We start from the raw sequence: 576716 nt of genomic DNA on the forward strand, positions 1-576716 counted from the left end.
TTAACTTCCAGTTCAACTTCTTTCTAACCAGCCTCCTCATTAGAGGAAATCCACCCTTTGTAAGTCAAAGGTTTTTGTGTCAGATTTGCTTGGTTCTCTTCCCCAGACATGCATGGTGAAACAGACCGCAGCATGGTCACTGTTCCCCAATGTTTAAGTAACATTTACATCTCTAACCAGGTCCTGAGTACCACACAATATTAAATCCAGAATCCTCTGGTGGGCTCCATGACTAGCTGCTCTAAGGCACAGTCATTTAGCATTTCAAGAAATCTGGTCTCTCTTTTGTGATCAGAACATGAAATGACCCAGTCAATATGAGGATAATTGAAGTCCCCCATGATTATAGCTCTGTCTCTCCTTGACACCTCCCTGATCTGTTTCCTCATTTCAAGGTCCCCTTCAGGTTTCTGGTCCAGAGGATGATAGCATGCCCCCACCTCCAACACATCAATCCCTGTCCCTCCTATAGAATTTATAGCCTGAGATTCCAGTATCCCACTGATTCTCCTCATTCCACCATGTTTCCATTGTGCCCACTATATCAATGTTTTCCCTGGTCACCAAATGTTCCAGTTCTTCCATCTTTGCTCAGATACTACAGGCATTTACATAAAAGCACTTCTACATGGAATCCCCCAGGATGGGCTACTATTAGCTCCTTTATCCCTGCAGCTTCTCATTGTGCCAAACCGTCTACCACATCCCATCATGCTTCCATTCCCAGTTCCTACTTTATTGTTCTCTAACCTCCCCATCCTCATTCCATAGGTATGAAATGTCCCAAACCGGATGCCCCTCAGCACCCTCCTTAGATGCCCTCACACATCTCATCCCACCTGTTGAACAGGGGCTGTTTGAAGGAGCCACCGTGACTCACAGTAGAGGTTTCCTGCTATTTGCCTGTTGTAAGTAATCAGGTGTGAGAGAATAGGATGGATGATGCTTCTCTTTCCAAAAGCACACAGTGGCAGCAAGGAATATCTGAATGGAAAGAGCATGGAGGTGGAGGGAAAGAACAAGACAAGCCTCTTAGTAATTCTAGGCTTTTTGCCTGCCCTTGTAAAGCCAGCAGGGATGAGGGAGAAGACTGTCATGCCCCAGTCTGCTAGCAGTGAGCACCCTGGCTGGCGGGGTATTCAAACACCTGTAGAGCTTGGTGGGTTCAGGGCAGGGTTGCCTTTATGGTTCCCTTCCTAGGGCTGGTCCAGCAGAGTATGGCCTCAGACTGCCGGGGGGGGGGGGGGTCACATCACCCTGTTGTTGTTCCTCAGTGGAGTAGAGCTTCCAGCTCTCAGGTGGTTTCCCCCTTTTGCCAGCACACCTCTCCTCCCTTGTCATTACAGGCCTTTTGAGGAAGCCTGGCTGCCCCACCCTGCCCCACCCCTTCCTCCCTGGCAGGCTCAAGAGGGGACAGGGCCTCCAGCCCATTCTCCCATTTCTTTGTAACTCTGTGCCTGCAGCCAGTCTCTCCCTGGGGCCCCAGTCCTGTCTGGGAGCTTGCCAAGTTCCCCTGGGCTAACCTGCTGCACCCCCTCCCCCCTTGGGCTCATCTGGAGCAGTAAGTCAGGGGTTGGGGACGGGTGGCTGGTCCCAACCCCGACAAGGATGAAACCCTTTTTATCAATTTGACTGCACTTTCCCCCAGGCAGGCTCTAACAATCTACCTCTTTTACCAGACTTTCTAGTAATGAAATGAAGTGTGTGGGTAGGAGAGCAGGTGATGATTATTCTTTGGACACACCAGGCAAGCAGTTGTGATTGATAGGGATGCTAATGAAACCCCTTCTGTTCTGAATTGGGAAGCCCGCTCTCTTCTGAGGAGGCATGTTGAGCTTGTTGAGGAGGCATCCCTGTGGGGTCAGGGATGTGGCTTCGTAGTTACCTTTGACTTTGGATTTTCTTGACAATCTTGACTGTGGTATCAGGAGAATGGCTGAAACTGGCCAAAATTTACTTGAGATCATCAATTCAGCAAGAACATTTGAACAGTTTGGAGATTATGTACATTGATTTTCATGCTAGCAGGAGTTTAAATGGACAAAATCCTGAAAGCTTTTGCAGAGAAAAAAGCAAGAAAGATAACCTTTTCATAATAAAAGGAAACAATAAGTTACATAATGTTATTTTAATTCAATGTCGGTTTTATTGACATTATAATTTGTTAAAACAATAAAGTTATTTGTGATTTTGTGACTATTAGTTTTATGAACATGGGACCCCCAGCAAAAAAGGTTTCCAATTGGGCCCCACAGCTCCTGATAACCCTGTTCCCACTGCCTGGGGCCACAAAGAACTGATGCCTATTGCAGGAGCAGTGTCTGACCAAGCCATACGAAGATAGCTTCATGTGTGTGGAGAAATTGATCTTGGAAGGTGACACGAATAGAGGGAAGCTAGGTAGGTGGATTTTGGTCCACAGAGGGAAATGACTTAGTATCAGAGGGAAGGGGGCAGATTGGAGACACCTGGCTCAGCAGCACTGACTGGTCCCTCTTTCTCTCACCAGGTAGATATAAGCCTCTGGCTTGCCAGAGACCCGAGCCTGTAGTGCGAGCCGAAGGGCAAGTGCCAAGGGCTTTAGCCCTGTGATTGTTGCTGGAAGGTTGCTGACATTGGCAGAAGTTTCAGGGAAGACCCAGAAACACCAGAAACTCATCAGAAAGACAGTTTGCTTTGAGGAGAGCCAAGATTGCTTCTATAAGCTCTTTGCTTTTAAGTTTGTATTTATTCCATTTTTACAGGACTTTGAGGAAACAAGGAACCTTTTGGCAAGCAGGATTGGAAGTTTTAAGTTTTGTTTTTTTTTAATTAATTGTAATTGTATGAATGAAGACAGTTTGAGAGGATAGTTTGAGAGTAAATATCTCTTTGAGATAATGGGGAAAACCAAGTGGCAGCAAGCTCCTTCTGGTTGGGGTTCTCCACTGAAAGCTTCCAAACAACTTCGTTTTGATGTTCTTATAGCATGGGCTGATGCTGCTAATGTGTTGGCTAAATCAGCTTCCCCAAATAGATTTAGTGCACTGGACTTGGAGCCATAGGACACACAGGAAGATGAAGTATTAAATTCTTCCCTGCCAAGTGGCTTAACGTCTGAAGTAAGTTGTTTGATTGACCCAGCCACCAGAACTTTGGCTGATAGGAATCCGACCCGAGATCTACCATTACCATCTTCTGCACTGTCGCCCCCCCCCCAAGTCTTGCGGTCGAAAGGGGGAGCTATGGAATATGTGAGATCCTCTGAGCTTGTTGGACTTGATGGGAGATCTCTGTGTTTCTACTGGGAGATCAGTCCTGGCAATCTTCTGCAGTTTATCTCATATCTGACCAACTCAACTCACTGCAGATATCGTTCCAGCAAGTGGATGCAGGCTTAGATAAAGGGGTAGACCTGAGGAAGCGTAGGAAGGTTGAGGAGGATTCATTTCACAAGGAGAATGGTGGGGCAAGTGCCAATGGTGGGGCAAGCAACCAACAGATGCTTTCAAGCAAACCAACAAGATTTTGGAAATTTCTCTTATCCCTGTGAACAGAAGGAATATTTGTAGCTCCCTCAGCAGTTTGTTGAGAATGGAAAGAAGACATGATTGAATTTGTAAAACTGCCAGGGTCTCCTTATGAAATTAGGCTTCTCCTAAAGTTTGAATTTGAAACTCCAATAATCCCACTGGCACTGTTGAGGATGGGAAGATTTCTATACTCTTTCAATATCACAGCCAATAGTGTTTTTAGCGATGTGTCATCTAAACTGCTGTTGCCTTTCCAACACTCTGCGGTCCTTACATTCCACCTCTCCTGTGAGTAGGCACAATTACCTTGGTCTAAGGCAGGGGTCGGCAACCTTAAACATTCAAAGAGCCATTTGGACCCGTTTTCCGGAGAAAAGAAAACCTCGGGAGCCACAAAACCCTTTTGACATCTAAAATGAAGATAACACTGCATATATAGTTTTTTTACCTTTATGATCTGCTGCAAGCTCCCCTTCCTGTGCTAACCAGACAATATACTTATTGTCATATCTTGACTGAGGGCCCAATCCTATCTAACTTTCCAGCACTGATGCAGCCCAGACATAAGGAAACAAATGTTCCCATACCTTGAGGAGGCCTCTGTGACTGACTCCCCACTACAAGATACAGTGAATGCCCCATTAGAATGGCTGCACCGACACTGGAAAACTGGATAGGATTGGGCCCTGAGATGGCACTCTGAGGCACACACAGGGTGACCAGATGTCATAACAATAAAAGAGGACAAGTCACCCCAAAATGTAGGATATTGAAGAAAAATGTAGGACCACAAAATAAAAGCTAAAAACACTCATCTATATTGATTATATATTGATCAATATATAGATTATATATTTATTATATATTGTATTATTGATCTCATGTGCCTAATTTAAAATTACTTATTGGTTGGCAACCTTCAGTCTCGAAAGACCATGGTATAAGCCTACAGCACCCGGTATTCCCAGGCGGTCTCCCATCCAAGTACTAACCAGGCCTAACTAACCCTGCTTAGCTTCTGAGATCAGATGAGATCAGGCATGTGCAGGGTAACAGTTATTATTCAATTTAAAACTGTATTACATATAATTTATTAATTACAAGAGGGGATGCGTTGCCTGCTCACAGGGAAAAGCAGGACATTTAAGTTCTTTTCCAGGACATGGGGCTAAAAAATAGGACATGTCCTGGAAAAAGAGGACCTCTGGTCACTCTGGGCACACACTGGGACGGTGCATGCTAAGACAGCACCCTTGAATTTAGCACTCTTCATTTTCCCCAGGTCAACCCCCATCTTTCTTGCTCCTGAAAGAGCACCCCTTTCTAAGGCTCCCACAGCCCCATCTCTGCCCTCCTGCTCCCCATGGCACCCCTGAAAAGCAAGGTAAAGATGGAGTTACGCAGGCAGCCCTTCCACAGCCTCCCTCTTCCCCACCCACCCACCCTTGCAAAGTCAACACTCCCCCCCTCTCCCACTGCTCTGCCTCACCTATTGCCCTACAAGACAAAAGTGAGGTCATCCCCATTGCCTCACTGTGCCAAGCCCCACCCCACAGCTGTGTGCACAGGAGATGCCCACAAGGGGACTGCAGGCGCCTTCTGCCCTCGCCTGGGAGCTGCCCCTGCCTCCCCCCACCCAGGCAGCCCTGCCTGGGCTCCCCCTCCTGCCTCTGACCCCCCACCGACCCCCCACTGGAAGCCCACCTGCCTGGCACCCCCACCCCTTGCCAGCTACACTCAGGGTGGCAGGAAGCCAGGAGGGGAGCCTGGCTGCTGTCAGCCACACTCACCATATACAGGACGTAGAAGGCGCACAGTGCATTACAGGAGCAGGCGAAGCCCCAGCACACCATCTTCCCAGGCAGGAGCGGCCAAGCCCCCCTTTCCCTCCCACACAGCACAAAACAATCTCCCGCTCCCCCCAAGGGGAAAGCAGCAGCAGCCTGTCCTGCACAAAACAATCTCCCCCTCTGCCCAAGGGGAAAGCAGCAGCCGCCCGTCCTGCCCCTTTAAATCCCAGCCTGCAGGAGCCAGAGCAGATGGCTGAAAGATGGCTCTAAAAACACAGGTTGCCGATCCCAGGGTCTAAGGGCATGGTGCACCTCATGCTACCAATGCCTTAAAGAGCCCTTCCTGCATTGAACAATCTAGCCTCCAAATTAACCCCTTACAAGATCCTTTGATAAGTGCTGAATTTACCATCTTGGGGGAAGAAAACAGCATCTTTGAAAAAGGCTTTAAAACAACTTAAGGTCGTTGTCCCCCTTCGGTAAGGAAGGTAAAGATGATCTTGGGGAATTCCATTTTAGAGAGGAGGGATCAGGAGGTAAATGCATAATATTGAGGCAGTGCAGGAGAATCCACAGTCAGAGCTGTCGGATATCAAGCAAACAGGCCTTGAAGCTGAGATGTCTGAGGACAGGGACTGTACCCAACCTCTAGATGAAAATGTAATTTTGACTGAACTCAGCATAGCAGATGATATGACCGAACACGATGTGGAAGAGGCATTCAAAATCTTGCCTCCAGAGGAACAACAGAAGGTTGCACAGAGTCTGGAGAATGTTAGATCTCAGCTACTCACCATCATGGGATCAGCACAAGTGGCCACAAATACAGATCCTATATGGAAATGTTACCTACCATGCAGTTCTCAATGAAAGCGCAAAAAGTAAACCAAGCAGAAATACAAGCAACTGCGCACAGTAACTGTGAAAATACCAACCAGTCCGAGGAGCCTCTGGGCTCCCCATCTACCCCAGCACCCTCTGGAATCAGCTGCTTCAGCAGTAGCCAAAACTTTGCAAGACAACATGGTGGAAGAAGTTTCTGGCCAGTTTGATGAATGACATTCGGCTTTGCCTCAGGACCCAAAGGCCAAAAATGATTTAGCTCAGACATCTGTGGAGCCTATTAATAGTGGTCACACTACAGCCCCTTACAACTCAGGCAGACCTCAGAGCTGTCCAGTCTCACCAACATCGACACTTATCAACAAGAGAACACAGGATAGAAGAGATTCCTCTGCTTCTATAAATATCCTTTCATGGAACATTGCAGGATGGTCTTCTAAATTGCGTATACCTGATTTTACTGATTTGCTTAAGACGTATGATATTATATGTTTACAAGAGACCTGGATGATTAATCCCATAATTTTTGAGGATTATAATATTGTCTCTGTTCCTGCTGTGAAAAGCCATTCTAGGGGACGTCCATCTGGTGGATTGTCAATAATGATTGCTCCACATATTAAATTTGAGTATGTACTGAAGTTTAATCATATTTACAAACTATTGGTAATTAAGATAATGTTGAAGGCTCAGGCAAATTTGTATATGCCTCCTGTTAGTACCAATTCTGTTAGAAATCAACAATGGGATTCCTTGTTATAGATCCTTGAGAACTTAGACAGTATGTGCCCTAGCTCTCCTATGCTTTTACTTGGGGATTTGAATGCCAGGATAGGCCAGGGGAATGAGGTTCATTCATTAGCATGGGGTCTAAGGGATGACTTGGATCTCCCTAATTTCTGCACCTGGGAAAGAAAATATCAGGATATGCAAATAAATATGGCTGGTTTACAACTTGCTCAATTGTCAACTCTTAGAGCCTCAATATGGTTAAACGGTCTAGCTGACATGGGAGATTCTGGGCAATTCATATATATCTCTAGGCATGGGAACAGTATTGTAATCCCCATTCAGTTTTTAAATTATATCTCAGAGTTTGGGGTTGGAGATCCATTAATCAGTTATCATCTCCCCTTTTATTGCAAACTGAACATTTCTAAGACCACAACCATCCCATATACTGAACCTTGTTTCCAGCAATATGGCAACAGGATCCAAAGAGTACTGTGGGATGAGGATACTCTTATTAAGTTCCTCACTCTGCTACAAACTGGTGACTTATCATGCCCAGAAGGAACCAACATCTCTCATATGAATGATTTCATCAGTAAATTTGAAGATTTTATATATTTCTTATGACTTTGGCCTGCCAGGGCACACCAAAGCTGACACAAAAGAGGGGCATTTGTGCTTGGGTAGACAGAGATACTATTGAAATCAAGTCTGAAATTAGGAGAACCTACAGGGAGTTTAGATCTTTAGGCAGAGGATCTACCTAAAGCACATTACTTTCTCCTGTGTCAACAGCTGAATAAAAAGATTCAACTTAGTCGATAGCATCAGGCATGCTGGGATTCATTATTGGAAGCTATCCGGTCTAAGGATACAAGGCGCTTTTGGAAAGTAATTGCTGGAATTAATCAGAGACATGATACTTCTGTGCCAAGGATTCACCCCCTTTCATGGGAAACGTATTTTAGGGGAATGTTTTATGATGACTGTTTGCCTGTGGGGACCTATGATTCCATTCTGCTGGATAATATACAGGAATGGCCTCCAGTAACAACAGATGAGATTAAAAATCTTATTGTAAAATTGAAAGCAGGCAAGGCAGCACCACCAGAATTAATTAAGGCAGAACTAGATTGGTGGGCACCTATCTTAGCAGAATTATTCACGAGTGTTGATCAAACTGGAATTATGCCAAAAGCTTGGCAGCAGTCAATTATCACACCAATATATAAAAAGGGTGATAGGAGTCAGCTTAGCAATTATCGTCCTATAAGTTTGTTATCAGTGATAGGAAAGATGTGTGCTAAACACAGCTTAAAGGCTGTTTATATGCTGCATTCCTGGACCTTAAAGCTGCCTTTGATTCTGTAAATAGAAAGATATTATGGAACATTCTGGCGGACATGGGACTTGAAAGCAGGCTCCTAGATCTGATAAAAAATCTTTATCAAGATAATAGCTGCCGTATTAGACTTGCTGCCTCTAACATCTTGTCAGACCCGGTGCCAATTAATGAAGGAGTGAAGCAGGGGTGCGCACTTCCCCCGCACTTAATTTTTATCTTAGTAATTTATCCCCTCTCTTAACTTCTATAGATGCTCATACCCCAAAGTTAGGTTTACTTCAGATTCCTATTCTGTTATATGCAGATGATATGATTTTGCTGTCATGTAAAAGTCACACTTAATTAATGCAACAATTATTTGACTAAACTCAAATTGGAATTAAATTATGAGAAGTCAAAAATTATGATATTTAGGAAAGTTAACAGGAGGCGCAGATGGTCATTTAGGGGAAACACAATCCAACAGATCTCTGAGTATTTGGGTATTATATTTGATAAAAGGCATCAGTGGGTCGCCCAAAGTAATATGGCCATCAAATCTGCAAAGCTAAACATCCCAGGCAGTTTAGCGATTTTTTGTAAACCAGGGAAACTCATCAGCCTTAAAGGTTTTTAATACTAAAATAATAGGTCAATTGTTATATGGTAGCCCAGTCTGAATGACAGGTTTTTCTAAACTCATGGAGCAAGTTCAAGAAGTATTTCTTTATAAAATTTTTGCTGTGGTGCATTGTGCACATTATGCAGCTTTATGTCTTGAGTCAGGACAGCATAAAATAGAGACGATAGCCTGGGCCAGGTATATTAAAACCTGGATGGATATCTGTTACAAGGCAGATGAAGATCCCCTGTTACAAAATGTCCTGAGGGATTCTTTTCTATCCCCAGGATTATCCCAATTTTATTAAAAAAAAAATACAACAACTAGGTCTTTCAGGTGATCTGATAGGCACCTTACCACTAATCTCTGCATACAAAATGGTAAGGATTAGATTGTGGGATATAGAACAACAAGAACTAACAACGGCAGCTAGAAAAACTTGCTCACCCCTCTTTTTTTATGTCTCCTAGGCGCAAGAATCAAGCTGCAATTATTTACACTGTTTGACCAATCCCCAGGAACCCCGAGCCTTCACCATAGCTAGGTTCAATATATTTCTATCAAATCTCCTATGGGGTAGATTCTCTGGGATGGAGATAAGCAGATCATGTCCTTGTGATAAATGTACTGTTGAGACTCTAGCACATATGATGTTTACTTGCTGCTTATATAATGATTTGCGATTACAATACTTAGATCAGATAATTACCCCATCAGGTTGGGAGGGGCAGGACATGGGTGCGTTTCTTGTTAGCAGGAAGAGATCAAGAATTAAGTTGTATGACTGCCAAGTATCTTTGTCTGATTTTTAGTAGGCGCAAACATCTCCATGATTTATATAATATATGAGCTATGATCATTGAGAAGCTGTGTAGGGGGAACTGTGTGTGTCTTGGGCAGCTCTATGTGAATTGGATAATGTGTGATTTTTTTAGGCTATTTTATTGGCTGTTTCTTTTCTGCTTGTTTTTATTTGTTGTCTGTGATGCCAATAAAGGTTTCTGATCTGATCTGAATCTGATCTGATCTGATCTGAATCTTAGTATCAAACATCAGTCCCCCCCAGGTGGCAGTAGCTGCTGTTCTCCCTCACTCGCTCTCTAACCACTTTGCTTTTTCAAAAAATTTAAGAAAGAACAATTGAGATATGACCTACTGGAAAACACGTAAATAAAACATTCTTGTTTAAAAGAGAAGAGACAGGCTCCAGAGAAGCTTTAAAGAGCTGTTTATTAAACTATGAATGTATTTCCCCCCCTCTCCCTCTCCTCTCCGGATTTGCATATAAATGATTGCAAAAGATGGTTTTGGCTGGAGAGAAAGAGAAAAAGAGAAGGAGATGAGATGGGCTGAGGGAGGGAGAAGGGAAAAAAAACCTTGTCTTTTTAAAAAATCCACCTGCATCTGAGCTAAGCTGCTATGCAAGCTTGGGGAAAATAAGTCTTGGTAGCAATTTAGGATAATCCCAGTTCCCCCAAGTCCATGCTGGCACTTCTTAGCATGCAATAGGAAATGTCTAATTAAAACCCAGCTGCTTAACCTAAGAGGGAAGGAGCAGCTTGGTTCAAGCAAAGCAAAGGACTTGCTTTGCCAGAACTTGAAGTGTTCCATAGATAGCAGCACAAAGTGGCAAGTGGAAGCAACCTTACTTCCTGCTTCAGTACTTCTTTACTTCTGGCACCAGGACCAGGGGCAACTGGGTGCTTGGATTTTTGCACTCCTGCAAATCCAAGCATGTGTCTGGGTTAGCTGTGCATGCCAAAGTCTGTTTTGACACAATATCTCTTAATGATATGAAGCAAAAAGGAATATATTCTGTGACTTTCTCGCAGAGTGGAAACAAGCTGCTTTCTAGCTAATGCTGAGAGAAACTTGGAATCACTTGGGTGGTACCTGAAAATTGGCAAAATGCTTTTGGGGTGTGTGGTTACAGTCCTCTGGTGTGGGATTCATCTGTTTTATAGCTGCTGCTTCTTTGCTGCTGCTCTGAGGTCCAGTCCACATGTCACATCTGTTCTGTACAAGTTATTTTGAATGATGTTTCATACGGCAAATGTAGATTGTTAGGTAGATTGTAGATTGTTCCTACTGAGTAGTGAGTTTTCATGCTACACGTTTTTGGTGGTGGCAGGGCCCAAGGATTTGGGCCTGGGGAAAGGTACAGTTTATTCAAGTCTGGGCTGGGGGGTGGGGTGGGGGGGTGGGCTGGCCCATGTTGCAAGCCTATTACTGTGTAGGGAAAAAAAGAGGCTAAATTGTAGATCCTGCTTGTTCAGTAGTTACTTGAAGAATCCAGCCCAGTTGGCAACCCTAATCTCAAGAACTACAAATCTCAGAGTTCCTTAGTTCGATGCTGATGAGGAATAGGTTTCAGTAGCAGGAAGGATGGATGAGTACCATAAGAAATATATTAGGCTAGTAGTTCCCAAACTCCTACAGGGAATTGTGTCAGCTCTAGGGCTCCATATGAAGATGGCCTCAAGCACCCAAAGGTTTTGGTGGCTGCCTAAGCTTGCTGAATGTCAGCATTGGCTCTCCTCCTCTCCGTAGAGAAACTCATGAGATTTCTTGATCTTTCTTCTGCCCTTCTGCTCTCCTCTGTAGCCCTCTAAAGCAGGGGTGTCCAAAGTTTTTGGCAGGAGGGCCACATCGTATCTCTGACACTGTGTCAGGGGCCGGAGGAAAAAAGAATTAATTTACATTTAAAATTTGAATAAGTTTACATAAGTTTACAAAAATGAATATATTAAAGATGAACTTATATGAATGAGGGTGCAATCCTAACCCCTTATGTCAGTGCTTTCCAGTACTGACATAAGGGCAATGCAGCTCTGAGGTAAGGGAACAAACATTCCCTTACTTTGAGGAGGCCCCCCATGAGTGACACCCAACTGCTTGCAGTTGCAAGCAACTGCTTGCAGTTGCAAGGACCTTGGTGCAGCACACGTCCCATTGGCACCGTTATGCCAGTGCTGGAAAGTACTGACATAAGGGGTTAGGATTGTGCCCTGAATGAAGGCCTTGCAATAGCTCAAGGACTATAAAAGGCCTTGCACAAAGCAAGGCTGGCCTTTCCTTTGCTGTCACTACTGAATCACAGACATGAAACAACAAGCAGTGGAGGGAGCTCTCATCCCACAGCTCACATGAGAGGTCAAACTGTCGCCCTCACGCTGAGAGCAGTTGCGTCGGGCCAGTGTGGGCTCCAACAAATCTCTGGAGGGCCAGAGGCTCATTGGAGATGGGGGGCTCCCTGAGGGCCGCATTGAGAGGCCTCAAGGGCCGCAAGTGGCCCCAGGGCCGGGGTTTGGGCACCCCTGCTCTAAAGTATGAGGGTTTTCCTTCTCAACTGGGCTTGGTTGGTGAAAATGAGCCATCTCAGCAGCAGTACTCACACAAAATCACTTCTCGGTCTTTTGGCTAAGAAGTTGTGTGTGTGTTGTCACAACTACATGCACTTGAATGCCTCATGCACAGAGGTGTTTGAAAACTGTGTTATTTATTTTATTCAGAATTAAGCCCATTGTGTTCAGTAAGACTTAGGCAGTAATCCTACTGGAAACATCCACTGAAAACAAACACCTCTACTCATGCATTTAAAATAGCTATTTTTGTATTTGAACAAAAAATGATTAATGTAGTCATTGAAGAGCTCAAACATCAAGTTAGAGCCATTGCCAAAAAGATTGAAAGATATGATGCACTGATACAGTGGTGTAGCTAATGAACATGTAGCCCGGTGCAGAGCTCAAAATGATGCCCTGGAAGTGATGTCACAACCAGAAGTGACATCACACCTGGGCTTTTTTAAAAGTACAAAATTGGGGAGAAACCTGCCTCCTCCCCCGAGCAGTTCACCACCCACTTGATCTGCCACCTCACCCCAGCCAGTGGCATAGCTAAGGCATCTATCTGCTACCTGGGATAAAAGAATATGCTGTAGCCCCCCATGACAAAATCAAATTTAATTAAGTAAATAAATAAAAAGTGTGCCCCTTATTGGTCAGAGACACTGTGCCGGGATGAAGAGGGATGGTTATTCTCCTCCTACTAAATATAAGAGGAGCACCACTTGTAAAAGTGCCTCTTTACCAGTTAGCAGGAGTAGCTGTATTATGATACATGGAAATGAAAGCTGACTCATATTAACACCTTATTGGTTCCATGCTGTATCACAACAACATCTCATTGGCTCTCAGAACCAATCTCAGAACCAGTCTCACAGGTCAGTTTTTAGTTAGGAAAATCTACTTTTTGTTCCATAAGGCAGTTGTGTTTTCATTTTCTGGTTAATTGGCCATAATGTTTGATAGAATACAGATAGTCCAATGGGGTTTGTTTCATTGCATTCTGCATTAAATTACCTTTCCAATGATATATAACATGATGGTATTTTTCGTACATACCAAATTTTTTCACAATTTTGGCCACTGGCATCAAGCTCAGCTTGTTCCTCCCTAAAGCTTGTTGCCCAGTGTGACTGCTACCACCTGCACCCCCTTAGCTACGCCACTGCATTTGATACAACAGTTCCAACAAAATACCCAGTTCCACAAGAATCAGCAATTGTTCTACAAATCACTCCAAAAAGGAAGTGTAATGCAGAAAAATGAGGGCCCAAATAATGAAGAGACTTTGGAATTTTGGAAAGACATCTGGGAGAACCCAGTTGAACATAACAAAGATGCTCCCTGAATTAAGGATGTTAACAAGAAGAATAGCAAGAAACGAATGGATAACATTATAACATAATGAATATAATGGATAACAGAGCAAATGGTACTTTGAGCAAAATTTACTTTGCTCAACGAATGGATAACATTCGAATGGATAACATTATAACATAATGGATATAACGAATGGATAACATTATAACATAATGAATATAATGGATAACAGAGCAAATGGTACTTTGAGCAAAATTTACTTTGAGTGTTAGCATTAAGGAAAATATATATAAGATGATCTATCGTTGGTATGTGACACCAAGTAAATTAGCTAAAATGTATGAAACTATGTCCAATAGTTGTTGGAAATGTAAGAAACAAGAGGGAACATTTTACCACATGTGGTGGACGTGTTCAAAAGTTTAAAAATATTCATGCACAGATACGGTTGATCTTAAAAACAAATATACAATTGAAGCCAGAAGTATTTTTTTAGGTATGACAGATGAGTATGTGGAAAGAAAAAATGAAGTTTTATTTTTGTATATGATAAGCGCTGCCAGAATACTTTATGCTCAAAATTGGAAGACTATGAATATACCTTCGGTGGAGGAATGGTGGATAAGACTTATGGATTATGCGGAGATGGATAAATTAACAATTTTGCTTAGGGAGAATTCAACAGAAACCTTTTTGAAGAATTGGAGTCCAGTTATTGATTTTTTGAATCAGAGAGAGGATGGGGATTTGAGGTATTTTGGATTTGAAGATTGATTTTGAAGTATTAGTGGTATAGATTAACATTTGTTAATGTTTGGACTGTATGTATTTGGATTATAAGTATGGGAATGTTTTGGCTTCGCTCTTGCTGCTTTATTGGAATTTTGTTTATGTATGTATTTGTTTTTCTATTTTAAGTTTATTATAGTTAAATAAATAAATAAATGACAAAAAAAAGATAACAGAGCAAATGGTAAAGCAACATTCAAAGACTGTTAAAAACGAGCTCACCTGGGCCAGATGAAGTACATGGGTTCTGGCTGAAATACTTGAGTCTCCATCACCAAACTGCAGTGCAATTCAATCACTTGCTCCAAAATACAACCACTGAAGATTGGATGACAAACATTTGGCAAACATTTTCGATCATGAATGATGTGGAAAATGGCAATGTGCCTAGCAACTATCGCCCTATTACATGCCTTCCAACTACCTTCAAGCTTCTCACAAAAATCACTGCAACTTCGGTATACAATCACCTGATGCATCTCTTTACCCAATAGAGCAAAAAGGCAACTTTAAGAAATCCAGAGGCACAAAAGACTAACTGTTGATAGATAAAATGATCTTGAAAATCTGTAAATGATAACAAACCTCAATATGGCCTGGACTGATGACAAGAAGGCCTTTGACTCCTTGCCTCACAGCTGAATCAACACCTACCTGGAAAAATATGGAATCAGTGAAAACATTCAAAAGTTCATAAAACAGAGTATGAAAAAGTGGACTACTACATTATTGGCTAATGGAGAAGAAATAGCCCAAGTCAACATCAAGAGAGGAATTTTTCAGGGCAATGCATTGCCACCCCTGTTGTGAAACATTGCTTGTATTCCTCTGACAAATATTTGGAACAAAACTGGAATGGGCTATAAGTGCAGGCAGGCAAAGTAAGTCACCTTCCGTACATGGACGACTTGAAATTATACACCCGAAGCCCTGTTAAACTCAGGTCCTTGTTGAATACGATGCAAATCTTCAGTACAGACATACAGATTAATTTTGGACTTGATAAATGTGCAATATTGTCATTGCAGCGTGGGAAAGTACAACAGCTGGAAGGCATCAAACTTGCCAATGGTGAAATAATAAAAGCGCTTGCCTGTGATGGCCAGTACAAAATATCTTGGCATACTTGAATGCAACAATATACTGCACGAGAGTAAAAAATGTGGCTCAGAGAATACTTAAGAGTACGAAAAGTGCTTAAATCGAAATTTATACAAAATATATCGAAATTTATACGAATAAATACGTGGGCCATTTCAGTGATAAAGTATCCAGCTGGCATTGTTGAATGGACTCAAAATGAACTTGAGACTCTTGACCGAAAAACCTGTAAACCGATGAACGTTCATCACTCACTGCATCGTAGAAGCGATGTTGACCGACTGTACCTAGTGAGGAAGATCGGAGGCCGGGGATTTTGGAATCACAACGAACAGTAAAAGAGGAAAAGCAGGGACTGAATAACTGTCACGAAAAGCTTGGAAAAGTTGATAAAAGCAGTTATGTCAGAAAACTTGAAAGTTACAGAAAGCAAAGAGGAATATAAAAAGCAAGAATATGAAAAACGGGTCAACAGCTGGAGAGAAAAGCCATTACATGGACAATCCGTTAAAGGTATAGAAGGCAACAGCAATAATAGCTTGAGCTGGGCATGGTTAAGAACAGGCACTATCAAGAAGGAGACTGAAGGACCGATTCTAGTTGCACAAGATCAGGCTCTGCAAACAAATATAATGAAGACAAGTACAAGACACCAGTGATGACAGTAAATGCTGTTTATGCAAAAACTGGAATGAAACAATCATCTCATTTGCAAATGTCCCAAAATAGCCAGCACCGATTACAAAGAAAGGCACAATATTATGGCCAAATCAGTCCACTGGGCCTTATGTTAAAGGTACAACATACCCACGTCAGAAAAGTCGTGGCAACACCAGGTGGAAATAGTAGTAGAAAATGAAGAGGTTAAAATTCTGTGGAACTTTTGGGTACAGACAGACATGTGACAGACAATACTCCGGATATTACAATCATAGAAGCCAGGCGGATGTTAATCGCCATTTCCAGCGACTCACAAATTTTGGAGAAAGAACAGGAGAAAGTATAGAAATACCGTGACCTGTGCATAGAATTGTTACGAATCTGAATGAAGCATGTAGTAATCAGTGCACTAGGAACAATATTGACACAATTAAACAACTACGTTGCACAACTGGATGCCCTGGCAATAACACCAGCCAAAATACAGAAGACTGCCATAATTGGCACAGCGACCATCCTTTGTCAGTACCTCATCTACACCTAGACGTCAGGCAGAAGGCCAAGGATTTACAGCTGATAAATGCTGTGGTTTTTGTGCGTACATACACGATCATTATCAGCTGTGTTGTCATCTTGATGTGAATTAATAATAATAATAATAATAATAATAATAATAATAATAATAATAATAATAATAATAATAATACACCTCTTTAATTCCCTTTTCAATGATTCTGAAGAAAACAAAAATGGGATACCATACCTCATATCAAGCTGGGAAAATAACAGCCCAATCCTATGCATTTCTACTCAGAAGTAAGTCCCATTAGAGTCAATGGGGCTTACTCCCAGGAAAGTGTGGATAGGATTGGGCTGTAAGTCAACTGCTATACATGGATGATTTAAAACTATATGCAAAAAGCCCACGGAAGTCGAATCACTGCTGAATACAGTGCAAATATTTAGTAGTGAAATTCAAAGTTTGGATTGGACAAATGTGCAATTTTATCAGCACAGCATGGAAAAATAGAGAATCTAGATAGAATAGAACTTGGAAATGGATGCATTTTGAAAACATTGTCAAGTAATGAAAATTATAAGTATTTCAGAATCTTAAAAGCAGGTAACATCTTGAATGGAAAAGTGAAAGATTTGATGCAGTGACAATACACCAAAAGCGTGAGAAATATCTTAAAATCTTTAAATGGTGGAAATATCATTAAAGCCATAAATATATGGGCCATCCCAGAAATTAGATACCCAGTTGGAATAATGGATTGGACTCAGTTAATTAGAAAAGTTAGATCGCAAAACACGAAAATTAATGAACATGCATTGTGCATTACATCTAAAAAGCAATGTAGACAGATTATATCGACCACATAAAATTGAGGGTCGTGTACTTCTACAACAGGTAGTGGAAGAAGAAAAAAGAGGTCTAAGTGATTATGAAAAAACTATTGAAGGTTTTAAAATGGAGAATATTTTAAAAACTGCAGAAACTAAGGCTGAATATAAAAGGCAGCAATTGTAAAGAGGTTGAATAGCTGGAAAAATAAACCATTGACAATACCTCAAAATATTGAAGGAAAAGGTGATAACAACTTGACGGGCATGGCTAAAACTGGGTACCATCAAGAAAGAAACTCAAGGTCTGATTTTTGCTGCACAACAACTGGCTCTGCCAACAAATGTCATGAAGATTAAAATCCAGAAAGTAGGTGAAAACTCTAAGTGCAGACTCTGCCAAGAAAAAGATGAAACTGTATCTCATATGATATGTAAATATAAGATTATAAAGTCAGACACAATAGAGTTGCAAAATTAATCCACTGCTCATTATGGAAAAAGTATAATTTGCCAACAACGAAAATGTTTGGGAACATCAGTTTGAGAAGGTGTTGGAGAACGAGCAAGTCCTGTGGGACTTTAAAATTCAAATGGACTGACACCTTGAACATAATACACCAGATATAACAATAACAGAAAATCAAAATGTGGCTAATTGATATCACAGTTCCTAGAGATGCCAGGGTCAATGAAAAAGAACTAAAAAAATAACAAAATACCGAGACCTGGCCATTGAAATCACATGGTCTCCATTGTCACTGGGGCAGTTGGAACAATCTCGAAAAGTTTCGCGAATTATTTTAAACAACTGTAGCTTACTGAAATAAAACCATCAGATCTGCAAAAAATGACACTTTGGGGAACATTGTACGTATTATGCCAAAACCTAGTTGATACTTAGGTCTCAGGCTGAGACTTGTATCAATTGCTCAAATACCAATTTACAACTGTGATTCATGTAATTTGGATAAAGAAGGAATAATAATAATAATAATAATAATAATAATAATAATAATAATAATAATAATAATAAAAAGTGGACAGAAAGAATGAACAAGACTCTCCTTGGGCAATTAGGCCCTTCCCCACATCCAAACTTACTGAGGAAGAGAAAGAACCTTTGGAGTTAAGTTTGGGGACAATTATCAACAGGAGGGTCGATTAAAAGAGTTGCCCCACCTCCACTAATGTATTGTTCTTTAGCAGCTAATGCATTAACAAGCTTTTCCATCAAACAATGAGGATTAGTAAATTGGTTTGCCCCCTCCCCCACTAAAGAGTTAGCTCTGTACAAGGCCTAATTCTGGCCTGCAGTGTGTGTTGCAGAATCCATTGTGTTCAGACTTGCAGAATACAGATTTATTGTGGTCAAGCTCCTTGCATTAAAATCTATAATAAATTAAGGGTACAATCAAATGTTGTCATTATTAACAAGAGTATGTGCAGAGTACCACAACCAGTCACTTGGAGGAGAACTTCTAGTTGGGAGAGTGTTGACTCTCCTCTAATGCTGAGCTCGAGAATCTCCTCTGTGATATCAAGCATTGATGAATTCCCATCTAGTTTTAACATGCATATTGATGGACACATACATACAGACGCAATCCCTGCATTTGAAAAACTAGCATAACTGGGAGAAGGATAGGTTAGAACTTCTTCATCCTCCATTTTCTATGTGCAGGGATTCAGAAAAGAGGGACATTTCAATCATTCAACCCTCACCTGCATCATGAAGTGTTGCAGCTCAGACACAGGTTTGCCATCTTTGTGTGATCTAAACCTGGGAAACACACCTGAAGCACACACTCCCTGTGCACTCCAACAGGAATGTTCTCCTACCGAAGCCTTGTTGACAGGGAGGGGAGCTGTGCACCATTGCAGTGGTGCTCATATGTAGTTTCTCTTCCTTTTCAGCGAGATTCACCTGAGAGAATATTCTGATGGAACAAGGATCAACCTTATGGTAGGCAGAAGACAGAATAGTTTTGAAAAGATAGTGGGAATGTTTGACTGAGATTTGCTTTCCATGATGTACACACCCATTTACCTTGTCCTGCTTTCTCTTGTCCTCTGCCATTGAGCTGCCACTGACCTTTGTTGCATGCCCAGGAATGGACCCAGGAATGGATTCCTGACAGCGCAGCAGCGATCATAGTGCTGCAAAGACCCAGGGACATTCCCACGTACCTGTGGATGTCCTGAAGCCCCCTGGAGGGTCCTGGGGGTTTGCAGCAGCCTCTGTGACCCTCCGTGCGGCTGCAGTGAGCTCTGATCTGTTATTGGAGCTCACTTCTGGTTTGTAGATTGGAGCTCATTGCAGCCACATGGGGATGTCCCTGGGTCCCTGAGATTGCTGCAGCACCATCGAGGGCACTCCCCACTCCCACCCTGCCCCCGCAATAACTTAGTACTGCTCTTGAAAGTGCATAATTTATCTTGTGCCTCTGTGTGTATAATTGCAATGACTAGTATGACTAGATGTAATTTAACTTCTATCCCCTGGGGGCTGGGGATAAGAATAGGCCCTCAGTTTGGCTGTACTTGCCGTAAGAGGCGACTAAACAGCCACTGGGTAGATGGGACTCATTAGCCTGGGAAGGCAGCTCATCTGAGAGAAGGAAAACTCTGACCCCAAACCTCCACTGCCTTGTGGCTACATCCAGTTATGGAAAAGGCTTCAGGAGTCAACCTCAAGGAAAAATCCAGAGCCAGAGTCCTTGAGGCAGTTCATGGCTGAACACAGTCACTTTCTGGCAACTCCTGCGACACCGCTGGAACCAACCATATTTGCCTCTGCCTTTCCATTGGACCATTTCAGCGACGTGGAGAGGGGGGATTTGCTGCATAGGAAACAGTCTATCCTCCATATCTACTTTACCCAGGCTTTGCGCACTGGAGAGGACACTAAATTCCAGAACCACCATTCAGAGCGCGACACCATAGTCTTCCGAGACTGAAGGACGCCAACAACAATTTAACTTCTATTGCCTTTAGCTGTATGCCCTGTCAAACCCCCCCCCCCGCCATATCATTCCACTTTTATTTGCTTCTCCCACTCTTCTTGGAAATAAATGTCTTTCTCGCCATCCTTTTTCAGACAATCTTCCTTTAATACAAAGTCAATATATAGTATCTACATACACAGTGGCATGGAAACCACTTAAACTGTTTCATTTTGAAATAACAGTGTGATAGCAACAGGGCTTTGCTTTCATACAAAGGAAGGGAGATAAATTAAGAAAGAAAAAAAAGTTCTGAAACCAAGCCACCCACCCTTTCCTCATCCTCTGCCCGGTAAAGATTCTTGTCTTCAATATACTTAAAATAAATGTTAGGCAAAAAAAAGTAAAAAGGGAAATAGCAAAGAATCCTTTAAATAAATTGTTGTTATCATCAAACCAAAAAATGTAAGGGTTGGGTAGGCCCCTCCCCCCAGTTGGGTTTAGTGCTATCCCTACCACCACCAGCATCCCAAAGTTGCAACTCTGTCAACCTCTCTGGTAAACTGAGGAATGGCATGCATCAAACCCAGGATTTGAATATAAGTACCTTTTTGGATCTCTTGGCTTGATCAGTACCTTTAAAAATATTGCTTATGGTCAGGTAAGTCAAAAATTCTGCTGCCTTAATCCACAGAACATAGTTTGCACATGAGGGAAAGGGTTTTATGAATAGGGTGGGAGGGCAAGAGACAGACTGCACTCAGCTGAGTAGCAGGGTAGCTACTGGGTAGCTGAGGGTAGCTGAGTAGTTAATGGGTAGCTACCCATTAACACTGCACTCAGCCATTATCCTTCCTTGGGGATAGCCTCACAACAACCCTGAGAGGTAGGTTAGGCTGAGAGAACGTGACTGATCCAAGACTACCCAGTCACCTTAAGGCTACACAGGGATTTGAACCAGGGGCTGCAGACACCCAAATCTTCTTACAGCATAGGCCTGAACTTCTTGATGGCCTGTCAGGGCCTGTCAACTACAGGGCAAGAGTCCCGTTTTTGCTGTTTGAGTGGGTAGTAAAAGCAGATGGATTTCTGAACCCATAGTGGACCTCTCACTGTAGCTAGTGGGGCTGCAGTTGTGCAGGTTGGCTCTTCCCTGGATGGCTGGTTCTCCCTTTATGGTACACTGCCTAACTACCCTGTACTGCTCCTGCCATTCTCTGGATTCATCCACCTATGCCTGTGGTTCAGAATTTCCCATAAGACACTACTGTTTAGTTTAATCTCCATTTCATAATTGGTCCCCAAAGGAGCAGGCCAATAAAGAACACATCAACCCACCCACCCACCCCCATCTGGCTGACTCCCCTAACCTCACACCCTTTGAAAAGACTTCCAAGATGCCTTTTTGAAGGGGAGAACAACAAAGTACTAATAATAAAAAGAAGCAAAATTTTGTTCATACATGAGCAGGTTAACCCCCCCTTTAAATGGTAAAAAAGCAATATGTAAAATTAGCAATAGTTGCACGGCGTTTCTCATATGTCACACAGCCATTACACAGAACGTTTCTACAGTGAAAAAATAGACTGTCTTTGAACATAATATGAACAAATAAGTAATTTTTTGTAAATTCATTGACTGATATTCTTTTGTAGTTTTTACATATTTTTTTAAAAAGGAAAAAAAAATACACTATTTAAAAAAAAAGACCCCTCCAAAAATTAATGTCACTTGCTAGTGTTATATCAATACTTTTAAAGAAAGCCACTTACTGGTACTGCCTGCCTCTCCTCCCAGCTTCTTTCTATGGCACTGCCTGTTTGGCTTGTGTGGCAGACAGAGACTAGCATCACCCTGAGACAGGGCTGCATCTGTAGCATGGCGCAAAGATGGCGCATGGCGCAAAGATGCTGTATGAGTAGTTCAATGACTACAGACCCTCATCTTTCTGGAACCCATTCTATAACACACAGGATCCTATCTAGAATTTGCCATTTTTCTCTTTGGCATTGGTACAGAGTGAGGAGGGGGAGGAGAACATCCACAAAAATTGTTTGTTGCAAAATAAAAAGATTGGCTTTGATGTACAAACAGAATCAGTAAAGTGGCTGGAGGATTTTTCTGTATTTTTTATTTTTATTTTTTTAAGTATTTCATAACTCTAACCACTTGTAATCTAAGAGCCAAAGTCTGTGGTCATGGTACTGGAATGTGTGTGTTTGTGGGGGAGGGGGGAATTGAAGGTGGAAAGAGGATATGAATTGGGGGAGGATGCCTTTTCCACTGGACACTTAGGACCTGGGAAACATTGGACGTTTCTGTTTTGTTTTTTGACATAAAAATTTTGGAACCAGAGTGAGGAATTTTGCTGGTGTTCTGAGATGAGCTATGGAAATGGGGGGGGGGGGGGAGAGGAGAGAAAAGAGGAAACATTCCCCATGCATGGCAGCAAGACACCCAAAAGATGGAGATGCCAAATGGAGAACTTTAAAGTTAGTATGAAATTAGTTGTTGTGTTTTGTGTGTCTGATTGATTTGATTTGCCCTCTTTCTCATTATCATCTGCAAACCTGCAAGTGACTTCCTTTAAAGATTGCCAACTAGATTAGTATGTAAACGAAACCCTAAAACAATATCCTCATGGTCAAATCCATTTCCAGCCATGCTCCGCCCACCAGCCTCTCTCAGCTCTTCTTCCCACAGGCCATTCTCCAAGGTGTGAATGGGGCTAACGTGTTTATTTCGTTTCATTTTTTAAAAGTTTCACTAAGCATATGGATCAGTTCCACGCTGTCCACACGCTGCCATTGCTTCCACACCGTGAACACCAAATGAGGTAAGAACAACAAGTTCGCCACTTAAAAGGAAATCCTCCTTCCGAGCCGCTGCTGGTGCTTTGCGGTCCAGGTTCTTTAAAAAAAAAACACGGGTGTCCCGGAGGCATGGGCTGTAGGGTCCTGTTTGCTGCTCAGCTAAGCCTCTCTTGCTTGCTGTTCTTTCCCCACTATAGTATCCAAAATGGAGGGGGGAGGGAGGAAGGTAACTTCTTTCTGATTCAGTTTGTAGTTTTAAAAAGGTCAAAGCTCACCTCTCTGGCTCGGAAGGGGCCTTCTGGGACTTTAAGTGGTACAGAGTCCGCAAGACGGATGGCTTTTTCTTTTAGTAGTTTGTTTTATGTTGCATAGTGATCAAAACTGCCCAGGTACTCCAGGGCTGCTTGGTAACAGAACTGGTACTCATCCTGTAGAAGAATCATGACAGAGAAAATGGAACTGTTACGATGCAGTCAGTCCTGAGGACAATGAGTGAAGAAGGAATATATTAAAACATGCAAATTAAAGCACAGATGTAAGCAAACAACAGAGGGGAGCATTCTCTTATGCCTCTGGGATATTACCAGGTTGAAATTAGAGCAGCCTTTAAAAAATCTGTGGTAGAAGTATAACCAGTGGAAAAATACAAGATTTTAATTTTTTAATTTTTCTGTGACTGAGCACCCACATATCCTGCCTCATTCCCCACTAAACAAAAAATTTCAACCACAAAAGGAGTCTATGCTCCTCCTAACTCCAATTTGGAGCCAAAAGGAGACAAGGGGAGATGTACAGGCCCAACTTGTGACCCACTTTGAGAAGCACAGGGTTATAGGAGGGTTGGGTAGGAGCAGGAAGACTCGGATTCAAATCCTGAACTCATCCACAAAGCTCACCCAATGACCTTGGGCAAGTCTACTTAGCCTAGTCTACTTCACAAAGCTGTAACAAGGGAAAGAAATTCTTGGACACTGTCCTGAGCTCTCTGGAAGAAGGACACAATATAAATGTAACTAATCAAGGTTGTCCTTCCTGTGGTTCCACTGACCACCACCTCTTGCCTCCACCCATCACTGCATTGTCTTTGATCCTGCCTTCCTCCTGCTCCTCTTGTTGACAGAGCAGGTGGTCCCCGCCTCATACCTCAGTCTGCACCATAGCAGGCCTTTGCGTCCGCAACATCTTCACCGTCTGGAAGATATCTACAACTCCTTCATAACGCATCCTCTCTAGGACGATGCTCAGCGTGATGAAAACTCCAGTTCTTCCCACTCCGGCACTGCAAAGAGGGGGTGGGAAAGGAGGATCAGGGAAATATGCAACATGAGCTACCTGCAATGTTGGTCTTTGCATTTATATGCAGAAATAGGCATACATGTAAGAACTTGAACTGAGAGGGACTCAAGTGAGGAGTGAGCTGAACACCTCTCTCTTCAAAAATAGTGCAGTAGTCACATTAAACCAGGGCTGTCCAAACTTTTTGGCAGGAGTGCCACATTATCCCTGTGACATTGTGCCGGGGGGGAAAAAAAAAAGAATTTACATTTCAAATTTGAATAAATTTACATAAATGAATATATTAGAGATGGAACTTATATGAATGAATGACGTTCTTGCAATAGCTATAAAAGGCACAAAGCAAGCCCAGCCTTTCCTTTGCTGCAGCTGCTGCATCACAGATATGAAACAGCAAGCAGTGGAGGGAGTCCTCGTCCCACAGCTCACATGAGAGGTTGAACAGTTGGCTGAGAGCTGAGAGCAGTTGCATCAGGCCAGCATGGACTCCAGCAAGTCTCCAGAGGGCCAGAAGCTCATTGGAGACTGGGGGCTCCCCGAGGGCTGAATTGGGAGTCCTAGAGGGCCACAAGTGGCCCCAGGGCTGGGGTTTGGGCACCCCTGCATTTCCTCATGTCATCCCCACATTATCCAAATCTTCTGTATTAATTCCTCACTTCTCATCCTTGTCCCACCAAGACATGAGGTCCTCTGATAAAGGCTCCAGAGATCGTTCCACAATAGTGGTGGCGGGGAATAAAACTCTCACCCTTTCAGAGTGAGGCTAGAAGGAATGCAAAGAGTAATGCCTCACAGCTTCTAGGCAACTCTCCCATTTCCCATGCAAATATGGTGTTTACATGCTGGGTGATATTGTCAAAAGGAGTATGTCAGGCTTATCATTGTGTTTGTAAAAGCAGCCTAGATCAGCTCAAGTGGAAAAAGCAAAAGTGACATGCTACCCCACAATCTAGGAAACAATGTCCTCCCCAACCAGCTCATTAGGTGCTCTAGAGCAGTGACTAGCTTCTCAATTTCATCCTCTTCATCTGTGTTCACTGGGAGGGTAGATGCTCAGGCAGAGAATGTATTCTGCCCAACAACCCAGCACTGCTGTGCCGGTTTGGATACGAGTAAGCAACAAGCTTAGGCTGGGAGCTTTAATCTCTCCAGTGGTGCGATTAATCAACTAAGACTATAATCACAGATTAACAACATGCAACTCCTCTGGGAGATTTGCCGCTCTTGATGGAGCTGCTGTTGTGTGGGGAAATGCAGAGGGGGCTGCTTCATGCCTTCCTTGGCCTTAATTTGATTTACAAGAGAGAAACTATTGCAGGATTGCCACCTTCTGTGAGTATAGTGCATGGAAGTGCTGTCTGATGCAAAAATGGCTGTGGATCCCATGAGGGCAGGTCCACTATGACACAACATTGTTCACAGTCCACGTGTGTATTAAAGATACATAAAGCCACCGTCTATAAAGCAGCACTTTCTATTTCTCTGTTTAGAGCAGTACTGTTCACTCTGACTGGCAACGGCTCTCCACAGCCTAGGCCAGGGTGGTCAACCTTTCAACTTGAGGGCTCCTGAACTTTTAACAATTGTGCAGAGGAGGAAATTTCAGCAGATGCATCTTGTCATCTGTTGCAGCCCTAAAGTTGAAAGGTTGGCCACCCCTAGTCTAGGCCCAGAGAGAGATCTCACCCAACCCTGCTACCTGAAATGCTTTTAGCTAAAGATGGCAAAGAACAAGTCTGAAACCTCTTGAATGCAAAGCCTGTGCTCGGTCTGACTGAACAGCTTAAACTTAGTTGTTTACCTTATCCTAAGTCAAACCACTGGCCTTTCAATGAAGGACTGTGGCCCAGTGGTACAGTACAAGCTACATATGTAGAAGGTCTTCAATATCTGGCAGCATCTCCAGGTAGAGGAAAAATTCCTGTCTGAAACCTTACTGCCTCTCTGTGTTGACAATACTGACTGTGAAGGATCAATGGTCTGATTCAGATTTGTAGCTTCCTATGATCCTTTTTTTTTAAAAAAAACAAAACTAACACAAATACCTGGAGTACTCACACTTTAACCTGGCACATTCCATATGTAAAGTAAGTACAGTAAAATTCCAATACCCTGGCACCTGATAGTCTGGCACAAAAAAAGCCACCTGTGCAGGCATAGTTGTGCCTGTCAAGCAACAGAAGTTGCTCAGAGACAAACCTGAGCAGCTTGAACATAAATACTGTAGCAACCTCACTGCTATAGAGATGGGGATGCTAGATCAGGGATCAGTGGGGATATCTTTGAATAGCTTGGCCTATTTGACAATCCAACACCACATAGGTCCCAATGGTGCCAATTATCAGAAGTTTATCATCCTTTGCCAAATGAATCTTGGAAAGCAGCTCTGGAATAACCCTGGAGAGCTGCTGCAGAAAATACTGGGCCAGACACACCAGTGGTCTGATTTAGTGAAATACAGAGCTTCATACCTTAACACATATTACCCAAAGCTCAGTGGGTGGTGTACCTGCTTTACATGGAGAAGGTCCAAAATGAAATTCCTGGAAGCTGCTACTAAAGAATTTCAGGTAGGTAACAGGGCAAGATCTTGGTGAGCTGCTATCCAGACAGAGTAGGACAGCTCATACTGACCTAGATGGACCAATGTTCTGACTCAGCAGAAGGCAGCTCTATATGTTAAGCTATGGACCCTTCCCTAGATCTCTCTCTTTCAGAACTGAGAATATATATTTTTTTCTTCTGATTCAAGCTTCTTACCACCTTCTGATTCAAACTTCTTGATTAAAATCTGACAGAGCTATCAGGAGTCATATATAAGTGTCTTACAGGGCAGAATTTGGTCTGTAGACAGCTGACTGGCCACCTCTGGTTACAGTGTTCTCTCACATAGGCTTCAGGGATTTTTTCATTTCAGGATCCCCAAAAGGACTCATTCCTCAAAGTTCTGCAAAATGCAGCTACTGTAAATTGAAATCTAATTGACTAATTATCTAGCTAGTTCCTTAAAAACAAAAATCCTTTCACAGACTTTACAAAGCTAGAACAACAAAATGATAAAAGGGCACTATCAGCAAAGGTGCAGATGGGCTAGAAATAAGAAGTGGAACACCTTAAAAATATAAATTGTAAGGGGAAAAATACAAGCACAAGAGCCTATGCGCAATTTTCAAATTTGGGAGCATCGAAACTTTCAGGGGTCAATGATCTACACATGCTAAGAACTAATACAGAGTCATAAGCATGTGTGGCTTATAAAAATTACTGCAATTGGAAGTTTGCTTTAAAGAACACCACCACCATACATGTTCAAACTGAGAATCCTCAAAGTTTGGAAGATGGTTCACAGCTTAGCCTTGTGCTAATGAAAGAATCTTGCCAGGGATTTGGGAGTGAGCTGAAGCTTCAGCTTCTTATCTGAACCAGCCAATCAGGAGGAAGCAATGGGCTTTCCATAATGGAGCCTTTAGCTTAGCATTAGGGCTAACTGAATGGCTTTTTTTGTTTTAATTTCAAGATTTGAATTAGCAGGAGAGTAACTTGCAAAAGAAGACAGAAGTAACTCTGAGCTGGCTTAATTTCCACTGCTGCAGCATAAAGAAAATCTAAAAGCAGGGTAAAAATTGAGTAAAATAAATAAATAAAAGGCTAGCTCCAGCCATCAGTATACCTGCAGTGGACAGAAATGGGCCCATCTTGTCCAAACTGCTCCTTGGTTTTGTGTACTTGTCCGATGAAATCGATAAACCCTTCTCCGGATTTTGGCACGCCTTGCTCTGGCCAATCGGTGAACTGGAACTGACGCACAGTTCGTGACTGGCCATCCTGCCATTTAGAAAAGCAAGAATGAATAGATGTTATGACAAGACTGAGATGAGGATAGCTAAATTAATGTTGTAGCAAGTGCAATAAGAACAAAAATGATGCCATGTTAAATCCAGCAACAGAGGACAGGTTGCTTACTTGTAACAGGAGTTTTGTTGAGCATTCTGCTCTGCAGCAGAAAAACCTTGTGTCTCAAGCACAGATCAAACACTCAATTCTGTAGTTTCTTTGAGGACTGCCTTCAATTTTCAAATGTCCTACTTAGAAGGAGCTCCAACAACTGCAGCCAGATCTATTAAGGGGATGGTTGGATGGGGATGCTTTTGCACAGATGAGCACTCAAAGCAGATGAGCACACACTTACTCTTTACAGGTAAGCACGCTGTCTTCCTGTGTGGTCTCTGTGCAGCCACATGTAATGGATACTAGCTAGTTTCTCTCTTACATGGAGGAAGGTGCAGATTGATTTGGAGAATGTGTTTTGCAGAACAGTGGGCTCAAATGTGGCAGAAGCTCAGTGAGGCAGAAGCCCAGGGAATTGAGCTTAACAAAGGTTGGTGATGTAGCCCATGTTGCTGACCTGCAGAGCTCTATGAGTGGAACACCTTTCAAGCTCATTGCAGAGGAGCTTTCTTGGCCAACTGGTGTGTCAGGGAGGTAGTCTAAAGGCCCAGTTCTATCCAACTTTCCAGCACTGATGCAACCGCAATGCAACACAAAGGTAACAAATATTCCCTTACCTTATTTCAGTGACTGCCCCTTCACTGCAGGATGCAGCACAAGCCCAGTTGGCACAGCTGCATCAGTGCTGGAAAGTTGGCTAGGATTGGGCCCTTAGTTACCCAGTGAACCTGATGCTAAGAAGAAACAATTCTTGCCCTTGGTAATGGATAAAAAGCTTCTGTTTGCCTGGAATGATGCAGTTTGGTTAATAAAGAAGGAAAAAAACTTGCTTAACATCCAATGTGTGCAGAGCTCTTTCCTCTCTGAAGTGGGCTTTGAAAAAGACAGGCAGTGCTAAGACTCAATATGAAATGTTGAGACCACCTTAGGCAAAATGGCAAAGTCCAATCTCAACACCACTTTGTCTGGGTGAAATCTGCTGAACTGGAGGGTCAGAATGTCAAGCACACACAGATGATCTGTGTTGAGGGTAACAGCACACCGTTTTGAAGGTGAGGAGGTGCAAGTTCATCATAACCACAGTTTCAAAAGGCTTATCCATACGTTGGGACAACGGCAATAATAAACTCCATGATGGAACCAGAAATGTGATCAAGAGAGCACAGGTGTGCCCTCATATCCATGGAGATTCCGCGGGAGTTTCCGATTATGCTCCCTTGCCTGCAGAGGGTCTTTTGAACCCCACAGAGGACATGTGCATCCGTCTGTGGCCTCTATGGGGCTCAAAACGATTATTTCAAGCTTAAAAAGTCACTTCCAGTTTTTTTGGCAAAAACCAGAAGTGACATTTTTATGCCTTTAAAAGGCATTATGAGGGCCATGGAAGCACGCAGCCTCTGCAGCACTCAGAAGACCCTCCGGAGGCAAGGGGAGCAGCCTGAATCAGCATATAAAGTGGCTATGCCATACCCTCAAAACTAGAGCCAATTGGGCAAAACCGTTGACATTTTTGGATTTAGCACCCTGAATATACCCAAATATCGGTCTAACTTTTAAGACAACAAAATGGGTGTAGACCTATATTAATAGGTTAGTTGCCCCTTCTATCATACAGCAAATAGGACCACAAGTGTTGCCACTGTGTGATGAAACTCTCCTACCACTAATGTCCAAAAATCACTAGTGACACCACTAGTGACCAAAATTGTGGAAAAGTTTTGGAAAACCTGCATCTATAAATAATACCATAAAGTTATACATCATTAGAAAAGTAATTTAATGCAGAATGTAGTGAAAAAAACTGTGTTGAATTATTTGTAGTTTTTCAAAGGTTATAACCAAAAAAAGAAAACACAACTGCTTTATGTAACAAAAAGTGGATTTTCTGAACTCAAAACTGACCAACAAGACAGATTGTGGAACCAATAAGGCAGTGGACTCTGGGAACCCTGTAAGTCTTTGCATGGGGAAGGGGGAAGGGCAGCAACATGACCACTATGATCATGCTGCTGCTGGGGAGGTAGGGGTTTTTTGCCTTACCAAGGGGTCACTATTGCTCTCCAGAATTTTTTTACTAACACCACTATGTATTACATAAAATCCATGTTACAACTGAGGTAAAGTCTGTGTTTCAGATGAAGGACAAAGGATGAAGGACAAAGGAAAGCACTACTATGATGCTGTTTCAGCAGCATTGAAAAGGAATGGAGGGATTGAGTGTTCTATTTTTGACTGAGATATTAAACGTGCACAGGGTTTTTCCACTTGAGCAGGGGGACAGAACGTTCAAAGCAGCTCTGGAAGCTTTTGAGGCTGGTTCTGTGCATGTGCACAGCTCTACTACACAGAACTGCAGAGAAATCATGAAGAACAGGAAAATTCCAAAAGCTGAACAGCCTCTGAGCAGCTGCAGAATTATCCCCCACACCTTACTTATCATCAGAATCATTTACAGGCGTGCATTGCTTAAGAACTTTCTGCTTAACAACTGACTGCATATATACAACAGTGGTCAAAGTACAACAGAGAGGCTCTTTAATGAGGCAGTAAAGTCTCCCATAGTCTGCAGCAGAGTGTCTGTTTACACAACAAAGAGGCTCTTAATGCACAGAAGAGGCAGTCTATCTACAGTAGCTGTGCAGCCAGCTACAGCCAAGGCACTAGATTGGGCTGAATGTTCGCTTAACAACCTAATCACACAACAATGGAGATCGAAGAATGAATCCTTGTCATTAAGTTGTGCACACCTGTATTTATAAAATGCCTGAAATGATCTTGGTGCTATACAAAAATTAAAATTTAAAGAACACATACATGTATGCCCTGGCAGGCTTCAAATGTGAGCAAATAGGGGAGGGGAAAATTCGAACAAGCCAGGACAGAATAAAAGTCAGTTAAAAAAAAAAAAAAAAGGAATTGTGAATAAGCTGCTGGTTCTGGAGTATATAAACTGTGTCACAACCACACCTTTGTCACCTGTGTCACATTCACAGTTTAACAGAGAGAAAAGAACTGAGAAGCTATATGGTGCTGCACTGGCTATTAGCCTCTCCAGATTCCACTTGTATTATCATTTTTACAACTATCAAAAGCATAGAAATATTATTAACAGGATTGATTATTGATTAACAATAATCAAATATTGTTGATTAATAAGATAAAGAAGCTAAAAGAAACAGGAAAACCACCACCATCACAGGCTTGAACATCAGTCATCACATTCTGCAACAAGTCACATACTTAGAACATTATAACAATATGATTTAGAGCACAATCCTGTGGTTGGAGGCATGACTCTGTGCCGCCGGCCACAATCACAAATGTACTATAACGCACGTTTGTGGGGCTCACTGCTGGTGCTAGAACAGTGCCGGTTGGTACTGGGCTAGCGCCGGGCGGTGGTTGAAGTTTTGCTGCTTGGCAGTCTCCCGGACCGCTGTGCTTTGGAACAGGAGGTGGGGTGTGGACGGGGCATGGGGGAAGCGTTCCGGGGAGGGGGGAGGCCAGCGGGGGCGGGCGGGAGGCATGCTGGGGGTCAGGCAGGAGGAGGATCCGCAGAGCCTAGCTCCGCAGGATCCAGGGAGCTTGTGGAGGGCTGCGCGCCCTACACGAGTGCCTTTACTGCTGACGGTAAAGTGAGTAGCCCCATTGCGGAGCTGCTTATCTTACTCGGGGGAAGGGGACAAACGTTCCCTTCTCCCGAGGAGCCTCCGGTGCCGCCAAGCCTGGGCGCTCCGGGCAACTCAGGATTGGGCTGCCCATGATTAGCAGCAAAGAGAACCAGGCAGCTCAAGTGCCAGGGAGGAAAAAGAAGGAGTGTCTGGAGATTGGAAAGAAAATCCCAAAGCCTGGGAGCAACTGCTCTGGAGATGAGCCTGGCCAGCCACCTTCACTCCCACCCTGGGGGTTGATTAGGAGGGGATAAGACAAAGTATCTGACAAAAGCTGGAAGATTGGCCTGGCTCATAATGGAGGAAACAGGCCTGTGTCCTGGGCCCGGCCTATTTGGGACTTTAGAGAGCAGCATTCAGAATTGGGATGGAGAACAAGCTGGCAGCCCAAAGGGATAGTAAAGTGGGGAAGTATGTGCAGTGTTCCATAGGACCTAGTAAAGATCCTGAATGCTGCATTTTAGACTGCTGAAAATTCTGGAATACTCTTTGGGGGAAACTCTGTAAGTGGTGCAGTAATTCAATCTGGACGTCATCAAGGCATGTGCAACAGTATATTATTAAGAATTATTATTAAGAATATCTGAGAAAGAATGATCTGAAGGCCTTAGGGATGGACCTCAACAAGTGGGAAACCCTGGCCTCTGAGCGGCCCGCTTGGAGGCAGGCTGTGCAGCATGGCCTTTCCCAGTTTGAAGAGACACTTTGCCAACAGTCTGAGGCTAAGAGGCAAAGAAGGAAGGCCCATAGCCAGGGAGACAGACCAGGGACCGACTGCACTTGCTCCCGGTGTGGAAGGGATTGTCACTCCCGGATTGGCCTTTTCAGCCACACTAGACGCTGTGCCAGAACCACCTTTCAGAGCGCGATACCATAGTCTTTCGAGACTGAAGGTTGCCAATATATATAATATAAGAATATTTAAGTACTGCTTTTCAACGGGAGTAGTTTATGTAATATAGAGTGCAATCCTATCCTGTGCTGGAACAGGCAAGCCAAGAGGCTTGCGCTGTATCAAGTGCAGGATAGGTGCCTAAAGCAGCTCAGTCAGAGGTAAGGGTAAACTTTTCCCCATACCTCTGGGTAAGCAACCCTTGCACCTATGGGTCTCCTCGGAGTCCGAGGACAGCGGAGCAGCTTGAAGTCGCTCCAAACTCCCTGGGGAATGGGGAAGCCAGTCCTGCCTCCTGTTCCCCATCTGCCCACTGCCCACCCTCCCCCGCCCCAGAACACCTCCCTCCCACCTCCTCCCTGCCTACCCCAGACTCTTGCGTCGACTGAGCTCGGCCGATGCAAGACTTGGAGCCATCACTGGCTCGGAGGCTTATTCCAGCCTCAACAGGCCGGCACACCGCCACACACCAGCATAGCCAATTCACGAGGAGGCACAAATGTGCCTTATGGTACATTTGTGACCCTCCTGGGCCTGTGCAAGTTGGCCCAAGTGCAGCTCAAGGTTGCGCTGATAGTTGCACAATTAGGAGCCACAGAACTGCAGAGTGGCAGAGATCCCTCATTTTTTTTCTTTGTATATTAATCAAAACAACTGGCTAGGATGGGAATGGATTGGGATAAAATCCCCACTTGGACATGGAGGGTCTGGCTAACCTTGGGTCAGTCAGTCTCTGTTTCAGCGTAACATACTTCCCAGAATGGTGGTTGTGAGAATAAAATTGGTGGGGGGGGGGAATTATGTATACCGCCCCTGAGCTCTTTGACAGGATAAAAAGTATAATAATAATAATTTTAAAAAAACAGTCACACAAGTGACAAGAAAGGTTGCTTGATCTCAGACAGGCAGTTTTCGTTCAATATGCAGTAGTGGCTTTTAAAACAGTTTGTGCACTTCCATGTATGTATGTATACATATATCTTAAATTCCCCTGGGGACTGGGGATAAGAATAGGCCCTCAGTTTGGCTGTACTTGTCGTAAGAGGCGACTAAACAGCCACTGGGTAGATGGGACTCGTTAGCCTGGGAAGGCAGCTCGTCTGAGAGAAGGAAAACTCTGATCCCAAACCTCCACTGCCTTGTGGCTACATCCAGTTATGGAAAAGGCTTCAGGAGTCAACCTCGAGGCAAAATCCGGAGCCGGAGTCCCTGAGGCAGTTCATGGCTGAATACAGTCACGTTCTGGCAACTCCTGTGATGCCGCTGGAACCAACTGTATTGGCCTCTGCCTTTCCATTGGACCATTTCAGCGACGTGGAGAGGGGGGATTTGCTGCATGGGTAACAGCCTATCCTCCATACCTACTTTACCCAGGCTTTGCGCACTGAAGAGGACACTCTGTTCCAGAACCACTATTCAGAGTGCGATACCATAGTCTTCTGAGACTGAAGGATGCCAACAACAATTTAACTTCTATTGCCTTTAGCTGTATGCCCTGAAGGACTGAAGGATGCCAACAAGAGAGATCTTAAAAAAATTCTTTCGCCACAGACATCTCTTTAGAACAGTGGTCCCCAAAGTGTGGGTTGCGACCCACCACAGGCAACCAAAACGCAAGTAATAGGTGCCCTGACGGCGCCGCAGCAATTGCGGGGCTGTGGGAACCAAGTGGCTTTTACCCTTACCTGGCGGGTCGCACTTCCCTCAGAGATGGTCTGGGAGGCCTGCAGGCCTGCAATTTTCCAATACTGGAAAATTGGAAGTGCGCTGCGATCGCTAAACACAGTGATATCTAGCATGGAGGCGGCCCATAGAGGGGGTTGCAGGCCTCCTGGACCATTCCTGAGGCCAGTGAAACCACCCAGGTAAGGGGAAAAGCCCCTGGGTTCCCGCAACACCCCAATTGCTGCAGTGCCGTCAGGGCCTTCCCCCCGCCCCCAACAAGACTTACAGCAGTCCCAACTCCCTTGTAGGAGTTTGTGAACCATTGTTCTAGAACATAATAATCTTTAGAAATGAGTTAAAAGAAACTACCTAGTGGGAGACAAACAGCTTCTAAGTGGAAAAGCAGGTATGACTTCAGCCTTGTTGCTGGAACTCACAGGACTAAATTTTTTTTTTTGGTGGGGGAGGACTTTGCTTAGTGGCTGTATTGAGGTGGAGTAAAACTGCAATAAGCTGAACAGAGGAAAGACCACCTGCCCACCCCCAAACAGAACCATGGAGAGAAAGAAGCTGGTATGAGTATTATTTTACTTTTGGAAACTGTTCACTTTCTGCAATGATGTGCTGAAACACTGGGAGAATTTTTATGGAAGGGGGGCTTAGTCATAAACATCTTTTTCCAATGACAAGAGCTTACTGGGGGAAAAGATAAAGTTATTTATTACACATTCTATCCTTCTTCCAAGGAGCTCCAGGTGGCTTACATGTTTCTCATCTTCCCATTTTATCCTCACAACCACCCTGAGAGATAGTCCAGGCTAACCCAAGGTCATCCAAGGAACTTCATGGCCAGAATGTAAACCCAGGAGAACAATGATCTCAAATTTCAAGCTGGCTGTGGGAAGGGACTGTAGGCTACATCTACATTGGTAGAGTACATCCAAGACTCCAGGTTCAATTTGCAGCACCTCCGGTTCAAAAGATCTCAGGAATCAGGACTAGGAAAGACCCCCTCCTTGGATAGCCACTACAAATCAGAGCAGATAATGCTAGATAGCACAATGGTTTGGCTCCATGCAAAAAGTTCTAGATTCAATCTTCAATATCTCAGGCAGAAAGATCCAGAGTCACCACTGTTCAGAAGAAAGAGTCCTAACCTAGATGGCCCAAGGGCCCATAAGCGCAGCTTCACATGTTTGTTGTTTAACTAAGCAGCAATCCCTTCTCCAAGCTCCACAGTGCTGGCACTGAACACAAGCTGAGCATTGACTCACCCTGGCGTCAGTGACCTTGAACTCCCGGAGGATGTACTGAGGCATGTTGTACTCTGCCATGGGATCTACCACAAAATACTGGTACCGTGCAGATCGCTCTGCTGGCCAATATTGATGGCACTTTTCCTGTTGGTCAACAAGAGGGAATCATTTGGCATTGGCAACAAGTCATTTCAAGAAAACATTTGTCTACACCAGCTGATTTTGTCCAATACAGTCTCCTCGTAGTTTGCATAATCCACAGCCAAAGCATTGTCCTAGCCTGATCTGCATTGCTTTTGGAAGTTCTTGAGGGCTAAAATTAGTACATTATGAAAACAAGTCACTACTACATTCCTTTATAGCCTGTAAGGTTTTTGCAATTCTCTTTTCATCAGCCCACCCTCTTCTTCAGCCTCACTTGGGTTTTACAACTTTCATTTATATAATTTTTAATAGTGTTTATTTTAAATTTAGAAATGTATTTGTGGATAAGCCAGATAGCACACATTCCCATCTATTCATCAGTCTTCACATTAGAACTCTTTCTGCATGCTGGCTATCTTTTTCCTTTTGATGTTACATAGTCACATCCAGAAAAGCTTTCCCACCCATTAAGGAGTACAAATCAGGCTGGGTATTAAATGCAGCTTGTACATTTACATTGTCAGATGCACAAGGACAACATGCACAAGTCACATATTAAGGCTCTGCATTGTCAATATGACAGATCTGTTAGGAAAAAGTGATATCCTTTAGCACTTTAGCTAAAGATACTTTAGCATCTCAATTTTTATTTTAAAACTTGGTGGTACTGATGCCCATCTATTCACCTGTCTTCAAAACATCTCTCTACAAGCTTGCTCTCTTTTTTGTCCTGACATTGCACAGACCTGCCTATTTTGCCCATAAGCACATTGTGCAAAGGTTTGCCCCGCTCCTCTCCCCATTGCCACGGGTTAAAGTCTGTTTTATGACAGTCTGTGTTTATCACTATACTGAACTGCTGGCTTTGCTCTTCCTCCTCCCTCTTCCCACTTACCCGACCCATCTCCCTCAGTTTGGTCAACATCACTACAATGGTTGAGTTGTTCTCCCAGAGCATGCGCCAGAAGTCTTCTGTGGTCTCTGCCAACGGTCCTTGGGTTGCAATGTACGCTTTCTGTTGCCTACCAGGGCAAAGGTGGAAATAGTTAAAAATAAGAGGAAGGGCCCATTGCTCTAAGAGCATTTGTGAAATTCAGAGAAAACAACTATACAAACTTTAGGAGGAAAAAAACATCATTAGGCCCTCCTTATCCATGGATTTGACTCAATATGGGTGCTAACCCAAGCTGTGGGTCCGCATGTCATGTCCAGTAGGTACTTTGAGGGTTTTCTGTGGATTTAATAATTAGGGGAAATTAGTATCCACTGGGGCTCCTGGAACAGACCATCACAGATACCAAAGGCCCACTGTATTTGTTTTATAAGAGTTGTGACCAAACTACATGTTGGACCGTGTTTCCTCGAAAATAAGACTACCCCGAAAATAAGACCTAGTGTGTTTTTTGAGAATTGCTGAAATATAAGACTTACCCTGAAAATAAGACCTAGTTGTGATCAGGGCCGGGGGTGGTGGGTAGTGGTGGAAAACATGACCAGGAATGCTCCACGCCTGCCACCTAGAAAGCGCCTGCTGTGCTGCCTTGAGCAGAGGACGCTGAGGAGGAGCTGAGGTGGGAAGCAGCAAGCAAGGCAACCCTGCCTACCGGGCTCTGAGGCTCTCCACACCTTCCAGGGTGTGGAGTTCCATTAACTATAAAGGGACTGACTTCTGAGTAGACAGGCAGGCAGGGATCCTCTGGGGCGCTTAGAGAACACCCTCTCCACACCTTCCAGGGAGTAAGTCCCATTAACTATAAAGGGACTGATTTCTGAGTAGACAGGCAGGCAGGGATCCTCCTGGGCACTTAGGGAACACCCTCTCCACACCTTCCAGGGAGTAAGTCCCATTAACTATAAAGGGACTGACTTCTGAGTAGACAGGCAGGCAGGCAGGCATCCTCCTGGGCGCTTGGTCACACATGGCTTCCCCAGTCCTCAGGAGGCATCCTGATGACTGAAAATGGGCACTTCTGGTTTTCAGTTGAAAAGCAGAAGTGCTGATTTTCTGCTTCCAGAGCCCTCAGAAGGCTTCCTGAGGGTCGGGGAGACCACGCCTGGTCTCCCTGGCCCTCAGAACACAACCAGAGCACAGCTCCAGTTGCATTCAGAGGGTTAGCGTGCCCTGACCCAAGGATCTAATTATCTGCAGGTTATAGCATCCACGGGGGGAGGGGGGTCTAGGAAAGAAACCCCCACAGATATTGAGGCATGACTGTATTTATTTTTAAACCACCTTTCCTCCAAGGAGCTCAGGGTGGTGAATGTGGTTCCTCCCCTCCAGTTCATCAACCCTGTGAAGTAGGTTAGGATGAGAGATAGTGACTGGCCTCAACCAGGAAGCTTTGGTGGTGATTTCACATAGGTGTGATAGTGCTAGGCTGGAATCAGCAGTTTTGGCCTACCTCAGTCTCAACTTACCTATAAACCTCCAGAACCTAACTGTATGTAGGGGACTTACTCCCCAATCCTATCCACACTTACCTTGGAGTAAGCCTCATTGACTATAATGTGACTTACTTCTGAGGAGATATGCATAGGATTGGGCTGTAAGACCCCAATCCTGGGTGCGGCGCGCACTGTCGTGCCATAGGGCACGTTTGCGGATCCTACTACCGGGCAAGCGCCGGTGGTAGCCCAGCTACTGCTGGGCAGGTGCCCGACTTCCGCTGCTGAGAAGTTAGCCCACTGGGTTCAATAACACAATCAAACAGTAATCACCAGAATCAAACACCTTCATGGATGAGGCAATATAAAACTTCCAGGGAGGCAGTTTCAGAGTCAGGGTGCAGCCACTGAGAAAGTCCTATCCCCTTAGTGCACCAGTGGAATATCTTCAGGTGCTGGCATGCAGAACCATCCCTGCAGGTATCCTGGCAGGTAAATTCATTAGGAGTAGGCAATTCTTCTTCCTTGCTAATACCTCAGACACTGGAGCATGGGGTGGGTAAGAGAACAGCAACCTATAGAAAAAATAATTCCCTCACCCATACCTATATCCATCAATGAAGCTGGCATTGATGTAGTCCGAACCCTCGACTCCACGGATAGGCTGCAGGCAAACCCGTGTAGTCTCATATGGCATAATGTTGACAAGGCGGTTTTTGAATTTGTTGCATGGAAGATTGGCACTGATGAACCTGGAAGTGTGAGCTTTGGAATTGGCAAGTCTCTGGTAGGGGAAAGAAGCAAGAAGTACATGTTAAAATAATAAAAAAAGACCCTCAATGTAGTATCATTTCCATCTGGCTTTCACATAGATGAGAACACCGAATCCTGAAAGTGATGTTTGCTTAGATGCAGGTCAGACTGCTTTTAGAACTGTCCAGAACTACCAGCTATAACCCAATTAAAAACATCCCAGATAATTAATTGTATGACTTTCAATTGATCAGATCATCATACATATGCCCAAAAGTTTTGAAGAAAAAGAAGAAAAACCTTTTTGTTTCTTTGTAATTACACACACGAGTGTTGCAGTATGTGCCATCTTAGAAGAGGGAAGCATAGCATACCTTTTCTAAGATGGTGTCTGCCACTTGCACTTTTCATAAGTAGAACCAATACTGCTCATAATTCTGCTTCCTTTAGAGCTCATTTGTTACAGAACTCTTTTGTTCTGGTGAAATTGTATTGTAACGTATGGAACACTGCATTCTGGATAGCATGGGGCCAATCCACATCAACGTCCTGCTTCATCTTTAACAGTATCCATAGAGCTGTTTTGCACAGCTCTCAATTTTTCGGTAATGTATGGGCAAATGGGCGATATTACTTGAAATAAAAAATATTTTAAAACAATGAAAATCTGTTACTTGATTAATCAGGGGCATCTTTTAAGTCAGCTGACATTTTTTAAGTCACTTGAAAGCTAACAGGGGCATATGGCCTCAGGTGTCACCCTAGGGGTGCGTGTGATACACTAGTGACCAAAACTGCAAAAATCATGGCTGACAGAAATAATACCATCATGCTATATATCATTCAATGCAAAATTTACAGCAGAATGCAATAAAACAAACCAGAGTGAAGTATCTTCATTCTATTCAAAGGTATGGCCAAAAAACAAAAAAACAAAAATACAACTGTCTTATGTAACAAAAAGTAGATTTCTTTAACTCAGAATGGAGCAATGAGACTGATTGTTCAAAGAGCCAATGAGTTGTTATTATGACATAGCATGGAACCAATAAGGTGTTAGTACGGTGGGACCCTGGGTGTGTGTGTGTGTGTGTGTGTGTGTGATACCACTAGTGACCAAAACTGCAAAAATCACGGTTGTTAGGAATAACAAAGGAATTACCATCAAGGGTATAACCATAACCATCATCATGTTATATATCATTTGATGTGTAATTTAATGCAGACTGTAATGAAATGAATTGCATTGAAATATCTGTGTTCTGTCAAAAGTTATAGCCAAATAACCAGAAAAAGAAAACACAACTTACTTAATGGGAAGCCCAATCCTAACTTGCACTAAAATGGGGAGGCTGGTTGGCCTGCCCCGTATCCAACATCGGGTTAGGGCTGAATGTAGTTCAGCCCGGGGCCAGGGGAAATCCTTCCCCTTACCTGGGTAATGTTGCAGCAGCCTCAATGGGGGTACTTGGATCTGCGCCACCTCAAGAGGTGGTGCAGATCCTAGCAGCCAGAGCTGCTACAGGCTGGCTGGGACTGGGGGATCAGTCACACGATCAGACACAAGTGTCAGATTCTGGCACCACCCCCGTTCACCTGCAGTCTCCTGTAAAATGACAACATTAGCAGCTCAATCATGTGCAGGCAGTAATGATAAGCACAGTGAAGCCCGGGTAGCACAACAGAAATCCAAAAACAGGAAATAAACTATTTATGACACTCTTCCTTATGCCTGCTTCCCAAACCAATTCCCATCCAAGTAAGCTTGTAAGGATGCAATGACTGATCAACAGAAAGAACAGGAATGTGGCATGTGAAGGACTGTAAGAATGCTGGGATTTTGCAGAAGTGGTTCTCAAACTCTAGGTCGCGACCCACTTACATTGCAACCACCAATGTTTGGTGGGTTGTGAAACAGATAAGCTGACGAGGAAAATGTATTGGATCGTATGGAGAGTGAAGCTGACCTGCATGTGTGTACTTGCAAGTAGTTGACTGAGAGGGCAGGCCAAGAGGAAAGGACCACACTAGAATAAACACAGGCCCCCAAAACACTGGAGATGCCCCCCCCAAAATGTATTGATCCCCATGGAATGTGAAACTGAGCCACAAGTGAGTGTTTATTCATGACTAGGCCAATGTGCCTTGGCTCTTCTGGAAGGTCAGATAAAGGTGGACGCAAAGCCATGAGAATGATACTGATCCTATGAACAGGAGCTCAACAAATGCTCCCGAATTGCCCACCACCACAGTAAAAAGGAGGCTGAGAAGCTGATAAAGCTAAACTTTTTAAAAAGTCTTGTAAAGCTAGGTGAATCCTGATAGAGCGTAAGTAGGCAACCAGTAGTTTGAATGCCTGTTTTGCGTAGGTCATGGCTGAAAAAGGGCTGTGACTGCCTCTTTTGCAGCTGATAGGCCAGCAGCTGCTCACTTGGGAGGGGAAGAGGATCTTGTGCTTCTTTTCCCTCTCCACATGACTTGCATGGTTGTGGTAGGCTTCTCTGGGTGAGTGCTTGTGGGCCCAATCCTATCCAATTTTCTAGTGCTGGTGCTGCTGTGCCAGTGGGGCATGCGCTGCATCCTGTGGTGGGGAGGCAATCACAGAGGCCTCCTCAAGGTAAGGGAACATTTGTTTCCTTACCTTGGGACTGAATTGCGGCTACACCGGTGCTGGAAAGTTGGATAGGATTGGACCCTTAGTTGGTTTGCTTTTTCGGTTTGGGCCCTGTGTCTGCTGAATCTAGAAACATTATCTCTCCCTCCCCTCTGTTGGCTCTGAGATCCCTATTACATGTTAATTTACTTCTGGTGCTTTGGTATGGATGCATATGTGCTACAATCCAGGAACAGGGATGAGTTGTTATGTGTTGTTCCTGGGCTAATTGTTATTCTGAGAAGATCCTGATGTGAAAAACAGAAAAGCGTTTTGCTATTACCACTGCTGTGTGGGCTACTTTGTCACTATTCTGGGTTCTGTTTTAGCATACAATTTAAACCAAGGTTTATTGGGGCTTATTTTGCGGGACTTTGTATACAAGTGTTTTTATGCTAATGCCCAAAGTCTCCAAGCAAAGAACATAAGAACAGCCCCACTGGATCAGGCCCACTGGATGGGGCCGCTGTGAGATACAGGAAGCTGGACTAGATGGGCCCATCTAGTCCAGCTTCCTGTATCTCACAGCGGCCCCATCAAATGCCCCAGGGAGCAAATCTGATAACAAGAGACCTGCATCCTGGTGCCCTCCCTTGCATCTGACATAGCCCATTTCTAAAATCTGGAGGTTGCATATACACATCATGGCTTGTAACCCGTAATGGATTTTTCCTCCAGAAACTTGTCCAATCCCCTTTTAAAGGCATCCAGGCCAGACATCTTGTGGCAAGGAGTTCCACAGACCAACCACACGCTGAGTAAAGAAATATTTTCTTTAGGAAAAGGAACAAAATGGCTAATATAATGCCATTGTACAAATCGATGGTAAGGCCACACCTGGAGTATTATGTCCAGTTCTGGTCGCCACATCTCAAAAAGGATATAGTGGAAATAGAAAAGGTGCAAAAGAGAGCAACTAAGATGATTGAGAAATACAAAATTATGCATGGGAAGGATAAAGTGGATAGAGAGATGCTCTTTACACTCTCACATAACACCAGAACCAGGGGACATCCACTAAAATTGAGTGTTGGGAGAGTTAGGACAGACAAAAGAAAATATTTCTTTACTCCATGTGTGGTTGGTCTGTGGAACTCCTTGCCACAGGATGTGGTGACGGCATCTGGCCTGGATGCCTTTAAAAGGGGACTGGACAAGTTTCTGAAGGAAAAATCCATTACGTGTTACAAGCCATGATGTGTATGTGCAACCTCCTGGTTTTAGAAATGGGCTATGTCAGATGCAAGGGAGGGCACCAGGATGCAGGTGTCTTGTTATCAGGTGTGCTCCCTGGGGCATTTGGTGGGGCCGCTGTGCGATACAGGAAGCTGGACTAGATGGGCCTATGGCCTGATACAGTGGGGCTGTTCTTATGTGCCTGCATGGCTAACCAGCCAAGTTAGAGAGGCTGTAAAGGGCAAGGAAGCTTCCTTCCGTAAATGGAAGTCTTGCCCTAATGAGGAGAGACTGTGGCAAAAGAAATGTAAGAAGGTGATACTGGAGGCCAAGAGAGACTATGAGGAACACATGGCCAGCAGCATTAAGGGGAATAATAAAAGCTTCTTCAAATATGTAAGAAGCAGGAAACCCGCCGGAGAAGCGGTTGGCCCTCTGGATGGTCAGGGAGGGAAAGGGGAAATAAAAGGAGACTTAGAGATGGCAGAGAAATTGAATGAGTTCTTTGCATCTGTCTTCATGGCAGAAGACCTCGGGCAGATACCGCTGCCCTAACGGCCCCTCCTGACTAAGGAATTAAGTCAGATAGAGGTTAAAAGAGAAGATGTTTCAGACCTCATTGATAAATTAAAGATCAGTAAGTCACCTGGCCCTGATGGCATCCACCCTAGAGGCATTAAGGAATTGAAGAATGAAGTTGCTGATAAGAGATCCAGAAGGATCTGTCCAAACTGGGAGGCTGAGCAGTAAAATGGCATAAGTGTTTCAATGTAAGTAAAGTCATGCACATTGGGGCAATGAATCAGAACTTTACATAAAGGCTAATGGGTTCTGAGCTGTCTATGACAGAACAGGAGAGAGATCTTAGGGTACTGGTGGACAGCTCGATGAAAGTGTTGACCCAATGTGCGGCGGCAGTGAAGAAGGTTAATTCCATGCTTGGGATCATTAGAATAGGTATTAAGAATAAGACAGCAAATATTATAATGTCATTGTATAAATTGATGGTAAGGCCACACCTGAAGTGTTGTGTCCAGTTCTGGTTGCCACATCTCAGAAAAGATATAGTGGAAATGGAAAAGGTGCAGAAAAGAGCAACCAAAATGACTACTGGCCTGGGGCAGTATGAGGAAAGGCTACAGCGTTTGGGGCTCTTCAGTCTAGAAGAGAGGTGTCTGAAGGGGAACATGGCTGACACATACAAAATTATGCAGGGGATGGATAGAGTGGATATAGAGACACTCTTTTCCCTCTCATACAACACCAGAACCAAGGGACATCTACTAAAATTGAGTGTTGGGAGAGTTAGGAATGACAAAAGAGAATATTTCTTTAGCCAGTGTGTAATTAGTCTGTAATTAGCCTGTAATTAGTTCCTTGCCACAGGAAGCAGTGACAGCATCTTGCCTACATGCCTTTAAGAGGGAATTGGACAAATTTCTGGAGGAAAAGTTCATCACAGGGTTATAAGTCATGGTAGGTATGTGCAAGCTCCTGGTTTTAGAGGTAGGCTACTTCAGATTGCCAGATGCAGGGGAGGGCACTAGGATGCAGGTTGTGTCTGGTGTGCTCCCTGGGGCATTTGGTGGGCCACTGTGAGATACAGGAAGCCAGACTAGATGGGCCTTTGGCCTAATCCAGCGGGGCTTTTCTTATGTTGTTATGACATGTTTTGGATGGCAGGCATGTGTGAAGCAATAATAAAATGGAGTTGCCTCCGAGTGTGTGCAAAGTACAGTACATTTCAGGCATCACTCTTTAATTGGGTATCTCCTTGGCCCCTATCGCTGAAATACCTGAGTATCTTAGAAGACAAACAGATAGTCTGCTTCAGCTCATTCACACACCCCAAGGAGTTGGTGGCTAGTTAGCAGGAATGGCAGAGGCTGTTAAGGCTGTTATGTTGGCATTACATAGCAGAGCTTTGCATCCATTTCTGACTCCTCCTGAGATATCACATCTCTACAGGAAGGCTTCCACAGGTAATGCTGTTCCTTGTGTACTTGCAACCTTTTGGTGGACCAAGTTATACATCCATCTCAATGCTAGATGGAGCCACCCCAACTTCCATATTCCTCCAGTATCCAAACTCTACATCTGCACAAACAACAAAGCAAGCTTCTCTTTGTTCTCTCCCAGTCTTTGGAGCACCCCGACTCCAAAAACTGTAATTTGGAGCTTCCACAAAGCTGAACTGAGGTTCAGTGTGTACACTCTGTCTCTCTTTCTCTCACACACACACTCACACAGCACCTCCAGTGAGTGCTAAACCCTTTTTGGTATTCATGACACAGTGTGGCACAGTGTCTGAGATAATACACACAAGACTAGACACTTTTAAGCACCAGGCCCCACTGTTCAAACATAATTAAGTATGCAAATAACAAAAAATCTGATATTTACTACTTCATACATCAGGTAGTTAGTCATTCAGGGTGCAATCCTAACCCCTTATGTCAGTGCTTTCCAGCACTGGCATAGTGGTGCCAATGGGACATGTGCTGCATCCTGCAGTTGGGTGTCACTCACAGAGGCCTCCTGAAAGTAAGGGAATGTTTGTTCTCTTATCTTGGGGCTGCATTGCCCTTATGTCAGTGCTGGAAAGCACTGACATAAGGGATTAGGATTGTACCCTCAGTTAAGTAGTTCTTGTATATCTGTTGGTTGCCTACCCCTGCAATAAAACATTGTATTAAAACATTGTATTAAAAAGTTGGACCAGGCGCTAAAACGTTTGCAAATCATTGGGCTACATAACTTCACTCTCATCTTTCCCTTTTTGAAAAAAGTAAATTCCTGGTCCTTATTGGTTGTGCAAGTATGCTTGGACTTCCATGGACCTGAATTAGAATAATGACTGGAGTCAGGTGGAGCTAGGGCAAGGTGTCAGTGCCCCGGTCCCTTCTTGCTGCAAGCAAAACCAGAATGCAAAATAAATTAAGCAGTTGTGCTTAATTTGCCTAATTTACATTGATAGCAGAATTTGTTTTTAGTCAGATCATGTCTCTAGATGAGACCTCAGATATCTATCTTAGCGCTGACAGTTTACCTTGAATTCCAGTTCCATTCCTGTCACGTGCTCCCCAACTTCAATCTGCGCCAACTTCTGGATGTAGGTATACAAATTCCGGGCAGGAACCTCCGTGTTTCCACAGGCAACAGCTTCCAGCAATGAGTCGTGGATGAAGCTGTACTGGTCTTCTGTTTGCACCATGTAGTTCCTCTGTGACCTCATGAGTGTGACATGCCCATAAATATCCACTGTCTTCTCATGCTTTATTCTCTCCAGCATGGCGTCAATCACAATGAAGCAGCCTGTTCTACCAACCCCAGCACTGCATGAAAAGGAGAGTGGGGGAAAGGAAGCAAGAGCCTGAGCTTTCAAATGTCTCCTTTTCTACTACATCATCCCCCCGCCACAGGGAGAGTGTGATGATTTGCTCTGGCTAACTGGGCAAAACAACACTTTAAAAAATGGTTTTTATGTTTAAAATGGTCTTATGTTTAGGAGGAGGAGAGTAACTATCTATGTTCATCCCAGCACTGTGTCCTTCCCAGTAGCTGTTTCCTTGTGTCTCCCTTGTGAGCCCTATTGAGGAAGGATGCCAGTTTTCCATTTCTTTTGCTATCTAAATTATTCTGAGAATGTTCTTGTTGAAAATATATAAATATTCTTTATAAAAATACATTCATTAAAAAAATACAGTACGTATGTATTTTCCAGCCTTTCTGGCATTAAAGACACTCTCTCAAAAAAGCAAACCAACTAAGGGCCCAATCCTATCCAACTTTCTAGCACCGGTGTAGCTGCAATGCAGTCCCAAGATAAGGAAACAAATGTTCCCTTACCTTGAGGAGGCCTCTGTGATTGCCTCCCCACCACAGGATGCAGCACACATCCCACTGGCACAACAACACTGACACTGGAAAATTGGATAGGATTGGGCCCTTAGTCAAATAAAACTGACTCCACTCAGTCTCCCATGCACAGAATCATCTCCCAGAATGTCTCCATGATGCCACCCCTCTCATTTCCTTAAAATTCCTCCTGGCTTTTTTTGTGAGATGCCTTCGGCCCATGTCTCTAGTCCCCAAATTCTGTTGTGACTAAGCCAAAATATGTGCAACTGAAATAATCACATTTTTTCCTGCCTACACTTTTTTTTCTCCTGTCTCCCTGGTGCCAATTTTGAATTGTGAACCAGTCGGGGTCATGGTCAGTCTTCTCATTTCTTTGAAAAGCACCATGCACTGAGATGGCATTCTATAAACCACAAGCAGCAGCATCATCAAGTTGGTACGTTTTCTATTGGAACTGTGCATGCTGCTCTGTGTGTGTGTGTGGTGGGGCAAAAAGCATCATTTGTAGGGTTCCATGCGGTTAGCATATAGATGGTGACATCTTCCCTCTGCTCCAAACAAGTCAAAATCTAAATTGTAAGCTCCTTGGGGGCAAAGTTCCTTCTGTTTCACTTACATTACTCTGCAAAGCACCACACAGATTGAACAAACAAGCAAGCCGCTACAGGGACTACGTTTCATAAAAAAAATTGGATTATGTGTCATCTGAGGGAATGGATAAGGGGAAAAAATACACACACACACCCCCAACCCCTATCAAAGCAAGATGTTTTGCAGCGTGTTGCCCACATATGTTTTGGAAAACAGTGCTTCAGAATGTGCTCCAGCCATAGACCTTATCTTTTTCTTGCATGCTACCATTTTCAATATCCCCATCAGACACATGCACAAGGGCACTATTCCCATCAGGCACACACATGCCTGTCAACAATGGAACATGGTGTTCATCGAGCTTCTTGGAAAGAAAAAGAAGGGGTGCATTTTAAAGTCATCTTGATTTTTTTCATTTGGCTACTGTATCTCTGCAGAAATGCATCTGGGCCACATCCAACCTTTTCTGTGTGTGGTGGGAGGAGTGTTTCATTTCATGGAACACACAAAGTTTACCTCTCTGCACTCTGATTTTGCAGCTAGACATACATAAGAGGGTTTCCAGCAACCTGGGGTCTCTCTCTTTTTCCTTTCTAAATCCTTCCCTTTGATATTCATTAAATAGACTTGAACACCTGAAGCAATAGGACTGCCTCTATTTTGCTGATGGGAGCAGAGGAAGAGTGATTGTGTATGTGTCAGAGAGAAATCTAAGTCAACTAAGGTGCCAACTAGTCAACTGCACTTTTTTAATTTTCATAATTGCCATTTGGAGGACAAGCAGTACATCCCTACTTGTAGAGGAAATTTCCAAACAGTATTTTCTCCAGTTGAAGGTAGATTGTGACCCCCCCGCTGCAAAACACCTGCAAAAAGCAGATATTGTGGCTGCTTCATTGTTTTCTTTCCCCTCCCCCCCCCTTTTTGACCCTGCAGGTCTTACTGTATAGGTATGAAGCACATTTATCTGACTTGAGCCTGTGAGAGCTACTTGTCGGATTATAAATTGAATTAAGGGATGCCACTTGCCCACAGGGAGCATGGGGATGACAACAACATTTGTGTTTGTCACTCACCCTGAGGCACTCTCAAAAAGGCCCTACCTCTCCACACTCTTCCAAGATTCTTTTAAATACTCTCTCTACTGACAGCCTCCACCAGATCAGCTTACTGTGCCATTCCACCCCCCCCCCGCTCGCAAGCAGGTTCCTAAATCCATTTTAATCTTCTCTCCCTCCCCTCCACCCAAGCAAAATAAAGGCCTATGAGTTCTCTAAATGCGACAGATTTTCAACAGCAAGGATTTCCAACACAGAATTGGAAATGACTCTGTGAAAATGACATATTGAGCCACTTTAGATCTCTTGTCTAGGATCTTGCTTTGCATTTATTAAGCACTTAGTTGCATTGCCCAGTGCCATTTTAATGTGCATAATAAACACCCACATCATAAGTATGCAAATACTTAAATAAGGGTAAGTTAGATTTAACATTTTGACCTACACACCTTGGAGTGGAAAATAGCAACCCCTCAAATTTAATTTTGGGTGGAGTAACGGCGATCACTATTTTATTATTAATTCACATATCTGTATCCTGCTTCTCAGCCCTTGTTAGGGTCCCCAAATAATTTCAGTAAGTCAAACAACAAATAAAACACAGCAAAATCAAATTACAGCTACAACTAAATGCCCAGAGAACTGCATGAAACACCAACTTGGGTTGGGTGGTGGTAGTGGTGAAATGAAACATCTGGCAAATCAAAAACAAGTTTTTGCTAGGTGATTTTTGAAAAAATCAGCAATTTTGAATAGGTGTCAGGTGGACCTCACAGGGTAGAGTTCCACAATCCAGGTGCCATAACTGAAAAGGTCTCACCTTTTATGGCCTCTTATGGCCATAGACAGAAGATAGAATTGGAGCACCTGTAAAAAACATGGAAGCTTTCTTCCCGTAACATATGCAAGAGAGGTATTTGAAAATAACCTGTCTGTCTGTCTGTCTGTCTGTCTGCAAATGGACATGTTCTAGAAATGAGCTGTTGTACCAATCATATGGCCCACCCAACACACCTGAAGAATAGGAATGTAATATTTGATTGTTGGATTATATTTACCACAGGGGAGAAAGACTCAGAGGAAGGAATCAAATACACAAGGTTAAACCAGGATTTCATAGCCCTGTGAGAAAATGGGGAGCAGAAGATTTGGGGCACAGCAAAATGGAACAAGCAATATTTTAGTCTTAATAGTAATATGGAAGTGTGTATTTTAAAACATTTATGACTACCAAGATCATTCCCCTCCTGTCCCATACATAGAGGACTTTGCTGATGGTTTAGGTGAAACCATCATGGTACAGAAAGTGAAACTGAGTGGAATTTTGGTACCTGCAGTGCACAACAATGGGACCTGCATCAGGTGGATTGCAGGTTTTCACCCTTCTCAGGAAGGCCAAGAATGGGGTCGGGTACTCAGGGACACCATGATCTGGCCAGGCTGTGAACTGAAACTGGCGAACCTCTCGTTTCTCACTGGATCCGTTCTAAAAGAAAATCAGACAATGAGTTGGAGGGTGCCAAAAAGGCTGCCACCTGGGCAATTCACTACAGGTCCATCTTATTACAGGAGGTGCCTGCAAGGAAAACAAAAACAGCTCCAGATAATTCATGTGAATGAACCAAGTCAGTGTTTAGAGAAGGCAACATAAATCTTCTCTGAGAAATCAGTTGCCCTGTACACGTTACACTGGCACCTTGGAAACTGCTTTCCTGTGATTTCAAGTTGTGGTGCTTCCGTAACTTTTTTAAAAGCCCAGGATGCAGCAACATAAGTGGGACTAGTTGCACAGGACTTTTCCATGGAATCAGTACCTGAGGGAAAAAAGCAGCTCCCACACTGCAGCTGTGACACATAAAGAGCACCTCGGCCAGACCCCGAAACTTTAGCAAACACTTTGTCAGGAATGGGGGAGGCAATGCAACCTTACTCTAAGTAACACCCAATTCCATGTTTTAAGACTATGATAAGCAACTTAAGGGGTCAGTTATGTCAGGCACTGACCAAGGGCAACACACTCAAATGGCCTATCTGGCCAGGCTGTCCCTTGAACACTTACTACCTCTAGTGGGAATGGTAGCCCTATCGGGCGCAGGTGAGGGATGTCATCAGGGGTCCAGAGTAGGACTTTGCCCCAGGGCATGTAGCAACCAACTGGATTCCACTGAAGTGTCTGGGCAGAGAGGAAACACAGAAAGCTGCCCACTACATTGCATTGTCTATGCTGACTGAACTTGAAACTTTCTGCATGCAAAGTAAGTTCTCTGAGTTACAGCCTCTCTCCTCATCAGTCTGTTCACTGATTTTATAGCCACGGGGCAAGACACTCCCCCCCCAGGGCCATCTTATTCATAAGGCTGACTAGGCTGAAGACTAGGGGCACCGCAGGAATTAGGGGCTCATCTTTTTTTCTTTTTGCTTATCTGTATCCTAGGGCTTCAATGGTTAAAGGCACTTTGCACTCTGTGCCATAGCAATATGTGTACATATATCCATATATATCCTATATACTGACATATATACTATCAGCTGTAGTGGGGTGAAAGATTGAAGTGCTGCAGGGGGTCCAAAATACCTGAAAGCCTAGAGGCCTGGCTGTGGGTTAATATGACTGTGCTCTCCCCATGCATTCTCCCATTCTAACTTTGCTCTCTTTACTGTTTCCATCACAGAATATTCATGTGTATAAGCGAAAGTGATTACATGTCTCTCCTCCACTTCTCCTGCAAAACTAACCAAGAATGGTTGCCTAATAACTGCAACTGCAATAACAGCAATATGGTCCTTGAATCATTTCCAGAGAACCTGGCAAGGTGCAGGCAGGGAGAGCATTGGCTCCTATCTGCCAACCACTGGTTTTATGATAAGCTCCACTCACCTTATGAAGGGAGAATGTCCTGACGCAAAATGTGGCCAACTCAATAGTATCCAGCAAGGTGACTTGGATCATTCCGTAAGTCTCTGTGCCCCGGCCTGGCCAGTACTGGTCACATTTTATCTAGGAGACCAACATACTGTATATTTAAACAATTCACAAGTCATCTTTCCCATTTCCCAAATGGAAAGATGCATCCCAAAAGGGTCTTGCATATCTATGCATTACAAAGCCAGAGAATGTGAATTGGCCCAGACACATGTCCAGGGTTATGGAAGCTCTGTACTAAAACCAATTAAAATTATGTGCTCTGAAAAGCTGAATTCTGTGATTAGTATACATTATGCAAACTGAGCAAATCTGCATAGTTTGTTCTGCCACTTTTGCTAGTTTGAATAATTTTTTCTGGTTTTGCTTGGCTGGAGGGTCAAGAACGCTGAAGTCCCACCTTCTGCACAATGAACATCTTATTCAGTCACATGCCTGGCTTCTGAGTTTTCAGTATTGCCTCTACACTTTTAAACATCTATTTTATGGCCATAAAGGCTAGAGATTTAATTTTTTAAAAACAAGAACCAAGATTATCAGAAAACCGATTGCTGCTACCCATGACTGCTGTGACTTTTTTCTAGACTCCTGTGGAATGAGAATTACACAGCTGCTTTGATCACAAAGAGAGGAAGACAGCTAATGCTATCATCAAATAAATGTTTATCAATCACATGAGTTTTAGCTGATTAGTTAAACATATACATAGATTTGCATATAAGAAAATAATTCTAATGCAAACAACATATTTTGTCTTTAGATGACTTGTCTGTGTGTCACAGCAGGCACCATGTGAAAAGAGGCATTAATCGCTCACACACAGGAGCAAATGCCTCTTCTAAACAGTGGTTGTCTTTTACAGTGTTTACTAGTATTAAAAAATAAAAATAAAATCTGCTGCCTGATTAATCAGATGTCATCTTTCTAGCAGATTTAAATGTTGCAGCTCCCCAAAACGGTCTCTCCCTGCTTGAGTGTATTTCCTCACCCGTGATTTCTCCTCCAGTTTGGTCATCATCACGACAGTGGCAGAGCGCTGTTCCCATACCATCCTCCAGAAGTCCCCAAAGGTCTCTGGAAGGGGCCCCTGGGTGGCAATGTAGGCATTTTGCTTCCGGTAACCATCAATGTAGTTGGCATTAATGTAATCACTTCCCACAATCCCTGCAAAACAGAGTAAAGTTCAGTCAATTGATTATGCATAATGAGCAGTATTATCTCATTTTCAGTTTGCCGCAGATGTTGGAGTGTGATGATTCTTCCAGCACTGTCATTCCTGGGGGGGGGGTTCAGGGGAGGAAATGCCCCAGGGCACCACCCACTGGGGGCAGTGGTGAAACCCTTCCCTCTGCTGCCATTTTTAAATTTTCTTTTTGATTTTTACCAGACCCATTTTTGAGGCCTTAGAACAGGGGTGTCACACATAAGGCCTGGGGGTTGGATGCAGCCCATGAAAGCTTTTTATTTGGCCCTCAGGCTCTCAGCTGCTGAGCAGTGCTGAGGTGTTACTGCTGAAAGGGCAGCACATATGAAAATTGGGCTCTCCCATATCTTGAAATGTGATCAAGATTCATGTATTTTCTCTTCTGTCATTGGCAGCTAATGAGTTCCTAAGTGAGAAAAAAGTTCTTATTTTTGGTTATGACCTATTAATGACATCACTTCCTGCCTAATGACATCACTTCCGGCCCTCAATAGGCATGATGCATGATTCAGCCCTCTGTATGAAACGAGTTTGAAACCCCTGCCTTAGAAGGTCTTTAAAGGGCCAAAGAGGCTGCCCACGGCTTCCCCAGCCCCGAGAAGTCCTTCTGAGGCCTTCAGAATGCCAAAAAATAAAAAATAAAAAATGACACTTCTGGTTTTTAGTGAAGTGACATTTTTAGTCATTCTGAGGGCTGGAGAGGCCGTGCATGGCCTCCCTGGCCCCCAGTAGGCCTTCTGAGGCCTTCAAAACCGACTTTTTTAGACCTTCCAAAGGCCTTCTAAAGGCCCTTTAAAGTTTAAAAAAAATGGCAGCAGTACTGTCTGCAGTCGGGAGCACCCGGGATATTTGCCCCCCTGACCCTCCAGGTATACCAGTGACAGGCATTTTTTGATGCATTTTTGATTTTGTGGGCAGGGGCAACAACAAAGGGAATTTTGAGGATCTTGCTTTGTGTGAAAGCTGTGCACATTCTTTAAACACATTACATTATTTTCCCTTCGGTGTAAAACTTCCAAGTAGCCTCAGAAAAGTAGCTCATGGGAATAAGATGCAAGAACCACCAGATTCATAGAGGTATAAGGCAAGGCTTGAGTATATAAGGCTATATAGCAATAAAGTGGTTATTGAGCTATGAATCAGGAAGATTTCCTAGTTGGAACTTTGCATCTCCTATGAACTCACTAGGTGATATTGGGCAAGCCACTTTCTCTCTCACCCTCAACCTCTCATATCTGTAATATGGGGATAATGCATGGGATCTCCCTTACAGGGTTGCTGAAAGGATTGCAACACTATAGTCTGTGCAAAGCAATTTGAACATCTGAAGCATGATAATAAATACTTTATAAATTATATAAATAAATTACTATAAATTATGCCTTTTATTGTCATCATTCTATTTTTACAATTATCTTAATTATCATTAAGAACATAAAAGCAGCCTTGTTGGATAATATCCATCTAGAACAGTATCCTGGTTCTAATAGTTGCCAGCCAGTGACTCTGGAATGTCCACAAGCAGAACATGAAGGCAACAGCCCTCCCTTACTATTGCTCCCCAGTAACTTATATTTAGAGGTTATACCTGCCTCTAAAACATGGAGGTTCCACATAGCCATCTTGACTACCCTTCTAGAACTATCTAAGCTAGCTGCTGTCACTATATACTTTGGCAGCGTATTCCATAAGTGTATGTGTTGTTGTTGTTGTTGTTGTTGTTAACAGTGTTGTATTAAGAAGTTATTTCTCCTGTCATTCTTAAACCATAGCAAGGATGTGTTAAAACAACATTAGGGACACATCAATCACATTCTCAGGCTGCTTTCTGGCACTGAAGAGGTCTTTTTGGACCTCTCTGACTTGACTGCTATTTATGGGAATCAGCAGAGAGGGAGAGGATCAGCACCAGCTCTCTACTCTCTCAGCCCCCTCTGAAATTCAATCAAAGTTTTGAGAGCTTCTCCTCATCTTTGCTGCCCCAGGTAAATGAAATTACCTTGCACTTCCTGAGAGCAGGGAAGCTATTGAAAGAGGATTAGCAGTGAGTGGCTGCCACTGACCCGGCACAGCCTTTTGGACAAGCAAGGAAAGAGGATTAAAATATTTCGTTTTGTCTAAGGGTCTTCTTCAACCTTGCCCTCGGATGCCTCAATTTGGACATTCCTGAATCGAGTTAAACTTCACAATTGTAAGGAGCCTCAAATCAAGCCAGCGGCTCCATTGCAAGTAGGGCCAAGGCAAATCCCTTAAACACCAAAGTTTTTTTTCCTGGTAATTTTTTTGAACTGTACACCTATAAATGTGACTCCCTGGAGCAGCAGCACCACCTGACATGTTATTAATGTCTCTCTCTCCTTCTGGCAAGGATCCCTGCCTTCTGTTAACTTGAGAAACCAACCAACCAACCAAGTGAGATGGTGTTGACCTGACATACTTTTAAATTAAAGAAATGCTTAAAGGAAAAAAAATACAACTAGAACTGTGCCGCATAATTAAAGAAAGACACAGTTGCTAATTTCAAAGTCACTTAATTCCCCCTTCTGTTCCTGTGCCCATCAGGAATTGCAGCAAAGTGGACTCGTTCTCTCTGCTCCACCTCTACCATCTACCATCTGTTTTTACAAAGGTTCCATCCTGAACTGGAACTAATAAGGGCTTTGACTCTGATCTGATTATTCTGATCTAAATGAACAGCTTTTCATCCCCCCCCCCCATCTCCCCAGAGATCAGTGTTCACAATCTAGATCACAATGTGTGATGAGGGGACAGCAGAAACATAACAGAATGTGAACATACAAAGTTGTCTTATGCTGAATCAGACCCTTGTTCAGACTTGACTAGCTATGCTGACTGGCCATAACTCTCCAGGAATGTAGACTCAGATGATCTTTTCCTAACCCAACTTGGAGATGCCAGGTATTAAATCTGTGACCTTTCGCATATAAAGCAGGTGCTCTACTGCTGAGCTCCAGCCCTTCTATGATGTCTGACACATGGGTTCAAACTGAAGTTTCTTCACAGTCATTGCTCAGAGATGGAGTCTTGCTTTCACCCCAGAGCATACTTCAGTAGCAACACAAATGCCAAGCATGAGGAAGGTCCTAGGTTCAATTCCAGCATCTCCAGCCAAAAACACACCTCAGGTAAGCAGACTAGGAAAGATCCTTAAGAGCTGCTTCTGCCAGCCAGAGTAAACAATATTGGTCCATGGAGATCAATCGTCTGACCAAGCTGAAGCTGATTTCATGTGTATGCACAGCAATTGCTTTTACACACACACAAGACAGTAAAAACGGAGGGACTACCCATATCTAAAACATAATACTTCCATAGTAAGCCATAGTAAGCTTTTCAGAAGTGAGACCAATGTGCTCTGTTTTCAGGAGCAGCAAAATAGGCCCGTACCTTCGATAGGCAGCAGGATGACACGGGAGTGGTCGTAGGCAATCACATTGGCATAGCGGTTTTTGGGCTTATTCACCTCAAGATTGGAATGTTCCCAAGTGAACTGCTGACCAGGATCAATAGACTAGAGGAAGAAAATACAATAAAATACAATTGCTTTCCACATTCTGTCCCTAAAGTCACATAGGAAATGCTACATTCTTTTTTTTTTTTCCCAAATATGTAAAAACAATTAATTGATGCAACCAATCTATTAAAGGTTTCCCTTGAAATTAAAAATGCATTTGATGGAATTTTGCTAGGCTTGTGGAATGAAATCTCTTGGTTGCAAGTCTCTCACATACACATAGTGTTTAAGTTATGGGTGTGCCCTTGGTGCAAGGAGCTCCACGATCTCAGGGAACTGGTTTGCCCACTTGAAGCCTAGGTTGAAGACATGGAGAAGCAGAGGCAGATAGAGGGATCACTGAAACTTCCAAGCATGTGAAGAGTCATTCCATTCTCAGACAGGCAACTGCCAGTAAAGAAAGTCTTAGAGCTGGAGGACATCATTCTAGAACAGTGTTTCTCAAACTTTGTCTTCCATTGTACCACTTCACATGGTCAACCTTTTTGAAGTACCACTGGAAGTAACTTGCAATGACATCATTTCCTGTAATTTCTGGGTTGGGAGGCCAAATGCAATATGACAAACACAAGTAAGAGGGTGGACAGCAGGGCTTTTTCGAGTGCAGAAAAGCATACTTTGGAGCCTCCTACTACTGTTTGCTGTGTCACATTCCTGGTCTTGCAAGGCTGGTGTCCAGGGGTCCTGCGAGACCACCAGACACCACCACTGGCGGTACCCATATCACTGGTTGAGAAACATTGTTCTAGAAAAGCAGGAAAGAATCCCCTGTGGGGACCCCTTCTTCAGGTGCTGGGCCCAAATCAAGTCACACTAAGGATACTCCGTGGGTGAAGGGAGTTCGGGGGCTTCTTGTAGTGGCTGATTCTCTAGTCAGGAACTTGGGGGGAGGGTCTGTGATGGGTGTGAGGACTGCATGGTGACTTGCCTGACTGTTGCGAAGGTTGCAGATATCACTACTCATCTAGATAGCCTGGTAGAGAGTCCTGGGGAGAAGGTAGTGGTTGTGGTGCATGTTGGCACCAACAACATGGGGAAATGTCGACAGTTGGTCCTGGAGACCAAATGTAGGCTGCTAGGTCAAAAGCTCAAAGCCAGGACCCCAAAGGTGGTGTTCTTGGAAGTGTTACCTGTTCTACCCATAGGGCTAGCTAGGCAGCCGGAGCTCAGAGGTCTCAATGTGTAGATGAGATGGAGGAGAGGTTTAGATTTGTTAGTCACCGGGGAATGGTTTGAGATGAGTTGGATGAGAGGCAGGCTTCACTTGAACCGAAATGAAGCAGACTGCTGGCATGTAACATTAAAAAGGTGGCAGAACTGCTTTTAAACTGACTCCTGGGGGAAAGCCAACAGGAGCAGACTGGCGTCCAATTCAGGACTCCTCATCCCTATGGAATAAGGGAGGAGAGGTTCAAGAACTGCAAGATAATGACAGAACAGGAATTAGGAGTGGAAGCATGATGGGACATGACAGCCAGTCTAGCAGAATGAAAGGCTGCCGGGATAAAGGCACAAACAAGCAGTCCTTCTCAGGGGACTCAGTGCTTTAATGAAAATGCCCAAAGATGAGAGGTGTATAAAGAAGCTTTAGTTGCCAGAATTGTCATCAAGAGAGAAAAGTATTTTTGGGTTCCCAGGCCACAATCCCCCCAAATTTGAAAATTTCCCAATATTTTGTACAAACTATATGCAGCTTTCTCAAGGGAAGATCTGATTACCCTATCCCACAAGGGATACTGTGAAACACAGTATCACCCTACTTGCCTCATAAGTCAAAAAACCGAGGTAAGTGTCCTAGCCCAAAGTTCAAAGAAAAGAGTCCTAAGCATAGGTAAGTGCTCCTGCCTTCAGCAAAGTTTAGTCCTATCTAAATGTAAGGAAAGAACGCAAGGTGACTAATAATGCACTGGTTCTCAGAAAGGGCAGTGTTCCCCAAGTAAAGGAACAAAGAGGTCATGGGATGAGGGTAATTTTATTCTATAATCAAGGGTTACCTGGCCACATCAGTAAAATTCTGGGACAAGCAGGCATTGAATTGGGTTTTAAATCAACTAGAAAGGTTCAGCAGTGTTTATGTTCTGTGAAAGATCCCAGACAATCATGGGATACATGGTGTCTATGGGATCTGTGCAAGTGTAGTAAAGTTTACATCGGCACCACCAAGAGGTCATCAATACTAGAATAAAGGAACATCAAAGACACTGTAGACAGGGACAGGCTGATAAGTCAGCAGTAGCCGAACACAGAGTACGGGGCAACGAATCAGTTTTGAGCAGACGTAAGTCTTGTTGAGGGAACATCAATACCAGGCACAAATATATATAGAGATGTCATTGAAATATACAAGCATCATAATAATATGAACAGAAAAGAGGAAATGTTTAGCCTCAGCCATGCCTGGACTCAGTAAAAACAAGATTTTAAGATTCAATAAGGGACAGATTGAAGGCATAGGGGCCTTTAAGAAAATTGGAAAGGAACAGTCAGGTGATGGAGGTGATGATGTAATTAGGGCTGGGAATGACCAGCAATTGGCTGATTGAAGATGCCTGACTATAAAAATCCTCAGTCTTTCCTTACATTTAGATAGCTTTGCAGGAGGCAGGCACACTGATAATGGGAGCATTAACGTGAAACATATTGTTACTTTTGGAAATCTAGCATGCAAATCAAATATCACCTTCCCTCCCTAGACACTCAATGCACTTTGCCTGTTTTGGCCCCTGCAATAATTTTGTTTCCTGGGGTCACTGCTGTTGTATTCATCATTGTGTGCTGGACTGTGATGGGTATGCTTAAAACCACAGCTGAAAAGTATTGGTTCACTGGCAAACAAGGTGTACTCCATTTTTATCACAGCACAAATAGATTAGCCACCTGTTCAGCTGGCTCTTGATGCCTCTGCAACTTGATTAGGCATTGCCCACACAATAATGGCTAGAAAATTGCTTTTAAAACTTGAATAAAAGTAAACATTCTCGGAGGGCTGAATTATATGCCTGATACCAAATTCTACATTTTTGTAGTGTGATCATAAAATGTACATACAGTCCTAGATGAATATACAAATCTATATTTTGAAAGGAAATCAAGAAGTGTCTATCTGGATGACAACTGTTCAGACTCTTGGCCTGGCATTTGGACACTGAAACAGAAATCAGCCAAGTGGCATCCACCTTTTAAATGGTTACTACAGTGCTATGGTGGTTGCATAGCATAACTATGGTGATTGCATTTGCTGTGACCTACATGGTGGGGGAGCCATGATGCATGGAAGCACCAGCCAGGGCATGACTGCTTTGAGGGTTGAATGCACACCAATGCATTTCTGTCCTGTTCAGCCTTTGGTCTTCCAAATGGATGGATTTCTCCTGAAGGGATATAGTTCCAGTGCAATTTGGCTAGGATTTGTTACAACCCAAATGGATCGAACAGAACTTGTGCCACAGAGATGTGTAGGTAGAGAAACCCCTTGACTTGAGACATGGTTCTGATACTGGAAGTTCATGACTGTGAGTCAGCCTACTTTTTTCTTGGCTCTATGGTTCACTCCTGTGACAAGTGAGGTAGGCAAGGTGGTGGCGACAATAGCTCCTCTTCTTATCACAAGAACTAAAATCATTCTCCCACCCAGTGGCTTCCAACAAGTAGTCTTGGTAAGCATCTGATGAGCCACAGAACTGAGCAGGGGCAGCACAACTGGCATGCTCTGCTCCCATCAAGGTACTAAAACCCTCATATTTTCATGCTGAGGTCCCCTTTGTAACTAATGGGTATTTGTACATCTTGCAAAGCACCTCTCTCCCTCTCCAAACTTGCACCTTACTCATTTCATAGGGGATGATTGCTTAGGAGGAGGCTGCCCTGGAACCTGGCCAAAAGCATTTTCAGATGCATTTTCAGCTATTAAGCAAATTAGCTGTTGAGAAAGGGGAGGAAGCAGGGGAGAGCACATTAGCTTGCTCCTTGCCTGTCTCCCTCATTCCAATGCTGAGATGAGTTAGAAAGATCCCAGCAGAGCTGAGAATCTCTTCCCATCATCTTCCTGTTGATTAGCAATTCATACAACATAAAACCTGTTCAAATCTTGTTGCTAGAGACTGCTGGTTATTTTTGAACCAACATGCTGAAATACAAGCACCTGCACTTGTCTTTGCCATAGCACATTGCATCTTGAGCCCATAACCTGAGGTGGTGTTTTCCCCGACCCCATTTCCCCACTATTTGTGTGTTCTTAGCCCCCAAACCCATTAACCTTTCAAGCTCTTTCTGTCATTAGCCATGGTTTTCTCTTCAAACCAAAGTTGCCATTAGCCATAGCCACTAGCCACATTAGCCACTTCATTAGCCATAGTGTGGTTTTCTCTTCAAACCAAAGTTGCTCTGCCTCTCCAATCTCTTCTAGCCACAGGTCAGCTTTTCCATCTCTCTCCATCTCTTCTCTCTGCAGCAGATTCTTTAATTCACAACACTCTATGACCAATGCTTTCTCCTTCCTGCAATAGTTGAATGTAATATAGGGCCTTCTCAGTGGTACCTCGCTTATGGAATTTCCTTACCCTGGAATTAAGAACGACTCCCTCTCTGGAGACCTTTCAGCAGGGCCTCAAGATCTTTTTATTCAGGAAGGCTTTTAACTGATACTGGGAGCGCTTTTGGATATATATTTTAATAGTTGTGATCCTGGGTGTTTGTTTTAATGTTTTAATTGTTTATATATATATTGGTTTGTATATATTGCATTGGTTTTATGTTTTTACATTGTTAGCTGCCTTGAGTCCCCTTTGGTGTGGGAGAAAGGAATAAAGATACTATAAATAATATTGTATGCTGTCACAGGATCAGGGGGTGGAGCCTGCAGATGGGTGGCAGCCAGTTTTGGACTTCTCATTGGTTTGGTTCCATTTTCAGAGCAACGCCTTCTGAATCAGGCAATCCATGTATGAGCAGAAAAGCAAATTCTATAGCTATTAGTACTGAAAACAGCTGGAGGGAAAGAGCTATGACAACTACAGAGCCCTTCCCACCAGACAGAGAAAAGAACAGTACAGGAAAATTACTGCTTAGGACTGCTCTCTTTGCTGCTGGCACAATGACAACTCAAAAGTTTGTTTGTTTGTTTGCCAGGAAGCAGATTTCTTATTAACAGGCAGAATCTACTTTTCTTCTCAGGGTGGAACTAACTACTATTAAAAAAATGCAGAGAACATCAGGTTCTACGTCTCTCCAAGATATCCAGTACAACTTACCTCATACCCTAACCTAACTAGTGCCACACTACATGTTCTCCAGTTCAGTTTTCACCTAGGAAGTAGTGATGAGACCCTTCATCCTGTAATTTCCATGATTGTGTTCAATCACTATTTCCCCCTTATGTTGCAGCTTCAGTGGCTGATTTTTCTTCCGTTTCACTTCTTCTCAAACAACCCCAGCTAATCAGTGATCACACACTGGACATGATGCCACAATATAGAGCTTTCTAAATTTATCCAACTGCTGATGTAATTAAGAGTATATGAAGTCCATCAGAATGAAGGCATTGCTTCTTCCTACATGAGTCATAAATTTGATCATAGCCTCCTAGAGGAGTCACTCTAGTCACCCAATGTCATTGCGTTACACATTTCCCACCCATGACAGGAGCACATAAGGACTCAACACTAGACATTATGGAGGGGAGAACGTGACACAGATCTTCAATATTCAAAAGCAGTTCCATGTTCTTGGTAAGTAATTCCCCCCTTCAAGCAGCCCTGGTCCATAATGCCTCAGCTTCCTCCCAACTGATCATTCCCTTTTGCTCCTCATACCTCATACTCCTGAGACAGTTTCAAATTGTCATTAGCCTTGAGGTGCTCCGTGTGGTCTGCCAGTTCAGAAATTGGGATCGGTGGGTGGTTGAGCATACCTACGAGTGAAGACAGGGAAAAGGAGGGGAGGCAAAAGATCTCCTCAGTTAAAATCATCAGTTTGTTTGTCAATGGCAAAATAGTTTACAATGAAAATAAAAAACAATTGCAATGAAAGGAGAATCAGAAAGGACGGGGGGAGGGAAAAATTGAGGGCTCGAAATTGTGTCCTTATGTATCAAAGGAAAATGGAAGAGTTCTCCCCTGTAATGGCCCCATATACAACATTCATTGGAAATTTTATCTGGAAAAAAGGAAACTTAAAAACAAAACAAACAAAAAAGAAGATTTTGACAGGAGACACTTGTTATCAATTCCAACAGTGAAAGGGAGGAGAAGAGAGAAGCAAGCAAACTCCAAAAGGAACATGTGGTGGCAGAATGTCATAGTGCTGAGTGATCATCTGTCAGTGCAGAGGGGGAACAGACACAAAGAAAGGAAGGAAAAGTTTAGCTGGTCCATGGAATGAGAAGATTGCAATGTTTGTGTGTGCGTATGCACACACACACATATGAGAGAGTGATGCGGAGGCTTTTCAAAAGTTGCTGTGAGATGTCCTGAGACAGGCAGGCAGGTGGCACCTTGGCCCTAACATGAAACAAGGTGAATTGGAGGTGACATATTTTTTGCCACTGTTAAGGATACCAGAGTAGGAGAGAGATAGATCCAACTCATGGGGTACAAGCCACCAGTTAGTTTTCTCACCCAAGCTGTACTGAAATACACCAGCATTAATCTGAATGAGAACTGCACAGGAGAACATCCAGATGAAGGGTGCTCCATGGTAATCAGTGGAAGGAGGCAGGGGGCCATTTTGATTGTCAACCTCAGGTGCCAAAGTATCTTGGAACAGTACCTACCTTTAGAATATTAGCTAAGGAGAGCCATAGCCTAGCACTTTTGCAAGCTCTTTAAATTCATCTTCCTTCAGGGTATTCCATTAAAGTGACAATTTCTGTACCAACAGGCAATTTCTATTTTTCCTGCAACATGCAGGGATAAACCAGTCTTATGAAAGGCCCTCCTATTTGCTAATATCAGAACTTATTGCACCCCCAAAAGAAAATTTTTTCAGGTATCAAGTACTTGCAATCTTATTACATGGAGGAGGGCTCTAGCACACAGAGACCAACCAAGTGGTAACATTTCCACTCCGAAAACAGTAGTAGATTATTGTAGGTTTGACAATAAAAGGGGACACTGTCACAAGTTCTGGAAATGCCTGTCCTCTCTTTTAGACTTTCAAGAATGAAAGTCTTGAGAGGAAGTTTTAAGGAGAATTTCTCACTGTAGACTTGTTCTTGGCCACTTGTGTTCTGAGAAGGAAAAGACACTGATGCTATACCCCTTGGAGCACAAAGAGAAGTGGAAAAGAAAGGCAAGTTCATCAGATAAAGTGATTGTCATCTCTGGAATTCTGCTGTATTTTCAGCAGTGATTTTGAACCATACAGAGCTGAAAGCAGGATCTGGCTTCCTTTCTCAAGGACTCTGCTTCTGTGTGTTTCCAATGGAGGGCTTAAAAACTAACTCAGAAAGGCAGAGCTTTGTCTGGGAGCAGAGTATGTTTCCCTCAGCCTAGGTAGCTGCAACTTACCTTCATAGGCCTAAGACTGCCTGACAGGGCATCCTGGCCAGAAGGTATGACTAATGGAGTGCTCCAAAATTCATTCACTCTGTTGAAATTAATCACGGCCCCAAATGTTCTTGGCTGCTCCAATTCTGGCAGCTAAAACAGTCTTTAGCGCCACAAGATTTTTCTTCTCATTTCTCAATAATAGTGAATGAATGAGAGAGTGAGATAATGTCCACCTAGGCAAATGAGATTCCAATATTAAGGAGGTTATATCACAATCATGCAAGACTGATTGATATCTAGAGGTGCAGGTTCAATTAAGGGAAGCCTGTAATGGCAAAGGGGAATGAAATAGTATTTCAGTATTTCATGTGGACAGGGAATTACTACTGTTGAGTGAAATAGTTTATCAAACTTAAACCAATATATTATGGTATATCACATATAAAACCTCACAATTAATAATTAACAGCTCAAATCTAGCATGCTTATTCAGAACCAAATTACACTTATTTCAATGAAACTTATTCTAAAAAAAAAGTTAGGGGATTTCTGTCTCAGAGTTATTACACAGAAGGATATGGTAGCATTCTGGATTGTACTACATCAGGCTACAGGTGGGAGGTGTCAAAATTTTGAATTCTCATGTGAAAAGCTCCTTTAATGTAGCAAAGAAGAGGGCTCCAATAAACTTAACTCCTTACTGTGCTGGTTTACTAAAAGCAGTCACATTTTTGTTGGGTTTTTTTAATGAGGGGAATTAATGAGGAGAAGCAGTTGAATATATGCCTCTGCCTCAATGAACCCTGGGAAATGTAGTTCTGCAAAAGAGCTAGGTCTCAGGACATTCTCAGCACCCTCACAAAATTTCTGAGTTCCTTGAAGGGAACCCATGAGAGTTATACCAGTTTAAAACCAATTTAAGTGTGTAGGATAGAAGTCACCCCAGCTGGTACTCTCCACCCAATACTTATTTATTTATTAATATTTATTAATCGCTTTTCAACAAAAAGTTCACAAAGCGGTTTACAGAGAAAGATCAAACAAACAACTAATGGCTTAAAAGATATCTAGGTGAAACAAAATGTTCTGGGGTGCCTGAGCCCCTAAGCACCATGCCCCAGCAGCTCGGCCCACTGTTCCAGTGGCAGGGGCTCCAGCAGCCATGGGGAAGCATACTCCTCCCTATTGTCTTCCAAGAAACCACCACAGATCCCTAGGAATGGGGGAGGGAGAGGTGGGGAGATGACAGGAAGTTGTGGAGAATTTCGAGCCCCAATGAGTGTTGCATGATTAAACATTGTAGCAAGCGACAGCAGCAGTGGCAGTGGCAGTGGCAGCACAAGAGTGAAACAACCTGAAAAACTTGACACAGAGATGGCCAAAGCAAGTGTGGCATTCACCAGTTTCACAGTGTGCTTTTGCAAAAGTTGGTTTTTCCCAATTGGGGATTACCCCACAAAATTCAGCAAGGAAACTCAACACACCAGAATGAGGAAGAGGACTGAGAAAGGGGTGTACCTATGCACATGTTTAGGCCCTGATTGATATTCCTGAAGTCCACCCTATGTAACTGGCAGAAAAAGTGTATACAGAAAATGACAGGAACTGGTGTAGGCTAACAGTATGTAGGTAGCATGGTGAGAGATTAAAACTGATTTTGGGTACTTGTCAAAAACTCCACATATTTTTCCCGAACACTCAGCCCTTTCTATTATTTTGAATGCCCTAATTGCAGGGCTACCTCCCTTCCCCGGGTAAGAGGATGAAAGTCCTTTTCCCCTGAGGAGCCGCTGGTTCCTGTTGTGCCTGTTATGCCTGTTGTGCATAGGATGCCGTAGCAGCCATTTTGGCACCCCAGCAGTCCTAGCAGAAAGGGCAGCTCAGGAATGGGTTGCCCTCTATTTAACTGCAGGGAGGGGTGGTTGTAGTTCACTGCACATTTCTCCTATCCCCAAATGTCAAACTGGCTTTCCCTCAGTGTGGTTGCTAATGAAGGACCTCTTTTCTAGCTTTGAAAGAGACATCTTAGAGGGAGAGTTCTCATTTAGCATTTCAAGTCCTTGAAATCTCCTTAATGTTGTTATTGCAAGAACTCAAGAGTGCACTCTCCCTCCTCCCCACCCTCTACATCATTCAACAGACCCAGTCACCCGAATGTCACATTCTGTTGCAGGCTAGAGGCCTCCTCTGTCAATGAAATAATGTTAACTGGTTCTTTGAACCAAAAATGTGAAAACTAAGTTATATTGGGCTGGAGAGTGGGATTTTTTTCCCCTCTAGCTCTGCACCTGAGTTAGACCAGGAGGTGGATAGAACTGGTGCTGGAGTGGCAGCTCAGGATTCCTATTCTAAATTGAGCCAAGTAGGCTCTGACACCATCTGATAATGGGAAGAATCAAGTAAGAAATTACTTACATTTCTGAGTAATCTGAGTCATTGCCCAGCCTGCCTTTTCCCTTCAATTCAAATTCTTCAGCTCCAATCTATTTTGCTCATCCTTATGATTGTGTTGCTCCTCTTTTCAGCTATGACTCCCTGCTTTCTTTCTTTCCATATTCTATCAGCTCTCAAACATCATCATTCTTGATCCCATACATATTTTTGCTCTATATTTTTACTCCATGTCATGCTCTCTTCATTCCCTTGACTTCTGGAAGTTTCATGTAATCTTTCCATCTCACACATGCAGTTCTTCCTCCTGTCACTGGATTATCTGCATGGCTCCTACCTTTGGTGCATTTAACAGGGTCCAACCCTGTTCAAATCAACAAAATTCAAAGCAAATTTCAGGAACTCCTTAGGTAAAATATGTGAGAGTCTCCAAGAGAAGCCAAACAAATTTCACTGGTGATATTTCTGGGGGAGGGGTTGATACATTCCTAATAAATGCCTGACAGAAACTCAACTCTTTATTCTTCGGCTCCAGGGAAGCTTTCTCTTTTGTGTGTCTTCTACTCCTTAACTCTCATGCATCTAGGAAGCCCTTAAACAGTAAACCTGAAGGCAGGGCTTCTATTTTCTCTATAGCATCTAGGTTTATATAAGTGCTGTAGAGATCATCGTAATCATATTAATTATCTCTCAGATAGTCTTGCAGCCAGCTGGCAAGATTTGTAATGGCCAGCCCCAAATTCTATCTTCTATGCCGACTGCTGATTAAAAAGTCAGAAAAAATAATGTAGCTATTTTCATTATTTCTGCTGTCAATACAGTTTGTTTTTCCTTTTAAAAAAATATAAATATTTTTTTCATGGTGTGAAGGATGCTGTGCATGTTCAAAGACACCTTGGATTTATGTCATTAAAAAAAAACCTGTTTTCCTTCAGGAGAGAAAGTTACTCTGAACATGCATGCCCAAGACAACTTTTAATGAAAAAAAAACTTTGTTTTACTCATAGGAAAAACACTCTGCACAAGTCCAGAATCAGTCAGCCTCAAGGTGCCAGAATTTTTGATAACAAAAAAGGTAGCAGCTCTATTTCCTGAGGAGCAAATGTGCCACACGTGTGATGTAACAACACACACTAAGAATGGCAGGACAGGGCAGGGAAGGGCAACCTGAAAAGAAGACCCAAAATTAACAGCTCTTCCACTATTTAAATTACATAGGGGCCAGGAGGGGAACAGTCATGTGGTGATGGTGCATTTTACTGTTTGCAGAAGGGGAGCTATGATTTGGCTAAAACAGAGGGGGTAGCCAGGGATTGAGGCTTGTGGATTTCAATAAAACCTTCCTTCCTTTACCTTATAATTCAAGCATCCCTCCCCCCAGCATGCTCAGTCACACATCAGGTGGGGGTGAAAGCTGCTCAGCGAATTTAGAAAGGTAACCAGCTTGGTTTTAAAATTGAATATACCTGTGGACCAGGATTACATATCTCTCGTTGGAGAGCATCATCCTCTCCTTAGCACAATCAAAACCTCTTGCTGATTTCTCTGCAAAAAATAAATTTATGTGCAATGTGCCGAAACCATGAGAGTTGACAAAGGCCTAGTTGTGATGGAGTTGGGTCAAAGGTAAGAGGATGTAGTAAGTGGTAGATAACCTACTTTGTGCATAGAAGGTCTCAGTTCAATTCTTGGCATCTCCAATTAGGGCTGGGAAAGACCCTGTTTGACATCTTGGAAAGTTGGTGTCAGTCAAAGTAAACAATATTGAGTTAGATGAACCAAGCAGAAGGCAACTTCATACGTTCAACCTGTCTCTGAAATGCACCATTTCAGAGCGTAGGTGGAGGGTTGCAATGATTGCATGCTACCCCAATTAAAAAGAAACACCAAACTCTCTGTGCTGACAACATTCAACCATGCAATGCCCCAAACTACAGTAGAAGTGGTACAGGAAGAGCTTTATTATCTCAATTCCTGTCTGTGAACTAACAATAAATGTCTAACAAGTGCTCCAAAAAAGTGCTCCAAAAAAAAACTTAGTGCAGAATTGAGTGGGTGGGTGGGTGGGGGGGCTTCTGTCTGGTCAGGCACACAAGGTGCCCCCCCCCATGCCTAGCAAAGGTGAAGCAGGGTGTGCAATGTGATAATTCTCTCTCACTGCCTATGATTATTTTAGGTGTTCAGTGAAAAATTAGAATGGCAGTGGTATTTGGGCAGGGGCAAGCCCTGAAGAACATGCAATCAAACCAACTTCTGCAGCTAGCCATTGAACACACACACACACACACACACACACACACACACACACACACACACACACACACACACACTCACTCACTCACTCAGCTGCAAATAATATTTTGCAAAAGATGTTTTGGTTTTAAGACTGTAAAACTGGGAGCACAGTTGGTATGAAACAAATGGTACAGAACAAGGAACAAGATGGCACAAGCCATAGAGATGCAGAGAGAGAGAGAGAGAGAGAGAGAGAGAGAGAGAGAGAGAGAGAGAGAGAGAGAGAGAGAGAATGAACACAAAAGGAAGAAGTGCAACAAAACGACAACCCAAATTTTTGGTGAATGATTGGAGAACAGGGAGAAAGCACTACCAATGAAACGGACAGGAACGAAAACACACAGGAACTAACTTTCAAGATCAAATTCAGGGTCACTGAGAGGGCTGCTCAGACCAGAATCTGCAGAAAAACAGTAAAACAAAAACAAAAAAACAGAAAAACAACAAAAATACACTTTTATAAAAAAAATGCTACTCAACCAAGAAAAACCAAATCAAAAAAAGCAACACAAAATTTAAGAGGAAATGAAAGGGGTTTTTTTGGGGGGGGGGGGAAGGGATAACTTTTTTGGCTACTGTTTCAAGTTCTGGACATTTGTGTGTGGATAGGGAGATAGGGGCAGAAAGGAGACAAAGAACAGGGCTACAATTTAACACAAAACAGTTTCATTTAACTATTTGCTCAGAATCTAGCCCCACTGGTCTCAAACCTCCACCGAATCCAAAGCCCAGTGTTGGGTGTCCTGGCCTGAAATGGAATTACTTTACTCTGTGCCAGCTGAACAGCCAGTGCAGAGTTGAGAAGCCCCATTGCACGGCTGCTTCCCTTACTCAGGGGAAGGGGAACAAGGAGGCGTTGGGAGCCACCCGTGGCTGCCTGGTGTCCAGAGAATGCAGCGGCAGCCATTTCAGTGCTGCTGCAGCCTTGGACACCAGGCAGCTCAGGATTGGGCTGTTAGACCTTACTCCACTGATGCCCCCAAGGGCATCCCTTTTCTTTTTCCCATGCATACAATCACATTGCTGTGAGGGCTAAGCTTACCTCTGTACATCTGACACCAGTGAGCTCAACTCTCACTGATCAGGAGGCTGCAGTTACTCTCTGTGCACAGATGATACAGAGACATAGTCTGCAAACTCTCCTGAGAAAGGGGACCTGCCTATCCTCATTAGAGGAATTTTGCTAGTAGAGGTGTGAAAAGCTAGAGTGACAGACCAAGGAAAGTCCACCTGTGGTAGGAGATATGTGTGGGGCAAGAAACAATGCTACACACTAGGCAGTGTAGTACACGCACTAGGCAGTGTAAAGAGATGGGGGTTCAAACAATACCTTCTCACTCTGTGCTGCAAACCTGCCCACTTATGGTATCTTTCACATGGCTGCTGAAAGCACAGGGCTTTTCTTTCTGCTGTTGTGGCTAGCCCAGAGTCCCTTGTTCTTAGGATGGGAGGAAGGAGGGAACACTGCCTTTGAAAAGGGAACCTTGTTTCTTCTTCCCAAACACACAAATACTAGGTATCCTTGGCCCAAGGAGCAAGCAAGATGGAACTGGAACAAATACTGTCACACGCACATTACAAACAAACAACAATTTTAAAAAATGTTGTAAACAGAGATTCCTTTAACTCTGTTTAACCCATCAATCTGTTTCTCCAGAGTTCCAAGGTGGTTGGGTCATTTCTTGTGGGAAGCTCATTCTCTTGATAGCCAGGTAGGGTCACATGGTTTGAAGATCTCCAAGAGAAGAGGCTCCCTTTGATCCCATATCAATCAGCCATGCATCGGGCATGACTGAGCCCTTGCTCAGCTCCTGACCAACTTCAACTGCTTTTCAGCAGAAGCAGCAGATTTCCACCCCCCCTTTTTCTTTCTTGTTCCCCCCTCTCCAATTTTAGATAGAGTTGTGGGGTGGGAGCTCCTTTGGGCTTTCTCCATAGTGGCCTATACCTGCAGTGTTTCACCAGTTCTTGGGAGAGACAGGCACCGGATTGGTGGGTCCTCAATATGGTGAGAAAGGGATAGTCTATGGAGCTTCTGGAGATCCCCAGGGATAGGTTTATAGAATTCAGGAGGATGAAAACCAAACATTGCCCTGTGAACTCAAACACTGCCTCATCCTGGATGCCATCAAACCTGTTCTCCGAGATCAACTTGCTTTGGGTTTTACACTCACTTCTTCATTGCTTCAAAGAAGACTTCTCAGACCAATGTTCTCATCCTAGCACAACCCCTGAGAATGTTAATTCTGAGCCAGGATACAATTCCGTGGACAGTGTTTCAGGCTTGGGACCCGCAATTCATGCTTCTTCTATTCCAGAAACTTATAGGCAAGAGTAAACATTGGTTGATAGAGTTATCTCAGCTGCTGTGGTGTGACCTGTAGTGGTGACTCTCAAATGATTGCCTGAACTCCAGGTTCCCCATCTAAGATGCCCTGTGAATCTGCATCTTTTTTGATGCTAGTCTCCATGTCTGAGAACCCATCTTCAGGACTCTGCAGGACAAGGCCTCTGAGGCACAGAGGGGCAACAATATTCTCAAGCTCTGGGCCATCTCCCTAGTGCTTCCAGACTGCTGGTTCTTCCAAGAACCAACACATCCTAATCTGCAAGGACATCACATCTGCAAGAGCCTATGTGAACAGGCAGGGAGGGACTAGTCCCTTTCTCTTCAAAAGGAGCCAAGCAAACACTCCGCTAGGTGGAAAAGGCATCTCAGCTCCACCAGGGCACAGCATGTTCCAGGGGAGACGAACATAATGGTGGACTGGCTAAGCACACAACTCCTCCACCACTCCAAGTGCCATGCAAACACTTGAACAAAAACAAAAACGAGCAGTTCCAAACAGATGCAGATGGACCTGTTTGCCTCAACCCATCAGATCAAGAGCTTCTTTTCAAAGGGCAGGGCAGCCTTTTCAATCCTGTAACAACAATAAGCTGCACCAATCACAGCCACTGGGGACCTTGCATGCCTCCCCCCCTTCTGTCTAATTCCCAGGGTCCTTCAGGTGGCCAGGAAGGAAAGAAAAGATCGTTCTTATGGCTTCCCATTGGCTCAGGTGCCCATGGTTTAAGATTTGACCAAGATGTTAATTGTTCCACCATGGTGACTTCCCCAATGGGAGAATCTCCTGACATAGGGACCCATTCTTTATCCTCAACCAAGCATGTTACAGATCATTGACTAGATGTTGAGTAGCAGAACTATCTGTCCTAGCACGTTGGCAGCTGTCTCATCTATCTTACTCTTGTTCAGAAAACATTCAACCGACTGAATTTATAACTTGACTTGATGCATCTTTATCATGTGATGCCAAGATGGATGTCACCTGAAAATCTGACCATTACACTAATCTTCTTCTGGCATTTCTTCAGCTCTGCTTGGACACAGGTCCAAGCACCAGCACACTGAAATGCTAGGTGTCAGCTTTTCTATCCTGGGTCAACCTCACAGGAGGACCCTATCCTCTCGCCCCATGTATACCCCATGTATACCAGTTCCTCAGGAGAGGAGCCCTAACCTCTCCTATTCATAGAGTTCTTGCCCAGGAAGTAAGCTTGGTCCTGAGAGCCCATAGCGGGCTTCCTTTGAACCCATGGCTACTTGTCTTTTCAAGAAGTTAGACAGCGTTTCTAGTGGACATTACTTTGGAGAGTTTTGAAGATAATGACCTGTCTGTAAACAGGGAACTATGTATTTTTCATAATAATAGAAAGGTGTTGGAAAGATCATTCCTGAAATTAACTCCAGGTTTCACAGGTTGGAAGATGCTGTTTTGCCTTCTTTCTGCCCCAAACTGGTCCATGCCTGGGAGTGAGAATGGCATACCTTAGATCAGTGGTATTCAAATTGGGCCATTGTGACGCCTCAGCCTGAGGGCCCTGGCCTCTGCCCCCTTAAGGGGCAGGGGCAAGGGGGAAGGTAGCAAGGTGATCCCCAGGATCCCGTCGCTCAGTGGGGCTGCAGGGACTGGGATGTACTCACCAGTCCCTGCAGCAGCTTTCCCGGGGTGTGGGGAGCCCTGCGCGAGCGTCTGCAGGGCTCCCCAGCATGCAGAAAGTGAAAGTGGAGCGATCGCAGACACTCGCGCAGGGATCCCTGCACCCCAGGAGGGCTGCTGCAGGGACTGGTGAGTACATCCCAGTCCCTGCAGCCCCCCTGAGCAATGTGATCCTGGAGATTGTGTTGCTGCCTTTCCCCCGCCGCCTCCCTCCCCTCCCCTCCCCTGCAAGGACTTACTCCTGGAGAGTTTGAAAACCACGGCCTTAGATGTTTGCTGAACTCTTAGTGTCCCCCCTCCTCAAACTAGGGACTGTAGGAAATCTGAGGTGATGGACTACTTGTATGAAATAAACAAACTGGGGGATTTCTGGATGGGAGGAATGTCAGGCTGGCAACCTTGCTGATAGCTCTGCACCGGCAGGGTACGTCTGCAGAAATAAACAGGATACCCCTGGATGGAAAGGGTTTACAATGAGATAAACCACAAATCTTCCAAAATGCTCCTTTTCTAGTCCCATAGAGTAGAGGCTCCAAGAATCTGGTGCAGTTTAGAGTGAGGGAGAAGAAAAACATCGAGCTCAAGAAGCATATGGAAAATAAGTCTGACCTCCTATGTGCAGTTTGCTTTTCAAGGGCATGTAGTGGAGAACGGACTTAGGAGATGAATAGAAAACATGTGGATTAAAAAAAAACAAAAGTGATACCAACAGCCGGAGTAATGAATAATTAAAATTAAAGAGCTAACAACTAACAGAAATCCCAGAATGAGACTACAGCAAAGGAGAGAGTTTTGCTCATGGAATTGATGACATGCAGTACAGTGTAATTGTTCAGCAATGATTTCACATTCTAAATACTGAGAATAAGATGAAAATAGACTTGTATGACGAATTCTTATGGACTGCTGTTGGGAATTTGTGATCAAAGGGAAAGACTGCTTTCACCGCTTGCTTTTCATTCTTTATCATTTTTGTGCTTCTTGTTGACATTCTTGGAATATTTCCCAGTTAATTGTGGACTGAAATGGTATTTTTTCAGCAAAGACATTCAGGATGTAGTAATGCTGACATCTAGCTGTGATTTAGGGGAAAATAAAAGAACTTGTCGAACTATTTACATTTTACTACTGAAAATAAAACATCTTGCTGAACTCTTTTAAATTGGAAACTAAGAGCCCAATCCTCGACTCAACATGCCAGCGTACCACTGGCATGCACTGTCACAAATGTACCGTAAGGCATGTTTGTGAGGCTTAATGTGGGGTCAGCCTGGCCTCCGCCGCTCAGCAGTTGCATAGACTGCTGAGCCGTGGAGAGGAGGCGGGGAGGAGGCGTAACGAGGCAGGAGGCAGGGAAAGGGCGGGGGAAGGCGTGTCGGGGGGAGGGAAGGAAGTATGACTGGTGGAGTTCTGCTCCATCAGATCCTGAGCTTTTGTGTGGGACTCGCCACCTGACATGAATGCTCTTCCCCGAGATGATCACTTCCCATTGTCGGGCTACTTCCCTTAACCAGGGGAAGGGGACAAAAGTTCCCTTCTCCTGAGGTGCTGCCTGCAGCTGCCCGAGGTACGCAGGATGTGGTGGTAGCCGTTTTAGGTGCCGCCACAGCCACGCGCCACGGGAACTCAGGATTGGGCTGTAAGTTGTTTCAAGATGTGCTGAGCTGCGCAACATTTCAACAGCTAAATTACAAATATGGAGACAATGACTACAAGAAGATTATTGAGTTTTACATAGGGACAATATAAATTGAAATCTGCAGAAGACTTAATAGAAGAAGGTATTAATTGTCAATCGATTTATTTCTACAAATATCAAAAAGATTTAAAACTGATAAGAATTATAAGTATTTGAAGAGGAAGAGTCAATATTGGAAAAGCAATTAGAATCAGAAGAGCAGATAATTCCTAAGACTTATAAGTTGTTGAAATTTGAAACAGAGGATGAACAGGTAAAAGAATGTATGAATCATTGGGCTAAAAATGTAGGTCATGAACTTTCAATGGAAAAGGGGGAGAAATTATGAACAAAGCATATGAAATTAACTCTAAGTGTTAACATCAAGGAAAATGTATATAAGATGATTTATAGATGTTATATGACGCCAAGTAAGCGAAGGTGTACGAAAATATATCAAATAAGTGCTGGAAATGTAAAAAACAGGAGGGATCTTTTTATTGTATGTGGTGGACATGTACTAAAGTACTGGATAGAGATTAATGCACATATACAGTTGATTTTAAAAACAAATGTGCAAATGAAACCTGAAGTTTTTTCACTGGGTATGATAGATGAATATGTGGAAAAAAGATTCAAAAATTTTATTTTTATATGTGATAAACATGGCTAGAATACTTTATGCACAATATTGGAAAACTACAGACATTCTGTTAATAGAAGTATGGTGGACAAAAGTCATGGACTTTGCAGAGATGGACAAACTTATGATTTTATTTGCAGAATAAACCTGCAGAAGCATGCGTGGCCTCTGGGAACCAAGTGCCTCGGGAACAAAGTGCCAGGTAAGGCACAGCGAGTTTAGCCTCTGTGCAAGGAGAAGCCATGTGGACCTCTGAGTTTTGGAGAAGAAGAGGGAGGACTCTCTGAGTTGCAAAGAGGAGAGGAGAAGGAGAAGGTAAGTGTACTCTTTCTAACTCTTTGTCTTTCTAACTCTTTGTCTTCTAACCTTAAATCAACATTGAAATTTAGCTTTACCTTTAGCTTAGCCTTACCTAAGCTTTATAACAACAACAACAACAACAACAACAACAACAGGTATTTATATACCGCATTTCTTGGTCTTTATTCAAGGCGGTTTACATAGGCAGGCTTTATTAAATCCCTTATTAAATAGGGATTTTTACAATTTCAAAGAAGGTTCTTTCTTTCAAGAACGACTACATTCAAGGTGTTTCATTCCGATCTGGCTTCACATTCTGGCCTCCATCCTCCCACGCTCAGAGCAGATGGAATTGCTCGTCAGCTTGTCAGCTGCTCCAAGGTCGCACGGTGCCGGTGGCCTCGAACTGGCGACCTTGTGGATGTTATCTTCAGGCAGATGGAGGCTCTACCCTCTAGACCAGACCTCCTGCCCTAAGCTTTACCTAAGTTAGCACCTAATCCAACCTGAGGGAGGGAGTGTAAGGTCCAGCAAGTTGGGGCACAGGAGCTAGGTGAGGGCAATAAAAATAAATAAGTGTGTTCATAGGTCTACTCTGAGCAGGAGCAGAGTCCTACTTGTGAGTATGGGCCCTAGGTATAGGCACTTGGAAAAGTAAATAAAACATAGGAGGATAAAGTGGAAAGCAAGTTTTTCTACTTTGTTTAAATTAACCCTTACTTAACCCAAATTAAACTTAGAACATAGTTAGAACATAATCTAAAGGTTCAGTAAATTGGGACACAGGCTCTAGATAAGAGCAATAAATAAATAATTTAAATAAAGGTGCACACTTAATAAAAGCAGGAGGTATAATTTAGACAGGGAGCTAGAGTCCAAACTAAACAAAGAAGAGGGTAATAGAGAAAGCACACTTGGTATCTCTATGTTATAAACAGGGCTAAACAGGATGTAACCTTAGTGTGTAAGTTCTGCCAAGCCCAAAAAACTCTTAAACCAGTGCAGTTGAAACTCAAATAAAAAGCAGCTTGAGGTTAAAAAACAGTCCAGCCTAAGAGAACTGAGTTAGGAGGGTAAGAACCTAGGAAGGGCCAGTTCCCAGCCAGGGCAATTTAGCATAATCATTGTCCTTTAGAGCATAGTCATTGACCTTCAGGAGTTGATAAGAGCCCCATTAGGCAAATCCAAGCACCCCATTCAGGAGCCTGCAGAGTAGATTAAGCACATCAGCAGCCTTTTGTCTTGCTGATCTTTTGTAATCTCACCTGGGAAGACCAGCCCCCTTTCAATCAGCAAGGAGGGAGGGAGGAGGAGCCAGCTAGGAGAATAAAGCTAGCACCTGCCACTGCATGAGCCTCTCCGCAGAAACACGCATGACCTCTGGGAACCTAGTGCCTCAGGAACAAAGTACCAGGTAAAGCACAACAAGTTTAGCCTCTGTGCAAGTTCAACAGCAGGGTGAGGAAGCCAGGGCCCCTGACACCACCCTTTCATCTTCCCTTGAGAAGAGGGCAGCAAACCAGTGAAGGGTTTTTAAGAATCCCTAAACAAACAAACAAACAAAACTATGCAGTTAGAGAGTCAGCAGCAGGGTGAGGGCTATCCAGTGTTTTGCATTGAGTGCCACATGTATGACTATATGCCTCTGGGGCATGTCATGGGTGTGTCCTCGGTGCAAGGAGCTCCAGGGACTCAGGGAATGCTCCCTTGAAGCCTTGGTGGCCAGCCTGGAAAAGCAGAGGCAGGCAGAGAAGGACCATGGGGAGACTTCCAGGGACGATCAGGCTTCGTCCCACCCTCAGGCGTGCAGCTCCTCAGCTGCCCGGGTGGGAAGTTTCAGGGCTGGAGGACGTCATCCTGGAGGAGAGGAAACAATCCCCTAGGGGGGACCCCTTCTCCAGGAGACGGGCCCATATCCGAAAGCACTCAGGATACTCCTCAGCGGGAGGAGGGTTGGGGGCTTCTTGTAGTGGGTGATTCGATTATTAGAAACATAGAGAGGGGGGTTTGCGACGGATGTGAGGACCACATGGCAACCTGCCTGCCTCGTGCGAAGGTTGCAGACATCACTTCTTGTCTAGACAGGCTGGTAGATAGTGCTGGGGAGGAGGTAGCAGTTGTGGTGCATGTCGGCACCAACGACGTGGGCAAGTGTAGTCGGGAGGTCCTGGAGGCCAAATTTAGGCTATTAGGTAGGAAGCTGAAAGCCAGGACCTCAAAGGTAGTGTTCTCAGAAGTGCTACCTGTTCAACGCACAGGGCCAGCTAGGCAGGCGGAGATCAGGGGTGTCAATGCGTGGCTGAGACGGTGGTGTAGGGAGAAGGGGTTTAGATTCGTTAGGCACTGGGGAACGTTTTGGGACAAGCGGGGCCTGTACAAGAGGGACGGGGTTCACTTGAACCAGAATGGAACCAGACTGCTGGCACATAACATTAAAAAGGTGGCAGAGCAGCTTTTAAACTGACCCCTGGGGGAAAGCCGACAGGAACCAAGGGGCAACCGGTTCAGGACTCCCCATCCCTACGGGACAAGGATGGGGAGGTTAGAGAACAACAAGGTAATGACAGAGTAGGAGAAGAAATTGGGAATGGTAGCATGATGGGATGTGATGGACAGTTTGGCACAATGAGAGGATGTAGGGATAAAGGAGCTAATAAGCAGCCCATCCTGGGGCATTCCACGTACAAATGCTTTTATGCAAATGCCCGAAGTCTTTGAGCAAAGATGGGAGAACTGGAATGTCTGGTGACTAGGGAAAACATTGACACAGTGGGCATAACGGAAACCTGGGGGAATGCTGAAAATCAGTGGAATACCGCAATCTCGGGCTATAAACTCTACAGGAGGGACAGGGAGGGGCGTGTTGGAGGTGTGGTGGCCATTTATGTTAAGGAAGGGATAGAATTCAGCAAAGTAGAGATTGAAGGCAGGTCTGATACCACCACAGAATCTCTGTGGGTTAAATTACTAGGCCTGAGGAGCAATGTAACACTGGGGGCGTACTATTGTCCTCCAGACCAGAAACCAGAAGGGGACCTTGAAATGAGGAAACAGATCAGGGAGGTGACAAGGAGGGACAGGGTTGTAATCATGGGGGACTTCAATTATTCTCATATAGACTGTGTCAATTTGTGTTCTGGTCACGAAAAGGAGACTGGATTCCATGACATGCTAAATGACTGTGCCTTAGAGCAGCCAGTCATGGAGCCCACCAGAGGACAGGTGATATTGTGCGGTACTCAGGACCTGGTTAGAGATGTCAGTGTTAATGAGCCATTAGGGAACAGTGATCATGCTGCGATTCGTTTTGACATGCATGTCGGGGGAAGAATACCAGGCAAATTTCTCACAAAAACCCTTGACTTCCGACGGGCAGACTTCCCTCAAATGGGGAGGTTGGTTAGAAGGAGATTGAAAGGGAAGGTAAAAAGAGTCCAATCTCTCCAGAGTGCATGGAGGTTGCTTAAAACAACAGTAATAGAGGCCCAGCGGAAGTGTATACCCAGCAAAGGAAGAAGGGCTTGACTAAGTCCAGGCGGGTGCCCGCATGGCTAACGGCAAAGTTAGAGAGGCCGTAAAGGGCAAGGAAGCTGCCTTCCGTAAATGGAAGTCTTGCCCTAATGAGGAGAATAAAAAAGGAACACAAACTGTGGCAAAAGAAATGTAAGAAGGTGATACTGGAGGCCAAGCGAGACTATGAGGAACACATGGCCAGCAGCATTAAGGGAATAATAAAAGCTTCTTCAAATATGTTAGAAGCAGGAAACCCGCCAGAGAAGCGGTTGGCCTTCTGGATGGTTAAGGAGGGAAAGGGGAGATAAAAGGAGACTTAGAGGTGGCAGAGAAATTAAATGAGTTCTTTGCATCTGTCTTCACAGCAGAAGACCTCAGGCAGATACCGCTGCCCAAACGGCCCCTCCTGACCAAGGAATTAAGTCAGATAGAGGTTAAAAGAGAAGATGTTTCAGAACTTATTGATAAAGATCAGTAAGTCACCGGGCCCTGACGGCATGCACCCGAGAGTTATTAAGGAATTGAAGAATGAAGTTGCTGATCTCTTGACTAAAATATGCAACTTGTCCCTCAAAACGGCCATGGTGCCAGAGGATTGGAGGATAGCAAATGTCACACTGATATTTGAAAAGGGAAGGAGGGGAGACCCGAGAAACCGAAGGCTGGTTAGCCTAACATCTATAAGATGGTGGAATGCCTCACCAAAGATAGAATCTCAAATCACATAGACGAACAAGCCTTGTTGAGCGAGAATCAGCATGCCTTCTGTAAGGGTAAGTCTTGCCTCATGAACCTTTTAGAATTCTTTGAAAAGGTCAATACAGGTTACAAGCCATGAGGTGTATGTGCAACCTCCTGATTCTAGAAATGGGCTATGTGAGATGCAAGGGATGGCACCAGGATGCAGGTCTCTTGTTGTCTGGTGTTCTCCCTGGAGCATTTGGTGGGCTGCTGTGAGATACAGGAAGTTGGACTAGATGGGCCTATGGCCTGATCCAGTGGGGCTGTTCTTATGTTCTTATATTTAAAGAGAAATCAACAGAAAATTTTATGAAGAACTGAAAAACAATTATTGACTTTCTGCATGAGAGAGAGAATCATGAATTAATGAACTGTGGATTTTAAGATTAGATTGAAAGGAACAGAGAACATTAATCTGAAATAATAATCTGAAAATGGAATACTTATAACGAGTAGATAAGAGGGGTGTTGGAGATATAACATACATATGGGTGTTAATTTAGATTACTAAGATACAAGGTTGTAAGTCAGGGCTTGAGTCCTGGCCTCTGCCCCCTTAAGGGGCGGGGCAGCCTCGAGGCAGGGAGGAGGCAGTGGCGCGATCCCCAGGATCGTGTCGCCCAGAGGGGCTACAGGGGCTTGGGAGCTGTGGGGAGCCCGGTGCGACCTGCATTAGGGCTCCCCGCAGCAGTGAAAGTAAATGCAGAGCTATCGCGCCCCGCCTCCGCTAAAGCGGAAGATCCTGGGGATCGCGCGGCTGCCTTCCCCCGCCCCCACTGCCTCCCCGCCTATGCAAGTACTTAGTGGCTCTCAAACTCTCCCAGAGAGTTTGAGAACCACTGCTGTAAGTAATTAGAACATTCAACTTAGTCTGTATTACACTATTAGAAGTATTTTTTGTATTTCTTAAAAAAACAAACAAATTGGGGTCAATGTCTATGTCCACCCTTTGTTGGTGAATTTGAGACTGTATACCAGCAGTGTACAAGGCTCAAGGATAGATTGATGGGAATAATAGCACATTTGCTGAGGGGGCCATGCCCTCTAGGAGCTGCCCTGTGCTTGAGGCTTTCTGCAAGGTGGTAATTTGGAAAACTGTGCAGACATTCACTAAGTACTACTGAAAGGATGGTTTCACCTCAGCCAATGCACCCTTTGGCAGGTGGATGCTACAGAAGGTTGTGTAGAGATCGGTAGAGTAGTGCCCATCCTGGGAGAGGCAGTGCTTGGGTATATCTCACAAGGAAAGACTAAGCCACACTGAAACCATTGGAGAATGGGGAAATTTGGTCCTAGCTCTGTATTCATCTTTGTGGTGATTCCAGGGTGGCTCGATCTACCCCCCTGACCGATTCATAGTTTGCATTTCTCAGGGGAACTGGAGTTAAGACAGCCCATTGCCTTGGCTGTTGGATTAGGCAGTAAGAGTCTGGTGGGTTTTCCCCTTCTGTATACCAGTTTAATACAGGTGGGGCCTCAGTATCTGTGATGGATCCCTTCTTGGACCCCTCGCTGATACTGAAAATAGCAAATATTCATATCCGCTTTTTTCTGCCCCTTTCTCCCTCTAAAGGGGACTATCCGCCCACTGCCTCTGCTGGCTTCAGAAAGCCCTTTGGAGGGCTCAGGTACAGCTGAGTCTGGCTCAATGCGGGTCTGAGGGACCTGTGCTGAGCCAGATCCATGGAAGAAAAATCTGCGGATAAACAGGCTCCACCTGTATACCATTTAAACCTTATGCTGCTTGTTTCTGTTGCTGCAAGAAGGTGCTCCAGGTTCTCATTCTGGTCTAGGGATGGACACCCCTCTCTTTGGTGTTCAAACCATGTGACCCTGTCTAGCTGACAAGACAGCCCATATGGGCATACAGGTTTCTATCCCAGAACCACTGAGAAGGGTAATTCATAGATAAGATCAAATTCCCCATTTTACAACACACCTTTCAGTTGGTGTGCTCTTGCTTGTCAAAAGAGGAGTCACAGGAAAATTCAACAGACCATTTTTGGATATATTCATGGTTGGGTTGCAAAAAGTCAACACACACACACACACACACACACCACTCAGCAATGTATTTTAAAGGACATCTGTTGTGAGTGTGCTTTTAAAAATATCTTGCAATAACTACAGAAATAGGATCAACACAGTCGTCATTCACTGATGTGATGGAGTTGCACTTTTTGGCAAGGATGTTTAGTAACACATGCTATTTTGTTTTATTTATTTATATGATTATTTATGTATAGATTTTTGCCCCATCATTTTGTCCATGGAGCCCAAAGCAGCCCACATGGTCATACAGTTAATTACTTGTCAAGTCAGACCACATTCTCAGTTGCTTGGCCTCAGTAACATGTCTGTAGAATGAGCTTTAGCACATGCCCTGGGACCTGAGGAAGTCTATAGCCAAACTCAAGGCTCTAAAAAGGTGGTCTCCCATCCAGGAACTGACCAGACCCATACCTGCTTATCTTCTTGTGCCTTCAGCCCACTTAACTGTTTATAATAATAGTTAATTAGGCACAGAAGTAGTGAGTTGGCCATAAATAAAGTGCTCCTGGTGAGAACACACACCTGTGGTGAGGATACATTTTCTTGGATCACTTTCCCTACTGCATGTGATGCAGTATGATGTCCTTACTGTACGGTTTTTTGTCTCTCTCTCTCAAAAAAAACTGATCCAGGCCACATACATGCAGCAGGCAATACTGGTCCATTGACCACAACAAATAAGCACCAATCTCTTGCTTCAGTTGTGACAAATTTAGATTACAAAAACATATAGCTATGGTTCTGCCAAGAAAGTCTGCACCAAAAACATCCTGCATAGTCACTTTGGAGAGGAAACAGTGGAACAACACTGCTGTGAATTCCTCTTGGGAAGGTAGAAATCGCTCAGTGGCACACTGCTTTCATACACAACGCATGCTCAAGTCTCCCAAGTTCAGTCCCTGGTACCTTCAGGCAAAGAATCTTAGGCAGTAGAGCCAGGAAAGAGCTTTCTACTTGAGACAGAGTGCAGCTGTTGGAGTAAATACCAGTCTAACTTAACTAGTAGCCTTTTTCCACAGAAGGCAGTTATGCTGATTTCAGGGGGGCTAAAGCATAGTGGTAAAGCACATGCTTTGCATGCAGAAGGTCCCAATTTCAATCTTCAGTGTTTCAATCCCAATTTCAATCACTGTTGTGAAGGATCTATGGTAGCAGGAAAGCCCCTACCCGAGTCTTTGGAGAGCCCAAGTCAGAGACGATAATACTGGGCAAGGCAGATCAATTATTTCACTCAGTAGAAGGAAGTTTCATACGCACATGTTCAGCCATAATTTAAACACCAAAACTACTGTTGGCTGCAGTTACCAACACGCTTTCAAAGACTTTGCATTGACCATAAGGACAAGAATCTTGCCTTAAAATAAATTTAATAAGGCAAGTTGAGATTTTGCATTCCTACTGTGCTTCTATGGTGGATTTCACATTGGTACAATGCATGCATGAAAACAACAGAGTTACATACAGTTGGTTGCTGAGTACCATTCCCACAGAGAGGGATATGTCAGCCAAGGCCTTCTGTAGCACTTGCTCACTTCATGGAGAAAAGAGCTAAGAGCTTTCATCAACATATCAGGAAGTAGCACTGCTCATACAACCGGAGAACAAATGGTTCTGGGAGCAAGATGGTCAGTTGCAAACTTGGTGCATATGTTTAGGTGTTAAATGCTGCATTTTCAGATGGCCAGTCCACAGTGGCAGCTGAGGAAGATGTGATCTATATGGTAAAGGCACTACAATGCAATACTGACACAGAGGCCTCCAGTCAGAGCTCTATATACTCTGAAATCTTCACCAATTAACCACATGAGTTTTTAATTGATTAAATAATCAATTAAATCTGTGTAATTTGCATGGGAAAAAATGATGAAGTAGCATTCCCCCTTCTTCACACATTGGAGATAATGGGTTGCATTCAAAGAAAGTCACCCAACTCCTACTGATATGAATGACTAAGGGCCCAGTCGTTTCCAAACACAAGGTAAGGGAACAAGTGTTCCCATACCTTAAGGAGGCCTCTGTGACTGCCTTTCCACCAGAGGAAGCAGTGCACATCCCATTGGCACAGCTGCACTGGCACGGAAAAATTGGAAAGGATTGCGCCCTAACTTGTCTCATTGTTTCAACAGCACTGAGTGATGTTTTTTTAGACAAAATCCAATTCCTCCTTCAAAATGAAGTAAAAAAAACTTCACATTCAGTATGTAGTAAAAAAAAAAGGGGGGGTGACTCTTCTAATGGCATCTACTATCTTTACAAGTACTTGCATTCAAAATAATTAAAACAATTTTGAAAATTTGCTGCCCAATTAAATTAAGGGCACTTTGTAAGTTGATCAACGTATTTTTAAACTGAATAATCTAACTCAGTGGTTCCCAAACTGATGGGTCACAACCCATCAGGGGAACCGGAAGCAGGGCATTCCTCCTTAAGGGGAGTGACCCTGCTCCAATGGCAGCGACAATGCTGCAGAGATCACAGCACTGCTGCTGTGATCTCTGCTGCCAAAGTGCTTATTTCTTATCTTACCTGGCTTCCAGAGTCCTGGAGGCTTGCAGCACCCTCCAATATCCCTCTGAGCCTTCTGTAAACAATCATTATCTGCAATCAGCAGCTCCTTCTGTTTTTGTGTGAAAACTGGAAGAAAACTGGTAAGAGATAAGCACCTTGGCAGTGGCAGCTGTGATCTCCGCAGCACTGACGCTGCCATCGGACCAGGGCTGCTGAGATCACTGCGGCGCCATTGCTGTCACCTTCCCGCCTCCCTCTCTGCCCACAACTTACCTGGTTGCCAACTCCCCTGTAGGAATTTGGGAACCACTGAACTAACTGATTAAACACTGCAAACCTATTCTTTCCTAATAAAAAAATTGCCAGGATCAACCAATTCTGCTAAGTAAAGCAGTGCAAAATTCTGTGACCTGTACAAATTATGAAATTGAGCAGATTCCTTCATTTTGCAAAATATTCTGATTTTGCTTGTCTTTGGGAAGAGATAAAGAGCTCTACTGGGCATCTACTGAAAATCATATCAAGCAATTCCTCTGGTTTCTTAGACTTCAGTGTACCCATAGGAATATAATTCAGCATATTTTGAAAACCACAGGGGCTAGAAACCAGCTTTAAAAAACACATCACCTTCACCCCACCAGAGATTTTCAGGAAGTTTACATTCAATGACCTGACTGCAATTATTCCTGGATATTTTTTTTTTCTTCAACAAGACATGATGTCATTAAATAAGGGAGGCCCTATTAAAATCTCCAAGATTTCAGGAATCACCTGGAGATCCATGCTGATTCCTGGAGACTCCAGGCCAATCTGGAAAGATGGGCAATGTTGCTTGTAGTACCTGAACTGTGTGAAGTGGGAACTCCCACTTCAGCAGCTGGGGGGGAGGGGAACCAGAAAGAATATTGCAGCCCTGTCCATACAAGCACTGCCTACTACGGGCAGTCAATCTTTACACCTTAGTGGGGGATGTGGGGAGGGGGAAGCAGGGTAGCATGGGAGTATACAGCCTGTTACCTGGAGTTTGGAAGTTAATGCGGCGCATCTCCACTGGATCTTTGGGGTGATGAGGGGCGATCTCAGCATTGTTCAGCATACATTTGATGCGTGGCTCAGAGTCTTTCCGTTTGCTAATAAGAAAGGGAAGCACAGACGAAAGCAAAATGTTGAGCTAAAAGCACCTGCATTATGCTCAGAGCTATGTCTACTATGCTAAAATGCATCCTATGCCACAGTCACCCAATTATTTGAGAATTTAAATGGCAGGCACTGCTTCACTCTCAGACACAAAAGGCTTTGCTTTTATTGCATATAAGTGAGAATTACTGCTCTTAGAAGAGCGTCCCCTGTGCAAGTTGCTGTTTTCCCAATTTGAAAGGACGCTTGCACTGAGGCACAGACGTATACTCTTTTGGGCACAGGTCACTGTGTTTCTGCACCAAGTGATTGCAGAGACACTGTAGGAAGCTCCCTCTTCTGTAGGTGGGTAGTCTGGGCTCACAGGTCCCTTAACAATATTTTGCTACACCAAGCACTTCTTTTGTGGTACATAGTTTAGGAATTGTTAACCCAAAGAGTGATCTCTACCTTGTGGCACTGAATTTAACAACTTGCTTACTATTTGCTTCTGTTATTTAAAAACACTTGAAGTGTATCCCATCTCTCTCTTCTGCGCTTAAGATGGCTCACAAAAAATAAAAATAAAAAATCCACAAAACTGGTCTTAAAGCCACGTGAAAAACAGTAGTACCAAGGGACAAACTAGACATTACTTTAAGCATATGACTGGAGTTGGCATGCTTTAAAAAAGAAAAAAAAAACCCTGCTTTCTGGCATGCTTTTTAAATAGCAGTTAGATGGAGCAGGACCCTTTTTCAGATCAGTACTGTGACAGGGAGGTTTAGCAATCTGCCCTCAACATCTGCTCCTTGCTCTACAAAAAGTTCTAACTGATACCAATGCAAACCATGGGCGTGTACATGTTTCAGAGATTTGGATCAGGACCATTGCAAGGGCAGAGGGTTAAACTTCCCCTGCTTTCACATTATAGTCCCAATATACAGAGGAACTGAACTGACTGCATTTTACTGACTAAGGGCCAAATCCTATCCAATTTTCCAGTGTCTGTGCAGCCATGACAATTGGACATGAGCTGCATCCTATTGTGTGTGTGTGTGTGGGGGGGGGGGGGGCAATCATGGAGTCCTCCTCCAAGTTAGGGAACATTTGTTCCCTTTCTTCAATACTGCATTTCAGCTGCATTGGCACTCGAAAGTTGGATAGCATTGGGCCCTATCAGACAAGCATACAATCCCAGGTGAATGAGCTATGCCTCATTCAACCCCAAGTTTCATAACTCAAAATCCATCAAAGTCAGCAGTTGTTTCAACAGTCCAGTAATTCATCCATTCATAGCAAACCCAACTCTTACAGTATAAAAGCTTCACAATATTTGTATCAGTGGGGTCGCTAGGCGGGTGCGGGCTGAACTGGGTGACGCGTAAGCGGGGGTTGACGCATACTGGGAGATAATGTGCTAAAATCGCGGTTTTAGGAGCCACCCTGTCAGGCCATACACCGTTGGATGCAGAATTTTGAGCGGAATGCAATGCAAAAAACCAGAGTGAAATAGCTCCTTTCCTTCAAAAGTTATGGCCGAAAAACCGGAAAGAAAAAATGCATGGAGCCCTATGGAAAGTGAAACTGAGCTATATCGCACATTTACTTGCGATTAGGCGTACTTGCCTTAGTCCGTTGGAAAGAGCAGGCTGAGAGGAATCCAAAGACACCAGAATGGTCCCTATCCAGGTAAAGCAGCCCCCAAAAAACACCCAAGAAGGAGGTCCCTCCCTCCTAGCTGTGAGTGTATTGAGCCCTATGGAAAGCCAAACAGCCTCATGGTCGTGTTTACTCACGAGCAGGCAGACGTGCCTTGGCTTTTGATCAGGCCAGGCAAAGGGGAATGTGAGGACACCAGAATGGTCCTGATCCAATGGAACTGAAGCTCAACAAATGCTCCAGAAGGCAGCCCACTAAAAAGGACCAAAAAAAAGAGGCTTCAAGTGGTAAGGGGAATGTTTTCTATTTTGCACTTGTAAAGCGAGGTGGGTCTTTATCTTGATATGTTTGAAATAGAAGAGCTTTAAACTGGGCACTGGGAAGGGCTGGAAATTTCACTGATCCTTTTGGGGAGGGGGGGTGTTATTGTAGGCAGACTACAGAGAAAATTCATTTGGTGGAACAGGGCTGACTCCCCTTATTTAATTATTTCTTTTATTTTAATTTAATTATTTATAATTATTCATTTTAATTTGCTTAGTGATGTCACTTCTGGCCATGACATCACTTCCAGTGGGTCCTGGACAGATTATTATTCTAAAAAGTGGGTCCCGGTGCTAAAAGTTTGAGAACTGCTGCAATAAGGTGTTAGTAAGTTGACAAAGATGTGTGTGTGACTACAAGCTTTCAAAATCACTAAAATCAGAGTTTGGAGGAATAATACCATCATGTTATATATCAATCAATGCATAAATTCATGCAGAATGCAATGAAACAAACCACATTGAAGTACCTGTATTCTATCAAAAGATACAGCCAAAAAGCCAGTGGGAGTGGGGCGATGGTACATCACCACGCCCACCACCTGGGGTGTTGCCCCACCCATTGCACGGGGTGATGTGTAGGCCTCCTGCACTGGGTGACGCGAATCCAAGTGATGTCACTGATTTGTATTTATTTATATTGGACTAGTTTTATATTTCATATATTGTATGGAAATCATCCCTTTTGTCTATCCTGAACTAACTGCAAATCAATTTTATTGAATAAATCCAAGTTTTAATATTATAAGAAAAGGATAAACAATTTTTCCAATTGCTTCTGTCTACACAGTTTGCCATTTTGCAAAGCAGAGGTGGGGTGGGACACCTACTGGTAAGATCTCACTTTCTCAAGGACCATTACAAATGGACCAAACCATTACAAATTTGGATTCGGTTTTAGTTTATCAGTTTAGTTTATTTTAGTTTATTTTTAACTCTCTAGTTCAGGGGTGTCCTAAATTTTTGGTAGGAGGGCCACATCATCTCTCTGACACCGGGGAAAAAAAAGAATTAATTTACATTTCAAATTTGAATAAATTTACATAAATGACTATATTAGAGATGAAACTTATATGAATTAAAGAAGGTCTTGCAATAGCTCAAGACCTAAAAAAGCCTTGCACAAAGCAAGGCCAGCCTTTCCTTTGCTGCCACTGTTGCATCACAGATGTGAAACAGCAAGCAGTGGAGGGAGCCCTTATCCCACAGCTCACGCAAGAGATCAAACAGTTGGCCGTCACACTGAGAGCAGTTGCAACAGGCCAGTGTGGGATCCAGCAAGTCTCTGGAGGACCAGAGGCTTATTAGAGACTAGGGGCTCCCTGAGGGCTGGATTGGGAGTCCTTGAGGGCCGCAAGTGGCCCCAGGGCTGGGGTTTGGGCACCCCTGCTTTAGTTCATTTCCTGCTCAGACACATTTAATGCTGAATAAAATAAAACACTTTCATCTGCAACACAACTCTATAAAAGATCTGAGAAAAAAATCAAAACTGCTTATTTGTCAAGTAAAAAAAAAAATTACAAGTTTTTATAAACAAAACACATAAAACAGGATATAACGCACACCACAGGAAAAGATGACCTTAATCACAAGCTGAGTGCCTGACCGATTGAAGCCATTTGTTCATAAAATGATCAAAAGTTGCAGATAAGCAGGGAAGTGGCCAAGTTTGTGGATGATATTAAACGTTTCCTGGTGGGGATTGTGAAGGGATTGTGAATAGAAGGGATTCTGAAGAGCTCCAAAAGGAAACTGGGGGAATGAGTGCCAAAATGACAGATGTGCTTCAATGTAAGTGTGTGACGTAGTACACATGTACACACAGTAGTATGTGTGTAAAGTAATGTGCAAGAAATCAAAATTTCAGGTATATGCTAATGGGTTTTGAGTTGTTAGTCAGGAGAGAGATCTTGGGGGGCTTGGGGACAGCTCAACAAAGGTGTCGACCCAGTGTCCAACAGCTGTGAAGAAGGCCAATTCCATGCTTGGGATAATTAAGAAAGAGATTGAGAACAAAGAAACCATTATTATTATTGATTGGGCATCCCTTATCTGGAATTCTGAAATATGGAGTATTCTGAAATACGGAACTTTTTTGAGTGTCAACATGATTTTTTTATTTTACATTTTTGCCTAATGAAATAAAATCACAAACTGTGTTTCATGCACACAATTATTTAAAAAATATTGTATAAAATTACCTTCAGTCTATGTGTATAAGGGTATATGAAACATAAATGAATTTTGTGTTTAGACTTGGGCCCCATCCCTGAGATCTCTCATTATGTAAATGCAGGTATTCTGAAATACGGAAAAATCTGATATCCAAAATGCTTTTGATTCTAAGCACTTTGGATAAGGGATGCTCAACCCGTATTCCATTCTGCAAATCAATGGTAAGGCCACATCTTATGTCCAGTTCTGGTCACCATATCTTAAAAAGGATATAGTGGAACTGGAAAAGGTGCAGAAGAGAGCGGCCAGAATGATTAGTGTGCTGGGACACTTTCCTTATGAAGAAAAGCTACAGTGTTTAGAGTTATTCTAGAAAGAAAGACTGACATTTTAACAGTTCAGCCCTACCAAATTTGGGGGATTTTAGTGCCATATTGATATTATTTGCTGCATTTCATGTTTTAGAGGTGCCCTCCTCTTATCTGTACCAGAATTCCAGAGCAGACCTCAAGCCTTCGTAATTCTTACCTGTCTGGCTTGCTGTCCAAGGAAGCAGGAAAAAAAAGAGAAAGGAAGAAAAGAAACGTGAGGGTTAGAAAGGGAGTGGCAGATAGGGGAACATTTCCCCAGTTCTCCCCAACTTCCTCCCCCGCCCTCCAAATCTGGTTTGCAGTAAACTTCCTTCCAAATATGGTGGTCTGATGGAGGAGACACCACAGCCCACCCCAGACATCCAGCACACAGATGACATATAATGTGAACTGGGCACTGAATTTGAAATCTGGGCATTTTCCATAGGGCATGCACTTTAAATTACATTGGAACTTTGGTATCCACTGGGGTTTCATTCTGGAACCACCAGTGAATATTGGGGTTCACCTTTAAATGCCATGTACAGTCAGTTATCTTTATAAGCAAATTCGCTCACTTGCAGCAGCAGAATTGCCACCTGCCTCTCATTATCTGCGACTCTGTTCTCATTAACCACAAGTCAAATACCGCATCAAACGGGCATTGGTACTGACCCGTGAAGAATCGTTGGACACATTTGTGTCTGCTTCCAGATTTGTCCACCATCTTGGGGGACTCCAGCTAAACTTTCACAACCCTGGCAATGATCAGACGCTGATGATAAGAGGCCTCTGGAAGGCAACCTGAAGACTGCTCTGGAGCTGAGGCAAGCCAAGAGAAGGAGCTAGGTGGAAAAGGAGGATGGGTGAAGCAACCCCCTCCCCAATGCTGAACTCTGAGGCCTCATTGTTGGGCTGGCAATCTTCAAGGGATAGCCAACACAGAGGAGGAAGCATCAGATGTTGGAGATGTTGATAAGCCCTTGCTAGCACATAGTCCCAACTACTTAACTTGAAGATAACTTTATGAAGTTCAGGTTCATAAAGTTCATAGAGTGTATGATGAAGAGGGTCCCCTGGAACCTAACCCCATTTTTCCCATAGGCTCAATGATTCAATATCTGCTAATTCGGTATTCACTAGGTTTTCCAGGTAACACTAGCGCGGCAATTTTCAACCTTTTTCATCTCATGGCACACTGAAGATGCTAAAATTGTCAAGGCACACCTTCAGTGTTTTGGGCCCCTTCCCAAAGGAGGAGGGGGGCAATGGGGACAGACAGAACAGCCAATCAGTATCCAGCAGGCTCCTGGTTTTTTCCTTTGGAATGGCTCAGGGCACTTCACTGGCTGATCCTCAGCCAATCATGAGCCGCCCTCCTCCTGTAGCCTCCCCCTCACCCATTCATTCTCTATTCCCATCATGCTGGCTGGCTGCCTGCTCCTGACTCTAGCCAGTTCTACTCAGAAGTAAGTCCTATTTTGCTCAATGGGGTTTACTCTCAGGAAAGTGCAAACAAGGGCAAGTAAAAAACCTTTTTAACTTACCCATGTTTGGCAGTGAAACTTGGAAGTGCAGTAATAATGGCAGCTCCAGGTCTCCAGTCAAGTTGCTACCCTCCTTAAGGGGGTAGCGTCCCTCTGAAAAACCATGCCTGCCTGCTTGGGGGGATGACCCCCAAGTTGGAAACCCTGCTCTAAGGAGTCTATGCACTGGTGTGGATTATTTATGCAGCTGCATGGCAGTGTCTCCAGACACTTGGCAATGATGTCACGTATCATTGCCAGACTTCCAGGAAAGCTGAGCTCTGAAGAACTTGGTTTCAAGATGTGCAGCCATGTAGCTTAGAGGGAACACTGCCTGTGCAGTGAGAGAGGAACACACACAGACTGGAGATACAAATATGCACGCATGCACACACTTACTTTTTATACAAAAGGATAGCGATGACAATGCAGATTATGAACACCACGGCTAAGACTGGTCCAATAACCCAGATCAGCCCCTCTTCTCCATCAATCTTTGGCTGTGGGTCAGGGTTGTCTAGTTGGATTGGGTCAGAGAATGGGCTTGCTGCATATATCTGAAAGAAAGAGCAAACACTGCAGGGCTAGAATGGGGGCTTGGTACTTGCAAAAAGAAGCTGTCATTTCATTAGTAGCTGAGAGTAGTACTATAATGTCATCTGACTAGATAATATTATTTGACTAGAGTACAGAAATGAGTTTGACGCAACACCAAGAATCCTATAGCACCTTAAAAGCAACAGATTTATTGTGGCAGAAACTTTTGCAGACTTCTGTGAGATAGGTGAATTTCCACTAAATCCTTTCAAGTCAACAAATTCCAGAGGGAATGCTGGTCCGTTTCATGACTCAATTCAAAAAACTTCTGCCATAATGCCAAATGACATGATTCTTTAAGTATGTTTGTTAATAGCATCATGATTCTGACCCACTTGGGTCACAACAACCAAGGTAGGGAGAAAGGCTTTAAAAAAACAAACAAACTTGAAACACTGCTCTGGCTCTGGATGGGTATCTGTCACCAGTACCAGCCAATTAACACTTTGCACAGCAAGCTTCTGCTGAAAACAGAAATAGGTTTTCTATTTCTACATTCACTTGTTGAAGGCCATAAGTGCTAGATACTCATGTGGTATGTGGTTTTTTGTTTTTAACGAAAGCTGAGGTTCTAAGAAAAGTGGATTGTACTTTCACTACTATAGTTCCTTCTTCTGCATGTTCATAAAGACAAAGCTAGCTTAGAACTGTGGGATGCTATAGCAGCACCCTCACTTCCATCTCAATGTACCTTTTTCTTTCTAGGGTTAAGCTTGAAAATGTTTCACAAGATTGTAGTAGAAATCTGGCGGAGCACAGGTGAGCACTGATGGGAAGCCTAGCTGTGCATGGGTCAGCATTGATTGGGAGGCATCTGCAATGTCACCTGGAGCAGTTTCCACTTATTCACAAAAAAAGGATAGGCTGATTAATTTCTTTTAATTTTTTAAATTTTTTTTAAGGCAAGCATGAACATTTAAGAAAAAAAAGGCAAGTAGGTCACTTGAGGCAACAGCTTGAGGGGAGACAATAATCTAAACTGGTGTTCAATTCACTGGAATGCAAGCTTGTAATCTCAGTCACAAAGATTGGTTTACTGCAGCTCAGAGACCTGCTGGCTGACTATCTATTTTGTATTCTATCTGTCTTTATCCTGGGTGAACCTGAATAAGAAGAGATGGCAAGAAGGCACTAGAGAAGTACCCCTCAGCTCAATTTGAAATTGGGTTAGCAATTACAAGTGGCAATGGAGAATGCCTGAAATAAAAGAAACTCGCCCCCTTCAAAAGTTCCATATTGACTTGCAATGTTCACTGCATCTGATTACGTTAGCTTCTGATTGTCAACTGCCACTTAAAATTTCATCTTTTTTTGTTCACGTTATGGATGCTAGACACTAGTCAAAGAAAGGGTTACCATATACAAACAGGAACTGAGTGCCTATGCCTTTAATCATTGTATAGAAAAGGGAATTTTGGCAGGTGCAGTTGAACATGGAAGAATTTAAAAAGCTGCACCTGCCAAAATTCCCTTTTCTATACAATCGATAAAGGTATAGGCACTCTGTCCCCATTTATATTTGGTAACCTTAATCAAAGACACAGGGCAGTTTCAGTGATCTGCTGCCTGAATTTGGGCAGGCCGACTGCCCTTGCCAGTTAGTCCCCTCCCTCACACACACACACACACACACAGATAGAAAGAGAGAGAACACACATATCACAAACTAATATGCCCCACCATTATCTTCTTATCTGCCTGACTGCTTAGGGAAGCAGCTGATTGGGGGAGAGAGAGTGGAGCAAATCCTCTCCACTCCTTCCTCTTACCATAAAGTCCATTGCCACCTCTTTCAGTTTGCTCTCTGTCTGATTCTGCTGAAACAGGATGAATAGAGCATGTTGGGAGCTCATCAGTTCTGACCCCTCATCAGTTTGCCACTCCCCTCCAGTAGATTACTTGAAGCAGTTGCTTCAGTGGGTCTCATGGCTGGGGCAGCCTGTCCATAACCTCCAAAAGGTTGCATGATCTTCATAACTATAACATCCAAATAAGTGTTTTTAAATAAAGGGGATATCAAAGGCCACTACACAAATGACAGGTCACTTAGGTTTCCATGTTCTTAGTCAGACAAGCTATTGGGGATTCCCTGGTATCACCCCTGGGAACACATGATGGGAATACATCTAGGACTTGGTCAAGAAGCACATTTCTCTACAAGTGCAGAATCCTGTTTTACATTCTGAGCTGGAAAATAAGAACTTTCCTGGGAAGTGATGTTCAATTCATAATGCATCCCAATCACTATGAGCTGAGCAAGTTCAGAGACAGGATGGAACTCACCGCTTCAATTGTTCGCAGCACTGCCAGGATGAAAATGACATATTTCTGTCCAGCTTCCAGGGGCTTGTTCTCAAAGCCATCATAGCGTTTCATGTCCCCAAGGATGAAAAAAGAGGGCAGAGAGTGAAAGCGGGCTGCAACATATGGTTTATGGAGATCAAGTTGGCGGGAATGGCGGAGACTGCGACGCTGGAGTCTGGAGATTTCCTGAATCAACTGGAGAAACAAGGAAAGAGAGAAGGGGAGACAAATGATAGCAACAACCTATTCAGCACACCATTTCTGAAGATGTTTCTTTGAAAGTTAAAATTGGAATAACCCTCAAGGTCATTGAAACAAACTCCTTGGTCACTGCAGGCAACTACTACAGCATCCCTGACAAGTGGCCATCCAGCCCCTGCTTGAAAAGTCTCCAACAAGTGAGAATAGGCTGCTGCATAAAGCAGATAAACATGAGGAAAAATTTATTCTCATAAATAGCCTGAATCGATTTCCCTGTAGCCTCAACCCTTGGTTCTTGTTTTCCTCAGAAGCCAAACAGAGCAAGTTTGCCCCTTCTATGTGACAGACTGTCACATAATTGAAGATAGCTAACATATCTCCCCTTAGTCTTATCTTCTCCAGGTTAAGCATAACCAAGCACTTTTAAATCATTCCTCAAGGGACTAAAGTTCCAGACCCCTCACCATCTGGAGACAGCGAGAGAGTGAGGCGCCCATGCCAGAGTGTCAGTGCGACATGAGTCGTGCTGACGCTCTAGGGTGCCCCTGCCCTCTCCTCCTATAAAGGAGGAGCTGCGGAGGGGGCAGCCCAGTCCAGCGCTGAGTCACTGCTGGAGAGGCAGCTTCTTGCTGCCTCTCCAGGAGCACTCCTGGGCTCCACTTCTCCGTCGGGAGGAGGCTTTCTTAAATGGACAGAAGCCAGCTGAGCTGCCCGCTTCTCTCCCTTTAAAGGAAAAAGTGGGTGGGCAGCGGGGGGAGGCTTGAGGCGGCACCCCGGAGGGTTGGCACTTGGGGCATTTGCTCTGTTTGCCCCCCCCCCAGGTACGCCAGTGCTCTGAACCCACTCCAACTTGTCACTGTCCTTCCTAAAATGTGATACTCAAAACTGGGCATACTATTTCAAAATGAGGTCTGATGACTGCAGAGCACAGTGGAACTGTTGTTACTTCTCATGATGGGGGCTCTATGCCTTTGTTAATACAGCCCAGTCTTGTGCTAGCTTTTTGTTGTTGCTGGCTCATATCCAGTTACTGGCCCACTAGGCCACTTAGATGATTTTCAAACATGCTCCTGCCAAGCCATGCAACACCCTTCCTGAAGTTGTGCCTTTACTTTTTTGTACCCACATGCAGGACTGTATTTGTCTCCATGGAAGTTCATTTTGCTGGTTTGTGCCCAACTGTTAAGGTCATTCTGAATTCTATTTCTGTCTTCCAGAGTGCTAGCCACTCCTCTAACTTTCAGTCATCTGCAGATTTGATAAGCAACCTTGCTACCACCCATCCAGGTAATTTATATAAAAGCTGAACAGCACAGGCCCAAAACAGAGGTCTGTCGCATTCTACACCTCCTGCTAAGCTGATGTGAAGTCACTTATTAGCACTCATTGGAGATGGTTGTTCAAGCAGCTTTGAACTCATCTAAGAATAGTATCATCTACGTCAAATTTTACCACTTAATTCACAAGGACATTGGAAAATTTATCAAATGCTTTGCTGAAATCTAGGTACAGTATTATCCACAGCATTCTCATGACAGTGTGCTTTTGACAAACCCACGCTGGCTACTAGAAATAATGCCATAATTTTGTAAGCACTCAGACATCAATAAGCTATTCCAGGATCTTTTCAGGTACTGATGTTACTAGTCTGTAGTTTCCCAGATTCTCCTTATTTCCCTTTAAAAAAATAGGAACATCTGCTTGTCTCCAGTCCGCTGGCACCTCACCCAATGTTCAAGAGTTCTCAAAGATTACAGACAGTGGCTCCAAGATCACACTCACACGCTCCTTTAATACCTTAGGGCAGGTGTTCTCAAACTTACAGGAGTTTGAGAACCAAGGTACATAAGAACAGCCCTGCTGGATCAGGCCAATCTAGTCCAGCTTCCTGTATTTCACAGTGGCCCACCAAATGCCTCAGGGAGCACACAAGACACAAGAGACCCACATCCCAGTGTCAAGGTAAGTCTTGGCAGAGGTGGGGGTGGGATGGCAACAATGAAATTGGAACGATCCAGCCACCAGTGGAGATGCAGGAGCTTTTTAAAAAACTTATCCTGTCTGCAGCAGTCTCTGGAGGGTGCACAGAGCTCCATGAAGCCATCTGCAGGACTCCCCGTGCCTCAAAACATTTTTAAAAAAGGGCAATCAATGATCCACTTCCAATTTCGTGATTGCAACTTGGAAGTGGATTGCGATTGTTTTTTTTTTTAAATGTTTTGAGTCACAGGGAGTCCTATAGAGGCAACCCCCACAACCCCCGGAAGCCACTGTGGACAGGGTTAAGTAAAAAAAATCCCTGTGTCCCCAGCAGCAACATGATTGTTCTGGTCACCTTCTCTTATAGGAGAAGACAGATGCAAAATAAGAACTGAGTGGCTGTTTTCTGTTTTCTCTCTGCTGTCTCTTACCACTCCATTACCTTCTGTAAACAAAAGACCTACCCCTTCTTTAACCTTACAAACTTAACCAAAAAGACCTTTTTTTGTTTTTGTTGACATCTCTTACTAGCTTCAGCTCATTCTGTGCTTTTGCCTTCCTGACACTATTCCTAGAAGTGCAGGCTACATTTATATATTGTTACTTTGTCCCTCCTTCCATTTCTTATACGTGTGCTTGTTTCTCAATTTCTCAGAAAGCTTTGTGCAGCCACACTGGTTTCCTTCAATGTCTTCCAATTTTCCTTCTCATGGGAACTGTTTGTGGTTGTGCCTTCAGTACCTCATTTTTCAATATATCCTGTTCCTCTTAGATTCTTCTCTTCTCTGGAAGTTCCAGCCATGCGATAATTTTCAACACATCAAAATCAGTTTTCCTGAAACCCAGGGAATACATCAGACTACCCTTAACTTTTTCTTCCTTTCATATTGATTATTCCAAGAAGACATGGTCAGTTTTGCCCAAAGTCCCTGCCATTTTGAGCTGCCTTGAGTACTCTTACCAGGTGAAAGGCGGGGTATAAATCAATTAAATAAATAAATGTTCACTTCATTTGCCAGTTCTGCCCTATTGGTGAGGATTAAGTACAGGATAGTCAGCTCCTAGTTTCTTCTTCCATCTTCGGAAGGATAAAGTTGTCAGTCAGTCAGTCAGTCAGTCAGTCAATTGGACCTCCTATTCTTAGCCAAAAGAGACTTTGAGCAGATGTTGGAATACTTGAAATCCCCTGTTAGCACTATGGCTTGTCTCTTGGAAAATTTAGCAATCTGTTATAGGAAAACATCATCCATAACTTCTGCTCGGTAAGGTGGTCTATGGGAGACTCCCATGATGCTATCAATTTTATTCCATTCTCCTTTTATTCTTAGCTAGACATTTTCTACTGAGGTTCCTTTCTCAGGTTCTGGATTTCTGTGCTGGTATATACCTTCTTTACATATGTATTTGCATAGGTACAAATTACCCCCTTTACCCACCTCCTCCTAGGCCCTGCCACTGCCTGTTAGCTTCCCTATAGTTTCTTATAAATCCCTGATTGCCCCCATAAGTCTGCTTCACCCTTTGCAGCTTTGTCTCTAGGGCCTCTCTTTATAATCGATTCTGGATTTTAGTCTCCACCCTCCCTTCCGTATTTCATTTACAGCTTCGCTGATGAGGTTTGCAAGCCTCCTGTCAAACAGTGTTTCGAAACACCTCCTAAATTCCTCCATGTGAAGAACAAGCCTCAGAAGGCTACTCTTTCAAACATTGGGTTCACTGTCGGGGGTATGGGTTTGTACCCCACCAATGTGTAATACCTGGGGCAAAGTACCCCCCTGTCCTCCCTTAGCTACACCCCTGTTACTAAAGCCAAACAGGCTGAGTTCTGGTCAGTGTCTGGCTCAGGGTCCACATGGGAGCACTATATACACTGCTTTGTTCCATGATGGAAGAAAGGAAAGATAATATGTTCAATCTGAATGGCTGAAGGGCTTCTGAGTGTTTTAAGCTTCTGAGTGGTTGGTTTAAAGAAGGAAGCCTGATTGATCAATTTGTCTCCCCTCTATGTTGTTAATCATGATGAGTGATAGATTATCCCCCACGCACGAGAAAAGATTTCTGTTGGTTAGCTTCATCCCTGGAAGGAGGATGGAAGAAAGAGTTGACGTTTTAGGGGCAGTGGAAACGCTCAGAAAGCAGAGCTTCATCCCTGGAACGATCAGCATCCTTAGGCAGATTCCAAGACCCCCAAAAGGACTCACTGCCACTCATCATAGTCAGTGTTCACCATCTTTTCAATCCATCCATTTAGGAAGGTGAGCAGCAATAAGGGATGATGTTCACTTATCTGCCCTTCATCCCCCAGAGCAGGGACTGGCAACTACTGCTGCTTCTCCTCCTTGTGTCTTAACAGCCAATGAGTGGTGCCAAGGAGGAAAAGCAGCCACCATGTGAAGAGGGTCCACTGAGAAAAAGGGAGGTGGCTGGGAGAGCCAATTGACAGCATTTTGTCCAATGTTGCCATTGAAGACATTGCTGTTTGCGACTGTCCTCACTGTGCTCAGGTCAGAGGTAACTTTTTCTTCTAGAGTTGGGAAGCATAGTTTTTTAGGATGGGGGGTAGAGAGCAACAATGTTCTTTTGGAGCTTGCAGCACGCAGTCCAAGAGATCTACCCATGATGCTGGGATATAATGGGATATAACCCTATTATTCCACCCTGAGCACAGGACTGTCCTGGACAGTGATGTAGCTAGGAAGGGGGGGGGGTGGTCTGCCCTGGGTACCACCCTTGGGGGGGTGACACCACAAATGACCCAACATCACTAACATATGCTAACATGCCATATACCGCTGGATGTGGAATTTCCAGCGGAATACAATGCAAAAAACCAGAGTGAAATATCTCCTTTCCATCAAACATTATGACCAAAGAACTGGAAACCCCAAAATGCATGGAGTCCTATGGAAAGTGAAACCGAGCCATATCACACGTTTACTCACGAGTAGGCAGACTTGCCTTACTCCATCGGAAAGGGCAGACTGAGAAGAATCCAAGGACACCAGAATGTTTCCTGTCCAATGAAATCAGCCCCCCAAAAACACCCAAGAAGGAAGCCCCTCCCTCCAAGCTGAGGGACTATTGAGCCATACGGAAAGTGAAAGGAAGTCACATGGTCGCATTTACTCACGAGTAGGCAAACGTGCCTTGGTTCCTGGTCAAGTTGGGCACAGGAGAGTGCAAGGCTCCAAGCCTGCATCCCCCCACAATCTCCCTTTCTCTCTCCCCCCCCCCCAAGCCTGGATCTCCCACAATCTTCCTAGTGACCAAAATGCTGGAAATTTTGGTTTTCGGAATAATACCGTCATGTTATATACCATTTTATGAAGAATTTCATAATTATTCTCTGATTATTATGATTATTCTCTAATAATGATTATTATTATCTCTGTCTCACCTACCTTACCTACCTTAATTGATTGATTATGTCATATGGGGTGACAAAATTTTATGGGCCCCGGGTGTCAAATGACCTAGGTACGCCTCTGGTCCTGGACCAGCATTGGGTATGTGTGGTGGTGATGGGGGCAGCAGTAGCTCAAAACTGAAACAGGCCTCAACACCCACCTCTTCCAAGTCCATTTCTTCAGGGCTGTTGTATGGGTTCTGGAATTGGCCGCTTCTGGATTTCTTCAGTGGGACTACCACTATATAATACGCCCTGGTAAAAAGAAAGAAAAGAAACCAGGTAGAGAATAGGTAAGGGAAAGAGAGAAATGAGAGAGATAAGCCAACAAGCTGAAAAATACAGGTCTATTGCCATAAGTCCCAGGTCAAGCCTATCTTTCTACCCTCCGCATCCTTCTAATGCAAATTAGAAATAGTTTTCATTTTATTTAAACATAAGGGCTGCATAAGTAGTTTTAAAGGCAACTCCTGATGTAACCATGCTGTGCCTTCTCCCACCTATCCCCCTCCTACAATCGTTTCCTTGCTGCTCACATGGGGCTCTGTCTTTTGTTCCTCTCCTCAAAGATGATCCAGATCACATGTCTTGGATGTGCATCCCTACTGCATCCCTACAAAGGACCACGTTGCAGAAGTAAGCAACGTGACTAACAGCAAAACCTCAAATTCAGAAGCTATTGCCTTGATGGCCAACTTATAAACTTCCCAGAAGTATTTGGTTGGCCACTGTTGGAAACAGGAACCTGGACTGGATGGACCTTTTGTCCAAATTAGCAGGATTCTTCTTTCATCCTTATAGAAAAAAAGTTTCTCAACAACAGCTTAATGGAACATCAATGTATAGAGGCAATATACCTCTAAGTAACATTCATTCCAAGGGGGGAAAAACTGGGAAGGGCTGTGGCCCTCATGTCCATTCTGTGGGCTTCACAGAGGCTTCTGGGTGACCACAGTGGGAAACAGGATGCTGCACCCTACCTGACTATTTAACAGCCAACCACCCCACCCCACTGAAGCTACTGAAGAGAGTGCACGTGCAGACACATGAAGGCGCCTTATACTGAGCCAGATCATTGGTTCATTAACTTAAAATCACCTAAACTGACTGGCAGCAGGGTTTCAGCCAGGGATCTTTCCCAGTTCTACTTTAAGATGCTGCTGGAAAGCATTGAGCTGTGGTCTCTCCTGATGCAGTAATATGTTAATATAAGAAGAATGTGTACTTTGTATTGTTAATGATATTAAGATATCACTTGACTTCCTAAGTCACTTTTAGAGGTTTTTTTGTTGTTGTAAATGTCACCAATGCATTTTTAAAACAAATTAAATTATAGGGGTATATTTCCCAATTCTTCATTTCAGACCTGGAAATTTTACAAGCACCAAACGTGGGGCCTGTTTAGGTTGCAGAGGGCGCAATCCTAACAATGATTTGGGCCGGCCCAGGAGGGTCGCAAATGTGCTGTAAAGCATGTTTGCGCCTCCGTGGGAGGAAGCCAGGCTGATGCTTTGAGAAGCGTTATTCTCGGCCCTGGAGAGCCGACGCAACGGAAAAGGTAGGCGTGGGGGGCCGGGAAGGAGGGAGGAAGGTATTCCTGGGCGGGGGGAGGGTGGGCAATAAGCAGCCCCGGGGGTGTGCGCACAGGGAGCCGGAGGCAGGGCTGGGACCCGGCAGTTATACTGGATCCCAACCCCCGTCCCCAGGGAAAACGGAATGGCTTCAAGCCGCTCCACTATCCTTGAACTTGCGCTACCTCCAGAGGTGGCGCAGGTCCAAGGAGACCTATTGGGGCCAGCAGCCCTTACCCACAGGTAAGGGGAAGAACATAAGAACATAAGAACATAAGAACAGCCCCACTGGATCAGGCCATAGGCCCATCTAGTCCAGCTTCCTGTATCTCACAGTGGCCCACCAAATGCCCCAGGGAGCACACCAGATAACAAGAGACCTCATCCTGGTGCTCTCCCCTACATCTGGCATTCTGACTTAACCCATTCCTAAAATCAGGAGGTTGCGCATACACATCATGGCTTGTATCCCATAATGGATTTTTCCTCCAGAAACTCGTCCAATCCCCTTTTAAAGGCGTCTAGGCTAGACGCCAGCACCACATCCTGTGGCAAGGAGTTCCACAGACCGACCATGCGCTGAGTAAAGAAATATTTTCTTTTGTCTGTCCTAACCCGCCCAACACTCAATTTTAGTGGATGTCCCCTGGTTCTGGTATTATGTGAGAGTGTAAAGAGCATCTCCCTATCCACTCTGTCCATCCCCTGCATAATTTTGTATGTCTCAATCATGTCCCCCCTCAAGCGTCTCTTTTCTAGGCTGAAGAGGCCCAAACGCCGTAGCCTTTCCTCATAAGGAAGGTGCCCCAGCCCCGTAATCATCTTAGTTGCTCTCTTTTGCACCTTTTCCATTTCCACTATGTCTTTTTTGAGATGCGGCGACCAGAACTGGACACAATACTCCAGGTGTGGCCTTACCATCGATTTGTACAACGGCATTATAATACTAACCGTTTTGTTCTCAACACCCTTCCTAATGATCCCAAGCATAGAATTGGCCTTCTTCACTGCCGCCGCACATTGGGTCGACACTTTCATCGACCTGTCCACCACCACCCCAAGATCTCTCTCCTGATCTGTCACAGACAGCTCAGAACCCATCAGCCTATATCTAAAGTTTTGATTTTTTGCCCCAATGTGCATGACTTTACACTTACTGACATTGAAGCGCATCTGCCATTTTGCTGCCCATTCTGCCAGTCTGGAGAGATCCTTCTGGAGCTCCTCACAATCACTTCTGGTCTTTACCACTCGGAAAAGTTTGGTGTCATCTGCAAACTTAGCCACTTCACTGCTCAACCCTGTCTCCAGGTCATTTATGAAGAGGTTGAAAAGCACCGGTCCCAGGACAGATCCTTGGGGCACACCGCTTTTCACCTCTCTCCACTGTGAAAATTGCCCATTGACACCCACTCTCTGCTTCCTGGCCTCCAACCAGTTCTCAATCCACGAGAGGACCTGTCCTCTAATTCCCTGACTGTGGAGTTTTTTCAGTAGCCTTTGGTGAGGGACCGTGTCAAACGCCTTCTGAAAGTCCAGATATATAATGTCCACGGGTTCTCCCGCATCCACATGCCTGTTGACCTTTTCAAAGAATTCTATAAGGTTTGTGAGGCAAGACTTACCCTTACAGAAGCCATGCTGACTCTCCCTCAGCAAGGCCTGTTCGTCTATGTGTTTTGAGATCCTATCTTTGATGAGGCATTCCACCATCTTACCCGGTATGGATGTTAGGCTGACCGGACTATAGTTTCCCGGGTCCCCCCTCTTTCCCTTTTTAAAAATAGGCGTGACATTTGCTATCCTCCAATCTTCTGGCACCGTGGCCGTTTTGAGGGACAAGTTGCATACCTTAGTCAAGAGATCTGCAACTTCATTCTTCAATTCCTTAATAACCCTTGGGTGTATGCCATCAGGGCCCGGTGACTTATTGATCTTTAATTTATCAATGAGGTCTGAAACATCTTCTCTTTTAACCTCTATCTGACTTAACTCCTCGGTTAGGAGGGGCCGTTCGGGCAGCGGTATCTGCCCGAGGTCTTCTGCCGTGAAGACAGATGCAAAGAACTCATTTAATTTCTCTGCCATCTCTAAGTCTCCTTTTATCTCCCCTTTCCCTCCCTCACCATCCAGAGGGCCAACCGCTTCTCTGGCGGGTTTCCTGCTTCTAACATATTTGAAGAAGCTTTTATTATTCCCCTTAATGTTGCTGGCCATGCGTTCCTCATAGTCTCGCTTGGCCTCCCCTATCACCTTCTTACATTTCTTTTGCCACAGTTTATGTTCCTTTTTATTCTCTTCATTAGGGCAAGACTTCCATTTACGGAAGGAAGCTTCCTTGCCCTTCACAGCCTCTCTAACTTGGCTGGTTAGCCATGCGGGCACTCTCCTAGATTTAGTGGAACCCTTCTTTCTTTGCGGTATACACCTCTGCTGGGCCTCTATTACTGTTGTTTTAAGCAGCCTCCATGCACTCTGGAGAGACTGGACTCTTTTTACCCTCCCTTTCAACCTCCTTCTAACCAGCCTCCTCATTTGAGGGAAGTCCGCCCGTCGGAAGTCAAGGGTTTTTGTTAGAGATTTGCCTGGTATTCTTCCCCCAACGTGCACGTCAAAACGGATCGCAGCATGATCACTGTTCCCCAATGGCTCAGTAACGTTTACATCTCTAACCAGGTCCTGCGTACAGCACAAAATTAAATCCAGAGTCACCTGTCCTCTGGTGGGCTCCGTGACTAGCTGATCTAAGCCACAGTCATTTAGCACGTCAAGAAATCCGGTTTCCTTATCGTGTCCAGAACACAAATTGACCCAGTCAATATGAGGATAATTGAAGTCCCCCATGATTACAACCCTGTCCTTCCTTGTCACCTCCCTGATCTGTTTCCTCATTTCAAGGTCCCCATCCGATTTCTGGTCTGGAGGACGATAGCACGCCCCCAGTATTACATTGCTGCACAAGCTTGGTAATTTAACCCACAGAGATTCTACGGTGGAGTCGGACCCACCTTCAATCTCTACTTTGCTGGATTCTATCCCTTCCTTAACATAAAGAGTTTCCCCTTGTCTCTGGCTGAGCCGCTGCTGACCACAAACCTGCCTTGGATGCAGTGCAAGCCTCCTGGCTTGCCTGTTCCAGCGCAGGTTTGGATTGCTCTCAGTGGTTTCTAGACAATTCCTGGTTTACATCCATAAAATTGTAGATAAAGACCAGGAATGCCAAGGTTCTGATTCTTGGACTTTAACATGCATATGTTCTACTACTGAACTCCACTTCCTCCTCACGTACTCTGCAGGAGGCGCCGAGCTTTTCACATCTGGCAAATTCACCATCACGCTACCATCCATATCATGCCGGAAGGACACCTCTGGCTTCTTGCTCAACATGTTGGCCGCTGTTGATACCTCTACCTTCTGCTGAAGACCTCCCATGCTATTACCCCGGTTAGTCAGGAGAAATCTGTAGGATGTCTGGGGCTTCAGGTTTGTTATGAGCTTCTTGGTTGTGCGTCCATCCACCTCAATCTCCTGGCCACCATTCTCAAATTGGATCTGGAGAAGGGGGTTGGGAGGGAAGGGGAGGGAGAGGAGGATGAATGACAATATTCCTTTTATAGTATACATTTGAAGCTCTTCTCTCCAGACAAGCACATGTCTCCTGAATAGAAATGTGTGTAGCTTTAACCTGTTAAGCACCTCTCTGTTGCCACTTTCTTCATCCATGAGCAGTCACTTATATCACTTAGTAACTGCTCCTATATAACATATAATGCAATTTCATTCACTATTTTATTCACCATGTTTTAATAATTTATTGCTTGTTGTTTATATTTTATATAATTACATTGTATATTGTGAATTTTATATAATGATGCTGCATTTTGCCAAACAATTAAATAAATCCATGAGCCAAAAGCCTATCTATTAAGAATACACCAAAGCCACTATTAAAGGTGGTTCTCTAACATCTGGAAGTTCTGATGTTCTTTTAAAATTGAAACTGGCCAATATGTGATATTTTGCATTCATGCAACTGGGACCCTAGGGTAAGATATCAATTATCATAATATATGCAGTCAAATAAAGGTTTCCACTATATATCTTTGGTGCTGTTTAAAATTAATTTTTTAACATTTGAGTAGAAACTATATGTGGCATCACCTTTAGAAAATCAGCTTAGTGTGGAAGTAGTTCAGAATTGGACAAGCAGTGGTAATTTTATCTTAAAAATTTAGCCATGGCTCCCAAATCTGACCTAGGAGTGTGGTGTATTGCAGAGGTTTCCTTGAAACACATTTTCCCTATACCATTTTTGTACCCCAAAATCTGTCCATGTGGTGGTTTGCTCACAAAGCAGTTGTCATTTGGGGACCAATTACTGCTTGGAGAGGGGTTCACCAGAAAAAAACGGCACAGGAAGAATTCTTAAACCCTGCCTTGCTGCATACCACACTCCTGGGTTGGATCAAAGTCCCACATATGGCTATGTTTTAGAAATAATCATTTCTCATCAATTTCTTCATCTTTTCTAAAGATGGGAGTAATGTCATGTATAGTTTGGCCCTTTGTTTGAGGCTGCCACCCAATTAAATAAATTTTAGTCTATTCATTATATGAGTTTTACAGAGAAAGTCTACTCATGTTTACTCAGAAGTAATTCCCACAGTGTTTTATGGGGTTTATTCATGGGAAAGTGTGCAAAGGATTGCAACCTCAGTCAATTAACTAACTGAGTAAATCTGCATACAAAAGCAATAACCATCTTCTGTGGTGACATAGCAGGTACCATCCTGGAGAAAGACATTTCTTCTTCTGTGAAAGAAAAGAGGGATACTTTCTTTTTGATGAAGATTATAGAAAATAATAAATTATAAATAATGCAAATTTGTAAGAGAGAAAACATATATAGGACGCAATCCTAAAGGCATCTTATTGGTCCCTTGGGCCGGCATAGGAGGGTTGCAAATGTGCCGTAAAGCATGTTTGCGCCTCCATCGGTGGGAGCCACGTCAGCGCATTTAGATGCACCGACGTGCGGAAGCATGCAGAAGCCTCCGCGGCAGCTCTCGCACCAACACAAGTGGCAAAGGTAGGTGTGGGGGGCGGAGAAGGGGCAGAAGGCGGCGTTTCTGGGTGGAGGGCAGGCAATGGGTGGCCCTAGGGGTGGGCGTGAAGGGAGCCAGGAGTGGGGCAGGGACCCGGCGGTTATGCCGGATCCCAACCTCCCTCCCTGGGGTGAACGAGTGGCTTTGAGGAGACCCATAGGGGCACGCAGCCCTTACCCAGGGGTAAGGGGAAGAGCCTCCCTTTGTCTCTGGCTGAGCTGCTGCACCCAACGAACCTGTGTTGGATGCAGCACAAGCCTCCTGGCTTGCATGCTCCAGCGCAGGTTTGGATTGCGTCCATAGATATACATTGTCTTGAAATCAGGGAGATTTTGTACTGACAGAGAATCCCGCTTCTCAGTGGTCTCCATGTCAGGGTCAGTTGTCCGGGGGTAGCTCCTCCCTTTCAGGTAGGTAGGCCAGACTGACGAAACTGAAGACTGGGGGGGGGGGGCTTCCTGAACTGCCCCAGGCTGTCCAAGTTTCAAAGACCCCTCCCCAACTACAATGATCCAGGAGAGATGTGCTGCAAAGATGCTGAAGGAGGAATGCTGGTCCTGGTGCTGGGTGTGTCCAGTTCTGAACATGAGGCACTGAGCAGCACTGGTCGTCTAGGAGACTGCTCATCTATCGTGATGGGGGTGTGCACTGTAGGGCTTACCCCTCCATCATGCTGTGTTCCCTCCTCCTCTGAACACTTATGACTACAGGGGCTCTTAAGGCTACTGAACGCTAGATAGACTACTAAGGCTTTCTCTCTCTCTTTTGCTTTGTGAGGGCAGGTGGACAGACCCTGACATGGAGACCACTGAGTCGGGGGATTCACAGTACGTACAAAATCTCCCCATTCTCCAGTGGGATCTCCATGTCAGAGTCAGTCTTCGGATGGGATGTGCCCAAGCCAAGCTCTTCAAGGGTGAGAGCTGCCAGAAGCTTGTGTAACCACACTTTGAAGGATGCACCTGGCGAAGGCTGCATCTCCTGAGGTTAAGGTTTCAATCTTATAATGCTTGATAAATGTGTTAGGCAAGCTCCAGGTGGTTGCCTTACACACTGCCTTCAAGGAGGGGTGGGCTCTGAATGCTGACAGAGTAGCAGCTCCCTTTAGTGGGTGAGCCATAATACCCTTAGGGGGCTCTCTGCTGGTGGCCTTGTAGGTCTCGGCTATGGCCTCACTGACCCACATGGTGGAAGGGTCACTGAGCCGGTAGGAGACAAATGTGGCCTTGGTTCAGTGGAAAGGACTGAACAAGTGGACGGAAGAGTGGACCAAACTTGCAGTCGATCCATGCGAAGGCCTGTGGGTACAGGGTCCATTCCGACTGGTCAAAGTCCTGCCAACTCAACAAGTTCGCCATGGTATTGTCCAGTCTGGGAGTGTGCTCTGCTCTGATGGAGCTGAGGTTTCTCTCTGCCCACAGGAGTAGTTTGCGTGCCTCTCTCTGCAGGGCTGACGAGTGGGTGCCCCCTGGCAGTTGACGTACACCTTGGCCGACATGTTGTCCGTGTAAACCAGGATGTCCTTGTTCCTGAGCTGCTGGAGAAGGACTTCAGGGCCAGGAGAATAGTCCTCAGCTCAAGGAAACTGATGGGCTCTCTCGCTTCGCTCAAGGACCTCAGGGAAACTGCTCCATTGGTGTGGGCCCCCCAGCCCTGGAGGCTTGCATCTGTGAACAGGGAGACCCTGTGGTGGATCTGGATTGGGGAACATTGATTCAGACTGTGTGGATGCATTCACCAGCGAAGGTTCTCAGTGGTGAGGGAATCCAGCTTGAAACGCCTGCTTCTGTGACTGGCAATGAATTCCTGGAATGGGAGCAGCAGGCGCTGGAGTGATCAAGTTCTGGCCCTTGCCCAGAGGATGATGTCCTTGCATCAGGTCAGCATGCCCAGGACGTGGGCAGGGTTAGAACGTCCAGTCTGGGGTACTGGAGAACGGAAGAGATAAGAGCAGGTGTCTTGGTTTGCTGGTCCTGGGATAGGAAGACCTTGAACTGGGTGATATAGAGATAGCTTCCAGGTGCTCTATAGTCAAGGAAGGCATCAGGTGATTCTTCTCCAGATTCACAAGGAACCCATGATGACTGAGGCAGTGGATGGTCTGGCACAGGTATAGTGCCCCGACCTCCAGCGACGACAATCTCAGGAGGATGTCATCCAGGTACGGGAAAGCAGCCACAACCCTTACACAGATATTTGTGATCAGAATGATGAGGATCTTTGTGAAGACGCTTGGTGCTGACAAGAGTTCAAAAGGAAGAGCAGGGTACTGGTAATGCTGGTTCTGATAACAGAATCTGAGAAAGCAGAGGTGCGCTGGCAGAATGGGAACGTGAAGGTACACTTACTGAAGGTCTAGCAAGGTCATGTATTCATGCCTCCTGATGGACATGAGGATGGAGCATAGGGTCTCCATCTTGAACTTCTGGTGGCGTAACCACCAGTTGAGCCATTTGAGGTCCAGTATGGCTTGGGTGCTGCCAGATCTCTTGGGCATGGTGAAGAGGTGTGAATATACTCCGGAACCCCATTGGGTCCCTGGAACTAGTTCTATGGCCCTGATGTGAATGAGATGCTGGATGGGTCTTGGCATGCTTCAGGGGGCACTTGGGTCTGGGCACTTGAAAAAAACCAGACATGGTGTGAAGCTCCAGGGAGAAGCCCAGGGGTACCGTGTCTCAGACCCATCTGCCGGTGGTCACATCTTCCCACCTGTCGGTAAAGAGCTGCAGTCTTCCTCCTATGGATAGTGATGAGGATGGCTGAGCATCATTAAGGCTTGTGCCCCTTGGGGATGAAACACTGGGGCTGCTGGCTGGGTGGTTTGAAGGTCAGCTTCCAAGGGTGCCAGACAGTCCTCTGCCCTCTGCAGGTGCTCGCCAGAGAGGAGGAGTTGGGAGAGTACTGCCTTAGCAGATGAAAGGGCCAGGGCTTGGACTTCTGGGAAGATCTTGGGGCCCTGTCCCTGGTGGGCAGTACTTTCTTCTTTCCCTTGGATTCGACCAGGAGAGGATCAAGGCCCTCCTCCAAAAGCTTGCCTCCCAAGTAGGGAAGGCTGACAACATGTGAGTGCAAGAATGTGTCCACATTCCAATTGCGCAGCTAAGTGCTTTGCCATGTGGAAACCCTGGCAGCCAAAGACCTGGCAGAAAACTGCAGGGAGTCTGTCATAGCGTTGGCTATGAAAGCAGCAGCAGAGGCCATGCTGATATTGGAGCAGGCCTTGGAGGGGAGTGGGTAGTTCTTGCTAAACTGCTGCAAGACCAGGGCTCTGTCACACAGGGATGAGGCCACTGAGGCTTGTAGGGCGTTAGCAGAGGCCTTGAAGCCCCTCCTGGCTGCTAGCTCGACCCTCTTATTTGTAGGGTCTTTGGGGAGGCCGTCACTATCTGCCGGCAGGATGGAGGGGGAGCCCAGGGCTGCTACTGGGGTGTTCACTGGGGGGACTTGAGGCGGGCTATGATCTTGGGTGGCAGGTTGTAAAATCTGGTGGATGGCCTGTTGGAGTCCTGACCCTTGGAAGGGTTAGCCTGCTCCCAATAGAACAGTTGTTGGAAGGAAGGGGGCTTTGGGAACCACTGGGGCGTCTCCTGCTAGTTTCAGAAGACTGCCGGGGCCGGCATTTAGGCTGGGAGCCCGATGCCTCAGCGGGAGCCTGGGTGCTCAGGGTGTGCTCTGAGACAATGCTCTGAGCGGTGGGGTCCCAATGCCTCTTGGGTGGACAGGCCAGGTCTGCCTCATCATCTTCTGGTGGGAGGACTGAGGCTCAGCAGGGGTGGGGGCCAGCTGGAGGAAGGGGAACCCCCCCCCCCACCAGTCTCTGGAAAGATTCCACTGCAGCAGAGATATTGGCCTGGACCATCTCCGATTGCACTGGTAAGCTTCCCCCCAGTCTAGGGTGCTGAGACCCGCGTGGGGGGTGGATGTCTCTGGGGCCTTGTTGGGGTTCACCATGGGGGAGGAGGAGATGTCCGCCAGGACTGGAAAGAGTGAGACTCACCAAGTCTCTGTAGTGAGAAAGGACTGGGTAGAGAAGCTGTGCCGTTGGGGGAAAGTGGCTCTGGAGGCTGAAGGTGTCCGGAGTGCTCATGGGTTAGTTTGCTGTGCCCCAGCCAAGTGGGAGGGGGGTGAGAGGCTTCTCAAGATGCAGCTGCCCTGCCTAAGAGAGGCAGGCAGCCTGTAGCCAGACAGTAGGGCGCATACCTGCAAGGAGAAAAAAGGAAGCGGGCAAAAAAAAGAGCGCCTCCTTTTTTTTCCTTGCAGGTATAATCTTGCTAAGAGGATAGGAAACTGCACAGGGGATAAAAAATGAATAGGTCCCCTGCGTTTTCTAGTGGGGGTTCAGCGGGAGCTGACCCAACTCTGTCCTGCTTGGCAGACAAGCTAGGTGAGACAGGGGTAGTCCAGGCAGCCCCTCCCTCTCAGGAAGTTTCTTCACTCTGGCCTGCCTACCTGAGAGGGAGGAACTACCCCCTGAGGAATGACCCTGATATGAAGATACCACTGGAGAATTAATATTCCAGTAAGTGACAAATAATATTAATTTTCTGCGTTGTTAATAATTTGAGGTTCCTTCACTTGTCAGTGAAAAGGTAAAATGGCTCTTGAGATGGTGCTTGTCATCAGTTTTAATAAGTACATTTATTAATAAAACCCTCTGCTTTTAAAAAAGGCATTTTGATTAGACTTTTAAGACACATCTTTTAAGTTAATTAAAAAGCTTTTTAATTGATCAGATTATTACACTTGCAGCCCTATTTTTTTCTGGATGCATATTATTCATTTGCTACATTACAAAAAAAAATTAATTTAATATAAATAATCCACACACAACAGTTCTAGGGCATGATTTGAGAGCACATAATGCAGCCAACTTCCTGGAATTAAACAGATGTAGATCTGGTCAGTGCATGAATGGAGGACAGTCAGGGAACTCCTGTGGATGTCACACTGAGTTCCAACATTAAGAACAGGCAATTTACATTAATAAATAAATCACATACAGACAAACCTTTACCTAGTTAAGCTTTATCCCTACTAATGAATCCATACCTTGTATGAAATAGGAGAATTGTAATTTTCAGGGAACTCCCAGCCTAGAAGAACTGAGGTCTTGGTCACCATCTTCACTTTGAAGTTTTTTGGAAGAACTGTTGGAAAGAAAAGCAATGAGAGAAGAGGAAGGAACAAGGAAAGATCTGTGGTTGGATTCCACCAATTAGAAGCATCCCCCCTCCCCCATACACAGGATTTGCTTGTTCCCTAAATTATCTCTGGTTATTTATCTACATTCCCATCATATTCACAGGTCTACCACCAACCATTTGTGCAGTAGAAGAAATACCACTTCCCTGTCAATTCCTTCATCCTCCCTCGCCCCCACACCACCAATGAAAGGTTACATGACTCCTGATTGGCTGCTGAGGAGAACGTCTTTCAGTGAAATCATATGGATTCCGAATTAGTAGTTTTGTTTTTTCTTGTTGTTCCCCCCCTTTTGTGGCTTGCAAAAAGAAAAAAACAGGAAAGAGAAAGAGAAAAAGCTGAAGAAAAGACTCCGCCCACCTGTGATAGCAACTGTCAATCAGGTTGCCCAGCTGTCAATCAAGAAGGGCTGTTTGGACTTGACTTTTGGAAGAAAAAGGAAAAGGAACTTACCTGCTGAAGGCAGAGAGAATTTTTATGTCATTTTTAAAAATGTACTCACATGCCTATCTTCAAGTTGGCAAGGAGCTAATTACTTTTTTTTTTTTTTTAAAGGCTTCTCTGCCTCCCAGGAGCAGCTCAGAGAACAGGGCGAGAGATGGAGGAGAAACCCACAAGTCCTACCTTGGTCCAGAAGGAAAGTCCAGTATTGGACACTTGGGCTGTATGGCCCAGGGCCCTTAATGGTGTGGGCTCGGATTTTAACATCATAGGCGGTGTTGGGCTTGAGGCCGTTGAGTGTATATGAATTCTCAGGAGATGGGGGGAGCTCTTTTTCCTGTGGGTTGCCAGAAAAACCGGCCTCCCTGTAGGCAACGGTGTACTTGACAATCACCCCATTCCTCTCAGCCAAGACGGGGGGCAACCAGTTGAACTGTATTGATTTGGAGGTGACGTTGCTTGCCTCAAGGATTTGGGGGTAACCCTTGGGCACATCTTCAGGAATGGTGAGCTCCTGTACTGCTTCCTCCCCAAAACCAGACCGACTTTTCACAGCCAGCTTGAAAACGTAGGTGGCCCCCTTGTGGATACTGGTGGCGGTGTACTTATCCTCCTGGGCTGTGAACTCCAATGTGGCCAAGGGATTGATGTCCTTCCGGCCAAACTGCAGGCGGTAACCCAACACCTGGCCTTCTGCATCTAAGGGAGGTTCCCATTTCACAAGGAGGGCATTTTCTTGTGATGGATGGATGGACAGGATTGGCTTTCCTGGGACTAGACAATAGAAAAGCAAAGCATAAGGACCTTTAGAAGAAAAGTTCATCTCACCACCCCAGCAGCAATTCAAAACCTTTCTGCAGATCTGTATGTAGTAGTATTCATTTATGAATGCATAATATTGAGCTTCTTCTACAAGAGATGCACAGATTGATTGTTGCATTAAAAAAAATTAGAAAATACCCTCTACAGGTCTGAAAAAAAATGTTTATTTGCAGGAACTAATTTCTAAGGAGAAAAAAGAATGGGTAGGGAAAGTTATTCTATACAAATTTAATCTGCAAATTTAAGAGAGCATTCCTGTTGTATCAAACCTAAGGTCCATCTTGTCCAGCATCTTGCTTCCAACAGTGGTGAACAGATGCTTCAGGAAGAGCCAGAGGTGTCACTAGGGTTGGTGTCACCCAGTGCAGTAACTCATGGACCCCCATGAACCACCTCATAAATGTAATAAATGTGATAATAACAATAAATAATATTAATGTATCACTTTTTTTAACCATAAACTTAAAACCTGAAAATTTGTTCTTGTATGTGTTCTGAGTGCAGCAAGTTGTCTGTGCAAAGTGCTCCAACATGGCACTTGTGAATAATGAGACTCAACCTGTATTTCAAACCGGAGGAAATTTTCAGGTAATAACTTGTATGTTGGAGAAAGAGGCCTTCAGTGTTGGGTGCATTCATGAATCCAGTAGAAGAAGAAGAAAAAGAGTAAATCTTCACAAAGGGAAGAGATGCGTTCTGGTGCAAAAAGCAGATCTCTTGCCACAGGACATCTTGTATAATGACCCAGCAGTCTAGTTCATGGAAACAGAGCCAAGTAGAAACATTTTAACTGGATGTACTACTTCAGGCTGTAGAGCAGCAGTTCTCAAACTCTTCGAGAAAGTGTGGGCTGCTGTAAGTTCTTGCAGGGGAGGGAAGGAGGTAGCATCTGCAATCGTGTCGGCATTGGGGACAATTTTGGACTTACCAAGGCCCATAGATGCCCTCCGGAGAGTGGGGGAAGCCTGCGGGATCCTCAGCAAGCCTCGCGCATCTTAGAATTGTTGAAAAATGTTTGTGAGACCCACTTCCGGTTTCATGACAAAAATCAGAAATGGGTTGTGCGAGCATTTTCCTACTATTTTAAGGTGTGGGGAGGCTTGCCGAGGGCTTCGCATGCTTCCCCCACCCTCCAGAGGGCATCAGCGGGCTTTGGTAAGTCTAGAATTAGCCCTGATGTTCCCAGCGCCTAAGCGATTGCATGAGCACCTATGCTGCTATTGAGGTTGCCCAATCCCTTAAGGGTGCACGTTTAGAGCTTCTCAGGCTGGGGCATTGTGATGCCCCAGTTTGAGAACCTCTGCTGTAGAGGATGGGTGTATGTTTGAATTCCTCCCACATCCATCTGGATCTTGAAAGCCAATTGCAATAGAAGGCCTCAAAAATTACAGTCTTCATTTACCTCTGCTATTCATTCTTTTCTCTGTAAATTTCATTTGGGAAGCAAACTGGCAAACATATATTATACCCACAAATCCAAATGTTTGGAGCTTTGATCTGATACCATTATTCTCTCTACAATGAGAGTGTCTTCAAAGATTATTTGATGCAAGTTTGTCTTTCCAAATAGATACATGAAGGACTGAAATATACAGTGACATTCCACTGTCTTAGAGCACTTTGCTTGGCCATCATTTTTTAACAGGAACTATACCTGTGGACAAGGGGCCCTATAACAAAAGGCACATGCATCAGTGATATCTACTAAACTCATTTTCACATTAGTTAAGACTCAGGCAAAGGTTCTTTAACCCCCTCTTCTTCATTAACAGCAAGGGGAGGGGGTTGGGAAGAGGACTTTCCTGAGGCTCTCTCAGCTGTTCACGACCATCTCTTTAGCTTGTATGCCAAAAATGAACAGCTGAGATTATGAAAGGAGTGCTCTGCCAGGTAAAGGGCTCTTAATTTTCTCCTATCCAATAATGTGAACATCAGTAGAGACTTTGGCAGTGCCCTTCCTATATTTCTTAACTACTTATTCCCCATTTGCATGTAGTTTTGGCTTGTCTATGGGAGTAAACAGTTGAATGTAAAAAGAGATCTGCCTCTCTCGCAATTCACATTGCCTTTAAGAGACCCTTGCCTGTGACTCAAGCTTGGGAAGAAGTGGCCAATGTTCATAACACAAGGATGGGAAAACCCAGCACAGCTTGACTCAAGTTGAGTCTAGAGTCACTGCCCCCGTGACTTGACTAAGAGTCATAATGGGAGCACTTTCCAAGTCTCCAAGTCATCCTTTTGCGACTCTAAAGGACCATTTAAAAAGGACCCCCCCCTTTAAAAAGCCTGCCATTGGAAAAAAGGGGCTGCTGCCAGGCTCTCTTTGAACATACCCCTGATGGCCCTGCCTATCTGTAAACAGGGCAGGAGGGGGTCGGAGGGACTGCAAAAGAGCCAGGAGAGAAGCGGCAAGAGGGAGGAGGGTCACGTGCAGCAGCTGTGATGACCCAATCCTTGGCAGCTCTACACAGAAGTAGTCCCACTGCAGTTGGTTATTCAGTGAGGCTTCCTCCGCCCAAGTAACAATGGAGCCATGAGGAGGAAAGTGTGATCACTATGAACTGCCTCCCCCCTTCCCTGCCTCCTCTCCCTCCCTAGGCTTCTGCAGCCAATCGTAAAGCAAGAACCCCCTTGGGTTCCTCCCTCTGCCCTCCCTCAGCCAAAGAAAATACCAGATCTCCCATCCTGTGTCCAATGATCATCTGCTCCTTTCTTCCTATCACAGAGCCTGCTCCTGCCTCCCCCCTCTTGCTTGGATGCAAATGCAAATATTAACCCTTCCTTGCCTCCTGGCTGGAACCTCCCTGCTGCTCACCTGGTCTGAATGATGGCCCCACAAAGTTTTCACACTGCGAAAACAGTAAGCAAAGTACACCTAGACACAGGCAGACACAAGTCTATATGCATGGGGGGGCCCTGACTCAAGTGTTTTTCCAAGTCTTCCACACATGCAACTCGAGTCAGCGAAAAATGTGCATTTTCACGACCTGCATTCGAGTCATCCAAGTTGAGTTCCCAACCCTATCATAGAAGCATATGGGTATGCTTGTGTTGTATTTTGGACAGGCGGCAGAGTATGCTTGGGAACAAATTGATTTGACTTCAGACTTTTAGCTAACTCTCCCTAAGTATTTCACTATAATCCTTTAATCAGACCTGCAGGCATTAGCACCCCCCAGACTACTCACCTGCCCCCTTGGTCACAACCAGCTTGGGTTTGCTACGGGCACCATCTCCTTTCATTGTATAGGCTGCTACTGTGATAGAATAGGCAGTCTCTGGCTGCAGCCCAGCAATGATCATTTCCTGTGGAAGGGAATCCAAACATAGATCTATCTGTTTCCCTTGTTTAAATGCAGAAATAAGATACATCTGAACTTGCAAAGAAAAATTCAGAAACATGCTGGGAATAAAACATAAAGCAATCCTTTAAGAGGGAGAAGGAAATAGAGAAGCAGGGGGGAGGAAAACTAGCTACAAAACATACACAACTTGCTATGAAGAAACCTCTTTTTATGCAAAGCATGCAGCCAGCAGAGGGGCCTTTGCTCCTCCATCTGCCTCCCAACATTTTCCTTCCTATCGCAACAGAAAACACATTCACCATCAAAATGCTTCCTGAGCTCTTCAAAGGATCTTTATTCCCTCTTAAGTCTCCAAGGAAAAAATGCCAGCCTCAAGCAGATTAAAGCATTCGCCCTCCTCTTCAAACCTTCTCTTCTCTTGAAAACGACTGGTGGAGGTTTTTTTTGAATACACCTCTCTGTACCATTAAGAGCAGCTTCTTTGAGACTAACATGCTCGATAGTGCATTTTGTCAGCCTCCACCAAAGGCTTCTGCGTTACATTCCACCAACTGAAGGGGTGCCACATCTGCAGTATGTATACTTAAACCGGTTTAACAATCATGCCTTCCCTCTGAGAATGATGCAGAAAGACTCAAGGCAACATAGGACTGGGAAAGAAGTGGGTGAGAGTAGTCAGAGGAGAAAAAAAAATTAACACTATCTCCAATGAAGGGGACAGGAGCAGAGCAAAGAGAGCCAACATGGGAACATTGTACTTACATATTCCGCAGTGTCATCAGTTTCCCACTGAGCAAGAGAGGTATGCAAGTGATAATGAAAAGAGGGAAGAGAAAGAAAAGTGTGAGACAGAGACAGCAGGGAAGAGTCACCTGGAAGGGAAATGCAGCTCCCAAAAGTCTAGACCAGTGTTTCTCAAACTGTGGGTTGGAACCAAGTAGGTGGGTTGCAAGCCAATTTCAGATGGGCCCCATTCATTTCAATATTTTATTTTTAATACATTATACTTGATGCTGCTATGGTATGTGACTGCATTTGGGGAAATGTGATAGACCTGTACTTTTAACTTTCCCCTGGGGGCTGGGGATAAGAATAGGCCCTCAGTTTGGCTGTACTTGTTGTAAGAGGCGACTAAACAGCCACCGGGTAGATGGGACTCGTCAGCCTGGAAAGGTAGCTCATCTGAGAGAAGGAAAACTCTGATCCCAAACCTCCACTGCCTTGTGGCTACATCCAGTTATGGAAAAGGCTTCAGGAGTCAACCTCGAGGCAAAATCCGGAGCCGGAGTCCCTGAGGCAGTTCATGGCTGAACACAGTCACGTTCTGGCAACTCCTGCGACGCTGCTGGAACCAAACATATTGGCCTCTGCCTTTCCATTGGACCATTTCAGCGACGTGGAGAGGGGGGATTTGCTGCATGGGTAACAGCCTATCCTCCATACCTGCTTTACCCAGGCTTCGCGCACTGGAGAGGACACTCTGTTCCAGAACCACCATTCAGAGCGTGACACCATAGTCTTCCAAGACTGAAGGATGCCAACATGTGTACTTTTAACAAGCTACTATGTACATTCTTTTACCAATGATAGTCAATGGGACTTAATCCTAAGTAAGTGTGGGTTGGATTGCAGCCTAGGGTTGCTAAAAAATTCCTGCTTAATGATGTCACTTCCAGTCATGAGATCACTTCCAGTGGATTCTGACAGATTCTCATTCTAAAAAGTGAATTCTACTGCTAAATGTGTGAGAACCACTGATCTAGCAAATCCCAGGGCAAACAAGAAGAAAATACAGGGGGAAGTGAGGTTAGTTGTAGAATGTATGGCCCTACAGGGAGGCCATGCTGAAGCCAAACCACTAGAACTACACCAAGTTGCTGCACTGCAATTTTGATCTCAAATGCTTTTATGATAGAAAAAAGTTTTAGGAGAACAAAAAGCACTCGGAAGAATTCCTACTACACAATAGCTCCACCAACTGCAATAGCTCCACCAACTGCTTTCTAAGTTTTCAGTGCCTCTTGGACAGCTTTCCTGTTGCTCAGCCCTTGACACTCTAACTCAGGGGTCTCCAAACCCCTGCCCGGGGGCCAGATGCGGCCCGCAGAGAGCCTCTATTCGGCCCGCGGCTAGCCTCTGATTCCCTGAGAGCCTCCGGACCAGTTGACCAAACAGAACAAGAGTTGCGCTTGTGTGTGCTTTATTTCCTTGGCTGTGTTGGTGCTTGGAGAAGTCCTGGGCATTTTAGCCCATTCATTCATTCATCTAAGTTCCATCCCTAACGTATTTATTTAAATTTTATATTTAATTTTTTTTTCCGGCCCTCAACACTGCCAGATATTTGATGCGGCCCTTCGGTCGAAAAGTTTAGAGACCCCTGCTCTAACTGACAATCTTGCTTTCACTGCTGAACTGCTCCCCCTACCTTGTTAAGACCAGGGATGGGACAATTAGTATGTTGGGATGTTGTCTGGTTTTTCTACTTCAGGAGAAAAATGTTTCATTGTTTGATAACAATGAACAATTGATAACAATTACTTTTAGGTGTGTCTAAAATATCCAAGGCGCTGCTAACTGGTTAAGAAGCAGTTTTTCAAGTCGGTGCTCCTCTTTTATTTAGCAGGGGGAGAGTAACTGGCCCACCTCACCCCAGCGGTGTCTTCTAGTGGCTGTCTGCTGGTGTTGCATCTTTTTAGATTGTGAGCCCTTTTGGGATAGGGTGGCATTAGTTATTTGATATTTTCTGTAAACTGCTTTGTGAACTTTTTGTTGAAAAGTGGTATATAAATTATGTTAATAATAACATGCATTTGGGGTGAAAAGACATCACCTTCATCACTTTATTATTGGATTCCCTGCCCCATGTTCCATTCTACCTGTCTTCCAATTTAATTAGGAGAATTTCTAAACTTAATTTTGGATCTGGTGCATGTGCAATTTTGCAGTAATTTTCAGTCATACATATTTCCCCTCATCCTAATTACCAATGCACAGTGCATTTGATTAAAAAATCACCACAAAAAAAGACTCTTGGTGCTATCCACCTGACTGTATCCAAATTCTTTTTGATGCAGTTTTTTTAACCAAAGAACATTGGCACATTGGTAAGAATAATGTGGGGGAAAGCTGATCTATTCATATACAGGAGTCTAAACAAAGTTGAGAAACCAAAACTGTATGTTGGCTGACTGTTAACACTCAGGTACCACTCCATTAAAAATTAGGGAATTCAAAATTCAAGAGAGACATCTGAACACAGGTATTTTAATGTATCTTTAAAATACCTAGGTCCCTGTCCTACCGGCTGACATGCGGTTGGTCATAAGGACTGATGTAATATTTTTCTCCACGTATGGGATCTGTTTTCTGACCTAGTGGCACAAGATCACTAGACCACAGTAGTGAATCAAGAATTGTGTCACCACAAACTGCAACAGAATCCACTGTACGCAGTACACAGACGGGAAGGAATCAAATATAGTCCCAGTGTGTTTCATCAAGGGACAAAAAATACAGGTACATAATTAAGAACTGCTTAATGTAAGTCATTTTTGAGGAAAGTTGTGACTCCTTTGGAGTTACTTGTGAGACACTATCAATGTGTAAGCAAGAATATTGTGACACCTGGTGAAGAGTACCTGCTCATTGGAACTGTAGTTTGATTTGTCCTAATTCTAACACAACAGCCCAGAACTGGATAATTTGTTGCAAAAAGAGATTCAGAAGTTAGGGCAGAAATAAGAGATGTGGTTGTAAATAGATTTTGTTTACTCAGCACCGGAATCTCAGAAAAATGGAAGCTGACTGAGGGCCCAATCCTGAACAGTGCACGCTTATTGCCGGCGTGCACTGTTTCAAAAATGCCGTAAGGCATGTTTGCAGGCCCTAGCGCTGGGCGAACACTGGTGGTAGCCCAGCGCTAGCCGGCATTGGGCTACTGCTGGGTGACCACCAAAGCTCTGCTACTCAGCAGTTGCACAGTAAGTGGTGGTGTGGGGGGAGGCGGGCAGAGGGTGGAGGAGGTGTTCCAGGGGGAGGGCAGGGCAGGAAGGAGGCTCACCGCCCTATACTGAGGCCCTTGATTCACCGTACTGACGTTTGGGTTGGCAGTGAATTGAGTAGCCCCATTGTGGGGCTACTCTCTTTACCAGGGGGAAGAGGAGGAAAGTCCCCTTTTCCTGAAGAGACGCCGGCAGCTGTCTGGAGTGTGCAGAATGAGGCAGTAGCCATTTTCAGCACTACTGCAGCCCCGCGGGCCAGGCAGCTCAGGATTGGGCTGTGAGTCAGACCACAGATCCAGCTAAGTTCAGTGTCTTATCTATACCTATTGGCAGCAACTCTCCAGCATTCCAGACAGGAATGTTCCCCCTAGTTACAGACCTGCCCCTTGTTGCGCTGTGAGGTGCAGGTCCACAATGCCGCCCCTCACATCATGCCATCTCCCCACCTGGATACCTACCCAGTGCAACAGAGCGTCACACAGCATTAAAGACGACTTGGAAAGCCTTCTGAGGCTTCCTGCATGGTCTTAAACAGTACTTCTGGGAAACCTCAAAAGTCTTTCCGAGTGGTCCACAATGCTGCACAGTGCTCAGGGCCTTTGCCCCCCTGCCCACCTCCAGGCCCACCACTTCCCCTTCCCTACCTGCCATGGATTGAACCTGGGACCTTCTGCATACAAAGTAGGTGCTCTGCTACTGAGCTACAGTTCCATACTCTAAATAATCTTAAAATGTCAGTCCATACCTCCAAGAGGGACTATCCCACTTGTCAAGAAATTAAACAATGGGGACTAGATCTGGACTTAATTAGTTCATTAAGTCAAGAGTAAGCCTTCCAGGTCCTTTAAATTGACATAGAATTCCAGGAGTTGCTAAGTGAAGCCAACAAAACTTGTTCCCCACTATTCTTACACATTGTGATTAGGACAGGACAAATGGCTGCCTTTTTTGCCTTCCTTAAAAAACCACAAGAGTGCAGGGCATCCTCCTTAACAAGGTGTAATGCCATGCCATCTGCCCTAAAGACTGGGAGACTTAAGGGGGTATGGACAGGGTGTGGAAACTATTGTGCATATGCTCCTGGACTGCTCACTTTACAAGGAGAAACTCCTAGGTTCAATCTGGGCAAACATGGGGGGTTGGTCAGATCAGAAAAGGGTTTGATTTGTTCTTTCCACAGAAGCAGCCAATGTAGTGGAGAGAACAGCAACCTTTTTGTGGGAGATCATTAAGGGTCGGTTAATGAGGAACAACAATGCTGTAATTGGAGTACCTGTGGATTATGTGGATTTTTGTAGTATTTACATCATTATGCCAATAATGGTTTCTTGTTCTTAAAACTTCAGGATAAAATTTTTCCATATACAGTGGTGCCTCGCAAGATGAAATTAATTCGTTCCGCAAGTCATTTCGTATTGCGAAAATTTCATCTTGCGAAGCGCGGTTTCCCATAGGAATGCATTGAAATTTAATTAATGCGTTCCTATGGGCAAAAAAAGTCAGAACAAAGTCAAATTTGGTTTACAAAGTGTTTATTAAGTGCTCTTTAAAGGCATACATACTGTACAGAGGATTTCAAAAATTTCAAGCACAAAACTTCAACTTTTTAATTTTAAAAATTTGTCTTGCGAAGCACGGCATAGAAAAATTCGTCTTGCGAGTCACCAGAAAAAATTGCAAAAACGCTTTCGTCTTGCAAGTTTTTCGGTGTGCGAGGCATTCGTCTTGCGAGGCACCACTGTATACTGTTTTGTTTTATATACATTCCTCTAGAACAGGGGTCTCCAAACCCCGGCCCGGGGGCCTCTATCCGGCCCGTGGCCAGCCTCTTGTACCCTGAAAACCTCTGGCCCACTTGGCCAAACATGACTGGAACTATGCTCTAGTTGCATCTGGAGGGTGTTCAAGGGCCAGAGAAGTTGAATGAGTGATCCCATTCATTCATTTATTCACTCATCTAAGTTCCGTCTCTAATTTATTTAAATAAATTTTATATTTAAATTTTTTTCTGGCCCTCAGCACCATACCAGATATTTGATGCGGCCCTTTGGCCAAAAGGTTTGGAGACCCCTGCCCTAGAACAGCGGTCTTCAATCATGCCCTGCTGCATAACAAGAAAGCTGTCCGGGCGCAGTACTTCCCTTCTGCACTACAGCCTTCTATCTTTCGAGCCGATCTTCACAGAAACACGAGCTGGGCAGCCACTTTCGCTGCCCGTCGCCTCAGCAGCCTCTGTGCCCCAATTTCTGGGCGGAAGTGGCTGCTAGGTGCGAGTTTCTGTGAAGATCGGCTCAAAAGATAGGAGGCTGTGGCATGGAATGGAAAGCGCTTTGCCATGCCCTGACAGCTTTTTCAATATGCCTGTTGGGCCACAGTGTGGAGGATTCTGCTCTAGATAATGATTTACCCTAGATATACATATTTATGTAGTTTTTTCCCATTTGAAATTATTGCTTCTTTAAAATAGAAATACTTTAAAAATAAAGAAGATAGGCTCACCTGAGCATCAGCCAGCATCACATCCTTGATTTGAGGCAAACCCTTGGCCTCTCCATTCTCCATGCATACGTAGTGGACTTGGTAGCCACGTATTTGCCCATGTTGACGGTTCTGGACTGGTGACCGCCAGAACACTTGGATAGCAGTTGAATTTAGAACTTCTACTTCCACTTTGCGAGGTGGGGCACTAGGCACTGAACGGTGGGTGGGGGGAGAAAGGAAAGGCAAGAAAGAGAAACAGAAAAAAATAAAGTGCACTCTGAGATAGGACATGGTTAAGATGGTTTCCCCTAAAATGTCATTTCAGCTGAAGCACCCATTTGTACACCATCTGCAGCCAATTGGTTTTATATAGGGTGGAGACAAGCAACACACAGCACACTGTATCTGCCTAATCCATTGTAGAAACCTGATTTGTTATGATTTGTTTTCACATGTGCAAAAATGATGCTATTTCCTCACCACAATTGTTTTACGGCAGTGTTTCTCAAACTGTGGGTCAGGACCCACTAGGTAGGTCATGAGCCAATTTCATGTGGGCTCCCCATTCATTTCAATATTTTATTTTTAATATATTAGACTTGATGCTACCAAGGTTGCACTTGGAGAAATGTTACAGACCTGTACTTTTAACAAGTTACTATGTATATTCTTTTAACAATGATAGTAAATGAAACTTACTCCTGGATTAAGTGTGGGTAGGATTGCAGCCTAGGATTGTTAAAAATTTTTCTGCTTGATGATGTCATTTCCGGTCATAACATCACTTCTAGTGAGCCCTGACAGATTCTCATTCTAAAAAGTGGGTACTGGTGCTAAATGTGTGAGAACCACTGTTTTATGGCACTGTAGAAAACCCAGTTTATCTGCAGAGGTGAGGTTACCATTGAATAATTATGGTTTGAGGGTCTGAAAGCATATGACCCAGGGGTTGAAAATGAGGAGTTGACACCACTCTGGCCATATAGAAAGGAATGCAGTGGACAGAACTGCATGTATTAGCTTGGGAAAAATATTTTAAATTGCTATGGGCTGGCTAAAATTTGAGGTGGGCCAGATGCAGCTCCTGGGTTGTAGTTTGGAGACTCTTTATATAAGGCCTTAAAGTGGTTGCTAATTAAAAAAAAAAAAAAAAAGGCTTAAGGAGAGTGTTTTACAAACAGTGTTCTGGGACATCATGGGAGATTCCTCTGAAGCTTATTAGGGTTCATCTACCTATGGCCATCTATGTTAAAGAAGGGGTAGAATCCAGTAGAGACTGAAGGTGGATCCAACTCCACCATAGAATTGCTGTTGGTTAAATTACTAGGCTCAAGGAGCAGTGTAATACCGGGGGCATGTTATTGTCCTCTGGACCAAAAACCTGAAGGGGACTTTGAAATGAGGAAACCAAGCAGGGAGGTGTTGAGAAGAGACAGGGTTGTAATCATGGAGGACTTCTATTATCCACATATTGACTGGGTTAATTCATGCTTTGGTCATGAAAGAGACCCGATTTTTTGACTTGCTAAATGACTGTGTCATACAGCAGCTAGTCAGGGAGCCCACCAGAGGACAGGTGACTCTGGATTTAACATTGTGTGGTACTGAGGATTAGGTTAGAGATGTAAATGTTACTGAGCTGTTGGGGAACAGTGACCATGCTGCAATCTGTTTTACCATGCATGCCATGCCAAGCAAATCTGACAAAAAAACCCTTGACTTCCCCTAAATGTGGACACTAGTTAGAAAAAAGTTGAGAGAAGGTAAAAAGCATCAAATCTCTCCAGAGTACATGGAGGCTGTTTAGAGCATGGTAATGGAGTACCAGTAGAAGTGCATACCAGAAAGAAAGAAGGGTCCAACTAAGTTCAGGATGGTGCCTGCATGGCTAACGAGCAAGGTTAGAGAGGCTGTACAGGGCAAGGAAGCTTCCTTCTGTAAACGGAAGTCTTGCCTGAATGAGGAGAATAAAAAGGAACATAAACTGTGGCAAAAGAAATGTAAGAATATACAGGGTGACCCAAAAAAAACAGAACCCACAAATCTTTGAATAAAACTGTTAATTTTAATTTTTCTTATTTTTTCTTTCAGGGTATACAAGTCGACTTTGTGCATGAAATATTGGAACAATAATCTTCCCCAATATGTCTTGGTCAACCAAGGAAAAGTTTCTTGAAATTTACTGGACCTCTGTAGGATTTAATAAAATTTTTATGGGTTCTGTTTTTTTTGGGTCACCCTGTACTACGGGAGGCCAAGAAAGACTTTGAGGAATGCATGGCCAGTAATATTAAGGGGAATAATAAAAGCTTCTTCAAATATGTTAGAAGCAGGAAACCTGAGGGAGGGAAAGGGGAGATAAAAGGTGACTTGGAGATGGCAGAGAAATTCAATGAGTTCCTTGCATCATGGCAGAAGATCTTGGGCAATACTGCTGCCTGAACGGACGTCCTGACTAAAGAACTGTGGGCCCAGTCCTATCCAACTTTCCAGCACCGGTGTTCCTGCTATGCAGCCCCATACCTTGAGGAGGCCTCTGTGACTGCCTCCCACCACAGGATACAGTGCATGTTCCATTGGCATGGCTGCATGGGCACTGGAAAACTAAAAAGGATTGGGTCCCAAGTCACACAGCGGTTCAAAGAGAACACGTTTCAGACCTAATTGACAAATTAAAAATCAATAAGTCACTGGGCCCAAATGGCATCCACCCAAGAGTTATTAAAGAACTGAAAAATGAAGTTGCTGATCTCTTGACTAAAATATGCAACTTGTCCTTAAAACAGCCACAATGCCAGAGGATTGGAGGATAGAAAATGTCACGTCGATGTTTAAAAAAGAAAGGAGAGGGGACCCAGGAAACTATAGGCCGGTCTGCCTAACATTTTATCTTTGATGAGGCATTCGATAGTGGAATGCCTTAAGAAAGATAAAATCTTAAAACGCATAGATGAGCAAGTGTTGCTGAGGGAGAACCAGCATGGTTTGTGTAAGGACAAGTTGTGCCTCACAAACCTTTTAGAAGTCTTTGAAAAGGTCAACAGGCATGTGGATGTGGGGGAACCTGTGGCTATTATATATCTTGATTTTCAGAAGGTGTTTGACACGGTCCCTCACCAAAAGCTGCTGAGAAAACTCTACAGTCAGAGGGCAGGTCCTCTTGTGGATTAGGAACTGGTTGAGGACCAGGAAACAGAGAGTGGGTGTCATTGGCCATTTTTCACAGTGGAGAGTGGTGAAAAGCGGTGTGCCTCAAGGATCTGTCCTGGGACCGGCAATTGTCAACCTATTCACAAATGACCTGGAGACAGCGTTATGCAGCGACGTAGCTAAGTTTGCAGAGGACATCAAATTTTTCTGAGTGGTAAAGACCAGAAGGGATTGTGAAGAGTTCCAGAAGACTCTCTCCAAACTGGGAGAATGGGCAGCAAAATGGCAGATGTGTTTCAATGTAAGTGTAGAGTGATGTACATTGGGGGGGAAATCAAAACTTCACATATAGGCTAAACAGTGATTCTCACACATTTAGCACCAGGACCCACTTTTTAGAATGAGAATCTGTCAGGACTCACTGGAAGTGATGTCATGACTGGAGGTGATATCATCAAGCAAGAAAATTTTAGGCTGCAATCTTACCCAGGATTAAGTTCCATTTACTATCACTGTTAAAAGAATATACATAGTAGCTTGTTAAAAGTACAGGTCTGTAATGCAAATTATCATGGTAGCATCAAGTCTAATATGTTAAAAATAAAATATTGAAACGAATGGGGACCCACCTGAAATTGGCTCGTGACTAACCTTGTGGGTCCTGACCCACAGTTTGAGAAACACTGGACTAATGGGTTCTGAGTTGTCTGTGACAGATCAGGAAAGAGATCTTGGGGTCCTGGTGGACAGTTCAATGAAAGTGTCTACCCAATGTGCGGCAGTGCTGAAGAAGGCTAATTCAACACTTGGGAGCATTAGAAAAGGTATTGAGAATAAAACGGCTAATATTATAATACCAATGTACAAATTAATGGTAAGGCCACACCTGGAGTTTTGCATTCAGTTCTGATTGCCACATCTCAAAAAGGATACAGAAGAAATGGAAAAGGTACAGAAGCGAGAGACCAAAATGATTACTGGGCTGGGGCACCTCCCTTACAAGGAAAGGCTACAGTATTTAGGGCTCTTCAATCTAGAAAAGAGGCACCTTGGGGGGATGTGAGAGGGGGGACATGACTGAGGCATACAAAATTATGCAGGGGATGGATAAAGTGGTTAGGGAGATGTTCTTTTCCCTCTCACACAACACCATAATCAGAGGACATCCACTAAAATTGAGTGGTGGGAGAGTTAGGACAGACAAAAGAAAATATTTATTTACCCAGTGTGTAGTTAGTTTGTGGAACCCTTTGCCAGAGAATGTGGTAATGGCATTTGGCCTGGATGCCTTTAAAAGGGAATTGGACAAATTTCTGGAGGAAAAGTCCATGATAGGTTACAAGCCAGGATGGGTATGTGCAACCTCCTGATTTTAGGCTACCTCAGAAAACCAGATGCAAGGGAGTGCACCAAGATGCAGGTCTAGATGGGCCTTTGGCTGGTCCAGTGGGGCTCTTTATATATTCCTTGAGAAATTTTAGAAACTAAGGGTGCAATCCTAACCCACTTTCCAGCACTGACATGTTCCAAAATTGACATGTTTTTTTAAAATGCTCCTTTTTCTCATTTTCATATAGCCTTTGTGGTGTATGTGCATTGTTTTAGAGCTTCGGTGGCAACTGGATAAATTCGTATAACTTCTTCCAGGTCAGAACATAAGAAGCTACCTTTTATGGGCAGCCCAATCTTATCCTGCACTGGAACAGGCAGGCTGACTGGCCTGTGATGTATCCATTACCAGGCTGGGACTGGCTGTGCTGTAGCACAACCCGGGGCAAGGGGAATCACTTTCCCTTATCCTGTGTTGCGTGGCAGTGGCTAGAATGGGACTATTCCCAACTGCGCCAGCTAAAGAGGTGACAGGCCGAGCCACCCGGTGGAGAGATTAAGATCAAAGTCAGATCCTGGCAGCACCCCCTTCTGGGTCTGCCCACCCCAGAACACCCCCATTCCACCCTCCCTCTGCCCTCCCCTGACCCCCATGCTGGCCTGACATGGCAAGCACAAGCGTCCATGAGCTGGCCTTCCATTTGCCATCTGGCAATTTTGTGACACCCAGAGGTTGGCACAAGAAATTTGCGCCTGTCTAGAGAACTTTTGAATTGCACGCTAAGTCAGCTTTTACCAGCCCATCTGGCACAGTATTATCTATAGCAGAGGTGTCCAAAGTTTATGACAGGAGGGCCACATCATCTCTCTGACACTGTGTCTGGGGCTGGGAGAAAAATAATTAATTTACATTTAAATTTGAATAAATTTACATAAGTTTACATAAATGAATATATTAAAGATGAACTTATATGAATGAATGAAGGTCTTGAAATAGCTCAAGGCCTATATAAGGTCTTACACAAAGCAAGGTTGGCCTTTCCTCTGCTGCTACTCCTGCATCAGAGATGTGAAACAGCAAGCAGTGTTGGAAGCCTTCATCCCACAGTTCACTTGAGAGGTCAAACAGTCACCCTCACAATGAGAGCAGTTGCATTGGGCCAGTGCAGGCTCCAACAAATCTCTAGAGGGTCAGAGGCTCATTGGAGACTGGGGGCTCCCTGAGGGCTGCATTGAGAGGCCTCGAGGGCTGCAAGTGGCCCCAGGGCCGGGTTTCGGGCACCCCTGATCTATAGTGACTGGGAGTAGCTCTCCAGGGTTTCAGACAAAGTCTCTCTCTGTCATATCTGGAGAGGACTTAAACTGAACCCTAGGAGCAGTTAGAAGTTGGGGACATCCATCCTGAGACTGAGCTCTGAAGGAAAAAAAATGCAACTTCAGAAGTGACATTTTTAATGCCTTATAAGGCATTTTATACCTTTGCACTTTTTTTTACCTTCAGGGCTCAGAAGCACATCTGGAGGAGAGGGGAGCGGCACTTTCCTCAGCTCTTGAGGGTGGTGGCCTCCCCAGGGACTGTGGGTACAGGCGTTCACCCATATCTGTGGTTTCAGCTATCTGCAAGGGAGTTCTGGAACAGAACCCCCGTGGATAAGGGAACACACCTGTGTACAACGTTCACCCAGTCATACCCTTGCTTCATCGAGCATTACTTACACCGGCAGTGCCTTTCCAGCTTTTAGACTTTTCCAGCCCTATCCACAGCAGGTCAGATTCCAAATTTGTACTGCTACTAAAGACTGGGACAGTAGCAGCAAGCAGCAGCAAACCTAGTATTTTGTAAACAAGGCAATTGCCCTGGGCGCTGAGACCACGTGCCTTAGGACTGCACGGGAAGCCTCATTGAGGCTACCAACACAGTTGGAAACTGTGCTTCTAGTTTGCCAAAAGCACAGTTTAAGACCATGGGGAAGCCTTAGGAGGCTTCTTGGATTGATCCTGGAACCGTGTGAGGCTCTGTTTTGCTCCAGGTGAGGAGGGGGTGTGGCATCATGGGGAAGTTGTACCTTTGCCCCAGGTGCAAGGCTGGGTGCATTCACGACTGGATAGTAGTGGCGGAGAGAAGGCCAGTAACCCTACCCCCATCACAGTAATGATATATCGCTTGCATGCACTATTTGGAATACAAAGCTGTCATTGGCCCCAACGGGAACACTTCATCACCTTGGAAAATATGCACATAATTTCCACTCCCAATCCAGCAGATTAAAGCCCCTTCTAAAATCTCAAACTGCTGCCCTTCAGCCATCTGGCAACTATTTAATATTAGAAAACAGAGTAAGGGCACAATCCTATCCTGTGCTGGAACAGGGAAACCAAGAGGCTTGCGCTGTATCCAGCTCAGAATAGGCGCCCAAAGTGGCTCAGCCCAAATAGGTGCCCAAAGTGGCTCAGAGGTAAGGAGAAAATTTTCCTTAGTAAGTAAGGAAACTTACTTACTAAGTTAAAAGTAAGACACCCTTGCACCTATGGGTCTCCTCGGACTTGCATCACCTCCTGAGGTGGCGCAAGTCCGAGGAGAGTGGAGCAGCTTGAAGCCGCTCCAAACTCCCCAGGAACGGGGGCTGGGATCTGGCATAACTGCAGGATCCCAGCTCCACCCGCCCACCCCCAGGGCCACCCACCACCTGCCCTGCCAAAACCCCGGAAAGCCTCCCTCCTGCCTCCTCCCCGCCCACCCCAGATTCTTGTGTCAGCCAGGTTTGGCCAACGCAAGACTCAGAGCCTCTGTTGGCACGGAGGCTTATTACAGCCTCCACATGCTGGCATGCCTCCGTGTTCCAGCCTAGCCGACGAGGAGGTGAAAACGTGCATTATGGTACATTTGCAACCCTCCTGGGCTGGCGCAAAGGACTTGCACCAGCCCAAGTGCAGCTCAGGATTGTGCTGTAAGTCAAGTAATGTGTAGTAGCATGTGCTATTAAATAAATATTGTTAGGATGTAGGAATGGAGTACAGGTCCAGCCTTGTTATACACGGATTTTTTATACAAGGACTTGACTCAACACGAATTACCCCTGCAAATGAGAAGGAATGTGCTGATCCCTGGAGAAGGGGAAAATGCACCCCTTTAAAATCAGTTAAAAAAACTGAACAGTCCTTTAACAATAGCCTCCTTAATGAGAGAGAGAAAGGGCAGCTGGCTGACAATCCATCAATCCTTCTCTCTCCTGCGGCCCCTCCCTTCCCCCTGAGCATGTGAAAGAAAGATACTTTGCATTGGTGGGAGGGGCTGAGTGAAGCCTTTCTAAGCACTTTGAGAGAGACTGATTATTGGATTGTCTTAATGACTCTATCTCAACATAAAAAAGGCCAGCAAGGCTGTTTTTAAATCACTTGAGCAAAGAAACTTTGTTTTTTAAATTGATTTGCTATAGTGCATTTTTTGCCATCCACATGAGTGCTAGGAATGGAACCCTCCCGAATAATTAGTCTCCACCTGTATGCCATTAGTGTCATAGGCTTAGGAACACTGCCCCAAAAAGTTCCTTGGCTTTCACCCACCCCACCTCCCTTTTCATCTCTGCATTGCATTAAGTCAAAAGAAAATTAAAAAACAACAGAGGAAATAAATTACCATCTTCATCAGTACGGACGATGATTGGTGAGCTCTCAGGGCCTGGTCCCACCTTCGTGTGTGCCACCACGGTAATGCGGTATTCTGTCCACTTCTCCAGCATTTCCAGAAGGATCTGATTGGTCGTTGGGGGAATGTTGTTCACCTCCCTCGGTTCTGTATCCTCTGAGTCCAGGGCTCGATAGCGAACGCTATATCCATCCAAGACACCATTTTGGCTCTCGGCCGGAGGAGGCCGCCAACTTACCAGAATAGCTGTGGATCTGGTGCTGAGGCATTTTACGTCTTGAGGGGGGGCAGACGGTTCTATGGGAGGGATTGGGTAGTGGCAGGGAAGTTTAGATTGTTGGGGAGAAGGGAAAGGGATGGGAAAGGGGAAGGAGAGGAGGAAGATGGGGAAAACAAATGATGGGAAAGATAAAAGAAAAAAAGAAAAATGATAACAAAAAATCTAAAATAAAACATACAAAAATCTGGTTTAGGAAGATAAAATTTAAAGAAAAAAGAAAATTTGCTCTTTTTAAAACTAAAACAAAACAGCAACAAAAACAAAGCAAGGGGGTATTGCAACACAAATCTTACAAAAAAGACACACTTAGGTAGGGACAGGGCTGGCTGAGGATTTTTCCTTGACGACTGCAGCCACAGAAGACACTTGCAACAGGACTACTGCCTGTTTTTGGAACTGTGACTGCATCAAAGTTATTATGTCAGAAGTGCTCATTTATATAGATTCTGAGGGAAGGGCAAGGAGAGAGGGAAGATTTCCAATTAAGGTTTGAAGGAGAAACAGTTTCCTCCAGGAAAATCTATGTAGTTGACCAACCCTGACATAATCACCCTTAAAGTTTTTTAGTTACATAGCGGTGCAGGTTACATAGCAAGCAGGACCAAGGGAAAAACCTACCACCCTCTCTATACAGATTGTGCACTTCCTGCAAGTCTGCATATACACTGTGCTTACCCTAAGAAGATCAGTAAGCAGGGAGGGATCCAGTTTTCTCCTATGACTGAAATCATTCCTAGCCAGGATGAACTGCAACAGAAATGCTCCAGAAATGCTAGAAAAGCCTTCAGGTCTGCAGGTCTATTCATGACTGAGATCCAAACATGTTCTGGCCATTATTAAGAGATGGGCTTAAAACAGAAAGTGTCTCCCCCCCCCCCAAAAAAAAACAAACCTGTAACTCTTTGCAAGCCTATAAAGGACTGAAACCTGCTTGCGCAAATGTTTGATCCTTGTGCAAACATTGTTGTAGAGGCACAGTTACAAAGCAACAGTGTTTTAAAAAACATGGTAAGTCAGTTCAGTAGAATAGAGGGAGAGGGGCTAGTCTTGAGGCCAAAAATGAAAGCAAAGCCATCCACTGACATGTTTCTATGCAGGATCTCTGATCTGAGGCTTGGGTTGTTAATTTCAATTAACCACTTATTTTTAAACCTGTTATGTCTCTAGAAAGAGTCTTTTTGTTCTATGCCTTTACTGTGAACTGTTGCTTCAAAAAGGATAATACCCATCCTATTGTTCTTCCTTCTATTCAACTAACATGAAAAAATTAAATTGTACCATCCCCGCCATTTTCCAGACAACAGGTAAAATAGAAACAAATACTTATAATGGCCAAGCAGTGGAAAGGGTAAAACCCCAACAGGAAAAAGGAACAAGAAAAAGAGTGCCTCCAAATGGTTTTACTTTTCTAAAATCTCATTTTGAAAAGTCAGTTATTTAAATGAATATTGAGAGCTAAGCATTTGATCTGGTTTATTAATAGACTAGGACTGCATTTTATGTAACTAACTTCTCAGTAAGTCCCACTGAACTTGGTGGGAATTACTGCAGAGTTAAACAGAGCCATGACTGACCTTAAGTTCTGGGACTGTTCTTATGTTCTACCTGCCTTCTCCCAATTATTACTAAGAATATTTATATATTGCTTTTCAACAAAAAAAAGTTCACAAAATGTTTTACACAGCAAAATAATAACTGAGTTTAAGAATCAGTAACTAGGTATACAATGGCCATCACAGAAAATTTGCCTCCCTACCACCGAGCCAACTCCAGAGGGGAAAAAGGCGGTTCTTTGTTGCAGTGGGATTTGACCTCAAAGCATCTTCTTCAAGGGAAAAAAAAATGTTATCTGGGGGTCCTTCTATCCCAACCTCTCCTTAAGCCTATGAAGTTGTTCAGACATTATGCCTTTTTATTAAAATGTGACTTTCTGGAGCATTAGCTTAAAACCAACTGGTTACAGCCCATCAGCTCTCCCAAGATTTATGTTCTTCAAATACTCGGCCAGCCCCTCAAAATAAAGAGTTGATCAAACCAAACTGACAAGCTTAAAGGCAAACAAAACTAAGAGCAAAACCAAGCCACTGCATTTAAAAACAAACTTGTATAAATGTGTGTGAATGCGTACGCACATGGATGTGCCTCACACACACACAAGGGGGAAATAATAAACAATCTGTCAAGTAGCACGTAAGCATAAAGCAAATTCTTCCAGAGTCTCGCAGTCTGTTTTACCTACCTTCCATAACCGTTAACATAAGACTTTCTTACGAGTGTGCTAGGGTTACTCAGCTCTGCAGAGGCCAGGCCAAGCTCATGGTGGGTTTCTAGGCATCTTTCCAATACACTGGCTGTTTTCATATGAGGGACCCCCCTTTTCTCTCTCCTATGCTTTAGTGGGTTTTCCCAGCCCTGCCTAGAAAGGCTGCCAAGGACTTAAATTGGGACACTGCACATGCAAGTCAGGTGTTCTACTTCTGAGCCAAGGCCCATCCCTCCATAATTAAAAAATAATTTAAATGGAATTTCTTCACATTGCAGCCTGCTCTGGAGACTCCAAAAAGCAGTGAATAACAAATCTGATAAATAAGGGCCAAAATAGATCCTGATGTATTATTATTAATAATATTTGCTGGAAAGGAATCACAGAATGTTGCTTGACTGAAGATACAGTAGACACAAAGGTCTGCTTAATTCTCCCACAGGTGAAATGAATCAAGGTACCTGCAAACCTGCCCTTGTATCTCTTCCCCTGTAGGTGTAAAAGCAGCTTGGATGGGTGGAACACAGTTTTTAAGCCCAACAAGAAGAGAGAGCGTTAAGCACAAACACCCCCACCACCATTCACAACTGCAGCTTTTAAGAGGCTCTTCAGTTAAAATCAATGTCAGGAAACTGTTCACACATATTCTGTGCAATATTTAGCAGAGCACATAGTACATCACTTTCTAATCAACTGGGGGGAAAAGAGGTGGGACTAATACAAGTTCCTGAGTTGCTAAATCAATCCAAATTGAACATCTAAAAAATTTTAATCTGGTTTCTTTGCCAAATGAATGGGCCTAAAGAAATAAAATCTGCAACCTTGTCTTTAAACTTCAAGTCTCCATCCCATTCTTTTTCCTTAGATTGTAAACTTCTGGGCAGGATCTTGTCATAGTTAACATTTGTACAGAGTCTCAGCTCAAAATACCTGGCTTAAACAACAAAATAATACAATACTGAGTCAGAGGCAATGTGGTAATGCTGGAGTCTCAAGCCGGATGCATGTGACTGACTAGGCCTCAGTTGCCTCATTTTGGTTCCTCGCAGCATCCGTTCTGACAGGATTGTTCTCTCCTCAGTCCAAGACTATCACAACACTTTTCATTTTCTCCTCAGCCTCCTCTTCTGGTCACTTCCCTGCGATGCCCTTCCTGAGGACACAAATTCAGCCAGGGAACATCACGGCTGCATCAATTCATTATTTTATATATTGGTGCACAGGTGTGTTATTATTAAAATGTACAGGTCACCAAAGTAGCTGACATACTTTAAAAGACAATTTTAAAGATAAAAGAATAAACTTGTCAAAATTTAAAAAAATGAAACCACCTAAAAACAGGCAGTGACATTAGCATTTATCTCAGCAACATATGGTTCATGGGTCTGATTTTTGTTTTGTTTTTTGTTTTAAATCTATCCATTCACCAATGAAATTATTTAGGCAAATTTAGATTTGATTTCACTATTTGTTATTTGAGTATGCTTGATTTACAGACAGTATTTGCCATTTTGACAGCAGTAAATTGGTCTCCAGGGTTAAGAGGATTGTCACCAAGCAAACATATTCTGAAATTATACTTTCTCACGCATACACCTTTAAAAACCAGTTCTGCCTTTCTCTCTGCTTTGTGGGCTTCCCAGATGCAGCTGGTGGGCCACTATGGGAATGAGGATGCTAGTCTAAGATAGGCCTGTGATCTGATCTAGCTGGCCTTTTTGAAAGTTCTTAGTTTCAATTTTAAAACAGATATTTCCATTTTTATGGCCACTTCTCTGACTTTTGTTTCAAATGTCATTTGAAGCCTTATTGCACATTAAGGTAGTCAACCTGTGTCTGGAGCGCACCACTTCACAGTGGAAGGATGTATGTGTGGTATGAATGAACACAGAAGGATTGAAAACTCCCTCTGTATTGAAAACCAGCATGTTAGGGGATGGATTCTTGAGCAGCTCTGTCCTCAAAATGCTTGCTTCCTATGTACAGGGATTTTTAATTGTATATGGAACATTTCAATTATGTGAACCCCCCCCCCCCAGTGGTACAGCCCAGGCCAATCACCATTTCAACCAGGGGCCTGGTATAAGCTGCTCTGTAAATTTTATATTTCGAAGTGGTGCAAAAATAAATCAAAGAAATCAAATACTGGAATGTATCCAAAGAAGGTAGTCATGGCTAGGTCTCATTGAAATTAAAACACTGAAGCTAGCCACAACATTTGGTTTTTTTTTGGGCCTAACCCAAAATATTGTAATCTAAGCAGAAAGAGGCCTAAAATCTCTTAGTAGCAATAGTGGGAAGGAGGAGCTGTCTAGTTTTTTTGTGTGGTAAGAGGACTCCAGTTGGGAAGCCGGAAAGAGACAGTTGCCTTTTCCTTTTCTAAATACCCAACGCATTCCCCTTCTTAATGGATGACGACATCTAAACTGACTTCTCTCCTCAGGTACCCAATTGAAGTCGGGGAACTTCAAGAAACCCACTGCAGAGACAGACCTGGCCTCATCTACCCTGAGCCTAAAAGCCACATCAGAAACTCAGTACTTTAAAAAAAAAAAAGGCAAGAAATAAAATGGAAAATATCAGCCCCAGTAAAAGAAAAGCAAAAACAAACAAAAAAACCAAACACACACAGCAGAGTGAAGAGCTCCATCAGGTAACTTGAGCTTCTGTGTTTTCCACTGCCATCTGCTAATGTTGCTTGGGAAGACTGTTTGCTCACTCACCCTTCTAAAACTCCAACCTGAGGGGCCTGTTGCTGTACCCCTTCTTTTCCCAGGAGGATGGGGTAAAAGAAAACATGGAGAGGGGAGGTGGGCAGGAGTGGGAGGACGGAAGAGTTCTGTTGCACTCTCTCTGGCTAAGCAAAGGGGGAAATCATAGGGGGAAAAAAAACACAGCTAATACTTTTCTGGACCATACCATCTGCAAGAGGATGGCAGCCCAATGAAGACCCTACAGACAAGAGACTCTTCGAGGGATTTCATGGGGTTTCCTTCACAATCCAGCCCAACCTGTGTGAATTCAGCTAGGAGTGCGTGCATGTGCACTTATGCATGTATAAGGGAGATAACAATTGATGTGTTGAGGATCATGAAGTTAAATCCCTTGAACAAGCTGGAAGCCTTTTTAATCTTACCCCTGGCCCTCACCTATGCTGGATTCACACATAGCATCTGACAATGTCCCTTTCCCATGGGGTTTTGGGAGCTGCTGGGAGAAGTGAAGTGTGCTGAAGAAGTGTGGGGCATGCGGACAAGGTGACAGGTTGGACTGTATTTGTGAATCTGCTTGAGACCAGTCAGTACTCACCTTTAGCAAGCTTTGAAAGTTGACTGTCCAAGCCTCAAGAATGGCCCCTTACTGAGCTTTTGCACCAATGCAATGTGCATGTTTTTAACCCTTTAGGTACCATAGACATTGGATGTGTCTAATTTGAGGTCACTGGCTATTAAACAAACAAATGAAACCAAACACAAAAGACACAATCCTACAACTCATGTAGCTAGGTAGTAAATTTTGTTGTTGCTTTAAAAATGGTACTTGACAGAGTTGGATGCTCAATTTAGAATGGGGTTATTTTTCATTCATTCATTCATTCATTCATTCATTCATTCATTGTTTTGGGCGAGTCTTCTTCACTCATTTCCAGGCAAATCTATTTAAGACACATTTGTCCCCACACTTGTGAAACTTTTCTGAATTTTGAAAAGAAAGCAATTTTTTAAACCTAGCAACAACAGATCTTCAAGTCTGTTGCTATACTGCTAGGTTATTAACGGCAAGTCATCCTCAAAAATATCTATTACCGCTCCCATTTTAATTTTATTATTTTTGTCCAGACATCCAATCTACTGTCTATGGTACTTGAAGAGTTAAAGTCAGACTACTTTCAAGTCAAAAAAGAATACTTTACCTTTAGTTTAATGGATTTTTTAATAAAAACAAAACTTGGGTTATGATGCTCAGGAGCGCCACCCTTGACAGAGTAGCAGAAAGTGCTGTGAAGGGTGCTGCATGCAGGGAGGAAAAAGAAGTGCTAGTTAACCATGCACATCTGCACGAGAAAGCTGAGACAAAAGGAAACATGGGGAATGTTGTATGCAGGTTGGGGAAAGAGTATAGAAGAGGGGTGGAAGCATGAAACCATAGAGAAAAAAAATGGTATATCTGCATAGAAGACTTTCCTTGCTTCTAAATCATGAGCGCCTAGGAGGGGTCTCCTCACAGTACGACAGGATACAAGACAGTTCTGTGCCAACAGGGAACTTTGGTCTAGTCAACTCAGCACTGTCATCTTTGTTCAGGTGGATGATTGACTATTCTGATATCATATTCTAGAAGTGAATACAGTGGGTTCCTCAACCACAGTGTGAATCCAGATATATGAGTCTGCCTTCTACTATGTCAGACCATTAGTCCATCCAGCATAGTACCATCTACAGTAGGGTTTCCCAAACTGTGGGTTGCAACCCAATTGTTGGTGGGTCATGAAACGGAAACTGATAAGCTGATAGCTGACAAGGAAAATGTAATGAGCCTTATGGAAAGTGAAACTAAACTGCATGTGTGCATTTACTTATGAGTAGGCAAACACATCTTGCCTCTCAATGAAGGCCAGGTGAAGGGGAATGCAAGGCCACCAGAATGGTCCTGATCTGATGTATGCAGAGCTTAACAAATGCTCATAAGGTGGTATGCTCAACATAGTAAAGAGGATAAAAACTTGAGCGGCTGGTAAAGTGAAACTTATTTTTTAGTCTTGTAAAGCTAGGTGGGTCTCAAAAGAGTTTCGTTTTTAAAACTGAATGCAGGTGCTAAAATGTTTGGGAACCACTGGTCTACACTGACCATCAGGAAAGTTTCAGATAGAGCTCTTTCCCAGCTCTACACTTGGATATACCATAAGAACAGCCCTGCTGGATCAGGCCATAGGCCCATCTAGTCCAGCTTCTTGTATTTCACAGTGGCCCACCAAAACTTGGACCTTCTGTGTGCAACACTAAGCTACAGTTTCTCCCCATCTCTCATCCTGTCTCATCCCAAAAGCTGGATCACTCTCTGGATTAGTGAGTCATCCTTTAGTGTTGCCTTTCTCCTTATGTGTCAGGTGGGCTAACCTTTTTTTTAAAAGCCATATGTGTGTTTATGTCTATATGCACCTATCCTTCACCTTATCAAAAACATTAAATAAACTAAAGGAAGAAACCTGCAGTGGGGATTGACAATGTTATAATAGCTAGCCAATAGGGTCCCATCACAGTAGTAATGGGATCCGCATCATAGGAATCTGCTTATCCTGAACTTAGCTGAAAAACTACAGAATCCACATTATTTCATGATTTTAAAAAAAGTGCATTTTGGGAGTAGCAAAAGTCCCTTCAAATTACTTCTGATTCTCTTAGAAGTGTAACTTCTATGTCCATCCTCACATGTTCCTTGAGTGTGCTGAAAAAGAGACTGATCTCTGAAGAACACCTGATGCAGATATGCAGAGAGAGGAGGGAGAGAGGGAGGGAGGAGAAAAATACTGCTATAGACTGAAAAAGGAGTGGTTTCCCTAGTCAAAGCGCTCATGCATTCCAACAGGCATGCTAGTAAATGGACACAGAGAAAGAAAGAAAACTCGCCATAGCGTAGGTGGGTGGGGGGAGCTGAATGGAGCAGGGGCTGCATAGGAAAAGAAAAAGAGAGACAAAAAGTCTGCCCGGAACTAGGAGGTCGGAGCACTGAAGAATGTCGCCAGGATCAGGGAAGAATTGAACTTGTTCCTCCAGCAGCCAGCCAGGAAAAAAATAAATAAGTTTTTTTCACCACATTACAAGACCGCTGTACAAAGTCCCTTCCCCAAGTTCTCCAATCAGGAAGCAAATCTCCCTGAACTGATTAACACGAGAGAGAGAGAGAGAGAGAGAGAGAGAGAGAGTTGGCAACCTTCCAACCCCCTCCAGAACCTAGATGTAAAAAAACAAAAAAACAAAAACAAAAACAGAAATGAGGAGAGGGGTGGAATTGCACTCCTTTACAGGGCACATGCAGACAAACTGGAACAGGCCCATACCAACCACAATCCTCTTCCCACCTCCCATACTTGAAATAACTTTTCAAAGAAGTTTCTTCCAGTGTTGGGAAGAACCCTCTCCTTTAAGAAGCTAAGACCAGAAAAAGAGAGAGAGAGAGAGAGAGAGAGAGAGAGAGAGAGGGTTTAGCATTTGTCCACCCCCTCTTCCACAGATGTGCCTTGAGTAATAAAAAAAAATAGGAAAAAACCCCCAAAACATAGACTAAGTTCTGGTCATCTCCAACACCCTACATTTCCCCTGTTATCAACAAGCTGAGCAATCAGCATATCCACAAAAGAATAGTTTTTTTCTGTTATTTAGAAATTTAAAAAAATACATTTAACAACAACGACAACCACCACCAGCTATACAATTGTTCAAAATCTCTAAATAAACCAGGGGAGTCTGGATGAGATATTTTGATTGAACATAGACCTCACAAAAGCCAATGTTGTTGGATGGCACTTATAACTATGGAGGATGCAAAATGGATCTTGAGAGTCAACAAAGTTTTGCAAGAAACAACACTCTTGAACTTAGACTCTCCAAGTGAGACATTTTCAACTTCTACAGCAGCCTATTAGGATGCGTGCCTACACTGAAAATCTGTATAAGATAGTTGCCAATTTTCCACCATGACCATGAAACATAACCCAGGAGGGGCCCAAGCAGGCAGAAGAAGAGGCCCAGGGGTAAGAAGTAGGTTTAGCTTCCACCCTAGCAGGTCACCCCTTTACTTTCTTCTATATATTTGGGTAATAATAGCCATTCAATGGTAGGAATTCACTCCTTATAAGGACCAGCAAATGTAACACTTGGAAACCATTAAAGGGCAACTGACCAATTAGCCAATTGACAGGAATCCATAGGGTCTTAAACTCTCAGATATCCAAGTATTGCCTTCTTCATATACCCCAACTCTCATTACAGTGGGCATTTTGCGAAGATGAGTCAAGGTAAAGATGAACAGACTAGACTTTTAGTGTCTTCCATTTGGTTGCAGGGGACAAATTCAGCAGCATACAACCTAGTTCTCAGTTGAAATGGTACGAAACCTACATTTTCCCCAGATGAAGAATCCTTGGGGCACACACAATGTTCAGCCAAAGTCCAAGGATACCCTTGAGTGCACTAATACTATTTGCCATTAAACAATTAAATAGCTACCTTTCGTGTATGATAATGGGGAAAGTGAAGCACTGTGCAATGTTATTGTCCTCACTGCAACTTTCCACCACTCCTGACACTGGGTATTCAAACCACTACTAACAAGACTTGCAGGAGATGCAGTGTGCTGTGGTACAGAGCACAGAGTAGTGCACTCCCCCCCTTCCAGGAGTTCCCCACAAAATCTTCTCCCTCCTCATATGCCATCCATTCAAATGATGTGCAGTTCCCAGGTTTTCAAAATTTTCTAACCCCAGGAAACCTTATCTGCATGAGCTTCCTGATGAAATATCTGTCTTAATATCTGTCAAAGACATACTGTGCTTTGCAGAGGATTATGTTGTAGGTTACTGCAGTCCTAGTGTACATTGGCCCTCTTGTGCATGCCATTGGGAAGGGGCATATGCAAGCACCCCAGGTTAAGTAATATTTGATATGACTGAAGTAATAATTAGTTTGGCCCCAAGTCTGTAGAGTAGCTATGCCGTCACGCAAGACACACTTAGGGCGCAAGCCAAACCTGAGCTGGAGTAGGCAAGTTTGTTCCAACACAGGTTCGTTGGCTGCAGCGGCTCAGCCAGAGGCAAGGGGAAGCTCTTCACTTTACCCCTGGGTAAGGGCTGCGCCCCAATGGGTCTCCTCAGACCTGCACTATCTCTGGAGGTGGCACAAGTCCGAGGAGAGCAGAGCGGCTTGAAGTCGCTCCGTTCTCCCCGGGGACAGGGGTTAGGATCCGGCATAACCGCCGGGTCCCAGCCCCACCCCCAGCTCCCCATGTGCCTACCCCCAGGGCCGCCCTCCGCCTGCCCAGAAATGCCTCCCTCCTGCCTCCTCCACACCTACCATCACCACTTGTGTCGGCGCAGGTATGCAGGCACAAGAGGCGGGGAGGAAGCCGCCGTGGAGGCTTCTGCTGGCCTCCGTATGTTGGTGCATCTAGATGCGCTGATGCAGCTTCCTCCCACAGAGGCACAAACGTGCTTTACAGCACGTTTGCCACCCTTCTGGGGCTCCTATGCCGGCATAAATGCCAGTAAGGATTGCTCCCTTAGGGTACAATCCTAACCAACTTTCCAGCACTGACCTAGCTGCAATGCAGCCCCAAGGTAAGGTAACAAATGTGTCCTTATCTTGAGGAGGCTTCCTTACTGCATCCCCTCCGCAGAATGCAGTGCACAGCTATTTCAGTGCTGGAAAGTTGGTTAGGATTAGTTTCACATCCTAACTGGACCAACTCCAGGTTTCAAGGGGCTCTTGGCAACTCCTCTCCATGGGCTCCTTTTTACATGTGTAAGCCCTAAGAGCCAGAGAGTCAGTTCACCACCACCACACAGACTTTGGAAACATAAGTGCTCTCAGGGATCAGTGGTGGGCCTTGGGCCCTCACAGCAGCTGCCCAGCAATGCCAATTCTGCCCCACTGCAACATAACTGAATTCTTTTTAAAAGCCAGAGAAATTTTGCATCTTCCAGAGATATAAATTGCACCAGAATAACACCACCGGATCTAGATTCACATTGCACAGAAGCCACTACACACAAAAAATGCAAAAAGGGAAGGAGGGAGAATAAACTGAAATAAATGGTCCTCCAGATCCAGAAAATAGGGCCAATAGGATAGAAATGATAAGAAGAGGCAGAACGAGGTGAAGCTACCTAGCTGTGAAGCAGACAACTGCTTCCACTTATTAAGGATTTCCTGGGAGATGGAAAGCACTGTTTTGTTTTCACACATCAGTCACCTTCCTCACCTCCCCCAAACTTCTTTGCTTTTGGCTACTCCAAACTGTGGCTGAGTTCTTTACAGTAAGGATGAGTGGAGACGGAAAAACACAAAGAACAGCCTGCCACAGCCAATCATGCGGTTGGAACAAAAAGAAAAAAAGAAAGAAAGGAGTGGGGGGACCAACAAAAAATCACCTCATTTTTTTTTTTTAAGAAAGCAAAGATTCGTGAAAAGCCCAGGTTGGAATATTGCCAGCCAGGGATTGGAGCCATCCCCAGGGCAACAGTAAAGGAAGACAATCCATTAAACTAAAACCAGCACCAGTTTACACCCTGGTGTTCTCCATGCCCTCAAGCCACTTGTATTTGGAGATCCTGCCTTTCTCTTATGGGGAACAAAACTTGTTTATGAACAATGAATTGCAGGGAAGGAAGGAGGTGATAGGAGCATGGGGAAGAATCTTCCTCAAAAGATGACCATGGTAATTTTTTTTCTAAAAGTTCTTGTCCCTCCAAGTATCACCATGCACAAAATCCACTTTCCCCCATCCCCTTTGCTCTCCGCTATGCCATGAGGTCCATTTGTGCTTCTAAAACAGGACCAAACAATAGGCAGTCTCTCCCACTATGCTCTGCACAGAAAGCTCAATCAGATGACAGTATGGCTTACTAGCACCCCATATCCAGGTAGGTGGGGGACAGCAATAGGAGATACCTCCTCCATTGCTCATAGAGATTGGCTGCCAGCTGAATATGGTCTGTGCTGGTATGGTAATTTAAGACTGGAGGACAAAGAGAATTTGGGATTATGATGATGACTTTCCATGTTTTCAGCATAAGCAATTCCTGAAAAAAAGAGATACTATTTCCCCCAGAAGCTGATGTCCCAGCGTATTGAAGACAAGACTTTGGTCTGTTCACTTAGCTGACAGGGAAGGTTGCTTGGAGACTGGAATGGACCATCTGGCTCCCCACCCAATTTGTCCATAAGAACGTGCAGACTGTGAGAACTGAACAGACTTCAGGAGCATATTTGATCCTCAAATCAAGTGTTAAGTGATAAGTTTCAAGTTAAGACATGCAGCTGCCAACCCTAACCTCCCATTAGCCCCTACAGCCACCACCCTATTACGATCCCATGCCTCAGCACCCAACCTCTGTCTCTGTTTCCTGATTGTGATCCCTTCAGATAATTCTGGGAAGGAGAGACACCTACTAGACTGTAGTGTTCGCTCCCTGACTTCTGGGGTGTGGGCCCCAAGGCCCAAAGTTGAGCGAGCTGCCAGCTGGAAGACATACTCTGTATTGGGTTTCAGGTCTTTCACAGTGAATGAGGTCACTGGGTCAAAGGTCCTTGAAAACTGCAGTTGGGGATGGGGATGGTTCAGAAAGAGAAAGAAAAAGAGCAGAAATGTGAACAGGCATCATTGCCACATTTGCCTACAAGGTGGTCCATACTTGGATCCCATCCACTAAGAACTGGAGATGCATCTTTCAGCTCAGGGCTCTGTATGGGGTGCTCACCTCCATTCCATTCTCATCTCTGTAGAGGAGTTCATATTTCACTATGATTTCCTGGCGGGGAGGACTCCAGGTCAGCAAAATAGTATTTTCGCTCTTGGCTTCTGCTCGGAAGTTCATTGGCTGCCCAGGAACTGATGATGGTGAGAGAAAAAACCCAGAAGATGTCGCAGGTAAGATTAGTGGGAGGGGAAGTGAATTCAACACTCATGTCCTGACAGTATTATACAGAGAGCTTTCCCTCACTTGCATCAGCCAGCAACATAGAATGGGGAAATACACAGCAATGATGTCAGGCTGTATAGCAATTTGTTATCAAACATAATGGAGGAACTTGACAAAGGGCACCTGCCTGCAGCCTCGTATTTCTTTTAATATGGAGGAGCAGCAATTCCTAAAGCAGAACCAGACATCAGAAATTTGTCTGAAATCACTGAAAAATCTCAGACACATTTCTGTTTATCCTTGTTTCCTCACTGGAGAGTGTCATCATGCTTCAGACTTATGACACCTCATCAGGAATGCTACTGGAATATCTTTGATGACAAAACCAAAAACAAACACTGCAACCCCAAGTATGGCTTGAGAAACTGATCTTCACTATAATGGATCAACATCGAATACATGTGAAGATGACAACAGGGGCTGACAACCTGAGTCTGAAGCATCACCTTTGTTTCCATCATGTGAAAGCAACACTACAGTTGTTATGGACAGAAATGTAACTGATATCTTTTTTTTCCTCCACATAAAGATTTTCCCTCCACATAATAGAGATTATGAAGCATAATCTCTCATTAGCTGCAAAGTGTCATATCTTACTATGTGCATGTAAAGTTATCAGCAAGGTGTAGGGGAGGAGCATGAGCACAAGAACTCTGGGCTGATGTCCAATATTTGGGCACCAGCACACATAAGAAAAAGCAGGCCTTGGCAGGAGGAATGGTTTGGAGGTTTTCATGGTATAATTCAAATTTGTGAAACCTGTAGTATTCCACCTTTCTACACACATACATTTTAGGTAGACAGGATAAAATGCTTATAATTTTGGAGCATTTAGCTCATCTCTCATGGAGTGTCATATAAACATTATATATATAAATAATCTCCTCAAAGGAACTCTGGTTCCTTAGTACACAAACATATTTACTACAGGTCTGAGTTCATTCTACCGCTTCTATATCCATTCTGTGTACAGTTAGGTGGAAAAGTCTGTTTCTCACTTTTCTCTTTCCTTTCTAAAGAAGCTTATATTAGAAATTATTCACAGGACCAGTAGACAGTAGGGACATTCCAGTAATTTATTCAGTCTTCTTTTAATATAAACATCACAATCTTGCACCTGGTGTTAACACATAGGAAGTTTAACTGACATCACTGCATTTTCTAAGTTTTATTTTCCACAGGATTTAACTTTCATTCTTGCGCCTGTGTCCTTTATTGTATGATAGCACAATATTGTTAGAATAGCAATTTTCTTAAGCTGCTTAAAGGGAGGTGATCCCCAGCAACATGCAAAGCATAATCCACTCTGATGGCAAGAAAAGGAGCAGATTTCACTCTGCATAATGCTGCCAATAAAATGAACTTTTCTCATTTGTTCGGTTTCCCATGAAAGTACCAAAATGGGGGACACCTCACCCCCCTTTTCCGGGGAAACTGCTTCATGACCTTCCCCCCATTTCAGCTAAGTTCTACAGGTATAAAAATCTCTCAAAAACCTGTTTAAACCAAAAACTGGTAACCTATTTTGTGTCCCCTTCAGCTTCCCAAAATTTGAGTCAAAAGTGTTCATAGTTCTCAGTGCCTACATATGACAATTATTTTGCAAACTGCACATAGGCTGCAACTTCCAACAACCTGAGAACTAAACTAGACATGATGTTAGTCATATAATTAGCTCTAACGTGTTTTCTTTTTCATGTGTAAAACATGGAGGAGAGATCTGGATTGGAACTGTAGAGATGGAGGTATGGGCCTCAAAATCTACCCCTTCCATGCAAGCTCTTAACAAAACAGAATATGCTTTTTTGAGCCAAAGGGAGTTGTAGCTTATGTACAATCCACGAAATAATAGTCTGGCATACATAGGCAGATGTGGAGGGGGACTGTCCAGGTTGCCTTCAGCCCTTCCCCTTCATCATAGTCCATGTCTGGGTCAGACCTTGAATATCCAGCACCAACCTTATTACAGCTGAAGCCAATACTGCAGTTCTTCAATTCAGGAGACCCAAAGAACCAATGGAGGCTTGGCTGCCTCTATACACCAGTTTCTCCACGCTTGAATCCTCAGTCTGAACAACTTGATAGCAATGCATTATACAAGACCATCACCCTGTATTCAACCTAACTCTTGTTCTTCTAGTCTAGTACCAGACCAGTTTTTATTCACTGTCTCTAAACTTTTCAGCCAAAGGGCTGCATCAAATATCTGGCACAGTGTCGAGGGCCGGGAAAAAAAATTAAATATAAAATTTAAATAAATACATTAGAGATGGAACTTAGATGAATGACTGAAATGAATGAGAGGGCTCAAATGTCCAGGATTTCTCCAAGCACCAACAAAGCCCCAAAAATAAAGCACACACACTTTAAATGTATCCCCATTTCCTCACCCCACAAGCACAACTCTGGTTGTGTTCGGTCAGCTGGGCCAGAGGCTCTCAGGGGATCAGAGGCTGGCTGTGGGCCGGATAGAGGCACTCTGTGAGCTGCATCTGGCCCCCGGGCTGGGGTTTGGAGACCCCAGACCTAGATCCTTGTTTGCCTGTGCTGAGACAGAATCCCAGTCCACACTGACCTTTTAGGCCCCAACACAGATGCATGAGATACACTTGCTCCATCATGCAGCAGTTTGCAGACCTCCAGAAATCAGATGTATTGCAAAGCTTGTGGACTATAAGTGCTTACAAAGACTCACCTCCTTGCTGTGTTTTCACCTGGATGGGATCTGAGAGTGGCCCATCTCCTACAGATGTAAAAGCCAGGACACGCACAGTATAGGTTTCATCCTCCAGAAGGCTGCTGACTGTGGTTAGGAGGCTGTCATCCACGTTGTGTTTCTGCCAGTTACTGACAGGCTGATCTGCTTCCATGGTGTAGTAGACCCTGTAGCCACGGATCTGCCCATTGGGCTCCACAGGTTCCTCCCACTGAATGATCATGGTTGTTGCGCTCAACATCCGACCCTGGACATTCCGGGGAGCACTGGCAGGTGCCTGCTCCCCAGTACGTGTCACCACAGATTCACTGGGGGGCCCCTGTCCAATGGTGTTCACAGCTGAGACCCAAATCTCATACTCAGAATTGGGACTGAGCCCTCCAATGCTGTAACGTGTGGTGGTGATATCCTCTTTGATTTGGTATGGCCCATCCTGACTCTTGGATTTATACTCGATGACGTAGTAAGACACAGGGTCAGGATTCCCCGAGTCCCAGGTAACTGTGATGCTGGTGGCAGTTGTCTCTGTTACTACAGGAGTCCCTGGAGCCTTGGGGAGTGCTGAGAAAAATGGGAAGAAATGACTTAAAAACAACAACATTCCACCTTATGTTAGCATTGCATTTAATTGGCTAGTTAGAACACTGAGAGCCAGCAGTATGGGTAGAGATTATGGCTCAACTGCTTGGGAAATAGTTGCTGAAATATTCCCAGCCTAGTTAGGTACACTTTATTATCCTCCTTAAATTGCTATCAAAAGCGTAAGCATTCAGCTCAGCATCTGGAATCATCAACGCGAACTTTCAGCTAGAAAGAAAATGCTTGCTTGAAAGCTTGCCTGGGGGTGATGGTGACTGGGTGAAGATACCACATAGCTTCAAAACCATCCAGTGAGGGTTGATTTCCATTCTCCTTGTTCAGCACTTCAGTGAAAGATGAGAAAGTGTGGGGAAGGCACAAGAAGAGGCCTTCCTGTGTGCTCCCTGAAGCATTTGGTGGGCCATTGTGACATACAGGAAGCTGAACTAGATGGGCCTTTGGCCTGATCCAGCAGGGCTCTTCTTATGTTCTTAGGCAAGAATCCTCCACAAAAAGCTCAAAGCACCTTTCTACTCCACAAACCATCTGGGTCCTGTCAATAGTGTGGACTGCCTGCGGCTAGAAGGTTCCAACCTCTTCCCATGTGGAAATGTATTAATACCTCTACACCTTATGCAAATGCATATGAATGTTTGTTTTTGTTCACACAATGCTGGTGTGGTGACCTTTGTTCCTCTAGCCCCTCCCTGGTTATCCAAAGGTGTCCATTTTCTTTAAAAGATTGCAATTTTTCCCCCATAGGCCTGAAATTCACTCCCACTGTTCCTTTAGATTTCTTCCCCAAACCCACCTTTCACAACAAAGTTTTTGGCTTCATCCCTTAGGTCTCATCCCCAACTGAAACCAAATTCATGCTCTTTCCCTGTTTATCTTTGCCCCCCCCCCCCACTGCAGCTTCTGTATCAAATTACAATTTGATATGTAATCGGCGAGAGTGGAAGCCTTGGTACCAAGCTGTGTATGTAACAGAACAAATTCTGAGTAGGTGCTCTACAGATGGGCTTTTAGAAGGTGGGCCTCACCAGTAAGAGATGTGTTTATTTCCATCTAGGAGTTCAGGGGACGGGAAAGATGCCACCATCAATAGAGTGACAGGCCATGGAAGATATGGTGGTGGAGGGAGTGCAGGCCATTCTAGGGGATGGAGGGTCCATCATAAACAGAATGTCCCTCTTTCCAGCCTTCCCTCCAGCTCTCTGACAACTGGAGGCCTTGGCAGTAGCCCCAGGGGTATGAAACTGCTGCTTCTAAATGCCAGATCAGTAAATAATAAAACCTGTCTTATCCAGGATTTAATCCTGGGTGAGGACGCTGATCTGACATGTATCACAGAGATCTGGTTGGATGAAGCAGGAGGAGTGAATCCTTCCCAGCTTTGTTCACTGGGTTTCCGGGTAGTGCAGCAGCCATGACTGCAAGGATTGGGGGGGGGGGTCACAATAATCTATCTGGATTCCATCTCCCTTGCCAGGAGCCCTGTCCGGCAATTCACTGGGTTTGAGTGTCTGTATGTCACATTGGAAGGGCGGGACAGGATTGGGATTCCGTTGGTGTATCGTCCACCTTGCAGCCCAACAGTCTCCTGGCTGAGCTGACTGGGTTGATCTTGGGCTTTGCATTGAAGGCCCCCTGCTTATTGGTGTTGGGGGACTTCAATGTGCATGCTGAGGCCCCAGCGGTTGGCGCAGCTCAGGATTTCATGGCTGTCATGGCAACCATGGGCCTGTCACAAAACATCTCTACTCCAACTCATGAGGTTGGACACATTAGATCTGGTGTTTGTGCCTGGGCAAAGGGATGGTGAACTGGTTGTGGAGATTAAGATCACTCTGTTGTTATGGATAGATCACCTCCTGGTAAGGTTTAGACTTGTTGCAGACTCCTGTCTCCACAGAGGTGGAGGACCTTATCGTATGGTCCGCCCCCAAAGACTACTGGATCCAAATGGTTTCCTGAGGGCTTTGGGGGATTTTCCTACTGCTAAGGCCACTGTCTTATCTGAGGCTCTAGATGATCTCTGGAACACAGAGATAGCCAGGGGTGTGGATGAGATTGATCCTGAGCAGTGTCTCCCAGCTAGCAGTCAAAGTAGTTCCTTGGTTTACCGAGGAGCAATGAATAATGAAGCGGCAGGGTAGACGTCTTGAGCAATGGTGGAGGAAGACTCGTGACAGATCTGACCGTACACAGGCTAGGGTCAATTACAGGGCGATAGTGGCAGTGAAGCGTTCCTTCTCTGCCACTATTGCGTCCGCACAAAGCTGGTCAGCAGAACTGCTCCGTGTGGTGCGGGATCTCCTCCATCAGACCCCACCAGGAGGAGCACACAGAGGTCTGCTGTAACATGTTTGCCAGGCATTTTGCGGATAAAATCGCTCAGATTTGCCACAACTTGGACTTCACATTGGTAATATCTGGTTATGTCCCCATCGCATCTGTCGGTCCTGGTGTGTGGAATTCTTATTAGCTTGTGGAACCTGAGGATGTGGGCAGGATCTTTTGCAGTGTGAGGCCGTCTGCCTGCCCGCTGGACCCACGCCCAGAATGGCTGATTAGATCTGCCTGGGAGGAACTGGCTGAGTGGACAGAGAGGGTAGTAAATTCATCTTTGAGGGAGGGGGTATTGCCATTGACTTTAAAGCAAGCAGTGCTTTGCCCCCTCCTGAAAAAGCCCTCTCTGAACCCTTCTGTACTAGATAATTATCGGCCATTATCAAACCTCCCATTCCTGGACAAAGTGGTTGAGCAAGTGGTGGCGTCTCAGCTCCAGAGGGCCTTGGATGAAGCGGATTATCTGGATCCCTTTCAGTCTGGCTTCAGGCCAGGCTTTGGGACAGAGAAAGCCTTGGTCGCCGTGGTGAGGGCTACGCCTCACGCCTTGGTCGCCTACGCTGAGGGCTGGGTGGTGGGAGTGCATCCATGCTGGTCCTTTTGGACCTTTCAGTGGCTCTTTGACTGGGACAGTGGGCTGAGTTGGGGATTGGGGGCACCATTTTGCGGTCGTTCCACTCCTTCTTGGCTGACAGGTCCCAGATGGTGGTACCGGGGGACTCCTGCTTGGCACCCTGGCCCTTAGTGTGGGGTGCCGCAGCGTTTTATACTGTCCTCCATGTTATTTAATATCTATATGAAATCGCTGGGAGAGGTCATCTGGGGATTTGGAGTTGGGTGCCATCAGTAGGCGGATGACACTCAGCTCTGGACTCCAGAGTGGCTGTCTCTGTCCTGGAGTGCTATCTGGAGGCAGTTGGGATCTGGATGAGGGCAAACAAGCTGAAATTAAATCTGGACAAGGCAGAGGTCCTCCTGGTGCAGAAATCCATGATGCAGCTGCTGGACTGCTCTGCCCTGCTCTGAATGGGGTTGCACTCCCTCTGAAAACAGCATACTTGCAGCTTGGGGGTTATCCTGGACTCACAGCTGCTCCTGGATGCCCAGGTGTCGGCTGTAGCCAGCTGTGTGCCCAGCTTTGGATGGTGCGCCAGCTGCAGCTGTACCTGCCTCAGTTGGAGCTGGCCATAGTGGAACCTGCCATGGTGACATCAAGATTAGACTATTGCAGTGTGCTCTACGTGGGGCTGCCCTTGAAGATGGTCTGGAAGTTGCAGCTAGTGCAGAATGTGATGACTCGTGTGGTTGCTGGAGGTTTGCAGTTTGGCTCTGTTATGGCACTGCTCCAGCAGCTGCACTGGCTGCTGCTTTGCTTCCAGGCCCAATTCAAGTGCTGGTTTTGACCTTAAAAGCCCTAAACGGCTTGGGACCAGAGTATCTGAGAGACCGTCTTCTTCCATAAAGTCCAGCCCATTCCCTTCAGTCATCAGAGAGGGCCCTGTTGGTTGTGCCATCATCAAGAGAGGTTAGGGGGATGGAGGACAGAAATAGGGCCTTCTCCATGGTGGCGCCTGTACTGTGGAATTCCCTCGCCTATGAGTTGTGAACAGCTCCTTCAATGTTAACCTTCTGGCAAGGCCTGAAGACTTTTTTATTTCAAGAAGCCTTTGATGCCTGATGGAGGACATGATGGCTGCTTTTAACAATGGTTTTATACTGCTGGTTTTATTGCTGCTGGTTGTTTTATTATCTATTTTATTGTTGTATTTTATAATTTTATGTATTTTATGACTTTTAAATTTTGTTATCTGCCTTGGGTGCCCTTCGGGGAGAAAGGTGGTTTACAAATTCAATTAATAATAATAATAATAATAATAATAATAATAATAATAATAATAATAATAATAATAATAATAATAATAATATGGGGCAGGAACTTTTTTTTTATTTCTCTAAGAAGCCATACATATTGCCAGTGCTACATAAATAACACACACACTGGCAGAAGGGAACAACAGAAGTGGGGTGGCAGATCAGCCATTTTTTCAGATGGTGAATCACCTTGGGCCTGCTCCTGTTCATGAGAGGGAGAACTTCACACCATGCATAACCTGAGAAACCTGCTGTCATGTCATCATCCCCCGTTGGCTTTTTTTTAAACCAAAAATCCCCAAACACTTTAAGTCTTGCATTGTAGGCACAGTTGAACCTGATTATCAAACTGGAGGTAGAGGTCAAAGGTACAAATGCTACAAAGGCCAAGAGGGACCAGGCGGAGGGCTCCAGCCTGCCAAAACTGCAAACTCACATTTCACAGTGATCTGTGCAACAGCTTCAATAACGCCCAGGCTAGACATGGCCACACAAGTGTAGTTGGCTGAATCCTTCACATCTGTCAGCTCAAGGACATTCCGGCCAACTGGCATGTCATCCTCTGGGGTCAAATCCTCTGGTCCCTGCATCCATTTAACATATGGCATGGGTGAGCCAACAGCGACGCAGGTGATGTTCACGTTTCCACCAGGCATGATCTCGTGACTAACGGGTAGGATGGAAAATCGGGGAGCCACCCGGCGCACTGCGGACAAAATGCACAGAGGTAACAAAAACAAAAGCAAAAAAAGAGGAGAGAAAGAGAGAGAGAAAGAGAGAGAGAGAGAGAGAGAGAGAGAGAGAGAGAAAGAAAGAAAGATAAGGGGAGAAAAGAGCAAAAGAGAATTTAAATATAGATGGGGCTTTAAATTGTTGTTGTTCCTTCATTTTTTTAATAAAAAGGCTGAAATTAAAAATTATCATATACCAAAAAAATCAATCGATAAAGGAAAAAACAGAACTTTAAAATAATTTACTTTCACAAACAATATATAGAATATAGACATAAAAGCGATATTTCATAGCAACAGGGTTCCATTGATCAATTTTAGACCCATCACAGCACAAATAAATACACAAAAATTTATTAGCAATTTCTCATCTTTAAAGTGAGAAAGCATTGCAGTTTTGAATTGGGCCCCCATCATATAGGGGTATCTTCTTCCCCTACCCCAACTCTCAGACAAGCCCTCCCCTTTTCAGACTGAGGCAAGAGGGTGACTCCTTCCCCACTCCACTCCACATTCCTTTTCAGGAAACTAAAACCAGATTTTGCAAAGGTCTTTGGTAAAAGTCTTCAGTAAGCCTCCTCCAGAGGAAAAAAAACAATAGTATGGCAGGCCAGGGAGGGAGGGAGATTTGGAGGGAGGGGAGGAAATGATTCATGTCCAGTCTTAGTATTGGGTACTCACACTTATCTGGCATCAAGGGAGCCAAGGAAGAGAGTTGAGGTGGAGAAGTCTTCTATCTATCCAGATGGCTTTTATTTGGGAAGTGGAGACGCAACAGTACTTTTTTTAGTCTGTACTAGGGATGAGCAAAAGGCAACTGAAAAATTCACTTCTAGAAACTTGACTGGTTTCTTTTGAAATTCACAGATGTTTCTCCTTGGGAAGCACCCTGAAATTTGCTTCAAATTTCACTTTGACATGGAGCCCACACAGGTGGTCATACTACTCTGGGGTGAGTGCGCTTACTCTGGGGTGGCTTGGTCATCTGTAACACAGTGCAATCCTATGCATGTCTACTCAGAAATAAGTCCTACTGAGTTCAATGGGACTTACTCCAATATAGGTGTGCACAGGATTGTAGCCTCAATCTGCTGATGCAGGCCATCCTACACATTAGATGCCAATGTGGTGTAGAACAGATATCTGCATGGGCTCAAAAACATTTTAGAGTCAGAAATTCCTAAGGAAGGCTGAAGTGGAAGTGACAGGAGGCTTCTCCAACCCTTCCACCACTGGCAAATTGTGGACAGGTAAAAGGTGGGGTGAACAGGAGGGCAGAGGAGCTTGTTCCCTGGAGGTGGCCAAAATTTAATCCAAATTCAGGGGAACATGTAAATATTTCCCCAGGGGAAGGAGGTTCTCACCCATTTCCCACACCCCTCTGTGATGTGGGTGAGAGAATTTCATAAAAGGTAAGAGGAAGAGCTGGTGGGAACAAAAGATGAGAAACTCTAATGAAATTTTTGTGGTTTTCGGGTATAGAAACCCTAACAAAGCCTCTTTTAAGTTCTGACATGATTCCATCAATAGATGCAGCTCTCAGGATCACAAACATCATGCAAAAGAGGTAAACAAGATAAGAAAGAAAGAAAAAGAGAGAAAGACAGGAGGGAGAAAGAGAGAAAGAGAGAGAGAGACGGGGGGGGGGAAGGAAATGTAGAGCATTGAAACTTGTATATGGGCTGCTAGCAAATGCCCACATGGATAAGGAAGGAGACAGAGAGAGCAAGAGAGAAGGAGGAGGAGGAGAGAGACAGAAAGGGTAAGGGAGGGGGAAACCCACTTTTTAAATGCTGCATACTCATTTTTTTAGCTGATGTGAACCAATGTGGTGGTTTACATTGGCACATCCCAGCCCTGGCAGAATAATAAGAATAAATATAATAAAATAGAATTAATAATAAGAATAACCATAAGGAGAAGAAAAACAAGGCCATGAATACGGTTAACGTTGAGAGAAAAAAGAAAAGATGGATGTTCTATGCATCTCTTTAGCAAAGAAATGGGATGCGGGTTCCAGACCTTATATGAAAAGAGAACATGAAGGCAAGGCAAAGCACCATTTCCCATGGCTCCATTTTTTTTAAAGTGAGAAAACCAATGAGTTTGGGTATCTTGATATTTTTGCCCTAAGAGTATGGAGTTACAAGAAGAAGCTGATGGAAATATTCAATCACAAATGAGCCCGTGTGTGAAGAAAGAGGTGTCCAAGTGACCTGGTTACAAAGAGCATTTCTGGCAAGTTGTAAACTACTGAGTAGTAGCTCCTGGGGACAAACAACAGGGGAAGCTGGATGGTGGGTCTTCTAGAAGTGTCCAGTTGGCCATTGTTATGAAGGATGGATGATGTAGACCAGTAAGGTTTTGTCTATGTCCTTGTGTTTTGTGGAGAAACAGTTATAGGGCTTTGGGGCTCTGTGGCTTTCCCTGTTCAGCATGAGCATTTTGCGAATCAGCAATCAAAATTTTGGCTGTGGACGCCTTGGTAAAAACTGAAAAGGCAGCTCTAGGACCAGATAGGAAGCAGAGCTTTACAGAAATAAATGGAATGTACAGGCTAGCCTATATGAGATTTTACATGTGCACTACAGATGTGGGATGATTATTAAAACATACACACACACGCTTCTTGTGTTCTATGTGAAAATGTGCTAACCTTACAAATGGTATTCTCTTCTAAAGAGTCCCTCTCAAATAGCTTCATGGTTCTAAAAGAAAAAATAAAACTGGGGCACAATCTACAGGTGCATTTAAAGAATTTCCATAGACTTGTTTGTTAATACAGCCCTGTCCTCATCCCTTCCACACATGCAAATGGAACGATTGGATGAGATCATAAGAGATGTGGACAGATTTCCCACATCTGTCAGAAGTCCATACCTCTTGGCTCTCAGGCAGACAGAAGGGGAGTAGAACTCTGCTGAGCCTCCACACACAAATGGTGAACCCACACAGACTGGACCATGGCTTTGGTGTTGTCACACCTACCCTATGATTAGTGGCAGTTCATCTTCTGTAGCAGATATCTCTACACTACAAACCTTATTCGCAGTTCTATACCAATTTAATGGTCATGGTTCCCCCCCCTCCCCCCAAAAAACCAAAAAACTCTGAGAACAGTTATTGGGGATGGGACCATAACTCAGTGGTAGAACACATGCTTTGCATGCAGAATGTCCGAGACACAATCCCTGGCAGCATGTCAGGCAGGGCTGGCAAAAACCCTGAAACCATGGAAAACTGCTGCCAATCAGTGTAGATAATCCTGAGACAGATGGATAGCTAAGTTCATAGAATGTGGCTGCAGATGTTCACCTGAACCTGGAAACTGGTTTCAATTTGCATTGTGAGGATGCTATGGCTGCAGTCCTATCCACACTAACATGGGAGTAAGCCCCATTGACTACAATGGGATTTATTGCTGAGTAGATGTGGATAGAATTGGGCTCTATGTTGGTTACAAATGAATAATAAGAAGAACTGTATACTAATTCAAGCAAGCCAAGGCAAGTAGGTTTCTGCCTCACTTGAATCTCCCAATATGGGGGGTCTAATTGATCCACCAGGAGACAGAGCATTATGAGCAAAGGAAATCTAGAGGAAGAACATCTCAGCAGCTTCTACAGATTTGTCTTTTCCAGTCTATCATCTTCTCCAGTATTAAGCCACTCAAATTCAAATGCTTGGCTAAGATGAGAGCAAGTCTTGGTGTTTCTTTCTTTCTTTCTTTCTTTTTTTTTAAATGGAGCCACAAGAAAATAATGCCAGTCACATTTGACAAGATGGAGAGACCTTAAAGAACAAAAGAAAAGAAACAGGAAATCAGTTGGAGGCATGCAGATAGGTCAGAAATTTGAAAAAGGGATGGAAGTACTTGTAATGACCAAAAAAGGGGGGGAGTGGATATGTAGTTTCTAGGTAGGAGTGGGAGCAAAAGAAAGGGGAGGAGGAGAACCAAGTGGAAATGAATTTGGGAGAAGGGGGATGGGAAATGTACAACTGAACAGACAAGATCTGACCAGAACAACGGCATTAAAACAGCAAACAAATGGCAGGAAGGAATGCAAACATCAAGTTGTCATGGAAACAGAACAAGATAGCAAATATGATCTGAGTCTAGCATTTCAGGGGGAAAAGGAAGAAAGGAAGGAAAAAAGGAAAAAACCTCAAATTAAATAAAAATGAATAAATAATCAGTCAAATGGGACAAGTGCTGTGAATCAAAGTCTGAAGGGAAGCCCAACTTGTTGGTCTCAGTTAGTGAGGAGAGGAAGCTACGTGGCACACAAATGCAAGAAAAGAGAAACTGCATGCAGTCAAAAATAGGTGCTTTTATTTCTACAGTGTGTGGCAATCCATAGTGATCCTATGATTGATCAAGAGGAGGGATGAGAGAGAAGATTTTGGGGAACATTTTAATGCAAAGCCAGGGAAGGGAGACTTGCAGCAACCACTGGGAGTGAAAGCAACATTTAAAGAAAACTAAATATTGAATTAGCCCTATTTCAATTATCTGTTTTGAGGCGAAGATACTATGGCTAAGCTACCTCTGACTGATGCCCATCCAGCCTTCTTGTGGAAAAGAAGGAGAATGGAGAACCTCTCTAAGTGGTTTGTTCCATTGTTGGGGAAAAAGAGCAGGAAATCTAATGGTTATGTAAGACAAATTTATTATGAAGAATTAAACATAGTCCAACTTTCAATCTGTGTTCTTTGGAAACAGAGGTGAATAGAGTTGTTTTTACAAAAGCCGCAGATGTGAGACATTGTGGCTTTTCTAGAACCACTTTTTATCAAAAAGTCTCACCATACACATCAATGTTTTCTATATTTTTCTATAAGCACACAACTTGAAACACAGAGCAATGTTACTTGATTCCTCTTAAGTTTCCCTGTTGCATTTTGTTGAACTGATACAATCAGTTGGGAAGCCTTTCTTAACATTCAATCTCTCTCTACATCCCTGCGACTTAAAACTTCCCCTTCCTTGAGGGTCAGGATGATATTGCCTCTTTCATTCTTTTGTGTGTGTTATTTTAAGTATCTGACTAAAATATATTTAATCTTCTTTCTTATACACGCTTGCACCCTTCCAGGCTTGCCTTGTATAACTGGTCTCCTAATCAGAAGTGGCCACTGACTTAGCAATGCAACATCCAAATTCTAGTTAGGAGGTTAGAAGAAAACAGTTTTGGGGTTTGGGCTGAAAGTCATGTGAATTAACTTTCAGACAGACCCCCACCAAGAATTTTCTTCCAGGCCCCAGAGTCAGGGATCACCTATCATGCAGTGTTGTTCTGGGCTGATTCGCAGATTGTGCTCCTGGTGAGTCTGACTGTTTTCAATCCAGGTTCAAAACAGTGTGCACCATGCACTAGTCTGTTTTGACACACTGGTCTGTTAAGGACACACAGCCATTTTGCACACTGCTAGTGCAAGTCCACATTGTGACTACGCTGATTTCTCAAGCTCATTTTGGATTGAAAAACAAGACAACTAATTATGAGAGCCCAAAGGTTGTGTGTGTGTTTTTAAAAAAGAGATTCATAAGCATAAGGCAAAGATCGGGATATGCACCACATGAATGCTTGGAGTGCCATCTCACCTCAAAAAATTTGGATCTAAATCAGTATTCATCAGGTTTCTTCTTTCAAGGCAGAATTAGATGTTACAAAGAAGGCATGCACTATCCCGAGTCTCATTCTCCCACTTTCTGTTAATGTTTGTTGCAGTACAATCCCTCAGATAACATCAGTGTTTCACAAATTTTCTGTTCCTACTTCCTGCAGCAGGGATACTTTCAGTTCACCAGGTCAAGCATGGGTGCCAAGAAGATAAGGAGAATGAGACACAGGATTATGGCAACTGCATCACTCCTGTAACATATGGTTTCATCCTTAGATCATATGCTTTACTTATTGACTTGCATTGGAAGACAGCCAGAAAGATTCAAGGGGGTGCAGGGAGGCAGAAGCATTTACAGACCTGGTAACAGAAGAAGGGAGAATCCAGGTCTGGTGGACAATGGAGACACCACAGTCTGCCCTTGCAATTCCAGAAAGTCGCTGGAGAAAAAAATCTGTGGACTGACGGATCTAAAACTCCCCACTGGTTTTGATTTATAATAATCTTGCCCAAATTTGCAAATTAAAGGGATAATGGGGGACGACGACAGGATGGGAATGTCTGCAAATCTCTAGATGAGACTTTTTCACTTCAAACCCTGATTCACGTAAAAAGCAAATCAAAACTAGTAAGAGGATTATGGATAGGCGGAAATTAAGATGAAATAAATCAAACATAACAAAGAGAAACCTTAATTTTGTTGTAAAATAAGGAAAGGGGGAAATAATCTTTTAAAAAATTAAGTCAAATGAAGTGACCAGGTGAAAGCACTAAAACAAAACCAAATGGAGTTAAACATTTTGACAATCAGCAAGCCGCTGCTCCGAATGAGGTGAGAAGGCGGACATTATTGGCATTTTGGCGAGACAGGAGTCCATTCCGTCTTACTCCAAAATGAGAAGGGGGGGAGGAAAAGGGGTCCAAAATAATGTGCAGCCTCTATATTTGTAGTGAAAATTAGATTACACCTGTCCTTCCCTCCCAAAACCAGTTGTATATGTGCATGCATGGGCATTCTGTGTCTCTGAAGTAGTTTTCCATCCCTTATCTAAATGCAAATTTTGGTTCTAGCACCCTTTGCTAACTGGGTGTATTTGGGATTATCCGTTATCGTCCCCACCTCTATCCTTTCAAAGGACAAAGGGTTTTTCTGCTCTTCCCCTTCCTTCAACTCAACATGTTCTTGAGTCCCTTCATTGTTAGTATCCAAATACAACAAATCAAAATTTTGTCTTATTTCCCACTCCAGCAACACTTTGGTTAAATACGATCACTAAGCTGGCTAGTTCTCTTTTTTTCAATGCATGTGTTCATTGGAAAATTTGTTTTCTGTGATGGACAAAATCATTTTAAAGCCCACTTGAATGATGGTGCTTGCACCAACCCTGTAATATTAGACACAGGGTGTGCACTGTTGTATTTAGGTTTTTTAAATAAATTAACACGACAAGGTGTAATCTAAAATTTTCCCCCCCAAAACAAAGAGAACAGCAATGCAAAAGGCGTATAAGACATAAGCAGGCAGAGGTTTTCAAAATCACTTGTAGCGCAGTGTTCCTGCAGGGCAACCTCTTTAATCATTTCATCATACCCAGTCATACATTCCTGAAGCTCTTGAGAAATCCTTCTGCAGAAACAGAGTGTTAATTTCATGTATTATTTGTCATCTTTCTTTAAAAAATGGAATTTCAGAGTAGAGGACAACCCAAAATAGGAGAGGGTATCCACTTACCCTTAAGCCAATTCTCTCTTTTGCACTCTCTCTCTCTCTTTCTCACAACACAATTGTTGTAGATGACTGAAAGTTAAGAAATGATACTGCCACAAACTTTCTCTGTGTCTCACTCCACAAGTACCAGTGCTGAGTGAGAAAAACAGGATACTGTATAGAGAGGAAATCTAGAATGGACTGTGTAGTGCTAGCTCCCTGTTTCCTGCCTGCTGGATTCTAAATAGTTCCCCTTGTGCTCCTCCATGTGAGAGACAGACACAATTTAGGAAAGTAGCCTTTTATCTCTGCAAGCATTGAGGGCAGTTATGAACATGAAAAATGTAATTGGGAATCCAACAAGGAATAGCAGAAGGGCCTCTACAAAATGGTAGCTAGTGCAACGTGACATTCACAAAAGTATTGACAACTCAGTGATATCTCATAGCACCATGGATCAGAAGTTAATTTTTCCAACATGTTTTATGTAAGTACTGTAGATACTTGCCTATAAGGTGAGAAATTTCTGCCAATAAATCAAGTGTAAATTATCTCCTTGCCTTATCTGTGAGGTCACTCAGGGGTCAGGCTGTTCAGGCATGTCTCCACAGCCAGGAGAAGCCCAGAGGGGAGTAAGAGGACAATGCAGAGAGAATTAGAACAGTTAGGGCCCAATCCTATCCAATTTTCCATGCTGATGCAGCCATACCAGTAGGGTGTGTGCTGCATCCTTTGGTGGGGAGACACTCACAGAGGCGTCCTCAAGGTAAGGTAACATTTGTTCCCTTTCTTCGGGGCTGCACTGGTGCTGGAAAGTTGGACAGAATTGGGCCCTTAATCTCCAGGGCAATCCCTCCAGGGCAAACTGTAGCTAAATTTAACCTTTTCTCTCCTACTGAGGAAAAAGTAAACCAGAGGTTTAACACTTCCATTTAAATTAAGGAAGGTTTGTTCTCTTTGGTAGGATCACATCTGACCCTTCTGCACCCTCATTCCATTTTGCAAATGTTTGGCAGAGGTCTTGTTTTTCACCAGGATGTAATCCTCATTTCCATTTGAAACAAAATCTGAGGCTATAATTCAGTGCACCACTACTTAAGAATAACACCCATGGAAAGAAATGGAGTCTACTTCTTTGTAAATCACGTTGCAACGAAGTGTAGCTGCATTTGCTCATTCTTTGTTGCTTGTCTCTCCACTGTGAACTGAATTGCAAACTCCCAGTTATGTGTTATATGTTGTACGTAATATGTAGAACCTTTGGCTTATCAAACCAGGCATCTTAAAGAATGAGTTAATTAATGGTTCTACTGGTATGTTGTTTACAGTACACTTACTCTGACAGTGATTACAAAAAGGTCGTGAAGACCAGAATTTAAAAAGCTAATGACTAAAAATGTATCTTATGATCTTTTACTATATTTTTAATAAATTAGAGCAGGGGTGTCAAACATAAGGACCGGGGGCTGGATGCGGCCTGCGGAAGCTTTCTATTCGTCCCTCAGGCTCTCAGCTGCTGCAGTGCTGAGGTGTTACTGCTAAAAGGGTGAAATTGGACTCTCCCATAACTTGAAATATAATCAAGGTTTACGTATTTTCTCGTCTGCCATTTGCAGCTAATGAGTTCCTAAGTGAGAAAAAGTGTTTATTTTTGGTTATGACCTGTTTAATGACATCACTTTCTGCCTAATGACATAATTTCGGCTCTCAACAGACATCATGAATGCTATTTGGCCCTCTATTTGAAATGAGTTTGACACCCCTGAATTAGAGACTGTACAGTTTTTATGCAACAATAACTGGTAGGCTATTTTTCAGGATTTGGTCTTGGGTGAAATTAGACAAACTATAGTCAGACCCCCCCCTTTAAAGCCCCCCCCCACAACTTATCTGAGGGTCATAGAAAATTCCATGATTTTTGGCTCAAAACCTGCCATGTCAACATGTCCATCATGGAACCCCCACACACTGGATGGGATACTGGGATGTACTAGAGCAGTGGTTCCCAAAGTCCTACTTTAATAGTCTTTGTGGGGGAGGCAGCAATGCAATCGGGACGATCGCGCTGCTTCTGGGTAGAGAGGAGGTTTTACATTAACCTGGGGGTTGCTACAGCTCTCTGGAGGGTCTGGGGACCCTGTGACCCCCTCTGCAGCCCTCCACAAGGCATGAAAATTTAGAAAAAAAGAAAAGAAAAAATGACTTCCTATTTTGGGACGAAAACCAGAAGAGAAAATATGCAAAGCTTGATCATATTTTCAAGATATGGGAAAGTCCAATTATCACAAGGACTTCCCTTTCAGCAGTGACACCTCAGCACAGCTCAGCTGCTGACAGCAACTGATGGGGATGCTGCGAATGCCTGAGGGTTGTATAATGAGCTTGCACAAGCTGCATCTGGCCCCCAGTTCTTAAGTTTGACACCCCTCTCTAGAACATGCCCAACACTCTCCTGCAACTGCATGTTGTAGGGAAAGTTCAATGGTGGTGAGCAAACTCTTTCAAGAGAAGGAGAATTCTCCATCAGAAATTTGAGGATTCCCTGGCAAACCTGGTTCCCTGGTTCCAAGGAACCTGAGTCCAAACACCACAATCTTCTAAAACAGGATCACCACCTAGTTGACTTTCCTATTAACACCCACATGTTTCAAATTCTGGCACAGAGCTAGAACAGACTCGTAGTGCAACAAGCAGACCTGCAGAACGAATAACTCCAGCAAAAGACCCACGTCTCCTGCTGTAAGGGGAATAATTCCTTCCCAGTGCCAAATAAGGTTTGTTGACACTTTTCAGCAAAGCCATATGGTATAGCCATAGCAGACTGCAAATGGGGGGTGTAACTTTTTTAAAAGCTTCCAATTTTTACAAAATACCTGCCTGCATGAAAAAGCTAGCTCAACAGGTAAAAAGGTTCTAACCTAGCTTTCTCTTTGTTGTGTAAATTTTTAACATGTGGGCAAATTTTGGTTTCTCTTCCTTTTAAATACAGGGGAAGATTGAAAAATGTGATGCTGAGCCCACTTTTCTAGTGTGATGCAGGAAACCTTCTCTTGCATTTGAGTTGAGTCTCTCTAAAAGAAGATTGGGAAGAAGGGTACAAATGTACCCCACATATCATTCCATCTTCAGCTGAGGCAAATGCAAACCATTTTAAAGATGGCATGGCAATTTTGCCAATTGATCTTTGGAGAAGAGAAGCAGAATGAGGGTTGTCTTGTTTTAGTTACTGTCCTCTCCAAAATTTAACAGGAGGTGCTTGGAATTGTGGGGAGATGGCCACAGGTCCAAAGGAGAGAGTGAGAGAGAGAGGGGGGTGGAGGGAGGGAGAAAGGGAGAGGAAAAGAGAAAGACAGAAAGAGAAGGAGACAGAAAATAATGAGACAGATAACTGTCAAAGCTGCACTGGATTTCTCAAAAATAACAATAACAATAACAATAATAATAAAATCACACAGCTTTAATACCTGCTTCTAGGAATGCCACCACTCTGCTTTATAATTGTATTCTGCTGCACTAATTAAGGAGGGAGAAAGGGCAGAATTCAAGACTGGGGAATGTCAGGAACTTGGAAAGACCCAGTAGCAAAACCCTCACAGTGCTAAACCCTTACACTTTCTGGAATGTGAAGTTGTAGGAACCTGCCTGAGGTAAGGAAGATATGATGTAGGACACATAGGGCCCAAACCTATCCAATTTTCCAATGCCGGTGCAGCTGTTGCAATGGGGCATGCACTGCATCTTGTGGTGGGGCAGTAGTCACAGAGGCCTCCTTAAAGTATGGAAACATTTGTTACCTTACCTTGGGGCTGCATTGCAGCTGCACCGTGCTGCAGTGCTGGAAAATTGGATAGGATTGGGTCCATAGCCATTTACCTCAAAGTGTTGGCAAGCAGAAGTGTTCATGTGATTTAGGGCCCAATCCTGAACTCTCTCAGTGCCAGAACTGAGCTCCAGTGCTGGTACTAGGTGTCGCAAACATGATATAAGGCACATCCATAGCACCAGGAGAGGAGGGACCACTGGGCCAGTGCCAGTTGGCACTGAGCTTCAGTGCTACATGGAGGGCCAGCCAGCGCTCCAGCAGTGCTGGCCAGCAGTGAGTAATTTTGGGGCGGGGGGAGGCAGGGAGTGGGCAGAATGAGTGGGCAGGGCGGGAGGGAAGTGGGACCAGCAGAGTTGTGCTCTGCCAGATCCTGAAATTCGTGTCAGGCCAGAAAGCCAAACATGGAGTCTCTCAAGACTGCACTGGAAAATAGCCAGTGCAGACTTGAGAAGCCCCATGATGGGGCTTGGGGCTTTCCCCTGTGGGGAGGGGGACAAAAATCCTCATGCCCCAAGGAGACTTTTGGTGGTATTGGCAACGCTGCTAGATACAGAGGTAGCTGTTTTGGCACCGCTGCACCTGGCGGAGCTGCTGACTTCAGGATTAGGCTGCTGCTCAACCTTATCAGATGAGGCCCAGAATCTCCCATTGTCTTGAAACCATTAGGGTGCTGGATTAAGACTGGAGAGACTGAGGGCCAAATCCTACCCAACTTTCCAGCACCGGTGCAGCTGCAATGCAGCCTTGAGGTAAGGGAACAAATGTTCCCATACCTTGAGGAGGCCTCTGCGACTGCCTTCCCACACCAGGATGCAGTGCATGCCCCATTGGCATGGCTACACCAGCAGTGGAAAATTGGATAGGATTGGGCCCTAAAGTTCAAGTTCCTGCTCAGCCATAAAGCACACTGGGTGACCCTGACCCAGGTGGTCACTCTCCCTCTGCTTTCATGCAATCATTAGAATTAAAGTGGGGGGGGGGGAAGAGAACTACATACACCATCTCGAACTATTTGAAAGGTGAGATATAAATACATCCACATAAAAGCCAATCAGATGTTGTTCCTTGAAAATAAGTAACTCTTCCAACTCTGGTAGCTTCTAGCAGCTGCTAATTTGGATGTAGGATAACTTCTGGGAGAAAAGACCAAAGCCTTTTCCACTGGGGACCTCTGTGATCACAACAGGCAACAAGATGTGTTGATAAGATAACCTCTGATAGTTGCCTGCCAGATAGATAACACATCTTGGGTCCAGATTACATTGTGTGTCAGGACCATGGGGATGAGAAGCACAGAAACTACTCCACCAGTCTCACAGATTAGACAAACTCTGACGAATTGAGTCTTGCCCCCTCCGTGGGGTGACAAAAAAACCCCATTTTTTTGGTCATATTTCAGGAAAAATCTTGGTGAGAAGCTGCACAAGGAATTGGAAGGAACAAAACAAAACAAATGTACACCATTGAGAACAAAACAGCTAATATTGAGAACAAAACAGCTAATATTATAAAGCCGTTTTACAAATCTATGGTAAGGCCACACCTGGAGTATTGTGTCCAGTTCTGGTCGCCACATCTCAAAAAGGACATAGTGGAAACGGAAAAGGTGCAAAAGAGGGCAACTAAGATGATTACTGGGCTGGGGCACCTTCCTTATGAGGAAAGGCTACGGCGTTTGGGCCTCTTCAGCCTAGAAAAGAGGCGCCTGAGGGGGGACATGATCGAGACATACAAAATTATGGATGGGAAGGATATAGAGAGACGCTCTTTGCACTCTCAAGTAACACCAGAACCAGGGGACATCCACTCAACTTGAGTGTTGGGAGAGTTAGGACAGACAAAAGAAAATATTTCTTTACTTGGCATGTGGTTGGTCTGTGGAACTCCTTGCCACAGGATGTGGTGATGGCATATGGCGTGGACGCCTTTAAAAGGGGATTGGACAAGTTTCTGGAGGAAAAATCCATTACGGGTTACAAGCCATGATGTGTATGTACAACCTCCTGATTTTAGAAATGGGCTATGTCAGAATGCCAGATGCAAGGGAGGGCACCAGGATGAGGTCTCTTGTTATCTGGTGTGCTCCCTGGAGCATTTGGTGGGCCGCTGTGAGATACAGGAAGCTGGACTAGATGGGCCTATGGCCTGATCCAGTGGGGCTGTTCTTATGTTCTTACCAACAGCCACCTAATGAAAAATCCATTTTCATGTTTCAAGGCCATGTTCTTCAAATCTAGATAGTAACCTGACGTTTCACCCTAAACTATGTACAGCATTATCAAGTGATTAAAAATACAACTAACCTGACACTTGGAAATTCTGAAACCCACTATGAGCAAGAACATCATGCTCTACTGCAAGAAAAACTTAAGGCAAATATCCCTGCCAAAAGTTCAAAGGACCCCTAAGCCTAGACCAACTGCAACCTTCCTACAGCAGAGCCTACTCCCATCTAAATACCAGGACAAGAACAAGAGTATTTATGGTCAGGCTTTGCTAATCAACTAGCAGCTGATCATACCTCACCCCCAATTACCTCATTACAGCTATTCCATCACCTTGTTGTTCAGTTCCTTTTTTTCTTAAAGGCACCTGTTCTTTCAAACTGTTCTTTATTGAATCTTAAAATGATGGTATTGCTAAGCACAGAAGTCCACACATGGCTAAGACTAAGAGCCCCCTCTTTTCTATTCACGTTCTGGGTGTGCTTATGAATTTCAGTGGCCTCTCTGTGCCTGATAGTGCTGTTCTCTTACTAGTACCTGTGTCTGATTGAAGTTGATCTGATGTCCAGTAATAATAGTGTGTTCAGTTACGGCTGACCTGTCAGTCTGTCCCAGTCTGCACTATCTTTGGTGTTTTTTTTATTCTGGTTAATCGACCTTTTGGTGGTATCAATGTAAACTTTGCCACATTCACATGGGTTTCTATAGAGACCTGGCTTATCCTATAGTTGTCTAGGATCTTTAACGGAGCACAAACACTGTTGACCCATTTCTTTGGCTTTAAGACTGATTCTATATCTGCTCATCCCCAAATTTTCCCAATGCGGTCGGCTGCTCCTTGAATATATGGTAAAAAGACCCTCATCCTTTGACACCTTTATTCTTCTACCTGGGGAACAGTTTCCTTTCTGGTAACCAGGGTCCTATTAATCAGCTCCTGGGGATGCTCATTTTGCTCTAATGCCTTCAGTTTGGCTCTTTTGGGGATATTGGGGCTCTGAAATTCTTTCCATCCTTCTCATTAATGTAATGATCAGACTTCTTTTTTGTTTAGGATGATGGTTTAAGGCGAAATGTTGGGTTACTATCTAGATTTGATGAACGTGGCCTTGAAACCTGAAAATGAATTTTTCACAGAAGCCTTAGTTCTTACATTGTACACCAGCAGGTTGGGAAGAAGGAATATAGTTGTTCACTTCAAGCTGTGCCTCATCCTTTTGCATATGGCTGGGAGCAGCAGACATGACTTGCTGTACATGGGTTCAAATACATGTCTGCAATATGCCTATATACATATGCTTGCAGACAGTTCTCCATGCAACAGAAACCCTGACCAGAGCACTGGTACGCATGTACATGCACAAGCATATGGCCTACATGCATCTGAATACATGTACAGCAGATAACGAAGCCTGTCACCTTTCACCATATGTGCGTTCACTGTACAACTAGCAAATGGGCTTTTATGGCATGATTATCCCTACGCCATTTGTGAATGTTTTATTTGGACAGCAGGAGGAGTTGCTGATCCAAGGGAATGTTACTGGCCTGGGTATAAGAGGATGTTAAAAAATGGCGTATAGTTAGTCATTTTGTTCTTTGCTTGCTTTTCACAAGATGGCATAAAAGTAATGTTACCCCTTCGCAGAGGAACAAGATGTAGGAGCTTATGTTAGTTTCTTAAAAGATGTTGCCAATCTGAAGGAAAATCTCATTACATAAGTTCAGAGGAACTCAAATTGAGTGGCTTTTGACAGCCCAACAAAAAAGGTGCAGCATTTTGTTCATTACCAGATTCATAGTGGGTCTCTGCCGCACATACTCCCTGATCTCTTCAAAAGTCATCTGTGATATGTTTATCACAAGTTTCCTCTGCTCCTCTTAATGCTATCAGCTGTAGCCATCTTCTTTGTGAGCTTTGCCTTGCTGACTAAGGACGAAATCCTATCCAATTTTCCAGCACTGGTGCAGCCGTGCCAACAGGCCATGTGCTGCATCCTGGAGTGGGGGGGGGGCAGTCATGGAGGCCTCCTCCAGGCTAGGGGATGTTTGTTCCCTTTCCTTGGGGCTGCATTGCAGCTGCACCAGCATTGGAAAGTTGAATAGGATTGGGCCTTAAGGCTGCAAACCTATCTATACCTGGGAGTAAGCTCCATTTACTGTAATGGGACTTACTTCTCAGTAGACATGCATAGGATTGGGCTCTAACTCTTATTGTGCCAACTCTTTGTCAGAAGTACTCTTGTTTGCATGTATGTTAACTGAAATGATACAGAAGTCTCTAATGAGGGCTAAAGCTAAATGGAAAGAGAGAACTGGAAAACCTGGGGAAATGATTTTCAAATCGTCACTATCCCTCAGGTTTGGATAGCAACCATTTTTCTCTATGTGGAACCCTCTCAAGTAGCTTGTGGCCATCTCAGTGTACAATATTTCTTCATAAAACACTAAAGAGTAGTTAGTCAAAGTTAAAAAATACTCTACCTTGACATATTTGTGAACACGATATTTAAATAATGCTTTAAGAAGAGTAGTTATGTATGGTGGCTAGGTATGAAGCCAAAAGCTTCATCTGTATTAGCAAACATTAGTACAGAACATGGGTATTCGAGGTGTTGTTGGCAGTTATTTTGAATTAACTACTGTACATTACAGAGGCACAATCTTTTGCACAGAATTTCAGAGTGCATTTATGGGAGTCCTAAAGCCAGTTGGACAATTGTAAGTAAAGAAGCACAGTATGGCAGTTACTTGTGGGCAATTAATTTGTATTAAAAGGGCATTCTGTAGTAATTAGGATCCAGGATCATCACAGTCAACTTGTGGTTAACAATTACAGTAGTTCTCTTTTTACTAACAGAACACTTTAGGGGATGACTCTAGATTTATTTTAACATAAATACCCAAGACTACCAAATGACCTTCTTTCTAAACCTCTCTCTCCCTCCCTTCCCCCCAAGAAAATGGTTCCTCCAACAGGCATTAGAACTGTGCGATTCCATGTATCTGGGTTTGAGGTAATTGTAATCAAAGGGGTGAGGTGAAGGTAGATTTGGAGGTGGGGAGAGGAAGCAGGAACACTGGCTGTTTTCACAATGCATTTGGAATAAAATTACAGCACAGCATAACCAATTAAAATTAAAAAAGAGAGAAAAACAAAAAGCAAATTAATTAATTAATTAATTAATTAAAAACCCTACAAAGAATAAATTAAAAAATAGTCACTGAAAATTTCAACAAAAAGTTGTTCTTTTAAAATTATATCGAGATATATATATACACACACGCGCGCGCGCACACACAATTTTAAAAAATGGAAAAAGAACTGGCATGCAAAGATCATCATTAACATTCTCCTATCATGCATCAGGCCCAAATGTCCATACGGCAAGGTAACCATGACGACAGAAAGGTGCACATAACGCAGCAACATTACCAACGGATGCAGAGAGAGGCCCACAATGCAACTCAACTCATCTCTGACGAGACCCGAGAACGAGCGGGTCTCGCTTGTTATAGTTTATATAGCGATTTCTTGCTTTCTTTCTCTCTCTCTTTTTTTTAAATATTTGTTAGTTTTCTAAAAAAATATATATATATTTTTCTCTCTTAAGAAATGTAAAAATGTGGGTAAAGAAAGTAAAAAAGAAAAAAACCACACCAACCTTCTCGTAGCTCTGAGGGATGTTAAGGGGGTTTGATGCAGAACACAATGACATGAGGAGAAGAGAGAAAATAGGGGAAACACAGAGAGAGTAAAAAAAGGCCTTCACAGCTGGCAGCTGCAAATTGATTGCTTTTTCTTTTTTTTTCCGTCTTTAAATTAAAAAAAAATAAAGCTTAAAAAGAAATGTCCCTTTCTTTCCCATACTTTCCATCAGGGCTGCCGAGAGGTGGTCATGAGCGACATTTTGGCAAGGGTCCAGCCATAGGGAGGGGGTGTGCCCCAAGCATCACTGGACTTTAGTGTTAGCGCTGTGGCCTGCCAGGCTAGCAGGAGGGGGAGGCCCCCTGATTGAGTCTTTGGGGCCTATTGACCTCCTTCAGCAGCCCTGCGGTCCACCCTTATCCACATCCAAAACCTCATGAGCCCCCTGTGGCTCAGGTAATCATCTTCAGAGCATATAGAACTGCACCCAAAACAAGGGGATTGTCTTTCCCCCTTAGCATCCTCACCGTTTGTTGGGCTCCTCTGCAGTTTTTGAAATTTTTTAAGTTGAGACAACACCAGGTGTAACAAAAAAACCCTGAGACCATTCAAGGCATGTCCTCACAGGAGATTTTTGGGAGATACGGATTCAGCACATTTTCTGCAATCCATGCAGCCACCATGTTGGCTCTCACTGCAAATCCACATTTTGCAATAGACCAGGTGAGACTGCCATCACTTGCACAGTCCCTGGCCACTCATCCCCCTATCCCCTGTACAAGGCTCACTCCAAATCTAACACAACATCCTAGAACATCCCTTTTTAAAAAGGTGTTTTCCATACATCTACATTTAGCACTAAATGATCAAAGGGCTTAGCTCCTGGGTGGACATGCCTTAATCATAGTTTTCAACTTCAGTCGTCCCCCTCCCCCCTCCAAGCTATCTCAAAACCGGAAAACAGAAACTTTCTCCTTACTGAAGAAGAAAAAACTAAAACAGGAAAAACAAACAGAATATTACATATCTCTACCCTACCCCAAAATTCATTATAGAGACACAAGGATGTTATGGGAGAAAGAGTTCAAAAAATCAGAAACTGCAGGTGTGGTCAAGACTCTGGAAACAACAGCAACAAAAGGAAAAACAAAAATAATGCACAGAATTACCCCCCCCCCCAAACACACAGCCCACTTTTCCCCTGAAGTATGGCATACTGAATGTGATTCAGTGGTATTAAGACAAAGAAAAACAGAGGTTATTAGAAACAGCATGAAAAACAGGCCAACCAGACTCCATGGCACTTGGACTCATCTAGATCAGAGGCCTCAGTTTTGAACTCAACAAAGAAATTTCCATAAACATATATACACATATTTGTTTCAAAACAGGATCTGAGATGTTGCACAAACATATTTTATGGTTATATATCCAAGGATGATCATTTGGGCTAGGAAGCAGACATCTGTAGTTTCAATTTTTAAATGCAATTCTTTGGATGGGGTTTATAGGCAACTCACACTGTCAGTTATAAATCTAATACCATGCAATGTTTGCACTGTGTCACTACATGCTGCTATTGCACAGCGCCTGGTGACACAACATAAGCACCAATCTGTAGAGAAGACCTCTATTTATACTATAAACCTCTAAGGAGAACCTTTCATTCCATTGTTCCTGATGGCTGACAAGGTTAAACCATTCCAGATGTGAGAGGAGAAGAAATCTAATTTATACAAGCAAGCAACCACACAGAACAAACTGGGAAGGAGAAGCTACATCAGGGTGACCAGATACAAAGTGGGACTGAGTGCCTCTAATCTTTAACCATTGTAGAGGAGGGAATTTTGGCAGGTGGAGCTCAACATGGAAAGGTTTCAAAAGCTGGACCTGCCCAAATTTCTTCTTTCATATAATGCAGGGCTTTTCAAACTGGGGTGTCGCAATGCTCCAGCCTGTGGGCCCTGACCTCTGCCCCTTAAGGGGCGGGGGCAGCCAGGAGGCAGGGAGGAGGCAGCGGTGTGATCCCCAGGATTGCGCCACTCAAAGGGCTGCAGGGGCTTGGGTGCACTTACCAGAGCCTCCTGTAGCCTCCCAGGGGTGCAGGGAGCCCTGTGTGACCGTCTGCAGGGCTCCCCAAAGCTTTAGAAGTGAAAGTGGAGTGATCGCGCTTCACTTCCGCTAAACTGGATTGCTGCTAAAGCGCAATCGCTCCACTTTCACTTTTGAAGCTTTGGGGAGCCCTGCAGATGGTTGCGCAAGGATCACCTCACCCCCGGAAGGCTGCAGGAGGCTCTGGTAAGTGCACCCAAGCCCCTGCAGCCTCCTGAGTGGCACAATCCTGGGGATTGCGCTGCTGCCTCCCCCCCCCGTCCCTGCAGCCTCCCTCCGTCCCCGCAAGGACTTACAGTGGTTTTCGAACTCCCTGAGAGTTTGAAAACAGCTGATATAATGGTTAGAGGTGAAGCTCTCAGTTCCACTTCGTATCTGGTCACCCTAGCAACATAAAAGGGCCCTCTTAGAAACAGTGGACAATTCCAAATGAAGGTAGGTTAACATCTCACCCATATAAGAACCATGTTCAATATGAAGAAGGGTAATGAACCCAGGTGTGTCTTGGATGATATGAACTGAGCCTAAGAGCCCAGAGAGAGAAGATATTGCTGACGGTTTCTGCATAACACTGGATGTTTCATTCCATGCAGTTGGCTGTCTACCCAGCAGTCTAGACAGACTTTCATAACAGAATATACATTAATTTTCTTTTTGCCATATGGCTGTAACACCACTGCAGCTTTTTAAAAAATTTAGTATGGAAAATATTAAAATATTTAAGAGCTCTCCCAGTGCACATGATCAAGTGAGCATATGAGAGAGAGAGAGAGAGTGAGTAGAGGGTTGATGAAAAGACGGCACTGTAGCTTAAACAGGCGAGTGCCCCATAGAGGCTTAAAACTGTCGCATTGGGTGGTTCATCTCTAGCAATCCTGCATAGCGTCCAACTCATCAAGTAATCAATGACGCCTTATTAGGATGTGTTAGGTGTGCAACTACTGGCCTCGTGTGCAGCCCCGGGTGGCAAAATCAGAAGGTTTACTGAATCCCTTGGGGACAGCTGAACATAACCAAGGTCTGTATGTGTGTTGCATTCTGCTTGGTAGGTCACAAAATGTACAGGCCTACTTTATAATGGGGTTTTGGGGGGAGGAGGAAAAGTGCTGACACATGCAGGCATCCCCCTTTTTTAATTAAAGGGAGGAACATTCAGGGACAGACACCAAAACAGTTAACCCAGTACTTTAGATATAGGAAAAAACTGAGGGTCAGATTGTTTTGTAATTAAGAACCAGTTTCCTAAGTCTTGCTCAGAAATTAGCCCTTACACAGCCCTGTATGAATGAATGTACACTCCTAGTACAGTGATTTTCAACCTTTTTCGTCTCATGACACACTGACAAGATACTAAAATTGTCAAGGCACACTATCAGTTTTTGGACAATTGACAAGGCACACCTTGCTGTTGGTGGGGGGCTCATATCCCCAATGGTCCTATTAATAAATGACCCTCCACCAAACTCCCGCGGCACACCTGTGTGCCATGGCGCAGTGGTTGAAAATGGCTGTCCTAGTAGGCCAGGTTTAGCCTCACACTTGCCAATGGTGTGCTAATGAAGCCCCAGTCCTCCTCAAGATGAACATGGGCAGCAACCAAAGCTGAAGTAACAGTAACAGATCCAAACCAAAGTAACAGATCCTGCCCATATTGACACTCTGGAACATTCCAGGTTGACTATCATGGGGAGGACTTCTCCCCACATATTGCACACACTGAACACAGGGAAGATGGGTCTTGATCAGTATGTCAGTGCAGGATAAGGTTAAAGTGGGCATGATATCAGAAAGTCCTCATTCATATAGGAACATGTGGGGGCTAATTTCTAAACAGGGCTATGTCAGTTCTCTTTATATGTATGTGAATTTCCTGTCTGCTAATTTGCTTATCTGCTAGGCACAGCATTGTTATCTACCTCTCACTATCTGTGACTCTGTTCTCATTATTCACTAATACTGCACTGGTGCCGCATCAAACAGGCACTGGTATTGGCCCATGGAGAATTGTCAGACACATTTGTGTCCGCTTCTAGACTTGCCTCACCATCTTCAGCACCATCTCAGGGACTCCATTTGAACCTTCACAACCCTACTGATGATGAGAAGCTGATGATGAGACATCTCTGGAAGGTTACATGAGGGTTGCTCTGGGGCTGCAGCAAACCAAGGGAAGGAGCTAAGAGACAGGTGGAGGAGGAGGACAACAACAGGTGAAGCAACCCTCTCCTCACTGCTGAACTCTGAGCCTCACTGTTAGGCCAGCAACCTTCAACGCATCGAGGGATAGCAAGCACAGAGAAATCACCACCACCAATGCCACAACCTTCAACACATCAAGGGATATCCAGCATGGAGGACGAAGCTTCAGATGTTGATGTAGGTGAACCCTCGCTATCACCCAACCCCACAGACTTCAAGTTAAGATTTAGGTTCATAAAGTTCATAGAATGTATGTTTAAGATGGTCCCCTGGAACATAAGCACATTTTCCCCATAGGCTCAATGATCCAGTATCCGTTCATTTGGTATCCACTAAGTTTTCCAGGAATCTAACTCTAGTGGATAACGAAAACTGTCTGCACATTCTAAGCAGATTTAGTGGATGCCCATGAACCTCTCTGAAGAGGATATATGACAGTCAAACTACACCTTGCATTAAAACATGCGCAGAGCCTTGACATGTCTGCTTTTTATTTCCTAAATAGCGGTCACAGGGAAAGGGGAGGGCAGTCTGGTTGGGACTGTGGCAGGGGCAAAAGGTTAAAAGCCCTTTGATATGGTCATCTCCATGCTATGGTCTGGATGTGGGTAGCTTCCCCACCCACACAGTTGGTATTTAGGGACATGCGTGCACATGCACACCAGAATTAAGTGTGTTCTTAATGTAGTGAGTAGTTTGATCTTGACCATGTTGCTACACTCACTATTAGGGTGGAAAAATCCAAAAACGTGTAACACTCCCCTTAAAAAAAAATAGCAAGTCAGTTTCATCCGTTTTCTCAGAATGAGGGTTTTGAAGGGAAAAAAATGGTAATTTGTAGATGCCTATGACACAGACACAACACGCATGTATTTTTGACTCAGGTTTAAAAAAAAATCCCACAAGAAGTAGGCCTCAGGTAGGACTTGCATTGGCCTCACTCAACAGCAGAGGCCAGGGATCTCAGGTAAGCTTTGGAATTTTCCAGTCCAACAATAAAGGAGGAGTTTTCTGTGGGCACTAAGGTAAGATGTCACTTCCTTGTTTTGTTTCCTGACAGCAGCTTTTCTTGCCACAGAGATGCAACAAGCTTCATTGGTTAAATTTCAGCAGGTGCTAAAGGCATAGGGAGTCCTGCCAGCAAAACACACAAGGGAGGGCACTTGAAGGGCAGGCAGTTAACTAGACTAAAGTCAGCTCTCCATAATCTAAATGATAAGTCATTTTTCCTTGGGTCTTTTTTCTGCCAAAATCAATACCTCATTCAGATGAGTATTTTCATGTCATGGAGACATGGACTGTGGGGTTGGGCAGAAGCAGCTGGGTCATTACTTCACCCTCACATTCCCCTACAATACATGCACCCCATACAACTTAGGAAGAATTTCAGTAGGACAGTAGAAGTATCACATAACTGGCCCTGGATTTATGTGATCCATACCACCTATCAGTGGAGTTCCGGGGGGTGGGGTGCAAAATGCAAGGCACCTCGACTCGCCTTGTAAGTTGCCCTCCTCCCACCGTCGAAGCCATTCCGGGAAACAAGAGCAGAGCGGAAGAGATGCCTCCATGTTGCTCTTGCTGCTTGGAATGGCTCCAATGGCAAGAGGGAAGGGCAGCTTACAGGATGCACTGAGGCGCCTTGCAAAACTTAGTGCTTTGCCCCCCTCTGGAAACACCACTGCCACCTGTTAGTCTGGTTTCAGCATTCGCCTGTTTGGCATTGCTATGTTGGTGGTGGTGGGGATGCATAAGATTGGGCTCACAGTTACACAACCCAGGATGCCATCTTGCGAACAGAATCCCCAATTGTACAAATCTCTGCTCTAGGGCTGTCAGTTCCTATTACATAGTTAAATATTCTTTACTGCACTGGGGGAAAATAAGTTTAGCTGTGTCTTCTGAAAAGAAAAGATGAAGTTATGAACTGATGCAGAACTAAGGACAAGATTACAGGGAGAGGTTGGGCATAAGGGAGATGGGTTCTGGGCCTAAGTTTGAGAGGAATCATAGAATCTAGATCTATAGGCATATCCATATTACAAAAAGAAATCTGTTTTAAACGTGGTTTAAACCATGGAGCTACTTCCTACTTTAAAAAGTATTTCTCTGTGATGAAAACTCTAAATCCTAATATTTTCAGAGTTCTCTGGGATAGGATCTAGGATGGTCCAATGAATTTAAAATTGGTAGCGTAGACATCCTTTCTGTTTATTATCACTCGTGTCTGTTATCAGCCCAGTAATAACACTCAAAATTAAGGCCTGGAGGTTTGGCCCCACCCTTTGGGTCTTTTATTCCAGAAGGACTAGAGCAGTGATTTTCAACCTTTTTCATCTCTCGGCACACTGGCAAGGCACTAAAATGGTCAAGGCACAACATCAGTTTTTTGACAATTGAAAAGGCACACTGTGCTGTTAATGGGGGCTCACATCCCCTAATGGTCCTATTGATAATGACCCTCTCCCAAATTCCCACAGCACACCTGGGAACCATTTGTGGCACACCAGTGTGCCACGGCACAGTGGTTGAAAATGGCTGGACTAGAGGTTCACTAAATCTGGCAAAAGGGGGGAATACTTTCCACCATGAAGATTCTCTTTCAAATAAAATGGTGACTTGACAGCCCATTTTGCACGCAATCTCAGAAAGGCATTTGAGTTACCCCAATGTTCAGCCATGCTTGGATCCCTTGTTCATTTCCTTCTAACACTTGAAAATTTTGAATCCATCCTCCCTGTTTTATAAAACATTAACACAGCAGGAAACAAGAGAAAGCCCACCAAGGATCGGGAAGAGCAAATGGGTCATATTGCCGCTGTTGTGAGCCACGGCGCTCCCTACCTCTCACGTATAGGTTAGCAGGTGATGAGTAGCGCACCCCAGCGCTGTTGCTAGCCACACATTCATACTTCCCCTGATCTGTCTCTTCACTGCTCTCAATCTGAAGGCCACCTAGAATGAGAAAAGAAAAGAGGAAGGAGGAGACACCAACAAATATATTAAACTGGGGACATGGAGAGAAAGGTGAACAAATATATTAAACTGGGGACATGGAGAGAAAGGAGAATTACTATTTCCTCAGGCATGGATGCTTCCCCCTCTTCCACACCCAGCTACCAAACAATGCAATTCTGGCATACAGTTGGTGTACAGCTGGTGTATACAGTTGGTAGATGCCTATAAGGCATCATGTATGTCTCAAATTGGGTCTCCCTGCAGCCACAAACTTTATCTCCTGTGCCACCCATGTCCTGGTCCCTTGGCAAAGCACTCTAGAGAAGAGGCACCCACTAGGGTCAATTCTGAGCTTGGTACAATCTGTTCCCCCCCACCTTAAAAAACCCACACCTCCAAGTCAGCTCAGCAGTCTACCCAACTCTGAGTAATGGCACTCCCAGCCTTGACTAATCTAGTTCAGCCTTGTTGCTGGGTAGCCTACCCAGTTCTTCACCCCAGGGATGACTTTTGTCTCTGACTCTCTGTTCTGTGAGAGTTCTCCCATGGCCTGTTCCAACCCTAGAGAAGGTGTACCCTATTTAGCTTAGTGCTGGGTACCAGTAATCATTTGTAGACACAAGATGCATGAATTTGTATAGAGTTCTCCAGCATCTAGGAAAATGCATACCATTGTTCTAATATATAGCAAGCACCCTTGGGAATATACAGTTGTCTTTCCTTGACTGCAAAAGACCTCAATTCACAAAAAAACATTACTTTAAAAGTGTTTGTTATAACTGGTTATACAGGTTTTGTACATGATTTGCCTGTACTCCATAGAAACTCCTCTTCGTACAACTTCAAACCTTTTCTCCGTCGTTACATCCTCTATGATGTTTCCCCCATGTACCTCCATCCCCACTAGAAGCAGGGCCTAGGTACCGAACTGCCCAATCCTGAACAGTGCGTGCCGGTTTACCTTTTGGCACATTTGTGGGTCCTACTGCTGGGTGAGCACCAGTGCTAGTCCAGCACTGGCTGGCTCTGGGCTAGTGCTGGCCGGCCGGCCGCCAGAGCTCCAATGCTCAGTGGTTGTGCGGACTGCCGAGCAGCAGAGAGGTAAGTGGGCCATGTGGGGAGGAGGTGTTCCGAGGAGGGGGGAGCCGAGAGGAGGGAAGGGAGAGGGCGGGGAGGAGGCATTCTGTTGGAAGAGAGGGAGGTGGGACCGGTGAAGCTCCACCAGATCCAGAGCCTCCGTGTTGGGCTCACCGCTGACCTCTGGGTCGGCGGAGAATTGAGTAGCCCCATTGCGGGGCTACTCGCTTTACCCAGGGGAAGGGGTTGAAAGTCTCCTTCTCCCAAGAAGCTGGCAGCAGCGGCCCAGAGCGTGTAGGATGTGATGGCAGCCATTTTCGGCTGCCCCAGGCAGCTCAGGATTGGGCTGTAACTCTCTGTACCATCGGGGGCAGCTCACAGGTGTACTTGCTACTCTACAGCACCCCCCAGACAATGGCTGGGAGGGGTTACTACAATTATTCAGTCCAACTGGCTCATGCAATCTGGGGAGCAAAACTGGCTTTATATAAAGCACTGCTTCAGATTTGGTTTCTCAGTCTGAGTGACATGTTGCCATACAGACTTCTGAGCCTTGCCTTTTTTCCCTTATACTTTCACCATTCGGCCATCTGCCTGACCTAAATTACATACCTGTCCCTGGCCTCTCTGATCTTTGTTCACGTTTCCAGACCTTCATTTTGGCCTGATTCCAACTACACACTCACCTCTTACTCTTCCAACTGAGCCCTTGCAGGCCTGTCCCTTAAGGGCCTGACATTGCTCTTTTGGCTTCTTGGTGTCTTCAACCCTTAGGCGAGATATGAAGCATGCTTCTTTTCTTTTCCCACAGGCCAACCATATCCCTTCCTTAGGTTAAGTTTTTTCCCCAGCCAAAACCAGCCAACCACTTTTTTCATACTGTGGTCTCAAGGACAATCTGAAAATGCATCAAAACCGCTGGTGGTTGCTGGACCACACGGAGAATCTTTGCCTTACTTACTTAGTTTACAGCAATGGTTCTCAAACTTTTTAGCACCAGCACCCACTTTTTAAAATAATACTCTGTTGAGGCCCTCCTAGCTATGAGACTTTATAAAGGTGAACTAGAAAAGAAATAATATTTTTATTTGCTTATTTACAAGTAATATTTTATTTATTTACAAAAAAACTCCTTTGCTCTATTTCTCATAATGAGGCAGCCCTAATGAATAGCCTCAAGGCTTGAGGGTCTTAGCTATGTAGACTAAGCCTACACCCACTAACTGTCATTGATGGGCTTGGGAAAAACACACCAGAAAAAAGACGTTCAAACATTTCTCTCCCTATAGTTACACAAGCTTGCAAACTGCAGGAGCTCAGCTGTTTTAAGGGCAATTAGCAGTTGTCAGATTTTTGAATAGCCTAAGGGAGAGTGGAGGCATCTGGGAGAAGAAGCCGGCAAGCAACACCTGCTGTGGCTGGGAGGACGTGACTCTTTCCCTCCCTCCTTCTTCCAGATACTTGGGCTTCTGGTATGCCAGAGGCATGAGCCAAAGGGCAAGAGCCATAGGGGATCATAATCCCTGTTCCCGGAGAGTTCAGAGCGTCTTCAAGCTGCTCCGCTCTCCTCTGACTTGTGCCACCTCAGCAGGTGGCGCAGGTCTGAGGAGACCCATAGGGGCCAGCTTGCCTAACATGGAGGTAAGGGGAAAAGTTTTCTCTTACCTCTAGCTGAGCTGCTTTGGGCCCCTATCCCGCACTGGATAGAGTGCAAGCCTCTTGGCCTGCCTATTCCAGTGCAGGGTAGGATGGTGCCCTAAATGTTTCTTTTACAGCTTCCACCATGCAGTGAAGAGGTAAGTCACCTTTTGAATTAAATCTTTGAAACAGAGATTGAAAAGCAGCTTTTCTTTTCTGCAAGCACCCTATAAACACAGGGTGAGGGGGTTCCACCTCTTTGCAGGCATAGTCATCTGTGAAAAAACTGACAGACAGCTGATAGAAAACTGATAGAAAAACTGATAGAAAAATTGATAGACAGCATGGTTCACCTTCTTACCCTTGATAAACACACTATAGCATGATAGACTAATTCAGAATTGGAGACCTGTGTGTGACTTCGGTGTCCCCTGTATAGCTGTTCTTACCCAGGTGCAAGTTATTCTAGGTTAGAACAGCTCTGATGGAACAGGGACCCTGTTCTGATTGGGGGTGGATCATGCCCTTTGTGTCAATACAAAGATTTCCAAAGTGGCCTGTGACTCCCCATAAACACCACTCCTGGTCTGGCTACACCCTGGCAAGCTGGCTGAGCCTCAACTGTATAGTGGACTAAGGCCCTCTTTTCAACTGATATCCCCACTCTGCCCCAAGTAGACCACAAAACACGAACTCCAGTGATGCTATTCATAATTCAGTTAGGTGAGACACCTCAGCCGGTTTCTCCACGGCACTAGACTTTTGTTTCAAATTTCTAGATACTCTGGATAAATGTCCCCAGTATGTATTAAGAGAACCAGTGGTTCTCACACATTTAGTACCAGGACCCACTTTTTAGAATGAGAATCTGTCAGGATCCACTGGAAGTGATGTAATGAGCAGAAGTGACATCATCAAGCAGGAAAATTTTTAACTATCCTAGGGCTGCAATACTACCCACAATTACCCAGGAGTAAGTCCCATTGACTCTCATTGTTAAAAGAATATACAAAGTAGCTTGTTAACAGTACAGGTCTGTCACATTTCCCCAAATGCAGTCACATACCATGGTGGCATCAAGTCTAATATACTAAAAATAAAATACTGTAATGAATGGGGACCCACCTGAAACTGGCTTGCGTCCCACCTAGTGGGACTAGTTTAAGAAATACTGTACTAGAACATTTTTTCTTCCTTTTCACCAGAAAATCAAACGCACAACTGAATCAATTTCCCACTCCTTGTGTTCAAAACCACAGTTTAAGTTCATATTAAACAGTTTCACCTTCGTGGATTGTGAAGAAACAAAGTTATTTTTCTACCAAACAGAAAACAAGAAATACAAGGCCTCGTTATCCACTGGGGTTTCATTTGGGATGAACCCAGTGGATAACAAAAATCAGTGGATACAAAATCAGTGAAAAATAGCTTTAAAGACCCACTTCCAGGTTTCTTGTTCCTCTATTGTTGCCTCAGAATGCATTGATATAGACACTATACTGAGTTCAACCACTAGATGGGGTGAATAATGGAATCTAATGGAATTAAATTAAACAAAATTGGATTTTGGTGCTTTTCCCCCCTTGTTACAAGGCATTTAAAGGTGGATCTCGGTATCAGCGGTAAGTCAAATCAGTAGATACCAAATCAGTGGATACTGAGGTCCCTCCTGTACAGTTCAACTCTCTGTAGGCTCAGAGAGTTTAATCTTTAAATCTACACCATAAATTGCAAGTACAGTATGAAAAGAACTTAGAAGTTTCCTTCCCCTGATCACAGTGGGAGAGTAAACAACCCATTAAGCAAAACAGAAAGGAGAACAAGAAAGGGGGTATAAATATATTGAAAATAAAGACAGAAGGGGGAAGAGGAAAATTAATATTTCAAGGAGGAAGAGAAGACAGGACAGGAGGAGGACAGGAAACCACAACAGTGACAGGTCACACAACTACACAGAACAAAGACTGGTTATAATCAAGAGGTGCATGTGGCATTTAAGGAATGGGGCAAGAGGGTGGGTATGTCTGTGTGTGAGTTGCATGTGCATGGAGTGCTCTTACCTCGGATTGGAGTACCTTCTGCAATGAAAACAAAAGAAGAAACAAGTGAAAAGTAGTGGAAAAAACTAGAGTTTCAGGACTTGCCAGTGAGAGAAAGGAACCCAAGCAACAGGAAGATCGTTCTTGGCTGCAGAACCTCCAATGCAGGCTTCTTTTGTCTGCATTTTGTGTGTATGTCTGTGGGGTACAACATCAGACGGCAGGGAACGAACATTTTTGGACACATGGAATCATTTATTATAGGTGAATTGTCAAATTCACTTTAGCTACTCAGGAGGCTGGCCTTGCAAACTTATCTGTGATTGATCAGCTGAGAAAATATAAATTCCCTAAACTCCTGGCTTTGAATTCCTACACTGAGTCCAACAAATTATAAGGGATTGCCTTTACTGTGTGCTGTGATCATTGTTTTTGGGAACTAATCTTGGGTTTCTATTTGAGGATTAATGTAGCTGCTAAAATGCTAGTCTGGGAAACCTTGAATTATACTTGACGGTGCTGTACTGCTTGACAATTGAGTACATTTCAGACTTCAGGAGGAGACAGGGCTCCTACTTGCAGGCCTTCTCCACAGAACTCAGGAGCTATAGGGCATCAAGCAGAATACTGCTTGGTCAAGGTTAGAAGATGGGTTAATAGGCTTCAGGGCACAGGGTACCCAGAGTAAGAGACAGAGAAAAGCTCTGTTGCTTTTGCACCCAGCAAAGCAGGACCCCTCTGTAATATTTTGGATATAATCTTAGACTGACATGCAAATGCATGTAACAATAGAAAAAGGGCTCATTCATTGCAGAGAAGATGAGGAAGGAGTGATCTGAAGAAGGAGCAGGAAGGAGGAAGCTCTTAATCCATCCACTAACCACATCTTGTCTGCCAAAAACAGCTCCCATACTTTCCCTCTCTCACACAGTGTTCAGAAATATGCCTCTGAAGGTAAACTTGCATCTAGTGGGGAGGTGGGAAGAGTGATGGGAGGGTGGCATTTTCAGTGGAAAAAGCAGGAGGATTAGGTGGTCCTCCAATTTATTTCAGATTGCTCCCTTTCCACTTTATTAGTCATTTTATGACATAAATAAACATGTTTAGCTAGGGCCAAAAGATGAGTTACATTAAGCCCAGCATCTAAAGTTGTGCTTAATGAAAACAGTAAACCAGAGCCCCTTTGTGTTCTTTAAAAAAAAAAAAAAAAGGCACCCAATTGGGGGGGGCGGCACACAGAGCTAACATTTCCCCTCCCCCACACAGGATGCCTTCCAAACTCTTCCCCTGAAGCTGCCACTGGTCTCCACAGTGTATTCAGTATTCTTTATTGTTACAACGTATACATCCATCAATACATACAAGTCATCATAAAAAGAACATAGGCTCTTGTCAAGTTGTAGAGACTAAAACCTAATAATAATAACCCCTATAAATTCCAATCTAAACATTAATATTTAAGGTGAGTAACCCAAACCATCAAAGTCTTAAATTATATCTTTACTCTAATAGGGAAATAAATGTAATCACTAAAAATCTAGTCTACTAAAAATACTTCTAAGAAAATAATCTAATCCAGGGGTGTCAAACTCATTTCATACAGCGGGCCGAAGTTATCATTCAGGGCTCCAGTTGAGGGCCGGAAGTGACGTCATTAAGCAGCTAATGGCCAGAAATCAGACCCTGTTCTCATATAGAAACTCATTAACTGCAAATGACCGAAGAGAAAGTACGCAAATCTTGATCATATTTCAAGATTTGGGAAAGCCCAATTTTAACGTGGGCTGCCATTTCAGCTGTAACACCTCAGCAGCCGAGAGCCTGAGGGTCAGATAAAAAGCATTTGGGGGCCGTATCCAGCCCCTGGATCTTATGTTTGACACCCCTGATCTAATTCATATAAAAATAAAACTAGAACCAGCATTACCATCCATAATATGGATATTGGGATTCTTCTGCTTTTAACCCAATGATCCACCATTCACCATCTTCTTCCTTATGATTATTGCAGTCACTAGAAATTTGGCAACTCTAAATGTGATATTGTAATTTGAGTCTAATAAGAGAGAAGTTCCATAGTCTCAACTCAAAAGCTAGCTAACCCTTCCAGCAATTGAGATGTAGACAATCCGAATATCACTATAATCACAGGCCAGCAGAACATGCTCAATTGTTTCTCCTTGATTTGCCCCACAAGGGCATAATCGCTCTGCAAATGGGACCCTCTGATACCAGCCTTCTACCACAGCTGAGGGCAGTCCACTACAGTGGTAGTATGAATGCCCATCCATAGTTAGCTATCTCCATTTAAAAGAGATAGGGTTTGGGGGCAACTAGTAGAACTCTCTCGTGTTACTGAGGTCTTCTTGCTGCCGCCTGATCCATCTCCATGCCAATCAAGAGTGGCACGGAAAATCCCAAAGAGGTCAGTTTTAACTCCTTTCTCTTAATCCAATGGTTCTCAAACTCTCAGGGAGAGTTTTGCGATCGAAAAACAGGAAGTGGTCGCGATCGCCTTCTGGAGGGCTCTTCGCTGTGCGGGGAGCCCTGCTGAGACTGGTGCCGGGCTCCCTCAACCCCCCCCCCGGAGGCTGCTGCAGGCAGGGGTGAGTAGCAGTGCGCCCCTGTGCCCAGATCAGAGGCACGATGCTGGGTATCGCGTCTCTGCCTTCCCCCCTCCCCACCCCTTAAGGGAAAAGAGCCCAGGGCTTTCAGGCTGGGGCGCTGCAATGCCCCAGTTTGAAAACCACTGCCCTAATCTGTCTCCACAGTGGCTATTAACAGCAGTTAGGTTGTTTTGGGCATGAATAGCAGCTGGGGGGGCTTTCATACAGTCTTCATAATATGTAGTTTCACCCTTAGAGCCAGATGGGAAGCTGCAGGTTAAAAATTTGCTCAACCAACAAGCTCTTTAGGTAACCTTGAACCAGGGCTGTCCTCTCAATACAACCTACTTATAGTCGAAGAAGAGAGGCTCTGCCATTGCAGGCTAAGCACTGACGGTTTGAAAAGAACGGCTCAGTCTAGACATTACCCAGTCAGTTATTACTAAACAGAGAGGCATGCCTTGGAACATCTAAAAGGAAGCAACATCCCCAAATCCTGAGTGAGTTTGTGAGTATATGCATATATGGCAAGGTTTTGCTCAGTGATGACAGGATGGCACATGTTCAGAGATATTCATTGCTTCTCTAGGTCTCTTGTATGGCACTGATTTGAGATTAAACCCACCTTGTACTCTACCATTTTTCCCCCTTCAAGACACTGATTCCCTGACATCGTCATCATGGGTTGATTAAAGTAGCCTGGAAGCCATCTTCCTTGTAAAAATGACAGAGCTGTGATCCTTTCCCCCACTGGCTTTCAAGATTTGCTACACATCTCAGTCAAAAAATGTATATTTATAGAGATCTATAAGGTTTTACCCCAATCCTGAAAACAAGGCAATGGACAGCAAACATTCTTTGCAAAATACCTGCAGTACTAAAAGCCTTCCCATTCTTTCCAAATTTCCAAATATTACTTTTATGTTTTCTTACACCAACTTGCCAAAGGTAATTGGAGGAAAACAGTGGCAAAGGCTAGTGGGCACCCAAAGGAGTTTGACTCCCAACTCTTTTATATTCACCACAAGACAATCTCTCTTCTCTTTATATGTATTTAACTCCTTCGATTCCTTCCCACACTATCCATGTAGCATTCATGCACCGTTTTCAAGACAGGGGGTAAAACAGATTATTATTCATGATTAGTTATCATAAGTTGGGTGGGAAGAGGGCATGTGTTATATGGCTAAAGCTGGTTAAGTTTCTAGTTAGATTCAGCTTCTAGTTAAAGAAAAGATAAAAAAACTAAAGAAAGATGTTAGCATCTAGTTAAAGATACTAGCTAGTTAAGGTTAATAAAAGCAAGGCTAGTTAGATAAAGCTAGTTAATAAAAGCAGGTCTAGAGGAGACAATTCAGAAAAAAGGAGGAAGCAGGAAAAAATAAGAAGGGAGGGAAAGCATTAACTTGGGCTAACCTCCATACAGGAGCAGCTGGGTGATTTTTGAAGACAGCAAAAGAGAAAAACCGAGAAAGAGGAGGGATAGCAGCAGAGGATCATGGATTTATTCAGTGGAAATAGAACAGCCTTGAACATGTCCTTCTGTCTCAGAAATCAGAGTGTGTGTGGGGGGGGAGGGGGGAAATCTGCCATCTGTGACATGAACCTGGAGCATTTTGGAAAAATATGAACAGGGTCAGGGCAGGGACAGAGGTCTGTTAGGGACTGGTTCTGTTGCAAAACATCTTACCATATCTTGTGCATTCCCCCCTCCCCATAAAAGTGAGGAGAGGGGATCACAGCCCAAAATTGCCTTTTCATTACAATCCTGCTGAAACTTGAGTTTTAAAATCAGGGAAGATTACAATCTGTAGAAGGTATACTACAGTCACACAATCAGGAGTGTTTTGTCTTCTTTAGTGCTTCCTACCCTTGCCTTTCTTGTGAAAGCCTTCCAAGCAGATGAAACTGATACAAGCATTAGTATTTGTTTGGCACCTGGGACTACCTCTCTGCCGTTAGCCTTTGCATGGTAGCAAAATAATTGGTGGAGAGTCTGTCATCACCTCCTATTTTCAGTGGAAACCCCCACCACAAACTTAAGGAAGAGTCACCACAAACCTTGCGTAATAGGGCGCATGGGGAGAAGCTCACCAAGGGTTCCCTGAAGCCTGGAGCTATCCCTGATCATCACTAGTAGAACTCTGTAGACTTATTATAGACTACTGTGGACGTGAAAGGACTGGACTGTGAAAGGGGACACGCTGCTGGCTGAACACACTCTACGTCAGAGCTAATGTGGGGCAGTGGTTAAAGAGTGTTTTGACTAAGAGCCAGACTAGGTGGAACTTATCATTTGCTTCTTGGTGTGGTTCTTCTGCAGTTCAATCGGCAAGGCTCCCAGAGTGGCTTACATAAAATCAAACAGTGAAATCACTGCAACAGAAAAGATGTTGAATCACACTTGGAATTGAACCACAACCACCTCTGGCTACCAGACCTGTCAGAAGTGGAGAAGGGGAGGGGCCAAAGATGACCAGTATTGAAGGGGGAAAATGTCACAGGTATTGCTGTGCACAACTGGAACACTTAGGATGAAAAGGCAGTGGCACAGTAAAGGATCCCATAGAACACAGATGGTAGATTTTTCTCTATGTTGGAGTTTCACATCTAAGAAGCTCACAAGCTCCATTTCTGGAAAGTGGGAAAAGAGAGGGGGGGGAAAATAGCATTTTAGTAAGAGGCTGATACATCCCCAAACTTCCTAGACACTTAGCTCTCAAGTGAAGTGCTCTTAATGACTCAAATCTGGGATGTGCAAATCTCTGTTCTCAGTGCCTCAACTATTTTTCCAGACAATTCCCCAGGCACTGAAATATTTTGCTACACAGTTCAACCCCTTATTTGTAGTGTCCAACATCCCATGAAGTTGGAATAATCTTAATGACCGTTGAGCACATGCCCTTGTATGTGGTTGAGTCTCCAGAGGCTCATTGGAGACTGGGGGCTCCCTGAGGGCTGGACTGAAAGTCCTTGAGGGCTGCAAGTGGCCCCAGGACCAGGGTTTGGGCATCCCTGGGTTAGAATGTCAGGCTGGGACTGAGGAGGACCAGGTTCAAATCCCTGCTTCACCTTGAAGCTTATTGGGTGACCTTGGGCCTGCTGCCATCTCTCAGACCTAAACTACTTCCCTGAGTTGTTGTGTGGATAAAATGGGGAGGCAGGAGGACTGTGTATGCCATCCTGAGTTCCTTAAAGGGACAGAAATTTAATACGTTTGAGAGGATGGCCATTGTTGGCCTAGGCCAGTGATTTTTAAAGCCTTACTGTGAGCACCTGCCCCAGGAGACATGAAATTTATCATCTCTTTTCTCTGACTTGACCAGTTATTAATACAATCCATTCTCTAAGCAATCTTGATGCTATGCAGATGTCAATGTACCCCAACCTTTAGTGAAAGTGTATCCTCAGAGAAATGTACATCTTCACAAAGATATACTTTTTCTCCAATTATTGCTTCCTAGAGTCAAACCAAATTTGGAGGTTGAGCATGGGCAATCAGACAAATCCCTGAATGTGGAAGGCCCCTCAGCAAAGGGAAAACACCACTCAAGAAATCCAGATAAGAGAACAAAGGAGAGAAGACCTCATCTCCATGGTAACCTACAGGAAGATGGTCCCTACCAACCATGGGAATTTGCTAACAGAATTCGCCTGGAAACAGAGAAAGGCGTAATTGTTTCCCTAACCCTCCAACCACGAAACCATTTCCCAGGGATATCTCCTGTGCAGTTGCTTGGCTGTGTCCCAGGGATGTGATAGGGCATTGCCCGAACACAAACCGCAAAAGCACATAGGGCGGGGCAGTGTGGGCTGGGAAACAGATATGTTTTCTCCAGACATCTGCTTGGGGGGTGTATGAAGGGGAATCTAGGGGTGCAAAACAAGATAGTACAATATGAATGAACTATCCTCAGCTCTGGGGCGTCTACTTCCCTCACCAACATCCCCACTGCAGGGTTCCTATTCTGGATATGGAATCTGTCGATATGGGGATCAGAATTTAAATAACTTTAAAAACCAAAAAAAGCACACCAAAATCAGGGTTCCTACCATTTCATGAGCAAATTGTGCTGTTTCCAAGCTTCTATAGCTATTTTTAGCACTGAAAGACCCACTTCTGGGTTGCCCAGTGGTTCCCTTCTCCTTTCAGCTTCACCCCAGAATACATCACACAAAGAGGATCATACCACCTGGCATGCATTAACCAAGCCTCCAGGGATAAGAGAGGCTGTAACACATAAGTTTTCCATGTAAAAAGGTACTAGATTCAATCCCTGGCTTCTTCAGTTGAAAGGATCTGAGGCCACAGGATTGGGAAAGACCCTTCTCTGCCTGTCAGGCCAAATGGACTCAGAAGTCTGATTTGGTATAAGGTAGTATCAGATACTTATCAAGAACATACATAGTTCAATGGTGAAGGATATGCTTTGTATGCAGACGTGTCTAGGCTCAATCCTTGGTAGCATATCCAGATATGCCTGGGAAAGAACCCTGCCTGAAATCATAGACAGCTGGCTGCTACCAGTCAGCATAGACAGTGCTGAACTCAATGATCTCAATCAGTATAGGGCAGCTTCATATGTTCCTCATATCTCAGGTAGCAGGGCTGGGAAAATCTGCTCTTTGACCAAAATCCGGGTGAACAGAGAGCACTGAGCCAGATGGAACAATGATCTGAATGCTTACCAGCGCCCAAATTGCAAGGGATAGAGGTGCCCAGGCCCCATACCTTTCATATTGGCCCACCTAGCTACGTTTATTAGTGTTATTTGGAAAAAATTTGGGGAGTCATGGATTTGTGGATTTCATTAAAGGCCCCCCTATCTTTCCCCCTTTCAAGCATCTATTTCAGCATCTATACCAGTATTATTATTATTATTATTATTATTATTATTATTATTATTATTATTATTAGGTACAAGGCAGCTTCACAAGTTCAGCAGCAAATGTGGTTACTGTGACCAAGTTTATTCCTGTCCTGCCAAATACTGGACCATTAGCTTTTATATACTTTTCTGCCCCAGTTGATTTAGGGAATTTACTTTGATATCTACTACAACACTTGAATAATCTCCTCCTTCCCTGCTCTCTGCAAGTCAAATTTTACTTTGAGGAAATGTCTAAAAGCCAGCTATTAGATGTGAAACTCCAAAACCCAGTTCAGTTTGTGGGGGGAAATGGAAAAGACACTGCAGATTTAGGGCATTTTATGATTGGGGGATTCCAGGACAAGTGTTTTCAAAGTTTTACAGCAGAATTTATCCAATGTCAGAAGTGCATTTGTCTGAGCTTCAGTTCCTTAAAATGGGTATATGATAGGATATGCTGAGAATTCTAAAATTGTGACTATGGTTAATGTTATTTTTGACTGCCTGCAATACCCCGTCATTAAGTCCATTAAAACAGGCGAAATATCCCTACTGAAGAAGGCGTTAGTAGAAGGATTGAGCGACATGCCCATCGGAAGAAGCTGTTAAGAAGGAATTAGTTTAAAGGGTGGGAGGAGGTGGGATGGCAACATTTGGGCATTAGCAGGTTGTGATGTAAATCTTTGTTGTTAAAAAAAGGATTTAGTTATTTAAGTGGAAACCACACTTACCAAACGTATCTGAATGTTATAAAATAAAATAAAATGAAAAAGAAAAAATAATAAAAGAGTGTTATAAGGCAGTTACTAAAAAAAAACCCAATAAAATAAAAAAGCAACACCACAGAAGACAAGACGCACAAGTACGTAATATAATAAAAAAGGCATTTGAACTTAGTTCAGATATTTATTCCCTGAACTTGATAAGAAAAATACTTTTTTTTACAGAATTAGAAATAGGGAAACATCCCAAAAGCAGAGAGTTGAACAAAACCCAAACACTGGGTCAGATACATTTTTCCTTCTTCAGTAAACTGGAATGGAACCCCTAAACGCAAAGAGTGGTAACCAGTTCAGAGTAATTTGTTTAGTAATCAGGTATCTTTAAATTGTAGGATTAATGTTTTATTTTACCGGTTTTTATCCTGTTAACATATTCCTTGTTCAAACATTATAAAATTAGCAAAAATAAAAAAGTTAAAAAACATATTTTCTTCCCTAAATTCAGTAGCAACTGTTGTATTGATTTATAGAGTTCCACTGCAAGCAAAAGAGTTTGATATTATTCTGTATTTATCCAAACAGATTCCAAGTATCTGAACTGGTTACCAACCCCTTTTTAAAGTAGGTGTGTGAATCAGAGTCTTAAAAAAATAAATGACAACACTTAACTGGCACTGAATCCTGAGTAAAAAGCTTACTTTTAAAGTGTGCATAAAATAAGAACTACCCTGCTCCCTGTGTTTCTTTGTGAGTCACTGATCCAGGGAGGCCAGATTGGAAGAAGGCAAGCCCAAAACAGAGAATGATACAAAGGTGTGGCAGGCAGACTCCTCCCATGCAAAGTTGCAGTAGTCCACTTCCTTGGAAATGAGTAGATTTTCATTACTGAAATTTAGTTCTCCCTATACATTAATGTTTGTCTCAAGGCAACATTTGGGAATTGCTGGGTCAAGATTATGACTACAGCTACACAACATCTTCTGGTATTCTTCCTCTAGGTTCCCTATGTGATGAGCTTAACACTGTAACACTGAGACATACTTCCCTTCCAAACAGACTTTTTATATTTTTCCTTTTTATTAACAGAATAACCACTCCTAATCATATTCTTTCAGGGGTCTCAGGGGTCAGCTCCTCAAAGCACATGTTTCTGCCACTCTTTGAAAAATGTCACTAAAGCAGGCATGATTTTACTTTATTCCCATTCATCCTTTAATAAAAATGTTTCTGAGGGTGGGAAGTGACAAGTTTATGAGCTCTTCTCCAGACTCTTCTCTAAAACAAGGGAAGAAACTTGCATACAGGACAGGCAGCCATAGCAATAGAATGATTTGGATGCCACTCAAACAGCAAATAGATGGGATCAAGCCCAATGGAGCTGAATTTTTTAAATTTAGCATCCCAACTGATGCTAAGTGTGGAAGTAGAGGCTGCTTAACCCTTCAGCTCTGCCATATCCCCCCCGCCCCCCAAAAAAGAAAATCCTCCCCTCAAGCTGTCATGGGACCTGAAAGGTATCATTTGCTGCAATGGCATTTTCAGGGGTCCACAGCACTTTTGGGTGCGAAAATGCTCAACAAGGAAATGGTGTGGAATTAAAGCATTGCCCTCTATTTTCACTTCATGATTCCAATCTTCATTGGCCTAAGGTGTAGCTGCTATTTTAAGATTTCAAAAACTTCCAGATTAGATGATGCATTTAGCATCGTGTCTAGTTTAGATCAAAGTGCAACCACAATGGAGAATCTTAGCAGGTGTAACTTCCACCACAGTGTCACAGCGGTGCCAGAAGTTGCATTTTCAACAGGGTTGCCTCCTTTGAGGCACAGAAACAACACAATTTTGCTCTTACAGGAAAGTTGGCACTGTACTCAGAGCCCAATCCTAAGCTCCCAGGGCATGCGGCTGCGGTGACATTCAAAACGGCTGCCGCCGCATCTTGCACACCCACAGCAGCCATGCGCAGTACCTCAAGAGAAGGGGACTTTCATCCCCTTCCCCTGGATAAAGGGAGTACTCCTGCAATGGGGCTACTCTATTCACTGCCGACCAAAAGGTCAGTGGTGAGGTAAGAGCCTTCATGCCAGGAGCCAAGCCTGACACAGAGGTTCAGATCCAGTGGAACGTTGCTCCACCAGTTCCACCTCCCTCCCTCCAGACATGCCTTCCCCCTGCCTTCCATCTCCCTGTCACGCCTCCTTCTTGCCCTCTCTCCACCCTCCGCCCACCTCCCCGGAACCCACCACCTCCTCCTCCGCCCACCTCCCCCCCTGCTTTCCTCTCCGCTGCTCGGTGGTCCATGCGACCGTTGAGCATTGGAGGCCGGGCACTTGCCCAGCACTAGCCCAGTACCAGCCAGTGCTAGACAAGCATGGGCGCTCGCCCAGTGTTAGGGCCTGCAAACATGCCTTGTGGCACATTTGCAACTGCGCGCCAGTGGTAAGCTGGTGCGCTGAGCTCAGGATTGGGCTCTCAGAACCCTATCAAATGCAAGAACCAGGACCAGTGTGATTGGCATGAAAAAGTGAAAACAGGAGCACAGCTAGAGGAAATCTCATATATATTTCAGAAATTAGACAACAAAGCCTGTGTCTATGCTTAAAACAAAAGTCTCAAGGTGGCTTCAAACAAGCAACTTTAGGAAAGGCATAGTCAAAGGCATAGTCATACTGAAAGAAAGCAAACATGGCAGCGTTATGAGGGCTCATCACTCAGCCGCAGAGCACTTGTTCGTGTGTGGAAAGTCCCAGATTTAGTCCCCGGGATCCCAGAGGTGGACTACACTTACCTCTGAGAGATGCATGGGCAGAAGATGGTCATAACTAGTCTAATCTGATTTGGCAGAAGACAGTTTTGCACATCATTTTATGAAATAACTCAATAGTAGAGCAACAACTTCATATGCAGAAGATTGTAGGCTCGATCCCTGGCAGCCCAACAGGGCCAGGAGAAAGGGTTTGAAACCACGGAGAGCTACTGCCAGTCACTACCAACATCACACAGGCTGCAATCCTAACCACTTTTCTGAGAGTAAGCCCCATTGAACAAAATAGGACTTACTTCTGAGTAGACCTGGTTAGGATTGTGCCCTAAGCTAGACTGACTAACAGTCTAACTCAGAATAAGGCAGCTCCAGGTATTCACAAGTACAGGAGGCCCATGTTATCCACAGGTTCAGCATCCACGGATCTCCAGTATCTGCGGGTGCTGAATGGCGCACCCCCCCCACCTCTGAGCCTGACCAGCTCCAGTTGGGCCTGGAGGCTCTCTGAGGCCCACAGCCGCTGCAGGCCTCAGAATGCCCCAAAACACAACAAAAAATGAAAAACACAATTTCCAGTTTTACAATAAAATGGGAAGCGACATTTTAAATGCCTTATAAGGCATTGGGAGGCCTGGGGAAGCACCCTGCCAGCAAATATAAGAGACGGCCAATTAGGAAGTTGTCAGGTTTCCAGAAATTCTAGCAGAATTGAATTTTTCAATGGTAGGAGAAGTTTACTGCCTTTCAATTCTGTTTCTAAAATAGCTTTTCAGAGTGAGGGGGGGGGGCCCTGTGGGGATACCATCTTGCGTTCCCATGCAAGGTGCTCTCTCTTCTTTGTAGCCCATGGAAAACTTCTTTACAAAAATGCTGTGCTCCCAAAAAGTCTGCAGACTTAACACTTGGGAGGCTGTGACAATTCCAACCAGGTCAGTTAACTTTGATATGGAAAGATGACAGTCACTAAGTGCTGAATCCACATGAAAGGCCATTGTCTGCCTCTGCCTCTACTGCTTCCTGATCAGAGCCAGGTTTGTGTTTATGCTACAGTTCTGTGGGAGCTTAGAAGAAGAAGCCACCAGAACATATGAGGCACAAAATCCATCTTCCTGAAACATACAGCTTTAGTTTTCTTTTAAAGAAAGTTATAGGCAAGATTATAGCCATTTTTTTGAATTGCATGAACTACACCTGCTGAAGATGTCAGAAGAGAGATGGGTGCCTACATAAAATTTCAAGATATTGAAGGTAGGCTTTCTCCTCGCCTACCATGACCAGAATAAAATGTGCAGAAGAAGAAACATGTGCAATAAATTAGGCAACATTTATGAGAAGAGGTAGCAGCATTTGGCTTTTGAAATTGATTCCCAGAACAGAAACACTCAACACATAGCACAGGTTGAGCCTCATTATTCACGTGGGGTCCATTCCAAGCACTCAGTGGACAGGCGGAACTACAGCAAATCAATTTAAAAAACAAAGTTTCTTTGCTCCAGTGATTTAAAAACAGCCTTGCTGACCTTTGTGATGTAAGATAAGAGTCATTAAGATGCCAATCCATCAATCGGTCTCCCTCAAAGTGCCTAGAAAGGCTTCACATGCCTCCCTTCACCAATGCAAAGTATCTTTCTTGCTCAGGAGAAGGGAGGGGTCGACTGGAGAGAGAAAGACTGATGGACTGTCAGCCAGCTGCCCTCTTTCTCTCTCATTAAGGAGGTTAGTGTTAAAGGACTGTTCAGTTTTTTAAACTGATTTTAAAGGGGTGCATTTTTCCCTTCTCCAGGGATTTGCACATTCCTTCTCATTTGCAGGGGCCATTCGTGTTGAGTCAAACCCGTGTATAAAAAATCTGTGTATAAATAGGCTGGAACTGTAATTGCACATATGTGGAACAATACATTTCAACCCACCAAATGTGACCTTTACCTGTGTGAGAAATACGTTTTATCTGAAGCAGCCCCTTATTGCCCTTGCAAATAGAGAACTTGTGTTTGAGTCATTAAGAAGGCACATAGATATCCCCCACCAGTAGAATAAAGATAAAGGTAACTTTCATGTTTTAGTAAGCAGTTACTAAAACTTTAACATACGTAGACACACCACTCACATGCACTGACACAGAACAGAAACGGGGGGGGGGGGGCAGGACAGCACAGTGATCACCAGAGAACAAACACTGAAAGAAAACACCTTGAAACACATCAGAAAATCAAAAGCACTAACTGAAGGGCAGATGACCAGACAGTTTTGACAGCAGCAGAGAATTATATCCACAACAGAGCAAAGAGTCATCGGTTAAGAGAGCACAGCTTGGTGGGCTGCTGGAGCCAAAACACTATAAAATCATGCTTCAGTGTGATCTATCAACCACAGTGGGTTTTGGTGCCAGATGTAGCCTAGGGATGACAGTGCATTTCAATCTACTAATGAAAACTCATTGTTGGGGTTTAATTTCCAAAAGGTAATGTTGGGAAGATTGAAAGGTGCCAACAGTCAGGCCACTTGGTCTTGGGAGGAATGGGCTGGAAACTGGTCAGATGAGGAGGCAAAGATACTCTGCATGTGCTCAGATGTAGCATTACCACTTCACATCTTCTAGCACTCAGTTCCGGTAATGCAAGAAGGTTTTGGGGCTGCGACTTTGTGAACCTCAAAACAGAGTAATCATGGCACTGCTGAAGCAAACGTGGTTCCAGAAATAAAGAGTCCTTTGGTCTATCTGCCATACAATCATCTATTGATTTGATACCACTACAGCTTCCCTCAAAGACTCCCAGGAATTGTAGTTTGATGAAAGTGCTGGGAATTCTATTAGAGATCTCTCCTACGCCCTGCTCCCCCCAACATACTAGCTTCCTAGGGTTCACTGGAGAAGAGGACAAACAACAGTTAACCGAGCTTAAATTTTTAGTGTTTAGGTGTCTCTGCTTAGGTGCCAATGCACTCTACTCATTTTATCCACGCACACATCTAATTTCTTGGCCCTTCTAACTGAGCACAAAATGATAAGAGAAAAATAATTTTTGAGGAGTGTGTTCTCCAGCTGTCTCAACACTGGCTGGATAACAGAAGCAGCTGAGGCCATGGCCACTGCTACTTCCGTTTCAAGACAGTGGAGCATCCAATTCTCAAGCCTTTTGAAAGAGAAGCCCTCTTCCAATCTCATATTTGGTACATTCACACAGGAGAATTACCTCACAGTTAAATAATCCCTGCAACCAATGTGAAATACCACCTTAGTCACCACGTTTCATTATATGGCAAAAGGCAGTACATATATACACACACGTTAGTTTGGTGGACTTGGGAGATTCGGGTTCAAATCTTCATTCAATCGTGACATTAATTGTTATTGATCCATGGTTGCACAATCTGTTGATTTAACCTACCTCACAGGTAGGATGGTAGGAAATCAAATCCATCGCCCTGAGTTCCTTGGACGATGGACAGCACATAAGTGTGAGAAATATTAACTTTGAGGAGCAGGGAGCATTCAAATGAACACATTCCTAGATTCCCATCAGATGCTACTCATTATTGTCCTGCCACAGGAGAAGATAATTAGAGCAGTAACAGTCCCAAAGCAGGGTGGAAGATCACCTCAAACCCGTGGGAGAAGGCAAAACCAGTGAGAAGGAGCCCAAGTCTTCTGAGTCCACAGCAAAACTGAACCTCACCCTCACTCCCCTATCAGTCTTCTTCACTAGGAAAAGACAGCATATGTCCAGTTTTCAAAACAGAAGCTTCGGATTTGCAGTTCTAGGTAACATTTTGGATACAGAAAGGTAGGAGCAGTTTGGAAATTCCCCCACCAGGTTCAGCAATATGTGTATTTAATGTTTTTTCTTTCAGGGTCAAGCTTCAAGAAACCCACAAGGTTCTGAGATTTTGCAGGGAAGAACAGTTGTGGAAGGCATCAATTGGCTAGTGTCTGCAACATCACCAAAATCTCTCCTCCACCCCCCAATAATTATGCAAGTGTTTGAATGTAGCCAAGAATTGTGTGGCACCTTAAAGATGAACAAATTCATTGTAGCATAAATTTTTGTAGAAAGCGTCATCCTGTGTTGGCAAGTGTAACTCCACACACACGTACTGAGGAAAAAAGTTGTAAGCAGTGAGGCCAAATGACCATGAAATGCAAGTGGTACAGTTGGTGACAAGTCTATGTAAAGCTTAAATGTGTGTAAGCAAAGCACAGGACCATTCAAAATGGCAATAATTGGTGATAACAAAATCAGTCTAAGATTGCTAAGTTAATTAACCCTGGAGCAAGGATAACACTTCATATGTGCATCTGATGAAGTGGAACATAGTCCCTCAAACCTCCTGCAACAATAAATTTATTGATCTTTAAGGAACCACAAATATCTTTGGTGCCTGAGGGTTTTTTCTTTGCAACACGGCTACTGCTCTGGAAATGCTTCTGAAGCATGACAATGCAAAATGTGGCACTTTAATAAAAAGAAAACCACCTGATTCATACAGGAAAGTGTCAGGTATCCAACATTCAGCTTAACAGAATCTGTGTTTGCCAGGGCAATGGCAGAGTGTGGCAAAATCTGGGTTCTCAGTCCCTGAAATGATACTGGTTTGCACCCTGATTTACAAACAGCTACAACATTCACCAATAGGTTTCATGCCTTATGTCAGTGAGAAGGAAGCATCTGGAGATAATTAGGATTTTGGCCAAGTTGTATGGATTACCAGTTGCAATGTATCCACATGCACAGACTCATAGTAATTCCTTCCAGAAGTGATCTGGTGAGCAGCAAATGTTAAATCAGAAGAGGCCTGACCTTAAGGTAGTTGCATCTGTTTTGCAAGGGTAGATTGGTGAGAGTTGTTTATCACGTTAGCCCTGTACATGCACACACACCTCTCCCTTGAACACTAAAGCAGACTCCCTGTTTAAGTTGCACCACAAAGTTGGCAGGGTTGTCTTACCTGATCTCAGTTGCTTTATCCGTCCATTGCTAGCACTGGGGTCAACGGGCAAGAAATCTTTAAACCATGTAATTTCAGGGTCTGGGTTCCCACTTGCTGCACACAGCATTGTAGCTGTCCGCGTACGTTCCACCACCTTCAGCTGAGGGCCCATGTCAATGTTTGGGAAGCCGGGAGGCAACTGGTCCTCTGTGAGCAACAAAGCAAAACAATTACATTACATAGAGCCCGGGGGGGGGGGGAGTTTGGAGAATACGTTCTGTTGTCACACTTCAATGATAATCACTGCTTTAAGATGACTTCAGGAGGCACAGGAAACTACACTTAATATGCACCCCATCAGGAATTGATGTTACTGAGCATCCAAGTCAAAGAAGGAAGTTTACAAGGCTTCTCCTGTCTCCAGTGAGCCCACCCTTAGCACCATCGAGGTAGCTTGACACATCTTCAAGAACAGAGAGCGCCTTGCATCTTCACTGCCACCAGATATGTTGAAAGAACAGTGGAGGTTGGGAGGGGAGATCTGGCATTAATGGCTGAAGGAAGCAGTTCTCATAGTTCTCCCCATGAAGTTACTGGGAGTGCAAAAAGACCAGAATTCCACAAGTAGGTTGGAAAAAGTCAAGTTATTTTCTGCAACAGATAATAGTTTGGTTTCTGAGCTGAACTGAGGAAGTTTGCCCAATGAACAGAGTTTTATGTTTCTACACATTGCACACACCAGCTCAGAGACCAAGAGATACAATAACTGCATAGTATCCAGGGAGCAAAACTGAACCTAAAAAGTGGTCCAGATGAGTTTTTCTTTAAGCTAGAACTCAACTCACAACTAAATCTCTTGGTTGCCTTGAAGCTCTAAACACAAAAAGTGGTCGCTTGCAAAGCTGGGGGGGGCGGCGGAAACAGTATAAGTACGGCAGACTTACTTACTGTAAGTAGTGCCATTCCAGGCAGTGACAGCAATGCACAGGAGATACTGACGAGTGCCTGCACGTTACCACTGCTGCCCAGAATGGCTCCGAAGGTGAATGGGAGGGGTTGCTTACATAGCATGTTGCAATGCCTGCAGTACTTACCATATTCCCTCCCTTTAGCTATGCTACTGGTTACCAGTTCAAAAATAATCATGGACTCTACTTCAATTGTGCATTTCATGCTTTATTTTCCTGTGAGTGTTTGTCTCCCTTCAAACCCTGGTGCAAAGAGTTTTTAAAAACCTTGAAAAAGTTGTAAAAACAGTCAATTTAAAATATATATTTTTCCTTTCAAGTTAAATAGTCATTTTATGGTTCCATTGCATAAGCTGCATCTAAAACAGTTCAAACTGTCTGAACTGCTTACTGAGGGCCCAATCCTATCCAACTTTTCAGCTCCGGTGTAGCCACAATGCAGCCCCATGGAAAGGCAACACATGTTCCCATACTTTAAGAAGTCCCAGTGACTGCCCCTCCATCACAGGATGCAGCGCACACCCCACTGGCACAACTGTACCAGCACTGGAAAATTAGATAGGATTGGACCCTGACAGGACAATCCTAACTGCACGTTAGGGACTTGCACCAACCTCGGAGGGTCACAAATGTGCCGTAAAGCACATTTGCACCTTCTCACGCGCAAGCCGTGCCAGTGCACGGAGGTGCGCTGGCACACGGAGGCTAAATCCAGCCTCTGTGGCTGCTTGCGGAGCGAGCAAGGGGTGGGTGGGGAGGAGGCGGGGAGGGGGGCGGGCAATGGTTGCAGAATACATATGACTACATATGTATCTATACATATCTATCTATATTTATATATCTATATATATATGTACAGCTACTCCCAATTTACATTCAATACATGTACAGCATTAATTATTATTATTATTATTATTATTATTATTATTATTATTATTATTATTATTATTATTATTATTATTATTAACAGTATTTATATTCCGCTTTTCAACAAAAAAGTTCACAAAACAGTTTAATATACACTTCATATTGTATACACAATATACACTTTGGAAGAAGCCAGCCCCTTTCTTAACACAGTAATTCAGAGGAAAATGGGTATGCACATTCAGATACCTGAATGTGCATACAGAACTGGACATGTATCCCTGTGAAGCTCTATCACAATATACATGTGACAGATGGGTCCACCTTTCCTGAATTCAACACCAATCCGTTTCATGCAAAGACTGAAAATTCTAGAGTACAGGAAGAACCTGCCGTGCACTGCATTCTTCATCAGAGGCTTTGATTCATGCCCTGAAGCTACAAAGGTTTGGCTGATGGGGACATGAAACAGAGCCTCCTTGGTGGCAGCATCCAAGTTGTGGAATTTCATCCTCCACGAAGTCCAACTTGCTCAGTCATGGGGGGAGGGCAGGATTTCAAGTAAGTGATGGCAACACCCTTGTGTTTTGGTTGGCTTTCTGCTACTCTGATTTTGATTGCTCATTGGTTATTGTTATATTGTTTTTTAGTGTCTTCTATTTAGTTGGCTTTTATTGTGGTTCTGTTGTTATATTTACATGTGCTTACATTTACATGTTAGCTGTCCTAATGGACAGGCTGCAAATATGGAGGGGGGGCCATATCTGTGGAATCACTTATCCTTGGATGTGGGAGAGCCCACCCACCCCCGAGCCCACCCCAACCAGGACCTCCCTATGCCTTATAAGGAATTAAAAACATCATTCCCGGTTTTGACAAAAAAAATTGCAAGTTGTGGTTTTTTTGCTTTAAACCAGGGGTGTCCAACTTTTTGGCAGGAGGGCCACATCACCAACACACTGTGTTGGAGGCCAGGAAAAAAAAGAATTAATTTACATTTTAATTAATTAATTTACATTTAAAATTTGAATAAATTTACATAAGTGAATGTATTAGAGGTGGAACTTATATGAATGAATGAACATCTCACAATAGCTCAAGGCCTATAAAAGGTCTTGCACAAAGTAAGTCTGACCTTTCCTTTGCTGCTGCTTCACAGACATGAAACAGCAAGCAGTGGAGAAAGCCTTCGGCCTGCAGCTTACGCGAGAGGTCAAATAGTTGCCCTCACACTGAAAGCAGTCACATCAGGCTAGCACAGGCTCCAGCAAGTCTCTGAAGGCCCAGAGGTTTATTGGAGACTGGGGGTCCCCACAGGCTGGACTGGGGGTCCCCAAGAGCTGCAAATGGTCCCCAGGCTGGGGTTTTGGCACCCCTGATTTAAACCATCATTCTGAGGATCGCAGAGGTTGTGGACATACGCACGTGGTCTCTGCAGGCTCAGAATAACCTCCAGAGGCCCTTAGCCTCTGGAGGTGAGGGGGAGGTGTCCCATGTATTCATGGATTCACATATCCTGGGGGTTCTAGAACCCCCGCACGTAAGGGGGCATGCCTGCATTTTAATAAATCATAATGCATGAGGGTCAAACTACCTGTTATGTTAATCCCATTATTAGAGCCAATTAGCAGGTTTCTTACTCAGGGAATGATCCTATCCAACTTTCCAGCACTGGTGCTGCCATGATGCAGCACCAAGGTAAGGGAACAAATGTTTCTTACCTTGAGGAGGCCTCTGTGACGGCCTCCCTGCCACAGGATGCAGTGCCCCATCACTGCAACTGCACCAACACTGGGAAATTGGATAGGATTCAGCCCTCAGTCAATGAGAGCTACAAGTGGTGGGAAGGGGGAAGGATAAAGATAAGGACTCTGGCATGAAAAGGAGGGTGCTTTAACCTCTTTGCCCCTCCATTATCTCAATCTAGATTTCCCTCCATAACTGCTGTATGACACTGGAGAAAGTTCTGGCCTTCCCCCCTGTTGCAGTACTGATCCAGATCTCCCCATCAACCAATACTTTCTGTTTACTGAGCAAAATAAGAAGTCCATCAGCCATATTAAAATGCGTGATGGAACATGCAGCTTGGGTGCAAGAAATTAGTTTCCTTCTTTCCAGATCATTCAAAATTTTCTATGCATTTGACCTTACACTCATATACACAGAGCAGACAACAGCTTGAGCCCAATTGGCTGACAGTGACATCATGCATTGAAGCTGCAGCCTGTCTGTTCCATAGCTGGCTGATGCTGCCCCTTCCTCGTCCAAGCCAGAGCTTGTTAATTTCATGAACTAATTAATCTGCCAAGAGATAGAACTGCCCCTCTTGACAGTCAGGGAGTATATTATATGTGGGTGTGAGAGAGAAAGCACACATGTGAGAGAGAGATGGGGAAGGCTTGCGACAACTATTATTACTGAGTGTTTCTAATTAAACAAAAATGTTAATCTTGTGACACATTGTGCAGAATTCCTCGGAGTTTAATTAAAACAAATGCGGGTGCAGGCATGATGAGATTCGAGATGAGATTGGCGGAGGATGCTGCTCCTGGAGGTTGACACATCTTGCCAACTCAGAGGCTGCAAGAAGGGTGTTTCTATCGCAACTGCAAAACAACATCGCACCCAGCTAACTCATGGATGTATAACCATTTGTGTGCTATGTTTCCATGAGAACAGAAGAGAGTTGCTGGATTGGACCAAGGCATCCCATTTTCAATAATGGCTCGCCAGATGTTTTTAGGAAGGGACAAACGTGATGGTTTATCTTCTGTTTTCCCCCAGTACCTGCCATTCAGAGATCGACTGCCTTTGAACATGGAGGTCCAGTTTAGTTTTCATGGCTAACAGCTAATGAGAAATCCATTCTCTCATTAACAAGAATATACCATAGATACCACCTATAGTATGTAAAATTTTTGCCAAGTAATCAAGCTCCAATTATCACTTCACCTTATCTCTGGGTCAATCAGAGAGGAGAGCCTTTCAACTCTGAAAAGTTCATTTCTTTCTCAAGCAGCAGGCAGGCACCACTCATTAGAAGCAATTTGTTTCTACAGCAACTTCACTGGCAAATTCCAGCCAAAATTAACCTTTTATTCTCTTCTGTTCCATTTTGCAAATGCTGTTTGCCTGATTCTGTTTTGCAAAGGTTTTAGGAGAGATCATTTAGCAGAGATCGGCTTTTTTCCACACCAGGATGGGATCCTCCTTTCCATTTGAAGCAAAGTCCCAGGCTACAATTCAATGCACCAGTACTTAAGAATAACACCCATAGAAAGCAGTGGGTCTACTTCTGAGTAAAAAGGGTTGCAAATATATGCAGCTGCATCTCTCTGCTGTGAACTGCACATTCTTTGTTATGTGTTCTGGGTTGTATGTTGTATGTAGTTTTTCTGGCTTAACACACCAGACACCTTAAAGGTTGATTTGATTCATGGATCTCCTGCAATGGTTCCCAAACTTTTTCACTTGCATATCCCTTGGCAGCCCATTTCCATAAATTGTATCCTTCATATTAGCAAAATGTTTGTAATTAATAATACAAGCCCTCATCTCCTCTATATGAAATCCCAGACTTCATGTATTTATCACAGTGTTTTCTCTTTTTATCTGTTTAAGGAACAGAAGACTCTGCACTGTTTTGCACCAGAAGTGTGCTGAGAAATTCTGGGTGATTGATCACTTTCTTTATTATGTTTCAGTTTTACTGTGCTGGTTTTCAATCACTGATTCATAGATGAATTGATGACCAAAAACTAGCTATTGGTGGGGCTTTCACAGCCAACTAGCTACCTTCCTTCCTGCCTTGCTGGCCCTGCAAAGCATTCTGGAGCATGACCTGCCTTTTTCTGCCATTATTCCATTCCTTTTCAAGTACCCCTAAAGGTCCTGTTGAGTGCCCCTGGGAGCACATGAATCCCAGGTTGGTAACCACTGTTCTACTGGTATGTTGTTTACAGTGCACGGAGAGTGTTTACAAAAAGGTGGTGAACATCAGAATTTAAAAAGAATAAAAATCTTTTACTATGTTTTTAATAAATCAGAATTACAGTTCTTGGGTAACAATTAATGGTAAGTTATTTTTCAGGATCTGGCCTCGGGTAAAATCAGTCAAAACTATAGTCAGACACCCCCCTAAGTTCAACCCCTGACTTATCCGAGGGTCACAGAAAATTCCATGATTTTCCCCCAAAACCTGCCCTCGACTTATCTGTGAGATCGACTTATGGGCGAGTGTCTGCGGCAAGTACAGCCCTTTTGGATCAGGCCAAGGGCATTCAACATTCTATTTTCAACAGAGACTGATTAGAATCCTCTGAGATACAAACACATGTAACTGCCCTGCAACTGGCATTCAATGGCATACTGCCTCTAAATGTGGAAGTTACATTTAGCTGTCACTAACAATTTCCAGATTCAGTGGCAGTATGCCTGAGTATCAGTTGCTGGGGAGGGGCGAAGAGATTCATACCCTGCTTACAAGGTTCCCAGAGGCTTTTGGATAGTCTCTGTTAGAAAAGAAGCGTCTCAGTATACGGACCTCTGGTCTGATCCAGCCATGCCAACTGTTATATTTTGGTGGTAAACTGCTTTGAAATAGGGAGGTTTACTTGACTTATTGTGGCTCATTTTGCCACACCACAGCATGCAGCCACAACAACAAAGCATACGCTGCATGCTATGCTGCATGCTATGGCAGGGGGATGGAAGGACCAGAAGGTTGTAAGTAACAACTAATAAATAATAATAATAAAACTTTATTTTTATCCCGCCCTTCTCCCTAACGGGACCCAGCTTACCTCTCAACAACTTACCTCTCAGAAGGCTGCTTGAACAACAATGGCTCTCTTCAGACCAATGCCAGCTACATACAGTAACTGGTATGAGAAGGGGATGTGTTGAACAGCAAAAGAGGGGACAGCATCCTGTACAAGTCACTGCTGCCAGGAACCACTCCCTTTTCACCCTGAACCTTCCTAAAACGCCCATGCCACCGACCTTCCTTTTCTGTTGCAGCATCTGGGCAATTCTGGCACATCATGGGGATACACTGGCCATTTCCACCAATGGTTCAATGTTTGCACCATCCCTGAGCCTTGTATGACAGCAGATCAGAAGATCCGCTGTTGTACTAGGCCCACAGGATTGAACTGTGACATACTGATGAAAGAAGAAAAAAAAGTCTTCTTCATTTAGTCCATACCTTTATAAGCTATTGTGCTGCCCCTTGGTCATTTATTTTTTCCAGAAAATTTACATTAAAACGAGTCCAACTAAATCAAGCCAAAGGCCCACCTAGCCCAGCAACCTGTTTCCCACAGTGGCATCCAGCTGCATCTGGGAAACCAACACCCAGGGGAAAGGGCATCTCTCCCATTATTGCTCCATGCAACTAGTATTCAAAGGCATACAGCTGCTGAACTTAAAGGCAGAGCATATCCATCATTAGAAGCGCCTGACCAATCAATTCTCTTTCAAAGCCATCCAAGTTAGGGGCCATCACCACATCTTGTGGCAACAAATTTCACAGACTAATTATGCACTGTATGGAGTACTATCTCCTGAAATGTCCCACTAGTCAGTTTTATTTTAGACCGAAATATCCCACTAGTCAGTTTTATGAGATGACCCACTCATTCCAGTATTGTGAGAGAGTGAGAAAAACCTCTCTCCCTCTTGCCTTGCATTTTATGTCTTTCATGTCCTCCCATAATCAATGTCCCCCCCAGCCAAATTAAGTTGACCCAAATATTGTTGCTTTACCTTGTAAAGAAGGTACTTTAGCTCTCTGATAATTTTGGCCACCCTCTTTTGCAACAACTAAGATTTTCCAGTTCCCTTACAGCAGTGGTTCTCAAACTCTCCAGGAGAATTTGAGCTGCAATAAGTGTGTACGGGGGTAAGGGGAAAGCCGCTATGCAATTTGCACCACTTTGGAGGGGCGCAGGGCTTGCTGCCACTTACCAGAGCCTGCAGCAGACTCCCGGGGGTGCAGGAGCCCCTGTGCCAGCTTCCACAGGACTCCCCAAGCTGTGGAGACCCTCAAAATCACGATTGCGACCACTTCCGGTTTCATGAATGCAAAACCGGAAGTGGTCGCAATCATGATTTTGAAGGTCTGCAGCGTGGGGAGCCCTGTGGACCCCTCCAGCAGATCGCATAGCTGCCTTCCCTTCTCCACTCCTCTTAAGGGGGAAGAGGCCAGGATTCTCTGGCTGGGGAGTTGCGATGCCCTAGTTTGAGAACCACTGCTTTACAGTTAAACTTAGGTGCTACTTCATGCAAATGATATGGGATAGCGTGCTTGGTTTTTATTCAGTCAATGACAGCCAGATCATACTGGTCTTGAACCAGATTCTCCACTCTGCCCTTCACCCGGTGGCTATTTGGCCTAGAAAGAGTTCCCACTGACCCCAATATTTATTACTGAATAAAACAAAAATACGCTGTACCATTCCCCCCCCCCCCCACTGCACTGAGTTGGACAATTATTCAACTGTAATCCTTGGAAAATAATGCAATGCTAACAGTTTGGCTAAATTGGCTTAGGCAAAAGACAAACATGGAAATCAGAGGATTGCAGCAGAGAAGCAGAGATCATGAGAACCTCAGGAAAAGTAGAAGGAGATAATTTGGGTAGAAAGGAGGGGAAAAAATGACAGTTGCTCAACTTGGAGAAGCCAAAGCTCCATGTCCTGCATATGCCATTAACAGTGCCTTGTCATGCCTGTCCTTATCCCTTGGGTGTTGTGAACTTAAGTAACTCCAGAGACTTGGCAAGATCCTCATCTGGCTTCCAGTGCACCACCTTCCTTTTAATTAATTGACTTTTCTTGCCTATCACTCATCCCCAAGGCTTTAAAGCGCAGTTCTAAAAAAGCATCCTACATACAACATGGTAATAAAAACAGAAGTCTTTGCTAGTCTCTCACACCTTTAAATGCTTAAGCCAAGGAGCTCCCTGCCACCCCAGTTGACTGGGGGCAGCCCCTATCTTTTGTAAAATGCTATCCTAATTTTGCCATGTGGGGGGAGGGGAGAGAAGTGCATGTGTACACATAAGGAGTGACCCAAGTCATGCCTGGCTGGAGGTTGTTGTAATGGGGGACTTTAACCATTCTGATATATGTTGGGAGATTAACTCGGTAAAGCACAGAGGCTCTCATAAATTCCTGTTGTGCCTGGAGGATAACTAGAGGATGCCTTTCAAGATAACTAGAAAGTGGAGTAAGAAATAAGGGAAGAGACATCCTTGACCTGATCTGAACCAATAATTTGTTGATGAAGTCAACATAGAAGGAACTTTAGGGGAGAGTGATCATGAACTGCTGGAATCCTCAATTTTATGGGAAACAAAGGCAGGGAAACCTGTACTTTGGATTTCAGGAAGGCTGATTTTAATAGAGAAACGATAGGTAGGATTCCAAGGGTTGATAGTACTAATGGGAAAAAGGGCCCAAAATGGTGGGAGCTCCTCAAGAAGCAGCTTCCACAGGCGCAGTTAGAAACAATTCCTATTTAAAAAAAAAAAAAGGTAAGACACCTCAAAAAGCCAGGTCGGCTGCACAAGTATCTTGGTGGCTAGTTGAAGATTAAAAAAGACATGTATAGGAAATAGAAGATAGGACTGATCATCAGGGAGCAGTACAGACAGGTAGCCTGGTCCTGTAGGGCAGGGTCAGGAATGCTAAAGATTAGTATGAGTTGAGGCTTGTCAGGGATGTCAAGAGAAAAAGGAATTCTTCACATGTGGGATAGCCCCTCCCACTGCACAAGGCACAGTAAGACTTTAGCAGGACTCCTCCCAGGGGAGGGTTTCCCTGGTCCCCAGTTTAGCTAAGGCGGAGCCAGGAGTCCTCCCTCACTTTGTGCAGCCACAGGCAGGGAAGGGACTAACTGCCTACTCACTCAATACCTGTCTGCCTACCAACCCATGTGTGCTGTTGTAAGTACTGCAAGTCCAATGTCAGCGTGGAGGGCTGAATGCCCCCTCCCTCTTCCCAGAACAGGAGATTCACAGGTAAGGAATTTCTTTTTCTCTGTAAGAGGGAGGGGGCATTCTTCACACGTGGGATGCATTTTCTGGGTAGACGGAATATGGCTTAGGAAGGCACTATCTTCTGTGGCACCTTCCTGCCCTGTAGATGTCCCAGAGGGAAACTGCGCCCTTGAACGCAGCCGAGGTGACCACCCACCTAATGTAAGGGGCTGTGAATCCCAGAGGGGGCTCTTTCCCAGGTGCTTGATAGGTGGCTTTGATGGTTGCTTTCAGTTATCTAGAGAGCCTGGCCCTGGATGCCCACTTCCCTACCACCCTACCTTAAAAGTTGATAAATGGAGCATCTGTGGTCTGCAGCAGCTTGGTGCGTTCTGATAGAAATGCAGGGCCCTGCATACATCCAGCATATGCCAAGCCTTCTCCTTGGCATGCAGTGGCTTTGGACAAAAGGAGGGAAGCACAATTTCTTGAGTTCTGTTGAACCAAGTATTGACTTTGGATATGAACACCAGGTTCGGCCAAAGTACTACCCTGTGCTTGTGAAAGATACACAAGTTAGTGTTAACTGAGAGTGCCCCAAGCTCTGACACCCTCTGAGCAGCCGTGACTGCAACCAATAGGACAGTTTTGAGTGTGAGTTCTTTGAAGGGAATTTTAGCCATTGGCTTGAAGGGCTCTCCCATGAGCACCATCAGCACTCTGTTCAGATTCCAAAGGGGGAACTGATGCACCATAGGGGGGTTAATGTGTGCCACCCTTCACAGGAATTTCAAATTCAAAAACCTTTATTGGCATTAGCAATAAAACCAGGATGTTCAACAGAAATTTATCCATGTACAACAGACTCACAGGAATTGTCTGATGTGTGGATGAGTTGCCACATTGCGACATAGGCCTGCTCGCTCTAAGGGTGCCATTGACAGCTGCCACCTGTCTGCTCAAGGTGCTTATGCTCAGACCCTTCTCTAAGCCTGAAGGAACTCTAGGACATATTGGGATCTAGCCTAGGTGGCGGGAATTCCCTTCCTGGTGCACAAGTCCCTAAATACTTTCTGGGTGGAACTGTAAATCCACCTGGTTGAAGTATTCCTGGATACCAGGAGAGTAGCCAAGAGTCTTTCTGAATACCCACATCTGACTAATGCCTCCCACTCAACCTCCAGGCTGTTATCTGGAACAGCCCTGATTGGGAGTGCAGCAGGGGTCCCTGAGTAGGTCAGCGCAAAGTGGTAGCTCCAGTGTCCCCCCCCCTCCAATCAGAGAATGTTGGGGAACCATGTCCGTCTTGGCCAAAAGGGAGCCACTAGTATGACCTCCACTCTAAAGTTCTGATCTTTAGAACCAGAGGGAGCAGCTGTACTGGAGGAAAGGTCTTCTTCTTGGTTCTGATCTTCTTTAGAACCAGAGGGAGCAGCTGTACTGGGGGAAAGGCATACAGCAGCCCCATAGGCCAGGGACGGTTGATGGTGTCTACCCCTTCTGCCCTTTCCTTGAATGTCCTGGTGAAGAAACTTGGCAGCTGTGCATTGGTTCACTGATGGTGCACCCAGCCTGCTCATGATCTCCCTGAACACCTGGAGGTGGAACTGTCACTTGGTTTCACTTACATGCTGCCTGCTTAACCAGTTGGTGGCTACGTTGGCCAACCCAGCTAGATGTTCTGCTCGTATGGACACCAGGTGGGCCTCCACCCACAGCAGAAGCCAGTTGGCTTCCTCCATGAGTTTTTTGGACAGTGCACCCCCCCCCACGTCAACTGACATAGGCTTTGGCTGTCATTTAGTCTGTGCATATTAGCACATGCCTCCCCTCTGGAGCTCCTTGGAAGCTCTGTAGCACGAGTCATATGGCGCTAATCTCCAGCCAATTTGTGTTGTGCCTTAACTCCTTGGTTGACCAGACTCCCTGCACAAATTTTTCCTTCATGTGTACCCCCCCATTCCAACAGTCTGGCGTTAGTGGTGATTACTATCCTTTGGGGGATCTCCAGGCTGAGCCCTTTGGCAAATCTGCCCAGGGTTGACACCACTCAAGGTTTTGCTTCAGGGATGCAGGGATCTTCACTTGGAGATTCGCCTTGCGCTCTATGCAGTGTGGCCTCAGTAAAGCTTGAAGGGGGCGTAGCCTGAATCAAGACCAGGGGATGATGTCCTGGCAGGACCCCATTAACCACTGCAATCTGGCCAGAGCCATGTGTCATGCCTCCCTCATCCTGCAGACAAGCTGGGACAACGACCTTTCCCTCTCTGCGGAAAGGGTGACTGAGAAGGTTCTTGTGTTGATCTGGAGAGCAAGGTGTTCTATCATCTGAGTGGTGGTCAATGAGCTCTTCCTCTTGTTGACCACAAATCTGTAGTCTTGGACGCTTTCCAATGTTGCCTTGATGTCCACCAAGGCCTAAGTCTGAGAGGGCAACTGGATTAAAATGTGCAAATGCAGGAACAACTACACTACCTGAAGTCGTAGATGTGCTACTAGCACCACCACAATCTAGGTCAGGGGTGCCCAAACGCTGGCCCTGGGGCCACTTGCGGCCCTCGTGGCCTCTCAATGCGGCCCCCAGGAAGCCCCCAGTATCCAATGAGCCTCTGGCCCTCCAGAGATTTGCTGGAGCCCACACTGGCCCGACGCAACTGCTCTCAGTGTGAGGGCAACTGTTTGACCTCTCACGTAAGCTGTGGGATGAGGGCTCCCTCCACTGCTTGCTTTTTCATGTCTGTGATGCAGTAGTGGCAGCAAAGGAAAGGCCAGCCTTGCTTTGTGCAAGGCCTTTTACAGGCCTTGAGCTATTGCAAGACCTTCATTCATTCATATAAGTTCATCTTTAATATATTCATTTATGTAAACTTATGTAAATTTATTCAAATGTAAATTAATTCTTTTTTTCCCTGGCCCCCCGACACAGTGTCTGTGAGATGATGTGGCCCTCCTGCGAAAAACTTTGGACACCCCTGATCTAGGTGAACATGCGTGGTGACACCATCAGGCTGAACGGCATTGCCCTGTACTAAAAATGCAAATTGCCATAACAAAATTGCAGGAATTGCAATGGCACTGAAGATTGGCACATGTAGGTACACTTCTGAAAGTTCTGTTTCTTGAGAGCTGCCACAATTGACTTTCAGTTTCCATTCTGAACTTCCTATTTTTCAAAACCTGGTTAGTAATTTGAGGTTCAGAATGGCCGTTTTTCTTGGGGCCTAGGAATAAGTCCATCTACTTCTACCCCGCTGTGGTGCATCTCTGGTTCTGGATTCAGTGCCAGAGGGCGAAAGGACTGCGCTTTGGACTTGTTGATTTCCTCTTTTCCTCAAAGGAAGCATTTTGCACTTGTCTTTGTTCTCAAACAAAAGTAGTTCCTCGAACAATTTGGTACCCTGGAAAGGTTCTTATGTTCTTATGAACACCAGCTAGTTTGGTAATAGAGGCTGAATCGCCATCCCACTGTCAGAGCCATATGTTGTGCCTGGCTGCCACACTGGAGGTCATAGTTCTAGCACTCAATTGCACAGAATCAAAAGATGACTCAGCCGTGAAGGCTGCTGCCACAGAAATATTTTTCAGGCAATTCTTGACTTTCTTGGAAAGCCTAGGCTCGGCGACTGGCCAGATACTTTGAAGATTCTTTTGGGGAAGGTGTCTACCCTTCAGCTACAGGTGTCCTTGGGTCCTCCCTTGGAGGGGAAAATAGCCGATGAGGAAATAGCCACTATGGGGGCTTCCACTGAAGGGACCTTGAGTTTCTGCAAAGTCTTGCATGGTTGCAACTGGATCTGGGGTTAACCGCCACTCTGGACCCATAGGAAGAAGCTGAGCTGTGGAGCTGTCTTCGCTCCTGCTCTGCCCTTGCACCACTTTTCTTTTTTTCACTACTTGGAGTGGCTGTGCAATTCTTTGTTGGGCCCTACAGGTCTCCTGCTTCCCAAGGAGGACTAGCGAGGCCTGTAGACCCCCTCCCTCTGTGAAGGGCCTGCTCCTGATACCAGAGGGGGATAGAGCACAAGGTTGGGGTACAGAGGGAGGAGAAGCAGAAAGAGCAGCAAGAGCTAGGCTGGACTTGATAAAATGCAGAGAAGAATGCTGAGCTAGAAGAGCAAAGCAGCTTGAGACCTTGCTCTGTGTGAGGTACAGCTGGACTGGGGACCAGGTAAGCCCTTACCTGGGAGGAGACCTGCTAAAATCCAGCCCTGCATCATGAAATGGGAGGGGCTATCCCACATGTGAAGAATGCCTCCTCCCTCTTACAGAGAAAACAAAAGAACTTTTAAAGGTATGCCCAAAGGAAGAGGAAGAAAAGTAAGAGTGGGATTGCTACTCAATAAGGATGGAGACAAAGACAAGGCAGAGCTGCTCAACTTCTACTTAGCATCCATCTTCTTTCGGAAGAAGGATTGTGCAAATGTGGATGCTGGATCCTTGGCCAATGGGAGAAAATACATACAACTCTGCAGAGGTAATGAAAACATGAATGGCACAGATCTGCAAAGTGACAGGGAACTAGTTAAGAAAAATCTCACTGGCCTAAATGAATTCAGGTCATTTGCACCAGATGAACTGCATCCTTGAGTAATAAAGGAACTTGTGGATGTGCTCATGAAGCATCTGTCAATTATATTTGAGAAATTCTGGAAGATGGGGGAGGTGCCACTAGACTGGAAGCAGGCTAATGTGGTCTCAATCTTTTAAAAGGGGGAAAAGGAAGAACCAGGAAATTACAGACCCATCTAACTTCAATACCAGGGAAGATATTAGAACAAATTATAAAATGTATAAAAAAATTATAAAAATGTACTTACTCTGGATAACAACTCAGTGATTAATACAAGCCAGCATGGATTTGTCAAAAATAAATCTTGACAGACAAATCTCATCTTGTTTTTTGATCAGATTACTAGCTTACTGGACAGTGGAAATGTTGTGGATTTAATTTATCTTGACTTCAGTAAAGTGTCTGACAAGGTTCCCCATTACATCAACCCATTTCTGTACAGCCCTCAGGTGTACACAGTTTATCCCTGTTTCGTACATGCAACGTTGAGCAGAAATTGTTTAATCAGCAAGTTGGTAAAATATGGACAAGAAGGTACAATCATCAGGTGAATTTCCAACTGGTTGGATGACTGTATACTATGGGTGCTTGTTGATGGCTTTGCATCACCCTGGAGGAGTTTCGAGTGGAGTGAACTTGAACTCTGTCTTGGGCCTGGTTCTCTTTAACATCTTCATCAATGACTTGGATGAAGGGATACAAGGGGGTTTCATCAAATTTTTGGATGACACCAAGCTGGGAGGAGTAGCAAACGCAATGGAAGACAATAGAAGCCTTCAGGAAGCCCTAAACAAAATTGAACTCTGGGCTGAAATGAATAAGATGACGTTCAACAGGGACAAAGGCAAGGTTCTGCACTTAGGCAAAAATAACCAAAGATGCAGGTATAGAATGGGAGATACCTGGCTTGGTAGCACAACATGTGAGAGGGATCTTGGCATTGCAGTGGATCACAAGATGAAAATGAGTCAGCAGTGTGAGGTGGCTGCAAAGAAGGCTAATGCAATTTTAGTCTACATTAGTAGAACTGTAGCTTCCAAGTCGCAAAAAGTTGTAGTTCTGCTTTATTCTGCATTGGTCAGACCTCACCTGGAGTGCTATGTCCTATTCTGGACATCTCACTTTTAAAAAGATGCAGTCAAACTGAAGAGGGTTCAGAGGAGAGCGATGAACATGATCAGAGGGCTGGAAGACAAGCCCTACAAGGAAAGGGAGAGGGAATGTGGTATGTTCAGCCTGGCTGAGAGAGGATATGATATTGCTCTTCAAACCCAATGGGTACAAACTGCAAGAGAAGAGATTCCGATTGGACATCAGGAAACAGTTCCTGACAGTCAGGGTGGTTTGGCAGTGGAACAGACTGCCGAGGGAGATGGTGGACTCTCCCTCACTGGAGATCTTCAAGCAGAGGCTCGACAAGCACCTGTTGGAGATGCTCTAGGAGGATTTCCTGCTACAGGCGGGGAGTTGGACTAGATGACCTTGTTGGTCCCTTCCAACTCAATGATTCTATGACATACCTGAAGGACTATCATACGGAAGAAGGGATAAATGTTTCTTCAACTACCTGAGAGTAGAATTAGATCCAATTGGTACAAACTGCAAGAGAGGAGATTCTGGATGAATATCAGGAAGAAATTCTTAATGGTCAGGGTTGTTCAGCAGTGGAACGGATTGCCGAGGGAAGTGGTGGATCTTTAAGCAGATGTGGAGCAGATGTGGATCTTTAAGCATCAGTGGAGATCTTTAAGCAGATGTGCAATAAGCACCTTTTGGAGATACTCTAGTGGGGTTTCCTACTGAAGGCAGGGGGTCAGATTAGATGAGCTTGTGGCATCACTTACAAACCTAACTGCAGATTGACAGAGACTGAACCTCGGACCTGATGGAAACAGGTGTTCTACCACGGAGCTGTGTTCTCTTGACACTGAGCGATAGCCCCTTTTCTAATGTGTACCCCACACTTCTTCAGGGCCCTATATGTCCAAGCCTGAGTCTGGAACTATAAGTTACAGGGCAAAATGTTCAATCTTAACTATTGGGTCTTCAGAGATAGACTGTTTCTGAATGATTAAATCAAAGCCCAGACAAGCACTTGCTGTTTGCAGCAAGTAACTGGATTCTGCAGTTGGCAAGTTCGGAAAAGACTTTGTGCTCTGGCCTGGTTAACAGCCCCAACCTGAGTTAGGGCGCAATTCAGAGGTGCTCTTGGGCCGGCGTAAGTCCCTTGCACTGGCACGTTTGCGCCTCCTCAAGAGTCGGCAAGGCCGGTGCGCAGGGGCATGCCGGCCTGCGGAGGCTGACTTCAGACTCCGCACCAACGGAGGCAGTGAGCCTTGCATTGACCCAGCTGTGCCAACGAAAGGCTCGGGGGCGGAGGGGAGGCAAGATGGAGGCGTTCCTGGGTGAGGGGAGGGTGGACGGGGCGACCCCGGGGGCAGGAGGGTGGGGAGCGGGGGCGGGGCTGAGATCCAGCACTTATGCTGGATCCCAACCCCTGTTACTGGGGAGTTCGGAGCGGCTTCAAGTCTCTTCGCTTTCCTTGAACTTGTGCCACCTCAGGAGGTGGAGCAAGTCCAAGGACACCCTTAGGGCCAAGGGCACCTTACCTGGAGGTAAGAGGAAGTTTCCCCTCACCTCTGGGTGAGCCGCTTTGGGCCACTATCCTGTGCTGGATACAGCGCGAGCCTCTTACCTTGCCTGTTCCAGTGCAGGGTAAGATTGCACCCTCAATGAGATGGATAATATTATGCACCAAATGTGTCCACTCTAGCCCTGAGAGGACAGAACGGAGAAGGTGGCCAGAGAGAGAGGGGGAACACAAAAACCAGGATGGCTGGATGCAGATGTTTCAGGACCATGGATAGGTCACTGGGGCTTCGAAATCTTTCAGGCAGTATCTGAGCCCAGGTGCTCCTCCTCACTCTGACTCCCTCTCCTGAGCAACAAATCTTAAGGGGGTGGTCTTCAGGCTGGGAATCAAGTCATCTCTACATTCCCTGCACGGAGTAGTTGGAATTGGGGAGCATAAGGCTCCTGGCATCACAGGGCCTGGTTCCCAGGGCAAATGGACAGAGGAGAAAAAACTTCTGAGAGCGAAATCCCAACTTGCGCTGGAACAGGCAGGCCAGGAGGCCTGCACTGTGTAAAGCGCAAGGTTGGGGCTGACTGCACTTCAATCAGAGGCAAGGGAAAAGTTTTCCCCTAACCCCTGGGAAAGGCGCAGCAGACCCAATGGGGCTACATGGATCTGTGCCACCTCAGGAGGTGGTGCAGATCTGAGCAGAATGGAGCAGCCTGGAGCTGCTCCACACTGCCTGGGGAATGGGGTTAGGAACTGCTGGATCTTGGCCACACCTCCTGCTTCCTACCTGCCCACCCCCGGAAATGCCTGCCGCCCACCTTCCCCTGCCCAGAATGCCTCCCTCCCCAGACCCCTGGGTCGGCTAAGTGCGGTCAACAAAGCATTGCCTCTGGCTGCCGCCACAGAGGCTGAATCTGGCCTCCGCAGGCCAACATACCTCTGTGCGCTGGCACAGCCACTTTATGGTGCAAACATGCTTTATGGCACATTTACAATCCTCCAGGGCCAGCACAAGGGACTTGCGCTGGCCCAGGGCACTGTTACGATTGTGCCCTAAGAGTCCTAGGCTGAGATCTCAAATTCCACGGGTTCTTCATAGTTAGGTTCAAAATTGGAGCCAGTGCCTCTGCAAGCAATACTGGCTCTTTGGGCCTGACTGGCTTCTCCCCACCCACATTCCCACTGCCACTTGAGGTCAAGATCACACCTGCTTATGGAAGGCACTGGGGGGGGTAAGGGTGGGATTTCAAATCAGTATTTGCACAGAGTCAGGTTTCACACACTCAGTCTAATGGCAAATTTCTCTTGAAGTCTTCAGTATAGTTACTTGATATTGCATTTGGGTTTACCATTCCCAGGAAACAACCTCTCCACAGGGGCAGTGCAAAGTGATCTGCTGCCAAAACCCACCCCTTGCCAGCATGCGCATACACTTCACCATCCTCCAAGGATTCATCTCCCTTTCTGCTAAATCTGCAGCTCAATCACCAACTTTTGTAAAGTGGCTCAGCCTGAAAAGTGCTATGAGAGGAAACTCTCTGCTCCCACCATTCCCTTTGTAAGACACTTTGCAAAAAGTGGTGGCACATCTGCAGGCTCAGCAGGAGGAGATAAGCCCTCCTGTCCCTGCAATAGATAAGGATGGGGCGGCCAACTGAAGCAACTAGATGATGGTACCACCCCTCCTAGCTTGCTACTTCCCCTAGTCCACCATCTGAGATGACAGCTCCAACCAGTTTCACAACCTGACCCCCCAACAAGGCCATAGCTCAGTGGAAGAGTACCTGCTCTGTATGCAAAAGGTCTCAAGTTCAATCCCTGGCATCTCCAATTAAAAAGGATTGCAGGTAGTAGCGCAAGGAAAGAACCCTCTCTGTGGCTACAATCCTATGCACCTTTTCCTGAGTGTAAGCCTCGCTGAAGACATCGGGGTTTACTTCTGAGGAGATAAGCATAGGACTGTGCTCTGAGACAATGGAAAGCTGCTGCCAGTCACAGCAGACAGTACTGTGTGAAGTGAACTTAGCAGTTTCCTATGTTCCGTGGGTGATCTAAAACATTCTTCATTTCGTTGAAAACCTCCGCTTCTTGGCCTCTCAATATAGGGGTGAACAACTGGGCGGGGAGGACAAAAAGGAAAAGGCTATGCATGAAATGAAGAGAAAGGGATGGTGAAGAAAAGGAGAGGGAGAGGAGGACCAGAACTCCAGTGTGTGTTCTCTCTTTGTAAATAGCAGAGGTTAATAGATTCATTCTTTGTCCTTTTAACTCTCCCAGCAATTACAAATGAGTCCAGCTCTCGGGAAAGAGAAGTTGCTCTTTACTGCCCAAAGCTGGAGAAAGGTCAAAAGGATAATTTGGTCTGAGAGGAGAAGGCAAGCAGCATGCGCGCACACACAGGTATGTATTTTATATATATGTATGGGCTTCCAAAGAGGAGGAGCAGCAGAGAATTCAGGATTAAAGCACCTCCTTCAGTTACTCATCACCCTTCCCACGTCAAGTGTTGCCAACCAACCAGAGGGGTAAAGGCATGGCTTAATTTGGAAGAGACAGTAGCCAGAATATCTTGTGTTCAAAAGGGTCAGATTTTATCTAGTTGCCAAAATGATGATTTTTAAAAATAAAAGTTGAATTTTAAGCTGCATTTTTCCACTAAGCATGCATGCTTGAACTGACAACCTGTGTGATGCAGTAGATCTGAGTGTTGGACTGGGGAGACCTGGGTTCAACTTCCCACTCAACCTTGATCCTTGCTAGATGAGTATGGATCTCAGGCTAGCCTACCTTGCAGGGTGTTTGGGGAGGTGATCGGGAGGAAGAACCATGAATGCTACCCATAGTTCCTTGGTGGAATGGTAGGAATGGAACTGAATAGGAGAGCAAGGGAACTCCAAGCATCTTGGCTGCCTACCATCCAAAGAACCAAACTTTGCCTCTCTCAGTTTGGAACGGGGCGGGTGGGGAGGGGGCAGAGATCTCCATCCTTTCCTCAGTTCCAAGTTGAAGAGAAAAGTAGGGCTTCCATCACGATCACCAGAAGAAACTTGAACACACCCCATGGTGAAGGTGGCAAGGAAATTGTGATCTTGCTCTAGAATCAGATGCCCTGTAGAATCTCATTTCTTGCCTCTCTCCCTGGGATAGCAGAAGTGCTCTCCTCACTGTGCTGATAGGGAGTGTGCTGAGTGAGTCTGTGGGGGAAAAGGGGAGCCAGCGACTCTGAACCAACTGACTTATCTGCACAAAAGTCAAGAGAAAACACAAACACAGTCTCATCCAAGGCACCTTGCAATATTGTACCAGAAACCTCCACAATCTTCTATTAAAATGGGATGGTTTGAGCCTACCTGTGAACTCCCTTTCTGGGTGATGCCATGGCAGGGTCAGTCCTTACAAGTGGGAAGCTCCTCATCTCAGGCAGGCAGGTCAGTTGAACAAGTCTTCCTGACAGGAGAAGCTCCCAGAATTTCCAGACTGTGGAAAAGCCTCAAAGGCCCCCTTCCTGGTGAAAGGGTAAAGTACAAAAGAACGAGTTGTCCCCTGGAAAGTTCATGCTGGCTCTGGAGACACCATCCATCCTCTAAAGATGCATATCACCTGTTGACACTAAAAGACAGTCTTGGTCTATAGTGAGCTGAGGTAAAGACATGTTCCACTGAGGGTTCTCCTACTCCCTCACCACTTAAGTAAGTCTTCCTTTTTTTCCCCTTTTTGCATCGACACTCAGGTGACAGAGGGAGGGTGGACTGAGCTTGCCATGCCACCACCAAGAAGGAGAGTTCACAGGTAGGCTCAAACCCTCCCTTTCTCCAGTGGTACCATGACAGGGACAGTTCCTGCAAGTGGGAACTGCCCAAGCTGTCCATCCTCAAGGGTGGGATGAACCCAAGTCACTAGCAACTGCACTTTGCAAGATGAGCCTGGCAAAGGTTATGTCTTGTGAAGCGTAGGAGTCAAATCTTATAATGCTTGATGAAAGTGTGAGGTGAGCTCCAAGTAGCTGCCCTGCACACTGATTCTACTGAAGGATAAGTATGGAACGGTGCAGAAGCTGTAGCAGAAGCTGTGCAGAATGGTGCAGAAGCTGATGCCTCTAAGGGAATGGGCATCAATTCCCTGTGGGGGGGAGACCTCTTGTGCCCTGCATGCTCCCACAATGGCCTCTCTGATTCACTTGGAGATGGCTGCGGGGGAGACCTTATGGTCTTGGCTGGGAGACCTATAGGAAATAAACAAGGGCTCAGAAGTACGTGACAGGTAAAAGCTTACTGCTCTGTACATGTCCAGGTTGTGCCTCTCTCTGACCCTGTGATGAGGGATTGGGACAAAACAACAGAAGAATCACCTCCTCTGAGCGATGGAACAGAGAGTTTATATTAGGGAGGAAGGTGGGATCTGTATGCAAGATCAGTCTATCATCCTGAATAGATCCCTTGCCATGGAGAAGGGAAACCCTTCTCTGAAACATCTCTGAAACTCTTCTAGCAGATGTAATCCCAAACTAAAAAGACAGTTTTCTGAGACAGTAGTCTCAGAGAACAGGTGGCTATTGGTTCAAAAGGGGGGGTCTAGCTAGGGTCTTCAAAACCAGACTGAGATTTCATGTAAGGCCCTAGAAACAGTAGGGGGATTTAGTAGGGAAACTCCCCTAAGAAATGTCCTAACATGAGGGTGGGAATAAAGGGACCTATGCCTTGGAAACCCCAGAGTTGAGGCAATGGCAAAAACCTGTCTCTTGAGAGTAGCAGTGCCAAGGCCCTGAATGCAAAAGTTCCAGAGGATATATAACTGTGGGTTTGGAGGGCTGCACACTGTGTTGCTCACTGAGAGAAAGCTTTCCAGGTGGTGGAATAGACTCTGTTGGTGGACGTTCGTCTATCAGTCAGGAGAATATTTAAAACAGCTTCAGAGGAGCTTAGATGTTGGTGGCTTCTCTGCCCAGCCTCCAGGCAGTCAATTGGAGTAGCTCTGGCTATGAGTGTAGGATGGGTCCCTGACCGAGCAGGTCTGCCTGATCGGAAGATAAAACGGGCAACAGACAGCTCCAGGAGGTCTGGGAACCACAGATGTCTCAGCCAGTGCAGAGCCACTTGCAGGACCTTGGCTTGTTCCTGGCATATCTTGAGGGTCACCTTCCGCAGGAGCATGATGGGAGGGAAGGAGTAGAGCGGACCTCTTGGCCAACAGAGGTTTAAGACATCTAGACCCAGTGCGTGGCAATATCTTTTCCTTGTGTAGAACCTGGGAAGCTGATGAGCTTCCTGGCTGGCAAAGAGGTCCAGTGTCATCCTCCCAAATTTTCTGGTGATAAGGCTGAATGTTTCAGGATGAAGCATCCACTCAAATTAGTCCAGGTCCTGCCTGCTGAACCAGTCCACTGCTACACTGGACACCCCTAGAACATGGAGCTTGAATCTTATTGGTGCCAGGTTCCTCTCAATCCACAGGAACATCTGCTGCGCTAGCTTCTGTAAGGATACTGATCTCTCTCTTCCTGCCGACTGATGTAGACTTGAGGGTTTCCATTTTGAACTTTTGATGTTTCATCCACTTGTTTAGTCACTTCAGGTCAAGGATGGTCCTGCTGTCTCCCATCTTCTTTGGGACCATGAAGAGATGGGAGTACACCCTGTACTGATCTAATCCTCTGGAACAGGCTCTATAACTCCAATCTGCAGGAGTGGTGGATTGCCTGCAAGGTCTTCAAATGCTTGAGGTTGCAGTGGGGTCTGTGCACCTGCACAAATCTGTCCCAAGGAATAGGTCGTTGCTTGAGAGATTTCCCCAGTTGGACGGTCTCCCGAACCCATCTATCTGTTTTTGACAGGCCCCATTTGTTTGCAAAGAATTGCAGTCTGCCCCCCACTGGAAGACCTGTGGCGTCATTGGGGCTTGGAGTTCTTGGAAGCTGCGTGGTGCTGCTGCTGGACTTGTGGGTCTGCCAGGCAGATCTGCTGCCACTGGCCTGGGAGAAGGAAGAAAAGCTGCTGTGCTGGGGACGAAAGTTCAATTACCTTGCTTGGATCCCTGGAGGTGGTGTTGGAAAGCCTCCTTCTTGTCCTTTGTCTCAGAAGTGGTCCAACACCTCACCAAAGAGCTTGCCCCCCTTAAAGGGTAACCCCGTGAACTTGGAGTGAGATGTGGAGTCTACACCCCAGTTCCTAAGCCATGCACTCCTCCGGACAGCAACTTCAGCAGCCATGGCTCGTGCAGAGTCTTGCAGAGCATCAGCCGTGGAATCAGTGATGAAGGCTGTAGCTGAAGAGAGCTTGTGGAGATCACTTCTTGCTTGAGGAGGAACGTTGTAGTGGTCAAGCATGTCCTTGATGCACATGCTCGGACAAACAGGGAAGCAGCCACTGAGGCTCATGGGCTACTGCAGATGCTTTAAGGCCTTCCTTGCAGCCATCTCAATTCTCTTATTCACAAGACCCTTTGGAAGACTCAGGGTCCAAACCTATCCAATTTTCCACTCCCGGTGCAGCTGTGCCAATGGGGTTAGCACTGCATCCTGTGGTGGGGACACAGTCTCTGAGGCCTTCTCAAGGTATGTGAACATCTGTTCCCTTACTGTAGGGCTGATTTGTGGTTGCACCGGTGCTGAAAAGTTGGATAGGATTGGACCCTGTGTGTCTGATGGCGGAACTGAGGGAGAGACTAACGCAGCCACAGAAGCATTGACCACAAGGACCTTAAAAGGTTGCCTGTCCTCCTGTGTTAGGTTGTAAATTTTGTGGAGGGCTTACATCCCTACTTGTTCTTAGCGGTGTGCTCCCACTCCTTGTTAATTATCAGCTTAAAGGGTTGAGGAAGAGGAAAATCCTTAAGGGAACGCTATTGGAGTGGAAAGGCTGCAGAGGTCTCCCAGGAGATATCTGAGGTGGAAGCCTCCTTAGATTCCTAACCCTTGTTAAGCTCTAGGATTCTGACAACTTTAGAAAACATTTTTTGGAAGAGTTCAAGGGAGCGGCAGAAAGGGGAGCAAGCTGAGGGGGAGCAGGGAGGTTAGGAGTCTCAACCACCCTAGAAATTGTGGCAGCAGGTCAGTCTCTCAATTCTGGGCTCAATGTCTTCCCAGCTAAGTGCGGGAATGGGCTTGGGGCAAGGACCAGAGGTTCCTGCTGAACACTGGTGGGGTCCATCCCAGAAGAAAAGAGGCTATGTGGACTCAACAGTCAGATGTCTTCACTGCATTGGGATGCAGAAAAAAGCCTTTGCGGGCCTGCACATGCTAGCCACGTTGGGGGAAGGGTGACAATGCTGGGCTGCTCAGCTCAGGGGTGACCACAGAACTGCATTTTTTCTCCCTTGGAGCATGCACTGGAGGATCAGAAGCAGCTGTCTCCTGGTGGGCGCAGCGTCAGGACTTCAGAGAACAGGCAAGAGAGGAAGTTCAGTGCTGTAGGATCAGACCGATCCTGAGAAGAAGACCCCTTGCACCAGACAAAATGGCGGCCAGGTACCTTAGCAACCCAGATATAGGCTGTGATGCTGCCGTGTGCCCTCTACAGCAGCCCAGGTGCTTTGCGCCAATTCAAAATGGTGGGCGGGGCGCTCTGGTGGAGATGCGAAGCTGTCCCATGCCTCTCTCAACTGCCCAAGCACTTTGCGCCTAAATAAAATGGTGGGCGGGTGTGCAACAGGGAAAGAATCAGCCCTCAATTGCCTCTTAAAGTGATGCCATGCCACTGACAAGGCAGCTTGGGGTCCTGCAGCCTCCTGGTTTCTAAAAGAGACCCAGCACGATTCTGGCTATCTTCGGACACAAGGCCCTTTGAAAAAAATTTGGCTCAAGGAGCCACAGGAAGACTCCAACCTGTGCATTTGAGGCAAGGCCAGTCTGGGGATTCTGGGAGCTCCTCCTATCAGGAAGGTTTGTTCAACTGTTCTGCTTGCCTGCTTGAGAGAAGGAGCTTCATGCTTGCAAGAATTGGCTCTGCCATGGCACTCCCAGAGAAAGAAAAATTTTTAAACTCAGCATACTTCCACCACACCCATATGCTGCCCTGACACAGTTCAAATAAAGCAGCCATCATCCCCATGTGATGCCTTACTGCATGCATGCATGCACAAGCACATGCACAGAGCTAAACATGGGCTTGCTCAGATTTGTTCTCCCCGGTTTTGCATCCTCCACTTATAGCAGCTGGCCAAGGCAACAACATTCTGACCAAATCAGTAAGAGTCTGGTTGGGTGGCAGCCCTATCTGCTAGCTGGAGAGCCACAGCAATTAAAACACAGCCTAATGATGCTTTAAGAGTCTAGTATGGGCGCTGGGGGGGGGGGAACAGGCTGTAATGGTGCGTTACTGGCACATAAAAAGGATGGCAGCTGGTGGGGGCAACCTTTCATTGTTTGCTGGTCCCTCCTTGGCTGACACTCACCTGTTTACCATCACCCACAGAAGGAAATACAACAAGGCATGCAACAGAAGCCTCAGACCCCCTGTGGACAAGTACCATATGTGGAACTCAAGATGTTTCCTAATATTTTCACTAGGGCTTGTCCAATCCAGAGGATTTATAGTACTTGCCAATCACAGAGATTGGTACTGTAGGTATTGCAAACAGTGAGGATCTTGCCAAGAGTCTTGGAGTTCAGGTGGCAGCTTCCCAAGTCCTCCATTAAGTGCTCCTGTGGAAGGACACTGGGTAACATAAGAAGGTATTGGAAGTTTTTCCACATGTAAGTTCTTTTGTGAATGCAGGCATTTGCAGTAATATTAAGCATTTTTACAGTGCCTTTGGAGCCTGCAAAGCACTTCATGAGTACTACTGTAATACTATCCTCACATCACCTTGTAAGGTATGCACAAATTATTGTCCCCACACTGCAGCTGAGATGGAATGGCTTGCCGAAGGCCACCTGGGGAGTTCAGATCCAACCAGTCTCTTAGGCCAGTGGTTCTCACACATTTAGCACCAGGACCACCTTTTAGAATGAGAATCTGTCAGGACCCACCAGAAGTGATGTCATGACTGGAAGCGACATCATCAAGCAGGACATTTTTTAACTATCCTAGCCTGCAATCCTGCCCACGCCCACGAGTAAGTACCATTTATTATCCTTGTTAAAAGAATATACATAATAGCATGTTAAAATACAGATCTGTAACATTTCCCCAAATGCAGTCTAATATTAAAAATAAAACATTGAAATGAATACCTGAAATTGGCTCATGACCCACCTAGTGGGTCCCAACCCACAGTTTGAGAAACACTGTCTTAGGCACTATGCTAACCAGTTCTCTGTAAACGCACACATTTTTGAGCCAATGTCTTTAGATGGGTTTGTTTTGAAAACCAATATGGGACTGGGTCACTAGAAAATACAGAGCACAGATTGTGTGTATGACCATAAATGCATTGAATGAAACATGAGAACAACTGTACGTGTTTATGGATAAACAATATGTGTCTTCTTTTCATGAAATATTCCCTGTATTCAATAAATGTGGAGAGCAGGACTGTACCTGATGGGCCCACCCACTGACCACATCCCTGGATGCCATACATTCAGTGCACATTTGAACAAGGGAGTCTACCTACATACACCACAACAGTGGAAATCCTAGGGGTGTGCCTGGCAGGCATTTTGGTATCAGTAGAATGGGGCTAGAGCAGTGGTTCTAAAACTTTTCAGCACCAAGACCCACTTTTTAGAATGATAACACAGGCCAACACACATTTTGCTTCCTTAAACGTTACACCAATTCCTGGGTATATTTGGGGTGTTGATTCCAAAAATGGCATCTGTTTTGCCCTATCACATCTAGTTTTGGAGATATAGTATAGCCTCATTAGTGAATGGTTCAAATAGCTTCCTCATGAGGCAGCTGCTTGAACCATTCACTAATGAGGCTATACTATATCTCCAAAACTAGACGTGATAGGGCAAAATGGATGCCATTTTTGAAATCAGCACCTCAAATTCAGATCAAACCACCATAAAGTTTGGGAAAAACTTTTCTGACCCTCAATTTTGTAGGCCTGTGCAATCTGTCAAGATCCACTGGAAGTGATGTCATTAACCTTTAAGTGATATCATGGCTAGAAGTGAAATAATCAAGTAGGAAAATGTTCAACACCCCCATGTGATCAAATCAAAACTTTTAATATAAGTAAGTTAAAAGTTTACAATAAGTATAAATTTAAAAATTTATTTGAAGTAAATCAGAATCCTCCTAAACCTCCTCAGCAGTTGTTGATCTGTTTAAAAAAAATCCCCAAACATCCCAAAGGCTGCAATCCTATCCACACTTACCTGAGAGTAAGCCCATTAACTATCACTGTTAAAAGCATATGGGGAGAGTAGCCTGTTAAAAGTATAGTTCTGTAACATTTCCCCAAACGCAGTTACATACCATGCCAGCAAGTCTAATATATTAAAAAATAAAATACACATTGAAATGTATGGGAAACCTACCTGAAATTGGCTTGCCATCCACCTACTAGGTCCTGACCCACAGTTTGAGAAACATTGGGCTAGAGCAGTGGTATCCAAACTGGGGCGTCGCGACGCCCTAGCCTGTGGGTCCTGGCCTCTGCTCCCTTAAGGGGTGGGGGCAGCCAGGAGATGGGGAAGGCAGTGGCGTGATCCACAGGATTGTGCAGCTCAGGGGGGCTGCAGGGGCTTGGGTGCACTTGCCCAAGCCTCCTGCAGCCTCCCGGGGGTGCAGGGCGCCCTGCGCAACCTTTGGCAGGGCTCCCCAGGTCAGGAAAAGTGAAAGTGGAGCGATTGCGCCCCGCTCCGCAAAACCGGAAGCGGGGCACGATCACTCCGCTTTCCCTTCTGACGGGGCTGCAGGGACTGGGGTGTACCCTCCAGTCCCTGCAGCAGCTGTCCCTGTGTGCGGGGAGCCCTACGCGAGCACCTGCAGGGCACCCCAAGTCAGGGAAAGGGAGAGTGAGGCGATCGCGCTCCGCTTCCACTTTTGCAGAGGCAGAGCAGATTGCCCCACTCTCCCTTTCCCTGACCTGGGCGCCCTGCAGGTGCTCGCACAGGGCTCCCGCACATAGGGACAGCTGCTGCAGGGACTGGTGAGTGCATCCCAGTCCCTGCAGCCCCCTGAGTGACATGATCCTGGGGATTGCATCACTGCCTTCCTCCTGCCCCGCTGCCTCCCCCGCCCCCCGCCCCCACAAAGACTTATTGCTGGTTTCAAACTCCCGGAGAGTTTGAATACCGCAGGGCTAGAGGATGCAGTCCCACTCCCTCTCCTTGCATTCAGTGAATCCAGGGAGAAGAAACATAAAGAAGAGGGCTCACATGTTCGCTGCGTACAGACAGAATGCAACAGGTAACAAGAGCTGTTGAATACCGTAATAAGGAGTGCATCCTGGTCTCACCCTCAGTATGGTACAAGATGTGGATGAAGGGGACTGAAATGGAACTAATGTAAAAAAGAGACAGTAGGGCAATGGATTGAAAAAGAAAGCTTTTACAAGGAAAATAAAAGCAGGCTACAAGTGTGAGAAATATAGTTATATCAAGCACCTATACACTGGTGTCACCAACATCTTCTTCAGTAGATCTCTTTAGAGTCCCTAGAGCAGCCATTTTCAACTGGTGTGCTGCGATGTGTGCCACAAGAATTTGGGGGAGGGTCATTTTTAGTAGGGCCACTGAGGGATGTGAGCCCCTGCTGTCAGTGGGTGCACCTTGTCAATTGTCAAAAAACTGATGGAGCGCCTTCACAATTTTAGCATCTTGTCTGTGTGCTGTGAGATGAAAAAGGTTGAAAATCGCTGCTAGAGGCTGCTGTCTGATTTATAAATGCCAAGGGGTGTGGCTGTAATGGTGATTGGGCAGCAGTGCTCCCCCAGTAGCGGCCTGTTTAACCCTTGATGCACATAGCCGAATCTGCCTATCAGTTTCACAAACCACCAAAAACTGGGTCATAACCCACTGGTGGGTCCTGGACCCACAGTTTGAGAACTACTATTCTAGATTAAAACTCAGAGATTTCCCCCATCATTTGTAAATCCCAAGGAAGCAGAAGGGCTGTGGACTCAAAGGTAACACACCTGCTCTGCATAAAGAGATGCCAGGTTGAATCCCAGAAATTCAAGGTAGGGCTGGAAAAGACCTAGAGAGAGTGGAAACAATACTGACCTAATATGGGCCCAGGGTCTGACTCAGTAGAAGGCAAGCTGATATGTTTCGGACAATAAGAATGTCTAAGTATCATCACCCTCAACATGAGCTACTAGTATTTCCATGAAAACACAATTCTGGGCACACCAGATGTCAGGCAATGTTCCAGAATGATTGAATGCTCCAACATCATCCATCCAATATAGCAGAATGAACTACTCTCAGCTGAGGCTGATTGGAAGGTGGCAATCCTAGGCAACTGATCAGGCAGAGATGAAACAGGCCGCCTCCCCTTTTGAAGGCAGGCAATTCAGTGATATGAATTGGATGATGCAGAGATATAGCAGAAATACCTACCCCCCTCCCAGAGTGGATTACTGGAACAAAGCAAAAGCACTAGACCAGGCGGAGACACAGTGTGTAACCTCTTCTGGGGTGGGGCACTTTGGGTTGACTACGTAATCTTAGTTAATGCAAGTTCAAGGCCCTTTAGCATGCCCTGGCACACAAGTGGGTGCCTGTACTAAGACAGATCCCCCCTCCCCAAACATCATAAATAAATGGAAATGTACCAAGTTCAGTCAATACACATGGTCCCACCTTGCCTCCTGGGGCACACCGAGATAAGCCATGCCCTGCCTCAGATGATGGATGATGGCCTGCTTATACTCCCAGCTGCAAAAATCCTCAAGAAAGTGACATTTGCTGCTCACTTTGTGATACAAGGCAAAGTACAAAACAATGACAAGTGTCAAGTACCTCAGAAATGCTGCACCCAGAGCAAATGAATGTTCAGCACCAACCAATGCAGAAACATGGGGGATCATGTCAAGCTGCATGAACTGTTTGGCTGTTTGTCCAAATGAAATTCTGTCTTCAATAGAGTGTGTGTTGGGGGGGGGGGGGCAACAGAAGAAGCTACACATTTTCTTCCTAGTAGTAGATTCTCCTTACCTGACTCAGACCCTTGGTACATTTAGCTCTGTACTGTATACATTGACTGACAGCAGGATCTTCCCAAGCCCTCCTGGGAGATGCCAGGGAGTTATGAGTCTTTACATGCTGTGTTCCACAGAAGCCTGTCTCTTCTCAACAAGACATATAGCTACCTCGATGCAGCTCACAAGAAAGCTGAAATCCAGCCCCAAAGTGACAATTCATTGGGAAAAAAACACAAAGCTGCAGAGAATTACACACAGCTGGCATATGGAAAACTTTGCTGCTGTCAGCGTCAGAGTATTCAACATTTCAAAATCTTACAAAGTGCAAATGCTGTGTGTTAATCTGTATTTTGTTAATATTCAGAGGAAGCTTCCAACGGTCAAAGGGGGTGAAATAAAATTGAAATAAATGTCCATCTTCTGCCAGAATTGTTTTCCCTACTAAATGGAAATGGTTTCGCTTTAAAAAAAGAGAGAGATTTAAAAAATATTTCAAATGTGGATAAGCTAATCTACCCCAGCCTCCAGACAAAAAAACCCCACCAATTACAATTTTTGATACAAGCATCCCCCATATACAAGTCCCATGTCCACAATTCTCAAGTACTCCCCCCCCCCATCACGCACATAACTCACCTCTCTTTGTCTGCAAACAATTTGCAAAAGGAAGATGTTTTTTCCTTCTTTTTGCTTTGGAACAGGAAGCAGATAGCGAGAACCTAGACTCATAGTTGCTAGAGAAATGCTACAGAAGGCAATAGTGAGAATGCTAACAGGAAATCCTCTGCTGTTTCCTGTTAGTGTTCTCATTGTTGCCTCCTGTGCCATTTCTCTAGCAGCTATGAATCTAGGTTCTCACTGTCTGCTTCCAGTTCCAAAGTGAAAGGAAGAAAAAAAGAAAAAGAGAGGCGAGTCATGAGCACAGTCGGGGGGGGGGGGGGTTCTGCTATCCACAGTTTTAGTTATCTGTGTAGCGGCTGGAGCAGTATCCCCCAAAGATATGGGGGGGGGGGGAAAATAACCTTGATTCTCACTCACATGATTACTCTAATGTAAGCACATTGCAAATTGAAGTCTTAATCTCAGGGAGAAAACATCAAAGTGTATAGATCTGCCTAATCAAAGAATTTACCTCTCAGGACAGTGAGTTTGGCATTGACAGTAATCTCTGCTACAGAATTCTGGGCAACGCATTCATAAACATTCTCATCCCTTGGGGTGCGAAGGGGCTGAATCCTCAGGACGGCACCAGCGCCTTCATCAAATTCAATTGTCTAAGAAAGGAAAAGGCAGGAGAAAAAACAAGTGAGAGTCAACCCACATTGCATGGTATCTGGTCTGTTTCTGTGCAAATTCTAATCTTCTCTGAATTGCAGGTGAGGTCTTGCAAAGATATTGTTCACCTTTTTTCAGTACTAGGTCTTGAGCCCACTAGGTTCTTGAACTGGGAGCTGGAGGAACGTCAGGCAGGAACTTTGCCTGAGCATCTGACCAAAGAAGCAATCTAAAGGGAAATAGCCATACTAGCCAAGGAAAAGTTCCTGCACCAGTAAACCAGAAAGGACCAATAGTTTCTCCTTAACCCCTATGAAAACTTCTAGGATAGGTTTATTCACTAGCCTGAACAGAAAGATCAACTGATGCTATCTACAAACCAGCCTCCATTGCCCAGGATCAGCTTTGCCCTGATAGGCAGCAGCAGGGATGTTATAGTGTTTGCAAACAGGCCTACTTTGAGGTAAGCAGCTCAGCTCTAAGCAAAGCTTCTCTGAACATTTAAGAGCCAACAGCATGAGTTTGGAAGTCTCAGAAAAGCTCTAAATGCAATGTAGTAGCTGATATTATGTATCAGGAAAGACACAAGGCATGAGGAAAGAAAAACATTAAGTGTTGTACGTGTTTTCAAAGAACCAGAGGGACACAGCTTTGGAAATCAGGTATGCTTTGCTGTAAGCAACTGAGCTCTTGCAGTTTCTCTTGATTCTCTTAAAAATGTAGTTCTGAAAAAAATCTAAAAATGATACAGCAGCTGAGAGGATATGTAACATGAGGCAAGGAAAGTATCGAGTGCTCTACATGTTTTCAAAGCAGCAGACTAGCAGCAGCTGGGAAACAAAGTTGGTAGAAGATGGCTAGAAACTTCCCTTCTTCCCTTCTTCCCCCTTCTTCCCCTAAAAAAGACAAATCTGGCAACAGTTTATTGATTCAGATGTCTGACTCCACATTGCATGGCTGGCATTTGTGAATGTATGAAACACCTTCTCTTTGAGAACTTGAGCAAACATATCAACCTTGGGGAAAAACAAATACTGGAAATGTTGAGGATGATAAAAAAATCACCTCACTTCCATTCAATGCAGAATTAAAGTTCACAGTGGTTCCCAAACTGTGTGCCATGGTGCCTTCAGGCACTGGGGTGCACTCACAGGAGCGCCACGGGATGTCCCCAGTGGCCCCTCCTACCAGTTCTCCTGGATGCCACCATCTTGGATCACGTGAAATCTTGCAAGATTTGGGCACCACCATCTTGGATCACATTTTGTGTGATCCAAAATGATGGCACAAGGCTGGGCCTGGAAGATGAGGCTCTGGGGGCATGTGACCCTGTTAAGCTTGGGGACCACTGGTCCAACAGATCAAAGCGAGCGAGCTAGTGCATGTACGTTATTACATTTATATTCTACTAGCCTCCCCAACAGCCTCACCTCTCCAAGTTTATCATCACAACAACCTTGTAAAATAGATTGAGGTCACTGACCTAGGTCAGTGGTTCCTAAACGTTTTAGCACCAGGACCAGAAAAGACCCTCAAACATTTATCTCCCTATATTTATGCATGCTTGCAAACCTCAGGAGCTCAGCTCCTTGCAGGGCAGTTAGCAGCTACAGTATCTGATTTCTGAATAGCCTCACAGTTTGAGGTAATTAGTTGTCTGATCTTTCCATCACCCTTTGGTGACCCACCAAAAATCAGGCCATGACCCACCAGAGGGTCCTGACCCACAGTTTGGGAAGCACTGGCCTAGACAACTGCGTGTCAGCCAAATTTGAATTCAGGTTCTCTTGAATGAATCCAGCATTCTGTCCACTGCCCCACCCTGGTTCTACCTCTTAACCCACAGATCACTTAATTTTTAAGGTAACTTTACCAATTGCCCTTGGTATCTTTCCTAACTCTTCTCAACACAGAGATTGAAATGACTTACCTCAAACCTTTGTGAGTTGACTTTCTTCCCCTTCTTGTTCCAGGTGACCCTTGGTTTTGGGTCTCCCGTTGCTTGGCATACAAAGGACGCCACCCCTCCTGAGACCCCAATCTGGTCTACGGGATTCTTGATAAATTCAGGGGGACCTTTGCAACAGAAGAGGGGGAGAAAGAAAATGCCAGTAAAAAGGTTTGTTAGCAATAATTGATCTTACAACCTGCACATTTCAAATTCACTGGGCCAGCCTCATGTCTCTTCTGTGCTATATGCAGAAAACCAGATGCTGTCTGTTTTGCTGCTTTCCTTAGTCCTTCAGACAGCCTGTCAACCTTATTTTTAGCTTTAAAAGCACTGCACGATCCTTTATCTATTCCGTCTTCACCTTATTGATTAAAAAGAAATACAACCTTGCTTTGCTTGCTTGCTTGAGGGGAAGGATAGGGGAGGGGCAGGGATGGAACTCGCTTAGCGATGTCACTGGCACCAACCCATCAGTGTTGTGCACTTCTAGTCATAGTCCCCCTAAATTCAACCCTTGAAAAAAGGAAGTACAGGCATGCCCTTGCCTCCGGAGGCTCTTCTGAAACCCGCAGAGGCTGCAGACATCCATCTGTGGCCACTGCCATTGAGGGCAAAAAAAGTGATTTCCGTTTTTGTTTTTTGTAAAACTGGAAGTGACATATTGAAAAGGCATTATGAGGGCCGGGGAAGCCACTGGGAGCCTCATAATGCCTTTTAAAAGGTATAAAAAAGTCATTTCCGGTTTTATAGAAAAACTGGAAGTTGTGGTGTTTTTTTTTGTTTTTTTTTTGCCTAGATGGCTATGCTGAGACCCATGAGTGGACATGGGTCCTCAAGAGAGTCACTGGGAGGGAGGGGCCTCACATCCACAGATAAGCAAAACCGCAGATATAGGATCCACGGATACAGGGGCCCTGTATATTTCAGTCACACGCAGTAGTTCTTTAAATTGAGTGCATTGTTGCACAATCATTATACTTGTATTATCTTCTGCCTCTGGGGCTGCCTCCTTGGGTAAGTTGGGGGCCCAGGCACAGGGGGAGGCCCTGATAGGGACAAAAAAAAGCAAACAAGCAAACAAAAAAACAAATCCTGTAATTATAAGGGACTCAATATTCTCCTGTTATTTGTTTATTAGTTTTACTTGAGAGACAGAGAGAGAGAGAGAGAGTTCTTCGAAGTTCACTCTGGTTTTTCCTTCCTCCTTGAGAAATATTGCTCCTGAATTTTATTTATTTATTTAATTTAAAAGATTTTTATGCTGCTTTTCTAAAAACCCCAAACGGTGTACAACAACACAAATACAGGTTGTCCCTAGTTATCCAAAGGGGTTCCACTCCAGAACCCCTAGTGGATAAAAAAAACTATGGATTAAAAAACAGTGGAAACATAGATTTAAAGACCCACTTCCAGGATTTTTGCCCCTCCATTGCTCCTAATGGAATAAGGTTGTGCATCAACATCTGCAGGGGTTTGATTCTGAAACTCCCTGCTGATACCATAAAATGTGTTAAATAAAAGCAGTTAAAAAAATAAAAAGTGCATCCCTTTACAATTGTGGATTAAAAACAGCTTTTCTTACTATTGTAAAGAGGCAGTCAACAATTAGAAATGCAAAGGACCCCCTGCCTTCGTCTGGCTCAGCTGAAGAATGGAATGATTGCCTGCATTACTCTACAATTGCCTGCATGTCTCTCTACAACAGTAAGAAAAGCTGTTTTTTAAACCGTGATTTTAAAGGGATGCATTTTTCCCCTTCTCCAGGGATCAGCACATTCCTTCTCATTTGCGGTGGCCATTCACGTTGAGTCAAATCTGTGTATAAAAAATCCCTGTATAACAAGGTTCTGGATCTGTACATCATTAAAACAGTGGAATACAATATTAAAATAAAACCATTAAAACTATCAAAACAATTTTTTAAATAACAATAAAAGAGCAGATAGCAGATAAAAATGTATAGCAGCATAAAAGTTAAAGGGTTCCTAGGGATTACCCTCCTCCCCAAAGGCCAGGTGAAACAGATGGGTCTTCAAACCTAGCCAGAAACCACAGACCAAAGAAGCTGCCCTCAGATCTTCTGGCAGCTGGTTCCAGAGGTGTGGTGCCACAACCAAAAAGGCCCTGTAACTTGCTGCCACCCCCCTGGGGACACACATGAATATATGGGCGTCCCTGGGGTATCCTAGTCCTATCCCGTATAGGTCTTTAAGGGCGCAATCCTAAAATGCCTTTGGGCTGGCACAAGTCCCTTGCACCAGCCCAGGAGGGTCGCAAACGTGCTGTAAACATTTGCACCTTCTCATGAGCAAGCCATGCCAGTGCACAGAGGTGCGCTGGAGCACAGAGGCTGCATCCAGCCTCTGTGGTGGTTTGCCCCAGGTAGGTTGCATTGGCCAAGTTCAGCCAACGCAAGGGTCTAGGGAGGGCGGGGAGGAGGCAAATAAGAGGCGGGAGGCAGACATTTCAGGGAGGGGGAGGGCAGGCAGAGGGCGGTCCCAGGGGCAGGCGGGGAGCGGGAGGTGGGGCTGGGACCCGGCTGTTATGTCAGATCCCAATTCCATTCCTCAGCAGCGTAGAGCAGCTACAAGCTACTCTGCTTTCCTTGAATTTGGACCTCTGGAGGTGACACAAGTCCAAGGGGACCCATTGAGGCTGCAGTGGCTTACCCGGGGGAGGGGTAAGGGGTGAGTTTCCTGTTGCCTCCAGCTGAGCCACTTTTGGCCCCTATCTTGCTCTGGATACAGCGCAGGCCAGGATTGCGCTGTTAAGGTCATCACCAACATCTTGAATTGGGTTTGGAAAGGAATGGGCAGCCAGGGCAGCCACTGGAGCAATGGCATAACAGATTTGGCATGCAGACCCTCAGTGACCAACCGAGCCACCGCATTCTGCACTAACTGCATCTTCCGAACCGTTTTCAAGGGTAGTCCCAAGTAGAATATATTACAGTAGTCTAACTGAGATGTCACTAGGGCATGGACCACCATCGCCAGATCCAACTGACACAGGTATGGCTGCAGCTGGCACACCAGCCGAAGCTAGGACGCTCTTGCCACAGATGCCACCTGAGCATCCAGGGACAGATGTGGGTCCAGGAGGTCTCCCTGGCTGCAAACCTGCTCCTTCAGAGGGAGTGCTACCCATCCAGAGTAAATTATAGGTATAATACCTGCATAACCGCCTTCCAGATCAGACCTCTTTCTTATCTGGATTTAATATTAGCCCTCATCTAGGTCTCAACTGCTTCCAGTCAGTACCCCAGAACTTCAACAACCCCCTTGGAAAGTTGTGGAAAAGAAAGATAGAGCTGGGTGTCATCCGCATATTGGTGACACCCAAGACCCCAGATGACCTCTCCCAGCAGCTTCACGTTAAACCAACATGGGGGACATTTCACAAGTCAACGGCCAGGGAGCCAAACAGGTGTCCCCCAGACTCACCATCTGGGTCCGCCCTGTCAAGAAGGAGTGGAACCACTGCAAGACAGTGCCTCCAAGCCCCAACTCAATCAGCCAGTCCAGAAGGACACTATGGTCGATAGTGTCAAAGGCCACTGAGAAGTCCAGCAGGACCAACGGGGATGCATTCCCCCTGTCTAGTCCCCAGCACAGGTCATCTAACAAGGCAACCAAGGCTGTCTGGGAAAAGAATCCCAAATAACTGGACAGATACTTGCCTGAGGGACATCTATTGACTCTGTCAAAATGGCGTCCAATTTGAGCTGAATCTGAGCGACTTATTCACAAAATTCTTTGCAAAAGCATCACAGTGGGTCTGAGGAGAATCTCCCTGAGATTCTCAAACAACAAGCCCTGAACAATGCGGGGCAGCTCCACTGGACAACATTCTGCCTTGGCAATGGCGGCAGAGAAGAAATCCTTCTTAGCTGCCATCACTGCTGCAAAGGCACTGAGTTGTGATTTTCCCTGGGTTTGGTCAGATTTGTCCCAAGTCTTCCTCCAGCACTGCTCTAGACATCTGTTGAGCCATTTCATCGTCCTAAGCTCCTCAGTAAACCAAGAAGCTGACCAAGCTCCATGACCCAGCCGAGGTCACATAGGAGCCATTTCTATGTACATGAAGTTCTATTTAATTCTTATGTAACCACCACACTTCTGTGAGCCCATGGCAGCCTTTTGAAATATTTAGACTTCTAGAGGTGTCAGCTTTTAGGGCTAGAGTAATGTCAACTGTTGCTGTATACTAACTACAGGTTATTCCCCATATCCGTGGGGGATAGATTCAAGCTGCCACTGTGGACCCTACAAAAACTGGCTCACAAAATTCTCCCTGTCATAGAAATGACTTATCTGTCTCTGATTGCAGCCGTCCCGTAGATGTCTCCTGCGTCTTCCAGGAAGCTGGAAGCACTAACAGGAAGCAAGTTGGAGGGCTGAAAACAACACATGGTGTTGTTTTCAGTCCTCCAATATGCTTCCTGTTAGCGCCTCCTGCTTCCTGTTAGCATTTGCAGACAGCAAAGAGAGGGCGAGACACAGGAGGTATCAACAGGAGGGCTGCAATCTGAGACAGATAAGTCATTTGCATGATGGGGGTAATCTGTGAACAACAGATAAAGGGGGACACCTGTATTTGTTCTCTTGGATCCTGTTGCAGAACACAGAAGTTGGTTGGCTGGAGACGGTGGTTGAGAGTTCCTGGCATTTATCCTCTTCACCCAAGCTTCACATTTCCCTCAACAGCAGGAACTGATGCAGTAGGAAGAAGGAAGAAGAGGGGTTGCAAATTGGACAAATATATAGATCTAAGAACAGCTATTGTTCAGGAATATCCAGGAACAGCTTTTGGTCACTGGAGTTAAGCAGAGCCTCCAAGTAAAAAAAAACAACAAAGCATATCCAAGAGTACACACATGATATGTACAATGGTTCCTTGATATCAGTGGGGATTTGTTCCTGGACCCCCTACAGATACCAGATTCCATGGATAATTAAATCTGCAAGGGGACCCACACTAGCAACCGGAAGTGCCTCTCCAAAGCATTTGGGGGGAGGGTCTTCTGAGGCACAGCAAGGCCATATGTAACCTCTCCATGCTTCAGATCACCTCCTGGATACAACCAGAAGGTACTTCTGGCCATGTCCAGGAGGTCTTTGAGGCTCTCCAGACGCAGGCACAGCACCCACGATGTATCAAATCTATGAGTGTTGAACCTGTAGATAAGGAGAACCCACCATACAGAATACCAAAAAGAAAAAAGTAGAATTAAAAGTAAACCCAACTAAAATGCCAGGAAGCAAAAAAGGGGTTTGCCTGGCACAGAGAAACAGCAGGCTAGGCACCACGCCAAGGGCCCTTCAAAGACTGGAAATCCAAGAAGAAGTTTCAGGTTTTGGTTGCCTCTCACCTTGCCTTACTCATTCATTCATTCCACCTTTATTGGCATAAACAATCCATCAAGAAAACAAAATTAAAACATTCAAGGTAGCCACCAGTCATTGATCAGGCATAGAAATACAGAGGAATTTACGCCTCAACAGTACCTTAAATAAATATTTTGCAACATTTGATGAGTGACACTCATTTCTCCCGTCCAACAAGTACCGGACCAAGTCTGTATCTGAACCATGAAAGTTTTCCAGGAATGGATATAGAAATCGATGGCGTAAATCAATATAGTGGGTACAATACAATAGTACATGGGTCAAGGACTCTTTTGAGGTCAGGTCGCAAGAACATGACTGGGGACTCTCCAATGGTCTATTAAATCTTGCTCTTAGCATGTTTGTAGGTAAGATATTAAACCTACCCAGCGTAAAGGCTCTACAAATCTGAGGTGAACACATGAACAATAGATAGCTTGAACCCAAATCAGAGGGCCATGAAAGACCAAAATATAGAGGTGAACAAGACTTACGGGCTGCAGCTTGCAAATCCTGTTTCTCTAGGTTAGGCACCAAGCCAAGGGCCCTTCAAAGACTGGCAGTCCATGAAGAAGTTTCAGGCTCTGGTTGCCTCTCACCTTGCCTTACCAACACCAGGGGAACACAGAGATGATATGTTTACTAATGAGTTCATGGAGAATAAATATATCAATGGGTTTTAATCATGACAGCAACATGCCAGCTCCAAGGTTGAAAGCAGTTTGAATTCCATTTGGGGAGGAGCAACAAGGTGGGAGGGTAAGACTTGCCACCTTCATGTCCTGCTCATGGGATTCTCAGATCTGGATGCTGCACCTGTCGTCTGATCCAGCAGGGTCCTTCTTATGAAAAGGGACACCAAGGCAGACTCTTAAGCATCAGACAGGTTTGTATGGGAGAAGGATGTGCTTAATGGATTTAAGTCCAAAGGCTGCTCAGGCCTTCAGTCCAAAGGGTGCTCAGAAAAGACCCAATAGCAAGTGCCACTTTTAAAACTGGCAATAAAATGCTCCATTCCAGATACTAGGAAAATCAGGGGTGACATCTTCTCATTAGCTAATTGAGACTCATACAACAGCACTACTGTATACAGGACAAGATAGACCTTTCACCATAGTTATTTGCAACATTCATCAGGTGAATAGTAGCAACATTTAAGCCAAGTTTTTGGCTTGAGGATCTGAAAAGATTCTGGAGCTAGAGAGACAAAGCCAAAGGGGTCATAGAGCTGCTGGCCTCCTTTCCTTGTGCATTGATGCTCATTTTCTCTCTCTCTCTCTCTCCAGCAGCTAATTATCTATGTTTCTCCCACTTCCGGTCTCTAGGGAACATTAGTTGCAAAGGATTCACCAAGGCAATTCTAACGTGTTTCTTCCCCAGTTTTGAACTACAGTACATGACACAGCCACTACAGTGCTGGGCTGGAATATGGCTCAACAAATGCTTACAAACATTCCATGTCAAAAGCAAAAGAACAACCCAGTAGTTCAAGGAGAGAATAAATAAGTGACAGATGGAAATTGCAAAGTAGATGCCACCAAAAGTTTGGACAAATAATATTTAATTGGCACAGAAAAAGGGAGTAGTGTAGGTATCTAAGAGCGCAATCCTAACCAACTTTCAAGCACTGACATAGCTTTGCCAGTGTGGTGTGCATTGCATCCTGCAGTGGGGAGGCAGTCAAGGAGGCCTCCTCAAGGTAAGGGCATGTTTGTTACCTTACCTTGGGGCTGCATTGTGGCTAGGTCAGTGCTGGAAAGTTGGTTAGCCCTAAATAATATGCTGCATTCCTAAATCTCGGTGTCAACACACACAAAAATCGCTATTCGTGGAGCAGGGTCTCAGCAGAAAATCTTCACAGGCTGATATGGAAGTATATGGATCTTCTCTCTCTCTCTCTCTCATCAATGTTGAGCAATATTTATCCAATGCAGCAAAGTCACTTCCTGTGCAGAAGTACAGTGCTTAATCACGTCACTCTAACCCAGATCTATCACTGATTGGCTATGTGTGGGAGGGACAGATTCCATTCTGTAAAGTCTATGGTGTGGGAAGGACAACATATTCGTATATACAGGTCCAGCCTTGTTATACACGGATTTTTTTATACACAGATTTGGCTCAACATGAATGGCCACTGCAAATAAGAAGAAATGTGCTGATCCCTGGAGAAGGGGAAAAATGCATCCCTATAAAATCAGTTTAAAAAACTGAACAATCCTTTAACAATAGCCTCCTTAATGAGAGAGAGAGAGAGAGAGAGAGAGAGAGAGAGAGAGAGAGAGAGAGGGCAGCTGGCTGGCAATCCAACAATCTTTCTCTCTCCAGGCGATCCCTCCCTTTCCCCTGGACATGTGAAAGAAAGGCGATCACTTTGCATTGGTGAAGGGAGGGGCTGAGTGAAGACCCTTTCTAAACACCTTGAGGGAGACTGATTGTTTGATTGTAGTCTTAATGACACTATATTAACATCACAAAGGTCAACAAGGCTGTTTTAATTCACTGGAGCAAAGAAAGTTTGTTTTTTAAATTGATTTGCTATCTTTGTTTTTTGCTATGAAGCAAATACTGAGGCTCAACCTGTGAGGCTCAACACACAGAGGCATTCAACCTGATGTCAGGAGGCCTGGTGTTGAAACCCTGCAGGTACAAATCAGTATTAGGGATGAAATTAATTTTGTCACCCCTTTCTCAAGCAGCAAAAAAATGTGGGGGGAGTTTTTCCTTCAGGGTGAGTGATAATATTGAGAGGAAGAACCTGCCCCAAGGGACAACAGCATTAGCATATCTCCCAGGAACCATCCCCATCTCCCTTGGAAGGGTACTAAGCAATGACTACAACAGGAAAACTATGCTACAGAATACAGAAGTTATGTTGAAAAATGGCGAGATGAACAGCCAGCCCCCCACCCCTGATTTTGGGAGCTAAATACCAAACTACATTAGAGAGCTAATCATAAATACCAAACATTAGAGAGCTAAATACCAAACTACATGTAACTTGTGAGGGCTGATGGGCTTGCTCTTCACCAAATTAAAAGCCACCAGATTGGGGTCCCCATGGATCAGAGTTCGGAATTCTCTAGTGCAGAGATGTCAAATATAAGGCCTGTGGACCAGATACGCCCCACAGAAGCTCTTTATCCGGCCCCTGTTATAAATGGAGGCTCCCAGAATTCCCTTTCAGCAGCACTGCTTCTCACAAAGCATCACTTTGCAGAGCACCTCTCAGCTGCTGAGCTCCAAAATGAAGTTATGGCAGAAGTGGTGCTGCTGAAAGGGTGGCCCACATGATAATTGGGCTCCCCCATATCTTGAAAATATGATCAAGATTTGAACATTTTCTCTTCCATCATCTGCAGCTAATGAGTTCCTAGGTGAGAACGAAGTGCTTATTTCTGATCATCATCTGTTTAATGGCATCACTTCCTGCACAATGATGTCACTTGTGGCACTGAGCAGGCACCATGAATGCTATTCAGTCACTATATGAATTGAGTTTGATACCCCTGCTCTAGTGTATCTTGTGCAAGAATAGCCAGGAAAGTCATTTCAGAGAGCCTTGCTGTTCCCTTCAGTGTCTGTGTATGGTATGGGAGGGGTCTGCTCCAGCTGGTGCAACTCCTTCCACTCTGCCTAGAAAAAAATGCTTTAATACCCTGCTTTCATCACACTTGCGATCTGTACACATAAAGACGAATTTCACAGCTGCACTGTAGCCACTATTTTTCCAAGAACAACAGAAGGTGGCTTTACGATCTGAGTGGCGCTTCCCCCCTTAAAAAAGAAAAGTGGGGGGAAATGAAGCACAGCTGTGGCTTTTCGATTTAGATATTTCAGTATATTTTAAACTAACAAGACAGGAGGAGACTGTGAGGAGCGCGAGGGCTGGTAGAAAGGCAGCTAGAGCAGCAGAATACACACACATAAACCTGTGGTGTCTCCTCCCTTCCCCACAAAAGATTCAGAATGACACAACTTAAGACATCCACTCAAGTTGAATGCAGTCCACCAGCAATTTGCCTTGTATCCTTGATGCAGATTTACTGCCTGATTTACTAACCAAAAGCTGCCCGATTTCCTAACCAGGATTAAGAGACTGGCAGTCCCCCTCATCCCATGCATTCATCCCCTCAGCCTTTCACTTGCAGATATTCAGTGTTCCACTTGCACCAACCATATTTCCTAACCATAGTTATCCCAAATCGCAAGGGCAAAATGGGACAGGTGTTGCAAGGTAGCATCAAAGGTACCCCAAATGCTAGCATGTACACAAAACAGGGAACACTTAACTTGTGCAGACAACATGCAGGGGAGTGGGGGCATGCCCTTCTAGACAGCAAGCTTACCCCATTTGCCTGCCCTCATTGCAGAATCATTAACTGGATATTATAATAAGCCTGCAATCCTAAACATGATTACATAATTGTTAACTTGATCAAAATCAATGAGACATACTTCAGAGAAGATGTGTTGTGGATGGGGAAAACTAATCTGAAATATAATGTTATTTCTCTTTCCAAAATCGAATAAAGAATCCTGCACGTCCTCTACAATCATCAATGGAGCCCTGCTTAGGATACTGCCGCCACTGGAAGTCAGGAGGACAGCAGCTAGGTAGAAGAGCACCATGTCTTTAGAATCAGCTTCCAGTTGATCTGAGAACAACTTCTCTATATGGTTTCAGACAGGGTTTAAAAACATTTTTATTCCACTTGGTCTTTGAGGAGGGAGGAGCTTCCTGGGGACTCTTTAAACTTAATCTTGTTGCTGTTTTATATAGTCAAACCTCAATTATTCCTGAACCCTCCAACAGATACCGAAACCCATGGATAAACCAATCTGTGGGTCTGGTCCATAGAAACTCCAGACACAACCAGAGACGTTCTCCGGTCACCATCCAGAGATGTTCTGAGGCCCACAGAGGCCTCTGCAGGCCTCAGAAAGGTTCCCGGATGCAACCTGAGAATATCTTCAGTCACATCCAGGAGCTCAGGTCTGGCCTCCATTGTGGGTTTGGAATCTAGGGTTAGTTAAAACTACGGGTCACAAATCCACGTATATGGAGGCAGGACTTGTACTATTTTAATTATATGCTATTGCTCTTTTAAGCTACAACTTTTAAGCTATTGTATCATTTTAATCATATTAATTTATTATATTTAATGTAGTTTTTTGTTTTAAATGATCTTATTTAATGGTTTTTACTATGTGGCATAGTGTTGTATACAACTTTTGAGTGTTGAAAAATGTGGTACAGAAATCTTTTAAATAAATAAAACATATATGGGACAAAGCTTCCACCCCCACAAATCACTTTGCCTCTTTGTGCCCTACTAATATTTTTTTCTTCTGTCGCTGCCGCCGCTACCACAGCTAATCTCCCAAACCATGATTAGGTTGTCTCTGAACAGCGCTACATTCACAACAGGCCTATCAATTCATGCAGGACAATTACTGTAATCAAAATGAAGGACCCAGCCTCAGCAATTCATCATCCATGAGAGATTTACTGCTGTCTGTTAAAGATTTCATATGAAATAGTTTTGTATTCCATTCTACAAGTCTGCATCCAAGATCTTCAAGTTGGGCAACTCATATAACACATTTTGGTTTACGTACTGCTTTGGGTTCACACACACACACACACACACAGACACACACATACAGACACACACACACACACACACACACACACACACTCTAAAGCATTAAACACCACAAATAAACAAAAACTTAACACAGGAATGGCACGGTATCTGCAGGGGTTCTATTCTGGACCCCCTCCATGGATACTGGAAACCGAAGATATCGTGGACACCTGTCTCTCCTCCCCCCCCCCATGCTTAGTGATTCTTGCTTACACTAGGTTGCTATGAGTTTAGGACCTGGGAGGCAGCCTGGTCACTTCTATATGACTAGACAGAGGATAACAGGAAGTGGAACTTAACCGCTTCCTATTAACATCCATCTAGTTTTTTTTTTTTTAATAAAAACGTCCTTCTCCTTTAAGGAACTTTTTCACTGTGGAGCCCCCACGTCGTGCCCCCCCAAGAGCCCATTAGCTTGCTTAAGAACTTACCCCAACCAGAAAGTTTTCCTTAAAGCAGAAGATCGCTAGGATCTTCTGCTTTAAGGAAAACTTTTTAGCTGGAGTAAATCATTAAACAAGCTAATGCAGTGGTTCTCAACCGGTGGGTCACAATGCACTTCCATTTTGCAGGAGGTGCTTTGCGCTCTCTTTTAATGACAATTCCAAGCCTCAGAGAATGCTGCAGAGGGTTGTGCAGGACTCCCTGCACCTTCTGCAGCCTGCTGCAGCCCTACCTACATAAAGTAAGTAGAAAGTACCCCCCTCGCCCCCCTTAGCAACATGATCCTGGAGGTTGTGTTGCTGCCCTAGTCCCTCCCCCACAAAGACTAACTGAAGGAGTAAAGCTCCCTCAAAGTTTGAGAAACACTGAGCTGAAGGGGCTGGGGGGGGGATGCAGAGCTCCAGCCAAAAAGTTTACTTAAAGCAGAAGATCACTAGGATTTTAGCTGGGCAAAGTAATTAAGGGCGAAATCCTAACCAACTTTCCAGCACTGACATAGCTGTGTGAATGTGGCGTGCACTGCATCCTGCAGTGGGGAGAAAGTCAAGGAGGCCTCCTCAAGGTAAGGTAACAAACATGCCTTGCATTGCGGCTAGGTCAGTCCTGGAAAGTTGGTTAGGACAGCCCCCTGAACAAACTAATGGGCCGGGGGGGGTGTATGGCGCCCCCCACCCCATAAGTCCATTAGCTTGTTTAATGACTTGCTCCAGCCAAAATGTTTCCCTTAAAGCGGAAAGAAAACCTTTTGGCTGGGGTAAGTTCATATGCAAGCTAATGGGCTCAAGGGGGGGGGGGCTTCACACTCCACTTCACACAAGCCCATTAACTTGCTTAAGAACTTACTGCAGCAAAAAACTTATGGCAGCCTGGACGCTTTAAAAAAAAAATCCTAGGCAGATGTTAACAGGAAGCAGTTAAGTTCTGCTTCCTGTTAACTTCTATCCAGTTACTTAGAAGCGACCAGGGTGCCAGGAGTCAGCCTGAAGGTCACTATGAAGTTCTAAATTCGTAAAACAATGTACATTAAAAGACCATTCTTTTAACAATGATAGTAAATAGGTCTTACTCCTGGGTAAGTGTGGGTAGGATTGCAGACTAGGATTGTTAAAAATTTCCCTGTTTGATTATGTCACTTCCAGTCATGACATCACTTCCGGTGGGTCCTGACAAATTCTCATTCTAAAAAGTGGGTCCTGCTGCTAAATGTGTGAGAACCACTGCTCTAGGGTATTCTGCCCCTCCTTGACCTGCACTGCTCTTTCTTTCTAAACCAAAACACTCTCAGATTGTCCTAAGCATTTTCCTGTACAAAAAGGACATTTCCCCTTCCTAGCTGCAAAAACTCCCATTGGGCACCTATAATTCTGCCACCTCTCCCTCCTCTGTTTAAACAGAAAGCTGTCAAGCAGAAGCTGCCAGCTGCTTACCCAACCTTGGGAGGTTGGGTAAGCAGCTGGCAGCTTCTGGGTTTTCCCAAAGAAAACCCAGGAGCTGAGAACCACACGGAATCTTTCGCCATAAAACACTTTTGCATTTAAAAAAGGAAAAGCTGGCTTCTTCTGGGTGTAATTACAAGCCAGCTTGACTGATTCCACACCTTTTCTCCAGAACCTTGACCTGCTGGTGCACCCCTGAGCATGTTCTGTACCTGTCACAAGATTCAACATGGCTGCCATGTCGAGATGAGCATGAGCTCCTGACAAGGGAGGTGAGCTTCATCTTTTGATCTGTACCATTGGCATTATCCACTCAGATTTATTGGCTCTACTGTGGAGCTTTTGGAAGAGCTCTTTTGTCGGACTCACTTCCCCTCAATTCAAGACAGGGGGAGAATGGTCGCAAATTTGAAGGATTGTTTCTGACCTTTCAAGTCTCTGGGTAGAAAAACCCAAAGCTGTCTGAACCACTTTTGCAAAGTTTTACCAGGCATTGCCCTGCTCTTGGCTCCTGAATGGAGCATCTTCCCTGCAAAGAAAGGGGGGATAGGCTCACAGTTTAAAAATGATGCCTAGAATGATGAACACTGGAAGCTGCAGTCCACTGAATCAGACTAGCTCAGGATTGTCTTCTTCTCTGACTTGCAGGTGGCTCTACAAAGTTTCAGGCAGGGTTTGGGAAATGGGGTCACAGTGGTAGAGTCCCTGGACTACATACAAAAGGTCAGTTTCAAGTCCCTGACATCTCCAGATAGGGTTGAGAAGGATGCCTTGTCTGAAACCCTGGAGACACTTGCCTGCCAGTCAGTAGACTGAGCAAGATGCACCAATGCTCCGACTTAGTAAAAGGCAGCTTCCTATTTCCCTATCTCTTTCCCCCCTGACCCAGCTGCGGACCTCCGCAGCCCCGCGCCTGGGGCAAAGCTCTGCGATGGCACCCCCCGCAGGCTGTTGCCACCCCCCTCGGGCAGAAATTCACCCCCCCCCCTACTTACAAGAGGTTCACAGAGCCTTGCGCAACCTCCTCCCATTCCAGGGAAACCTCTGTGAGGTTCCCCGGCACTATAAACTGTGCTTCCGGCAAACCGGAAGCACAGTTTCCGCCCCCGTCGGGAGCCTCAGAGAGGCTTCCGTGGGGCCCTAGAGGCTGGTGCTTGGGACATTTGCCCCAGGTCAGCCTATGGCAGGCATGCAACTGCCCTGACCTACCTGAAAAAGGACAAAAATTGAACTTGGGACCCTCTGCATGCAAAGCAGATGCAGTACTGCTGACCCTTCACTTAAACCCTTACTAGACATCGAGATCAGTATTGTCTTCTCTGACAGGCAGTGACTCTCCAGGACCTCAGTAGGACCACGTATTTCCCAGTCCTGCTATCAGAGATCCTTTTAACTGGTGGTGCTGCATATTCTACCTAGCGCCATTCAAAAGCAAAGTAGGTATTCTACCACCAAATTATAGCCCCTCCCCTAATATTAAATGTATCTGCTTATTAGCAAAAAATCAGTTGTAGATGTGGCTTGAGAACAAGAAAGGGAGAGGTGGGTGGATGCAGAAAAAAAAAATCAGTCACATTTTGCAGGTTATGCTAAAAAGACAAGAAATGAAAAAGGTTGAAGATGACTATGTGAATGGGACTTGCAATCTAGTAAAGTGTGTTCACTGGTGAACACACTTTACTAGACTGCAAGTCCCATTTCTTTGTCTATAGCCAGTGGTGTCACTAGGGTTCACGTCACCTGGTGCGGGATGCCAGCACATCACTCCTCACACAGTGGACAGGGCAACACCCCAGGTGGTGGGTGTGGTGATGAACCATCACTCCGCGCCCACTGGTTTTTGGGCTGTACCTTTGGATAGAACAAAGACAGAGCACATTCTGCATGAAATTACGCATTGATTGATAAATGGTATTATTCTTCCAAATTATGATTTTAGTGATTTTGGTCACTAGTGGTGTCACACACACACACACATACACACACCTCCGGGTGTCAACTTACTAACACCTTATTGCAGCAGTTCTCAAACGTTTAGCACTGGGACCCACTTTTTAGAATGACAATCTGTCCAAAACCCACCAGAAGTGATGCCATGGTGGAAGTGACTTCATCAGGCAAATTAAAATAAATAAGTATAAATAATTAAAGTAAAACAAATAATTAAAAAAGCAGACTCCAGCCCTGTTCCACCAAGTGAATTTCCTCCGTAGCCTGCCTGCAATAACACCCCCCTCCAAAATCAGTAAGGTTTTCAGTCCTACCCAGTGCCCATTTCAATTTAACCAGATCAATGTCAGGATCCACCTGGCTTTGCAAGTCTCAAAAAGTTTCACCTTATCAGCTGAAGCCTCTGTTTTGATCCTTTTTAGTGGGGGGGGGGGGGAGGCTGCCTTCTGGAGCACTTGTTTAGCTCCAGGTGCATAGGATCAGGACCGTTCTAGTAGCATTGCACTCTCCTTCACCTGATCTTCCACATCGGCCAAGGCACGTTTGCTTACCTGTGAGTAAATGTGACCATGAGGCTTAGTTTCGCTTTCCATAGAGCTCAATACATTCGTCTTCTTGGAGGGAGGGACTTCCTTCTCAGGTGTTTTTGGGGGCTGCATCTATTGGATCAGGACCATTCTGGTGTCATTGGATTCCTCTCAGCCTGCCGGTTCCGAAGGACTAAGGCATGTTCGCCTACTCACGAATAAACGCGCGATACGGCTCACTTTCACTTTCCATAGGGATTCATGCAATTTTTGTTCTCCGGTTTTTTGGCCATAACTTTTGATAGTAAGGAGATATTTCACTCAGGATTTTTGCATTGCATTCCGCTCGAAATTCCACATCCAACGGTATATAATACGACAGGGTTACTCCTAACCACCGCGGTTTTAGCATGTCACCCCCCCGGTGCGCGTCACCTGGTGTGGTCCGCACCCCCCTAGCGACGCCACTGTCTATACCTCTGCTTTAGGCCTGGCACACCCCAGGACAATTCTAGACTAGCCTGGGATTAAGAATTTGCATTGTCTCTGTACACCAAGATTGCTTTCTCCTGCCCCCAGAAAATACCAGTCAGGGTAAACAATTTATCCTTTCATCCAGGAGCAAGGAGGCTGAAAAGGCCTTCTCGCCCACGGCAGCTCAGATGATAAAAATTCACAGACACAAGAGAAAGCCTGATATGCTGTGAATAGTACACATGACAAAAAAAATTCTCTTTTATTTCCCTCCATTCGCCTCCCTGGAGTCTGCAATCAGTGCTGTGACAGACAATCCACAATCTAAATTACAGGGACCCGAGAAACATGTGAGATGGAAACACATGAATTCCATGCCTATGCAAATCAAGGCTGGCAAATATAAGGCTAGACTGAAAAACAAACAAACCATCAGATGCTGCAGGCCTTGTGCCCAGAAACCAAACCAGGTCAGGAATCTCTTGCTTCCTGGCCTATAGAGGAAACAGGTTCAAGCTGACACACCTTCATCAGTGCATTCTGGAATCGTCTCTGTCTTAGGAATCAGGTGACATCAGCAGCCTGTGCCATTGCTGGTGATAAGGTTCATAGGACTAGGCAGCCAAGCACCTGACAAAAACTAGGACTACAACTTGTTATAGTTTTAAACCAGTCATATAGGTTTTAGTAATATCTACTGATATATTTTGCATAAATATGCATATGAGTAAAAACAGGATTTCTGAAGCATATTTTCTTTTGTTTCTCGAATGATGAATACAGGTGTTGCAGCAGACATGGTCTCAGAAGAGGCACACCCCCGCCTCTGACACAAACAGAATGGTGTTTTTTTCCATCTACAGTGTCTGTAAGGGTATATACATGCATGCATAATGCCCAACCAATGAAGGACACATTCTTAGGGTGCAATCCTATCCTGCGCTGGAACAGGCAAACCAAGAGGATCCAGTGCAGGATAGTGGCCGTAAGCGGCTCAACCAGAGGCAAGGGGAAACATTTCCCCTTACCTCCAGGTAAGGGCTGCTGGCTCCTGTGGGTCTCCTTGGACTTGCGCCACCTTTTGAGGTGCCGGAACCTCGCCCTGCCGAATCCCATAAGGAACGCCTCCTCCCCACCTCCCCTCCACCTACCTTTGCTGCTTGTGTCGGCCCAGCTGGGTGTCCCAGCTGGGCTGACACAAGCCGCAGCAAGGAAGCCACCACAGAGGCTGGATTCAGCCTCTGTGTGTCAGTGCATCTCCGCGCGCCAATGCAGCTTCCTACTGAGGAGGTGCAAACATGCCTTATGGCACGTTTGCAACCCTCCTGGGCCGGCGCAAGTCTCTTGCGCTGGCCCAACTCATTTCCAGGATTGCGCCCTACATGGATTAAGCATGTCTAAAATACACACACATACAAACATGCTCCCCGATCAATTGAGGATACCCTTTCAGTTGTTTAATGGTTTGAAGGACTGCTTAACGTAACCCAGTATTTCCCAATCTGTGGGTTGGGAACCACCAATGGGTAGTGAGTTGATTTTTGTTGGGTTGCAAAAAGTTTCTGAAATTTTTTTTAAACTTTGCAAGCACCCTTGCCCAGTTTGCAGAAGAAAATTGGCAATCCAGATGGAGAGACTGCTTTCGTGGCTGGAATGCTAACCTGTGGTGTTAGGTCATCTTCATACCAACAAATTAAAATGTCACATTTTCCTATTCTCTATTGTAATTGGCATGCCATGGATCAAGTGTGAACCCAGTTTCAGCCTTTTGTCTAGCCTGGAAGTCCCTTACTGCACATCTTGTTCTCCAATTCAGCCTTCAGGGTACCCTGAAATGACTGTAAAGTTTTAGGGGAACAGCAAGGATGGCAACATGAGTCAGGTGACTTGAATCCAAGTCACAAAAATCAGTGTTTTTCACTGACTCATGGCGACTTGAGTCATCTGTGCCAATGACTCAGAGCCCAATCCTATCCAATTTTCCAGTGCCTGAGTAGCCAATGGGACATGCATTACAACTTGTGATGGGAAGATAGTCAAAGAAGCCTCCTCAAGATATGGGAACATTTGTTCCCCTACCTCGGAGCTGCATTGCGGCTACACTGGTGCTGGAAAGTTGGATAGGATTGGGCCCTCAGGCATTTACTCGAGTCTGAGGCACTGACATGGCACTCGGTCCTCACACATGCAGACTTGAGTCTGTTTGTATCTGGGTGTGCTTGCTTACTGTTTTGTGGCATGAAAAACATTGTGAAGTCATCATTCAGACCAGGCAAGCAACAGGGAAGATCCAGCCAGGAGGCAGGGAAGGGTTAATATTTTGCTTTTGCATTGGGAGGGAGGGCAGGAGCAGGCTGTCTTGCCTGTATCTGAAGGAACTGGTGGTCATTGGATGAAGGGTTGGCAGTCTGATTTGTTTCTTTGAATGAGATAGGGCAGAAGGAGGAGTCCAAGGGGGTTCTTGCCTTAGAATTTGCTGGAGAAGCCCAGGGAAAGGGAGAAGGCAGGAAAGTTTAATTTGTTTGTTTGGTTTGTAGCTATCATGCTTCATGGCTCCATTGTTACTTGGGAGGAGGAAGCCTCATTGAACAACTGGTGAAAATGGGACTACTTCTGAGTGGAGCTGCAAAGGATTGGGTCATTCTGGTAAGCCTTGCAGTTGCTGTATGCCACCCTCCCCCCTCTTGCCGCTTATGTCCCCACTCTCATGCAGTCCCTCCCACACCTTCCTGCCTTATTTACAGATGGGATGGGACAGCAGGGGAGTGTTTAAAGAGAACTCCTACTAGGGGTGAATCCAAGGGGGGGGGGACATGAGTGCATGGCCCCCAAAACCATCTGCCAGCTCAGAAGGGAAGGGCACCTGCTGATCTAGGGAGCAAAATTGGGCACCAGGAGAATGCCCATTGAACAGGGTACCAGTGAGACTGGCTGGATGGGAGGGAGCCCAGGTCTACTCAGCTAGCAGATCTGGGCTCCTACCTGAACTTGGAGCCCAGATCTACTGGTTGGGTCAACCTGGTCTCCCATTCCAGACAATGGCTCAGTTCAGGCGGAAGCTCAGGCATACCCAGCTGGCAGATCTGGGCTCCAAGTCCATGCAGGAGACCAGGTCTACCCATCTGGTAGATCTGCATTCCCATCTGGATTTGGAGCCCAGATCTACCAGTTGGGTAGACCTTGGCTCCCATTTCAGCCAACAGCTTAAAGTTCAAACAGGAGACCAGGTCTTCCCAGCTAGTAGACCTGGGCTGCCCCCTGAATTTGGAGCCCAGATCTACTGGCAGGTTAGAGCTAGGCTCCCATTCCAGCCAACGGCTCAGTTCAGGCAGAAGCTCAGGCCTACGCAGCTGGCAGATGTGGGCTCCAAGTCCATGCAGGAGCCCAGGTCTAACCACCTAGCAAACCTTGGCCAAAGAGGTCATAAATTAAATCGGGAGCCCAGGTCTACCCGCCTGATTGATCTGGGCTCTGGAGTTGGTAATGATCATGCCCCCGACAACACAAACACTGGATCCACCCCTAACGCCGACACATACAAACATCCTGGCAGCAGCCTTGTTTTTAGCTATGGCAGCCTTTTGAAAGGGAACAACTCAAGACTTGAATCTTTTTGAGTTGCGAAAATGCTCTGGGAAACTTGGAAAGTGCCTCTATTATGACTCATTTTTGAGTCAAGTCGTGGGGGGCAGAGACGCATGACTCAACTCAAGTCAAGCCACACCTGACTTGCCTATCTCTGGGGAACAGTCTTTTAACTCAATTTCTAGGGAGAGTCTAGCAAATAACTACACACACATACTATATGTTAAGATCTCTAGCAGCCTTGGGAGCACAGGACCCTGATTACTATTAATAATGTATTAATTATTAATAAATAAAAATATTATTCCTTTCAAGATCACTTTTTTGTCTACTAAAGTTATCTATAGGGGACTCGATAGATTGTCATTTTAAAAAGCAGGTCCTGATGCTAAAAAGTTTGGGAAGCACTGATGGGCTACTGCTGTCCTACTCTCAACCCCACTGTTGATGCAGCTTTGGAGGCCCCAACAGAACTAAGGCTAGGCACCCCCAAACCTGCTTTTTCCATAAACCCAATTCATATGTTTCAGTACTGTGCATGTTCAAGTCCAGCAGTGGCTACTACTTATGATGTCTACACACTGTCACCATATTCAGAGACAGTAAGCTTCCTTTACCATTGTTACTGCATATTAGAACAAGACTTAAAACTTTAAGATTATTAACTATTAATGCATGTACAGTCACTCACATGAATACATGAGCACACATACAACACAATGCATGAATAACTATGGAGCCAGGATCCAGTCCTACAAGAAAGACATTCCAAAACATAAAAATGAGCATTCTGAATATAAGCATAAGCCCTTCTGGTACTAATTAAGCCTGAACATAAGGACATAAGAAGAACAGCCCCACTGGATCAGGCCATAGGCCCATCTAGTCCAGCTTCCTATATCTCACAGCGGCCTACCAAATGCCCCAGGGAGCACACCAGATAACAAGAGACCTGCATCCTGGTGCCCTCCCTTGCAACTGGCATTCCGACATAGCCCATTTCTAAAATCAGGAGGTTGTACATGCACATCATGGCTTGCAACCTGTAATGGATTTTTCCTCCAGAAACTTGTCCAATCCCCTTTTAAAGGCATCCAGGCCAGATGCCATCACCATATCCTGTGGCATGGAGTTCCACAGACCAACCACGCGCCGAGTAAAGAAATATTTTCTTTTGTCTGTCCTAACTCTCCCAACACTCAATTTGAGTGGATGTCCCCTGGTTCTGGTGTTATGTGAGAGTGTAAAGAGCATCTCTCTATCCACTTTATCCTTCCCATGCATAATTTTGTATGTCTCAATCATGTGCCCCCTCAGGCGTCTCCTTTCTAGACTGAAGAGGCCCAAACGCTGTAGCCTTTCCTCATAAGGAAGGTGCCCCAGCCCAGTAATCATCTTAGTCGCTCTCTTTTGCACCTTTTCCATTTCCACTATATCCTTTTTGAGAGGTGGCAACCAGAACTGGACACAATACTCCAGGTGTGGCCTTACCATCGATTTGTACAACAGCATTATAACATTAGCCATTTTGTTCTCAATACCTTTTCTAATGATCCCAAGCATAGAATTGGCCTTCTTCACTGCCGCCGCACATTGGGTCGACACTTTCATCGACCTGTCCACCAGCACCCCAAGATCTCTCTCCTGATCTTGGACAGACAGCTCAGAACCCATCCGCCTATATGTGGTTTTGATTTTTTGCCTCAATGTGCATGACTTTACACTTACTTACATTGAAACACATCTGCCATTTTGCTGTCCATTCTGCCAATTTAGAGAGATCCTTCGGGAGCTTCTCACGATCACTTCTGGTCTTCACCACTCGGAAAAGTTTGGTGTCGTCTGCAAACTTTGCCATCTCACTGCTCACCCCTGTCTCCACATCATTTATGAACAGGTTGAAAAGCACTGGTCCCATGACAGATCCTTGGGGCACACCGCTTTTCACCTCTCTCCATTGTGAAAATTGCCCATTGACACCCACTCTCTGTTTCCTGGTCTTCAACCAGGTCTCAGTCCAGGAGAGGACCTGTCCTCTAATTCCCTGACTGGAGTTTTTTCAGTAGCCTTCGGTGAGGGACCGTGTCAAACGCCTTCTGAAAGTCCAGATATATAATGTCCACAGGTTCTCCCGCATCCACATGCCTGTTGACCTTTTCAAATAATTCTAAAAGTTTCGTGATGCAAGACTTACCCTTACAGAAGCCATGCTGATTCTCTCTCAGCAAGTCTTGTTCGTCTGTGTGTTTTGAGATTCTATTTTGATGAAGCATTCCACCATCTTACCCGGTATAGATGTTAGGCTGACCGGCCTATAGTTTTCCGGGTCCCCCCTCTTTCCCTTTTTAAAGATCGGTGTGACATTTGCTATCCTCCAGTCTTCTGCCACCATGGCCATTTTGAGGGACAAGTTGCATATTTTAGTCAAGAGATCAGCAACTTCATTCTTCAATTCCTTAATAACTCTTGGGTGCATGCCATCAGGGCCCAGTGACATATTGATCTTTAATTTATCAATGAGGTCTGAAACATCTTCTCTTTTAACCTCTATCTACGAGCTTAATTCCTCGGTCAGGAAGGGCCATCCGGGCAGCGGTATCTGCCCAACATCTTCTGCCATGAAGACAGATGCAAAGAACTCAATTTCACTGCCAACTCGAAGTCTCCTTTTATCTCCCCTTTTCCTCCCTCACCATCCAGAGGGCCAACCGCTTCTCTGGCAGGTTTCCGGCTTCTAACATACTTGAAGAAGCTTTTATTATTCCCCTTAATGTTGCTGGTCATGCGTTCCTCATAGTCTCTCTTGGCCTCCTGTATCACCTTCTTACATTTCTTTTGCCACTGTTTATGTTCCTTTTTATTCTCTTCATTAGGGCAAGACTTCCATGAAGCTTCCTTGCCCTTTACGGCCTCTCTAACTTGGCTGGTTAGCCATGTGGGCACCTGCCTGGATTTAGTGGAGCCCTTCTTTCTTTGCAGTATACACTTCCGCTGGGCCTCCACTACTGTTGTTTTAAGCAGCCTCCATGCACTCTGGAGAGATTGGACTCTTTTTACCTTTGCTTTCAACCTCCTTCTAACCAGCCTCCTCATTTGAGGGAAGTCTGCTCATCGGAAGTCAAGGTTTTTTGTGAGAGATTTGCCCGGTATTCTTCCCCCAACGTGCATGTCGAAACAGATCGCAGCATGATCACTGTTCCCCAGTGATCAGCCTGGCAACTGATTGAGAAAGTATAGCCCATTAATCACCTGCCTTTTACCAGGCTACGCAACTAACTAGGTGGTTGAATAAATCTGCATACAGTATAACCAAAGTCTCACAGTAAGGATACTGAAAGAAATAATATTTTTATTCTACCCTTTCTCTGAGGTGTTCAGGGTAGTATACATGGTGCTTCGCGCCTCCAACAACTTAGCCACAACAACTTTGGAAAGGTGGGCTAGGCTGTGACACAAGAAAAGACATTTCTCACTGACATCTTGGAACACATGGAATTCCAAGATCGTCAACGAGGAAAGCAACATTCTGCTAGGCAACCAATACTGGGATCTGAACACCAATTAACTCCAAATTCTATCAGGTTCCTTCCTTGCTACCGTCTAGATTATGCCAGTTTCACCTGTCTCACTTCTAAGATTCCTCCCAATTCTGGTCTAGGCAAGATTTTAATTTAAAAACTCTCTCAGGGAGATCCTCAGAACTCATTGTTTTTGTTCAAAACGTCACATTTTCTTGGAAACTGCAGACACAACCGTATTTTTTTTTTTAAACTACACGCACACACACCTTTAACACACACCTTTAACAGAGTTAACAGTGTCAGGTCAGAGTTAACCAAACAGAGACACCTATTGTCTACAGGATGCAGAAACATTATAAAATATTCATTCATAACTGACTGGGAATCAAAGTGCTTTTAGCCTAAAACACAGCCTAGCCCTACGCAAACTTGCCTGGAAGTAAATCAAACCGATTTACTACTGTGGCATAGGGACTAGAAAGCCATTTTAAAATACTATCATGCTGGAACCTGGAATTTTTGGACATCTTAATGTTATCAACTGGAAACTGAATGCTTTCCACATGCGCTGCCTCCAATGCATCCTCGGCATCACCTGGCAGGACAAAGTTCCGAACAACACAGTCCTGGAATGAGCTGGAATCCCTAGCAGGTATGCACTGCTGAAACAGAGACGCCTGCGTTGGCTCGGTCATGTCGTGAGAATGGATGATGGCAGGATCCCAAAGGATCTCCTCTATGGAGAACACGTGCAAGGAAAGCGCCCTACAGGTAGACCACAGCTGCGATACAAGGACATCTGCAAGAGGGATCTGAAGGCCTTAGGAGTGCACCTCAACAGGTGGGAAACCCTGGCCTCTGAGCGGCCCGCTTGGAGGCAGGCTGTGCAGCATGGCCTTTCCCAGTTTGAAGAGACACTTGGCCAACAGACTGAGGCAAAAAGGCAAAGAAGAAAGGCCCATAGCCAGGGAGACAGACCAGGGACAGACTGTACTTGCTCCCAGTGTGGAAGGGATTGTCACTCCCGAACTGGCGTTTTCAGCCACACTAGATGCTGTTCCAGAACCACCATTCAGAGCACGATACCATAGTCTTTTGAGACTGAAGGTTGCCAACAACAATGTTCTCCAAAACTGGAAGCCTCCTAGGGGCACCAAGGCCCACATTCAGCCAGGATTTTTGAAATCAAAACACCCCAAATGCATACATAGGCTGCAATCCTGAACATATTTACTTGGGAGTAGATGCCGCAGAACACAGCAAGACTTATTTCCAAGAAACCACTTCCAAGAAACCATGCAGAATATACAAAATGAAATCCATACAAGCAGATATGAGCTAAAAATGCACTCAGGATGATCTTTTTTCTTCTTCTTCTTCTTTAAATACTACCCCAAATACATTTTAGTTCCGGTGCATGCAACTCTCCTTTCATGAGTCCGAGCACAAGCAAGCCTGTCAGTGTAGACAATACTGAGCTAGATGGACCAGTTGCAGGGTTTGGTAGAAAGGTGGGTTCATCTTTTCAACAAGAAGTATAAAACACACACACCCCTTTAGAGACACTACTGTGATGCACATTGGATTAAGGTCTATCCCAGGGGTGTCAAACATAAGGCCCGGGGCCCGATTGCGGCCCCCGGAAGCTTTTTATTTGGCCCTCAGGCTCTCAGCTGCTGAGCAGTGCTGAGGTGTTACTGCTGAAAGGGCAGCCCACATGAAAATTGGGCTCTCCTATATATTGAAATATGATCAAGATTTGCTTATTTTCTCTTCTGTCATTTGCAGTTAATGAGAACAATGTACTGATTTCTGGCCATTAGCTGCTTAATAATGTCACTTTCTAGTTAATGATGTCACTTTCAGCCCTCAGCAGGCATCCTGAATGCTAACTTCGGCCCTCTGAATGAAACGAGTTTGACACCCCTGGTCTAAAGCTTTCCTGGCAGATTTTAATCTTTTTGGATCTTTCCTCTCCTCATCCCAACCCCATTTCTGCCTCAAAGGAAAAATAAAATAAATAAAATTAAAAGGCAGAAGGTGGGTGCCTCTTTTTTTTTGGGGGGGGGGGGTTTAGAGGAAAAGAGCTCAAACAGTAAATTATATTCATTTTGCTGTCGGATTTAATCTGCACTCTCAGAGTCGCCTTGTCATCATGAGAAGTCCATTAGGAGCGGGGAAGGGGCAATGGTTACATGGAAACAGCAAGCCAGCCTGATCACCCACAGACTTTTTCTCTGCCAAAAGAGACAAGATAATTATAGGCTGCCAAGGAAGAGAGACAGTTCCTTTGACGGACAGTGGCCCTCCGTTCCCTTCAAGTAAAAACAGAAAGCAGGCAAGGGAGGAAACTGGAGCAAAATTAAAAGGCAGTCTTGGGACTAGTTCTCAACAGGAGGCAGTTTAACTTGTATCTGGGCTGCAACATATCAGATATGATGGAATGGACCTCCACACAAAAATATCTCTGCACATAGAGAATTAGCATGTCAGGCAGAATGCTAGCTTAGAACTTGTGTATCTGATGTGCTACTTTCCACAGTTGAAAGGAAGGTTTTTGGAAAAAAAGAAGGTTCTGCCGTCTAAGCCCTAACCTACAGTCAGATGTTGTTCAGCCCTGATTCAGGTCACTTACCTGCATGAGAAGCAGACTTTTTTTACAGATGAGTAGTCTCCACCTTATTGATTTCAAGGATGAAATTCCAGGCAGGGATAGGGCAAATCCTTGTGTGTGTGTGTGTGGGGGGGGGGGAGATAATGTGGCAAGGGCAGAACTAACAGCAAGTTTTCCATTTGAAGCTAAGCAGAAAAAAAAAATCTCTTCTGGAGAACCTTTAACTTGAATTTGGGATGTTAAAAATAAGGAGCTATGAGTTTTAAAACTTTTTTTATAACTACCCCACTGCCCCCTGGTTACCATTTTTCATGGCAGAACCCCAAAAGGGAGCCTAGAAGGTCTTACTGCTTCCAAACCCTTTCTGGCAAGGATGGGACTTTCTCTGTTCCCTTTCAGGGCAAAGAAGGCAGTGGAGAGGATTCCATCTTTGCAAGAAAGGATGTAGGAGGGTCTTCAATATCCAGAGGCATGATGAAAAATACATTCCCCATTAAGTCCAAGCACCTTATGCCTGATGCATAAGCACTGAGACCTCCCAGCATTAGAATGGATGAGTGCCTTTCCCAGAGTACATGCCTCAGGAAATTTTATCAGGGAGTAGAAAGTTTCTTTTGGATCCCCTCTGGCATACAAAGTTTGCTTTGAGCCTCTTCCCTTCTCCATTGGATCATAATTTCTACAAATTATACAACTATGTAGGTTTACACAAAATGTGACTGCTAGTCTTCACACAATAGATGTAAACATTTTCTGAGATCCCAGGAATTTTCCTCCTTCCCTCCTTTGGCTCCCAGGTCCCCTTTTTGACCCCAGGCCCAGTACGATGTACCCGCTGCACCCCCCTCTCATGGGCCTGGAGTGCAAGAAACCTCCTTGGTCACTCTCTGCTTCTAGTGGTGACAAGCAAGCAATGGGTGTGGAAGGAAGAACCTCAACCTTGTCAGAAGGGGGCATAAGAGAACCTAAGTGATACTCAGATGACCACACATGAGCATGGGAGCAATGTTGAAGTAGTGTTCTCTGCACTGGGGAGGGGCTGTAGCTCAGTGGTCAAGCACTTGCTTTGAATGCAAAAGGTCCCAGGTTCAATCCTTGGAAACACCACCAAGTAGTACTGAGAAAAACTCCCACCTGAAAATATGGAGCATCGCTGCCAGTCAATGTAGGTAGTTCTGAGCTAGATGAACCAATGGTCCAACTCGGGAGAAGACAGGTTCTTAAGTACTATCTGTATACAGTCTACACTGCCATCAGGTTTCCTGTCTGTAGGAAAAGGTGTGAGGCACTGGCCTCCTGGGTTGCAGCGTTACCTGCTCAACTTTTGGTGGGAATGGCTCCCTTCTTGCCACAATGCAAAACTGATCACCAGAACCATCACTGAAATCACCACGGAAGGCATGCAACTCTACCACGAGCCCTCCTGCGGAGACTCTAGTGACCATCAAGTGGCCTTCAGAATACACACAAGTCATTATTATAAACATTTGTATAGCAATTTCAGAGTGTGTGTGTGTGTGTGTGCGCGCGTGTGTACAGCAAAGTACTTCATCTGTATTGTCTTAATGTACAATTTGTGTAGCATTTATATAGTAATTTGTATTGCATTTGCATAGCAATTTCTGTGTGTGTGTGTGTGTGCGTGTGTGAGTGTGAGTGTGAGTGTTTGTGTGTAGCAATGTACTTCATTTGTATTGTCTTAATGTACCGCTTACAAACCTGTAATAGAAATATTATCACCTTATTGCAACTGAAGCTGAGAGGGAGTGAGCTGTCTAAGGCAACCCAATAAGTCCATGGCAGAGGTGAGATTCGAACTATCGAAGTAATCAGGCCAAAGGCCCATCTATTCCAGCTACCAGTATCACACCAGATGCCTCAGGGAACCCACCAGATGCCTTAGGGAACCCATCAGAGGCCTCAGGAAGCACACAAGACAACAAGATATCTGAATCCTGTTGTCTCCTCCCTTGAAACAGGTGGCCTGTGCTGTACGCAGCACAAGATTGGGTCTGGCTGAGGCTCAGTATGAGGCAAGGGGAAACTTTTCCCCATACCCGAGGGAGAGCCACAGTGGCCCCAATGGGTCTACACAGATCTGCGCCACCCGACGAAGTGGTGCAGATCCAGGCAGAACAGAGCAGCCAGGAGCTGCTCCGCGCTGCCTGGGAACAGGGGCTAGGATCTGGCATAACTGTCGCATCCTGGTCCTGCCTCCCGCTCCCTGCCCACAAGCCCACCCACCGCTCACCCTCCAACTGTCCCAAAACACCTCCTCTCTGCCTCCTCCCTGCACTCCGCCCCCTCCCCCCAACCCCCACACAGGCCAAGCTTGGCCAGTGCGGACCTACCTTCTGCCACTGCAGAGGCTGGATTTGGCCACCATGGGCTGGTGCACCTCTGTGCACCAGTGCAGCTTACTTCCACAGAGGCTCAAACATGCTTTATGGCACACTTGTGAACCTCCCAGGCTGGCGCAAGAGACTTGTGCCGGCTCCGGGTGCAGTTAAGATTGCACCATTAGTCATTACAAAACACCAGCTCTCTTTTAGGGTGGGAGTCTGTGGGCCTGTTGTAGGATGGGTGATCTGCATACACAAGCCCACAGCAGCAGAAACTAAAAACAGTTTTCTTCAAACTAATGTATAAGTTGCCTTGAAATCCTAAATGGTAGGAAGCAGAAAACAGTAGACAACTACTGTTAATAATAATAATAATAATAATAATAATAATAATAACTGTACAACTTGATACTGTAAACAGTACAGTGATTGCACACAAGAGGGAGCTTACTGTTATGATCCTTATTCCTCACCCTACAGGGTGTTCACTGTAGCATGATCATTTGAATAGTGTTCTTAAGACCTTGCCATTTCAAAATGGATCTGTTTCAAAACAGGTCCACTTTGGACACTGGGCAGTTACCCTCCAACTAATCCATGTCTTGATCCATTCTGAACAGGATGTGCAGCTCATATCCAGTGATATGCAGAGTGGGTGGGTGGAGACATACTCTGCCCATCAGTAATTATCTTCATCAGTTAAGATCATTCCTCCTGCAAGATCCCTTCCTTCCTCTTCTCTCTCCAAGAGTAGTAAGAGAGGAAGATTAAAAAAAGAGGCACACAGAGTGCAGGTTTCATTAATTGTACAGAAAACACAAAAAAAAGAAAGAAAAAAAAGAAAAAAGAAAACCCCTATCATCCACTGGATGAGTTTAAAAGGAGAAGAAAACCCTTTTAGAATCAGGAGAAATTACTCCCCAAGGCAGCTGAAATTTCTCTTGCAACTTCAAAGGACAATAAATTATTCAAATCACTCCCGCCATTTCAGTCTCTCCCTGCTCTCCCCTCTTCTTCTTGATGTTGTGCTCTTGAGTCAATTAAAGGTTTTTTTGGGGGGGAGGGGGAACTATGGAAAGAAGAGGGGAGGGAAAAAAACTCTCTCAAATCTTAAAGTAGGGTACTCTACTTCCCCCTTACAATGCATACACATGCTTTGCACTCGTGCATACATGCAACTGAATGCTTTTTTTTCTTTTTTCTCCTCCTTGTCCCCAAATTAATCCACAAGAAACCATTTTTGCAAGACATCTAGTTAAAAAAAACACCTCTACAATAGTTTTAATCATGTTTTAATCATTAAAAAAATGATGGTTACCTTAATTTTTTATTTAAAAAACAACAACAAAAAAACAAAACTAGGCTAGCTGCAACAGCCCAAGCATCAATCCAGCCCCATGGACTGTTTCCAACAGTGACCAGTCAGTCGCCTTTGGGAGCACAAGCAGGGCATGAACACAGCAGTTTTCCCGTGTTGCATGCCTTCAGCATTTGATATTCAGACTGCATCTGAACCCAGAGGTTCTCTTGTAAATGGAAATGTAGCATTATGTACAAGCAGTAAGATGATGCAAATCTGTCCAATGTGCATGTTTCATAGAAGTCACAGAATTCAAGTGATTCTGGCATGGCATTTCATCCATTTGTTTAACGTATCACCTTAGTTAAGTATAAGTACTCCCCACTCCTTGCTAACTCCAGGGAGCATCTCTTGAACTTATGAACCAATAAAAGAGGATTTTCCAAGCAGAGTCCTACCCCTCAACTACTGAGTTGCTACTCAGATTAAAACTCAGTGTTTTAATGTTATGCTTATTGATTTTTGTATTCTAAGCCAACTTGAGTTTTCCTTTTAGGTCAGGAAAGGCAGGATGCATTTTTTTAAATAAATCAATAAAATAAAAATAAAATAATAAATACCATTCCTATGAGATTAAGGGAAGGAGCTTTCAGGCAGGCTGAGCAATTTCTTCTTCCCCTGTGTTAGAAGTTAGCTGGGTGCAAATTACAGGTCATGGCCCTAAATTCCATAGTTTGATTCTGGCTGAGAAATTTCAAGGGTTACCCTTCACTTTGTCCTCTCATCCCCACCCCATCTGACTCCTTTAAATGGCAGAAACAGAGAGGTGGTGGCAGGGCTGAATGACATCACTGCAGCTTGAGTTAATTTGATCAAGCACTTAAAGGAAGGTGACACACTATAAGCTTAATTCCATGTCCTTGGAAGCAGAGGGAGAGAGGAAGAGGAAAGTAGGAGAGGTCAGCCCAAACACCTCCACAATGACAGCTTGAAATGCAGCAGGGCAGTGATGGAGCCACAGAGGGGAGGTGGAAAATTCTGGGAGCCATGTCTTCCCCACCAACCCAAAACAGCAGTGATATGCAGAGACAAAGTTAGATGAATCTATAATTTATAGACTATAAAGGATATGTGGGAAATTAAAAAAAGAAAAAAAACCAACCCTACCCCAGTTTACAAAGCCTGAAAGGTGATTCTTATTGCCCACAGTGCAATGTCTACAACCCAGTCAGCTTTTGGAAGTTTCAGGTTAGGACAAACTCCCCCTCTCCCCTCCTCACTGCTTTGCATTTTGCATGCCAGGGCAAGCAAACTTTCAGGTAAAGGCTTGTTAACCACTTTAAGTTTCTCATCAGAATTTGAGTGGAAAAAGCAGAAAGGTGACCTGATGTCAGCGCCTGCCACAAGGCAGCAGGCACTTCCAAACACACGCACACATTTCCTCTTAACCTCCAGAGAGTGTGCTCTAATTTTGAAATGGCAGAGAAGAATCACTGCACAAGCAGCTAGAAGAACTCCAGCAAGCGATCCAAGCTACGTAATTGGAAAGGAAGGTGACTTTGGAGACAGTAGCCAATACAGCCTGGATATTGTTTCATTTTGAAGCCTCAGGGCAAAACTTATGAGCACTGCAGCCCTGATCTAAACTGCTCCCTCAATGACAGTTTGTAAGGAAACACACAAACACTGAGTATTCTAATCATGGAACTCTCAGATTACATGCAATTTGGCCCTAAAAACACATACACTGAAATACATATGGAAAGATCATCCACCAAAACATCAGTAAGCACATCTTTCAATTTGCAGGAAGTCTTCCACAGCACAAACACACTCCGCATTGCCCTGCTCTTCACCAGACTGGGTGCCATCAGGCAACACATGACCAAGCTTCTGTTCCTCTGCCATGGGAAGGTACAAGAACTAACCTTGGAAAAGCCCATTGCCACATTCCAAGCCTGTGTGGAAGTCAGCACCAGCCCAACAGAACATGAGGAATTGTCTTACTCTAGGTGACAATAGCTGTCTAGCCCAATGCTGTCTACTTCAGGGGCATTAAAAACCGTGGGGATCTATGCAGCAGCGTCACTAGAACAAGAACACCCAGAGTGGAGATGATGTAGAGACACTGTCATCTGAGTTTGGGTTCTCCTAGAGGAGGAGGCAGTGGAGGAGGTTGATTTCCCCCCCCCCCCAGGTTTCTCCTCCTTAGGATGCTCTCCCAGGAGAACCTGGGCCGCCACCACTATCCCCACCCTGTGCTTGCTATGCCACTGTATCTATGCTAAATCATTGGATGCTATGAATATAATTTCTAACTTCAAGACAAGAAACCTTTTTGGGCATATTTAAAACACAAACAGTGTAAAATAAAAGACTGGATGGAGGGATGCGTGAATCAGGCAGTTCACCTCCAGCTGTAACCAACCAGATCTTATTAACAGGCTCAACCATGTGTGACCATAATAGAGATACGTCTCTTGATTATCATATTTATATATTTAGCTACCACCCCAGAAAGCTCTTCCTTTGCCCCACTGAGTATGTAGGCAATATTATTCTAGTCACTCCAACCCAAGAAAGCAGCCAATATTGGCGACAAGTAACTTATGCGAAGATCCTGATATATTGGACAGTGTAATAATATGTGAGGGAGTGTTTCTATATTCCCATGCCTGCATGGACAAACTCTATCTGCAACTGGGATACCTCTATACCTGCCAAATAACTGCTCAGATGGAATGATGTTACATCTCGCAAGGGTAAATGCCCTTCATTCTTGGGGGCATTCCAGAAAGTAAAAATACTTAGGCCTCCTTACAGGTAAAATGGAAAGACAGAGATGTACTGGAGAGCAGATTTTGTAAGCATTACTATAGAGATCCTGTTGCTCGATGTCAAGGAGCCTTTGTTTCATGGCTCTATAGGCCTGTCCTGAGGATAACGCACCTAACAAATCTGAGGAGAGCCCCATAGAGCAGACTGTCTAACTTACATTTGTTTAACAATAGCAAAGATTGAAGGAAGTCATTGATTGATTTTTATGTGGCAGGACAGAGAGTTCAATTTTGGTACTGAAAGCAAATTATAGAGCTCAACATATGCTTAAACGTCTTCCTTCATTCCAACAGGTACATAGTTCCCTGCCCATCTGCCCCCCCCCCGTAGCTACTTTTTACCTGGCTCCAGTTTGTGGACTTTAGGGTTCTAGTAAAAATCATAGAATTACAGAGTTGGAAGGGACCTATAAGGTCATCAAGTCCAACCCCCTGCCTATAGTAGGAAATGCACTGCCTTGGGTGCCCTTTGAGAAAAAAGGCAGATTACAAGTCAAACAAACAAACAAACAAACCCTCCTGGAGCATCTCCAGCAGTTGTCTGACAAGCCTCTGCTTCAAGATCTCCAGTGAGATCTTGTTAGTCCATGTTAGTCTTCTTTGCGGCTGCATCACACTGCTGACTCAGGCTCATCCTGTAATTCATCACAACTCCAGGATCCCTTTCAAAAGCAAGAGTAAATCCTGTAAACCTGAAGCCCCATCATTACCAGTCTACCCCATTATCCCCAAATGATGTGTCAGGGTAAACTGGCATACACTGTTATATCACAGTGTATCACTAGAAATGCATTATAGACACAGCACTAGAAAATTGGATAGGATTGGGCCTGAATCAGTAAAAAAAGTCTAGCAATTCAGAAGCCTAATTTAAGCACCCTAACAGCATCACATTCAATGGGAGCAGGGGGAAGAACAGAATGGAATGTACAAAATTATACTTACTTTCAGTTGCACAACCAATCAGCAGCAAGGAGATGAGGTTGACAAGAGGGACAAGTAAAGACATTCCAGGGGTGGGATTCATGCTGACAGCAGGTGGAGACCTTCAACCACAGCTGGGTTGGCCCCCAGTTCAGCAAAACTCACAACACCTTTGGAATGGCATCAAAACCTGCAGAGAGACAGAAAAGACAATTTGGGTGATTAACTCAGTTCAGCTTGGAAACAGAAGAGAGAAGTAGGGAAACCTGTGCACAGTAGTAAATTACTGTAGAAAATTACACGCAGAAGGTTCCAAGTTCAATCCCTGGCACCATCTCTAGGTAGAGCAGGGAATGATCCCATCTGAAGAGAGCTGTCACCAACCTCGGTGTGCCACCTTGAGGAACTGGAGCAAAACAAAGGTATCCTAAACCAGGGGTCGGTAACCTGTGGCTCCAGAGCCGCAAGCAGCTCTTACAGCTGTCTGCTGCGGCTCCCCTCCTACCAGCCGCCTGAAGTCAGGCCCCCCCCACCAGCCACCTGAAGTGGAACAGCCTAGAACTCCATTGCCTCCCACTGCCTGAGGTGGGAATGGCAGCGGCGCCACCCATCCCATACTGGGGGGGGGCTTCCTCCCGTCCACCTGGCGCAGTCTCAGCCAACTGGCAGCTCCTGCCAGGCAGGCGTTGCTCAGCCATGTGCCAGGCGGGTTGCGCTGAGGCTGAGAGACTCGGCCGCAGTGCCGTCACCGCTGTTCCCGGAGTGTGGCCATTTTGTGGAGGCAGAGAGCCTGGAAGAGGCAAGGCTGGTCGGCAGCGCTGCTGAAGTGTTGGGCAGGAAGGAGCGAGGTGAGCAGCCGTGGCCTCTGCGCAGCCTTTCCCTGAGCAGCTCCAACTCAGCACCAGGAGAGGCTTTTCCTCCACAGCAGAGGAGACATCATGTGTGTCTACTCAGAAGTAAGCCCCATTACAGTGGATGAGGCTTACTCCCAGGAAAGGGTGCCTGGGATTGGAGTCTGCTCCTCTGCGTGTCTACTCAGAAGTAAGCCCCATTAGAGTCGATGAGGCTTACTCCCAGGAAAGAGTGGCTGGGATTGCAGCCTTGGAGCCCACTCCTGTGCATATCTACTCAGAAGTAAGCCCCATTAGAGTCAATGAGGCTTACTCCCAGGAAAGAGTGGCTGAGATTGCAGCCTTAGAGCCCACTTCTGTAGGTGGGGCTTTTTAAAAAAATATATTTTCTTGTTTGAGAAAATGAGCAGTGGCAAAGTCTTGCAGCCACCCCCTCACTGACAACAGTTCTTTACCCAGCATGTAATTAGTCTGTGGAACTCTTTGCCACAGGAAGCAGTGATGACAACTTGCCTAGATGCCTTTAAGAAGGGATTGGACAAATTTCTAGAGGAAAAGTTCATTAAGGGTTATAAGTAATAGTGGGTAAAAGATGTTAATGTATGAGTTGTTTTTTTTAAACTAAAACCTCAATATTCAGGTTAAATTGCCGTGTTGGCACTTTGGGATAAATAAGTTGGTTTTGGGTTGCAGTTTGGGCACTCGGTCGCTAAAAGGTTAGCCATCACTGCACTATAGTTTTTTTATACCTAGCATAAAGGTAAAAAAAACTATATATGCAGTGTTATCTTCATTTTAGATGTCAAAAGGGTTTTGTGGCTTCCGAGGTTTTCTTTTCTCCGGAAAACGGGTCCAAATGGCTCTTTGAGTGGTTAAGGTTGCCGACCCCTGTCCTAAACTAACTTGCTGAGGACACCCACCTATTCCAACTTGCTCTTTCCAAGGGTGAAGTTAGTCAAATAGGGCACTGGTCACGGGTCCATGTCAACAGTAGGGCCCAACTGCCCAGGTCAACCTCTGAGTTCTCCAATGTGCCATGGAAGGCAAGCAGGAAATGCCATGGGGGCTCCTGGGAGGAGCTTTGCCTCAACGCCCCTAGTAACATGGTAGTAGCACTGCTGCCTATTCACAAGGAGGGTATGGAAATGGTAGCCATTCCCTAACTTTATGAAGGGTATCTCAATAGTTCTTATATCAGGCCAGGCCAACTGAGAGGCTTCATACTGACTGCCAATCAAATAGGGCTGATGTTGCACACTTTCCTTTTCTGCCTCAAGAGTGCTTATGACCTTGTCATTGAGCAGAGTAAGAGCTGCTAGGGACTTCACAGCAAGAAGCAGGAACTGCTTTGGCTGAGATTGAGCCCAGTGAGACCATGGCAATGGAGTGTGCTGTTCAGGTTACTGTGCCTCTTTCAGACAGGAAAAGGAACAGTAACATGCAACACTGGCTCCTCCAGCACAGTATGAAGGCTCTGGATTGATCGCTCCTGACAGAAGTAGGAGATTGGTCTTCTGCTTTTGGTGGTGAACAAAGTGAAATCTCCTGCCTGCTGCAATTCAGCCTCTGCTACAAGCCACCAATACCATTAACAAGGGTTCTTGTTCAGAAGCAAACCTCAGCCCCCCACAGCATTCACATACTAAAATGCAGGCCCAGACTCTGAGGTGTGTTTATATGCACAGAGACACTAAATGTCAGGGTGCCCTCCTCCCCGCCAGACCCAGACTTACCTTGCAAGGGGGCCAAGGAGACACAAGGGGAAGGCAGCTTGGCCAGGCAAGAGGGAGAGCCGCCTGGCTCAGGCAAGTCTGCCCAACAGCCTCCCACATCCCCAGCTTGTGGGGAGAGACCTGCTGACAGGGCACCTCTCCCTGACTGGAGCACCTGATGTTGGGGAGAAGGTGGGAGGCCTGAAGGGCCTGACCCAATAAGAGGTCAGGGAGAGACAAGGGAGGTAACACCAGGAAGAGAGGCCCTGGGCAGGGTCCCTTTTATGCCCTTCCCCTATAGAACTGACAGGAGGCCCATGATCAGGGCAGAAAGCCAGGACTGGAGAGGCAGAAGGGCCTCTCTCAAGGGCCATGACAGGGAGGAGAACCAGGGTGACTTAACCCCCTCCCCCGAGCCAACCTGAGGCTTCCTGAAAGGCCCCGAACCGGGACCATCCCCAAGCAGAAGCTGCCTTCTCCCCCAGCCTGCCTGACACCCCGACACTAAACAAGAGATTCTAAATTTGGCACCAATTTATGACACAACAGTGGAGAGCTCCACTGACTTTCAGGGAATCAAACTGAACCTGAACCAAAATTCAGCTCAGCAAGGGTCTCTTAGTAAATCAGAACTGAACCCTTAATGAAATGGTAACCAATTCATAGTACATGGTACAAGAATCAGGAAATCAGTTTTCATTCATAGGACTAGAGTTTAGTTTTCCTTTTTTAAAAACAAATCCCATTGCTTCTGTGCTTCTGTATAATGTAAATGAAGGCAAAAAGATGCAACCCAAAAATCACAGTATGGTTACTGACGAAAATGGCCCAGTGCAATTCTTTCCTAGTTCTAGACACTATTGGGGGAGGGGGCAAACAGATCAGCAACATTCACAATAATGTGGCAAATGACTGCTTTCATTTTTAGAAAGTTGCCCAAAGAGTTTCGGTCCATACGTGTAAAAACTGAACAATTAACATTAACATTATTAACATTAACAGTATTTATATACCGCTTTTCAACTAAAAGTTCACAAAGCGGTTTACAGAGAAAAATCAAATAACTAAATGGCTCCCTGTCCCAAAAGGGCTCACAATCTAAAAAGATGCAAAAGAATACCAGCAGACAGCCACAAGAACAGACACTGCTGGGGTGAGATGAGCCAGTTACACGCATCATCATATCTTCAAGGCAAAAGTATGCAAGACCAACATATCCATGTTATGCAAATAGACTTTATAAAGATATCTTACTTGGAAAAAAGCAGTACTAGTCTCTTTAAAATTAAGTGGTTTGTTTTTGGTGATTCTCCATTAAACCTTCTCACCACCTGTTTTGGTAGAACCACCAAGATATATAATTCACAGTACATATGAGCCTTCTCCCCACCCCCAGTCTTATTCAATTTAAATCATATTTCCCTAGTTTAAAAGTATCTCCATGCATAATTACTCTGCCTTAATGTGTGCATATTTTTATATCTTACTACTCCTGAAAAAGAATAGCAAGCTCAAAATGTGCTGGTCAATTTTCTAAATATAAACCAGCCTTCTGCAGCACTTTGAGATGTTTTCCTCCTGAGGACTGGTGTAGCTCTCTTTTTTCTGGATTCAAATATCAGTAGTAAACTCTGCCACCAAGATGCACATCTGGATATAATCAGCAATCTCAGCCTGAGCCACTGCCCTGTGCAGTTGCCACGTTCCAAGTTTTGACCTGAAGCTTCAGGGTTGTTAAATAGCTAGCCAGCCAGCCTTCTTTTAAAGGTCTAAAGCAGGGGCCCCCAAACCTCGGCCCTGGGGCCACTTGCGGCCCTCAAGGCCTCTCAATGCAGCCCTCAGGGAGCCCCCAATCTCCAATGAGCCTCTGACCCTCCAGAGATTTGTTGGAGCCTGCACTGGCCCTACGCAACTGCTCTTCACGCGAGGGTGACTTTTTGACCTCTCGTGTGAGCTGTGGGATAAGGGCTCACTCCACTGCTTGTTGTTTCACGTCTGTGATGCAGTAGCAGCAGCAAAAGAAAGGCCAGCTTTGCTTTGTGCAAGGCCTTTTATAGGCCTTGAGCTATTGCAAGACCATCATTCATTCATATAAATTCATCTTCAATATATTCATTTATGTAAACTTATGTAAATTTATTCAAATATAAATTAATTCTTTTTTTCCCCAGACGCCAACACAGTGTCAGAGAGATGATGTGGCCCTCCTGCCAAAAACTTTGGACACCCCTGGTCTAAAGGAATGGAGAAAATTTCAGGGTAAAAAGCCACAATCAAGGGGGAAAACTACATTGTGTATGGATTGAAAAATCCCTGGTACTGCCCCCCGCCCACCTTGAGGCCCCAAGACTAATTAATCAGACTCCATCCTTGAGGCTCCAAGCACAGACTGGCTCTTCCCCTGCAGAAAACAACACTCTGCCCCTCAGTTTTCCAGATACGCTCCCCTGCTACCAGACTCTGAGCCCAAACCTGAGCTCGGCGCTCCGACTTTATGCTAGAGCGCAATGTTGCAAACGTGCCGTAAGGCACGTCTGTGAGGTTTACTGCTGAGCGGGCACCTGTGCTAGCCCATGCCTCCCCCCTCCCCAGAACGCCTCCTCCCTGCCACTGCTTACTGTGCCGTGGCTCGGTGGTCAGTGAGACTGTTGAGCAGCGGAGGACAGCCGCCTGCCCGGCGCTAACTGTCCTCCGTTGCTTGGCGGTCTCACAGACCGCCAAGCCGCCGTACGGTAAGCAGGGGCAGGGAGGAGGTGTTCCGGGGAGGGGGGAGGCATGGGGAGGGGGGAGAGAGGGTGGGAGGGAGGCGTGCCGGGGGAGGGAACAGGGAGGCAGGAGGCGGGTCCAGTGGAGTTCAGCTCCACTGGATCCTGCCTGCTCATGTAGGCTCGGCGCCCTACACGAACACCTTTACCTTACCAGTAAAGTGAGTAGCCCCATCGCAGGGCTGCTTCCCTTACCTGGGAGAAGGGGATGAAAGTTCCCTTCTCCTGAGGCGCTGCCCACGGCAGACTGAGGTGTGCAGGATGCGGCGGCAGCCATTCTCTGCACCGCTACAGCCACGCACCCCGGGCAGCTCAGGATTGGGCTGCCCACCTCTTAAGATCAGATGCACACAATGGAGTCTGGAGCCAAAATACAGTGTGTGGAAATCAGAAGGTGGATTCTAGTGGGAAAAGGGGTGGAGCTTAGACCGGTCAACCAGGGCTTCAGAGAGGGAAGTGCAGACAGTACATTATACCTGGGCCCAGGGTCAAAAAGGGAGCACAGAAGCCAAAGGGAGCCAAAAAGGGGACCCAAGAGCCAAATTTACATTTGAAGGGAGGAGGAAGGGGCCCCAAAGAAACTTTGTACCCTGGATAAATTTCTCCCAGTGGTTCTGTGTGCAGCTTTAAGAAGTTCAAGATTTAGCTGGTCAGAGCCGTAAACATTCTGCTCTATTGGGTAAACAGCCTTAGAAAGGATAATAAAGTTTATGTTGAGCTCTATCACAAACCCTCCCAGATTATTTCCCCACCATGCCCGCAACCACATCAGCTTGACTCCTTCACTAGTTCCATCCTGGCTTTGTCCCTGCACCTGCACAATTATCAAGGACCCTCCCTTTCCTAATCCACTAGAGAATGTCTGAAATTCAGCTGCCACTATAGATCAGTCAGATAACCAATCCCCTGGCAGCTTTTAAAATATACAGCAACCTTGATTTTTAAAAAAATAAAATTTAAAAATTTCCCCTGGGATTTGACAATGTAGGTCAATTTGTCACCTCCTTTCCAGTCTAAAGAAGGCTTTAAAAAAGTTAATTCATTTCCAATGCAACCAAATCATCCCAAAGACAAATGCTTGTCAATTCCTTGCTTCTTCCCCATCCCACCACCTTCCAAAATAAGACAGTATGTTTTACTAAAAGAAAAAACATCAAAGCAGGCAGGATCTCAGTAAAGCATGCCATGAATCACAGACGTAATTCTGTGTACGGGCAAACCCTATGACTGAATGCTATTCCATTAAATACATACATACCCCTGAACAGAGAAAACTAGTATGCACTCAGATACAACCTCAAGAAAAAGAAAAAGCTTTTTACAAGAAAAAAAAGAAAAAAAGCTTTTCTTTTTACAAGAAAAAGCTGCATTATACTGCATCAGACCCTTGGTCCAGCTAGCTTTTTAGATGCCAGGAACACAGGACTTTTTGCAAAGAAATGTGAAAAGCTACTATTGAGCTATAGTCCCTTCTGTCCTCCGTACTTTTACCTCACTATTATTAGATCTGCATTTGAAGCGTTACATCCTATTGTTGAAAATGTTTTATTGCTCATATCAGAGTTTCTGTGTAATTACCACTCTCTTTTTTTTAGCATAACTATAACAAATTATTATTATTACAATTCTTAATTTCAGCATTAGACTTCAGAAGAAATAACAAAAAGAAAAAACCCTAAAGCTGACAAAGATAACTCAAATCAACTGAAGATTGATGAAATGAAAACACTGGACTAGAAGACCTTGATTGGCCAGTCATTGTCATTTATTTCAAATTGGCAGAGCTAGCCAATTGATTAAATTAATCATAGAAGCATAAAATTATAGAAACAGAGTTGGAAGTGACCTAAAAGAGCAGGAAATCCTCTTAGAGCATCTCCAACAGGTGCTGTTTGAGCCTCTGCTTGAAGATCTCCAGTGAGGGAAACATGTCAATCTGTTCGACCGCCAAACAGCCCTTACTGTCAGAAATTTTTTTCCTGATATCCAATTGGAATCTCTTCTCTTGCAGTTCGTGCCCGTTGGATTTGAAGAGACCTAACATATCTCTCTTCTCCAGGCTAAACATACCAAGTTCCCTCAACCTTTCTTTATAGGGCTTCTTCTCCAGCTCTTTGATCATCCTCATTGCTCTCCTCTGAACTCACTCCAGTTTGGTTGCATCTTTCTTAAGGTGAAAGGTTGACACAAAGTCATTGAAGAACACCCTTTGTGTATGTCCATCCAACCAGTTGCAAATCCACCTAACAATTGTATCATCTAGCCCCATATTTTACCAATTGCTGATTAAGATGTCATGGGGAATCTTATCAAATGCTTTACTGAAATCAGGATAAATTACATCCACAGCATTCCCACCATCCAATAAGCTAGTAACCCAACAGAAAAAGGAGGTTTGTCTGACAAAATGTATTTTTGACAAATTCATGCTGGGTTCTACTGATCATTGAGTTGTTGTCTAAATGTGTGCAGATTGTGGGTTGTATATCTTGTTCTAATAGCTTCTGGGTACTGAAGACAGACTGATGGGTCTGTAATTTCCCCCCTTTTAAAGGATTGGGACCATTAACCCACTTCCAGTCTAGCAGCCCTCTCCATACTCCAGAATTTTTCAAATTGACAGAGGCTTTGCAAGTACATCTGCAAGTTCCTTTAGTACACTAGGGTAAAGTTCATCCAGTCCAAATGGCTTCAATTCATTGAGCCAGTAGTTTCTAACTAGCTCCTTGTCAATCCTAATCAGCAGACCTGTACTGCCCAGGTTTTCATTATCTCTGTGGGGGAAGAAAGCATATCTGCCACCCATCAGTCAAGGATCCAGCATCCACATTTGCACAATCCTCCTTCTGAGAGAAGACAGAAGGAAAATATGAGTTAAGCAGCTCTGCCTTCTCTTTGTCTTCAGACACCAATTGGCCATGCTTATCCAGGAGCAATCCCATCCCCTTATATCTCTTCCTCTTTCTTTGGGCATATCTTAAAAAAACCCTTTTAGTTTTCTTAACATTCCTGGCCAGCCTCAGCTCATACTGAGCTTTAAGCAATCCTGACCCTCGCCCTACAAGACTGGGCTATCTGCCTATACTCCTCCCTGGTGATCAGTCCCACCTTCTATTTCCTAAATGTCTTTTTTAAACTTAACATGCCACTAAGATGCTTGTGCAGCCATCCAGGCTTTTTGAGGTGTCTTCTTTTTCAAAGAAATTGTTTCTGACTGCACCTGTAGAAACTGCTTCTTAAGGAGCTCCCACCCATCTTGGGCTGCTTTTCCCAATAGTTCATCAACCTGTGGGATCCCACCTATCATTGAGCTTATTAAAATCAGTCTTCCTGAAATCCAAAGTACAGATTTCATTGTGTATTCCTTTTGTTTCCCATAAGGTTGAGCGTTCCAGCAGTTAACATAAGAACATAAGAACAGCCCCACTGGATCAGGCCATAGGCCCATCTAGTCCAGCTTCCTGTATCTCACAGCGGCCAACCAAATGCCCCAGGGAGCACACCAGATAACAAGAGACCTCATCCTGGTGCCCTCCCTTGCATGTGGCAATCTGACATAATCCATTTCTAAAATCAGGAGGTTGTGCATACACATCATGGCTTGTACCCCGTGATGGATTTTTCCTCCAGAAACTCGTCCAATCCCCTTTTAAAGGCGTCTAGGCTAGACGCCAGCACCACATCCTGTGGCAAGGAGTTCCACAGACAAACCACACGCTGAGTAAAGAAATATTTTCTTTTGTCTGTCCTAATCCGCCCAACACTCAATTTTAGTGGATGTCCCCTGGTTCTGGTATTATGTGAGAGTGTGAAGAGCATCTCCCTATCCACTCTGTCCATCCCCTGCATAATTTTGTATGTCTCAATCATGTCCCCCCTCAGGCGTCTCTTTTCTAGGCTGAAGAGGCCCAAATGCCGTAGCCTTTCCTCATAAGGAAGGTGCCCCAGCCCCATAATCATCTTAGTCGCTCTCTTTTGCACCTTTTCCATTTCCACTATGTCTTTTTTTTTTTCCCCTGGAGGCTGGGGATAAGAATAGGCCCTCAGTTTGGCTGTACTTGTCGTAAGAGGTGACTAAACAGCCACCAAGTAGCTCGTCAGCCTGGGAAGGCAGCTCATCTGAGAGAAGAAAAACTCTGATCCCAAACCTCCACTGCCTTGTGGCTACATCCAGTTATGGAAAAGGCTTCAGGAGTCAACCTCGAGGCAAAATCCGGAGCTGGAGTCCCTGAGGCAGTTCATGGCTGAACACAGTCACGTTCTGGCAACTCCTGTGACGCCGCTGGAACCAACTGTATTGGCCTCTGCCTTTCCATTGGACCATTTCAGCAACGTGGAGAGGGGGGATTTGCTGCATGGGTAACAGCCTATCCTCCATACCTACTTTACCTAGGCTTCGCGCACTGGAGAGGACACTCTGTTCCAGAACCACCATTCAGAGCGTGACACCATAGTCTTCCGAGACTGAAGGATGCCAACTCATGTATGTCTTTTTTGAGATGCGGCTACCAGAACTGGACACAATACTCCAGGTGTGGCCTTACCATAGATTTGTACAACGGCAGTTTATGATCACTTTCTCCTAAGGTTCCTACTGCTTTAACCTCATCAATCAATTTCTCCTTATTGGTAAGATCAGGTCAAGGATGGCCCCTTCTGGAAGATGTAGCTAGCCTCCAGGCACAACACGAATTTATTGGAACTCCCATGTTGGCTGAGTTACAGCCCAATCCTGGGCTGCCTGGTGCGCGGGTTTGCTGCGGCACCAAACATGGCTGCCATGGCATCCTAATAATGCTGGACAGCCTGCGGAGGCTCCTCGGGGGAAGGGGACAAAAGCCCCCTTCCCCTGGGTAAGGGAAGTAGCCCTGTAATGGGGCTACTTGATTCTGCGGCTCTTGAGCTCCGCTGATCCTGTGGGGCTCTGACAGTCTTAAGCTCCATTGAGCTCTGATGGTCCTGCCCCGCTCCCTCCCTGTCCTATAACACCTCCTCCCCGCCCTCCCCTGCCCTAGAATGCCTCCCCCCTGCCCCCCACTCAGTTCTTTGCCTGAACTAGCTCCAATAAGGCTTGCAAACGTGCCTTATGGCATGTTTGCGACAGTGAGTGCTGCGGCAAGCTGGTGCCCCAGGCTCTGGATTGGACCCTTAGCTTCCCAACAGATATCCGGATAGTTAAAGTCCCCCATTACAATGACCTCATGTTTCCTTGCAATGTCTGCCAGCTGTTTCAGAAAATCATCATCCACCTCCTCCCCTTCACCTGGCGGTCTAGAGTAGATTCCCACCACAATGTTGTGTTTGTTGCTTTTCCCCCCAACATTCTCTCAGATGCTTTCCACAGAGCTACCTGGGCCATTTTGTTGGATTTCTGAGCAGGAGTACAAACAATGCCTCCCCCTCCCCTTTTTGTTCTTCTCCCCATCTGTTCTTCTTGAAAAACGTTCGTGCATTCCAATCATGAAAATCATCTCACCAGGTTTCAGTTATTCCTCTCAAGTCAAATTGGCCACACAAGCAATTACACAAGCCCTTGATTGTCATGTCTGGAGTGTTGTACTTCACCAACTGCACTGCGGGTGCAACCAAGCCATTTCCCAACTGACAAATGGCACGACTATGACATTCCTTTGCCATTGGTGTCATTCCAGTTCCCAAAAGAGGCACCAAATTCCAGATGCTAATTGGACAAAGGTTCCAAAGAGAGCAACATTTAAGGTTCCAGCCTTTGAATAAGTTTCACCAAAGAGGTTTTATGGAACAAATGTCACACTGAAAGAATCTGCAATTTTTGGACCTCCAAGATCTAAAATACAAAGGGGATGCAAGAGAAGAAAATGCCATTCATGTTTAGAGAAGAAAATATTATTCATGTTTAATATTGCTGGTCCATCACTCCCGAAACCTGACCTAAAAATTCAACAGGCTGTCCTGCAACATCTTCCCAAGATGTGCACATTCCAATGCTTTTGAGTGCCACACCACGAAACCCGCAAGTCAACCACAGTCATTCTGGTGAGGGAACTGAATGCAATGCTGCTTATATGGTGTTAAGGCCATAGTTGTGCACAACTATAGGAAAGCTAATAGCTAACAAATTTTCAGTTAGCCCACCTACACCTAGGATAATCATAAAAAACTAAAAGGAAAAACAAACTGAATTCAACCTCTGTGAAGTTTCCCTGCCTGACAACACAGGGAAGATTTCTATCACTCCATGTAACTTGACAACTTGGAGTATTGTATCCAGTTCTAGTCGAAGATATAGTGGCAATGGAAATGGGTATTTGGTGGGCCCCTGTGAGAAACAGGAAGCTGGACTAATTGGGCCTTTGGCCTGATCCAGCAGGCTCTTCTTATGTTCTTATATGCTTATAAGCTTGGTTAAGACTACAAGACCCAGGATGCAGGTTGACTGCAAGACACTCACATGGAAAGATCAAATTAAGCCATTTTTGCCCAGTCCACAGGTGTACACATTTGATTCCCTGTTGTATATGCAATGTTGGGCAGAAATGGTTTAAAGCAAGCAAATGTGAATTCTCTAAACAGAATTTTAGCAGCAGTATAAACAAAAGCCTAAGGAAGTCCTTCATTCAGTGCTTGACCACAGCGGTCAGGGTTTAATGCAAGGTGGGTTCCCATTAAAGAATGAAGCCACAGAATAGTACAAAAGTGAACGGCTAAATCACATATGCTCAAAAGCCAGACACTTCTGGGTGTGGCCAAGCCTGCACTTCCACATTAAACCTCCACCAACTGTGGAAGAGCCAAACATCTGCAAGTTTGGGGAGTGAATTCCAAGATAACACACAATACGCCATCTGAGGCATCTACGCTAGTCATACTGGAACCAGAAATCAGAGGTGGAGGGCAAGCCAGGAGTTGCAAAAAGCTGGGAATACAGTCATTGCCCATGCAAAGTCCTAGTCCAAACAAGAAGTCCTTGGGGTTACTTCTGTTTAGGGGGCCTAATGGCTAGACAGGGTGGGCAGAGCCTGTCCAGAGATTAGAAATTGTTACTGCTCAAAATGATGTTACAGACTGCTCATCACACAGGGCACAAAGTCAAAAGTTCTCTGACAAAACAATCACAGCATATTATTTAAGGTTTGGATTTATGGTACTCCATTTCAGCACCAGCTTCCAGTCCTCTTTCACAGCAGCAATCAAATACATGGGCAGGAGGTCTAGTCTAGAGCAGGGGTCTCCAAACCCCGGCCCGGGGGCCAGATGCGGCCCTCAGAGTGCCTCTATCCGGCCCACGGCCAGCCTCTGAACCCCTGAGAGCCTCTGGCCCAGTTGACCAAACACAACCAGAATTGTGCTTGTGGGGTGGGGAAATGGGGGTCCATTTAAGTGTGTGTGCTTTATTTTTGGGGCTATGTTGGTGCTTGGAGAAATCCTGGACTTTTGAGCCCATTCATTCATTCATTTCAGTCATTCATCTAAGTTCCATCTCTAATGTATTTATTTATATTGTATATTTAATTTTTTTCCCAGCCCTTGACACCATGCCAGATATTCAATGTGGCCCTTCGGCCAAAAGGTTTAGAGAACCCTGGTCTAGAGGGTAGAGCCTCCGTTAGCCTGAAGATAACATCAGAAGGTCACCAGTTCGAGGACACCGGCAGCTCCCTGAACGGCTGAGAATGGTGAGACCTTGAAGCAGCTGACAAGCTGAGCCGAGTGATTCTACCTGCTCTTGCTGTGAGCAAGAAGCTCTTGGCTGCCTGCGAGATGTGAGAGATGGAGCTGCTTGTCAGCCTGCATGGGAGAACTGGAGGCCAGAAGTGAGACCAAACCAGGAAGATCCATTCTGAAATGTTGTTCGTTCTTGAAAGAGAGAACCTCTATGATTGTAAAAATCCCCTTGAGCGATTTAGAAACGCCTGCCTATATAAACCGAATTGAATAAAGTCAGAGGAGTAATCCGATGACCAGAAAGGCGGTATATAAATACCTAGTTATTATTATATAGAATCTCAGCTGTCAACTACTAGATGTCAAATCAAGAGTATTCAATTCTTGGGTACCAAATATTGGGTGCCATTCTCACATTTCCAATACCTGGGATCAGAATGCACAGCAATGGATACTAGAGAGCGTTCAGGCTGGGGATGGAGGAATATTTACCCTGTACTGGAAAATGGCTTTAGCAGCAAGCAAGACAGGCTTGTGCAGTATTTAAAAATTAAAATTTCCACTACAACAGCTTTCCCTCCACACTGTGACAGTATTGACAAGCTGCCATGTAACATGTGCCAGATCAAGGACATGTTTAGCACCTGTGACCAAACAGACCTGAGCGAATTAGTGATACTGCCACTGCTCAGGTTTTCCTCCACCACTGCAATACTGAGACAACCAGTAACTTTGGTTATTTATAAACCAAATTGTGCAAACTGGCTTCAGTGGTGCAGATCTCATGCCACACTGGGGTTGGTTCTATACAAGAATTTGAGGGCAAGAGAGATCATGAACATAATGTCTTCACCAAACCGAAGCAGGCTGAGATAGTGCCAAATTCTCCTCACTGCAAAACAGAACATGGGCCAAACCTCTCCTGTATACCAGCAGATCACATTTTCTAAGATACAAACAGGTCTTTGAATTCTATGTATTCTGCAAGTTTGGATAAAAATACATACTTAAAATGCTTTGCAATATATTATTGCACTAGCTGTTTGGATAGAAAACATGTGAAAACACTTGCACAAATATGGGGGGGGGGGCCATATCAACAGATCCCATATCCATAGATTTAGCTATCCCCGGATCAGGTTCAAGACCCCCCCAGTGTGTGTCCCCTCCAGAGATGGGGGAGGGACTTATGAGCTCAACAGAGGCCGAGGATATCCGTCCCCAGCCTCAGACTCACACCAATAGAAATAACAGAACTCCCAGTTCCATGGAGAAACTGTGATGTTTTTAATGCCTTATAAGGCATTGGGAGATCTGGGCAAGCTTCCCTGGGTCTCCCAATGCCTTATCAGGCATTAAAAATGTCCCTACTGGTTTCTCCATGAAACACGAAGTTGTGTTATTTCTATTGCTGAGCTCAGTCTGATCCTGGCAGAGGATGGGAAAGGAGGTCTTCAGCCTCTGCTGAGGTCAGAAGCTCCTCCAGAGGGGGGGAAACCCCTGGACCACGGGGACAGATATTCCCCCATATCCGCAGTTTCAGTTATCTGCAGGAGGGGGTGGGTGGGTTCCAGAACAGAACCCCCACAGATAAGGGGGCATGCCTGTATATATTTAAACGCACATTTTTTGGTAACAAAAAACCCCTCAGGAAGTTTTAGCAGGAAAGTATGAAAATATGGATGGAACAAAAACATAAGTTAATCCATCTATAGTGCATTTTGGTAGTAATGGCAGGGAGAATTTCAGAGGGGTCAATATCAAGAAGCCCGGTTAGCAGCCCATGCACACAACTGTGTGCACAACTGGGCTTTTCTCCATAAGAAGCTTTAGTAACTCTCCATTTCCCAAGCACTGTCCACAAGAATCATAGAGTTGGAAGGGGCCTAATAGGTTATCTAGTCCAACCCGTTGCCTGTAGCAGGAAATCCTCTTAAAGCATCTCCAACAGGTGCTTGCCGAACCTCTGCTTGAATATCTCTAGAGAGTGAAAGTCCACCACCACTCTTGGCAATCTGTTCCACTGCCGAACTACCATGACTGTCAGGAATTTTTTCCAGATGTCTAATCGAAATCTCCACTCTTGCAGTTTGTACCCTTTGGTTCTAGTTCTGCTTTCAGAGACAACTGAGAATAAATTATTCCCTTCTTCAATATGACACCCCTTCAGGTATTTGAAGAGAGCTGTCGTATCCCCTCTGTCTTCTCTTCTCCAGGTTGAACATGCCACGTTTCCTCAACCTTTCCTCATAGGGCTTGTCCTCCAGCCCCCTGATCATCCTCACTGCTCTCCTCTGAACCTGCTCCAGTTTGGCTACATCTTTCTTAAAGTGGGGTGCCCAGAATTGGACACAGTACTCCAGGTGCGATCTAATCAGTGCAGAGTAAAGCGGAACCTCCCCCCAGCAGTGTCTTTTCTAGTGGCTACCTGCTGGTCTTCTTTTGCATCTTTTTAGATTGTGAGCCCTATTGGGACAGGGAGCCATTAGTTATTTGATTTTTCTCTGTAAACCGCTTTGTGAACTTTTTGTTGAAAAGCGGTATATAAATACTCATAATAAATAATAACAACAACTACTACTACAACTACAACTGACTTGGAAGCTACGGTTCTGTTAATACAGGCTAAAATTGCATTTGCCTTCTTTGCAGCCGCACTACACTGCTGACTCATGTTCATCCTGTGATCCACTGCAACTCCAAGATCCCGCGCACATGTAGGGCTGCCAAGCCATGTATTTCCCATTTGATACCTGCATCTTTGGTTGTTTTTGCCCAAGTGCAGAACTTTGCATTTATCCGTGTTGAATTTCAACTTATTCATTTCAGCCCAGTATTCCATTTTGTCTAGGTCTTCCTGAAGGCCTCTACTGTCTTCTGTTGTGTTTGCTACTCCTCCCTGTTTGGTGTCATCTGCAAATTTGATGAGTCTCCCTTGTATCCCCTCATCCTAGTCATTGATGAAGATATTAAAGAGAACTGGGCCCAAGACTGAGCCTCTACTGAGGGCTCGAAACTGCCTTCCAGGTTGACACAAAGCCACTGACAAACAACCTCTGTGTACGGCTGTCCAGCCAGTTGCAAATCCATCTAACAATTGTATCATCGAACCCATATTTTACCAACTTGCTGATTAGGATGTCATGTGGGACCTTGTCAATGCTTTACTGAAGTCAAGATATATTACATCTACCGCATTCCCACAGTCCAGTAAGCTAACCCGATCAAGTCCAGTAAGTAACCCGATCAAAAAAGGAGATGAGATTTCTCAGGCAAGATTTATATTTGACAAATCCATGTTGCATTGATCACTATTGATCACTGAGTTGTTGTCTAGATGTGTGCAAACTGTGTGTTTTGTGATTTATTCTAATATCTTCCCTGCTATTGAAGTCTGACTGACAGGTCTGTAATTTCCTGGGTCCTCTTTTTCTCTTTTTAAAGACTGGGACTACATTAGCCCACTTCCAGTCTAGTGGCACCTCCCCCCACCCCAACCTCCAGGATTTTTCAAAGATAATTGACATTCACAAGTTCCTTTAGTACTCTAGGATGCAGTTCATCTGGTCCAAATGACAAATACATTTAGGCCACGTAAGTGGTTTTTAACTAGTTCCCTGTCAATCCTAAGCTGCAGGCAGTAGCGTCGCTATATAAGTGCAGGGGGTAGCAAATGCACCAGGCTACAGCTGCTGAGAGGAGCAACATCAGGGGCTGGGAGGCAATATAGGGGCAACTCTGCCCGCATGTGAGTTGCCTTGGGATGCTGCAGCCCTGCCAGGTGCCCTCGCTCTGTGTTTGGGCAAGAAGGAGGCGAGGAGACGCACCATGTGTCTGTTGCTGGTGAAGCCTGGATAGGGGTCGAGGCTGCGGCAGCAGGCACTGAGTGGAGAAAATTTGCAGCTCTGCTCCGCTGTGCCTGAGACCTTGGCGGGGCTTTGGAAGGCTTTTGTGGGGTGCTTCAATGCAGGAAGAGGAGGTGCAGGAGGAGGAGGTGGCAGCGGCGGCCTCCTTCTCCTCCCTCCCTCTGCTAAGAGCCAACAGCTGCAGGCGCTGAAGGCTTCGTTTGCCCCATCCCACCAGAGCCAGCAGCAGGAGGATGAGGCGTGTCACCCCTGCTGCCGACCCCGCCTCCTCCACCACCACCTCCTGCACAGCCTCAGAGCACAATCCTTTGCATGACTACCTAGTAGTAAGTCCCATTGTGTCCAATGGGACTTACTCCCAGGAAAGTGTGGACAGGACTGGAGCCTCAGTCAGACAGGCACAACCTCCTCCTGCCTGCCCCAAGACCCAGGTCCTCCTCCCCCCAGCCACAGCAGGAAAGCCTTTCTTTCACTCACCCACTCAGAGCCAATCCTTGGCACATCTACTCATAGATAAGTCCCAGTGTAGCCAATGGGGCTTACTCCCAGGAAGGTGTGGAGAGGATTGCAACTCAGAGCCCAAGCCTGTGCTGATCTACTCAGAAGTAAGTCCCATTATAGCCAATGGGACTTACCCCCAGGAAAGTGGGGCTGGGACAGGAGCCTGAGAGCCCGGCCCAGGCAGGTCTACTCAGAAGTAAGACCCATTATACCCAATGGGACTTACTGCAAGGTAAGCGCAGATAGGATTGGAGCCTCAGTCAGTCAGGTGCAACTTCCTGCCCCCCCCACAATCAATGTGAACTGCAGCTTCTCCACAGCCTCCTCTCCCCACCCCCGCAGTGGCTGGACCCAAGCTGTGCCACCAAACAAAACAGCGGCGGGGGGCATGCCCCACCTCCCCTCACGCGCACAGGGCTCTCCTCAATGTAGCCCATTGCCGCCTGTGGCCCAATGTGCCTGGCTGGTGGGGCGCGTGCCAGTGGTGGCAACTGCTTTTCCCCCCCATGAGCCTGACAGGGCTGCAGGAGCAGCCCAGCGTAAGACCTCAGAGGGAATGCAGATGAAGTAGGAGGCAGCTGGTGCTGGGGGGAGGCAGCTTGGGGGATATGGCAGATTTTTTATTTTTCACTTTTTAAAAAAGTGGGTGTGAAATCAAAACCTGGAAGTGATGTCACTTCCGGATGTGACATCACTTCCGGGGCAACATCTTGAGCTCTGCACCGGGCAGCAGGATCGTTAGCTACGCCACTGGCTGCAGTCCTGTGCTGTCCAAGTTTTCATTACCTCTTCAGGGATGTAAGGATATCTCCCCATCAGCCAAGGACCCAGCACCCACATTTGCACAATCCTCCTTTTGAGAGAAGACAGAAGCTGCAGCAACAGTGTATATCTGCATAGAAGGGGCACAGATTCATTACAGTATTCAGTTTCTTGAAAGAGCTCGATCCTTTACATTTCTACTTCTGATGACAGTGTGCTTGAATGCACATTGGCAATAAATGGTGAAATCTCTGATGGACAGGATGCTGAGGCAAATGTCATTTCCCCCACGAATTCTTCTCCAGTTCAGAATGTAAAATGAGATTGAGTATACAACAGTCAGCAGAGGAACACCTACAGCCAGCTCCCTTGCACATTCACATGCAAAACTTCTTTTGTTGAAAGCCCTTCCAGCAGTGGACCTTGTGCTTTGTGAAGGGGAAAATGCCCCAGTCGCTGAGTCCATGTGCCTTTAGGAACCTGTTGGAACCTCATTGAGGCTCCCAACACGGTTGGAAACTGTGCTTTCAGTTTGCAGGAAGCACAGTTTAAGACCACAGGGAAACCTTAGGAGGCTTTTCCGGTTGTTCCTGGAGCCGCACATGGCTCTGTTTTGCTCCAGGTGATTGGGGGGTAGCTTCGCATGGGGGGGAGGGGTTTGGCTTTGCAGACCTTTGCTCTGGGCACGGGGCTGGGTGGGTTTGCCACTGAGCAAACCCTCTACACTTTGTTCTTGCTTGAATTCATGTTGTTTTCATTTCATTATTATTCTAACTTTTCCTTTTCCATTTGCTTATTTATTTAAAAATATTAAGTGTGTTATACTGCTTACAGCAAATGCTCCTCTGAAGAACTGCCTCCTTGTGGCAGCCATTTCAAGAATCTGTGCATTTCAGAATGCGTCATCACAGGGAAATGCAGTTAAATATTGGCTACTTCTGTGAAAAGATACTGCCCTGCAATGACACTGCATTTCAGGTCGGATGGGTAATTAAAACAGCTATAGTGAGGAGGCTGCTGCACAGTGGCTCCCACTATGAAACACTGTTACTGGTCACAGATTTCATTTTTCAAAAGAAAACAAAATGGCAACAAACAAAATTTTGAAAAGTGAACTCCAACTTGTGCCCATTTGCTTGTATGTGCATTCATTTCGCAACAAATGGAACCTGAGGGTCCATTTGCCTCCAGTTCCATTTGTTCAAAACATAAATGTACACTCAGTACAACTCTCACTGACTGGTATAAACTACAATCAGGCCATCTTACCACTTACCATTTGCTAAGTAACTACTCTGAGTTAATTCTTTGGACCATTTCTTGCAAATCTTTCAGGTCTTCATGCCTTCACTTTAAAACCCTTGGTTTTGAGAGGGTTGGCAGCTACAAGCAACTATCCACCATGGCTGGTGCTGAAAGGCTATTATTCCCAGGGGGCAACATGTCAAGGTGCAAGTGCACCATGACAAGCCAAGAGAGAATTCTCAAAAAAACAAACCTTTTTCAACCTTGTAAATGCTGCACCAGTTCTGAATTGAGCTCAGGAGACTTCACCCATTGTTAATTTCTAGATGTCAATGCTGAGTATACAGCTTGGAAAAAAGACACACAAGAAACATTTGGAAAGGCTCCAAAGGAAGAGAGAATGGAATGGTTCAGCGTGATACACTCCAAATGATTCAGGTGTATAATAAAAATTTATTTCTAGTTTAGAAACTGGCAACTGCAGGCAAAGAGTTCCAAGTGTTCTTCTGATCAATTCCGATCAAAGTTGGCTCCGTGCCAAGGCTGGAAAACAGCATCAAGAAGGAACAGAATCCAAAAATATAAAATTGCATGAAGGTTTCATTTTAAAGTACTCAGAGGAGGTGTGCAATTATCCATTTCCACCTTTGTTTTGCCTCTATCAGAAGGAGAGGCAGGTGTGAGGAAAGAATAAGAGACAAACACTTCCTCCTTTCTGATAATACTTCACCCAACAAAGCTGACTGGTAGTAGCACCAGATTAATGATACATTGTGTACAGAAAGAAATATTTCATCATACCCATTGTTATTAGTCTCTGGAATTCACTGCTACAAGATGTGAGTCAAAAAAGGGGGGATGTGGTCCACACAAACACACACCTTGTGAAACAAACTAAATAAGCTACTTGTTTCAGCAATAGTTTGGGTAAGCTGTTAAATTGTCCCATTCAGAATGAGAGGAGGAAGCACTACTCACTCTAATAGATTTTACAATGTTCTCATGTAACCAGATTTGATTGGCTACACGATGCCATAACATGCCACTCTGGCTACAGGATTCCTAATTGGCTGAATTGCATAGCCAGAAAGAACCAACAACATTTTTGAAATTTTGTTTTATTAAAACAGCTGAGGAAAAAAACAAAACAAAATTGAGAGAAGAGTTTTCATGTGTCAAAACAGCTTTAACTGGATGACAAACATCCCCCCCCACAAACGCACATACTGGGCCGTAGGCTCCATGCTGACCCCCAGTATCACCCCTGTGCCCCACAGCTTTCATGTGGTGGCAGCTGACTCTCTTGGCTCCCACCCAAACCAGAGGGTCCCTAAATCTGGAGTCAGCCAGCCAGAATTCAAACCACTGTGTCATACTTACAGGTAACAATCCAATTTATCACAGTGGGCTTGATTAAGAAAATAAAAACCTAAGAGCTGCCCTGCTGAATCAAGCCAAAGTTCATCTAGTCGAGCATCGTGTTTCTTACAGTGACCAACCAGGAATCCCACAAATGGGAAGTGAAGATAATTTGTGATGCAGATTTCCAGTGCAGTGCTGGTGGGAAGCTGGTTCAATTACCGGTTCTGTTCCAGGAGCATGGCAGAATTAACTCTAGTGATCTCATTATGCAGTAGTGAAGTCCATTCAAACAGCTTCCACAAGTTAATGATGCACTGCGCAAAGATGTACTTTCTTTTTGTCTGTACCAAGTCTCCTGCCTATCAGTGTCACTAGGACCCCAAGTTTAGTGTTATAGGGTGGGGGGTGGGGTGGAACTCTCTTTATCCACTTTTTGCTATCCCTTTATAAACCTCAGTCATGTCTGTCTGTCTGTCACACACACACACACACACACCACTTTTGTCATTCAGTTCCCCAGCCTCAAATTCACAAATGTGAATGATAATTTTAAAAACATAAAAGCAGAATATGATAACAAACCTAGCTATTTGCAAAGCAAAGTAAAGTTGGGAGCATCTCCTTACTCCCTGTTTTCCTGGCACTGCCATCCTCTACATTAACTTCACATCATCTCTATCAATCATGCCTCTAGATTTCTTTAGATGTAGCACCATATGCCTGGTGCTTTCTTGGGAACCTCCTTTTGATGTAACAGAAGCAACTATGAGCCCAATCTTTTGCATTCCCAATGCAGAGATGACAAACTGGCAAATGCTGCATCCATAGTGGGGGAGGAGTGGGCAGACCAGGAGGCTTCAACATGAAAAGGGGATAGTAAAATCCCCTTACCCCCGCATAATCCTTCCAACCTGCAGTGAGTCTCCTTGGACCTGCACTGGCAAGTTTGCCAACATAAGTCCAAGGAGAGAAACAGAATGGGGAAGCGGTTGCCAGAAGGGATAAGATCCATCACAGGCTGCCTACGATGGATCCTTCCCCTCCCATGGTCTCCCCATCCCTGTTACACCTCCCTCCCTGCCTTGTTCCTCCCCATCCCCGCTTCTGTTCTGCCTTCCTGCCTCCCCCGTCATCTTACCTCCTCCAGCGAGTGGCAATTCCCTCACTGGTGGGCGCAGGAAGTCCTTCCCGCTGGTGCTCATGACTGCTGACTCACATGCTGTTGGAGCGCTTTGTGCAACAGGTGCTGGCTGCTTTATGGCAGTCAGCACCGTTGGAGGAGCCTTGCCACCATTGACCGGTGGAAGAAGGATTGGGCTGTATGTTTCTGAGGGACAGCTGAGCCATGAAGGACTAATCCCTTGCGATGGGTGCCCAGACACCCACCAAAAGAATCTGTTCCTTTGATATTGTATAATTTCATTAAGGTTCAGCATGAGGCTTACTGGAGAGGCTGGGGAACTGAAACGTGGTAAGGTAGCTGGTGGGCACATAGCAACAGTTCTGGTTATAAGTCTTCCCTAGAACAAACTATGAAGAACCTCATAGATCTGCTAGTGCTGGTGGACAGCTCGGTGGTGCTAGTGGACTGCTTGAGTGTCAACCCACTGTGTGGCGGTGGTGAAGAACGCTAATTTCATGTCGAGTTCATTAGGAAAGGTATTGAGAACAAAACAGCTAATATAATTAATATAATTATAAAGCCATAGTATAAATTGATGGTAAGGCCACACCTGGAGTATTGTGTCCAATTCTGGTTGCCACGTCTCAAAAAGGGTATAGTGGAAATGGAAAAAGTGCAGAAGAGAGCAACCAAAATGATTACTGGGCTGGGGCACCTCCCTTATGAGGAAAGGCTACAGCGTTTGGGGATCTTCAGTTTAGAAAAGATGCGTCTGAGTGGGGAACATTATTGAGACATACAAAATTATGCAGGTAATGGATAAAGTGGCTAGGGGGATGTTCTTTCCTCTCTCACACAACATCAGAACCAGGGGACATCCACTAAAATTGAGTGTTTTTAGTGAGACAGCTGCCAAAGGCCTGTTCTACCTTTGGGTTGTAGCACATCAGGATGACCACTGTCTCAGTTTTCCTCCAAAATGATGATTTGCAAAAACAGAAAAATGGCACAAGTAGAAGTTTTAAACCCACCTCCCTGCATGCTGTCGCCCCACCGCACCTGGTTTATTTTTTTTATACATAAATGGGACACTTCTGATCCATTTCTAAGCTTGTCAATTAATAACAAGCTTAAAGATGCAAATAGTTGGGCCCTTAACAGGACATAGAATAACGTCAGGTTCTAATGTCTTTCAGGTTGTATACTTTAATTTGTACTTGTATTCATTTTGTATTTTAATGTTTTTATTGTTAACTGCCTTTGATCAGGGCAAAAGCCCATCTAGTCCAGTCTCCTGTATCTCACAGTTGCCTACCAGATGCCTCAGAGAGCACACCAGATAATAAGAGACCTCATCCTGGTGCCCTCCCTTGCATCTGGCATTCTGACATAGCCCATTTCTAATATCAGGAGATTGTACATGCACAACATGGCTTGTAACCCATAATGGATTTTTCCTCCAGAAACTTGTCCAATCCCCTTTTAAAGGCATCCAGGCCAGATGCCAGCAACACATCCTGTGGCAAGGAGTTCCACAGACTAATTACATGCTGGGTAAAGAAATATTTTCTTTTGTCTGTTCTAACTCTCCCAACACTCAATTTTAGTGGATGTCCCCTGGTTCTGGTGTTATGTGAGAGTGTAAAGAGCATCTCTCTATCCACTTTATCCTTCCCATGCATAATTTTGTATGTCTCAATCATGTGCCCCCTCAGGCGTCTCCTTTCTAGACTGAAGAGGCCCAGACGCCGTAGCCTTTCCTCATAAGGAAGGTGCCCCAGCCCCATAATCATCTTAGTCACTCTCTTTTGAACCTTTTCCATTTCCACTGTGTCTTTTTTGAGATGTGGCGACCGGAACTGAACACAATACTCCAGGTGTGGCCTTACCATCGATTTGTACAACGGCATTATAATATTAGCCATTTTGTTCTCAATATCTTTTCTAATGATCCCAAGCATAGAATTGGCCTTCTTTACTGCCGCCGCACATGGAGTTGATACTTTCATCGACCTGTCCACCACCACCCCAAGATCTCTCTCCTGATCTGTCACAGACAGCTCAGAACCCATCAGCCTATATGTAAAGTTCTGATTTTTTGCCCCAATGTGCATGACTTTACACTTACTGACATTGAAGCACATCTGCCATTTTGCTGCCCATTCTGCCAGTCTGGAGAGATCCTTCTGGAACTCCTCACAATCACTTCTGGTCTTCACCACTCGGAAAAGTTTGGTGTCGTCTGCAAACTTAGCCACCTCACTGCTCACCCCTGTCCCCACGTCATTTATGAAGAGGTTGAAAAGCACAGGTCCCAGGACAGATCCTTGGGGCACACCGCTTTTCACCTCTCTCCATTGTGAAAATTGCCCATTGACACCTACTCTCTGTTTCCTGGCCTTCAACCAGGTCTCAATCCATGAGAGGACCTGTCCTCTAATTCCCTGACTGTGGAGTTTTGTCAGTAGCCTTTGGTGAGGGACCGTGTCGAATGCCTTCTGAAAGTCCAGATATATAATGTCTACAGGTTTTCCCGCATCCACATGCCTGTTGACCTTTTCAAAGAATTCTATAAGGTTCGTGAGGCAAGACTTACCCTTACAGAAGCCTTGCTGATTCTCCCTCAGCAAGGCCTGTTCGTCTATGTGTTTTGAGATCCTATCTTTGATGAGGCATTGCACCTTCTTACCCAGTATAGATGTTAGGCTGACTGGCCTATAGTTTCCCGGGTCCCCCCTCTTTCCCTTTTTAAAGATAGGCTATCCTCCAATCCATTTGCTATCCTCCAATCTTCTGGCACCATGGCCATTTGAGGGACAAATTGCATATCTTAGTCAAGAGATCAGCAACTTCATTTTTCAATTCCTTAATAACTCTTGGGTGGATGTCATCAGGACCCGGTGACTTATCGATCTTTAATTTATCAATGAGGTCTGAAACATCTTCTCTTTTAACCTCTATCTGACTTAATTCCTCGGTCAGGAGGGGCCGTTGGGGCAGTGGTATCTGCCCGAGGTCTTCTGCCGTGAAGACAGATGCAAAGAACTCATTTAATTTCTCTGCCATCTCTAAGTCTCCTTTTATCTCCCCTTTCCCTCCCTCACCATCCAGAGGGCCAACCGCTTCTCTGGCGGGTTTCCTGCTTCTAACATACTTGAAGAAGCTTTTATTATTCCCCTTAATGTTGCTGGCCGTGCGTTCCTCATAGTCTCGCTTGGCCTCCCATATCACCTTCTTACATTCCTTTTGCCACAGTTTATGTTCCTTTTTATTCTCCTCATTAGGGCAAGACTTCCATTTACGGAAGGAAGCTTCCTTGCCCTTTACAGCCTCTCTAACTTGGCTCATTAGCCATGCGGGCACCCTCCTGGATTTAGTGGAACCCTTCTTTCTTTGTGGTATACACCTCTGCTGGGCCTCTATTACTGTTGTTTTAAGCAGCCTCCATGCACTCTGGACTCTTTTTACCTTTGCTTTCAACCTCCTTCTAACCAGCCTCCTCATTTGAGGGAAGTCCGCCCGACGGAAGTCAAGGGTTTTTGTGAGAGATTTGCCCGGTATTCTTCCCCCAACGTGCACGTCGAAACGGATCGCAGCATGATCACTGTTCCCCAACGACTCCGTAACATTGACATCTCTAATCAGGTCCTGTGTACTGCACAATATTAAATCCAGAGCCACCTGTCTTCTGGTGGGCTCCATGACTAGCTGCTCTAAGGCACAGTCATTTAGCACGTCAAGGAATCTGGTCTCCTTTTCGTGACCAGAACACAAATTGACCCAGTCAATATGAGGATAATTGAAGTCCCCCATGATTACAACCCTAAGCCATCTAGGAAAAAATGGCCAAGCAGAAAAGTCTCTCTCTGGGACAAGCTGCCATCTTGGAAACAGAGGCAGTTATTCTCCCTGAGACCACATGGAGACCAAGGACACCTCAACTTATGCAACATGAAGAACAGCTTCCGTCACACAAATGTGCATTCCTTTCAAAAACCAAAAAGCCACAACACCTGTCGCTATCATTCGGCATTATTATTTATTTGATTTGCATTCTGCCTTTCTCCCTGAAGGGCACCCAAAAGGCGGTTAACAATAAAAACATTAAAATACAAAATGAATACAAGTACAAATTAAAGTATACAACCTGAAAGACATTAGAACCTGACGTTATTCTATGTCCTGTTAAGGGCCCAACTATTTGCATCTTTAAGCTTGTTATTAATTGACAAGCTTAGAAATGGATCAGAAGTGTCCCATTTAAGTATAAAAAAAATAAACCAGGTGCGGTGGGGCGACAGCATGCAGGGAGGTGGGTTTAAAACTTCTACTTGTGCCATTTTTCTGTTTTTGCAAATCATCATTTTGGAGGAAAACTGAGACAGTGGTCATCCCGATGTACTACAACCCAAAGGTAGAACAGGCCACCATGGCTTTTAAAACGTATACATACACCACTCACCACAAAAATATGATACTTCTGGAGAGGGCATGTGTCTGCATACCTGCCATATGAATATGGATCCACAAATATTGATTTGGCTTGCTATCCAGCTGTTAATTTGTGGTTACCACCAAGCCTGCCCTCTTCTCACAGCCTTCTGAGGTTAGAGGTGGAGACTTCTCTCATTTGGACTGGAATATGAAGACAGTTAAACAGCAAGTGTCCCTCCAAATGCTCAGAAGGAACTCTTGCAGATTATCCTCTCATAAATAGCACTGGCAGTCGGAAATCTGGGAAGGGAATCTGTGTGATGCTGACTCTCCAAGAGGTTCCAGTTGCTCACTTAAGTGAGCTCGCAAGCAGATTTGTGGATGCCTGCATTTGAAACTGCCTTATACTAAGCAAGATCACTGGTCCTTCTGGCTCAGTACAGCCTGCACTGACTGGGGCAGTTTTTCAGGGTTTTAGACAGGAGGCTATTTCCCAGTATTACTTGGAGATGCCAGGGATCTGCATGCAAACCACGTGCTCCACCAAAGAGCCACTCTCTTTCCATTTTAGATGCAGAAGAGCAAATCCACAACTGCACACCTTGGAGGCAAAACAGCTTGTGAGGGAGGGCTGTAAATGGCACACACAGTTGGGCAGGGAAAGAGTTAAGAACCTCTTGCCATCTCCAAAAATTGTAACATATGAGAGTGGGCAGGGAGGGGAAAGTACCATTCATGGAACATGGAACAATTTCTTTGCTAGTTGATTAATTAATCTGTGGGCCGGCATACATGGGAAAATGGGGCTTGAGAAAAAGGCAGCCTGCAGGTTTCTTTGTCTTATAATTACTCCAAGGATTTTTTATCAGAGCTCAGCTCTGGCATTTGGGGGGTGAAGAGGGAAGAGGCTGGGGGGCTGTGGTGACTGACAATTCAAGGCAAGAGGTGGAAGGACTGTTTTGCTCTTCCCCTTTGATTCCCTGAGAGCCTGGCCTCTGTTGTGTTTGTCCAATTGTTCTCCTAATGAAGACCTGCAATTCCTTTTAAATGTTAATTATCAGAGAAGGCAGCAGAAACACAAGGCTGCTTGTTCCCCTCACTCTTGCAGACTCCATTTAGCAGGTTTTTCAGAGAGCAGAGAGAAAGCCACCTCAAGTTCCACTCCTCATGGTAGCAAATTGAATGCGTGCAGGCTCAGACCCTTGTAGGCTACAGGCAAGGGTTGAATGTAATTTTCAGTGCTTCTCCTCCTTACATTACAGAGAAGAAAACCCTACCTGCCTGAGGAAAGGTACTACACATAAAGAAGGGAGCTAAGCCAACCCCCCCAAAAAGATCTGTAGTCCAGTCCTTACTATGCTTGTGTGGAAATTAAGTCCACATGAGTGTGTGTTTGCTGGTTGTAAACTTAAGGCAGATCTGCAAGCACTTTACTTTAAAACACATTTTGTGAATGGGCAACCCAAAAAGCATGTACAAGGAAGGCAGGCATGAAGACATCTGGCAAGCCACTGCTGGAAACAGGATGCTAGATTGGAGGGAGTCTGAACCACAGTCTGAACCAGCAAACCTCTTCTAACGTTTGTATTTATTAAAAATTAAAAAAAAAACACCTAGACAAATTCCTGGAGGTCAAAAATGGTTACCAGCCATGACAACTAAACAGAATCTCTATGCTCAGAGGCAGTTCACCTTAATACATCGCATAATGAGAACGTGCAAAAGGGAAATGCCACCTTGTTCATGTTTTGCCTGTGGGCTTCTCATAAACCAATGTAAAGGAGAGAGGAGTCTCAGGTACAAATCATTCATGAAGCTTCTTGAGTGATGCTGGGTCAGCCACCACCTTTCAGCCTAACCTCACAGGATTGTTGGGAGGATAAAAGGGGGTGGGAGCAAGGAGAAAAGAACCATATATGAGCTCCATGGAAGAAGGATGGAATAAGAGTAACACAGCATTAATACTGTAATACAGTACAGTAATACTGTATTAAGACACCTGGCTGGCCAATATTAAACAGGTGATCTGTTTAATACTGGTTATCTCTGCCTGAATCAACAGGGCAATTCATAGATTCTTTTATAAAGAGAACTGAACAATTCATATGCTGGTGAACTTTTCCCAAAGGCATCTGTCCAGCTACTCTTGGAAACAGAATGCTAAACTGGATAGACCTTTTGGGCTGATTCGGCAAGGCTTGTGTATGTTTGTAGAACCTTTTTTGGCATAAAACAAACATTTAACAAACAGATATATATATATACAGCAACAAACAGTAAACATACAAACAGAAAACAAATTAGATAACAATAGATTAATTAAGACTGATGTTTCTTGGTTTCTAGATAACTACTACAGGAACAATATGCCCTTACAGTTTGGGGAAAGGGTAAATAGTATTTGGCATTGATGAATAACTAGCAAAAGATAAATGGCAATCTGTCTAACAAAATCCTGACATTCTGAGGCTAATAATAAACAAATATTAATATCATCCAAATTCCATAAATGCAGTGGTGAGGATACAGGTTGCTCTGCCAGAGGTCTTCATATAAAGGACAGTACAGAAGAATGTGAGGTAGGTTCTCAATAGCTCCCTTATTACATTTACACAAACAGTCTTTACTGCCATCTACAGAGCCATTAAAACAGGTTTTTAAAACATGGTAAGACCTTATACCTTGCAATAGTAAAAGCCCGACAAGCTTGGGGGTTCTCAATGAAATACAGGTACCTCAGCTTGCAGGAGTAAGTCAGCAGTAATTGAAGATAGCAAGACTCGCTTTTATGCTCAGAGACCAATAGGAAGCACCTGGTAGATGTGGTTCAGAAGCTGCCCATATGGAACACAGATCTTACACTGACCATGCCAGTGACATAGGGCCCAATCCAACTTTCCAGCTCTGGTGCAGGCACAATGCAACCCCATGGTAAGGGAGAACATGTTTCCATACCTTAAGAAGGCCCCAGTGATTGCCCCTCCATCACAGGATGCAGCTCACACGCCACTGGCACAACTGCACCAGCACTGGAAAATTGGATAGGATTGGGTCCATAGTTAGCCATCCTGGAGCCCAGGGGCAAAGTTCAAATGATGCCTCCCTCACATCACACTCAGAAACAATGTCATACCAAGCATTATTTTAAAAAAGCCGCTGCCGAGCTGCTTTAAATAAGCCGAGCCACCAATCACCTTCTTGGCCCTCTTTGACACGTGGGACATAATGCAAATACTAGCTTCAAAGCATGGGGAGTGCGCTCTGCCACTGGGTTAGGCTCACAACCCCTCCTCTCTCACCTCCTCTCAACCAGGTAGCATGGGTTCGAAAATGGGAAAAATACAAAAGGACCCATCACAGAGCTCAGAATCAGCAACATGCATTCCACAGGCTCTCCCCCTCCAGCTTTGCTGCCCTACAAGAAACCCCTTGTATGCACTGAGATGGTCCATCCCTTCTGCTGCTCACCAAGGTCGTTGGAGGAAGCACCTTTGCTCACCAGGTCATGGCCAGCTGATGTTCTGGGCACTCCTCCACTGACAGCTTTCAGGGAATCAGGACCCTGCACTCATGAAATGCCAGCAACAATCAGGCAGCAAGTGTCCAGAGACTATTTGCCACTGCAACCTCTGGAGTGGAGAAAAACAGATTTCTGCAAGAGGCAGCAGAGCAGCAAACACAGTCTCTGGCTGCTCACTGTCTCTGCCTCCCACAGGACTAGCCCCCTCCTGCTCGTCCCGTTCCAACTTGGCACCAACCCCCCAAGCCCCTGCTGTCACTGCCACCACTTTCTGCAAGCTACAGTCTTCGATGTATGCTGGCTGCTGCCATCTTGGATGTGGCGGTGTGACGCTTCCCCAAGTGGGAGCCTAAGGCAATTGACCCACCGGCCCCCCCTTAGTGATGCCTCTGGACCTGCTACACTCCCACAGAGCGAACAAGAACATAGAAGACCAAGGGAGAAATATCTGTTTGAAGGTGCCTGCTAGCAAGCACTAAATCCAGCAGGAAAATTTCAACTAGCATCACCTCATGCTACTGAGGGAAAGACACGTGCACAAGAACCCAAAAGAGAAGAAAACAACAAAAACAGGACAGCCCCCAAATGTGCATGCTGGATGACAATCATGAAACAAAGTAGGACTGTGGATAAATACAAATTTTGACCCAAACCAGAATGAATGCCAGGAGGATTAATGATGCAGGTTTGGAGCATTTTCATCCTCTCCCAGAATGACCCAGGAGCTGGAACTCTGTGGGGAGAGAAAGATTCAGCAGGGGATTTTGAATAAGAAACACACACACACAAACCAGGGCAGTTAAGGACTGTTTGACAACTTTAGAAGGCTGATGGACATCTACCACCCCAGCTGGTTTTATAAGACATGCAATATAGCAATTTTGACCAAACAGACATGTCCATCAACCAAAGAAACATATTTACTAGATTGTGGCTACATATGAACGTATATTCTTATTTTGTTTTTGAATGTTAGGTTCTGGGATTATGTGAGACCTTTCCCCTCCATTTACACGAGTGTGAAAAAAATAATGTATCGTTTGTACAGAGCTTCACAATTACAAAGTGAGTCACATCCCAAACCAAACTCAGGTGGATCGCAGCAGTGCCACAACTGCAATTTTGTTCCAAGCTTAAGTCTGCAGAATCTGAGGAGTAGCCAGAACTACAGGTCCAAGGTGATTGTCAAGCCCCAATCTTCACAGTAGATTGCTTCAGTCTCCTTCCAACTGCTTGCTCTCTCCTGCCATGCCCATTCCCTCTGCTCCCTGCCTTGTCTCATCTCACCTCTCCTTGCTCTCCCTCTCAAAACACGCTGTACAAAACAGGTTGTAATGCCATGCCACTCTCTCTCCTTCCTCTCCTTCCAGCTGTTTGGAAGGAAAATGTTCTGGATGGGAAAAGAAATGGACCCTGTGGTTGAGGTGGCTCTCAAATCTGACAAGTTGAGGTCTAATGCTGTAAGACTCGCAGCAACCCTTAAGAGAGTATTATCCCCATATTACAGGTTTGGAAGACTGAGAGGGAGTGGTTTGCCTAGACACTCCATGGTGTAGGTGATATTCAAACTGGGAACTTCCTAATTCACAGCTCAGGGCCCAATCCTATCCAATTTTCCAGTGCCGGGGCTGCTGTGCCAATGGAATATGCACTGCTTCTTGTGTTGAGGAGGCAGTCACCAAGGTCTCCTCAAGGTATGGGAACATTTGGCTGCACTGATGCTGGAAAGTTGGATAGCATTGGGACCTCAGTCTTTTAGACACAACTCTATCCAACAGTCTAGTATATTTTGTACAGAAGGGATATTATGCTAATATTTTTCCAAAAAAAATATTGAATTGTGCACATGTACAGACATACCTTGCACTTTCATCTGGTTAGGGACCATAGCATGGATGAAAGTCAAAAATGGATGAATGTCAAAGCATAGCCTGATTTAGCCTACAAATTTATTTTAGCCAGAGAAAAATGTGAATAACTAAACATAAAACATATGTAAATATTTTACGTTTTGTTATTCACATTTTTCTCTGGCTAAAATAAATTTGTAAGCTAAATGTGAAATGTAAATAAACAGAAATATAAGAAAAATAAACTTTAAAAAATTGATGAATGACATGAAAGTTGGATGAAATTGGATGAAGGAGGAAAGGATGTGGATGAAAATTTGAAATGAAGTTATAATTGAAAATGGTTGAAAGAGCAAAGCAATGAAAGTCAAAGTATGTCTGTATAGGGATTTCAGTCTATTTTTCAGTTTCCAGACCAATTTTTGTACATCAAATAATTAAACATGCAATGCACACAATCAAGACAAATTTAAGAAGTGGAAACCGACAAACACTGCGAGTGCAATGCATACTTGCAGGTTACTCTCAAAAGAACTAGGACTGGTTACACAGAGCCCAATCCTGAGCTCAGCGTACCAGCTTACTGCCGGCGCACACTGTTGCAAACGTGCTGTAATGCACGTTTGCAAGCTCTAACGCCATGTGAGCACTCATGCTAGCCCAGTGCTGGCTGGCACTGGGCTAGTGCTGGGCAGTCACCCGGCCTCTGCCGCTCAGTGGTTGCACGGACCACTACACAGCAGAGAGGAAAGGGTGGGGGGCGGTGCCGAGGAGGCATTCCAGAGAGGGGGGAGGGGGGCAGAGGGATGGGGGAGGCATGCCAGGGGGAGGGAGCAGGGAGGGAGGGAGGCGGGACCGGTGGAGCGATGCTCCACAGGATCCAGAGCCTTCACATCAGGCTCAGCGTCTGACGCAAAGGCTCTTACTTCACCACCCACCTTTTGGAAGTCCATTGTGGGGTTACTCCCTTTACCTGGGGGAAGGGGACAAAAGTCCCCTTCTCCCGAGGTGACACCCGTGGCTGCCGTGGGAGCGCAGGATGCAGTGGCAGCTGTTTTCAGTGCCGCTGCAGCCGCATGCCATGGAAGCTCAGGATTGGGCTCACAGTGCCCTTTCAGTAAGGAAAGTGGATTTCAATCCCATTACCCGTTTAAGCCTCTGGACCCGCAATGGCTCTCCTCACACCTGTGCCAGCAATTTTGCTGGTGCAAGTTCAAGGAGGGAAAGGGGGCACAGAGGGGGACAGGATCCAGCACACTCCATTGCTGTTATCTATTCCCCACCCCCCATGGGGATATTTTTTCTTTTTTTTAAATGGACCATTACATTACGTAGGTTCAATATATACTCAGGCAGAGACATAGCTAGGTCATTTGACACCCAGGGCCCATAAATTTTTGTCACCCCATATGACTTAATTAATTAATAATTATATTGCTTAATTAATTAATTCACTTTCTATACCATCCTTCCTCTAAGCAGCTCAGGGTGGTGTGCATGGTTCCTCCCCTTATTTTGTCCTCACAACAACCCTGTGAGGTAGGTGAGACAGAGACAGTAATAGTCATGACATGGAATGAATAATAATAATGGCCAGAAAAATAAATGCAGTGAATATTTCCCCACAAGCAATGGATGAAATTCTGCATCAAATGTTATATAACATGATGGTATTATTCCTAAAAGCCATGATTTCCAGAATTTTGGTCACTAGGGTGTCACCCCCCCCCCGGATGTCTCATTGACCTGTTTTGAGTTAAGGCAGTGGTTCTCACACTTTTAACACTGGGACCCACTTTTTAGAATGACAATTTGTCTAGGAACCACCAAAGTGATGTCATGGCTGGAAGTGACATCATCAAGCAAAATAAAATTATAAATAATTAAATTAAAGAAAAACAGATAAATAAGGGGAAGCCAACGCTGTTTCACCAAGTGAATTTTCTCAGTAGTCTGCCTGCAATAACACCCCCCCCCACACACACACACAGATAAAGCAGTGAGATTTTCAGCCCTCCCCAGTGCCCACCTTACCAGCTCAAGCCTCTGGTTTATTCTTGGAGGGGGGGGGGTCTGCCTTCTGGAGCATTTGTTGAGCTCCACTTTCATCAGATTGGGACCATGCAGCTAGCCTTGTATTCCTCTTTGCCTGACTTGACCAGGAGCCAAGGCACATTTGCTTACTCGTGAGTAAGTGCGACCGTGTGGCTTACTTTTGCTTTCCATAGGGCTCAATACATATGTCTGCTCGGAGGGAGGGACTTCCTTCTTGGGTGTTTTTTGGGGGCTGCTTTCATTGGATAGGAACCATTCTGGTGTCATTGGATTTCTCTCAGCCTGCCCTTTTCAACGAACTATGGCAAGTTCACCTACTCGCGAGTAAATGCGCGATATGGCTCAGTTTCATTTTCCATAGGGTTCAATGCATTTTTTGGTTTCTGGTTTTTTGGCCATAACTTTTGATGGATTGGAGATATTTCATTGGCATTGCAATGTTTTTGGCATTACATTCAGCTGGAAATTCTGCAGCCAACGGTATATAGCATGATGGAGTAACTTCTAACCTTCGCGATGTTAGGGCATTTGTGGTGTCACATCCCCGAAGGGTGGTACCTGGGGCGGACCGCCCTCGTCCCCTGCTAGCTATGCCACTGTACACAGGTTTACCACTTCAGTGAAAAGTAAGACTGGAATAGGGGAAGTGGTGGGAAAAATTCAGGAAAATGGATCTGGATATTCCACACTGGCAAACGAAGAGACCTTCCCAACATCTCACCAAGATCTAAGACAGCCTGTGAGCGGGAGTAGCGTTCCCAGCATTTTGTGGGCTTGCTGTTTTAAAAATGTAACACCTTGTTACCCACCCAAAATTGCCATGCTCTCTCTCTCTCTCTCATGCATGCACTCACCCACCCCATAATATTCAGGTCTTTTTTTTTTTTTTAAAGAGTTGAATTAAGTGCTCTTTAAAAACAACCTGATTGTATGTAACCTGAAGAGTTACATAGTGGTTAGAGTAAGACTAAAGAGACCTGCCATGAAGCTAATCTTGGGCCAGTAATGCTGTCTTAGCCCCACCTACTTCTCACATTGTTGCTGCAAAGACAACAGGGGCATTGGGGAGATAATTTTTATTATGTACCTAGCACTTTGAAGACAAAAATGGTTCTCAAACTAGTTTATACAGCAAATGAAGAAGAAGACAATTCCCTGTCCCAAAAGGACTCACAATCCTAAAGATAAACAGACATACCTGCAGAGAGCCAACTGAAAAGTTTCTTTCCAGGGACAGTCACTCTCCCTCTTCTAAATATAAGAGGTAATACTTGATCCCTCTTTGCCCAGCAGCTAACTAGGAACCCTGTGTTTGCAACATTGAGATCCCTGGCAGAAGGGCAGGATAAAATTATAACAAACAAAATCCCAACAGGTTCTCTCAGTAACAGGCAGAAAATGCAAAGAAAGCTATGAACCAAAGAAATAAACAATTCACAATTTAATTAAGCAATTAAAAAAATGTGAAAAGTAAAACTGGCCAAGTTGAGAGAGCGAAAGAGAGAGCGAGAGAGTGTGCGCAAACACCTCAAGTGTCAAATTTTTCTTTTACTAGCCCATAAAAAATAATAATAATCTCATGCCAAAGGCACAGAGAGAGCTTGGCTAGGATAAAGCACCAGAGAGGTTTTCTGGCAGCTTATCGGAACAAAAAGCCTTTGGAGGCTGAATTCATCACTAGAAGATGAAGGAGCAGGAAAAAATGAAAAGCCAAAGAAGACACAGAGGAGATATTTCCTCCGGACCAGAGAGTAAGCCCTGCTTCTGCTCACAAGCATCTTGGGCCAGAAATTTGCAAGCCCCTGGGACTGCAGCTGTACAGGGAGATATGGAGATCCATTTGAAAAGAGGCTACAGCAAGCCCTAGTGGGCCTGCAGCGACATCCTACAGGAAAGCAAAGCCTTTGAGGCTGCTTGTGATGGGGCTGCCCAAGTCTGTTCCAGGGCACTGGAGTGCAGAAGCGCACACAGGTCTTATTGGAGCATCCAGCTGGGGGAAATCTGGACCTCCCCTGCCAAGAGAAATATGTCTGTTCTTTTGAAAAAAGCAGTCCTTTGCTTGATCCCTCTCCTCCACTTCTACACTTCAGCAGAGTACAGAGTTCTTCCTCCCTGATCAACAGGAAAAGCTGGCAGTGTCTCAGATCACAGCTTTCCTGCTCATTTTTCAATGAGCGAATTAGCAGGTGAGCAACCGACTTGAACATCCCCTTATCTCGGCACAGGGCTCGCTGCAAAGGATTTGCATAATTTTAATCTTTCCCACCAATGAGCATGAAAAAAATTAGTTTTCCACTATTTTATCTTCTATTTGTGTTCAACAAAAATGGCTCTGGTGGCTTTGTGCCTTTTATTTATATGGTGGGAAAGAGAAGAAAGGGGAAAGACTAGAAGAATACCAGTTTGGGAGGTGGCACGCAAAAGCAGCCCCCTCTCTATCAGTTGTGGGACTTGCTTTTTGGAGCAAGAAGTCTAGCTGTCCATGAACTCCTACCTAAATCACCCACTCAGAACAGATTTGTTCAGAGTTGGGCTTAGTAAAGACACACACGAATGTACTCCCATCCCATACCAAACTGCTAAAAGTCACATGGTAGGGGACAAGAACATGGAAGGGAAAATTTGGATTACTAGCTGGCCAGTATATAAGTGAGAAGACAGATGTAGCAATTTAAGGTTTAGAGAGGTGTTCTGAACACACGTTCATTCCCTTCAAATAAATTCCTCCACATACCTAATAAGCACTGAAACAATTTCCATCAGTCAAGGAATATTGCACATCCTCACCCTTCCCGATACAGCCAGAGAAACCACATTCTGCCAGGTAATCAGAGAAATGAGCACAGTCTAGATCAGAGGTTCTCAAACTCATGACCCACCAGCCCACGTAACACTGCCCCCTTCCCTTTAAGGGGGGGCAGGGGAAAGCAGCGACACAATTCCCAGGATCATGCTGCTGAGGGGGAAGGGAGTGCTCTGCAGGACTCCCCATAGCTGGTAAAAAGTAAAAGTTGTGATTGTGATGAAACTGGAAGTGGGTCGTGGTTTCAACTTTCACTTTTTACAAGCTGTGGGGAACCCTGTAGAGTGCTCCATGGGGCTCCCCACACACACACACCCCGATCCAGGCAGCATGTAAGTTATGTTTAAAAATAGTCCCCCTTTCCCAGGAGCAGCGTGATTCTGGGGATCACATCACTACTTTCCCCTCTGCCCCACAAAGACTTATCTCCCAAGTAACATACAACATACAACAAACCTTCATTAGGCATATAGTTTTACAACTAATATCTCCAGACAGAGTTGCTCAAATATATCTCCCAAGTAGTTTGAGTACCAGTGATCTAGATCCTAGCTAGGCTCTACCCACAACACGTTCAGTGGTTCTGTTGATGATTCCTTCCTGACTGAAAGATGCAACTGTTTTCATAACTATGGACTCTGGCAAAGTAGACCCAGATGAGTTACCCTCAGCATCACTGTGTTAGCTTGTCAGAGATAGGAATGGCCCCAGGCAGATTCTGCTGCACTGCAAAGCCAACCCTGAAGTTGGCCAAAAGGTGGTACACCAATTCAACAAGTGTCAGGTGACACATGGGGGGGGGGGCAACAGGGTTCCAACCAGCCTTACAAAGCTGACAAACCTGGCCCAGGTTATCTGACTTTCCCAGTGATTTCCCAAGTTTTGAGCATCAAGACCAAGACAACACTCTATCCAGGACCCACCAAAGTTTACAAGACTAATGGAGATCTAGAAAAAAATAATTTTTTAAACTACTGTAATATAATATGTTTATTTAGGGAGCTGAGCTCTTTGCAGGACAATTAGCAGCTATCTTACTTTTGAATAGTCTTAGGGCTAGCGGCAATCAGCAACTGTTACCCTGCACATGCCCGATCTCGTCTGATCTTGGAAGCTAAGCAGGGTCAGGCTTGGTTAGTACCTGGATGGGAGACCGCCTGGGAATACCAGATGCTGTAGGCTTATACCATAGTCTTTCGAGACTGAAGGTTGCCAACCAGGTTGAGCCTACTTATGCACGGATTTTTTATCAGCAAATCTGACTCAAAACAGGTCACCTGGACCCACGTTGAGCCAGACTTGGCCCAACCTGAACCCTCTGAAGGTAAATGGAGCTGTGTGCCAGTCACTCCAGAAGACTTTCCGAAGCCCGCAGAGGCCACGCACATCCACCAGCAGCCTCTGGGGTTCAGAATGCCTCCTTTGGAGGGCTTAAGGGGCCAAAATCAGCAGATTTGCTGATCCACAGTTTTTCAGTATTTGTGGGAGGGTTGGTGGGGGGGGTCCAAGAACAAATCCCCTGTGGATACCAAGGCCCCACCTGTAGTTATCTGATCTTGTCATCACCCGTGCTTTCATTGGAGGCTCTGCTTAGCACCATTCAACCCACCAAAAATGGGGTTACGACCCACAGTTTGGGGATGGTTGGGCTACCCCTATTTCAGTGACCTGCGGTGAAGTTAGTGGCTAGGGAGGCACTCTCTCTCTCCTTCATACACACTCTAGCTGAAGAGAGTGGATCAGCTGAACAAGTCAAGCAAAACTCTACTCTCTTTCAATAGTCAAGCAAAGTTTCACTCATCAGCACACTCTCAATGATCTTACCTTCCACCAGCCAGTCTCTCTCAGTGTTGCCAACAAGAGAGCCACGTTCCAAAAGCTCTCTCAGAAGAAATAATTTCAAATCATCACTTGCTTCTTTCCACTAATCAGAGCTAGGGAGAGTGAAGATGACATGTCTTCCTCCTCCCTGAGGCAGCTCCATGGATGGGATTTTAAACTGGAGCCAGGGGTCTTGTCTTGTGAGGGCTCCCTGTACTTTATTTTGGCCTACACAAAGCAGGGATGTGAGGCAGCTCTGCCTGCTGCCTCCCCAGAGCTTGCTGATGCAGGTGCTCTGCTTTTTTTTATCGAAATCCAGCCGCCCTGCCTTTTTCATTGGAAGGTAGTCATGATTGCAGCTTAAAAAACTGAGGGTGCAATCCTAACCCACTTTCCAGCACTGACATAATGGCAATGCAGCTCCTAGGTAAGGAAACAAACATTCCCTTACTTTGAGGAGGCCTCCATGAGTGCCTCCCAACTGCAGGATGTAGCAGATGTCCCATTGGCACAGCTATGCCAGTGCCGGAAAGTGTGTTAGGATTTGGGCCTGGGGCAGTTTTGCTAGCTGCCTCAGAGAACTGTAATTTGTATGTGTACTGCTGAATTCACTGACTGCACTGAAAGAGAAAGAAGTGGTGCAGAAAAGCAAGGTACCTTTTTTTTTTTTTTTAATTGTTGGGTATTACTGCATGTCTCTGGCCCTATTTGCCTTTCCAGCTCATTGCACTGCTTTGCCATTTCCAGACAGCCACACTGGGCTCTGAATTGCACAGGATAAAGTCCAGAGTGGGGTCTGGCAGTTGACGAAATCCTGCCCCTTTTGGCTGAAACGTGCATGCCACTGACTCCGCAAACTTCTTCAGGGCAGCCAGGAACCCAGGAGAGGGACAATAAAGAGTTTGAGAAGGCATTCATCCCAATACATGTGGGAAGGCAAACTGCCCCTGTCAGCAGTCAAACAGAGCTGGTCTTATTTTAGCTTTGCAGAGGTTTTCGGTTCCCTTGCTCCCACTCTCTTTTGGTCTCCTCCAGCCCTTCCCAAATTCCATGCAGCTTCTGAAGCTCCCCCCACTGGCCCCATTACCAGCTAATCTACACCCTGAGGTACAATTACCTTCCCAAACATTCTCTATTTACGCTCCAGAAACCATATAATTTTCCTAGGCCAGAAACATAATTAAAAAGCAAGAGCCCAGGCTTCCTGGAATGGAGCGCCTCTCTTTCCTTCTCCCCTACCCACCTCAGCCCTGCAATCTCCATCTTTGCTAAAAATACCCTCAGTTGGCAGAATAGATGGGTCAAGTGTTCTTGTGCCAAGAATGAATGAAAAGACAGAGTAAGCAGCAAGAAAAATGGGTTTCTATCAAAGGCTGAGAAATAGGATTCAATGGGAATATGGTTGCCCTACACAGATGTTCAAGGACTTGTGCACTGCAGGAGATTAGAACCACCAGCCTGGCCTTCTCATACCTATCCCACATAGATCTGCACCTCAGTTGAAACCCAGGAGGATGAGAGCAGAGGTGCTTGGCAGAATGACCATATCACTAAGCGTTCACACCCAAGCAGTTAACTACTTGGTCACTTTTTCTTTGCCTGGACTCTCCCCAGTGTGTCTCTTAAACGTCAGAGCTTCTGCTACCCAACCCTCATCTACCTTGAAGGGTTGCCATGAGTATAAAACACCTGCTCTGAACATGTTCAACAAAGAACCTATTAAAGACTAAATCCTTACAAAAGAATAATACTCTGCATTTATATAGCACTTTATATAGCAACAACCTGAATGCAACAATCCTTACACCCATACTGTAAGATAAGCTTTACTATACCCATATTACAGATGGGGGAAGGGGACAAACCAGGCTGAAAGGGAATGGCTTACCTAAGCCAGTCTGATGTGTTCAAGGCAGATCCAAGATTCAAACTGGGGAAGTCCCTATTCATAGGTCAGTCTCTTAGCCATCATGTTATTCCAGCTCTCAAAATTATTTAATTTTGAAAGGCACAATTCCACCCAGGATTTAACCATCCACCCAGGATTTAACCATGTGCACATGCTGAAACCTTTGAGAGCCTTGAAATACCCTTGGCATGGAGCTGAAAGAGAGAGAAAAATCTTTAAAAATAAAGGATAGAAATTTTCTTGACTGAAGGAGATCACACAATTAAAATAATCAAAGCGACCGTGTAGCTTTGGAAGATGCGAAGAAGGGAAGCGGCAAGCATCACCACTGCCATCCTGTGTGATCCCCCGCCTTGTTCTCTGCTGAGCCTGTTTATCACTGTTTCCCTCTGTTGCTGCCTGGTGCGGATTTGCACAGACATGCAGAGAAGAAAAGCTGGGCAGAGATTCTCTGGATGGAGCAGCTGCGTTGGGTACTCTCCAGTCAATTCTCTAATCTGGCGCTGGCTATGGTTGGCGGGAGGCCCTGTTCTCTTCAGCTGCCGTTGTTCCTTTCCAGAACATAGCGAGACTCTGCCCAAGCTGTTACCCAAAAGCCTTTCATGCTGCCTGCAGGCTGGACCTTCAAATTAAACCTCGGACTGCTCCCATCTGGGCATTTTGTGGGGGCAGGGAGCACGTGCAAGTGAGACACGCTATGGAAAAAAAACCAGGAAACCTGTCAACCTTCAAACCCCCCCCCCCTTGTGGGCCCTGTTTAGGAATAGTGCCTATTTTCTTGTAGCTCTCCCTGTAAACCTGTGACGTGGGTGATCTTTAAAAAAAAATTGCGTTAGTGCACGTACAGGTATACTAGAGGTAATTCCTTCCCTAGTCTTAAGAAATTAAATAGGGGAAGGGGACATCTTAGCCCTTGTGCACATGCACACACAACATAACAAGCACACCAGTGCCCTCCCATCACTAACCCCATCACAGTTCCATCCAGATTGTTATTATTACTGAAACATGTCCAAGTTGCAGTTTAATAAAATCACAGCCAAAACCATGGCAAACTTATGTCTGGACCAAGCAGGGTTTGAGCCAAATAGTGTGGTCAGACAGGTCAACGGTCAGAGGCAGAGGATGTGATCAAACGTTGGCTGGTGGTCAGGTTCTGGAGTGGGGAAAGAGGGGACCAAAGACGAGCCATAAAGCAGGGGTTCCCAAACTGGGGCATCACACTGCCCCAACCAGGGAAGCCTTTTCTCTGCTTCCTGAAGGGGTAGGGCGATGGTGAAGGCAGCAACGCGATCACCATGAATGTACTGCTGCCGAGGACAAAAATTTGTTTTTGTTTTTTTTAAATTATCAGTGCAGGCCTCTGGAGGGTGCGGAGAGATTGCGGACCCCTCTGCAAGGCTCCGCAAGCCTAGGAACAGCCAAGAAACGCAACCACAACCCACTTCTGTTTCACGATCACAAACCTGAAGTGGGTTGCAAGTGCTTTTTTAAGCTGTTCTGAGGACCCCTGCAGAGGGGTCCATGGGCTCCATGAACCCTCCGGAGTGCTGGTACTGCTGAGGGTAAGTTAAAGAAAATCTTTTGTCCCCGGCAACAGGTGCGATTGTGGCAATTGCATCACTGTCTTTGCCCCTCCCCCGCAACCACTTACTGTGGCCCAAACTTTCCCAGACAGTATGGGAATGCTGCCATAAGGTATAGTCGAAGATGGATTCCAGAGCAGTCTGACAAGACAGCATGAACACGTGGAGACAAGAGGCTCAGACTAAGGAACCAAGTATAGAAGGGTTTTTAGATAAGGCCAGCAGGGGCCCTATTGACACCATATCAAAAGGTTCTTCCTGAGCAGACCAGCTATTTCCCTTTCTAAAACTGTCACAGTGGAGGCACAGTGGAGAAGCAAGTTCAGACAGCTTTTTCAATGAGCTTCCTTGGTGGTGTAGAGAGTAAAATGCTAGGCCCTGCTAATGGGATCGTGGCACCTTATACATTTGATGCAACATTAATTAATTTTCAAAAGGAAAGTGTTATGTTCGATTTTTCAAACTCACCAGCTTCAGAAGCAAGTACCAGAAAGTCTGTAGCTGTATAAATAACACAAGCAGGGAAGCGACTTTAGTTGTAATGACAGGGCTCAAAACCAATTCGTGGTGCAAGAATAAGAGTGCAGGTACTTGAGCACCCATATAGGTCACAGATAGCTCAAGTCAGGAACAAGGTCAGAACTGTCAACAGTGACTGGGGGTGGACATTAAGGTTTTCAGACTGGCATCTTTCCCAGTTCTACCCACAGAGGTTGCCAGGGATTGAAACCATGGAAATCATGTGCTCCATTATTTACAGATGTTTCTCATGAGCACATGAACCTGCCTTATACTATGGTCAGATCATTGGACCACCTAGAACAGTCCTTTTAATGCTAGCTGACTGTTCAGCATCTCAACTACTTGAGACTTTTGAACAGGAGCTGCTGAGGATTAAACCTAGGAACAGGTGCTTGACAACTGAGTTATGGCCCTATCCCCTGCTTTGCATCCAAGATTTGGGGAAGGAATTATGCGCAAGATTTTAAAGTGGATCTCACTCACTCTGCTATCTCATCTCCAATTTTTTCTTTGAACAGAATCATCTTCGCTGAAGGATTTCTAAATCAAACCTTATCAGTAGGTTACGACATGCAATGACTCTACAGGAGCACAAAAAAGCAAGAGAATGTGGCACTGAATAAAGAATTCTGCTCTCTTTCATAAGAGCTAGAAGCTTTTCTTAATACACATAGGTACTTTTATGAGCTTGTGGGCAATGCCAAGCGAACTTGAAGGAGTCTGAGGAATTTTTTTTTTCTGCACTTGTGTGGAATCTTGTTAAATGCACAGCCCTGGTTGCACAGCATGCTCCAATCCCTTCTCTGTGGATATTTATGCTCAACATCACATTACATTTTTCCTCTGTCTAGTGGTGCCAGGTCATGCAAAGAAAGATAATACAAGACTCTCCTCCCCCACCCCCAAATTAAATGAATAGAAATGACCGAAAAAAACCTAGAAATGAACCTGGGACTCGCCTGAACTTGCAGTAATTTAAACCGGCCTGCTTCTAAACACACACAAAAACCCCACTCTCTTAACTCTGCCTTCTCAGAAGACAGTCTTGTGTGGGTGGAAGGTTTTAGCAACATTACTTTGGAGAGAAAAAACTTACCCTGGAGGTTTGAAAACAACTTGAGCTTCAAGTAACAAGTTGAAACAAGCCGAATGTTCTCCATAGCTCCCGGGGAGCAGAGACTGGAGAATCAGGATAGCTTCACTGTGGTTTGGCCTTCTCTGTGCCTCTTCCAAAAGAAGTTAAAGTCTTCTCAAAACACGTTTACACAGGATTTCTCTGTGCACCACCACAGGAGTGCAAAAGCAGATTTGGGGGAGAGTAGGAGAGGAGAACTCCAAGGAATATCAGAGAGTTTGTCACCTGCCAGTGTCACTGCTTATCCCTCCTCAACATATTATAACCAAATGTTGTTTGTTAGTATTTTTTTTTAGACTGTGAGCCCTTTGGGGACAGGAAACTATTTATTTATTTATTTACTATGCAAACTACTTTGTGAACTAATATTGTTGAAAAGTTGGATATAACTATTCTTAATTAATGATAATGACTTTTTGAAATTGCAATAAAGAAGTGTACAATTACATGCATTTCTTAAATCAAAATTATTTGTTACTTATAGTGCAATCATCGGCATGTCTACTCAGAAGTAAGACCCACTGACTTCAATGGGACTAGGTAAGTGTGTATGGGATTGTGTTCTGAGTCTGCAATCCAATGCACACTTACACAGGAGGAAGCCTCATACAATGCAGCAGAGTGTACTTTTGAACAAATATGCATTGCATCACACTATACCTTTGCAAAGCAGATCCAACTGGCATCCTGCCCTTACTTCAGTTGCAGGGTGGTGTGCCTGGGGATCATTCCCTCCCCATCACAATTTTCCATGGTAGGCTGAAAAAGAGTTGCCTAAAGCCACATTGCGAAGGTTTTGGACTCAGTAAGAATTTGAGCCTCGGATCATCCCATTCCCAAACCAAAGCTCCAACATGCCCATTACAATAACATCCATTTGCTGAATGAGCACAAGAAAGACCTGGACAATCACACTGCATGCATACAGCCTTACATTCAGGTCCATACATACAATGCACTTAAAAAACAACAACAACAAAAACAGAGTTCCAAATTCTGTACCAAAAAAGCCTCACAACTCCTTGAGAATTATAACAGCAGTGGTTCCCAAACTGATGGGTCTTGACCACCAGCCAGGGAAGCACCTGTCCCCTGCTGGGGGGGGAGGGGCTTTTTTACACTTACTTGGGGAAGTGCCGGCCTCCAGGGGGGGAAGGGGAGCCCTGCAGGTGCCTCTGTAGGACTCCCCAAGTCTCTGTAACAATAAAAAACACAACTGGAAACAATTTCGGTTTCCAATTGGAAACAGTAAGTGGTTTTTACAGAGGCTTGGGGAGTCCACACCGCGACCTGCAGGCCGGCACTCCCCCAGGTAAATGTAAAAAAACCCCTGTCCTCGGCAGCAGCGTAACTCTGGAGATTGCGTTGCTGCCATAGTGCCCCCCCCCCACTTAACAGTGCTCCCAACTCCCTCATAGGAGTTTGGGAAGCACTGAATTAGATGTTTCATAGTGGCAAAGAGACTGAGGCAGAACTGACAACTTAAAGGTTTGCATGCTTGTACCTTGCTCAACTTACCCCACATCCACAATGTGTGTTTTTGCGCCCCCAACAGTGGCAGACAAAGAGGTGGAGCAGGAGTGGAGGAACACGCATTGGCATTACATCAGGTAGCATCCGTCAGCTGAACCAGAACTTAGAACCAGGTGCAACATAGGGGGTTCACTTTCAGTAGAAATCTTATGTTCTCTGCAACATGTTCTTTGCAATATGTATAGGCGTGTGCCACTTAACAATGTAAAAATGCAATTACATACTCTGATCCCTGTTGTTATGCAATTAGGTCATTAAGCAAACCCTCAGCCCAATCTAGTCCTTTTGTTGTGTAAACAGACACTCCCTGCCACTAGCTGGCTGCACAGGCTACTGTAGATTGCTTCTTCTTTGCATTAACAGCCTCTTTGTTGTGTAGACAGACACTCTGTTAAGTATTATGGGAGTCTTGACTGCCTCATTAAGAAACTCTTTGTTGTGCTTTGACCACTGTCATATATGCATCCATCATTAAGTGGAAGGTTGTTAAGCTGAGCACACCTGTATTTTCAATTTTTAGCTGGGGTTGTCAGATCTCAGAATCAGGGGTTCAGCCTCCTCCTCTGGGTGTGCAAGGAAAAAACCTTGGGGGTGGAGACAGAAACATGGACTAGATGGCAGAAACATGCTGATTTTCACTTGGCTGGAGAGTGCCATTAGCTCCACCCCATCTCTATCAAGCTCCACTCTTAAGCCAAACACACCCTTTGACCCACCTCTACTCCCTCAAATAGCTGTTCTCAGTTCCCAGGCTCCACACCCTCAAACTCTAGCATCACAAAACATGTAACAGTTTCCTGATTTGCAATCAGCTGCCTTCCAATTGTTTAAGATGCCACTGCACTCCACTTTCTTCCTCAACTGGCCTGCCCAAAAACAAGCCATCTCTGACCTGGCTGATGGAGCAAGAGGTACCAATGGCTCCTCTTCTGGATCCTGGTTCTCAGGGTCAAGTCCCCCTACATCATGAACCCAACAGCATCACTGCCGCATTGCACAGCAAACCACATAATGAAGTAAACTGTGGCAGTTGCCTCAGGTTGCAACTTACCCAGGAGTGGAACAGAGGGTGGCTACCACTGCAACCTCCATTTGGCAACTGTGAGTGCCTCCAGTGAGTGCACTTCTCCTCAGTGTACCACACTACATCTGAGAACAGGAGGGGGAAGGAAGCGTCTCGAGCATCTTTTGCCTCTGGCATGTGAAAGTCTTGGGCCAGATTTAGGGTCATGCATGTAGCACAGAAGAATGGAAACATTCCCAAACTAGAAAGGAGCTTCTTAAAAGGTGTGTTTTCCCAGTCTCTTTAATTCCACACCCCATGCACATTTATTTCCATGTGCAGGGGGGGGGGGGTTCCTGAAACAAATACATTTAACATTCTGATGTGCAGGAGAAAAACAGAAGAACAGAACTGATGGTGTCTCTTTGAACAAAGTTTCAAAGCAAAGCTTCAATAACAATTTTTTCTTCTCAGATTGTGAAGTTTGGGTCTGAAGGACTGCGCACTGTACTTTTCATCAAAGCATTTTAAAAAGAGAGAGAACCTTCCACTTCCCCCCTTTTTCTGGAAGGGGGCAGAGGTATATGAAAGGCTTGGAGAGAAGACAATCATACCCTCAGGATTGTGTCATTGGATAGCACCATGACAAGAATTTCTGATGACCGATACTGGGCAAGCCTACAAATCTCCAATGAAGGACACAAGTTCTGTTCCAGGCTCCTCCAATGACCTTTGCTTCAACATTGAGCAACCAAACCTGTCCTCCTACAGTATGTCTGCCTTGTCTACTTGGATTATAAACTCATCTCACCTTGGAACAACTACACGCCTAGCCTTGACTTTCATTGGGGGTCATCCAACACACACACACACACACACACACACACACACACACACAAATGCCCTCATATCATTTCCAAGTATATCAGGCAATCTGGTCTTCCTTTATAGCTGCAATCCAATCAATATTTTACCAGTCCAATTCGCAGAACTATTCTCTTCAGTAACTACTTGGTCTAAAAACCCATACAGTCCAGATTCCGTCAAGCTTCAAGGCAGACCTCTGGACTGAGCCCCACATCCTGAATCTTTTGTGACTACTTCATCTCCTATCCTAGCATGTGATGTCATAGCCCAGGTTCCAGGCTCTTCCTTCCAGAGGCATGGGGGGGGGGGGGGAGAGAGAGAGAGAGAAGGAAATGCAGATAGACTTGGGCCAATGAGGAAACTGTTAACTTACAGCAGAAGCCCCTCTGTCCATCGATGAGACTTATGTGGGAGACGATCATGATGGACTGGGCTCCATACAGGCAATTGAAAGCCTTTCTGCCTTTCATTGCCTTCCTAATTCTGTCTCAGAGGTTGGATATCTTGGGCCAGGCTGGCTTCCCACTTCCCCCTGCCCTCTTTGGAGTCCAGAATCCCCTTTCAGTCAGAATAGTCTATATCTGGTACTAATGCTTTTTAAAGAAAAATGACAACCAAAACTAGCAGTCATTTCAATCCTTATGGCATTTAGCCAGTCTGCTCCATAAGAACAGAGAAGTTACACAAAACTAGGGAACTACTGTGCTTATTCAGGGTTCTTCAGTTAGAACAGCATTTCTCAAACTCTGAGGGAGCTTTACTCCCTCAGTAAGTTCTTGCAGGGGAGGGGCTGGGGCAGCGACGCACTACCCAGGATCAAGTCGCTAAGGGAGGTGAGGGAGGTGCTTTGCACTTCAAGAAGGCAGGGCTGCAGCAGGCTGCAGGAGGTGCGGGGAGCTCTGCGCAGCCCTGCACAGCACTCCCCGAGGCTTGGAACTGTCACTGAAAGTGATAGCATTCCATTTTGCAGGAGGTGCTTTGTGCCCACTTTCAGTGACAGTTCCAAGCCTCGGGGAGCACTGTGCAGGGCTGTGCAGAGCTCCCCGCACCTCCTGCAGCCTGCTGCAGCCCTGACTTCTTGAAGTAAGTGCAAAGCAACCCTCCGCGCCCCCCTTAGCGACGCAATCCTGGGGGTCGTGTCACTGGCTCCCTCCCCTTTCCCCACCCCTTAAAGGGACAGGGGAAGCGCTACACAAACTGGTGGCCACGACCCACCAGTTTGAGAACCTCTGAGTTAGAAGATTAGTAATGACAGATATGTTTGCCCAAAAAACAGCTTTGCCAACCCATCCTCCATTGCAACGTGCAACTAAATTTGAAAGGATTCTAGTGTACACTCTCAGCTTATTCAGGATGACAGTAAGACCAAAAAGGAACAACCAGGGCCTCACATGAACTGAATGCATTTCCCAGAATGTAGCATTCCCTAAAAGGTTGAAAGTCTGAAAAATCACAACTTAAGTCACTTTTCCAAAACCTGTCATTTGAGACTTGTTCTCAAAACAATCACTTGGATTCCTTCACTCCCACTGTTTTATCTTTGATTGCTCTCACAGCAAACACTTTTTTTTAAAGTGGCTCTCAAAACTGCTGTTTTTCTTTTCTTTTTAAAAAAAAAAAAAAGGAGTAGAGATTACAATGTTCAAGTATGTTCAGACAGCCAGTTTCAGCCTACAGGCCCTCTTATGTCATATGGGAAAGGCAAAAGTTAGTATGAAGACAATACAAAAGGATATAAAGGATAAAGTTATAAGGATGGCACTCTCACAGGAAGGACAGTCTTCCCATAGCATCCTTCCATAGCATACATTACCTATAGCTGCTTTTTGAGTGTCTCCTTTCCTGAACACCTCAAACCATTTGAAAATTCAATGTTTTGAACCTAATTTTAAATAATAGCTTCACATCTCACCAGGAGTCAAACTGAAAATGAATCTCCACAGCTCAGAGAGGCATGTTTTGTTCTTTTCAGGGAACCAATACAGTCCCCAAAGTTAAAATCACATTGTTGCCTTCAACCTAGACAGGATTTGCATTTTATTTTCCTGTTTTTTATCCTGCTCTATGAACTGGGTTTACAAAAACCTTTCCCTATATTCAACAACTAATTAAAAACTAATTTTTTGTCAAGTTTTAGCAGATTCAACTCAATCTATTTTTATGGTGTTACAATGCAAGTAAACAACTTGGATATTACGGGGCATAAAATGTATTTGAACCAGTCACCAAACCATTTTTTAAAGTGAATATCTCAACTGGAAAATACTGAAGAATTACAAAAAAAAACGTGATGAGCCTGAACCAGAAATGAAATCACATTGTTGGGAGAGTTAGAACAGACAAAAGAAAATATTTCTTTACTCAGCGTGTGGTTGGTCTGTGGAACTCCTTGCCACAGGATGTGGTGATGGCGTCTGTCCTGGACGCCTTTAAAAGGGGATTGGACAAGTTTCTGGAGGAAAAATCCATTATGGGTTACAAGCCATGATGTGCATGTACAACCTCCTGATTTTAGAAATGGGCTATTTCAGAATGCCAGATGCAAGGGAGGGCACCAGAATGAGGTCTCTTGTTATCTGGTGTGCTCCCTGGGGCATTTGGTGGGCCGCTGTGTGATACAGGAAGCTGGACTAGATGGGCCTATGGCCTGATCCAGTGGGGCTGTTCTTATGTTCACATTTCAACAGCCTGGTTACCAGAAGCTTTACCAGGTCTAGAGACTTTACAGTGGCCTGAAAAACATAAACGTTAACTGGCCCAGTTTGGGTTATAAAAGCAGACATTGCAACCCGATATCCTGGAACTTGGCCCCAATTCTAACATAATGCATTGTTGTTGGCAACCTTCAGTCTCGAAAGACTATGGTATCACGCTCTGAATGGTGGTTCTGGAACAGTGTCTACTGTGGCTGAAAAGGCCGATTCGGGAGTGACAATCCCTTCCACACTGGGAGCAAGTATAGTGTTGTCCCTAGTCTGTCTCCGTGGCTATGGGCCTTCCTTCTTTGCCTCTCTGCCTCAGTCTGTTGGCCAAGTGTCTCATCAAACTGGGAAAGGTCATGTTGCACAGTCTGCCTCCAAGCAGAACGCTCAGAGGCCAAGGTTCCCCATCTGTTGAGGTTCATTCCTAAGGCTTTCAGATCACTCTTGCAGATGTCCTTGTATCACAGCTGTGGTCTACCCATAGGGCGCTTTCCCTGCACAAGTTCTCCATAGAGGAGATCCTTTGGGATCTGGCCATCGCCCATTCTCACAACCTGACCAAGCCAACACAGGCATCTCTGTTTCAGCACTGTATACACACTGGGAATTCCAGCTCGTTCCAGGACTGTGTTGTTTGGAACTTTGTCCTGCCAGGTGATACCAAGTATGTGTCGGAGGCAGCGCATGTGGAAAGCGTTCAGCTCCTGTTGTGAGCGAAGAGTCCATGACTCGCTGCAGTACAGAAGTGTATTCAAGATGCTTATTATTATTATTACTTAATAATAATACTCAGGACGCAAGCTCTGTAGACCTGGATCTTGGTATGTTCCGTCAGCTTCTTGTTGGGCCACTCTCTTTGTGAGTCTGGAAAATGTGGTAGCTGCTTTACCGATGCATTTGTTTAGCTCGGCATTGAGAGAAAGAGTGTCGGAGATCATTGAGCCAAGGCACACAAAGTCATGGACAACCTCCAGCTCATGAGCAGAGATTGTAATGCAGGGAGGTGAGTCCACATCCTGAACCATGACCTGTGTTTTCTTCAGGCTGATTGTCAGTCCAAAATCTTGGCAGGCCTTGCTAAAACGATCCATGAGCTGCTGGAGATCTTTGGCAGAGTGGATAGTGACAGCTGCATCGTCGGCAAAGAGGAAGTCACGCAGACATTTCAGCTGGACTTTGGATTTTGCTCTCAGTCTGGAGAGGTTGAAGAGCTTTCCGTCTGATCTGGTCCGGAGATAGATGCCTTCTGTTGCAGTTCCAAAGGCCTGCTTCAGCAGGACAGCGAAGAAAATCCCAAACAAGGTTGGTGCAAGAACACAGCCCTGCTTCACTCCGCTTCGGATGTCAAAAGGGTCTGATGTGGAGCCATCGAAGACAACAGTGCCCTTCATGTCCTCGTGGAAGGACCTGATGATGCTGAGGAACCTGGGTGGACATCCGATCTTAGGAAGAATCTTAAAAGAGGCCGTCCCTGCTGACCAGATCAAAAGCCTTCATGAGATCTATGAAGGCTATAAAGAGTGGCTGTCATTCCCTGCATTTCTCCTGCAGTTGTCTAAGGGAGAAAACCATATCGGTGGTGGACCTGTTGGCTCAGAATCCGCACTGCGATCCTGGATAGACGCTCTTTGCAAGTACCTGGAGCCTCTTCAGTGCAACTCAGGCAAACAGCTTTCCTACAACGCTAAGATGCCGCAGTAGTTATTGCAGTCACCCGTCGCCTTTGTTCTTGTACAGCATGACAATGTTTGCATCCCTCATGTCCTGTGGTACTCCACCTTCCCTCCAGCAGAGACAGAGGATTTCATGCAGCTCAGTGGCGATGATCTCTTTACAGCACTTTAGGACTTCAGCAGGGATGCTGTCTTTCCCAGGTGCCTTGCCAAAGGCAAGGAAGTCCAGGGCCACGTGAAGTTCTGCTAGGGTTGGTTCACTGTCAAGCTCCTCCAACACAGGCAGGCACTCAATGTTGTTCAGTGCTTCCTCAGTTACTGCATTTTCTTGGGAATATAGCTCAGAGTAGTGCTGCACCCAGCGTCCCATCTGCTGCGCCCGGTCCTGCATGACCTCGCCTGTGGCAGACTTCAGAGGGGCAGTTTTCTTCTGTGTTGGACCTAGGATCAGCTTGATACCGTCATACATCCCCTTGATGTTGCCTGCGTCAGCTGCTATCTGTATCTGGGAACAGAGTTGCAGCCAGTAGTCATTAGCACATCTCCTGGCAGTCTGCTGGACTTTGCTGCGAGCAGCTCAGAGGATCTGCAGGTTGCACTCACTGGGAAAGACTTTGTATGCTGCTAGAGCTCTCCTCTTTTCCTCAATGACTGGTGTCAACTCCTCAGAGTGGGCTTCAAACCAGTCTGCTGTCTTGTTGGTCTTCTTGCCAAATATGGACAAGGAAGTGCTGTAAATGGCATTTCTGAAATGTTCCCATCTGTTGGATGCATCTGCATCAGCCGGGCCTAGAAGAGATTCCTCAAGCGCTCGTGCAAATTCTTCCACTTTACCCTGCTCCCGGGTCTTGCTGGTGTCAATGCGAGGTCTTCCTTCCTTTTTCGTGTGATACAGTCGCTTAGTTAGCAGTTTCACTCTGCTGCACACCAGGGAGCGGTCAGTGTCGCAGGCAGCACCCTGATAACTGCGTGTGATCTTGATGCTGGGAAGGCTGAAGCGTCTGGTGAGAATCAGGTCGAGCTGGTGCCAGTGCTTTGATCTTGGGTGTCTCCAAGAGACTCTGTGTTGGGGCTTCGTGTTGAAGAAGGTGTTGCTGGTACAGAGACCACATAATGCATACCACAATAATAAAAGTGAATAAAGGCCTTTTCTTTGCCCCTAAATACCAAAAGCTTGCACAGAACCTTGGGAAGGACCAACGCTTAGGGCAGGGCTTCTCAAACTGGGGTGTTGCGACACCCCAGCCTGTGGGCCCTGGTCTCTGCCCCCTTAAGGGGTGGGGGAAGAAAGAAACGCGATCCCTAGGATTGTGTCGCTAAGGGGGGCACAGTGACTGGCATGCACTTACCAGTCCCAGCAGCAGCCTCCCAGGGGTGTAGGGAGCCCTGCACAACCATCCGCAGGGCTCTCCATGTCTTAGAAAGTGAAAGTGGAGCGACTGCGCTCCACTTTCGGTTTGCGATTGCAAACTGAAGGCAGAGTACAATCCCCTACTCCCCCGCAAGGACTTTCTGCAGTCCTCAAATTCCCTATGAGTTTGAGAACCACTGACTTAGAGTATTTGGAAAGTTCTGTATATATACCATGACATCTCCAGGTGAGGTTAGAAAGCATCCAGATCTTTCTTTATTTGAAACCCTGAAGAGCTGCTGCCAGTCTGTGCAAACAATACTGGATCAGAGGTCTGATACTTATGTATTCATAACCTCCTCAAATGACATGTCAAGGCTAACCGGAGCTTTAAGCACTTGAAAAAAAATTAAACACTGACTAGTCATAACATTGAACAAGTTGGGCACACACATCAGCACAGCCCAACAAGAACCTGGCATCTGAATCAGATCATGATGGCCATCTGGGCGATTCTTCCTTATGAAAAGGATGAGGGACTGAGATAACATGCTGGAGCACATGGCAGAGTTGTTACCCCAAAAGGGGGTTCCAATTAGAGCCATATGAATGTGCCCTGTGACACCACTGACAGCTGTTTAGTGATTCCTCACTCCAAGGAAAACATAAATTATCAATCAAGGAAGGATAAACACTTGCAGGCCTTCAACAGAGTCAGGCTCTTCTACCTTCCTGCCAAGGCCTCCAAGGCCTGCCCCCCTCCTACAAACAGCTTACAAAAGCAGCACTAGATGCCCAGTAGAAAAGGAAAAACACCAACATTGCAACACGGAGGATAGGGACCCCTCTTCCAAGACTAACTTTAAACAGTGAAGGACAAAGGAGTCCTTTGTCCAGTGAAGGACAAAGGAGTGAAGGACAAAGATGCCAACATTTTACTGAGGTGAGCATAGTTCTGTCAGGGACTAAGCAACCTCATGAGGTGGGGGACATAAAAGGTGCAGATCACCAGAGGAAACGCAAGTTCTCTCCCCAGTTGACTCAGCTGAAGGTTAAGTGCAGCTGAGACACAGAGAGACATCAAGTCTGCCTGAGTAAAATCAATGCTGTATCATATTTTACTCATCTCTCTGCAAGAAAAAAAAAATCAAACATGCCAGAAGAAATTTTGATAGGCAGTCATCTCATGGGAAATTCAAGCCACAGCAACAATAGCTCAGAGGTAAAGTGGATTCTTTGCATACAGAAAGGTCCCAGGTTCAGTCTTCAGCTCAAAAAGATCTCAGGTAGAAGGATAGAGAAAAAGACTGCATATTGGGTTGGACAGACTGGTGGAACCACAAGACAGTCTGGATTGAGACTAGTTGAAAGTAGAGATGTGAAGGCCTGGAAAAAACAAACAAACAGAAAAATTCGGGGGAAAACGAGTTTTTTCCGGTTCTTTCCTGAAGACTTTTTTGCTTTTTTCTGAAAAATTAGAAAAATTGAAAAAAGAAAAAAAAAGAAAAACATTGATTATGGAATGTTTTATTTTAACATGATGAATAAAAAATTTAAGACAAACTGTTCAAATATTTTCCAAATCATTTCTAAAAAATATGTACAGTATCAGATTATTCTAATTTCTGTGCACTGAGGACAAGCAAGTCCGAGGTTACAAACCGAACTCTACAATACAAGAGCAAGATGCATTTCTTCCTTTATGCATCTGCCATTGCAGATGTGCTGCCATTGTCACAATAAAAGAAAAAGGTTTCAGTTTTGTTTTCTGCGTGTGGGTGGATATGTTTGGTTCTGTTCTGTCCTCTTCACAAGGCCTCAAAAGCATTGGAAGAAAATACAGAGCAACAAAAAGGACCTGAAAGTATATACTTAATTTAAAAAGGTAAGAATTTATATTTATCCGATTCCAGAAAACGGAATCATTTAGCTACATTAGTTTATCTTTATAACCTTTGTGTAAATAATGTTTTAATTACTCCTAATCTGGTTCTTTACTTCCCCCACCCACAACCATAGATTAATGTCTTCTTGCAAACTAGCCATTAAATTATTTTTCTTTCCTACTCCTTTCAGGAAAATGGTGAGACCAACATCTAGCATATGGAGGCATTTTCACATTACAAGTTCTTCTTGTAATTACACATTACAAGTTTCTTCTACAAGAAAAATGCGATTTGCAAATATTGTCAGATGAAATATGCATTTCCAAATGCTACCAGAATGACAAAACACATTCTTGTATGTAACAAGTGCCCTGTAGATATTAAAAAATCCTTCATGGATCTAAGTCAGGGGTGCCCAAACCCCGGCCCTGGGGCCACTTGCGGCCCTCGAGGCCTCTCAGTGCGGCCCTCAGGGAGCCCCCAGTATCCAATGAGCCTTCGACCCTCTGGAGATTTGTTGGAGCCCACACTGGCCCGACACAACTGCTCTCAGCGTGAGGGCGACTGTTTGACCTCTTGTGTGAGCTGTGGGTTGAGGGCTCCCTCCACTGCTTGTTGTTTCATGTCCGTGATGCAGTAGCGGCAGCAAAGGAAAGGCCAGCCTTGCTTTGTGCAAGGCCTTTTATAGGCCTTGAGCTATTGCAAGACCTTCATTCAATCATATAAATTCATCTTTAATATATTAAAGCAGGAAGGCTTTGGTCATGCAAAAAAAGAGTTGGTCTTTACAAACTTCCTGGAGGATCTACTTACTAGAGGAGACTAGCCAAGTGACTGTTTGTATTGGCAACCTTCAGTCTTGAAAGACTATGGTATTGCGCTCTGAAAGGTGGTTCTGGCACAGCGTCTAGTGTGGCTGAAAAGGCCAATCCGGGAGTGACAATCCCTTCCACACCGGGAGCAAGTGCAGTCTGTCCCTGGTCTGTCTCCCTGGCTATGGGCCTTCCTTCTTTGCCTCTTAGCCTCAGACTGTTGGCAAAGTGTCTCTTCAAACTGGGAAAGGCCATGCTGCACAGCCTGCCTCCAAGCGGGCCGCTCAGAGGCCAGGGTTTCCCACTTGTTGAGGTCCATCCCTAAGGCCTTCAGATCCCTCTTGCAGATGTCCTTGTATCACAGCTGTGGTCTACCTGTAGGGCGCTTTCCTTGCACGAGTTCTCCATAGAGGAGATCCTTTGGGATCCGGCCATCATCCATTCTCATGACATGACCAAGCCAACGCAGGCGTCTCTGTTTCAGCAGTGAATACATGCTAGGGATTCCAGCACGTTCCAGGACTGTGTTGTTTGGAACTTTGTCCTGCCAGGTGATGCCGAGGATGCGTCGGAAGCAGCGCATGTGGAAAGCGCTCAGTTTCCTCTCCTGTTGTGAGCTAAGAGTCCATGACTCGCTGCAGTACAGAAGTGTACTCAGGACGCAAGCTCTGTAGACCTGGATCTTGGTATGTTCCGTAAGCTTCTTGTTGGACCAGACTCTCTTTGTGAGTCTGGAAAACGTGGTAGCTGCTTTACCGATGCGCTTGTTTAGCTCGGTATCGAGAGAAAGAGTGTCGGAGATCGTTGAGCCAAGGTACACAAAGTCATGGACAACCTCCAGTTCATGCTCAGAGATTGTAATGCAGGGAGGTGAGTCCACATCCTGAACCATGACCTGTGTTTTCTTCAGGCTGATTGTCAGTCCAAAATCTTGGCAGGCCTTGCTAAAACGATCCATGAGCTGCTGGAGATCTTTGGCAGAGTGGGTAGTGACAGCTGCATCGTCGGCAAAGAGGAAGTCACGCAGACATTTCAGCTGGACTTTGGATTTTGCTCTCAGTCTGGAGAGGTTGAAGAGCTTTCCGTCTGATCTGGTCCGGAGATAGATGCCTTCTGTTGCAGTTCCAAAGGCCTGCTTCAGCAGGACAGCGAAGAAAATCCCAAACAAGGTTGGTGCAAGAACACAGCCCTGCTTCACTCCGCTTCGGATGTCAAAAGGGTCTGATGTGGAGCCATCGAAGACAACAGTGCCCTTCATGTCCTTGTGGAAAGATCTGATGATGCTGAGGAGCCTGGGTGGACATCCAATCTTGGGGAGAATCTTGAAGAGGCCATCTCTGCTGACCAGGTCGAAAGCCTTCATGAGATCTATGAAGGCTATAAAGAGTGGCTGTCGTTGTTCCCTGCATTTCTCCTGCAGTTGTCTAAGGGAGAATACCATATCAGTGGTGGACCTGTTGGCTCGGAATCCACACTGCGATTCTGGATAGACGCTCTCTGCAAGTACCTGGAGCCTCTTTAGTACAACTCGGGCAAACAGCTTTCCTACAACGCTAAGGAGAGAGATGCCGCGGTAGTTGTTGCAGTCACCCCTGTCACCTTTGTTCTTGTACAGCGTGATGATGTTTGCATCCCTCATGTCTTGAGGTACTCCACCTTCTCTCCAGCAGAGACAGAGGATTTCATGCAGCTCAGTGACGATGATCTCTTTGCAGCATTTTAGGACTTCAGCAGGGATGCTGTCTTTTCCAGGTGCCTTGCCAAAGGCAAGGGAGTCCAGGGCCACGTGAAGTTCTTCTAGGGTTGGTTCACTGTCAAGCTCTTCCAGCACAGGCAGGCACTCAATGTTGTTCAGTGCTTCTTCGGTGACTACATTTTCTCTGGAATATAGCTCAGAGTAGTGCTGCACCCAGCGTTCCATCTGCTGCGCCCGATCCTGGATGACCTCGCCTGTGGCAGACTTCAGAGGGGCAATTTTCTTCTGTGTTGGACCTAGGGCCTGCTTGATACCATCATACATCCCCTTGATGTTGCCCGTGTCAGCTGCTATCTGTATCTCGGAACAGAGCTGGATCCAGTAGTCGTTAGCACATCTCCTGGCAGTCTGTTGGACTTTGCTGCGAGCAGTTCGGAGGACCTGCAGGTTGCGCTCACTGGGACAGGCCTTGTATGCTGCTTGAGCGCTCCTCTTTTCCTCAATGACTGGTGTCAACTCCTCAGAGTGGGCTTCAAACCAGTCTGCCGCCTTGTTGGTCTTCTTGCCGAATATGGACAAGGCGGTGTTGTAAACGGTATTCTTGAAATGTTCCCATCTGTTGGATGCGTTTGCATCGGCCGGGCCTGGAAGAGATTCCTCAAGCGCTTGTGCAAATTCCTCCACTTTTCTCTGATCCCGGGTCTTGCTGCTATCAATGCGAGGTCTTCCTTCCTTTTTCGTGTGATACAGTCGCTTTGTTTGCAGTTTCACTCTGCTGCACACCAGGGAGTGGTCAGTGTCTCAGGCAGCACCATGATAACTGCGTGTGATCTTGATGCTGGGAAGGCTGGAGCGTCTGGTGAGGATCAGGTCGAGCTGGTGCCAGTGCTTTGATCTTGGATGTCTCCAAGAGACTCTATGTTGGGGCTTTGTGTTGAAGAACATGTTGCTGTCACAGAGACCGTGATGACAGCAAAACTCTAGCAGGCGTTGGCCATTTTCGTTCATCCTCCCAGTGCCAAACCGACCTAAGCAAGTGGGCCATGAACTGTTATCAGCACCAACTCTAGCATTGAAATCGCCGAGGATGAACAATGGCTCTTTTACAGGGATTTTCTTGACAGTGGTGGCCAGGTCATCATAGAATTTGTCTTTGGCTTCTGCTGGAGACGACAGAGTCGGTGCATAAGCACTGATGAGAGTGACAGGTCCTGCTGATGACTGGAGCTGCAGGGACAAAATTCTTTCACTTCCCACAGTAGGTGGGATGATGGATTTCAGCAGGGTATTTCTGACCGCAAAGCCAACGCCATGTTCCCTGGTTTCATTTGGTGGTTTTCCCTGCCAGAAAAATGAGAAATTTCTCTCCTTGACAGATCCGGAATCTGGCAGCCTAGTCTCTTGAAGGGCGACGATGTCCATCTGCAGTCTGCTCAGCTCCATGTCGATGACAGCTGTTTTGCGTGCGTCGTCTATTTCTTGCAGGTCATCAGAGAAGCCAGGTGTCATTGTCCTAACGTTCCAGGTGCCCAGCTTTAGGGCAGTAGTTTTCTGTTTTCTGTTGCATGGTGCAGAGCTGTTGATCCGCTTGTCGGTTTTCACCCTAAACCCCACGCACCCCATGAGGTTGACGGACCGTGGTAAGGCAACACCTTACTGGCTGGGGACTGCCCAGCTTAAGGCGGGCGGTAGCTGCCCAATGAGATGCAATGATCTCTCCCACCGTCGGAAGCAGCCCCTGGCGTCATGCTCTACGCCAATCGAGCAAAGACTTATAACCGGTAAACTGCTGCTTCCCGTGTTGTGCCGACGCCGTATTGCGAAGTTGGAGTGTCCTCTCCAGTGCGCGAAGCCTGGGTAAAGAAGGTATGGAGGATAGGCTGTTACCCATGCAGCAAATCCCCCCTCTCCACGTCGCTGGAATGGTCCAATGGAAAGGCAGAAGCCAATACGGTTGGTTCCAGCGGCGTCGCAGGAGTTGCCAGAACGTGACTGTGTTCAGCCATGAACTGCCTAAGGGACTCCGGCTCCTGATTTTGCCTCGAGGTTGACTCCTGAAGCCTTTTCCACAACTGGATGTAGCCACAAGGCAGTGGAGGTTTGAGGTCAGAGTTTCCTTCTCTTAGATGAGCTGCCTTCCTAGGCTGACGAGTCCCATCTACCGGAAGTGACTGTTTACTGGGCTGTATTAAGCCATTTCTGCCCAGTGTTGCATATATGCAACAGGGACCAAATATGTACACCTGCGTGCTGGGCAAAAATGGGTTAATGGAATAAAAGATAAATATCCAGGCATATTCCTGATTCTGTGTTTTATATTTAATTATCAGGGTGGAGGGTGGGTTTAATGGGATGCCCCCCTCTGCCTAATGACAGACGGCTACCCCAGTTCTTTCCCCTGGAGAGCTCATGCTTCCTGCACTTTAAGGCGATCGCAGCTGTTGAGCAAATGTTAGGATAATAGCAGTTTATTATGGAGTAATTATATAGCAAGTTATTGAATTAACAGCACTGGAGACAACCGGTAATCCTAAATGCAGAATGCGGGTGGGGGGAAGGAAGGAAAGCAAAGAAATACAGTAGAATACCTGGAAGGCAGAAGGATTCTAGGTAAAGACCTGACATCTTTTTTTTGTCTTCCCCCTTGTTAAATCTCCCTATCTCTTGGCATATTCCCCCGACTCCCTGCCCACCTTGTCTGATGGGCCTGGGCTGGAGACTGAATGAGAAGCAATCAAATAAATAAATCATTTCTCAGAATTTGGACACATAATTGGAAACAGTGGCCCATTGATTTGTACCCATACTGGGGGGTGCAGTCTGTTTGGGGCTGCACTACAGCGATAAAAGTGCTAAGCTGATGCGGCAATGCTATTGGTGCAATGAGGGCAGTGGGGGGAAGGGAGTGTGAATGGACATGTAAGTAGAAAGTAGAACTAGAACCAATGGGTAAAACTGCAAGAGAGGAGATTTTGATTAGATATCAGGAAAAAAATCCTGACCATCAGGGCGGTTCGGCAGTGGGACAGATTGCTGAGAGAGGTGGTGAACTCTCCCTCAGTAGAGATATTCAAGCAGAGGCTCGACAACCACCTGTTGGAGATACTCTAAGAGGATTTCCTGCCTAAGGTAGGGGGTTGGACTAGATGACCTATTACACTCTTCCAACTCTATGATTCTATGTGTGGTGGTAAAAACAAAGCAAAAAACCCACACAAATACATTTTGTTTGACAGCAAATACCAGTCTATTCATCATTAGAACCATAGTTTTCAAACTGTGGGCTTAAACTAGCACTGCAAAGTTTAATGGAAGAATCCGTAAACTAATAGCACAATTCTGTGCATGTTACCTGGGAAGAGGCCCGGTTTAACTTAGGGTGCAAATCTTAACCCATTTTCCAGCACCAACATACGGGCAATGCAGCTCTGAGGTAAGGGAACAAACATTCCCTTACTTTGAGGAGACCTCCATGAGTGCCAACCAACTGCAGGATGCAGCACATGTCCTATTGGCACAGTTATGCCTGTGCTGGAAAGTTGGTTAGGATTTGGGCCTTAATGAGACTTGCTTCTCAGTAAAGTGTGTATAGGATTGTGGCCTAAAGGGCATCACCCCATAGTCCTATGCACAAGTGTAACCAAATTTACATATGTGCAACATGCACACCCTTCCCTTGCTTATCCCTGCCTTTATTTCCTTCCTCTTCTTCTGATATCTCGATTGCTTGAGACTGTAAGCTGATTGCTTGAGACTGTAAGCTGCTCAGGGCGGAGACCTGCCCTCTTGTAGTTCATTAAGCATTGTGAATGTACATGGAACTATAAAAATGAATGAAGAATACTGATTTTGTTGATTAACAGTGGGGAAAGGCATCTTGATAAGCTAGACCAGGGGTGACCAACCTGCAGTAGGTGTGCCACTAGTGGCATGCAGAAACTTCCTAAGTGGCACATGCAAAGTTGCCTGTCACAGCTAGACTGAGCATTAAAGGCATAACTGTATCTATTCATTAAGGTTGTCTATTGAAATGAGAAAGTGGAAAATCTCAGGAAACTGCAGTCCCAGTTTCTGCTTTGCATGCAGAAGGTCTTAGGTTCAGTCCCATGTAGAGCAAGGAATGAATTGATCTTGAAACTAGGAAGAAGCCAGTCACAGTAGGTTGTTCTGGACTAGGTGGGCCAATTTTCTCATTCAGTAGAAGGCAGCTTTTTACATACACAAGGTTGGTTGTGAGCACACATTTTGACATGTACCCATCTCAGTCGGAACCTGATGCCCCCCAAGTGCTTTGCCAAAGATATGTCACTGACTCTCTACCCCAGGTAGTTTATGATCAATATGATCAGTGCCACATCCTGCATTTTCTGAGGTCCTCTAGAATTGCAGCAACACCCTGTTGGAGTTTATGCTTGGATTGGTGGTGTGATTTTTTTTCCCCTTTACCTTTGAGCTATCAATGTGATTTTGTGCAAATTTTATCATTTATCTAATTTGTAAGCTACCTAAAGGCTTAACCCCTAAGAGGCAGGAGTGAAAGCCTAATGAAATTCTTGTCAGTTCAGAAGCATACCAAAACCTAGAAATGTCCATGCATGTGTTAATTGACTCAAGGAGGATGCATGTTTACATACATATTAGATAAGCCTGGTCCCTTCCAACTAGAGATGTAAAATTTCCAGAAATTTTGAAACTTGGGAAAAAAACCCAGTTTTTTTCCTGGTTTTTTGTTTTTGTTTTTTTAAACGGAAATTTTTGGAAAAATTAAAAAAAATGCTCAGCACTTTTTTTTCTTTTCCAGATTGAAAGTCATTTTAGGAACACAAAATATGACTATGGACAATTTGACTTGGCATAAAATTATCACAACTAGCATATTAAAAATATAGTGTATCCAAACAATTATTACAAACAGAATTTACTTTTTAAATAATATTTATTTGTGATTGTAACAAATGGAGCAACAATCTCCTGAACCATTTACTAGTTTATGTGGAACAGACACGAAAACCTCCTCAAAACAATTTTTAAAAATCCAAAAGTAACAATTAGTCATATTTCCTCTCCACTGTATTAAATAAAAATAAAAAACCCATTCTCATAAAAAGAATTGAAGAGGGGGGAAGCGTATAGAAGGGAGTGGGACTAAGTTTCAATGAATGGGCATGAAATTTAATCAGAATCATTTTCTGAGCTGTAATTATCAGTTTCAGTCTCTGCTTCTGCGGCTCCTCTGTTGTGTCTGTCATTATCACAGTTATTATGGACTTCTAAAAACTGAAGCTTTGCCCAGATTGAAACAAGCTTCTCTACCCTTTCACGTGTCAGTTTATTTCTTGATTTAGCATGAGTGTTTCCAAACATAGACCAGATTCTTTCACATGCTGCAGAAGATGGAGGAATCTGAAGAAGGCAAGAAGCAAGAGGAGTCAGAGGCTGTGTTGTGTAAAGGCCTTCCAGGAAGCGCTGGTCCTCTTCTCCCTTTTCAGGTGTCAGTGTGTCACAAATGATCAGATATGAGTGGGCAGACAGGCTAGCAAAAATGTCTTGTGAATTAGCAAATGATTTGCATGGCTAAAATGTACAAAGTTCTTTACAAATTCTCAGACCACAGTGTGGAGTCTCACAACAGCAACCCAGCGAGGTGGCTACTGTTCCACACATGCTCACCTACAAGACAATCTCACAGATAAGGCGAGGGCAGGTTTTCAGCCAAAACTCATGTAATGTTCCATGATCCTCGGATAAGTTGGGGGGAGGGTAAAACTTAGGGGAAAGTGCTTGTGAGTTGCGGCTTGCCCTAGAGCCTGTCTGAAAAGAGGGAAAGACTCTGAACCGTGCCACTGTTGTTGAAAACTTTAATGAGGTGCTTATGCAGTACTGTGTGCTGCTCCCCCTTCTGTGTAATGGAATATCCCATGGGAGGGAGGAAGTGAGGGGAATTTTTCCAATATGTAGTTGTAATGACTTTATAGATGGCAAGCTTTAAGCCTGTCTGCTGAGTCACATGCTGGCAAAGCATCTCCTTGTAAGAGGGAGCTATTGGAAGAGGCAAAACATGGCCAGCTGCAGCTGAGCTCATGCCTGCCGCTCCTCTGGGCTTCTCCTGGCTGCCATAACACCCCTGAACTGCCCTGACCCCGAGAGATGAGGACAAGGAGAAGGTCTATGTTGGATTTTTGAGTAAATTTTTTCACCTTATAGGCAAGTAACTATGGCAGTGGTTTTCAAACTCTCAGAGAGTTTGAAAACCACTGTAAGTCCTTGTGGGGGCGGGGGGAGGCAGTGGGGGCGGGGGGAGGCAGCGACGCGATCCCTAGGATCACGCCACTCAAAGGGCTGCAGGGGCTTGGGTGCACTTACCAGAGCCTCCTGCAGCCTCCAGGGTGGGCAGGGAGCCCTGCGCGACTGTCTGCAGAGTTCCCTGAAGCTGCAAAAGTGAAAGTGCGATTGTTCCACTTTCACTTCTAAAGCATCAGGGAACCCTGCAGACACTCGCATCCAAGCCCCTGTAGGCCCAAGCCACGTGATCCTGGGGATCGTGCTGCTGTCTCCTCCCTTCCTCCTGGCTGTCCCTGCCCCTTAAGGAGGCAGAGGCCTGAACTACAGTATTCCCATTTTGCAGAGGAGGAAAACTGAGGCAAAGAGAAAGTCACAAGACTAAATAATGCAGTATGTTACTCTTGCCATTTCTTCTTTGCAACCAGTGCTGTCTGATCTAGCTCTGTCATCCACTTTTCTTCCTTTCTTTCTCTGTCCTGACACATGTTACTTGATCACTGAAGTTATATACTAACTCATTTTTGCCCAGCCCACACGTGTACACATTTGATCCCTGTTGCATATATTCAACACTGGGCAGAAATGGCTTATGTGGTTGAGAGCTAACCAATCATAATGGCTATAAGACTGAATTGTGAACCCAAAAGTTTCTGGTTCAAGTCTAACACATGAATTCACAAGGTAGCCTTTGGCAAGCAATTCTCTCTCAGTCCCCCAATTTCTGCAATATGGGGAAAAAAACAAAAAACTACCCTATCTAAGAGGGGCTGTTGTAAAGATAACCCACACCCATTCCACACATGCAGGTGAACACTATGGTGAAGCCCTAGGGTGGACTGCAATTTCATGCCGTAAGTTCAGGGGAGGTTCATAAGCTATGGCAAAGTCAAGTGAACCCAAATTAAAAAAAAATAAAAAAATTTCTCCTCCACCTTTTTAGCTATTAAACTCTAAAATCACTAGGAAAGGCACTTGACAAAGTATTTGCCAGCTGGATAGACAGACACACACCAGACTCCTCAGCAATTAAGGAGTAATAATTAGCAGAAGACGCCATTGACTACAAGTAATTTGAGCAGCCAACAAACCTAGGAACATGCTGCCTGATTATAAGATGCTTAAACTCCAACCTTGATTAGTGAGGGGAAAAAGAAATTTAGAAGACTTAATGCACACCTAAAGTTAAGACCATCACATGATGGCTTTGCTCACAGCCAAGAACCCAGGGTGGAAAGTACCAGACAACATGTAGATGGTTCTTTTCAGCAGTTGGGGCTGCCTCACTATACAGCCTCACCCACCTGAATTTGCCTAGGAGCCCACCTAAGAAACTGGCAACCTAAAGGTTCAGTCCCACTCCCAGCATAGTAGTCCCCAGCTGAAAAAATAGCCACAATCTTCATTCAGGCTGTGTCCCAAGTAAGCAGAGGTGAAGATAACTTAGGGCACAATCCTAACTTGCACAGGAGCAGGCAGGCCAGTGGGCCTGCACTGTATCCAGCACAATTTTGGGGCCAGAAGCAGTGCAACCCAAGGTAAGAGGAAAACCCTCCCCTTAGCCCGTGTCGTGCTGCACTACCCCAGATGGGTCTACTCAAATCTGCACCACCTCAGGAAGTGGCGCAGAGCCAAGTAGAATGGAGCAGCCACAAGCTGCTCTGCACCACCTGGGAACAGGGTCAGGATCCGGCATAACCGCAGTGTCAAAAATTCTGAATGCTCCCTCAGTTTCAATCAACTGTATCTAGTAAATCACCACATCAGAGACAACATTTAGCAAAGTTCACTCCATGAGGTGCTAATTTACTGCACATAGGGAGCTGATACTATTGGGGAGAACTCAAAAACAGTAACAACTTCCACTCTGCAGTCTGATGTGATACAGTCCAGACTTCTCTCACCTGTGTAATGAATGAAACAGCACCCAAGCAAACAGGAGTGAAAAGCCAAGAGAAGAATGCTGCCAAGGTCTCCTATACACTTCATACTAGGAAGGAGAAGGTTAAAGAGCCCTTTGCCTATACCGCAGATTGCATAGGAGTGAGTCAGCAGGGAGAAACAAAGTTCCTGGGCCCTCAGCCCCTGCCCTGAATAAAATCTGTGCCCTACCTGTTGTACATACCAAACATTAGGGCATCAAGAGCCCTTGCACAAGTGAGCACAGCTGCATGCTACATTCCTAATCCGCAAATTGTTCTTTTTTTCTGGAGGGTCAGTGAGCAAGGAGGCAGTAACCAGAACTCAACCCTCCCAACCTACTAACCCAGTGGTTCTCAAACTGGGGCATCACAATGCCCCAGCCTGAGAACCCTGACATCTGCCCCCTTAAGTGGCAGGGGAAGGGGAAAGGCAGTGATGCAATCCCCAGAATCGCACCACAACCAGGACAGGGGGGCTTTTAAAAAACACATCTCACCTTCTGCTAGGATCCTGGGGGTGCTGGGAGCCCCGCAGAGCACTCTGCAGGGCTCCCTGCAGCTTGTAAAAAGTGAAAATAGCTATCACAACCCACTTCCAGTTTTGCAATCACAACCCAGACATGGGTCGCGATAGCTTATTTTCACTTTTGACCCGCTGTAGGGAGCCCTGAAGAGCACTCCACAGGGCTCCTCGCTTCACCAGACCCCGGCTGAAGGTGAGATGTGTTTTTTAAAAGCCCCTGTCCCTGCAGCAACGCAATGCTGGGGATTGGGTTGCTGCCTTTTCCCCCACCCCTGCAAAGACTTATCTTGGGAAGTTTATCCCTGAAAAGTTTGAGAACCCCTGTACTAACAGGTTCTGTTGCCACAGAGTGCAGCTTCTCAACTTCTAGATTGGCAGCTGGGCAGGGGTCACCCAAGGGCCTCCAGTTGCGGACTCCTATGTTAAAAGGAAGACCCTCAAAAACCAAGATCACCTCACAATTCCAAACTAGGCAGTCTCATCCGCTGCAAAAACTGTACCCACAAAAAGCTTTCTCTTGCAGAAATCTCTTGCAGAACTGATTTAAAACACACCCAACACGTGGTTTCTAATGAAACACAGGGAGGCACCTGAACCACACAAGAAGCAGAGCCACAGAAATAAATGTATCTTCTTTTCGTGCAATATGCTGCTCTATTGTGCTTGGGTACAAACAAGCATCAAGCCAGATTCACCTCCACATTGGAACACTTGCCTCCTTCACACCACCAACTATGCACCAAATCTTCCTTTAATGAGGAATCCATTACCTGGCACTAACACAGCTTTTGGTGGTTTTCATTTAAATGCTACTAGATGCTCCACAGGATATTTTCATTAGCGATCAAACAAAGGATTTTGTAAGGGGAGGGAAATAATACAAGGCAATAAGATCCACCTGACATAAGACTCCTCTCCGTGAACTTTTATCACAAACTCACAATCCAACGACATGAAAAGAAGTGTATGATTCTGTACACTACACTAAACATACACTGGACTCTTGGGAGACAGAATAACATACAGGTGCTAGCTAGGGCAGGTTCTCACATTCACAACCATCCTGTCAGGTAGGTAGGCAGTGCTTGCTCTACCACATGGTAGGCTGGTGCTTATTATTCCCTACCCTTGTCCCTAAAAAAAAGTTTACATGCCTGGGGAAAAAAATCAGTTCCAGTTTAAGACATTAAAATGTCTTAACTGAATACTTTTCTAGCAACCCTCAGCATAAAACAGCTACGTGTGTTCATAGACTTACAATTTAGATTCGTAACATATGAAAGCTGTGATTATATAAAAAGACTAGCTGGATACCCATGCTTCGCAATGTTTAACGATGTAAAATCCATTTTGACTCCAATAAACTTTCCTTTGATTACAATCAACAATTTAAATGTAAAACTACCCCATGTCAGGCAACACCCTGTAATTATTTGAAATCTTGGTTCCATTGAATGACATTACCAACACCACATTCATGTTCAGGTTGAAATTCCCTTTAATTTGAAACCTCACATTATAGTTTTTAGACTTCAGGAAGACAAATCTTAAGCTTAAGTAAAAATAAAGTGAAAAAGACCTATAACCTTTATTGTCTACTTAAGGACCTCTTTGTAGACCACATTGATGGTTCTCTCCTCAGGTGTTAGGATCACCAGGCTGCTGGGTGAGCTTAGAAAAAGGAGTTCCTTACCTGTGAATCTCCTGTTCTGGGAAGAGGGAAGGGGTGGGGCATTCATCACTGATGGGGTAGTCCCTCCCACTGCAAGAGGCAGGGCTGAAATGGATTTGGTCCCCTCCCAGAGGGAGGGCTTCCCAGTCCCCAGTCCGCATACCTGAGCCGGAAAACCAGGAATCCTTCTTTGCTTCCTATAGTACTGCACTAAACCTGCGGTCAAATGCTCAAAGAAAAAAATTGTTTAGAGAAAGCAGGCAATCAACAAAGACTAGGGATAGCAGGAGAAAGGCCTAGCTGCCTACCCCATTACTGGCCGTCCAGTCTGCATGTGCTGATGGTGCTGTGATAGGTCGACAACAGAGTGGTGGGCTGAATGCCCCGCTTCCCTCTTCCCAGAACAAGAGATTCACAGGTAAGAGATTTCTTTTTATCTGTAAGAGGGAAGGGGGGCATTCATCACTGATGGGATGTGAAAGAGCAGTAAGTTAAAGGGGGGCAGAGTCGGACTGCACCTCACAACAGCACCACCTTCTACAGGACCTTTCTGCTGAAGGACGCTGTGGCCAAAGCAGCAGCATTGACTCTGTAGTGCCTTGTAGAAGAACTTGGGGAGGACCAGGTGAGAGCCCTGCAAATGTCCCCCAGGGAGCCTACTCCTCGAATGCTGTTGAGGTAGCTGCCCCTCAAACAGAGTGAGCCATAATGCCAGGGGTTCCCTTCTTGAAATCCAATGGGAAGCCTCAATGGCTGTCTTCAGCCACCTGGAAAGCGTTGCCTTGAAACGCAACCTGGAAAGTGCCTACCCCACTGCTTTCCCCTGAAATTGATAAAAAAAGGGCATCCATTGTACATAATGTCTTAATGTGCACCATGCAGAAACCGAGCACTCTATGGACGTCCATCATGCGCCATACCCTCTCTTTGGCATATGTCAGGTTGGGGCAGAAAAAAGGAAGTACTGCTTCCCGAGTCCTGTGGAACCAGGTATTTACCTTTGGATTAAAGGCCAGGTCCGGCCAGAGTACAACCCAGTCCTTGTGGAAAGGTGCATAGGCTGACGTTCACCGAGGGCAATCTCAGAGACCCTTCATGCCAAGGTAACTGATACCAGCAGAAACGTCTTGAGATAAATCTTGGCCTTGGGTTCAAAAGGCAAAACCATCATGGCCGTAAGGATCCTATGGAAATCCCAGCTAGGGAATTGACGTAGCATCGAAGGATTGAGAAGTGCCACCCCATTCAGGAAACGCTTAGTCTAACTTTGGTGGCAGAAACATCCCTCTGCATACACCAACTCCTAAACTTCTTCCAGGTTGATCCATAAATCCTCCTGGTCAATGCCTTCCTTGAGGCCAAGAGGGTGGCCAAAACTCCCTCAGGGTACCTGCACCTGGTTAGAGCCTCCCATTCAACTTCCAGGCTGTCAGTTGGAAAAAGCCCAGGTTGAAGGTGCTATAGAGGGCACTGTGTGAACAGGTCTGACCTCAAAAGTAGCCTCCTGTGCTCTCCCTTCTTCTGGAGAAGGTCCAAAAACCATGGGCATCTGGGCCAGAGCAGGGCGATGAGGATCACCTCTGCCTGTTCTTCCGATATTTTTCAGACCCAGTCTGCAAACTATTTTCCTGAAGACCTGGAGATGCAATGGCCACTGTGTTTCGCTCACGTGCTGCCAGCTCAGCCATTTGGTGGCTATGTCTGTCACCCCTGAGAGATGCTTGGCCCTTATAGATGCCAAGTGTTTCTCTGCTCATAGCAGGAGCCAGCTCGTCAACTCCATGATCTTTCTGGAGCAAGGGCCACCCTGGTGGCTGACAAAGGCCTTGGCAGTCATCGAGTCTGTCCTGATTAACCCATGCCTCCCTGTTATCACTGCTTGGAACCTCTGAGTCATGCAGATGTCCCTCAGTTCCAGCCAGTTGATACTGCTCCTGTTCTCATTGCCAGTCCAGGTTCCCTGTGCCACATTTTGATCCATACATTCACCCCAACCTATGACTCGTGTCTGTGGTGACAATAATACAAGGTGGGATCCCCAGGCTGGCCCCCTGGGCAAGTCTTCCCAAGGTCAGCCACCAAGCTAAGTTCAGCCTCAGGTACTCTGGGATCTTAACCTGGATCTGGGCTCTATCTGATGGAGGTTAGGACGGAGGCGATCCTAAAGATATTGTAATCTGAATTGGGACCATGAGATGATGGCCTATCAGGACACCATGAGCCCCTGTAGCCTGGCCAGAGACATGAGGTCCATCTTGTTTGCCTCCCTTGTCCTGCTGACCAACTGGGACCAGTAATTGTTGGCATTCTAGAGACAGAGAAGCCAAGAAACGTCCTCATGTTGATCAGGATAGGTGCTCTACCACTTGGGTGGGGACAACCGAGCTCTGCTTGACCACAAGGCCATGGTCCCAGAGACAGTCTAGGGTGATCCCGACATGCTCTATGGCCTGAGATTCTGTGGAGACCTGATCCAGAGAACATCCAGGAAAGGGAACAGTGAAACGCCATGAAAGTGCAGATGAGCCACCAGGATCTTGGAGAAGACCTCAGGTGCTGCAGTTAAACCAAGTGGCATCAATCTGTATTGGTAGTGCCACTTGCTATAGCCAAAGCACAGGAACTTGTGATGGCAGCGTGGGATTGGGACATGGAGGTACATTTCTGTCGGGCTGGATGCCAGAACATGCTGTTCCTCGAGGGCCGCCACTACAGGCCTCCAGGACTCCATTCTGAACTTCCTTTTCTTCAAAAACTTGTTCAGCCATTTTAGGTCCAGGATGGCCTTCAAGTCATTGTTCTGATGGGAACCAAAAACAGAACTGAATATACCCCCTTGACCCTCTGCTTGGGTGGCACTATGTCAGTGTTTGCGAACCTATGGCACGCGTGCCAGACGGGGCACGCAGCATCGTCTCTGTGGGCACGCAGCGCTGAGCCAGGCAGCCTGGGGAGAGGTGCTGAAGCTGCGTGTCACTTTAAAGAAAATGGAGGCTTTTTCTGGGCCCCGTGTGTTGGGAGGGCAGGCTGCTTCCCTCCACCCCCCTGAGCTCACTGCCCTCCTCTCCCTTCACCCCCACCTGCCCCGCATTGGTTTCCCTTTTCAATTTTGCCTGCTCTGCAGGCTTAAGCTCCCTGTTTTTCCCTTCCTCAACTTTCCAGCAGGCTCAGCCAATCAGCATCCAGCAGGCTCCTGGCTTTTTCTGTTAAAATGGCTCAGGGCCCTTCACTGGCTGAACACCAGCCAATCCTGAGCTGCCCTCCTCCTCAGCCATTGCCAGCCCTTGCAGCCCACCTTTCCCTGAGCAGCTCCTCACTCAGTGCCAAGAGAGGCTTTTCCTCCATAGCAGAGGTGACATCCTGTGTGTCTACTCAGTAGTAAGCCCCATTACAGTGGATGAGGCTTACTCCCAGGAAAGGGTGCCTGGGATTGCAGCCTTGGAGCCTGCTCCTGTGTGTGTCTACTCAGAAGTAAGCCCCATTAGAGTCAATGAGGCTTACTCCTAGGAAAGAGTGGCTGGGATAGCAGCCTTAGAGCCCACTTCTGTGGGTGGAGCTTTTTAAAAAAATATATTTTCTTGTTTGAGAAAATGAGCAGCGGCATGGTCTTGCAGCCACCCCCTCCCTGACAATAGTTCTTTACCCAGCATGTAATTGGTATGTGGAACTCTTTGCCACAGGAAACAGTGATGACAACTTGCCTAGATGCCTTTAAGAAGGTATTGGACAAATTTCTAGAGGGAAAGTTAATTAAGAGTTACAAGTAATAGTGGATAAAAGATGTTAATGTATGAGTTGTTTTTTTTCTAAACTAAAACCTCAGTATTCAGGTTAAATTGCCATGTTGGCACTTTGTGATAAATAAGTGGGTTTTGGGTTGCAGTTTGGGCACTCGGTCTCTAAAAGGTTCACCATCACTGCACTATGTCGATAGTTCTAATGTCAAGGTGATGGCTATCAACTTCTGATGGTGTTTCATCACATCCCTTGATACTGGGACTGGTCAAAAACACTCTCAGGCAATCCTGATAAACTCCAAGGCAAAGCCCAGTGACACCATCTGATGGACCCATGCATCAGAGGTGGACCCTAGCAGGCAGTCTGCGAAAGCCAGAACACGGCCACCGATGGGAATTGACTCATCTCCAGGCCTGGCGTCATGCATATCTCTTGTCTTTACCAGATCTGGGGGTTTGTGAGCTGGAGGTGCCAGTGCCCCTGCCTCTAGGAACACCCATGGTCCTGTTCCACCTGTTCCTTCCCCTCTGTGAGGACTCTCCAGCACAGGGACCTGAGGAGAAGGGCCGAAAGGAATGAGCCTTGATTTTGGTGGGTTCCTTCTTCCCAGGGGGTAAATCTTGTGCTTGTCTTTAGTTTCAATTAAGAATGGATCAAGCACTTCCCCAAAAAGCTTGGAGCCTTTGGAAAGGGACTCCTACCAACCTGGTAATGGAAGTTGAGTCCCTCTCGCACTGTCTGAGCCAAATATTGTGTCTGGCCATCAGGTTGGCGGCCATAGCCCTAGCACTCAGCTGCATGGAGTCAGAGGACGAGACTGTAGAAAGCAGCTGCCAGTGAAAAAACTCCTTCAGGCAATTCTTTACCTTTTTGGGAAGCTTGTGCTTGGAAGCAGCTGGTTCTTCCGCCCCTACAAAGGTAGCACATGCCATGATGGAATTAGCTGCTGCTGCCCTGAGGGCCTGTGCAGACGCCTCAAAGTTTCTTTTAAGGGAGGTGGGTGACCACCCTCCAATTGCAGGAGTCCTTAGGTTCCCCTCCCCCTCAGATGACAGGACCACGGCAGAAGAGATGATTATGATGGGCACATTGACTGAGGGGACCCTGAGACGCTGCACAGTCTTATCAGGCAGGTTGTATAACCTGTCAAAGATACTGGAGGTGTGCTTGGGGTGTATGAGATGGACCAACTGATTATCCAAGCCATGCTGGAAGGCTTCAGGGAAGGGTGCTATCTCTGGCTTGGCTGGCCCCTGAGGAAAAAACAAAAACAAATTATGCCCAGTATGCAGCTCCACAAGGGGGTTGCTGAGCTGAGCCTGCTTGGAGGGCTTAAGATCAAGGGCCTGGGGGGCTCTGACCACACCCTGGGAAAGATCTCTATGGGGAACAGTTTGGTCAACTATGAGACTCAGATTTCTCTTCAGCTGCCCCTTCCCCAGGCAACTCCCCTTCCTCCAGTCGGAGGGTGAAGGAGTGGAGCTGAGGTCCAGAGGCCATTCCTTCTTTTTGGACTTTGTATGCAAAGCCTTGGGGCTAAGGCTTGGCTTTCCCCATCCACCCCCTGGGGAGTTTAGGGGGGGAGTGGATGAATCTGCTTCATCCCACAGGCCTCCTGCTTCGGTTGGGAAGCTGTTGAGGCCTGTAAGCTTTATTGAGGCCAGTAGGCCTGAACTGAGGCCAGTAGGCCTAAACTGAGGCCTATAGGCCCCAAACCCTCTGTGCCAAGCCTGTTCCTGGCTAAGGAGGGAGAGGAATGGCCAAGGCTAGAGGGAAGGCTAGAGAAAATGCCTTGCGGTGGGGGGCAGGCGCTGCTTGGCATACTTTAGTGATGTCCTGTGAGCGCAATTCTAAAGCCCCCTCCACTGCCTCTTTGACCAATTTTGCCAGCTAAGGAGGCTTCTCCTTACTACTTCTGGGTCAGCCCAGGTGGGGGGGTTAGATCCCGCCCCGCTCCCTCTGCTGCTGACCTGCTTCGTACCTGCATTCGTTGTGGCTGGAAGACACTGCGAAGGTACTGTGTTGGGCAGGAACTCTTCCGCAGTGCTGCGCCAGAATGGTGGGCCGCTCCACTGCCACAGGAGGCGCGGTTGCGACCATGTCCAGGGCTGACCACCACTCCGGACTCTCAGGAGGCTCTGAGCAGTGGCGGCGTACCCTTGGGTGCTTGTCCGCACTCTCCCAGTAGGGTCTCACTCTGCTGAGAACTGCTGCCGGTTCGTGGAACTGTACTGGAGCGTCTGCAGGGTCCCAAAGGCCTCCTGCTTCAGTTGAGAAGCTATTGAGGCCTGTAGGCTTTATTGAGGCCTGTAGGCCTAAACCGAGGCCTGTAGGCCCCAAGCCCTCCGTGCCGAACCTGTTCCTGGCTAAGGAGGGAGAGAAGCAGGCGAGGCAAGAGGGAAGGCGAAAATGCTGAAGAATTCCGGAGGAGACTGCTGAGCTGGACAGAGCTCAGCTTCCACATGACCTGCTCTGTGCAAGGCAGAGCCGAAACTGGGGACTGGGAAGTCCTTCCCCTGGGAGAAGACTAAATCCATTTCGGCCCTGCCTCTTGCAGTGGGAGGGACTACCCATCAGTGATGAATGCCCCCCTTCCCTCTTACAGAGAACTGCCCATGTGAGAAGCAGTCCTCCCTCAGGTTCATGTGGCAGGTATGCATCGAAATAGCCCCTAGAAAGATCCTGTGTAAAGTGTAACCTCCTCACAGGGTGACCTTGATCACGGAGACTCTCACAGAGGTCACCATTGTGGGAAACCTTGAAGATGAACTCAAACAGCCACAACCAGCTCGCATAAACCAGCATAAGTAAAGAGTTGGGACAAGTGAGCGAGGTACTCATCACAGCTTTTATAGTTGTCCCCCTTGCTGTTGTGGGACATGTTGGAAAACTCCTTCCAGTTGTCTACCATGTGCCTCATGATAAGCTCACATACCTCCCTAACCGTTAACCGAATGTCAAGATAGCAGAGAGACAGGCAGGGGCTATCTTCTGTACTGGGATCCATGGTGTGAGGCAACATCTGTCCACTCAAATGCCATAACAAGTTAAATTGAGAGACCCTCAAGTGCTATTTACAGGAACTACAGTCAAGAGAAAATGCCTCCTGTGAGGGAAGCTAAATATGCCACAAAACACTAAGCAGAGCAAGGGCTGGCGATCGCAAACAGTAAAATGACTTATCTTTCTGTTACTGTAGTGTTACAACCCTTTGCCATATCGCCTTAAAAAGGGTTACAGTGAAAGGGCAGGCCTGGCCTCAGTTGTCATGGAGATCACAGGCATAGCACAGGGGAAAAAGTCAGCGAAGCCTAAGTAATAGGAAAGCACATTTGACCCCTTTTGACCCCCTTAGAGACAGAATATCTAAAAGTTCCTCCTTAGTGGGTGCTTACATCATGGAAGGAATACACTCAATAAATTTCATGTTTCCAGGTCCAGGGGTTTGGGCTGGACGTTGATGAGTGACTAAAGGCGCAATCCTAACTGGTAAGGCACATTTGCGCCTCCTCGGGAGGAAGCCAGGCCAGCGCTCTAAAAAGCACCAGCCTGTGGAAGCTGAAGGAAGCCTCCGTACTAGCTTCCTCCCAGCGCCTTGTGTCGGCTCTGATGAGCCAACGCAAGGATGAAAGTTAGGCATGGGGGATGCGGGGAGGAGGAGGGAGGAAGGCATTCCTGGGTGGGGGGAGAGCAGGTGGTGGGCGGCCCCGGGGGCAGGCGGGCAGGGAGAGGGAGGTGGGTTAGGGTTAGAGAATGGGGAATTCTCCGGGTTCTCCAGGAGTTCTTATTCTCCGGGGAGAACGGAGTGGCTTCAAGCCAGAGGTAGCGCAAGTTCGAGGAGACCCATTGGGGCCAGCAGCCCTTATCGAGAGGTAAAGGGAAATGTTTCCCATTACTCTGGCTGAATTGCTTATGACCACTATCCTGCACTGGACACAGAGCAAGCCTCCTGGCTTGCCTGTTCCAGCACAGGATAGGACTGCGCCCTATGTCAGGACATCTCTTTATATATATAGGTTGAGTCTCATTATTCGCGAGGGTTCTGTTCCCAAAACTCATGTGGATGGCAAAAATCGCACTAAAGCAAATCAATTAAAAAAACAAAATCCCTTTGCTCAGGTAATTTAAAAACAGCCTTGCTGACCTTTATGATGCTAAGATAGAGTCATTAAGACAACACACAATCCAACAATCAGTTTTTCTCCAGGCAGTTAGAAAGAATTATCTTTCTTTCAGATGTTCAGGGGGAAGGGAGGGTGTTGCTTGAAAAGAGAACGAATGATGGATTATCCACTGGCTGCCCTCTCTCTAACTATTGTAAAGGACTCTTGATTAAGAGATTCCAGCCCAAATCCTAACCAACGTACCGGCATTGACATAGCTGTGCCAGTGGGGCATGTGCTGCAGCCCAGGGATGTGTAGGTCCAGTGTGGCTTGAGTCGAGTCCCAAGACACCACCCCCCTGCAACTCGACTTGAAAACTAGTCATAACGGGGGCACTATCCAAGTCAACCTTCAGCAACTCAACAGGACTCAAGTCAAGTTGCCTCACTACCTTTAAAAAGCCTGCTGTGGCTCCATGGAAGAAGGCAGGGCTGCTGCTGGGCTGTGTGCGCTTTGGGGTTCCCATTAAACTCTCCCCTGCCATCCCCGCTCTCCCCAATGTTAGCCCCGTTCACCAGCAGCAGTGCAGAACACGCCAACCCCTTCCCTTTCCCCATGCAATCTCACCCCGGCAGCAACAAAGAAATCCCCCCCTTCACTTCACGAACATGGCAGGGAGCAAGGGTGCATCCCAGCTTGGCCAGGTGGGAGGGCAGCACAAGCCAAGTGAGCGAGGAAAAGCCCGCCATGGCTCCGCAGAGGGCAATGGGGCTGCGCTGGACAGTATGCATGTCACAGCATTCCCTTTAAACATTCCCCCTGATGTCCCCCCCTCCATCCCACCTGTCAGATAACAGTGCAGAACGCCCCATCCCTTCTCTTCCCTTCCCCTGTGCTGTGACTCCAGCCCAGCCGCAACAAAACCCACCCACCCTCAGCCTGCTGCCTGCCTGCCTGGATGGCCATTTGTCCCTACGGGGGAAAAAAAACGGCTGCTCTTGTCCCCCTTTCCCCCTCCCTCTCTTGGAGATGCATCCTTCCGTTAATGGATGCAGTGGAGGACCAGTGGATCAACAAAAGAAGTTAATCCTTCCACTCCACCCCCAGGCCATCTCTGAACATAGCGTACCTGCTAGCAGCTGATGCTGAAGCTTGCGTGCACAAAAAACGTTTTCCTGGATGAACGCAGGAGGTTTTTCATGCTAGAGGGGGGCAGAGCAACCCATGTCCATTGGCACGTGACTTGAGTTGTTGGGAGTGGAATGTGAGTTATAAGTCAGAGGGCCCTTGACTCAAATATTTTTCTGAGTCTTCTAAGTGCACAACTCATGAATCCATGAGTCAAACAAAAATGCATTTTCACAACTCAGCTCTGAGTCACCTGACTTGAGTTCCCACTCCTGCTGCAGCCCGGAGTTGGGTGGTAGTCATGGAGGCCTCCTCAAGGTCCTGCTTGAGGTCCAAGGTCCAAGGGAGCTGCACTGCCCTTACCTTGATGCTTGAACATTGGTTAGGATTGCACCCTCAGAAGATAAGTTTAAATTTGTTTCTGCTGTGCAATGTCTATTTCAATTTATCATTTTCGTTTAACTTTAGATGTTTAATAATGTTTTTACATTTGAGTTGTTAATTTTAATGAGAGGGTGAGAGTGTTATAGGGATTAAAAAAGGAGGAGGTACGCTACTCTGTGCCTGTTGAAGGAAGAACCAAAAAAACCAAACATGTATGAAAAACCGTTTACAACCATTTGATCTTTGAGGCTAGAGGAGCAGGAAGAACAGGAGCAGTCAGTACATGGCAACTGAATGCCCGAGAGAGAAAGCACGGTACAAATTTGTAAGTAAGCAAGCACTGCAGACACTCATCTATAAGTCAATCTTACAGATAAGTCAAGGGCAGTTTTTGAGGCAAAAGCATGGACTTTTCTATGACCCTCGGATAAGCTGGGGGCAGAACTGAGGGGTGTGCGAAATTCTTTGAAAACAACTTGCCAGGAATTGTTCTGAGGCAGCAGCAAGAAGCCAAAAGGGAAAAAAGGAACTCTTTTACCTTCGTTTCCAAGCAGGAACAGAGATGAAATGTTTATGGAAGTTGTAGGTTTTGTGAGGAGTACAGTGCTGCACTTCCACAGCAGCACCCTCATACAGACTACAACTCCCATAAACGCCTTCACTTCTCTTCCTATTTGCAGAAACTAAAATTGCTACTATTTTTGTTGCTGCCTCTGAATAATTACTGATAAGTAAAATTACTCCTTTTCTGCATCCCCCTTGTGTCCTGTTTCTCAGCCCAGTCCCATCCCCACCTCACCAAGCAGCTGCTCTCACAAGCTCTCACCAGCTATATTGACCCGTATATAAGTCAATTCTTGGTCTCATGGTTATTTTGAGCACATGAGTATATGTGGTGAGTGAGTGAGCTGCCATTTTCCAGTTTGCCTGGTAGTGCTGGAGGGAAGGCATAGGTGAGCAAAAAGGAGCATCCAATTTCAAGTCGTGTGCCTCCAAAGTTCTGTGGCCAACACATATGCCTCCCACAGAAAACGTAACCAAGTACCTGCACTGCTAATCGAGTTACAAAATTTCCCTGTCCTGCTGGTATGAATTAGCACTATTTATTTAAATTACACCCAATTAAAAGCGCTACTTACGACTGCATCAGGGACCAAAGACAAGGCATGGCTGTTTTTGACTTGGTTTGGTTTCTAATACTTATGTTATTGAGCAAGTTCCACATGCTTTGTCAACGATCACTGTAAAAAAGTTTGTTAAACACTCCATAAATTTTAGTGCATTACAGAAATATATTGAACAGAAAATTTTTACTCCATCATGAATGGTAGCTGGACCTCATCACAGTCATGGTGGAGGGACAGAGAAGACAGGCAATTTTGTGCAGGTCACTGGAAAACTAAACTCTCTACAGTTTTGAACTTACGAATACGTGGGGCAATAAACAGCAGCTCCCTGGTTCAGTCATACTCTGGCATGACCAAGAATGCATAGCAAGATTATGAAGATGAAAGGGAGGAGATATGCAGATAGATTCTCATTGAGTTATGCGAGTCAAAGGGTTCTGTAAGTTCTGTGAGCCAAAGCTGTGGTGGGATATTGATCAGAGGGATGGGGAAATTACTGCTAACTACAGAGGCTTAAATCATTACACAGCCCCCCTTCCTGCCAAAAGTTTTGAGGTTAGACCTATTCCTAGTTATATTTGGGGCACGGATTCCAAAAATGGCATCAGTTTTTCCCTATCAGCTCTAGTTTCGGAGTTATGGCATAGCCTCATGAGTGAATGGTTCAAACACCTTCCTTGTGAGGAAGCCTACACCATGGCTTATGTCAGCCTCTGCCGGCCTGGCTTCCCCTTGAGGAGGCGTAAATGAGCCCTGCTTCCTCAAGGCTATCCACTGTGGTCTGCATGTCTCTCAGCGTTCACTACCTAGAGGAGGCATGCAAGAGCAGGTCGTCCAGGTAGGGGTACAGGAACACCCACTGGAGGTGCAGGTGGGCCATGAGAACCTTCCTGAACACCTGTGGTGCAGTCGTCAACCTGAAAGGAAGCACGCAGAATTGAAAATGATGAGAGCCATAGCAGAAGCACAGGAAACATGATGATCTGTGTGCACCGGAATGTGCATATAAGCCTTGGAGAGGTCCACAGACCCCAGCAGGTTCCCCTTCTTCAGGGTCACCACTATTGACTTCCAGGTCTCCATCCTGAACTGGTGCTTCTGTAGGAACTGGTTCAGCCACTTGAGGTAAAGGATTACTCTTGTATTGCAGTTCTTCTTTGGCACCAGGAAGAAGATGGAGTAAACCCCTTGCCACTTTGCGAGGGGGGAACCAGCTCGATAGCTCTGATGTCCAGGAAGTGCTGGATTGCCGCTTGCATGCGCAGGTGCTTCTGCAGCATCTTGGACCTTCCAGAAAATGCTTCTGGGTCTGGTCCTGAACACCAGGGTATACCCCCTGGTCACCGTCTTCAGCACTCAGGCGTCCGTGGTGATCTTGTTCTAATGTGCGGAGAAGTGCTGGAGATGGCCCACAATTGGCAGCTCCACCCTCCGGGGTCCGCTGTCACGCAGGACGGTTGGACTTGGAGGCCCTGTTTGGAAGAAGAAGAGTCTCCTCTCATGGGGGGGATTTGGGGAAGTATCTTGGCCCATTTTGATCTGTGGGTAGAGGAGCCCCTGGGTCTGAAGGCTGGGCAGTGGGACTGAAAGGACTGGCCAAATCTACCCAGCTTGCTGCTCTCCTTGTGGGCTGTAGGGAGCACCTTGCGCTTGTCCCTACTTTCCACCAGCAGAGGGTCCAGGGCTTGACTGAAAAGCTTGAACCCCGTGAAGGGGACGATGACTAGGCATGCTTTAGAGCCCTGGTGTACGTCCAAGTGGCGGAGCCAGATGTTCCTCCTTGCTACCACATTTGCTGCAATAGCCCTGGTGCTGAACTGCATACCTTTCAGGGAAGAGTCAGCCATGAAGGCCATGGCCAGAAAGAACTTCTTAAGCGTATTGTGCATGGGCCTGGATAGGTTCTTGTCCAAGGCCACCAGATCCTCCACCCAGGCCATGAGTGCCCATGCCATAATGGAGTTGGCAGCTGAGGCCCATAGGGCAAGGAAGGAGGTCTCAAAGTCTCTCTTAAGGGCGCTCTCCACCCACTAGTCACAAGGGTTCCTGGGGCCCCCTCCCCCTCTGAGGGAAGGATGGTCAAAGACGACAAGGCCGCCACTGGTGGATCCACCCCCAGGAACTTCAACTGCTACAGCACCTGAGGTGACAGTGCATAAAGCTTGCCCACTGAGCGTGGCGTGCACCTGGACCTAGTGGGGCTGCCCATTCCACCTGCAAAACTTTCCTGAATGGCTTGAGGAAGGGGACCACTGTCTTTCTGGAGGCTGCCTAGGGAAAGAAGAACTTTTAGCCAGGCCTGCGGGGCCTCTGCTGGCTCAGCTTCTTTCTCGGTCGCCAGATCCAGAATATGGACTGTCTCGCCCAACAGGTGGGAGTACAGGTTAACGAGGAAGAGCTTGCCCCTGCCTTCCTCCTACTCGCCCATGAGCTCCCTCTCCTCCCTAGAGTCCTTAGACGGCTTGGGGGTGACTGACTCCCAGGGCTCTGAGAAGATTTGAGTCCCTGCTCCCACACCTGGGGTACTCAGAGAGGAGAGCCCAGGAGGGCTTGGTCTTAGAATGCTTGGGTTTTGCCTGCTTGCGTGGGTCGGTGATCTCTCAGGGCTGCTGGAATCAGAGCTGGATGAGTGGGAGGGGTCCTCTTACATCAGGGTTCCCGGGGCCTCTGGTCTCTGCCATGATCTGCCGCACGATAGCCTCTATTCGGGTTTGGAACTGAGCGGAAAACTCCACCTGGGTGTTCCCTCCCAGACTAACTGGGTCACTGGATGGGGCAGAGGATGATTCCCCCCCTTCACCTTGGGGCTGCATACCTTGATTCTGAGGGCTCCTGGCTTCCATGGTGCTATCTACGTGGGGCAGTGAGAAGGCCACCGCTATGTGCCCTTTGAGCGTAGGCCGCCATGGTAGTGGGGGATGCGGGCTGCACAGCACCTTGGTCTCTGGCACTCCTCCTGGGCCTCTGCTGGGGGAACAGCGCTTTCTGAAGCTGCCTTGCCCTCACAGGTCCTGGCTGGTTGAGCACGATGGGGGGGCGTTGGTTGCCTGGGCCGTCCTCTGGGGCTGCTGAGGCTCCCATCACTCGCCCTTGGCCACTGCAGGAGGAGCAGCGCTTGCTGGGGCTGCTCCCCTGGCTTTGAGGGGCTGGCTGGAGGGGCACAGTGGATGGGGGGGCCACCGCCTGCTCAGGATGGCTTCCAGCAGCCACTGCTGCTCCGCCTCCTCTCCTCGCACTGGGGAACGCTCTCTCTGGGCACCCAGCTCCCCTGTGGCACTGCATGGAGGTGCACTCTGCCTGGGCCCAGCTGCAATGGAGAGGTGCTTCTCCTACCTCCTTCTCCTACTGCCCTCCTTCAGAGATTTCTTTCCCTTTTTTGTGTGTCGAGCGTTAAGCTTGACAGAGGATTCCCTATCTCCTGAAAGGCAGGACCGGGACTGGGGGACAGAAGGGTCGCCCCACCAAGGGAGGAGCATTCCTTTGAGGTTCTGATCCTGCTTCCAGGGAAGAGGAGCATCCCAGCAATAGGTACGCCAGCCCTTCCTTCCCAGAGAATGGTAATATAAGTAAATGTATTACTATTCCCAAGCAATTAATTACTTTTCACTCTATAGGTGCATGTCTGACATTCATTGTGAGGGAAAGAAAAGCAGTTACTAGATTTATATGCAGCTTCATACAAAATACAATTTACCTTTATTTTAATGTCAATAACAAGACACGGATTGAACACAATCCAAAATCATCGCCTCCAGCAGGAAATGAAATCCAAGAATGATTGTGGACTGCCACAAGAGGTGGAGCCTTTGCCACCAACTTTTGAGGGGGAGGGAACTCCAGAGTATGGAGCAGTGAACAAAGCATGGAGGCCAAATTGGCCTCTAAATACAATGCAACTCAAAGTCCCACTTGCCCTTGAAGAATTTAGCAACACAAGTGGAGGGAAGGGATGCTGAGCAGCCTGGAATTCACCAATGGGGGTCTCGCTGAACTGCCAGCAACAGTCCCAACATCACACAGGGAAACAATACACATGCAAATATCCTTGCAACAGTGGTCATATTACAAATTAGCAGTAAAGAGGTGTTCAAACTCAGAAGGGTGTTTCTTCACCCTTTCAAAAAAGAAAACTAAAAGTTCCTTTTAAAAAGTCTTGGAGCCTCTGCATAAGGCTAGAGCCCAGCAGGTTATATATAAGGTAGGTTTTATTTGCAAGTTTTATTCTGAGCTGGAGTGGGAAGTGGGGTTGATATCATCTAAAAAAACCCCAATTGACAATCTATTGGCATCAGAGCAGAGGCAGCACTTTTCCATGTAACGCAGAATGAAAACCTGTGGAACTCATTGCCACTGGTGGCTCCAGAGACCCTCTGTAGGTGTGCCCTTTCCCTGAAATATGCAAGGGGCATACACTGAAAATTCTCTCATGCCTCCTCTGGAGAAAAAGTGTGGATGGATCAGCCTTCAGAGTCAGCATTAGTAAACATTAGTAAAAAGGGGCTGCCAAAACAGCCACTTTGTTAGGGCAACTACACAAAGGGTGCAAACCTAACCTGCGCTGGAACAGGCAAGCCAGGAGGCTTGTGCTGTATCCAGCGCAGGATTGTGGCCAGAAGCGGCTCAGCCAGAGGTAAGGGGAAACTTCTCCCCTTACCCCTGGGTAAGGGCTGCTGGCCACAGTGGGTCTCCATGGATTTGCGCTACCTCTGGAGGTGACACAAATCTGAGGACAGCGGAGCGGCTTGAAGCCGCCAGATCCCAGCCCCGCCTCCCACTCCCTGTCCACGCTCCACCCGCCCAGGAACGCCTCCCTCCCTCCTCTTCTCCGCCCCCCCCCCACAAGCCTACCTTTTCCACTTGTTTTGGCACAGGCGAGCCGACACAAGTGGCTGAGGGGGAGCTGGCACAGAGGCTTATGTCAACCTCCGCCGGCCTGGCTTCCCCTCAAGGAGGCGCAAACATGCTTTACTGCACATTTGCGACCCTCCTAGGCTGGCCCAAGGGACTTGGGCCAGCATAGGGCGCAGTTTGGATTGCGCCTAAATACTCACACTTGGGAACATGGCTAGAGAATTGGATAACCTCTGATAGACAGGAGATGGGCCCCTCCTGCCAGAACAAGGTTTAAAAAACTAGCCAACCAACATATGGAAAAGTTTATATCGCCAGTTTCATATTATCAAATATTCTGCGCTGAGCTCTCCCAGCGAGCTTAGATCTGGCCTTTAATTGTTTTTTTGCTACAAAAAGTAAAATAACAATGCTTAAAGCACTGCAAACACAAATGCCACCATGTAATTCCACATGTTGAATTCTTAAACTCCTGGAAATCAGCTTCCAGGGTCACATTTCATTTCCAGGGTCCAGTCATCCCATTTCAGGGGGTTTCAGAGTACATTCTGGAGAAGACTTTGAAATCTAAATTGGGGGCTCCTCAAAGAAAATATTTCCTGGGTTATTTTCCTGAAAGATAGCAAATTTCTACTGATTGGCCCCTGAGACACACAGGCTGTAAAGCAGCTGGGTGTTGTAGAAAGTAATCTGGGACTTAAAAGTAGATTGCTGGATGATCTGTAGTAGATCAGCAAGGGTTCCTGATCTCCAGTTTTTTTTGGTTTTTTTAAATAATAGCAATGGCAACAAAAACTCTCATCTCCACTAAATTAAGATAACAGAATCCCTGTAATATCACCAATGTATATTTGTATTTGCATATACAGATCATGGGATGCAGGGTGCAACTGGCTTCAGACCAGCTACAATTTTGCATTTGGCTCTGCTTCATGGACCCTCAGGGTTCCAGTAGAAGAGGACACCCTGCAAGAGATCATGCTGATGCACTTCAATGTCAGTAAGTGTAAGGTCATGCACATTGGGGCAAAAAATCAAAACTTTAGATATAGGCTGATGGGTTCTGAGCTGTCTGTGACAGATCAGGAGAGAGATCTTGGGGTGGTGGTGGACAGGTCGATGAAAGTGTCGACCCAATGTGCGGCAGCAGTGAAGAAGGCCAATTCTATGCTTGGGATCATTAGGAAAGGTATTGAGAACAAAACGGCTAATAATATAATGCCGTTGTACAAATCTATGGTAAGGCCACACCTGGAGTATTGTGTCCAGTTCTGGTTGCCGCATCTCAAAAAAGACACAGTGGAAATGGAAAAGGTGCAAAAAGAGAGCAACTAAGATGATTATGGAGCTGGGGCACCTTCCTTATGAGGAAAGGCTACAGCATTTGGGCCTCTTCAGCCTAGAAAAGAGGCGCCTCAGGGGGGGACATGATTGAGACATACAAAATTATGCAGGGGATGAACAGAGTGGATAGGGAGATGCTCTTTACACTCTCACATAACACCAGAACCAGGGGACATCCACTAAAATTGAGTGTTGGGAGAGTTAGAACAGACAAGAGAAAATATTTCTTTACTCAGCGTGTGGTTGGTCTGTGGAACTCCTTGCCACAGGATGTGGTGATGGCGTCTGGCCTGGACACCTTTAAAAGGGGATTGGACAAGTTTCTGGAGGAAAAATCCATTACGGGGTACAAGCCATGATGTGTATGCGCAACCTCCTGATTTTAGAAATGGGCTATGTCAGAAGGCCAGATGCAAGGGAGGGCACCAGGATGAGGTCTCTTGTTATCTGGTGTGCTCCCTGGGGCATTTGGTGGGCCGCTGTGAGATACAGGAAGCTGGACTAGATGGGCCTTATGGCCTGATCCAGTGGGGCTGTTCTTATGTTCTTATCGGGACTATGAACAAGAGGCATTTACAAAGCAAATAAGCTCCAGGCGACTTAAGAAAATCAGCGAACCCATAAAGTGTAGGGGAAAAGCAAAGGACAATGTCAATAGCCAATGAGATGTACACAGGGAGTGGTATTTCCTTCTCCAGTCCCTCAAAAGATGCCTCTCTGTTATCAACTAGTTTTTTAAACAGCAACAACAAAAAAGACTCATCTCACCTAATTTTTTAACAATTTATTTATAAACCAACTTGTTTCTGATAATCTACATGGCTATCTTCAGAGCTTATCTTGTGGCATAAGAAGGGTTCACAGTGTTCAAAACCCATCTGCCCTGTGTCCACATCAGGAAAAACACTCTGTGCTCAGAAGCACACAGGTCTCTGTTAAGTGTTTGTTGAGCACTTATCCATTATGGGGTACAAGCCATGATGTGTATGCGCAACCTCCTGATTTTAGAAATGGGTTAAGTCAGAATGCCAGATGTAGGGGAGGGCACCAGGATGAGGTCTCTTGTTATCTGGTGTGCTCCCTGGGGCATTTGGTGGGCCGCTGTGAGATACAGGAAGCTGGACTAGATGGGCCTATGGCCTGATCCAGTGGGGCTGTTCTTATGTTCTTATGTTCACTGATTGTTGAAAATGAGTCAGACCTAAACCAGGAGACACCCTCTCATCCAGCCTGCTTGTCAGGCAAAAATGACATTCATGTTTTTATGGAAGAGGAAATCAAGGGAAGGAAGGATGACTTGACGCAAGGGGTAGAGCTTTGACATGAACTTCCCGTGGTAGTGGTGCATATGCTACCCACTAGCACATCATGGTTCAGAAAGTTAGACTTCCTCCTCTGTATATCTGGCAGACATGCGCACTCTTTCAAAATTAAGGACTGAATCCAAATACATTTTTCCAAATTCCACACTGATTTTGTATTTCATCCTCAATTTCCACACAATTAGCAGAATAAAGACATTACTAAATTGGTGGAGGTGGATTCTAAAAAAATTATATTAAATAAATCAGGGAGTGAGGTGGGAAGAGAAAGCCTTTATTCACCAAAGAATCATATTAATTATTGTGGGTGGCTCTTTTCAGATGAGACATTTTTTTGTTTCTCCCTCTGTGGTTCCCAGTCCCACCCCCCCCAACCATTCTGACAGCCTCCCCCATGTGGGAGTTAACTAACAGCAATCAGTAAACCAACATTTTTACTGGCAACCCCACAGTAGATCAGAGCACAGGGTATTGGATTCAAAATTACAATGATCCTAAAACCCAATGATACCCATTGGGAGACCTTGGACCAATTTCTCTCATTCTCTCTGCTCCGACTACTTTACAATGCAAAGATAAAAAAACAGAACCAGATAACTTACTCCACTTGAGCTCCTTGAGGGCCAGGATATAAATTTAACTGAAAAAAAAAAATAGATACAGTGGGGATTTTGACTTAGGTTGCCAAATTTTCAACTAGCCACAGCAGCTGTGCCTTAAACTATCAGCTCAGCATGCCAAAATGAACAAATACTAATCTTCATCACAGCATCATAAAAAAGCTTCACCTGATGATTTCCGTACACTAAGTTCCCGAAGGCTTAGTGTATTAACAAGCTATCTATTATTCTGGTTAGCCAACAATCTCAGTTGTGACTACAATGGTCATTGCTTACAAATACGGAATGTGAAAATTGGGGGAGGGGACTAAACATGCTTTTGAACAAACATAAACATATGCTTTGAACACATCCCAGCAGCTCCAAAGAAAAACAACAGATAGAACATAAGAACAGCCCCACTGGATCAGGCCATAGGCCCATCTAGTCCAGCTTCCTGTATCTCACAGCGGCCCACCAAATGCCCCAGGGAGCACACCAGATAACAAGAGACCTTATCCTGGTGCCCTCCCTTGCATCTGGCCTTCTGACATAGCCCATTTCTAAAATCAGGAGGTTGCGCATACACATCATGGCTTGTACCCCGTAATGGATTTTTCCTCCAGAAACTTGTCCAATCCCCTTTTAAAGGTGTCACATCCCACATCCACATGCCTGTTGACCTTTTCAAAGAATTCTATAAGGTTCGTGAGGCAAGACTTACCCTTACAGAAGCCATGCTGATTCTCCCTCAGCAAGGCCTGTTCATCTATGTGTTTTGAGATCCTATCTTTGATGAGGCATTCCACCATCTTACCCAGTATAGATGTTAGGCTGACCGGCCTATAGTTTCCCGGTTCCCCCCTCTTTCCCTTTTTAAAGATAGGCGTGACAATTGCTGTCCTCCAATCTTCTGCCACCATGGCCATTTTGAGGGACAAGTTGCATATCTTAGTCAAGAGATCAGCAACTTCATTATTCAATTCCTTAGTAACTCTTGGGTGGATGCCATCAGGGCCCGGTGACTTATCGATCTTTAATTTATCAATGAGGTCTGAAACATCTTCTCTTTTAACCTCTATCTGACTTAACTCCTCGGTCAGGAGGGGCCATTCGGGCAGCGGTATCTGCCCGAGGTCTTCTGCCGTGAAGACAGATGCAAAGAACTCATTTAATTTCTCTGCCATCTCTAAGTCTCCTTTTATCTCCCCTTTCCCTCCCTCACCATCCAGAGGGCCAACCGCTTCTCTGGTGGGTTTCCTGCTTCTAACATACTTGAAGAAGCTTTTATTATTCCCCTTAATGTTGCTGGCCATGTGTTCCTCATAGTCTCGCTTGGCCTCCCATATCACCTTCTTACATTTCTTTTGCCACAGTTTATGTTCCTTTTTATTCTCCTCATTAGGGCAAGACTTCCATTTACGGAAGCAAGCTTCCTTGCCCTTCACAGCCTCTCTGACCTGGCTCGTTAGCCATGTGGGCACCTGCCTGGATTTAGTGGAACCCTTCTTTCTTTGTGGTATACACATCTGCTGGGCCTCTATTACTGTTGTTTTAAGCAGCCTCCATGCACTCTGGAGAGATTGGACTCTTTTTACCCTCCCTTTCAACCTCCTTCTAACCAGCCTCCTATTGATACTACAGCATAGTAAAACTTCATTTATTTAGGGCCCTGGGGGGGCAGAAGGAGTGTTACAAAATGGGGTGATCCACTGAGTTCCAACCATCAGAAGCTCATTTTCAACAGAAGCATTATTATGTAGTCAGAGAGGACAAGACAGGTGGCAACACAAGTTACTACAGAGATTCCCACTACAGTGCAAAATTCAACCTGGTGTCAATCCATACTTCTCCCCTTTCCAGTATGCCAAATCCAAAATAGCAACCTCCAAGATATGGTCTCTTCAGCTCCATTAGTATGCTGAAAGGCATGCTTTAAAGAGATATCAGAAGGAAATTAGTCTTTAGGTCTCCCTTGCATACAAAACATTTTGGGTACCTTTGGCAAAAGGAGTAGCGGACTGAATTTCCATCTAGTCGCTCCAGAGTGGCTCAGCTTGCCATCCTGCATACTCTCTATGCCAATGGTTCTCACACATTTAGTACTGGGAACCACCAGGACAGAATGAGAATCTATTGGGACCCACCGGAAGTGATGTCATGACCGAAAGTGACATAATCAAGCAGGAAAATTTTGAACTATCCTAGGCTGCAATCCTACCCACCCAGGAGTAAGTTTCCTTTACTATCATTGTTAAAAGAATATACATAGTAGTTTGTTAAAAGTACAGCTCTTTAACATTTCCCCAAATGCAGTCACATGCCATGGTAGCATCAAGTCTAATATATTAAAAATAAAATATTGAAATGAATGGGAACCCATCTGAAATTGTCTTGCGACCCACAGTTTGAGAAACACTGCTCTATGCTGCTAGCAACGGTTAACGGGTGCACAGCCCACTCAGAAGAGAGTCTAACAGGAATAAGAGCTGCAGCTTTCTATACAGCAACGGGAGAGAGGACTATACAGTTGGATGTGATTTTGGCACTTCCATCCAAAGCATGATATTTGGATTAATGGGAGGGTGGGAGGAGAAAGGAGATGGGGCTATAATAAAGGCCTGGAAGAGATTTAAAAAGGCTTAAAAAGAGGTGCTCACCCAATATTCACACAGGAACAGAGACATATTGAGAGCTCTGGAGAGGCAGCATCTTTTGCCTCCTGTGGCCGCTCTAGCTAATTTCTCCCCTGCTTAGAAATCAAACAAGTTCCATCTCGTGTCCAACTGGGAGGGAGACAGAGGAAGGAGAAGTGGATGGATCAGCCCATAATCATAAGAGGAGGATTTGAGGTTGGGGAATAGAGAACAGATGAGAGGGAGGGGGGAAGTTCCTTCTCATTTGATTTTTTTTAAATTTAAAACTGATTTTAAATTTAAAATTGATTCTGTTGAAGGAGAGCAGGAAGGAGAAAATTAATGATGTCTCAAAAGTAGGAATGAGAAAGGGGTTGAGCAAAATGGTGCATGCATGTGTGAGTGAATGTGGACGCAATAAGAAGCGGAAGGGGAGATCTCCAGGGATTACAAAAAGGACTGCTTTGGGCTTGGGCTGAGGTTAGTAAGGGGGAGGAATCAGAAATTGATATGCTTTTAAGTAGTCTCCATCACAGCCTGCACACAAAACAATATTTTTTAAAATAAGAACAATAAATTTGATGGGGAAGGAAGAGAGAACTTTTCCATCCTTAAAAACTGCACCCTATCCCACCATCTCTGCCTTTCTTCTCAGTGGGATGAGAAGAAAAACCCAGAGAAGTAACTAAGAAACAGTGACAAAAGATAATATTGGCTCAGTCACCCTTGAATATACAGGTGGACCCTCGTTATCTGTGAGGGTTCTGTTCCTGGACCCCTCATGGATACCAAATACCGCATGATATCAAATCACATGGATTTCAGGGTCAACTAAGCTCCAAACATGACCGGAGTCTTGCTCCAGTCACGTCCAGAGCTGTTCTGAGGCTCACAGAGACTGTGTGCAGCCTCCATGGCCCTCAGAATGGCCTCCAGAGGTCCTAGAAGGGCACTTCGGGTTTTTCGTCGAAACCCAGAAGTGCCCTTCTTGGACCTCCGGAGGACTTTCTGAGGGCTATAGAGGCTGTGACTGGCCTCCATGGGCCTCAGAAAGGCTCCCCCCCCCCAAAGCGTCAGAAGGCGAAACTGGAAGTCACTTTCCAATGATTTTGGGGGTCTCAGAAAGGCTTCTGGAGGTTCTAGAAGGGCACTTCTGGTCTCCGGCCGAAAACCAGAAGTGCCCTTCTAGGACTTCTGGAAGCTATTCTGAGGCCCGTGGAGGCTGCCTCAGAAGAGCCTCTGAAGGCTTCAGGGTGGGCTGAATGTGACTCAACAGGGGTCCAGAGGACCCGCATTGAGCCAAATCCGCAGATCAAAAGTCTGTGGATAAGTAGGCTTAACCTGTATTTCCAGTATGAAAGCTTAGCCTTGGAATGTCAAAAAGATGAGGGCCTCTGAACATGTGCAGAATGTTTTCCATAAAGTAATCAAACTTTAGAGACAGGCGCTTCCCAGGGCAAAGTCCTCTGTACATAAGGGAAAGTCTGCTCTGTGACTTTTGGAATGGCACAACGGACCTCTAAACCCATCTTTTTTTTTAGGACTGCACATGTCCACTCTGCATTCCTGTGGGTTAAAATAAAAAAAGAAACATAATGATGCACTGCCAGGGTAGTTTAAAATTTCTCTTTGGGCCTCAGTGAGGACTACGCACACACTTAAATAAAAGATAACAAAAAGAAAGCTGAGCTTGTGATTTTAAAAAAATTAGGAGGGAACTTTGCCAAGGTGTTTCAGGGGACTTCGCACAACATACATTACTCACAGTTAAAATGAACCACAAAGTTTTTCTGCAAGGTACATAGATTTGAAGATTGTCACAGTCCATAAAAAGAAGCAGGAGGGCTTTCTCTCTCATGCACACGTGGACAATATGACCAGATAAGAAATCCAATTGTCTCTCTTTGGCTGAACACAGTTTGGCCCCAGAATCTTTCAATAGCTTATAGCCAGGATGGAACACAGTAGAGGAAAACCATCTGGCTTAAATCAAGAGAGCCAAGTCCATTGTGACCAGCTTTCCATTCCAGAAAATAGCTTCATTTGTCAGAAAACAAGTGAGGGGAAAACACAACACCATTTTCTGAATTGCAACACACACACAAACTTTCCCAAAAGATATTCAGGTCATCTCTGTGTCAATCAACAAAAACAAAGAGAGTCATTTTTCTTTGGATCACCTCCAAAATGTGGATAAACAACAAAGAGCGACACAGAATTATAAACTCTGGTTTCACAGATCCCTCTCGGAACCCCACTGCTGAAACTTTCAGATAGTCAGTAATGGCAGTTCACAAATCATCATAGTTGACACTTGATATTTAAGAAGTTCACCTTTGACCATGTGCAGAGTACCTCCCCACCACAAGCACTGAACAAGTCAAAGAAGTCTTAACTAACTGATCACATGAAATAAGCAATTAAATTTGCAGAGATGGCATGAGTAAAACCAAAATGGGTCACATCATGGCTGCAATGAACAAGTTGCCTGCCTACCAGTTTGTTTTGGGCTCAGGGTGCTGTTTCTGACATTTGAAATTGTCAATTCTCATTAGCACTACGACCCACTTTTTAGAATGAAAATCTGTCAGGACCCACTGAAAGTGATGTCATTAACCTGGAAATGATGTCATGGCCAGAAGTGACATAGTTTAGAGTTCAAGCCTAAGCTGCGATAACCAAAGGTCCCATGACACAGTGCACTCGTGCTGTTATTTTGCATAGTTCAGAATTCAAACATTCCAGATTGGAAATCAAAATAGAACATAGAACTGGATCCTTCTCCAACCACATAGCCCTCCCCCCTTTCCAGCATCCTATCTTTCCACCTATTCAAGGCGAAGCACCATGCCTCTCTCCAATTGGGAGCCTGCCCTACCCAGCAGCTTTGTACCCTGTATTTTCAACTCTGTATTTTCAATAGCAGCTGAACCAGGTGTTACATGATCCACTCGAAACTGACTCACGACTGCCCTGGTGAGTCCCAACCCACAGTTTGAAAAATGCTGCTGTAGAGCATCAAGGCACCCTTTTCTGCATTTTGAATTCCCCATATCAGTACTTCCTCCAAATGTAAGGGGGGGGGGAGAGAAATAAACAAATGCATCAACACACCCAGGTCATCCAAGGTGAAAGAACCATCCTTATCAGAGGAAATTGTTAGGAGCTGAGAATCACATGCAGGGAGAGGCACTTGGACTCAATTTGATCATTTTTTTAAGTTACCATGAACAAGGCCGAGGCATCGATTCCATCTAAAAAGGCAGTTGCAAGGAATGGGTTTGGACTAAGCCAACTGCAGCTGAACAAAATGGGCAAAAACAAAACCAAAAAAAGAACTGCCTCAGAAAAGAAGATGAAATTCAACTGAAAGCTACAATTTCACACTTTTTTCCCATCTCAGCATCCTATATTTTGTGTGACTTCAAGCCAAATTCTTCGGGGGGGGGAGAGATCCGATCCCTTTGTTACACTCCTATGTTGTTGCTCACATTAGTGTCTTACTCTTTCAGTCATCAGTACAAGAGAACAAGTCTGCCCTCATGCACACTTTCAAATACTCAGTTCTCCCTTCAGTTCACACATGCTCCCTCACGCTCTCCCTCTCTCACACACACATACAAGAGAGAATAGCAGCTTTGGCAAGAGGACCCACACACGCCTTATCTTGCACGTAGAAAGGCGCTGAGTCACACTTTGCCAGGGAGAAAGAAAAGAGTAGCACAAAGACCATACAATACTGTGGTGCAGTGAGTGTTAGTCCCAGAGTTCTCCAGATATGTGGTAGGTTCCACTACAACTGTGCCTCTTTCCAGGCGACAGCATCAATGTCCAACTTGGCTTGAGGGGTGTCCTACACCACTGCCTGGCACAAATAAATCAGATTGATAATGATGCATGTGTGTCACATTTCCAAGAGTACATCTTTAAATATGCACACCTAAAGCATGCAGTGCACAAAGTAGTCCCTAAGGGATATGTTCAATTCAATTCTTCTCTTCAAACCTCTTCACCAGCTCAGAACTACAATGAAGGAGACTAAACATGAAAGGGAGCACTAGAACAGAGCCAGAGGGCCAGATTGCACTGGGAGGATCCAGGTTCAGTTCCAAGTGCCTCGAGCTAAAAGAACCTCTGGGAGCAGGGCTGGGGAAGATCCTAAAGAGCCAGTAGCAATCAGAGGAGACAACACTGGATTACACTGAATAATAGTCTGACTTGGTATAAGGTCACTTCATTCGGGGGAAAGGGCCCCAAACGGCTCAGTGGTAGACCATTTGCTTTGCATGCTGCAGGTTAAAGATTCAGTCCCTGGCAGCGCCTCCAGACAAGACTGCGAACAAAAACTGCAATCTGTCTGAGAACTTGGTTACTAGCCACACTTACATGGGAGTAAACCCCACTGACTATAATGTAACTTACTTCTGAACAGACATGCTTAGATTGGGCTGTTGGAGAGCCACTAGCACCAGTCAGAGTAGACAGTGCTGGGTTAGTTTAATTGAATACATATCCCACCTTTCTGCACTAAAGTGTTCTCAAGGCAGTTTCTATTCAAAGAAAGTGGAGACAGTAAAGTCAACTGACAATGTGAACACAGAGAGAGAGAGAGAGAGAGAGAGAGAGAGAGAGAGAGAGAGAGCGCAGAATAAAATTCCAACTCTCTCTCTCTCTCTGCTGCCTTACACTGAATCTGACCTTTGGTCCAAGGAGTCATCTTCCTGTCCTAGTCTGATATGCTAATACCTGCCTCTAGCTTGGTTCCCGACTAACAAGTAGTTCAGAAAGCTGTGGACATAGACACATAAAAAGGCTCTGTAGGATAGACCAAAGGTGCAGCGTAATACAGGTGTGCCCCAGTATCCATGAGCATTCCATTCCAGAACCCTCTGAAGTTAAATGAAACTGTGCATACCAGGGAATGCAGAGCTCCCCACACCTCCAGAGGGGGCAAGTGGGGGGCACACTCAGGGGAACCCCGTGGACCTGATCTGAGGATAATTATATCTGCAGATATGGGATCTGCAGATAAGGGGGGGGCCCTGTATTTCCATCAGCATCTGAGCAGATGCTTCTGGGAAGCCCACAAACTCTAACCTTATCCCCTTCCAATCCGCCTTGCTTGAAGTGGTAATTCTGCCTATCCTATCAAATGTAATTTGATCCTCAATGCAGAGACATAGCAAATCTGTCTCTTGAACCTCCACTCCAAGGTTACTATATTGTACTAAAAATTTTGCCAAGTAATCAAGCTCCAATTATCACTTTTCCTTATCTCCAGGTCAACCAGAGGGCAGAGCCTTTCAACTCTGAAAAGCTTCTTTCTTGCTCAAGCAGCAGGCAGGCAGGGCTCATTAGAAGCAATGCAGAGATTTGTTTCTATAGTAACTTGCCTGGGAAATTCCAGCCAAAGTTAACCTTTTATTCTTTTGCTGCTGCAACATGGTTCCTTTTGGAAATGCATGCATTTGGCAGAAGTCTTTTTTTTCAACACCAGGATGGGATCCTCCTTTCCATTAGAAATAAAGTCCCAGGCTACAATTCAGTGCACCATTATTTAAGAATAACTCCCATGGAAAGCAGCGGGTCTACTTCTGAGTAAAAAGGGTTGCAAATATATGCAGCTGCATCTCTCTGCTGTGAATTGCACACTCTCAGTTATGTGTTATGGGTTGTATGTTGTATGTAGAGCTTCTGGCTTAACATACCAGACAGCTTAAAGGTGGATTTGATTCATGGTTCTCCTGCAGTGGTTCCCAAACTTTTACACTTGCACATCCTTTGGCAGCCCATTTCCATAAATTGTACCCTTCATATTAGCAAAATGTTTGTAATTAATAATACAAGCCCTCATCTCCTCTATATGAAAGCCCAAGCTTCATGTATTTATTACAGTGTTTTCTCTTTTTATCTGTTTAAAGAACAGAAGACTCTGCACTGTTTTGCACCAGAAGTGTGCTGAGAAATTCTGGGTGATTGATCACTTTCCATATTATGTTTCAGTTTTTTACTGTGCTGGTTTTCAATCACTGATTCATAGATGAATTGATGACCAAAAACTAGCTATTGGTGGGGCTTTCACAACCAACTAGCTACCTTCCTTCCTGCCTTGCTGGCCCTGCAAAGCATTCTGGAGCACGACCTGCCTTTTTTTGCCATTATGCCATTCTTTTTCAAGTACCCCTAAAGGTCCTGTTGAGTGCCCCTGGGAGTACATGAATCCCAGGTTGGGAACCACTGTTCTACTGGAATGTTGTTTACAGTGCACAGATAGTGTTTACAAAAAGGTGGTGAAGACCCGCATTTAAAAAGAATAAAAATGTATCTTATGATCTTTTACTGGCAGAATGGGCAGCAAAATGGCAGATGCGCTTCAATGTCAGTAAGTGTAAAGTCATGCACATTGGGGCAAAAAATCAAAACTTTAGATATAGGCTGATGGGTTCTGAGCTATCTGTGACAGATCAGGAGAGAGATCTTGGGGTGGTGGTGGACAGGTCGATGAAAGTGTCGACCCAATGTGCGACAGCAGTGAAGAAGGCCAATTCTATGCTTGGGATCATTAGGAAGGGTATTGAGAACAAAACGGCTAATATTATAATGTCGTTATACAAATCTATGGTAAGGCCACACCTGGAGTATTGTGTCCAGTTCTGGTCGCCGCATCTCAAAAAAGACATAGTGGAAATGGAAAAGGTGCAAAAGAGAGCGACTAAGATGATTACGGGGCTGGGGCGCCTTCCTTATGAGGAAAGGCTACGGCGTTTGGGCCTCTTCAGCCTAGAAAAGAGACGCTTGAGGGGGGACATGATTCAGACATACAAAATTATGCAGGGGATGGACAGAGTGGATAGGGAGATGCTCTTTACACTCTCACATAATACCAGAACCAGGGGACATCCACTAAAATTGAGTGTTGGGCGGGTTAGGACAGACAAAAGAAAATATTTCTTTACTCAGCGCGTGGTCGGTCTGTGGAACTCCTTGCCACAGGATGTGGTGATGGCGTCTAGCCTAGACGCCTTTAAAAGGGGATTGGACGAGTTTCTGGAGGAAAAATCCATTATGGGGTACAAGCCATGATATGTATGTGCAACCTCCTGATTTTAGGAATGGGTTAAGTCAGAATGCCAGATGCAAGGGAGGGCACCAGGATGAGGTCTCTTGTTATCTGGTGTGCTCCCTGGGGCATTTGGTGGGCCGCTGTGAGATACAGGAAGCTGGACTAGATGGGCCTATGGCCTGATCCAGTGGGGCTGTTCTTATGTACTATGTTTTTAATAAATTAGAGACTCAGTTCTTAGGTAACAATTACTGGTAGGTTATTTTTCAGAATCTGGTCTCGGGTAAAATCAGTCAAAACTATAGTCAGACACCCCCCTAAGTTTAACCCCCGACTTATCCGAGGGTTAAAGAAAATTCCGTGATTTTTTTTGGCTCAAAACCTGCCCTTGGCTTATCGATGGATCGACTTATAGGCAAGTGTCTGTGGTGCTTCCTTTCAAAATAATAACTAAGGCATAAATGCAAGGGTCAGCCTCTGAGGTGTGCTCTCCAGCAACTGGTACTCTGAAGATGTCTGCTCCTAAAGTTTCACATTCCAATCTCCTTCAGGGCTCTAGTAATCAAGTTAGGCAAGCATCTGTGAGCAAAGAGGGCATGCACTAGAACAGGAGTGGGTTTACGGACCCTGTTTTTTACTAGAACCCTTGAACTCCACCAGCCAGAGCCAGATGCAAGATGGTGACTCAGAAGGCATGGCCAGTTACCTACTTCATCATATCAGCCAAACAATTGGGATGACATCTAGGTTAAAGATTCAGCGTGCAAAACTTCCAGCCTGGTCAGCAGAACTATAACAAGACGTGGTCAAAGACAACCAATGAATGTTCCATTTTACAGGTGAGGAACCCTGAGGTTAAAAGAGAAGTCATCAATGACTTAGATGAGGGGATACAAGGGAGCCTCATCAAATTTGCAAATGACACCAAAATGGAAGGAGTAGCAAACACAATAGAAGACAGTAGAAGCCTTCAGGAAGACCTAGACAAAATGGAATACTGGGCTGAAATGAATAAGATGAAGTTCAACAAATGCAAAGTTCTGCACTTGGGCGAAAACAACCAAAGATGCAGGTATCAAATGGAAGATACATGGCTTGGCAGCACTACATGTGAGTGAGATCTTGTAGAGTTGCAGTGGATCACAGGATGAACATGAGTCAGCAGTGTGATGCAGCTGCAAAGAAGGCAAATGCAATTTTAGCCTGCATTGACAGAACCATAGCTTCCAAGTCACGAGAAGTTGTGGTTCCGCTATACTCTGCACTGGTTAGGCCTCACCTGGAATATTGTGTCCAATTCTGGGCACCCCACTTTAAGAAAGATGCAGCAAACTGGAGCAGGTTCAAAGGAGAGCAACGAGGATGATCAGGGGGCTGGAGGACAAGCCCTAAGAGGAAAGGTTGAGGGAACTTGGCATGTTCAGCTTGGAGAAGAGAAGGCTGAGACGGGATATGATAGCTGTCTTCAAATACCTAAATGGCTGCCATATGGAAGAAAGGAATAATTTATTCTCAGTTGTCTCTGAAAGTAGAACTAGAACCAATGGCACAAACTGGAAGAGAGGAGATTTTGATTAGATATCAGGAAAAAATTCCTGACTGTCAGGGTGGTTCGGCAGTGGAACAAATTGCCAAGAGAGGTGGTGGACTCTCCCTCACTGGAGATATTCAAGCAGAGGCTTGACAAGCACCTGTTGGAGATGCTCTGAGAAGATTTCCTGCCTAAGGCAGGGGGTTGGACTAGATGACCTATTAGGCCAATTCTGTGATTCTATGAGAAGCCAATTAACATAAGGCCCATGATGGTGGAGGAGTTTTAACATGCAACATGTTGCTACAGTTCAACAACTGGAAGTCAGAGACCTGTACTAATCTACTGCAGATCAGCCAGAGATCTACGTTCAGTCAGCCAGAGATCTACGTTCAGTCCTTTACTGCTCTAGCATATAGGACAGTCCATCAAAAGAAGGGGAATAGACTAAGTAACTTGTAATCTTGAAAAAAAAAAGTTAATACAGTACAGTACATTCAGTGTACACTGAACTTCATGTAAACAAAAGACAGGACCCTGCACGGGGGGGGGGGGGGAAGCTTACAATCTAGAAACTGACACAAGGGAGGCAACAGAGGAAGCATATGCCATTGTTTCACTTCTTCATATCTATGCAGAGGCAGGGCAGATGTCTAGAGTGACGGTGGCAGAAAACTTGGGATGAATCCGATCGGACACAGAGTAGAGCTCATTACAGAGCCTACTCCGTGGCGGTGGTAAAAGCGAAGAAATCGTTCTTCTCTGCTACCACTGCGTCTGCCGACAACCGTCCGGCAGAGCTATTCCGTGTGGTGCGGGGCCTCCTCCATCAGGCCCCTCCAGTAGACCAGGAGGAACACAAGGTCAGCCGCTGTGACGTGTTTGCACAACATTTTGCAGATAAAATTGATCCTTCCGTCACAACTTGGATGCCACATTGACAATGTCTGACGATGTCCCCCCTTGTCTGGTGTTGTGGGATTCTTTTCAGCTTGTTCAGCCTGAGGATGTGGACAGACTCCTTTGGAGTGTGAGGTCATCTGCCTGCCTGCTTGACCCTTGCCCAGCTTGGCTGATAAGAGCTGCCCGGGGTGGACTGGCTGAGTGGACAGGGAGGGTGGTCAACTCTTCCTTGATGGAGGGGATGTTGCCATGTGCTTTGAAACAGCCGGTGGTTTGCCCCCTCCTGAAGAAGCCCTCCCTGGATTCCACTGTGTTAGACAACTACCTGCCAGTCTCCAACATCCCGTTTCTGGGCAAGGTAATTGAGCGGGTGGTGGCGTCTCAACTCCAGAGGGTCTTGGATGAAGCGGATTATCTGGATCCTTTTCAATCTGGTTTCAGGCCGGGCTTTGGGACGGAAACTGCCTTGGTCGCCTTGGTGGATGACCTACGCTGGGGACTGGACAGGGGGAGTGCATCCCTGTTGGTCCTGCTGGACCTCTCAGCGGCTTTTGATACCAATGACCATGGTATCCTTCTGGGCCGATTGGCCGAGTTGGGAGTTGGAGGCACTGTTTTATGGCGGTTCTGCTCCTACTTGGAGGGTCGGTCCCAGATGGTGGTGCTGGAGGATGCCTGTTCGACACCCTGGCCCTTGAGGTGCGGGGTGCCACAGGGTTCAATTCTGTCCCCCATGCTATTTAACATCTACATGAAACCACTGGGAGAGATCATCCGGGGGTTTGGAGTGGGGTGCCATCAATACGCCGATGACACCCAGCTCTATCTCTCCTTTCCTCCAGACTCCAGGATGGCGGCTGAGGGCCTGGAGCGCTGTCTGGAGGCAGTGAGGATCTGGATGGGGGCTAACAAGCTGAAATTAAATCAGGATAAGACAGAGGCTCTCCTGGTTCGGAAATCCTCGATGCGGGTGCTCGACTATCGGCTTGCACTCAAAGGGGTTGCACTCCCCCTGAAGGAGCAGGTCCGCAACTTGGGGGTCCACCTGGACTCACAGCTGCTCCTGGATTCCCAGGTGGCGGCTGTGGCTAGGGGGGCCTTCGCTCAGCTTTGGCTGGTGCGCCAGCTGCAGCCGTACTTGGATCGTGCAGACCTGGCCACGGTGACATCGAGGTTAGATTATTGTAACATGCTCTATGTGGGGCTGCCCTTGAAGACGATTCGGAAACTGCAACTAGTGCAGAATGCGGCGGCCCGTGTAGTTGACTCTGTCAGTCCGCTTCTCCAGCGGCTGCATTGGCTGCCCATTCGTTTCTGGGCCCAATTCAAGGTGCTGGTTTTGACCTTTAAAGCCCTATACTGCTCTGGGCCAGGGTATCTTAGAGATCGCCTATTTCTATCCGACTCGTACTCTTAGGTCATCAGAAAAGGCCTTTTTACAAGTGCCGCCACCTAAGGAGGTACATGGGGCGGCGGCAAGAAATAGGGCCTTCTCAGTAGTGGTACCAACGCTATGGAATTCCCTTCCCCTTGACAAGAATGGCTCCCTCTCTTGAGACTTTTCGGCAAGGCCTAAAGACCCTTCTGTTTAAATAAGCTTTCTGAGTTCTCGGCCTTTTTAACATCTTTTCAACATCTTTTAATATTTTTTAAATACTTGGTTACAGGCCTGGTTCTTTTATGATTTGCTGCTCTATGCCCTTTTTACCTGACTACTTTTTATCTGACTACTGTTTTTATGGTATGTGTTAATATGCTTTTATCTGTTACTAAATTATGTTTTTAATCTGTTTTAACCTGTTGTAAGCTGCCTTGAGTCCCTTCGGGGAGAAAGGCGGGGTAAAAATAAAGTTGTTATTGTTGTTATTGTTATTATTATTATTATTATTTGTTGGCATCCTTCAGTCTCGGAAGACTATGGTGTCACGCTCTGAATGGTGGTTCTGGAACAGAGTGTCCTCTCCAGTGCACGAAGCCTGGGTAAAGTAGGTATGGAGGATAGGCTGTTACCCATGCAGCAAATCCCCCCTCTCCACGTCGCTGAAATGGTCCAATGGAAAGGCAGAGGCCAATACAGTTGGTTCCAGCGGCGTCGCAGGAGTTGCCAGAACGTGACTGTGTTCAGCCATGAACTGCCTCAGGGACTCCGGCTCCTGATTTTGCCTCAAGGTTGACTCCTGAAGCCTTTTCCATAACTGGATGTAGCCAAAAGGCAGTGGAGGTTTGGGATCAGAGTTTTCCTTCACTCAGATGAGCTGCCTTCCCAGGCTGACGAGTCCCATCTACCACCGGGTGGCTGTTAGTCGCCTTTTACGACAAGTACAAGTACTATACAAGTAATATACAAGTACAAGTACAAGTAATATAATATTGTATATTATATACAATAATATAATATTATTATTATATCTAGCTTATTTACAATAGGAAATAAGAACTAGGGAACCAAGTCAAATGCTCTGTGGAGAAGGAGGGTTTTCAGAAGGGATTTGAAGGTGATGAGCAGGACAGCATCCCACAAGTGTTTTAAGAGAGAGCTCCAGACATGAGGGGCTGTAAGGGAGAAAGGGCAGAATCGTTCAAGAGAGCAGCAGACCTTTGAACAGTCAAGCTGGAAGAAAGCCAGTGAAGGGATTTAAGGAAGGGTGTGATGTGATCAGTACAACCATAAATGATTTTTGGGAGGAATTTTGGGAGGGACAGATGTTTTCCCACAGTTAGCATTGGAGAAGGGGTGGGTAAAAAATCTGCAAGGCCTGGCACAGACCTACATTCCCTCATTTTCAAATTTTTCACATCCCTCAGGAAAGATTTTGTTTTTCAAAGCACACCATGACATTTATAAAAATGGTGGGGAGGAAGAAAGCAGCAACAAAACCCCACAATAATCAAACTCTTTTTGCTGATGCCAAAGAAATGGATAAGCTCCAAAGAAATGGATGGCTTTGGCTAGGACAAGAGGTCCTTCTACAGTGGCTGAACCAATCGTGGACTGGGGGAGGAAAGGTGGGTGGTGGGAAGATCAGGAATGCATGAACTGACATGAAAAGCCCAGCAATTTCCGAAATGCTTGCTGTGACAGAACCGCTCGGGGACCATGAGAAATAAACCAACTGAAAGGCCCATAATCCCCTCCAGATGTACCCATCCATAGGAGAGGCTTCTCCATGGGCAAATCATTCCAAGTTTTTATATCTGCTTATCATACTGACATTTAAAGTTCACAGAGAATTGTCACAAGTTATTGACCAAGGTAGACATTACATCTGCCATTAACTCCAGTGTGCGAAGGAGACACACAAGAACTAGTCACACCTGCAGAAGCCAGGGCCAAAGAATACCCAAAATGCATGGGCAGGGAGTGTCTTATCTAAGCCCCATTCAATCCAGCCTCCAAACAATGAGTACAGGCACTGGGCTTATTCTATCATGGGTCCATCTACCTCGGAATTGCCTCCACAGACTGGTTGTGGCTCTCCAGGGTTCCAAACAAGTGTCTTTTTCACTCCTCCCCAGAGATGCTGAGCCCAGAACTTCCACATGCTGCACAGATGTTCTGCAACTGAGCTACAGCTCCAACAAGGCTTTGAACAGATGCCCAATTCAGCTCTTGCATAATTTATTGACCCTACCAAAAAGACCATCCAGCAGTGACGTAGCTAGGTCATTTGGCACCCAGGGCCCATAAATTTGTGTCACCCCCAAAAGACATAATTAATTAATAATTAATTATATTTTAATTTATTTAATTAATTACATTTTTGCACATTTTTATATGCACATTTTTATACCACCCTTCCTCTAAGGAGCTCAGGGTGGTGTGTGTGGTTCCCCCCTTATTTTGTCCTCACAACAACCCTGTGAGGTACGTGAAACTGAGAGATAGTAATAGTCATGACATTAAATGAATCATAATAATGGCCAGAAAATTAAATAAGGAGAAGCCAGCCCTGTTCCACCAAGTGAATTTTCACTGTAACCTGCCTGCAATAACACCCCCTCTCCACAAAAAAATAGTTGGCAACCTTCAGTCTCGAAAGACTATGGTATAAGCCTACAGCACCCAGTATTCCCAGGCGGTCTCCATCCAAGTACTAACCAGGCCTGACCCTGCTTAGCTTCCAAGATGAGACAAGATCAGGCATCTGCAGGGTAACAGTTGCTGCTCCACAAAAAAATCAGTGAGACTTTCAGCCCACCCCAGTGCCCAGTTCGATATAAGTTCTTATATTTAAACCACATCACTGTCAGGACCCACCTGGCTTTACAAGCCTAAAAGAGAGAAAAAAAATAGACCTTACCAGCTCAAGCGTCTGTTTTATTCTTTCCATTGGGGGGGGGCCTGCCTTCTGGAGCATTTGTTTACCTCCACTTTGATCAGATTGGGACCATGCTGCTTGCCTTGCATTCCCCTTTGCCTGATTTAACCATGAGCCAAGGCACATTTACTTACTGACGAGTAAATGCAACCATGTGGCTTAGTTTTGCTTTCTATAGGGCTCGATAAATTCATAGCTTGGAAGGAGACTTCCTTCCTGGGTGTTTTTGGGGCGCTGAGTTCATCAGATCAAGACAATTCTGATGTCATTAGATTCCTCTCAGCCTGTCCTTTCTGACGGACTAAGGCAAGTTTGTCTACTCACAAGGAAACTTGCGATATGGTCCAGTTTCACTTTCCATAGGGCTCCATGCATTTTTGTTTTTCTGGTTTTCTGGCTGTAACATTTGATAGAAAGGAGATACTTAACTCCACATTTTCCCATTGCATTCTACTGTAAATTTACCATCCAACGGTATATAGTATGATGGGGTGTTGTTGTTGTTGTTGTTGTTGTTTCCTAACCTCCGCGATTTCAGCGATTTTGGTCATTTGTGATGTCACCCTCCCAAGGCTGGTACCTGGGGTGGACCGCTCCCCCGTTCCTCGCTAGCTATGCCACTGCCATCCAGTCCTCTATCTAAATCTTGAGCCTCTTTTAATCATCTAGTGCAGGGTTGCCCAAACTTTTAGGCAGGGGGGCCGCATCGTCTCTCTGACACTGTGTGGGGGGTTGGAAAAAAAGGAATTAATTTACATTTCAAATTTGAATAAATTTACATACATTTACACAAATGAATATATTAGAGATGGAACTTATATGAATGACTGAAGGTCTGATAGCTCAAGGCCTATAAAAGACCTTGTACAAAGCAAGGCTGGCCTTTCCTTCACTGCCACTACTGCATTACAGATGTGAAACAGCCAGCAGTGGAGGGAGCCATCATCCCACAGCTCAAGGGAGAGGTCGAACAGTCACCCTCAGAGTAGTTGTGTCGGGCCAGCACGGGCGCCATCAAGTCTCCACAGGGCCAGAGGTTCATTGGAGACTGGGGGCTCCCTGCGGGCCGGATTTGGGGTCCCCAAGGGCCGCAAGTGGCCCCCAGGCCGGGTTTTGGTCACCCCTGATCTAGTGGAAAAGGTCCATGCCTAAATTATACCAGTCATGGTGGTGGGGGGCGAACAGGCATGATTTCTTCTTGCCCTCAAAGTCCAGTTTCAAACAGCAGAAGTTCTCTCACCCATTTCTCATCATCTTGGTGAAAATGTGCTACTTTCCTCCACAATGCATTCAATGGGCATGGGAGGGAACCCTTCCCCATCCTCTTGAGCAATACATTTACTGTCCTCCACCCCCTAATTCTTCATGGCTGGGGTTGGCAAGCTTCAGGATTTACTTTGCTTTTTTACTGGAACCCCATGGTCCACCAACTGAGTTATGTGCAAAACAACAGCTCAGGGAGGGCTAGCGAGGAAGTGGATGTACTCTCAGAATGAAGGAACAGGAAATGGTTTTCTGTTCCAAAATTAAGTTCACTGTCCTTCCAGAGAAAAAATCCACTCCTGGTTTTTCTCTAAGCTTTCTTTATTTTATCAGCCTCATGGGGTCTCCTTGCTATTACAGAGTCCAAAGTGCCTTGCAGATCTCCCAAGGACTGACAGGTAATTCCTCTCTAACCTGTGCCCTTCCATTCCAGAACCTACTTTAAGAAGATTCCACAGAAACACAATAATGCCTTGATAAAATATAAGTTCAAGAAGTGATGGGCACGCAAGTGGCATCCACTTACACAGTAACAGTCCTGGTGCCTGCTTCACACAGTCATACTTCATTACTCATTTACTGTATCCCCTGATGACTGAAGTTGAATACAGTAACAAATTCCACTGAAGAGCTTGGTTGTGGAGATCCAAGAAGTTGTTTGTTAGACTTTCAATGGTCCAACAACATGTGCCAGTTATCAACGGATGTACCTGCATTGTGAAGCCATCCAACCTCCCACAGATGGAGAAAATACTTTTCATGCATTCATCCCCAAGTCACCCCATGATGGAGTTCTGGGTGACATTTGTACGCAAGTGAATCAGCCATAGAAAGAATGAGTGAGGAAAGCACCTCTCACTTCCTCCTCTTACTTCTATATTGGCAAGTGTGTATCCAACCCAGTCAACAGGCTGCCAGCCATCAACCATCCTCTCCTACCCTTGGTTATATTGAGCAGCACTGAAAAAAAGAAAAAAAGAATTTAGCTGGGTTCTTCTTCTCTCACCTTCAAAGTCCTACATGGATGTTCAATCACAATGACCAAGCCTGCTCCCCTTTGTGTTTATGATGCCCACACACTGGATGACAGACTTGTACAAGATCTACTCATATAGATCTCAATATATGGCATCTCCAATCATGCCAACTGTACACTGCAAGATGGCACAACTCGGATGTAGGGCTGGGTGCAACTGCTAACATCCAACACATGGAGGGGTGGGGGCAGCTGACAAAATCACAAACCCTTCACCAGCACAGACACCCACACACCAGAAAGGATTCTCAAATAATGGAGTTCTCCCCTCTGGTTCTCTTATTCTTTCCAAATATATAATCCAATAAAGCAGAAATGCAGGAACCAGACATTGTTTCAACAAACACTACAGATTCTCCCCCACCCCACCTTGCTTCCGCTCTGTGCTAAAAAATTAGAATTTGGTGTTCAGACAATCCAGATTCAGCACCCAAAAAATCCAGAATTTTGCATTCTGTATAAAAGATACAACTTGCATAAATCTCTTCACAATGATCTGTATCCCTTTTTCTGCCCCTGCTACCCCCACATAGAAGGGCAAGGAGCAGAGTAAAGCACTGAAAAGTACTTGTCTGCCCACTTTTCCAAGCATTCATTCATCATTAGACACACACACACCACACCCCAAACCCCCAGGTATGAAGAAATACTGGAGCATGTACAACCCTGAAATATTGAATAGGAGCATGAAATATTGTATCTCTCCCCACTAAGAGACTGCATTCTGTCCTCCCTTTTGCAGAACAAAACAGGACTTCCTTTCAAGACATATGGTTGTCTGCCCCAGCACCTCCAGATATTAAGCACCGCCCGTATACAAATTATTGGCCATCATTTGCATTATATATAGCTAGAGGTGTTTGTTTTTGGTGAGTAACGTAGGATTACAGCCTCTTACTGAACACAATGGGCTTACTTATGAGTAAAATAGACAACACCATTTTCAAACACCTCTATATATAGCTTATGCAGGTGAGAACTGCATCTGTTCATCTTCATCACTCCTCCTACATGTGCAGAATGTGCATTTCGGGACACATCCAGAGTATAATTCCCTCCACAAATGTAAGACTTGCTGGGCAAAGGATCAGCAGCAGAAGTTGGGGACAGCTAGGCTAGATAGAGGTGGATTATATGGCTACTACAATGTTGAGGTGAATCTGATTTTGATCCCTTTCCACAGCTGCAGCACATTCTCCCCATGCCAAATGGTGCCATGGGAAAGAAATGACAAGAGTTCCCTTGAGTCCAGAGGTCCCACTGACAGGAAGTTGCCTGCTGCATCTCTGGATGAGTTGCGATTTGGTCCTTGCCCCCTTCCAGACAGGCAATTCTACTATCTCTCTGCACTCTGTCACATTCAAGATAGCTATATGTTGAATTAACCCACAAAGGAAGAGGGTGCCTGCATGCCTCACTACTCTGGGCTTGCCTTTTTCCAGACAGGAGACACATCGATTCAAGCAGTGGGTCCTGGGGCAAACTGAGTCCTGGGGCCAAACTACACTAAACATTACGTTAAACTCAGTGTTTGGGGTAAAGAAGCCGGATGTGATCAGGATATAAGAGAAGGGCTAGTAGTCATTCTACTCATGCCACAGTCCTGACAAAAGCACCAGTTGCAAAGTCTGCTACTTGTCATGGAAAGGAAAGGAACAAGTCTGCTACTTGTCATGGAAAGGAACCCATGGGCACCAATGGAAGCTTCTCTTCCAAGGTTCATTTTCATCAGGATTGCAGCATGGGAGGAAATGGTACTCCTTCTTTGCATGACAGGGTTTTAATCTTGATTCTGACCCCCTCTGGCATTTCAAGAGAACACCACATGTAGGTTTGAAGTAAGCTTTTAAAGTAAACTGCCTTTGGTAGCTACGCATCCAGGAGCAAAAACTTTCCAGGGTGCAAAAAGTCAAAGGTGTTTTCATAACAAACAAACAAAAAAGAATACACTGCAATTACCAGAAATTTTGCAAACTCAACCCTATATAGTAAGGGGGGGGGAGAGAAGGGAGGGAGAAGAGTATATTATCAGTTTGTATAGCCCAAACTATTGCTGTAAGATTGGAGAGAGCAGTGCTATCTCTCACCTCCTCCCCCGAGTCAGACGCCTGTCTATCTAAAAATTTTCCATAGCGAGTGAGAAATCGACTATTTTTAAAATGAATAGATTGAAGGTACATTGCCACAAAAACGAAGATGAGAGGCAACACGCAAATCACACTGACACATTTTGAACAAACTAAATTAACTCTTATGTAAAGATTCCTTTTTCTTCCTCCTCCTCTCCCACCCTCTTCCCCCTCCGTTTTTTCCACAGCAGCCAAACAGTGTCGGATTTATAAATATCAAGACGCTGCAAAAAAAGTTCCACGTCTGATGAACACTCTTTTCACAGACTGTCAACCGATTGTCTGTAGGTGGACTTAAAAAAAAATTAAAAAGAGTGTACTTGATGAAACATTCAGGCGCTTAAAAAAAAAAAGAGAGATTCAAGATTACCCAATAGCCAGTGGTGGGTTATTTAGTGGGGGAAAGCACAAAGTGACATTATTCAGAATTTTATTCAGCATGTCTCACACTCTGGTCTCTGCTGCTGAATTCTTCTCTCTCTTTATGTGCCTGCTGCTAAATGACATTTTCAAAATGAGCAAAAGCATCTCAACACTGGAAAAATGGTAGGCTAGAGAGTTCAGGGTTTTTTTGTTTTGTTTTTAAAAGAACAGAATCAAACAGAACTTGATGATTCAAACAGCTTTCCGAATATACAGTACATACAAAACCGCCCAGACTGCTGCCCAATTTAAAGGAATCGTGCAGCACAAGCACTGCATCCAAGGTAGGACTGGGGCTGAAAGTGGCTCAGAATCACTTCCCCTTAACCTGGGTAAAGCCACAGCAGCCCCAATGGGGCTGCTTGGATCTGCAACACCTCAAGAGGTGGCACAAGCAGCCCAGGACTGCCCTGGGCTGCCCAGGAATGGGATTAGGATTCAGCATAACTGCCAGATCTTGGGCCCGCCTCCGACTCCCTGCCCGCCCACTACCATCTGCCACCCCCCCACCCCAAAATGCCTCCCTCCCACCTCCTCCCCAGACCCCCCCCCCCCCGCATCAACTGAGCTTGGACGATGCAACTCATTTTTTCCCTGGGGCCCATGTTGGTGTGAGCAGGCTGACATAAGTCCGTGCCCTGGCCTAACCCACTTATGTTGGTATGAAATTGCTTTACGGAGTTTTGTGATGACAATGGGCCCTTGCGATAGCCTATCTGCAGGTCAGGATTGTGCCCTTAATTAATCAAATTTGCAAATGGGTTTAAAAAATTGCAAATAGGAAAGCAAATACGATAAACTTCTCCTTGTTTTCAGATGCTGCACAAACATCATTCACCTTAGAAGAGGCATCCCCTCCTATCTGAGAAATGGGAATCCCTCTCTGTAACATGGTGACATTTTCTCCTGTGTGTGTGGGGGGGGGGGGAATCTCTCAGCTAAGATGACACCTTCTGCAACTCTGCATCACAGCCTAGGGAGGGGGAAGCAAAAATCATCTGGATTTTTATTAGCTTATTCTTCTTTAAATTGCAGTTCTTGCTCAACATCCCAAAGTAGCTTTATTATTAATTATTATTAACAGTATTTATATACTACTTTTCAACGGAAAGTTCACAAAGCGGTTTACAGAGAAAATCAAATAAACAACTAATGGCTCCCTGTCCCAAAAGGGCTCACAGTCTAAAATGATGCAAAAGAACACCAGCAGACAACCACTAGAAAAGACAGTGCTGGGGTGAGGAGGGCCAGTTACTCTCCCCCCCCCACTAAATAAAAGAAGAGTACCCACTTAAAAAGTGCCTCTTACCCAGTTAGCAGAGGTTAAACTTTAGAAATTCAAAAAGTGGTCTTCCAGGCAGCATGAGGGATACTGCTCTGCACGAGCCCAGAGACTCCTTGGGTGTTTAGAATCAGTTGCGCAGTTCAGATTCTGTCAATCTCTTTGTGTAACAAAATTTGTGTGTGCACACCTGGAAGTTGCATATTCTTACCCCACTTGCCCCTGCCTTCATCTCCTCCTTTCCCCCTTTCTTCTGTTGTTTTTCTTGCATCAATAGCTAGATCAGTATTTCCCAAACTGTGGGTTAGGACCCACCAGTGGGTCAAAATCTGATAGTTGGTGTGTCATGAAACTGACAAACTGATAACCAACTAGGAAAATGTATTGAGCCCTATGGAAACTAAAAGAGCAGCATGTGCACGTTTACTTGTAAGTAGGCAAGTGTGCCTCTGTCCACTTCGAAGAGCAGGCCGAGAGGAACCCTACACCACCAGAATGGTCCCAATTTGATGAGCACAGGCCCCAAAAGGCACTCAAGAAGGAAGTCCCTCCCTTCTAGCTGACAAGAAAAATATACTGAGCCTTATGGAAACTGAAATGGAGCAGCATGTCCGCATTTACTCACAAGTAGGCAAATGTGCCCCAGCTCCTATTAAAGGCCAGGTTGAGAGGAACGAAAGGTCACCAGAACAGTCCCAATCCGATGAACATAGAGCTCAACAAACACTCCAGAAGGTGCCCCTCCCATAGTAAAAAGGATAAAAACAGAGGGTTGAGCAGCTGGTAAGGTGAAACTTTTTTTTTAAGTCTCATAAAGCCATGCGGATCCAGATAGAGTGTCATTTTAAAAAGTGGGTCCCAAGGCTAAAAAGTTTGGAAATCACTGAACTAGTCTGCATGCCCCTCAAACAAGAACCTGATCCTGTACCACATAAACAGACTGTGCAGTACAAAATAGCCTTTTGTTTATTTTTTTAAGTGTGTGTACATGTACGTACACACAATCCATGAGTGTACGCGCACAGCTTTCTTCACCTTGAGTACATTCCCCAACTCCCACAATATCTTCTTTGGATGATGAACAGCACAGGTTAGGAAATGCTACACGTTCATCATTAGGCATAAACCTATTTAAGCATCCATGCACACAATGCAACTTATGAGGACAACCATCACATGTTGTGTTCAGGGTCTATCAGAGAACCAGGATTGGTTATGCCTCTCTACAGAGTGTACAATGGGGCACTCAGGTCTGGTGCCTGAAGAATGTGCAAAACAGGGTCTCCAACCCAACTGAAAATAGGCTGTGTTCTGGTACTGATTTCATCAGATACCAAAAGCTATGGTTCTGGAAACTATGAAAAAAGTGTTCCTTGAAGGAGTTTGCCTCTGCACTGGGAGGAAGATCCAAGGGAAGCTGGAGACATATCTGGAGAGGGGGAAGTAAAACACAGAGTAGATTGGGAAGAGAGAGAAAGATGGCTACCCGCTTGGCACAACTTTTTAACAAAGCTGATCTGTTGCCCCTAGATGTTCCCCCTTCTCTGACACATAAGCCCCCCTTCCACAGCCAGATATACATGTCAAATACGTTTTCATAGCATCTGCATTTCCCTATGCTCAAATATTTTCAATGGGGATGGGGAAGAGAATATAAATCAAATTTGTAATAAGATGAGAACTATGTAAACACACAAACAGGCATGCTTTGTTTGCTCCTAACAATGGAGATCTAAAAAATAATGTTGTAAAACACACAGACACAATATTCAAACTAAAACATTCAAAGAAGTCCCAAAGCACTGGCCCTGTATTTCACTTCCCCTTCACCACAGTGGTTCCCCTTTGTTCATTAATGATCTGGCAATAATGAGGTTCTTTTCTGAAAGGGGTAGATTCCAGGGGAAGGGAGGAGAGAATTTTTTTAGTGGATTTTTGAGAAGTTGTGTCCTTATCCCCAGTCAAAAACCATCAGTGAAGGGTCAATAATTTAAGGGCACTATCAGCCAAAAGTAAGCTCCAATGTTTACCCTGGCATGTTTGTGGTCTTGTTTTGTAACTAAACACTTCAGTCAACAACATACTGGATACATATTGAAAAGAGGGAGAAGAAGATTCAGGGGGTAGGAAAATACAATCAGAGTTTAACTTTCCACAGATTTCAGAAATAAAGCTCAACTAGAGATTGTTGGATTTCGTTAATCCCAGATTGAAGTAGCTGTTCAAACAATTATGAATGAGACAAAGGGAGAGGGAAGAAGAAGGGAGAAGTGGAGTGATTTATATCTATGGTCTTATGAAACCATGAGATGCTTTCTCAAAGTCTCCATCTACAGCCATACAGAAAACCCATTTTCACACATGATTTTATTTTTTAAACTCTAATGCTTGTGTCTTGGCTTCTGATACCAAATGCAAGCTGCTGCTCATGCCAAGCAAGTAGTGTCAATCCCCCCCATTCTCTCCCACCACTCTCCCAATATAAACACACAAATAGCCTACCAAGCTTCTTACAGAAACCACAAATTGTTTAGTTAAAAGAATACACAGAAACAGAATAATATACAGAAACAGAATAGTCTGAGAATAAAAAGACAAGTGGGGTGAGTGGCATATGGGCTTCCATATTTTTCGTGTTGTGTGGAGAAGACCTTATAAAGGCTTAGTTGCCGCAAAATAGAGGAAGGCAGATTTGTTTCAAATGAAAAACGCAGAAGCAAGAGAAAGAAAGCATGCATACAAGCATGTGCACATGTACAAAACAAGGTGTGAGTATACATACACTCACACTCATACCCTAAGGGGTGTAGAACAAGAGGAAGAGAGGAACTGAAGTTCTCCATATACTTTATATCTCAAAAATTCTAGACCAAAAGGAGGCCTGTACAAAGGGGAGGGTTAAAGAAATGCAAAATGTTCTTTGTAGGCTGTTCTGTGGGCCTGCATGTTGGGGGGGGGGGATTAGCACCCAAGAAAAATACCAACTCTGTTTCCTCCTCCACAAAATAGGGAAGATCTGGCTCTACCTCCTGATCTCTTCCTTTCACTGCAGCCCCCAAAGCATCTTAATGGTGTGAGAAATGTGCAGTTGAAAACTAACAAAAAATTGAGGGAAAGATGATAGAAAGGCAGGAGCACATTATGAACTGAACGTTTCTTTCTTTCTTTTCTTTCTTTCACTTGTAAACTGAATTTCACAGTTTCTGGTCTGTGTTTTGGAATTGTTACCTACCCACCCTGAGCCCTGAAGTTGGGACAAAGAGATGAGAAAACACAGAATCGTTTAGAAGATTAAATTGATAGGACTCACCATGCTCGCTGGAACCCTTTCCATCAAGGCAGCCCTTCTGCAGCCCTTCCTTTCCCCCCCCCCCAAAAAAAAATGATGCACCAGAGCAAGAGGGGGCTTAAAACAATGCAGAGCCCTGGAGAGATCTCCCTGGTAATCCAACTTTTTTGGAAGGAGGGGAGAAGGCAAGAGTGAACTCCAGCCAGACTCTGGGAGTGGGAGGAGCTGAAAGGGGCCCTCATGGAGAAGAGAATGGGGAGGAGCTGGAAGAAGTGAAAAACGAGGAATTGGAAAGGGGGAAGGGAGAGAGACAGCAAGAGTGATCAGATTCTCAGAGTGTATTGCTTTTCATGCAAAAATTCCCAGTTAAAGCCATTCTAACTCCCCCCCCCCCATGTTTCTACAGGATCTACCAAGTCTAAATGAAGCTCTGCACTGTTCAGAATCTGCATCCTCAGGTCCAAGATACGTGCATTGATTACTTTGAACATTGGCAGATGTGCTGTTGAAGGCATGCATTTTTACATGCCCTGAAGGCACCAACTTGCTTCCTAGATCAAGCTCTGGGCTAGGTGAAAGTTGGTGCCATTCCAGGAGAAGTTCTGTTCAGAGTCCTGTGGTGCCTTAAACAGGGGACTGCAGTAGCTCAGTGGCCCAGCCTTTGCATTGCAAGCCAGGAGTCTCAGGTTCAATCCCTGGCAGCATCACTGGGGCTGGGAAAGACCCATGTTTAAAATGCCTGGAGAGAGGCTGCCAGTCAGTGCAGACAATACTACACTATACAATAAATGGACCAATGGCCAGACTCAGCAGACAGCAGTTTCATATAATGTCAAAAATTGTTCAAAATTTGACTGAAACTCAAAAATTGTTCTGAAGTTCAAAATGTTCAAAAATTGACTGAAGGGGGAAGGCAATGTGAGAGCAACTAGAAGCTCCTCTAACTTCAATCAGAGTTACCATACCAGTAACACTCCTTGAAACAGCATCAGGTCCCAGATCCAAAATTCATGGAGGAGAGGTCCACCAAATCACACTTTTGGGCATGATGTGCTTTATTCTTTAAAATGTATGCATACACCCTGCCTTACACCCGACCTAAAGAGAGGTGCTTCATGCCAAGACAGAGCTCAACAAGGATAACAACTTACTTAATAATCCATTTGCTTGCCTCTATCATAGGGACTAGAAGTTTAAAACCGCTTCTGGTCCAAAAAGCATTTGATCTTCACTGAAGCATACCAGGGGAGAGTGGGATGCATACAAAACCCAATGTTTTATCTACAGCCCCTGACACCCTTAGCTTTGGAAAAAGGGGGCCTGATAGGAGAGATTGTTATTTTTTTAAACAATCTTAGCCATTTCAGAAGTCCACAGTCTAGAAAAACTTAACATTCCTTCTCTGCTTCATAAGCTCTCTGAAGATTTTGTGCGTCTGTCTGGAAGAATATAATCTATACTTGTGTGTTCCAATTTCTGGTAGTTTTCCTTGCCCCCTAAGTTGGAGGCACAGTTGACTCTTACATCCTAAGTTGGTTTACATTTTGAGGGCACAATTCAGCATAAGTACTTTTAACCCCACAGGTATAAGACCCTGCTCTTAACTCTGTTTCATAGAAGCCAATAGGACTTCAAACTAGCTTAACCATGCTTAGATAGGGCCCACTGTATAGAATAGGGGTGTCAAACTCATTTCAAATAGAGGGCCAAATAGCATTCATGATGGCTGCTGAGGGCCAGAAGTTATGTCATTAGGTAGGAAGTGATGTCATTAAACAGGTCATAACCAAAAATAAACACTTTTTCTCACTTAGGAACCCATTAGCTGCAAATGACAGAAGAGAAAATACGCAAACCTTAATTATATTTCAAGTTATGGGAGAGTCCAATTTCACGTGGGCTGCCCTTTTAGCAGGAACACCTCAGTGCTATTCAGCAGCTGAGAGCCTGAGGGCCGGATAAAAAGCTTCCACAAGCCGCATCTAGCCCCCAGGCTTTATGTTTGACAGCCCTGGTATCAAAGATGAACGGCCCAATCCTACAAGCCTGTGGTGGATCGCACTTTCCAGCTGTCATGAAAGGTACTCTGGAAGTGTGCAGAGTCGCATGCTCCTGGACTACTACCAGAGAAGCTGTAGAGGCATTGCATGAAGAAGCAGGAGAAGCAAGGCCTGCTGAAGGAAGTCAGTTAGCATAGTGGGCAGAACATGGCAGGGGAGTGGGCAGAATGGGGCAGAGACCAAAGAGTGGAGGAGGCATGTTGGGGCTGGAGGGGGTGTGTCCTGATGCATACAACCTGTGCCACTATGCTATCCTCTTCCTCACCACCCAACACACTCCCTTTCTCTCTTTGGACTTGCACCAGCTAAGGAGGCAGAGACCAAAGAGTGGAGGAGGCATGTTGGGGCTGGAGGGGGTGTGTCCTGATGCATACAACCTGTGCCACTATGCTATCCTCTTCCTCACCACCCAACACACTTCCTTTCTCTCTTTGGACTTGCACCAGCTAAGGAGCTGGCACAGGTCCCAGAAGACCCATTGGTAACACAGGCAAACACACATTTTGCTTCCTTAAACATTACACCAATTCCTGGGTATATTTGGGGTGCTGATCCCAAAAATGGCATCTGTTTTGCCCTATCACGTCTAGTTTTGGAGACACGGCATAGCATCTTTAGTGAATGGTTCAAGCAGCTTCCTCATGAGGAAGCTGCTTTGAACCATTCACTAATGAGGCTATACTATACCTCCAAAACTAGACGTGATACGGCTAAACGGATGCCATTTTTGGAATCGGCACCCCAAATTCATATCAAACCACCATAAAGTTTAGGAAAAACCTTTCTGACCCTGAATTTTGTAGACCTGTGTAATCAGGAGGTTTACAGGACATAGGGAAAAATATTTTCCCTTAACACTCCCAAGCACTTTATCTGATCCCCCCCAGTCCCCCGCAGCCCATTTTGGTGTGGCTGCGTGCTATGTTGGGGAAAACCGTAAGAACTACTTCAGTTGTAAGAATTACTCCGCCTCAATGAGGTCATCTCCCATTTTTCTGGGTTCTGAGTGTGCACCTCCCTCCAAAGCTGGACCCCAGGCATATCTCTCCTGCTTTACACAGATGATGCAGCATTGATTTCTCTGTTTCGAGTAGGTCTGAGTAGACTTCTTAACAGATGCCTAGCCTTTATGACCACCAACAATCTGTCCCTGAGCTCAGGGTTGGAGATTGAGGGTTTAGACTAGAGGGTAAAAGAAGAGTGTATAGAACAGGTCAAATCTTGCAGGTATCTAGGGGTCAACCTTCATGATCACCACTTATGGGGAGTGTCATTGTTATGTTTTGTTATACTGTGCAATTCATGCTGAAACTCAAGCTATTTATTTAGATCCTGTTTTACGCAAAATATCTAGTCTTCAGGATGCAGAGAAACTGATTTTTTTCCCTTAAGGATGGTCCTTCAGATGTTATTTCAGCTGCGAAATTTCTTTTGATGGTAGAACAAAAGCTAGTCAAGACCAAAGGCTAGTAAACTGTTGCTAGTAAATATGACTAATGCTCCCTTGACAGGGGCAGTTTTGTATGCCAATAAGGCTGATTTGATTTGAGTGTGCACCTTCTGATTGGAAGAACATAAAGACCAGAGCACTCACTCATACAGACAGCTATAACAGACTGACAGCCCAATCCTATGCATGTCTACTCAGATGTAAATCCCATTAGAGTCAATGGGGCCTACTCCCAGGAAAGTGTGGATAGGATTGGGCTGTCAGGCTGCAATCCTAACCACACTTTCCTAAGAGTAAGCCCCACTGAACAAAATAGGACTTACGTCTGAGTAGACCTGCCCATAGTGTAAGAATCCTCCCAGATCTGACTAATGATCTGCCAGCTTTAGCCTTCCCAATATCATCCCTGCAGTTTTGGGCTATACTTGTGTACCCTCCCCTTGCTAAACGGTCCCTCCTTCCACCTTTTGGACTCCTCTTGCTTCTCAACTTTTCAGAAAGGTCTTCTGTGCTGATACTCTGGTTTTCTGAGACATCTTTCAACTTTTCTTGTTATGGGAACTGTTTGCAACTGTGCCTCTAGTATCTTCTGTCAAGTTTTTTTAAAATCCCGTTCCTCTTGAGCTGTTTTTCTCCTTTAATAATTCATCATGGAATGAGACTTAATTATCCTCTGAGCCCATTAGAACTGCTTTCTAAAGATGTAGCCACCCTGTTCCTCTTGGTAAGACTTTATCCAGTATTTGAACCCAGGGCCTCTCTCATTACACCCGTAATGAGAATCCCAGTGGTTCCCAAATTGTACACCAACTGTTCCCAAACTGGTAAACTCACAGGGATGCCACAGGATGCCCCCAGCAGTGCCCATGTTCCTGGCTCTTGCAGGCCACCATCTTGAATTGCATGATTGAAGATGGTGGCAGCCAGGAGAGCCTGCTGTGAAAGAAGGGTGGCATGACTTTGGTAAATATGGAAACTGCTGCCCTAGCCCACCAAGCCAAAGTGTGGCTTAATGAACAGAATTGATTGCATCATTCTCAGCCTCCCAATTGTTTTAGCCTTACATAAGCCCCCTTGGACATGTGATGCTGCTTTGCTAACTGGTTTTACACTGAGTCAGACCCTTCATCTTCTAGTTTAGTAGTGTCTATGCTGATTGTCAGTGTCTCTCCAAGGTTCCACAGAGGGGACTTTCCCAGCCCTGGAAATTCCTAGCAGGAATTGAAACTGGAACTTTTTACATGCCCAACAGGTGCCTTATGAGCCCTTCGAAGCAGAAGGCTAGGACAGAGATGGAGTACATATTAGACTGAGTGTTGGATGGAATCATATTCTGGACTGGTGGCACTTCCATTTTGACAGGACCATGTGGACAGTATTATCTTGTTCTTGGTGTGTGCTGCATTTTGGAGTTCCCCCTTTTTTCATTTTGCCAAAGCACACTGCTGGGTGTTACAGGCAGTGGAAGAGTGACTTGGTTTTCTCTGTGGCTTGGCTTTCTTGCACGAGAGATCTGGAGCCAGAATATTTTTTTTTTTCTACTGCCTCTGCTCTCAGATTTCTGGTTTCTCAAACTTGGTGGATTTGACAAAAGTTAACTGGTAGCACATGCAGACACTGTCAATAAGTGTGAATTGCCATTCTAGGGGTTCCCATTACTTTCATCCACCACCTTGCTTGGTAGTGGCACTGTGCACAACTGCAAAGTACCATAGCAGACATTTATTTTGGGCAGCAGTGAATTCAGGTGCCTAAGACTTGTGTTTGAACTTTCAATAGCAAAATTGGACTGTCTGGAGGTATTTTTGTACATGGAGTTTCCAATACTTGCCTGTGACCTTTAGGTTTCCTTTCCTCAAAACTGTAATGGGGAGACCTGAGGGCAGTGGATCTTCCACTCAAAATATTTTCTCTTCTTCAGTCTGAGCTGGCTGCCAAAATCCTCTAAAAAGGGAAGTTGGGGGGGGGAGGGTCTCCCCTCCTACTATGTGGAATCAGATGTCAAGTTTGTTCACATCTGTTTCCAATCTGGATCCAAACAGAACAGTTTTCTGACCTGGCCTCTTCCCCCACCCCCTCACTCACATACCTGCATGCTCTCCCTACCCTCATAACTTTGTGAGTGTACACATTCAATCCTCCCACCAAAATCTTGCATGATAAATATCAGAACTTGCAACCCTGTACAGATGAAAAAAGGGTATAAAAACTCTATTATCACAAAGGGATAGCACCTGCAGCAGAGGGTCTATCACTGGTTGTTACCACAACTGAACTTCCATGTTCAATAGCAGTATATCTGCAGGCTAAAGATACTGGAGAGAAATGGGAAGGACTGTCATCTCCACACCCTTCTTATGGACTTCCCAGAGGCATCTGGTTGGCTGCTGCGCCAAAATGAAATGTTACATGTTGTGGACATGTAAAAGCCATGTTATTTTTAAAAATGGGATTAGCCAAATTCATGGAGGAACAGAAGTCTATGAACAATTAGCCATGGATTTTTTTTAATGCTTAATTGTTAGTTTAAGGTCAGTGCTGTGCCTGCTTTCTTCAAATCATGAAAGATGGCGTAAATTAGTTTTAATAAATGTAAATAAAAATGGGCCTCCATGTTCAGAAGCAGTGTACCTCTGAATACCACACAAACAATCAGGGAGGACTGCTGCTTACATGTCCTTGCATGCTGACTTCCTGGAGTCATCTGGTTGGCCAATATAGGAAACTGGATGTTGGATTAGGGCAGGGGTCTACAAACTTTTCGGCACAAGGGCAGCATCATACATCTAACACGGTGTCAAGGGCCAGAAAATAAATTGAAATAATAAATACATTAGAGATAGAAAAGAGGGAAATGGATTTTGAAAAAGGATTGGTGGAGTGAAGGTAGAATTGATTTGCATAGGAAGAGAAGGGAATGGATTTAGAAAAGGAAAATTAATTTTGGGAAAATGGCTTAGCCCTCTGTGCCTCAAGGTTGGTCCACCTGGGGCAGTGGATTTCAAACTCTCCAGGAGTTTGGAAACCACTCTAAGTTATTGCGGGGGGAGGCAGCAGGGGCAGAGGGAGGCAGCGATCCTGGGGATCGTGCCACTCAGGGGCTGCAGGGGCTTGGCTGCACTTGCCAGAGCCTCCTGCAGCCTCCCGGGAGTGCAGAGAGCCCTGTGCAACTGTCTTCAGAGCAAAGCCCCAAAGCTCCAAAAGCAAAAGTGGAGTGATCATGCTCCACTTCCGGTTTATAGAAGGTGGGGCACAATCGCTCTGCTTTTGCATTGAAAGCTTTCGGGAGCCCTGCAGAAGGTCACGCAGGGCGTCCCGCACCCTGGGAGGCTGCAGGAGGTTCTGGTAAGTGCAGCCAAGCCCCTGTAACCCCCTGAGTGGCGCGATCCTGGGGATCACGCCACTGCCTCCTCCCTGTCCCCACCCCTTAAGGGGGCAGAGGCTAGGGCCCACAGGCTGGGGAGTCATGACACCCCAGTTTGAAAAGCCCTGACTTGGGGGGATTCCTGCTGGGGACAGTGGTAGGCCAAGACTAAGCTCCCATTTGCTCCCTCCTGTTCCTGGTGGAGACCCGGTTCCCTTCTGGGGAGGACATGTTTGCTTGAGGTCAGGGATGCTATCCCAGGGACCTGGACTTGTCTCTTTGCTCTGGGGCAGCCTTCTCTCCTCCTGGGCTGGCGCTGTACATTCCTGCTGGGTGGCCCTGGTTGCGGCATCTACTCTTGCCCAGTCAAGGAAGTCCACCAGGAAGCCTCCCCTCCAGCCAGCCGCCCAGCCCTGTTTGAGGCTCACAATGGCTGCCAAAGCCCCACTGTTTTGGAAACATGGAAGATACTGCAAGGAGATAGGTTGTGGTGCCTGCAGGGGCCCTTTGCTCTGATAAATCTGGGAAACATAGGGTTAAAGCCTAGGCTTTAGCAGTGGCTGTGCTGCACAGCTACAGCCACTAGAGGCAAAGAGGTTTTCAGGGATATAAGTAGTACCTGGAGCAGAAAGAGTTTGTGGGTAGTAGAAGGATCGATTTGTTAACTGACATACTGACTGACCTGGCTAATGGACTAACCAATGGACCTGCTGACTATTTAACGGACTTGCTAACTGTTTAACAGACCTGCTGACTGACAGACTGATTTGACTGGCTGTCTGGCTGACCAACTGATGGTCTGGTAAACGGGCAACTATGGACTGCAGGTTGGTGGAGAACTGGGGGAGCCAATTAGCTTAAAAGTGGACAACTTCTCTAAGTGAAGCTTGGACTGGGAATTCAGCAAAACAAATTGGTACCAGGAAGTTACCCAGGGCTGCAGAAAATTATTCCCCCTTCCAGCATCAGTTGGTAGCGTGCCCTAGCACACCAAGCACTGGGCCCTGGTAGAAACAGAACAGCTTATGGGAAGTGACCAAGTGGTGATGCAGCCCAGCATAACTATCCTGCAGTGGATTATGAGTGACCTGTATATAAAGGTTTGACCATATGGTTGAAGATGGAAGAAGGATAATTTTACTTTGTACCATTGCCCATTGTGGGGACAGAAATTATGGTTAAAAATCTATCAATGCCTACAACACCTAGCTGTGTATGCACAGCCTGTAGACAGGCACTCTACAGAGACAAAAGAGGCAAGTTATAATCAGGTAGTAGATCAACTGGCCTGCATTAGAATCTCCACACCAGCCCAAAACCCAGATGTTCAATGGGACAATGAAAAGTCCGAAAACCTAGGGACAAAGGGCACCAGGGAATGGGAGCTTTAGCGAGGCATCCCTCCTTGCTCAACCAATGCCGCCCACAGAGCAGCAGACTGTGAGGTCTGCTCAAGAGTAAAAGCCATCCCCCTTTCCAAGACACTCTTGGGCCACCTGCACAGAGGAGAAAGACCTGGGCAAGTCTGGCAGGTGGACTTTGTAAGCCCCCTACCACAGGCAGGGGAGATGGCAGTATCTCCTTACAATGGCAGATGCCTATTCTGGATATTTACTGGTGTAACCCAGGGCTAGGGCTCACCAGCAGACCACAATTAAGGGTATGGAGGCACTCATACAGAGGAACAGGTACAAAGCGATAATGGGAGCCATTTTTCGGGTGCTGCTGTGCAGAACTGGGCCAATGAATGGGGGATCCAGTGGGTATTCCACATCACTCACCATCCTCAGGCAGGCCTAATAGAAAGGATGAACAGGCTGCTGAAGCAGAAAATCAGACAGCTAATGCTTGATCACACACTAAGAAAGTGGAATGCAGTGCTCGAATAGGCAGAGTGAGCTAAATAATAGGTCCATTGGAGGGAGACAAACCCCCGTGCAACGCATGGTAGGGTTAATGGTCCCCAAACCGATCCCATACTTAAAGGTTTGGAAAACTCATGTTCACAGGGTCCTATCCATACACGCCCAACAGACTGAGGCAAAGAGGCAGAGAAGGAAGGCCCGTAGCCAGGGAGACACACCAGGGACAGACTACATTTGCTCCCAGTGTGGAAGGAATTGTCACTCCCGAATTGGCCTTTTCAGCCACACTAGACGCTGTTCCAGAACCATTTTTCAGAGCGCGATACCCTAGTCTTCCGAGACTGAAAGATGCCAATGATGAATGATGATCCATACACGCCACCCCTGATAGCACCAGGGTGGACTTGGTGACACCGGATGAAATAACTATGCCTGCAGGAGAGCAGATCACTGTTCCCTTAGGGACTGGGATCACCGTACCTGCAGGGACACAGGGAAGGACTAGACCCCGGTCGAGCCTGTCACTTAAGGGGATACAAGTGTTAGGAAGGGTGGTAGACCCTGACTACCAGGGGGAGTTAAAAGTTATCCTCCATAAAGGGGGTAAGCATGACCTCAGGCAGGACAACAGATTGCACAGTTAATTTGTAAGAAATGCAGCATGCCGGCCATCTGGAGGGTGGATGGCCCAGGGAAGCCCACAGGGGGACACACAGAGGATTTGGCTCCACAGATCAAGAACTGTGTAGTGGGCAAAAGTTCTGGGTTATATAAGCTCACCAACCAAACAGGGCCAGGGAAATAATCAGTTGGTGCCCCGGGGCCTCATATTGGGTACTAATAGCAAGAACAGACTCCCCAGTTTGTCTGGACAAAGGCAAACTAAAGTGTCAGGAATAAGGGTTCCCACACTCTCGGCAGAAAGAAAATAGTAGATGTCCAAGCAAGGAGACCACTGGCACACCAAGGGGTGGAGTGTATTGGAAATGCGGAAGATATTGCGAGGAGACAGGATGTGATGTCTGCAGTGGCCCTTTGCTCTGGTAAATCTGGGAAACATAGGGTTAAAGCCCAGACTTTAGCAGTGGGTGTGCTGCACAGCTGCAGCCACTAGAGGCAATGAGATTTTCAGGACCCAGAGCAGGGAGAGTTTGTGGGTAGCAGAAGGAGCAGAAGGTTGGAGGAAGGATTGATTTGCTAACTGACATACTGACTGACCAGGCTTACCAATAGACCTACTGATGGACAGACTGAATTGACTGGCTGACCGACTGACAGGCTGGCAAATGGGCATCTGTGGACTGCTGGAATGTTGATGGCTGGAGACTGCTGGTTGGTGGAGAACTGGGGGAGCCAATTAGCTTAGTGGACTTAACTTCTCTAGGCAAAGCTTGGACTGGGAATTTGGCAAAACATTCACCCCTCCAGCAGCCATCTCACTCCTGGCTTCCACAAGAGTGAGGGCCAATGTTAGCCCAAAGACCTGCTCTCAGCTGAGCACAGCTTGCCAGCAGCTGCCATTTCGGAGCCACCACTGTAAACAGCAGGAGCCACCTCCTGCCACAGCCAGCAACCGCCCCCCAAAGCATGCACCACAGACACTCAAGCATAAGTTGACCTCACATATAAGTTGAGGGCACGTTCTGAGCCATAAACCATGGAATTTTCTATGACCCTCGGATAAGTCGGGGGTTAAACTTGGGGGGGTGTCTGACTCAGTGGCATGTGAAGGTCATTTGGTACCCAGGGCCCATAAATTTTTGGCACATCTCATACAATGAAATAAAAATTAATATATTCTACAATTAATTCAAATATATTATTAAGAAGCATTAATACACTGTCAATCTCTTGCTATGAAATTCAGCATGCTCTGACCTCACAATTTATCTCCACTTTTGACTACTGAAAGAGGGTGAGGTGAAGGAAGACCACTGGAAATAAGGCAAGAATTAGCAGCCATCAAAGCACCTAAAGGAATTATTCTCTCTCCTGACCCTTTCAAAATTTAATGTATTACTAGTAAGGATCAAGAAAATACTCAGAGATAATTTCTCAAGCATAAGACTATTCACCACCACCACCACCCCGGTGGTTAATGTAGCATCAAAACACATATAGGAACACATATACAAGAATTTAATTTAAAATATCCATATTATAATAAACAACAGACAACTAGCAAGACTGCAAGAACACAACTAGTAAAAAGCCAAAGTGTGAAGTACAATAGAGCAAGCCAATAAGATTATTCACACACAACCCAAGTGGGGGGTGAGGACCTCAGAGATGGCAATTAATCCCTTACGTCTCCCCCAGGAGGGTTTCAGTGACTGCTGACTGGGCACAGAACATTGCAATGGGATCTCAGGCCGCTAAACTTTGCTGCATAAATGCCTGATTGCCTGGGGATATTGCAGAAGCAAGCATGCTCTCCTCATAAGAAGCAGTTGCAAGTGCTTCAGAGCTCCTGCCAGCATACAGCTAAGATCTCTGGCTAAAATACCTGTTGCTGCAGAATAATTCTACTCTCTGCTTTTCCTGTGTTTTTCATCTTTGCAAGGTCTCAAGGACTCTTCCAGTGAAAAGAACACACACATAGGGAGATTGCTTCTCTCTCTCTCTCTCTCTCTCTCTCTCACAGATGCTCCCCCCCCCATACACAAATGCAGGGACTTTCCCCCTCCAGTCCAACTTCATTTGTGAGGACAGGGGGAAATGAAGTTAGCAAGGAGGTTTGCAAAAAGCTCTGCAAGGGCTTGAAGTGTGACTGTATGCAGTTTGGGGGGGGGAGGTGGAGAGGAAAACAAGAGGGAATAGACTGGAAGCCCAATCCTAGGCATGCCTACTCAGAAGCAAGTCCCTTAATAGTCAATGGGGCTTACTCCTATGAAAGCGAGGATTGTAGCCTTAACTGTTTTAAGCGCTCTCTCTCTCTCTCTCTCTCTCTCTCTCTCTCTCTCACACACACACACACACACACACACACTTTTCCTTTTATAAAAGTTAACACTTCCTCTCCCCCCCTACAACTTCATCAGTGGTAAATGATTATGGGGAGAGGGTTAGCAAGCCTCAGCTTTGCAACAGAGAGTAAGGGGGGAGGGGGCAAAAACAAGAAGAGATGGTCTTAATCAGTGCTTTTTTTTGTAAAAAGAAAGGTGCAGGAACTCACAACTTGTTAATCTTTTATTTATTTATTTATAAACCATTTTTTATTGGCGAAATAAAATATTTTTTATGTGCTTCCCCCCTAAAGATTAACTTACTTCTGAGTAGACATGCATAGGATTGGGCTGTCAATCTCCACACCCCCTTCCCCCTAGCTACTTTTCCTACACATGGGGAAAAATACTGTACAGGTGCACTTGTAGCATGTAGTATGTAGTGTGGCACCACTTCCAGGAGAGGAAGCAGTGAATGGCTTCCGAAAAATGGCTTACATGAATTCCATGTAGTAAAATTACTCTAAGCAACTGTGGGAGTAAGAACAAAAAAAGAATTCTTACACAAGAGGGGTCCTTAGGTGCACAAAGAAACAGCTATGTTTGCAAACAAGCTATTAAATATGGTTTAATTCAGGTATCAGAATACTCTGTGTCTTTGGGAAGGCACTTGGCATGCAACTGTATGTCCTCTGCTGCCCTGAGCAGCTGCTGTGCATTGCTGGAGAGGAGCTGCAAACGCTGGCTGGTGGAGGGCATGCTTGTGGGGGAAGGATGAGGAGGATCTCTGGCAAGGCTGGACAGCATGTTGTACACACATAGAATCCCTTTTCACCTGCCCTTAGCAGGTGAAAACGGGTGCATATATATATATATCTCTGCCAGGATTAAGAGCCCAATCCTAGGTATGTCTACTCTGAAGTAAGTCTCGTTCTAGTCAATGGAGCTTACTCCCAGGAAAGTGCCTAGGATTGCAGCCTAAGAGCCCAATCCTGTGCATGTCTACTCAGAAGTCCACTTTAGTGAATGGGGCTTACTGTGGATAGGATGGCGGCCTCAGGGCCCAATCCTGTGCCTGTCTCCTCAGAAGTCAGTCCCATTAGAGTCAATGGGGCTTCCTCCCAGGAAAGTGTGGAGAGGACTGCAGCCTCAGAGCCAAAGCCTATGGCTGTCTCCTCAGAAGTCAGTCCCACTAGAGGCAGTGGGGCTTCCTCCCAGGAAAGTGTGGAGAGGACTGCAGCCTCAAAGCCAAAGCCTATGGCTGTCTCCTCAGAAGTCAGTCCCAGTAGAAGCAGTGGGGCTTCTTCCCAGCAAGCAGTGGGGCTTGCTTGAAGTTTATATACAGTAGGAAGGGGGGAAGGGGGAACAAGAAGGAAAGAGGAGATGGACTCAGCCGTTTCAAAGGACTGCTTCTCCCTTGCTCAGACCGCTCATTGTCTCCTGCACTCCTGCTCTGTCTTGGGAGCTGCTCCAGCAATGCCTCCGTGGGCGCTGGTGCTGAGCGAGGAGGGGCTGCTGATGGCTGCAGGTTTTCAAACAGAAAGGGGTCCGTCTCAGCCTTAACAGAGTGAAGAAACGAGAGCAGTGGACCTAGGAGATGGCAGATGCCCCTGCTCTGTCCTGCCCAGCCCATTGAGCTCCTGCAACAGCCTGAAGGAGCACACCACAGGCAGCTGCAAATGCTCATCAGCAGCCCCAGCCTGCACAACACCTACTCTCTTTCTTTCTCCCACACTCGCTCCCTCCCTCCCCCCTCCTCCCTCCCACAATAGTGATTGGCTGGTTGGCTCACTCGCCTCCCCCCACCCTCTCTGCCTGCATGTCCCGAGATAAGGCGGGGCAATGATTCAGGCTGCATTTCTGGGAAGAAAATTTTTGCCTTATAGGTATCTATGGTAAGTTGGAATGGGGGGGGGGGGGTCATGGCCAGGTAGGGAACAGGCATTTCAAGAGAGGGAGTGGAGTCAGGTGGATCTGACCACAATGAGGCACATCAAATCTTATCCACTCTTTCAAAAATCAACCTGTCCCTTTTCTCTCCTCAAGCATATGACCTCAAAATAGGTTGTGTATGTCCAAGGTTATCCATAGGCTGCCCCGTGTTTTATGTGGAGGTTAAGTTCAAAATATTTTTACTTATCTTTTGTTTACCTTCAGGCTCCCCCCCCCCCCCCCGATGCAGCACACAGTTTTTTGGTGCAGGTGCATCAGTGCTGGTGGCAGGGGACAGAACTGGGGTCAAAGTCTCCTATGATATAGCTGTGAGTAAGTAGTGGGCTAAAAGCTGGATGAACATTCATTACCAATGAGGTATTAAATGGCCCCAAATCAGTCTGGAGGGAGGTATGGAATGGAGTGCTAAAGGCCTCTGTTTTGGGCCCCATGCTGTTCAATATTGGAATAAAGAACCTGGGTGAGGGGGTAGCAGGGATGCAACTATGCAGATGACACGAAGCTCAGGGCAAGGGAGGGCACTAACACCCTGGAAGACAGAAGCAGGATTCCAAATGACCTTGACAGGCTTGATCATTGGGCCCATTCCAACAGAATGAAGTTCAACAGAGGCAAACATAGACAAACACATACGAACAAGACTCAGAGGCACAAGTATAAGATGGGGGAAACTTGGCTAGGCTGCAGCAGGTACAAAAAGAATCTAGCCCAGTGGTTCTCACACATTTAGCACCAGGACCCACTTTTTAGAATGAAAATCTGCCAGGACCCACCAAAAGTGATGTCATGACTGGAAGTGAAATAATCAAGCAGGAAAATTTTTAACAATCCTAGGCTGCGTGCACACACACAAAGATGCGTAAAAGCTGAATTGTGTCCAGTTCCAACACATTCATTTTCAGTATTTTAATGACACATAATTCCTGGCTCTTGCAGTCCTTTGGATCAGCCCTTACACTTCTTCTCTTCACCCCTCCCCATTTCCTCCCCTCCAATCACTGCAGAAGAGAGAGCATGGAAAAGAGGTTAGCAAAAGGTCAAACATTTATTCGGAATCTAAGGTATTTTTCCTTTCTGCAGACAGGGGTCCTGCAGTGGGGGGGGGGAGGGGGCAAGAGAAATGGAGACAAAAGAGGCTGACTAGAGAAAAAAGAAGGCTACAAACCATCACTTAAATGCACATAACCTCTTTCTCATATCTCCTTTCAGTATACTAGGGAGAGGGGAGGGAAACAGGACTTTATGTAGGAACCCTATATATTCAGGAAACCTGACATGGAATACACCTTAGATCAGTGGTGGCGAACCTATGGCACACATGCCAGAGGGGGCACACAGCACCTTCTCTGTGGACACGCAGTACTGAGCCAGGCAGCCTGGAGGGGACACTGAAGCTGCATGTCACTTTAAAGAAAACGGAGGCTTTTTCCGAGCCCCGTGTGTTGGGAGGGTGGGCTGCTTCCCTCCGCCCCCTGAGCTCACTGCCCTCCTCTCCCTTCACCCCCACCTGCCCCACATTTGTTTCCCTTTTCAATTTTGCCCGCTCTGCAGGCTTCAGGTCCCTAGCCAATCAGCATCCAGCAGGCTCCTGGCTTTTTCTGTTGGAATGGCTCAGGGCCCTTCACTGGCTGACCACCAGCCAATGCTGAGCTGCCCTCCTTCTCAGCCACTGCGAGACCTTGCAGCCCGCCTTTCCCTGAGCAGCTCCCTACTCAGCGCCAGGAGAGGCTTTTCCTCCATCGCAGAGGAGACATCCTGCGTGTCTACTCAGAAGTAAGCCCCATTACAGTGGACGACGCTTACTCCCAGGAAAGGGTGCCTGGAATTGCAGCCTTGGAGCCTGCTCCTGTGCGGGTCTACTCAGAAGTAAGCCCCATTACAGCGGATGAGGCTTATTCCCAGGAAAGGGAGCCTGGGATTGCAGCCTTAGAGCCCACTTCTGTGGGTGGAACTTTTTTTAAAAAAATCTTTTCTTGTTTGAGAAAATGAGCAGTGGCAAGGTCTTGCAGCCACCCCTTCCCTGCCAATATTTCTTTACCCAGCATGCAATTAGTCTGTGGAACTCTTTGCCACAGGAAGCAGTGATGACAATTTGCCTAGATGCCTTTAAGAAGGGATTGGACAAATTTCTAGAGGAAAAGTTCATTAAGGGTTACAAGTAATAGTAGGTAAAAGATGTTAATGTATGAGTTGTTTTTTTCTAAACTAAAACCTCAGTATTCAGGTTAAATTGCCGTGCTGGCACTTTGCGATAAATAAGTGGGTTTTGGGTTGCAGTTTGGGCACTCGGTCTCTAAAAGGTTTGCCATAACTGCCCTAGATACACAGATCTTCAAAAGCATGCTGAGAATTTGGAGGGGAGTATGCCCAATCCCACTTTGCTACTCTGTATGTGGAATGAACCTTAGACTAAAATGGATACGAACTGGTGAAACTCACAAAGATCAGGAGAGAGATCTTGGGGTGGTGGTGGACAGATCGATGAAAGTGTCGACCCAATGTGCGGCGGCAGTGAAGAAGGCCAATTCTATGCTTGGGATCATTAGAAAAGGTATTGAGAACAAAACAGCTAATATTATAATGCTGTTGTACAAATCGATGGTAAGGCCACACCTGGTGTATTGCGTCAAATTCTGATCGCCACATCTCAAAAGAATATAGTGGAAATGGAAAAGGTGCAAAAGAGAGCGACTAAGATGATTACTGGGCTGGGGCACCTTCCTTATGAGGAAAGGCTACGGCATTTGGGCCTCTTCATTCTAGAAAGGAGACGCCTGAGAGGGGACACGATTGAGACATACAAAATTATGCATGGGAGGATAAAGTGGATAGAGAGATGCTCTTTACACTCTCACGTAGCACCAGAACCAGGGGAAATCCACTAAAATTGAGTGTTGGGAGAGTTAGGACAGACAAAAGAAAATATTTCTTTACTCAGCGTGTGGTTGGTCTATGGAACTCCTTGCCGCAGGATGTGTTAATAGCATCTGGCCTGGATGCCTTTAAAAGGGGATTGGACAACTTTCTGGAGGAAAAATCCATTACAGGTTACAAGCCATGATGTGTATGTGCAACCTCCTGATTTTACAAATGGGCTATGTCAGAATGCCGGATGCAAGGGAGGGCACCAGGATGCAGGTCTCTTGTTATCTGGTGTGCTCCCTGGGGCATTTGGTGGGCCACTGTGAGATACAGGAAGCTGGACTAGATGGGCCTATGGCCTGATCCAGTGGGGCTATTGTTATGTTCTAACTTTTCAAACCTTGTCAGTTTCACTGAAATCCCTGAGAAGCAAGAGGTTTGTAGTGGGAAAAAATAAGTAAGGGGAAAATGGGGAAAACTCAGGTATTTATTAATAGTGACCAAAAAAACATTAAAATGTGGTGCTGGGGGAATTACAAATACACAGCACTGTACCCATTCTCATCTGTTATAGTTCTGTATTGCCCAGCATCTCATCTATACCCACAGCAATATGCAATCAGAAATGGCCTTAATGGGAAGCAACAATTCCTATCAATGGCAGGTTCTGGAGAGGCTACTATAATCACCTTATGAGTCGGTTGGTTGGTTGGTTGGTCGATCGATCACTCTCTCTGTCTTTAGCACTGTGACTATATTCTTGACATCAGATGTGAAAATTTTCAAGTGAACATGGTTATGAAAGAATTTGTGAGAGAGCATAAGCTGCCTTGTGTCTATAAACACACATTTGAATTTAATGCGTTTTTACTAGGGGGTTGGTGGGTGGGTGTTACATATCAAAAGGCATGGAGGAAAAGGATTCAATTTTCTGCACCCTTAGTTTGGGAAAGACGTTGCTTCTCATACACATTTTATTTATTTACTGCCCTTGCCTCTGATTAGACATGCTTTTATATAGTCTCAAAGACGCTGATTGACCACACTGAGATGAGTGTACACATCCAAGCTGCACACCCGCTATATTGATTATACGTTCTACCCTACATTTCCTTTGTCAATGGCACAAAACTGGGAGTGATTGCCAACACCTCAGAAGGCAGGGCTAAATTCAAAATGACCTTACTAGGTTGGAAAACAAGACTGAAACCAAATGAAACCAAACAAGACTTGGAAAACAAGACTGGAAAGACTTGGAAAACAAGACTGGAAAGACTTGGAAAACAAAACTTGGAAAACAAGACTGAAACCAAATGAAACCAAATGAAATTCAGTAGAGACAAATGCAGAGTTCTTCATTTAGGGGAAAAATCCATTGGGATAAGATGGGGGAAAGACCTGACTAGGCAGCAGCACGTGTGAAAAAGGGTCTTGAGAGTGCAGCTGATCACAAGTTGAACATTAGCCAGCAATGTAATGTAAATGCAAACAAGGCAAATGTGATTTTTGACTGTATTAACAGGACTCTGGTTTCCAAGGTGAAGAAAGCAATAGTTCCACTTTATTCCACACTAAGCAGATCACATCTGGAGTACTGTGTGTGCCCAGCTCTGGCCACTACTCTTTAAGGGTGCAAAGAACCTTAAATAAGTTCAGAGGAGGTCAGTGAAGATGGTCAGAGGACTGGCTTATTGAAAATACAGGTGCAACCTATTTATCCACGGATTTTTCATTTGTCTCAAGTGGAATCCGGTGGGGGGAGTTCAAAGTCAAACACACCTTTGCCTCCTTTGCCCTGTGCTGGCTTCTGGATCAAGGCAGCCCAAAACACTGCAAAAAGGCTCCGCCTCAAACAGGCAGGAAAATAGCCCTGGAGCCATGGAAGAGGTTCCCATTTTGAAGGAACAGTAAGACTCCTGGAGCCCCTGAGACAGCAAAGAGGCCAAAGAGGGGAAGGGGGGGGCCAAAAACCTCTGTAACCAGAACTCACACACACAAACACACAGGGGCAGGTGCGGTAGTATCAGAGGGGATTGCTTTAAAAAACCCAGGGAGTGTTTGCCCAATCCTCCCCTTCAGACTGAGATGGTGCAGCCTGCTCCAGTCTACACAAACAAAACAGCCCAGCAAGCAAGTATTCCCAGCAAGCAAAGCATAAGATTTAGGCTACAATCCAATCCACACATTCCTGGGAGTAAGCCCCATTGACTAGAATGAGACTTCTAAGTAGGCAGGCATAGGACTGGGCTCTGTGGCTGCAATCCTGGCCACACTTTCCCAGGAGTAAGCCTTGTTGACTAGAATGGGGCTTGCTTCTGAGTAGAAATGCACAGGACTGGACTCTTAAAAGCTCAACATCCCACCTGTGAAAGAAGTGGGGACAGCTGGCAATGGGGAGGGCTGAGTACAGAGCAGAGGAGGGGGAGGCAATTGAGAACCTCTACCTTAGTTTCCTTCCATCCCCAAGTGTCAGGCTGCAGCGTATTTGCTTTATGCCAGGGTTCTCCAAACCCGGGCCCTGGGGCCAGATGCAGCCCATGGCAAGCTTCTATCCGGCCCGCGGCCAACCTCTTGTCCCCTGAAAGGCCCTGGCCCTCTCAACTGAACATGACCGGAACTGTGCTCTGATTGTGTCTGGAGGGTGTTCTGAGGGCCAGAGACGTTGAATGAATGAACCCATTCATTTACTTATTCACTCATCTAAGTTCCATCTCAAATTTATTTATTTAAATTTTATATTTAAATTATTTTTCCAGTCCTCAACACCACACCAGATATTTGATGCGGCCCTCTGGCCAAAATGTTTATGCAGTTTAGCACAACGCGTTTTTTCTTAATCAAGGCGGGCGACGGAACAGAACTCACGCGCATAAATAGGCTCCATCTGTAATCCCACTGGAAAAAAAATTGATGCATGACCAGCCCCAAAGCTGCCCCCCTCACCTCATTATGTTCCATTCATAGCTCCTGCCACTCTCCAATATTCTAGCTCAGCACCCTCATCCCCACCACATTTCCTTTTCCTCTATGTCCCCCTTTTCCTTTAACCATTCAGGCAGTGGAAGGAGACGGAGCAGCAATGGGGGCAAATAGACAAACAGAAATGGGCACCCTTCACTAATCTGCTGCCTTAGGACTGCTTCACTTGGCCTCATGGATGGTTGTGATTCAGGCACTGATCTGACCGAGACCTGCATAAGCTTCAGCACAGTGCCCCATCAGGTGCTGTCAAGATCATGCTCTGGACAAGGAAGCACCATCACTCCCCTTTCCCACCAACTACACCTTTGACAAAGAGAAATGGCACTTTAAAGTGCACTCTTATTAATGACCACATGGGAAAAACTTCCTCTGTGTGTGTGTGTGTGTGTGTGTGTACACCTGCATGTCATTTGTGAACAGATGCTTTCTATCCAAAGTGCATTCTTAGCCATTCTCCCACCACTTGTTCCCACAGAGTAGTGCACATTTGGAAATGGCTTTTCCTCACACTACAGAACACTGTATCAGCCTCCCCCACTATCATAATTACTCATGGCTAGAGGCTCTTCTCCATCTGCCATATTCATTTATTTGGCAACAGCCCCTCTTGAACTGAGATGCGAAAAAAGGATGCTTGAGTAGTTGGGGTTCAAGATTTATTTTAAAAATTGCCTTTTTCTTCTACTACATTACATGTTTGATGTGAACCTCATGTAGTGCAATGTTCAGCCTGTACATGAGGATAGCACCTAAGGGTCCATGTGCATGCATTACTACTCATATATGCTGTAGCTAGATGCACCTAGCCTGTCAAAGATTTGATTTCTGGAAACAAAAAACACACACAGTAATAAAAGGTATTAAACATTTCAAAAAAGCACTTCCAAACAGTAAAATGGGGAAGAGTGATTTACCTGAGTCAGGAACTAGAAAAAGACTGGGAATGCTCCAAGTCAAGGGAGAGAGAGATGTGGGGCATAAGCGCACTCTCTCTCTCTCTCTCTCTCTCTATCTCTCTCTCTCACGCACGCACACACACACACACACACACACACACACACACACAATATCAAAATGATATTTATTACATTTGCTCCCTTAAGTCTCTCCATCTGCTTCTGTAATACAATGAATTGAGAAGGATGGTTTGGCCGATTCCCGCCTCACTGAGACCAGATTAAAGCAGATGATCTGGGCTTTGCAGCTCTCTCATTCCAGGGAAGAGTCAAAGGTTGGGCAAGAAAAAAGGTGGCAAAAGATTCTCAGTAACATCTCTGTTTCTGTCCTCTTGTGCCCTTCTCCTCAGTCCCATTTCTCATTCTTTTTCCAACCCTCCAGAGTGCCTCAAGATGCCTACCTATATAAGCATGCTGCATTCTGTTTCTCCAGTTGCTCAGGCCATGTAAAGCACAATTCTGCAATAAGAAGGGCATTGCTGGACTGGAACAAGATCCACCTAATTCAGCAACCCATTTTCTACTAGTAGCCAGCCACATACATACAAGTAGTTACAATAATGAATATGCATTGAACAACCTGAGTGCATCACTCTGTGTTCCCACCTTAAGGGAGGAATTACAGATGGCGTAATAAGGTCTCCCCATAATTTTCACTATCTTAGGGCGCAACCCTAACCCCTTATGTCAGTGCTTTCCAGCACTGGCCTAGCAGTGCCAATGGGACATGTGCTGCATCCTGCAGTTGGGTAGCACTCAGGGAGGCCTTCTCAAAGTAAGGGAAGGTTTGTTCCCTTACCTCAGAGCTGCATTGCACTTATGTCAGTGCTGGAAACGAAGGATTGCGCCCTTCGTTGCATTCACAGGGCAAGGTTGGGATGTTTGTGAGTTTCCAAAGCAGAATGCACAACAGCGCAAAAAGGAAGCAGCTTACTTTTTGCAACAGTGGCCCTTCAGGTAGCTGCTGGTTGCCATTTATGTTGCACAGAATGCTTCTGGGAAGCAGAAATGGTAATTTCCAGAAGGTGACCAAAATGACCATGGTGGTTAAAAAGGGGAGGGCAGAGAATCCAATCAAAACTGATTCTTTCCCCAACCTCTAAAAAAAATCACAATCCAACACACATGTGGTGCCTTAAATGTTAGACTTATTCTTGAATGGATTTGGGGAGCCGATTCAAAAAATAACATCAGTATTGGCCTATCAGCTCTAGTTTTTAAGATATGGCAAAGCCATCTTATATGCCAATTCAACCAGTCATCTGCATATCAGCATCTGAGATGGGTATGCCATATCTCCAAAATTAAAGCTGATAAGGCAAAATCTATGCCATTTTGGATGTTTCCCAATTATATCCAAGAATAGATTTAACAAGGCGGGTGGGGGGTGGTGGTTAGGTGGTTAGGCAGTATATTCAGCCAAAATTTCAAAGGACTGTATTTCAGTCAACATTGTTTAATACTACTGTCCACCTACCTAGCAGAGTTGGATTGTTGGTACAGTGATGCACTTGTATGTGATGCACTCTGAATACCAAGAAATGCTCTGTGAATTCTGATTATTTTTCTGGAGCCCTCAAGAGTAACAAATGTGAGGGAGGGGAACATAAGAATTTTGGCCATCCCTGAAGAGCCTGGACTGATGGAAATTGCAACACAGTGATTTTCAACCCTTTTCATCTCATGGCACACTGACAAGGTGCTAAAATGGTCAAGGTACACCTTCAGTTTTACAAGGCACACCATGCTGCTGGTAGGGAGATCAAAACTTTCAATTGCCCTACTAATAAATGACCCTCCTCAAACTCCCACGGCACACCTGTGGGCCATTCGCGGCATACCAGTATGCCATGGCACAATGGTTGAAAAACATTAAGCAGCTTCAAGTCCATTCCATTGTGCTTTCAGCTTCCTGCTGTTCAGCTTATCTCCCTGCCACAAGTATATCAACCGTTTTTTAAAAATTAAGCTAAGCGGCATTATTAGAGTTATATTAGCTGCATAAAGGTTCATCAGATCTGTTATCTCTGCTTTTCAGCTTAAGTTATGAAATTCATTAATATATTTTTTAAAGGTCCAGTACTTTAATTCCCCAGAAGGAGAGCTTTGCAAAACTTTTCTTTAAAAATTATTAACATGTGCATTTTTTCCTATTCGACCCTTTATTTTTGTGTGAGATTTGGGTGGGAAATGGGTGGGAAATGGGTGGGAAAGGATGCCACAAATTAGCAAGGAGGGGACCTCGTCAGGTGACTCAAGTCCGAATCATGAAAAATGTGTGGGTTTTTTGCTGACTCATGTACTTGAGTCACACATATGGAACACTTGGCAAAACACTTAGTCAAGGGTCCTTTGACATGGCACTCATTTCCACACACGCAAACTCCAGTCTGTGTGTCTGGGTGTGCTTGCTTACAGTTTTTGCAGCATGAAAGACCTCACGGGGCCATCATTCAGACCAGGCAAGTAATAGGGAGGTTCCAGCCAGGAGGCAAGTAATGGGGAGGCTCCAGTCAAGAGGCAATGTTTTGTTTTTGCAACAAATAGGAGGTGGGAGGCAGGAGCAGGTTTTCTTGCCCATCTCTGAAAGAACTGATGATCATTGGACAAAGGATAGGCAGTCTGATATTTTCTTTGGCTGAGACAGGGCAGAAAGAAGAGCCCAATCTTGCCTTGGGATTGGCTGGAGAAGCCCAGGGAGAGGGAGGAAGCAGTTCATAGTGATCTGGTTATGCATTCCTCCTCATGGCTCAGTTGTTACTTGAGAGGAGGTAGCCCCTTTGAATGACCAGCTGTAGTAGAACTACTTCTGAGTACAGTTGCAAAGAATTGGGTCATCCTGGTAAGCCTGGACGTGACCCTCGTCCCTCTTGCCACTTCTGTCCCAGCTCTCTTGAAGTTCCTCTCATCCTGTGTACAGATGGGATGGAGCAGCAGGAGAATGTTATAAGAGAACTCTGACACACACACACACACCCCAGTAGCAGCCCCTTTTTTCCATAGCTGGCTTTTTCAAGGGAATGACTCAAGACATGAGTCTTTTCAAGTCGCAAAAAGGTGACTCAGCAAGTGCCCGTTTTCAAGTCAAGTTTTCAAGTCAAGTTTTCAAGTCAAGTCACAGGGGACAGAGACTTGTGACTTGACTTGAGTCAAGCCATGCCTGATTTGCCCATCCCTGAAAATTAGGCCCAGCCCTTACCACCAGTGCTCATACAGAGAACATGACATGCGGAATATGTCCATAATTAGTAGGCAGCCTAACCTAATGGGCTGGACCAATACCTCCCAACTCCCAAGGTATGATGTCAAGGACTGACTGCCCTCTCCATTACCTGGTGATGTGCCAGTCTCTGCTCCTCCTAGTCCTTGGACTCTCCCCCTCCCCTCTGTAGTTCCGTTGCTTATTATGTGGCAAAAGACTATAGGGGCTTTGTTACACAGGGCTGTGCGCTCTACTCTTGATTTTCCTCTCTGTCCTGGCTTCATCTGCAGTCATGCAGGCAGGCCTGGACCCTGCATTCTCCCCCCCCCCCAACCTAAAGCAAATGGCCTAAGCAGAGGTCAGAAAGAGTGGAGAAGTGGAGGTGGTTGGAGAGTGTGCTAGCTGCAGAAACAGAACCAGATGTTTCATAACATCTTGAGGCTTGAGGGAGGAACTGACCCATCCACTAGTTTGGGCTTGCAACGTCTGATTTGGCTACATGTGTCTCTGCCATGCAGGTGAAAAGAGCAGTACAAAGTCTGAGTAACTCAAGCATGATACAGAGGTTGGGGGCTATGAAGTGTTCCCCTTCTGCAGCCCAACTTGCTTCCCCCCAAGTGGGTCTGATCTATGCTTTCCACAATGCTGCTGGCTCTGTGCTCCTGGAAGAAGGGGTAGAGGACTGCCAGTGCTACTGCTGCTGCTGCTTTGGAGAGCTGTGAAGTTTTATCAGGTGCAGAAGTTGCAGCAGCAGAGTGCAAGCTTCCAGCTGCAGCAAGCAAACAAACTACAGCAGCATGGTGAGAACTGCAGCTGGCTAATCAATTGTCTGGTTCAGGGGTGTCCAAAGTTTTTGGCAGGAGGGCCACATCATCTCTCTGACACTGTGTTGGGGGCCGGGAAAAAAAGAATTTACATTTAAAATTTGAATAAATTTACATAGATTTACATAAATGAATATATTAAAGATGAACTTATATGAATGAATGAAGGTCTTGCAATAGCTCAAGGCCTATAAAAGGCCTTGCACAAAGCAAGGCTGGCCTTTGCTGCCGCTACTGCATCACAGACATGAAACAACAAGCAGTGGAGGGAGCCCTCAACCCACAGCTCGCAGGAGAGGTCAAACAGTCGCCCTCACGCTGAGAGCAGTTGTGTCCGGCCAGTGTGGGCTCCAACAAATCTCCAGAGGGCCAGAGGCTCATTGGAGACTGGGGGCTCCCTGAGGGCTGCATTGAGAGGCCTCGAGGGCCACAACTGGCCCCAGGACTGGGGTTTGGGCACCCCTGGTCTGGTTGATGAACGAGTCAGGAGTGGGCAAAAAAGAAAGGTTAACAAAGGAGGAGACAGTGGTCTCTGCAAGAGGAGTTAGGAGTGCATAGACAGAAGACCAGGTACAGCTCCCCAAGAAGCCAGGTGGCAATCTGGCTTGGAGACTGGAGATGTCTGGGGCACTTTGCACTTCTCTCTTTCAGCCACTTAGGAAGATCTGCATTTCCAGCAAATTCACTTGGAGGATCTTGTGAGCTTCCTTCACACTCTTTTTATTTTTATTATTGCATTTGGAGAGCAAGAGGACAGAAAGAGGAGGAGGAGGCAAAAACACATGCTCAACCTTAAGCCCTCACTTGCCAATAACAGCAAGGTGGTGGGGGGTGGGGCAAACAAGTCAACAAACTAAAGGCCCTTCCTCTGATTTGCTTAAGAGAAAAATCAAGAGCAGAATGCATGCCCCATTTGTAGGTATGCTGGAGATAGGTACGTGGACACAAAAGACCCGGCACTGCCTTCTGCACTAGGTTAGGAAAGAAAGAATAAGGGGAAACTACACATGACACTGCAGCTCTGTGTAACAAAGCCCCTATAGTCCCTTGCTAGCTAGTTGCATTGGAGATGCCATGGGACATAAAGAAATGCTAAATCCTTCACTTAGAAGTTGTTTTCCTTCTGAAACACTCCTGAGAGCCCAATCCTATGCTTGTCTACTCAGAAGTAAGTCCCATTGCAGTCAGTGGGGCTTACTCTCAGGTAAGTGTGGATAGGACTGTGGTCTCAGTTACATTACTTGTCACAAAAGAATGATTCCAGATATGCACCCGTGAAATACCGCCGACACTCGCCTATAAGTCGATCCCACAGATAAGTCAAGGGCAGGCTTTGATTTAAAAAAATTATGGGATTTTATATGACCCTTGGATAAGTCGGGGGTTAAACTTAGGGGAGGTGTCTTGAGTCATAATTTTGATTGTGACAGACTAATTTTGTCTGATTTTACCCGAGCCAGATCCTGAAAAATAACCTACCAGTATTTGTTACCTAAGAACTGTACAGTCACTAATTTATTAAAAACATAGTATTAAAAACACAGTATACATACATAGTATGTATACATCTATACATAGTATGTATACATACATACACATAGACTATTAAAAATAGTCTCTAATTTATTAAAAACTATGATCTATCTCATAGATCATAAGATACATTTTTATTCACTAATTTTTAAAATTGTACTCTCAACAACCATTTGTAAAGACTATCAGAGTAAGGCCACAATCCATTCCACACTTTCCAGGGAGTAAGCCTCACTGACTTTAATGGGACTTACTTCTGAGTAGACAAGCCTAGTACTTGGGCTCTAAGTACACTGGAAACAGCATCCCAGTAGAACTATTAATGAAATCCTCCTTTAAAGTGCCTGGTGCCTTAAGCCAAAGGCTCTGTGTAGAACACACAACTGAGAGTGTGCAATGCAGTTCGCAGCAGAGAGACAAGCAACAAGGAATGACTGAGCAAGTGTAGCTGCACATAGTTGGACCTGATGTACTTGGAAGTAGACCCTCTGTGGAGGAAGGGCAGTGGGGCCTCATGGGGAGTTCCTGGCAGCTACACCTCCTGCCAGCCCGCACCCAGCCGCTCCCCTCAGCGTTCCTGGAGCCGGGGGAGCCAGGGCATGCGGGGCAGTCACCCAAGCAGGCGGAGGGGCCCATTTGCACCTGGGGGGGCTTAGGAGGAGGATGGGCAGCTGTGCCTCCCCCAGCCTGCACCCGGCCGGTTGTGCCTGGAGCCTCGGAGGAGCCCGAGGGGGCAGGGCACGCGAGGGCAGCCTACCAGCAATGCTCCCTCGCCTCTCACAGCCCTCCGTCTGCACTCCCTGCCACAGTCCCGCTGCCTGCGGGGGAAGGGAGCGGACGCATCCTGGCTACTGCCGCTGCTCGCCGGACCAACCGAGAGCAGGGAGCACTCGGGGAATGACCTGCACTGCCCCATGGCTGCGGCCAGTAGGGAGGGAGGCACCATTGGGTGGGTGCTCTGAGAGGGTGTGGGGGAGCACCAGTGGGCAGGCTGACCCCCCGTGCCCTGCCTCCTCACAGGTTCCAGGCACAACAGGCAGGGTGCAGGCTGGGGGAGGCACAGCTGCCCATCCTCCTATCAAGCCCTCCCATGCAAATGGCCCCCCACCCCCTCCACCCACTGAGTGACTGTGGAGATAAGACGAGGAGGTGATTCTCCCGTGAGTTTGGGGCACAAATTTATCGCCATATAGGCGAGTATCTACAGTACTTCCCAGTCCATCTGGGTAAGACTGAAAAAACTTGCTCATTCAGAGCAGCTTCTGTCCTTCTCCCTTCAAACTCCTCTGATTATAAGGCAATGGCTTGGCTCTCATTTCTTAGATAACTTCTGACTTTCAATAGTATTTCTTTCTTGATTATGAAACCACAAATTCACAACCATTCTGAAGAATTAAGTATTTTTCTTGATTTTCAACCAGTTTTAAGAGCACAATCCTGTGCATGTCTACTTAGAAGTCCCATTATGTTCAATGGGACTTACTTACAAGAAAATGTGTTTAGGATTGTAGCCTAAGCTTCAGTCATGGCATTTTCTTTTTCAGGCATCTGTGCATTGTATTAATGAGCAGTGGTGTACACAGCAGCATCATATCAAACACCAAAGTTGGATCTCCCCAAAGCAGAGAGAAAATGTGACTAATGTGCTGCTGGGGTGGGGATTGGTCAGGGCGGCTCCCCAGAGTGGTTCCTGGCTTGTCAGTGAGGGGACACAGTTTGCCTCGGTCATGATGAATTGCTCCTAAGAACAAATGTGCCAGAAGGCCAATGAAGCTCTTCAAACTTGGCATGCACACCTCAGCCCAAACCCTGCCGCCTTTACCTAAGCCAGCTACATGATCTCTGCTTGATGACATCACTTCTGGCCCTGATGTCATGTCATGTCCTAATGACATCACTTCTGGTCATAGGTCTTAGGTAGATTCTGACATTTTATCATTCTAAAAACTGGGTCCCGGTGCTAAAAAGTTTGGGAACCACCAACTTAGATTGCAATCCTAAGCACTTACGCTAGAGTAAGTCACTATCACAGACTTCTAGTATGAATGTGTGTGTGCACATGCAAATAAAAACAGATTGTAATATAGGTGCTTTATTTGCACATGCAAATCAAAACAGATTGTAATATCTGTTCATCATTTGATAAACCTTTGGTGACTTATTGTACCCGCTGAAGTTCCTTTCCATCATTTGCTATTCTGAGTGTAATCAGTTCTCAAAAGGGGAACACATCTACTTCAGAATGGTCAGCTTTTGCATTTGGTTTTCAAATTAATTATGCTTGGCAAACTAGCATCTGAAAAGGGAGGGCAAACATTAAATTATTCACTAGTATCTATTCACTTCTTTAAATTTAATAAAAGCTGCTACTAGGGTTGCAATACAAAAATGGTTAAGTGTTCATGCATGTTTATTTAATGTAATACTTTCCATGCCAGAGAAGGCCTGGTGCCATTGGCAGCTCCTTGCACACAATGTCCCAAAGTTTATCTGTCCCCAGATGGAAAATGTGCAGCCAGAAGGCTGCGAAACAGCAGAGGTATGCGTATGTGCAAGCATGCAAGCCAGAATCCAAGACCCAACTTGGGTCCCTTCAGGTCAAGTCCTTAGTAACACACACCCCCAGTCAGTAGTGATACTTTAGAAGTGCTACAAAAGGATGCCACCTGGGGGAAAACTTCTCATTGGCTCCCATCCAAGCCTTCCAATTGGCTAGGAGCCTTACATAAACAGCCAGGTCAGCCACAGTACTGGACATTTTGTCCACGGCTTGCTGCCAATAAACCCCGCCACCGGGTCTCACTCAAACCTACCATATTTCCAGAGCTCCCATACAACAAGATATAGCCAAATTATTTCCTAAGAGCCTTCTGGACGTGACTGTTTACACAATCAATAACCCAAAATGTCATTATTCCACACCTACTGCATCCTGCAAGAACAAAGCAACGAACTGCAGGGCATAGATACAATTATGGAACTGTCTTTTTCCCAAGGCAGGCAACTGTACTGTTCTGCCCCTTCTCTCCTTCTAGGCCAAATGGAAATTGAGAAGGTGCAGAGAGTGGCATGGCATTCACATATGCCCCATTTTGAAAGAGGAAGCACGATGAGGCCAGACAGACAGCAAGTGGATGGGCAAGAGACTAATAGGGTCCAGTGAAGGCTTGGGGGGTGACCAAAGCAACCTCTCCAAAGCCAAAGTCCTTGACACAGCTTACCTCATCTAGGACACCTAGCCATACCTGCTGTTCAAACTGCACAGGCCTGAAACAAAATAGCACTGACAGAAGCTGCACTAACAACCTATCTAAAGCTATGACCCACTTCTGGGTCCTGACAACCCCCCTCCCCCCAAAGCTGAAGACCTCTGGTCTACACTGACTAGCCACAGCTCTCTAAGGCAGAGATTTTCAACCACTGTGCTGTGAAACATTCGTGTGCTGCAAAGGGTCCACAGGTGTGCCACAGGAGTTTACAATGGTTGACAACCTTCAGTCTCAAAAGATTATGGTATAAGCCTACAACACCCGGTATTTCCAAGCGGTCTCCCATCCAAATACTAACCAGGCCTGACCCTGCTTAGCTTCCGAGATCAGACAAGATCACGCATGTGCAGGGTAACAGTTGCTGCCATAGGAGTTTGGGGGAAGAATCATTTGCTAGTAGAGCCATTGGGGGATGTGAGCACACACCCAGCAATGCAGTATGCTTTGTCAATTGTAAAAAACCTGACAGTGTGCCTTGAAAATTTTAGCTCCTTTCAGTGTGCTATGAGATGAGAAAGGCTGAAAATCACTGCTGCAGGGTTTGAAACAGAAGAGTCTTTTCCAGTCCTACATAGAGATGCCAGGAAACCATCTACCTGCACAGCAGGGTGCTGAACCACAAAGCCACAATGCTCCCAATGAGCAACTAAATGCACAATAAGTGCAGCTGCCACAGTACTGTTGTGCCATTCTGCCTCTGCATAAGTGCTGTCTGGTCACCCCAAACCATGCCATCCTTTCAACTGGAGGTGCCAGGAAGTAAACCCAGAATGTTCTGCATGAAAAGCAGGTGCTCTACTGCTAAGCTACAGCCCTTCCCCACCAAACTTTTGACCAATGTCACACTTAAAAACCACCCAAGGCCAGAATACAGGGAAAAATGGTTCCAGCAGCTAGTAAGGTTGCAGAGGAGACAAGCCTAGAAGACTATAGCCCAGGGTCAGGGGCACCATTTCTACACCTGCAGGGACTGGCTGAGCACAACAGCAGCAGGCAATCCAGAAAGTGAAAAAGCTGTTGCAGAAGGCAAAACCGACAGGAAGAAATATTGCCTTAATTAGGAGAACAGAAATGCATGTTTTTTTTCTCCAAGCAGTCAAGAATGTTTGCCTCAGATTTTCTCCCGCACCCAGACTCAGTCCAACCCTGTGTGCACATCTTACATGCTCTTCCCCCACTACTGAGTTACAGTTCCCAAATTTGCTGCTGCCTCCAGAGACTTCAGAAAGAAGGAGAAACAGACACTACACATTGTGTCTCATCTTTGTGCTCTTCCAGAAGGACTCTCTTCTAAATAGTGAAAAATCCCCCAAGGAGAAGTGGCCAATAGCTTTTTGTCTCCTTGGGGCTTGCCCCAGGGTGGGGTTCCCATTTTCCCCTGGAGCAGCTGAAATAGGAAACTGAGTGCCTGGAGAATCGCCTGCACACCTGATGCAACAGTCAATTCCCCCCACGCACCCCACGAGCAAACAACAGGATTAATTAGTTCTCAAAAGTGGCGGCAAACAGGACCTCATTATGGTCTCTGGTTCAGCTCTTTCAGATAGCATCTCTCTGTTCTGGGCAAGGAAGACAGTTCCCACCACCCCAAGAGGCAAATGCTATTTCAGGTAACATTCAAAGCTGTAGAAGGTACCAGACACATCTAACATCAGAGCATGCAGTATAGAAACATTTTCTCTTTCAGAATTAATTTGCTTTTGGCACTCATAATTTATAACCCATTTGGGGGTCCCCAATTTGTTTCAGAGCCCCTATTTGCTTTTGATTTCATTTTTAGAGAAAAATTTGTTTAACTTTGTTGTTTTAAACACTTCCTTTACTAGTGGTAAGAGCTGCCATTTTTACATGGCAGCAGCCTTCATTTCAATCCATGCTGCCCTCAGGATGGCATTGAGTCCTAGGATCGGATGGATGTTCAAGATGGCATCTGCCAAGATGAGACTAGGCAGGAACAAATAATGCTGACACAGATGGCAGGCAAAGTAAAGGAATGGCTTTTTGTAATTTTAAAACAAGAAGAGGCAATAACGGGCTCCAAAAGGAAATTCCCGTTCATAAGTGTCCCCATTTGTAAGCCTCCTCATTAGTTTCAGACATCATGAAAAATGAACAGGCCCCACTGATTCTAAAAATACACACCTGTCGTTTATTGTTCAAGCCCCAGAATCCTTGACTGGCCTGCATATGTTAGGATTTTTTTTTGAAGAATCAGCAACAAGGGCAGACCATATAAGGAACCTAAGAAGATTCCTAATTAAAGAGGCTCCGAGTTCATGTAGTCCAGCACTCTGTTTCCAATAGCTGTCAGTTATACCCTTCTAGGAAGCTGACAAGGACAGCATGGCAGCAACAAACCACTGCTCACATCTGACATACCAATTATCTCCTCATATGAAGGTCCCAATAACAGCTGCTAATATAGCCCACTGTCAGTGAATTTGCCCAGCCTATTCTTAAATCCATCATTATCTTGTGGCAGGGAGTTCCACAACCTAGTCATATGAAGAAGTTGTTCCTCTCATCAGTCCAGAACCTATTGCCAATTCCCTTCCCCTACCATGTAGTTGCATCTTTGCCAGTCACTGCTTATATTTGAAAGGTAAATTCACTCTGTGTATGAACAACCCTTCCTACTTGATGAAGATGGTCTGCTTTTCAAATGCATACTTTCTCATGAGAAAGACAACCTTCACCAGAGCTAAAATGTTCCCAAATATTTACAACTTTCTCCTTAAGGAAGAAAAATAGCAACCAGAGAGGGGAAACACACATAATAAAGGTTTCTAAATGTAGGTGTTGAAAACATTGAAACAGACATTTTTGCCTCCCTGTAACTCTAAAACTTTGAATCATGCAAGGAAACTTAGTTGGTAGGAGATTTAGGACAAGCCCTGGGCAGAATTCATCTGCAAAACTCATTGCCACAAGAGGTGGTGGCAGCCAGCGGCTTATCAGAATTAAAGAGGATATTAGACATCTTCATGGAAGAAGGGAAGCCTATGGATGGCTATCAGCCATGATAATTAGATGGAGTATTTCATGCTCTGAGGCAGTAATCCTCTGAATACCAGCTGCTGGGAAGTAACAGCAGGAAAGACACATTTGCCTGCATAGCCAATTTGTCTATCTGGGTGGCTGCTTGGAAACAGAATGCTGGACTAGATGGACTTTTGGTCAGATCCCACAAGGCATTCTTTATGTTCAGATGCTTCACCTCCCATTCTACACTCGTACCTTCTCCAGATCTACTATGTACCTTGTTTCATCCAGGGCAGAGCTGGTTGGGTGGGAAGAGTGCAAGCAATTGTGCCTGTCTTGGCCTCCTGACATAGATTGGATACCGAAAAATGATGTTAACCAGGAGGCCTCCATGTCGCATCTGGATTGTATATAAGAACAATCTGAGGAGGCCTTTGCAACTTCCCTCCCTCCCTCCCTGCTGCATTCCTAGAGGCCTCAACCCTCTCCTCCCCAACCCCCTCATCCCAGTACTCCATGCTGCTTTTGGACGGATGGGGAGTTCCACCTAAGCAGGTATCATTCTGCTACCAAGTCCTTAAGAAACTGGGCCATACACATCCCAGAAGAATTCAGGCATTGCAGAAGCTTCCATTTCCAGCAGCCTTTCTTGTCTTTGCTTCTTTCTTTGTGTCTGCATCTCTCTTCTTTTTTTTAAGCCACCCTTTTTATTATATAAAAATGGGACTGGTGCTTTTAAGTAATATTTTATTGCACTCTCTCCAGAGGGATGTAGGCACCACTCTCTTCATCTGATGGGCAGAAAGATTTAAGTGTTTAAAAAGACAAGTGGACAAAAAAAACCTTTACAGGAAACAAAGACTGAAAGCACTCTGGCTCAGCCTCCCCCACCATCCCCATTACACATCAACTCTCCTCCTCCTTGCTTTCTCCCTGCCTCCCTGGAGGTTTGGTATCTTGCACCTGAATCTGTCTCTTTTGCACACACTGTATATAAATAGTGTGATGGGTAGCTCTCTCTCTCTCTCTTCTTCTTTTTTTTTTTTACAAAGAGAAGAGTCCAAGATTACATCTCCCCAGAATAGCTGCCTTCCTCAAAGCAGCGTAGGAAGCTACAAACACAGAAGCACAGGGTTTATTTCGCTTTGCTGCTGCCACAGCTGTGCCTTCTCTCCCTCCCCTCCCCCCACACTCCTCAGCTGTAAAGGAAGATCTCTGCTCAACCCTGAAGCAATGCATTTTGGAGATTGGCTCCTACCAGTTAGTTCAACTGGGGGGGAGGAGGGAGCCAGCCAAGCTCCAGTGAATCAGAGCAGGATGCTGTGAGGCTTTTCAACCTGTGCAGGATGCTTCCTGCATGCAAATGCCTTCTGGTCCATGTGCACATGGCATTGTTGGGTTCAGTTTTAAGGCTCCCAAGAACTTCGGCTTGTTTCTAGCCCTATTTATGGCAAACAGGAGATGCAACAGTTAAATCAGAAACAGAACCAGTCACTTGTGAGCAGGTGCAGTCTACAGGATTTTTATTACACCCATTTTTAAGCCATTACTGCCCAACTTTGAATATTGTATTGTATTGGCAACCTTCAGTCTCGAAAGACTATGGTATCGCGCTCTGAAAGGTGGTTCTGGCACAGCGTCTAGTGTGCCATACTTTGAATATACACAACAGGGATCAAATGTGTACACCTGTGGGGCTGGGCAGAAATGGATTTTAACATGGTTAGCAGTTCCATAAGAACAACATAAGAACAGCCCCACTGGATCAGGCCATAGGCCCATCTAGTCCAGCTTCCTGTATCTCACAGCGGCCCACCAAATGCCCCAGGGAGCACACCTGATAACAAGAGACCTGCATCCTGGTGCCCTCCCTTGCATCCGGCATAGCCCAATTCTAAAATCAAGAGGTTGCACATACACATCATGGCTTGTAACCCGTAATGGATTTTTCCTCCAGAAAGTTGTCCAATCCCCTTTTAAAGGTATCCAGGCCAGATGCCGTCAACACATCCTGCGACAAGGAGTTCCACAGACCAACCACAAGCTGAGTAAAGAAATATTTTCTTTTGTCTGTCCTAACTCTCCCAATTTTAGTGGATTTCCCCTGGTTCTGGTGTTATGTGAGAGTGTAAAGAGCATCTCTCTATCCACTTTATCCTTCCCGTGCATAATTTTGTATTTTGTTCCAGAGCAGCTGCCATGTGGCATTTTAAAAGACAGGCACATTTTTTGTATCAGAAGTTTTCACAGGCCAGAGCTGAAGCTGACTATTACAGAACTTATTTTACAAGCAGAATGCTGCATATTCAATCCCTGCTACCTCCAAGAAGGTCTGGGAAAGACTCCCTGTCTGAAACTCCTGGAGAGCTGCTACCAATCAGTGTTGACAATACTGAACTAAAGGAACCAGTGGTGTGATTCAGCAGAAGGCAACATCATGTTTGAGGACAGCAGAACACCTGCTTTTCAAAGGTTAATAGAACAATGGCAGCAAATGAGTCAATTTAACCTCCCATGGCAATGAGTTCCACATGCTGGGTGCTGCCATCAACTAGACCCTCTTGCATATTGTCACCAAATACAGGCCTCTAAAGGCAGTGGGATATGAAAGAGAGCTTCACCAGATAACCTTAGGGGATAGGCAACTTCAAATGGAGGGAGGTAATCATTTAAGTACCTAGTTCCTAGGCCAGTGGTGGCGAACCTATGGCACGCGTGCCAGACAGGGCATGCAGCACTGTCTCTGTCGGCATGCAGCGCTGAGCCAGGCAGCCTGGGGAGAGGCGCTGAAGCTGCGTGTCCCTTTAAAGGAAACAGAGGCTTTTTCCAAGCCCAGTGTGTTGGGAGGGCGGGCTGCTTTCCTCCGCCCCCTGCGCTCACTGCCCTCCTCTCGCTTCACCCCCACCTGCCCCGCATTTGTTTCCGTTTTCAATTTTGCGCATTCTGCAAGCTTGGATTGGAGTCTGCTCCTGTGCGTGTCTACTCAGAAGTAAGCCCCATTAGAGTCAATGAGGCTTACTCCCAGGAAAGAGTGCCTGAGATTGCAGCCTTGGAGCTACTGCTGTGTGTGTCTACTCAAAAGTAAGCCTCATAACAGGGGATGAGGCTTACTCCCAGGAAAGAGTGCCTGGGATTGCAGCCTTGGAGCTACTGCTGTGCATGTCTACTCAGTAGTAAACCCCATTACAGTGGATGAGGCTTATTCCCAGGAAAGGGTACCTGGGATTGGAGCCCACTCCTGTGCATGTCTACTCAGAAGTAAGCCCCATTAGAGTCAATGAGGCTTACTCCTAGGAAAGAGTGGCTGGGATTGCAGCCTTAGAGCCCACTTCTGTGGATGGAGCTTTTTTAAAAAATATATTTTCTTGTTTGAGAAAATGAGCAGCGGCATGGTCTTGCAGCCACCCCCTCCCTGACAGTAGTTCTTTACCCAGCGTGTAATTAGTCTGAGGAACTCTTTGCCACAGGAAGCAGTGATGACAACTTGCCTAGATGCCTTTAAGAAGGGATTGGACAAATTTCTAGAGGGAAAGTTAATTAAGGGTTACAAGTAATACTGGGTAAAAGATGTTAATGTATGAGTTGTTTTTTCTAAACTAAAACCTCAATATTCAGCTTAAATTGCCGTGTTGGCACTTTGTGATAAAAAAAGTGGGTTTTGGGTTGCAGTTTGGGCACTCGGTCTCTAAAAGGTTAGCCATCACTGTCCTAGGCAATCTGGGTTTTAAAGGTAATTTCTAGCATCTTGAATGGAGTATGAACATGGAACATAAACCTGTGGAGCCAATACAACAGCTGAATTCTTAGAGTCCCCCTTCCCATTCATAAATACATATACTATTGCATCCTCTACATTCACTGTTTTTATATTATCCTTCAAGAGGCCTGTGCTTATTCTGCGATAAGCATATACATATTACATATAAAAACCTGTCTATTAATTGAGCAAGGCAGCACCTTTTAAAGTGGTCTCTTATATTTAGTGAAAGCTGCCCTCTTTACCCCAGCATGGCATCTTTTTCCAGTGGTGGTTGCTTTCCATTCTGCACCTTTTTTAAAAACTGCAAGCCCCTGTTTCTGCACCTTTTTTAAAAACTGCAAGCCCCAACAGGAAACCATATATAGTCAACTCATTATCCACTAGAGTTTGGTTCCTAGAAAACCTGAATCATTGAGCGTATGAGAAAATTGAGTTAGGTTCCAGGTGACCCTCTTCACCATACACTCTATGAACTGTATGAACCTGAATCTTAACTTGGAAGCAAATTAGGCAGGGTGATAGCCAGAGCTTATCAACATCTTCAGCAAAAGATGCTTCCTCCTCCATGCCAGATATCCCTTGAGGTGTTGATGGTTGTGGGGATGACTATTTCTCCATGCTGGCTATTCCTTTGTTCAAGGTTGCTGGCCCAACAATGAGGTCTCAGCTTCAGCAATAGGGAGGGGATTGCTTAACCCATCCTCCTCCACCACCTATCTCTTGGCTCCTTCCCTGGGCTTTCCCCAGTTCCCAGAGCAGCCCTCAAGTAGCTTTCATAACCCTGGTGATGATGAGAGGTCTTTGGATCATCACCAGGGTTATGAAAGTTCAGCTGGAGACCCTGAGATGGTGCCCAAGATGGTGGGGCAAGTCTGGAAGTAGATACATTTTCCATGGGCCAATACCAATGCCCACCTGATATGGAAAATTGACCCAATCCAGACAACTTTCTAAAAAATTAGGCGTATAATTGGCTGGACAGTATTATCACAACCCCCTCTTCCTCTCTCTGCTGCATAGTGCCAGTGCTGCCTTCTGCTTGTGAAGAGGCCACTGTTTCTCCTGCAACTTCTCTCACCCCCACCCACCCGCCTATAGCTATGCCAAACCTCCCCTTACCCTCAGTGCACACCATTCCAGGATAATGAGAACAGAGTTGCAGATAAGGAGAGGTAGATGGCAATTCTGCCCCTTGAAGATAAGTGAGTCTGTGGGTAGCTAATTTGCATATTAACAGAACCAACTGTATTGTTTTATTTTGCAATATAACCAACTTTGAATTATTTTTGTTGAAAAGTGGTATATACATATTCTTAATATGAAAATGCATATACCTGTGGTTAATCAAACATAAAAAAATTCCAAAACCCAGTTGTTTCCCCCCCCCCCAAATTTCTAATGTTTGTGGGTGTGAAAATAGCTTCAAACTAAGTATATGGGTCATGCTAAGTAAGATCCTGGAAATGGGGAAAACATCAGTACACATATAACATGTGATGTGGTATTAACACATTCTTTCTAGCAAGGGTGGAACAGGATAACTGAATCAGGTCCCACACCAACAAGTGGGGTGGGGAGTACCAATAAAATTTCCAGCACCAAGTAAAAAAATACCTGGAGCCACCTTCACAACATCCCATTGCACTGGCCCACAGAAGTAGTTCTGTATTATTTTTAAACCTGGCAGTGCGGGAACACATGAGAGCTGACCCACTTCCAAATCCCACAAACGTCTCCCCCCCCCCCCGACCCCGAAGGCTTTCCATTCTCTCAGCATGCCCAAGAATAGAAATAAAGCAACAGAGAGAAAATGAAAGAGGGAGCCTGGATGCCAGATGAGGTCTGCCAAGCTGCATCAGCATCTTGGTTGAAGCAGTTAAGCAAGGGGGGGGGGGAATAAAATGAAAGGGAACTTCTCTCCCTCTTTAAATTCACTGCACAGTAGAATGACAAATTCCGCAGCACGCACAGAATACTTCTGCAAGCTCACTGCAAGAGCAAATCCTTTCAATATCAAAAAGAATCTGAATTCCTCTATTTCAAATGGTAGAGGCTCAAATGGGAAAATGTGCCATTTTCAGGAGCAGTGACCATTCTGTGATTAGTTTTGCCATGCATGTCGGGAGAAGAGTTCCAAACAAATCTGACACAAAAACCCTTGACTTCCAAAGGGCAGACTTCCCTCAAATGAGGAGACTAATTAGGAAGAAGTTTAAAGGGAAGATAAAAAGGGTCCAATCTCTTCAGAGAGTGTGGAAGCTGTTTAAAACAATGGCAATAGAGGCCCAACAGAAGTACCTCAAAGGAGGCAGAGTTCAGTTAAGTCTAGGAGAATGCCAGCAAGGTTAACTAGCCAAGTTAGAGAGGCTGTACAGAGCAAAGAAGCTTCCTTCCATAAATGGAAGTCTTGCCTGAATGAGAATAAAAAGGTACATAAACTGGCAAAAGCAATGTAAGAAGGTGCTACGGGAGACCAAGAAAGACTTTGAGGAACACGTGGCCAGCAATATTAAGGGGAACAATAAAAGCTTCTTCAAGTATGTTAGAAGGAGGAAACCTGCCAGAGAAGCAGTTGGACCGCTGTAGACTTGGAGATGGCAGAAAAATTAAATGAATTCTTTTCATCTGTCTTCATGGCAGAAGAACTCAGGCAGATACTGCTGCCTGAACAGCCCCTCTTGATTAAGGAATTAAGTCAGATAGAGGTTAAAAGAGAAGACATTTCAGACCTAACTGACAAATTAAAAATCAATAAGTCACTGGGCCCAGATGGCATCTACCCAACAGTTATTACGGAACTGAGGAATCAAGTAACCAGTCTCTTGACTAAAATATGCAATTTGTCCCTTAAAATGGCCATGGTACCAGAGGATTGGACGATAGTAAATGTCACAGATTTACTACCTGTCTGTGATAATATCTGTGATAATGTCACATCCTCCAGATAAGATGGTGGAGTGCCTCATCAAAGATAAAAATCTTAAAACACAAACAGGAACAAGCCTTGCTGAGGGAGAATCAGCAGAGCTTTTGTAAGGGTAAGTCTTGCTTCACAAAACTTTTAGAATTCTTTGAAAAGGTCAACAGGCAGGTGGATGCAGGAGAACCTGTGGATATTATATATCTGGACTTTCAGAAGGCATTTGATACAGTCCCTTACCAAAGGCTGCAGAGAAAACTCCACAGCCAGGGAATAAAACATCAGGTCCTCTCATGGATTAGGAACTGGCTGAGGACCAGGAAACAGAGTGGATGTCAATGGGCAATTTTCACAATGGGGAGAGGTGAAAAGCACTGTGCCCCAAGAATCTGTCCTGGGACCAGTGCTTTTCAACCTGTTCATAAATGACCTGGAAAGAGGGTTAAGCAGCGAGATGGCCAAGTTTGCAGAGGACATCAAACTTTTCCAAGTGGTGAAGACTAGAAGGATCTCTCCAAACTGGAGACTGGGCAGCAAAATGGCAGATGCATTTCAATGTACGAGTAAGTAAGTGTAAAGTCATGCACATTGGGGTGAAGAATCAAAACTTTACATATAGGCTAATGGGTTCTGAACTGCCTGTGACAGATCAGGAGAGAGATCTTGGGGTACTGGTGGACAGCTCAATGAAAGTATCAACCCAATGTGCCGCGGTGGTAGATAGCTAATTCCATGCTTGGGATCATCAGAGAAGGTATTGAGAATAAGACGGCTGATATTATAATGCTGTTGTACAAATTGATAATAAGACCATACCTGGAGTATCGCATCCAGTTCTGGTTGCCACGTCTCAAAAATGATATAATGGAAATTGAAAAGGTGCAGGAGAGAGCAACCAAAATGATTACTGGGCTGGGGCACCTCCCTTACGAGGAAACGCTACAGCATTTAGGGCTCTTTGGACTAGAAAAGAGGCGCCTGAGGGGGGGACATGATTGAGACATACAAAATTATGCAGGGGATGGACAGAGTGCGCTCTTTTTCCTCTCACACAACACCAGAACCAGGGGACATTACTAATTGTGAGTGTTGGGAGGTTAGGACAGACAGAAGAAAAATTTCTTTACCCAGCATGTAATTATTCTGTGGAACTCCTTGCCACAGAATGTGGTGATGGCATCTCACCTAGATGCCTATAAGAGGGGATTAGACAAATTTCTGGAGGAAAAGTCCATCATGGGTTACAAGTCATGGTAGGTATGTACAAGCTGTGATTCTAGAAGTAGGCTACCTCAGAATGCCAGGTGCAGGGGAGGGCACCAGGATGCAAGCCTCTTGTTGTGTTGTGTGCTCCCTGAAGCACTTGCTGGGCCACTGTAAGATACAGGAAGCTGGACTAGATGGGCCTTTGGTCTGATCCAGCTCTTCTTATGTACTTATGTTTTACAGCTTGCATTGCATTTCTGCATGAATCATTCTTCTGAGCAAGCCTCCTGACTGGAGGAGCACAGAGGCACAACAAGCAGCATCCTCAGCAGATAGATTCACTCTGCTGCAACTGGGCATGGGCAGTAGTTGAATGCTTGGCTTGCATCCTATAGGAATTGAAAGTAAGACCAGAGCAGAAAGTCATGGAGAAAAACAGCAGTAAATCTCCTCTAAGGAAGTGTATTTAACAAGAAATTGAACCATTAAAAATGGAGTTAGTTCAGGTTCATCAGTATTTTGGGGTTCCCCCATTTGACAACCAGTTCAGACATTTTGAATCAGTTTAGATACACTCCATTCAGAATATCACACTTTTTTGCTTGCAACAGGACTTTATAAAATGAAAAAATGAGAAAAATGTTTCTAAACCGTTTGATTTTTTTAAAGTTTCTTACAGTTAAAATACAAACACAGAACCACTAAAAAAAAACATGAAGTATACACTTGAAAGCCAAGTGATTTCTTGATTCTTGAACCACTTATTTTGAACTGGATACCACTTTTTTCTTAGAGAATTCAGTCCTGTTCACTGAAAAACACTATTCGAACCAGGTTTGGGTTCAAGTTTGGCTTGACTTCTTGCTTATAGCTGCTGCAAGCCCACAGTTACTACACTACCTAAAGGTGATCTCAGCACAGCCTTGCAAACATGTTCACAGCCATTATAGGTCTACCTGCCCACAGGTACTTGTGACCTGAAAACAGAAAATGACCCTGCCTGCTCACCTAGTACTATTCACCACAGATGAATTTAAAAGGCTTCCTTAAGAGGTCATTCAGCTAGCATGGCACCCTCAAGTCTACTTCATAAGGCTGATATAGAAGTGCAATATTTTGTAGAGTGGTACACATTTTTTTCTCTCTCCCCCCCCCCTTCCAATCTAACAGTGGGCTCCAGACAAACCTGTTTACAGTTTTTGGAGGGAGAATGAGGCTGAAGCAAGAAAAAGAAAATTCCTCCCCCCAAGAGGCAATTCAATTGTCATACATTTCACAGCAGGTTCCTATTGCCTAGAGCAGGGGTCTCCAAACCCCGGCCCGTGGGCCAGATGTGGCCCGTGGTGAGCCTCTATCTGGCCCATGGCCAGCCTCTGATCCCCTGAGAGCCTCTGGCCCAGCTGACTAAACACAACCAGAGTTGTGCTTGTGGGTGGGGGAATGGGGGTCCATTTAAGTGTGTGCTTTATCTTTTGGACTGTGTCGGTGCTTGGAGAAATCCTGGACATTTGAGCCCATTCATTCATCTAAATTCCATCTCTAATGTATTTATATAAATTTTACATTTAATTTTTTCCCCGGCCCTTGACACTATGCCAGATATTTGATGCGGCCCTTTGGCCAAAAAGTTTAGAGACCCCTGGCCTAGAGGGTGGGAAACAGTGCCCACCAGTGGGGCTGCTCCAAAAAGCATTTGGAAACTTCAACAAGCGTAAAATGCTATCGCCACATTGCCAACTGGAGCTATTAAGAACATTTCCAGATCAATCTTCAGCAAAAATTATCAAAAACGTTGCAAAAAAATTGAGAAGATGGTTTCCTGTCCCAAAGGGACTCACTGCCTTAAAAATAAAGGTAGAACCCAGCAGCAGCCACTGAGAAAGACACTATGCTGGGATGAATAGGGACAGCTATTTCCCCTTGCTAAAAGATAAGAGAACTCCTACTTCAAAAAGGTGCCTCTTTACATAATTAACTGACAGGCTTGGTCCATCTGCACATATTACTCTTGAATGGGGTGCATAACCATAAAACCCACATCTTTGTTCTCTCCTCCAAAGGACTCATTTGTCTTGTTTGGCTTCAGGTCATAAATTCCCAAAGACAAGGAAATGTGGGTACCTTCAAAATGAAGCTGCCTTCAAAAGGAGTCCAGCCACACTATCCCAGTATTGTTACTTCTTAATGGAAGCAGAATCTCAACACTTTGGCAGGGGCAACTCCTGTTAACAAGGACTGAAACTGGGACCTCCTGAGCTGCTCCATCACTGAGCAACAGCCCCCTCAGAATGAGGAAAAGGGGAAGGCACACTCAGAGGCAGAGATGCAATGGGGACAACAATTATGCATAAGCAGACCAAGTTTCCACCCCCTCCATTTTTCCCACCTCCTGCCTTTTTGGACGTTCTGTTCCAGACTAATGTCGTGCATTCATTCCAACACCTACGGCTCATCCAAATCAGTTTTCCCCTATGCGGACGTTGCCATCTGCTACCAACCCTCTCAGTTTTTCATTCTCATCCATTCAATAAGGCTTGCTGCTGTTCTGTGCTTCTCCCCCCACCAGCACGCGCACACACACACCCATTGCAATGCCTGGAGCTTCCCATTAACAAATGCTAAGCAGTAAGAAAGTCGTGATTTCGCAAGGAATGTTGGGATTGATCTTTCTCTGTTGCCCAAGCCAGACCTTCACCATTTTTAAGGGTCTTCAAATGAAGAAGAGGGACAGAAGAAAAACTGTCCTACCACGGGACAAATCTCCACCGATGAATTTACAGAAATTAAGGGAGTACAATGCAAGCAGGACCAAACAAGCTGTGCTTCAACCTGTGCCTGTGGATTATTCATCCTTAGCTCAAAGTGAGCCAAGTCACACCATGCAAGAGAAATCTTCTTATGAGAAGCAAGGGAGGAAATAAGGAAAGGCATCTACTCAAACAAGAACCTTTAAGTTTAAGAAACACTGGAGATTCTTACAAGCTGGTTAAGGATTTCTCCATGAGAAGAAATCCATAATGGTGGACAAGCCACCCTGTAAGACACCTTGTCTGATAATCTTCCCCCTCACTGCACACAATGGATTTTCTGATGCATTTGAAGATTCAATCCCAGTTTGTGAAGGGCAAGAGAAGCATTATGATTCTGTCTTCTACAGCAGTGGTCTCCAAACTGGAGACCAATGTGCAGCTGAAAATCCTCCCCGTCCTGGCCAGTGCTTACGGTTCTAACGCGCTGCTGCTGTTCCTGGCACCCAATCTTGACACAAGGAGGCTCTAGGCAGTCAGGTCTATTGCCCATAACCCCAGCAGATTTTGCAACAGGATGTCTGGGCAGACACAACTGGAGAGATCAGATGCATACGGGAGTTCATCCCCAGCATTGCTACCTGCAGATGCCAGGAACTGAATGTGGAACCTTCTGCAAACCAGGCATGTGCTCTACCAGCTGAGCTGTAACCCTTAACAATGCTAGTTTGTTTGGAAGAATGAACCATTGCTACCAAACACTGCAAGGGCCGAGGAAGAAAAAGTTAACCAGTCTTTCCACCCCTCATATCAAGACAAAACAGCAATGACCGAGTATGCCATCAGAGAAAGTGTTTCCTTACAGAGTTTGAAAGCAGCCTTTGGAGATGTGTGGGTGGGGAGAACAGAGCAAAGAGTCTGTGACACCAAGGAAGATCAGAAGATTTAAGGATTTCCACAGTATGATGCAAATGCATTCCTTTCTTAGAGTACTAGGCATTTGGGCTAATGCTCCCAGCAGTGTTTGGTTTCTCACAAAGCTCACACTGCCACAGTGTAGTGGTAAAGCCTTCTGAGATGAGAGGTCAGAAGAGGCCAGGGTCATATCTGTAAGGGGAGGGATATAAACTGTTCGATAAAGCAACTTGATGATGTGGGGGAAGGGCCCTCAACCTTAAGCTCTGATGTTATGAGAAACTTTCCACTCATGCCTCAGAGGGTGGCCGTGTCGTCTCCCCTCACCACCTGACAAGAGCTTGATGCTTAGCTCTTGTAAAACTCCTCAGAAGGGAAAAAACCATGACAGACAAATAAACCCAATTAAGAGCAGAGTGAAGCAACACAGGTGAAGCAAAGTATGAGAGCCATAAATGAACATGCTGCTTCCTCCTGAAGAATGCCAGAGGCATTTTTAATGCAAAAGCAAGGAAGCAAAGCTGACGCTTCAGAAAATTTTGTTCCCTGTGACTCCTCCTATAGCAGGGTAAGGAAGTCCACTGGTTATGGAAGGAGCTCCTGAAAGGACCATCAAGTTGCTCAGAAGCTGGAAGGTAGGCTGTTCTTTTTGTATAGCACCTAGCATGTGTAAAGCATTGCTTTATAAAAATATTAGACGTCTGTGGTGCCCACAAGGATGTTCCAAACGTAAGGGCCAGCATGGATGAAGAGGTGGAGTCATTTCAGCAACCAGTACTTTGTGGGGTAGAATTAGGAGGAAAAGAGGGAGTAGGGAGGCAGCCACCACTCATCTCCAGGTTCCAAGCAACCCTGCAGTAACAAGAAACTGCTGACCATGGATGCCTATCCAACCCTTCCTTGAATGCTAAATAGGGACTGGACAGGACAGTTTTGCAGCCTTCTCCCACCCACCTTCTTCCAGGCTTTAATTTCTGCAGAAATAAGAACTTAACATATTGAACCCTCAGTTTGCCTCTGGCTTAAAATCCTTGCTTCTTAAAGGCACTGAAGCAAGAGAAAACCAAGGCATGCAATTGCAGCAAGTGTCATGTTATTTATTGAGCAAACTATTCTCTTTCTCATCACAGGGAGAGGGAGAGAGATCCATCTCTTCCCTGCTTCCTTCTTCCAACTCCGGAAAAGAGAGATGTATTAATTATCTTCAAACAGCTTCTGGCAGTGTGGAGAGATCGCTCCCCGATTAGGAACTGCGTCTCAGGAAGCAGGTGGGATAGTGACACCACTGATTAATATTTTATTTCAGGAAAATTTAAATGAAACTATCCATCATCATTCCAAACAGGAGGCACAGCAATGCCTTTTGCCCATCACTGGCAAGGTTTACAAAAAAACAAAATAAACTTGCCAGGTTAAGAGGTGGAGGCTGGAAATAGCCAGTCACCTTGGCCCATCCCCCATCGCAAGAGACACCCACATGGGGAGAGATAAGAGCTTCTATTAAGCAGATCTTGCACCCCTGCCTAACACAATATTGGTTTAGTAAGCAGTTTTGTGCACACACTTGACAGAGATTAAGTGGTCCAAAAGAAAAATGAAATTCAATTTACAGGGTGACAAGAATTGCCAGTCCCAGGTCACCAGTAAGATTGCCAACCAGCCACCTAGCATTTTATGACTCTGAGAGGTTAAAAAAAGGTGACTAACCTTAGTCTTAAAAGTCAGTAAAAATATGAGATTTCAACCCTCTTATCCAATATTCTGACCCTGGCCTTGATTTTGAAAGTTTAGCAAACTAATCACTCAAACACCTAAAAGGATTATTATACCTATGAAAGCAAATGAAGGAATCTGCCTTATACCTAGCCAGAGTTTTGATCCCATCTATTCCAAGCAGACTACAGGTGCTCATCTACTCTGGTTTTTATTAGAATCCCTTCCCACACCAGTCACCAACCAAAGTCAGGTGCAAGACAGTGGATGAGATGAGGAGCCAGATGTAAAATGGTGGCTCAGGAGGTGGAAGCAATTAATGCACCCAAAGAGCCACAAGCTGGGACCATTCTCTTGCTACCTGTGTGAGGGCTGTGAGGAAGATGCTGTGTGCACTGTCCTCAGCTTGGTGGACATAAGGGTGACCACATTGTGGTGGTGGTTTTTATGCCCCTCTTTCAGCAGTGCTGCTTCATGTTTCTGTGGCACACTTTTTTATGTGTTTTGGGCAAAATGTGGCAATATGTAGATCCCACACCAAATGCCAGTCAATAAGCATACCGTAATCAGGCATAGGGAAGGCATATGAATATGGGGTGTGAACCAGCCCTTAGAGAACGCACAGGAGAAACAGACAAATTAAACACAACTCTGCATCTCGACACAAAAGCACCATGACTAATGGCTGGTGGAAGCCACCATCCATGATGGTGGATCCGGATGGTGGCATCCAACTCATAGTCTCCACTCTGCAGCTTCTATGTTAATTTACAGCATGTTACCCAAAATGCCTTGCAAGCAGCAAGATATTCTTGGCAGGCATTCTAATAGAATTCTTTATGCACTTGCATACAATCAATGCATACAGCGTTTCAGAAGAAGGAGGTTGGAGAAGAAAAGACAGATGATTTCTCCATCTAATGGGGAAGTGGGGGGAAAGGGAGAATGAAGCCACATCTCAGCCTATTTTAGAGCCCAGAACTGCCAAATGACAAAGTGCATATCAAAATATGCAGTGTGTCCCCTTTCAACACTACAGCTGAAAGTCAGAAGTATCCAAGTTTAACTTATCATGCAACAATATACTAACATCCAATTTTCTTTAACACACCATTTCACTTAATGTGAAGGATGCATGCATGAAGTTAAGCAAATGCCACCTTAAAATGTCCTGAAGTCAGAGCCTGACTCTTTCCTAGATGTTGCTCCCAGTGACCTCCATAAAGGAATGCCACAACCCTAGTTCACACAACTACAGAGGTGGTTTCCACAGCCCCTCAAAGCCTTCTCATCTTAATGCTTGGTAGGAGGTGTGAACAACACACTTCTTTTGTGTTTGCTCAATTTACATAGAACTACACACATTACAGCAGAACTTTAGTTTTTCACAGTGTAGAATTTGAATTACCTGGGTACTTGCATTAAAAAAAAAATTTAGTACATCAGAAACTGTGGTGTACTTAGATGCTAAAGTAGCACTTAGAATTCAGCACCCAGCAATCTAAATATGGTGCCTTGAATTAGTTGTGCAAATTTGTTCATTTGCACAATCCCTATAATATTCTTCAAGGTTTACTATTTTAGATGAATTGTGCTGGTTTTCCCAATAGTGACTGGGCAAGAAACTATACAGAAGTGCACTATCCTCTGGTAACGGGAAACCACCTACAGGCTTTTAAGATTTCAGCTTCTATATTTCTCTCACCACAAGGACTAGAAGCTTATTTTCACCCTGAAAGCTGAAAACGGCATCCAGCGCCACATTCTGCACTGCCTATTCTCCAATGGCGTATGTAGGCATTCCCTGCAATCACACCCAATGATAAAATGAGCTGCCCTAAAAAAAAACAAGAAACAAACTCTCTGCTCTGATTGCTAGGTAGGGGAAATATCACTCTCAAGGTTCTGCCAGAGGTGAGGAGACTGGGAGGACTCCACTGAGGAGGCCCAGCTGGGGAACAAGCAAGCCTGCTGGTGTGGAGCCTGTTGCCTGGGGGATTGATTGCTCTTTGCTCTAATTGCCAGGTAGGGGGAATATCACTCCTAAGGTTCTGCCAGGCAGAGCCTTAGATGTCTGTGAACACCTAAGAGCAACTGGAGGTGGAGCAGCTTATCTGCATACTCCTCCCAGCAGGCTTTGCAGAGGAAAATGGAGAGGGGAGCTCACCGCAAACTGTGAAGACCCTGACAGCAAGTAAGCAAGCCCTCAGTTCTTCAGAAAATGGAAGGTGAGACTATAAGTAGTAGTCAGGTGTAGACGCTGTGGACTTCCCATGCAGCAAGCACAAACTGGTTGCGCCGTTGGAAGAGAAGTTGTGAGGGCTAGAGGAAGAAGTATCCACCCTTCACCAAATCAAGGCATCTGAGTTGTTCCTGGACACTAAACACACAGAACGGATCCAAAAGGTATGAATTGGAGGATACTACTAGGAACAGTGAAAACAAGATCTGACTGGGAAAGACTCTCCATGGAAGCGAGTCACTGTCAGAAGGCATGCTGAACTGCTGGACCTACACAACCGATTCCAGTGTCTCTCAGATGCTAGCACTTCTGAAGACCCCGCGCCCTTGCAGACACCAACAGCTGGCAGAACCAGACAGCATGCGTTGGTTTCTCTTCTCAACCCGAGAAGAAAATGTGGAGGAAGGTGGTGGTCGCTGGGGATTCCCTGCTAAGGGGTGTTGAAGCTGCTGTGTGATAACCTGACTTGCTTGTTCATGAGGTGTACTGTCTCCCTGGTGTCAGGATCCAGGATGTGTCAGAGAATTTGCCAAGGTTGGTCATCCTCGTAGGAGCGAATGATACTGCTGGGTGCAGCTATGAACAGATAATTTCAGACTATGAGGCTCTGGGCAGGAGAGTGAAAAACCTGGGGGCCCAGTGGTATTCTCATCTGTTCTCCAGGTAACAAGTAGAGGACTTCAGAGGAAGAGAAGAATACTCCAGGTGAAAGACTTACCCTGTATCATTGGGAGGGACTTGGCTGCTGGGATCACAAACTGAAGATTAAAAGAAAGACTTATATCGGAAATGGAAGATGGGACAGATCACCAGGTACAAACAGATAGTCTGGTCTTATAGAGCAAAGACTTGTAGAGCTGGCCAGAGATGTCAAGAACAAAAAAAGGTTTTTTTAGATATGCATAAAGAAAGAGGAAGAGAAATGAGGGGATGGCACTGCTCCTGGAAAGCTCCTGGAAAGCCAATTAGTGTCTGGGAACAAAGAGAAGGCAGAGCTGCTCAACTCCTACTTTGCATCTGTCTCCTCTCAGAAGGAGGATTGTTCAAATGTGGGTGATGGATCCTTGGCTGATGGGGGATATGCTTACAACCCCAAAGAAGTAAGGAAAACCTGGACAGCACAGGGCTGCAGATTAGGATTGACAGGGAACTTATTAGAAACCATTTAACTGGACTCAATGAATTGAAGTCATTTGGACCGGATGAACTGCACCCAGAATACTAAAGGAACTTGCAGATGTACTTGCAGAGCCTCTGACAATTATCTTTGAGGAATCCTGGAGGACAGGGAAGGTGCCGCTAGACTGGAAGTGGGCTAATGTGGTCCCCAATCTTTAAAAGGGGGGGGGGAAACCCAGGATATTACAGACCTGTCAATCTAACTTCAACAGTGGGAAAGATATTAAAACAAATCATAAAACACACAGTATGCACACATCTAGACAACACCTCAGTGATCAATAGAAGCCAGCATGGATATAACAAAAATATATCTTGCCAGACAAATCTCATCTCCTTTTTTGATTGAGTTACTAGCTTACTGGACCGTGGGAATGCTGTGGATGTAATTTATCTTGACTTCAGTAAATCACTTGACAAAGTCCCATATGACATCCTATAATCAGCAAGTTGGTAAAATATGGGTTAGAGCAGCCATTTTCAACCACTGTGCCATGCAACACTGGTGTGCCGCAAATGGTCCCCAGGTGTGCCATGGGAGTTTGGTGGAGGGTCATGAGTGTTTATCAATGGCTTTGTGTCAACCTAGAGGACAGTGGGGTGCCCCAGGGCTGTCTTGGGCCCAGTACTCTTTAATATCTTCATCAATGACTTGGATGAAGGGATACAATAGGGCCTCATCAAATCTGCAGATGACACCAAACTGGGAGGAGTAGCAAACACAACAGAAGACAGTAGAAACCTTCAGGAAGCCCTAGACCAGAGGTTCTCAAACTGTGGGTTGCGACCTGTTTTTGGGTGGGCCGCAAAAAGGTGGGCGGCACCATCTTGAATTCTAGCAAAATGAGCTGGGCAGCGCCATCTTGGATTCTGGCAAAATGTGAGTGGACTGAGCATGTGGCTGATTTGGGGGGCTAGGAGAGATGGGGCAGGGTGAATGGACTGAGCATGTGGCCGATCTGGGGGGGCGAGATGGGGTGGGGTGAATGGACTGAGCATGTGGCTGATCTGGGGGGCAAGGAGAGATCAGGTAGGGTGAATGGACTGAGCATGTGGCTGATCTGGGGGGGCGAGATGGGGTGGGGTGAATGGACTGAGCATGTGGCTGATCTGGGGGGCAAGGAGAGATCAGGTAGGGTGAATGGACTGAGCATGTGGCTGATCTGGGGGCTAGGAGAGATGGGGTGGGGGAACTGGGGGGGAATGAGCATGTGGCTGATCTGTACGGCTAGGTGAGATGGAAGACTTCCGTCTTATAGGTGTGCAGAGAAGTCTGGTTTTGCTGGATCTGTAGGAGGCTTCAGGTTAGTTCGCTTGCAAGGTGCCATGAACACTTATGGCCATAATCAAAATATATCAATGCCATGCTCAACACTAGCCAGTAGCAAGCACACCCTTCACACACACCTCATTACAAGAAGCATATTGAATTTTACAGGTGGGATGCTTGGTAGCAATGGTAGCATGGGACAGAGAATTGGGAAAAGCTTCTGTGCTGGAATTTTTCTCTTGTCATTTGAAGTTTATGAGTTCCTAGGTGAGAACCTGGAAGTAATGTCACTTCCTGCTTAATGACATCACTTCCGGCATTGGCATCACAGTGATGTCACTTCCTGTTTGATGATGTCACTTCCGGGCATGACATCACTTCTGGTGGGTCCTGGACAGATTGTCATCATGACAAGTGGGTCCCAGTCTAAAACGCCCGAGAACTGCACTAGACAAAATGGAGTACTGGGCTGAAATGATTAAGATGAAGTTCAAATGCAAAGTTCTGCACTTCGGCAAAAATAACCAAAGACACAGGTATAAAATGGGAGATACCTGGCTTGGCAGCAGAACACATGAGCTGGATCTTGGAGTTGCAGTGAATCACAAGATGAACATGTATCAACAGTATGATGTGGCTGCAAAGAAGGCAAATGCAATTTTAACCTGCCTTAGTCAAACCGTAGCTTCCAAGTCACGAGAAGTCATGGTTCTGCTTTACTCTGCACTGGTTAGACCTCACCTGGAGTACTGTGTCCAATTCAGGGCACCTCACTTTAAGACGGAGCCAAACTGGATCAGGTTCAGAGGAGAGTGACAGGGATGGTCAGAGGGCTGGAGGACAAACCCTACGAGGAAAGGTTGAGGGAACTTGGTATGTTCAGCCTGGAGAAGGTTGAAAGGGGATATGATAGTACTCTTCAAATACCTGAAGGGCTGTCATATGGATGAAGGGACAAATTTGTTCTCAGCAGCCTCTGAAAGTAGAGTTAGAACCAATGGGTACAAACTGTAAGAGAAAAGATTCTGATTGGAATATCAGGGCGGTTTGGCAGTGGTACAGATTGCTGAGGAAGGTGGTAGAATCTCCCTCACTGGAGATCTTCAAGCAGAGGCTCGACAAGCACCTGTTGGAGATGTTTTAGTAGGATTTCCTGCTAGAGGCAAGGGGTTAGACTAGATGACCTAATAGGCCCTTTTCTATGATTCTATAAAACAAACATAGAGCACACTTCTTATAGTTAGATCCTATTGGTTTGGAATTTGGGACAAGAAGCTGTAAGCAAAATAGTAGCGTGAACCTCTTTTTCTTCTGAAATTAAGCATTCGGGCAGAGATGCTGCTTTATTGAACCTACAAAATTCCAGTACCTCCAACATAAAAGTACTTTGATTTAAAACCATGATCACAAATCTCTCTGAGTAACCCTCCATGAAGAGAGTTCCTTAAAGTTTGCAGAATTAATTCTGCTCTCAAGCACATACATCAAGAATTAAAGTTTGTGCCGAAATTTTTGAAAAGTGAAATTCAAACCAAATCCCATCTTGAGTTTCCTCCCATCTTCAAATTTTCAACAGCAGTCAAATAAGTTTCTAGAAGACAAGTGTGATTCTTACCACGGGGGAGGGGATGGTATTCCTGATGATGGCTGTAGTTTAATGCAAAGGTACACAACACTTAGTGAATTCTTCAACAATTCCTGGCAGCATCTCAAGGTATGGCTGGAAATACCCTTGCCTGAAATCCTGAAGAGCTTCTGCCCGTCAGTGGAAACATTGCTTTGCTATACCAAGTTAGACTGCTGGTCTGTATAAGTCACATTTCTACACACATCCTTAACAACTCAGAACAACACAGAATTCAAGCATTTTAGGGACACATTAAGCATTTAGGGACACATTTTAGGGACACATGTTTCTGGTTTTATTCATTATGTCTCTAACAGCAGAGGCAGCTGTCTTCCTTAAAGTCACATTGACCTTTATGCCCAGAAATGCAAGACTAGCATGTGCTTGTTCCAAAGAAAATGCCTGATACCTACATGGATTTAGGCCTAAGAATGATCCGCCCTCAAGCGCCACTGGATCACTGCATTTCTGTTTTGAATTGTGTTTGGATGAGCTTCTTAATGGGGAAAAAGGCAAAAACCCAGAGTGGCAACTCATACAGAGGTGCAAGTGGTAGTCTCTTCTGAGAACAAACTTGGCTTAGTGCATTAGAAATTGAGATACAGCAAACATCCTCACCAGAGGCTAACTGGAAGGAGACAGAGCCAGGTATTTTCAGTAACTCCTGTGGAGACAAAGCAGTCATACTCTTCTTCATTTCAGTTCTAGTGGGGAAATTGCATACCACTATGTGTAGGTAGGGTTGACTTTCATGGAGGCTTTAATGTAACTTAGGGTACAATCCTAACCAGGTCTTCTCAGAAGTCCTATTTTGTTCAATGGGGCTTACTCTCAGGAAAGTGTGGTTAGGACTGCAACCTTAATTTTTTTCTTACAGGACACTAGTGTGCCCCAGGCATACAGTTAGGAAATTACAGTTATTGCATAGTCTATTTTTCATAATGTCCAAACAAACATGCAAATAACAAATGCATATAAAAACATATGTCTCACACTCTTGCAGCCAGAAGAATTAAGGATAGGTATAAGTTGCCTGATAAGCATCAAGTACATTGTTTGAACATCACTTAGGTTACAGTGATGAAAAAGCTATATGTGCCTCCACAAACCCAATCCATCTGGGCCCAGAACATCTCACAGATCTTAGAGGGGACAGTTCAGAAAGCAAATAACCGGTTCCTTCTCATCACATTATTTTAAATATTGGAGGGTAGAGAAAAAGACTACACTGACTGAAAATACTTCCTCAAACTAACCTAAATGAATGCCATAACTCTTCCACATTTCATGTTTTTGAACATGTGGTGGATTGTTGTAACTAAGCATTGCTTTATGCTCTTGCTGCATAAGAAATAAGACACACATAAAAATCAGATCACATGACAATGACAATCAACACAGGAAGGCGAAGCTCTCTGTGGAACAGGATTGCAAGTGTTCCACCCATCTGGAACACTGCATACAAATCTGTCTCTGCCTCAGATCTCAGCATCCTGAAAATCTCAGCCTTCACTTTAAAAAGTCACCAGTGTTCTAGATCTCTTGGCTGTGGAGAATCACACACAAAACATAAAATCAAGCCTTTTTAATCAAAAGCAATCACTACTGATTAAATCTGTGACATCGCTGATGATTAATCAATTTAATTCAAGTTAAATCAAACTCTCAAGATAGGTGCATTTTAAAGATAGAAAACTGCATGGTAAATGACAAATATGACAGAACCTGACTCATATTTGATTCTCATTCCTTGTTTCGGTAAGAGCAAAATCAAAGCCTAAAAAACTCAGGTTAATCAAGGAAATTCACCTACCTTACAGGGGTGTTGAAAGATTGAGATCATGTATGTGTAGCATGTTGAACACAGCAAAACTCTGTATAAATGCCAAAGGTCTGCTTTCACTGATAAGTCTTACCAGGGGTCATTAAAATTTGCAGATTACTATATTTTAATCCAAATTATAAACAGAGATGTAGAGAGATGCTCAGGGAGCATTCATTAACTGAGGATCACAACTGTTGGAGCACTTTTCCATAACCTCACATTTATTACACACAGGGTACCTTGAACATTTTGTTTGGAGGAGAGAAATCAGAGAATATTTGAACATTTCTTCCACACACCCTAACCTGGTCAGGGTTGAAGTAGCTACTACCTTTTTACAGTGTAGTTTGAACTCTGTCACCTGACAGCTCCAGGGAGCCATAAATTAGACATTCAATCCTTCCAGAAGCCTCTGTTTGAATCCCAAGACATTTCATTACCAGGAAGGCATGTGATCAGCCCAGATCTGGAATCAGGTGCATTTCTGCATTGCCCAGAAGCTTGAAGGCATTTCAAACTGGAATCAGGTGCATTTCTGCATTGCCCAGAAGTTTGAAGAAGTTTGAAGTTTGAAGGCACACAAGGATAGTGAAATATTTTACTTAAAAGCTCTTGATTTTACTCTCTCTCTCTTTCCCCCTCCTCTATACTTCTGTGCCACCTGATACCTGCTTCAGAATATATGGCTGGACTAGAACTCCGGGCAAGTTGGGGGTGGCCCAGAAGCCAGGTGGTCAGATCCGTCTTGGATATTTTAAATTAACTTGACGTTTGGAACTTGCAAGCCAATCACAAGATCTACTCAATACTTTTATCAAGTACTGTGCTGGTGTAGCACAGTGGCCAGGAGGCTGAGATGCAGATTGAGACTTCCTTGGTTTGAATCTTGCCTCCACAATGAATTTCCACTTGATGGCCCTAAGCAAGCCATTCCTTCTCAGCCTTAGCTGTAACATGGAACCAACACTACTTACCTATCTTGGCAACAACACTGGAAGGTAACATCAAGATAATAGAAGTAACACACTTTACACACTAAGAAAATACTACTCAATTGCTAATTATTAAGCCAAGCAGCAAAGCATGCCTAAGTCACCCTGTCAGCAAAGGGCATTAATTGCCACATTCCTGCCTTCAATATCATGGTCACTGTCAGTGAGAACAAACAAATGAGCTACTCAGTGCTTCCCAAATTTTTAACACCAGGCTCTGCTGGTCCTAGTGCCCAGGTTCATCCCGTGGAGTTCCCGGTGAGGAGCTGGTGTGCTTGGTCACAGATGCAGGTGCCTTCCATCCGTCCGCCCATACCCTGCTACTCTTCTCCACTCCCTCATTTTTGCAAAAGTCTCTCACCTGTGCGCTTTCATACCCAACCTCCCTCAGGCAGAGCTTCCCACACTTCCTTGAATTCAGCTGGAAACTTCCCCCCCCTTCATTTGGGCTTTTTCTCTTCCTCCCCCCCCCTTTGCCAGTGTCCACTGTGCCTTTACTGCCTGCCAAAGACAAAAACGGTGAGGGAGGGGGTGGTGCTAGCCCTACACTAGTGCCCAAATGATCTCCAAAAATGAATGCATCTGGTACAGTTCCAGGCAGGGAGAAAGAAAATTCAGTGCTTTCCACTCTTGGTGCCAAATGTGTGTTTGAACTGTGCCTGGTGAAAGTGATGCCCTGCCACTGCCGCTAAGCATAGTTCCTAGGAGAGGGGGTAAAGGGGGTAATTTGTACCCGGGCCCAGGGTCAAAGTGGGGGCCCAGGAGCCAAAGGAGGGGGCTCAGAAATTTCCTGGGATCTGACATTTTCCGATCTATTCAGACTTGTTGCCTGTACAGGATGCTGGGGACATTACCATGACCAGGGGTGTTGGGGACAATACTGATGCCACATGGGTGGGTAGACCTGGGCTCCTAAAACTTTTCCAGCTGTTCCTACTCTCCCTTCACCCTGCTTCTTCCCTCCCTGCCCCTATTCTGCTTACCCATCACCACCCTCCCCTGCTTTGTTTCACACACACACACCTCTTTGCAAAGGGGCCCAAAAGAAATTTTGTACCCCCTGATAAAATTTCTCTCTGAGGCCCTGAAGACGGGCATGGGGGGAGAAAGCACGTTGTCTTTGCTTCCACTTTATCTCCCAACTCTCGAAATGCAGGCTTGTCACAAGTAGAGGACTGGGGTACAGGCAGACCAGGTGGTAGCAGGTTACTAAAGAGAGAGAGCTCAAGTCTCATTTCTCAAGAGAAAGAGAAAACCACAGCCAGACTGGATGAGCTACCTCACACGGTTGTTGTGAAGAAGACAACAAGAGGTACAGGGGGAAAGAACCATGCAAGCCTGATCCCCCTGGAGGCAGTTCCAAGGCAACATTCCTTTCAGCAAGGAAAGGTACCACTTGTCAGGAGAAGTTGGGGTCTGCGCCCTGACCTGTGGGAGCTGCTGTGAATGGGGGGGGGGGAACGACACCCCAGGTTAGAATCTTCTTTCTTAAAGCTCACTGGCTGACCTGTTGGGTCAGTCACGGTGTCTCAGGCTGCTAGATCAAAAGGCTGTTGTGAAGACAAGAAGTAGGTAGCAAAACCACGTATGTATAAAAATAGGAATTTTAATAATATACATCAGTGTTTTCATATGTAATGGTAAGATTGTTTTAAATTTAACACTAAGTAATATATTGGTTATTCCTTGTTGCTTGTCTGTCCACCTTGCATACTCCCAGTCGTGTGCTATATGTTGTATGTTATATGTAGAGCCTCTGGCACATCAGGCACCTTAAAGGAGGATTTGATTAACGGTTCTACTGGTATGTTGTTTACAGTGCACTTACTCTGATAGTGTTTACAAAAAGATTGTGAAGACCAAAATTTTAAAAGTTAATGAATAAAATGTATCCTATGATCTTTTACTATATTTTTAATAAACTAGACACTTTGCAGTTCATAGGTAACAATTACTGGAAGGTTATTTTTCAGGATCTGGTCTTGGGTAAAATCAGACAATATGTAGTAAGACACCATAGTTAACCCCCCTGACTTATCCAAGGGTCACAGAAAATTCCACGATTTTGGTTCAAAACCTGCCCTTGACTTATCTGTGAGACTGACTTATACTCGAGTGCCTGGGGTAATTAATTAATAATTAATAATCAAGATCCTGTGCTCCCAAGGCTGGTAGATACCTTATGTGTATTAGGTGACTGTAGACATTTGCTAGACTCTCCCTAGAAATGCCCTAAGGACCAATCCCCCAAACCTTAACAGTCATTCCAGGGTACCAAGAAGGCTAAACTGGAGAGCAAGGTGAGCAGTTAGGAATTTCCAGGCCAGACAAAAGGCTGAACCTGGGTTCGCACATGATCTATAGCCCACCAGTTACTAGAGAAAATAAAAAAATGTGACTTTTAATTTGGGGGGAAGAAGATGACTTCATACCACAGATTGGCATTCCAGCTAACAATTTTCTTTTGCAAGTACTCTTGACTGGTTCGAAAAGTGCCGTTTTTCAGTCACCGAAGACACTCACCTATAAGTCAATCCCACAGAAAAGTCGAGGGCAGGTTTTGAGCCAAAAATCATGGAATTTTCTAAGACCCTCAGATAAGTCAGGGGTTAAACTTAGGGGGGTGTCTGACTATAGTTTTGACTGATTTTACCCGAGACCAGATTCTGAAAAATAACCTACCAGTAATTGTTACCTAAGAACTGAGTCTCTAATTTATTAAAAACATAGTAAAAGATCATAAGATACATTTTTATTCTTTTTAAAAACAATTCTGGTCTTCACCACCTTTTTGTAAACACTATCAGAGTAAGTGCACTGTAAACAACATACCAGTAAAACAGTGGTTCCCAACCTGGTATTTGTGTACTCCCAGGGACACTCAACAGGACCTTTAGGGGTACTTGAAAAAGAATGGAATAATGGCAGAAAACATCAGGTCATGCTCCAGAATGTTTTGCAAGGCAGGAATGCCTTGCGGGGGGGGGGGGGGGCAGAGGCAACTGAATGGCTGAGTTTTTCTGAGCTCTTGAACGCTCTTGGGAAAGCATGCTATTTCCTCCCCAAAAGACATGGGTCTGAGGAGATCCAAGGATCTGTGATCAGGAGAGATTCGATCCTACAGATAGTGTACAGTTTCAGAGAAGAAGGGTCCAGCCAGGGGCTGTTTTTCTCCAAGGGAACCCAGCCATCAATGTCAGTGTTGGTGAGGATTCATCTTGAAACTAAGCTGAAGGCCCCAGGCAGGGAAATAACTAAGTTCTTGGAAGAACTAAGTGAGTGTTAGTCTGTTGTGTGTGTGTGTGTGTGTGTGTGTGTGTGTGTGTGGCATTGACTGATTAATTGACTGCCCAATTAAGCTTTTGCCCTATGGAACAAAGAAGGAGGGGCAGATTTTCTCCCTCTGGGAAGAGGAAAGAGGGGGGAGGCTTTCTCTGCTTGTGTGAGAAGAAGCTTTGGAGGAGACCTGCCAAGCTTGTTATGGAAATATGAGAGTATAACTAACTTTACAAATCTAAAACTCGTTGGATTACAAATTAATTGTTTTGGAATATAAACTCTGCTTTGGAATGCTCAGTTTCATTTTCCTGTGGAGATCTTTGAGTGCCTGTGGAGAAGGCTGGAGATCTGCATTTCTTTGTTTTGCAAATGTGGTTTATTGTTTTGAATTCCTCTCACTATCTCTTGGAATGGAATGTGGTTGATATGGCAACAAACGCAAGCAATAGAATCAAAACAACAGAATAAGAAGAATAGAACATTGGGGACATCTAGTGGATTTAAAAAGACATTGCAAGGACAAGAACAGGATTTGACAAGTGACATAAGGAGGACAATACGCTGAGGACATCCAGTGGCGTTAAAAATATTGCAAGGCAAAGGTTTATTTGACTTAAAATTTCCTTGTGTTGGTTTTTATAGGTGAACAGTTGATTTCTTGATGATGTGATGTGATATGATATAAGGGTAACTGATGGCGATATATGTGATAACAGATATTTGAGTTTTACAGGAAAGAAGACATAAGGAAGAAAAAGGATGACAGGAAAAGGAGCGAAAGTTAGGGGCTCTCCCGCCCTGGAGTCAAGCCTGGGAAAACTAACACAAGAGGAACCAAAAGGGAAAGATTGGTAGCAGACAATACAAGACAATATAGAAAAAATTAGTGGCGATAGGACAGCAGCACACGAATCAATTTCTGCAGGTTCAAGCTAGTCTGGATGTTTTAACTACACAACTAAATGATCTCAGTGTGCAACGAAAGCTGTTAAAGGCCAAGCAGATGAGAACACACAAAAGATTAGAAAATTAGAAGACAACAAAAGATCAATTTAGAATACTGGAGATAGAACAGAACCAATATGATGGAGAGACAACTTTAATGGAAATTCAGATGGAGAGTGTAGCTTGAGTGGTGAGAATACAAAATGTACCAGAACAGAAAGGGGAAGATACATGACGTCTGATTGGTGATTTAATATCAGAGTGGATTGACACGCCAACAAAGGAGATACTCATGGATCTGAATTCAGTGAAAAGAGTGAGCACTTTCTATCTAAGAAAACATGAACTACCAAGAGAAATCCATGTGAAATTCATCAAAACTTTTTACAAAGATAAAATATTGATGATCTCACAGGAAAAGGAATGGATGGTGGAGGGTAGCAAAGTGAAAATTCTGAGACATGTCCCATGGAGAGTGAAAAAGAAGAGAAAAGAAAATGAAAAGCTAGCAAAATTCTTAAGAGGAAAGCAAATACCATATAGATGGCTTCTCCCGGAAGGTATGTTTTTTCAATTCCAGTCACAGAGATATAATATAAATTCAACAATGAAAGCAGAAAATTTTTTGAGTACAGTGATGAAAGATGAGATAAGAAATGAAGAAACTGAGGAAGAGGAACTGAGAAGAACTAGAAATTGTAGGAATGGAGCTGGAAGAAAAGAAATCAGATGATTCAGAGATAACTGAGGAATCAGAAAAGGAAGAAACTAGAGGGGCAAGGAGGTATTCACCAATAGACAGAAGAAGAAGACAAAGAAGAAGAAGACAAAAAGAAGGTGAATAGTAAAAAGAAACATGATGGTTAAGGGAGGATGGAGTATTTACTCTGTCAACATAAATGGCTTAAATTCACCTCAAAAAATTGAAGTCTTCCTTCAATTGTAAAAGTTAAATATGGATAGGTCATAATATTACATTAGAACAATGGGAATAGATTTGGAAATATAATATAAAATTTATTAGAGCAACAAATTTTAAAGAAAATGTATATCAAATGTTTTATAGATGGTACATGACACCAGTAAAACTGGTAAAAATGAATCAGAACATATCAAAAATTGTTGGAAGTGTAAATGTGTAGAAGGGATGTTTTATCATATGCAGTACAAGAGAACGTTGGATTTACGATATCGCTGAAACCAGTTAATTTTGCTTAATATTACCTTAGATATTATAGATAAAGAAAATGATGTGTATTTAGTTACTATGATATTAACTGCTGCAAGGATTTTATATGTTAGATACTGGAAAAATATTAAAATTCCAATGAAAGATGAATTAATAGAGAAAATAATAAATGTGGTGGAAATGGATAGGCTTACAGAGATTTTGGATCAATAGCGCAAACTGACACAGATAGAGCAGTGGAGACCATTTTATGCTTGGTTGAAAATGAAGTTGTAGATGTATAAGATCATTTAGATGAATATATTGTATACATGATATGTATATATGATACAGGATATATATCATACAGGATATGATATGATAGATAAAGGATATTAAGAGGCTAAACTAGAAGAGGAAAAAAGTTAGAAGATATGTATTGATTGATTAGATATATTGATATATGATTGCTTGCACCCTCCAACGGTGTGTTTCTGTGTTGTGTATTGAGTTTGTGTTTGTTATGTGTTTGTTTATATTTGTTGTTTGTTTTTATTTTGGAAAATAATTAAAAAAAATTTTTTTTTTAAAAAAGGAATGCCTTGCAAGGACCAGCAAGGCAGGGAGATAGCTAGTTGGCTGTGAAAGCCCCACCAATAGCTAGTTTTTGGTCATCAATTCATCTATGAACCAGTGATTGAAAACCAGCACAGTAAAAAAGCTGAAACATAATATGGAAAGTGATCAATAACCCAGAATTTCTCAGTACACTTCTGGTGCAAAACAGTGCAAAGGCAGAGTCTGCTGTTCTTCAAACAGATGAAAAGAGAAAACACTGTGATAAATACATGAAGTCTGGGCTTTCATATAGAGGGGAAGCCAGCTCAGTTCCACCAAATTAATTTCTCTGCAGCCTGCCTAGACGCCTTTAAAAGGGGATTGGACAAGTTTCTGGAGGAAAAATCCATTACGGGGTACAAGCCATGATGTGTATGCGCAACCTCCTGATTTTAGAAATGAGTTATGTCAGAGTGCCAGATGCAAGGGAAGGCACCAGGATGAGGTCTCTTGTTATCTGTTGTATTCCCTGGGGCATTTGGTGGGTCGCTGTGAGATACAGGAAGCTGGACTAGATGGGCCTATGGCCTGATCCAGTGGGGCTGTTCTTATGTTCTTATGCCTGCAATACTTCCCCTCCCCCCCAAAAAAAATCAGTAAGATTTTCAGCCCTACCCAGTGCCCAGTTCAATTTAAGTTCTGATGTTTAAAATATATCACTGTCAAGATCCACTGGGCTTTGCAAGTCTAAAAAAGAAAAAAATCCACCTCGCCAGCTAAAGCCTCTGTTTTTATCCTTTTTGGTGGGGGGTGGGCTGCCTTCTGGAGCGTTTGTTGAGTGTTTGTTCATCAGATTGGGAACATTCTGGTGGACCTGCATTCCTCATTGCCTGATCAAGGCACATTTGCTTACTCATGAGTAAACAACTGTGTGGCTGTTTCACTTTACATAGGGCTCAATAAATTTGTCAGCTTAGAGAGAGAGAGAGAGAGACTGACTTTTTTGGGGCTGAGTTCATCAGATCAGAACCATTCTGGTGTCGTTGGATTCCTCTCAGCCTGCTCTTTCCGACAGACTAAGGAAAGTTCATCTACCCATGAGTAATCAGGCGATATGGCTCAGTTTCAGTTTCCATAGGGCTCCATGCATTTTTTCCCCAGTTTTTTTTTACCATGACTTTGGATAGAATTGAGATATTTCACTCCACATTTTTTCATTGCATTCAGCTGTAAATTCCACATCAATTGTGTTGCAAGGTAATCCAAATGTTGCAGGGTAAGCCCAGATGTTGCAAGAGATCCCAAGATTCCAAAGCAAACTCAGAAGGCAGTGGTGATCAAATCCAAGCATTTATTGTAAATCCAAAGGTTTCAAAGGTTGAGAGTCTGAAGTGAGAGTGAAATCACCACTAAGCGCTCTCTCCAGCTCGCTTTTATTACAATCTGGGGTTCCCTCCTTGAAACGCATCATTGGTGGGTTACAAATCACCAGTTGTTTCAGATTACGAAATTCCATACATAACATCATACAGATTTGAGCAGGCAGTAGGTGGTACTGCAACCCCTTTGTTCAAAAGCTGACTTCATCTCATCATGATGTTCTTTTGGCCTTCAAAATGTAACTTACTTACCATGGGGTTTTGCAGGCTCTGCTAAAAACACAAAAACTGCTACCTCAGGCTTTTCTCTGGGAACTTGACCTTTGCAATGTTAACCGCAAATAGCCTTGATGTGAACTGGAACTGGCTGTGTTGTCTTCTTAAACCCTTCTAATGTAGTTAGACCACTAAAACTTACTCAAAATAGTGTTAGTTACACTTGTGTATGCACCAAAACTGGTTTTAAAATGAAGAATAAGAAATATAAGAGAACCAAGCTTAAAACAATGATCCTCTATAATATATCTGGGGGATCTGGTGTTTAATACTGTTCTAGCGTGTGTGTGTGTGCAGCCTGTTGCTCCAAAAGTCTTCAAACTGAATTTTCAAAACGCAACCCATTTTTTTTCTCTTCTTCGAAAACAAAGAACTGTTAATTCTTGCTTGCACAGTCTTATCAGAATGTTCTGTGTGCTAAGAACATTTGGCAAGCCGCCAAGTCCCAGCCAATCGTTTGAGTTTTAAAAAAACGAAACCATAAACCATTTTTTTTACTCTAGTCTAACTTAACATTCAGAGAGAGAGAGAGAGAGAGAGAGAGAGAGAGAGAGAGAGAGACCGACCGACCATGCTTATGTTTCAGGTAAGCATAGTATAGCATAACTACCAGGCTTACCGTGTATCATTCTCCCCTTTATCAGACTGATTGCGAAGATATGAGAAATCTTGTCTGATACATATCTCTGTTCCTTCTAATCAATGCATACATTAGCCCCAATGCTGTGGGGCTAAGGCTCGAGCAGGCACATAAGCGTGTACAATAAGGCAAACATTGCATACAGCATAAGATATTTATGACTATGGAGCAAAAGATTATAATGAAAACTTGTTTTAACCATGTTATTTGGGAGTCATGATGTCATCCAATCCCAAAATCCCATAGTCTTTGTTGTTCCTTGTTAGTTCAGTTCCTTGTAATGTACAAAAATGTGGCTTCTCTGTGGAGCAGCCTTAGTCCTGTAAAAAGAGTCACAAAGTTTTGAAAACAATGGTGGGGTGACCAATGTTGTTGGTAAGGTCCTTCTAAAGATGTCACATGTAGCCCGTGTGTCAGTCAGCGTCCAGGTGTGTGACTGAGGGTGTGGTCTCCAGATGATCCTCAAAGCTTCTACCGTGCGTAAACTGACCTGCTTCCAGTGAGGTCAGGGCAAGGTACTGATGTCTCTGCTTCTGGTGTCTTTTCAGCATCAGGTGGAACGGAGGGCTTGTCAGCAGCTGTGAGTGTGCCAGAGTCTGGTGTTCTTTAATGTCTTTTCAGCATCAGGCGGAGGGGGTTGTCTTTGTCCTGACTGACAGTCCTGGTGCCTGCAGCAGCAGCAGCAGCAGCTGCTGATTTTGTTCCAGAACATGACAAAAAAAGTTGGAGAGGTTAATAAAACAGTGTAGGGTCCAGTCCAGCTGGGTTTTAGGGCTTCCTCCAATCTTTGATCCAAACCTGATCTCCTGGCTGGAAGCTGTGCACGGGCTCTATGAGGGGAATGGGGTCTATTCTACCTATATATCTGTGGGTGGTATTAAGGAGTTTCCCTATTGCTATAGTTCCCTGGGCTATTTCTGTTTGACTTTTTACCAGGATCTTGTGTTCACCCATCCTTTTCTATATGGGAGGTGGTCTCCCATACATCATTTCAAACGGAGTCAGTTTAGTACTATGTGTGGGGTAGCCAACAGAGTGATCCAGGATAATCCAATTTCCTGCTACATCTTACGAAGACTGGCTTTCAGTGTTTGGTTCACCCTTTCCCCTTTTGCAGAACTCTGTGGATGAAATGCGAATTTATTTCGCTTGGGAGGCCATAGCGTGGTATGATTTCTCTCAGGAGCATCTTGGCGATTTCTGTAGCCTTTTCAGTTCTGGTAGGCAAGGCTTCGGGCCATCCTGTTAAGGTGTCCACACAAACAAGCATGTACTTATAACCTTGTGCTTGGGGTAGTTCTGTAAAGTCCACTTGCAGGATGTCCACTGGATGAAAGCCTACTTTCAATTTCCTAGGGGTTCCTGCCTTTACACATCTTGGGTTTGTTCTTGCACAAGTTATACATTTCTCTGTTTTTTCTTTAGCTAGAGGAGTCAAGTTCTTGACGTATAGGTGTCTTCTGACTAGGGTTTCCAATGCTGCTCCTCCCATGTGAGTTCCTTCGTGTATTTTCTGCAATAGGAATTGTGCCATTCGTTGGGGAATCAGGAGCCTTCTGTCATGCAAGGTGTACCAGTTACCTTGTAACTCTGCTCCTATCATTTCTGCAAATCTTTCGTCTTCCACGGTATAGCTGGGCTTCCAATTTTCCATATCCAGGGCTGGGATAGCGGTCCAACTAGAGGGGTTTGGGCTGCTTTCTTGGCTTCTTGATCTGCTCTTCAGTTACCTTTGTGTACTATGGAGTCCCTAACTTCATGCTCTGTTACCACTGCGTATCCAGCTCTTCTCACTCCTGCCTCTATAGTAGAACTTCCATCTGTAAAAAGGATGAGATCAGCATTCCGGAGGGGTTCATCCTTCAGGTCTGGTCTGGATGCGTAGACTTCTTCCATCACTTGCAGACAATCATGCTCATTGGAATCTGTGGATGCTGGCAATAGGGTGGCTAGGTTTAAGGCAGTTGTGGTGCCAATTTCCACCTCAGGGTTGTCACACAAAAGGGTTTGGTACCTTCCCAACCTGGCATACCTCATCCATTGATGGCCTTTAGCGTTCAGGAGAGGAACAATACAGTGGGGTCTATTGATGATGATGTGGTGCCTGAGAGCCAATTTCTGAGCCTCTTCCAGAATCATAGCTGTGGCTACCACTGCTCTCAAGCATGGGGGCCATCCCCTTGATGGTTTATCCAACTGCTTCGACAGACAGGCTACTGGTCTCTTCCATGCACCTATTTCTTGGGTTAGGACTCCAGCTGCAGTGCCATCTCTCTCATCCACATACAACTGAAAGGGTTTTATAAGTTCGGGTAAACCCAAGGCTGGAGATTCCATGAGGGCCTTCTTCACCTTGTTGAATGCTTCTTGCTGTTCTTTTTCCCACTGGAAGGGGTCAGCTTCCTTCCCTTGCATGGCAAGATAGAGGGGCTTTGCTAGAGCAGAAAAGTTGGCAATCCATACTCTGCAAAAACTTGCCATTCCTAAGAAACCTCTTATAACACCACAGTGCCTTCCCAGGGTGTGAAGGCCTGGAGATCTTGGGCTAGGGCTTCTCCAAAGAGCGTAGGGGAGTTCTTGAACCCTTGAACTAGGCATGTCCATGTGTACGGATGTTTAACACCTGTCAGGATCCTCCCAGGGGAAAGCAAACAAGGGCTGACTTTTTGGGGAAAGGCGCAGGCTCAGGATCACATAGGGGTTGGCCACTACTGGATGGATTGTCTTTGTGGCCTTGTTGACTGCCCTAAGGTCCTGTATTGGCCTGTCTTTTCCTTTCTCTGGTTTGGGGACTGGAAAGAATGGAGTGTTCCAAGGAGAGTGACATTCTCTCAAGATGCCATATTCCAAAATCCTTGCTACATGTTTCCGTATTCCTTTCCGGGCTTCTTGGGGCAACATGTAATGCTTGATGGCTACTGGTTGAGCTTGGGCCTTCAGGGCTATTACCAAGGGTGAATGATTCTTTGCTAGCCCTGGGGGGTTGGTTTCTGCCCATATTCCGGGTGGAGCTTTCAAGTCCTCTGGAACATCACTTTGTGGTTGTGATTCTTTGCCCATAAGAACTGCCATGAGCTTCCAGGTCTGTTCCTTTGGGGTATCAATCTGGATTACGTCTGGGACTTCTAATGTGGCTGTATCGCTGGAATGGAAGGATACTCTAGCTTCTAGCTTGGAGAGAAGGTCTCTTCCCAAAAGCAAAACTGGACAGCCAGGGAGTTAGAGGAAACGATGGGTCAAGTGGTGTCCTCTCAGTTGGCAAGCCATTGGGGTTAAGAAGGTAGCATCTTCTATTCTGCCAGTTATCCCTGTTACAGCCAAAGTCTCTTGATCCAATAATCCAATGGGTTTGTTGATTACTGATACGGCAGCACCCGTATCTATCATTAGGGGTACTTGTTGGCCCCCCACTAATACACTGACCATAGGTTCCTGGGGGCCCAGTTGGAACTGTTCGGAACCCAGTCGCTGTCATTGTGGAGTTTGGAGGGCTCCTTGGATGGACGCTTGGGCGGGTGTTTGGACAGGCCCCTCCCTCTGGATATGGTGTAGCTCACATTTGTTTTTCCAGTGTCCTCTTTCTCCACAATACCCACATTCGTTACACAAAAAATGCATCAATTATAAATTTCCATACAGCTAGATCAGAGGGCTGATGCAGGAGTATATCTCCAAGGAAAAGCAGGGAGAGGGGAAAAAGCACACAACCCAGGAACTTCTGCATATAAAGCTGAGCACTATCTGCATTATCACTTATCACTCATTATCTGCATTATCACTTCCACATTATCACTGAACTATGGCCCAATCCCCTGCTAGCAAGTCAAAAGACTAGGCCAATATTGTCTAGAACAATTGGTTGCAGCAGCAATTCAGGGTTTCCAGCATGGGTCTTTCCCCACGTATCTCCATGTAGGACTATACAAAATGGAAGCTGGGACCTCCTCCATGCAAAGTAGGTACTTTAGCTGTGAGTTACAACCCCTGACGATCCGGCCTTAATCCAAAGCATGTGCCCATGCCTGCAAAATTCAAGCTTCATTTAGCAGGAAAACTGTCCTCTTTGCCAGCTTTTAAAGGATTGTTGAACACTTTTTAAAAATCACCCTGCAATGCTTTTTAGATTGTATTTTATTGTAGTTTGTTTTTATGCCACTGCTTTGATTGTGGTTCTCTTTTTTAGTACTGATGTTTCAATTTTAAAAAGTGTTTTACCCTTCATCATTACATCACATCGGGCTCCCCAAAACATTTGCCATGCTAGATCTGCCACTGGCACATCTGTAAGTGCTTCTAGGCATGTACAGAGCACCTTCTCCCTCCCATTGTACACCTATAGAACAGATGGGTGGTTTTCTGGGTCTGTGAATGAGCTTGTACTTTTTTCTTTCATTATTCTTTTTTTAGAAATGTCTTAGGCCATTCATGCTCTGCCCTTCTCAATGAACCCAAGTGGATAACATCCTTCAGTTGAAAGTCAAAAAAGGAACAAAGCAAAAATTTTAAATGTGATGTCTTTAATAACAGGGTACTTGGATTCAAGCCATAGTCTGTGGGCACCCGAGAAGGCCATCTTACTGAAGCTAGATAGGTCTGGGTCTGGATGGGAGACTGCCTTGTAAACCCTATACACCTCTCCTGGAGTTCCATGATGAAAGGCGACACAAAAAATGCATCAATTATAAATTTCCATACAGCTAGATCAGAGGCCTGATGCAGGAGTATATCTCCAAGGAAAAGCAGGGAGAGGAAAAAAAGCACACAACCCAGGAACTGAAGAATTTCAGCTCTTCCTGCAGCAACCAGGACCTGCTCTCTCTTGCACGCCCCCCCCCCTTCATCTCTTTTGTCTCAGTAAACAAGCTGCCAGAGGAAAATAAATAGTTACTAACATGATCGTTAATTGGAGTCTGGAAAAACCATCTTTTTTCTTCGAGCAGGGCAGCTCCGAATAAGCCATCAGCCCCAAATGGACACACTCATCGGCATACAAAATGCCTTCATAATTCAGTGCTAGATAGGAGGCAGAGAGGGAGGAACAGAGCTGCACACGTCAGGCTCAAAATGACTTAATTGCAACAGTGTTGCTTAGACACGCTGGCTGCAGAAGCGGAGCAACAAGCAACTGGAACACCAGCTGGCAAATTATCAAATTGCTCAGCGCAAAACAATACAGTTTCATTCCAAGTCTGACCTGTAAGCTTTATGGTATTTAAAAGCACATCTCTCCAACCTTATCACCATCTCTCTCTCTCTCTCTCTCTCTCTCTCTCTCTCTCACACACACACACACACACACACACACACACACACACACACAGAGAGAGAGAGAGAGAGAGAATTATCTGTATATAATTAAGACTAGAGGTTTATGGCCCACAAAAATCAGTCTTTGGGATATCTAACAGTGCTTGAATTACAGGAGGTGGGGCAAAGGAAGGGAGGCCCTTAACGAAATCCACAAGCCTCAGCCTTCCTTCCAGTTGAGGAAGATGGAGAGCACAGAGATGTACCTAGGGCTTTTGGCACCCAAGGCACCCAGGCTTTTGGTGCCCAGGGCATGTACCATGTTTTGCCCCAGAAGCGGTATACTACTGGGTGGGCATGGTTTGACTATGCACAGTAATTAAGGCTGCAATGATAGGACTGTCTTCACAAGCAAACAAAGGATTGTGCTGTTAAGGTTGTAAAGATGAGGAGATAGCTCCCCTGTAATATGAGCAATGCAACATATCACAGAAGAAAATTTCTAAGGCCTCTTGCGGCTATTAAGCAATTGAACTGTATACATGAATTATACACATACAGGCATTTTGGTGCATTTACACAATCTTTTACATGCATGACTTTACACGCATTCATTTCAGCACAGGGACTGAACTCCTCAGAGCAGTATTTATTTAAAATATTTATATCCTGCCTTTGGGCTACATAAAGGCTCCAAATGTTATGGAATACACTACCAAAACAAATGAGAAAAGAAAACCAAAGGAAAAAAGTTCAATTAAAACTACAACAGCAACCAAGAGCAAATATCCACACAGACTAAAAGCTTGAGAGTCAATATGCCCTGTGATAATAATGTGCCTTCTCACGAATAATGTGCCTTCCACTGGTGTTTGCAGCAGGACAAGTCAGGAAACATGAGAGCCAGTGTGCTGCAGCCAAAGAGCAGGAAGACATAACCCCCACTCAGCCATGAATTTTACTAGGTGACCTCAGACAAAAAGTAAATTAGTCTAATGTCTAACCAATGTCTGGGCAGCTGTTACCATTAACAAATTCTAATAGATTAGCCTAAATCTATTGCCAGGTTGTTTCAACCCACCGACTCCAGTTCTGCCCTCAGGAACTACAGAGAGCAAGTTCTCCCTTCAGAAACTTGAAGATGGTATTATAACTTTTGGGTCTCTCTTTTCCAGGCTACGCATATCAAGCTATTTCAACAATTTTAACCATTCCCCATAGGACTTGGTTTCCAGACCCCTTACCATCTTAAATTGCCCTCCTCTGAACCTCCTTAAAACACAGTGCCCGAAACTGGATACAGTATTCTAAGCAAGGCTTGACTAGTGCAGTCCTTCTCAAACTGCGAGTCTGTGGTCTACAACTCCGTTTTTGGTAGTTCATGAAACTGACAGGGCAGATTAGGCTATGTGCATCAAGGGTTAAACAAGCTGCTACCCAATCACTTTTATTGCCATAGAGCAGTGGTATTCAAACTGTGTCGTCATGATGCCCCAGCCTGGGGGCCCTGGCCTCTGCCCCCTTAAGGGGCGGGGGCAGCCAGGAGACAGGGGGAAGGCAGTGGCACGATCCTCAGGGGGGCTGCAGGGGCTTGGGTGCACTTGCCCAAGCCTCCTGCAGCCTCCCGGGGGTGCGGAGAGCCCTGCGCAACCTTCAGCAGGGCTCCCCAGGTCAGGAAAAGTGAAAGCGGAGTGATCACGCCCACAAAACCGGAAGCAGAGCACGATCGCTCCGCTTTCCCTTCTGACGGGACTGCAGGCAATCACACTCCACTTCCGCTTTGGAGGCAGAGCAGATCGCTCCACTCTCCCTTTCCCTGACTTGGGGCACCCTGCTGGTGCTTGCGCAGGGCTCCCCGCACACAGGGATGGCTGCTGCAGGGACTGGTGAGTGCATCCCAGTCCCTGCAGCTCCCTGCAGCCCCCAGTCCCTGCCTTCACTCTGCCCCTGCTGCCTCCCCTCTGCCCCCGCAAAAACTTACTGCGGGTTTCAAACTCCTGGAGAGTTTGAAAACCACAGCCATAGAGACTTGGCAGTGGGGAAGTGAACTTTTTCAGGTGAGTCCTGATGATAAAAAGTTTGAGAACTACTTGTGGAGAGTGGCACAATTACTTTGTTTGATCTTATTTTTTTATGCCTTGTCTTCCCATGCCTCTGCTATTGCAGTCCAGCAATACATTTGCTCTTTTACAACTGCCTCACATGGCTGATGCATGTTCAGTTCATAGATCTTTTTCATACATGCCATGCCTATTTGGTGCTTGTTCCTTTGATTTTGGTCCTACATTCAGACGTTACATTTTTCTGTTGAACTGCATCCTGTGCGTATACATCCAATTATTGAGCCTATCATTTGGATACATGCTTTGATCTTCCAGGGTGTTAGCTACCCATTTGTCCCACAGCTTTCCAACATCTGCAATTTTAATAAACATTCACCTTACCTCTTCATCCAGATCATTTACACAAATGTTGCAGAAGGCCCAAGACAGAACCCTATGGCTCTCCACTGGATTCCTCTTTCCAAGGAGACATGAAACCATTTCAGAGAAAGAACAATGGCTGAGCTCCCTGAAGTAACTGAACTGACTGAATCACTTTTTAATCATTGTTATTCTAAAGAAGTGAGGACTGTTTCATTTCACAATGGTTCTGGATGAAAGTACTGCAGAAAACCAGTTCAATAAAACTAAACTTTAATTTCTTTAAGTGATTGCCCTCAAAATTTATCCAACCACTTAATGCTGGTCTTCTAAGATTCCCAAAGATTTCCTTTCCAGCCATCTCCCTTATCTAAAATTGACAACCCAAAAAACCAAGTCTCAACTACAGTTACGGGAACAAAACACAATCAGCAACCACTTAAAAATGCCCCCAAACCTCAAAAGAGAAGTTTTGTTTAAGCTGTTCCACAGATTAATCTAAGCTCTGTTTCCATCTTGCACAAGAGAGATGCAGAAAGTTCAGTCATTTTTAAACAAAAAACTGCCTAATTATTTTTCCATCCATCAAAAATAGCTATAGTTTAGGACAAACAGGACCATTTGCAACAGCTGGCCACACAGAGTTATTTTGACAGGAAAATGATGAATGCTTTCTCTCACCAAGCCTGTACCCTCCAACACCTCTTGGGTGACAATATCAACAATCTTATGTACTTGCATAACATCCCTATTTTTGCCCAAACAGTTAATGCCCCACCCACCCACATTTGCCAAAAGCTCTTAGTTGGGAGAAGTCACTCTTTACTATACCCTGTCCTGGGACCAGTTCCGAAAGCAGGTATTAAAATTGACTGTAACCATTTCCACTTTTCTTTAAAAAGAATGTTTCACAAATATATGTAAATACAAAGCTGCATTCTACTAAGTCACACTTTTAATTCATCTAGTCCAGCACTGTTTGCATCTCTCCAGAATTTCAGGCAGCTGGCTTTTTCCAGCCCTAGCTGAAGATGCCAGAGACTGAATCTGGAATCTTCTGTGTGCAAGACTGGTACATATGTCTTGCATATACGGCCTCACAAGGGGTAGGCATTTCTAACTCACATACCTATAACATGGGATCACTGAGCTCCTGCCTCATCCCCATAATAAAATGACAGTCGGATCTGTTAGCAGCCACAATACTTACTCTCCAGAGAGGCAGTGGAAAGGAAACAGTGCATTAGTCCCTACATTCAATTTGATAAGTATGCGCAGAACAGTGCTTCAGAAGCAAAACTGAACCTAACCTCAAAACCAGACCAGAGAGACTTTTTCAGCAGAGTGGAATTTAACCAGCTTGAACCTGAACTCAAGCTCATAAACACAAAAAGTGACGATGGCTTCAAAACAATATTCAGTGATTAGGTTTATACTCTGAGTAATGTTTTGCTTTCTTATGTTTGAACAATTTTTTAAAATGTAAAAATCTGATATGGGAATCAGAGATCACTGGTCAAGGTAAACATCTGAAAGGCAGATGAACTGAAAGGCAGATGTTCACTGGTCAAGGTGAACATCTGAAAGGCAGATGAACTGAAACAGAACCCAAGTTTAAGGAGTTCAGCTACCTGACCTTCCCAACCCTATCCAACTTTCCAGTGCTGCTGCAATCGCAATGCAGCCCCAAAACAAGGGAACAAACATTCCCTTACCTTGAGGCGGCCTCTGTGACTGCCTTCTCCCCCACAGAATAAAGTACCCTGTTGGCACATCTGCATTGGCGATAGAAAGTTGTTTGGGATCGGGCTGTCAGGCATTTAACTTCTATACAGTTGCTGAACTAAAATCCAGAATCCTCTGATGCACATGCTCTCTCACCAACCCAGTGACTTTCAAGAACAGGTACCAGTAACAGAATCTATCACTAGTTGGTAGTGCTAAATCTTCCCAATTTCCCAGAGTAGTGAAACATTGTTGGGGCATCCCTGACCAGGTTTTGTTTCCTTTGGATGAGAGCATGTTGGAAATCTGAAGGGTCCCTGTAACACCCAATTTACAAATGCACAGCATATGAATACTGATACCATTGGCCCATCGAGTTCAGTACAACTAGTTCAGGTTGGCAGAGGCTCTCCAGGGTTTCAGGAAAGTATCTTTCCCAGCCCAACCTAGAGTTACTGCTAGAGACTTTCAGCATGCGAAGTATGTGCTCTTCCATCAAGCCAAGGCCACATCTCTAAAGCAGAGGACCAGTGGAGGCACACACATTGCTCTTAAGCAGAGAGCACAGGTGCCAATCCTGCATCAGAGTTGTTGTACCCTTAACACATCCTCTCTAAATTCAAACTGCTCCAAATTGTTTCTATCCTCCATACATCTCTACATAGCACAGGTCTCAGATTCCACCCAGCAAGTAAATTTCCCACATTCAGGGAAAATATCCACATTCACTAAGAACCATTTAGACTCTTTTGTGAAGTCTGGGGACTCCATCAGATGACACTTTGAGCAAAACCAAAGCAATTCAAAATAATCAAGACAGCTCAGAACAATAGGAAGGACTGGAAGGAAGGCAGTTTCAACCCAGTAGCTGTTATTAATCCTAAGGGGTCTCTTCCAATAGGCCCTACTGCTGTGGTTTGCTAGGGCACGTTCCAAAATTCTCCATACTTGGATGTTTACCTGACCTTCCTCCTGGAACCGATGCAAGAGGAAGCCTGTGTATAGATGTGCCCTGGTATCCACAGATTCAGTATCCTCAGTTTCAGTCATCTGTGGTTTCGCACCTGCAGTTTCAGTTTATTTGTAGTTACACTGATACCAGGTACACCCTTTTAAGAGATAGGGAAAATGAATGGGAATGCTAAAAATAGCTCTGTCTACCCTTAGTGCAACAAAACCACTGTGTTTTCAGGGCTGCAGGCAGCTTTCTAAGCTGAATGCATCATGACCAGGAAAAAATGCAGCCCAATGCATTCAGGGACAACACTGAGGGAAAAGGAGGAGCCTCAGAGTGACCAGGAAGAGGCTACAGGCAACTTGGTAGATGATTGTTGTGGTTAAAATGTAAAAATGTAGCGGTTTTTCTGGCTGTAAAATGTAAAAATGTAGCGGTTTTTCTGCGCTAAGGTAAATGGAGCTATTTTTACAGTTTCCCTATCTTTTAGAAGGGCATCCCCGGTATCTACGAATCCCCAGTATCCATGGAGGAAGGGTATGGAACAGAACCCCCAGAGATACAAGAGCATGCCTGAACTTCCATTTTTGCTTTGAATAGAGTTCTGTGTAGCATGCAGTTTGCTGAACTTTTCAGCTCCATCTCGGGATTCCCTCATTCCCCTTCTACATTCCCAGCGTGCATTTGGAAAAGTATTGTAGAAAAAGCACCCTTGATTCAATTAAAATTGTAAATCCAATTGCATTCAGGTTGTTTTTGTAGTGGGTTTTACTGATGTCCTCTATGCATAGAGAGAATTAACAAAAGTTAAGTTGAACAAAATACCAAAATATTTCAGTAATACAAAATACCAGCTCAAGCTAAGCCAAAATACTGACAAAAAACTAAAACTGCATAAGACTATTACCACAAGGTAAATGCTGCCTAAGTGCACATTACAATATCAAAGAATTACAACTTTCTGTACAGTGATTTACCTATACACAACACTACACTGGAAAAACTCAGCATGCAAATAATCATTTATACAGCCAGTACAGTGTTTTGCCAGTATGCCCACAGACACGGGTTTTGACGGAGAAAAGATGCACACGAATCAGGGAAACTGGTTGCATCTCCAATACCAGAAATGAATTTTAGAAATTGTAACAAAACTGAAACTCAGGAAGGATGAACTCAATGGAGAACAATATGCCTTGAGTCAGGAAGCAATAAAGGAATAGAAGGGGGACAATCTGCTCTTAGCTCCGATAAACATGTTAGAATCTCTACAACTATGCAGCAATTAAGATGGAAGAACAACCAGTTGAACAAATCTGTTTGGAAGACAGCAGGAGTCAGGTCTGGTTGGGATGGGTGGCACAGTCGGACATTTGCCATCCCCTCTTCCCAGGACCGACAAAGGTCCACAGCAGGCCTACAAAGAGTGCTTTGCTAGGAATCCCAATAACCTACTGCTGGTACTGGCAAGAGGCCAGAGGATGGTACCCAGCTCAGCAATTGGGCGGCCAGTGCACATTTTCGTGCACAGGTGGGAGGGGAGACTGTGCAGTGGAAACTTACATTTTTGTGTACTTCAGCCTACGGAGTTAGACTGCTTCTTGAAAAAAAAAAAAGATGAGAAAAATAACTAGGAAATGGAACTAAAATAACTTCCTTTGAACCTTCACATATACATTTGAGCCTGCCCCTACTCTCCCATTCTTTGCAAGGTACCTATTTGCTGCCTCCAACTTTTCCTCTCTCCCACGCATCCATCCCATTTTCTGCCTCCTTTCTTTACCCATTCTCATTTTCACTTCAGTTAGAAAAATTTTGGAGTGAGCAATGCTCATGGATGGGGAGGGGGCTTGTGCAACAGGAGAAGAAAGCATAGCATAACTTTTTTGGAACATATTCTAATTTATGCAATGTATAGTCAATTCCCTGCCTAGTTTGCACCATACTTCTGTGCGCCTTGCACTTACACAGAAACAAGTACCTTTTCAAAGGACTAGTGATCTTTTTCCAGTCCCTCTACTAAAAGATCCCTTTCAGTTCAATCCCGCTCTTCCTCCTTTATTAGAAGATATTATCTGTATAAATATTGTGGCTGAAATGGGCAAACCTCTTAAAGGCAGGGTTTCTCAAACAGTGGGTTGTGAAACTGGCTAACTGATAGCATAATAGGATATGCATTGAGCCCTATAGAAAGTGAAACAGCCACACTGCACATTTATGTGTGAGTAGATGAATATGCCTTGATTCACTGCTAATTGCTGGCTGAGAGGAACACCACCGGAATGGTGCCGCTCCAACGAAAGCAGGCCCCAAAAAACACTTAAGAAGTCCCCCTCCAAGCTGACAAACGCATTGAGCCTTGTGGAAAGAGAAACTGAACCACACATTTGTGCTCACTCATGAGTAAGCAAACATGCCTAGACTCCTATCAAAGGCCAGGGAAAGGAGAATGCAAGGCCACCAGAATGGTTCCGATCCAATGAACATGGAGTGCAGCTCAACAAACGCTCCAGAAGGTAGGCACCCCCCACACCCCGCACAGTGAAAAGGATAAAAATACTGGCTTGAACTGGTAAGGTGAAACTTTTTTGGGGGGTCTTTACAAAGCTAGATGGTCCTAGTATGGGACAGAGTCTCTCAGGTATAGCCTCCTCCTCCTCCTCTCCCCCTCCCCCGATAGCAAAGCCTCATTCTCCACACCACCCTTTTCCTCTCCTCATCTGGTGTTTTAATGCTGTTTAGAAGGAACTGCTCAGATTTCACCCAGCCAAGATTTCGAAGTGACCACTCTTTCCACTAGCAGAGAAAGGCGCACAATTTATCCAAAATGCTTTTGTTTTCTAAAAGAGGGGGGAATGGATTCAACTTTTTTATAGGAAAGTAACAATGCAAGAGTGAGAACCTAGAGCTTAAGTGTATGTGCATAAATTATATAAGCATTACAAAACACAGATCCATTTGTAGGGTAAGACTGGCTAGATTAAGGACAGAGAGGAATTCATAAATTTTGCAGGCTGGTGCTCTGGTACTGAAACTACTTGAATCTCAATTCAGCCCAAACAGAAAACATGTTGGATTTTGTTCCAAAGCACACTGAACTGGTTTGAACATAAGAATTTGAATTGAACTGGGCATTGGGTAGGGCTGAAAATCTTATTGATTGGGGAAGAGAGGTGTGAGGTTATTGCAGGCAGGCTACAGAGAGAATTCACTTGGTGGAACAGAGCTGGCTTCCTCATGACCCCTTATTTAATTATTTATAATTAAATATTTTAATTTACTTACTTATTTATAGCCCACCTATCACGGGAAAATGGCACAATTTCAATGCTTGCTACATTCTCAGGAAAGCCCTGCTTGATTATGTCACTTTTGGCCATGACAGTACTTCCAGGTTAATGATAACACTTCCGGTGGGTCGTGGAAAGATAGTCATTCTAAAAAGTGCGTGCTAAATCATTTGAGAATCACCGTCTTAAGACACTCATTAAAACACTCATTAGTCACTCATAAGAGACTAATATTATGAAATAGGAGTAGATAGGTTTGCAGAAGAATTTAACCGTCTCCCTCCAAAACCAGATATTTATATTTTCTTCCACTCTTTCATCAACATAGGCTCTGAAACCTCCATAGCTACTGGCTGCTAACATCTCCAGTTTATTGAAGAACTGAGGCTCCATTACCCATTGTGTGTATCCATTGCTATTGCCATTGAATGGATAAGGAAATGGATAAGGAAAATTCCATTCAACAGACTGAACCAGGTACAGCCAATAGCAGCTATGGAGGTTTCAAAGATTGCACCCTGTGTTATGGAAAGTTTATGAACAATCCAAATGCTCAAAGCTTATTTAAAGAAACTGTCAACACAAGATCTAGGAACAGATGGGGCTGCATGATGCTGGTGGGAATGAGTTAAGCAGGAAATGGAGTAGGCAGTACCACTAAAATGCTGGCCAACTGTTCAACTATGGGAGTGGTAAATGTGTTTAAGGGTACATGAATCACGCATGCATTTAGTATGCGTGTATCAGTATAACATGTGGGACAACAAAGCAGGAACAAACACTGTAAATGCTTCTCACACACCCTATGAACCGAAGTAGGCATGCACTAATTTTACTTTAAGCCAGTTTGGCGAAAGGTATTTTTCCAAGAACTTGCAATGGTAAAAACTGACCTAAATTTAACAAAAATTGAACTCCAGAACAGGTGTCCTTAATATCAGAGCTCAACACTAGAATTTATGTAGATGCTAAAGAACATGTGCAAAGTGCCTTTTCTTTCACCAATGGGTAGCACACTTAAACCCCCACAGATGAGTAACAGGTTTGTTTCTCAAATGAATCCTTTGTGAAAGTTTATCTGTGTACAGATGGAACCTCTGCATCCACTGATTTGACTCACCACTGATACCAAGGTTCACCTTTAAATGCCTTGTAACAAGGAAAAAGCACCAAAATCCCATTTCCTATCTTTACGCTAAATAATTATAATTTCATTCTAATAGATTCCATTATTCACCCCATTTAGTGGCCGAATGCAGTATAGTGCATATACCAATGCATTCTGGGGCAACAATAGAGGAGTAAGAAACATGGTAGTCAGTCTTTAAAGCTATTTTTCCACTGATTTGATATCCACTGATTTTTTAATCCACTTTTTATCCATTGAAATGAAACCTCAGTGGATAACAAGGCATGACCTGTATATCTAATACAGTACAACAGACCACAGTATAAAGAAATTTTCTACTTAAGAGATTTGCTGATCTAAGGTGGCTGCCATGCTAACTTCACAAAAAGCAGGGATCCCGGCATTGTGTAGGAAGGCAGAGTGCCAGCAATCTCATTATATCTCATCCTGGCAGGGACCAATTAACAGTTTCCAATAACCAATTAGGAAAGATGGTACAGTAGCTCCTCTGCTCCAACATGCAAAGGTTTCTAATAACTGAAATACAACCTCTCTCCAATTACCTTTCTTGAGAACAAACTGGCAACAGGGATTTTGCCACCGGAGTGACAGTCATTTTGTTCCAGACATGAGCTGGCAAGGAACTGCAGGAGACCTTGCAGCTAAAATACCAGAAGGAAGTTGGAAAAAGGGATCCAGGAACTCTGGAAGGATGAATCAATTGTATTTTTCATGGTTGACAGCCCCTCCATTTTATTTTTCTTGCAAGTGTGGCAGAAAAAAAAAAATGAAGAGCTTCCAGTCAACCAAGCTTGGAGCCATTCCCAACTTCACCACAGACCTCCTGACTAGTTATTGCTTCCTTCGTCTTCCACCTGCAGAAAAATAATTTAGCATTTCTTCTGTAAAAAGTGTTCCATAATTTTTTTCATGGTCACACACACCCACAAGAACTGCATTGCTGAATCTGATCAAGGTCTATTCATTTCAACATCTTTCTTTCAATAGTGGCCTGGAGCACACCTCTGTGAAAGTACACAAGCAAGATATGAAGGTCTCGACTCTCTCTTGCTCTGTTACTTATGGGTACAGTGCCTCTGCACATGGGGCTTCCATTTTAGAAATGTGACTGCAGAATCCATGTCAGACTCCAGCATAGCCATACAGATGGATTGCTACACGTTTCCTACCTGTCCATAGGGCAGGATCATGGCTTTTGGGCAGAATTGTTAAGTCTGCATTTGGCTCTCTGCACTACCACCACCAAGGCCATCTGGAGAAAGGACAAAGCTCACTTACATAGCCAAAGCAGTTAGAAAAACTTCCAGCTATGTCACAGGCACAAAATATATAACTTGCAGATCTTCTATCTTATAGCCTCACCTTTCCCCATGCAGAACTACATCTTCCCACCGTTCACTCTGCCTTTTCTTTAAAAGATATACAAGTCATCATTTTCCTGCCTAAGGCAGGAGGTTGGACTATATGACCTACTAGGCCCTTCCAACTCTATGATTCTATGATCATGATACCTCTGAGTGTGTACATTCCTTGTCCACTTAGCAACTGCAGCCTACCATGTCCCATCCCCCCCTTAGAGCTATGGAGCAAGGTTTCCTTCCAGAAATGATGTTGAAACTCCCACATTCAAGCCCATCACTTGGCAAAATAATAATAATGATAATAATAAGCACTGCTACCGTTTCAACCAACAGTGGTCTGTGAACAAAGTCCAATTACAAAAGAGCAGCTTGGCTTTGACTTGAGCCTCCACTGAAAGGTCTTCTGGTACCTTTTACTTGACTGGACAAGCTTCCAGTCAAGCTTTGTTTCCAATAGCTTGATGGAAGTGTAGGTTTTGCTTGGAGGTAGACGGGGCTTACAAAACGGATGTACTATACAAGAAAGCAGCAAGTTTCTTCTTTACAATCCTCTGCATACTTATCAGACAAGTAAGCTTTGCTGAACACACTGGGATTTAATTCTGGGTAAAAATGCATAGGCCTGTGCTGTTCAGCGCACTGCAAGTTTTCAGGCATGGCTCTGTCATTCTTGTTCACCTTCATACTGTGGCTGGTTTTTTAGATAATTATTTGAATGCGAAGTATCCTGTAACAAAATGAAAAGAGGGTCGTAGCCAGGAATCCAGACTGCATGTCAACAGGAGATGACAGGGATCAAGATTTTGGATTCCATACAAGAAGCAGGGGCTCTGTCACTGTACCAGGGCACCATAATGCAGCATTTCACAAGAACCAGGAAGAGCATGTGCTCCCATTTTAAGCAATAACACAAGGAGAAAACATTATCAATGCCATGATAAAATTACCGTCCCCATTACAAGAATAAAACCAACAGGTATTCCCTTGGGATGCCTCTAGGAACTAAGGCGTGAACGAATGTGGAGTCTGAATGCACTTGGGGACACCAGAAAGAAGAAGTCTCCCACAAACTCAGGCTGAAGCCAAGAAAGCAACCATGTGACCAACTGGTCAAAGCACTGACTCTGCAGGAGGACTGGCCAGCCACTTCCAATGTTCTCCCAATCACTTTACTGAAAGTTTTAAGGTAAGCCAGAAAAAACAACAGTTTCAGTACAATTAAAACAAGGTCACACTGTGTGTGTGTGGGGGGGAATGTGTGGATAGGGTGGTGGTCTCCTCAATAGAAGCCACCAAGTAATCCTGAGAGAAGCCAAATGAGAGTTGACTAGTTGACTTTCAAGGCATGTACACATTCCTACAACACAGAAGAAACAAGCACTATTCAAAAAACACAGGCTCAGACAGACAAGCAAGCAAACCCAAGAAGCTAAAGCAAAGGTAAGGCAAAGAAGGTAAAGAAATGGCTATGACCCCTGAAGGCTTTTCTACTGATGAGCTTCTCCTGCAGTGTAATGTTTGACAAGTTTGCACAAGTCACCTAATCTTAAGCCACTTTTCCATGCCCTGTGGTAGCAAGGATTCTCTGCTCTGCACCACTTTTCTTGGTAGCAGGTAAGCTACTAGTCCACAGGACAGAGTGTTAACTTGTTCAGCCCCTGCCAGCTACAGGCCACGGCTACAGGCTATTGTCAAAGCCATTATCTGTGCGCCTCTCTCTACGCCCTTGTGTCTTTTTCTTACACTGCAAGTGTACAGATAGGATGTGTCCATTTTCAATCTCAGCAAGACACCTAGTCTCCTTCAGGCATATGTACATTAAAAGAAGCAGATCTGATTTATACAAGTTCCCCAGATACCACATGCATTTCTTTTATCACTGAAAAACTGCTGCTTGTACTTATGCTCTAAGAGTTCAATAGCAGAGCTTTCTTCAAAAGCAGGTAGCACGCCTAAGTTCCATTACCTCTATGGGGTGGGGAGATTTAAGTACTGCTCACACTTTCTCTGGCAGCATTCCACAACTACAGCTCAAAAATATGAGGAACATGTAAAGCTCATAGACTGTGGAGGCCACCCTGGACCAAGCCTTTGCCTGCCCATAACTAGTCACTCAGACCAATGGCAAAAAATGCATCTCTGCATTCTGGCATCACCAAGTTTACTCCCCAGTTGTGTTTTTAAAAAGCTGTTCTGAATTTAGTTATACAGACAAAATATGAAAGATTAAAACAGCAAAAATGAAAAACAGAGTTGGAATGCAATATTCATCAGGAAACAAAGGGAACAGGCTTGGCTTCTGAAACTGATTGGTTGGGGGAGTAGAAAAGAAAAATATATGACATTCACAAATGCAGAGGATCCTTCTACACTAACACATTCACTTGAGAGGCAGATACCCTGAAGATTTGTGTCTCTACTTAAAACAACAGGGAGGTTTTCATCACTAAGAAACACAAGTTATCTCATGCAACAGCTTTCTGGTGCCACTGAGAATGTGCAGAATGGCTCTAGGACAGCAGTTTTCAAACTCCAAGAGAGTTCGAGCCCTGCAGTAAGTCCTTGCTGGGGCGGGGGAGGCAGGGACACAATCCCCAGGATCACATCGCTAAGGGGGCTGCAAGGGGATGCACAAGAGCCTGCAGGGCTCCCAAGGTCTTCAAAAGTGAAAGCGCAGCAATCGCGCTCCACCTCTGTAAAACTGGAAGTGGAGTGCAATTGCTGTGCTTTCACTTTTAGAAGGCTGGAGCACTGCAGATGCTCACACAGGGCTCCCATACCCCCCAGAGGCTGCAGGAGGCTCTGGTAAGTCCAGCCAAGCCCCTGCAGCTCCCTTAGCAATGCTATCCTAGGGATCATGTCACTGCCTCCTCCCTGGCCCCGCCCCTTAAGAGGGCAGAGGCCAGGGTGTTATGACGCCCCAGTTTGAAAAGCCCTGCTCTAGGAGATGTCCAAATGGAAACAGGATGTTGGGGAAAACAGTACTCACTCTCTCAAGAATACACAACTTCTATGTACCACATTAAATCAAATAAACAATCAGACCAAGTCCTTCCTCATACTTTAACTAGCAGACCATACCTACGGAACGTATTGCCACAGGATAGTCACAATGGCCAGAAGACTGCCACATGCTAGCAACCAAACTGGAGTAGGTTAAGAGAAGAGCAACGAGGATGATCAGGGGGCTGGAGGACAAGCCCTGTAAAGAAAGGTTGAGGGAACTTGGTATGTTCAGCCTGGAGAAGAGAAGGCTGAGAGGGAATATGATAGCACTCTTCATATACCTAAAGGGCCGTCATATGGAAAAAGGGAATAATTTAATCTCATCTGTCTCTGAAAGTAGAACTAGAACTAGTGGGTACAAACTGCAAGAGAGGAGATTTCGATAGACATCAGGAAAACATTCCTGATGCTCAGGGTGGTTCGACAGTGGAACAGATTGCCAAGAGAGGTGGTGGACTCTCCCTCACTGGAAGACATTCAAGCAGAGGCTCAACAAGCACCTGTTGGAGATGCTCTAAGAGGATTTCCTGCTATAGGCAATGGGTTGGACTAGATGACCTATTAGGCCCCTTCCAACTTTATGATTCTATGATTCACTGGGACAAGCAAGTACAAATGCAACACACCATTTGCACTACACAAACTGCCAAACCATTAAATAAAGCCAAGACCTCAACCAAGCCAACAGGATGAAGCCGTGTCACAGCATGCTACAATGTTTACTTCGACCTGCCACAAAAGTTCATAGCTTATTTCGACCTTTAAAAAGGGGTCACGGACCCCTTTACAGAAATCCCCTTTACAGTGACCCCTTTACAGTGATTACAGAAATCACTACAATGAAGGCTAAGGAACTTGCAACAACACCATCCAGCAACACACCACAGAGTGGTTATGTTTGCTTTCATCTTGCCTGCTGGAAGTCCCCAGGTGTCACAATTCCTTGCCCAGCCCAAAACAGATTGATTTAAACATCACTTGCTGAAAGTGATAAAAATCATAAGGATAAAGTGACAGGCATCTGAGATACTACAACCACATGCACACCAAAAAAGGAAAATCATACCTGTAAGAGCCCAGGCTAGATCACACCTAGCTGAGCTTTGTGTTTCAACAGGGACTAGACAGTTGTGAAGCCCAAGCAAGGCACAAAAGTAAAGCTTTCTGTTTGTACCCAACTTCTGGTATCCAGAGGCAGACTGGATTCTATTTTGAAAGCACAGCAAATAGATTTGGCATATTTATCCTATATTCTGGTGCTTTTTTTTTTTTTAAATAGCATCAGCCATCTTGTGGCAGTGAATTGCACAAGCTAATTGAGTGTTGGTGACAACTAGAGGTATTCTTCCTAGGAAAAGCACCTATGACATTATGAACCCTATGCCGGTTCAAACACCAAACTTCACCATGCACAGACAGCAAATGATACACACAAGAAAAGAAATTCCCGAGAAATGCAACTGTTACTTACAGTTAAAAAACAACAGTTTGGTCCACCGTTGATGTACCCATTCAAAAGTTCCAAGGTAATGTTTTAGAGAAGCTACGCAGCCACAGATGAGGGTGTGGTGTGCTCAGCAAGTGACAGATCCATCAATTGTGAGAAATATCACAGAGAGGGGATGGAACTCCATTTAGAAAAAGGTATACACCAGCCATTCTACTGCAGCCTATATTCCAGTGGCTTCTCATTTCATTTTTAATGCATCCATCTGGATTCCAACAGTTCCCCCAACCCAGTTCCACTGGGGGGAAAAAGAGACTGGGGTGTTAGGATTTACACCCATAGTGTGGCATATATTTCCTGAAAAACATGTTGGAACACACTCACAGGTGTGTCCTACAGTCTAAGGGTAGAAGGGCCATGGCTACATCAAGATAAATTCAAATCTTTGTTAAATTAGTTAAGGAGAAGATGCTCTTCAGGATCACATAATGACGATCCATCTCCCCCCTCCCCGAAAGACAGCATTTTTTCAAGCTCATTTGGCACCCAATTCCCCATCTGAAAGGTGAAGCTACACTGAACAAAATGAGAAGGTGCCTAGAATGATCTGCAGCTGCATTTCCCAATACTCATTCTCCTTCCTGTCCCCCTCCCCACTGGACCCCCTAATTACTTCAGGAGGCCACGCCTCCACCTGGGTCTTTCAGAACCAAAAACTGAAACTAAAGTAATGTTCCTCCAGACTTACGGGCATTCGCCAACAGCCTTCGATAAGTGTTTTACAACTCCCTCTCAAAAATTCTTTATATTTTGCAAGATCTTCGGCAGCAAGAGCTTATTTTTTGGGGGGGGAGGTTTGTTCAGCATTATGAACACAAATTATATTTGTCTGGACATACTTTTTCCCAGCAAATGAGGAACGCCTCGCAAAATCCACACTTTGCTGTGATCCTCCCCAGCAACTAAAATGAATGTGCGTTTGAAGAACATGCAAATAATTCCCACTAAAGATTCCTCTCCGATATTTCAGCTAAAGCCAACCAGATCTTTTTCCCCTGCAGAATTCCTGCTTGACTACAGGATCACAGCATTCGGACAGCTATGCAGCAAGCAGGGAAAGACAAAGATTTCATGAAAGTAGGCTAGGAGAATCTAAGAAAGGAGGCAATGAACAAACTAAAAAAAATAGGGAGAACACTTCACTCCTCTTTCCTCAGTTCAAGAAAAAGGTTTATTTGACAGCTGTTGTCTGAAGCAACAAGTGAAAGCATTTGACCATTGATTCAGGGAAGCCATTCAGGTACCAGCTAAATGAGAGTAGATTGGGAGCGAAGGAGAAACACCAGCAGCGGCATCACACCCATTATTGCAGGGTGTGCAATAAAATCAGACATGATTTTAGGGCCTCCATTTGAACCCAGAGCCTTACAGCCTTAACAAAACTAAGAAAATTCTGCACCTTATATTTCAATCTCTGAAATGGTGTTCCCCTTCAGATTAAAGAGTCTTATCACTAGGAAAAACAGAATTAAGAACATAAGAACAGCCCCACTGGATCAGGCTATAGGCCCATCTAGTCCAGCTTCCTGTATCTCACAGCAGCCTACCAAATGCCCCAGGGAGCACACCAGATAACAAGAGACCTGCATCCTAGTGCCCTCCCTTGCACTGGCATTCTGACACAGACCATTTCTAAAATCAGGAGGTTACACATACACATCATGGCTTGTAACCCATAATGGATTTTTCCTCCAGAAACTTGTCCAATCCCCTTTTAAAGGCACCCAGGCCAGATGCCGTCACCACATCCTGTGGCAAGGAGTTCCACAGACCAACCACACACTGAGTAAAGAAATATTTTCTTTTGTCTGTCCTAACCCTCCCAACATTCAATTTTAGTGGATGTCCCCTTGTTCTGGTGTTATATGAGAGTGTAAAGAGCACCACTTTATCCTTCCCATGCATAATTTTGTATGTCTCAATCATGTCCCCCCTCTTTTCTAGGCTGAAGAGGCCCAAACGCCCTAGCCATTCCTCATAAGGAAGGTGCCCCAGACTAATCTTAGTCTCTAAAAGGCATTCTGAATAAGGATTGGGGTGGAATTCTGGGAGTCATTTTTTCCAGACTATCACCACCCACAGGTGTTCCCATATCAGTGAGCCACATGGCAGGGAAGGAAAAGAGGGGTGTGCACACACATACACACTAAAAAAAAAAGAAAGAAATATCCTGATTGAATATGAGAAGAATACTTCCAACTTGGGTCAGAATCAGGTTGGTGGAAAGGGAAATGAGTCTTCATCAGTCCCAGCTCAAATTCAAACTCCTCTTCTTCCACCCCACCCCCTCCCCCCCAAATAAGAGAAGAATTGAGCTCAAAGCTTACTGAACAGCTGAGTTTGGGTTCCTTGCTGAATTTGAAGTGAGGAAAACAAATTGGAGAATAAAGCCAGTTCTTATCTGAAGGGGATAAAATTTTAAAAACGGGAGGACCCCTGCTTCATGAATCAAAGCACAAATATATAAGATAAGACATTCATCCTGAGCAACTGGGCAACCAGGGAAAAAATGGAAAGGACCTCCAACGCCCCCCTTGGGAACAAAGCAATCAATACAGATGGAGAGAAAACACAACCAAGCCAGAAGAAGATATTTTGAGCTGGGTTCAGACAAACCGATCCATCTTTTAAGGTTTAACTCTGAGTTTACAATTAAACAGAGAAAAAATGTGAAGCATAGACATTCAAGGGGGGAGACTCAACTGGCAAAGAGACCATACAAATGGAAAGGGAAAGCGAGTAGGAGAGAACCACACCAATGGAGGAGTGCCAGCTCTTGTGTGACTCAACCACTGCTGAAGTGTGGGGTGGGGGATAATGATGGTTGAGGTGACCTTTCGCATGGAAAAAAAACCCTTACGATGTTGCATTATGGGGGGGAAATGCAAAGGGAAGAAGCATTATTTACAGAAAAATTGAAAAAACAGAACTTTCAAGTTAAATCTCAGTTCTAGCTCAAGTTTTGGCAAGCAATGGATTTATGTCTCCTTCTTGTCCAGCTCAAATCCCACCCTTCAAGGACTCGATTCCATCATCACAGAGCGCAATACAGCCAATTCTTACCATTACACCACAGCAACTGAGGAGAGAACCACCAGCATTTTCCCTCTACCCTAAAAATACGACAGACCTGAACCAACTTGCTTTAACACATGCACATCTACCATCATGTTTATTGGATACAACTGGAGCATCCTAGAAACACCCAACTTCAGAAGAGTTACAAAATCTAGATAAGCACTGACAGGGAGGAAGAGAAGAAATGGCAGATTCATGGCATAACAGAAGGTTGCAATGCAGAGCCGCAGGATTGCACACAAAATGGATTAGACCTACCCAGGAAGAAATGCATCGCAATACAGGGGCAACAAAGTGGATGGAAACAGAAAAAGACAGCACCATGAAGCCATCCACCCAGTGGCGTAGCTGGAGGGGGGCGGAGCACTCAGGCTGGAAGCAGGAAGGGCAAGCAGCCCCTCCCTTCAGATCCATTCCCAGCGGGGGGCAGCAAAACGGAGCGGTACGGCTGCCACCCTGAGTGCTCCGCCCCCCTCCAGCTACGCCACTGCATCCACCTTCTCCCGCTCTATTGAGAACAACCCACCAAGCTGCAAACCTCCTATCTGCAAGAACCACAGGATGGCAGCTGTGGCTGAGAAGTGTGTGAACCACATATAAGCACACCTGCAAGGCAGGAGGAACTCAAAGAAGCCCTGAGCAGGGCAAGAGGGAAGCGATAAGAAGAGCAAAATGCAGGGTGTTGACTCTGCATGCCAGACTCTCCATATAGAGCTGGGAAATGGGTCCAAGGGCGACTGACAGCTCGTCATGTTTCCTCACTCAGCCAGCAGGCTCTTTGACATCTGTACGTGGCCAGAAAGGAGAGGGAGGGGCTTCTTTCAGCGGGAGGAGGGTGCAGCCAGGGCTGCAACGGGGGGGCAGCTGCCTTGCAGCCAGACGCACTGGGGGAGGGGCAGAGCAGAGCAGCCCAGCCGGCCTGGCAGGACCCTCCCTTGCTCAGCTTTCTCCATGTGGCTGCAGCGAAGAGGCCGGCAGACCAGGCGCCTGCAAGGAGCGGAGCTGGGAAGAAGAGGGAGAACAAGGAGCTCCCGTGGGGGCCTCCAGCTGCCCTGCCCCGCCCCCGGAGACACGGGCGACCTGCTCCCCACCCCCTCCAGCGCTTCAGCCAGCGAGGCTCGGGAGCTTCCAGCCTCCTCCCTCCAGCGCGCACCGCCGCCTGCTGCCTCCAGTTGCAGCCCAGCTGGGATGCACAGCTGTCTCCGCGCCACGCAGCCTCTCCGGCTCGCGCCCGGGCGTCCCTGGCAGATGCTTCCCCCAGCCCCGTTCTCGCCACGCACGCTTTCCTGGGAGCAAGCCCCGCTGACTCCAATGGGACTGACTTCCAAGTAGACACGCACGCCCCGGCCGTCAGTCTCGTCCTCCGGGCCGCCCTTCCCGCAGCTCCCGCAGACACTCGCACCTGCCCAGCTCCGGAGACCCCCACAGCCTGCCCGCCTCCAGCCCGAGCCCCGCCGGCGCCCTCCGCCTCCGACGCGTGTGCAGGTCCGCCCGGAGCCTCCCAGGAGCCCGAACCCCCCAGGAAGGCGCATCTGGGGCAGAGCGGGCTGGGGCTGGGGCTGGGGCTGGGGCTGGGGCGGCCCCGCCCCGCCCTCCGAGGCCCCCACGCGCCCCCTCAGCGCGGACAGAGGCGCCCCGCAGCCCCCCCCACCTGCTCCTCAGGCGTGCGCCCGCCCCGCCTTGCCTCGCCCTTCGGCAGCCCCGCCAGCGGCCGCTCCCGCCCCCCGCGGAGCTCGCCTTACCTGGTCCGCTACTCGCGCCGCCCGCCTCACATTCTTGCCGGACCGCCGAAGGGCACTGAGCGTGCCGCGCGCTCCGCTCCGGGCGCGGGTCCCTCCCAGCCTCAGGGACGCTCCGCGCGGGGGACACTGCGGCTCGCGCTCCCTCCCGGGCTCGCAGCCTCCCTCGCAGGTGATGTCATTCCCGAGCCTCCGCGCCTGACGTCACCGGGGGCGTGGCGGGGGAGGCAGGAGGCGGGCGACGTCACCGCCGGCGGGGCGCCCCCTCCCCGCCCTGGCACGCGGGGAGCGCGGCGGAGGTGCGAAGAGGGCCCCGGACGGGCACACCAGGACTCTCGGCCGCGGCACGCGGTCTGCCACTCGCGAAGGGGAGAGCGCCCGGGGAGAGCGGGGCGTGCAGCCCTCCCTGCCGCGCCCGCCCTCGGTCTCCGCGATGCGCACCCAGCTGGACCGCCGGCCCCGCGCAGGCAGCCTCTGCCCCGCTCTGCCGCTCGCCTCCGCTGCGGGTGCAGGCGCCGGGACACGCGCGCTCCTCGGAGGCTTCTTCAGGCGGGCAGCCAGGCCCTCTGCGCGGCTTCCAGGCCTGCTGGGCACCACCAGGCTTCCCCTCCGGGCGTGGTCCGCTCCACGCTTTAGCAGTGTTTCTAAACTGTGGGTCGGGTCCCCACTCATTTCAATTTTTTATTCTTCATAGATTAGACTTGATGCTCCCATGGCATGTGACTGCACTGGGGAGATGTTACAGACTTTGGACAGGCTACCATGTGTGTTCTTTAAACAATGACAGTAAATGGGACTTACTCCTGGGTAAGTGCAGGTAGGATTGCAGCCTGGGATTGCTAAAAATGTTCCTGCTTGATGATGTCACTTCCAGTGGGTCCTGACAGATTCTCATTCTAAAAAGTGTGTCCCAGTGCTCAATGTGTGAGAACCACTGCTTTAGTGTGTGTGTTGTATGTTCCTTGTTTATTATCTGTAGCCAGACCTTATCTAACCCAAAGGATGTGTGCCCTGCACACGTTCCCTCTGCACTCGGCTTCCTGTTGCATTCACCAGGCTGACTCTCACATCAGTGGTGCCTAACTGTGGCATTTCTTTATTTATTGTGATTCTCTGTAGGCAGCAGGTGCACCCATGTAAGGTTTGCAACCCTCTTTGCATTTCCTTGACAGCTGAGCCCACTGACTTCCATGGGCCGTACTTCCAATAAAGACCCAGAGGAGTGCAGGAACACAACCTTATTTTCATAGGTTCTACTTCTACTGAATAAGGGCCTAGTCGTATCCAGTTTTCCAGTGCAGGTGCAGCCATGTCAGTGGGGCATGCACTGCATCTTGTGACAGACATGCAGTCACAGAGGCTTCCTCAAGGTAAGGGAACATTGAGGAACCTTACCCTTACCTTGAGGCTGCATTTCGACTGCACTGGTGCTGGAAATTTGGAAAGGATTGGGCCCTAAGGCTGCAGTCCTATCCACACTTTCCTGTGAGTAACTCTTTGGACTGTAATGAAACTTACTTCTAACAGACATGCATTCGGCTGTAAAACTATTAAGCCATATTGTTAACAGAGAGTAATACTTGCTGTCCAAAACTTGAAAAGAATTTCTTCTCTGCTTTGTCTGGAGATGGAAGGGATTAAATTAGGACCTTCTCATGCAAACTAATGACTGTATCACAGAGTTATAGTTCTTCCCCAATGCTCCTTTATGCATATGTACTCTGAAGCATGTCCCATCAGGTATTCACAATCTTCAAGTGTACAAAAGGAAAATATCCCTAACATATTTAAGAGAACTGATGTGCTGTAGACATTACAGTGCTGCAGTTCAGGTAAGAAGCCTTCAGCAGGATGCTCAGCCATGAAGCGTATAGGATACGTAACAGAAGAAGAACCCCATTGGATCAGGCCAAAGGCCCATCTAGTCGAGCTTCCTGTCTCTCACAATGGCCCACAAGATGCCTCAGGGAGCACACAAGAGACCTGCATTCTGGTGCCCTCCCTTGCATCTGGCATTCTGAGATATAGCCTACTTCTAGAATTGGGAGCTTGCACATTTCCATCATAGCTTGTAACCTGTGGTGGACTTTTTTCCAGAAAATCCCAATCCCTTTTTAAAGGCATCGAGGCTTGCGCTGTATCCAGCTCGAGATAGGGTTCCACAGTGGCTCAACCGAAGGTAAGGGGAAACTCTTCCCCTTACCCTTGAGTAAGCCACTGCAGTCCCTATGGGTCTTCTCGGATTTACACCACCTCGGCAGGTGGCACATGTCAGAGGAGAGCAGAACAGCTTGCAGCCACTCTGCACTGCTTGGGAATGGGGGTTGGGACCTGGCTCCCTGCCTGCCCTCCCCCTGCCCCAGAATGCCTCTCTTCTGCCTCCTCCCTGCCCTCCCCAGAGCCTTGTATTGGCCAAGCAAGGCTCGCCCCGCAAGCTGCCATAGAGGTTGGGTGCAGCCTCCATGTGCCAGCGCACCTCCGTGCACTGGTGCAGCTTGCTCTAGAGGAGGTGCAAATAACTCATAGTTAGAATTGCAGTGCATGTGACTCAATTCCTTGGTCAGGAGGGGCTGCTCAGGCAGCAGTATCTGCTCAAGGTCTTCTGCCATGAAGACAGATGCAAAGAATTCATTTAATTTCTCTGCTATCTCCAAATCTCCTTTTATCTCCTTTCCCTCCATCACTGTCCAGAGGGCCAACTGTTGCTTTGGCAAGTTTCCTGCTTCTAACATGTTTGAAATGTTACGCACCAGCAGCCTGGTTCCATTTTGATTCAAGTGAAGCCTGTCCCTCTTATACAGGTCCAGCTTGTCCCAAAATGTTCCCCAGTGCTTAATGAATCTAAACCCCTCCTCCCAACACCACAGTCTCATCCATGCATTGAGACCCCTGAGCTCAGTCTGCCTAGGTGGCCCTGCACATCAGTGGCATAGCTAGTGAGCGGCAGGGGGGTGGTCCACCCTAGGTATCAGCCTTTGGGGCGAGTGACATCACAAATGAGCAAAATCACTAAAATTGTGGTGGTTCAGAATAATACCATCATGCTATATACCGTTAGATGCGGAATTTCCGGTAGAATCAATGAAAAAAACCGGAGTGTAATATCTTTTCTATCAAAAGTTACAGCCAGAAAAACAAAAATGCATGGAGCCCTATTGAAAGGGAAACTGTGCCATATTGTGTGTTTACTCATGAGTAGGCAAATTTGCCTTGGTCCAGCAGAACGAGCAGGCTGAGAGGAATCTAATGACATCAGAACGATCCTGATCCGATGAAAGCAGCCCTCAAAAAACATCTGAGAAGGAAGTCCCTTCCTCCAAGCTGAGAATGTATTGAGCCCTATAGAAGGCAAAACTAAACCACACAGTCATGTTTACTCATGAGTAAGCAAATATGGCTTGGCTCATTGTCAAGTCAGGCAAAGGGGAATGCAAGGCTAGCAGCATGTTCCCAATCTGATGAAAGCAGAGCTAAACAAATGCTCCAGAAGGCAATCCCCCCCCCCCAAAAGAATAAAACAGAGCAGTGGTTCTCACACATTTAGCACTGGGGCCCACTTTTTTGAATGAGAATCTGTCAGGACCCACCAGAAGTGATGGCATAGCTGTGCCAATGGGATATGTGCTGCATCCTGAAGTTGGGGGGCAATCATGGAGGCTTCCTCAATGTAAGGGAATGTTTATTTCCTTATCTAGGAGCTGCATTGCCCTTATGTAAGTGCTGGAAAGTGGGTTAGGATTGCACCCACAGATGCTTAACTCGCTCTGTCTTACTTTGGTACTTAATCCGAGGAGGCACTTAGATTTTCAGCCACTGGGGAGGCACTTAGTCCAAGGAGGCCCTGTGCAACTTCGTTCATGTGGTAGCACACTGTCTAGCTTTATACTCTTAGCTAGCTCCTCCTCCCCCCTTCTGGCTGATTGAAAAGGACTAACCTTCATAGATGAGATCTCCAACGATCAGGAGAACAATAGATGGCTAACTATAGCCCTGAAAGCTACATTCTAAAAAGTGGGTCCTGGTGTTAAATGTATGTGAACAACTGGATAAACTCAGACAGCAGACTTCCATCCATTTGCTCCTCTGCACTGGTCCTCCTCCCTGCACTCCCTGGACTGGAAAAAAGGAAGGAGATGACCAAACAGAAGTGTGGAGGAAAAGAGAGCAGTGGGCTAGAGTGTTGGAGGAGCAGAGGCTGATACCAAGTAAGGGCAGCAGAATTTCATGCACTGCCTTGGGCACCAGGAGGTCTTTGGCCAGCCCTACTTACAGGGTTGTAAAAGGCAGAGGAAGCTCCTTGGAAGGAAGGACAGTATGTAAATATGGTGAATAAATTGTTTTGTTCAATAAGATCAATTGTTCTTATGCACACGTATCCCAATCTTATTTAAGTCCCCAGGGTTGACTCCCAAAGAAGTGTGCAGAAGCTTCCAGTCCATGAAGGCTGAAATAAATCCAGTGGGTTTTGTGAGGCTGCAATCTTGTGCATGCTGACTTGTGAGTAAGCACCATTGAACTGGGTGGGATTTGCTTTAGTATACCTAGGTTCTATTGAAATACATGGCATAGAGATATATGCCGAATCAGATCCTTGACCCATCAAAGTCTTTTCTGACTGGCAGCAACTTTCCTGGGTTCCAGACACAGATCTTTCCCAGTTCTACCTGGAGATGCTGTTGAGAACTGACCTTGGGACCTTCTGCATACCATGCAGATGCACTATCATTGAGGTCTTGAAAAGCATCTGAAGTTGCTTTATATTAATTCAGGCCGTTGTTCCATTTGACCCAGTATGCTGACTGGCAAAGGTTCTTTTCCAGCCCTGTTTCCTCAAAACTTTTTGTCTGGTAATAAACAATTCAGGAAGATACAGAGCACATAGGAGCAAACAAATACACCTGTAAAAACGGGACTCACTGCAGCTTTCCAGCTATGGGTTTAGCCCAACTTATTTCTTGCCTTCACAATTCATAGGACACATTGACCAGCAATTCAAATACTGATTCAGTAGGCTGTCTTGCACTTACTTTCATGCATCAGGCTATTTTATTTTATAAAATAAAATATTTTATTTTTGAAGCATTATAATTAATTTATTCAATTAAATGTACGTTTTCCTGCATCTTTATTTTTTAAAAATCTGAATCACATTTCAGACCAGATATGTGAGAGACATAAAAAGTATTCCTGGTGTGGCAAGGACATTGAACTTCTGATGTCCCTGTTTCCAACCAATCAGTGCTGGTCACAACTCGTTTCTGCTGTAAACAGAGCTTGTTCCTACAGAGACAGTTGTACATTTGAACAAGATGTATGAATATGCTTCCACAGTGGCCCCAACACTTAAGAGCACATGATCCAACCAAAGTTAAGAGCATTTGTAAATCCTGTTGATTTTGATCCAAGAGAATTAAGCCCTTACTTAGCTGCCCCTGAGAAATCAATGGGACCCAGAGTGCTTAACTTTGCTTGGATTGCGGCCAGACTTTCTAAAAATGACAAGAGACAGGTTTAAAAACGAGAGAGACTGTGAAGCAGTTCCTAGCAAGAATGTTTCTCAAAATAGATACTACTCAGAGGGTTTGTTTATGCTTTGATATTGAAGAATTTATTTATTTTTCCATTGTCTCACCTCAGGAAGTCTTCGCATAAAATGGTTTTGCTTCAGCAAAACTGCAGGTTATTGATCTATGAGTTTATTTGTTATTGTATATAGCTGGTGTTCAGTTCTGAAAATAGTGAAGGATCAATGACACCTGGAAGATATGGAGAGAGCAAGCACTTCCAATAAGAAGTTTGATGGAGTCTTGCAGAGAGCAGTGTTTTCATCAATAGACTTCTCTGATTAATCACTTTAGAACGAACCTATCTGGCAGCTTGGGTTTAGCAAAGGTATCATAACTGAAAGTGGGTTGGGGTCCAGCAGCTATTAGGAATTGAGTTGCCTTGCAAATAAGCTTTGATTTTGCAACATCCATTCTTGAAATACTTATGTTGATTATGAATGGCATTGCTGTGGCAAATGCAGTGAAGTCCAAAAGGGCCAGAAAAAACACAATACATTTATCTTTTTGCATGTGCAAATTGCTTTTCAAACTCTTGCTTGTTGATACAGCAGTCTGGTGATTATTATCCCTGCATGACAGACTGAGTGTTTTGAAAAAGGAAGAAACAATTTGCCCAAGGCCATCTTCCAATCTGTGGCAGAGGGGGAACTTGAGCCTACATTCCCCAGGTTATCATCTGTTTATTGCTTCCAACCCAGATCCCAAAAGCATCAGGTAGAACACTTGCTTTGCACACAGATGGTCTTAGGTTCAGTCCTTAGCATCTCCAGGTAAGACTGGGAAAGACCCCTCTCTGAAACACTGGCAAGCTGCTGTAAATTAGGCTAGATCCAGGATGGCAGAAGGTAATATTCATGGTGCCTGCTGAGGGCTGGAAGTGACATTAAGCAGATACTAGCCAGATATAAGCACTTTGTTCTGACATAGAAACTGATTAGCTACAAATGACAGAAGAGAAAATGTGCAAATCTTGTGCATATTTTCAAGGTATGAGAGAGCCCAATTATCAAGTTGGAAGAGCCCAGTTATAACAGGGGCCAGGCAAATTGTTTCCAGGAGCTGCATTTGGCCCAAGGGCCTTATGTTTGACACCCCTAGGCTAGACAAACCAATGGTTTGACTCATGCTAAAGCTGTTACAAGTGTTGATCCGCTCTAGGTTCAGAAGATGTTGTGTTGTTCTTTGGTGCATTGTAGAAGCTTTTAGTTTGTGTACCATGAACAACAGCTCCACACCTCTTCTCCCTGCAGGACCAGAAGCAGGGCCAGCCTTAGGAGCTGTGGGGCCCAATTGGAAACACTTTTGCACAGCCCCCTCTACTATTTTTTTAAAATTCTGGATAGGACTCCTGTGGATGTAGAATAGGTGCCTGGGGGCAGGGGCAGATCCAAAGGAGGGGCAATGGGAGCATGGCCGCCCCCAAACTGTCACACCACTGGGATGGGGAGCAACCCAAGTAAGGCCAGGAGCCTAGGTCTACCCACCCAGCAAACCTTGGCCACAGAGGCTGGTAGAACTGGGCTCCAAGGCCAAGCAGGAGCCCAGGTCTACCAGCCCAACAAACCTCAGCCATGGAGGCCAGAGCTCAATTGCATGCCCAGGTCTACCCACCTGGTTGACCCGGGCTCTAGAGTTGGTACTGCTCATTGCTTCCCCCCAAGCATAAATACTGGATCTGCCCCTGCCTGGCAGTGCCTCGTCAGGTGGGGCACCTGGGCGTGCCCAGTCGGAGGTTAGCCAGAGGGGGAGAGAGAGTGTGCACCCAGTCTGCAGCGCTCCACATCTGGCAGCAGCCTGCTCTGGAGTGCGGCTGCAATCCTATCTACACTCACCTGGGAGTAAGTCTCATTGAACATAATGGGACTTACTTCTGTGTAGACATGCATAGGATTTGGGCTCTGAGATGGGGGAGAGGACAGTACTGGGAGCCGCAAGGGCAGGGAAGGGGGCTGTTTGCAGGGCAGCCAGGAGGGGGGGCAGAAAGCTTTGAAAAGTCAGGATGCAGCAGAAGATGGACATGGACTAGGAGAGATGAATTATTTGCAAGACAATAAAAGGAGAGAGAGAGAGAGACATGTGGCAGGCCCTTAGCCTGTTGGGAACTCTGAGCTGAGGATTCCTGCCCCGTTCCCAGGTGAGGAGGATGATGGAGGGGGTTGGTCGAATGGGTGGGGATGATGCAATGCAAATTGAATTGCCCCCAAATCTCAGATGGTTTACTAGGGAAGGGCTGCGGCACTGGTGCAGCAGACATGGTGTGTATGAGTTGAAAGCAAGAGAGATCTTCGCACAGACACCAGAGGACTGGAGTGCAGCAGGAAACGGGCTCCTGCCTGGACAACGGGCAGGAAACGGGCTCCTGCTCCCCTTGTCCAGGCAGGAGCCTGTTTCCTGCTGCACTCCAGTCCTCTGGTGTCTGTGCGAAGATCTCTCTTGCTTTCAACTCATACACACCATGTCTGCTGCACCAGTTTCCACTGCTATTGCCCTCATACCCTTTCACTCCTGCGGCTGTGGGGAAAGAAAGCATGTGCTCCAGGCAGAGCTGCATCAGGAGCTTGTAGAAGAGCATGTCAGCAGGGGCAGTGCTCCCACTGGGCAGAGAAGGTGACGTGCCCAAGTGCTCCTGCAGTGCTGCCACCTCCATCTCAGCTGCCACGCACTCCATGTCCACGGCGAGTCCAGGGCTTCATGTCAGGGCCAGTACTGGAACAGTGGCAGTGCTGCAGGGACTGAGGCAGCCGCCACTACTGCCACAGCCATGACAGCCAGCAGCACGTTAGACGGGTGAAGGGACTCGGGGAAGAGGAAGAGCCAGAGGCCAATCAGGCAGCGCCCAGGGTTAATTGCCTCCTGTGCTGACTCGCATGCCCCCCCCCCCCCGTGCAAGGTAGCGCAGGAGGAATGGCATTCCGGGCCACTGGGCTCGCTCAGCCGCACACATGCAGGGACAGACCCTTTTCACCCCATTTCCAGCTAATTGGAAGCAGCAGTGGGCAGAAGGGCAGCACAGGACCCTGCCATGCGCGGGACCCTACTGAGAAAAATCGCCTGAATCATCCAAAAGCCAGCGCTGACCAGAAGGCCTCCTTTAAAATACAAGGGAATTTCAAAAGTGACTCAGATCTGAGCCAACTCAGGAGGTGGCACAGATCCAAGTAGTACAGAGCAGCCCAGCCTGCCCACCTTAAAACGCCTCCTCCCCGCCCTCCCTATGCCCTCCCCAGACCACTGCATCAGCTGAGCTTGGCTGATGCAAACTTACCCGGTCAGGCCTGAATCTAGCACAGGGAGGCCAGCGCAACTCCTTGTGCTGGCTCCCCAACTCTAAAGTCAGCGCAAATGCACTGACATTTGTGACACCCCTGGGTCAGAACAAGTGATTTAGGATTGCAATGTAAGTGTGTTATATGGTGTGTGAAGTTATTGCCTGCCTTGTTTCTCTTTGATAAGGACTAGAAGCTTGATGTCTCTTTTTAAAAATTCAATTGGGTGAACTGTTACACCATGTTGCTAAAATGAAGGTTTGACCTGATTTTACTTGTTTTCAAATCATTGAGAGTACTATGGTGAAGCATAAATTATAACATTTGTGCTATGCATGCTCTGATGTCAGAGCAGCTGCTTTTTTTTTTGGTCAATGAGCAGTGGTGACAACTGTTCAAAGGGGGAAAATCTGGCAGTCATGGCAAATTGTTCAGGGCATCTGGCATTCTCACTCATTTGCTTGAGCTATGCACAAAGACTATTATTGTTGGAGGAAATTAAAATAGTTTCCTCTTTGGGGGGAAGCAGAGTAGCTTAAGCAGCAGACCCCCCCCCCTTTTGGGTATCACCCCAGGGAACCTCCCTCACCCTCATTAGCTGACTGCTAATCAATAAAAAAGACAAAGAGGCAATGGCTTGTTAAAGTTGCAAAAAGAAGTTATTTACTTACAGTTCCATTGAGTGTATATTTACAGCATCTGATTAGGATCAGAGGTTCAGCTAACAGAAATAGCAAGGCCCTGGAGCTGCCTTGCCCTGCATGCCATGTGCTCAAGATGGCCTAGGCATCAGAGCCCTGGTGTGCACCACCTTAACAGGTCAGTGGTCAGAGGATAAGAGGAAGTGCTCAGAGGAGAAGGGAAGGATAAAGAGTTAGAGCCACACCCCACAAGGATCACAAAGAGAACAGGTAGAAAGGTCTGAGTCACTGGGTCATAGCTTGACCCCTTCTGGACAGCATCCTGTCCCCTCTGGACAGCAGATGGAGTTGCACCAACTCCAACAATTATTCCTTCTATAAGGGGGATGGTTTAGATTAATAAATGTCTAAATAAATGGCTAATCAATTGCAATGGATTGCCACTCTGGGTCAGTGGAGGTTGCATACAATTCCCATCTTGGTAACTACAACTGCAGGGTGGGGATTTAAAGTTATGAAATGGGCTGTGAAAGGCACCAGTACTTTTTACTCTGATGGGTAGTGAATCTTCAAAGTCTTCCCCAACAATATTACCCAAGATCCTTTCAGCTGGGGATTTATCCCGGAAGCTTTGTTTAAAGGATGACCAAAGTGTAAAGTGATGGTTTCTCCCCTTTTAGTTTGGTATTGTGCCTCAAAGTGTGCTCAGATTCTCAGTTTGCTGCTAAATCTGGTCTTTGGACTATCTTGCCCAGTATTGTCTGCTCTGATTAGCAGCAGCTCTCCCAGATATCAGGTAAGGGGTAGTCTTTCCCTGTCCTTCCTGAGAACATTTTAGCTTGAGTTGAACCTGAGATTTTATTATGGGTAATGCATTCACTCTACCACTCAGCTTGGGCCAACTTGAACTGAAGATATTCTTGAAAAAAAATTTTCCCACCATGATGCAATGTTGGAAAATGCTGGAGGCTCTCTGAAAATCTCCAAGATTGTTTTCAGTAGTCACCTGGAGATTGTTGCGAATTCCTGGAGGTTCCAGGCCAATTCCTGGACCTTTTCCCTTCTCCCATCTGACACATATCAATAGTTGCCAAATTACCATAGTGCAGCTACATTATGTGCTACACCTAGCACAGCAGCAGGACTACCAGAGAGCCTGGAGAATCCCAGCAGCTGTAAAGGGACATTATTTCACAAGTAATTGCAGTCATCCTTACCACAAACCTCTTAAGTATTATCTTCCCATATTGCAGATGGGAAGCTTAGACTGAAAGAGTGATCTGCCCAAAGCTACCTAGCAAACATGTAGCTGAGGCAAGATTTGAACCAAGTGCTTCCTGGCTTGCACTATTCCTGGCACTGCACTACACTGGGTCAACCTAAGACCTTCTGGTGCCTGTGAAGGTACACCAACTGTCATCACACACCCTTTTCCTGGCAGTGTCCCAACTACTGTCTCAACCAGGTCTCCGGCTCCCTGGATTGGAAAAGGAAAGAGGAAACCAAGTGGAAGAGCAAGGTCAGTGATGCTCTAGAGCAGTGATGCTCTAGCCCAGGGGTGGGCAAACCCTGACCTGCAGGCCGTTTGTGTCCCTTGGGGACTCCCAATCCAGCCCACAGGGAGTCCCCAATTTCCAATGACCCTCTGGTCCAGGGGTGCTCACACTTTTTTGGCTCGAGAGCTACTTTGAAACCCAGCAAGGCCCGGAGATCTACCAGAGTTTTTTTTATAATGTTCACGCCATCATAACATATAACATTTATGTGTACAATGTATGGTGGTGTACCTTGAGCCCCACTGAGTATAACAGGACTTACTCCTGAGTAGACATGCCTAGGATTAGGCTGTGAGGCTGCAATCCTAGCCACACTTACCTGGGAGTAAGCCCCATTGAGTACAATGGGTCTTACTCCCGGCGTTTCCTCCCAGAGGCACCTGAAGGGGGGGTTGGCACTCCACGATCTACTCATTTTGCCTCACGATCTACCGGTAGATCGTGATCCACCTATTGAGCACCCCTGCTCTGGCCCATCAGAGATTGTTTGAGCCTATGCTGGTCTGTGACAGCCAGTCACAAGCACCAGACACAAGCTGCAGGCCACGTTAGAGCAAGACCTTTTATACATGTGTTTTCTGCTTTTCCCTGGCATTATTTTAACCACCACCACCCCCCATTGCCCCCGAACAACTCACCGCAGGCACTCGCCTATAAGTCAATCCCACAGATCAAGGGCAGGTTTTGAGCCAAAAATCATGGAATTTTCTAAGACCCTCGGATAAGTCAGGGGTTAAACTTAGGGGGGTGTCTGACTATAATTTTGACTGATTTTACCCGAGACCAGATCCTGAAAAATAACCTACCACTAATTGTTACCTAAGAACTGTAGTCTCTAATTTATTTAAAACATAGTAAAAGATCATAAGATACATTTTTATTCTTTTTAAATTCTGATGTTCACCACCTTTTTGTAAACACTATCAGAGTAAGTGCACTGTAAACAACATACCAGTAAAACAGTGGTTCCCAACCTGGTATTTGTGTACTCCCAGGGACACTCAACAGGACTTTTAGGGGTACTTGAAAAAGAATGGAATAATGGCAGAAAACAGCAGGTCGTGATCCAGAATGTTTTGCAGGGCCAGCAAGGCAGGAAGGAAGATAGTTAGTTGGCTGTGAAAGCCCCACCAATAGCTAGTTTTTGGTCATCTATGAACCAGTGATTGAAAACCAGCACAGTAAAAAAGCTGAAACATAATATGGAAAGCGATCAATCACCCAGAATTTCTCAGCACACTTCTGGTGCAAAACAGTGCAAAAACAGAGTCTTCTGTTCTTCAACCAGATGAAAAGAGAAAACACTGTTATAAATACATGAATCTGTGCTATCATATAGAGGAGATGAGGGCTTGTATTATTAATTACAAACATTTTGCTAATATGAAGGGTACAATTTATGGAAATGGGCTGCCAAGGGATATGCAAGTGAAAAAGGTTGGGAAGGTCCATGAATCAAATCCACCTTTAAGCCCAAAGCTCTACATATAACATACAACACATAACTGAGAGTGAGCAATTCAGTTCACAGCAGAGAGATGAGCTGCATATAGTTGCAATTCTTTTTGCTCAGAAGTAGACCCACTGCTTTCCATGGGTGTTGTTCTTAAATAATGGTGCACTGAATTGTAGCCTGGGACTTTGTTTCAAATGCAAAGGAGGATCCCATCCTGGTGTTGAAAAAAATAGACCTCTGCCAAATGCAAAGCCTTTGCAAAAGGGAACCAGGCTGCAGCAACATTTGCAAAATGCTCTGGAGTAGAATAAAAGGTTAAATTTGGCTGGAATTTCCCAGGAAAGTTACTATAGAAACTAATGAGGTGCCTGCCTGAGGGAGAAAGAAAACTTTTCAGAGTTGAAAGGCTCTGCCCTCTGATTGACCCGGAGATAAGTCGAAGTAATAATTTGAGCTTGATTACTTGATAAAAAATTTAAGCACTATAGGTGCTACCATATGTCTCCTGGCTTGGTCTGTATGTTTTCACTATGCAAGAGGTGTGTGGCAAACATAGTTCTCATGTAGTTCTACATGCCTGTATTATAGTGTTCATGTGTATTATAAATAAGCTCAGTAAAATTCACTGATATAAGTTCTGTCTCTAATGTACTCATTTATGTAAATTTATTCAGACTTGAAATGTGAATTAATTCCCCCCCCATCCTGATACAGTGTCAGAGAGATGATGTGGCCCTTCTGCCAAAATGTTTGCCCACCTCTGCTCTAGCCCACTCTTCTCTCTGACACTAGCCAACTATCCCCATGAGTCCCCTCTGCTCCACACTCGTCCACTCATTTCCCTTTCCTTTTCAGTTCTGCATATCCTTCCTGTGAAAGGGGTTTTTGATTTCTCCAGTTACTCCCATTTCTATCATTAAATTCAGGGTAGCTGGGTATCCCAATTAAACATATTTTTAGACCAGAATTGGAAATGAGCCTATTTCTTCTTTGACCATGATGTTTTTTAATGTATTCTTAAAAAACAGACAGCAGAGAAAGGGTTGCACACGGCCAAAATGGGTATTGTTAATAATTGATATCCCCATTTCTGTTACGTCTGATCAAAGGAGGTGATTGCATGACAAACGAGCAAATTACTGTAAAATACTATATGCCTATTAATAATATAACTTGTTCCAGATATAGCAGGAGCATAAGGGGGAGATGAGATTTGCTGCAAGATAGATCTTGTGGATGGAATTCATTTTGGAAGGAAACAGAAGCACAGTGTGTGTGTCGAGGGGGGAGAAATTCAAAGAAGTTTAAGAAGTCTTGAGAAAAGAAAAAACAAAAAGATTATCTGCTTTAATGAAAGAAGCCATTTCCCACATCTCACAATATTTGGTTCTAGATGTATAGTCCTACCCCTCCTCTGTTAATCACACCCACTTGGCCCTGCCTTGTCTCCTATTTCACTCCCCTTTAAAGAAACAGATCTAAAGGAATAAAGCATTTTCTTGAAAAAGCATAATCCTTTACGAAGCCCCCAGCCCTGAATTAACAACTCAGCAAAGTAAGTACATGCTTAGGGCATCAAGGGAAGGGGGCACCCCCACTTAATTCTTTCCTGTACCAGATTTACCATGGACCATGGTTCTAAATAAATAAATAAATCAGAACAAACTCTGGAAAAAGAAGAGAGAATCACTGAACCCAAAATATATTAATTGGAAATATATTTTAATGAAATTTCTTTTGAGCTTATTTTTTACTAAATTCTGTTTTAAAGCACCAAATGGCTCAAGAAAGTTCAAGAATTTAAATTAAAATAACATTTTACCAGCCATTACTTTTGTTGCATGTGTCTTGTTTTAATCAAACTATAAGCAGCAACATGCTGCTTACAGCACAGAAGCAGACAATCGGACTGTCTGCTAGAGAGGCAGGGATGAATTTGGATCAATCCTTTCTCTAGGGCAGGGGTCTCCAAACCCCGGCCTGGGGGCCAGTGAACCTCTATCTGGCCCGTGGCCAGCCTCTGATCCCCTGAGAGCCTCTGGACCAGTTGACCAAACACAACCAGAGTTGTGCTTGTGGGGTGGGGGAACGGGAGTCCATTTAAGTGTGCACTTTATTTCTTGGGCTCTGTTTCTGCTTGGAGAAGTCCTGGAGATTTGAGCCCATTCATTTATTCATTCATCTAAGTTTCATCTCTAAATTTTATATATAATTTTTTTTTCCTGGCCCCCGACATTGTGCCAGATATTTGATGTGGCCCTTCAGCTGAAAAGTTTAGAGACTCCTGCTCTAGGAGGAGGTTTGCAGGCCTTCATTGAAAGGTATGCACAGGTTTCCCTAATAATTCCCAGGAGTCCTGGTCCCTGCACTTCCCAGAGAATAAGTGGTGTTTCTTTCCTGAAACAGCATTTGATTCCAAACTCACAACAAAGCCTATTGCAGGAGAATGTCTCAGCAGCCTTTTAAGCTGCTGAACCAGCACCGAAGCTTCTTGGGGATTGGAAGTGTTCAAAAATAAGGGAAAAAAACAGGGCATGCATTGCAGTGAGCATCTTGGAAGCAGGGCCATGTGCCCAATCACAAGGGAAGGCACAGTGGTTGTCTTCAGGGGCATGTTTTGGGCATTGGGTAACTGGACTTTTTTGGTCTGTTTTCAGACTAATCTGGCTGCTCAGTGTCACTCAAACGCTAAGAAGGGCTCTGAAATGTTTGACCCAACTTGGGGCAGGTTCTGTGGACTACTCAGGGCAGCTGTGCTAACCCTTTTCAAGGTTAATAGACCTTAACAGACTTGAGCATCTTAGCAGTTCATTGGCCAACCTTTGTCCCTGAAATCTTTGATTAAGGACTATGTAAGTAAAACTTTCTGCTACTCCATGTCCTGTTGCTAGCAAGTAATAAATGCTATGGCAAATGAATCCATCCTTGATTCTGTCCAAGATTCCAGAAGGTTCTAATTGCTGGCTTATCCATTTCAGAACCTTTATTGAACTGGTAGGCTAGGGGGCATTTCTGGGAGGCAGCAACAGGCAGTCCTTGAGCTATAGATCGAGAGATAGGAAAATTTATAAACTCTTATTAAAATGTGAAATGGAAGAAGAACAAGTAAAAGACTGCATGATAAAATTTTGGCTCAAAAGTTTGGTTATAACATTTCAATGGATCAATGGATGGGTTTGCAGACAAGAGGTTTGAAGTTTACTTTAAATATTAATCTTAAAGAAATTTTTTATAAGATGGTGTATCGTTGGTATTTGTCTCCTATGAAATTGGCTAAAATTTATAATACAACAGGACGTTGTTGGAAATGTGAACACCAGGAGGGATCATTTTTTCATGTGGTGGTCCTGCAAATTTGCAAAAAAAAATTGGATACAAACTCATTTGCAGATTCAGAAAATTTTAAAGATTAATATACAGTGGAAGCCAGAGTTTTTCATGTTGGGTTTGATGGACGAACAATTGGAAAGAGAACATGGTGTATTATTGCTGCACATGATAACGGCAGCAAAGTTACTCTATGCACAGAAATGGAAGTGCTCCAGTACACCAACAATAGAAGATTGGCTGGCGAAGATGCTGGAGCTGGTGGAGATGGCAAAGTTGACATCTTTAATTAGAGAAAAGAAAGTAGATTCATTTTTGACTGAAGCCATTTGTGATTTTCCTGCAGAGCTTAGATGGTAATGAATTATATACCTGTGGCTTTGGAGACGGAATAGAAGAGATAGATATAAAAGAGATTTAATATTAAGTTTAATCTTTATTGTATCAAATATTATAAAGGTAGATATTATTATTATGTATGTTTGTAAGCCTGTAGTAGAGATAAGTGGAAGTCTTTTAAAATTTTGTGTTAGTTCAACATTGTAATGAAAATAATAAATAAGTTCTTAACAAAAAACAAACAAAAACAAACAAACAACAAAAGAGAGATAGGAAAATGTCCACTGGTGTTCCCTGTTCAAACCTTGGCATTTGTGATTTCTCAGTCAAGGGCTCAGTGCTGAGAAACATTTTACTTTCCTCCCTATTAGGGGCATGTTTGCTATCCCAGTGTTATGAAGGAAGGAAATAATGAGACAGATCTAGCCAAGAGTGCTATTTCATGTGACCCACAGTGGCTTCCCCTTGCCCAAGGCCTGATGGCCTACCTCTTCCATGTGGCCACCTCTTCCATCAAGGTAAACAGACCCTATTGTGTTGGATGTGGAGATGCTGCCCAAATAGAAAACAGCTTCATGCCAAGTTTTCCCCCATCTTTTGGACTGTTTTCAAATTAAAGAAGCCCCCCCCCAGCCCAAAAAACCCCACCATTTTCTCTGTTGAAGTGTATTAAAAATCCCAACAACTATGCAACAAAACAGACTGGTTGCCTTATCTTTGCTAAGTATAGAAGCAGATTTGTTACATCAGATTAGTTTTGAGAATATGATCAAAGACTTTGCAATTTAAGAAAACAGGAGAAAACTTTTTGAAGTAAAGTTATTAGTAGGCAATAAAAAAAATATTTTGCATCTTTGATTCATGTATGTTAAAACTCAATGCAACAGCCCAGTAGGATTTAGTAAGCCCTTAATGTCACTTTTTACATGCAGTGTACTACTGGTACCATAGAATTTACTATAAATAAATCTTACTGTAAGTTTTGTTTCATTTCAAAAAATAAAATTTTATTTTATTGATTGGTATTGTTTTTATTTTGAGTTACATATATATGGGTGGGGGCATCATAACCTTTTCAGTGCTTAGGGCCTCTAAAGGTCTTAATCCAGCTCTGGGGCCCCCATATGTACTTCTTTTTTTATTATGAGTGGGAGCCCCCTGGGAAAGAGGAAGACCAACCCAGCCATGGTGAGGCAGGACCTCATAGGGTTCCGAGCAGATAATTTGTTCCACCAATGTCTGGAGCTCAACCAAATCCTTCTTATTCCCTGGCTCTGACTATCCTTCCTAGGATCAGTGGCATCACTAGGATGGTGCAGCCCGCACCAGGTGACAACTGGGAGGGGGTGACACACCGCAAGCCCGCAGCTGTGCGACACCACAGGAACCTCCAGCCCTTCGTCTCAGACTGGAGGTTCCTGCATCATTGCGTACTTGCATGAGCCTCGCATATGCACGCAATGCAGGAACCTCCGGCCTGAGTTCAGAGGGGCCTGCCCTTTCAAATGAAGGAGTGGGGATTTCTGCATCATCGTATGCCTGCATGAGCCTTGCACGTGTGCGCAATGCCGCAGCATGAAGTGGAGAGTGTTGCAGCATGGAGAGCAATGTTGTGGTCGCAGTAAGGAGAGGCAGCAGCACAGCCCAGTAGCTGCAGGACACGAGTCCTTTCTTGTCCCAGAGTGGAGCCTGCCTGAGGGAGTCAAAGCAGTACCCTCCACCCACCCACCCCCAAAACAGCAGATTCAAGAGCAGAACCTGGATTGGTTTGTTTGTTGCAGCAGGGGCATACATGAGAAGCCAGAGTAGCAGCTGCCTGCCTGTTAGAGTTGATTGCATGCAATGTTTGCTTATCCTAGATGGATGCATATGGAAATGACTGTGCATGATGTTTCTTCTAATCTGCAGGAAAAAAGGGGGCATGGAAATGTGCATGTTTGTTCTACTTCTACAGGGAAAAAGGGGAGCATCTCATTGGAATGAATTGCACAATTGCATATATATTTCCTAGGATTTGCATACTGTGCTCCAATTGCAAAATTGGGGATAAGTCAAGATATTGAATTTTTGATTTCTGTTTTGTTGAGGAGGGAGCAAGGGAAGAACAAGGAGTGATGACATTCAGGCTTGTGCTGTTGGTAGGGAAGTCATGAGGCTGGGACTCAGATCTTCCAGAGCTGAGAACCGTTGTAATTTTGAAGGCTTTAGCAGAGAGTGACACAGTGTGTCTTTAAGCAGAGGCTGGATAGCCTCTGTCTCTGGGATGTTTTAGTTGTGGGCAACCTGTGTTGGCAGGGGGTTGGGCTTGGTGAGCTTGAAGGTCCCAGCTCTGATTTATGTGATTCTCCCTGTGACATCCTGTAATGACCCCTCACATCACCCTGAGTGTTGCTTATAGTCTGATTCACACAAAAAGCATTGAAAACCAGAATATGTGTGTGTGCATACGACATGTGTCCTCTATTGAAGCCAGCAGAGTAAACCTGTTGAAGCCAGCATTTTATAAGCTGAATCAAGTTCAGTTCCAGAAATGTGTAAATTTAGGCTGTGCATAAATTGTAATTTACAGGTGCAATTTTAATGATGCAGGGATGGGGGAATGATGCATCACCATGCCCACTTCTCAGGGGTGTTGCCCACCCACTGCATGGGAGGAGGTCCATTACAGGGGTGACATGCTGGCCTCCCACATCGGGTGACACAAACCCTAGTGATGCCACTGCTTAGGATCCCCCTTCTTGCTGGGATTTGGAGAGCCTTAAAGGGGCAGTCTTACGACTTGGAGCTGCATGTGTTATTGCCTCTGCACCCATTCTCATCAGATACATTGGCTAATCCAGTAGTTCTCAAACTGGGGTGTCACAACTCCCCAGCCTGGGAGCCCTGGGCTCTGCTCCCTTAAGGGGTGGGGAGGGGGGAAGGCAGAGACATGATTCCCTGGCGAATTCCATGATTCGCCTCTGATCAGGGCGCAGGGACATGCTTCCACACACCCACACCTGCAGCAGCCTCCCAGGGGCTGGAGGAGTCCAGCACCATCCTCAGCAAGGTTCTTCATGCAGTGTACACCCCTGCAGAATGCCATCACAACCACTTCTGGTTTTGCAATCAAGAAACAGGAAGTGGTCGTGATCACGTTCTGCAGGGGTCTTCACTCCATGGAGAGCCTTGCTGAGGCTGGCGCCAGGCTCCTCCGATCCCCAGGAAGCTGCTGCAGATGGGGGTGAGTGGAAGCACAACCGTGCGCTCCTCCACAGCAGCGCAATGCTGGGCATTGTGTCACTGCCTTCCTCCTGCCCATGCAAGGACTTACAGGCTCTCAAACTCTACCAGAGAGTTTGAGAACCACTGGGCTAATCCATTGGGTGTAAAGGTGCCATCCCCTTGATGGAATCTGGCTTTTAGGCTGCAGTTCCTGGCCTTGCTCAGGAGTCTCTGGGCCAAGGTGCTTCTGGGCTTGGAACTCAGTATTGGGGCCCAGGCCTCATTTCTTCACAGTCTGTGCTCCGGCCCTCTTACCTCAACAGGCACATCATGCATCTTATCAGTGGCCAGGTTGTGGGTCAGTATTAGAGTTGTCCTCCTCACACACCCCTAATGGGCAGCCTGCTTTCTTCAGCAGAAAAGGTTATTTTCCCAGTGACTCACTGTCAAACAGAACTAAATCAATAAAGTCATTGGGGATGAGGAAAAGCAGCTCCTTTCCCTACTGGTGATGATGATCCCTACTATTTTGTTGTGTTACTCAAATTTCTTCTGCCATTCCAACTGCAGCATACAGAGCAAACATCATTTCCACCATCTGCTTTCAAGGCCGTAGCAATGGCAACCTGTGTTTGTGTGCAAAAAAAAAAAAGTGATTCTTTTACCGCAGTGGCTGCTCTGGAAATCTGAAGGAAGCTGCCTCCAGATTAATTCAAGCTATTTTGCACTGCTGGGCTGGACATTCTTGACACGCAGGCTTCAAAGTGAAACTAATGACTGCAATGGAGAAAGAAAAGTGCATGGCAGACCCAGCCTTCCACTGTTTTGCAGACTTTGGTTGTCCCTGTTGGCCACAATTGTTACCTGGCTCTGTTATTGCTTTGTTGCAATTTATTTTTTCCAATCAGAAACAGACTTGGGTTATAATCTGTTTTTCAGTTCCATTGCCACAAGTTGAGGTACACACTAATGCACATGGCTGGAACCATCTAATGCAGGGGTGTCAAACTCATTTCATACGGAGGGCCACATAGCATTCATGATGCCTGCTGCAGGCCGGAAGTCATGTCATTAGACAAGAAGTGAGATCATTAAACAGGTGATAACCAAAAATAAATATTTTTTGCTCACTTCGGAACTAATTAGCTGCAAATAACAAAAGAGAAAATATATGAATCTTGATCGTATTTGGGAGATCATATTTGGGATCATATTTGGGATCGTATGGGAGAGCCCAATTTTCATGTGGGCTGCCCTTTCAACAGTAACTTCTCAGCGCTACTCAGCAGCTGAAAGCCTGAGGGCTGTATAAAAAACTTCTGTGGGCTGTATCCGGCCCCCAGGCCTTATGTTTGACACCCCTGATCTAATGCTCAGATAACTTTGACTGGAGAGCTTTCACATAATAGGAGAGCTTTTCACATAATTCCAGCTTGGAATATGATATCCAGGTTTGTGGACCCTCTTAGCAAAGGGACCTCTGGTGAGCCCCTTCTACCTGACTGGGCCTTTCTCCCCTTACTGTTGTGGAGGGCCTGGGTTTCTTTTAAGCTTGGGGTGGGTCAGCAGAAGCAAAAAAAAAAAAGCAGTTTTCCAGCTGGTGGTCGTAACGCTGCCATGCACTCCCCCCATCCTGCATAGTGTTGCAGTGCTGCTTAGGATACTGTGGGGAGATAAAAATATGGAGCACAAGCTGCTGCCACTGATGCCAGCCTGCCAAGAATCCACCTCCAAGAATGAAAGAAACCTGTGTCCACCACCACAATTAGAGATGGCGGCCCGCTCAGCCAGCATCTGCCATTTGTTGGTCAGGCTAAATCCTCCTAAGAAGCTAGGATAGACATCAGCAGTGGTGTCCCCAAGGGCACTAGGCTCAGGGCTGCTTTGAATGGATACTGGCCTTGACACCACCATCATGGATCACCACATAGGTGTTACTGCAAGGATATTTTGCAATGCAGGCTGGTTGCTGTTGAGCCTCCAGGACTTGAACCAGAAACTGTTGTGTCTCTGTACAACTGTTCCATATGGTTTCTGGGCAGTAAGGGCTCCCAGGTTCTGGGTGAGATTTGCCCAACCAGGCTGACTATTAGGCCTTATTAGTTAGGAAGATGCCAGGCCCAGAATGGTTAAAGGCAAAAAGCATTGTCCAAACAGCTGGTGATCAGATAGGCAGGTGAGAATCCCAAGGGTCAGAAACAGATGATGTGATCAGTGGTGTACACAGTGATGATAGGTTTGCCAACTCTGACTGAAGCTTTTCCTAGAAAAAAAATTTTCCCAGCATGAAATGAAATCATGGCAATGAGGCCTTGTTCGAATCTCTAGAACTACATTCAGTTTTCACCTAGAGACTACAGGACAATTCTGGAAGGTTGACAACACTATATAGTGGTCAAAATCTGGAGCAAAGCAGAGGAGGCTCTCTGCAGACGTGTGTGGCCTCTGGGAACCAAGTGCCTCGGGAACTAAGTGCCAGGTAAGGCACAAGAGTTTAGCATCTGGGCGAGAAGAAGGCAAGGAGACCTTTGAGTTTTGGAGGAGAGGAGGAGGAGCAGGAGGAGGAGGTAAGTGTACTCATTCTAACGCTTTGTCTTTCTAACTCCCTGTCTTCTAACCTTAACCTTACCTTTAAAGCAACCTTAAATCAAAATTGAAAGTTAGCACCTAAGGGAGGTACATAGGGCTACTCTGAGCAGGAGCAGAGTCCTACTCATGAGTAAGAGCAGAGTCCTACTCGTGAGTAAGAGCCCAAGGGTCAGGCATTTAAATCAAAGTTGAAAGTTAGCTGCACCTAAGGTAGCACCTAATCGAAGGGAGGGAGGAGGATAAAGTGGAAAGCAGGTTTTTCTACTTGTTTAAATTAAACCTATACTTAACCCAGGTTAAACTTAATCTAAGTTAGAACATAACCTAAACAGGTCAGTAAATTGGCACACAGGATCTAGAGAGCAATAAATAATTGAACAAACCCAAATAAAAACTAGCTTGAGGTTACAAAAACAGTCCAGCCTAAGAGAACAGAACTAGGGGGGAAAGAACCTAGGAAGGGCCAATTCCCAACCCATTAAGAGCCCCATTAGGCTAATCCAAGCAGTCCATTCAGGAGCCTGCAGAGTAGGTCACACCCATCAGCAGCAGTTTGCCTTCCTGAGCTTTTGTAAACTCACCTGGGAAGGCCAGCCCCCTTTCAATCAGGAAGGAAGGAGGGGGGAGGAGCCAGCCAGGAGTATAAAGCTAGGCGGGCCATCGCATGAGGCTCTCTTGGGAACTAAGTGCCAGGTAAGGCACAAGAGTTTAGCATCTGGGTGAGTTCAGCAGCAGGGCGAGGAGGCCAGGGCCCCATACACTGCCCTTCTCTTCCCTAGAGAAAAGGGCTGCTATCCATTGTACGGTTTTTAAAAGGACCCCTAAATAAAACAACAACAACAACAACAACAAAAAAGCTATGCAGTCAGACAGCCAGCAGCAGGGTGGGGGCTATCCAGTGTTCTGCATCGAGTGCCACATGTATGATTATATGCCTCTGGGGCATAAGTCATGGGTGTGTCCTTGGTGCAAGGAGCTCCAGGCTCTCAGGGAACGCGTCCGCTCCCTTGAAGACTTGGTGGCCGACCTGGAGAAGCGCAGGCAGCCAGAGGAGGACCGTGGGGAGACTTCCGGGGACGATCAGGCTTCGTCCCAACCTCAGGCGTGCAGCTCCTCGGCTGCCCGGGTGGGAAGTCTCGGGACTGGAGGACGTCATCCTGGAGAGGAGGGAAACAATCCCCTAGGGGGGATCCCTTCTCCAGGGGATGGGCCCGTATCCGAGCGCACTCGGGATACTCCTCGGCGGGAGGGGGGGTCGGGGGCTTCTTGTAGTGGGGGATTCGATTATTAGAAACATAGAGAGGGGGGTTTGCGTCGGATGTGAGGACCGCATGGTGACTTGCCTGCCTGGTGCGAAGGTTGCGGACATCACTTCTCATCTAGACAGGCTAGTAGACAGTGCTGGGGGAGAGGTAGCGGCTGTGGTGCATGTCGGCACCAACGACGTGGGCAAGTGTAGCTGGGAGGTCCTGGAGGCCAAATTTAGGCTTTTAGGCAGGAAGCTGAAAGCCAGGACCTCAAAGGTAGCGTTCTCTGAAGTGCTACCTGTTCCATGCGCAGGGCCAGCTAGGCAGGTGGAGATCAGGGGTCTCAATGCGTGGATGAGACGGTGGTGTAGGGAGGAGGGGTTTAGATTCGTTAGGCACTGGGGAATGTTTTGGGACAAGCGGGGCCTGTACAAGAGGGATGGGCTCCATTTGAACCAGAATGGAACCAGACTGCTGGCGCATAACATTAAAAAGGTGGCAGAGCAGCTTTTAAACTGATCCCTGGGGGAAGGCCGACAGGAGCCGAGGGGCATCCGGTTCGGGGCTCCTCATCCCTATGGGATGAGGATGGGGAGGTTAGAGAACAACAAGACAAAGGCAGGGTAGGAGAAGAAATTGGGAAAGGTAGGGTGATGGGATGTGATAGACAGTTTGGCACAATGAGAGGATGCGGGGACAAAGGAGCGAATAAGCAGCCCATCCTGGGGCATTCTGTGTATAAATGCTTTTATGCGAATGCCCGAAGTCTACGAGCAAAGGTGGGAGAACTGGAATGTCTGGTGACAAGGGAAAATATTGATATAGTGGGCATAACGGAAACCTGGTGGAATGCGGAGAATCAGTGGGATACCGCAATCCCGGGCTATAAACTCTACAGGAGGGACAGGCAGGGGCGTGTTGGAGGTGGGGTGGCCCTTTATGTTAAGGAAGGGATAGAATCCAGCAAAGTAGAGATTGAAGGTGGGTCCGACTCCACCGTAGAATCTCTGTGGGTTAAATTACCAGGCTTGTGCAGCGAGGTAATACTGGGGGCGTGCTATCGTCCTCCAGACCAGAAATCGGATGGGGACCTTGAAATGAGGAAACAGATCAGGGAGGTGACAAGGAGGGACAGGGTTGTAATCATGGGGGACTTCAATTATCCTCATATTGACTGGGTCAATTTGTGTTCTGGTCACGATAAGGAAACCGGATTTCTTGACGTGCTAAATGACTGTGGCTTAGATCAGCTAGTCACGGAGCCCACCAGAGGACAGGTGACTCTGGATTTAATTTTGTGCGGTACGCAGGACCTGGTTAGAGATGTAAACGTTACTGAGCCATTGGGGAACAGTGATCATGCTGCGATCCGTTTTGACGTGCACGCTGGGGGAAGAATACCAGGCAAATCTCTAACAAAAACCCTTGACTTCCAACGGGCGGACTTCCCTCAAATGAGGAGGCTGGTTAGAAGGAGGTTGAAAGGGAGGGTAAAAAGAGTCCAATCTCTCCAGAGTGCATGGAGGCTGCTTAAAACAACAGTAATAGAAGCCCAGCAGAGGTGTATACCGCAAAGAAAGAAGGGTTCCACTAAATCCAGGAGGGTGCCCGCATGGCTAACCAGCCAAGTTAGAGAGGCTGTGAAGGGCAAGGAAACTTCCTTCCGTAAATGGAAGTCTTGCCCTAATGAGGAGAATAAAAAGGAACATAAACTGTGGCAAAAGAAATGCAAGAAGGTGATATGGGAGGCCAAGCGAGACTATGAGGAACACATGGCCAGCAACATTAAGGGGAATAATAAAAGCTTCTTCAAATATGTTAGAAGCAGGAAACCCGCCAGAGAAGCGGCTGGCCCTCTGGATGGTGAGGGAGGGAAAGGGGAGATAAAAGGAGACTTAGAGATGGCAGAGAAATTAAATGAGTTCTTTGCATCTGTCTTCACGGCAGAAGACCTCGGGCAGATACCGCTGCCCGAACGGCCCCTCCTGACCGAGGAGTTAAGTCAGATAGAGGTTAAAAGAGAAGATGTTTCAGACCTCATTGATAAATTAAAGCTCAATAAGTCACCGGGCCCTGATGGCATCCACCCAAGGGATGAATTGAAGTTAAGGAATTGAAGAATGAAGTTGCAGATCTCTTGACTAAGGTATGCAACTTGTCCCTCAAAACAGCCACGGTGCCAGAAGATTGGAGGATAGCAAATGTCACGCCTATTTTTAAAAAGGGAAAGAGGGGGGACCCGGGAAACTATAGGCCGGTCAGCCTAACATCCATACCGGGTAAGATGGTGGAATGCCTCATCAAAGATAGGATCTCAAAACACATAGACGAACAGGCCTTGCTGAGGGAGAGTCAGCATGGCTTCTGTAAGGGTAAGTCTTGCCTCACGAACCTTATAGAATTCTTTGAAAAGGTCAACAGGCATGTGGATGCGGGAGAACCCGTGGACATTATATATCTGGACTTTCAGAAGGCGTTTGACACGGTCCCTCACCAAAGGCTACTGAAAAAACTCCACAGTCAGGGAATTAGAGGACAGGTCCTCTCGTGGATTGAGAACTGGTTGGAGGCCAGGAAGCAGAGAGTGGGTGTCAATGGGCAGTTTTCACAATGGAGAGAGGTGAAAAGCGGTGTGCCCCAAGGATCTGTCCTGGGACCGGTGCTTTTCAACCTCTTCATAAATGACCTGGAGACAGGGTTGAGCAGTGAAGTGGCTAAGTTTGCAGACGACACCAAACTTTTCCGAGTGGTAAAGACCAGAAGTGATTGTGAGGAGCTCCAGAAGGATCTCTCCAGACTGGCAGAATGGGCAGCAAAATGGCAGATGCGCTTCAATATCAGTAAGTGTAAAGTCATGCACGTTGGGGCAAAAAAATCAAAACTTTAGATATAGGCTGATGGGTTCTGAGGTGTCTGTGACAGATCAGGAGAGAGATCTTGGGGTGGTGGTGGACAGGTCGATGAAAGTGTCGACCCAATGTGCGGCGGCAGTGAAGAAGGCCAATTCTATGCTTGGGATCATTAGGAAGGGTATTGAGAACAAAACGGCTAGTATTATAATGCCGTTGTACAAATCTATGGTAAGGCCACACCTGGAGTATTGTGTCCAGTTCTGGTTGCCACATCTCAAAAAAGACATAGTGGAAATGGAAAAGGTGCAAAAGAGAGCGACTAAGATGATTACGGGGCTGGGGCACCTTCCTTATGAGGAAAGGCTACGGCGTTTGGGCCTCTTCAGCCTAGAAAAGAGACGCTTGAGGGGGGACATGATTGAGACATACAAAATTATGCAGGGGATGGACAGAGTGGATAGGGAGATGCTCTTTACACTCTCACATAATACCAGAACCAGGGGACATCCACTAAAATTGAGTGTTGGGAGAGTTAGGACAGACAAAAGAAAATATTTCTTTACTCAGCGCGTGGTCGGTCTGTGGAACTCCTTGCCACAGGATGTGGTGCTGGCGTCTAGCCTAGACGCCTTTAAAAGGGGATTGGACAAGTTTCTGGAGGAAAAATCCATTATGGGGTACAAGCCATGATGTGTATGCGCAACCTCCTGATTTTAGGAATGGGTTAAGTCAGAATGCCAGATGTAGGGGAGGGCACTAGGATGAGGTCTCTTGTTATCTGGTGTGCTCCCTGGGGCATTTGGTGGGCCGCTGTGAGATACAGGAAGCTGGACTAGATGGGCCTTTGGCCTGATCTAGTGGGGCTGTTCTTATGTTCTTTTGTTCATACATATTGCTCATTCTGGGGAGATAAGCCCAGGAGAGTTCAAATTTAGGGCCAGCAGAAGCCTCATTGGCTCCTGAGATCATATTATTTTTGCAGGGGCTGTCTGGTTGCAGTCTCCCATCCACAGTGTTGCAGCAAGGCAACAAAGCAGCAAGGAGTCTCTCTCCCAGAAGCTGTCTCAGTAGAGTAAATGCCCTTGGGCCTTCTGCTCAATTCCCTGGTTCATGCCTGCTGGCACTATACAGAAGACATACTGAGACTACCTGTTTAGCAGTGGCATGCGGTGAGATCTAAGGCTGAGAAGACACAGTTTGTGGTGCTCCTGGCTGACATCATGCCACAAGGCATTCTGGTGGCTGCCTGGAAGCCCTGCACTTGCACAATCACAGCAGAGGCTGAGCTGCCTTTACAGCACAATCCAAACTACACATTGGGCCAGCGCAACTCCGTTGCCCAGGAGGGTCGTAAACATATTGTAAGTCATGTACGTCGGCTGACTTAAGCCTCCGCACCAACAGGGGCACTGACTCTGGGGTGGGCGGGGAGGAGGTGAGAGGGAGGCATTCCGGGGTGGGGGGAGGGTGGGCAGTGGGTGGCGGGACTGGGACCCAGCAGTTATACCAGATCCCAACACCTGTTCCCGGGGAGTTCGGAGCAGCTTCAAGTTACTCTGCTCTCCTCGGACTTGTGCCACCGCAGGAGGTGGTGCAAGTCCAAGAAGACCCATGGGGCCAGGGTGCCTTACACAGAGGTAAGGGGGAAAGCACATGCTAATGTACATTTTTAAAAAACTTCTTAAAAACCCCTGGCTGTGGATGTCAGACACAACCCTGCAGAAAAAAGGGATGTGCTGGTGGGGTGTGTGTGGGTCAAGGTTCTCATTTAACATTCCCTTGATGTTCCCATCCTATCTGCAGTCAGCAATATGTTGAAGTCCTTCACTTCAACCACCATTTTCATTTCATTTGTGTAAACAAAAGCTGTGCTGTTATTCAAGTGAGTGTAGCAGTGCAGAAAAACAATTGGTTCCATATGAACCCCAGTGATGACACCCCCCCCCCCCGTTCACATCCATGACTCCCAATTCAGCCTTCAGAAGGATTGCCAGGCTCACTGACCAGCACACTACAGACCAACAGGGAGGCGTCCAAACTTGGCAAGGTGGAAGAGGATGGCCAGCGTGAGAGGACAGAAGTGGCAGGTGGGAGGATTGCCCATATCAGCTGGGAGGCTTACAACCCAATCCTTTGCAGGTCTACTCAGAATTCCCATTGGGGTCTTCCCAAGTCTTGGGGTCTTCCCAAGGCTGTCCCTGCCTTCTTCTGGTTCCTCCCCCCAGACCCGTGCAGCCAAAACAACAACAACTTAAGCCTTCCTCCAACCTACCCGCCTCCCACCTTGTCTGCTGCTCACACCAGTCTGAATGCTGGTTTCTGGATTGCCCCATGAGATCTTTTGCATGACACAGAAGTGGTGAAAAAAATAAGCAAGCATACACAGGTACAAAACTGAGTCATGCACAAAAATCATCAGTCTTTGTTAGTTGAGTCTTATATGAGTCAGGACTCTTTTCCAAGTCATTGCCACAAGTCATAAGTCAGGGTCTGAGTCAATGACACATGTGACTCAAGTTCCCATGAGTCACAGAAAATGTGTGCTTTCAGAACTTGAGTTATTGGAACTTGAATGCCTATCCCTGGTTTTATGTGAATTTTGGATTCTGATTCCAAAAAATGGCACTGGTTTTGCCCTAACATCTAGTTTCTGAGATATGGTATAGCCAAGGCATAGGCTTCCTCATGAAGAAGCTGCTTGAACCATTCACTAATGAGGTTATGCTGAATCTCCAAAACTAGATATGATGGAGCTAAACCGATGCCATTTTTGGAATCAGCACCCACCCCAAATATACCCAGGAACAGATCTAAGACAGCAAAATGTGTTTTGGCTTGTGTAATCATTGTAGTTTGGTTTTTGAAATGAGATAATCTTTGTGAAACCTGCCCCCTCCTTGGGTTTGGCTCATCATTAGAAATAATTCTAATAAATTTGGCCACCTGCCATGTATCTTGTTAGGTGGGGTGCTGTGCAAGATGGGGGGAGGGGGAATTACGTTCTTTTCTGAAGAATTGTCCTCTGTGTTGTCATTTTCCCTGGTTCTATGTAAGAAGAATAGAATGACAGGAAAGGAAATTTCCAGTCCACAAAGGTTACTTGTTAACAGTTCCAGTGACCCCATCTCATCAAGGTTTTCATAGAACCAGAATAGGCATCCAAAGTTATTAGATAGTTGAATGAATTATATCAGCTACAGTGAATAACACTTCAAAAGGTGGCTTGATGCTTATAAGGACTATGCCAGATAACTTCAGGGGTCAGGGAAGAACATTAAAAAATAGATGGCTAAATCGTTGATCTGATTTCAGGGTTTTTTAAAAGGTTTTTATGATAATTCAATTAAGAGCACAATCCTATGCATCTCTACTCAGAAGTAAGTCCTACTGAGTTCAGTGGGGCTTACTTCCAGGTAAGTATGTTTAGGATTGCAGTAGCCTATCCAACTTTCCAGCATTGATGCAGCCTCAATGCATTCCCAGAGTAAGGGAACAAATGTTCCCTTACCATGAGGAGGCCTCTGTGACTGCCTCCCCACCACTGGATGCAGCACACGCCCCATTGGCACAGCTGCACTGGCACTGGAAAATTGGATAGGATTGGGCCCTAAATCACTTGTATGGAATGAGGAAAAGAGATAGCAATTGAGAAGATAGCTTCAGTTCATTGTTGTGATTATTGTTATACCATCTGCATGCATGGTGCTCTGCAAAGAATGAGAACTTGCGATGATTTTATGTCTGTGTACTTAGGCTTCATTCAGTGGCGTAGCTCATGATTGTGTAGCCCAGTGCAAAGCTCATAATGATGCCTCGGAAGCGAAGTCACATCCAGGCTTTTTAAAAAGTGAAAATGTTGGAAAACCTGCCTCCCCCCCCCCAACAGCTTGCTGCCCGCTTGCTCTGCTGCCTCCCCCCAGGCTCTCCCCATATTAACCTTATTGGTTCCCTGCTGTATCATAATAACACCTGATTGGATCTTGGAGCAATCAGTCTCATTGGTTAGTTTTGAGTTAAGAAATCCAGTTTTTGTTACATAATGCAGCTGTATTTTTATTTTCTGGTTATTTGGCTGTAATTTTTGATTGACTAGAGATATTTTGACGTGGTTTGTTTCATTGCATTTTGCATTAAATTCTGCATTGAACCTTGTGAACCTTCCATTGGGTTCTATGGAGCAAATGCCCCAGGCGCAAGGCTGTAGGACGCTGCAGAAGCCTCTCTGAGGCTCCCGATGAGGTCAGAAACGGTGCTTCCGGTTTTCCAGAAGCACAGTTTATAGCGTTGGGTCACACAGCCTTGGGTCACACAGGGCTCCATGAGCCTCAGGTGAGTGTGGGGGGCAAATTTCTATGTGGGGGGGCGGTGCCATCACAGATCTTTTTCCTGGGGCACGGGGCTGGGGAGGTCCACCGCTGCATTGAAGTGTATATAACGTAATGGTACTATTTGAAAATACCAAGGTTTTCACAGTTTTGACCACTAGTGTCAAGCTCAGGTTGTTGCCCCCCCCCAAAGCTTGTTGTTGGGTGCAATTGCTACCCCCTGCACCCCCTTAGCTTGGGATGCACCCCCTTAGCTTATCTTGAGGGATTGGAAGGAAGTAAAAGGGGAGGGAACAGGAAAAGGGGAGCAAAGAGGGGTGAGAGTCAGATCTCATGGGTCAGAGAATTAGATGGTGGGTAGGTGCCATAATGCAGGAAAGAGAGTTGCAGGAGTTCTTAAGGAAGAGGTTGCTATTCAAGCAAATATTTCAGCCCTCCGCTACCTGGACAGGACATACACCAGACTATTTTCTTAGGGTACTCTGGGGGATTGCATTTCCCCTTGAGGATTTGTAATATGCCCCATAGATTTTACTGCCCCATAGATTTTACAGCCCTAGACTCCTACCTATTGGGGTTGAGCCATCTGAACTAGAGCCATCTGAACTCAGAATTAGCAGCATTCCTTCCTCTTAACCTGGAGGCAGGAGTGCAAGCATTTGAGGTAGGTTACAAAGACCGATTCAACTAATTCTCTGAGATGAAAAGGATTTTTCTCCAAACTATTCCCCCTGCTCCCCCTCTCTGCCAGCCCCTGAATAAATATAGGCCAAGGGGCTGCATTGCAGTTGTGAAAACCTCTTGCAGTCAGGAGCTACCAGAATTTGAAAAGGGTTTTGTGTATATTCAAAAAATGTTGGTGCAGGAGTATAGAAGAAATTAAGGAGACCAAATTGCTAATGACCTCGAGATGAAGACTAATTTTTGAGATTCATCTCATTGTCTCAGAAGAACAGCATGTTAGGCATAAGGCTGTGTGGCCACAGGACATGGCAATGGACATTCATACCTGTGAACTGATTCTGAGTCAACAAGAAGGTGCTGAACAGAGATGGGCCGAGATGACTCGGACTCAAGTTGTGAAAACAGACTTTTTTGTGACTCATATGAACTTGAGTCACACATGTCACAAACTTGGGCACTGACTTAGGACTCAGGGGTTTTACCCTAAAAAATGCATTTCTGCTGCATTTCAAGTTTGATTCCAAGATACAGTTCCTGGCGATGGACCCCAAAAACATAAATTGTATGAAAGTTCTTGGCCTGAGGTTCCTAGACCTGTTAGTCACAACCTTACCAGCCTGCAATTCCAGTTCCGTGTTCTCTGAGGAAAACCCTGACAGTTCTAGGAGCTGTAAATGTGGCTGTCAACTTATCAGAAAACCTGGATATTTAGTTTTGTACTCGTATTTGGAGGTTAGTTGTTAAAATTGTTTAAAAAGCAAGGGACAAAGATTCCCCCCCCCCCAATTTTTTTTTTCTTTTTCTGTCCACTTTAATTTTTATGGTGGGCTTGACCCCAAGCCATCTCTCCCGAGGTCACATCTGGTAGCAGAATTTCAAAAGCTGGCAACTGTAGTTTCAGATCAGGTTAAAATTGCAGTGTAGATGGGACTGTAGCTGGAGACAGGCAACTGTGCTGTAAGAGAGTTGGAAGTGGTGTGATCATTGTTGCAGTTGGTGTCCATGCCTCCCCCTGCTGTCTCTTATCGAAGAATGTTTCTAAAGCACTATAGAAACTTGTAAAACCTGTTTACCAATGGCAACAGTGTAAGATATGCAGGTACCATATGGGCAACACTGACTCTATCATAAAGAGGCAAGCAAAACTCATCTAGCTCATGCCTGGAAATAAGCTTCAGGGGGGACTGTAATGTTTATCACATTGTAAAGGTGAGTATTGTAGTCCCCCAAATTCTTCTCCAGTTCAAATTAACCCATTTCTGCCTAGCCCACAGGTGTACACATTTAATCCCTGTTGCTTATATGCAACGTTGGGCAGAAATGGTTTAAAATCCAAAACTTGAGAACTCCTGGTTTGCCCCTGACCCCCTTTTCTTTTGGTAACACTTAACTCAGGGCAGCTGTAGTGGCTACACTTTGGCTATAATAAGAGGTGAGAGATCTGTGCCCTCTCCAGTCATGTGCCACAAAGGAAAATCCTGGTGGATGACTGTTTAGAAATGGAGGGAACATGGGTTGTCCATCTCTGTCTCTATCATATGACCTTCAGCTCTGCCTGAAACAGAATCTGTCAGCAGTTCCAGTTATCGACAAAAGAATAGCACTCTGAACATCTTCCAGGAACCCCTTAGAAAATAATCAGCACGCTATTGAGTCAGGGTCTTCAAAACCGGTTTCCGCTCTGGGAAAATCCAGTTTCAAATTAAACTGCTTTGAGATCTGGACTTTCTTTTGCAATCTCCTCACAACTGTCTAACATGGTTGCTCTTCACAAGCTTGTTAAATGGCACCAACATGTTATTGGTGTCTTGTCTGTGAAACAAAAAAACAGAATTATTAATATTTACATGACATCTGGTTGGCTGAATCCAGTGCCTTCTATGGGATCAAGGAAAAGAGCAGGCTGGGGCACGATCTTTAAATTGTGGCCTTTGTTCATCGAGTGAGGACTTTGGTGGATTACACTGAAAAGAGCAAACTTCTGGGCAATAGATGCGCTTCTTCTCGGAGACTTTTTAAGATGGAAGATTGTTCTGTCTTTTGTCTGGTGTGATATGTAGTCATCACCACCTGCCCTCCAGCCCGTTTTCATTGCCCTAGTTCAGCCTCAGAAAACATGAACATATGAATTTGTTTCTTTCCAATAATTTCAAAAAGGGCTTGGCTAGGTCAGGCCAAAGGCTCATCTAGACCTGCTTCCTGCTTTCCATTGTGGCCAGCCAGATTGCTCCTCAATAACTGGTCTTCAGAGATCCATGTTGGCAACCTTCAGTCTCGAAAGACTATGGTATCACGCTCTGAATGGTGGTTCTGGCACAGCGTCTAGTGTGGCTGAAAAGGCCGATTCGGGAGTGACAATCCCTTCCACACTGGGAGCAAGTGCAGTCTGTCCCTGGTCTGTCTCCCTGACTATGGGCCTTCCTTCTTTGCCTCTTTGCCTCAGACTGTTGGCCAAGTGTCTCTTCAAACTGGGAAAGGCCATGCTGCACAGCCTGCCTCCAAGCGGGCCGCTCAGAGGCCAGGGTTTCCCACCTGTTGAGGTCCACTCCTAAGGCCTTCAGATCCCTCTTGCAGATGTCCTTGTATCGCAGCTGTGGTCTACCTGTAGGGCGCTTTCCTTGCACGAGTTCTCCATAGAGGAGATCCTTTGAGATCCGGCCATCATCCATTCTCACATCATGATTGGCCAACGCAGGCGTCTCTGTTTCAGCAGTGCATACATGCTAGGGATTCCAGCTCGTTCCAGGACTGTGTTGTTTGGAACTTTGTCCTGCCAGGTGATGCTGAGGATGCATCGGAGGCAGTGCATGTGGAAAGCGTTCAGTTTCCTCTCCTGTTGTGAGCTAAGAGTCCATGACTCGCTGCAGTACAGAAGTGTACTCAGGACGCAAGCTCTGTAGACCTGGATCTTGGTATGTTCCGTCAGCTTCTTGTTGGACCAGACTCTCTTTGTGAGTCTGGAAAACGTGGTAGCTGCTTTACCGATGTGCTTGTTTAGCTCGGTATCGAGAGAAAGAGTGTCGGAGATCGTTGAGACAAGGTACACAAAGTCATGGACAACCTCCAGTTCATGCGCAGAGATTGTAATGCAGGGAGGTGAGTCCACATCCTGAACCATCACCTGTGTTTTCTTCAGGCTGATTGTCAGTCCAAAATCTTGGCAGGCCTTGCTAAAACGATCCATGAGCTGCTGGAGATCTTTGGCAGAGTGGGTAGTGACAGCTGCATCGTTGGCAAAGAGGAAGTCACGCAGACATTTCAGCTGGACTTTGGACTTTGCTCTCAGTCTGGAGAGGTTGAAGAGCTTTCCGTCTGATCTGGTCCGGAGATAGATGCCTTCTGTTGCAGTTCCAAAGGCATGCTTCAGCAGGACAGTGAAGAAAATCGCAAACAAGGTTGGTGCAAGAACACAGCCCTGCTTCACTCCGCTTCGGATGTCAAAGGGGTCTGATGTGGAGCTATCGAAGACAACAGTGCCCTTCATGTCCTTATGGAAAGATCTGAAGATGCTGAGGAGCCTGGGTGGACATCTGATCTTGGGGAGAATCTTGAAGAGGCCATCCCTGCTGACCAGGTCGAAAGCCTTCGTGAGATCTATGAAGGCTATAAAGAGTGGCTGTTGTTGTTCCCTGCATTTCTCCTGCAGTTATCTAAGGGAGAATACCAAATCAGTGGTGGACCTGTTGGCTTGGAATCCACACTGCGATTCTGGATAGATGCTCTCTGCAAGTACCTGGAGCCTCTTTAGTGCAACTCGGGCAAACAGCTTTCCTACAACGCTAAGGAGAGAGATGCTGCGGTAGTTGTTGCAGTCACCCCTGTCACCTTTGTTCTTGTACAGCGTGATGATGTTTGCATCCCTCATGTCTTGAGGTACTCCACCTTCTCTCCAGCAAAGACAGAGGATTTCATGCAGCTCAGTGACGATGATCTCTTTGCAGCACTTTAGGACTTCAGCAGGGATGCTGTCTTTTCCAGGTGCCTTGCCAAAGGCAAGGGAGTCCAGGGCCACGTGAAGTTCTTCTAGGGTTGGTTCACTGTCAAGCTCCTCCAGCACAGGCAGGCACTCAATGTTGTTCAGCACTTCTTCAGTGACTACATTTTTTCTGGAATATAGCTCAGAGTAGTGCTGCACCCAGCGTTCCATCTGTTGTGCCCGATCCTGGATGACCTCGCCTGTGGCAGACTTCAGAGGGGCAATTTTCTTCTGTGTTGGACCTAGGGCCTGCTTGATACCTTCATACATCCCCTTGATGTTGCCCGTGTCAGCTGCTATCTGTATCTGGGAGCAGAGCTGGAGCCAGTAGTCGTTAGCACATCTCCTAGCAGTCTGCTGGACTTTGCTGCGAGCAGCTCGGAGGACCTGCAGGTTGCGCTCACTGGGACAGGCCTTGTATGCTGCTTGAGCTCTCCTCTTTTCCTCAATGACTGGTGTCAACTCCTCAGAGTGGGCTTCAAACCAGTCTGCTGCCTTATTTGCAGTGTGCCGCAGTTTGCAGAGGGGGAGGGGGAGAGGGAGTTGTGGGTATTTGGGAATTGCAGAGGGAGAGCATCATTCTGTGTAATCCACCTGCGTCATCCCCTGGGGGCTGGGGATAAGAACAGGCCCTCAGTTTGGCTGTACTTGTCGAAAGAGGCGACCAAACAGCCACCGGGTAGATGGGACTCGTCAGCCTAGGAAGGCATCTCATCTAAGAGAAGGAAACTCTGACCTCAAACCTCCACTGCCTTGTGGCTATATCCAGTTGTGGAAAAGGCTTCAGGAGTCAACCTCGAGGCAAAATTAGGAGCCGGAGTCCCTGAGGCAGTTCGCGGCTGTACACAGTCACGTTCTGGCAACTCCTGTGACGCTGCTGGAACCAACCGTATTGGCTTCTGCCTTTCCATTGGACCATTCCAGCGACGTGGAGAGGGGGGATTTGCTGCATGGGTAACAGCCTGTCCTTCATACCTTCTTTACCCAGGCTTCGCGCACTGGAGAGGACACTCCAACTTCGCCATACGGCGTCGGCACAACACGGGAAGCAGCAGTTACCGGTTATAAGTCTTTGCTCGATTGGCGTAGAGCATGACGCCAGGGGCTGCTTCCGACAGTGGGAGAGATCATTGCATCTCATTGGGCAGCTACCGCCCGCCTTAAGCTGGACAGTCCCCAGCCAGTAAGGTGTTGCCTCGCCACGGTTCGTTAACCTCATGGGGTGCATGGGGTTTAGGGTGAAAAATTTCTCATTTTTCTGGCAGGGAAAACCACCAAACGAAACCAGGGAACATGGCATTGGCTTTGCGGTCAGAAATACCCTGCTAGAATCCATCATCCCACCTACTGTGGGAAGTGAAAGAATTTCATCCCTGCAGCTCCAGTCATCAGCAGGACCTGTCACTCTCATCAGTGCTTATGCAGAAGCCAAAGACAAATTCTATGATGACCTGGCCACCACTATCAAGAAGATCCCCGTAAAAGAGCCATTGTTCATCCTTGGCAATTTCAATGCTAGAGTTGGTGCTGATAACAGTTCATGACCCACTTGCTTAGGTCAGTTCGGCACTGGGAGGATGAACGAAAATGGCCAACGCCTGCTAGAGTTTTGCTGTCATCACGGTCTCTGTGTCAGCAACACATTCTTCAACACAAAGCCTCAACACAGAGTCTCTTGGAGACACCCAAGATGGCACCAGCTTGACCTGATCCTCACCAGACGCTCCAGCCTTCCCAGCATCAGGGTGCTGCCTGCGACACTGACCACTCCCTGGTGTGCAGCAGAGTGAAACTGCAAACAAAGTGACTGTATCACATGAAAAAGGAAGGAAGACTTAGCATTGATACCAGCAAGACAGGGGATCAGAGAAAAGTGGAGGAATTTGCATGAGCGCTTGAGGAATCTCTTCTAGGCCCGGCCAATGCAAATGCATCCAACAGATGGGAACATTTCAAGAATACCGTTTACAACACCGCCTTGTCTTCAGACATAGACTGCCCCTAAACATCACTCTCTAGGCTAATAGCCACTGACAGTTGTATCTGTTGGAAGATCTGTCTTCGCCACTAGTTCCATTGATTGCACAGCAAACTTGCAACAATCATTGCAAGCAGGGCCACCCTTAGGAGCTGCGGGTCCCAATTGAAAACATTTTTTGTGGGGCCTCAGGTTCATAGCCATGGGCTGTAGAATCTTAGAGATATAAATAAATTTATTATAAACTTTATATCTCTGTGGTAGAATGGAAAGCAATCAAAACATGCACTTCAAAAGTGCACATGAGTTAATGAACCAAATGGATTTAAACACATTTTAATATAAAATTGCATACCTGTAAGCCTACAAGTAAACAAACAAAATGTGTAGATTATCTTTGAAAAGTAAATAGTTACAAAACCTCTTGTTTTAGTGACAGTGAAATGATTTAGTAAAAAATTTTTATTTTTTATTTTTACCCTAGCGCATGATTTGTGTGTGTACTGCTGAACTCACTGACTGCTAGAGAAGAAAACAGCTGTGCAGAAAGGCAAGGTACTCTGTACCTTTTGTTTTTCACTTGTTGATCCTGGTGAGGATCTGCATCCCATGATTGCATGGCCCTGGATGGGTAATCAGTCTGATCTTTTTCTTTTCTGTTTGTGGAAAAAGGCAGCAGTTTCTAGCCCTTGTTCCCCTGCATTATTGCAGATTCTCTGGGGCTGTGATTCTGTCCCACTCTAATTCTTGCTAATAGCTGTTTCTGGGTTCAGTCTCTCCTTCCACCCCTGCTTTTGATAGTATTGCTGTTGGATTGTTTATACCAATAAAGGTGGAATGAATGAATGAATGAATGATAGTATTGCTGGTGGGAAATCTTGGGACACTCAAGATCCGAAGGTGCACTCAGGACACTGAGTGCAGCCGGACATCTCATGATGGAATCCTTTCTGCTTCTAAGGAAATGCCCAGCAAGAACCATGGGTGGTCTCACTGTCAGCTCACTTACAGATCTAATCTGGATGGGGGGAAATCAGAAGCAGGTGCAGATAAAAATTAAATTAACAAAAACAGTTGAAAAGTGTGGCAAGGCTGGCTGAATAAGAAAAAATGAGCCAGTGTGTGATAGGAAGAGAAGATGCAGTCTTTCAGGTGTATCAACATTACTCCCTGCATGAAATCATAGAGCCACACCAGGGGTAGGTCTGCACCAGGCAGTGTTGCACTCGGTTTGTCTCTGTTTACACTGAAAACAGCAGGAAAAGTCTACTGTTCATCCTCTTTGTCTCTAATAGTACCCACTTCCTATAGCTCACACCAAATGGGCTGAACAGCAAACTTATCTTCCCCAACATGGTGCATCCTCCTTCAGGATTTCCAGTTGTATTCCTCCCTATATCCTCTTCCAGGCTGCAACTTGCAGGGTTGTATTTTTCAACCTTACATGAGTTCAAACAGGTCAGGACCATGGACTGCTGGTTTGGATACAAGGCAAATCAAGAAGTAAAGTGCTTTCATTGTTGCTTCAGCAATAACCTGAAGCAAACTGCAACCTTAAGTAGTCCTGCAACAAGGACACAGCAAGGGTGTCTCAGGACCCAAATCCTATCCAACTTTCCAATGCTGATGCATCCATGCCAATGGGGTGTGCACTGCATCCTGCAATTGGGTGGCAGTCATGGAGACATCCTCAAGGTAAGGGAATCTTTGTTTCCTTACCTTGGGGCTGCATTGAAGCGGCTTTGGTGCTGGAAAGTTGGATAGGATTGGACTCTCAGACTAGATCTAAAAGAAACTGCTTGTTTCTTTTAGAGGAGCTTGAGAGATATCCATTCAAGCAGGACTGAGAGCCTCCTGTTGTCCCTGGATTTGATATGGCCCGAACTGCAGTTGGTTCTGGGGATGAGCCCTCCAGGTCATCAGAAGGGTTGTAGCAGCTATGAGTCTAAGTTAACATAAGAACATAAGAAGAGCCATGCTGTTTCAGGCCCAGGGCCCATCTAGTTTAGCTTCCTGTGTCTCACAGCAGCCCATCAGATGCCTCAGGGAGCACACAAGACCACAAGATACTTGCATCTCGCTGCCACTCCCCTGCATCTGGACTTCTGTTTATCCTCACACCCCCCAACGAAGACAACAGACTACATTTGAGTTTAACTTGGGCCACTTTATTAAGCACAAGTGGCCAATTTTTAATGCATTACTGAACACATCTTCCCTTCCTCACCAGACTGGGGTAGGTGAAAAAAAACTGCTATTCACGGCAAATTCAAATGACAAAAAATGCCTACCTGGTCCTCATGATGAGCAACCAGCTAATCTCAGACTGTACAAACCCACCATGGCTTGTAAGCTCCAGAAATTTGTCCAATCCCCTTTAAAAGGCATCCAGGCCAGATGCCATCACCATGTCCTGAGGCAAGGAGTTCCACAGACTAACTACACACTGGGTAAAGAAATATTTTATTTTGTCTGTTCTGACCCTCAATTTGAGTGGATGTCCTATAGATCTGGTGTTGTGTGAGATGGAAAAGAGCATCCTGCTATCCATGCTATCCACCCCCTGCATAATTTAGTATGCCTCAATCATATCCCCCCTCAGGCACCTATTTTCTAGACTGAAGAGCCTCAAACACTGTAGTCTTTCCCATAAGGGAGGTGCCCAATCATTTTGGTCATTCTCGTCTACACCTTTTCTAGCTCTACTATGTCCTTTTTAAGATGTGGTGACCAGAACTTAACACAATACTCCAGGTGTGGCCGCACCATCAATTTGAACAATGGCATTGTGATATTAGCTATTTTATTCTCAATCCCCTTTTTAATTATCCCTAGCATGGAATTGGTCTTCTTCACTGCCGCTGCATATGGGATTGACACTTTCATTGAGTTGTCCAACAGCACCCTTTCTTTCCTGAGTTGTCGCAACAGCTCAGAACCCATTCGCCCAGTGGTACTCAAAGTTTTAGCATCAGGACCCCCTTTTTAGAATGACAATCTGTCTGGGACCCACCAGAAGTGATGACATGGTCGGAAGTGACATCACCAGGCAAATTAAAATACTTATAAATAATTAAAATAAAACAAATAATTAGGGGAAGCCAGCCCTATTCCACCAAATGAATTTTCTCTGTAGCCTGCCTGCAATAACACCCCCCCACACACACACAAAAATCAGTTTTTCAACTGTACCCAGTTCAATTTAAGTTCTTATAATTAAATCATATCACTATCAAGACCCACCTAGCTTTACAAGTCTAAAAGAGAAAAAAAAATTACCTTACCAGCTCAAGTTTCTGATTTAATTCTTGGGCAGGGGGAGTCTGCCTTTGTTCTGCCAAATTTTCGACTCCTGCCGACCACACCAATTTGTCCTGTTCAAATATCCCAACTTCCTTCTAATGCCTGCTTTTCGGCTAAATAACACCCTCTTTATCTCTAGGAACAACAGCTGTGGTGTGCAAAGGAATGAACACAGAACTTCTTATCTATAGCAATTAACAATAATTTATTGCTACAAACACATATACTCCCTGCAAGTCCTCTTGTCCAGAGGCTTTCCCTCCCCCAAAACTCCACTTAACTCCGTGGGTGAAGGTCTGACACCTCCAGTCCAAGTCCAATCCGGTCTCCAAAGCACAGTCCAGTCTTCCCAGTCCAGTCTTCCCAGTCCAATCTTCTGCAGTAGAGTTCCTCCTCTCCAGCAGAGTGTCTCCTCCAGCAGGGTCCTGGCAGTCCTCTCTTCTGTGTCCTCCAGCAGAGTTCTGGCAGTCCCCTTCTCCCAGTGTGGGTCCGTCCAGGTTTCCCTCTGGGTCAACGTCCAACTTCCTCTGGGTCAGCGTCCCGCTTCTGGCTCTGGGTCAAGGTCCTCCCTCTGGTCAGCGTCCCGCTCTTGGTCCTGGGTCAGGGTAGCCTTTGGTCTTTCTGAAGCTGCCTTTTATCCTTTGGATGTCTCATTATCCAAAATGCAGCTCAGCTGTGAGTTACCCCTTGTTAAGTCCAAATTAGGCTCAGCTGAGCCATCTCTTCAATCCATGTCCATTCAAAGTCCCATCAAGGCCAAATGAAGCTCAGGTGTCCATCCAGGTCTCCATTGGCCTTGATTGATTACAGCTGTGGAGCCAGCCCTGCCCTTCCCAGAGCTGTCAAACAGCTGTCAAAACAGGGAATCGCTGTCAACACCACATCATCCACCTGATGATCTTCTGATCTTCCATTACAGCAGGGGTGCTCAAACTTTCAAGTTTAGGGACCCTGGACCTTTAAAATTGTGTAGGAGAGATAATTTCAGCAGGTGCAGCTTGTCATCTGTGGGATGACAAGTTGCACCTGCTGAAATTCTCTCTTCTATACACTTGTTAAAGGTCCAACATCCCTAAAGTTGAAAGTTTGAGCACCCCTGCATTACAGCCTTCTGGAGCATTTGTTGAGCTCCACTTTCTTTAGATTGGAACCATTTTGGTGGCCTTGCATTCCTCTTTGCCTGACCTGACCATGAGCCAAGGCAAGTTTCCTTACTCATAAGTAAACGTGAATATGTATCTTAATTTCGTTTTCCATAGGGCTCAATACATTCATCAGCTTGGAAGGAGTGACTTCTTTTTGGGTGTTTTTTGAGGGCTGCATTCATTGGATTGGGACCATTCTGGTGTTGGATTCCTCTCAGCCTGCCCTTTCCAGTGGACTAAGACAAGCTTACCTACTTATGAGCAAACACATAATATGGCTCAGTTTCACTTATCATAGGGCTCTGTGCATTTGCCTTCTCAGTTACATAGGCCAACACACATTTTGCTTCCTTAAATGTTACACCAATTCCTGGGTATATTGAGTTTTCTCAGCAGCCTTTGGTGAGGGACAGTAGCAAACATCTTCTGAAAACCCAGATATATAATATCCATGGGTTCTCCTGCATCTACATGCCTGTTGACCTTTTCAAATAATTCTAAAAGGTTCATGATGCATGGCTTACAGAAGCCTTACAGAAGTCATGCTGATTCTCCCTCAACAAGGCTTGTTCTTCTATGTGTTTTGATTTTATCTTTAATGAGGTTTTCTGCCATCTCACCTGGAACAGAAGTTCGGTTGACTGGCCTATAGTTTCCCAGGTCTCCTCTCCTTCCTTTTTTAAAGATTGGCATGGCATTTGCTATCCTCCAATCCTCTGGCACTATGACAATTTTAAGGGACAAGTTACTTATAGTTAAAAGATCAGCAACTTTATTTCCTTAATAACTCTTGGGAGTATGCCATCTGGGCCCAGTGACTTATTGATCTTTAATTATCAATTGGGTTGAAAATATTTTTTCTTTTAACCGTTATCTGACTGAGGGCGCAATCCTAACTTGCTCTGGAAACAGGCAGGCCAGCAGGCTTGTGCTGTATCCAGCGCAAGTTTGGAGTTGCCTGAGTCTCGAACCAAGGCAAGGGGAAACTTTCCCCCTTACCCCAGAGAGAACCACATTGGCCCCAATGGATCTACTCATATCTGTGCCACCTGATGAGGGATTGCCCTGGGCTGCCCAGAAACAGGCATTTCTGGGCTGCCCAGAAACAGATCAGGCATAACTGCTGGATCCTGGTCCCACCCCTCACTCTTCACCCGCCTGCCCATGGTCCCATCTGCTGTCTGTCCTGCCCCCGCCCTGAAATGCTCTTGCCTCCTTTACAGCACTTTTGCAATGATGATGGGCCAGTGCAGGGTACCTCTGTCAGCCCATCTACCACTCAGGACTGCATCCTTAATTCCTAGTCAGGAGGGACTGTTCGAGTAGTGGTATCTGCCTGCGTTCTTCAACTGTGTAGATCAGGAGTGTCCAAAGTTTTGGCAGGAGGGCCACATTGTCTCTCTGACACTGTGTCGGGGGCCGGGAGGGAAAAAGAATTAATTTACATTTCAAATTTGAATAAATTTACATACATGAATATATTAAAGATGAACTTATATGAATGAATAAAGGCCTTGCACAAAAGCAAGGCTGGCCTTTCCTTTCCTGCTGCTACTGCATCACAGATGTGAAACAGCAAGCAGTGGAAGGAGTCCTCATCCCACAGCTCACTGAGAGGTCAAACAGTTGCTTCAAACAGAGGTCAAACAGAGGTCAAACTGGGAGCAGTTGCATCAGGCCAGTGTGGGCTCCAACAAATCACCGGAGGGCCAGAGGCTCATTGGAGACTGGGAGCTCCCTGAGGGCCACATTGAGAGGCCTTGAGCATGGCCGGGGTTTGGGCACCCCTGGTGCCCAATGCAAAGAACTCATTTGATTTCTCTGCTATCTTCAAGCCCCCTTTTATCTCTCCTTTTCCTCCCTCATTGACTAGTGGGTCAACCGCCTCTCTGGCAGGTTTCCTACTTCTAGTATACTTGAAAAAGCTTTTGTTATTCCCCTTTATGTTGCTGGCCATGCATTCCTCAAAGTCTGTCTTGGCCTCCTGTATCACTTTATTACATTTCTTTTGCCAGAGTTTGTGTTCCTTTTTATTCTCATTTGGGCAAGACTTCCATTCCCAGAAGGAAACTTCCTTGCCTTTTACAGCCTCTCTAACTTTGCTTGTTAGCTATGCTGGCACCCAATTGAGCCCTTCTTTCTTTGTGGTACACACTTCCCCTGGGTCTCTAGTAATGTTGTTAGTTCTATGCATTCTGGAGAGATTGAACTCTCTTTACCTTCCCTATTAACTTCTTTCTAACTAGACTCCTTGTTTGAGAAAGTCCGCCCTTCGGAAGTCAAGGGTTTTTGTTTCATATTTGCCTGGCACTCTTCCCCTGCCAAAGACAAATGTGTGGCAAAAACAGATCACAGCATGGTCACTGTTCCCCAATGGCTCAGTGGGATTCATATCCCTAACCAGGTCCTGAGTACTGCACAATATTAAATCCAGAGTCAACTGTCCTCTGGTGGGCTCCGTGACTAGCTGCTCTAAGGCACAGTCATTTAGTATGTCAAGAAATCTGGTCTCTCTTTCATTACCAGAGCACAAATTGACTCAGACAATATGAGGATAATTGAAGTCCCCCATGATTACAACCCTATCCCTCTTTGACACCTCCCAGATTTGTTTCCTCATTTCGAAGTCCCCTTCAGGTTTTTGGTCTGGAGGACAATAGCATGCCCCCACAATTACATCGCTCCTTGGGCCTAGTAGTTTAATCCATGGTGATTCTATGGTAGAGGTGATCCTGCCTTCAATCTCAATTCTGCTAGATTCTACCCCTTCTTTGACATAGATGGTCACCCCATCTTCAACACACCCTTCCCCGTCCCTCCTACAGAGTTTATAGCCTAGAATTGTGGAATCCCACTGGTTTTCTGCATTCCACTAGGTTTCTGTTATGCCCACTACATCACTGTTTTCCCTAGTAACCAAACTTCCCATCTTGGAGACTTCGGACATTTGCATAAAAGCACCTGTACATGGGATTCCCAAAAATGGTTGCTTATTTGCGCCTTTATCACTAGAGCCTCTCATTTTGCTGGATCAGTTGTTAAATCCAATCATTCTTCTAGTCCTAATTCCTACTCTGTCATTTTCTTGTTGTTCTCTGACCTCCCCATCCTCATCCCCTAGGGATGAAGAGTCCTGCACCGGATGCCACTCAGGTCCTTCGGAACAATGGTACTTGTTTTTTTCCTTTGTCAAAGTGTTCCAAAGCAAAAGGAAGAAAAAGCTTCCTTTTGCAGTGTTTGCAAATGAAGAGAGATGAATCATGAGGATGGAGGGGAATTTGAAAACCACTGATAAGTGAAACTGTCGATATGGGACCTGAGGATATGGAGGGGCTACTGTATTTTAAAATAGCATAGGACCAAGATTCCACAACAGGAGCCATTGAATTATTGTGACAAATGCACACGTAGATTTATTATAAAATATTGTGAGACGAAGACCCAGATTCCACAACAGGAGAATTTATACAGCAACAGATTTGGGAAAAAAAGGAGCATGGAAAATTTTCCTTTATTTTTAGAGATATTCTCACCTTCCCAAGTGCTTGAATGCTCCAGGGCCATTTGTTCCACCATACAAAAGGATGCAGTTTTGGCAATGCAGATCCAATCATTGTAGAGCATCACATGCAGATTAGGATGGACAATTGACTTGATAGCACATCACCTTGTGCTTTAAAAAAAAATATTGGATTTGACTACACTACAGTATTCTCAAATCCGTTGCCTGTTTGGGATTCTTATCTGCAATAACAAATATGTGAGTTTTGTTCGGAAAACAGAAAATCACAGATATTCAGGGCATCCCTAATGGGAAAAGAGACTAATGTAAGAAATATCAACAGTAGCCAGTGCGCACAGCCCTAATAGAGAATGCTACAGCTAATGTTTCTTATCTACAAACCTTTGGGAATTGCCAGAACAACTTTGGTGTAAAAGAACAGCTAGAGTTAGACCTACATTTCAGATGAAGCAAATGGTGAATGCTTTGAGAACTGAAGGCTGGCCTTAGTGCCCAAATGGAATGGGGACCATTGGTGATAAAAACAGGCTTCCAGTGAGGTGGCTTGGAGCAAGAGAATTTGCTAATTATTCCATGCAGCCTAGTTTTGCTGAAAGGTGACATCAAGAGAACACCAGGTTAAATTGTCCATGTAAGATTATTTCCAAGAGTTGGAGCCCATCACCTGTTCATAATTTGTACTACTGGGTATTTGTGAGCATAGAATGAAGAAAAACCTTCTAGTCTAGTATGCTGCATATTGTGTTTGTTTAATACTGAAACCACTTTGAGCTGCAGTTTGTGTAACAAAGTGGAACAGACAATGGTAAAGAGTAACAAATCATAACCCCCTGCTCAAGATCACCACCTGCTGATTACCAACCTCTTAGAGATCACTCCATACAGTTTCAGTCTTCGGACATTTCAGATAGGGGCACTGAGGCAGATGCAGGCTACACAGATGAAAGGTTAGTCATTTGGAGTCAAGGATCCTCAAAAGCTGGGCTATGGCCCCATCTCAGGGAAAATACTGTACAGGGGGAGGACTGGATGCTAGACTCTAGCTCTGAGGTGATGGAAGAAGGGCTTAAACAAAACCAAACATTCTTCACCAGCTACCCAAGGCTCTTGCTCCACTGTAAGTTTTCAGGTGGAGAAAAAGTCATCCTATCCTCTAAAAACACCAGAATGCCTGGTCCCAAGACAGGGTTCTAAAATATTTCAATTCATGTCACCTCATGGGCAGGAGGTCTGGTCTAGAGGGTAGAGCCTCCGTCTGCCTGAAGATAACATCCACAGTTCGAGGCCACCGGCACCGTGCGACCTTGTAAACAGCTGACAAGCTGAAGCCGAGCGATTCCATCTGCTCTGAGCGTGGGAGGATGAAGGCCAGAATGTGAAGCCAGATTGGAATGAAACAACTTGAATGTAGTGGTTCTTGAAAGAAAGTACCTTCTTTCAAATTGTAAAAATCCCTATTTAATAAGGGATTTAAATAAAAGCCTGCCTATGTAAACCGCCTTGAATAAAGTCTTGAATAAAGACCAAGAAAGGCGGTATAAAAATACCTGTTTATTATTATTATTATTATTATGGTCACCACAAAATGGTCACCACATGGTCACCACAAAAGAAAGGTTTGTGCATTCAGTTGTAATGTTTCACTGTGTAAAAATACAGCAACACCTGCCTATCTTTGGAGCTGCCCTAGGTTCTGCAAAATATGAGCTTGTCCCTGTGTCGGGTGCTCAAGCGTGAGGGTGAGCAAATACCCTAGACCAGTGCTTCTCAAATATTTTAGCACTAGTGCCCACTTTTTAGAATGACATACTGTTGGGACCCATCAGAAGTGATGTCATGAGCTGAAGTGACATCATCAAATAGGAAAATTTTTAACAACAAAATCATATCAATCAAGTAAATTAAGAATTTGCAATAAGTATAAATTTAAAAAATTGTTTAAAATAAAGAAGAACCCTCCTAACCTTCCCACACAGTTGCTGATCTTTAAAACAAAATTCTCTAAACATCCCAAAGACAGCAGTCCTATACACACTTACCTGGGAGTAGCTCCATTGACTATGATTGTTAAAAGCATATACATAGTAGCCTGTTAAAGTTACAGATCTGTCACAAACCATGGTAGCATCAGGACTAATTTATTCAAAATAAAATACACATTGAAATGAATGGGGACCTACCTGAAACTGGCTCTCGACTCATCTAGTGGGTCCACATCCCCTTGTTGGCATCCTTCAGTCTTGGAAGACTATGGTATTGCGCTCTGAATGGTGGTTCTGGAACAGAGTGTCCACTCCAGTGCGTGAAGCCTGGGTAAAGTCGATATGGAGGATAGACTGGGTCCACACCCACAGTTTAAGAAACACTGCCCTAGACATCAGACAGACTGAAGACAGAAGTTTAGAAGCCAAAGTCAGTCTGAAGGCCATAGTCTGGTGGTGCAGATGAAGAACCTAGTGACACCCCGCAGTGTCAAATTGCCCAGACTGAAGATAGACAGCACTTCTAGGAACTGCATTTTAGCTGGAGGCACCAGATTTAAGCCTTTGTGCCAACTAACTTTTCAGGCCAAGATGATTACTGGTTATGATATGAACATCCCATCTGGAAAGGTCAGCAATCCCCTCATCTGAATAGTAGCCATGGCATTGCAGTGATTCAGTGTCTGATCCACTCCTGGTTTGATCCCTGTGCTCAAATTTGTGCTGCCTAGAACCTGTTTCCTGCTATTGGTCAAATCCTATTTAAGGCTAGGTGCTCCCCCAAGCCGAACTCAATTGTCCTATGAACGTAGAGATTCTCAGCTGAAAGAAAACGCTGCTGAGTGGCACAAGTTCTGCCAGGGTCTGCCAGCTATTGGTCAAAAGGAAAGGAAAGGGCAGTCAGCAGGTCCACTTCACTAATAAAGATCTCAGCTGGATCATTGTTGAAGCAACGCTGTCTGCTTTGAGAGTTGTCTCTGGTCCTGAAGGTCTGAATCTGTAATTGTCAGGCACTCCAGACCCAAACATAGGAGAGGAGCAGATGTGGTTCTAGTGGATGCCTGAATTCAGCTACCTGAATTGGGGCAGATCTACCAGCTTGTACAAAAACTTGTGAGTGTGTTAGTGTGCATGCATGCCCCACCATCTTTGCCACTACCTCACCACCTGATCAGCTGTTTAGGGAAGAGGAGAGGGATGTGTGACTATAGTGGCAGCTTCATCTAAATTATGCCAACTTCACATCAAAGGGGTTGGTGTGACCATTCCCTTCAACTGACAAGAACCAAATTAGCCAGAATGGGGTTACTGTAGTTTCATTTAAGCCATTTCTGCCCAATGTTGCATGTACACAACAGAGACCAAATGAGTACACCTGTGGGCCAGGCAAAAATTGGGTTAAAGTACAACAAAAGAAGGTGGAGACAAGAGCAGAGGGAGTAAACAACAACAACAAAATGGAGTTCCTTCCGGGAAGCCCCACTGATTCTTTTGCCTTTTGAGAAGCTAGTTTCCTCAGTCTGTCCCATTGCCCTGTTACATTGTTGGGATCTCTATTTCGAGGCCCTCTGGCCTATTTTTGGGAGTGGACAGTACCGGTACTGCAGTGCCAAACCCACCTGTTTGTTGAATAGGAGGCCTGGGTTCTTCAAGACAGGATCTCCCTGCTCCATGGGGGAGGCTGGTCCTTAGCCATCCTCAATCTCATCCCCTGTGAGTGACTGGGATCTTGTCCCAATATCCCGTCCCAACCCTCTGTGATTCAAGACCAGGCCTTCTAATAGTCCTCTCTCTCTCTCTTCCTCCCCCTTTGCATATTTTCTCCTTCCACTCCTGTCTCTCCGCTCTGCCTCCCCCTCCCCACCAAGTCCCAGCCCCTTTTATGGGCTGGTACCAATATCCCAATCCCTCCTAGGGAGATATTCAGCAGTTGAGTATCAGGCTGCTGGTAGCTTGCTCAGGCCACTCAGTGTTTGCCAATTATGTGGTTTGGTGATGACCAAACCACAGGGTCTCACCATCTGCTGTGCCTTTGTCCCTTTGGCCCCAAGTGAGCTATTGACTCACAGGTGATAGCAGGGCAGAGCAGAGTTATCTGCTCCACTATATTCTCTTACCTTGAGGTCTGCTAAGCCCTGCAAGCCCTGTTGAAATAACCAGGATGAGCAGAGCATGCTGAGAGCAAATCCTGCATCCTCCACCAGTGATTTTCAACCTTTTCCATCTCTGGGCACACTGACAAGGCACTAAAATGGTCAAGGCACACCATCAGGTTTTTGATAATTGACAAGGCACACTATGCTGTCAGTGGGGAGGGGCGAGGCTTACATCTCCCATTGGCCCTACTAATAAATTATCTTCCCCCAAATTCCTGTGGCACACCTGCGGATCATTCATGGCACATCAGTGTGCCACGGCAAAGTGGTTGAAAATGGCAGACCTAGTCTGTCTGCTCCAAGTGGACAAGAGGGAGAGCAAGCAGGAAAAGTTGACAAAGGACATCAATGTAGAAAGGAGAAGGATGGTCCCCTCCCCCCACTTCCTTCAGCTTTTTTGCCCACCTGGCCATCTCATTGAGTGGGTAAAAAAAGAAGATAGAGTAATTCTATCCTGATTGCCCATGAAAGTGAGCAATCAGTTCGGGATTGGCCTGTGCTCCTTCCTGCAGCTCTGCCACTATGATTACTCACAGCAGCAGTGGTACTGGAGGAATACGGCAGGCTGCCCCCATCCTGTTCATGCTCACTCCTAGCCTGTTAAAGGCAATTGAATTGGCTGGGTTGGTTATGAGCTGGAGAGAAGCATGGGCAGACATGAGGTGCAGGGCACTCTTGTCAGCTCACCACTATCCTCCAACCCACTGTGAGAAATCACAGCCAGTCAAGCTGAGCTGGCCCAGAAGAGATCAATAACTCTTGGTCAGTGACAGTGTAATGCAGCAAATTTCAACCAGTGTGCTGCGGCACATTGGTGTTCTGTGAATGGTCCCCAGGTGTACCATGGGAGTTTGAGGGTATTATTTAGTAGTATGGCAATTGTGAATGTGAACCCCCCCCCCCACCATCGGCAGCATGGTGTGTCTTGTCAATTATCAAAAAATCAATGGTGTGCCCTGAAAATTTTAGTGCCTGGTCAGTGTGCTGTGAGATGGGAAAAGCTTGAAAATTGCTGCCATAATGTATTTGAACCTTGATAAATGTCCAACCAAAGAAGATGACCATAAGAACAGATGGTCAGCAGGATTGTGTGGCAGCCAATCCCAAGATTTTGCAAACCTTGCTCATTTGTTTCAGCCCCTATACTGCATTACAGTCCCTGAAAAGTTAGACATAGAAGTTCACAGATACTTCTTGCATGTGTCTTCATCTTAATTTTTCTGCCACAGAGATGTTGGTGGTTCTCAGGTTAATCGATTCTCTCTCTCTCCTCCCCCTCCCTGCCACCTCATAACGCACAGATTTAGAAGCTGCTCACAGCTAGTTCTACTGGGTCACCAGGAGGTCACCTCTCAGTGCTCACAAGAGAAGAGAGGAGAAAAAGTTTATTTCTAGCTAGGACTGTTTGAACTTTCCCGAGTGGCTGTAGCACCTCGAGCTGAGAATTTTTCTGCACGTTAATTAGACCCAGGAAAATTAGAATTCAGGCTAAATATAGCTGGCCAATCAAGTTGCTCTACAGATGGGAAACCTTGTTCTGAGCATCTCTACACTCCCGCCCGCCCACCCACTCAGAAATATGTCAGAAAGAGAAAGAAAAAGATTAAAAATAACACAAGGGCTCTGGAGCATGAGAGCCCAGAGGGCTTGGTAGAAGAAAAATTGAGTCCCTGAACATAGGTCATCTGCCCCAGCACAGGGGCAAAAGTTAGTATGCTGGAACCATGTACGAGTAATAACCACAATTTATTTTGGGTAAGATTTATGGCTCAATCCTGAAGGCACATTTCGCTGCCCAAACAAGGGCACGGAGGAGGGTGGATCAGGCTGGGGAGATGAGGTGGGTTCAGTGTTAGTGGCACCCATCAAATTTTAACCCCTTTCCTGAGCTTGGTTTGCTTTCATGGGTCCATGCAGATTTGGACCAGCAATACCACTGGTGCGGCTCTCAGTTGATTCACCAGGCCAGCAGGGCCTTACCCTGGGGCAAGGGAAAAATTTTTCATCTGCCCTGATGATGCCTCCAAATGCAAAAACTTCCTTATGGGATGCAGCGGATGCCATGTTGGGAGAATTCTTGCCTTTAGGAGAATTCAATGACCTTGAAACTTGCTTGGTGAGCAGCCAGTGTTCTATTCTTTACTATTGTTTAAAGCACAAAGATTAGCCCAGTGGCATCACTACGGGGGTGCGGGTTGTGTGGGCCGCACCGGGTGACGAGCACGGGGGGGGATGACGTGCACTGGGGGGTGACATGCTAAAATCACGGTGGTTAGGAATAATACCATCATGTTGTATACCGTTGGGCGCGGAATTTCCAGCAGAATGCAAAGCAAAAACCAGAGTGAAATATCTCATTTCTATCAAAAGTTATAGCCAAGCAACTGAAGAACAAAAAATGCATGGAGTCCTATGGAAAGTGAAACTGAGCTGTATCGCATGTTTACTCGTGAGAAGGCAAAGTTGCCTTAGTCCATCAGAAAGGGCAGGCTGAGAGGAATCCAATGACACCAAAATGGTTCTGATCCAATGAATGCAGCCCCCCAAAGCACCTGAGAAGGAAGTCCTTCCCTTCAAGCAGACAAATGTATTGAGCCCTTTGGAAAGCGAAACTAAGCCAGAAGGTCATGTTTACTCGTGAGTAAGCAAACGTGCTTTGGCTGGTGGTCAGGCCAGGCAAAGGGGAATGTGAAGCCATCAGAATGGTCCTGATCTGATGGAACTGGAGCTCAAGAAATGCTCCAGAAGGGAGCGCCTCCCCACTAAAAAGGATCAAAACAGAGGCTTCAGCTGATAAGGTGAACTTTTTTGAGACTTGCAAAGCCAGCTGGATCCGGTTAAATTGAACTGGGTACTGGGTAGGGCTGAAAACCTTACTGATTTTGGAGGGGGGGTATTGCAGGCAGGCTACAGAGGAAATTCACGTGATGGACCAGGGCTGGCTTCTGCTTATTTAATTATTTGTTTTACTTTATTTATACTTATTTATTTTAATTTGCCTGATGATGTCACTTCCACCATGACATCACTTTCGGTGGGTCTTGGGCAGATTGTCATTCTAAAAAGTGGGTCCCAGTGCTAAAAGTTTGAGAACTGCCGCAATAAGGTGTTAGTAAGTTGAGTGTTAGTAAGTTAGTAAGTGTTACACCGCTAGTGACCAAAATAACTAAAATCACAGTTTGGAGGAATAATATCATCATGTTATATGTCAATCAATATGTAATTTCATGCAGAATGTGTTCTATCAAACGGTATAGTCAAAAAACCAGTGGAGGTGAAGTGATGGTAAATCACCACCCCCACCACCAGGGGTGTTGCCCCGCTCATTGCATGGGGGTGGGTGGGTGACATGCTAGCATCCCACACCAGGTGACGTGAACCCTAGTGACACCACTGGATTAGCCCTAGGCCTCTTGTTAAGGCAGACTACCTTAACTGTCACATCAGCTGCTTTAAACAACTGGGGTGCCAGGTTGAGTTGGAGTATGTGCAGTGCCAGTTAAAGGAACAACATGGAGGGAGAGACAAGCTTCCCCACTAGTGGGTGAGGTGTTTTATGGCTTGCTGAGGGGTTCACTCCTTGTCTGCAGTTGTGGTTCAGACTACAGAAAATACGGGCTCAGCCTTGGGACTACATTACAGCTGGAACCTTTGGTACTTTCCCACTTCTTCTCACTCCTGTCTCTGCTCTCTGTTTCTCTTCCTCCTGTATAACCTCTGGTTCTTCAGCCTCTGATTTTCCCACATAATCTCTCTCATTACCATAAGGTGCTAACATCATGTTCCCCTGTCTGTCTTATCTCCTCCACAACTCCTCACAAGGATTTCTGCTTCCTCTTTTCTCCTGCTGAGAAACCACTGACACATAGCACCTCATTGTGTGGGAGAGTGTTTGTGAAAATTGCATTGCATTATTTTTCAGATGCCCCTTCCCAGTAACTGTATCTTTATCCCCACAGTAGAAACTACCTGTGGTTGCACCCACAGTCTTGCTTCCCTCCTCATTTCATGCCATTCCATTGAATTGTGCTATGAACCAGTCCTCTTGGTCCCTGCATGCTTCTTCCATTTGCACATGGGGATAGATTAAGGGCAGGCTGGAGTGGGGATTGGGATGGAGGCAGATCTCAGCAGCAGCGCCATCCATCAGATCTGGTACCCCCATCCTGGCCCTGTCACACCCTGTGCCTTTCTTCAGATATATACCAGCAAAAGAGTATGGATCTGATAAAGCAGAGGCTTCATGGACAGCCCTGTACATCAGCAGAGGATAGGATTAGGCCATAAACAATAGTACCAGCAATTGTTACATTTCTAATAATATTGAAAGTGTGAGCTTTTGCAGGATTAGGACTGGTGAGTGTGCAAGACTGCAGTCTTTACAGGCTAAATATATCCAGTTCCCTTGTCTCTTTCTCATCAGATTTCTCTCCCTTGCTGATGCAGGCAGATCCTTCTTACATGTAAGTCCCACTTACCTTAATTGGACTTATACTCAAGAAAATGTGCATAGAATCATAGCCTTAAGCCTCCCTGTAGTTCTCCTCCAAATCTTTTCCATCTGTCTCTATCATCTTGATAACAGTATTGTTATGTCTTTGAAATTGCTATCTCAGTGGTCTTTCTGTGAGAAACGATCTGACATCTCTTTTACTTTTTTTCTCCATTCTCTTAGTCAGGGGTGTCAAACATAAGGCTCCGGGGGCGGATGTGGCTGCGGAAGCTTTTTATCCGGCCCTCAAGTTCTCAGCTGCTGAGCAGTTCTGAGGTGTTACTGTTGAAAGCGCAGCCCACATGAAAATTGGGCTGTCCCATGTCCTGAAATACAATCAAGATTTGTGTATTTTCTCTTCTGTCATTTGCAGCTAATGAGTTCCTAAATGACAAAAAGTGACCTGTTTAATCACATCACTTCTCGCCTAATGACATCACTTCTGGCCCTCAGCAGGTGTCATGAAAGATATTTGGCCCACTGTATGAAATGAGTTTGATACCTCTGTTCTAGGTCTTCCTTTATAACTTCCATATGGAATTTTAAGACAGCAGACCTTATACTAGATTTTTTTAAAAAAATTGCACTGTTGAATTCTATTTTTTAGTAAAATTATAAAGGAATTCTTAAAACTTGGGGTGGGGGGGAATAGGGTCAGTAGAAACTTTATCATTAGCTATTAAATATTATGAGAAATCGGGTGCAATCTTACCCTGAGCTGGAACAGGCAAGCCAAGAGGCTTGTGCTGTATCCAGTGCAGGATAGGTGCTCAAAGTGGCTCAGCCAGATGTAATGGGAAACTTTTTCCCTTACCTTCAGGTAAGCCACCCTTGCACCTATGGGTCTTATCGGACCTGTGCCACCTCCTGAGGTGGCACAAGTCAGAGGAGAGTGGAGTGACTTGAAGCTGCTCCGAGCACCACGGGAACAGGAGTTGGGATCCAGCATAACTACGGGGTCTTTTGAGACCTTTTGAGGCCTCTGGAAGGTCGAAAATTGCTACTTCTGGTTTTCAGGGAGGCCGTGAAGGCCTCCAGATGGTGGAGTGTGGCACTCAGTGTGGCGGCAGCGCACTGTGGTCCTGCCCCCCAGGCTGTAGAGGGACCAGGATCGCCAATGCCAGTTCATCGTCTAATCATGGCACACAACGGCAACTCCTTTCTCTCACTGAGGGTCATGTTAGCTTATCAATGACTTCCAGTCTCTCTTCCAGGCATAAATCGGTCTGCTCCTGCATAGATTCAGGCAGTTATCAGGCAGCTCAACCTCCAGACCACATCTCCTACTAATTCCAGAGATAGATCCATCACCATTTCTTGGAAAACAAGAGCTTCTTCAGAATCTTCTGTGAGAAAGCTAATGATTACCAAGCCAATTTCTAATTGAGCCAGGGGAGTTCACTCACCACTAAATACGATTTGCCTTGTCCACTTACATGTGAATTATTTTCTTTGTGCCCAGATATAATGAATGTTCATCACATCTCTATGATTCTCCAAGTGATCATCAGTATGTATGCTGCTGATATCTGGAGCTGGTGATAGAAGGAACTGGCCTTAACTCCCAGGTTTTCTAAAAACATTCCTCTTTGCATAAGGACTCATTTGGGTTAAAAGCCTAGATAAACTCACCCTGTTTGGAAAAAGCCTTTGGAAAGAAGTCGCTGGCTTGTTCAGTTCAAGATGCAGCAATGACATCAAGTTGGTTCTGTAGCGGTTTCCTAGTAACCGTGTTGCCAAGCCTGCTTTGCTATGGAAGGTGAATGGCTTCCCTTCTTCACCCCCTGCTCCCTTCATTCAGCTCGAGATTGCAGCACCGTGGGTGTCATTTCCCCAGCACTGCTCATTAGCCAATAGCCCCTTGAGGAAAAAGGCCAATCCCATCATGACCTTGTCAGGTACTAAATTGTCTGCCCCTCACACTTGATGCAGGTTGCAAACATTCTTCAGCTGACTTCCATTTTAGGGTTTATTGTCTGACTCCCACCCACTTCTGCAGCATAAGCTCACAGATGCATCACTTCCTGACTTGGCTTTAAATCATGCTGCTGCTTCTCCAATTACATCCTGGTACTGGGAGACACCACAGTGTCATCTAGTCTATCCCCATTCCCATCAGGCAAAACTATTCCCCAACCAGACCTCTATAGATACAGACAACTCAGACTATCATGCGATGCCAGCAAAACAGCAATATGGAACTAAGATTGTGAGGCAAAGAACTTCCAGGCAGGTATTGCAAGTGAGCCAAGCTGCACACTGCCACAGACAGGGGTTGCCAACTTCCTCCCCTGTTTTCAAGAGCTGCTGCATGAAAGCCAGAGAGTATAAAGATGCAGTGAACAGGAAAAAATGCAGACTCATGTAAACAGACAAAGCAGCCTTACAGTTAGGCAAACCATTGGCCCATTTAGCCCAGGTCGGTCTACTCCAGCATCTTGAGATCCTTTGAACTGGAGTTGCTGGGGATTAAACCTGGTAGAGTCTGTATATAAAGCTCTGATGCTCTGCCACTGAACTACAGATGCTCTGGATACACAGCTGCCTTTTACTGAGTCCGATTACTGATCCTAGTAACAGAGCGTTATTTACTCTGACTGGCAGCAGTTTTCAGGGGTCTCTCCAGGTGCGGGATCTTAAATAGAGATTCAAGAGATTGAAACTGGGTTCTCTGCATGCAAAGCAAGTACTCTACCATTCCGCTACAGTCTCTCTCTCTCTCTCTCTCTCTCTCTCTCTCTCTCTCATTTCCTTAACCCAACACCTCTTCTCATAATATGCATTCAGACCACAAAGAAAGGAAGATTATACTGATTTACAGCCCAATCCTGAGCTGCCCGACACCCAAGGCTGCGGTGGTGCTGAAATGGCTGCTGCTGCGTCCTATGGCCGTTCAGGCAGTTGTAGGTGGTTCCAACGCCTCCTTGGGGGGGAGAAGGGGACATTTATCCCCTTCCCCCACTTAAGGGAAGCAGCCCCTGTGACGCAGGGCTTTGGACCTGGCAATGCTGAGCTCCATCAGTCCCACTCCCTCCCGCCCTGCTCCCTTCCCCGCCACGCCTTCTCCCTGCCTTACCCCATCCCAGAACACCTCCCCCACGCCCCCACTCACCTCTCCCATCCTGGCACGTTATGGAGAGCCGGGCAGCCGGTGGGCAGCCAGCCTCTGACTGGTGCCAGCCTAGCGTGGGCTCACACTGAGCTTGCTCCGGCACTGGGCCAGTGCTGACTGCCATAAGCATGCCTTATGGCACATTTGCGACCATGCACACGGACAGTGAGCCGGTGCATGTTCTTCAGGATTGGGCCCTTATGCCCTCTATTCTCCTAAAGAGCTCTGCATCACATACTGTACATAGTTTCCCTCTTCTACATTTTATCTTCACAACAACATTGTGAGGCTGGATAAGCTGGGAGAAAGTGTGGCTCTCCCAAGAGTGTCAGTTGTGTGGATTTGAACTTGGGTTTCCCTCCAATACGTATTAGTTACAAGTTTATCCCACCCTTCTCTAAAGAACTCAAGCTGGGGTACAAGGCTGTTAACCTAACAACAATTCTGTGAGGTAGGGTAGATGAAGAGAGCACAACTGGCATAAGGGCAACTGCTCATCTTCATGGTAAGATGAACCTGGTAATTTGAATCTGTCCAGTAGTATTATGGTGCTGGAACCACTGCACAGCACCAGCTCTCTGTTCATTACACTGTCATTCCACCCACTTTTTCTCAGGGAGCTCAGGGCAATATCTGTTTTTGTTTTGTTCACCTTTCTCCCTTCAACATTCAATCCTTACAACAACCCTGCAGAGTAGGTTATGCTAAAGGTTAATGATTGACCTGAAATCACTCAGTGAGCTTCAAGGTGAATTTAAACTCAGCTCTCACTGGTCCTACCACACAATTCTATGGATACCTGCTCAGAAGTAAGTCCCACTGAGTTCAGTGGGGGTTGCTCCAAGTGTATTACAGGATTGCAGTGCTAGTCTGACACTTTCATCTCTGCACTGTGCTGTGTCTCTGGACTGACACAGCTAGCTGTTCAAGTATTTGCAGAGCTGGTTGCCTTTTTCCCCTCCACCTTTCCTGTGAATGCCTCAGCCTTCATCCAAAGAGTGAGCAAGCGCCCCCTCCCATAGCTAGAGCAGGCTGCACACAACTCCAACTCAAGTAACGATGGTGATGAAGGGAGAGACATGGGAATTCTGACAGAGCAACAAAGGAGCCTTTCCCTGCAAGCATTTATCGACAAGTCTCTATCCTCGTTTGCTGTCTTGTAGATGCAGGACTCAACCACTTGCTGCTGCCTCATTGATCAGGGAAAATGGGCCAGCATAATGCGAAGGGGACAAAAAGCCACACCGTCTCCCCTCCATTGCTCATTCAGCCCTTACTTCAGTTGGGTTTTATAAGAGCATATAAAAAGGTGACTTGCATGTACCAAACTCTCTTCCAGTAGCAATCTAGCATATGGGGGAGAAAGATGCCAGCTCAATTCTCTCCTTGCTGTGCTAGTTTTCTAGATGAAAGGCATTTCAAACACCAGGCATAATTTGTAAATGGAATTCTGCAGCCAGCAATCTGAATGGAACAGTCTGCTCTACCACGTCAGGGGTCTGTTCAACTTCTACCATATTTTGCTGCATCTATTGATCCAGGCTGGCAGGAGCGGTGGGCAGTATTAGGGCCCTTAAAGGACCCAGCATGGATCCCCACTGCCTTCTTGCCTGCCAGAGTACATGGATGAGTCTGTAGGTGTCTCTCCTTTGGTACAATCAACAGACATCTATTCCATGAATCTGTTTAAATGAGGATTAGGCACATTTATCACCAACTATTAGCCAGGGTGGCTATATGGAACCTCCATGTTCAGAAGTAGTAAATCACTGAAGACCATATGCTGGTAGGAGAATATTATTGCTTTCTGTGATGAACTGTGGCCCCACAGTATTGCCACAGGTCAGGGAATGCCTTGGAGTGGCAGACACTGTGGTCCATTGTACCCAGCTGTGATGTCATCCCTGGATGCAACAGGAGGAAGGTTGCTCATTGGCCCCCTAGCTGGGAGGGGCAGAGCGTTGGAGGAGGGGAGAACATCAGAAGAGGGGGGCTGGTGGGCAAGGAGGAAGGCAGAAGGGGAGGTGGAGTAAGAAGACCAAGAGCTGAAGAGGAAGTGAAGAGGTGACTAGCGGGCAAGTCAATGCTAAGGAAAGAGAAGGTGGAGGAAGATCGAGCAGGGCAAGAAAGAAAGAGGGAAGAGTCAGGGCAGAGAGCCAAGCAAGGGAGGTGAAGGAAGGAGGTGAAGCAAGATGGCTGACAAAGAGGGAAAGGGAACCCCGGAGCCAAGGTAGAGGGGACGAGTGTCCTGGCCCCTGTTCCCTGGCTACAGCTGGTCAGTGGATAGGGCAACTGAGTAATTGCCCACCCATTGGGCCTTGGTGCTACCTGGGAAAGGCAGTGGGAGGAGCTGGGGAAATACCCTTAGAGAGAGGGGCTGCAGGGCAAAGGAACTCCTTGTAGCAGCTTTGAATGCCAAGAGGGAGCTAGATAGATTAGATAGCTAACTGAAAGGCAGGAAGGCAAAAGAATAAGACAAAGGAGAAGTGACCAGTTCCCATGTTGCTGGTGTGTAAATGCAAATAAGCACAAACTGATAACAGATTCAAAGCCCGATCCTGTGGTCCACACCGCACCTCCGCGGCGCGGACCACCGTCACAAACATGCCATAAGGCATGTTTGTGGGGCTTACAGCCGGGCTCCCATTGGAGATGTTTCAGCTCCGGCTGGCGCTGAGCCAGCGCACGGTGGGTGTCCGGGTTCTGTGGCTCTGCCAGGCTGCAGAACGGGAGATGGGGTCATGGTCGGGGGTGTGGGGAAGGCATTCTGGGGAGGGGGGCATGGCTGGGGGTGTGGGGGAGGGGTGTCGGGGCGGGGGAGAGGCGGATCTGCGGAGCCAAGCTCCACAGGATCCGGGTACTCAGGTAGGGCTGCTTGCCCTATACGAGTGCCTTCACTTTAGTGGCGACCAAACAGTCACCGCTAAAGTGAGTAGCCCCATTGCAGGGCTGCTCCTCTTACTTGGGGGAAGGGGACGAACATCCCCTTTTCCCGAGGAGCCTCCCACAGTAGCGCGGAAGGCGCTGGATCCAGCAGGAGCCCTCCGTGGAGCCACCGGGTCCCGCAGCTCTAGGCAGCTCAGGATTGGGCTGCCCATGTCTCCTGCCGCTCTGTCCATCTGCTGGGCTCTAGTGAGTATGCCCTATAGTTTTCCTTTCATCATATGACACAGAATTCTCAGCCTGGGAAGGGTACAAGGGGCCAGGATGCCTACACCTTCCCAGATGCATCCTGGGATACTGGACCTGAAGGATCTTTGATCTGATCCATCTGGGTTCTTCTTAGGTTCTCAATTATAACTAAATAGAACTTCCATGTTCAAAGGCAATCTACTTCTAAGCACCAGATTCTGGGGATCACACAGGAGAAGAAGGCTTGCTTGTGGCATTTTATGGGCCACAGTGGAAAGCAGCAAGCTGGAATTGCAGGGCTCTTCTGGTTTAAAATACATTCAGTGTGCCTAACTTCAGATATTTTGGGACTGGATGTGGTTATACAGTGGTGAGGGAAAGTACTCTGTACGTTCTCAAGGATGTTGTTTTGGGGAAGGGGTGCATGAGACAGGGAGACCTTATGGAACTTCAGTTCCAACTGCAGAAATCCAGAAACAGGCTCTGTGCCTTCTCCTTCACTGGAGACTGGCATTGTAAGGGTTAAAAGCTAAATGCAAAGCTTCTTGAAATGACAGCCGGCATGCGATAGCATGAATTGGCTATTGAAGCAGCAGCCCTGGAGCCTCTCCTTCATGTCCCATCGCAGAGGGCCACACCAAGCATTGCAGCAGAGGTGGAGGCGCTTGGCATTGCCTGCCCTATCCAAGGGCACCGTTGGCAGCTCATGGGCCTGCTGGAGCCTAATGCATGTGGACAGATTAACATGTGTCTGACAGACTCCATCAGGTGCATTCTGTTGTGAGGAGCAGACAGGGATTCACTCATTCCAAATGACTATGACAAATCCATGCACCTTGCAGTTAACTCTGTAGCCACCAGAAAGGGCCAGGACTGTAGCTCACAGAGAGCATCGCTTTGCATGCAGACAATCTTAGGGTCAATTCCTGACAGCATCAAGTAGGACTGAAAAATCCCTGCCTGAAACTCTAGAGAGCTGCTGCCAGAGCAGACATATAGACCCATGGTCTGACTCAGTAAATAGCAACTTCATATGGTCACTCAGATGGCCAGCAACTAAATAGCACATATAGACCCATGGACTCACTAAATAGCAACTTCATATGGTCACTCAGATGGCCAGGTGCTGAGCAGAAGAGGAACTGTTGAGAAGAACTAGGAGCTGACAGATGGAGCTGTTAAACCACCCACCTACAGGCAGCAGGCATGGGTTTCTGAAGTCACTCTGGCTGCCCCGGAATAACTCAGTGGAAGACAGCTTCACGTGTTCATTGATGAGGAGGAACCAGAAGTTGGTGCCAGAGGAATTCCCTTGCCAGCAACATCTTTGTCTCAGATTGAATCCTATGCATCTCCAGGTAAGACTGAGAAAGTCCCCTGAACCAAGGCTAGTGGGGAAGAGCCATAATGTGAAAATGGCTCATTTCAATCATTAGCTGCTGCACACGTTCTGCTCTCTCTGCTGGGGTTCTTCTCTGCCAACAATGCAGAGGCCAGTTCTAGCGAAGTGCCATCTAATGGTTCGCCTTTAAAATACTTGATGCTCTCATCTACTCCTGGGTGTTCCACAGTTAGGGCACAGCCACTGCCTGCAGCTAGTCAGCTTCCACTTCTTCACTTGCAAGATTGTCCTCAGGCATTGCCTATCTATTTCCAAGTTTTTTTTTTAACCAGAAGGACTAGAAACTTGCCTTAAAAATAAGTAAAAGAAAACTGAGATTGGGCAGGTTCAGAAGTTGAGCTACATGAAGACTGCCTGAAGCTAAGTAGGAGCAGCCCAATTCATGAATGAGAGTGGAAGTCACTGATCAGCTGACATGATCCTCATTGCATGAGAGCATTGCATGACTGGAATGCTGAGAATGCCAGTGACAAAGAGTGAAAGATCCCCCGCTTGGCAAGGATTGGTGACTCAACTTGGAAGAATCAGACTCGAGTCATCAATCACAATCAATTTTTGGTGACGCATGTGGACTTCAGTTACACGTATTTTGAAAATGAAAGTGAATTGGGACTCAGGAGATTTTCTCTGGAACAAGCGGAGATGCCACTTCACCTGTTCTCTCTGTGTGTGCACTTGCTTACTTTTTTTTTTTTTTGCAGTTTCTGAAGGACTTTGTGGGCGATCCCAAATCTGCATTCAACTGGCATAAGCAAGAGACTTCGAGAGTGGAGGGTAGTTGGTTCCAGGAGGGGGGGCGGGGTGGAGGAAAGGAGGGAGGCTTAAGTTTCGTTTTCGGGCCTGCCCACAAGCTGCTTCTGTCCCCCTGCTCATGCAGCCTGTCCCCTCCTGCCGTGAGCTGGGATACCTCCTCCTCCCTCTCTGTCTGTCTCTCTGGGCAGAATTGGGAGTCGTGACATGAATGGGAGTTCATGGCTGGGGTTTGTCAGGAACCAGTTGGATCAACGTTTTCTGCACTGCTGCCCTCACTTGAAGAACAGCTGAACTTTTGTTTACAGATGGAAGAGGACATCAGGGGAGTGTGTTCAATAGTTGTATCTAAACTTGAGCAAGACCAAGAACCCTGTGACCTCTGGAACACATGTGAACACATTTCCCTCACCCCTGAGAATAATGAATTCCCTACCCATTGAGAACTGGTAGACAGGAACTACTAAGTCAGAGTAAGGTTTTCCAAGTGGTGAAGACCAGAGGGGATAGTGTGGAGCTCTAGAGGGATCTCTCCAAACTAGAAGAATGGGCAGCAAAATGGCAGATGCGTTTCAATGTAAGTAAGTGTAAAGTAATGCATATTGGGGAGGAAAAAAAAAATCAAAACTTCACATATATAAATGCAGTGTTTCTCACACATTTAGCACCAGGACCCACTTTTTAGAATGAGAATCTGTCAGGACCCACCAGAAGTGATGTCCTGACTGGAAGTGACATCATCAAAAAGGAAAATTTGTAACAATCCTAGGCTGCAATCCTACCCACACATATACCCAGGAATAAATCCCATTAACTATCATTGTTAAAAGAACATACATACAGGATGAGTCTCATTATTCCATTCCAAGAACTCACCTGGATGGCAAAAAACACACTATAGCAAATCAATTTAAAAAACAAAGTCTCTTTGTTCTGGTGATTTAAAAACAGCCTTGCTGACCTTTGTAATGCATACAGAGGCAATCAGTGTCTCTCCAGGCACTTAGGCTTCACTAGGAGGCAGCAATCTCTCCCTTCACCAGGAGCCCCAGTAAGGGGGAAAGAATCGAGAAGGTGATAATCGCTGCCATTTAGCCTTCTTTCACGTGCTTAGGAGGAAGGGAGGAGTGAAGCCTGCAGAGAGAATGATTGATGGATTGTCAGCCGGCTGCCCTCTCTAGCATTAAACAACTGTTTTCCTTTAATTTAAAAGGCCCTTCTCATCAGCTTTGACATAGAAAAATCTGTGGATACTTAGGTTATACCTGTAATTACTTGTATGACTGTCTTTACAACAGTAAAAAGCAGTTTTTTAAACTGTGATTTTAAAGGGGTGCATTTTTCCCCTTCTCCGGAGATCAGCACATTCCTTCTCATTTGCAGGGACCATTCGTGTTGAGTCAAATCCGTGTAGTTGCTTGTTCAAAGTACAGGTCTGTAACATTTCCCCAAATGCAGTCACATACCTTGGTAGCATCAAGTCTAATAGATTAGAATGTTGTACAGAATATATAAAATAAAATGTTAAAATGAATGGGGACCCGCATGAAATTGACTTACAACCCACCTAGTGGGTCCTGACCCACAGTTTGAGAAACACTGAGCTAATTGGTTCTGACCTTTTAACATAACTCAGGAGAGAGATCTTGGGGTGCTGATGCACAGCTTGATGAAAGTGTTGATCCAATGTGCAACAGCAGTAAAGAAGGCCAATTCCATGATAGGGATAATTAAAAAGGGGATTAAGAATAAAATAGCTAATATTGTAATGTCATTGTACAAATCAATGGGACAGTCACACCTGGAGTATTCAGTTCTGGACTGGTCAGCACATCTTAAAAAGGACATAGTGGAACTAGAAAAGGTGCAGAAGAGAGCCTCTTCAGTCTAGAAGAGTTGCCTGAGGGGGGACATGATTGAGACATACAAAATTGTGCAGGGGATGAACAGAATGGATGAAGGATGCTCTTTTCCCTCTCACACAACACCAGAACAACAAGACATCCACTCAAATTGAGTGTCGGAAGGGTTAGAACAGACAAAATAAAATATTTCTTTACCCAACATGTAATTAGTCCGTGAAACTCCTTGCCTCAGGACTTGGTGATGGCATCTGGACTAGATGCCTTTAAAAGGGGATTGGACAGATTTCTGGAGGAAAAGTCCATCACAGGTTACAAGCCATGATGAGTATGTACAGTCTGAGATTAGCTGGTTGCTCTTCATGAGGACCAGGTTGGAATTTTTTTTCTATCATTCGAATTGGCAGTTTTTTTCACTTACCCCAGACTGGTGAGGAAGGGAAGGTGAGTTCAGTAGGTTTAATGCATTAAAAATTGGCCACTTGTGTTTCATAAACTAGCTCAAGTTGAACCCAAGTGCAGTTTGGAGTCTTCATTGGGGGAGTGCAAAGGTAACTCTTTGTCTTTCTAACTCCCTGTCTTCTAACCTTAACTTTAACTTTAAATCAACCTTAAAGCAAAACTGAAAGTTAGCACCTAAGGGAGGTATGTAGGTCTACTCTGAGCAGGAGCAGAGTCCTATTCGTGAGTAAGAGCCCAAGGGTCAGGCACTTAAATCAAAGTTGAAAGTTAGCTGCACCTAAGGTAGCACCTAAGCGAAGGAAGGGAGGAGGATAAAGTGGAAAGCAGGTTTTTCTACTTTGTTTTAAATTAACCCTATACTTAACCCAAGTTAAACTTAATCTAAGTTAGAACATAGCCTAAACAGTTCAGTAAATTGGGACACAGGATCTAGAAAGCAATAAATAATTAAACAAACTCAAATAAAAACTAGCTTGAGGTTACAAAACAGTCCAGCCTAAGAGAACAGAACTAGGAGGGAAAGAACCTAGTAAGGGCCAATTCCAAACCACCCAGGCACAGTCCATTTTAGAATTTCAGCATCACCACCTTAGGAGGTGATAAGAGCCCCATTAGGCTAATCCAAGCACTCCATTCAGGAGCCTGCAGAGTAGGTTACGCCCATCAGCAGCCTTTTGTTTTCCTGAGCTTTTGTAAACTCACCTTTACAAAGGTGACCGTTTATGTTAAGGAAGGGATAGAATCCAGCAAAGTAGAGATTGAAGGTGGGTCTGACTCCACGGTAGAATATCTGTGGGTTAAATTACCAGGCTTGTGCAGCGATGTAATACTGGGGGCGTGCTATCGTCCTCCAGACCAGAAATCGGATGGGGACCTTGAAATGAGGAAACAGATCAGGGAGGTGACAAGGAGGGACAGGGTTGTAATCATGGGGGACTTCAATTATCCTCATATTGACTGGGTCAATTTGTGTTCTGGTCACGATAAGGAAACCGGATTTTCACAATGGAGAGAGGTGAAGAGTGGTGTGCCCCAAGGATCTGTCCTGGGACCGGTGCTTTTCAACCTCTTCATAAATGACCTGGAGACAGGGTTGAGCAGTGAAGTGGCTAAGTTTGCAGACGACACCAAACTTTTCCAAGTGGTGAAGACCAGAAGTGATTGTGAGGAGCTCCAGAAGGATCTCTCCAGACTGGCAGAATGGGCAGCAAAATGGCAGATGCGCTTCAATGTCAGTAAGTGTAAAGTCATGCACATTGGGGCAAAAAATCAAAACTTCACATATAGGCTGATGGGTTCTGAGCTGTCTGTGACAGATCAGGAGAGAGATCTTGGGGTGGTGGTGGACAGGTCGATGAAAGTATCAACCCAATGTGCAGTGGCAGTGAAGAAGGCCAATTCTATGCTTGGGATCATTAGGAAGGGTATTGAGAACAAAACGGCTAGTATTATAATGCCGTTGTACAAATCTATGGTAAGGCCACACCTGGAGTATTGTGTCCAGTTCTGGTTGCCGCATCTCAAAAAAGACATAGTGGAAATGGAAAAGGTTCAAAAGAGAGCGACTAAGATGATTACGGGGCTGGGGCACCTTCCTTATGAGGAAAGGCTATGGCGTTTGGGCCTCTTCAGCCTAGAAAAGAGACGCTTGAGGGGGGACATGATTGAGACATACAAAATTATGCAGGGGATGGACAGAGTGGATAGGGAGATGCTCTTTACACTCTCACATAATACCAGAACCAGGGGACATCCACTAAAATTGAGTGTTGGGCGGGTTAGGACAGACAAAAGAAAATATTTCTTTACTCAGCGTGTGGTCGGTCTGTGGAACTCCTTGCCACAGGATGTGGTGCTGGCGTCTAGCCTAGACGCCTTTAAAAGGGAATTGGACAAGTTTCTGGAGGAAAAATCCATTATGGGGTACAAGCCATGATGTGTATGCACAACCTCCTGATTTTAGAAATGGGTTATGTCAGAATGCCAGATGCAAGGGAGGGCACCAGGATGAGGTCTCTTGTTATCTGGTGTGCTCCCTGGGGCATTTGGTGGGCCGCTGTGAGATACAGGAAGCGGGACTAGATGGGCCTATGGCCTGATCCAGTGGGACTGTTCTTATGTTCTTATGTAAGTAGAATGCCAGATGCAGGGGAGTGGTAGTGAGATGCAAGCATCTTGTGGTCTTGTGTGCTCTGAGGCATCTGTTGGGCTGCTGTGGACTAAATGGGTGTTGGGCCTGATTCAGCAGGGCTCTTATATTCTTATGTAAGATAGTGTAGTGGCAGGCATTGCAAAATTGTCTGAGGAGTCATCCTTGGAATCCAGGAGGGAAGGCAGAACTGTTTCCTTGGGCAATGCAAGTACTGCTAGCTCCTGTGGCTCACCTCCCATCGGAATCATAGAATAATAGAATGTTAAGAGTTGGAAGGGGTCTTGAAAGTCATCTATCCTAACCCCTTGTTCAGTGCAAGCAACTGAGGGCCCAATCCTATCCAATTTTCCAGTGCCAGTGCAGCTATGCCAATGGGGCATGCACTGCATCTTGTCCTGGGGCATCAGTCACACAGACCTCCTTAAGGTATGGGAACATTTGTTCCCTTACCTTGGAGCTGCATTGCGGCTGCACTGGTGCTGGAAAATTGGATAGGATTTTGGGCCTGAGCCTCTGGCAGCGTGGTGCTTTCTGAGGATGGTGCTTTCCTGTGAATGGTCCTTGCATCCAGTCTTACCCATCCTCTTTTTCCTCAAATCCCTTCTCTCATAGTAGGGGGTTTGACCCCTGGGCCATGACATTCTGCAGCACCTCTTCAGTTTGACCAAATACTCAAGTCAGTTTACAAATGCCCAGGCCAGCACTCTGTGTCACACTGACTCACAGACACTACCACTACCATAGGGGTAGAGACTTATTTTTAAAGTGCATTGACATTGACATTGCCTGCTTGCATCTTTTTGCAGAGAAGAAGCTACTTTTGCATATGGCAATTCTTCAAAGACCATTGTACAGAAAGACCATTGCCTTCTCTTTGGTTTCTCTGCTGGAACTGAAACAAAGTATGCCAAAAACTGGGAATTAGCTCTGCTACAACTGCTAAACACCAGCTTGATTCCCCATGTGCTGCTTGCGGCAAGGCAGCCAGTTCCCCCTGCTGAGGCAGCCACCTGCCCCTCCCTCCAGAATCCAAGAGCCAACAATTCTCTCATCTTGAGACCTTGGAGATAAAAAGGCTGAGGCTGAAATACAGATGCTCTTGTTCAGTATCCATTACTTGCAGTCCTTCCCCTTGAGGAGAGCAGAGGGTTTATGGGTTTAGAAGCTCACCTTTGTAGAAAACTTTCAAGGTGTCTCTTGTGAAGCCCATGGATCATCCACGGCATCATTAATTCTCCTGAAAGAAGACTGAGAGCCCAATCCTGTGCTCGGCGGCATGGCTCCTCACTGCCGGGCTCCGGCCTGTGCTAGCCCAGTGCCGGTCGGTGCTGGGCTAGCACGGGGTGGTCGCCCAGCTTCCGTGGCTCGGTGGTCTCCCGGACTGCGAGCCGCAGCACGGTAAGTGGGGATGGGGGTGGGGAGAAGGCGTTCCGGGGGGAGGCCAGCGGAGGGCAGAGTGAGGGTGGGGAGGAGGTGTGACATGGAGGCGTGACATGGGGAGGGGGGGTGGGCTGGAGGCATGCCGGGGAGAGGAAGGGAGGCGGGTCCGTGGAGCTCTTCGCAGGATCCAAGATGCTCGGGGAGGGCTCCTTTTGGTTGGTGGCAAAGTGAGTAGCCCCATTGCAGGGCTGCTTACCTTACCCGGGGGAAGGGGATGAAAGTTCCTGTCTCCGGAGGTGCTTCCCTTGGTAGCCTGGGGTGCGCAGGATCCGGCGGCAGCCATTCTTGGTGCTGCCGAGCCTGGGTGCCCTGGGCAGCTCAGGATTGGGCTGCCCGTGTGACCATAAAAACACAGGTGCAAAACCACAATGCAAAGCAAGAAATATGCCTGTGGTGCTCCTTATACGAGCATTTCAATAACCCACCTCCAGTCTTGGTCTTCTAGCATTGTGAGTGTAAGAGAAGACAAGTAGGACCTCTCTGACTATGTATTTTATTCTCGTGCCATCCATGTATGTGGTACCGTATTTTTTGCTCCATAAGACGAACTTTTTCCGCCCCAAAAAGTGGGGGCAAAAGTGTGTGCGTCTTATGGAGCGAATACTGCAAAAAACAAACAAACAAACAAAAAAAACCTCTGCCCAGCCCTGGCCCCGCCCCCTGCCCACTCGCTCTGCTCTGCTCCCCCGGGCAGTCAGAGGCTGAGCTGGCTGGGGGACTCCTGCAGAGGCTGAGCTGGCTGGAGGGAGCCCAAGCCCTTCTGTCTACTCAGAAGTAAGTCACTGGGGCGCACTCCCAGGAAAGCCTCTCTCTCCCCCCACCCCAAGCCTGGAGCATCACAGCCTCTCTTTCCCCCCACCCCAAGCCTGGAGCATCACAGCCTCTCTTTCCCCCCACCCCAAGCCTGGAGCATCACAGTCTCTCTCCCCCCAAACCTGGAGCATCACAGCCTCTCTCTCTCCCCCCCAAAGCCTGGAGCATCACAGCCCCTCTCTCTTTCCCCCCAAGCCTGGAGCATCACAACTTCTCTGCAACACAAACACTTTCCCCCCTCTCTCTCACACACAAGCTACCCCCTTCTCTTACACACACAGATGCTCTGCCCCCCCCACACACACTCACATAGCAGGGGAGGGGCGCTTTCACTCACCTCATCCAGCATCTGAATGTAAGCCCCCCCATCACAAAGAAAAAACTGTCTCCTTGGTCAGAATGCCAGTGTTTGCTTATTGCACAAGCCCCAGGTAAGGCTAGGTTCTCACCATAAATCCAGAGGTTTGTTGTGTCTTGAGAATTCAAGTTGTGGTTGGACTTTCCACTTGTTCATTTGTATTGGAATCATGGAAGAACTGTCAAGGAGGTAGATGTGGTGTCAGCAGTGGCCCCTTTAAGGGTAAGGCCTGGGCATTCAGCAGAGTGTGCTGCACAGCTGCAGCCACTGGAAGGCAATAGGGCCCTCAGGGATATAAGGAGTACCTGAGGCAGAAAGGGTTTGTGGGTTTTGAAGGAGTGCAGGTAGGAGAGGAGACTGACTGGGTTTATTGAATTTGGAATTTGACTGTGGATTGTGACTGGACTTGGATACCCTGACGGATTTGACTAACCTACCTGGAACCTGACCTTGGACTGTAATTTGGCTTACTGGTTCTGGACTCTGATTTGGCAACTCTAATTGATGGGACTGATTTACTTGGCATCTGTGGACTAGAACTGGACTCACTTTTGCTTGCTGCACTGGTGAGTTGTATAAGGGGGACTGATCAGCCTTAAGCGGGCACGAGGCCCAGTGGATTGGAATTTGGCAGAACATCATTGTAGCAGAAAGATAATGTGATCCCCTATTTGTGTGCACCTGCTTTTGTGAGCTTCATAAATTCTGACTCTAGCGATGATGAGTTCTTGGGGTTTCCAGAAAACTAGAGTACTCAAACCTTTAAGTCTCTCCATTTGTTAATGACAGTGATAATGGTTCTTAATGCCACTGTTGACTGCTGTTCACTTTACATGGTTCAAATGTTGTTCTGTTATAGTTTATTAAATATTTTATTACACTATTTGGTTCAGAATATTTTTTTCCTGTTTTCCTCCTCTAAAAACTAGGTGCGTCTTATGGTCAGGTGCGTCTTATGGAGCAAAAAATACGGTACTTTAAAAGGAATGAGAAGGCAGGCCAATGCCCTGTGAGGTGGAGAATTTGAAACAAGAAAGACAAAAGAAGAAGGGCAGTGGAGGGAGGACTTAGCAGGGGAAATACTCCTACATGCCATTATTTCAGGGTTAAGAGAACAGGGCCTCAAGGGGCTGATAATTGAGACATTTACACAAGCAGATAAAGGGAAATGAAGGCAGGTGGAGATGGGAAATATTCTTCAACATTTCACAGCTGAAGTAGTGAATCCCCATTCTACTACCAAGGATGTCTGAGATCAGCCCCCCCCCATTACACATTGTTGAAGTCTGTACGCTTTATTTAATCAGCACACCCCCCACATATCTCCTACCTTCTTTTTTAATTATAGTTTTATTTTAAAAGATCAAAAATTGAAACATACAAACTGATTAAGTTAGAAATACAAAATAGAAATAAATGAAAATAAAAATTAAAAAAGAAAAAAAACAGATATTGAAAGCAGAGGCGTAGCTAGGTCATTTGACACCCGGGGTGCATAAATTTTGGTCACCCCATAAGACATAATTAATTATTAATGAATGAATGAATATTTAATAATTAATAATTAATAATTCATTCATTCATATTTTTATACCACCCTTCTTCTAAGCAGCTCAGGGTGGTGTACATGGTTCCTCCCCTTGTTTTGTCCTCACAACAACCCTGTGAGGTGGGTGAGACAGAGATAGTAATAATCATGACATGAAATAAATAATGGTAATGGCCAGAAAATAAATGCAGTAAATATTTCCCCACAAGCAATGGATGAAATTCTGCATCAAATGTTATATAACATGATGGTATTATTCCTAAAGTCACGATTTCCAGAGTTTTGGTCACTAGGGTGCCACCCCCCCCCAAGCATGTGTCATTGGCCTGTTTTGAGTTAAGGCAGTGGTTCTCAAACTTTCAACACTGCAACCCACTTTTTAGAATGACAATCTTTCTAGGAACCACCAGGGTGATGTCATGGCTGGAAGTGACATCATCAAGCAAAATAAAATAAATAATTAAAGAAAAACAAATAATTAAATAATGGAAAGCCAGCCCTGTTGCACCAAGTCAATTTTCTCTGTAGCTTCCCTGCAATAATATCCCTCCCACAAAAATATCAGTGAGATTTTCAGCCCTCCCCAGTGCCCAGTTCAGTGTAAATTCTTATATTTCAAGCATATCACTATCAGGACCCACCTGGCTTTACAAGTCTAAAAACAAATAAAATGAACCTTACCAGCTGAAGCCTCTGTTTTATTCTTTGGGGGTGCTGCCTTCTGGAGCATTTGTTGAGCTCCACTTTCATCAGATTGGGACCATGCAGCTAGCCTTGCATTCCACTTTGCCTGACTTGACCAGGAGCCAAGGCACATTTGCTTACTGTAAACATGACCTTGTAGCTTACTTTTGCTTTCCATGGGGCTCAATACATTTGTCTGCTTGGAGGGAGTGCCTTCCTTTTTGGGTGTTTTTTGGGGCTGCTTTCATTGGATAGGATCCATTCCGATGTCATTGGATTCCTCTCAGCCTGCCCTTTCTGACAAACTAAGGCACGTTTGCCTCCTTGCGAGTAAATATGCAATATGGCTCGGTTTCATTTTCCATAGGATTCCATGCATTCTTTTGTTTCCGGTTTTTTGGCCATAACGTTTGATGGAAAGGAGATATTTCAATCCGGTTTTTTGCATTGCATTCAGCTGGAAATTCTGCATCCAATAGTGTATAGCATGATGGGGTTAGTTATAACCTCCGCGATGTTAGCAATGTTGAGGCATTTGCGGTGTCACCTCCCCAGGGTAGTACCCGGGGCGGACTGCTCCCCACCCCCTGCTAGGTATGCCACTGATTGAAAGTTGTATGGCAACTGCAGAGTTCTCAATCTGTGTTTCTTAGTTCTTCTACAAAATCATATACCATATTGGGTTTCACATCTTAAATGGACTGATCAGTATTCTAATGTGCATTTTCAACAACAAAAAAAGAGAAAAAAAACAAATATATCTATTGTGTACTCATTAAATCCATAGTTCATTTGATCAATTTTCCTCTTTGTGCGCAGGAAGTCCATGAATGGTTTCCAATTATCCACAAAGTTTGTACTGACTTATCTTTAAGAAGAATTATAAATTTGTCCATTTCCACAAAGTCCAGTATCTTTAACCACCATTCTTCCACTGAAAGTGTCTCTGGAACCTTCCAGTATTGAGCATACAATTTTCATGTGGTAGTTGTCATATATAAAAATATAGTTTCACAGTCTTTCTGAATCAAATAATCCAATATTCCCAACAAAAATGCTTCTGGTTTCATTTATAAATTTACCTTAAGTATCAATTGCATTTGCTGGAGTATCAAAGTCCAATATTTTTTCGCTTTGGTACAAGTCCACCACATATGATAAAACGTTCCTTCTTGTCTTTTACACTTCCAACATCTATTCAGTACATTTCATACATTTTTGTTAATTGAACTGGTGTCAAATACCATCTATACATCATTTTGAAAAACATTATCTTAAATTTTAATCTTTTGGTTCACAAGTTCTCCCATTGCTCCATTGATATCTCATGGCCAACATTTCTTGCCCATTGAATCATGAACTCCTTAACCTGTTCCTCTTCTGTCTCATATTTTAACAATAACTTATAGCACAATCCTATCTTGTGCAGGAACAGGCAGGCCAGAAGGCCTGCGCTGTATCCAGCACAAGATTAGGGGCCCAAAGTGGCTCAGCTGGAGGCAAGGGGAAGCTCTTCCCCTTACCCCCAAGTAAGCCACCACCCCAATGGGTCTCCTTGGACTTACACCACCTCAGGAGGTGGCATAATAAGTCCAAGGAGAGCAGAGCAGCTTGCAGTTGCTCCATGCTGCTCGGGAATGGGCTTGAGATCTGACATAACAGCCGGGTCCCAGTCCTGCTCCCACTCACCACCTGCCTGCCCCTGGGACCGCCCTCCGCCCACCCGCTCCCCCACCCCAGAACACCTTCCTTCTGCCTCCTTCCTGCCCACCCCAGACCCTTGCATCGACCAAGCTTGGCTGATGTAACCCTACCTGTCAGAGTTAGCACAAAGACAGGATTCAGCCTCTGAGTGCTGGCACTCATCGCTGAGTTGGCCAGCTGACTCTTGAGGAGGCGCAAACTAGCTTTATGGAACGTTATCACCCTTCTGGACCAGCATAAGTGACTTGCACCTGCCCAAAGCACACTTAGGATTGTGCCCTTGTACATTTTGCTAATGGCTTGTTCTTCTAAACATAAATGACTGTCCAATAGAGACATGCAATCTTCAAAACCATACGTTTTTATCCATTTTTAATCTCTCCAAGAACTATATACAAGTTGAGCCTCATTATTCGTGTGGGTTCCGTTCCAAGAACTCACGTGGATGGCAAAAAACACACTATAGCAAATCAATTTAAAAAACAAAGTTTCTTTGCTCTGGTGATTTGTGATGTAAGGTAAGAGTCATTAAGAAGACAATCCATCAATCAGTCCTCCTCCAAGCGCTTACAAAGGCACTTCACTCAGCCCCTCCCTTCAGCAGTGCAAAGTGATCATCTTTCTTTCACGTGCTCAGGGGGAAGAGAGGGGTCCACTGGAGAGAGAAGGATTGATGGATTGTCAACCAACTGCCCTCTCCCTCTCTCTTTAAGGAGGCTATTGTTAAAGGACTGTTCAGTTTTTTAAACTGATTTTAAAGAGATGCATTTTTCCCCTTTTCCAGGGATCAGCACATTCATTCTCATTTGCAGTGGCCATTCGTGTTGAGTCAAATCCGTGTATAAAAAAAATCCATGTATAAATAGGCTAGAACTGTATACTGAAACCATTGAAAATTAAAACCTTCCTCCATAGTCTCTTTTGTCTTCATCCTATATTCTGATAGTGTAAAAATGATTAAATTTCTATATAATAACCAAGTTTCTGTAGAAACTATATGACAACCAAAAAAAAAAAAATCTTCTTGTGGAGAGAGACCCATAGTGGTACTTTTGTATAAAACCTATTTTTATATTTATTCCGTACTCTCAACAAAGCATGTCTAACATAATGATTCTTAAATTCTAAATTTGCTTTTAATTAGTCATACCATAAAAATCCAAACCTTGTATCTGTACCTTCTAGACCCAACAGTCTCTTATTTTTGAACAACAGCCATCCTTTTAACCAAATAAAGGCACATGCTGCATAGCATAGCTTCAGGTCTGGTATACTTAATCCTCCTCTGCATCCTGCAAAATCTTAAATTTGACTGTTGGTTTTTTCCCTTGCCATATATATTTCGAAATATATCTCTGCCATTGCTTAAATGGAGCATCAGATAATATAACCGGTATTGTCTGAAATAGAAACATCATTTTGGGAATGACATTCATCTTAGGGCACAATCCTAACCCACTTTCCAGCACCGATATAAGGGCAATGCAGCTCTGGGGTAAGGGAACAAACATTCCCTTACTTTGAGGAGGCCTCTGTGACTGCTACCCAACTGCAGGATGAAGCACATGTCCCATTGGCACAGCTATGCCAGTGCTGGTTGCTACTGATGAACCAGGATGAACCATTCATTTGATCCAGGAGAATCTGGCAGCAGTTCTGCAAGGTTTTTTTTTCTATCCCTACCTGGAGATGCCATAAGGCGGACCTGGGAACTTAGGAATGCAAAGCTAGTGCTCTCCAACCAAGCAGTGATCCTTCCCCCTAGGGCAGTGATTTTCAACCTTTTTCATCTCATGGCACACTGACAAGGTACTAAAATTGTCAAGGCACACCATCAGTGTTTTGACAATTGACAAGGCACACTGTGCTGTTGGTGGGGAGCTCACATCCCGATTGGCCCTCTTAACAAATGACCCTCCCCCAAATTCTTGCAGCACACCTGCAGACCATTCGCAGCACACCAGTGTGCCACAGAACAGTGGTTGAAAATGGCTGCCATAGGGGGAAGGATCTGGATTTGTGACACCCTCTGCAGCCTGCCAAAGACCCATGGTGTCCTTTCCTCTCCCTATTTTGCTGACACAGCAGAATGCCAGCCTTCTTGGAAGACTGGAAATTGAGGTTGCCTTGTGTTATTGCTGACGAGGGAGTGCTCATAAATCCCTGACGAGAATTTTTATTTAGTGGAGTGAGCGAGATGTTGAGTGCCGGCTGGCCCTTCTTTCTTGTAACTGCTGCGTTCTGTCTCTTTCAGTCTGCTGGGAGTGCATGAAAGGTAGAAAGAAAGGACCACATTTTAGGGGGATAGGAAGTAATGTGGTTTTTGTTTTTTTTAATATGGTGTTTTCCCACATGGAGCTGTTACATATTTAATTGTGGATATGTACACCACTTTCCAACCCCTCAGGGCCCCTTGATTCAGCTTCCAACATAAAAATCACTGTAGAATAGACTTACAAATTCAATTTTGTTTAATAAAAAAGGAAGAAAACTAAATTTAAAATGGAGGAACCAGATGTCTTGAATTAGAGATTCTAGTAGGAGTATTGGGGCCCAATCCTTTCCAACTTTCCGGCACCGGTGCAGCTGCAATGCAGCCCTGAGGAAAGGGAATGAATGTTAGTGTACCTGGAGGAGGCCTCTATGACTGCCTCCCTACCACAGGATGCAGTGCATGCCCCATTGGCACAGCTGCACCAGCGCTAGAAAATTGGATAGGATTTGGCCCTTGGACGCCTTACAGCCCATTCCTGAGCTGCCTGCAGTGCACGGCTACAGGGGTGTCAAGAATGGCTCCCGCCACATCCTGCGCACCTCAGCCTGCCATGGGCAGCGCCTCGAGAGAAGGGGACTTTCGTCCCCTTCTCCCAGGTAAGGGAAGTAGCCCTGCAATGGGGCTACTCACTTTACCGCTGACCAAAAGGTCGGCGGTAAGGTAAAGGCATTTGTGTAGGGCGCTGAGCCCCACATGAACACCTTGGATTCAGTGGAGCAGAGCTCCACTGGACCTGCCTCCCTCCATCCCCCCGGCATGCCTGCCGCCCGCCCTTTCTCTGCCTCCCGCCTCCCCATCACGCCCCCTCCTTGCCCTCTCTCGGCCCTCCGCCTGCCTCCCCCCTCTCCAGAACGCCTCCTCCCTGCCCCCCTTACTGTGCCGTGGCTTGGCAGTCCATGAGACTGCTGAGCAGTGGAGGATGGGTGCCCACCCAGCGCTAGCCCAGTGCCAGCCAGCGCTGGGCTAGCACTGGTGCTGGCCTGGCGGTAAGCCTCACAGATATGCCTTACGGCACATTTGCAACAGTGCACTCCGGCGAAAAGCCAGAGCACCAAGCTCAGGATTGGGCTCTTAATCATTGCACCATCATGAAAGCTTGTCAAAGCATTGGAGCTACTGGTTTACTTTTTGTACTACAACACCATTCCTGCAACCAGCCAGAGGATGGTAATAAGGCTACAAGCTCAGTAGTGGTCAGGTGACACAGGCTAGGCCAATAGAATTCCACCTGGCCCTATAAAGTCTCTAACTCTAGGCTAGCTTCTTACTTTGACTGCAGACATATTGTGACGGACTGTGTGATCCTTTACCTGTTGCTCATTTGGGCATTCCCACCCTGCTATCCTTCACTGTATGATAATAACAAAATCTTTATTATGGTCTCAGACCAGCATAGCCTTATGTTCCCTAACTTCCCAAAGCCTGGTAAAAGAAGGCATTATTTTCCAGCAGAGTTAGGGCCCAATCCTATCCAATTTTCCAGTGCCAGTGCAGCTGTGCCAATAGGGTGTACACTGCATCGTATGGTCGGGAGGCAGTCACAGATGCCTCCTCACGGTATGGGAACATTTGTTCCCACGGCTGCATTGGGGCTGCACCAGAGCTGGAAAGTTGGATAGGATTGGACCCTTAGTGGGAGAGCTCCATAAAAGGTATGATGCCACTAAAAAGTTCTGCTTCTAATCAGTGCCCAATTCTAACCAAAGCTGGTGGAGTCACCAAAACCAGAATCATCATTCACTTTAAATTAATTGATAGTTAAAACCAGAGCTAATTGGGTAAGAGGCACTTTTTCAAGTGGGTGCTCCTCTTTTATTTAGCAGGGGGAGAGTAACTGGCCCTCCTCACTCCAGCAGTGTCTTTTCTAGTGGCTGTCTGCTGGTGTTTTGCATCTTTTAGATTATGAGCCCTTTTGGGACAGGGAGACATTAGTTATTTGATTTTTCTCTGTAAATCGCTTTGTGAACTTTTGTTGAAAAGCGGTATATAAACACTGTTAATAAGAAGAAGAAGAAGAAGAAGAGGAGGAGGAGGAGGAGGAGGAGGAGGAGTATCCAGGCTCTATCACATCCTGCATTCTTTCCATTTCAGCAGCAGCCTGCCAGATGTTTCCAGGAAGCTCACAAGCAAGGTATAAAAGCAAACAAATATCCCCAATACCTGTTATTCAGAGATAGACTGCCTCTGAATTTGGAGGTTCTAAGGTTATCATGGCAATCAAAGCCCCAACTCTGGGTCTGCAGAGGGGGTGGACTTTTATGTGATCAACATACATCTTTGCTTTCTGCAATAATAGTGACCTTTAAAATCCCATTCAGCAAGATTTTCCCATGACTACCTTTGGCTGGGATTATTTGTGATAAAGCCCCATTTTGAGTAGTGGCCTTGTGTTTTTGTGTGCTTTCTGTCTATTTTCTGCTTCACTGAACATTAAAAGAAAAGGGGGGAAAAAGTACTGAAAGAGAAACAAGTACTCTGGAGAAATTTGGCTGGCTTTTAACAGCCTTCCAGGTCTGTCTCAGTACAGTTGGACTCAACTGCCACCCTCATGTTGCAGCTGCTGACAAAAGTTATGTCAAAGGTTGTTTTCAATGCCTCAAAATAAGTGAAGGACATTACACATGGATTGGATGAAGAAATGTTCACTGGAGAAGGGAACACATGACAAGCATATATGTGGGGAGCAAGGCAAGGTGAGATGTGCTGGTTTTGTTTGCCTTTGATGGCGGTCCAGCCTGATCCATGTGACAATATGCACCAGGATGTTCTCCCCATTGAAATAAGCAAGTTCCTGATTTTTGGCTTGTTCTTCTGGCTCCTCATAAGAGCAGCTCTGCTGGATCAGAGCGAAGGCCCATCTGGTCAAGCATCTTGTTTCCCACAACAGCCAGCCAGATGCCTCTCCAAATCCCATAAGCAAGGGCATGAAAAGAAGAGCCTCTTCTATGGTTGCTCCTCAGTAGCCAATATTCAGATCTGTGCCAGCTCCTTTGTGGTGTAAATCTGAGTGAATCCAAAGGGGCATGTTGAGCCCAGTCATGGGGCATAGAATATTGGGACAGCCACTGCCGACCCCAGCCTGTCCTCAATATACCCCTGGCCAGTCCTGATCCTCACCCTGATCCTCCCCTGGATTACCCTGGAACATCCTGTTTGCCAACCTATCTGCTCAGGTGGGGACTCTGAAGGTCATTGGCATGCAGCTGTGGCTGCCAGCCAAAGTGATCTGGCACACAAGTTCCATCAGTGCAAGACCCAGATAGGATTAGGCACTAGTTACCTTTAAAAAACAACTAAAGAGCCCTGTCATGTCCTGTGTAGGGGCGGGGTTCCCCCAAGGAAGCAGTGGCATGTCAAAAGGGTTTCCCTTGGACATGGTGGGGAGGGGGGTGCAGGCTGAGACAGCAGGTGGCTTACCAGAAATCAAGCAGACCTGGGCGTTGCTCCTTCAAGAAGGCTTTATTGAGCTTAAACAACATGGTGTAGCAAAGGAGCACGGCAGGGCACCAATGCTGCTGCCCAGGGCTCTGAGAGGAATTTTATCAGGGGGTACAAAGTTTCTTTTGGCCCCCTTCCCAAAGAGAGAGGGGGTGAAACAGAGTGGGGGGGGTTGTTAATGGGGGTGGGTAGAATGGGGGCAAAACAGACAGGGGGAAAGTGGTAACAGCCAGAATAGCCTTTGGAGCCCAGGTCTACCATTCCTGGTAGACTCAGGTCTACCTGTCTGCCTGGTGCTGGCAGCTAGATACAGTAATACAAACACGCTCCTAAGTCTCTCTAAAATCTTTCAAATGCATAAAATCATTGCAGGAGATTACTATCATTGAATTTAGGCTCACACTAGAATGGAAAGTGTCCTGTGTACACCAAAACTGACTTCTGCAGTCCTGCAGTTCCAAAGCTGTATCACTGAGCTCCTATACATTCCTTCATGGTAAGCGGATCCATAAGCCAAAGAGCTACTGTAGTGGGTTAGTTTCCTCCCAGATGTGACACTGTTAAGGAATGTATGCAATTCCCGGGCCTGGTGCGTATGGCTTGTGGCAGTAGTCACTGACATGTGCCTGCAGCATTGGCAGTAAGTCTGGGTGAGATTGGAAAATGTAAGATCCCCGGAAATTTCTGGGCCCCCTCCTTGGGCTCCTGGGCCCCCTTTCAGGACCCTGGGCCCGGGTACAAATTACCCACTTTACCCCCCTCTCCTAGGCCCTGCTGCTGCCCTGAGTCCTTGGGCATGCATGGGGAGGGAAGGAGATAGGGCACTGATGTCTCCCTTCCTGTCTCTCTGGTCAGCGTCCACCAACAGGGCGCCGATGCTTGGGGAGCAGCCCAGGTCAGGACTTCAGAAGAGGAAGGGGCTGGGGAAGGAGCCCATGGTGGCCCTGGGGGACCTTCCTGGTCTTCCTTCCAAGGAAGGGGAAGAGGGGTCAAGCTGGCTTGAGCAGTGGAGCACAGGAGGTGGGTGCAGTCCAGACCCATGGTGAGGAGCTGAGACACTGGTGTCCTCCTTCCACAGGGCAGCAACTCCTCTCCACACACCCCTCCAGGCACACCCTGCTCCCTTAAAAGCTCCTCCAGGCATCTCACCACCCTTCCAGATTGGCCCTCCTGGCTTAAAGAGCCTCTATTCCCTCTCTCCCTTGGGTGGTTTCCCACGTCCCTGGTCCTGACGCCACAAACCCCAAATATTTTAGCCTGATAATTTTGGTTACTCGCTTCTCCTTTTCCAGCTCTACAATATACTTTTTGAAATGTAGTGATGAGCTATATGCAATATTTCATTGTGGCTACAATGTAGATTTGTATAAGGGACTTGTCCTTGATCTCCTGACTTACTCCTTTGGCTCCAGTTCTCCTGTCTTGATCCACCAATTCTTACCCCCTGGCACAATCCATAGCTTCTTGCTGTGCTCTGAAATGCTGCTTCTGACTCAGCCCAGGCAAGAAGTGAAAACAATATTAGCCAAAGACAAGTCACAGGGAAGCTGACCTTCAACTTCGATAGGCCAAGGCATTGTTCCAGCACCTGTCAGTTGCCTACTGTTGACTGTTGCCAGGTAGAGTTGTTGCTGAAGCTCGTAATTACTTCATTTGAAATGTGTATTTGTCCAGGTCGTCATAATGCTTGGGTGCATTCCAGTGCTTTTTTTGTAAATAAAAAGGTGCAGGAACTCACAACTTGTTAATCTTTTTATTTATTTATTTATTTATTTATTTATTTATTTATAAACCATTTTTTATTGGAGAAATAAAATATTTTTATGTGCTTCCCCCCTAAAGATTAACTTACTTCTGAGTAGACATGCATAGGATTGGGCTGTCGACATGCATAGGATTGGGCTGTCAATCTCCACATCCCCTTCCCCCTAGCTACTTTTTCTACACATGGGGAAAAATACTGTACAGGTGCACTTGTAGCATGTAGTATGTAGTGTGGCACTACTTCAAGGAGAGGAAGCAGTGAATGGATTCCGAAAAATGGCTTACATGAGTTCCATGTAGTAAAATTACTCTAAGCAACTGTGGGAGTAAGAACAAAAAAGGAATTCTTACACGAGAGGGGTCTTTAGGTGCACATAGAAACAGCTACGTTTGCAAACAAGGGATTAAATAACGTTTAATTCAGGTATCAGAATACTCTGTGTCTTTGGGAAGGCGCTTGGCATGCTATTGTATGTTCTCTGCTGCCCTGAGCAGCTGCTGTGCATTGCTGGAGAGAAGCTGCAAATGCTGGCTGGCAGAGGGCATGCTTGTGGGGGAAGGATGAGGAGGATCACTGGCAAGGCTGGACAGCACATTGTACACATGTAGAATCCTTTTTCACCCACCCTTAGCATGTGAAAACGGGTGCAGATATATATCTCTGCCAGGATTAAGAGCCCAATCCTAGGTATGTCTACTCTGAAGTAAGTCTCGTTCTAGTCAATGGAGCTTACTCCCAGGAAAGTGCCTAGGATTGCAGCCTAAGAGCCCAATCCTATGCATGTCTACTCAGAAGTCCACTTTAGTAAATGGGGCTTACTGTGGATAGGATGGCAGCTTCAGGGCCCAATCCTGTGCCTGTCTCCTCAGAAGTCAGTCCCATTAGAGGCAGTGGGGCGTCCTCCCAGGAAAGTGTGGAGAGGACTGCAGCCACAGAGCCCTTCCTCTGCCTGTCTTCTCAGGCTGCAAGGCTATGACACATTGAACACAATGGAACTTACTTCTGAGTAGACATGCTTGGGCTCTCAGGCTGCAAGGCTATGCACCCTTTCCCAGGAGCAAGCCCCATTGAGCACAATGAGAGTTACTTCTGAGTAGACATGCCTAGGCTTGTGCTGCAGATTGGCACGGGGGGGGGGGGTGGGGGCTGCACCAGCCAGCTTCCTTCCCCTCCTCCTCTGCCAAGCCAGTACCTGGGCGTTCCGTGGGTGCCGCAGCCCATCTCCCTGGCTGGCTGGCTGTTGGTCCTCCTCCTCGGCATCGGTGCGTGTCCCCTGCGCCCTCCACCGGCTTGGAAGCTGCGCTGGGAAGCAGAGCGCAGGGGGAGGGGAGGCGGGCTGGGCTCAGGCGAGAGCTTAGAGATGGGGGCAGGAGGGGGTCATTGTGCGGTCAGGCAGGGGCCAGGCCCCTGCTCACCCTGCACCCCCCAGCACCCAACCTGCGAATGCCTCTATTTTGCTCCCCCCCTTCTGGAATGCCTCCAAAGGGGAGGGGGCCCTGCAAAAAGGTGCCGGAACTCCGTCCCCCCCCCCCCGCGTTCCATTAGAAAAAAAGCCCTGGTGCATTCCAAGTTTGGTCGTGTTTCCCCTGATAGTTCTTCTTGGGCTCAGAAGGCACACATTTTATGTGGCTGTCCACAATCAAGATCTAAAACATTGTCTTGTTCTTGAGAGGGTGTGTGTTTGAAGGTGGCTGAGAGACCAATCCTATACAAGTCTACTCATAGGTAATTCCCATTATAGTTAATGAGGCTTACTTCCATGTGTGGATAGGATTGCAGCCTGAATTTCCTGGGTGGGATGGGTGCAGGGTAGATGAAACAAAGCTACAATTCTCAGGAGGCAATTTGATAACATGCATGGGCAAAGCACAATCAATGTGCATGTGCCATCATTGAGAGCTGGGAAAGAACCTGAAGAAGACAAGCTTTTTCTGAAGATTCTCCAAGCAATTCCATAAATTTTGAGCCAATTCTGAGTTGAGCCAAATGGGAGATTAGAATATCATCCTACTACCTACTGTTGCAAGGCATGTAAGGCTTCGTTTCCTCAAAGAGATTCTGCTCCTAGTTAAAATGGCAGTCACCTGATCACACCTGATATACCAGGTGATGCCTCTGGCAATAGTACTATTGGGAAGATGAGCCAAGGAAATCTATAGTGTCTTCAGTCAGAGAGACCTTTGGAAAAAAGTGGATGGTATCCGAGGATGTTAAGCAAACCTCTGAGCCAGTGTTCAAAGAATGAGGGCTTCTGGGGGGCATTTCACTTTCTCTGGTTATCTCTGCAAAGGAACATTCCCCCAGTAGGACAACTTTGAACTTTCCAGGAAGAAAGGTCTTAGGGCTTGATCTCCCAGGACTGCTCCTCAGATTGCTCCGAGGACTGCTCCTGTCAAGGTCTTCTCCTTCTAGGTGTCAAGGGGCTCACCCCAAAGACATTAGCACTGTGTCAAGTTTTGGTCAAGCTCTTGTAATGGAAATGCACAAGATCCCTCAAGGAGATAGGGTGTGGTGTCAACAGTGACCTTTGCTCTGGTAGGTCTGGGAAGCATCAGGGCCTTAGATTGCAGTGAGTGTGCTGCACAGCTGCAGCCACTTGGAGGCAACAAGGCCCACAGCATGAAAGCAGCACTTGGAGGAAGGAAAAGGGTGTGGATAGTAGAAGGAGGAAAGGTTGGAGGAAGGAGAGAGAACTAACTAGCTTGCTGACTGACTGACTGACTGACTGATGGATGGGTGGACCTGTTGACTTACTAATGGACTGACTGGCAGGCAAATGGACTACTGAGGACTGCTGGAACAGGGAAGGCTTCTACTGAATAGTGACTACTATAGTCACTATAATAGAGACTACTGAATAGTGGAAATCTGAGGGGGCCCTGCTATACACAGAAGAGCTGCTGCTTGAGAGCTGGGAGGAGGGACCCTGTGGCGCCATAGGCAAGCCATCTACTGGTTACCTTCCCGTTAGCACTGGGTGGTCAATAGTAATTTTGTATGCTGCTAGACCATGCCGAAGTTTGAGCCAGGGGAACTAAGGGCAAAATCCTAACCAGGCCTACTCAAAAGTAAGTCCTATTTTGTTCAATGGGGCTTACTCTCAGGAAAGTGTGGTTAGGATTGCAACCTAAGTAGTTAGAGTGGGTATAAGTTCTCTAGGTAAAACTTAAAAAATGGGAATTTAGCAAAACAGCTCTAAGACCGGTTAGTAGCTGGGAGGTCAATTTTACAGGGAGATAAAGATCAAGGGGAATCAATGGCAAGCAGGAAAGGTGAAAGAGGGTCATAGGAGGAAGTTGTGATTGAAGATGGATTGGAGGTCAGGGACCACATTGCTAGGCAAGGAAATCTTTGTTGCTGTTCAGATTGAGGAATTAGGCATGGCAATTCAGTGGTCACTTGATCCAATTGGGCTTATATAATGGAAGATCAGGAGATCACTAGGCAGATGAGGTGGTGTTGACAGCGATTCCCATGTTTTGACAGCTGGTTGACAGCTCTGGGAAGGGCAGGGCTAGTGTCCACAGCTGTAAACAATTAAAGCCAATGGAGACTGACAGACACCTGAGCTTCATTTGGGTTGATGGACATGGACTGAAGAGGTAGCTCACAACTGCAGGAATAAACTGCAGCCGCCTGCGAACCAAGATTTGGACCAAGTTGCAGCCTCTTTCCTTAGATGAATTCTGGGGGTTCCTAATTTAATTAGGCTAGCTACCCTTATGCTTGAACTAGGGATCCACCTCCCCTCTACCATTGCGTGGTCCCTTACCTTTAAGTTCTGGCTCTGTCTACACTTAAGTACCCATTCTGAGTTCCTCTTAAAAGATCTTTTAAAGGATTCTTATCTCTCCAAGTGGTTCCAACTCATCGATTCCAAACTTCTATCACTAGACCTGTCCCCTGAATTTCTTGCAGACATTAACCTCCATAGCGCCTATGGAGCCTCAATTATCAAATCCAAACTCTGGGAATCTGAATTCAACCAACTCTTTTCAAATCTCAGCCCCACATGTTCTCCTCAGTTTTTCAGCCTTCTTCCCTCACTTGGTCGTCCCTTTAATTCTTTCAGCATGTTGATTAACCCTATTAAGAGGAGAGCGTTTATGCTAATGAGATTTAATATCTTCCCTTCAGCCGTTCACTCTGGCAGATTCTCCAACATCCCATGTGACCGCAGATTATGTCCTTTGTGTCCTTTAGAACTGGACACTGTGAACCACATTTTACTTTGCTGCCCTGCCCACCAATTTCTTCGAGAAGTGCACTTGTATCCCTTGCTCTCTTCTCTTTCTGGTACTTTTACAGATCCCTTACTTGCCCTTCTGAGTGACTACTCTGTGGCCACTACCAACGTAGTAGCAGAATTTCTCTCCGCAGTTTCCAAGTTAAAACCCCCACCCTGATCTTATACCTCAAAGTGTTTCCCCTCCTTTTTTCCTTATTAACCCCCTGCTATGACTTTTCCTGTGGGCAACACAGCCATTGTGCTGGCTTTTATTATTGTTGTTGTAATTTATTGTGTTAATGCCAATAAAGGTTACGGGATCGTCGTCAACTGCAGCCGCCTTGGGTGCCCTTCCGGGAGAAAGGCGGAATACAAATCTAATAAATAAAAAATAAATAAAAAACAGCCCCAGGAGGCGCAAATACACCCACAGAGGAGGAGACCTACAGAACTCTGCTGGAGACACACAGAGGAGAATGCTGGGACTCTGCTGGAAAGGAACATGGAGGAAGAGAACAGAGGAAGCGAATGTGGGGATGCTGTTGGCTTGGACTGTACTTTGAAGCTGCTGTGGACTTTACTAAGTTAAGTGAAGTTTGGGGGGAAGGGAAAGCCTCTGGACAAGAAGAATCAACAGGAAGTGTTTGTAAAATAAACTTTGTTAATTACTCAAACTGATAATGGTGTTCTATAGCAGTTCCTTTGCACACTGCAGCTGTTGTTTCTAGAGAAGGGGAGGTGTTAATTAGCAAAAAAAGAAAGGGCATTAGAAGGGAGATGGAATATTTTGGATGGGACAACTTATGAGCAGCAGTATATGTCTGGCAAGCATAGGGATGGTATTGTAACCCCTTTGTACCCAGGTGGTATTATTATTAACAGTATTTATATACCGCTTTTCAACTAAAAGTTCACAAAGCGGTTTACAGAGAAAAATCAAACAACTAATGGCTCCCTGTCCCAAAAGGGCTCACAATCTAAAAAGATGCAAAAAGACACCAGTAGACAGCCACTAGAAAAGACACTGCTGGGGTGAGGTGGGCCAGTTACTCTCCCCCTGCTAAAAAGAGGAGCACCCACTTGAAAAAGTGCCTCTTGCCCAATTAGCAGGGGTAAAGATGGTACAGATAGTAAGGCATCTGGGCTTTGCTGCCTGATTCCCAGTTTCAGTCCCTGGACTCAGTGGTGTTGCTGGGGGGTGCGGGCCCCACCAGGTGCCGTGCCCAGGGGGGTGACGCGCACTGGGGGGGGGTGAAACACTAAAATTGCGGTTGTTAGGAGTAATACCATCATGTTATATACAATTGGATTCAGAATGTCCAGCAGAATGCAATGCAAAAACCAGAGTGAAATATCTCATTTCTATCAAACGTTACGGCAAAAAAACCGGAGAACAAAAAATGCATGGAGCCTTATGGAAAGTGAAACTGAGCTGTATTGCGTGTTTACTCGCGAGCAGGCAAACTTGCCTTAGTCCTTTGGAAAGGGCAGGCTGAGAGGACTCCTTAGGCACCAGAATGGTCCTGATCCAATGAATGCAGCCCCCAAAACACCTGAGAAGTAAGTCCCTCCCTCCAAGCAGACGAATGTATTGAGCCTTTGGAAAACGAAACTAAGCCTTATTGTCGTGTTTACTCATGAGTAAGCAAACATGCCTTGGCTGGTGGTCAGGTCAGGCAAAGGGGAATGTGAAGCCACCAGAATGGTCCTGATCTGATGGAACTGGAGCTCAACCAATGCTCCAGAAGGCAGCCTCCCCCACCCCACTAAAAAGGATCAAAACAGAGGCTTCAGCTGGTAAGGTGATCTTTTTTGAGACTTGCAAAGCCAGCTAGATCCTGACAGTGATCTGGTTTAAACAGAAGATCTTAAATTGAGCTGGGCACTGGGTAGGGCTAAAAACCTTACTGATTTTGGAGGGGGGGTATTGCAGGCAGGCTTCAGAGGAAATTCACTTGGTGGGGCTGGCTTCTGCTTATTTAATTATTTGTTTTACTTTAATAATTTATACTTATTTATTTTAATTTGCCTGATGATGTCACTTCCACCATGACATCACTTCTGGTGGTTCTTGGACAGACTGTCATTCTAAAAAGTGGGTCCCAGTGCTAAAAGTTTGAGAACGGTTGCAATAAGGTGTTAGTAAGTTGACACCCTGGGTGTGTGTGTGTGAGTGTGTGTGTGTGAGACACCACTAGTGACCAAAATCACTAAAATCACATTTTGGAGGAATAATATCAGCATTATATATCAATCAATGCGTAATTTCATTCAGAATGTGTTCTATCTTTGTTCTATCAAAAGGTTCAGCCAAAAAACCAGTGGAGGTGGATTGATGGTACATCGCCATGCCCACCACCTGTAGTGTTGCCCCACCCACTGCATGGGGAGTGATGCACTGACATCCTGCACCTGGTGAATCAAACCCTAGTGATGCCACTGCCCGGGCTCTTTACATACTGAGGCCCAGTGCTACTTTCGTGCTTATTTCCCACACCACTGATATAACTTGGCAGAACTATACTGTGCCTGCTCTGTCCTTCACTGCAATGTCACCACTAGAGATGATCAGAAGGTGGTTTTGTGGCTATACCAATTCAGCAGGGCTCAGCTGCCACAAAGAGTCAATAGAGTTTCACACAGTCTATATATCGGGCTCCTCAGTCTGACCAACTTGTCAGATGACCTGCTGTTGGTCATCCAGAATGCAAAGAAACTGAGTGCAAATCAAGAGTTCCCTGGTCTGGCATTCACCCCTGCCATGGATTTCACTAGATCAGGGGTGGGTAAACCCTGGCCCCGGGGCCATTTGCAGCCCTCAGGGACCCCCAATTTGGCCTGGAGGGATCTCCCAATCTCCAATGAACCTCTGGCCCATTGGAGACTGTTGGGAGCCTACATTGGCTTTCAACTGCTGGTCGCAGACACCAGACACAAGCTGCGGGCCCAGTTAGAGCAAGTCCTTTTAGAGTCTCCATGTATTTTCTGCTTTTCCCTGTGCCTTATTTTAACCCCATTGCCTCCAATCAACTCATGTCTCAATTTGTTTCTGGCTTGGTCTGTATATTTTCACTGTGCAAGAGGTGCATGGCAAACAGTTAATAGTTCCCATGTGGTTCTACATGCCTGTATTATAGTTCTCATGTGTATTATAAATAAGCTCAGTAAAATTCATTCATACAAGTTCTGTCTCTAATGTAGTATTTATGTAAATTTATTCAAATTTGAAATGATTTGATTTTGATTTTTTTCCTGGCCCCTGACAGTGTCAGAGAGATGATGTGGCCCTCCTGCCAAAATGTTTCCCCATCCAGATTACCAGCTTAGACATCAATGGGCTGCCGCAAACAACACAACAGTTGCTGCAATGGGCAAGAAGTGAACTACCTCTGACCTCAGAGGCTCAGGGCCCAATCCTATCTAGTTTTCCAGTGCTGGTGCAGTTTGTGCCAGTGGGGTGTGCACTGCATCCTGTGGTGGAGGTGCACTGGGGCCTTCTCTAGGTATAGGAACATGTGGTCCCTTACCATGGGACTGCATTGTGGCTACACCAGAGCTGAGAAGTTGGATAGGATTGGATCCTCAGTCCCCATCACACAGTGAATGGCTATAGTCATCTTGTAGCAAAGAGAAACATGTTTCAAGCCAATGGCATTGGAAAGCTTTGACATATGCTTGCATTTCTTCAGAGAAGTAAATTGATGTCCAGATTGTTATTGCAATATAATTTGAGTCTGGCATTTTTCTGAGGAGAGAGGGCATTTGCTGCAGTTAATTGAGATTCCTCCAAAGATCAATGCCTTTCATTATAACTAACCTCTGGAGCAGAAGACTTTGAGCTAATGTCCAGAGTGGGGAATTAAAGGGCAGGTATTAACTGGAGCTGTGTGATGAAACTGACCAGTAGAAGAGTCTTGTTGAGAAGGGGGAGAGGAGAAACAATACTCAAGTACAATCTGTTGCGATGATTTCATTGCATGAAATGCATTGATTAGTGGCAGCACCTCAGAGTTCTAACCTAATAGGCTCTTTCTCTCAGGTCTTATTGCTCTAATGCTAAATCTCCACTTAAAAGCCAAAACACTATTTATAAACATGGCTCTGCAAAATAATCTAATTTAAAGGCTAGATACAAGACCTAACGTTTTCAGCAATTCCCCTGCAGGCATTGGTTGAGTGGCTGTGAGGTCATAGAATGTTCAGCAACATTTTAAAATGACTGATGGGGGGAAAAGAGAAGTCCTGAAAGGTTGAGAATCAGTGCTGCAACAGCTGTGGGGGAAGTAGAACATGAGTAGTTGGAGAAAATAAAAATTTTATTGGTGGAATAGGTGGATATTTAAACCCTGAGTTGGGAAGCAGTAGCTGCTGGTCCAAGAAATGTCTACACACCAGCTGCTGTTGCTGCTGCTACTACCACCAGTATTTATATACAATCTTTCAACAAAAAGTTCACAAAATGGTTTACAGACAAAATCAAATTAAATGGCTCCCTGTTCTAAAAGGACTCACAATCTAAAAAGATGCAGAACACCACCCCCAAACAATCACTAGAAAAGACACTGTACTGGGATGAAGAGGGACAGTTACTCTCCCCTTGCTAAATATAAGAGGAACACCACTTGAAAAAATGCCTCTTGCCCAGTTAGCAGGGGATTACTATACATTCTGCGAGGCTCTGGTTTTCTAGTTAGTTTTCCAGAGCTGTGTGGCCTGAGACAACAATCTGTTCTGCTTCAGACTTAAGCTTTTCACCTCCTAGTTGCTTGTCTGCTTATGTTTTGCCAAACTCTCTTTCCAAACTTGGTCTACAGCAGGGTTTCTCAAACTGTGGGTTGCAACTCACTTGGTGGGCGGTGAACCTGATTATTGGTGGGTCGCAAAGTTTTAGCTGAGAAGGCAAATGCATGGAGCCCTAAGGAACGTGAAACTGAGCCATATTGCATTTTTACTCATGAGTAGGCAAATATGCCTTGGTTCATTGCAAAGGGCAGGCCAAGAGAAATTTAATGTACCACCAGAATAGTTCTGATCCGATGAATGCAGCCCCCAGAAAACACCCAAGAAGGAAGTCCAATCCAGTAACCTTTATTGGCATACATAATACATGTGGCAACAGCCAGCTACAAGAGAAAACATAGAGGGCACACTGGGTAGGGTAAAAATAGAAATTGACAAAATAGGGTACGGAACATTATCTGTAGTAGGCTTAGCAGACAGACTATGTATACATGGAGAACACTGAAACTAAGAATTTAGAGACCATCTCCATTATAACAATTAAACAATCAATGAGGAAAAATTTCAAATTCTCAAATCAGAAAACCCATTCCAAATAGATGGAACTAGCATGATGGGGACAGTAAAACAAAATACTGGTGCAACCTTTTTATACACGGAATTTTTATCTGTGGATTTGTCTCAAAGCAAATGGGGGGGGATTCATAGTTGCACACACCTTTGCCCCGCACTGGTGTCTCACTCCATTTGAAGACAGCCCAAAATGTTGCCTTGCACAGACACAGAATTAGCCCTGGACCCATGGAAGAGGCTCTGGAAGATTGTGCACCTTGCGCAGGAACAGTAAGACTCCTTGGAGCCCCTTGAGCCATCAAAGAGGCAAGCACAGAAGACTCTGAAAGAATCCATGAGAATCTTGTGGGGAGTGGAAGAGAGGAAGCCAAGGGTAAAACCTCTGTAGCCAGAATGGGTGCAGCAAAGAGGAGCGCTGCACTCTCTCTCTGCACATGCACGTACACACACACACACACACACACACACACACACGGAGTGTTTTCCTCCAGTTTGTTTGGTTTGCCTTTCTCAGAGCTGAAAATGAGAAGGAAAACTAGGCACCCTCTGCTGAATTCCCCCCTCCTTCAGACTGAGATGCTGCAGGCTCTCCATGCTCCAGCCTACACAAGCAAAACAGCCCAGCAAGGAAGCCTTCCCAGCAATCCCAAGCATGAGATTTAGGCTACAATCCTATCCACACTTTCCTGGGAGTAAGCCCCACTGACTAGAATGGAACTTGCTTCTGAGTAGACATGCAGAGGCTTGGGATTGGAGGCTGCAATCCTCCCCACACTTTCCTGGGAGTAAGCCCCATTGACTAGACTGGGGCTTACTACTGAGTAGGCAGGCAAAGGACTGAGCTCTCAGGCTACAATCCTCTCCACACTTTCCTGGGCGTAAGCCCCATTGACTACAATGGGACTTACTCCTAAGTAGAATGCATAGGACTGGACTCTTAAAAGCTCAGCATCCCACCTGCAAAACAAGTGGGGACAGCTGGCAACAGGGGAGGGCTGAGTACAGGAGCGGGAGGCGATTGAGAACTGCTGCCTTACTTTTCTTTCATCCTCAAGTGTCAGGCTGTAGCACTATTTGCTTAACTGTATGCAATTTGTGTAACTATGCAATCTGTATAAAATCACATGTTTCTGGTTGATTTGGCACAACGTGGATTTTCCAAATGGTGGAAGTTCAGGGCACAAAAACCCTGCGCATAAAAAGGTTCCACCTGAATGTTGAATGGTTTCAATTTGACCCTGATTGCAGGGGCAGATACATTCTGCATAGGGGATCTTACTATACCTCCGCTCTGTGACCATGGACGGCAGCAGATTAAACCTTGCTAGAGAAATAGCACATCGCTCGATTGGGTTGGTCATAAAGGAGAGATATGACGCCATGAGACTGTGATATAATGGGATGAAAAAGTTACAGGGGGAACAACGTCTTGAAGCCAGTTCGTGGAGGTTTTGGAACTCAGTGTCCAGCACTCTTTGTTTTATGATCTTATAAATCACTGGATAAGAGTGCAGGCCCAGGAAATCAAGTGAGAATCCAATTGTTTTGATTTTTCCCCTCACCAATTTGTCTGATTTGAAAGAATCAAATTCTGATAGCATTAAATGCAGAAGGCTACCAGGCTTCAAATTGTAGTGTATTTTAACCAGTAATGTATGGTAAGTAACCATTCTGTGGTTATTAAGAGTGATTGCCCTGTCTCCAAACATAGGGTGCACTTCTGGATAGGCCCAAAGTTGCCTTCAGGAAATTAGCTTGTACACACTCCAAGTTATTCTTTATTGAGTTAATCCAGATAGGGCAGCCATTAAGGAGTTGTGGCAAAACCTTCGTGTTAAATACCTTCAGTGCAGCTGGTTACCCTGCTTAAAGAAAAACCTAATAATACTTTAGGATATTAAGAGGGCTGTGTTGGTTACCAACTTCCAATGTGTGTCCTATAAAAGATTATTTAAGTGTATTTAAAGTTTTAACTTGTCCAAAAGTTTTCCCCTTTATGATCCAATTTTGGGGCCTCCAAGATTTAGATTTAGAGAAAACCATAATTTTGGTTTGCTGAACATTTAGAATAAGTTTGTTTGGTTTCAAATATTCAAGGCTTCTGTTGATCAGGTGTTTAAGGCCAACTTGTGAACACGAAATGAGATCTGCGTCATTTGCATATAGTAGAACAGCAATGTATTTTGGACCTAATTTAGGGCAGTGACTGTCAATCTGGAGCAGAAAAGGAGCCACGTCATTAAGAAAGAGGGTGAAGAGAGAGGGTGCTAAGATATACCCCTGTTTCACCCCCTTAACTACTGGAATTTCCCTGATGGAGCAAAATTGAACTGGCACGAAGTTCCCAAGTGGAGCTTCCTGATGAGAGCCAACAGCCTCAGAAGAAGGAAGTCCTTCCCTCCAAGCTGACAAATGTATTGAGCTCTATGGAAAGTGAAACTAAGGGTAACAATCCAAACTGTCCCTTGTGCCAGCCCAAGAGGGTCACAGGAGTGTACCCAGGAGTGTACCTCCTCAAGAGTTGGCTGGGCAAGCACAGAGACGCATGCTGGCCCACGGGGGCTGAATCCATGCTGACTTGAAAGGGGAGGCTTGTGTCAGCCGAACTCAGCTGATGCAAGTGTCTGGAGAGGGTGGGGAGCAGGTAAGAGGGAGGCGTTCTGGGGTGGGGGGAGGGCAGGGGGAGGGTGGTCCCAGGGTAGGAGGGGTGGGGAGGGGAGGCAGGGCTGGGATCAGGCACATATGCCAGATCCTAGCCCCCATTCCTGAGTAGCATGGAGCTATTGCAAGCCGCTCCACTCTCCTTGGACTTATGCTACCTCTGGAGGTGGTGCAAGTCCGAGGAGACCCATTGGGGTTATGGTGGCTTACCCGAGGGAAAAGGGAAGAGTTTCCCCAAAGCTGAGCCACTTTGGGCCCCTATCTTGTGCTGGATATAGCACAGGCCTCCTGGCCTGCCTGTTCCAGCGCAAGATAGGATTGCGCTGTTTCACATTTGTGTTTACTCATAAGTATGCAAACATGCCCTTATGCTACTATATGCTACTATAATGGTCCTGATACGATGAAAATGGAACTCAACAAATGCTCCAGAAGGAAGTCCTCCCCCCACTAAAAAGGATAAAAACAGAGACTTAAGCTGGTAAGGTTAATTTTTTTTCTTTTTTAGACTTGTAAAACCAGGTGGGTCCGGATAGTCCGAACTCCTTTCCCACCCTTCTCTATGGAGCCTAATTTTCTCTCCTCATCACTCTGTTTAGAGGGAAGCTTTGAATATCAATCTAGTCCAAACGAAAAACATGCTGGATTTAAAACTGATTTCATCCCAAATCACAATGAAGTGGTTTAAATATAAGAACTTAAATTGAACTGGGCATTGGGTAGGACTAAAAATCTTATGGATCTTTAGAGGGGTAGGGAGTTTGAGGTTATTGCAGGTAGGCTGCAGAGATAATTCACTTGGTGGAACAGGGTAGGCTTCCACATCTCATCTCTCCTTATTTAATTATTAGTTTTACTTTATTTATTTATTTATTTTAATTTGCTTGATGATATCACTTCCAACTATGACATCATTTCTGGTGGGTCTTGAACAGATTGTCATTCTAAAAAGTGGGTTCTGAGCTAAAACATTTGAGAGCTACTGGTCTAGAGAACTTAAGTTCACTTTAATCTTTAGTGTCCCTGGCTCAAACATGGCTAACTCTAGTGGAGTATGCTGAACCCTAGCACCAACAGGAAGGTAGCCACTAAATAGCTTGGGGGGGTTGCAGGATCCCTCCTCCCAGTTCTCAAAGCAGCAGCTCTTCTAGGTACAGCAGTGACCCTTCAACTCTCCACCACTCAGCAGTCTCTGTTCAGTTAGGGCACAATCCTAACCTCTTTTGTCAGTGCTTTCCAGCACTGGCATAGCGGTGCCAATGTGTGCTGCATGTGGCTGCATCTTGCAGTTGGGTGTCACTCTCGGAGGCAGTGATAGTTGGGTGTCACTCACGGAGGCCTCATCAAAGTAAGGGAATGTTTGTTCCCTTATCTCAGAGCTGCATTGCCCTTACGGTGTCAGTAAAGCACTGACATAAGGGGTTAGGATTGTGCCCTTAGTCAATTTGCCAGGCCGTCAGTCCATTAGCTAGTCTGTTAGTCAGCCAGTCCATGAGTTAGTTCGCTAGTCTGTTAGTCAGTCAGTCCTCTCTCCTTCCTTCCTCCAACCTTTCCTCCTTCTACTACCCACAAATTCTTCCTCCTCAAAGTGGTGCTTTAATCTCTGAGGGCCTTGCTATCTTCAAGTGGTTGCAGCTGTGCAACACACTCACTGCAGTCTATGGCTCTGGTGTTAACCCCATGCTTCCCATTCCTGTCAGAGCAAGGAGCCACTGTTGACCCCACATCCTATCTTCTCGAGGGATCTTGCACATTTCCACTATAGCTTGTCTGGTGTGAATTACAGGGATGGGAACTTGAGTCAGGTGACTTGAGTCCGAGTTGTGAAAATCAGTGTTTTTCGCTGATTTGTGGAGACTCGGTTCACATGCATGGAAGATTCAGCAATGGGGCCCCTGACTCATGAGTCGCTATCCACTTGGGCAACTCAAATTGCCTGCCAACTGCTACTGCTTGTGCTGCCTCCATCTTGCCAGCAAAAATCTCTTGCAATGATTCGGAAACCGTTCTTCGCGCATGCAAGGAGCAGCGGCACCAGCAGCAGGGTACATTATGTTCCGAGACAGGGGCTGGTGAGGGGAATGAAATGGTTAACTTTTTTTGGTTTAAAAAATCTTGCAGGGTCTCCTGATGCAGAAATTGTAGCGGCTTCTGCCAAACTGTCAATTTTACCAGGCTCAGCTGGCTCAGAAATACACATGAGTTGCCTGCATGTCTACAGAACATGGGGGAGGGAGGCACTTCCTCTGGTCCACCAGAGCATCCATTGGACAGAGTGTGTGTCTTCGGGAGAGGGAGGGGGGCAGGAGCAGCTGTTTTTCACAATAGGAACAAGTGGGTTTTGCAAGCAGAAGGAGGGGCTGCAGAAGGTGAAGGGAAGTGGGGGGAGGCAGTCCTTGAGTGATAGAAAAACAGCCACCCACATTTCGCCGCCTCATTGTGTCCCTTGCAGCCGCAGCAAGTGGTTGTCTCACACATGTTCTCTCAAGTTCCCAGCAGAGGCAGGCAGCCTTCCTTCATTTTTTGGCTAGGCAGGCAGGATAGGGGTGTCATGGAATATACTTCTGCAGAAGCAGCAGCTGTGCCTTTCTTTTTTGGGGGTGGATGCTTCTTAAGAAAGAAGATTAGCGTCTACTAGTTTACATGGTGACATACACTGCTGCATCAGCCCCACCTGTCCTGGGCCCACCAGAGTCTTAACTGCCTCTGCCTCTGGGTCGTACCAGTTCCTGACCCCAGTGCAGCCCTTCCTTTGTGACTTTGTGCTCCAGTGCACAAACCTATCTGCAGGTATTCAGAGAACTTCCAAGATGAGTTGCTGGTAGCAAAGTGGCCTGGGATCCCTGCTCGCTCCCCCTATCTCCCCACCATATATATCAGAGTACACCCCTCCTGTCTTCTGGAAATGACAGCAGACAGCCTCCTGTAACCCCAATAACAGTTGGCCTGCCAGTCCAGCCTAGGCCGGACACCTGCCTGGTGATCCCAGGCACTTACAGATACTTATATTGCAAGAATTATTCCCATTTTTTCCATGGAAGGTGGCCTCCCTTGCTTAGTCCTTTGAGTGACTGCATCATCATCATAATCAGTCCCGCCTCTCTCTCTCCTTCTCCAACAGAGTTCTTTTCCTTCCTGTGAAGGAAACCTGGGAGAGAGATTCAAACTTCCTGTCTTAGAGAGGCCTCTAGCTCCACCATAAGCATCCTGACCCACTGCAGAGTATGAGGTGGGTGGCAGCCCTGCAAAGTTTGGGAACCCCTGGACTAGGGCCTAGGCATCCAGTGCCCCCCCCCACAAAGTTAAATTCTGTGCAGAGAATCAGAATTCTATAATACATATTTGTTCTGTAAATTGATCTGATCTGCAGTATGTCTCGTACAGCCAAATCCTGAGGTCCCGTTGTACTGATGCAGACCTTCCTGAGCCAGCTCTGAGTGTCACAAATATGCTGTAAGGCACATTTGTGCTTACTCAGGAGCTGGCAAAACCAGCACAAAGTTGTGCACTGGCCTGCCTGTGCCAGATCTGCTCCCCATGCCGGCCAGCACAGGTACATTTGCGCTGGGTGACACAGAGGGGCGGGAAAGGTGACAGGAGGGCATTGTGGAGGTGGGGATTTTTGGGTGGGGGAGGGCAGAACAAGAGGTGGATTGGGTCTAGGAGCGGAGCAGGATCAGCAGAGCAGGTCCCACCATATCCTAACCCCTCTTCCAGGTGGCCCGGTGTTAGCTGAGTTTCCTGGATTTGCGCCAGCAAAACAGTTGGTGCCAATTCAAGAAGCCTCATGGGGTGGCTGGAGTAAAGAGAAATACTTGGGGTAAAGAGAAATATATCCCCTTAACCCAAGCCACATAGCCTGGCTGTACCAGCACAGGTTAGGATTGCACTGTTAATTTGCCCAATTCACTTCATCTTTTCATCATTTTGCATAATTTATTTGGTTTGGCTAGTCATGGGGGGGGGGGAAGAGCTGTACAGAGTAGTGAAGCCCCTGCCTCCAACTGCTGGATCCCTTGGAAACTAGAGAAGCAGGCTGATAAGATTTGAATACGAATTGCTTGCAAATTTTCAGTGGTAACTTCACAACAGTGACTAGAGTCTTGTCAGATGAGCTGCTGATCTCTGTGTGTGTGTGTGTGTGTGTGTGTGTGTAAAGTGTGAACATCTGATTTTCTTTAAGAAAGAGATTTTCTGCACCCACGTTTTGTGCTTTTTCTGCACTTCCATGGAATCTTGGTTAGAGCTGTCAACCAGTCATTTACAAAAAAAACAAAAGAAAACAAAACAAAAAAAAACAACCTTGAGCTGTTGCCAAAGTAATTACTTGAACTATGAAATTGTCCAGCTCACAAGGTAGTCTGATGTATTATGATTGTGTTTTTCCCCAGATCTTCTTTGGCTTGGAATGTGAAATGAAATTATCTTCATGTACAATCAGCATTCTGGCTGACTGTTTATGCTCATGTGCAGAAATAGAATGCTCCACCCTTACTCCCAATGAAACTATGAAGCTGCCTAATACTGACCCATACCATCTAGTTCTGTATTGGTTATACTGCCAATACTGAGCTAGACAGCAGCACTCAGACTGGTATCTTTCCCAGCACTATCTGGATGTATTATGGATTGTGCCTGGGATCTTCTGGATATAGAGTATGTGTTCTACAATTGAGCAACAGCCCTAGCCCCAATCCTTGATCATTGGGAACTACCTGACCATCCAACTAAGCAAAGATTTTCATTTGAGCCAATCAATTTTCCTGGTTGTTTCTTAAAATATTTTTTGTCATAAAATTCCCATTTAGATCTAAAGCACTTCTTTCTGTCTGTTTGTGTGTGTGTGTGGGGGGGGGGGGGGGGGCTTTGGGTAGTTGATTTTGCAGGTTGCATCCCCCATGATTGGTGCTATGGGAGGGTGCAGGAGAGGTGAAATCAGATGACAGTTTTCAATGGGCAATAGGACAGTTGCATAAATATAACACATGATGAGTTGGGAGAAAACTCCTGAAAAATGCACATACTTTTCCTAAGAATTCTCTAAGAAAGCTTGTCAAATGCTGAACTGAACTTGAATCAAGCAGAGGGGAATTTGCCAATTGTGTGTGTGTGTGTGTGTGTGTGTGTGTGTGTGTGTGTGTGTAAAATTCAGCAAGAGGTAACTACTTTCACCTAGTGCACATGTTTAAACCATGTAGCCAGTGCACATGTGCATAGCATTTCAAATGCTACTATGCAAAGTTGATGTATGTGCTTGCTCCATAGCTACCTCCACAGGTTTCCTAGGGTGGGTGAGTGCAGGGCAACATTGGCACCTCTCATGCTCACTCTTCTGTGCGGCTGTGCCCCTGACTTACTTCTTGCCAGTGGCGTCGCTAGGAGGGTGCAAGGGGTGTGGGCCGCATGGGGTGTCGCACACGGGGGGGTGACGCACACTGGGGGGGTGACACACTAAAATCACGGTGGTTAGGAGTAACCCTATCATATGATATACAATTGGATGTGGAATTTTGAGCGGAATGCAATGCAAAAAACCAGAGTGAAATATCTCCTTTCTATCAAAAGTTATGGCCAAACAACTGGAGAACAAAAAATGCATGGATCCCTATGGAAAGTGAAAGTGAGCTGTATCGCGCGTTTACCCAAGAGCAGGAGAACTTGCCTTAGTCCATCGGAAAGGGCAGGCTGAGAGGAATCCAAGGACACCAGAATGGTCCTGATTCAATGAATGCAGCCCCCAAAAACACATGAAAAGGAAGTCCCTCCCTCCAAGCAGATGAATGTATTGAGTCCTATGGAAAGCAAAACTAAGCCGCATGGTTGCGTTTACTTGCGAGTAAGCAAACGTGCCTTGGCTGGTGTGGACGATCAGGTGAAGGAGAGTGCAAGGATACCAGAATGGTCCTGATCCTATGCACCTGGAGCTAAACAAGTGCTGTAGAAGGCAACCTTCCCCCCACTGAAAAGGATCAAAACAGAGACTTCAGCTGATAAGGTGAACTTTTTTTTAGACTTGCAAAGCCAGCTGGATCCTGACAGTGATCTGGTTAAATTGAAGTGGGCACTGGGTAGGGCTGAAAACCTTACTGATTTTGGAGGGGGGGGGGTATTGCAGGCAGGCTACAGAGGAAATTCACTTTGTGGACCAGGGCTGGCTTCTGCTTATTTAATTATTTGTTTTACTTTAATTATTTATACTTATTTATTTTAATTTGCCTGATGATGTCACTTCCACCATGACATCACTTTCGGTGGGTCTTGGGCAGATTGTCATTCTAAAAAGTGGGTCCCAGTGCTAAACGTTTGAGAACTGCTGCAATAAGGTGTTAGTAAGTTGACACACTGGGGGGGGGGAGTGTGACACCACTAGTGACCAAAATCACTAAAATCATAATTTGGAAGAATAATACCATCATGTTATATATCAATCAATGTGTAAATTCATGCAGAATGTGTTCTATCTTTGTTCTATCAAAAGATATAGCCAAAAGACAAGTGGGGGTGGAGTGATGGTACATCAACACACCCACCACCTGGGGTGTTGCCCCCCCCCACTGCATGGGGTGGTGACGCACTGGCATCCCGCACCGGGTGATGTGAACCCTAGTGCTTCTTGCCCCACCCCGGTATCCCAATTTTGAAATGCTACGTTAGTAACTCTGCTTGGAGCAGACATGGGATCCAGGTTAAGTGTGATTAGTCCATTTGTAACTCTTCATTATTTCTTCATTTGTCAGATTGCTACATCAACTAGAACCAGCACTTCAGAATATGATGGAGAACAATAGTCTGAATCTGGGCTTGGTTACATCTGGCAAATTGAAAGCAAGGAAAGCCCTCCAGGGACAGAGCAGGCAATGATCCATCCGGAAAAAACCAAGGTTATTCCTGCCATATTTATGTAAATGCCGTGCATGGCTCAGAGGAGGGCACTGTGGTCTAGTGCATATGTGTGATGTGTCATTGCCTGTTTGTATTTTTCCTGTCAATCATGAGACCTTGATTGCTCTGGAGCCATTATCCACCTGGCTCCCATCTTTCCTCATCTGCCAGGCTGCTCTGCGCCATTTTCCCCATCTTGCCTGGATGGCAGGAGCCTCATAAAACAAGACCACCTGCATGTTCCAAAAATCAATCTCTATTAATTTAGGTCCCTGAAGATTTATTTCTGTCTTCTCATCAGCAAAAGCAATTGCCAACATCTCAAATAGCCTTTTACGTTTCAAAAGGAGGGAAAAGAACGGGGTGGGGTGAGATCTCCATAGTGACCGGTCATGACCTTGAAAGGACAAAAAACTGCCCTGCTGGATCAACAAAGGTCCGTCTATCCCAGCATTCTGCCCAGCATTCTGTGTCAGGTCAGCATCACTGGGCAGTTGTCAATGGCCTAATGCTCTCTGAAGAAGGCAGTTCCTGTCACTGCCTCTGTACCCAGAGCCTGTGATGATGGACTAGTGATGGTCTGCTCCCCCATCTGATAGAGCCTTTCCAGGGCCACCTCTCTCCCATTTTATCTATCATGGTAAGCATGCTATGAACTGTGGTGAGGGGCTGTTCACTTAGAAGTGACCCGATAGAGAGCATCTTGCTGAGGGCCCACTGAGAGCCATAAATGGCTCTGATTCTGTTTCACAGGGCACATAACTGGCTGCCATTGGAAACAAGATGCTGGACTAGGTAGACTGTGAAATGACCCAGCTGAGGTCTTGTACCAAAGTCTATTAAAAGAATGGCATGAAGGTCTCTTGCTTGTTCCCAGCATTTGGTATTCAGAGGTAAAGTGTTCCTGAAGAAGGAGGTTCCTTCTGTTTCCTATTCCCCCTCATGGTCTTGAAAGCCTAACATGGGGGTCCTCAGATTGTGCAACAATTTTGCTTGTGCAGATCCGAGTAGCTCCATTCTGCATGCTGGGGCTTTACCCAGGGTAAGGGGACAAATGTCCCACAAAAGAGACCTCCAGCCTGCTCTTTCCCAGTGCTGGATACAGCGTGGGCTGTGAGGCCCCACTGCACCAGCACAAGTTAGGATTGGTCTGCCTGCGATGAAAATAAGATGGAACCTCCTTTTTCAGGAACAGTGTATCTCTGAATACCAGATTCTGGGAAGAAACAGGCCTTCATTTAATGCTTATGTTTCCCAGTGGCATCTATAATGAAAACACAAAGCTGCCTTAGATGGACTCCAGTGTGTTCCATTCAAGCAAAAAGCCTTATGAGCACAGAAAACTCCTTCTGGTGAGTCAGACTATTGATCCATCTATCTCAATATTTGTAAACTGACTGGTAATTTCTCTCCAGGAGGAGATGGAGGTCTTTGCATGTGTGTGTCTTTGCAGTCCTATCTGAAAAAGCAAGGGACAGAAACTAGGATCTTCTGCATGCAAAGCAGCCATTTCATCACAGATTCACAGCCCCTTCCTATTGCCCTAGCTATGCTCATGATTCTGGAGATTCTTTGCACACATTTCTTTCCCAAATGCTCCTGAATTACTCCAGAGTCTCTGCCTTTTTAGCACTTGGGGACACAGGGCTTTGATTGAATTAATTCTTTTTCAAATGAAGCGAGTGCTTTGATACTTGATATTTGTCCACCACTGATATGGTATTCTCCCTTAGACAACTGCAGGAGAAATGCAGGGAACAACGACAGCCACTCTTTACAGCCTTCATAGATCTCACGAAGGCTTTCGACCTGGTCAGCAGGGATGGCCTCTTCAAGATTCTCCCCAAGATTGGATGTCCACCCAGGCTCCTCAGCATCATCAGATCCTTCCACAAGGACATGAAGGGCACTGTTGTCTTTGATGGCTCCACATCAGACCCCTTTGACATCCGAAGCGGCGTGAAGCAGGGCTGTGTTCTTGCACCAACCTTGTTTGGGATCTTCTTCGCTGTCCTGCTGAAGCAGGCCTTTGGAACTACAACAGAAGGCATCTATCTCCGGACCAGATCAGATGGAAAGCTCTTCAACCTCTCCAGACTGAGAGCAAAGTCCAAAGTCCAGCTGAAATGTCTGCGTGACTTCCTCTTTGCCGACGATGCAGCTATCACTACCCACTCTGCCAAAATCTCCAGCAGCTCATGGATCGTTTTAGCAAGACCTGCCAAGATTTTGGACTGACAATCAGCCTGAAGAAAACACAGGTCATGGTTCAGGATGTGGACTCACCTCCCTGCATTACAATCTCTGCGCATGAACTGGAGGTTGTCCATGACTTTGTGTACCTTGGCTCAACGATCTCCGACACTCTTTCTCTCGATACCGAGCTAAACAAATGCATCGGTAAAGCAGCTACCACGTTTTCCAGACTCACAAAGAGAGTCTGGTCCAACAAGAAGCTGACGGAACATACCAAGATCCAGGTCTACAGAGCTTGCGTCCTGAGTACACTTCTGTACTGCAGCGAGTCATGGACTCTTCGCTCACAACAGGAGAGGAAACTGAATGCTTTCCACATGCGCTGCCTCCGACGTATTCTCGGCATCACCTGGCAGGACAAAGTTCCAAACAACACAGTCCTGGAACGTGCTGGAATCCCTAGCATGTATGCACTACTGAAACAGAGACGCCTGCGTTGGCTCGGTCATGTCGAGAGAATGGATGATGGCCGGATCCCAAAGGATCTCCTCTATGGAGAACTCGTGCAAGGAAAGCGCCCTACAGGTAGACCACAGCTGCGATACAAGGACATCTGCAAGAGGGATCTGAAGGCCTTAGGAGTGGACCTCAACAGGTGGGAAACCCTGGCCTCTGAGCGGCCCGCTTGGAGGCAGGCTGTGCAGCATGGCCTTTCCCAGTTTGAAGAGACACTTTGCCAACAGTCTGAGGCTAAGAGGCAAAGAAGGAAGGCCCATAGCCAGGGAGACAGACCAGGGACAGACTGTACTTGCTCCCGGTGTGGAAGGGATTATCACTCCCGAATCGGCCTTTTCAGCCACACTAGACGCTGTTCCAGAACCACCTTTCAGAGTGCGATACCATAGTCTTTCGAGACTGAAGGTTTCCAACTATAGTAATGGGAAATGGCTGTGATGCATTAACAATTTGCATAGTAATTGTTTCTTCTTCTAACAATCTGGGAGAGGGAACTGCTTGGGAAACCTGTGTGCCACAGGTAGGCATACAGTGGAATTCTGAACAGGAGGTTTTGTCAATGAAGGAAGCCAGGACTAAACTCTTCTGTAGTTTTCCTTTTTCCTCTTGTGGGCCTAGTGTGGCAATAACAATTTTCATTTTACAGGAGAGGAACCAAGGCTGAAAGCTAATGGCTTGCTAAGGCTGATTTGTTAAACTGGGTTTAAGGTGGAGAAAAAAGTTAAATATTTGGGTGTTATATTGACAAGTATGAACTGTATGCTGCTTCAAAATAATCACATTAAAGTTTGGAACGAAATCAAAAGAGACTCTGAAAGATAGGAAAGATTGAAGTTATCTAATCTGTGAAACATAGCAAAACAGCTTCTAAATAATGCTTTCAAGCAGCTTTTAAGCTTTTGGTATGCTCTTAAAATCAGGCAGCTCTCTGGACTATAAGGCTTTTAAAATGATTCTTTCTACTCTGCTTATACTTTATTGGCCTATCCAGTGACTTTACAGTTTAGGGTCAAAGGTCACCATGCCTCACTTCTATGAGCCCATACTACCATTGCTAAGGCCGGGCCCCATGGTATCACGCCACTGCCTCCTGCAACCTGGCAGGTCCCTCACGGGACCTTGTGCTGGCCCAAGGTGCACTCAGGGTTGCGCCCTTACTGTCTGATAAATCATTTATAGAATGGCAGAAAGATATGGCAAAATTTATATGGCAAGGGAAAAAACCAAGAGTAAAGTTTAAGATTTTGCAGGATGCAAAAGAAAGAGGAGGACTAGGGCTGCCGGATTTGAAAATTTACTATGCATCATGTTTTTTGTAGATGAAGGAATGAAATAGACTATTGTTGAGTTTAGAAGGACATGATTTAAGATTTGGTAGGCATGGATACTTATGATAAAGTAAAAGTAAATGTTGAATTTAAGAATCATTAAGTTAGACATGCATTGTGGAGGATATGGAACAGATATAAAAATAGGTTTTTCAGCAAAATTCCACTATCAGCACAAGAAGCACATTTTGGTTTGAGTACAGTACAGGGAGATAAATGGTTATTATAAATGGTTATTATATAGAAACCTTTTGAGTTTTACACAGGGGCAATATAAATGGAAGATGAGAGAAGAATTAATAGAAGATTTTAATTGTCAATGGTTTTTATGTCTAAAAATATCAGAAAGATTTAAAATCAATAAAAATTATATGGATTTGAAGAGGAAGAGTCAATATTGGAAAAGCAACTAGAATCAGATGAGCAGATAATTCCTAAGATTTATAAGTTGTTGAAATTTGAAATGGAAGATGAATAGGTTAAAGAATGTATGAATCATTGGGCTAAAAATGTGGGTTATGAACTTTGAATGGAAAAGGGGGAGAAATTATGGACAGAGCATATGAAATTTACTCTAAGTGTTAACATCAAAGAAAATGTATATAAGATAATTTATAGATGGTATATGACACCAAGTAAGTTAGTGAAGATGTATGAAAATATGTGAAAAAGTGTTGGAAATGTAAAAAACAGGAGAGATCTTTCATCATATGCAGTTGACATGCACTAAAGCAAAAAAGTTATGGTGGGAGAACTAAGGATACATCAGAACTATCTATACCTCAGTGGTGGAGCTTGTGCTTTGCACACAAAAGGTCCCAGTTTCAAAATCTGCTCTCTCCAGGTAGGGCTGGGAAAATCCCTGTTTGAGACATTGAACAGCTGCTGGATAGACATTACTAAGCTACATAGACTCACTCAGGAGACAGCTTCATATGTTGGTATACTGAAAACTCATAACCCCTCCATCTCCCTGTGGCTAGAGTGCTGCGCAGAGGAAGAAATTGGGGTCCATTCTCACCCCTTCATCTACTGCAGCAGTTCTCAAGCTCTCAGGGAGAGTTTGAGCTGCAGTAAGTGTATGTGGAGGCAGGGGAAAGGCAGCGATGTGATTTGTTGGATCGCACTGTTGCAAAGTCAAAAGCAAAGTTCAAAAGCAAACTCAGTAGGCAAGAGTGGTGATCATCTGCAAGCTTTATTTCATTGCCAGCAACGGGCTTCTCAGGGACTCCTTGTCCAAAGCGAAGAGAGCAATTTTCCCAGTCTGAGCCTCTCACTTATATTCTATTATGGCTCCTTTGTTTGAGGAGTCTTCCACTTCTCATTGGTTGGGGTCTGACATCAGAGATGGGGCTTTCTCAGGATTAGCTAGAGATAACTTTACAAGCATTTGATTGGTTGGTTTCAAGTTACAGGTTCCAAAAAAGGCAAAAATGTACATTGAGACATATATATTTTAAAGATTCCAACAACCACTAGGTGGCACTGTTTACTCATTTATTACAGAACTGGCTTTTTGGTATGTCTTGTGCTTATCTTTGACATTGGCAAGAGCCACCAGTGTTATCTCTAACATTCCTTCTTCCAGACACCGTGGGGCTCTTTTTCTTGCAGTTTTGCATGCGTCGTCTATTTCTTGCAGGTCATCAGAGAAGCCAGGTGTCATTGTCCTTACGTTCCAGGTGCCCAGCTTTAGGGCAGGAGTTTTCTGTTTTCTGTTGCATGGTGCAGAGTTGTCGATCCGCTTGTTGGTTTTCACCCTAAACCCCATGCACCCCATGAGGTTAACGGACCGTGGCGAGACAACACCTTACTGGCTGGGGACTGCCCAGCTTAAGGCGAGCGGTAGCTGCCCAATGAGATGCAATGATCTCTCCCACCGTTGGAAGCAGCCCCTGGCATCACGCTCTACGCCAATCGAGCGAAGACTTATAACTGGTAAACTGCTGCTTCCCGTGTTGTGCCGACGCCGTATGGCCAAGTTGGAGTGTCCTCTCCAGTGCGCAAAGCCTGGGTAAAGAAGGTATGGAGGATATGCTGTTACCCATGCAGCAAATCCCCCCTCTCCACGTCGCTGGAATGGTCCAATGGAAAGGCAGAAGCCAATACGGTTGGTTCCAGCGGTGTCGCAGGAGTTGCCAGAACGTGACTGTGTTCAGCCATGAACTGCCTCAGGGACTCCGGCTCCTGATTTGAGAGTTGGTGCTGATAACAATTCGTGGCCCACTTGCTTAGGTCAGTTCGGCACTGGGAAGATGAACGAAAATGGCCAACGCCTGCTAGAGTTTTGCTGTCATCACGGTCTCTGTGTCAGCAACACGTTCTTCAACACGAAGCCCCAACATAGAGTCTCTTGGAGACACCCAAGATCAAAGCACTGGCACCAGCTTGACCTGATTCTCTCCAGACGCTCCAGCCTTCCCAGCATCAAGATCACACGCAGTTATCAGGGTGCTGCCTGCGACACTGACCACTCCCTGGTGTGCAGCAGAGTGAAACTGCAAGCAAAGCGACTGCATCACACGAAAAAGGAAGGAAGACCTCGCATTGATACCAGGAAGATCCGGGATCAGAGAAAAGTGGAGGAATTTGCACAAGCACTTGAGGAATCTCTTCCAGGCCCGGCCAACGCAAACGCATCCAACAGATGGGAACATTTCAAGAATACCGTTTACAACACTGCCTTGTCCATATTTGGAAAGAAGACCAACAAGACGGCAGACTGGTTTGAAGCCCACTCTGAGGAGTTGACACCAGTCATTGAGGAAATGAGGAAAGCTCAAGCAGCATACAAGGCCTGTCTCAGTGAGTGCAACCTGCAGGTCCTCCGAGCTGCTCGCAGCAAAGTCCAGCAGACTGCCAGGAGATGTGCTAATGACTACTGGCTCCAGCTCTGTTCCTAGATACAGATAGCAGCTGACACGTGCAACATCAAGGGGATGTATGATGGTATCAAGCAGGCCCTAGGTCCAACACAGAAGAAAATTGCCCCTCTGAAGTCTGCAGCAGGCGAGGTCATCCAGGATCAGGCGCAGCAGATGGAACGCTGGGTGCAGCACTACTCTGAGCTATATTCCAGAGAAAATGTAGTCAACGAAGAAGCACTGAACAACATTGAGTGCCTACCTGTGTTGGAGGAGCTTGACAGTGAACCAACCCTAGAAGAACTTCACGTGGCCCTGGACTCCCTTGCCTTTGGCAAGGCACCTGGAAAAGACAGCATCCCTGCTGAAGTCCTAAAGTGCTGCAAAGAGATCATCGTCACTGAGCTGCATGAAATCCTCTGTCTCTGCTGGAGAGAAGGTGGAGTACCTCAAGACATGAGGGATGCAAACATCATCACGCTGTACAAGAACAAAGGCAACAGGGGTGCCTGCAACAACTACCGTGGCATCTCTCCTTAGCGTAGTAGGAAAGCTGTTTGCCCGAGTTGCACTAAAGAGGCTCCAGGTACTTGCAGAGAGCATCTATCCAGAATCGCAGTGTGGATTCCAAGCCAACAGGTCCACCACTGATATGGTATTCTCCCTTAGACAACTGCAGGAGAAATGCAGGGAACAACAACAGCCACTCACGAAGGCTTTTGACCTGGTCAGCAGGGACGGCCTCTTCAAGATTCTCCCCAAGATCAGATGTCCACCCAGGCTCCTCAGCATCATCAGATCTTTCCACAAGAACATGAAAGGCACTGTTGTCTTCAGTGGCTCCACATCAGACCCCTTTGGCATCCGAAGCAGAGTGAAGCAGGGCTGTGTTCTTGTGCCAACCTTGTTTGGAATTTTCTTTGCTGTCCTGCTGAAGCATGCCTTTGGAACTGCAACAGAAGGCATCTATCTCCAGACCAGATCAGACAGAAAGCTCTTCAACCTCTCCAGACTGAGAGCAAAGTCCAAAGTCCAGCTGAAATGTCTGCGTGACTTCCTCTTTGCCGATGATGCAGCTGTCACTACCCACTCTGCCAAAGATCTCCAGCAGCTCATGGATCATTTTAGCAAGGCCTGCCAAGATTTTGGACTGACGATCAGCCTTAAGAAAACACAGGTCATGGTTCAGGATGTGGACTCACCTCCCTGCATTACAATCTCTGCGCATGAACTGGAGGTTGTCCATGACTTTGTGTACCTTGGCTCAACGATCTCCGACACTCTTTCTCTCGATACCGAGCTAAACAAACGCATCGGTAAAGCAGCTACAACGTTTTCCAGACTCACAAAGAGAGTCTGGTCCAACAAGAAGCTGATGGAACATACCAAGATCCAGGTCTACAGAGCTTGCGTCCTGAGTACACTTCTGTACTGCAGCGAGTCATGGACTCTTAGCTCACAACAGGAGAGGAAACTGAACGCATTCCAAATGCACTACCTCCGACACATCCTCGGCATCACCTGGCAGGACAAAGTTCCAAACAGCACAATCCTGGAATGAGCTGGAATCCCTAGCATGTATGCACTGCTGAAACAGAGAAGCCTGCATTGGCTCGTTCATGTCATGGAAATGGATGATGGCTGGATCCCAAAGGATCTCCTCTATGGAGAACTCTTGCAAGGAAAGCGCCCTACAGGTAGACCACAGCTGCGATACAAGGACATCTGCAAGAGGGATCTGAAGGCCTTAGGAGTGGACCTCAACAGGTGGGAAACCCTGGCCTCTGAGCGGTCCGCTTGGAGGCAGGCTGTGCAGCAAGGCCTTTCCCAGTTTGAAGAGACACTTGGCCAACAGGCTGAGGCAAAAAGGCAAAGAAGGAAGGCCCACAGCCAGGGAGACAGACCAGGGACAGGCTACTTCCACTTGCTCCCGGTGTGGAAGGGATTGTCACTCCCGAATCGGCCTTTTCAGCCACACTAGACACTGTGCCAGAACCACCATCCAGAGCGCGATACCATAGTCTTCCAAGACTGAAGGTTGCCAACTAATTTTAAAAAGGATTTTTAGAGGCCTTTCTCATTCATTTTAACTAAATCCAGCCCCTTCTGTCAGCTTTCAGCTCAGACAGAGGCTCTCATGATATTTTGCTGATCAGGGGACTTTCCCATAGACAACTTTATTATCTTGTTCCTGTCTAGCTGTCTCTGCAGGTGTTTGTATTAGAAAATTCTATTTCTATCTGCCAAACAAGATAAAAGTTGCATATGCTAAGACTTCTCCATCAAATGTTTCAAACTTGTGTATAACTTTTCAATTTTCCTACTTCTTGGTGCCAGCAGATTACATTGCTCTCGCCTTTTGCCTGCATATTGTTTCAAGAGTCTATTTTGAGAAGTTACTTTTTCTTGCTTCCCCATTTCCTGTTGCAAATTTCTCTGGGATGCTTACTCCCTTGTTCACATTAAAAGTAACCAGCAGGACTTTGAGTCTACAGAGGAGATACAGGGTTAGGAATGCTTTTGCCCAAGACAAGAGTCTTATCTTTGAGGAGTAACTTTATACCACATTCCAGAGTCTCCCTGTCAGACCCTTTTGATTTTTGGCTGGGAACAGCTTTTCTGCTAAGGCTGCATTCTGAATCACATTTGTGGCTTTTTAATTTAATGGCTTCTACTATTCTGTGTATTTATGCTTTAATCAAACCATTCTAACAGCTAAAATTCACTTTAAACTACCATATATTGCCACTAACATTAATTTACACTTTTAAGCAATAATTATTAACAAGTGTTGTGATCTCTTTGACATGAAACTTTGGTATATTAGCCCCTCCCAGTCTTGTATTTTGGTTTAAAAGGGAACCTAGTATTTTGGTTTAAAAGCGAACTAATAGAATAAAAGGTTTAAACTGCAAATTCCCTTCCCTTCCATGAGTTCTTTGTTTAGAAGCAAACCTGAAGGTGGAATTTGCCTCCCTGTTCATTCTGCTATCTGGATGCCAGGCAGTTTGCCAAAGAGACATTCCTTGAGACTATTTTTAGACTGCCACTGTTTGCAGGCCTGCTTGAAGCCTCAGACAGAGAGCAGAAAATGGATTTTAGGTTATGTGAGCATCCCCTATAAGTTTGCTCTGGCTTTATTAGGTTCTATAGCATACATTTTCCCTATAGCTGTAAACACCTATAACATAGCATACGCACTTGCTTCATTAAGCTTATAAACATTTGGTTTGTTAGCATAAGTGGCTTTCATGGCCTTGTCTCAGCAACACTTTGGAGGGGTGCAGGGGCTTGCTGCCACTTACCAGAGCCTGCAGCAGCCTCCCAGGGATGTGAGGAGCCCCCACGCCAGCCTCCACTGGGCTCCCCATGCTGCGGAGACCCTCAAAATTGCGATTGCGACCACTTCCCATTCTGCATTCGCAGAACCAGAAGTGGTTGCAATCAAGATTTTTACTGACTCTGCAGTGTGGGGAGCCCTGCAGAGGCTGTACCTTTTGATAGAACAAAGAACACATTCTGCATGAAATTACACATTGATTGATATATAACATGATGGTATTATTCTTCCAAATTGTGATTTTAGTGATTTTGGTCACTAGTGGTGTCACACTCCCCCCCCCCCCCCCGTGTGTCAACTTACTAACACCTTATTGCAGCAGTTCTCAAACTTTTAGCACTGGGACCCACTTTTTAGAATGACAGTCTGCCCAAGACCCACCAGAAGTGATGTCATGGTAGAAGTGACATCATCAGGCAAATTAAAATAAATAAGTATAAATAATTAAAGTAAAACACATAATTAAATAAGCAGAAGCCAGCCCTGGTCCACAAAGTGAATTTCCTCTGTAGCCTGCCTGCAATACCCCTGCCCCCCCTCCAAAATCAGTAAGGTTTTCAACCCTACCCAGTGCCCAGTTCAATTTAGCCAGATCACTGTCAGGATCCAGTTGGTTTGCAAGTCTCAAAAAAAGTGCACCTTATCAGCTGAAGCCTCTGTTTTGATCCCTTTTAGGGGGGGGGGGGGCTGTCTTCTGGAGCACTTGTTTAGCTCCAGGTGCATAGGATCAGGACCATTCTGGTATCCTTGCACACTCCTTCACCTGATCTTCCACACCAGCCAAGGCACGTTTGCTTACTCGCAAGTAAATGCAACTGTGAGGCTTAGTTTTGCTTTCCATAGGGCTCAATACATTCATCTGCTTGGAGGGAGGGACTTCCTTCTCATGTGTTTTTGGGGGCTGCATTCATTGGATCAGGACCATTCTGGTGTTGTTGGATTCCTCTAAGCCTACCCTTTCCGATGGACTAAGGCAGGTTTGCCTACTCACGAGTAAACTTGCGGTACAGCTCACTTTCCATAGGGATCCATGCATTTTTTGTTCTCCAGTTGTTTGGCCATAACTTTTGATAGAAAGGAGATATTTCACTCTGGTTTTTTGCATTGCATTCCGCTCGAAATTCCGTATTCAATGGGATATAATATGATGGGGTTACTCCTAACCACCGTGATTTTAGCATGTCAACCCCCCAGTGCGCGTCACCCCCCTGTGAGCATCACCCGGTGCGGCCCGCACCCCTCTAGCGACGCCACTGGGGGCGGGGGTGAGAATGGAACCACGTATTTTGTATTTTGGTGGAAGAATGGAATAAAAAAGTAACAAATAAAAGTGGCAAAGAAACTGAGCGGCAAATAAGGAGTTCCTTGGTCTGACTTTCATCCCTGCCATGGATTCCACTAGATCAGGGAAATCCCACCCCATGGGCGATTTGCAGCCCTTGGGGACTCTCAATCCGGCCTGCAGGGAGCCCCCAGTCTCCAATGAGCCTCTGGCCCATCTGTTTTCTGCAAACTGGAAACAGCGTTCAGAACCTGTCCATTGTCTCATGATCTGACTTTATTGGAAGAGGGAGCTTTTGTACATACTCCTGTTTGTCCAGCTTCTCCCCTCCCTCTCTTCAGCAGCATGTCTGACTGCAGAATGGTGGCTGCCACCCCATGCTCCCAGGAGATGCAAGCAGGAAAGCCACACAACATCAGCCTGTGATTCTTCATCTGTTCTGGGGGTCTCCCTGAGCACTACAGGCCAGTAAACTATTCTGCCAGAGGCCAGGACTCTTCTTCCAACTCACACTTAGTTTCCCTGGGGATCCTGTAACCTTGGCAGATATGAAGATTTTATAGACTTCTGTGTTCTTGACAACATCCAAGGAGAAAGGAAGTATCTGTGCCAAAGTATCTTTGTGTCCTTAAAATGGGCAGATCGTATCCCCATAAGAACTTATGTGCGGATACCTTGCACTTTTGCCTATTTAGGGACCACAGCATGGATGACCAGACTTGGGTGACCAGAGTCCATTTTTGGCCATAGTCAAAAATGGATGGATGAATGCCAAAGCATAGCCTAATTTAGCTTGCAAATTAATTTTGGCTGGTGAAAAATGTAAATAAATATTGGGCGCAATCCTAACCCCTTATGTCAGTACTTTCCAGCACTGGCATAGTGCCAATGGGATGTGTGCTGCATCCTGCAGTTGGGTGTCACTCACAGAGGCCTCCTCAAAGTAATGGAATGTTTGTTCCCTTACCTCAGAGCTGCATTGCCTTATGCATTGCTGGATAGCACTGACATAAGGGGTTAGGATTGCGCCCATACTGAATTACACAGGCAAATGTGTATGAAACCTAAATAAACAGAAATGTCAACTTTCTTATGTTTGTTTTTCTAATGTCATGGAAAGTTAGATGAAATTGGATGAAAGATTTCACATGGATGAAATCTGAAGTGTGGTTATCCTTGAAAACAGGTGAAAGAGCAAGGTGATGAAAGTCAAGGTATTGCTGTACTGTGACCATTTGCATTCATCTTGGCTTTGCATGTCTTGGCTTTGCCTTCCCTTTCTTACAAAAGGAGGTATGAAAAGGCCTGCCGGATTAGGCCAAAGGCCCATGGAGTCCAGTATTCTGTTTGACACAGTGCCCCACCAGTTGCCTCCAGGAAGAGAGAGGAGAGAGAAGCAGGAGAGCAAGGCATGCCTCTATTCTACCATTGCTCTTCTGCAACTAGGATTCTGAAGCCTTTTGCTGCTGAACGCAGACAGTATGACAACTTGCTATTGCTAGTCCTATCCTCTATGAATTTGTCCAATTCAAGGTGGTCCTATCCATAAGGCCAACTGAGGCAGTTGCCTCAGAAGGCGAATGGTGGCGGGGGCCCATCGGTCCACCTACTTGCCTCCACTGCTCCTCCTCCCACTCCCTGGACTGGAAAAGAAAGAGGGGAAGGAGAGAAAATGTGGAGGGGAAGAAAGTGCTGAGCTACAACACTGGAGATTGGAAGGAGCGGAAGCTAGAATGTCATCAGGCAAGGTGTGTAGCATTTGGCAACAGGAGGCCTTGGACTTACCTTGGCCCCATCTCCTTTTAAAGCCCCCCAAGCTATTGGCCACCAACACATTTTGTGCCAGTTACACAGGCTAGCAGAAAGAAAGCTAAAAGGGAAAGGCACGAAGGTCAGATCTATCTAGTGTGCATAACAGAAGCATAAGAACAGAACTTTTCAGCTGTTGCTTTTTTTCTCTTGGTGCTTTCCTGTTTTGTCAGCTTTGTGTTTTTTTAAAATATGCTGATATTTAATGTTCAGTTATTTTAATGTTGTGCTTTGATGTTATTATAGATGTATTTTACATAAGCAGCCTGTGGAGGGTGGATTTGGTGCGTCCTTCACTCTGAGTCTGCTGCCACCTCCCTCCAGACCACCATGGATGTGGGCCACAATGATCTGCTTCATGCTTCTTTAACTCTTTGATACAGTTTTCACAGCTCTGTAGTGCAGGACTTCTGGTTGCTTTTAAAGGGACCATGTGAAC

The 576716-nt window shown here is 45.4% G+C and overlaps 1 protein-coding gene and 2 pseudogenes across 5 annotated transcripts; 1 reads left to right on the plus strand and 2 right to left on the minus strand.

Annotated features, from left to right (window-relative positions):
- Positions 1-20476: 20476 nt before the first annotated feature.
- PTPRS (protein tyrosine phosphatase receptor type S) lies at positions 20477-463434 on the minus strand. Of its 5 annotated transcripts, none has more exons than XM_066635289.1 (34): positions 463356-463434; positions 263149-263317; positions 230115-230260; positions 228042-228183; positions 196917-197105; positions 176139-176249; positions 151659-151928; positions 146399-146980; positions 143482-143612; positions 143174-143318; positions 130456-130761; positions 122358-122551; positions 116620-116646; positions 115741-115858; positions 111914-112504; positions 111137-111234; positions 104269-104531; positions 99570-99663; positions 93801-94016; positions 91320-91477; positions 84786-84898; positions 68682-68729; positions 61967-62064; positions 56030-56153; positions 52406-52581; positions 51373-51492; positions 49826-49980; positions 46034-46319; positions 39008-39186; positions 36913-37039; positions 35892-36017; positions 28112-28266; positions 24289-24424; positions 20477-23573 (listed from the first exon to the last, which is right to left on the minus strand). In XM_066635289.1, exons 2-34 carry the CDS (start codon positions 263228-263230, stop codon positions 23505-23507), a joined length of 5775 nt encoding a protein of 1924 aa, XP_066491386.1. In that variant the 5' UTR covers positions 263231-263317; positions 463356-463434; the 3' UTR covers positions 20477-23504. The 5 variants fall into 5 exon arrangements, with proteins under 5 accessions (XP_066491386.1, XP_066491385.1, XP_066491387.1 ...); XM_066635288.1 differs by lacking the exon at positions 463356-463434 and adding an exon at positions 375005-375138; XM_066635290.1 differs by lacking the exons at positions 116620-116646; positions 463356-463434 and adding an exon at positions 375005-375138.
- On the plus strand, positions 300683-300802 carry LOC136659736 (5S ribosomal RNA; annotated as a pseudogene).
- Positions 404498-404614, minus strand: LOC136659813 (5S ribosomal RNA; annotated as a pseudogene).
- Positions 463435-576716: the final 113282 nt, after the last annotated feature.

Source organism: Tiliqua scincoides, chromosome 8 (genome assembly GCF_035046505.1).
Source record: "Tiliqua scincoides isolate rTilSci1 chromosome 8, rTilSci1.hap2, whole genome shotgun sequence".
NCBI lineage: Eukaryota > Metazoa > Chordata > Lepidosauria > Squamata > Scincidae > Tiliqua > Tiliqua scincoides.

Bases quoted from the DNA above. Each gene is read 5' to 3' on its own strand.
- PTPRS (XM_066635289.1), bottom strand. From the start codon at position 263,230: ATGAATCCCACCCCTGGAATGTCTTTACTTGTCCCTCTTGTCAACCTC. The intron at 228,184-230,114 runs GTAAGTCATTTC...TTCCTTTCTTAG, and splicing joins TCAACTCACAAAGGTTTGAG to ACAATTGAATTTGATGAAGG. The intron at 52,582-56,029 runs GTACGGGCCTAT...TCTGTTTTGCAG, and splicing joins CATCCTGCTGCCTATCGAAG to GGATTGTGGGAAGTGATTAC.